The sequence below is a fragment of the Passer montanus genome, unplaced genomic scaffold (assembly GCF_014805655.1).
Source record: "Passer montanus isolate IOZ18808 unplaced genomic scaffold, ASM1480565v1 scaffold1, whole genome shotgun sequence".
NCBI lineage: Eukaryota > Metazoa > Chordata > Aves > Passeriformes > Passeridae > Passer > Passer montanus.
The window spans coordinates 3370036-3946751 of NW_024356504.1; the positions used below are offsets into that span (position 1 = coordinate 3370036).

Below are 576716 nucleotides of genomic sequence, written 5' to 3' on the forward strand. Positions count from 1 at the left end.
AGCCTTCCAGAGAAAACAACACGGCAGGACTGAAACAGGGTTAGGAATGGGAGAGGGGAAAAATGATACCCAGCCTAGATAAAACCATAAGTATTGTCAGTCAGCAGGAGAGCAGGGACTCAAACATTTTTGGCAGGGTATCCAAGGAGCAGGAGCACAGGGCATGGGGGCAGGCGGCGTGTGTTGTCTCCCAATTCCTCACAGAAATGCAGACTTCTTGTTGCACTTTTCCTCCTCCAGACAGTGCTTTGGGATCCTCAGCTAAAAAGCTCTAAGTGCATAATATAAAATGTTTTTATTAGTCTATCAGGTGCATGATTATGAGATCTCATTTTATAGCCACAAATAGCCAATAATTACCTTAGCATCCCATTAGCCGCAGCCTTCAACCAGACTGTTTGCTGGGGAATTTATCCATACTCAAAAAAGCAGGACGCTACCACAACTTGGACAAAGCAGTTTGGCACACTGCATTCAAGTCCATAAACTTTCAGTCTAGAGGTGGTTTAATTAGCAAGCTGGCCTGTTAATTTTTCACGGGGAGTACCATGTCTGCTAATCTGCTGAACAGCGGCTGCAGAGCAAGCCCAGAGGCTGCCCCTTCAGCTCTTGGGTGCTGTAGCAGGCACTTGCTTGCCCATCCCACTACTGCCCTCCCACCCCACTCCTGCCCTGTTGTTGCCCACTCACCCTGTTATTGCTCACCTCCTTCTAACATGTCCTCCCCATTTTTCCAGCTGCCAGCCTATCTTCCTGGCAGCAGAGAGCGGCTTTCTCCCCCTGTCTCTCCTGCACACAGATATTTGCTAGAGGGGGAGCACTGCTGGCACGCAGTTCTCCCCCTGCCCGGCTCAGGCAGCCTGGAAAGGAGAAATGAGAAGAAGGAGGGAAAAAAGCAGAGCTCTCCCCCCTGCCCGGCTCAGGCAGCCGCACGGGTCCTGGGCCACCACTGCCCTGCTGCGGTGCCAGGAGCTAGCGACTGGCTCTGGGGAGAGTACGGAGCAGCACTGACTGCTGCAGGGGAAACGAGGGGAGGGAGTGCCGAGGCAGCCTGGAAAGGAGAAATGAGAAGAAGGAGGGAAAAAAGCAGAGGTGAAAGAGTGGAGAAGGGGGGTGGTGAAAGAAACAAAGATACAGAACAAGGGGATGGGGGGGAAAATGCATAAACGACAGGAAACAGGGAGGAAGAAAAACAGTGGAGTTAAAATCCATCATGGGATTAGCGGAGAGAGGGTGCGCGATTCCTGCTGGCTCAGGAGGTGCTGAGCCACAGGAGGGGGGCACAGGTGCTGCTGGGGGCCTGCTCCATGCAGCAGACTGTGAGGGGAGGCAGTGGTACTGACACGGGGGAGGAAAGACCCTGCATCTTCAGAGTTAATAAAGAAAGCTTTCAGACCTCAGCAAGCTGACTAAATTAGGCAGAATATAAAGGTGTTGTATTATTTCTCAATACAGCAGTGGTATGAAAGGAGGCAGTGGGTTCTTTTGAAGCAGCTGCTGTGTAATCCTGGGCTTTCAGGTATACTTCAACCAAATGCTCTCCTGGTTTCAGCAGGTTAACTTCATTAAAGGCTCCATCTACCACTTTAATGTGCACTGAAATCCCACTGGGTGGGTATATTAGGCAGAAATAACCCCCACAAGATGATTGCATGCTGTTGTTTGGCACGGTGAATGGACCTGGAGGAGAAAATGGAGGAGGGGAGGGGGGCATACAGTGGCCCAGGCTGGAAGGACAGATCCTGAATTGCTGTATGTCGCTTTGCTAAGGACATCAGAAGCCACTGCAGCAAAACCCCAAGCCTGCAGGGAGCCATCCCTCCTGACCCCATCTCCACATATAACCTGCTTAGTTCCTCTCCGCTGTGGCTCCTTCTCCACACACCCAGTGGTCCCCCAGCTTGTGAGGAGGGTGGTGATTTCCACAGCAAAGAAGACACCATGGAGCTGTAAAGGCCATCTGTTCCTCCAACAGACCCTGGAAATTCTGTGGGCTTGGCTACTGTGAGCTTTGACTGTGGGCCTTGAGTATCTTACCCCACTGTAACTGTTGGGTGCAGTTAAGACTCTTGAAATATCAAAAAGCTTCTGGTGTGAGGTGACTGTATATATTCACCTGCTAAAATCACCCAAAAGCACTCACTGACTGTGGTTCCTACCCACAGAGCAGCACATGGCCAGCTTCATCTGGAGAAGCTCCACTTGGACTACACTCCAGTTAGGGTCAACAACAAATTTTCCATAGACAGCATTAGAGGGGTACATTTGTGGACCTCTACTCAGTTAGAGTCACAAACCAAGGGCCTCATTTAAAGTCTGCTGAAGCTGGTGCAAGTTCATCCATCAACTTCACTGATGGCTGGATGTGACCCAAGTGGCTGAGCCCTGCAAAGCCAGCATGATGTCTTTTACTGTAAGTGCTGACGTTGCCTTCGCCGGGCTGGCTTCCATGGTGTGTCACGGTCTGTAGTAAGCACTCACAGGGCTGTGTGCTCAGTGTTAGAAAGGGCCAGTCTTACTAAAACACCTCCTTAAAAACACACAAATTCTTAAACCAGCAAGGAACTTAGACCCCCCCGCTTTGCCTGAAACTTGGCAAAAAAAAAAATAATTCTTAGCACAGAAGCTATTTCTCTTTTCGTATAAACAAAATGCCATTACCATGCTTTGGCTGTTGGCTTGGTAGATTCTGGCAAGAAAACGCATGTGTGTATTTTAAAGGGATTTCTCTTTTTCTTATCATGGTTTAGCTTTTGACCTCACCCTTCTTCCCCCTCCCTCCCCATCCCAGGCACATTCCAGCGTGACTTCCGTGGTGGTACGTCACACAGCCCTCCCAGCAACTGGGGTTAGCAGTTAGCTGCCTCCAGCAGATAGCACATTCTTCTGGAACACTGTCATGGGGGAAAGCCTTGAGCTGTGAAAGGTTTTCTTTCCCTTTTAATCTTTTATTTTCTTTGATGTTCATTTTAAAATAAATTATTGTGCCTAGTATTTATTATAGTACCTGGCTGTGCAAGGACCAGGACCTCTCTTCTGTCCAAACACAGACTCAGAGACAGTTCTTGCCTCAAACAGTTTACAATCTGAAGAGACAAAGCAGACAAAAACCAAGAGCCAGATACAACATGGATGACAAGCCTGTGGATTACTTTAGCATTTAGTTAAGTTGTAAACTGTTGAGGGAGAGATTGCCATTTGACTATGCCTGTGCAATATCAGAAGTAGGAACTTCTGATGCTGCTGAATTGTTGTTTGGAGATGGTTTTTAACACAGAACACTTAGGTGAGGATGTCAAGGGAACCATTGCTTTTCACTTGGCTTCACCTAGCACGTCAGTGACCTCAAAAAGCAATCTCATAACAGAAAAGCCACGCATAATCTGCTAATAAAAGACAGCTCAGAACAGATCTAGAGGATCCCAGCTAATAGCTGTAAGCCATGCTGAGCTATGTTTTCACCACAGCCAAACACTCCTGTGTTTTGAGAACATTTCAAAGCATGTCTGGCACACAACTTATGTACATGCTTCCCTTCCTCCAAAGTTCTTAGTGGCACTATGGTCTTGCTGGAGAGAGTTCTGCTGGATGTATCAGGCTGAAGATCGTCTTCTTAATCCTCTCTTTGACATAAGTGCACATCTCAAGTCAGACCTTGCATTTATGCCATTTCCCAGACAATAAATCCATAATCTTGGGGGAGCCCTACTTTGCTTCCCTTCCATTTCTGTGAATGTTTGGAATCACAGTTTGGAATCACATTTTGGAATCACCCTTTCCTTCTGGGGATGGGAGTGCTTCCTTATCATTGCAGAGTAGATCTTTTTTCCCAAGAGGAGTCACCCCTCTCTCCTCAGGATCCTTCACACAGACCTTATTGATTTTTTTAGTGCAACTTCTTCTGGAAATTAATGGTACTAAGGCTGCTTCACAGTCAATAGGGTGGCCATGAAGCCCATGCCTCAAATAACTGCACCAGATGGTCCTCCAGGAAAGTGGGACTGCAGAACAAAAATCAGGAATCAGATAATTTTCTGGCCAGCTTCTACAGCAGGGAAGAGAAAACACTCTTGTGCTCAGCTGCCTTCACAGGACATTGGGAGCATGTGGCTCCTCTGCAAATTCAGGGTGTGCTTCTCAGAAGTTTAAACCTAGGGCCTAGCAGCAAGAAACTGCTGAAGTGAAAAGGTGCATTAGAATAACTGTTATCAGACACCCTGAAATGAGGGGTGGTTTTGTGGCCATGCAGCTTCAGATTTGGAGAATCAGGAGGGTCTTTCAGTCATTCTGAGCCAGACAAGTGACCCAAGAACTACCCCAGTGTAACCCTGTGGGTAGTACCAGACCTTTACCATACTTTGTTTCCTTTCCATGTCAGCAGAATGGGACAGCTGAAACTTTTTCCCTCCCACCCCCTATCTGACTTCTTTGCTTGATGTTGCGCTCCTGACTGGTCTCTCCCCATGCACAGCACAGTGGATCCAGTGGTTACTGTAATACAAACAATCCTCAGGTGCAGGTTTTTCTTTTTCCTCCTCAGTGTGCTGCATTTATCAGCATCAACCATGAGCCCAGCACAGTCAGGTTTCCCCTTGCTCTCAGCAGCTGAGAGCGTTTGGGTTCACAAACCTTGCTATTAATAATACATTGTGCAAAGTTGGTACAGAGCTCAAAGTTTTCTACCTGTGTGCTGCAGTTTGATTTTAACTGTGGGTATCATTATCATCAAAGAGACTGAGGAATGGCAGCTTTTAGTTAAACAAATGGAAACCTGTATTTAGTTTCTTTTGCCACATTATGATAGGAAAGAATAAAGGCTTTTAAATATATTTTACAGCTGATGTTTCTTCGGTTTTTCTGTCCTACTATAGTCTCTGTTGTTCTGACTGGGAAGTTGTTGCAAAAGCTTTTTGTTTGTAAGGCTCCTATTGAAATAATACATATTTATTTGTCTCATTCCTAAGTTGTTTTTTTTTTGTGATAGGAATTGCATATTGGGGGGGATGGAGGGATAAGCTATAAAGCATCAACAGTTGAGAGAGGATGTTGTGGGTGACTAATGAGAGAGGGGGCCTAGATACCACACTGCTAGCAAAGTGTGAAGGAGAAGAGGTGTCTCCCTGGAAAGTGAGAAGACAGCTGGTAGAGGAGCCCATGGCTCTCTGTAGGGAGCAGGGCACAGGCAGAGCTGGGAAGGGGGAGCTGAAAGTGCTCAGCAAGGAAGCCAAGTGAGAGCAGGGACAACGCTAGAAAAGAGCAGTATGAAACTGCAGTCTTTGATGAGAAGAGCTGGGCTCCTCCTACTGCGGCCACCAGAAATGAAAATCAATGAAGCAATTAGTTGTGTGAGCAATGGGATGCAGCTGTCCTAGAGGTGCTTAGCATGTGGCTGGATTCATGGATGTATAATAAAGGTCAAGCTGAGGCTTTTTCTGCCATGGTGGCACTAACATGGTCCCTCTATCACCCCAGCTGTTTTTAGAACTCTTGCAGGAGCTTTGTATTTCTGATGAAATGGTTCAAAAGTTGCTGTGGCAGCAGCAGAGAAACACATGGTAATATACCATATATAAGCCTCTTCCTTACACATTTAACCAAATGTATATAGATATATCCTAGCACTTGCCACACAGTGCTATCCCTAAGGGCTACAGGTAGTTTGGGAAAGCCATAGTGATCGCAATTCACCCCATTTTACATCACACAACACAGAAATACTAGACCCATTGCAGGCAGAGCAGAGGTCCCCATGCTCCTCACCACCACTCACCTCAATCTTGGGTGCTCTAAGAAATATTTTTACCTTTCACCTGCTGAAAACATGAAAGCAGTGGCTTTCTCTTCCAAGTGCTCTTGCACGTTTGAATCAAAGGTGCCCAGAGATGTCCATGTGAGATCCCTCCTTCTCTCAGCTCAGTCCCCCAGCACAGTCACAGGTGGCTGTCACCCAGTGGAGACTGGTTACCGTGCTCATGCCAAACAGAAGGTGAGCAGCAAAGAAGCCCCATCTGTTAAACACATGAAAGGTGAATTGATGTGAGTTCAAGCCAAGCAGTGAAATGTAGCTGTGAATCTGAAAACTTTGTTCCAAAGAAACAAAGCCCCACTTTAAAATAAGTCCAAAAAAATCCCATCCTACTTCTATTGAAGTCAATGGCAAAATTCCCACTGCTTTAACCAGGAACAGAATCAGGCCACTTCCAGACAGATTTACAGCCAACACATGCTGTAATGCTTGCATACTGCATGTGCTTACTTCTATTTCCAGCCATGTTAAAAAGTTATAGCAAATGCCTATGGATTTGTGTGTATGAGTTATTGTGCTGCTAATGAGAGGAAGAATTACCCAAACATGGTTTAGATGGTCATCCGTTGCCAGCACAGATGAAATTGCTGGGTCACCCACTGGCCTCATATTGCTGTTCATCCCATTAGCATTTCCATTAGAATTATTGCAAAATGTAACTCTTTTTTTTTTTTTTTCTTTTTGCGGATGTGGGGAGTGACACAGACTGTGTTTGCAATTAGTGCTGTTAAGGAATTGGAACTGGAGCTGAAGGCACAGTCCTATGCCATGCTGCAGCCACTAACATGACACTGCTCTGACAGGAGCATTTCTGCTTAACTGGGGCAGTAGGAGAGGCTCTAAGTATAGAAACAGACAAAAATTACTCCTTCCAGCTGAAGGCCTCTACACATAATGCATACATGCTTGTGCACTAGAAAGCTTTGCCTAATTCATTCCCACATGCTCCTTGCTTTGAATCCATCTCTCATAAATGTTAAGAAGTTTGGAAAAAAAAGATCTGTGTGAGGTTTAGACTGCTAAGTGCTGCCTGCAACCAGTGGGTTTCTCAGAAGCAGCCATTTGCCAGCCTCTTTGGTAACTAGACCCCATATTCTCTGAAGCTATCATTACAAAAAAAAAAAAGAATAAAATCATCTCATGGCTGAAGCCTCCCTCCCTTCACTCCTCCCACTTGGACAAAAACACCATCTATTGTTTTCCTGTAATTGATCAAGCATAAACATTCAGCTCTACAGTTTTACGACTAATCACTCTACTTCTAAGACACGTGTTTGCAGCTATGCAAGGCACCAGCTGCTGTCATTCCAATGGATATTAATTTATATTGTCTCCCACTCCCTTCCTCCCTGTGAGGATGCACAAAGGGAGTGGGGTGGTGGCGGGGGCTTTAGATGAAGACATCTGCTTGAAAGGCAGACAGTAGCCGCGCTGCCGAGATTGCACCTGGACTTTCACTGGAAAATCAGACACACTAGTTGCTTCCTAGCACTCCAGGCTTTGGCACTCACACAGGGCTTTGACTACAGTTATTTACTTATTTACCTGTCTCCAAGGGAAATGAAATGTCTGGACAGAGGGAGCGAGACAGATTTCAGAAGCAAAACAAAGTGGATTGAAATAAAATATTACAGACGTGTGGTGCAGCAGTGTGGGGGGGGGGGGGGAGAAAGATGGGTGAGGAAGGAGAAGAGGAAAGCTGGAGCCTCTAATTTTGTCCCCTAAAAAGATTCTTTCATGATGGTTGGCTATACTGAGTTCCTCCCTGGAGAGGTTAGCAAGTGTCTGTGCTCATGTGCAGGATGAACTTGCCATCTGCAGCCTTGGGACGAGGAGGTGGAGGAGAAGAAAACTTGTTGGTTGTCCTTCTGTTAGACCCCACAGAGAGAGATGGAGCTCAGCACTGGTGGCTTGGTCTGCTGACCCTGCAGCAGCACACAAATTTTGTGTTCCTCTCACCCACCAGTCACCTTCCAATAACCAAACTAAAAAGCCTAGCACACAAATTCAGAAGCTCTCCCTCTCTGCAGTGTGATGGTCTCAGCCCTGCACACAGTGGGCACTCGGGAGTCTGGCGCAGACCTCCTTGGGACTGCTGCAGGCTGCTTCTCCTTCATCCGGCCCCCTGGAGAAAGTCCTGTGCACAGGGACACACGGGGGGCAATGTGCTCTTGTAGAACAACCCGTTCTGCTGAAACATTCAGATGCCATCTCCCTGATAAAACAAAGCTAAGGGCTTGATTGTAGGGGATATGAAAGATTTCTTTCTCCTAAGAGCAGGGCTGTTTCCCAATCGTGTTTGCTAATCAAATACCAATGTGACTGGGGTCACATTACACTATGGCTGTCAGCTCTAAGCGCACTCTGTATTTTTCATGTCCCATCCTGGTCTGCTGTGTTGTGTTGCTGTTTCACCCCAAGAGGCAGCACAAGAAGACTTTTCCTTACCAACTGCTTTGTGATTTTGCTTGGAAGCCCTGATTGAGACTCGGATCTGGTGCTGTCACATCCCATGCAAATGACTAAGGAAACGTTTACTAAGGAAACTAACCAAAGTTGTTGGTTAAGCATTTAATGCAGCATTTAATTACAGAAGTAAAGAACTGAGGAACAGTAATGTGCTGTTCAGATGTGAGGTGCTATTTGCCCATGTTTTCTGCAGCAATTTTTCAAAATAGACAGCTCTTCTCAAACTGGAGACGTATTTCACTCTTTTTAAGAAAGTTTTACTCTTGTCTTATGTTCATGGAGATATAAAAGTTTGGCATTCTTTTTTATAATGTCTGAGCTAGCAGGGTTTCTGAGACAAATCTAAAAATCCTTTCTTGTTATTACATTACATGCCTGAATTCCCACTGCTATATACCACAAGAAGTCATTTACCCTCTGTGAGTTGGTGTAAAATACTACTTCTGGTGCAGAATTCATATCTAGGCATGTTTTATTTTTGCCCAAGGTAAATAAGAATGTGGGTGCAGGTTGGAAAGGACAACTTTCTTCCCTGTTTTTTTTCATTAACTTAAGCCGAACCTAGTGATTCTTCTGGCAATTGCCTCAGAGCTGGTAACTACTATGGGAGGTTACAGAAGCATCTCTTTTTGCTTTGCAAAATTTTCTTTGCTCCCTGAGGTTGTGGTCTCCCCACCTCTACTCTACTCTACTCTACTCCCCCCTCTACTCTGCCTGCAGGTTTCCAGAGATCTCTGCTTCCCCAGGGGTGCACTGGTTGCAGGGCACCAGCCACGTGAAAAATTAGTGTTCCCTTTACATATACACCCTCAAATAAGTCAAAATATTTTGGGACAGAAAAGTTATTTGTAGCATCCCTGTTCCTTTGCCACAGCCACTGCGAGGAGCATTGACCGCTGTGCCATTAGACAGTTTTGATTGACGAGTCCCACTAAAATATGTGACTCCTCAAAGATTATGCCAGGAAGTTACACATTTTAACAGACGCTCACCACCCCCTTCTTTTCTATAAACAGAGAAGACATCTCAAAGGGGCAGGCTGCAGATGGGATTGTTTGTCTCTTAGTGATACTCATATCCCGGGTTGAAGTTTCATGGGTAATTGTACCAAGGCCACTGGTAAGTCAATATCTCTGATGTGACATCCATTTAAGGGGCTGCTTTCTAGCTGCACTCTTGGGCACAGACCTAAGGTCTTGCGGCAGATCAGGGAAGACTCGTATCTTGCGGTCTCATGTTCCCCAAAACTCTTCTGCTGGATTTCCCAGCCCATTACCCACACTTTCTGTCAAGGTTGTCCAGATTTCTAAGAGCTCTGAGGCAGATGATACTGGGATGATTTACTGAGGGTGTGAGATGACAAACAGACTGGCAAGCATTTCCTTGTGGCCTTGGCTACTCAGACAGCTTGAAAAGTGCTTGGGGACTGAGAGAGGCTATGAAGCATGCACAGCACAAACTTCCAGTCCTCCAGCCTATTCCATCTATGTCTGCACAGAAATTCTCGCAGAGCATACATACATCAAAGGGAGAAGCAGATTTTAAAAAAATATATACTAAGTAAACTCTTAGATATAACCTAGGACCAGAATCTCAGAGCTTGCCCACACATTGATCTACATACAGCATCTATGCAATACAACTCTGTGTAGAAACCTGTACTTAAAACAACAGTTTCTTTTTTTTTTTTTTTCTTTTCTTTGCTTACCTTGCTTTTTGGAGTACCAGTGATTTTTTGTGTTCAGTCAGTGCTCCCCCCAATACAGGAGATCAACAAGGGTCTCTCCCACTTGTTGTGTTTGTAAAGATCTTGGAGAACTCTGGTCTTCAAGTGCAAAATAATTTCTTTCTTGCTCTTGCTTCCAAGCACTGCAGTTCTGTGGGCCAAATACAAGTTACTTCTACAATACTGTCCAAGGGAAAACAAAAGTACAGCTCAGACCTTCAAACCCTTTTCTATACATACATGGTGTCTTCCTGCTCTGGGGCTCTTCTGCAGGAGGGACTCATGTGGGTCAAGCTATTGGGGCACCAAGGCTTTGGGGCACCTGTCTTACAAAGACACAGAGCAGCTGTACAACATCTACACTGAACACTTTACCCAGCTTCCATCCAGGACCATCAGTTAATCACAGGGATGTGCTGTGATGCCCAGCACTGAGAAGCTCAGAGCAGACATGGCCTTGCTGAAGCCAGGAGATGTTGGGAGGCAGAATCTGTCTCAGGAGGCTCCCACATTGCTTCCTAGACAGGGGTGAAAGACTGCAAAAAAGACAAGGGGAGGGCTGGGAGAGGGCCAGACACGGTCCTGAAGTGGGACCACAGCCTGAACCTCTTCAGCCATGTTAGCTTGCATGCTTGACCCTGGCTGATCAAAGCCTCAATAGGACATTGCCCTCATCTTCCTGCCCTGTCACTGCCAGCAGGAGCACAAGTTATTTGTCTTTTGTGTGTGAGGACCTCCTCCTGGGGGCCTTGTCTTCCCTCTAATCAAATAATCAGATGTGTTTATTGTTGTGGAAATCATGCCCTCCCCTGAAATGCCTGACCAGCAACAGCTTCCTGGCTTTGTCTGCAGGCCTGCTGCCTGGACCCCACCTCTCTCCTGGTGTGGCCTGGGGGCTGCATGGGGGCAGCCAGCCACTTGCTCAGCCAGTGCTGTGTGTGTGCTGTGTCTCTGAGAGAGGGGACCTCGCAGACAAAGGTAAAAATGCACCCACACCAGGGTTACTCTCTCCATGACCAACCTCTGTCAGGGGGAAAATCAGCTACATCCCAAGAGGAGGTTTGCATTTGGAGCAGATACTATGCCACTGGGACACATGAGTAAGGGGAGAGGATGTTCATAACCATGGAGCTTCCCCTGCCTCTGTGAAAGCTGGCTGAGGAGGCTGGAGGCTCTCCTTACCAGCCCACAGTGGCCATGGGACACAACACGCCAGTCCATCCCCTGTGTCTCCAAGTGTGAGGGAAATGGCCAGCAACTGTTTGCTCATGGCCATCGCACCTGCCATGTGGGGCTGCCCGTGAGGCCGGCTGGCACCATGCCTGAGGGGCAGCAGCTCTGCCTGGGGCCATTGCCCTGCAGCTGTCCTTGGCCCTGGTTGTGGTGACCCTGTGGGGGCACAGCCATCCCAGCCTCACCTCAGCCAGCCCAGCCTCACCTCAGCCCAGCCAGCCTCCCCTCAGCCAGCCCAGCCTCACCTCAGCCAGCCCAGCCTCACCTCAGCCAGCCCAGCCTCGCCTCAGCCCACCCAGCCTCACCTCAGCCAGCCCAGCCTCACCTCAGCCAGCCCAGCCTCGCCTCAGCCGACCCTGCACGGCCTTCTTGCCCACCTGCAGCTGCGGCTTCAGGAACGCTGCCAGGACCTGCTGCCGAACTGTCTCCTCTCACAGGCTCTCCTGCTCAGCCAACAATGGGCTTGATTTGTCTACTGACCCCCTCGCCCCCAACATATGTCTCATAATGCATATTTTTAAACTCTGATCCCATATCCTGTCAGGAAAAGGAACGTCCTTACTGCATAGCACCAGTCTGAATTTTTGGGTGTTTTTTTCTAGTAGAGTTCTTTTCCTGTGTTTACAGTCTTACAGAGCAGAATTTATTAATTCGAAGATAAGGACAACTTAGAACATCTTGGCTTATGAAGGCTGACAGCAGGGGTAAAAGTAAACTGAGCCCATGCCCTGCTTAATAATGTTCCAGTGCTGACATCAAGTGCCAGGGCAGCTCCACAGGGCCTGGGACTCCAGCACACAGCCCCTGGCAACCCCGCTGCCCTCCCCTGCACACAGACCGTGGCGGGAGCCTGCATGTTTGTCTGCCCGCCGCTGAATCACCGTCTCTGGAGCCTGCCTGCCCTGTGGAGGCACCCACTCAGTGTGCCTGTCTGTGCTTGGCAGCTGTTGGCCCTATTTTATGTTTGCACCCTTACTGGTGTTCCGGCTTGTGAGCTGAGGCTCCTGCTATAGGACGTGTGGGAGAAGGGCAAGAAAGGAGCAGAGTGAACTAATTGGAAATGTGCAGTTTTTAAATAAATAAAGAATTTCTTAAAAATAAAAAGGCTTAGCAAATTAAAGCAGACAAGCAGGTTACTTGGCAGCTAGAGGATAAACTTGAACATCCTGGGCACACAGTGCATCAAAGCATTTCCCAATGCAGAGAGCCCCAAGAGCTGCCCTCTGGGTTTGGTACCCAGACCCACTCCAGTGAGGGTGTTTGCAAATTGTTTTCATTCCTGCTCCTGAGAGCACACTGACAGCAGGGTGTGCCCAGGCCAGTGCTGTCCCCGGGTTCTCTCCGAATGGGGCTGCTGATGGGGGTATTTGTTGGCACTCTACACCTAGAGCACAATTCCAGCTGGACTCAAGCTCATTGAAGTCAGTGAGAGAACAAGTGCCTTTTGTTCAGCATAAACATCCAAGAGGAGACATGTAACCAAACAGCCAAAACAAAAATTACACTCCTTGAAACACTGCCCCAAACAACTACCCGTGTGGGCCAAGGGTTCCTATTGTTCTCCCAGAGCTTGCAGGGCCAGGGAGGACCTGAAACTCAGCTGGTAGACAGGCTCCTCTCTCATCTCTGAGGCTCAGGAACATTAGCTGAATGCCACTACTGCTGGCCAAACCCATGACTGATACAAACCATGTTACAGGGTGACTTGAATCATTTGCTGGCATCCCTGAGCAGGCCCCTGTCAGCAGGACAAAAAAGTCCTACAGAAAATCCACTGTGACAGAGTTGGGGCTGTGACAGTAGGCACCCTGACCATGCTTTGGGACCTGCTGATGGCACCCTTGCTGACCCCTGTCCCCCTCTCACAGGAATCCTTGGGAGCAGCTGTCCTGAGCTGAGGAAGCCCAAGTAGATGGAAACCTCCATAGCTGAGCCCATGACTGCACTGCTTCCTGGGCACCCCTATCCCAGAGCATCAAGGTGAGTGATGTGTGTTACCTCTGACCTGCAAGGGGTCCCAGGGCTCCCTGCTGCCTCCATGTGCAAGTAATCCCAGGAAGGGGAAAATCCACAACCCGTGTGAAGCCTCAAGATTCCTCATCTTTTCCTAATGCTCAACATAGAAGAAAATCCACAGGAGAGAGCCTAAAGAAATCAAACTTGGTGAATGCTGCCTCTGCTCTCAGGAAATTTGGCCAGAAGTAAACATGCAGAGGAATGTAACTGCTGCAGAAGATGGTGCTTGACTTTTTAAATCCAAGTTGGATTTAAAGCACACTGTGCTTTGGCTGTGATTTAGCATTTTTCTTTTCTTTTCTTTTCTTTTCTTTTCTTTTCTTTTCTTTTCTTTTCTTTTCTTTTCTTTTCTTTTCTTTTCTCTTTTTTCCTTTATTTTTTTCTTTTTACTTTCCCTTTTCTGTTTTGTAGCAACAGCAGTCTTACCACTCTCCAACCCATCCTGACCCCCAGCCTGGCTCCCCTCACTGCTCCATCCACTCTGTTGTGCCATCAAAGCAGTCTGAGGAACTGAGTTGGGAAATGATCCATGTCAAAAACAGCCCAGCAAAGAAAAAACAAATCAGTCTTTTTTTCAATAGCAGCTCAGTTTCCATTGTCCTTTCACAGCAATGAAAATCCCTACAATTGGAGAAGGAGAAAGGACATGGGGATGGGGTGGGACCAAGTGCTAGGAGGGAGGGATGGGTCAAGAGGGCATTAAATGCACATTGGAAGGAGGCCTTACTGTCCTCTTGCTATATATAAACAAAAATGACTGGCCTGGAGGGCTTATTTTCAACAGAGGGGAGAGATGAACAAAGAGGGAGGGTAGGAAAGATATCCTCCATGGTGAGGAGGATGTGTGCATGTACCTCTGTGAAGAGATAAGAAACACCCTTCTTGAACCTAACAGTCCACTAACTGACTTAGCTGTGATTAATTTGGCCAAATGTGAATACAGAGTGGAAACTGAGCATGCTTACCGTGCCTTTGATTTCCTCTGCTTGCCGAATTGACCAACAGACTGTCAGGCAGCTTCAGTCTAAAGAGCAGCCTCACAAGTGCTCCACCTCGTACTCTGGTTTCAGTGTCCCTGGAGGTGCCACCCCCCCTGCCCATCCTGGTTGGGCCGTGAGCGCTGCTGCTGCACCATGGCCTGGTGCCCAGCCAGGAGCCCTCACCCACTGCAGCAGCCTTGCCAATCCTTTCCACACCCGGGGCAGGGGCTGCCCTGCAAACTCAGCCCACCTCTGCAAGTTGTCACTTACAGGCATGCAGGCATGGGAGCAAGAGGCAGCATGAGGAAATGCTGCTCTGAGAGCTGTCTCCTCGTTTTGTTTGCTGGGCTCAGTGGCTCTGCACATCCAACCACTCGTGGACCAGGTGCTCACCATTTATACTGGCATCCTCTCATGCATACGTTGCTGTAAATACTGACTCCTTCAGGGAGAGGCTAGAAATAAGCTGGTAAACTTGTTTTTAGATTAAAAGTAGCAATACCTAAGTGTGTGTACATATACATACACATATACATATAATAAATGCATATCTATACCTAGGAGGAAGGGAGAGGAGGCTTATTTATTTTTCTTTACTTATAAACAAATCTCTTCATATTTGCTCTGCTTTTTCTTCTCTTTTCATTCCAAAAAAATATGGCAAATGAAACCTCTTAACATCATGACTTGCTGGTTTGAAAATCTAGGTTGCAATCTTTAAGTTTCTTTTTCCTTTGTACTCTGGATTTAAGGATGTGATATATGAAAACTCCAGTTTAACAGAGCCTAGAGACTAAATCAGATTGTGTAGGTAAGGTTTTGGCTGAGAAGCAGACACTTCCTAGTCAGTACCAAGAATTCAGAGAAGAACAGGGTAGGTTTTAATGTAAGTTTACTTTCCTTGCCATGAATTTTAATGACAGTTTTCACGACTGTTTCTGCAATTCGTAAGAGAAAATTAAAAACCTACACCTTGAAACTTATACGACAGCTGCTAACATCTCACAGCTTCTGGCATTATCTTGGAGAACCCTTCAGTCCTTTTTCTGTGCCACATTGTTTTCCACACAAATGTATTTAAAATATAAAACATTGAATGTTCATTGCTTCTTTATATCATTTGTATTCATTATCCACTAGAGGCAAAGGGCACAGCTTTATATAGAAGCCTCATTGAATGTCTCATTTTGCTATTTTACTGTACTGTACATATTTCCCAATAAATTATTTCTTTCAAATGCAGATATTCTTCTGGAAAAGCAAAGCAGGGCTGTTTCCTCTGCACAGAGGTTTCCTTTTACCATGAGCACAGCCAACTCGTCTGGCTTAGGTTAGTTTGTCAGGCATATTTTGGGAACAGTTTAAGAATTAATTCTGCTTTAAAGACTATAATCACCTTTTTGGCCCTTGAAGCTGGTTCAGAATTTTTGTACCAGGCCAGCAATAAAATAGCTTTTGCACATGTCAAAGGTTTATTCTAGACAAGCAAAAAGCAGATGGATTCTTTGTCTTTCTTACAATCTATACCCACAAAGCACTGACTCAGAAATGACTTGTCCCCGTACGTAATGAAGGCACAGTCCCACCCCATACCACGTGGGGTGGTCCTGGAGGCCACATACCTTGACTCTTTTGGGTGCCAGCAAAATTATTTGTGTTGGTTAGCAATACTCACAGATGGCTCATGAGGCTTCTCAGCAGTGAAGGCAAAAGTTGTATTGAAGGCCAATGTGGCTTTGGGGACTTCAGTGAGCAGGGGGAGCCTCTGGATGAAAGAGACAGGAAAGGAGACTGTGATGTTGGTGGTACCCAGGGAGATGAATGGAAGCATCTGTGGAACAAGCTGTGAGACCTGGATGCCAGCATGTGATCTAGGGAGGGAGCAGGGATGTGTGATGGGTGTCTCCCCATACTGGTTGATGGGTTTCCTCACAATTCCTACTTGCCTTTCTGTTTTCTTGCTCAGGCAGAAGGTAGCTTTCTGCTGCTTTGTCCCTGGTCTTTACTCTGGACACAGTGGAGGGATGTCACAAGTCTGGGATGCAAAATGGAAATTGGGGAGAATTATCAAAGAGTTCCACCCTCCTTGTTGGTTTATGAACTTCACACATTGGGGACAATCCCCCCTCCTTCCCAGCTATTTTCTGTTTAGGTCTGACACCCCCTGTCCCCTTTTTCAACCTATTTTAATTTCTCATCCCCTTTCCTTTGCTCCAGTTGACTCTCCTTATAATTTTCCACTCTCCACTCCCTCACCTCTCCTTACCCATTCCCAGAACAATCCTGTCTCTCTGGTTGCCTGTGTCAGATCATTCCCATCCAGCTCACTGAGAAAACCATCAGCCAAGATGTCCCCCCTGGAGCAGGTCCCACACTTGAGAATTAGGATCCCTTCTGTCTTGTTTCCATCCTTTTCCAAAGAATGCCTCAGAACCTCCATACCTGCTCTGTAGGGATGAGCACATCAAGTGAAGGGAGTCTGAGTACCCTCCTCAGGAGACCTCCAGAGCCTTTGAGCCAGAATCCCCTGGGACTTCCTAGAAGCCCTGACTGCCTTCTGGGAGGCTGCAGGAGCTGCTCAGCTCCACTTCAATCTTGATGGCATTTTGCTTCCTGAGAGCCTCCCAAGCAGCACAGCTGCCACGTTCCTCATGCCTGAGAGGCTGTGATGCTCTGCCCTGGGTAGAGCACATTGCAGCAGGTCACTGCACTGCTGCTGGGGCAATGCAGCTCCGTGCGGGAAGGCACCGCATCCCACTCTGCTTGCAGCAGGATACAGCTCTCAGCCGGGTGCAGTCTCGTTCATTAAAATTAATTAACAGTCAAATAGCTCCACATACTTCCTTACACAGACAGAGCAGTGACAGAAAAATAAATTTTAACTTGAGCCCAGGTCCTGGAGAAGTGAGTGCTGTTGTGGGGAAACCACAGGAGACTGCCAAGGCAGAAAGACTAAGATCTCAAACTGTGGTGACCGAGTTTCCAGCTCTTAATACACTCCTACTTTGTCTTTTGCTACTCTTTGTACAGCTCCAGCAGGAAAAACTGAGGTATCCTTTTTATTTGTACAGTTTTTAGCTGTGAGTGTAGGTTATGGCCTGACTGGTTCTAAAATTGGCATCTATGTGCTTTATAATTTAATACATGCTAAAACTGACTGACAGTTATCCATGAGCTGTCTTGGCTGTAAACACCAAGACCTGCATTCAAAATGTTTTGGAATGCAGTACACATGTATTTTTATTGACCCATTCCTGCCATTTCTGTTACACCTTGTGTTGTAAACCTGCACCTTTCTATTTTGTTCTTATATTCTTTCCTTTTACTTCATAGTAACCCATAATTTCCATCTTAAGCTTCATTATTCCTTCTCCCTGTACTAATGCCTTTTCACTGAAGTATCTATTTTGAAAATTATTCCACCTAACATAACACTCTTGCCCAGATCTCACTGCAACCCACAGCCTGATCCTACAAAGATCTATGCTTGTGCTTGATGTGTGAAAATAAGTTACCAGCTTCAGTTCAGTGACCAACATACCTCATGTGAGGAGCCTGTGCAGTACTTTCAAGGCATCCTTGAAAATCTCTGGCAGGGGTCTCCAGCCCTCTCAGCTGGTTGGTCCTGGCAGCTGCTACAGGCTGCAGAACACCTCAGCTGGTACCAACAGCAAGAGAAGAGCTCCATGTTGAGATGAAACTACCTGGGGAACTTCAGCAGTGAACACACAGCTGCCTAAGCTGAAATTCTCTGAGTTGAAAAAGGACTTCTTCTTCCTTCTCCTCTCGATCCTGGGGTATGGAATCAGGATTCAGGCAATACAGCTGAAGGCAATGCAGATTTGAGACAGAATCAAGTTAAGCCCTGGGATGCTTTTTTTTTTTTTCCTACAAAGTAGCACATGGCTGCTGCGTTTTTGTTTTTTTCTAAAAAAAAATGATCTTACCAATTCTGATCCAGCTTGATGATGTATCATCCTCTAATATCAAATCATATCCATGGCTGAGGATGACTTTGTAGACACAAAGAAGGGAAAGACTCTACATACAAGTGCATAATCATATACAGTCTTAAAGCCTTTATTTTAATGCAAAATAAACCAGGTAAAATTTATATAGCCATATGTAACAAAAGATCAAAATCTTTGACGTGGTACTAGAAAAAACCTGTCAAATTACATGTTGAATTTCTCCCCCAAAACAATCACACATGATTTTTAAATCAGTTTCACTTAAACACACAGATATTGTCAGGATTACAAGTACCTCTCTCTCCCTCACAGTAACAGAATAGTGTCTTACAAAGCCTTGTTTCCTATGAAGAGATAGTGAATAGCACTTCTGATTTTGCACGTAAGGCTTAAGGACCCTGCAGGACAACTGTGACAGGGAGCACAGGTGTGGGGCCTTTTGAAAGTGCAAAGCAGCCCCTGCCCAGAGCAGTGTCAGGATGTGGCCCTGGCAGAGCAGTCGCTAGGATTCACTCGCAGCACTAACTCTGATAAACAAACCTGTGATGGCTGGGAGGAAGAGGTAGCACAATTCATCTGTAAAAAAATTAGGCAGCATGTGAAGCTATTTCTAGATCAGGAAGCTGGAGTGAATTGGAATTCAGGACTGTATGCATTTTTTCAAGGCAAGAGCCTTTTTTTTTACTTCTCTATGCTTAGTTTCCCCCACAAAGGGCAGTTGATATTTCTTTACGCATTTGAGGGGTGCCTAGAGACTTCTGCATCATAATATATCACAGTGGTAATGTCGGCTCACAGGCCAAGATCATGGCTCACTAGTGGGTGGTCACTCAGAAAATCCACAGGCTCTTTTTCTATCTCTTAATCTTTCAACTGCTAGGCCTGGCTGGCCCTGTGCCAGAGCCAGAAATGCAGGCTGCACGCCACCAGCTCAGGAAATCAAAGCTTCAGCTTCACGTGAGTGCGGGCCTCTCTCCCTCGGTCTTGATGCCTGTTCACACACACACACACACACACACACACCACACACACACTTAGGGCTGCTCCCGTGGCAAGCCCAACTCTCCCTTCACACCCACTACGTCAGTAACTCTACTGCTGGACTGGCACATTTTGGATGAGGGAGTGCGAGGCAATTACGTGTCAAGAGCATTTCAGACTCATAATTTTCCCAAACATATGGACATATGGGAAAAGAACAACTTGTTACTTAACGGCTCTTTTGGATTTTGCAAGTGTGTATTTTCAACCGTCAGTTGTAGCACCTCGTGAATTCTGCACGGTACATATTTTTCCACAATATGGTGCTAAAATCATACATTTTATACTGCAGAAAAGCTGACTATATATACTGTAGTTACACATTATACTTTTGAAAATACTGTACCTCTACCAGATATTAAATCAGGAAATGGCAATTTTCTCCCAGAACAATGGCACCAGAGATTGGTGAGATGCTCTGTAATACTTTTTGGTCTTGCTCCCCCAGTTAGGTCACACTGTTTTTCCTCCTTAGCTCCTTACCTGTAGGATGCATCCATACATTATACTTACAGCTTTTTTTTTTTTTTTTTTTGATTGGAAGAAGCTCTCTACTGATTTCTGCTTACTGAGCAGAAGCATCATTTAATAACCTGTTGGGTAAGGTAAGATTAACAGCTCAGAAGGTGTTTGTTTGATTTGTCTGCCTCAACTGAGTGGAGCCGATGCAGTCAAGGGGAGCTCTTAAGGAAAGATTCAGGTTACTAGGAGATATTGGGCAGGTCCCTCAAAGGCTATAAATAATCTAAGAGCTGTTTCTATCCAGATTTTATTTGGCCCTGGCTCATGAAATACTGTAAATAAGTTCTGTTCACTGTGCTGTGATGCCATTTGACGGGTTAGTTGAGAGTGATTTACAAAGGCAGTAGCTTATATTCAGAGCTGTTCTTAATTGTGGCCTGGCTTGATAAAGCCACTGTCGCAAACATTAGTTTCTTTGCAGCTGGATCAAATGTATCAGGGGTTATATTTCAATGAGGGAAAGGAAAGTATTTTAATTTGTTTTTGCTTCACTTTCAACAGGCCTTTATAACACCAGCGGCTATCCTGTGGCTGCCAAGTCCTGGCTGAGTATCCTACAGCATTTAAAGCTTTCTGAGAGAAGTACAGGGCTGTGCTGAGCACGTACATGGCAGGCACAGTTTCCTTGGGGAATGCGCCTTATTTATGGAGGGTACTGAGAGACATCCAGCTTTGCACCCAACACTCCCTCCAGAGGTTTTTCCCTCCTACATTACTAGGGAAGAGGGCAGAATGAAATGGAATAATGACCAAACACCCTTACTTCATAATCAGTTGCATTCCTCTTCCTCTCTCCCTCCCACCAATGCTTCTTCCTGACTGGATTTAGAGCTGTGCCTGCCCCTGCCCCAGGGAGTCCAGCCCTCTATCTGAATCATGTAGGTGCTCCTCTGCCATGGAAAGCTGTCTCCTCTCCCCTGCTTCCCAGCCTGCTGGTGGGTGGAGGCTGGTGGGAATGCAAGCACTAGAGCCTGCCAGCCACTCAGGCAGCTGCAAGTAATCCCTGTGCCTGAGGGTTACGCCAGGCTCTAACCAGCACCATCAGCAGAGAAGAAAGTAGGCTGGGATTAATGCTGCTTCTCATCAGGGCGATTACCTGCTAGCAGGACACACTCCTTTTAACACCTGGGAAGTGATCTATGTGATTTAATATGTTGCATACCAAAGGTGTCAAAATGACATCAAAGAAATCCTTATGCTTAATCCTTGGCTAGGTCACAGTCTTTTCCTCATGAGGAGAGGAGGCCTAGTGGTTTAGTGACACTCCCAAAAGGCAGAAGTCGAGGAATTAAGGACACTTGGAAATAACATATTTCTAGGTCACAATACTGCATAGTTTCCTCCTGACAAAATTCTTAAGACAGATCTCTAAGTGCTCAGAGATCAGGTCACACAGGTCCCCATGGCTGCAGACACATTTCTGTCTGCAGAGCAAACTCAGGCTGTTTGGGGCAAAGGACTGAGCATGTACCCCACCACTCTGTCCCCCGCCACAGCTCTGCTGTGCTGCTGCCACTCCCTCCCCACCCACACCTTCTCTCTTCCTATGCACTGCTGCAAACAACTTGCTACAAACAGCTATTCTCACATCTTCCTCCTGGGCTCCAGGGTCTTGAAGCCCTTCCTGTTACTTTCCCTGTCTTTTCCCTCACCCCTTGCTATGAAAAGCACCTTTCCCCACTGACCTCATGGTCTCTGGTTGCAGGAACTCGAGTAGTTTGGCACTTGGCACGACAGGGCCCAGTGCTGCCCAAGGCAGACAGGCTGCTGGCAGGTACTTGGCTCCAACACCGCCTGGAGTGGGCCAGGAATGGGCTGCTTGATGGAGCCAAGGCAGCACCTGACACAGTAACTTACTATGAATTATGGAGTCCATGCCCACAGTCACCTCCCTGGTCACTTCCTTATAGGCCAGCTCCACTGAAACCCCTCAAGCAACACTTCCTGACAGCAGCTGAGGATCTGGTCTCCAGGGTTTACATTTAAAGACTGCACACTGTATAACCAACCAACACTCACAAGCACACACTCCCCCCCTACAGACATGGCTCTTAGGTGGCTGCTGTCTTCTGAGAGCCTGCCCAAGCAGAGGGGATAAGGCTTTTTACCCTACTCCAACTGCAGCAGGTACAATAAGAGAAGACTCTCGACACACAGACTGCAAAAAATGAAGGCTACAAGATAAATGCTGCCACCACCAAAAAGACAGAGGAATACAGAGGCCAGATCACCAATCTGGAACTGCAGCATCCTAAAAGCAGAGCTGTTGGTCAGGATGTGCCTGGAATGTAGCCACTCTCTCTGTGGCAGTCCCTTGCCATGATCACACACTAGATACACAAGATGCCCAGCTCTGCAAGAAGTCTGTACTGCATGCTGTGTTCTCACTTAAAAGGCTCTACAACAGCACTCTGAAGTAAACTCTGGTGACTCTGCTGCCCTTACACAGACAGCTATGTACTGTAAAGGTGTAACTGGATTCAGTAAATAGCCCTGAGGTGTATTAAGTGTTGTGTTTCATTTCCAGCAGCCACTTTCTATTTTTAAAAGGAATTAAAAAACACTCAACTGTCTGGTACCTCACATACTCAAAACACATCGTACCTCACGTGGCTTTAGTTCGCCTGTTAGAAAGCACCTACGCTGAGCCCAGCTCAGTAAGAACGACTCCAGGTCTCGTGTGCCATTCTTACAGGCAGCTACGCTTAGGAACAACTCTACAAGGGTGATGCCCAGCAGGGCTGTGCCCACGTCCAGTGCTTGGCTATACAGCTGCAGTCATGGGGTTCTTCTGCCTGGGGTCCTGTTGCCTGTACTGGTACTGGTCTGGACTGGTCCCACGGTGTCGGAGCATTTCATTGTAAGCTGGTGCTCGGTGGGACTGCGGAGGGGAAGGCGGCACGTCCTGCCGGAGGGGTCCTTTATGCTGGTTTGCCATGGGCTGGGCTGGGTAATACTGAGGGTACCTCAGTTCTGCCACTCTTGTGTCCGGCACACGGATGTAGTTCCCCTTGGATGGGTGGATAACAGGCTGTCCTCCGTGGTAGTAGGGAAGATCTCTCTCCTTGTACGTTACTCGTGGCCCTGTTAAATATTCTAGTGGCTCTGCAGGTCCACGTCTGAGGAGGAAAAAACATAATAAAGCACATAAAAAGGCAGTCTACTAGCCCAGTGATACATTATTGTACGTACAATCTATGTTTACTTTGGGAGAGGAAATGCCACCTCAAGCATGACAAGTCCTGATGAATGAAAAGAACTTCTGAAGGATAACAAGCTTCCCACCTGCATGCTACAAAAGTCTGTAACATCCAGGACACTTGAGGAAGGGTCCAGTACACATCACAGCCCTTTTACAATGGGGGAGCACTGGAGCCCTTCAGCTTCCAAAGTCAGCCTCCTGTGATCCATTTGCCATAATGGAAACAAAGCTCCTTTAAACAATGCATATTTGACTGAATCTTATCTAGCCTGAGGATAAACAGATGAGTTGGGTCTGCAAGTCTGCAAATCCCATAAGCTTTACATGCACAAATATTCACGCTTTCCAGGCCATTTCCCACTATTCTCTCCTAATATGTCAGCCTGTAAAACTTTCCAAACACCATAGTTGGAAAAACTGGGGAAGAAACACTGGGGATGTCAGGCTACAATACCTGTGTTTAATGGGCAAGTTGCCAATGAGATTTCAAAAACTCTGTGATCTAAAAAGCCTGATATTACAACAGTCCTGTAACTTGTCTGCATCAGTATGGATCTCACAAGCCCTAGTTCATGTGAAAAACAACATGTGAATGTGTCATCCCTGAGGATGTGCCATGGAGTCCTCTCTGTAGCCTTCTGCATCTTAATTTCATGATTTTTACTAATGAAGCATTGATATTTTTTTCCTATTACAACTTAACTTGTGATACTTTTGAAATGGCAAAGATAATTGTTCTCACAGACATGTCACCAGAGCATCCCCAAAAGTTCAATTTAATTAGGAGTTTTTGCCAGTCTGACTGCAAATGTCTTTGTACTTTGGACAAAACCTCTCATTGACTACACAGGAAGCTTGTCTTCAAATGAGAGCTTAGAGAAGGAGACAGAATTTTGACCCAAAACAGGGGCTGGAAGTTGATCAATTATACAGATCAATTACACCTGCTCTGTGTCTTTGGGACTGAACTCATCAACTGTTTAAATATTCTTTGCATAGATTATGAAAAAAGTTACCATTCTAGTACAGCAGATCAGGTGTTCAAAGTTTGTCAATGACTCTCTTGTTCACACAGAGATTTTACAAACATGCTCCTTCTTTCTTAACCTGGGCTCCCAGACTCTGCTGGAACTTGTTTAACATGTAGTAAAAGAAAACATGTGGTTTTCTGCTGCACTCGTTTAAGCCCATGGGGTAAATCATGGACATAGGCAATGAACAAACATTATCTGCCTTGAAATGAACCTACAATTCTCCTCCTGGAATAACTTAGTGCAAATGTTTCCTGTTTAAAATGGAAAGAGCAAAAGGAAGCATTCCAGGCCTTGGACTTTTAGGACCCTATGCTCCCCAGAGACTTTCTGCTTTAAAAACAGAACATTATAAAAGACAGGCACTCCCAGCCTCCCCCCCAGCTCCTGGTGAGACAGTCCAGACAAAGTGCTGAAGGGCCTGAAGCCACTCTCTGAGATACCAAACCACTCTTAACCCTACGTACTGAGACAATTACCGTCACTGCTCACACACCTACACCTTGCAACAAAGCCTCATTTCCAGAGCAGGCCAAAGAGCTGCTCCACTTTTTTTTCCACATGCATGAAGGCTTGTTCACTAGTCAGTCTCATCACACTCAGCTTTAATGCCTCTGTGCACATAAATGTACTTGCAATCATAAAAGGTTTTGCTATGGTAGGAACTGTTTTGTGTCAAGCAGCACACCAAGAGGAACAAATGTCAAACCTACACCCATCACCTTTTAATATAAGGATCATGCTCAAAATCCTGTACATTGGTTTTATAATGTGTTCTCATCGGCAGCTATAATCAATGAAATTCTTGTGGATTACATTAAAAAAAGGTCTGAGCTTGGAACCTGATCCAGAATTCACTGAAAACCCAGTGGTAGCTTTTGGACAGAGCTCTAACTGCAATTTGAATTACTCTAAAAAAACAAATTCAAGATGAATTGGCACCAAAATGATGGCTGACAATAAGACTGAGCCACCAGCATGACATACTGAGCCTTCAGTACACAACTCATGCCTCAACTGACACCAGAGGTCTGCAAGGTGCAGGAAAGAAGAGGGATGTGCTTTGCCATCCATCCAAAAGAGCTGTTTCCAGGACAACTCAGCCAGTCCAGTTTTAGGAATGAGCGTTATACTGCTGCCACAGAAGCTGTGATTGTGCAGAGGGTTGTGCACTCAGGCTGCTGTGGCCCAGGACTATGCAGTGAAGCTGGGCCTGGGCAATCAAAGCCTGCCAGACCTGAGAAATGGCCCCAAGCTGCCTGAGCTAATGCCAGCAGATCTCCATTGCTGTTCCCTCTCCTCGCGAACTAAATCCACCATCGCTTCACTTACAGCTAACACCATCTGTGGCTGTGTAGACAAACTACAGAACAACATGTGGGAAGAGCAAAATCTTTCTTTAAAAGATAAAACCCCAAGTTGTTCACTGTCAGCACCAGTGTCCTTTCTCTGAGGGCAAAACACCCATAGGTGGTGTAATTCTTGAGTGTCTTGCCCAAAGTCATGACTTAGCAGCAGGGAGGACAGAGAGACCTGATAGGAATCCACTTCACACAAACCTTTTAGGAAAGCCCCAGGAAGACAGAAGCTATGTGAGTTATTTTAGCAGCCTTGGGGTTAATACAAGCAGTGATCTAGCCAACAATTAGCAGAACTTTTGCTTGAGTCAAACCTTGGGAAACACTGGTGACTGTCCAAAAGGCTGACTCCGGGCAGCATAAATGAGGGAGATTTCACAAAAGATATCTTCACGGCTGCTCCACACTCTCCAGCTCACTTCCCCTCATAATCCCAGTGGGTCTTACACTCACAGATACACAAGCTACAATGACAACACTTTTTTTTTCCTTTTTATGACCAGCACAGCATGTTGAAGCCAAATTATTTCTCAAGGACTCATTCTTCCTCATCTACCACCCATGCCTGGTGAAGTTCATTCTCAGGGAGCTGCTCACAGTGCAACCAACCAGCTTAGAGAGTCTCCATAAACCTCTATCTGACCAGTCCTAAACAACAGGAAAAAACTGCCCTTCCCTCCTCAAGTGTGACAAATTAACCATCAGAAAGTTAATCTTTCTAAGGTAAAAGAAACAACTGCAAATACCAAGCTCTGCCTGCAGAAATACTGTCACCATTAGCAGTAAGTCTGGGACACGGAGGGCAATTCCCAGCAGGAAGAGAACTGCTCCTCTGAACCAACCCCCTTCTCACTCGATAACCCACAGTGTAAAAGTATATGCTGTTGTTTATCCTTAAAGAAATTGCCAAAACAAACCAAACCAAACACTTTCTACTTGGCAGTCCCTTGTAGATGCTGTGCTTGTTTCTGCAAGGAGGAAAACAACTCCTACCTTTTCCCTCAGCAGACACTGCCACCTCTGAGGAGGTCCTAATGAAATTCTTCTCCTCTCTCAGACTGTTTTTCTTGGCTTCTGATGAGTTCAGAGTTCACAGGGCCATATCACACCTCCCCAGTGACCCATGGTGTGGGGGTCAAACCAATAATCTCAAGTGGAAAATCAGTGACCCAGGGGAGTGATCAAAAATCCACAAATTGGGTCAAGCAGGTCCAGCCACTCAAAAGGACCAGGCCAGGACCGTGCCCTCTGAGAGGACATGCTGAGTAGGAGCTGCTCTGACTGTCAGCTGTTTTCCAGATTTTTGGCCATTTGTTTGACCTGGGGATACAGTGCAATTAATGGCAGGCAGAAGGCAGGGAAGCTGACACAACATCCTGGGAAGGAACTGATCTCAGAGCTCAAAACCTGGTTTTGCTGATAGTTCAGCTCTGCTGGGTCCCACTGGAAAGTGCAATATGGATGTGGGTCTAGCTAAAAGCAGAGGCTGCTGCTGTGGGAAGCAATTGAACAGAGAGAGAAGCACCAGGTTCCAGAAAGGAGTGAAACTGGTGGGGCAGAGTGAAAACACTCCCCCAAAATGTCATGAGCAAGATGCCCCTTAAAATGGTGCCCCGTCTGCTTTGAGGAAGCAAAGTCTCACCTTCCTTCCCCTTTTACAGATCACACACAGGCGGTTGTGAACGTGTTTCACCTCATATGCTGGTTTGCAGCTCTACCAGTTTATCTTCTAAAATGATTCACCAGTTAACAACTGTGATCCATTTTGAGCAGTAAGAGCACAAAGTAGCCTTGTCCAAAAAAAGCAGGTAATTTGGGACTGATATTCAATTAATGTGTTGTTGCTTTCTCTATGATAGGTAAAGCTTAAAGCAGGTTTGTTTTTCTATCTCTGCTTTATTTATCTTTGAAGCACAAAAAAATTACAGTATTTTCTGGCTTTACTGCAGAATTTTTAAGAGCTTCTGTGTTTATTTAAAACTGAACCACAGTATTTGGGACACTTAGGAAAGACTTCTTTTACCCAAAAAACTATTTAGTAACAGACATCTGAAGGTTTCAAAAGCCATAAGTAAACACTTCTTGCTTTTGGCAGTTCCCTCTTTTTTTTTTTTTAACCTCCGTTTTAGTAATTCTTCAGCTGCGGAAAATCTTACAGAGTAGACTGGCATAAATACCTGATGCTTCAAAAACCTAATCAGAAAAAAAAAATTGCATTTCAGGTTTACTGCATTTCATTGATAACCTCCATTTGCAGGTCACCTTTAACATCCTTGGAGACATGTGCTTGGGCTATCTGAAAGGAAAGCAAAATGAAGGTCTAACTGCTCGTGCTGTGCCCCATCACGTTGGGGGTTTGGATTTCATTGTGACAAAGGGTTTTTCTTCCCTCTGTTCTATAGGGAAAGTCACAGAGGTCACACTCTTAGTACCTGGTAAAAAGCAAGGAAGGGAATGCTCTCTTCTTACATCACTATCTCCTCCTTGCTGCTGAGGGAATATTTTGCAAGGGATATAATCTCACATGAAAACCTGCCTTCTTACTTTGTTAGAGAGTACTTCTTGAAATAAACTTCAAAGACAGCCACAGACTAAGTAGCAAATGGAAAGCCCACATTTGGCTGCAGTCTCTTTCATGTCTAAGCAAGACATACAGAGACTCTGGGTGATGGCATCAGACAGCCTAGGCTGTGATTAAAGAACAGGAGAAAGCAACAAGATCCTATCTGTGTCCAAATTCTCAGTGAAGAACTCCACTGTATGCAGCGTGATTGTGTGATGTTTGTTCTCAGCCAGGAGGATCTACTTTTAAAGAAGAAAAGAGAAGCTGATGTAAGAATTAAATTATGCAAACAAACAATCTTGAAGTATCAAATACATTACACTGTATCTTTATAAAGCTCTTCTTAACAAACACTAAAAACAATTAACTGAAAAGATCATGTAGTGCCTATCTCTCCAGATAAAGTATTAAAGACACTGCAGTGGTGTTTGTAGTCAGTGGCTCTAAGAACTCCTGTTGCTTAATATTCAACATGCATATAACATAAATAAATTAATGAAATTTCAAATCACTGCAGATTTCAAAGAAATCACTGAGATGCATTAAGGTAGGTCTCTGTATCTTAATAGGTGAGATAATCCTATAATAAATATTGTTTGCCCTTTCAGATCAATACTTCCCACAGCCAAATAAAGGGTTTGCATTTAAAATTCACTGGGAATCAAATTTGGTATCTCAGTGCTGGGAAGAATCTGCAGCACAAGGAAGTGCTCAGTGGCTGCTGTCTGTGAGAGAGGCTTGTACCCCACAGAAGAAGGCAGATGTCTAGCAATGTCATACTAACCTCAAACACACCATACACACTTTATTTATGGGCTGAGCTGGTGGAGGTGCTTCCTTCTCCTGTTCTTTTATCAACAATACAAGGCTAAAAAATCAGATAACATAAACGAATACAATCCCTGGCTCTCATGTAGCACATGCCATGCAGAGAGAGCTGTTTTTAGTTTGAGGACTGTGTTTGGAATTCCTTCAGTGTCAGGTTTCCAGTTACCAGACCCTCTTCCCTGGGCCAGGCACGACTGTGGTCGGACTGGATTAGCAGAACACTCTGCAATGTATATTACACAGCTTTGACTTCTACAGGCTTTGCAGACCCATAAAAATAATGATCATTTAATGACCTGCATTTCAAGGTGGGGGGGTGTGTGTGTGAGTGGTGGGTGTAAGAGTGGAAGAATCTCTCTTCCCTTTTTAAAGAATTCCTATTTGGTTTGGAGAAGGACGAGTCCATATAAGTTTGTTTGAAATTTGAGCAATACATTCCAGATGCAATGCAGGCAGGCCTGATTCTCTTCTCTTGCATACACTTTTGCAGAGTCTAAAGTGGTGCTAACTGGCCTGAATATAAGAGTTTATATATGCACAGTTTCTCTCTCTCTCCAATATTACAGCTTAAAATATTTTGAAACAAACAGTTAAAGCACCACAATCCCAGCAGGTAAGTGCAGAGACGTGTTTATATTTCTCTAGTTAAGTCCAGCCTTAAAGCAGCTGGAGAACTAAGTCTTTACGGTTTGCAGAGGGCCACACCACAGAGGTGTTGGGCCCCAACTGCTCCGTGGGCACTTTTTAGCAATTGGAGACATTTAGGTGTCACACTTGCTTTCACATCTAAGACCAAGTGTACAATTTAGTCACATACCAGCTTTCCATGCAGGGGAGCAGCCTGCAGAAACAATGGTAAGACAGGCAAGCAGTGTCTGATAGGTTTAAAACTTTACTGTAACGTTAGGTATGACTTCTTATGACAGCATGGACAACTTATTTTGTCTGCAAGAAAATAGATTGCTCTCAGTCCCCAGAGGAGCAAACTATGTCACAGATAGGTTAACATCGGAATTTAAAGGGTCATTTAATTAAACTCCCTCCCATCAGCAACCAAACCATAAGACAGTGATGCTGCTTTGCTCCAGCATTAGTTTATTTTCCACAGCAAATCTCAGACCTGTTTCTGATAATCTCATCCTGCAGGCAAATCTCCCCTTTCTCTCCTTCCCTAAATCCAACCTACAAATATAGGAACTGTGACAACCAGGATTAAAACCCTGAAATCAACAAAAGCAAAACCCGAAATGTGCTAGCTGGTGCTCTATAAATGCCTAAAAAGCATTCACAACAAGTAGTGCAATAATCCTTCCTACTCAATTCCTCACTTGTTTTGTTCATATGCCCTCAGGCATGGTACATCTCTTCTACCAGAAGGCATAAAATAAAGTAGCACCTATTGAACAAGACATTGCTATTCTGTGATCTCCTCAAGCTTAAAGGGATCTTAAGTAGATTGGTACTTTAAGTAGCGAGTCATTACAACATGTGTCATTTCAGATGTTCCTCATTATTCAACACAACATAATGCCGTGTGAGTCATTAACCTCTGGGCACTGGTAACCTACTCTCAATGCTAAGCAGTCATGCTTGTTGCTCAGGAACCCCCATGCTCCGCTGGGGAGAGACCTGGCTGAGATTTCAAGGTCCCTTTGGTCTTTTGTTTTGCAGATCAGTGGGGACCAAAAGCTCTTCCTACAGACTTCTTGGCCTTTGGTCTTCTGAGTCACATTTTTGAGAAGATTCTGACCAAGTTATGTTGGAAGGGAGAAAACTTCTTTTTAAAGGACATGTGCTCCTTAAGCCAGCAAGAAAAGCAACTGTTTAGGCTCCTCAGTTGAATTTTGCATTTAAATGCAAATTCAAACTAATACAAAAAAGTACTGCCACTACTGGAGCAAGATGCTGAAGTGAAAACTGTGTTATGGTAATACTTGTCCTGTCTTACTGTGTAGCAACTCCCAACAGACAGGGGTACCTGCTGCCCCTGCCCTGAGAACAGCCAGCTGCTTCCCTCAAGAACTGGTATTCTGGGAGAAGGGAGCAAGGTGCAGAGGCAAGACCCCACCAGGGGCTTCAGTGCAGCACAAGAAGGCAGAAATACCACTGGGATCTCTTTGCCTCATCCTAACCCCTACTGGAGGTCTCTGCTTTTTTGAAGGCTATCAGAATAGAAATTAAGGAGTCTGCAGTGGTTTAGGAGCTTTTAATTTGATTTAAAAGAAATTCTGTTGCCATAGTCAAAATTGCTTTTCAGAAGGAATTGATCACTCCTCCCCAGCAGGGAAACCTCTGGCCCTTTGCCTGCCCATTCAGAGCACTACTGCTATCCACGCTGGTTTTGTGGAGTGCTTTCAGAAATGCATAAATCCAAATTCTACCCTGTTCTCATTTTTCATTTGAAATGAATTTAAAGCATGGTGACCATTCAGCTGTACTATTCAAATGATTTTCAACTAATAACAGAAATCATTAAAAGAATCTTCCTAAGTAATAATAACCTGGGCCCAGGTCTTTACTATTCAGCCACTGGGACCTTAACATGCTGTCTGATCTTTAGTGGGCTAGTAAAAACCTGTAAGAAGTGGTTATTAATGTTATTACCAAGCTTTTAGGCTTTTTTTTTTCCCTCTTAGAGCATTTCTCATTTAAATTAAAGCACTCCTTGCAGCACTTTCTCCCATTGCCATGATGAAGCATGGCTGTCAATTCTGCCTCCAATGGCACAAACTGGGTAGTAAAACCATGCTTCAGTAAAAAAGGAATACGTAGCTGGTTATTTTTTCCTTCAATTTGTTTCTTTCTGGTCCAGCCATTCTGTTAAACTCACTGTGATATATCATTCATTTTTCCTCCCCTTTGTAACAAAGGCAAAGCCCAACACCCAGAGAAGAATGATGGCTGTTTTGGGGGGTCAAGAGGGACCTTAAAAAACAAGCAGCTCTTATTTCTTTCTTCAGGCAGTATTTCAGTCCCCATTGTTTCTCTGCTGCCCATGTACTGATTTTCTCCTAAACAGCACAAACAGCCTGTAAGTACATCCTCCCCCCCAATATTTTCTTTTGTTAGAACCTTTCATTTCTATACAGGCATTAGATTATACATTTCCTGGCTTGCCACACTCCATTAACACTCTGGTAACCACCCATTTTCCAGCTAGCCATTAAACACCAACTTTCATAATTGAGATTTAAAGGCTGAGGGCATGATAAACAGCTGAAGTTATAACTTTACAGCTGCCTCTATAGAAGTGTGTAAATCTCCAGATCCGGATAGGCAAATCAGTTAATTAGACTTGCATTAAGCCACAAACTTTGCGGGCGCTCTGACAGCAGATGTCCTGAAGTTGTGCTTTAAATAACAAGGGTCAAACCCTCCATCCCACGGGGCTGGGACAGACGGAAGGTCCCACCCGGTGCCGAGGGAGCGGTAGCGCCGAGCGCAGCTGCCGTGACTCGCAGCACCATTCCAGCTGTGTTTGTGCTGGCTCCTTCCTGCGAGCTCCTTCCCTTACACGGACACAGCTCCCGGCTGGCCGCGCTCTACCTGCTGCCTCTGCTTACCACCCTGCCTTTGCTGCCTGCCGGCTCACAGGCTGCTCTCAAAGCAGCACCCACGAGTTTTGGGACTGAGCACAGCTTCCCCCTGCCTCTGTCAGTCTCTTTAGGGGCATGGGTAGTAAGAGGTTAACCTTCGGTCGTGAGGCCCGTGCTCCACCTCTGCACGAGTTATCTCCCTGTTGCTGCATTTAAAAATACTGTATGTAATTAGCTGTTATCAGGTTGTTAAGCAGCGTGCTGAAGTGTGAACTTATCATTCAATTGTTTCCTTTATTTACAAAGCCCTGCCATTCTCTTAGGCAGCAGCCTGGGACAGGCTGTTGACTTACTCAGATGAGGAGGGTTTGGCACGCCAGATCCTAGGAGCAGAAGCAGATTCTGGAGAAGTGAGACACAGACGAGAATCTGCAAACAGCCCCTCAAGATGTCCTGTAGAACAGCTGTGCTTGAAAGAGACACGCACACATGGCAACACTACCAAATACATCACTCTTTGTGAGGTTGCTTTGAGACCTGAACCACTGAGCATGGAGGAAACACACAATACAGCTCCCAACTGCTTTATGGGCACAGGTGGGGTTTTTATTCATGTATATGGTATTAGCCTTAATATCTATAGATATACACAAATATGTTCCATTCCCAGACGAAAACAATATAATGCTGACTTTCACACACATCTGAGCTCAGTTCTTCCCTATTTAATTTGCTGGACATTGTTTCCTTAAGCAAATCTGGAAGTCAGAGGTGATCATGTTAGACCACAAGATGGGTGGACAGGACAACAGCACAAGATGTCACAGCCCCTGCTGTCCTCTCTACCTCCTTCAGCAAGGCCTAGGCTTGGATTCCTAGAGCCCATCATATTTTTTACCACTATCCCCTCCTGGCCTGGCTACTGTTGTCTTCTTTGCTTTCTTTGTCAGCAGCCCAGCCCTGGCAGTGCCAGCCAGATGTCCCAAATGACATGAGGCATCATCAGATCTGTGTGATTTTCTTCCATGCATTCCTGGCCTGGGGCAGCACCATGCACCCACAGCAGGATTTACTTGCATGGTGCCTGGGCATGCAGCATCCTTTGCTCTTTGGGAACTAGTGCAACCACCACTGTCCCTCATCTACATGCATCCCCCCCAACACTTCCAATAAACAAGATCTATAGCTTCTAAACAAACTTCTGTGCCATCTGCACACTGTGCTGCATGACAGACAACAAGATAAAATTTGCAACAGCAAAGACCTTAGAGCAAAACAACCTTTTAGAGAGAGAGGAAGTACAGGCTGTTGTAACAGTTCTGTCAGCTTAGTCATGTATCTAGAACAGAAGACATCAGGATCCTGAAGCTAAAAGAGGAGCACACAGCTGAAGAAAGAAAAAAATGCTTTAAAGACATACCAAAACACTGCATCCTTGGCAAAGCAATGTCAATAGCTGGGAATTAGTGATATCTGAGAGAGGTGACAGCCTAGCACTTGGAATAGAGGGTAGGGGCAAGCTAGGATTGAGACACAGAGAGGTTTTGGACAGCACTACCTGGTATAGACTTCAATTTATTTTGAAAGGACATGTACTTCATGTATCAAAGATGTGCAACAAAGTCTTACATGCAGGACTGGACGCTGGCAGCAGTTTCAGCTGACATTATAAGGAACAACACCACAATCAAAGAGGCATCCCCACCCACCCAGGAAGGCTGCTATGTGCCATCAGTGAGAAACAGAGAAGCAACAGTGCTTCCGGATATGAACCTGGTAAGAACCTGGCCAACATTCTAGACAGCAGGTCTCAATTTGGCTGGGAGAAAAAAAAATAAATAAAATCACCCTCTAACTTGAAACAATCTTTTACATAATGAATCAATCAATTATCTTTTCTCTAGTATGTTCAAATCAAGGGAATCATCATTGAAAATAACAACCAATTTATATAGCTCATTTAAAGCCACAGTAAGCTAGGCTGCTGATTCACTAATGAACAATAAAGGTCACTACTATAATATCTCTCCAAGTATTTTCAGATTGTGTGGTGTGATAGACTTGAAGTGGCAAGTTCATAAAAAACCCATCAAGATACTTTGCATGGGGAAGTAAAGATGGAAAAACATCTGTGTTTTGCCCAGATATGAGACTGAGAAGAGGGAATAATTTTGATGCAATGAAGAACTTTGTGCCCCAGACTCATCCAGCCCCAGCCAAAGCTTCTGGATGTCAATGGAAGCATTTCAATGATCTTTGGATTAGGCTTTTGTATAAAATGGTATCTGAAAGGGGAGGAGAGGGCAGGGAGAGAATGAAACATCTGTATCCTGGAATGAAATCAGGAAGTTAAGGCTTGACAGCCTTAGACAGCAAATAAATTGCACCTCGGGTACTAAATGTAGGTTGCTGAAATGCCTCACTTCAAGTGGAAACATTCCTTTTCAGTTGTGTCTTTCAGGTATTCAGAGAAAAGCCTGACCAGAATGCTGCTAATTTATATTTTAATTTTTGAGCTTCCATGATCTGGAAGACGGTACATACATGCAATTATGAAGAAGACATTCTGCCAAGATGAACAGCACACCTCTGCTCTGTGATGTTAGATCAAGATCATTAACAGTGTGGCAACTGGGGCAATGTAGCGGCGAGTGCCATCATCTGCAGCATCACCTCTGAGACTATTACCAGAACCAGATGTTTCAGAGGAAGCTGCAATTTGTGGACAATTAATAGTTTGCAAAGGTCTTACAGCATAAAAGAACCTCTCCCTTCCTCCTCAGATGTTAACTCAAACAAAAGCAACTGTTGGTCTAAGCTTGGATTTGCAGAAAGGTGAAGGTTTCAGAAACACAAAACACTTGATGACATTTCTGTATTTGCAGATGTTGATACTAAAAATCCCCAAACATGATAATATTTAACCTTGACAGACCTACTATTTGAAGCCCATAGGAAAAAAGCACAATGGAGTAGAGAGAGCCTGTGGTGAGTTGAGAAAGATGTCTTTTCCAAATCTCAATATTAAATCTTTAATGTTGACTTGGGTTCCTCTTAAAATAAAAAATATGTGTAATTCTACTGCCAGTAAAATAGGATTTTCTTTAAAAGAATTTTGCAACATTTCAAAGGCCCCTCTTTTTAAGGATCAAAAAGTAAAAGAGAAAAACATCATATTATATCAAGCAGCTACAATATAACCCATTACTCAAGACCATCATTACAACTTCTAAATCGGAAAAGCACAGAATAGCAATACCATTTTGAGGATGCAAAATTGTCTCCATATACTGAAGTCCCTTGAAAAACTTACAAAACTTGTGGTATAAACTAGTACAACTGAAAATGAAATATCTAAGGAGGAAAAGACCAGGGTTAAGGGTTCTGTATTGATTGTTTTTTCCCCTCAGATTGGGATTAAAGCGATTTCAGCTGGGACCCAGAATTACAGATGTAATTATAATTTCCATTTATATTTTTAGGCTGTGTACAAAGAAGTGTAATAATGGACAGCTGAACATTTTCCATTGTCCATTAAAAATGAAATGTTTCTGATGAAATCTCTGTAAGACCAAGTACCACTGCAGCAATCTCTCAATAACAGATCTTGTTTCAGATGTTTGGTGAAGAGAGACAAGGGAGAGTTGCCACCCCCTCATACAAAGAAATCAAACGAAAATGACATTAAGGTTGTTATTCCCCTCAACAATACTAAAGAGATTTCACGTTAAGATTAGTAACAAGTCTTTTCAAAGAAAAAGTCAAATTATCATTAAATAACCTTTCTTGACATTATTTACAGAGTACGTAACACAAAGCATTGCATTAAGGAGGCATTATTTAAACCACATAAGGTGTAGGGAGTGAAAAGAGAAAATTCTCCAAGTACCACTGCCTGTCTGCCATCCTTCCTTCATCCTTTACAATGTCCATTTAAGCCCAGGTTTCCTGGAGCTCTCTGATAGCGAGGCAAATAACTGCTATTGAAAAGCAAATTGTATTCAAGGTAAAGCAGGTGCTTAAGTGCTCTGATGGATCTGGGCCTAAAAATTCAAGTTGTAAACCCCAACTCAATTTCAAATGACTAATTGAATTTGCCTTTTTTTTTTTCTTTTAATTCCCTTTCGTTTTAAAGCGATCTGCTCTGTGCTTTCTGCCGCGAAGCGTGGTGCAGTCAGCACCGCAGCACAGCCCGTCCCACCACGCTGCTCCCACTTGCCATTCCAGAGGGGCAAGGAGATCCTAACAGAAATGCTCAAAAATGCTCAAACCCAGGGCTGGTATGTTCAGGCAGCCTAAATTCAGCCTAATTCCCGAGTCAGTGAGAAACCCAGATGCCTTCAGAGACCCCTACAAAGCTAATTAGAAGACTACCAGAAGTCTACACACAGCGAAGTCACATGGGTTTTCTGAGCACAGCTACAGGGATCCTCAAAGCTTTTAACTGATTCTGGAAATCTTTAATCGCTGAATGTACAGCTGTAAAGTGTGTTTGCTGTTTGAGCATCTTTGGAGGAAGGACTGTTAGCATCCTTTTTCCTACATGCTTTGTCCCAGCTATTGTGTTGGCTGGGTGAGTTCAGTTCAAGAGCGTATCATTATTATCTCCTTTAAAAAGCAAAACAAGGGGAGAAACTGTGGCCATACCATGCTTCTAAAAATACATTCTTTCTATACTGAAGACAAGTCAGTTGTCAGTAAACAAACATGCCTTTTCTTTAAAGCATAGGATTTCAGATTGAACCAAAACTCATAGCAAAAATGCTAAATGAGGGTCCAAAACCTGGCGACACATGGGTATAGATATATATATATAGCAGTGCACTAACTAGCCCCTAGATCCAAGCAAAAAGCCAGTCACATGAATTTTCACTGTGAAATCATCCTGAGATTGGTTTTTCTTGCCAGATTTTGCCATGATCTACAACAGACTGCTCTCCCTTCACCTGTAAAACAAGAGCTATTTTTCTTCTTTAAATGAAGGAAAGTGCCAGCTACTCAGTATCCAAGGACCCCTGTTGGCTTGGGGTTTTGCTTGATAACCTGGGCTGGGTTTTGTTCACACATTTCTTGCCCTCTGGATGGAACTCTGACTGTCAATTTCCAAGGCACTGTCTCAGACTATCTAGTGCACAGATCCAATCTCCTTGCTGAATTACATCTGGGGTGGAACAAAAATGGCAGATAATTCATTTTCTATTACAGTTAACACTCTCCTCCACTTGCTTCCCACGTATGTTATACAGTAGATATGTTTGCATGTTCTGCTCTATTTTTTCAGCTGTTGCAAGCACATAAGCTATCAATTACACTCTATGCAGAGAGAAGATAGTGATTTGAGGAACGGCTTCCAGTTTATATAACTCCTCACCTCATCACTGCTCAAACATTTTAAATGAATGCTTTTGGGCAAGAGGCCTGAAGTAGAGAGATTCCTTAGGTGCTCTCTCCCCTGCCATTTCCCCCCTCATTGAATGGTTAATCAGAGCAGCATAATTCTTTAAAACTAATATTTATTCAAACAGCTGCAGGATCCCATCTGCTCACACAGAACAGAGGACAGAATCAGCAGAGGCCACAGCAATACCAGGCAGAAGCCAGCAGAAGTTGTGTCAATATCTCTATATCCAGCCTAACTTATGTTTGGCAGACAAAGATTCTGAGTACAGTAAAGACATTACCATTACCCTAAAGACGTGGTTAGGTTTTTAGCATATGCATTATGGTATTTAATATATTTTCAAAATAAAGCTTGCTGAAAGTCTGACTAGTGGCCTACGTGCTATTTAAGACCAACCACACGCCTACAAAGCTTTGCCACCATGTTTCTGGAATATCCATGGCATGCTCAATAGCTCATGCATATTTTTCCAAATAAGCATCCACAAAAGAACAGTATCACTATGCATCTTATGCTTTGTTTATGCCATATTTGAAAGAACTGTTCCAGCAGAAAATTTTGCACAGGTGCTAAATGACAAAATCAGTGCTAATTTACATAACTATTAAATGCTAGAACAATGCAATCTTTTCCAAGCCTGAAAATTAGGATGAAGATTCTTAAGAAAGCAGGAATTAATCTTCTCTAACAGGGTAGAATAGGGGTTTTAGCTCTATGCTTGCTCTTAACAAAGTTACTGGTCCATAACCACTAGTGATCTGAATGTCTGCAATTCTTCAACAACCTTGAATCACATTTAGTTTTAAGGACGACTTTTTATTTCACTTATATCTGTGATAAGAATGGATGGGCTGAAGAAGAACATATAGAGCAGGAAAACATATATTTCTTTTACTAGGATATCCATAATCTGGAGAGAAACTGGTAACATTGGTGGTCAGAATTCTGGGGAAAAATAACAAGTAACCTAATCAGAGTTTGTCAAATTGCTACCAGATTGACCCAGACAGCAAAGAAATCACACAGCACACTCCAACAGTGGCTGCATTTCAGCCTGAACTGGCTGCAGTCTTTAGGAACACATCCACGGATTGCAGTGGTTCTGGACCAGGCTCATACTAGCTTCTAGTAGTAAATTTCTGGCTGTTCTCAAGCTGGATCAACACATTCAAAGCATGACTTTCTAAAGCATCATACTTGAAGAGCAACAAAAAAGCCTTCGATGAATATGAGCAAAGACATTTGGACAAAGCCTTCTAAAACTGAGCCTTTTCTCTTGATATGTTTAAGACTTCTGTGAAGAGAAATTAAATATGTCACCTACTTACGAAATGGAAGCAGTTTGGCTGCCAATTGTCTGAGCTGTGTTGAAACAGCTGCTCTAGCAACTGTTTTTACTATTAAATTCTTCAGCAACTCTCTTAATCCCAAATTAGATACCTCTTTCCTTTAATCACCAGTTTATATAAAAGCTCTTTCCTCGCAAGGCAGGGTTTCACCAAGGATAACAAACAACAGCAGGTCTGCTCAGTGTGCTGCCCTTGTGTTTCTGCACTCCTCACATCTCCCCCACCCTGCTTCTCATTTCTCGGTGGGTGGCACACGGAGTGCTCACGACTCTGTCCCCTACATGTTTGTAAAAGAACACAGAACTAGATTTAAGGTCTCAGGATTTCACAGCTTGTCATTACCTTGCAGCATGCAATTAAGAATGTCCACATACAATTCACTTCCTCCTTCATCATCATAATCTTTCCTCTTTCCTAAACATGTATGTAAGAATACCTGTAACTAACTCTCTTTAAATGGCTTGCTATTAGAAGCTTGAAACTTGCCATTGTGACAGTACACTATCATGTAGGGCTGTGATTCTGGTGTGGGTTTTTTTCTGGTTGTTCTTTTTTATTTTCTTCTTCTTTTTTCCAAAGCAAAGATTGGATGGAGACAAAGGAATTGAGAACTAACATGGAGAACTAACTGCAGTCTGCCTCTGAGCAAAGGGTGCCTCTGCAAAGCTGCTGTTTGCTCACAGGAACATAGCTGAGCAATCACAAAATTTAGAGGAGTTTCATGCACAAAAATGAGAGCTGCAGGAAGCTTGCTCAAAAATTCCTAATCCAACATCCTCAGAAATAATACATATTTACACCTGATACTGTTGGCTTCCTACATTTTTCTTTGTTAGGTGTTTTTAAAGCACGTTTGCTGACAGACGTCTTTCAGCTGCACCTCCAGACGTGTTTATCAAGGGAAAGCCGAAGCCAAGAACTGCAGCAGAGTTGTCTTATTTTGCAATGCTCTTTCTCACCTTTGCAGCCTAGAGCCCACACTTTTTGATGAGATCTGAATTATAACCCAGCATAAGCAGCAACATTTTTATTCCAAATATCCATACCTACAAAGCAGCCAGCTGAGCTTCCCAGTCTGCTGGTCTCATGAGCCATTTCAATATCCCTCTTAACAATGCAATGGATGTATTTGCATTTTGGAGCACACATCTTATTCCCCAGGTTTCACTCAGCACATCACTCTGTTGATGCATTCTATGGGATATATGCTTTTGGTTTTTAATTTAATCTTCTTCCTAATTTGCATTCACTTATCTTTTTTCCACAGATCCTTCATCTCAACCTAACCATTTTGTACTGACACTTTTTTTCTTTCATTAATATTTTGTTCCCTAACATTTGTTTTGTTCTTTTACTCACTGGAGGCATAGTTAATACAGCTTTCTTTTCTGAGGCAGTGTCTCCAAGACTTCATTAAATTTTATAATATTAATTCAAGCCCTTTTGTTCAAATGCAATATTTTCCTCCATCTCCCATATTTTTAAGCATAATTTGGTGCCCTTAGTTTGAGTGGGAGGTCCTTATGCCTGATTATACACTAAAATTCATACCAGATCCATGTTTTCTGTAAATGTGACACTTGAAAGTATTTTTATTTAGTCGGCATAGTATCTCCTTGCAAAAAGGCTGGCTGCTTAGTTTCAAAATATTAATTGACTTTTAAACTATTCCATATTGCATTAACTGGCTTTTTGCTATGAGGAGTTGACTGACTTATTAGGAAAATTGACAAACCCCATCCCTGTCTGCCTCCTTCTACACTTCCAAAGTATTCTTCTGAGACATCTGGCTTTTAGTGGTTTTTTCAAGCTACGTCCCAGTTGTTACAGACATTTTCTTTAGTCAATTTTCTTTAGTTATTCCCATGGAAATTATAGAGGTGGCCTGCCAGCTGCAATCCATGATTTGATGTCACGAACCTTGACCTTTCTGACTTTCTAAAGTATACTTTTTCATTATTTAGACTTAATTTGGCTTGGATGGAGGCATCATGTTCATTTCAAGTGATATTTCTATTTTATTAGAAAGCTGGAGGTATGTTTTACAACTAAATCTCCTTCCTTTTCTATTCACCACAGATATTTCTGAAACTGTGATCCTGTTTACAAATTTCTTTCCTCCTTTCAGTCAAGTCTTTAAAGACACAAGACTATTTTTTGAAAGGTCTGTAGTACACTGACCCTTTTCCTACCTGCTCTGCTTTTAATGCCTGAGATTCTCCCTGTAGAAGGTGTACACAGGTTATTCACGAACTCTGCACATTTTTGGACAAATGTATTTTGATATAATATAAGAAGTAAAGGCTTCACGCTTCACATATGGCACTGAGGTGATATTAAGTACCATGGCACACCTGAGCAAAGGGATTGAAACTGAGGTGGAACAGAAAAAGTTGCACAGAGCACCTCCAGCTCTCTGCCACATGTATGTGTGACAAATCTGCTGTCCTGCTAGAGATCTGGGCTCTGGCCTTGAAGTGCAATGATTTCCCTCACACCTCCCGGAGCCTGGGTACTTTCTACAGCTATCAGTTATAGTATCTTCCAGAGTTAAGAAAAGTTAGTTAGCTAAATCTTAAAACTGTTTGAAATTGGATTTAAGCTAATCTTTTAATGAGCACATCAGCTTGGTTCCCAGGCTTGGGCTCTAGCCTATAAGAATGATCCTTTTTCTTTGCTGTATTTCATCTTGGCTGGTTTATTGCAACGTATCTTGGAGGTCCTTGACCAGTATTTCCATTAAAACTGATTCTAAATTCACCTGCCAGCCCTTAAAATCCAACTAAAACCATACATATATTTCATTTATAATGAGATCACCACATCAGAAGATACAGACAGAGAAGATTTTGCTGCATTTTCAATAAAAGCACAGCTGTCAAGATAAAAATCATATTAAAAAATATCCCTGAATTACTTTAGATGATTAAAACAGGAGAGAAAGTTAATAATCAAGCATGCTTCAGAATATACTGTTTGAATATTATTTATATTTCACATGACTAGGGTGATGAAGTTAGTTGGACCATTCATTTTAAGTTCACCCTACTTATTTCCAATCCTGTTTAAGACACCAAATTATTAAGTCTTCTTAGTATTGAAGTTATGCCAGGGGAATATTAAAAAAATATTATTTATGTCAAAAATTAAAAAAGACCATTTACAATTGGTTCTCAAATATTCCTCTTGACCATCTCCTCTTATTTTAATCAGTATAAGAAACAAGGGAGATACAGACTTTATTCAGCCACCTGCAACTACACAGTATTTTCCCATCAACCCATTTTCCTTTCACTGATTTCCACCCCTTTGGAGGGAAAATCCTGGGCATGACTAAAAATACTGGATATTATATTACACACCAGAAGTTAACAGGCTCACCTTGTAGTTGTGCAATGTATGTCCAGTAACATGGTTTCACTGACAGACTAAGATGTGGGTGATTCTGCACAGGGTTGATAAATGACTTCACTGCCATGAAAGTTTTGGTACCCCTGGCCCCCTCCAAGAGGGAGTATCTGCAGATGTTCTTTTTAGCCAGGTGAACAATGCTCCAATTTAAACAGCATTGCAAGGCAGCAATGGTATTTATTCCCTGCAGTCTGCATCAGCATTGTCACTCATTGCCACAAAGCACCATGTTGGGCCAATAAAACATGGGGAAATCACAGTTTCAGTGGAGCCACATCAGCTGACAAGAGAACAGTGAGAAACAGAGGCAAGCTGTTTCCAAGGAGTGTCCAAGCACCAACAAGGTGTCTGGAAGACAACTTGGCACAACAGCAGCTGTGTGATGGGACAGAGCAACAGTGTCGCTGAGAACCACTGTGCCACCACATGGCACTTGTCAACACCAAAAGCAACTGGACGTGCCTCAATGATGGCCAGAACCATGACTGCACTGCCAGGTCAACGCTGTGCAACAAACTGCTGCATGCCAGGGAGGAACGTAAATGAAGGACATAAAATAAGAAAGAGGACAGATTTTTTTTCCAACAAGTGATGGAATAGGTTAAATCAAAGTGGTTCCAAGCCAAAAAAAAAAAAAAATCACTTGTGATTTAAACCAGTATGCAGGGAATTTTGATTTAAATAATTCATTTTAAACCTTACTTTTTCATCTGTGGTCCTGGGCTAGTCAATTCCCAGAGGCTGGGAATGCTCTGACAAGTTGATTTACAGCTAATTATAGTCTGCACTAAAACTGTGATTTCTTTTTTGTTAACCAAGAGAATACACTATATACATATTTAAGTAATGTCAGTATATTAATTTCAGATTCTGCTAGACAATGGTGAATGATGAGTCTTATTTAATAGACAATTAACTTTTTCTCGTGATTTGTGTCAAGTCATTTCTGATGATGTTTTCAGGATTCAATTAAATTACAGAAATCTTGCATTTTGAAATAAACTCAGTAAAATAAAGGCAAGAACACTCAAGTGCAAGAAGCAGCTAATGAAACATGCTAAGTAATCCATTTCTTCTGTTGGAGGAACCTTATCTGTTGATGACACAGATATTACCAAAACCTTACTTTTGATTTGAAGGGCTCAAAATGTTTTTGACTCAAGTCTAGAGACTACCTCCTAAACTGACTGCATGGGTACTCTGGCCCCTTGAGTCAATACTGTTTTTATGCTCTACAGTGTAAGGCCTAATACTCAATCTATTTAATTTATTGCAAGGGAGGTGAAAACATAACATAAACGATCTCTGGGAAGGAATTTTGCAGGCTTGGCTCTTAAAATCTAGCAGAAAAAATATTTACCATGCATCTAGAAACTGAAATTGGGTAATGTCATACTTTAAGGGAAAAAAGGCATAATCTTTTTAAGCAATAAAATAATTAACCTCCAAAGAATGTAATGGATTCTCCACAATGTGACATTCTAATTCCAGGTTAGATGCGTCTGTAAATACATTTACAAAAGTAATGGGATGGATCAAAATTGAAATTTAGTTTGACGCAGAAATGTAGAAAGTCTTGGAGGGCTCAGGCAAGGTGATCAAAAGTGTCCTTTTTGGCATCACACCTAGAAATGGAGAGTGTGCTGCTTTCAGCTACTGCTCTAAGAAGTATGTTGGAAAACCCCAGCTCTACAGAGATGGGGCAACTGAGAGGCGTTTTAAAAGATCTTATTCTGTTATCAAAATAAAGGGTGAGACATAAGAGATACAAAACTCAACCCCATTCTATCAGAAGCAAACCTATTTCTTGCTTACAATACCTTATAAATGCTTTTCAGCCTATTAGCTTTTGCCACACAATGCTGCTAATACTTCTAACACCAATCACCTATTATTTTACCCCACGTGGTCTTGCTATAATGCATCTTTAACAGTTCTAATTCTCCAAAACATCTGGTCTTTTTGCAAGGCCATAATTTGAAACTTGTTTCTAGTTCAATCTCTCTCTCAACAATGTCGTCCCTATTCCATGGCCTTTCTAAGTCAGCACACCTTATCTCAGAGTTTGCATACACATGTGCAAGACTGTGTGAGCTTTCAGTCAGATTTTGAGAATCCTTTACAAATCCATCTCTCACACCATGCAAGTTGCATGGTCAACCTGAAGAGAAGCTTCCAGGATGGGAAGACTACCCATTGCCACTGTATGGCAAGGCTGGTTCTTTAATCCATTTCCAAGCTTCCCAGTTTCAGGATGCATGTTACATTTAAAACAAGACTCGTGAGCAAATTACCAGTTTGCTCAGGAGTCTCTTCCCAGCCACAGCAATTCAGCTGAACCCACCTACACAGCCTGAACTCATTTTTCCATGCTAGCAGTTATTTTCTAATGCTCTCACAGCCTTTCTGGCTCCCCTCCTTTTCTTGACATAAATGTGTTCTTCAATAATACGAGAATTCCAGAGAAAGTCTGAAGTACTACTTTTCCATTGGAATCAGCATTTCTTATTGGAAAGATGGCTGAGCTTTCTAATCCACACTCATCTTGTCAACCAGCGTGCCGTCGCAGTGTCTGTCAGTCTGCTTTTGGTCACAGCCAGCTTTTCCACCACCACAGAAAAGAACGTGTCCTTGAACACGAGGCTTCTCCAAACAAGGCTGCCATTAGCAAGACTGTGATTTACATTAAGGCAGACTTCCATAAATGCAAGCTCAAAAATAGAACTATGAACAAACAGAGCAGCTTCAGCTTCATATCTGCTCCATAGCTCCATCAGGAAAATATTCTGAATTACACCAAGAAAGTACGCATTAAAAATAGTTTAAAAGATACAAATGTTTTTCTGGCTCCCACAACCTTGCCCTGCTCTTCTTCCCAAAAGAAGAGGCTAAAATGTGTAAGAATCAAGCCATTCTCCTCCTAAGCAGGAGGATTTAACATTGCTTAATACTACTACTCAGCACTACTTAGCAATAGCCTCGGGGCAACACCTAAGTACTGAGTGCAAAGAACTGTATCTCTCTTGCAAAGCCTCCCATTTCTGTCTCTCCCACTTTGCTGCATTTCTGCAGACAGAACAGCACAATGCAATGAGAGATGAAGACCTGCCACTCTGCTGCCACAGCCACTTATCATTTAATTCAGATGTTTGCCTCTGTAGACATTTCCAAAGTAAGCCTACAGGCTGGCATTATTTTACGTAGAAACTTAACTATGTAGCTCAGCTCACCACTCCTTAGACCAGTCAGACAGAAAGCCTTTCTCCAAAGACTGCTGCCTCCTGTTTCCCCTTTTAATTAAACATGTAACCTTACACAGGAACAGATCCCCCACTCAAAGGAAAAAAGGACATCACTGACTTCAGTGAGACCAGGACAGTAATTTGCTGCTGCACCTACTGAAAAGACAAGCACACTTGACAGCTGAATTCCTCAGACAGTGTTAATACAGACTTGTATCCCCTGAATTTGGCCCATAATATCTAGACTTAAATTACATCTAGATAAGCTTCACAGAAAAACAGAAAAAAGAAAAAAAAAAGACAAAGCTGCAATGATGCTTCAAAGCTGAGAATTTTTCATGCCAGCAGCAGGTATGTTCAGATCTGACTTCATACAGGATGCACACCTTTGCAAAGGAATGCGACAGTGTCTTAGGGGCATCAAACACTGATAAAGATTTTGCTAGGTGAACATTCCCCTTCTTGTCCAGTGGGGAGGAAGACCAAAGCTCTCTTACTTAATTTGAGCATGCCCACACACACTGGCATGATTCCTGGTGGCTTTCAGGTGAGCAGAACAGTTTCACTGTGTAGGTCCCAGCTACTCTTGACATAGCACAGATCCCCTCCTCCCTCCTCATCCCGTGAAACTGGCTGCAGGCCAAGCGCTTTCCTCTCCTTCCTTGTGTGTGCCACACCAGAGCGGCAGGCAAAGGTCATATCCTCCTGGACTCAACATAATATTGCAACAGGAATTTGTTTCCCAGCATCTACAATTCTCATCTGAAGCCTCTGTAAGTATCTCTTATTAAACCAGGCTTAAATGGCTAAGTATGCAGACAGCTCCATATGGCATCCCTACCAGCGCAGCTCAGTGGCCCCACCACAGTGAGGACAGCACAAAAGAAGGGGAACAAACCCAAGGGCAGGAAACTGTGAACTAATACTAAAATGCTCGAGAGAATAAAGCTACTCTTTTGAGGAAATACTACCTCTTCATTTCTTTCTACATTCCTGTTTCCTTATCTTAATTTCTTTTCCTTTTTTTTTTTTTTTTTAATAATGCTGCTCATTACAGTAGTTTTCATGGATCCTCCACCACCGAGAATTGGTTGGCAAATGGGTGGTTTTTACCTGGATTCCTCTATACTCCTGGGCAGTCAGCCATGAGAACAAAAAGAAATCACTCATTTCCATTAGTGGCTGGCAATGAGACTGCAACCCCTTCATCTGGATTTAGACTTCACTGTACAATCTAGTCATTTGTGACTGCCAGGGCTTAATTACTGCAGTAACATGAAACTGCAAAACTTACAAAACTGAAGTATAAAAAGCAGCAGCCGATTGCTGAATTGTCGGCACGCCCAAGGGTGTGTGATATCCCAAAGCTCTGCTCCTGCCAGGGTGGAAACCCTCTGGAGACACAGGCTGGCTTGCGTGCAGCAGTGTAAATGTTTGGGTTGAGAAGCACAAACAGCCCTGCTGAAGTGCAGGTCTTCTCACTCTCCAGCATAATCTCCTTAGGCACAGAGAGAAAGGACACTTTCACAGTGATCTTCAAAAGCTTAGGGAATATTTGGATGACTTTCTAAATGGAGAGTTCCCACCAGTTAAATACTCAAAGCTGTTCTAAGAGCTGGAGAGTTGTGTCTCCAGCAAGTTAAATGGAGGTTTGGGGAACAATACTGTAAATTCATGATCTTATTCACATAAAGCTACTTAAAAAAAAACCCCCAAACCAATCGATCAAACCCCACAGAAACACAGGTTGTAGAGATGAGCAGTATATACACCCAGGGAACATGCTGAGGATGCAGCAGTTTGGAAAGGAACAGGACAGAAGGGATACAGAGAATGCTTACTACATAAAGCAAGGGCATGTCCACATCTGCACTGTAGTGCTCACTTCTGGTCATTCCCCTTGAAAGGAATACTAGGGAAATCAAAACAATTCTGGCTTATGGAAGTCACTTCACTGGGACATTTTTGGTTTACAACACTTGAAAAAAATATAGTTAATTTTCTTAAAGGGAAAATGAATAAAAGAAGACATGACGTACAAATATAAAAATTGCTGTAGAGAGTTACACTGGGCACCAATTATGAATTTCCTTTCTTGTAATCCACAAGGAAGTATTCAACAGAATGGAAGTTCAAAATAAATTAAAAAGGATTGTGCAAAATTAAAGTACACATAACTAACATGCAAAAATCACTGCTAGAAACATGACGGGGAAACAGGAGTGTTGGAGGACTGTAAAAAAAGATGGCTATTTACCCAGAAGAGTAAATACCCACAGTCAGCCAGGAAATACATGCAAGACACAGTGTTGGAAAGCAGACCTCTGTCAGAAAAGCCAGTTACTGCACAGGATGAATCTCCAAGAAAAAATGGCTGACAAATATAATTTGAAGACAGGAAGTAAACTGCAGACACATCCTTTGTTTAGAAATTACATAGATTAAAAATGCCTACAGACATCCAACAGTGCCTTGTGAGACAGCCTTTATATTCTGGTTAACAAAAGTAAAATATTCTTTGTATTTTCATCTGGATTTGGACACAGCATTACATATTTATCAATCAATCTCAGTGCTCACCTTTGAATGTAAATAGCTGAGTAGAAAAAGAAGCAGCAAAAAGAAACAATTCACTGATTTCCTAAAGGCCAGCACTACTTCACAACAAAAAAATCTCTTTTTGCTTATAGATACCTATTTTTGCTTTGCTTTTACAAATCAGCCTGCCTGTAGGTCCAAGAAGTGGATTGGACCATGCCTCTTAGGACTTGCCCAGCCCTCTAATTCTGAAGGGGGAATGTTTTTCCGTTTTTGTTTTCCTCTCCCTGCTTCCAACTATCTCTTCTAGCACCCTCTCACTCCCCTTTCTGGCTTGATCTGTGTTACACTCTGCTATTAGAACTCCCATAGAAATGGGGCTGAAATCCCTGACATGCTTCCATTTTGTTATGCCCCACTGGTTTCACACCAGAATTACTCTTCATTCAGTTGATAAAGATTAAAAATTAAAAAAAGCCCTCAGAGAATTCACTCACATTTCCAGAGCGTTCAGTAAAAGCACAGAGATGTTCTCATGGAATAGATTGCAGTCAGACAGCCCTTGTAGCAACAGTGGGACTTTGGTAGCTGTGGCTGCTGTAGTGGAAGCTTTCCACAGCAACGTTCTGTCAATGCCAGCTGGGATTATATCACTACAAACTCAGTCATTTATGCCCTGCTACGACCTGTTATAACTCTTGCAGAGGCAGCTCCCTCAATGTCATGTTCTCTAGCTGTGGATCATGACTCTTGCTGACATGTTCAATGAGACACCTGTTTTTTAAAAATTCAAAAGTCCAAATTAATAGTAGAGGTATAAAATGGCAGTAAATCAGCAGCAAAGGTGACAAGACAAAAGTGCAAAATAATCTCTCATGTTAGAGCTGGACATCAGCTGTGTGTGGCCCTCCCTCCCCACTGGAAGGAGGCTTGGTGCTGTACCTGGGTAAGGATGCATACTGCCTTTCCACCCCCTCGAAGTGAAGATTGTAGGAGCTCCCATCTGGACCTTTTCCAGGCACCTGTGGAGAGGAGAGTAATTAGAGATGAAGATCAATTATGCAGCCCAGCTACTAACAATGCATCTCAAAACGATAAGCAGCGAACACATGATGCTGCAACATGCCAAAATCAACAAAAGAAAGGCAGGGGCTCAAAGAAGCTTCAAATCCCATACATAATCTTATCACTGCTAACAAGAAAGGCTTCTGTATCAAAGAAGTGTTTAGAGCAGGTACAATCTTCAGCACCTTTCCCTCACGTACCTATTAGCTGGGATATTCTCTCTTCTTCCCTGGCTGGCCTTTTTCCTGGAATCCAGTTAACATGAGGACATCATCTAACTAAGCACACCTCTTCTGATTACAGTGGCATAACTATCTGAATCAAAGCTAACATCTTGGTACCAAGCCTGCTTTTTTCCCCCCACTAGCTTGTTTTGCTTAAGCATAAAATATGATACAAACAGGTTTTCTTTCATTCTTAACACGAATCCAGAAACTTTCTGTACACCACTGCAAAGCTAAGTATCCAGCTGGGAGTTAAGTGCATTTATGATGCTCTGGTGCCATTTCAAAAGTGCAGCGTTAGTGCACTCAGTCAAAATGCCAGCGCTACTTGGTTTGTGTTCAAGATGGCAACCGGCATTGGCTGGGGAGCACAATTCTATCAGGAAGGCTCCAACCGGGTACAAACGGTGAGCTTCAATGCTTTTAGCACACAGGAGCTCTCCCAATTTCACTCAATGCCTGCTGATGGCCCAAAGTGTTAAGAGCCTTGTTAAAATGGAGCTATTAGTCTTTTCTTCCCTAAATGGAGGAGGCTCTGACTGCCTTCAGTGTTTCCTACATTAGTATGTATTCCTATTCCGGTGCTGCTAGAATCAGCAGTTTTATAAAGCAATATACTAAGAGGCCATTTAAAATCCCCTTCCCCTTTTACAGATTAATAGCAGAAAGGAAGATTTAATGCCTTTTCAAACATTTTTAACAATTCATTAAAAAGAAAGTAATAAATCACACCAAGCTTTTGGCAAATGCCTGATTAGAAAAAAGAGAAAACAAAAATTAACATGTTTTTTGCATTCTACAGGTTAAAGTACATTTCCGTCAGTCCTGTAATTTATGCACAATACACCATTTTCACTGAACAGATGTATAAACCATTGCAATGAGAAAAGTTGTGCATTCAGGTGTATTAAGTGTTATCTACCTTTACAAAGCATTTCTGTGTACATTACAAAAACCGAGTCCTATGCAAAGAGAGGCAGTATCACTTGCAGCAGCTAGGCAGGCTTAGAAATTATTCCAGACAAATTTTGTTATGCACCTTGGCACTCATCAAACATCCAAGATACTTGTAAATGAAAAAAATTATTTAGTACAGGCCTCTTGCAAGCTTCCTTTATCTCATTCAAAACAGAAAGGCATCCTCACAGAACTGTTGGCCACAAGAAAAAAACCACCTCTGATTTGAAATGACCCATGCTTTAGCAGCACCTGACTTTGGATGAGCAAAAAATAACAATAATTGCCCTACATTTCAAAAAGAGGACAGTAGGCTAAAGGTAGCATTCATTCATTTTTTTCCACCAGAAAAAGTAGCATGCAGAGGGACTTTATAATGTCACTTAGGTGAAGAGTCACAGCCACTTTGGTTGTTCTTACCCTACTAATTTCATCAGGTTCATAATTTCCCTTAAGTTCCCAGGTACACTGGTAAGAGAAGACCCTCCAGATTTCTCCTGTTTTATGAAGAAGAATGAGGGGGAAAGAAACAAATGTATAATCTGGTCTCTCACCATAAAAACGTGCAGTTTTTTATGGTCTACCTGTGCAGCTGTAGATAGGTTATTAATTATGTGCATGAGTCTGGTAGTGGTGTGAGTTTCCTGCACTCTCACACCTAAAGGGAGTAACAGCAGCCAGGCAAAAGAAAAAACACAAACACTCAGAACTGTGCCAGCATCAAGCAGTAATCGCAAAACTTATACCAACCACCAAAAGTAAAAAATATTTACATCACAAGGCCTTTTTTCAGCCTGAAAACACCCCTTTTTTGATGATTTCCTGCAGACCAAATAGAAGGCAATAGCCCCTGCCAGGTCTGTTTGTATATATGATTTGAGAGACAGTTACCATAGAAACACCCTGGTGGCGGATACACAATTTTGCTAATTTGGATCCATCGAGCGGCTGAGTCTCCACACCCTACATAAAACCCCCAATGCACTGGAAAAGCATGCTCTGGTTCTGCACAGCTAATTAAAGGCTCAGCCATTTCTTCTGATTTTCCTTCTCCATCTGTCCATGCGACAGTAAAAGTGTATCATCACTCAGCCTGGAGTGCCAAAATGGTGCCTGGAATAAAATACTACTCTGATGAAAAGAGAAATTGTGAAAATAGAAACACCTTCTTAGTAGAAGTTATTTATGTTTCAGAAAGAGTCAAAGCAAAGGGTTCCTTTGCTGCCTTCTACAACAAACTAAGCTAAAAATCGGTGTGAAATGTACTAATTAGTAAGATTAAAATATTTCAAGTTCTCCTCCTTTCCTAAAACAGGACATAGGCAGCTGGCCCTCAGACCAGGTGTGGAAGTTTTAACACAGTTAATAATCCCAACATATTTAGTTGAAGAAACAGTAATATTAATAAAACAGGATTAAATCTGGAAGTCCTGTCAAAGCCAAATGGGTGGTGACCACAAGGTGACCAGCAAGGGAGCTGACTGAAGGTGCAGTACTCAGCTGAGTCCCTACAGATGCAGCTGGAAGAGCTTAGGAGACCAACATCCCAATCAAGAGAGAACACAACAGCAAGTGAAATACACATTTCACGTATGTATGGTACACATCAGAAAAAATGATCCAAAATATGCTCCTGTATTTTTAGGGTTTAAATTAACAACATCAACTTAAATAAGTAGCATCATTATGAACAGTTCATCTCTTAAGAGCGGCCTCAACTAACAAGCAAAACATGAATATGCAAAAATAACGGGCAGAGATAAACACAGAAACAGCCATCATCCTATCAGTGCAATTAAAAGAGCAGCACACTCAAATCAAGGAAAGAAAACACTATGAAAAAACAACAGCAAACAATTCATGGAATGTCACTTGCAAAGTATTGGTATGGCCAAGGCCTTTGTGGAATGTAAAACAAACTGGATACAAATATGAATCAAACCAACTAACATCTGGTTAGCAGAAGACAGTAAAGTCTTTGGCAGGTGGAAGAAAGGCAAGGCCTTGGAGAGCTGAATGGGAGAGCAGAACCTCTGTACCAGCAGGCTGTTCTCCTAATTGCCCTTCTGGGAATCCCAGTCACAGCAGTGGCCACACTCAGAGACAAGATACCAGAAAAACTGGCAAGACACTGCCTCCATGTAACTCAGTGCTTTCATGGTCAGTATTTGCGGTGTGCCAGAAAGCTGTTTTTTTATACATGGCCAGTGAATGTTCTGTTGTTTAAGTCTCTCTTTTTAGAAACAATTATTTTCACTAGCTAACAAGATTTCTGTGATAGAAAGGTATCTCTTCAGAAAATATCCTGTGACACCTCTGCATCCTTAATTAAACCCCTGCCAGTTTCCAGCAGAAGAAGCAAGCTGGCAGAAGTGTAGAACTGAAGGACAGCATAGATCAAACCAGAAATAAATATCTTAGAGCATTCAAACATCTGCAAATAAATTTTAAGCTATAAATAGAGTATATTTATATACTCTATTTGAGTAGGTGTCTGGAGTAAGTCTGGAATTTGCCTACAAGAGAATTCTGGGGTTGCAGAAAAACAATTCTTTAAGGGAAGATATAGGATTTATTTAATCCTGAAGCTCCTGACTATCTTGAAAACTGTACAGAAAAGTGCATGAGACTGTTTTTTTTCCCTGGGAGATCCTGCATTTCATTCCCCCCTCACCTGTCTCACACTGCCTTTCTCTTGGAGCATTTGCTAAAGGCTACAATTGTAGCTGTTAGCAGGAAAGCCTCCCCTGCCCCTTCCTTGTGGGTCAAGGTGTTAGGGGCTGGACAGATGTCATGGTACAAAAATAACAACTATAGCAATCTTTTTAGAAGTTCAAGCTTCATGAAACCAGAATTGACTTTTTCTTGTGCATCCACACACAGCTCAGGTGAGAGTTACCACAGTGCAAATAGAAATCAGCAACAACTCCTTGCCCCTACCAGCAGAATTCAGTAGGACAGTATTTTTGCCTGTGGCTCTACTTCTCACAGATTCCCATCTGACTCCCTGCTCAAGGTCCATCCTGAGTGAAGCCAGCACAGCAAAAACCCAAGACCATGGATACTGCTTATACGGAAAATAAATGATGCAGAGACATTTTCAGGTTGGCCGTCTCATAAAGTTGCAGTTGCTGTTCCCTCTCCTGCAGGTATTTAGACTTGCATACAGAAAACTTCATCATCATCATTGCAGAGGTCAGTTGGTTAAAAAAATTCTTTCAAAACTTAACCAGCTACTCTGATCAGAGTCAAAAGATTCCCACTGCTAAAAAAGAATAATATACAGTGGGTGTTGCATTCAGGAGTATTAATTCTTCACTCACATGCTAAACATCACTTTCCTTTTCCTTTTCAGCCCTTTTTTTCCCCTGACTTCTGAACAATAAGCCTCTCCAAACATTTCAATTATCATTAAGATCAGAAAGAAAAATTGGACAGTGTGCTGCCCACTAAGCAAGTAGCAATAATATAACTTCCTCAAGGCTGATGGGATTTTAGCTACATGTTTGTGAATCCAGGACAAAACACTGCTCACTCCACTTGAGCCACACCTGACTTACTCAGAATTATGAGAGATCAGGAGAAGCTTATGAAGATAGGAGTCCTGGGACTCCTAACTTTTTCACTTATCCACTGTGTATGCTCAGAAAAGTCACTTGAGCTTCTGCACTGTGGTTTTCTATCCATAAAAATGGCAGGATACTACCACTGTATTTTATACGACTGACATGCACTACAAGGCAGGAGACACCCCAGGAAGGCTGCAGAGTGAAGCGTCTGCTCTGCCATCAATCCAAGTGCTTTGAAAATGCCACCCAGTTCTGCTTTTTGCCTGAAAGTCTGTGTATAAACATGACACATAGAACTGCTGCATTGCTTAGTGCATTTTTCAATAGTCTTGTGATCATCTGCTAAAGGACTTGATTCAGATGCTGGTTTGACCTCTGTTCTCAAAGCTCTTCTTTTGTCTGTGAGCGTTTCTAATCACATGGGTTGAGATTCAGCATGCCAGAAAGAGCTGTGGTATAACGGAATTTGCCCTTTAACCTTCAGGTCTCCCCTCTGCTGAGACACAGTTGGTTTTTGTTTTCAATTAAGTGAAAACTGAAGAAAAATGGAGAGGTAAAAGTGGATTTATTCACCCACCCTGGTCTCAATGTTTCATACACAGGTGAAGCATCAAAATTAACCCACTTATTTTTTGCATTTCAACTCTGCCTGGTTCTGGGAACTGCAAGTGAAATTTAAGAGCACAATTTGACTTGCTAACACTTTCTTTAGCTGCTGAAACAGAGGCAGGTGATGTAAGGCAGTGAACTGGATGGTCCATGGGAAATGGAAGAAGTTGATAGATGGGGTCCTCTTAATTCCTTACTGCTGTGATATCCTCATTACCCTACCCTTGGAGAGCTCCAGCATTTCTACAGAAAACAAGATTTCTTCCATCCAGTTTTTTAATGTTTTGCATCAAAAGGTAAAGATTAAAAATTCTACCACTGTCTACAATTCAAAAGAATTTTCCTGATGTTTTCCATACATACACAAAGAGGGATATATTTTGCTTTCCTAGTTTTGCAATGGAAGTTGAAACAGTGATTTTGCGTTATTATAACACTCATCATTTCTCCCTCTAATTTAGATGGTTTTTAATAAAGCTCCATTGATTCCTCTGAAAGAAATCCCTCCTGGCAAAAGCAGAACACACACGCTGATTGCTAAATATGCGGCAATTATCATATTCAGCGGCGCACTTTAATATCTTATTTATAGATGTATCTATCTATAATTTGCTTTAATTAAGTTGCATTGATTTTAATGGCAGAAGTAGTCCTCAAAGAGGAGTCTAATGTTCTATGAGCCCATTGGTGCTTCTTTACCATTGTTTGGATATAAGACAGCACCTTTAATACTTCTTTTTGATATTCTTAGTTGTGCTTTTCTTCTTGGCTGCAATGGAAAGCCAAGATGATGTTCCACAGGACCTCTTAAAAACACCTCCACCCCACCTCCACCACTGAAGAGAAAGAGCACTTTCAACTTCCCTGTTAGAAACTTGTTTGTTACAAACAAACTTATTTCCAAGAATAAGGAAGGAAGCAGTATCTTCCCAGCAGATCCTGAGACACCTTGTTGTTCTATTCCTGCTCCATTTTACAGGTATCTCAGGACTACAATTGTCAGAGGTTCTCAAATCATGGTCCAATGTCTTCAAGTTTTTTTGGGTAGTGTGGCAAATTAACTTTTTTATGTTTGTGTCAACAGAAAATACAAGTTAAATAATTTGGAAAGGTGAATCAATGGATGTCTATAGATGCCTGTTCATGGCCCAATCACCAAGTCATGACCTTGCAGTCTCCTAAAGTTCTGCTTTCTGGGCTCAGTCCCAGGGAATGTTGTTCTTCCTTTTTGTTAAGCACACACTTACTTTAAGTATTTTATACTAATCTGGTTTTGAGATTATTCCAAAGAACACTTGATGCTGTTAGATCCATGACTGAGCTGGTAAAAAAATGTCGTGAAGAACAAAAGCAAGGTGTTGTTCACTAGGAGAGTCACACAGCCTTGGCTTGTGCTGGGTGCCACCACATACCCTGGCCATGATTCAGGAAAGCATGCTAAATACTGAGGGGAGTTTTGTTTTAATTTCAACAGCATCTGATTCTTCTTGGAGGTATTCCCAAAGCTAACATACACCTGCATCTCTCAGTGCCTCTATCTCCTTTTTGAGCAAAAATACACAGGAAAAACATTTATCTCTCTGTATCCTGAACATGTCTTCACACATTTGAATACAGCATTCCAGGGATGATGATTTTGGCATCTTCATCTCTTAAGTAAATCTGTAAGATATTACTGGTTCATATCAACTGAGACTCTATCTCAGAGACTACCAAGGTAGCTTTACAACATTACATATACAGATCTTAATATATCATTCCCTGTTAGTATTTTTTTTTCAAGTGAAATATAAGCGTTGGCTTTTTAAATCACTGCCTTTTGGAATATATCAGCACTAATTTTATAAGAATTGTTCATGTTAAAATGCAAGGGCATGATCTCAAAGAAAAAGCACCAAAGTAGCTATGCAAGTACATTTTCAGTTTCTGGTCATCATTTTTCATTCACTGATTATCGCTTAAGTGTTGATTAATAGTTATGTTCATGCTGCTAGAATGCATTTCTCTTGGATGAGAAAAACACCCTTGTCCAAAGGAAAAAAAGAGATAGTAATCAAACCAACCTTCCTCTTCCCTATAAGAAACACAGACACACACTCCAGAGTCACTGATGATCTTGGTTTTGCTGTTGAATAGGTTTGAAGATTTTCACTTAGAAAATCAGCTGTATGCAATCAGAACACCACTTGGTTGGTCCGATTGCAAGGCAATTAAATGCTCCCCTTCTGCCTGTCTCTCTCTACAGATATATACATATACATACACATGCTCACACAAATGTACATACTCAGAGTCACTTGTCCCTTCTCCCTATGCAATGAACACCAGGAACGCTGAAAACAGCAGTGTTCCATGGTCAAATTAAGCAGGGCTGATTATCTCAGGATTTACTTTTCCTCCTCAGTAATGCCCTACCTCTTGTTCAAGGAGGTGAAACTAATGGTTTAGATTTAGAGGGAGCAGAAAAGTCTTTATAAAGGCAATAGACTGAGGGAAATACAAACACAGATGGGAACTTTAAAAGGGAAACAGGCTGTTCCCATAACAGTTTAAAAACATGGCAATTGCCTTAGTTTTGTAGAAAACAAGTCTCAGCATTTGCTGTATCTTGCAACACTAAAGAGAGAGAAAACAGCAAAGATGGAGGCGAAGCCAGAACTGCAAAGTGTTTTTACACAGTCCCACAAAGACAATACTCTGCTTTCTGAACCCTCACTCTGTGATCCCTCAATCCCTGGTGCTGGAGAACTACGGTTTCCTTTGACCAAGCAAAATGAGATAATTTCCTGGCCTGTGTCTGTCTCCGTGGGTGGCTTCCTTTTCCATTAGTTGTATAATATGTTTTGGTTAATTCTATCTCTTAATTGTCTTTAATGAGCACCAGATTTGCAACACCCTCACTTGCAAACCTATTCTCAAATTAGAGGCAAAAAGAAGTTTCCCTTGAGTTGAGAGAAAATCTTAAAAGCAGCAAAACAAAAAACCAAAAAACCCAGAGCACCCATCAGCATTGATTCTTTCCTACTACAAGGAGGCATTTCAATTGCCCTTCCCCTGAACCAAGCCGAAGTAATTAATCTCTTCCCAGCCACTAAAGAGAATAACTTAACCTGTCACAGAGATACACTTGTGATGCAATACACAGCATACTAATCCATATGTGTGGATACCTTTCTAAAGCAGGTCTCCTTTAGCTGTTCTACAATACTGTGTGTAATTCCTTTCCCCCCATGAAACCAGTACCCTGCTTTACCCTGTTTGAAACTAAGCTGCTTCTTGTTCCTCCCAGTCTGGCATTCTTTGCTTCTCTTCTCACTGTAATTAGTTTACAAGACTACTTATCCAGATGATTACTGCTTTTAAATGACAGTCGTCTTTTCTTTTACTCCAGTTCATTGTTGTGTATCATTTTGTCTTGCTATCTGAATACCCAGTTCTCTGAAGCATTTTCTCATTATGTTATCTCCTGATATAAGGCATTTTGAAATACTTCATGAGAGACATTGTATGGAGTGAATTGAATTGAATTTTCTCTCAAAGTCAGGCTTTCAGCATCTTTCTCTAGCTAAGTCAGCAGAGTTCTTGGCACCAATGCCAGGGTGTAATGGCCATGCTTTGCAACTCAGCTATGAGCTTGTGTTCTTTTTAGGGAAAATAAAATGACAGTGTCAGTACCTGGAAAGCAAACAGAGGACAGATCAATATTTCCATTTAAGATGAGGATGGCAAAATGAAAATGTTTGGTGTATTTCTGAGTGTTTTAACGCACACATTGAGATAACGCTATTTTGCTGTGTCTGCCTGCATCTGGTGCTGGTGCTGAATGTGTACGCAGGGGGTATATGCATGTGTATGTCAGAGAAGAAAAGAGGGAGGGGAGGGGGAAATAGCAGGGCATGGAAGTAAATTGCAGAGCAAGTAGTGGAAATAGACAGTGAAAAGCTTCCTGCAGGCAGGCGGCTTCACAGGGGAGAGCAAGCCTTTCATTGTCTATAAAATCATGCCTTGCTGGAGGTCCTCAAGAGTAGAAGGGGTAGCACCTAGAGGCACTAAATCTCTCACTGTTGTATTATTGCATTCTATGCACTTAGCTACTGTACCAACCAGCACACTGCTTCAAGAAAAGAAAAGGAGAAAGAAGGGGGAAAATGACCAGAGGGAAGAAGAGGAAGATGGCAGTAAAATTGGAAAACAACCCCCTGCCACAGCTCTCCCCAAGAATACTTCACATCAAAGAAAAGCTGAAGAGTAAATCGTCACGGAGTTAAAAGTTAACTTCAACTCCTTCCATTGTCATTTGACACCACTATGGAACAGTACTCCTAGAATTTGAATGGTTAGTCTGTAGCACAGGGTATTAAATCCACCTTAATCCTGTTAAACACAGATGCCAATAAAGAGAGGTGCTCTCTCAATGGCATCGTGACAAAAGCTCTCCACACTGCAAATTCAATACGATTAACAAAAAAAAAAACCAAACCCAAAAAACCCCAAACCAAAACAAACAAACAAACAAAAAAAACCCACCCACCACAAAAAACCCAACCAAAAACAACAACCAAAAACCAACAAACCCAAAACCCCTCCCCAAACCTAGATTAATACTGAGCAAACAACATCAGCATAAGCAGGCTTAGAGACAGGAATTGCTTTCCATATGCTATGGCATGAGGTTCCTCCGGATCTTCAGATACCAGTCTGCAAATGTTACAGACATTGTTTCTCCTGCTTGCAACTGCTGTTGGGTGGTGACCTTCTTTGCTTGCTGATACCAATTTAGCAGTTGGTACAGTTTTTCTGTGATTTGGTACTGTCTGTTGTTTGCTGGTACCAGATGGATACCAGATGGGTAACTGTGGGCAATGGTTCCTCTGTGTTCCAATCCCAAAAATCACTGCCTATAGGGTCAGTCTTGTCAGTTGACTCCAAAGTGGCACTTCAAAGCAGCATTCTGAAAAACCTCAACATCTGTTCCTTACTCCTAATGACCTTAAAAAAATGTTGCAGACATACTTTCCTTTAGCCAGGAGTTACTGTGCATCTGCAGGAAAAATACAACCTTACAGATGCTCACAGCCATCAAACTCACTCTCGCTAATGGCAGCTCCAGGAGCCACCACCTCAACTCTGAAAGTCAGCACCGAATGTGAAGTATAATCAATATATTTTTTTCCATGGTAGCTCCAAAATGTAGGAGTTCAGAGATATTTCAAGGCATTTTTCAAAGAAGTACTTTCAGCAGTGAAGTGAAAGAACAAGAAAAAATAAAAAAAGTGGCTTTGAAAGGCAGCAGAGATACCTGAGGGCTAAGTTTAAAGCATGGAGGGAAAGCAAAAAAAGATAAAGTGATGGAAGAGTTCTGTTAACTACTAATTTCTGATTGGTTTTTCAAAATGTTGGCCTAGTTGTGAAACAACAGACAGGAGCTGAAAGGTCAGTTAATGGAGTTGAATATTGCCCATTGCAGTTACCTCCTGTGTTATTCCATACAAATGCTTTTGTTTCCAAGAACAGAAAAAAAGTTCATTTAGGACAGTATGCAAGTATTTTGGTAAATTCTCTTCATGTGCTAGAGCAGAATGCTGTCTGCAGAAAAATATAGCTGACATCAAAGCATGTTCCCCACCCCCTGTCTTGCTTCATGGAGAAGTTATGATAAACAGGTTATGTGTTCCCTAAGGTTACCATGGAAACTCATTCTTTTCAGGCCATCATTTGCAAAGGTAAAATTTGCATTAAAATGTGATGGAATTTGATTTTGTGCATGTGTGTGTGAAACTCAAGTGGGGTCATGCTACCACGCAGTATAGCTGTTATTTCAAACCCAGGAGCATACGCTTAAGAGAGAGATCTATTAATCCGTGTGAACACCTCAGTGACCAAATTACAGTTTAATTGCTAACTTGACAAGTATCTTCCTAGCAAATTAAGAGAAATACATTAAAAATTAGCTTCAAACGCAAATGTGAATGTTCATACTGATCCACTGGTGGGTATCACTAGGTAGCATTTTGCTAAATTCCTCTATAATCATTGCACAGAAGAGAGTGAATTTACATTGTCAGAATGACTTTGTTTTGATGATGGCAGACCAGGGATGGAAGGCACAGGCAAGTATTTCAAATTAAGTTTTTATCTTATCTTGAAGAACTTATCATCAAATTATGACCTATAGAATACAATTTAATATAACCATGCTTACCACATCACAGGAAACTCTTGAGTCCAAATGACTCCCTTCATTTTGAGTCACACAGTAACTTCAAACTTTCACTCTAGGTATCTGCTACTCTGACTTTTCTTGGAATAGCTGATGGTGGAAAGCATAACCTGATCCAGGCTTCCCTAGGGTCCAGGTTCCTTCAGAGATACTGCCATTGTTTGTTGTCACATGCAGCACTGGCATTCCTAACATAGAAGGGCATTATTTGCAATCATAATGTTGACAATCATTATTTCAGCCTAGCAAGAAAATGGATGAATAGACTAATCTGGAATGATCTTATAATTGGTGACCAGACTGCATTGTAGAGGAGATACCAGTCCTGCTGCTCAGTTGTATGCACTGACAACTTACATGCTAAATTTGATATGCTACTTTATGAAATCTATGCCACTCTGGGTTATTCACATCTCATCTGTCCTGAGCAGCAGGACACCCTTGGAGGCAGCAGGATCAGAACTCTTGTTTCTACTTGCAAGGCAGACATTCCAATATCACCTGGAGTACAGCAGACTCAATAACTCCTATCATACAGGAGTTACGACACTGTTCAGCTGGAATGATGCCACTTAATATTGGGCAACAGTCAGGCCATTTGATGAGGAAAAAGCAGCAAAAACATAGGCAGGAGTATGTGTTGTGCTTGCTTTCTTAGTGTTTAGCATCAAAAACACTTGTTTAACATAAAAACCCCCTTGATTAGTGTCTCAAAAACATACCAAGACAATCAAATCAAAATCCACTCTTCAGATTAGGCTGCATGGTGCCATTCTGCATTGGGAAATTTCTGCTTAAAAATTCAATTTACTACACCAAGCAAGAAACTGAAGAAGTTTTAAAAAAACAAGCAAGAACACTAAATAAGTTTTTAAAAAGAAGTTTTAAAAAAACAAATGCAAGCAAAGATTAAATTGATGACTAACTTTTGTAGAACTTCTCAAAACTCAGCACATTTGATAGGAAGAATGTGTTTCAGTCAGATTCTGTACAGAGCAAGAAGGAAGATACTAGTGGCTCCCTTTTCCAGTGTTTTTTAAGAGCCAGACTTAGAGCTGAACATTGAAGAGAGCTGGCAATGAGCAGAACAGTCGAAGTTATGTTCAGCACCAGCCTTATGGGGTAAATGCAGTTCTCTTTTTCCATATTTTGTACTTTATTTTAATGCAGTCTTGATATTAGATTATCATCTGCACTACAGACCTTAGACTGGGAACTAATAAAGTTATCCACGCAATCTCTCCATGTCTGAGTCACTGACTTTCTTTTTCATTTTAAATAATTATAGCAATGTCGCCTGTTTGTTGAGAAAAATAGGGCCTTTATATATTCACAGATAATTGTGAATACCCAACACCAGTGATGGATTCTAATTACTTTTCACACCTTGGCAGTGAAAAAATCTTGAACTTTTTAGTGTTTTTCTAACTGCAAGACAACAATGTAGCCAGAGCACTGACACCTGACTACTGAAGCTGCACCTAGGATGGAATTTAACGAGCAGTTCTGCTAATGCATTTCGCAGCGAGGAACTTCAGCAAAACTCAAGAAGACCCAAGGCCTCCACCTCAGATCTTGCACTGCAGGAATAAGAAGTGCTGCACTGTTATACAACAGAAGAACTCAGTCCAGAAATCAAAAGTAATGAAAAGTCCATTATTTCAGTTGGCTTCTGTCACATAGTTAACTATAACAAATACAAGATCTGGGCTCTCTAACAGCCTCAATGACATAGCTGTATTACTTGACCCAGCTTCTTTTAAGCTCAACCCTTGACCCCCAAGTTCTGCACACACTGGGCAATCATTGCTGTTTGCCTCACTGAGGTCATTCTGTTTTCCCTGATGTTAAATGGACAAATTTTGCAGTCCTTTCTCTAAACCACTCTCTGGTTTAGCAGGATATTATCCCTAGCAGGCAGAGCTGGACAGTAACCAGCATCTTCAGGAAAGGGGATGCTGTCTGGGACAACAGAGCCAGGCAACTCTTTGGATCATAGGTATTTTTTAGGGAGGAGATTTCTTTTTAATCAGCAACACTGAACATGAACATGACCCAGGGAAATTAAGTTGTAAGAATTGAAAAAGAAGTCAACCATATCAGCATCTATTTGACAAATGCACCGGATACCTGGTAGTAAAGGCCAAAGCTTGTGCCTGAAGGGGATCAGGTTTGAGGCCTGATCCAATAAATAGCTATGTGCATGCTTAGCTTCAGACATGAATTTCAGTGGCATAACAGATTTGTCTTGTGATTAAAAAATGAGTGTTGTAACTGGGGCCCCCTTCCAGAAGTTGAAGCAGGCCTCTTACTAATGGCCTGAGGAAGAGGAGGTCAGTTTAAAAGGAAGTCTACTTTCCCCCCTCCCCTGCAGTCCAACCCAGGAGCAGCTGTATTTGATTCTATTGGTGTAAGGGGCATTGAGCTGCTGGGGACCAGGACCAAGCTGTCACAGAGCAGTATCACTGAGGCTAAGTAAGGGAGGGAAAGCTCAGGGTGCACAATACTGGCTATGGCAGCCCCATGTGAGAAGGCTCAGTGTTAAAATCTCAGTCCTCTTGCAGCTTCCCCATGTGACACTGGCCTGAGATTTGGCAGACTGTGCACACGAGCTCAGGGAAAATGGCCACACAGTCCCCTGTCTACAGAGTGACCAACAAGGAGACAGAAACTTGCTGAAGCCTATACTGGCGGGAGCTTGCCAATACCGAAGTAAACTGCAAAGACCCAGCTACTATTGAGAACTGCAGTCAAGCCAGATTACAGCTAGCTCCAAAAAGGCTATTTGTGCCAGCCCCACAGAATAAAAACCAACAGATGAAAGCTGCAGAACTGGGGCTATATGCTCAAACACAGTAACTGTTCAGCATACTAAACTGTGTGGATTACCTGCTCACAGACTCTCCTCATCAATATAATTATCAGTTAGAGATTTGTTTCTTGCCTCCCTTAACATACTGGCAAATTAGGCAAAATGTGTACAATGGAAAACCTCTAGGGCCCTTCATATCATATCAAGTTGATCCGTGGCAGCTGTCATGATCTCTGCAATGCCCCACTCAAATCCTCCATTTGGGCAACATCAGAAGAACCTGCCCTAACTGCAAGGGACATGATTGCTGGCACATTTGGAATCTCTCAGTATTGTGAGCCTGCAAAGACAGCCACAGCCTGGCAGCACTGCATGTTTTTGTCTGATTTCTTTCAGCAACTTGTATGAAATAAGAGAAATCCTTAGTGTTTGTCTTCCTCAGAATCACTTCCCCTTGCAATGAAAAACAACAAAACCCAGCTGTATGCAGAGGCACCTTGTGGAATAGATGGCATGATGAATTTCGAGAATTCACATAATACTGCAGGGTATAAACAGTACCAATGAGCTTTGATAAGATGACATATGGTACCAGAACTGTTTCCCCTGGTAAATGAGAGCATGTACAAAATGTATGCATGAAGATATGAGCATTTCAGACTCCCCTCTGGTTCAGATAATCTGCACCAAATCTAACCTTTGTATAAGTAGGAATGATTCCAAACAAGTTATAGAAGTCACTCTTTATTACTAGTATTAATGGAATTGAATTTGGCTCTCCTTGCATGTGCAATTTGGAATAGTTTAGTTTTCACATGAGGTTTGGCGGGGATTTCTCCCAAACAATTTCCCCCCAAAACTACCCCCAAAAGCTGGCCTGTAAATTTCAAAATCACTCTGCTTCGTTAGAACAGCTCTGTGTAATACATCCCAATCCGAAAGCTTCATTAATCAGAGATAATTTGGAACCATAAAGAGTTCTTGATCAGTAAGTTAATCATACATTCTAATAAAATGTTTTGAGTACTCTCTTAATTAGTATTCTAACAACAAATACTTCCAATATGTATTTTTCAAAGCAGCTATACTTTAAATATGTTATTGTATTTTTCTTCTTTTATTTTTATTTAATATTTTCTACTAATAGTCCGTGGACTCAGAAAACCTGGAATTTGCATCAGTTTCTGTTATATGGTTTCACATAAAATTGTCAGCTTCTCCCATTGCGCTAGAAGACAGGAATGTTACTGTTCTAGAAGTTGGAATTCTGGTTTCTAACCATAGTCCAACACAAACGTTTGTGTGTTTTAGGAGCCTAACCTATTTGAAATGCAACATCCTGAACATGGAATTAATTGATCATGAAAAGTACAAACAGCTCCTTATTCATCCTGAAGGAAGCGCAGAACCCTTTGACACATTATGGAAAAATAATGCAGTTATTAATGCTCCTTTCTTTGTTCTCGTTGATTTTTAGGCTTGGAATCCTGCCAGGCACACAATAAAGTACGTGGCCTTTAACACACACAAGCATGATTCTTTTTTCCTACTCTCAATTGGGAACTGACAAAACTCAGTACATTACAGGTTTATTTCAATTGAAATGTTCACAGCCAGGATCCAGACACAGGTTTTCTTGTAACTTTAGGTTATTTACAAGCCTGCAAATCCTATCTGCAAATAAGGAAATGGCTTTTAGAAACAGTTAACCCAAGGTTCTCTGTGGTGAAGCTGCTGTGGTCACTAACAGGTGAAGATCTGTTTGCAATGTGGCTGGTGTTACTTGTAGTCCTTGAATGTACATTAAGACGATAAAGTTTCAAGGATTTACTGCCATCCTGAAGGAAAGAATTGATGTTTTAAGTAACTGGATTTGTACAAAGTCTGTAAGACAATCCAAGTAAATCCTCAAATAGATGATTAATTCCTCATTATTTAAATGCCCTTAAATACAAGTGCAGATGCTAACTGCATGACTTTCTCTTGACAGCTCCTTAGCTATTTCTCATGATCTGCTATTAGGCTGTGACTCTAAGGCCCTGAAAGAGACTGCCTGTGAAAAGCCCTTCCAGCTCCTAGAGAGACTAAGTTCTTGCAGCTTATTCTTACACAGTTCTTTCAGAGTCTGACTGATACTGCAGCTATGATAATAGTACACAAACATCTGCCTCATTTGGGAGACCTGGATTAGGTTTTTATGGGGTATCTTCATGAGTGCTTTGAATATCTGATGTCCCACTAAGACATGAGCATGCATGCACATGCCTAAACCCTTTTTAGAGCTGATATATCCCAATATTCCCTAGCTGTCAGAAAATTTTAGGGTAATCTCATTTTACACTGACAACAAAAGGCATTCATTTTCCTAGACAATATTTATACTTATTATCAGCCTGTCCTTTGACTAAATAGCTGAGGTTTACTTTAAGCCTTGTGATCCACCATACAGAATTTGGTTTATCATTTATCCTAGTTATAAACCTGAAAAGAGGGGGTGGGTGATTGGGGGGGAGGAGGGGTGGAGAAAGTCCAAAGGAAGAAAAACTTGACTACAAACTAAAGCACAATGGAATTGGAAAATAATTTTAAAGGGTCTGGCTCTATAGCAGAGAGAGTGCTATATACATTTGTCTGTTTATGGAGACACACTAAACTGAATTATTCAGTTTCTTACAAAAAGGAAAGGAATAGACTGTGGGGAAGAGAAAGCAGAATGAAGGCGCAAGAGAGCAAAAAATTCATCCAGCAACAGATGAGAAGAACAGAGGAGAATTGGAAAATGGATACAGGGGGGAGGAATGGATGATGAGAGAATAGCAGGCCTATTTAAAATGAATTTTTGACCTTATTTTTAAAACATTTATGGATCCCAATTGCCTGTCATGAGATCATTTTCCCTTACAATGCTAGCTTTTCAGTCGGCTCTGCACTTTAACTTGATTTATCCCACTTAAAAAAAGTAGATTGTTAGAAATACCCCTTCTATTAGAAATTCTGTCCCATTACAGTGTCGGCTAAAGGCCACTTGTCAATGTCAGCTTTATCAGATAGAAATTTGCTTCATGAGTTCCCAGATACTATTTTGGAGGACAAGACCCAGGGTCCATTTTTGAGGCTGCTGATTTGCGATGGGATAGTGTCTTCTCAAATTATCCTCTGCTTTTCCCAACTTATCTGCATGTTTCATGAGATGGTGGGAAGTGATTACAGCAGCTGCTGTACATTAGAAAGACATCTCATAGGAAAGTTGGCTTAGGTAAAACAGTTGATTGAGAAAAGTAAGGAAAGGACTAATTGAGTCTTAAGAATACAAAGACCCAGCATCTCTTTTCCAGCTGCAGCTTCCCTGGTGCCATAACCTCACATGGGAAGAAAGAAAACTTCTACCAGAAGGTTTTCCTCCTCCTCAGCTGTCTGTTGTCTCTCTAAAGAAAGATGTGACATCCTAAAGATTAGAGGAAGTTTTTTTTTATTCGCAGTTATGCAATTAGTCATCAGCATATCTCTTCACTGATAGGTAAAGGTGGAAAAAAATCAGCTGTTATTCAGTCTGAGGGTCAGCTGCCCGAGGTGGGAATGATGGCATTGCTTAAAAGCTACCTTGAGGTAGCAAGATGCTTTGAGACTTTTTTTTTCTTTTTAATATTTTGATTCTATTTTTGTTCCTTCTTTTCTGTCTCTGTAGATTGTAACATAGGTATATTAAGGGTAAAACTACACGCAGAAGCAGAACTTCCAGCCATGAGTCAAAAGACAGCAAGCTGTGGCTGCAGTATTTTCCAGACTTAAAGACAGTGCCTATGAAAGCACAGCTGGATGGATCAATGGATGATATTGTTGCAATGAAGAGACCAGAAGTCTTTGAAGTTTATAAACTACTTCAACAAGAAGAACTGTTGCAGCAACAAATTTCAGAGTACTAAAGCCCTCAAGGTAAACTGATTTTTGAGTAGACTGCCATTCCTCATAACAAAACTGTTTACAAATATTCTGCACTGGAAGGACAAAAAGCAATAATCCTGGTGCCACTATTATGAATCATTTAATGATTAAGGTACTTTAAGCACCCTTTCAGGTGCTTTGATTAAGGACAACATGCCTCATGGGAAAAGCAAAGCTTTGGAAATCAGTAATCTCTGGGCATTACACCTAACAGGAAAGGCTTATAGAGGATTACCTAGAAGAAACCTTTGTGAATCTTGTGAAACGACACTGGATCATAAATCTCAACCTCATCTGAACATTAATAAAGTTTTATCAGTTTTAGATAAGAAGTAGAAATCCTCAGGCTGCTGAAGAGGTAGTGCTGACCCAGTCTGAGGCCTGTGAGGACACTTATCACAACACAGAATTTCAACAGGAAGACACATTTGATGCATATTCTAATGTTAGTTTACAAAAGCAATTCAGAAGAAGAATGGCAGGTACATTGACTCACAAATATGGGTCACAAAATTTAAGGCAGTGGATTAAAGTTAACTGCTTTAAGGAAAGAATTATTTTGCTGAAGATGACACTTTTGGTAATTGAATCGGAATAATATATACAACAACAGTTTTGGAGTTAATGAACAAATATATATGATAATTTATGTAAAAACACCCCTTTTAACTCTGCATCTCTCTGTGATTTCAAAGTCTACTCTTGCATAGGATTTTTTTATACTACAGCAGTCATTGCAGATTTCACTTCAGCATTCACACTGATAGTCTGGAGACATTAAAACTAATGTTAGTTCAAACTTCAGAGGTATAGAGATTCTTAAGATTTTTACATAATTCTGTCTTTTTTTTAAACGAAAATTTTGAATTTAGCATAAATTGCATTTTATCAAAACTACATTTTTGAATGCTGGTTGATTATAATTACCTCTAAAGAAACAGAGTCCAAGTTCAAGACTTGCTCAGGCAGAGCTCTTGAGTACCCATAGACTGTGGCTGCTGCATTTATTTAATAGATTCAAAAATCTGGCACTGTTGATTCAATCTCTGGTTTTTCTATAGGTTACAGGTTACTCTGCAGTAGTGGGGTAGATGATATGTTTCTGTGTAGTGTGAGGCCTAGATGCAAAACAGGGAATACACCATGCCTGTAACAGTTCTATAGTGTTCATAGAATATTTTAAGAAATTTGATGCAGGGGAGCAAATTATTACATTTTTCACTTTATAAAGTTACAAATGTTATAATGAGGCCAGATTGCTGCTGTCCCATGTGCAGAAGGAAGGGTAGGGCAGACATGCCTCTATTTCCTCCCTGTCACCTTGCAGCTAAGCACAGTGAGAGGCTGCTCTTCTAATGCTCTTGTTAACCCAGAGAACCACTGGATGATAAATCCATCTGCAAAGCCTTGATGCTACCACACATGACAAAGTTTGGCAGTGACTCTCTGTCTTGGGTTTAATGGAAGAAATCTGGGCCTAACTCAGACACAGTGAATGGACGAGTTAATTTTAACCAAGTTCTCATTATTAACATTTTCTCTTAACCAAAGACACAACACTTCATTAGCATGCCGTCTCTTTGGTGGGCTGGCAATAGGGATTTCTCCATTTCTATGAACTCCCTAAATTCATACAAGATTTCTGGAAAACACAAACAATCAGCACTAACTCTGGGTGTTGCCAAAGCAGACCTACCCAGCGCTGGTCGTAGTCGGGCAGCGGCGCCCTTCCGTCGTCGTCCTCGTAGAAAGGCAGGCCCTCGCGCCGGGCCTGCTGGTACTCCTGCCGCAGCCTCTGGATGCGATCGGCGCTCCCACCACCTGTGCAGCCACTGAGGGGGGAAGAAAAGCTGCATGAAACTCCTGTCGACACACACATCTGGCACCGCGTACACACAGAGAATTGCCAGACCCGAGACAAAGGGATTGTGTTTGATTTTCCTGATTTGCATAGTTCCCACTGGCCCATATCAGCCTTATTTTTGCTTTCGTATATTGACAAAGCTGCTAATTGTGAACTTGATTCCTGTTTTTAAAAAAGGCTATCCCTGTCCAAAGAACTTAGCAATTCCAGTACAAGACAAGAGACAACAGATGGATGCAGACAGATGGGGGAGCACAAGAAAACTTTTAACATTCCTGTGAGCAGCTATAAATGACTATCATATTTTAATAATAATGATGATGATGATGATAAGCTGGCAAAAAATGTTTTCTTTTGCTCCCATGCTAAATGTGGAATTTACCAAAAATTACATATGTTCTAGGTAAAGAATAAACTATTATTCACAGAGAAGCACAGAAAAGTTTTGTCTCATAAAAAACACTGAAACTCCCTCCCAGTTATACAAAGAACTCAAACATCAACCATGAAAATCCGGGGCAGGGAAGAGAGATGGGAAAGCACACTATTAAATTTTGACACTACAGTTTTAAAGTGGTAATTAAACAGTAATTCACTTAGTAATCCACAAAGACTCACTTGTATGCAGAACTGCATACACTGCAAACTGCTCTGGTAAATCCAGCGGAGATGCTTAGTTTATCAAGTTAAACACATGCCTTTCTGTGGGTTTTGACCCTAGTGAGCCTTCTAAAACCTTACAGCTGGACTTGTACAACTGTGGAAGCTCAAGCTATAACGAGGAACTATTAAATAAAATCCTGAAAATGGCTAAGAATTAAAAAGACTTTGTTCATATTTAAAATGAAAAAAAATAAAAAGTTTCCTGCAGATATTTTCAGCTCTGTTGTAGTCAGCACTGGGGTGAGTACTGAGTGCGTGGCTAAGTAGCATTTACTGGCATTCACAGGGAATTATTAATTATAGAATTGATTTGTGGCTGCTCCTAAACTCAAACCATTGTTTTTGCAGCACTGTATATTCTCTTAATCTATAACCTTAACTCTGCCTCACCATCAGTGGATTATAGAGACAGAGATTTGCTCACATGAGCACAGACTCAGTGGAGCTTCTTGCTACATCATGCTCCCCTACGAGTATGCCAGAATCCTGGGAAGCCCTTTCTAGGATTTGCATAGCAAACAGAATTTGGACAGCACACACAAAATATTGGACATTAACCCATCAGCTCAATAATACTTAGTTTCTAGTATGTATCAGCAATCTAGATGGAAATTAACTACCAATTAAGAGAAATTCCACATAGGCTGCAAATGCAACTGAATATGCAGTTAGGGTTGGAGCATCAGTATGTTTCCATGAAAAATCAAATTACTTCCTTTCCTGAAGCCTAAGTTATCCATCCGCTCTATAAAGTCCCAGAGGTTTCAAGCTTCTCTGGCTGACTTACTGAAATCTTCCAGAGCACATGAGATCTTTCTCATGATCTGCCAAGACAGTGCAGAAAGCTTGCACAAACCCTGTGGACTACTGAGAGGAAAAAAAGTATATTCCCTCTTCACCTTTATTCCTTCCATAGATAAATGCCTCTGTTCCTTGCATTAATTCTTGTCAAATAGTGGAGAACCATTCCCAGTTTGCAAAACACTGAAACTGAGGTCCAGCTAATGGGGACTGTCACTTAGAACAGTGAAGCTTCGTCCATAGCTTATGAGCACTACAATACCTGTGAAATCTCCTGACATTACTCGTGAATAAATTGTTTAATGAGGACTGCTAACATACAGATAAGGCCCCAGTATTGTCCCTGTTGCTTTGTCAACATCATAGCCCAAAGCAGCACTAGTTAAGAGGCAAACACTCAAATACAGGCAATAAGTCCAGTTTGATTCCAGCCAACCTGGTTTCCTGCAGCTCTCTGCAAACTGTACAGCACCTGCCACCAGTGGTCCAACCCACTTTCTACCACCAGGTACTCTGGCTGAAGAGACAATCTGAAAATACCACACACATTGGGTTCCCCACCCCCCTTTTAAATTAAATCTGAGATTGATATATTGCAAGCCAATCAGGAGCCTGTGCTCCACTGACTGTAGGTCTCCTGCAAGTGAACTTCCTTCTGCTCAAACCCTTTGAGCCACCGAGTGGAAGTGCTGCAGAGTTCAAGCTGATTATATATATTACAAGACAGGGCATGACAGATCTTGCTTTGGCAAACCTCTGCCACGCAGTATTAAACTTCAAACCCTAACCATGAGAATGAGTAGGAACATTTAAATGAAAGATAGCAGCACATGGAAAGTTATCCATCTGGATTAGTGTGAAAACACAAGCATAATCTCTGTGGAAACAAGCAGCTCCGTGAAGTCTGATTTCCTGTGCCTCTCTCCTGTGGGTTCTCTCGTGTCTGATAACAGTTCACACTGCAGTGTTTCTCCCCAGCAAGAGCATTCATCTGGGCCCCTTTAGCAGGCTGCTTATTTGCACTTAGTGAAACTTTGTGTTCCAGTATCTCCTGAACATCAAGTCACCAATCAAGTCTGATTAAAAATGGCCAGCAGGTTCAGAATTTGTTAGAAAACTGAAGGGAACAGGTAGGCAGAGGGTTGGTCAGTACATCCGCTTCATATTTTCAGGATAAGTTAAAGCTCCACAATTTTTTTTCTCCACTAGTTTACAGGCACAAATGTAAAAGACACTGGCTTTTGAAAGAGCTGCATTCTAGCTTACCATGGAAGTTTTACCCACTCCTGAGTAAAGTGAGATAAATATGATGCCCTGTGCAATGCTCATGAAACAGCTCTGAATTTCAACTTGGCTCCTGACAATTATGTGAATATATGAACCACATTCAAACTCACCAGATGAATTCAATCAGCACTGTGCAAATATCGCATACATAATCTATTAGTTTACCCCAAAGAAACTGAAGCATTGAATTCAAACAGAATGAAGTCATCAGTAATAAAAAAAAGAAACTGATAAGGCAATATTAAAAAAAACCCAACACAATATTCCAAGATTTGCAGAGAAGATCATACATTGACTGTAAACTATTCTCCCATCTGCCTATAAATACATAATTAAAAAATATTGGTTTGATCAGATAGTGGTTCTCAGACAGGGAAACAGCAGATGAATACCAGTTCAAATGTTTCAGATGCATGACTATTTATACTGTAAAGGAACCTGAGCTTAGAGAAGAAATATAGAAACAATACTCCAATCAAAGTCAGTGTATATTAAGGACACTTTCTGAAGCTTTTCAGCAAGCCTGGTAAGTACAGCAGAGAGATTTCTTTTACAGTAGCTTTACAGTTAATGCAGGGCTCTCTCCTTGAGGAGATATAAATATTACAGTCCTCATCATATGTACAGTTTTGTGCACACTTGCTTCCCTGACATGGCTCTGGAGCTGCGCTACACATTCCTCAGAGAGCCATGCAACCACACTTTTACCACTTCCCCCACCACCACACGTTCCCAGGATCAAAAATTTAATGTACTCACTGACTTCTCTGTGTCACAAGACTGTGAGAGAACTGTTCGCTCAGCATTTTCCAGTTGTTTTCAGAACAATTTCCTGAAATTGTGCTACATGTAAGGAGACTGATTCACAAGCAGCTGACACTGGGAAGTTCTAAAATAATGTCTATGTGTAGGAATGAATCTCTGAGAAACTTCAAAAAGAGTTGTGAAGAGTCAGGTGCTGATTTCAAACAATAGTAAGAAACATGTCCAAAATCCCAAGCCATAAACAAACTTAAGAGAAGTTCAACAGTTCTTCCAAAAAGCTGCAAACACTGCAAGGTGTTTTTTTTTTTTTTTTTTAAATAGAAAAAAACAAAAAAACTTACGTGAACATTCAAAAGAGCAAAAAGCACATTCCTGTAGTCATTCTGTAGTTTTGATAAACACAGTCCTTACTGGGAGAGTAAGAACTTCTTCTGGCTTGGGAGAAGGAGGAAAGCAACTCTGTGCTATCGTTTGAACCAACACAATCATTCTAGTCCAGCTGCTGGGGCTGTACCACAACTGCATAAACATTGGCCAGAACTCACCCTCCCCTCCCTGTGCCTGCACCTGTCGGAAGCACCACACGGAGCCCACCTTGCCCACTGTGAGTGCAAAGGGACAAAGGCTTCCAAACAGCCTCTCAACCAACACAGCTGGAACAGACAGCCCAAGACAAAAGGGGAACCATAATGTAGGAGAGACTGAGCTCCCAGCTCTCTGACATTATGTAAAATATGACTGTGAAATTTCGCCCCATTGCCTCTGAAGAGAGAGATGAACAAGCACCATAGCAATAATATTATATATTCAATAGGACAGACTAGGGTGTTTTTTTTTTCAAAGAATTAAAACACCATAATCAGTATTTAATATGTATGGCTCAGGTTTTACACAGTAAAATATCCTCTGTGTTCTTCCTCTGGACTGCTAATCTGTATTTCCATCATTCAAGTTCAAATTCCATTTTTTAAATTAGTGACTTCTTACTGTAGCTTTCTTGATAACACAAAATTAAAAACAAGTGTTGCACATACAAAGTACGATGAACCACTTAAAGCTATATATAAACATACATTTAAAGAGGCAATAAACATTTTGTTTCCAGCGGTTTTCTTAAACACATTAATATTGCACAGGGCTTTTTTGACAGCCACTTCTTTCAAACACTGATTTCACCCAGCTGACTGTCAGTCCCCTAAGCAAACAACTGGTGCTTCCAAGTTAAAATAAAACAAGCAAACAAAAAAGAAGAAAAAGGAAAATTATCCTTTCAGAGAATTTTTCATGAACAAACAAATCCAAGACAAAACGTGATTCACAGACTTTAGAGAATGGACAATCTTCCATTCATGACCTGCTAAAAAACAAAACTGATTTTACATACACAGGAACACAGTGGTCTACAAAGATACACAGTTTAAGGGTGTCCAACAGAGCATGTAAGAGTATCTTTCACTTAGGATAAAACTTCCATTTTGAAGTTATAACAAATAAATATTTGAGTAAGTTTCTCTTTCAATTCCAGCCCTTGCATTTCTACCCTGAAGTATTACATTCCTTATGAAGATATTTTTGCAATCTCAGTAGTAAGAAGGAATAAAAAGAATGGTGGGAAGTGATAAAAAGAAAATCAGTGATAAGAACATAATTTGACTGTAATTCAGCTTTCATCTTTGTGACCATCAAGAGAAAGAGATTTTAGAGAGAAATGAACAACTGTTGTTTTCATATGTACTTGAGTAAGGAAATGGTATTGCAAGGAAAGGCTTGTCAGAAATGCCTTGCTGACATCTGATGTTGCCTTGCAGGTTCAGGAACCACCTCTGATGTTCAGCCAAAGCCAGCCTGGGTTTTGGCTGCACACACCTCACACTGAGGACCCAAGTTAAGAACATCTTTCTAGGAACTGGAACTGTGCATATGGCTTTATTGTCCTCCACAACACCTACTTTGTTGCTGTGAGGAGGAACATACTTGATGTATGCACAACTACTGTCTTTCTCAGTGGAGAGGGGCTTTATGAGGACACTTGATTTGGACACTTGTGTAAAATGACTGGTGGGTAGACTTTGAGCCCTGTTCCACTTAGGCAGGACTGTCTGAGAAGGTTTGCATAGATGGACTGTGAGACAGCATTAGATGGATGTGTTTCTCTCTAGGTACATAAATACATATAAAGAATCATAAACAAACTACAGAAAAACAAATTACACTAAAGAAGCCATTTACACTTAGTTGAACCTGTACATTAAAGTCCTAGAATCTTAATCTGTTTTACAATATTTTAAAAACTCATAACTGTGCTTCAGTGGAACATCCGCTGTCACCTTTCAATTCTTTAGGCGAACATAAAAGCAGTACAACCACTTCTGTCCAAAAGGTCAAAGCCTCCTAGGGCAGCACATGACTACCATTTGTCTGGAGGTAAATTGAGTCCTATTGACCCTGTAACATCACTACTGACCTCTTGACATTAGGAGCTTAGTGGAAAGAGAGAAGATGATATTCTCAGGTTCCTACAGACTTATTAGGAAGAAAGAAGGAAAGAGAACCTTGCATGATATGAATTAGCAATGTCATTAACCTTTTCTTTCCCCAAATAGCTCACAATATGTTTACAGAAACCTCAAAAGAACCATTTGAAGATTGAGACCAACAGATTTGTATCACTTTCAGTTTTTCCAAACTGTTTATAAAATATCTCTCAGTGGCTTGACACAAGGCAACCTTTTATGTTTCCCTTCCTTCACATGACATACAACACCTTTTCCTGTTTGTCATGGCAGACGGCCTAGACATTCAAATGAGCATCATCTTTTCAAACCAGCCACTTCTCATCTCCACTACTCTCCTTTATAACTTATAGTTGACTACAGCTGGCCAGGAATAATGGGAGGTATAGCATAATTTGTTGTTTTATGGAAACAAAATTGGCACACTCAGGTTTAACTTCACTGTAAGCAGACATGGTATATGCTACTCTAACAGAAACACATTATTTGCAATCAAGTAGAAAGGAAGGAGAAAAAGGCAGACATTTTCTTGTTTGTAGCCAGATTGTCATCCTTATTTCAAAGAAAGGTAATTTTTTTCTTTTTCTCTGATCAATGTATTGTGCCTCATCAAAGAAGGCAATCACCAGATCTTAACTAATAATAAAAAAAGATGCCTTTCCAGTTCAGGCTGGTTAATGGCAATGTCTGTTTCTGGCATGGGACCAGTTTACTGCTATCTTGTTGATGTGAGATGTGCACTTGTCTCTGAAGGGCTAGGAAAGCAGGGAGATTAGGGACTCGGCTGCTGACAACAACCAAACTCTCTATAAACAACACACAATGAAAATAATGAAAAACAGATTTTCCTGGTATTTTCAGTAGCCTCTAGACAATGCAACAGTTTCTGGTTTCTTCACTAAAGATGATATCAATTATGCCTTTTATCCATCATGCAGAAGTCACGTGTGAGGCATAATTGAAGGCCTTCTCTCCAAGGTAATTTCATCTGGATTTACGCGGCAAAGTACTTAAATTGCCTTTTTTGGCACTTTGTATTACAACACAGCATGGGAGGGGGTATTTTACTTTACTGATGTAAAGCAGCTGGCATATTTACAATAGATAGGTCACATCAACACAGAGCAGATTTTCAGCCCTCCAAACTCCATTTACAGCAGCTTTAACAATCCAACAAAGCAAATGCAGAATGCTGAACTCCAGTGTAGAAATGTAACTCTATTTCTTAAAGACTATCATACCTGCCTGGAACTGGCAGCTAGGTTTTTTTCACTTACAGGCTATTGCTTTTTGCACTACTGTTTATTAAACTTATCACTAAAGCTGAAATAATAACTACTTTACAAACTTCCAATGAATTAGCCATTCATGAGTCCCTCAGGAATTCTCTTTACCACACACAAAGCAAAAGCAGCAGGGAGAGAAGGTGACTATTCAGTGCAGTCTTCATTCCTGCACTCCCTTGTGAGAGAAAAATTGAGGATCTAAGAATTCCCTCACAGTAGATGCTGCTGCCCATGTTCGACAACATATTTTGTTGAAAATTTCAAAGTCCAGAGTAACCATCTATTGTCTCTCAGAAATTACTTATCCAAGTTTCACACTAGAGACTGCATCATCTGCTCTTCGTTACATACATGCCAATCTATGCCACTGGCAGAATGGCAGCAACTAATACTCTATGTGGTTTGCTTTTTTAAGACCTGGCTTAGCTAGAGAAGAGGTAGACAACTCAACCTCAACTAAAAAACCAAGTTCTCCGTGTCTGTAATTCAGTGACAGATATAACTTATATTTTAAAAATGAAAAAGAATTCACATTGTGTACAAAGCATCAGGGTAAAGCACAGCTCCCAGAGCCAAAACATATCCTTACTATAAAGTTGGATTTTGGGGGGTATTTTAATAAATGGTCACTACAAGGATAACATTAATCCAATGTTAGGACTTTTACAGGAAAAAAAATACAAATGTAATTTATCATTTTAAACTGTCAGCCGCATTTCTAACGCTTTCAAATCTGCAGCTTCCAGCGGCCTTTTGTCTTTCTGCCATGGCAGGAGTATCTTGGACAGCTGTAAGAGCTTTGTAAGCTATCTTTCTCAAAATCCATTAGCTAATTCAAGGAACCTAATTAGAGCTGCCATTTTGATGGAGCATATTGAATGCTCTGTATAAACTAGTAACACCATCAATGTTTATTAAAAATTGCAAGAACCAAAGCTCTCCATTCCATATAAATATTAATGGACAGATACACAATACTTATTGAAATATAGACGGCATTATGAGCACAGAAATACACACAGGTATACTTACAACCCCGTGTGATGCATTTATTCACAAAGGCTGAAGTACAGAAGCAAAACCTAGGGACAATTTTACACAAACTGTTGAAAATTGACCAGCTTCCATTTACACTATCCTTATGTGCATTAAGGGAAGCAAAGCACACTAAAGATGATTTGTTTCTTGTGTTTTTTCTGAGTAGTGTGCTGACAATTTGGAGTGCATTTTGAGCTTACCTCAAGAATGCACTCCAGCTGGAACCATTTTATAGCTCCTCTTAAACCAGCCACTCCAATCACTGTACTTTGTAGACATTTACACATACTGCAGTACTATACTGTTTAAGGGTATCCAAAGATTCAAAGGGAATTTGCTCTGTAGAGTTAAAACTGAAATTTTGCTGTAGACAGCAACAAAGTCGGTGAAAGGAGCCAGACATCTGGAGCAGTGCTTTCCTACTTTCTGCTGTGTAAAAGCCCAACCATAATGAAAAACCAGCTTGCAGACAATGATACAACCCATGAAATACTGACCATTCTAAGAACATATCAGGGACCTAATTAGGTTAGGCTGTACAAGCATATGCCTTTGGCTGCAGAACTAAAAAGTTTTCTGGCTACTTCACAGCTTTGTTTTTAACTCGATACTTCATAAATGGAACTGCAGAAAACCTCATATGTTACCATTTCAATCTGACGTTCGCTTTCATATGCATCTAACAGTGCCTGGGTTCTATTTATATGCACAACTAAATATACGTGCATAGAAAAATCATCAGATTTGCTACAGAAAGACAGCAGATGCTCTTATTAAGCCACTGGCACATGCAAGGTGAAGTGTGTAAGCCTCATACAGAAAGCATTTAACACTCCAACTACAAGCTAAGGAAAAGCAAAGACAACAAGTGAAGTTTTTTCTAGCTCATTTTGCTAGCTGTGAGTGCAAGGCACAGCAAAGCAGAAGCACTGCTGAGGGTGCTCGAATGACTCTTTTAACACACGGGGCTTCTTGCAGAGGGTATAATCCAAACGCACTCTTCAGAACATCCTAACTCCAGTGCCATGATCTGAAGATCACTTATTCAGAATATATACTAAAATGACACATGAAACATTTAACAGCTGTGCAAAACAGGCGTAGTTATATTTTCTACATTGTGATAGTGCACGGGGCTAAAAATTGTATGACAGTCTTACCATGGGACAGCCCTGAAGGTAAATTCATTTTGGTTCTCTGATAGGGCAGCATTTCCAAACTACAACTGCGACTTGAGCAGTTTCACAGGAACACACTCAAAAATCAAAACATCAGTTACCACTGACTTTTCTCTGGAATTATATATGGCAAATTTAGCTTGTGGTTATTGCTCAACAAAAACCCTGACAGATGCTGAAGTGATAGATGGATTTTTGCAAAGTTCTGCTGCCTCCAAGGCCATCCTACCTACCCTTCCAGCAGCCTCCCCCCTTGGGCACTTCCCTCAGTGCAGCTGGGTCCTGGGACCACTGTTGTTAAGTTTGCATTCACAGACTGGGGAGCACACATTCCTTCAAACCCACTTCCATCACAAGCTCTGCATAAATAGAATTCAACTCTTTATAAGCCAAACTGCATTTTTGAGAAGTATTTCTGAACTTGGAGGCCTCAAGTTAGCAGTGCAACTTTTTGCTTTACATTATGCAGGCAATGGAAGTTCCTGGGCTTAGTGACATACATGGTTTTTCTAGCTCCTTCTTATAGCTGCAGCTCCACTGCACTTCTGATAGGAAATTACTCTTGCTTTTCCATTTGGAGAACAGAGGTTTTAAGTCTGAAGGTAAGCCCTACTCCTTTTTAGTAATTGCTTTGAAAAATGCTAAATTCAAATGTAAAAAATTAAATAATGGAATCTTCAAACTCTACAGAACCATTTTTTGGCATACCTTGCCTGGGAAAGGAAGATGAAACCTATCTCTCTGTGTTTGGCTGGGAGTCCCAGAAATGCTGGAGCAAGTGTTCTGGTTCAGGCTCACCTCTGCCTCTACAGAATGATTCTCATATGCTTTCAACTGTCATGTTTAGAGACACACTTGACCAATCCTTTCCCAGCTGTTTTTTATCTTGCTGCCTCAATTCTCTGTTCTCATCCTGATGCTGGGAAGTCTTTCCCTTCCTTATCTTTCAGCCATGGATGCCAATTTCCTCCACCCCTTATTGGCTTCCCATACAAGCAAATCTCTGTCCCACTGGCAGCTTAGTACAGAAACACCCTCCTGATCCACTAGGTCAGCATGTCTCCTTCCAGCACTCCTTGAGACCCATCTCCCAGAAGCATTTCCCAAAGCACCTGCCAGTGAGGCTGGGGCTGCAGGAGGCATGGGACATCCAACAGCACCTCTTTATTTTGGCACTGGTTCAAGGTGCTCATGTCTGACACACCAACAGAGCATCAAACCTGCAGTACTGCTACACTTCTCTGTACTCCAAAGCATCCAGAAATTATCCACAACTGTGGCCTGGCCCAGCACTCCCCTTTATTTTCCCCATCCTCTAGGTGCTCCAGCCTCTCCTCTGTTCTGATTCTTGTCCTACTGCCCCATTGCATTTTTTAGGACATTCAAAGCAGCTCAGCCTTTTCCTCCCTGGAAGGTGGTGTTAGGACCTGGGAACACTGATCATCATTGAACACCCTGTTTACCTCATCCTTCATTCCTGCAACAGGAGTCTATCTGGTCCCTGCAGCCAGAACCTGCTACTGGAAAAACATGTATGGCTCTGGCAGCTTAGGACAAGTACTTTTGGTGAAGTTAGCAGCCAAGTTTCTATCATGTGTGGGAAGTACTCTAAATCTTACAACTTAGTCAAATTGTCACCGTTCAAGGGGTGGCAAAAGCCACAGTCTGGTATAACACTAGGCTGTGTTCCCTTCCAAAATGAAAAGACCCCATTCCAGCATATGGCAAGACTACAGATTAGTATTGGAAGAATATATGCTGCTGCTTTTTACTTTTTGTACAGACAAAACAACCCCTTGTCATCTTCTCCTTCCAGCTACACCCCCGACCCCCCAAAAAACCCAGCTGTTATCTGATTCCATAAAAATTCAGCTTCAGCACACCTCCTACATAGGCAGTTTCAACCCAAATGGATGAAGATTGGTTATCAACACGTGGAAATAGAGTTTTCCAATGGAAGGCAGGCCAGCAGCTCCCCAGGCACATGTGGCACAGCCTGTTTCCATGGCTGTCCCCCTCCCTGCTCCATAGGACTGCATTCTCCCTGGTCCAGCAGGTTGCTCCTGGCATCTGTGGCATGAGCACTCCTTAGCAACAACAGTGACACCTTTGAGGGGACAGACTGGTACACACACAGTACTCCTGCATGTGCTCCAGATTAAGCTGTAGTCAGCTTAATGAGAGACTTAATTGATGAGTGCTACTTCCTTCACTTGTCCATTAAGATAAGTACAGCACATGGACATTTCAACCCATCAAAGAAGAGAAAATGCATTAATTTTGGTTTTCTTAGAGCTGTTAATAAATCTGACACTGTCTGGCAGTTTTCTTCATTTCCTACCATTTGACAGATACTGTGATCACAAGTTACAGAAGATGTTTTTCCTCTGAAATTATCACTCTGGTAATACAAGCCAGAAGGAAACTTTATCAAGATACCAAGAAGCTGGGTATTGGTTTTATTTTTAACTTTATGTGGCTGGTTTGTGAATATCTCAATGTGATAAAAAAAAAATTCCATCCGGTACTATTAAAAATCATACACACACAGACACATTACAAATGGCTGTATTACAGCAAATAATCACACTGTGTATTTATCAGTAAAAGCCAGTATTCCTCTCATATAATCAGCCTGGCTCTACTTACACCCCTTTACTGTAAGAGCTCCTGCAACTGTTTTCTTCCTCTTTCTCTCTCACAAATTGACATTTGTACGGAATCAAGAAAAATCTTCCTTAATAATTTTTCATTACTAATGGCTTTTTTTGGTATGTGTATTTGAGAGGAGGGAAGGCAAAGGGCAGGAAAAAGGAGCTTTAAGTGCTCTGCAAATTATCCTCCTGAATCTGGGCCTCATAAATCCTATCAAATGTTATATTTCATCAATAGGCTGGAAAAGCTTTTTTCTCTGCAATGATGAAGCCTGGGTTTAAAATTTATGGTTTCATTTTAGAAATGGACTATAAAAAGAGTCTGACTTGGCTGTCCATCAACTGTAGCTGACATTAGCAAGTTAGGTGTGGACTTTAAAAATGTGATATGTATTTTTTATTTATTATACAGGTACATACATATACATACATATATGAGGACATGTATATCACTGTGGGTTTGTGCATGCATAAACACACAGCTGGATTTAAAAAAAATTGCCTTAAACCCACATTTTCTCTCAATGCAAGAGGATCTGAGATATTCAGGAGATTAGATTGCAAAGTGATAAAAGTGTCCAGAACAGAGTTGGCTCAGGGACCTGCAGCAACACAAGCAAATTGCATTTTGCTGCACAAATGATCGAGATAAAGTAGTTTAATTTGTTCTCATTCATGGGGTGGCAAAATGCAATTCAGCAACGTCAGAGTAATGTTCATAGGGAGGCAGGGAAGATTCCAACAGGCTGTGAGGAGAAAAGGGGAAGAGAGCAGGCAAGGACCAAAAGAGTTTAGGCAGGGGAAGACAATTAGCAAAGGATTGATAGACTGGGAAAGAGTGGGTGCAGAGCTTCTGCACCTGTCATGCCTGGAAAGGGTGGGAAGGAGAGAGCCTGCCCCTTCTCCTTGCAACTCTCTACCTCTACTGCCTTTCTCCTCTTTTTCCAAGCTCTGGAAACAATTCTGACTCCCCAGAGAGCTGCTCCTACTTGCTCTCCTGCATTGCCGGAGGTAGGAGAGCACTGAGATTATGGCTCCTATTCCTGTTGCTGCCACCACTGACAGGAGCCATGTGGGTGCCACAGCTGTCCTCTACAAGCCCAAAAGCTTCCTCTGGCAGCCACAACAGCATTTTCCTCAGATGGAGGAAGAGGCAATCTGTGCATGCTGCCAAAACACCCACTCCTCTCTTCCCTTACCCTCAGAGCCGGAGGCCCGTGGTCAGTGATTACTACTTCATTCCACCTATGCTGAAAGGCAGCACTAAAGACAACACTTGTAATAGAAGCATTACTGCTCCCCAAAATCCTCATACTTGTAAAATGAAACCACATTTTAAAAAAAGTCAGATAAATAAAGCAAAATAACTGAAGTTGGAGAAAGTGAAGTTCCCTTCTGAATGTAGGGGAGCCCATTTCCCTCCATCTGCTACTAAAAAATGTCATTTTGTAACTCAAAGAATTAATGATGGATTATGTGAAAACAGCAAATCAGATCATGCTGTTGAGGCATTATATGAACTAAACAGAAGAGCAGTTAATCTAAATCGCATGTGGGATGGTTATTATTGTGTGCTGCCATCATTGCTGCTGAGTCTGGCTGTAATATTGGTTTTGGTGGCAACACATGGAAAAACCTGAACGTCCTGTTCCTCATTATAAAATGAGAAGAAATCTCACTCTGGGGAACATGGTCAAAGCTGACAAGTGAGCACTGCAGAAAAGGCTGGGCAGGGGCTGTGGTTAATGGCAAAAGTACTCTGAGTCAACACTAAGAAAACAAATACCATCTCCCACCACCTCTATTTTGAAACATGAACAAGACAAATAAACAAAAGAACCCATCATCCGTGCTCAGGACCCTTGCACGGTGGCTTCAGATGACTGTTGAAGTTCCCCGTTGAGAGGATGTTTGGCAAGGCTCCTGTCAGAGCACAGCCAGGGCACAAGGCAGGGATAACCGCTGACCTGGTGTTTGTGTCCAGCGGGAAGAACGGAAGTATCACCCATCTGCATTTTGCAATTCAGAATGTGCTCTGCTTCTAGCCCTAAGTTTCCACTGGAAATACATAAAACACACTGTTCTTTCACCAATTTGTGGAAATGACAGGACATGAAATTGCCTCTATTTCCAAAAAAAAGATATTTGTTTTAGGGAAGGGTAACTTTATCAAGCCTTGATCTACAGATGGCCTGCCTCTGGAATTGCACATTTTCTATTGAAATATGGCATACAGTAGTGTCACATCACACAAACATAAGTTACTTCGAAACAAGAAAATCTTGAACTCTTTCACATTCATACAAGTTAAACACATTTAACATGACATTCAGGACACTAAACCAATACTTACATGGTAGCATTTTAAAGCACAAATGCCCTCATCCCACCACAGATCTAGAGTATTTCTAGCAGTATATTATTTCCATGGTTTCCCTGCATGTATCTCCTTGAAGATAACCAAGAAATTCAACTTTCTCTGAAACTCTTGAAACTTTTCCAACCCAAGTTTACTCTTCTACACAGATAAATGTTTCTGCCATTCTGTAAGAGAACATCCTGTCATTGTTCAAATCCTTAATTTTTTCTCTTCTGAAATCTGCTTTTCCCCCTCCCCCTGAAGGATGTTTTGTTTATTTTTGTTATTCCTTCTTCTTTCCTTGTCTCCTTTTTTCCTCACCTCTTCCCTGAGATTCCAGGGGTTTAAATTTTTTTTAAACCTATATATATTTTTTCCTTGAGCTCTTGTGAAACCCTGACATGCTTACAGAGAGCAACTCACAGAGCTTAAGGGCTAATGTTTTACCCCCTACTCACCATTGTGGATCTGGCTGCAGTCATCAGTAACTAGAATTCATCATCATCAATGGATTTTCAGTGACAGGCACTGTATTTGCTCAGATAATGGCCCCATATATTGCGTTTGAAATGAGGGTGTGACCACTACTTAGGATATTCTCAGGAGTCAGTAAATGGCATTGCTGCCGGACATGTTTGCTTCATGTTTTCAAAGCAGAGCTGCAGAAAAGCAAGCTTTGAAGTTTTGGGGTGGTTTGGATGGTACTGTGCTCTCAGGACACACCAAGATTAACCAAAACACATCACCCTTGAACTGGAGCAGGCCACTGACCAGCTGGTTTGGACCGCAGGGGAAGAACCTGCAGGGGCTGCCTCTGAAACTCTCCTTGCAATAGCCTCTGAACAGATGTATAATCCATAGACAGTCCTGAGACCACGCACAGCAGAGCAATGGAATCAGCACAAGCAGGTGGGGGAGCACAAGATAATATGGAAACAACACTGGTCCACAGGATGCCTGACAATGATACTTGATGTTTTAGGAAGGAGGCAAATGTAACATGCCCACGCAGGCTGCAATGACAAATCCAGAGTTTATGAGCCTCAATGCTGTTTAAAGTCACTGTGGACAGAATATACACTTCTTTATTAAGAACTAACAACCTGATAGAGCGACTGGACAATAAGACCAAGCTGCTTTGTGTCAGGTAACTTACTATAAAGAGTATGCACCGAATACCTGTGAGAACATAGCCTGCAAAATTACTATTTCCAGTGAAGGACAAACCTGCCTTCGCTTTCCTAGTCCTCAACTTTATAAGCTTGCCAACCATCACAAATGGGGATCAGAGTCTCCTGGAGCAGCAGATAGTTGGGTATGCTGAATCCAGTTCAGGTCTGTACACTTGTCCCACCAAGAGAGAGGAAAGCAAGCTAGCGCAATGAAAGAAAGAGCGCTTCCATCTGCTGCATTTTTCCTGCAATAACCAAAGTTAAAACCCCATGGATGTGCCCTATCTCTAACTTAAGCACATTGACCATACAATTTCTCCTTCCCTCATTTTTCTGCATTTAAGTATACCCTCCACTAATGCACCAAACTACCCTTTTTCCTCCCTATCTAATTCACTGCTCCCCATGGGATAGCCACTAAATTTGATTCATGAATACAGCACATTTAAAGGCAAAACCAGGAACAGAGGAACCCCCTCCCCATCACATCACTCTCCAAGAGGGATTTGGAGACAAATTGAACAAAGAAGCCTCAAATCTTCTGGCATACAGCTCAGAAATCAGAATGTGATTTCCATTCTGTATTCTTGCTTCATTACAGAAGATATGGTCCTTAAAACAGGCTATTTGCTTTGGCCAGTAATGTTTAAGGCACTAGCTTTCAATTTTGTTTTTCTGTAGATTCCACACATCAGGCAGCTTCCCTCCCTCCAGTCCTGCCCCCCAACCCCAGCTGCAGAGTGAAGATATCTAAAGGATTCAGGCAGCTGCAGAAAATGCAGGACTCTGGCTCTTGGGCCTCATCTGTGTTTCGCTCCTTTCACATCCATCTGGATTTGACAAAGTCATGCTTATCAGTTAGATCAGCAGATAGTCTCCTATCTGTGTTGTGGTGTAGAATTAGGTCAGAAGAGCATTCTGCCAGCTTGTGTTTTCCTGTTTAATCCAGTATAAGTACTTGTGGAGACAGCAATGAAGGACATCTCATCACACAAACCAAATTTTTCACCCCCTAATCCTGGTCAATTTTCCAACTTTGTGAGGAAAATGGCATAAAAATAACACACTACTATTATTTAACTGCTTATTCCAAGAGCATACATTTTTGAGAATGCAAGTGAGGCCAGGAGGCAAGTTTATTTTATGAAAATACATCACGTGCAAAGGCAAATGAAATGTTATGAAAATAAAGTCTGAAGAATAGTAGTTCCCAAGTTTTAAGACATCTTCTTCTATGATGCCCTAGCTGGGTCTTCCAGCCGGCCTCACCAGATGGCCACGTTGGCCACCATCAGAATAGCAGTCTGGAAACAAGTGCCCTACAGCCTTGCCTAAGCATCTTGGCTGGAATACACTCTGAGGCAGCAGTTCTGTACTCACAACTCAGAGATATTCCCAATGCACTTGCTTAAGAATTCTTGAAATTTGTGAAGAGATTAAAGCCAAACTTCTGGTCCAGGACAGGTCAGGGAAAATAACAGAATGTTGGCTACTAGCTTTTAAATGGTAATTGTCACTATTCACACTAAAAACAACCCCTCCCCACACCAGCACACAGCATGAAAATCTGCTCAAAAATAGTAATCATACAGAAAAAAAAGGAATTTTCTCTTAAACAGAAGGTAAGTTCAGCTGCAGAGTATTTCAGCAGCTACATACAATTTTTTGTTCCATGGAAGCTGTACAACCATTCCTCCTCTTACATATAACTGTGCAAACCAGTGTGTTAGTGATGCTTTTGCAAAGAGGGTTTGACAACAATAGAGAGTCCCCAGCCTGCTAAATAAGAAGTGACAACTCCATTTGAAAGCTGTCTCTGGATGTGTTTTATGTGCAGAAATTATCTGTGACAGTTCAGATCAAAATAGAGTTTTCATTTCATGTGGGAAGTAAATGGACGATAGAATAGGTTACTTTAAATGCTGCAGTCTAGTCCAATTAATGTTTCCGACTTTTCCGTATTCTGTGCTCTAAACTTTGGGGTAAAAAAAAGCAAAAATCATTTGTCAATAGCATGATGTAAAGAACAGGCCAAAAGGTAATAAAAACACTTAACAAAAACAGTCATGCAGACGTATGGCAGAAATGCTCAAATTTCAGTAACCTGGCAGTGAAACTGGTAAGTATAAAACAGAAAAGAAAATATCACTTCATTCTTCCAGGGAGAACCAGGTAGGGGAATCAATTCTGATTTCCCATCTCAATCAGCAGAGATTTTGCCATTTACTTTGATAGAAACAGGTCTTGCATATCAGTTTTCTCTCTGAGCAGCAGACACAAATCCCACATGCTATAATTTGCTTTTCAGATCGTGCAACATAAATTTACAATTTCTGTGTTATGTAACTATACAAATGGCATAATTTGTACTTTAAAAAAATGTCAAAACCAAGGTGTCCACATTTGTTACCTGTAAAGTGAACAATTGTTCTCTGACCCATTTTAAAGAAACACGTTTTCTTAAAGGTTTGGACCTACTGCTGTGTTACTCAAGCACACCAGTGGCCATGGTGGGAACTGTGCTGATACAGTGTCTGTATCTTTCTAACTATCTTTCTCAAAGTTGGTGGGGAAAGCAGTAATTCACGTAAGCATTAAGTACTGTTAGTAGAAAAGGTATGCACCCAAAAGTGAGTGATCTCATCCCAAACATGGGCCCACGACTCTTACATAACCTATTTTGTTTATGCCATGCTTTAAACAATGCATATTTTGATCTTTTCTGAGAAACAGCATTTTTCTTGGCACGATTTTCAATTTCCACCCACTTGGTAGAGCAGGTGTCTTTGTATCATTACTCAATGCTGGGAATAAAGAAAACGTTTTAAAAACACATTAAAATTATTTTCCTAAAGTCAAGGGATATTAATTTAAGGTTCCATGGGCATTTTAGAAGAACAGACCAGTGACTTTAAATGCACTGAGCTAGTAGAAACACTAACTGAGACAAAGCATTCAAAAGATATGAGACCTCAGTATCTAGCGGCCAAAGACTGAACACTGGTAATCTTATTCCTCTGAGGCGAGTTTTAACACAAAAGAGAAATTAACATCTCTCTATGCACTAGAGTCTGGAAAAGAAAAACAACAGAACAATGAAGCTGCTCAGACATCTGGTATATTTGCCACAGCTAATAGTAATGAGATAGTGGGCAGAGTGCAGATTAAAGGCAAAAAGGTATGAAAGAACTCTTCTTTCAGAAGCCACACAGACATGGAAAAAATACCAGTAGTCAGACTAATGAGTACAAATTTTGGGAGGGATTCTCAAGCCCTATCACATTTAGATTGATAATATATTTGTCACAGCATTCAAAGAAAGAGAATGAGACTTCTGCTTATTCACTTCTGGAGCCAGAACATGTCACTAAGAGCACAAGACTTTTAAAGCTCTGTAGTAAGGAGGTCAAAGCATCACCACCAATGCAGACAGTGGTATTTACAGAGAAAAGGAGAAAAAGATCAATCCCTTCCCCCAGTCCCCTTTACTCTCCCTTTCTGAAGCAGCTGCTGCTTAAACATTGCCATTGTATGCAGAGCCACAGAATAATTGCCCCTTGGTTTGTTTTTGGTTTCTTTCTTTCTTTCTTTTTTTTTTTTTTTTTAAAGCAGGAATGGCAGAAGATGTTAAAGGAAGAAAACAACACTGTATTCAGGTGAAGGACTACAGACTGCTTGTCATTTGTGTACTACCAATCAATAACAACTAGGAACAGGTTTATTGCTCCGATGCTGTTCCCCAACCCTCCTCCACAGCCTCACACCCTTTTGCCACATTATGGAAGTTTCTGCTGACATGTAAAGCAGGGACTGCAGCCAGAAGAGGCCTCCTCTGCCATGACCCGAGAGCAGAGCAGAAGCAGCCCAGGTCCCCTGGTCTGCAGCACACTTCCAGCACATAAGTGCTCAGTTAAAGCAATCCTTTCAGACAGTTATTGAGCACTATGGTGACTCAGGCATAGAAAACAGCTGCCCCCTCCCTGCCCCTCCACAAGACTCATCATGTTTTATTGTGCTTCTGTTCCGCCGAAGATGCCTTGCTGCTCACTTTTCAATTGCCAGGCCGTGTACAACACTTGCATTAGAAACATGTTCCACGCTTAAACTTACATGCTGGTCCCAAAATAATTGTTTTATATGCATTTATGTAAATACCATAATTATAATTTACAGTTCAGTCCCATTTACAAGGTAATAACCATATGCAGGACTAAGCAGGCATTTAAGCCTAAGGGCAGAAGTGTTTATAACAGATAAACTCCATGGCTGAAGGACATGTTCCGGCTAATACTGGTTTGAGAAGAAATGCCCCTAAGATACTATTATGCTGAAAATTTTATTTAAGATTAAAATTAAGTGATTCAAGGCATTAAACCATAAATATGGGTCAAAGACTGAATGATAAGATGTTGTTTGAAATTTTAAAACATTAGTTGTCACTTTCTTGTTTCTCCTTACTGCTACCAAGTCACTGGAGGGAGGGGTCTAACAACCTCCCAGAGTGCATGTTCAGCGGAGGACTGTGACACTGCAAAACTGTCACACTGACCTCCTGGTACACAGGCAGGAAACTGGACAGAAACAAGGAGAAAAATAAATTAAGAGAACATTTATTGCTCTACAAGCACCTTATATTTTTTGCAATTTTAGCACTTTCTAGAGGTATCTCACACTTACCCCTCTTGTATCTTTTTAATTGTGGGCTGTTTCTTTGTTTGTCTCCACTTCAGTTTAGTGGAAAGGAAAAATTATGGCAGCTACCTGTTTTGAAGGCAACTGAAGAGTATAAAATCTTTCATGCAATAACCCTTCACTGCTTGCTAAAAATGGCCTCCAGACATCAAGGACAAGTTAGTGACAAAAAGAGATAACCAGTGTGACTATCTGAAACAACACGGTTTTCTCATGTCTTTCTGTCCTAATGAAAGACCTCTCAGGTGCAGACCACGATGTAGTTGAAGACAAGTTGTTTCTTTCATTTTCTGTGAGAGTCTAACATAACTCTCCACAAAGCAGTCACAATTCTCTTAGACCATCCCAAGATCAATACTGATACCTTGATCAATGTCAACAAATGCCCTGCTGCTGCATGACCTGCTAGAGAAACAGCTCCTTAGCCACAGTACACGTGGGCTCCAGATGGTGCCAGGTCCCCTTGTGGGAATGCAAGGGCAGTCACAGGGGTTCAGAGTATATACCAACTTAACTACATCAGAAGGCTTGAGCTGATGAAACAATAAACTATTTCTTGGCTTACTATGACCCCTTGGATTACTGTCTGTGCCAGTGGATTTGTGATCATGGATTGAAAAACAGCACGTTTTAGAGTTTGTCATCGACTGCACACTCTGCACAGCTGTCAGACAATAATCACAATTATTGTCTTTTTATTCAGCATCCTGTTGCCTATTAAGTCATTTCCATCACATCTCATCATTCTTCCCAATATTTCTGCTAGCACAATATTGAGTGATTTTCAGCTTTTCTAACAACATCAGTTTTTACAGTTTTCTGCTAATCAAAAGATCTGGTTCATGCTTTTGCCTATACTTTCTGTCAATGACGCTGCCAACTAAGCGCTTGGGCATCTATTTGCCCCTGGCATCTTGACACAAACAGGGACAAGGTCATGGATAATTTTTAGGAACAGTCATTTTATCCTGCAATTAGATGCTTGAAACTTCCATGAGAAGATTCCCACTGATTCATTCTTTAGTCAGATCTGTGCCCCCCTTAGACCTTTTATATCTTATTATGCTGCAATTAGTAGTAAAATCTTAAAGATCTGCTGGTGTAAACTCCAGGTGAATTGTGACTGCAGAAAAATCAGCATACAGTAAGAATTCCCTACATCTTATGGATACATAGAGATGACAATGATTTCCACTGTGAAGCTTTCACTACAGTTAAGCTGTATCAGTACCACACACTGCTGAGCACTTTGCCTGGACATGAACAGCCATGCTGGAAAATCCTGCCAGAGTGCCTGCATTGTTCCTGGTGGCAGCAGAGCCTGGCAATGCTTGTGGGTCTGAGGAACACCCCATAGCTCCCTGTGCTGCAGCCTCCTCACCGGGTGAAAGCAGCTTTCCTGGGAACCTAGGAAAACCAATTTATTTTGAGCATGTATGAGAAATTGTGAGATGCTGCTTGAAGACTCTCAGGGCTCTGTTATGCTTCTCACTGCTTAATTAGGAGGAAGACTGGGAATTGCTTTAACTGTAACTCAGGGGAACCTGTCAGCACAGGTCTCTCTGACCTTATATAACCTCAAGCAGAAGTGGAGACACTGAAAAAAATTCTCATGGCTCCAGTGAGTCCATTCTCCCTGTCTTTTATAAGAGTTACTTCTCCACCCTTACTGAACAGGTATCACTACTCTCTTAACTGGACATACTCAGCATTTTGAAGCAGTCCAGTGATAACCCTTTTTCTTCCTCCTCCAAATGTAGTCTTTTGCTCATACTTTCAGACTTGGGGGAAATGATTCTTTGTTTTCCACTAAACTTTTAAGAACAGTTTGGTTACTAATTTATCTCAATGAAATGAAAAGTCAAGAAAGAGCCTGCTGTGAGCTCACACCCATCACCTGGAGTGTGAACACAGAGGTGCTAATACACATGAACTGGCTCCTAGTGGTCAAACTCTTACACCTCCAAAACAGACACATTCATTCACAGACCTAAAAATCTAGCATAACAAAACCCACACTCTCACCTTCAGTTTTAACTAAACCAAGATTATCTATACAATGAAAGAAAGAATCCCCCTTTTTCCCCATTTAACTAGTAGCAGCTAGGGAAAAAATGTAGGAGAGGACTTTTCTGAAAGTCATGGTTTTGGATAGTGTGAGGTCCCTGAGGTCAGCAACCTGGATTCATCTTACAGTGGGCTACACAGCAAAGCTTGCACAAGGCCAAGTCACCAGGGTTTTTCTCTGAACTACTTGCATATCCAGAAGCTAGGAGATCGTATGGCAAAATGAGTATGTCAAGAAGCTGGGGAGAAAACAAGAGATGGTTAATAAAAAGATTGGGAACTGGGCTGAGAGAAAGGGAAAACAAAAGAAAAACAAACAGTTTCTTGGCAAAGGACTTGCTGGAAGGACAAGCCTCACAACTGTGAGAAGCATAATGACCTTCTGCTTGTTTCTCTTCAGTCAGGGAAATGGGACTAGGCTCACATTCATCATTTTACCAGAACTGCAGTACAGAATAAACCTGACTGAAACATACTTCCTTTTTTTTTTCCTTAGCTAGAGCAACTCTGCAAGACTAATGATGGGGCCAAAGAGACTCATTCTGACAGAAGACAACCTGGAGCAATGAAAAGCTGGGTATTTGGAAAACCCTGAAGTGTATGAAATACAACAGACTACTGGAGAGTAGAAAAAAGAAAGGGAAAACAGAGCCACATCAGACATAATCATGTCCTCTACACATTAATTAAAGTAAGACTTAACAATTTTATTTAAGATTACCACATTCTCAGAGGAAATGCATTTCTCTCTATGTACTGCTACCAGACAACTGTTAACTTGGAAGAAGAAAATACAGTACACAATCCATCCATACTGTGTATCCACTAAGGTAGATCTCTCTGTTCAAAGAAAATGTCTAGATACAGTGCTTGTCTACTAAATGTAAATAACAAATGCTATTAGGGTTTGCACTTTCGGTATGGAAGTGGCTGGCCTATAAACAAGCTTTTAACAGCTTCTCTATTAAACAACTCAGTTTAATTAATCATCAGCCATTAACCATTCATTTAAAATGCCATTTATAAAATCTTAATTTTGCACATTATCAGTTGGTTCACAAATAGCTACCTATAAGCAGAAGTGTAACGATCTTCCTCTCTCTTTCTTGGAGCCTTATAGTCAACCTTACAGTCAATTCTGGCTTCTTAATTAACCACACACACATATTAGCATTTAAAATCAAATGGTGTTTTGTTAAAAAAATGGTACAGAAAAACGTTAATATACACATCATTCTGCTGCTGGTTAAAGAGGCAAGTATGAGGTCTTGGTCAAATTACATCCTGCATAAAACAGAATTTAGCATCTCTTGATCACACTAGGAAATACACTATGGCAGGAACACATGCAAGGCCACATGATTTCATTCCAGCTGCATGGACGATCTCACTTTGTCTTTATTTGTACATTTAAGAGGCTGACAACACCATCTGCATTTCACTATATCCTCTGCTATGGTCTCATCTTCCCAGTAACAGACCTGGCTTTCTCTTCAGGGACCTATCTTTTGCATTTGCATCCAAATGGCTGAAAGAATGGGACATTACCAGTAAATATGCAGAATTAATGTAAAATAATTCCACAGAATAATATATCACATAAGAAAAGACAGGGCTGGAGGGAAAAACCCCAACCTAAACCTGAATGCTTAACACAGCTGCCAAAACTCAGGCTCCCCAGCATCTGCAGCAGGACACTCACAAGGGAGTTGTGGGAGTGCAGTATATAAAATTTTACACATCTGTCAATAAGTGAGGTGATCCAAATGCAAGCCCTAGCAGGCAGGATGCACGCAGGCAGATTTGTGACTATTCCTGACAGAATTTATTTCTGCTGAAGAATGCATGGCCTCAAACAAGCATGCACACATTACATGGCAGCAGCAGCAGTTTGACAACTTCCTTCTCCTTAGACACGCTCCAAAGTGCTCAGGGTCACCTGAGTTCCATGAAATCTGGGTTTTCGTGAGAAGTGAATGATAGGGCTTGGGTGCCAAAGTTGGAAGATTTGGATGAGGAGTTCCTGGGAAAAAGCAGAGCGAACTCTAAACATTAAGTAATTTTGCTTGAATGCTACCCAGAGATTTTAATTTTTTTTTCCCCATATAGGTGGGAAATAAACCCAAGGCTTGTTTAAACATGTCTCCTCAAGCAGTCCAGTTACCCAGTATTTCCCCTGATTGGCACAGTGAGTATGCAGCACCCATGAACCCTTTCCGAGGAAGAAAACTGCCAGCAGTATTAGGAGCAAAATACACAGTACAAATCTAACTCCAGTGGCACAGCCTACACTGGAACTGGTGGCCAAAGGGCTTTCTGCACTACCCTGCTTCCATGAGCAGAACAGCTCTACTGAGAGCCCCCAGAAACCATGGAACCTCTGCTGTACTGCCAGTGCCACTCTGAATTTAACTGTTGTCAGAAATTTATCAGCCAGGACAGACAGTAAGTTGCCCAATACTGAGTTTTCAGTTTTAATATGATGGGAAGTGGTGACCAGATGGCAGCCAAAGGCTCAGAAGGCCCTGTGGTATGTTTCAGAAAGAATAGATTCCAGAGGAATCAGAGGAGGGTCTCATGATGTAGAGTAGTACAGGACAAAGAAAAAGCACAGATGATTTTAGGACACCAAGCAGGAGAGGCTCTATGGTAAGAGAAACTACATACCTTGCTTGTACTTGTCACACCTTGTAAATCAAAATATTCCAATGCATGACCATATTTCTCTTTCCACAGCAATGTAAGGTACAGTGGCAAAGGGCACATAGGTATTACACAGCCTCTTTCAGTTTCCACCTTGCCTCCATGATATCCATCTCAAAGAATAATCTTTCCTGAGTAAAGGACCATCCATTACTAGAGCAGGGGATTGCTTTTATGCTAGTCACTGAGGAAAGGTGTTGTAAATGAATGCATAATGAGCAATGCCCATGGTGCTCAGAACAGAGAAAAAGAAAACTTCAGCTTCAGGCAAATGAGACACACATGGCCAAGTATCACACTTGGACAACCCCAGCTCACCCTATTTCAACAAATTCTTTTCTGTGCAGCTCAGGATTCCTATGGCTTTGGATTGAGCAGGATGGGAGTGGCCCATACCTGCCCAAAAGACAAGCATTTAGTCTTCAAGTAACAAATGCTCTTTTTGCTAAATTTCAAAACTCTGGACCCTTTTATACCCTCCTCTCAGGCTTACACATCACTTACATTTGGCACTCAGTTCCTCAGGACATGCACAGCAATTTCTTCCTTTGATCCTTTAGAGGGAGAGGCAGACTGCTCAGCATCTCTCACCTCTCTGTCTGTTGACTCAGGCCAGCTCTGAGAGTGAGATGTGAGGGACACAGAGGTATGGGTTTCATTATCCCATTTTCAACTTTGCATATTGCTAGACTGAGAATTCTGAAAGACTGCAAGTTCTGAAAAGGGAACATTCACACTGCAACAAGGAAGATCTATATTTCTATTAAGTAATTAACATTATAGAAATTAGGATCTTCCACAGTGGGCCCCCAAACAGCATTTCAAAGGAAAAAAAAAAAAAAAAGCTGGATCAGACTTTGGACTTTACTCCTATGTAATAAAATAGTGCTGTTTTTTATTGGTGTTTTTTTAAAACTGCAACAAGATACAGCTCTGAATCTATTCTTGCTAAACAAAGGAAAACTGTATTCGTTTTTGTCAGACCAGCACTTTGAAATTCCCCAAGATAAGCCACATAAATAAGTGAAGAATTATACTTGGCAATGAGTTTGGCATCAGACTTCAATGTTTCATAGTTCTGGGCTGAGAAAATAAGTTGAGCAAAGTCTCTAGAACCTTTCCAGAGATGTACTTGGGGTGTTTGGATATACTTGACAGCACCATCTTCACGGGAAGAAAAAAACTGAAATTGTTTATTCGAAACGCGAGAAAGGGTTTCACCGTGTGACATGCCTGACATTTAAGTGATAATAGTGTTGTGCATCTGCTCTTTTGGCTTTGGTCTGACACCTAGGCTCTGCCACGGTGCAACTTAGCACTGACATGGCACAGCCTTGATGACTAAACTCAGAGATGTGACTTACCACCCATTCCAGGAACATATGGGCCACAGATCACTCAGCCTCTGCTGCAGGCTCGGAAATGCACAGCGTCTCAGGCAAAGACCCTGTGAGTTCCCCAGCTGCACAAGGTGGCTGTACAGGCTGCACCATCCTTAGGGATGCCATTTGCATTACAGAAAATTGTGGCTAATTAGAAATAAACAGAAAAATGCTTGATTTACAAAGAAATGTGTGATTTTGCCAGCTAATTTTTTTCCACTCTAACTTAACATTCACACAATACACTGATCATGCTAATGCTTTCACTATATTCATTAATAAGGACAATTTACATTTATATAGCACCTCTCTTAGTTAAGAATTCCAAAGCTTTCAGCAAAATATACACAAAAAATTACTTCTATTTCACTGAATATAGTCATCGTTGGAATGAAAGTCAACAATTGTGAAGCAGCGCAGAAGAACATTACACAACAGTTGTAAATAAGACACAAAGCAAAGCCCCCAAAAACCCAAAGCAAAAAGCCCCTGAGATGCCAGATGCAAGTGGAGGTAAATGGGACGTTAGTGCACAAAGAGCGATGTGAAGCAGATCCGTGTGTGCCCTGAGGAGCAGTGTTGGAGGCTGCAAACATACTTCATCATGATTACAGCAACAGAGCCACTACATGTGCAGCCTGTTGCTTTCCTGCACGCTGAGGGACACTCTCAGCTTAAACTGTGAATCTACGGTGCAGAACAAACCAGGAATATGCGATGGATTCTGGTGATGAGAAAAGGGAAAGCATATGCAAAATGTGAACAGCTAAGTTTCGTACTTTACAAATGGCCTCCCATTTTTAAAAGGCATTAATTACGCTAATACATTATTCTGCAAAAATAACGTAAAATAAAAATTAACTTCTTGTTTCAAATGATGAGTTTTAATTCTCAATCATAATGATCCATAACTGGAGTTCTCAGACTGAAATGAAGTAATCTATTCTTGCTATGCTCAAATCCTCCTTCTATTCCTAACCCCATTTACTTTAGTCACTGATCAAGTCTCCATGCACTATATTACAACTTGAGAGTCACGTGTGGGAGAAAAAGATCATCCATCTGAAGTAAAATTAATAGCAAAACTTTGAGAGAAAGCATGCATGTGCTAGCATAAGTGTTTACGTGACCAATGTGTTGATAAATGTTCAGCCCCACAAACACAAAGTAACTGTGGCTTGCCTTATAAGCATCCATTATAACCCCTTCTCATAATTTTGAGGCAGACAAGGTAGTTTTCATACTTGACCCTTGGAAGCAGATTGTTTTCTTAATTAACGTGTTATCCAGGGATTTTTCTTTCCACATCTCTTTCTCCTTTCAATACTCTCCCTCTAGCACAGAAAGATTTCCTTGCCTGAAGTTGACACTTTATTCAACAACTGTTGGCTGAGACCTCACGACCCACTGCATAAATTCACATAGAATTATTCATGTTTGGCACATTTCTGCTGGTGAATAACAACACCATTTTGTCTCTCAGACAAAGAAAAGAAAGATTTAAAAAAAGAACAAAGACTGCCTAATAAGAATCTCACATTTCCTATTTTTTTCCTAATCTGGTTACAAGCCTGAGAAATTCAACAAAGCAAAGTTGTCGACTGTTGGTCTTTCAGTACAGATGGAACAGCCTCAGTGTGACTTCTGATCATGGGCTCAGCTATGAGGTAACTTTTCCTGCCTGCTTGATGTTTTGGGTTTAGTTTTTCCTGAGTTATCATGTTGCCATGCGATTACAGCTAAATCCACACTGAAATCCAGAATCCCAATACCAAATTCAAACTTGTTTGGGACTTCAATCTTGTCCCCATAGCAAGTCAAGAGTTCATTCAGTGCAGTCAAAAACACAATACAGTCAATGCACTAGAAGAAGGCATTTGTTTTTTCTGCATGGAAAGACAATCTATAGGCCTCACTTCAAAACTGGTGATATATTTAAAATGTAAAGCTATAAAATCCTGTTAAAACTGAAATTACAAAGCAACTTTTATAACAATGTCTTAGTCCAGCTGAGTTACACATGCATATGTTCATATTTGGAGGATACACACACCTGAATTTAGACACCTTCCACTGGGAATTCTCAGATCTTGGTTTATTGAGTTAGCACAAACTCAGTTTCTGACCCCTTTACTACAGGCAACTTTCATTTGACTTCAGTTAAAACTGCCTCAAGGCTTTTCTAGTAAAGTGAAATCCACTAGCTGGTAAAAAGCTGGGATCACTACCTCTTTCTTAATGCAGTAGGGGAGGAGTCAATGATATGGAAGAAAAAAAAGCCCTGTCATTATGTTTGGAAAGAATTTTACCATACTGTATTTAGGTGAGAAAGAGAGAAATACTTGGCCCATTCCCTGCTATGAACTTAGATTTATGTCAGAAGTGGTTTATTATGTTTACAAGTATTTATAACAATGACTCAATAGATGTTTTTAAAGTACTATGATGCCACAAACTGGAAGCACTCCTATATCTGTGCTGACATATTTCTCCAAAATTAACGAGTGTGGTATTACATGGCATGGATTGAGGCTATGGGGAGATGCTACAGATTGTAACATGAACTCAGAGCATGTATAGTTCCTGAAGTCTCCCATGTCTATCCTCTGTCTGTCCTCTTCCTTTCACACAGACTTGCCCACACACTTGTACTTTGCTTTGAAAAAGCCAACATTGATATAGTAATGCCACAAATAAAGTCTTATGTTCTTTTAGCCCCAAATTCCAGAAGCAACCAGTTTTAAAATCATCATAATGGTGGGTACTTATCACCTCAAAGGAATTTTTGTTTCCCCTTTAACCCAGGAAAAAGCTTGACCAGCTTTCTTCAATGCTGGAAGCTTGACAGTAAGGATTAAAAATTGTTCTTTCCTTCCCACTTAGTTATTGGAAAGGCTGTGAAAGGCAATCGGTCTTGTGAAGCCACACTTCACAGTCTGCATAGAAATGCCACGATTCTCAGTCCTCTCCCCAAACTAATTGAAAGTGTGTAATATCACACAGCTGGGAAAATCTAAACCATAAACATATACAACATATCATGCTATCACATGAAACCTGTTACTAATAGACACTTGATGATCCACAGGATTGAAAGGGATCTGAAAACTGAGATTATTTTTGCTGCAGGGTAAGAACTTTTCCCGATTGAAAGAGGAAAAAACCACTCTTTCAGCAGTGCAGGAATTGGACTGCAGTCAGTTCATTCATTCTGTTTGTGAAATATGGACTTTTCTTTAATGATTTCTGTTTGACTGCTGTCTTGCTCAGATGCTCTGGGGTTACTGCTGCAGCAAATTTTGCTTTTGGTAAGAGGAAATTCATGGTTTTCTAGTCAGTAAATTCAGGGGTTTGGGCCATCAGAACAGTGCCATGTCTGACCCCTGCCAAGGCCCAGGCTCCCTCCCCATCAAGCTATCATTTTTTGTAATGCCAGATGGCAATATTACCTGTCACCAGAAGTCTGAGGGTAGTGCTGCTTGTTTATTTTTGCATACAGTCCTTCCAAGTGCTCCCTCTCCATTGGTGCTGAGGAAGAATCCCGCAGATAAACAAAGGTTTCTCCTACTGCTGGTGACGAGGGTCTGTAGATGCTTCCTGGGGGATAAGCCTCTCGGAAGTGGTTCACTCTGGCATAGTTTGGATCCACCTCATCATCATCAATGTCAGGTCCTCCAGGACCAGCAGAAAAGTCACTCAGGCCTCTCAGCTGCTTCTGCCGTAACTCCTGATGCTTTGCACCAATCCTAACAATGAAAAGCAAAGAACAAATATGCAGTGGGATCTGCTTCAACAGTAACCTTCACACAAATTTGAAACACCAACCCTGAACCCAGCCATTTGGAGCTTTCAATACACTGTGAAGCTGGTGCCAGATAAAACAGAGTGATGCACACAGCAATTTTGTTTTTTATCTCTGGCAATCACCTTTGTAACCAAGCTTGGACACCATTCTGATGAAAAAAAAATCAGTGCTGAATATAGTGTGGCTTTTCACAAGTGTGGATGCATGAACACATACAGGTTTAATTCTACACCTACCTTCCACATTGCAGCTGCATATACCTAACCCAGTCCTGAAACTTTTTATCTAAATTAGTCAGTAAAAATCTTACTGACCCCTGGTTACTTGACCCACCTAGATTCTCCTAAATACATTAACTTGTGAAAAGTGGATTGAATCTGAACGTAAATGGAGAGATGGCAAATTTGTCTCAAATCAAAGGCCCACAATTAATCTGCTGAAAATTTAATTTTGAAAAATTTAATTTTGGCTAAATAAATGTGAAAATCACACCTTATTATATAGGGGATATGGACAAAGTAAAACAGCAAAGAAATTAATAGAAATTTGACAGAAATGAATTGGTCCATATAAGTGAATTAAAAACTGTTACTGGCAGTATTCCACTGTGATAAAGCCTTAAGTGGTATTACAAAATGCTGCTGCTAATCAGGGCCATTGTGTAATCTCTCTGGAACAGTAAAACATATTCAGGTAAATTTCAAGCTAAAATGATATTCAATGATTCAACATTCCTGCTGGAGGAAAAAAAAAAATACAGCAAGACTGTGAGCTCTTCTGTTAACTGCTCAGCTACTCTTCAACAGAGTGTAATTAAGTGCAGTGAGATGGATATGGCAGAATGCTGACCACAGTATGTAATAAATAGGATTTACAGAAAATAGAGGAGCATGGAAGAAGAAACAAGGAACAGAAGAAAGATACAGAGATGCAATGCCTGACAGAAGTCAGCATTTGCTTTTGACTGTAACTGGAAGTGCAACAGCAGTATAGAAAGAACAGTACAATTTGTACCACAGGAGTAAAAGTGAAAAGGGTCTGATTATCCAAGTAAGGCTTAATGGCCTCAGAACCCTGCATATTGAAAAATGAAGGTGTTCTGGAGAAAGGCTCTAAAAGGCATGGAGAAAAAGATTCCTTAGAAAAAGGATGAGCACACTGGGAGCTTCCATCTGACAGAGAGGAACGACTAAATGCAGAATGGAATTCATACTACTTACTTTGTTTCACTAGATTTGTATCATCAAAGGAAATGCTAACACTTTGGAAATAACTTGTAGATAAAAAGGTTCACAAATAATTCTAATGAGAACAACATGCCTTTCTACACATATACTTGAGTATATCAGTGTGTACCACTCATGCTTTCCAGTTTCACATCCCCATTAACTCTGCTAGGACATATCTAGAGGTGATGCTGGTTTTCAACACTTAAAATGTAGTTGTACTTTACAGCAGGATGAGTTTTCACAGATGATACAATTGTCAAGGGGATGGGTGCCCCCTATTCATTCTGCCTTCCCTCAGTGAAGCAGATGAGCTTTCTCCTCTCTGGTACTCAACTCCTGTGTGCCCCACCTTGGGTAGCATGTGCTTTGGTTGAGCTTTGGGTGCCTCAACATAAAAAGAACATCAAAGTGTTGGAGTGTGTCCAGAGGAGGGAAACCAAGATGATGAAAGGCCTTGAGGGCGAGACTTAGGAGTGCAGCTGAGGTCACTTGGTTTGTTTAACCCGGGAAACTGTGGAATCTTTCACTCTCAATTAGAGACCAAAAACCCCTAAATACAGAATTCAGTGCAGGAATTTATTGAATGAGATACAAGTCCTGTGGCACACATGGGTACACATACACACAGTACACAGGCAGAAACTACAATTCAAGGAATTGGTTCTATCACATGTCAGTGCAGAAGGCACGGCACAGACCCAAGATGAGTCACAGCAATTTCTCAGAAAATGATGAGCCTTCAATGTTCTCTGGACCAGTACATCACTGGTCCCCCAGGTATTTGAGACCGCTTTGAAAGCAAGAGTAGTGCAGCCAGCAGCATCACGCTAATCTTGCTTTCATGTCTGATAGAAAGAGTAATTTGTCCTGCTATCAATACTGGTATATTCTGCACAACAAAAGCTGGAATTAGGTCACCACAATTTTCTTTTGTTCCCGTGAATAAGCCTAGCTTCTTCAGCTTCTCCTTCTGAGCACAATTTTCAATTTTGCTGCCAGTATTGTAAGTAAAATCTTCTCAAAAACAATTATTTCCATTCTATATTATATGGACCAGTCAATACCTGGCTGTGTGAAATTCTTTATGATCAATGTTTCATCCTTTCAATACATCTATTACAATTGCATTAATATTTCTTGTTTTCTTTTTACTCTTCTGCACAAATCTATAAAATTTGCTCAGTGATCTCTTTTTCATTTCAATCCAAATGTTCAAATACAGGGAAACAAACTATCACATAGATGTTTTTTCTTTCTTTCTATTTACCTGTCCTTTTATGCCTTCTCACATGTTTTTCACCTTTGAAATTTCTCACATTTTTGTGAAGTTTTAAATTTCCACACTGTATTTTGGCATCATGTTTTCACACAGTTTTAAAGCAATCTTATCCATAGCACATACCAGTAGGTGCCCAAGAATTCTTTAGTGAAGAAAAAAAAAGTGCTGTTCCTTCCATAACTTTAATGCTCTGCCAACTCTGCTAAGCAGGCCATTTCTCTGTATCCCACTCTAGTCATTCATCATTTCTCTGCTGCCTTTGAAATTCTCCCTATCTGAAACAGCAAAATCTTTATTCTCCATCCCAACCGCCCCCCAAACCAACCTACCAACCTAAAAAACCAAAAGTCTTTTAAATTTACACAGCTGTAACTGCAAACAGCTCATTGAACACTTACTACAAGACAGCCCCCAACTTGCAGCACTGGATGGGTCTGGTCAAACTATTGGTGTAAATTTGTGAAGAATGATAAAATGCACCTCAGCACCATTATGCTGGCAGAGAAAAAAAAAGCTGAGGAGAGGTACTGATCACCATCTCAGCCAATTTAGTGAGGCACTAAAGTTTCTACAACCTTCCTGATGAGGGAAACTGAAAAGAAAAACTCATACAGAATAAAGGGAAATTAACATATTTCCTTTTGAGTATCTCATATCAATTCTGCTTGCTGTCTTTGACCACCTGAACACTGTGCTCTTCAGCTAAACCACTGCACAACTGCACCAACTCCCCTTAGCTGTGTTTCTGTAAAAACAGAGCCTTGGCACACAGGCAGCCAGGTCAGGAAACAGAAGTGCCATAAAGGAAATGCCCTTTTTTTTCTTGTGATGAATCTTTTTCTCAATAGCATCCAAACACATATCCTACTCTAGACTTTCCCTACAACAAATAGGTTGGACTCAATCTCAAAGTCTTTTCCAACCTAGTTTATTCAGTGATTCTCGGAAATAATTTCAGAAAATATATAGTTTGGTAAATATATATATATATAACCTTAATAGAACTCCTGACAACTTTCTGAAAACATGTTGCATTTGTAGAAGTCAAACGAAGACAGAATCCCTATATATATACTGTACTTCTGGAAGCAGGACACAATAGTTTGAAAACACTTCTGTACACCTCCTGTACTGTTCAATAGCACACCCCTAAAGCTATAAATCAAGGAACGCTCCCATTTATCCTTCAAATACTCTTCCCATCTGACATACCTGCACAAATCACACACGGTCAGTTCTCATCTACTAACACACGAAAAGATGTGCACACCTAGAGCGCAGCAGCCAGGAAAGGGTTAACAGCCCAAACAGCTCCTTCCAGCTGCAGCTCAGACACACGATTGAGTTACTGTGGCTTAACAAGTTATTGTGTTTCTGCTGAGCTACTGTCAATGACCACATATGTATTCACCGCCTGTGACAAACACAATGTAAAACGCTTTAGCCTGACATCGGTGACAGAGACACTGACAGGCAAAAGCTGGATTAAAAGACTGCAGAATACACAGAGTGAAGCAGCTGCAGTAAAGGATGTGAACTACCTCAATAAAACTCCAGAAGAGCTGAGCAGAAGTGACTTTTGGAGAAGACCCAGAAATGCTCTTGGGAATGGAATGCGAAGGCTAGGAAAAGCCGTAAGAGATACTTCTCATCTCTTGGCCCAGCAATTGCAAGCTGGGTGGGTGGGTTGTGAGTGGGCAACAAGAAAACGCTGAAGCTTCTAAGACTTTGTCAGAATTAAAATACAGGACTTGATGTTACCAATTCAGTAGCCCAAAGAAGGCCAGGGTCATTAAAAGATGTGGAGCCCAAAGACAGCCTTCAATAGGAAATAAACAGCAAGACACCAGCTGCAGCCCAACCTGCACTTCTGGGGGCCCAGCAGCAGCCCCAGCTCAAAATGAGCTTTGCACACTGAGGCACAGGCTAACGCAGGTCACTCTGTATCAGCCTGAGACTCAGACACTCATGTCCTCCTGACTCACGTCTCCCAGGCTGGAGACAGGGTGCCTGCTGCCCAACAGGAGACACCAGAAGCAACTCAGTGGCACTGACAGCTGCTAGATTTGGCCAGAGTGAAAAACCTACACGTGGCAAGCTTGGCTCAGGAGAGACCATGGGCTCTCTTACTTGGAGACCTGCAAAGCAGCATTTCACATCACAAAAGCTGAATGTGGGGATAACCAACCAAAACAAGCCCACAACAAAAAGCACCACATTTTCGGAGGTGTTTGAACTCCTCCTCCCTGCACTCCCCATGAGCTCTGAGAAAATCCTGTTTCTTCTGACTTTCCAGTGAAAGAGTAAAAGTAATGTAACTTTTTTTTTTTTTTGATTTACCATTCACTGACCATGTACTTAGTACTGAGCAGAGCACAAAGAATGACATGTTTTAAGCACCAAAGGTGCATATTAAAGTAGTCAAGTGCAGGATCCAAAAAGTATTTGCTAACCAAAACAACAGAGACTTTGTATACACTTCAGATGAATACAGCAAAATTTCTTATATGGTGGTGTAAAAGTAACAGACTTTGTGGAAGCATGAGCAGGTACATGAATGAGCAAGCTGCTGTCAAAGTCAATGAAAGATGTTCCTGGGGGAGAAGAATGAATAAAAGCAGAGACAAAACATGTAACAGAAACCGGGCCATAGGTATTTAGGATAATTTCTATTTCATTTGCAATAAGAGGAGCAAAATAAAAGTGGTGAATTGAGTGTGCACACCACCACTTTAAAGTATACCTAAACTTAAGAGGACCTAATCCTTAAAGTCTTTTGAGACGATTGAGATGCTAAACATTCTACTCAGTTGTTCCTTGAGAACAGCAGAATAAAAGCTAATACAGTTTATTTTTTTCTCCACTCATGTGACTCTCTCTGAGATCTACATACTCTAATGATTACTCAATTTACATCTGATTTAGTATCTGCTTTTGTGTCTCATTTACTTAATTCATACATTTATTGAGTAACGGGTTGTCTAGAGGCACGAAGCCTATTTCTGCAGGAGGTCACTTAGATTTCCACTGGGTTTAATGTTTTAATTCCTTTTTAGCTGCTAGCAAAATATATTTTGGTAACTAAAATATTGTTTTTTCATTCATTTACATAATAGTGAAATGAATACATCTTTTCTTTAGACATTCATAGGCCATAATCACTGATGGGAATGGGTATATTTCAGTTGAGTATCAGAGGAGATAATTTCACTACAGTGCTTTTAATTTTTTAAAATTTCATAATCGTTTTACAGACAAGCATGGCCTATAATGACACTAACAATCCTATTCAAACCTGCCTCTTTTATCAGGAGAGCACTCATTTTTATTTTTTCAAATAACATCACCTAACAAAATTGAAGATGCAGGCAAGCCCCATAGCTTAAAAAAAATTAAAAAAATCCCACCTCTTGCCAGCAAATTGAGGACATCTGATATGGACTCACAAAGAATCAAACAATATTTAATTTAGTATTATCTTTCAGGGTATTCTACTGGAGCCCTATTTGTCAGAAACATCCTCCCTATAAGCTATGCAAGTCTTTCTTCATTCCAGCTCATTCTATTGTGCTGGATTTGATCATCTCCCCCATAATTAGTATCTGTAATTGCAAACAAGAATAGAAACAGTCTCAGAAATAAAGAAAGGCAAGTCACAAATTCAAGGGAGTTAGAGATTAACTCAGGGTAACAAGATACAGCTCTTGTAGCACCATTAAATGCCCTAGTGACAAAAACCTACCAATCTATAAAATGTTGCCTGTTCCAGAAAACTACCCTGTGCCTGTAAAATACTGAAATGACCAAAAATACTGAAATTACCAAAGAAGCTGCCTTTGGAGAGTTGTAAGTAAAGAAAGGGAGGACAGAAAATCCTAAGAAGAAGACAGAGCTATGTCGACCTTAAAATTTAAGATTATGAGAAACTGAAGATGAAACATAGCTCTTTCATACCACAAAATGAGGAATGGGAGCTTTGGATAGACAAGACTGAGGTCTTAATGTTCTTCCATTTATTTCAGAGGTGACAAGAAGTGATTACCAGTTTACACAGGATCTTGCCCTCTAAAGAAAATCCTGGCTCTAATGAGGTCAGTGTGTTTTCTCCAGTCCTATGAACTTCAATGAGAACATGATTTTTATCCTTGCTGTTAAATCAGAGAAAGTTTTTCTGCCTGTCCACATTAGTTGTGCATTGGATATGAAATGCAGCAGATTAAGAAAGCCTACTATCAGAAAAGCCAAGTATTTTATAGTCTATATTTTACTCCATTATATAGTTTTCTTTACTCACAACTCCTGCGGAGTTATCATCTTGAAGTGACAATATCAGCAAAATTTAGATTATAAGGAACCCACTGAAGGTTATCCTCTTGTTTTCATCAAGAGGGTTGTAAGGAACCCTCTTGCTGAAAACAAGACTGACTGCACAGATCAGGTTTCTCAGTCTCCCATTAATAGGATGTTCCTTGTTTTGTGACAATGGGGATTAGGGAGCAGAAACATTTCAGGTTTGTCAAAATTACTTCAACATCTTTCACCTGAGATGTTCTGACACTTTCAAGAGCTCCTCCCTGCAAAACAGCCTTGAGTCTGCAGAGACTTTGCACCCCTTAGCTGCAGTTGCAGGGCCCAGCTCCCAGTGGTGATGTAAAGGAGCTCTCAGGTCGCTGTCATTTGCACTTTGGTGTTAAGAAGATATGTAAGGTGCTGTACATATCATACCTAAGTCCCTTTTGTGAACATTAACTCATTCTCTAACAGTCATGAAAAGAGAATTAAAACAACAATACTCTTGGAAAAGAAGACTTATTTTTGTGTAGACTTTAGACATTGGGACCTTAATGTCAGGAATGCACACAATACCAACTGCAGTCAAAGCCACATAATTATCCCTCTAACCTCTCCAACTGACACATCAAACAAACTGTTTCAGAGAAGTTCATCAGATAAACAGAGAACAAGTATAAAGTATCCAAAATACACCTGCAGAAAAGCTATGGGGAGACAGAGACATCCACCCATTAACTGAATTGCTGCCAGTGACTTGCTTGGCTCCAGCAATTGATGTAGCAGGTATCAATCAAAACCACTGAGGATTGGTAACACTGTCTTAAGAAAAATACCAGAGACATTGTCATGACCCTGGGAAGGCACAACGTTGATCTGACACCTCATGAAAACCCAACATTCACAACCACATGCAGTAACACAACTCGGGACAGACCCAAGAAAACTGGCACCTACTGAGTCCTCAGGGCCTCTGTCAGTAAGGGGGTTCTTGGAACATTCTTGGAACATCTCCTGAATAGGTACTTGCAGCTCCACTTCCTAGTGACACCTCGTGAGTTCACACAACCATCTCTGCAACTGCATAAACATTATGCCTTCATTTGAATGAAACCCTAGTAGTGGAAGGAACAAGCCTAGTTTCATGTGATATAATAATCCATGCACATACTCTTCATTCTACACATAACATTGAACCTAGAACCTATTGAACAGAATTTCTCAGTACAAGAACAGGAACAGCCTCCATCTGTTAGTCTGGGATTCACAGGTTGCTTCTAATTAACATTCCTTGATTTGAAAGCAAAATTCAGCTCTGCCTGAGCAGTCAAAGCTTTAAGACTTTCAGGTATCTTGGTTTAAGATCACTATGGAGATTTACACATGCAAACAGATTTCCTGCCTGTCTATCCCCATGAGCTGCATTCTCATTTTTATGCTGTAGCAGCTAAGGGAGTCTGAGAGCAGGAATTCTGTGCTGTGGCACTACTTCAAAGTGCATGCCAACGATTTATGATAGACTGTCATAAATCACAAATGGAAGGGCAAGGAATGAAATGCTGCTTCCAAGTAATTCTTATTGACTCTGGAGTGGGCAAGAGCTGACCTACATTCAGTAGTGCATCAAAGAAATCCCTAGGCCAGGATAGTCCATCTCCTAGAAAGCACTCTTTTAGCCTGGTTCGCTAGTACCTGGGCCAGTTTCACTTCATTAGCTTGGCCTGTAAGTTTCTAGCAGCATTTCAGGTTTACAGAACCAAGACAACCATCAAGGAATAATACTCTAATACATACAGAAAATAATGAGGCATTGGCCCATTTAAGCCATTGCCTCTGAGCTGCTCTGACCTCTTAGGTAGTCAGGTGGCACATCTTGTGAAATAATGTTTCCAGATCACACCAGTCCCTCAATGACAAGCAAAACAAGAATGCTTTACATTCTGAGAGCACAGCTATGACATCTAGAAGTGCTATTTCCATCAGTGCAATGCCTGGAATAGCGCTGTGATAGTCAAAGAAAAAGACCAATTCCATGTGCCACTCTGTTATCATCACTTCTTAATGTTCTTAACCTAGAAAACCTGGGACCAACTGTAAACCTACTACGGTCCTAAAAATGTCCTCCAGCAGTAAAAAAGCCACATGAAGCAGCTCTGAAATTGCTGTCTGGTTCTAAATGTTACAACAAAACCTGTGGAAGTAGGTGAGACCCATCCACCTCAGCTACTCACAACCAAACATCAATCTCCAGTGTTCCATGGTAGGCTTTTATTACATGTTCTGGTATGCAGAGCAGCAGCAGATCTAAAATGAGAATCATTCAGAATCAATGGGTTGGGATTAATCTGTCCTCCTGTCCAGTGCAAGTGCTGCCACAGTAATAAACAGAAATCTGATAACTTCATACTGTCAGCACAAAATGAAACTATGACCTTGACCTGTGCAACAGCATCCAGTAATTTTTTCATAACTTCAACATACCATACTATACGGCTATGATCTAATAAGAATCTAAAAGTAATTAACTGGAATTTTTGAAAACTGAACCCTTAATCAAATATGTATTCTTATCAGGGTTGCAAGCCAACAATAAATTGGGACATTTAAAAAACTGGGATCCAATCCAATCCGTGATCTGATCAGGGTTCAATGGTTATAATAAATTGGGAGTATTAAAACTGGGATCACATCCAACACTTTATTTTGTCTAAACCACAGGACCTAGCTGCACTGTAAAGTCAGGAATACTCAATGAACAGATATACCACGTTGGATAAACTCTTAATAAATAATGATGCACAAGCTCAGGTGTCCCAAAAACATGCGGTTTAGCACAGAGCTTAATGGTGTGAATAGCAATTATGAGCATTTTATCAGAGATCAATATGAACTTTAAACAGCCATAATAATGCTTTTAGACTTGGCGGGAATGCATAGAAACAAAAGCTACATGGGGTCGCCAACAATGTGCATGTGTATGAACATGCACTAAGATGCACTATGCATTTAAAAATCTTTGATTTTTGCAACAGTCTGAATTCCAACTTTTGATTCAAAGCAATTTGGCTTTTCTACCATACTGCATATATCCATCTATTCTCATTTCATTTTGGTTTCCAGTAACACACAAACTGTTTGTAATTAAATATTAAAATAAAATAAAACAAATGCTGACAGAAAGGGAATGAAGTTTCACTCCCAAGTACTCTCTCCTCTCTAAGTGGACTCTAAATGTTTTTATTTCTGTAAGATGCATCCCTTCGTGCAGGGATCTTGCAGCTGCAAAATTAAACCTCTGTTTGCCAAATATCAAAAACATATGTATTGATTTTTAAACTATGGGAACAGGCAAGAAGCATCAGGGCTGATAAGATGAGAGAAATGCTCTTCAGTTGCTGGAAGGTTTCTGAAAAGTAAAGGGAAGTCAGTCTTTAATACAAAAACTGAAACCATTTAGTTTTACTCCAATTTGAGATACCGTATAACTTAAGCATTCAGTTCATACATTGAGAAAGCAGGGGCCAGATATACCTTCTGCTTCTCTAACACTACTCAAACCTCACTTCTATTAAAAATTTTTCCTCAATTAACTCCAATGAGGACTACAAAACCAAGACTATTTTAATAAAGCTACTCCCACAAAAATGTGCAGAGGATTATTTTTCCCATGGAGTGCCTCCTCATTATCTAACTCTTATGCTACTTTAAAAAATCCTCCCATTTTCAACAAGGTGCTACATTTTGTAAATTTTATTCCAATGTCAAGTAAGTGTTCAATTCTGTTGGAAGAGAGAGTTAGGTCTCAGTAGGAAAATCGCAGTAAAATATCACTAAAGAAACAGGAAAAAATATTTTTCTTTCAACTGATAGTCACTTTATTTGCATTTAAAAGGCAAACAAATTATGATGTGTAAAACTCATGCATCTAATGTATTTATCCAGTTCATTTTACAATGACTTTCAAATGTTAGAAAATGAAAAGAACCCTAAATGAGTGGGAAAGAAGTGGAGGAAGGGATGAAATCTTTTTTGAGGGAAGGAAAAGACAAGGCCTCTCCCAGTATTTAATAATGTAGCAAACATCCTATCGTTAAAATGATAAATTCTGAGTAATTTACACTGAACACACTAAAAATACAGATTTGAGTCAGCTTGATCAAAATAACCCTCAGATACAGCGTTTGTTTCTTCCTTTTATGGGTAGATTCTCGACCTTTGGAGCACATGCTTTATTACAGCTGAACTCTTTGAAGCATGAACAAAATGATGAGTTTATTTAAAATAAGGCCTCAGTCCAATGAAGCATGTGACTTGTGTCAGGAAGGACAAACCACCACCTCAAAGAATTGTACCCTCAGTTAAGTCAATACTCCTGCACTATCATGAGGCTCCTGTCTTTTTCCAGTCAAAATTCACTGACATTGCATCACCTTGGCATAATGAAAACTAAAGGAGGTAGGGGGAGAAGAAGAAAATAATTTAAAGGAGGTGCTGAATTCATATTCAATTGGACACAGATAAGGCTATTACTAAAGAAGGAATGCCTAACATCCAAAGTTCCGGTTCACTACTTGAAGCTTGCAGAAGTAGTAGTCATGTAATAAAGTATTGGCTTTGAAAAGAAAAGAAGCCTGTGGCTAAGGTCTGGAACCAATTCTTAGCTTGACAGGGACTTTTTAGGAACCTGGACAAGCAGTTGCACTGCCTGCATGTCACATTCCCACCCAGAGGACATTTTTTTTTTCCTGTCAGATTTTCTCTCTTCCACCTCAACTGTTAGTGCTTGGGGTCAGGCCCAAGATTCCCTAACAGCAATGAACACGATGAGACCTTGATCTTGGTGGGGATTGCTAGGGAACACAAGCAGGAAAAAAAATAAAATATATCAGCATTTCAGTGCAGGATGTGGAGCTGCTTCAGAGAACTGCAGCTACATGTCAGCACTGAGAGTTCTTCTGAAAACTGAGACTGGGACAATGTGGAATGGAAATAGAAATTACTAGGCTAGCAAAATAGTAAATTTATTTTCACTTTCTGAGGTTCAAATCTGAAACTTGGCAGCCCATAAAAAGAGTTGCCAGGCAAATTTATGCTGAGGACCAAAGTGCAAGCAAATCCTGTCCTTTTGGGAATCATCTGCATTACAGAGTGAGCACTGAATACTCTGTCTGCATACGCCCACTAGCTCTTAACACATTCTGGATGTGCCAGACTTGTTGCACATGCACTGTTCAATTCCTTCTCTGTGCAAGCAGGAAATCCAACCTGTTCCAGGCATGATGGGCTTACACTCATGCAGCACACCTACGTAAGAGCTGATGTTTCCCGTCAGAGGCAGATTCACTGAGCTTGTACTGCACAGCCAGCCCATAACTGTAAAGTGAACACATCTGACATTTTTGCATGTCTGAGGCTTATCAAAATTTCTGGAAGAAGGCTGCAGTCTTTATAGAAAGCCTGTCCCTGGGATTTTGTGAAATATTGTTGTTCCTATCCAATACCAATCAAAAAACTCTGCAAAATTATGAGAGACAGCCTAGTCCTGTAAACTGAAAATGCACTTTCTACCAAAAAATATTTCTCAGCTGAGATCTTGGAACAGTATCCTGCTTTTTGGAGAGCTGCCAAGCATATATTGCATGCAAAACCAATATCCAAAACCAGGCAAGTTACACAGCTGCTAAGATGCTGAAAAGCACTTGATCATTAATCCTGTCACACCCAGCCCAAAAATCAACTACTCTAACCTCTTCCACTAGTGTTGTCCACTTCCAAAATGGACAACATGCCCTCTGAAAAAACGAAAACAGTCAGACGAAAAACCATAGTATCTTTTAGTATGGCAGGCAGTCAGCATTTAAGAAAACTGTTTAAGCAAAAAATCTGACTTTAGTATTGTAATAATTGAATTGAGGATCTGAACAAGAATTAGTTATACAGCTAAAGTAAAATTAGATCTGCATTTAAGTTATTCTAGAAAGGCTAAATTTTAGAAAAGCAATTTTAGCTTGTTCAAGCTGTTAAATAGAGGATTTGATCACAGGTATCAGGGGACAAAACTTGCTGTATTTCTCTAGTATTTTCTACTATTACATCCCCCGTAGTTTTAACACACGCCCATTTCACTCAACAAGAACAGATCTGAAAATATGAATGTGTTCTACTAAGCCTCAGTTTTATAAATACAAGACCAAGTATGCAGGATTGCAGCTAGTGAAGTCATAGGAGCAGATGATCTATGGTGTGAATGTGCCACAAGGTTTTCTTTGCCAATATGTGCATTAAAATCTTGGACTTGAATTACATTACAGAATTACTAAATCTTGGGACAGAGCTATAAAACTTGTCTTTACTGTCTTACTGAGCATCATCATTAGGTGAACAGTCAACAACCAAGCAAAAGGACTGCTCTACATTCAAGTCAGGTAATGTTTCCTTAGTGATTTTAATCAATTTCCCAAACAGTTTTTACCCATACAGGAGAAGTACTTCTTTATGTAATTATTCTCTAACAAAAATAGAGCCTCTTCTATTTTATGACCAGCTCAAGAAGGGTTCAATAGTAAGCCTGTAGGTAATCTTATGTGGACAAACACATAGCCATGCTCTTAATTTAGAAAGTTGAAGCAAATTGCTTGTTTTTACAGCACATGTTGCATTCCTTTGAGGATAACATAGGGAAAATTTCTTCACTATTTTTCTGGGATTTAAAAAAATTTTTTAAATTTGAATCCCCCAGAGATATAAGACATACTACCTGATACAAAAGTGTGATATTCCTATACTTGGACCTTACAGAAGAAGAATCAAATAAGTGAGTTAAAAATATCATCTTGGTTCATCCACTTCTCAACACACCTGCTGTTCTCCATTTCAGTCACAAACTCTTCCAGGTCAAAACTGAAATCATTACTAGAGAAACCAGGATGATGAAGACATTGAGCTGCCAGTTTCTAATGCAGCCGTACCAAGTTACTGTCAATCAGTGACTGTAATTAAAAAAAAGCACACAACGCTAAAGAAATATTAAGAACAATTATCTTGTGTCCAATTGGAACGTTAGACCTCTAGACAGAAGGGTTCATTCCTTCCAGCCTGCCAACATTTTAGTAAATGACACTGGCCCTTTAACAGATGGGATACATGCTTCTTAGCTTGCCAGGATCCTAATAAAAGACACTGGCTTCTTTAAAATGAAGGACACATACCTCTCAAATTGCCAGTATCCAAATTGGGAGTCAGCAGTTTAATATAAAGGCACTCATCAATCTGGCAAAAATCAAGGACACGCACAGAAATTTTAAAACAAATGGTACAAAGTTTCTCCTGACACTACTTAACTTAGATGAACTAAATACTTAAGCACTGGCTAAGCATATCCAGTAGCAGTGCTGTAGTAACTAGATACCTTGCCAGCTTTTAAAATAGTAAAAATTAGCAGCAGACTTCAAGGGTCTGGACTGACTTTTTCCCCAAACCCACTAGCCACTACTTATAGGGCTGACCATGCACTGCATGACTCAAATGAAAGGAGGGTGTCTTTTCCCTGGGCACTAACCAGTACCACAAAGGCTGACCCGTGTGGAAACACCCTCTGCACAAAAGAAACCACATCTGCTTCCATTCCCTCTCCCAGGAGCAGGATGCTCCAGTGAAGGAGAGGCCTCTGAAAAGTTTTCTGCTTGCACTGACAAAATGTATTACTACAACTTGTAAAGTTTTACAGCATCTGCAGACACTTCTTGAGAGCCAGAAACTAAGGGCTCTTCAACTTTTCTGATAGCAGCCATCAGAGGGAAACAAAGACCTTTTTCAGCATATGAAGTACCTCTGGATGAACTGAGGAAAGGGAAAGTGGAGTTTTCTGAACCTTGTTGACACTGACAAACTGTTCCTGATTTCTGAAGAGTAGACATGGGGAAAAGCAGAAAACTGTAAAATCTCTTAATCTGGAAAGAGAAGGAATTCACTAAGACTGGGCATAGAAAAGTGTATTTTATGAACAGGACAGACTCCCAGGTCTCACCTCAGAAACAGAACAAATCCTAGCAGGCACTCACCCAACTTCTTGCCTTGCCCTCTTGCCCAACCCACTGCTGGCAGACTCCTGCCTCTGCAGACTGATTTTAACCATCTGAACCCGCTTTCTTTCAGGTGTTTCCTTGGTATATTCAACATTTGTTGCATACGTATTTCTGCAACACGTGGTTTACCAGCAAACACTGTGCAGAAAAGAATATACCAAAGCACAAAAAACACTATCTGATGGCACACCCAGCTGAAGCCAAAGAAGTCTGAAGTGCTGGAAAACAATGGCAAAAACTGTGAGGAGAGAAGGGAGGAGGATCTTGCTGTAGAGAAGCAGAGGAGAAAATTACTAAGTCAGCTGCTCTTGGGAATGGGCAGAGGTGAAACAGGTTTTGAAGGAACTGATCTTCACCAGCTAAAGCAGAAGCTGGGATTTGAATGCAACAGTGAAGTTCACAGAAACTGCAGAACAACAAGCTCCTGTCACACAGCAGCTCTGACTCAGCCAGGACTAGCCTAATGCTCTGGCTTGCCTGGACCTGACTGCAGTGGGCATTGTCTGGGACAGGCTGGGTGGCTGTTCCTTCAGGAAACCCCTTGCTCTGAAGTTTTTCACTTGATGAACAAAGATGCTCCTGCCATTTACTCACCTTTCACGCTCATCTTTCATTTTCTCCAGCTCCTCCTCTTTAAGCATGCCTTGCTTTGGAGTCCCCTTCTGATCTGCCTTCCCACTTTTATCTTCTTTCTTCTTTCCAAATCTGTTAAGGATATCAAAGAAGGAGTCATGAGGAAATAATTACAGAAGAAAAAACAGTACTTATCTATCATAAACCACAGAAATTTTAGGCAATCAAAACACTGAGTTTTTATCTTAGTGACTCATAAATTTCCCACATTGCAAGACATGTTAGCAGTATTACCTGGACCATAGGCAAGAGGAAGGACTGGTTACAAATTGACTTGGATCCTGTACTTTTGAAAGCTCTTGCTTGAAACTTAGTTGAAAAGCCCTGTCAAACCTGGAGTGCAGGGCATTGCAGAGCTGAAATATTAACACGGCACACCTTACAGTGGCTGAAGGCTCCTCTTGCCACATGACAGCTCACTGAAAGTCATCTGCAGTGGCTGTAGTGTCACCACCCAGACTGGGCCACTGCTTTCCTCTTACCAGTAACTACTGTCTCATTCATGACATCCTAATTTTAGGATTTGTTCTTTGTTTAAATGAGCATGCAATCAGAAAGAATAAAATCTTGCTTTGTTCCAAGAGTGCAAACCTAGATAGTTCGTAAGAGCTCTTTTTTAAACTTCTGGGGTTTTCTTTCTGCCTGGTAATATACTATCATGTAATATTTATGCTGTGAAAGTCCTCCAGAGGCCCCAGTGGGTTTGGGGCTTGCACTGTTGTTTTATACACTGTACAAATATGCATAACAAGTCTGCTTTACCCAGCCTATAAAAGGTGGCTGAACTGGGAAGCTACATTTAATTTCTGGTGGAGTTAAGACGGAATACTGGGGTCAAATATGCACATGAATTATGGACCAAACAAGAAGTTTAAAAACCTCCCCTCCTCTGCACAGATTTAAAATTCTCAGTTCCACAGTAAATGATCAACCTGTATCTTCCACTGCAAATTCATGTGTTCTTATATGCATAACAATAATGTACAGAAAAGTAATTACTTCTTGATTAAATATACTATATCACAAACTAATTACTGCGACTCAAAACCTCAAACTCTCTTCTGTGATAGTTTGCAGCATTGCCCCCGTGATCTTTCTTATACCCTTTTTATTTTTCATGTCAGCCCAACCTACCTCAAGTAGAACAGCTGAACTACTGTGACTACACTTAAGCTGTAAATCATTGACTTTGTTTCTCCACAGACAAAAGCAGAAATTTTGCAAATAGTCAGGCTCATAACCATCCGAATTTTTTGTGAATTTAATTAATAATTCTGAGCTCATAGTAAAATGAAATTACTGGGAACTCTGCAGCAAGTTTTCCAGACAATAAGAACTTGGTTAGAAAGAGAATGATGGATGTGAGAGGCAGACACATAGCATGTGGTACTAATAAAAAGGGCAAATACTACAGGTAGTAACATGAGATGCTTTATAGTGCCTCTGTCATGGACTGTGCTGGGGAGCAGACAGCCTCCATGGCTTTCTCTTTTTTCCTGAGTGTTGCCATAGAGATAGATGGTGTCCTGCATTCTTTGAGGGATCCTTTGCTCAAAATATACACACACCTTGTCTACGAACGATCTTCAGTTCCTTTTTCATTTCAGCACTTCCAGAAATACAGAATATACTTTTCACTCTTTTCCTGAGTGTAGAGCAGCACACTGATTTCACTGCTTCTTTCTGAGTTCCAGCAGTTCCAAAGACTGGAGTCACACACCCCATCAGAAAGTGGTGGCAGTGAAGGCAGCAGTCAGGAAACACGAGAGAGACAGAGGTTGTACATAGAGTGAGGAGAAACAAAGTAAGGTAGGTGCACAGGTATGAAATTACCCAGGTGAAAAAGAAAAGCTAAGTGAAACTCTGCATATATCACTCTCTAGAGATGCTGGGCAGCCAAACAAAATCACCTGGGTATGAGCACCAGCAGGCTGCTCCTGAAACACCGTGCTTTCTGACACTTGCTCATGCTGGGAAGGTCTCATGGCAGTTTTCTCAGGAGGCCACATTAACACTTGCATCTTGGTCATAATCCAGCTCTGGTACTTTGTTTATATTCAGACTGCCTGCTTTTCTCTTACAGTTTCAATTATAGGTTTGTGGAGTTTCATATTCAACTGTAGCATGTATTGATTTTGAAAACATTATTCTTGGGCATTTTGTATTGCTGCAGGGAGTTGAAGTTGGATATGTTGCATACTCAAGAGAAATGTAAAAAAAAAAAAAGTCTTTAACAGGCGTCCCTTTCAAGCCTAGATATTATTTCTTGCTTACTGGAGAAATACATTTTAAATAAAATAAAGTGACAATTTGGATTGCAATAACTGCCAACATGACAAACCTTACAAAAACAGTGCTGTTTGCTGGTAGAGCTGCTCTTGCCATAAATTTGGCAAGTTTCAGTGTTATTATAAACTGGGAATAATGAGTTGGTCTTGATGATAACAACTTTTGTTGTTGTGCTGCATTGAGGGTAGTGTAGCCAGCACGTTGAGGGAAGTGATTTTGCCCTTAGACTCCACTCTTGCAGGACCCCATGCTGAGTGCTGCATCCAGCTCTGGGGACCTCCAACATTCAAAAGGATGTGGAGCTGTTGGAGTGAGTCCAGAGGAAGCCACAAAGATGCTCAGAGGACTGAAGCACCTCTCCCATTAAGAAAGGCTGAGAGAGCTGGAGTTGTTCAGCCTGGAGAAGTGAAGGTTCCAGGGAGAACTTAGTGCACCTTCCAGTACCTAAATTGGGTTACAAAGAGATGGACAGGGATTTTTCCCAAGGGCAAGGAGTGGTAGGACACAGGGGAATGGCTTTAAAGTGAAAAGGGGTAGGTTTAAATTAGATATTAAGAAGAAATTGCTCACTGAGCATGGTGAGGCACTGGAACAGGTTGCCCAGGGAAACTGTGGAGTTGCTGGAGGTGTTCAAGGCCAGGTTGGATGGGGCTTTGAGAAACCTAGGACAGTGGAAAGTGTCCCTGCCTACGGCAGGGTGGAACTGGTGATCTTTAAGGTCCCTTCCACCCAAACCATTATATGATTCTATGACTATTTCTTTGCAATTTTTTGCTTCAGATAGATTTGTGCAGGGTTACAATTTTGGCTTGTTATACTAAGTACGCAGCATATAGCTCAAGGCTAGGGAAATATTCAGATGTAGGGGTTTTTTTTCCTGTTCTGCACACTGCTATACCATAAACATCATTCTCTTATTATTACTGTTTTTCATTCTGTTCTCTCATTATTATGTTTTTCAGCTCAACAAAAATCTCGCACAAATATTAGAAAAGAAAAGCAGCACAAAATTTAACAGTGTTAAGAAAAGAAATATACACAGACAGCATTAAACCACAAAGAACCAAGTATCATCTCTGTCTGAATTTATACACCCTGTCCTAAAAGTTATGGTCTGCTCACTGAAGTGTTCTGATTGGCATAGGCTTCTGATGATAAAATTAACTTCCAGCCATTGTAATTTTGCATGGGTTTGTGAGGCTTAATAGTCTCTACTGCTTATTGGAACAACAAAAAAAAGAGGTAGTAAGAGTACTTGCTGCATGATCAAATTAGGTTTGATCATATTATTGTTGATATCAGTATGAGAGCCTCCACTGACTTCAACAAGAACAGGATAAAATCTATTGTCAAATTACACTATGGAATTAATCAAGGCCATATTAAAATTCTATGGAAACTGAATGGCTTTAGGATTTGAAAATGCCAATTCTCCAGGCAATGAATAATTGGACTGTGGTAAAATCTGCCTTCCATATTAATACTATTGTCAGCAGAATAAAAACATTAATGAAAAACTGTATGGTACACACATTTTTAAAATGTCTGTTTTGCTATACTGTGCACAGTCAAATTTGCTTTAGCTTAATATCTGATGGATTCATTACTCTGAAAACCTTTTATAACAAATGGAGAAATATAACTAGAAGACCTGAAAACAAATGGATCAGCTGTATCTTCTCATTCTATAGCCATCTATAATCAATTTATGTCAAGTGAAGCCACTGGTCATTGCAATGACAGTAAGGAAATAAATCCATGCCTTCCCAGGTTGAGTGAGTGCCCCAGATCTTTGATTATTCACGGTAAATGCCTGGGAAGCACTGTTCAAGATGTTACACCCCAGTTTACCTTAGTATATTTTTCAGTTGGGAAAGTTAATATTCCAACTACTCAGAGCACAGTTCTGTAAATAAAAACATAAAGGGTTTTTCTTTATGTGAACAGATCTTTGAGTGCTTTGTGCTTTTGGGAAAAGCCCATATGCAGCTGCTGAAAATGTGCTGTGCAAGAGTGAGGCATTATCCTATTTCTATTAATTTCAAAGGGTGCCCTGCAAACAACTGCAATTGTTCCCCTCAGAAACATTAAGGAAATAAAGTCTCTGAATACCAAATGTATGTTGTCTTGTAGTATTTATTGCCATTCTATTTGCTATAGCATTAAAGCATATGTATGCCTCTTTCCAAGGATTCTAAGGGATAAAAATGAAAACAAACCTACTACAGACCTGCTCTGTTATTACTTGGGATAAATGTCTTGCAAGCAAGACCTAAAGCTGTGGTCATGGCAACACTTCGTTTCCGTGTGGAGCCGTGGGCTTCCAGATCTCAAATGTGTTGATATTTGCTTCAAGGATTAAAAAGCAGGCAGGTCTATAGTCCCAGACTTCTAAGCAGCAGAAACATCTGGTGGGTGGAACCTTGAAGCTGCTTGCTGACTAAATTCAGCAATTTGGATTTCTTAGCTAATTCAGTTGCCCAAGATTAGGAGGTTCCACCACAGCTAACAAGGTACATAATGAAAGCACAAACATCTGTGGGAAAATAATTCAAGAGAGCCTATGACACAGTCAAGCAAGACACAAAGCCTAACACTGTCAGAAAATCTTGACATCTCCAGAAATGATTTGTAAAAAACCAGAGTGATTTGTAAAGTACATATAACAAAAGCTCTGACTCCAAGTCATTTCACAGCAAAATGGGGAAAAATGCTGAGATTATTAAAGCAGGTCCCTTATGAAAGGCTAGAAATAACTCTTAAAATTAAATTTAAATGTGAGTAAGAATGAATAAGTGAGAAAGAAAGATAAAGATACTAATAAGGTATGATTTTCAGGTCCACACAGGGACTATAAAAAGCTTATTAACTGCCACTACTGCGGTGTGTTTTAAGTTATTTTATCACTCAGCTTTTACGGTAGAAGAAATACTCTAGAAGCAGCGCTGTGCTTTGATTAATTGCTTTCATACATACACTTTTACAGAGTATTAAACATTGCTGTAAAGATCCTTAGTGAATCAGACTTGATGGTGATTACAGGCCAGGCTCATTTTACATTTATGTTAATAGCAGCATTAATGAAATACATCTTTCACATTTTTAGTGGCTCTCTAAATACCTAAAAGGTTTGTTACTAAATGTTTACTTACTGGGCAGAAGTGTGCCATTGAGTATTACACCATTGGGATCAAGAGCTTTGCAACAGCAAAAAAAAAAAACCACAGAAAGAAAATAACATGTTTTGGTAAAACATGGTAAAAGGGCAGCTAGGTGCTGGGGGGCTGTGGAGAGGAGGCATTAAGCATCTCTTTTCCTGGTCCTCTGCCAGCCCCTTGCTCCCAGAGAGTGGATCCCATTCCCTCTGTGGAGGATTTAGCCACAGCAACACAGAGATGCCCCTCCCAGTGTACAACATGCATTACAGCAAAACCTCCTCATGACAAAGCCTTGCCCAGGAGCAGGTTGTGACCCAATCTCCCTGCTTTGGTAGGGTGAAAGGAAGGTGCCAATAAGATGATGAACACAGGAGAGGGTTATTTCAGCCCCTGCTGCTCTCTCCTCCTGGGTGGGGAGTGCCTCCAATTCTGGGACAGTGCTCTGTACAAACCAATCCTGTTGGGTAAATTGGTAAGGGAACTGGAAAATAAAGAGGAAAAAAAGGACTTTTCGTTCGATCTGGTGAGGTGTGCTTGCAGGAAAGGCTTTTGCAGCTGGGCTGCTGCCTCCCTGTTCTCCCACCACTAGGGCTCACTCCCAGGGAAGCAACAAGAGGAGGGAAGCAAAACCAGCAGCTTTCCACAGCAAACAACAGGGCAGCTTAGGCAACCACAAACCAGCTCCCCTGAAAAGGGAAAAAATGACCTAACCTCTGATTTATTATATATCAGTGGAGGCACAGAACAAATGGCCCAAGTGTGCTATTCTACAATTATTATTTGTGTTTCACAAATGTAGCTGAACTTCAGGAATGTGAGTATCCTCATATTTAGCTATCTTCAGATTATTTTGGGAGATATCCACATTATGCTAATGCTGTGATCAGAGTTAAAATTACTACGATCAGCAGGAAGAGGAAAGATATGCAGAAGTTGCAAATATAAAAAAATTCCACTTATTATGCTCCTGTACATCAAAATTAGGCAAACAAGTGCCATTTTTGTATTTTTTATTTACTGTATCCGACTGCTGGAGCTAGACTAAAACGACTGAACTTCCAGAACCAGTCTAATGGGAGTAAAACTTATCTTTTAAGAATTCTGATTAAACACAACCTCCCCCCACCCGTTTATTTCTTTGATGCCCAAATTAGCATCTTTTCTGCAGCATGCTGAATTAATTAGTACAGTGACAAAGAATTAGTCCAGATAAGATCAAAGCTGAAACCATATTTATCTGGAATTTGAAATTAAGAGCAGAGAGTATTAACCCTCAGCACTTCAAGGAGCTTTCCACATGGCACACTTAGTACGACTTCTGCGAGTTCATTCAAAATAAATCAACAGTGCAATTTTTTTTTTCCCACTGAAGTTTTGCTAAAAGGGAAATAAATTTGCCACGAATTCTGCTACAATGTGAAACTGCCTTTAATGCAGACCCTGTACATGCTACTCATTATGTAACTTGTAGGCATCAGTAGAACAAAGCAAACAAAGCTGAGAAAAGATACTTAATCAAATTTGTATTAATGCATGGATCATCACATTGTTACAGACTTAAGGGCTACTGAAAGAATTCCCAGCACTGAATCTCAGAGGCTGCCTGCTGTAACACCTCACAGGTAAATAATCCATAATCTTCAGTGGAGAGGGTCACACAGAGAAATGAAATGTCAAACAGAAGCCCTAAATTACAAAGTGAAGTTTAAAGTTTACTCTGAGAGTATCAACCATGTGGACAGCAATAAAGGAAAATCTTCATTTCTGGTATCACTGCCTTGAATATTATCTGTGTTTCAGTACCAGGTAAGACTGGATGCTGTTTCCTATGTGACATGCAGGAGGCTGATCTCTTGCCTAGAAATTGCAGAATGAAGACAATTTAAATAGTGCCCCCAAAATCTTCTTACCCATCTTCCCAAAGCCTTTGAGCCCCCATAACCTTATTTTTTAAGCACAGAACTTGCTCCTAAAAAGATAGAGGTGAGTTACTGTAACTCATTCTGATAATTAGGTACTAGGAAATTCTTACTAGCAGAGCACTCCTGTTCATCTATACCATATGCAAAATCTTGTTTCTGCGGTATAAAAAATGACCAAAGACAAAACCTAAGGGAGTCTGTTGGCACCCTAAGACCTGGGCCACCTGAGCTGAAGTGTAATCCCACATAAACCAACGGAATAGAAGAACTCTCACCAACTACTGTGTAAAGCTAGACAACAGAAGGCAGTTGTGAAGAGTAATCCTTTATACTTCAAGAAGCTTATTTTTAGAAAACATGCTGAGGTAGTCTGAGTCCTGGGGGCAGCACTTATGAAAAGGGGTCACCACTTCTATTTTCTGACCAGGAAAATAGTAACGTTCAATGGCAGCTAGGCACCTGTTTCCATGAAATGATGTTTTAACCATCCAGTGACCACACTGCTAGTCTTTTTGGTCATGTGGACAAAAATTTTGCATCCTACATTACATATATCACAAAAGAAAAATCTGCAGTAAACAAGGACAGCTGTGATTTACAGCTTGATCAGAAGGAGGAAAAAATCAATTTATGGTCTGTCCAATGCAACAAGCACTGCCTGTTTGCCCACCAGACTGGGGAATTGCTCTGTACCAAAATAAGAAATTATTCCCAGATAGCCTTATTTGTCCCAGCTTCCACAGAGCAGCAGTTATTTCCCCCTCCTGGTTTCCCTTTACAAGCATGTAATTTCTTCTGAAGCGAATACTAATTCTGTTCCAAACCATGCAGAGAAACATTGCTGTACCTTCTCTGTAAGGGGTCTGCAAATGGCAACCTGCCAGCCCCAGGGGAACATGATAATCCCATCCATGTCTTGGGCATGGGAACTCCACATTCAAAACAAAAAGACTTTGATGACTTTGCTTTCCTAATTTCCATTTCGTAGTCTCAGGAAAGGGGAAGGGGAAAGGGAAAAGAAGTAGGCAGTTAGGCTTGCTATTAATTTTTCTGGATATTTGTTATTCTTTTCCATGCAGCAAAATATAAATACAGTTTCTGACTTAGCCTATTCATCTAAGGTGCAGTCAGTAAGGCAAAGTGGGAGATGCAGAGTGGCTGTGCAGTCTGCTGATGCTGCCAGCAGCCCCTCCAGAACCACTTGCTGACTTTGTGGTTTTCAAAATCCTGCAGTCAAGTGAGAGCCAGCACACCTCTATCCCAGCAACACCTGCAGCCCTCTGCAGGTAGCTGAGAACCACGCAAAGGTGGGACAGGGAAAAGACCAACTTAAGGGAGCTAAAGAGTAGCTCTTTGGGTGCCAAACTTGACAAAAACAGGCTGCTGAATTTTTTCTTTTGTTTTCTCCAATGTTGAGTGTCTCTTTCGATTATTACCAGCCACATGACCCCAGATTTCACTAAAGTATCATCTACATCTACATGTATATGTATTATGCATGTTTGTCAGAGAAGGACTTTTCATTTTTCTCATGTCATAACTCTCACAGTATTAATTGCTTTTCTTAGCATTTTAGCTGCTCATGCACTTCATGAGAGTCTCCACTTGCACTACAAAACTTTTTGCTCAGCCCTCTTGGCTATGGAAAACAACATAGAACTGTGACATTATCAGAACTGCAGATACAAAACTCATGAGGCAAATTAAATACACGACATTTGCAAAACGAAACTGAAAACCTGCTACATTTGCACTCAGAGCCATGATATTTTGAGGTGTCAGACTTGCTAATGATCTCACCACTGCAGGGCTCACCTTCTCATGTGCCTTCCTCCCCTTACATGTCACAGTGGGGATTTGTTGGGGCTTATCTGACTTTCATGAAGCAAACCTGCACACTGCAGGTTCCAAAAAGATCTCTAACGAAAAACATCCTTGGAAACAGCAGGAGTCCAGAGGACTCCCCAGCCTATTTCAATTGAGACAACTTGCCAGTTTTCATGAAGGCTCCATTCTGTGGAATATAGTGACTATAATGACAGTTAATGTTGAGCATATATCACCATATCCATTCCAATATCAAGAAGAAATCGAGTCACAAAGGGTAAAAACGATGCACTCAGTTTAAAAGGTCCTATTCTCTTTCTCTACTGATCAGCTCAGAGCTATGATTTCATTACCACTGCATATCCACCTGCCTCATTTTCCAACCAGTTTGCTATGATGCTTTTTCCCCCCATCTCCTCCTTCTCCCCAACACACTCACCCTCCACACTCCTTTCATAGGCTCTACTGCTGCACTGCTACAAAAACACCTCTTTCTGGGGATTTCTGCTGGAGACTGCACAAAGGGAACGTGTCTTGGGCACCAGCACTCTTGCTTCCGAGACATTGAGCAGCAATCTGCAGTGAGGACAATCTCCAGTGGCTGAGAGATCTCTCCAGAAAGATCTCTACCACTCTTTCTCAGCAGGATGCATTAGCCTTATTTGAGCTCAGGCTCAGAGTACTTGATAAACTCTGAACTAAGAGAATTCACAGTAAAGAGATGCTTTTTGAAGGGAGATATAAGAGGGAGAGAGATGGCTCTTGAATAGGCAAGGGAGGTTGTAAAGGCAAAAACACCCCTACTTGCTTTTAGGTTTTGTAATGGACTTCTAAAGATAAAGCAACACAAATTTCTCCTTTTTGCCTTTAATATAGCTGGCATTTTTACAAAGCAGTAACGTTCAAAACAATGCCAAAGTAAGAGAGGAGTTATGTATATACTGTATTTTGAAAGATGTGTTTTGGCATAACAAATAATAGATGTTTTTGCATTTTTAAACTGTCAAAATCAGTTCTTCTGATAAATAATACCTTCCCTCCCTGGCCTTGGCTATTGTACATTACTAATTAGACATAGTAGCTTGTGGTTAATATCCTTCCCCACAGATTTATTATTAGCTTGTATATTCTTTTCAGTAGAATTGTGCTAATGGTGAGGTCTGCTGGAGGCCAACTGCATGAAGCCACTGGGAGGAGAAATCTGTTTGCCTGTCAAAACAGTGGCTATCAATTAGAACTGTAAATGTGATTCCTTTAAGTGTCTTGGATGGTAGCAGAGACTTCCAGTGATGGATTAGGGGGCTGAATCACTTTCATATTGTTCTAAAGGAAGCTTTCAAGCAAACAGCTATCTGCATGAAACAAATTAACTTCTTTTTTTTTTTTGAGCAAGTCTAGAAGAACCTGTCTGACCTGCCAAAATTCCCCTCTGCTATTTTTCCAGAAATACAGCACTTAATGTGGCATACTGACAAAACTGATACTAGATTATTATGTGGTTTTCTTAGGAAAACTTCACTTAGAATAGCTACAGCAATAGGAGAAAAAACCAATGAAGCTGCTGAAAGACACGATCCATAACAAAGAAGCAATGAGACAATGCAATTCCACTGTTCAGTGACTGGGGATGCAGTCCTGGCACACAGATAGCAATTTCCCCTCTGACACAAGCACCCAGCTCTCATTAGCATCACTGAGAGTTGTGTGGACATACTGATGGGAATATGTTCCCCTGTATTTTGCAGGAAATTAACACCACTCGGGGACTACAGGAGGCACTGAAGGAGTCACTCTCAGACATCCCCTCTGCCAGTTAATTAAGCAAAAACCTCTGCCACAACTCTCATGAGGAAGCTCTTCTCTATTCTCCTCGGTACAGCAAACCTGACACAAAGCGAAATGTCAGGAGCAGGACCTAGGAAATGGGGGTGTTCAGGGAAGGCTAACTTCAGCCTGCATTTGCCAAGCTCTTCTGCCCCAAGTTTTGGTGAATTTTGAAAATAGTTATTAGGAATCAAATTGATGAGTTATGTCTAAGTTTAAGCTTTAAGAAAATATCTTCAGCTCTCATACATTGTGGCTTTTGGTTACTGGTTATTTTCAGCAAGAGTAATCCTACATGGCATGTATAAAAACCAGGCAGACACACTGCTAACCCTCCACAACTCTGCTGCTACTTTCATGTCAAGAGAGAGTGACTAACCAATACAGGAAAAAGCAAAGGACTCAACATACTCACAAAATGTGGCTCTGGCAGCTGAAGGACAATGGTTCAGGATGGGCAAGGTTTCGTCCAGCCATTAAACAACGGACTGTCTCATCAGGCTGATTAGCTAAAATGAACCTACTAAAATCCTTTCCTTACCTCTTTATAAATAAAAAATAAATATAGGAACTAAGTGACTAGAAGCTTTAGTCAATTATATGAACTACACAGCTCTGTCATATCTGTTTGCAATAGTATTGGTCATGAATTGTGAGCCAGAAAATTTCTTTGGAAGGTTTCAATGAAAACCTTGCAATCACTGCTGTTTCTAGAATCTTAGAAGTAGTAATTCTGGTGCAATCAGATAAAGAAATACGTTTTTCTGGACACAGTCAGAGAAAATTGCTAGAATAATTTTTAAAACAATGAAGTACCTTACTTTGCTGGCTTCTAAAAGCATGTACCTTGAAATTGCATGAACACCATCAACAGCCTAGATCCCTAATATTCTTCTTGCATATTTCTTTCCTTTCACACATTGACTCTCAAACACAAATGTTCATACACTGTTTTAAAAATGGTTATTTGTTATTGCTGTTTATATTGCCAGTCAGGTAATTTCTGTGTGACCGTGTAGGGAAAAATGGAAAAATCTCTGCTTTCTTGTTCTGATACAGGAATGCTTTGTTCACCAAACAAAGGCTTTGACTTCTTTTCTCACTACCTCCACAGCTCCATGTCCTAAGGTTATATTGACTCATTCAACTATCTCCAATACCAAACTACTCGTGCTAATTTTACCGAGAGTCAAAAATGAGAACAGATACCTTAAAAATTCTGCATGTTACCATCTTAGCTCCAAGAAGTTAGTCTAGAATAGATCTTAATTATGAGGGGGATTAAAAAAAGTTAAATTCAAAGCCCACAGTGGCATAGAAGGCTGAACAACACAGTTGAAGTCTGTCTATCTGTCTATCTCTAAAATTTCTGCCACAGGAGCTGCCAGTATCACTGCATGAATAAAAACTAAATGGTGTTGATAAAAAACTACTCCAGGCTGTGTAGTCATTCGGTGAACCTAAGTCTCTTTTGTTTCCAAACTGTGTTTGATACAATCACAGTTTCTCCTGAATGTATCACACATTAGCCGTTGTCCATCAAACAATTCGTAGGGAACAAGTCTGGCTTACAAGTTACCCATGAATTACTGAACACAATCAGTATTCAGTACCATGAACATTCTGCTTATTCATCATGAACTGCAACTGATCACATGCACTGTTTCTATTTCTTAACTTGATAAATTGTTGTTTAAAAACTACCTTCACAAACACAGGGGAGGAGAAGCCACTCTGCACTTCTTGAAAAACATGTTTTGGCAAAGGGCCCAAAAATTTACTGCATTAAAAACCCCCACAACCATATGAACACAAATTGCACCACACGAGTGATCACAATTGATGAATTACATTTAGCTGAAAGTATTTAACCTGTAAAACAAACTAGAGACCCAACTGTGAAACAACTTAAGCATCTGCATTTCCATTTCTTTGCTGTATGCTTGGTGTCCTATCATAGGAAACAGTGAAAACAATGCCTAATTTATCAACTATATATACCACTCATCATTTGATCTCTCTATACCACTATTTATTTTGATTTATTAGTTACAACATTTAAAACAATTTTTTGTCATGGTAATTGAGTTGTCTTTATGTCTTATTGTTGTGTATCTAGACAACTGCATTAAAGATGTGAAGAATTTCAGACAAAGTTGCATTATTGATTTAGAGTGCCATGATGATGTTATTTTGTTGTGGTCTTATATCTAAAAAGCCCAGTTGTCTGGCTTCAGTTTTTCTTCCCATGTGGGGAAAATGAAATCCTTTTACCCCTCTCCCAGCAGTCATACATCTTCTGCCACCTCTTGTCTCACTTGTACCACTGTCTCTTTTCCAGCTGCTGCTGAAAAGACAAGTATCACTACAAATAGAGTCCAGCGATTCCTGGGGAGGGGGACGAAACGCAACAGGACACAGGAATGTAAAGCAGAAATCATGGTCAAATCCAAGATCCTGAATTTCAGTAACTGGGAAAAAAAATAGCTGTACATGTGGAAAAAACCATTCCTCTCAAGTCTACTCACAACAGCTGGAATTAACAACTACATCTTTTGTACTGTTAGACATACTTCCTCCAGCAATTAGCTGGCATATTCTCTAAATAAGTAGAGTTGTAAAAGCCAGCTAATGCCCTAGTGCTTCTATTGGAAATCTTTAACAAAAATCACTAGTATTTAACAAATTGGTTGAAAACTGGTTCCAAATAGGGCATTTTCTTGTTACACAGAGGACAGTGGGAATTTCATCTTATATAATGTGGCTAGTGATGTTTGAAACAAATGAAAAAGGAAAAATAAATAAATGAAGGTGCCCAAAGGTTCTTATCTTGCTCAAGACATATCCAGGTGGTGAAATGGAGACTCTAAAAAACAAAAAGCTGTGCACTAAATATCTTGACTTGTGAGTTGATTTTTATGTTTGTTACCAGCATCTTCTAAAAATGTATTTAGTTGACACCACATTCCAATTTGACTTACTAGCACAACTAGTCAAAGCCAAATATGAACAGAGACATGAACAACACCCCACCTGGGCATTCCTTCTTTTTCTAGTAGCTGCTCCCTGAATTTGAGCACGGCCTAGGAGACAAGCTCAAGCCATGCTTTCCATGTCATTGTGATTCCAATCACAGCCTATCCTAAGGAATGTTCATTTTCCTGAAGCAAGGCCAAAAGAGAAAGGTCTATTTCATTCCAGTCCATCTTTTTAATTCCCCCAGCAGATGCAGAGTTTACCATCTCACAGAACAGCAGCTCAGAACAAAACTCAAGAACTGACAGCTGAAATTTCTTTATGTGGCTGGATCCTCACAGCTCTGCCTTTTCTACTGCTTCTACCTGTTACCCTCATCTAGAACAAATTAAATACAAAAGCTGTGTGATCTGTCCAGTCTGTTAACAAACCAGTTTAATCCATGTAAATTAAGTTAATGTATCAATTTCCACGACTCTCTAAAGTTCACAAAAACCAGCAAAGCTGGAAAAAACTGATGTTTTCAATTGGTTTTTACCAGAGGTGTGAAACGCGTCCCTCCCACCCCTTCTTAATTTTGCTTACATGGCATGATTTCCAAGGGCCCAAAGTGTGGCCTCCCCAAAGCTGCAGAACCTGTCAATTCTATCCTCATACTGTTCCATGTGTTTTTACATCAAAGCAGGAATGATTTTTTTTTTTTCCCTGTAGTGTCCTACAAAAGTGATTAAGGACAGATCAGTGCTCCTGAAGTGAAATGCATAGGACCCTATGGCAACAGATTCTTTTTGTGCTTGGGAAGAAGTCTCATCAGCAAAACAGCAAAAAGCCCAAAAGTCAAGAACTAACAGATGAAGTTTCTTTTCGTGGCTAGATCCTCACAACTGTGCCTTTCCTACAGTTTTCCTACCCTCATCTAGAACAAATTAAATGCAAAAAAGCACACAGTACTGTTGTGCACAAGGTCAGTCAGTAAGCCTCCTGATCACCAGGAGAATGGGATATCCCACAGGCTTCAGGCAGCGACAAAGCTACAACTCCAGTTGGAATGCTGCAGCAAAGGGCAGCCAAGAAGCAGGAGGATGCAAAGAGTCTTTCCCACAGTTTTTCTTCCGGCCAAAGGCTGGAGGCCTTGAGGTAATGCTAAAGTTGTGGTAACAAGCTGTATTAGCTACTCTGAGATTAACCAATTTTTAGCTATGCTGACTCCGTTCTGATCCACCAATATCCACATCCCTCACCTCACCATTGTCAGAAGCCAGTCAGTATTGGAACAAGTGGAACTGAAATCAGAATACACAGAATTGTTTTGATCTGACATTTAACTGTAGAGCAGAACTTGTTTTGTTCAATGAGAAAATTAGGCACACCAAAGTTGAAAAAAAAAGTGAATATAGTAAATTCATGCAGAATATTTTTGATCCGATCTACTTTTAATTCAAGAGCTCCTTAGAATCTCTCATCTGAACTCTTAAAAAAAAAATCCCCACTCATTCAAGATTATATCTTGTACAACACCACACTGAAAAAAGATGTTGCAAGGCTGCTAACCAATTTTCTTTTTCAACACCCTTCTCCTAGGCAGAATGGGTTCACAGCAGAAATGTCATCTCTCCACTTTTATTCAATGCCAGAAATGTACCTGTACAAATCTAGAAGACCATAATGCTCTGTTTGATAATGCCTGCAGAGCAGGCAGACTTGATTATATTCTGCAATCTAGCCTAGCTAGTATTTTTTCCTGTTAGCAACTCATTGATGGTGTAGATTGCTCAAGAGCTGCAAAGAATCAGCTGCGGTTGGATACAGGGGATCAGCACCAGCCACTGCCAGGGACCTCTCTCCTAAGGCTGTCCTATGAACACTTTACTCCCAGCTATCTCAGATATCACTGTGCTTGCTCACTGCTACAGTTGCAAAAAAAAAAAAACAAAAAAAGAAACAAAAAAACCTAAAAACCAACATCCAAATCTTTCCCATCCCTATAATCCAAATATCTCCCCCTTTACATCTTGGATCTGCAACCAGTAACTCTTATGAGTTCTAATTATTATTATCCTCTTATTGAAGCTTGCATTAAGTACTTGACCTTCCCTTCAAAGGATTCAAACCACCACCTGCCTGACCCATCTCTCAAGTCGTTCTGCACAGCTCCAGCCATGGCTCAGCACTGCAGAAATCAGGGCTGGCACAGCAGCACTTGCTGATGTGCAAGCAGAGGAGAGCAGGACTGCAGCCAAGCTCACGGGAGGCTGCGGATAGTGACTGGCACCATCAGCAGGGCACACAGACCTAGCTGCAAACACACCTTCCACACCCAGCTCTGGATACACAGCCAGCTGCAAACGTGTCCCTTCTGAATTAAAAACAAACCAGCTAGCCCAAAGCAGGCTCTGGGGAGAATACATCTAGAAAGTTGTCATTCCCAAGTGTCAGAAAGAAGCAACGCACCTATCTTTCAAAACATCATTATTATCTCTTAGGTAGTCAGTCCTGCCCAGTCTAGTATCAGGTACACAGGGAAGGATGGTAGACTGGCTTAGAAATTTAAGGAGTTACTTCTAATTAAGAGACAATTAGTGATCACTGAAATGATGATCTCCCCTGATCCTCACAAATGCCAGGGTCAGGAGGTATGGGAAGTGAGCCATGGTGTTCCTCATGGCTGAGATCTGCCTGCTGGCTGGAGATGCATCTCCATGACCAGGACAACAGGGTCCTCATGCAGACATGATGTAAATGTGTGCCCATTTAGCTACACATGTATTTAAATACGCACACAATCATATCCATATGTAAACATGCCACAATTTGCAGTACATACTTATTTAAATATGTACCTACTTAAATGATAGAAATTTAAGTGAGAGTCTAAATTCCCTCTTTATCTCATCACTGTGGGCCCAGCCCAATTCCTGATGAAACAAACAAGAATTTATAAGTAGTATTCACCAAACATCAGGCCTCAGAAGTCCCCCATTGTTTTCTCTTTGTATAAATACTATGAAAATTCTTTAACAGCTTAATATTTCCTGTGGCCACATATTACAGTGATCATTTCAGACAGGGGAATATCAGGACACAGAGGCCTGGTGAGCAGGGAGGCCTGGGAGCTCCAGGCTAGCGAGAGAGGAGAGATTTCTGCCTGTGATCCTTTCAGCACATACTTTTTCATCAGATAAATATAAATAAATAGTACAGCAGTTGTTTAGTGAGCAGCTTGGGGACATATTGTTCCCAGTGTCTTAATTTTCCTGACACAATTGGTAAATTTAGACATCTAATTAACAGTCTGTGCCATTTATCAGGTTAGTTGTTGCTGGCTTTTTTTTAAGACCGTCAATTAAGCTTTCCATACCTTTGACATATTCTTCATTTCCAGACTGAGTCCTAGGCCTCTCAGAATGATTAAGAATGCTTCTAACACATCCCTATTCTGTTTATGTGGGCTTTACACAGTCTCAGGGAGATGAACCAGGGTCATCTCTACAGCTAGTTTCAAAGTAATACTGTGACACCTGCATGTGTGGGATGGAGCAGCCCAAGAAGGAGAAAAAAGGAAAGAATTTACAGCTCATCTCTAAAAAGTCAGCTGGGATACAAGTTCATTCAGTAAGAGCCATTAGAAAACATCTGCATATTTGTTGACATTTTCATAATTACATTTGCAACTCTCACATTTTAGGCCTTGCTGCTCTAAGTTTAAAAATGCACATTTTTACCTTTGCTTATTTACCCTCTTTTGTCTTAGTAGCTCTTGCCTCTAGCACGTAAGCTTTTCCACAGTGCAAATTTAACCCAAGTGGTGACATTATTGGAACAGAAGGAGAAAAGGAAAGTAAGAGAATTGAAATATAAAGGAAGATCTATTACAGAGTCACTGCCACATGCACACATAAAAATAGCTTGGAATGCTATGACAGACACATGTTTTGTTGGCAAAGTAAAGTCTTTGACCAGATCAATGCCGCAGACCTGCCTTAACGTGAATCCTCTTGACAAGCAGTGTGGTTACTGTCACTTCTTTACCAAAGAGTAACTAACATTCATGTAGCACATAAAGCATACCCCTCACTCGCTCTTCCCACACAGGTAAGGTAAAATGGGTCTTTAATTTTATGCTTAGCTAAGAAAATACAGCTAAATGTCCATAGGCATCAAGCCTCTATTATGATATTCCAGTCTGAGAAAGGTAGATACAGCATGAAAAAGAGAAGGCCCAAGAGAAAATGAAGGTCTCTTCACCCTAGATACTTTGCTCCTGGACCATCCTGATAATTGTCAGAAAACCACTACCAGAAGCAAAAACTCTGGAAGAAAAATTAAGAGGAAGGAAGAAAAAACTTTGCAGAAAAAATATCTGCAGAAAAAATATCTATTTGTACCTGCTCAAATGAAACGTGCTGCTTTACTCTCAGTAGTAACAATCCAATTAAAACCACAAGGTAAATTACCTTCTGGATCCTGTGTTGACCACATGAACCCTGCTCACAGAAATGCAGTACACTAAAAATCAGAAATGCCCGCACTGAATGTTTAGTAGGAAAAGACAGTCCACACCATTATGCAGCGACAAAAAAAAAGCTTTGCTACACCTTTCTTTTTTGCACATGCATTAAATGTTCAATTTTTAGGGTGGAGTTGCTGTTTGCTTTGTCAGGTTCCATGAAGACCCCCAGAGACCCCAGCAGAACTGGAAGAAAAAAAAAATCTGACAAAGATTTGTAAGAGATTTAACACCTTATAATGAAAAAGCCAGTCTGACACCAATCTAACATGAAATAAAAAAGGCCTCCAACCGTGCCTCTTAGCAGACCACCTGATGTCCTGTAAGGCAGTCTGACCTTACAGCCTGCAGCTCCAGGGCACACCAGCACTTCTGCTCCCTGGCATCCCAGACCCTTGGAAGGAGCCTTTCAGAGCAGCCCCTGAGTAGTGTGCTGGGATGCTGCCCAAGGAGATGGGAGGAAACCCAACCAGGCTGTCTCTCCCCACTCACCTGCTAGCAGCATTGCTGCTACCCTGTGGCAGCTGCACCCCGCTGGGAGAAGCCAGGGCTTCCAGGGTCCTTAACTCTAGCACTGACCACTTGGAGCACTCCAGGCTCCCTAGAAAACAGTCTCAGTGTCAAGGCTGGGTACTCAGGGAAACCAAACTCAGTTTTCAACAAACATCACTAATGCTTTTTCACTGCCTTCCTCATCCCTCATTGGAATAACTTTAGCTGGGTTCAAATTTCTGTATTGTGCCTGGAAATTAGGGCTCTAGAACATAATTCAGTAATAACAAACTGGACAGCACATTAGTTTTAAGGCTTTCTCTTCTATTATTTTGGTAGATCCTTCATGCTATGGACAGATTTCTACAGGAAAAACAGTAACCCATTTGTTGGAATTGTGTCACACACATGCTGGGAATACAGTCTGGCTGATAAAAAGAAATCTGTAGCACTTCCTATCAAGATATTCACATTGGAGATCATCACAGAACTCCAGAAATTCAGGTCACAGGGAATTTATTTTTCCAAAAGGGATCAAACACTAGGACTAAAATAGAAGAAGCATCTTACAGATTTAAGCACAAGGTTGTGATCAGTGGCTAGTGAAAATCTACACAATGTCTGTGAAGAAAATAATTATTCCTGGTTGCCAAGGTGAAAGGTAGCACCTTTGACTGAAGAGTAACAACTAACATGGGTTAGCAGAAACCTTGATTGAAACCATTCTGTTTTACTCACTCTCTGTGGTTGATCATGCCTAGGGAGACTTCCTTCATTATATAAAGTGTGTAGGAGATAAATGGAACAAAAACCTCTAGGATAGTTAGGTCAGACAACATACACCACAGTGACACATTTTCCTCTATGAAGCCAGAAACTTCCAGTCCTCAGATGTGACAGATGTGTCAAGTTTACTTTTCAAGGAGAAGAAAAATGTGCTGTTATAGTTCTGGCTAACCTTTGTAAAAACCCCTAATTCGCAGAACAAGTGTGGAATCTTGTTTGGGAAAAGCTGATCTCCTGCTTCATGCCTTGAAGCTACTATATGCCTTAAGTACCCTGACAAGATTTTGAATCAGACAATAAGGATGAAACAGAGGAAGAGAGTCTGTTGGGGCACTGAGAGGGAAGGGGGGCAGGATGACAACAGCAGATGGTAACATTTGTTACATTTCACTTTTACAGTCCAAATAAGTCTAAAACCCAAAGCAACTAGGCTGCTCCAATGTAATTAAGCACTTCACTAATGTGAAAAACCTTTCTTTATGACACACATCAGAGTTCAGATGAAAGTTGCCTCTGAATGGCCACTCCAGAAAAACCTCACCCTAATCAAAGACATTTGCCAGCCTTATCAAATACAGATGCACAAAGTTAGGGGCTGGAGAACATCTCTGTTAGCAACAAAAATTGGCAGCAAGTCTTGGGTAGATTCAAGTACCTTAAAACAGAATTTAACTCTTCATCATACGGAATTCTAAATAGAATTGGAGGTTCATCGAAGTCCAAACACACAGAATAATGTTGAACACATGTCTTGTCTTCAGTGAACTTTTAACTCAAACTCAAGCATTTAATCCAGACTAGCCCCTCTAGTACATGAGGAATGAGTATGAAGTACTGACCTTAGTGGTGTGGAGGGAGGAATGCAAAAGCTGCAGAGGATCCAGATATGTTCTCCCCACAAAGAAGTGCCCAGCTTCCACAGCTGGCTGTTAAGACCTCAAGAACACAGGTTTTGTAGAGTTCCAAGCACATTTCAAAAACTTCCAAGGCACTGCACTTACCTCCACAGTAAGAGAAACTACTCTTTTCTTTGGAAAAGAAAACAATAAACTCAATTTTCTAAAACATATCACAGGCAAGACTTCATTCTATGTTATCTGTGAAGAATTAAGTCAGATACCCAGAGCACAAAATATAACTCAAAGTAATGGGCTCTGTGATAAATTAAGACGTTCCTTTCATAGATTATAGTGCATTCCTGTCACATTAAGGCATTTTGAGCTAAAAAGCCAACCTAGAGATTGATTGAACTATTTTTTCAATAACTGAAGGGATTATATGCCAACATTTACATTCCAAACAGTTTCCTTAAACCTCATTGAGGATATTTTTCTGAATGTTAATATGAAATAAAATCAGATTTGTGATTAAGCACAGCGTTACAAAGTTAAACTTTGGAGCAATGCTACAAAGCATGAGGAATATTGTATGTAACTGACTCATACATTTGAGAAATAGTAAAAGTCCCACCACTATAACTGGTAATATTCAAACATTACCAAATATCTTCTGAATCCCTCTACCTTCCAGCAGTGTTTATTAATCTGTAAGCCATTTTATATTCCTATGCAGAAATTGAAATAAATAACTGGTATTTATAAATTGACATGTAGATATTTTTCACTACAATTATTGCAACACTCCATCCAGAGTGGACTAGCTAAATCTTAGATGCAACTGAAAAAACCCACAGTAAAAAGCTTACTACATATCTGTTTGCTCTTCAGCCCAGTTCCTAATATCCACTAAGAAATTCAGCTGCCTGACCTCTGCTGCCCAAGTTCCCCAAACGAATACTTGGAGAGGCAAATAAACAACATAGAACAGTAAAGCTAAAGAGATTACCAATTTCTCTCTTATTTCCTGCTGATCATTGCCAGACTATGTTTCTGCCCCAAAGTGCAGGCTTCATTATTAAAGATGGACAGAATACAAGCATATTCAGCGGAGGCCGGCTGTTCAGGAAATAGCTATAATTTGGTAAACAGCATAATAAACACTTGAGCATCCTTGATGCAATGGGTAATGAGCCAGTATAGTCCTAAGTATGTACATAACAATGTGAAGATTATACTGTATTTCACATTATATATCTACACACACATGTGTAGATGTCCATATAATATTTCAACTACTATATTTGTTTCCCTTCTCACATACATTTATTACTTTTCCTTCTGAACTCAACCAGTCATTTGTAAAAGAAGGCAACATTTTACTTGCATTCTTTGCTCTTTCTCTTTCATTTCACTCCTGGTATACCTACATAAACCATCAGAGGCTTTTGTTCATCATAGCAAGTGAATGCATTACACTCTGAAGCACCAGAGATCCTGGAACTAAATGTAATCTCACAGCAAGTCATCAGCATGTCTATAGCCCATGCAGAGGAAGGCGATTTAAATCCCCAGTCTGTTCTCCTTGCCACCATGGAGAATAATGACAAACCATAACATATCCCATTCATCTAACAGCTGAAAGGGTAATGAATTACAGAGATAGTTCAGCCACTCATTATTAAAAGATTACAACATTAAAAATGAAGTGTTTTTTTTTTTTTAAAGGCAAATGATCATGTTTTCATATAATGCAAGTGAAACTATACAGTATTATGGATTCCCAGCTATATTGTAAGAGGCAGCTTGTAACAAAGGCTTCAAATTGAATTAGAAGTTAAAATTTTTCTAGCCTGAAACTCAATCCCAGTTCATACTGTTTTACTCTAAATACTGAAAATATCAGTATTTTTTAATTGTAGTCTCTAGAATTTCTTGCTATTTTTCCTCTGATAGCATTACCCATTTTCAGTGTAACTGAATGCGTACATAGCCAGTTTTGGTTAATAACATTCTTGGTTAGGATTTTTAAAAAAACCCACAAAACCAAAAACCCATCAAAAAAAACCCCAAACCACCAACAAAAATAAAAATAACCAAATTGCTTCCCTTTTCCCCCACAACAACAACAACCCCAACACAAAAAAAAAAAAAAAAACAAAACAAAAAAAACCCCCCAAAAACCAAACCCTGCCCCAAACCAGTCTACATTACATGGGGACAACGATGAAATACGTAACTGGAACAAAGTCTCTACATGACATGCTGGGCTTTTAAGCTATGCAGCCTATGGTTCCAAGAGAAATATCAGTGGCTTCATTTTAGAACAAACCTGTTAAGTTTTAGCATCAAAAAAAAGTTCTTTATCAAACAAGCATCAAGCGAGCCCTTCCATCCCAGGGATCTGGTTACCCATAGACTTTTCAAGTTAATTCAGTGGCAGATGAAATATGTACATAACTGAAACTGCTCAGAATGTACTGTGGGTAAATGCATGTTTCCACAGGAGACTACTCAATCATTTGATGCAGGACACAGCATCATCTAATATAAAGAGACTTTTTAATATAGAACATCTGCAACCTTTCTATCAGCTCCCTCTAAAAGCCTATCCAGGGTCAATTAAAAATACCTCCTAAGTTTGATTCATAACTTTTTCATTTTACCAAATACATTTCTGCTGTTTGCATGGTTGGAATTAGGAGGTGGTGAGAGGTGGGAGGAGAGTGGAAGGTCTACAAGAAAAATTAGGTTGTCAGAAAATGTCAATAGTCACAGCAAATCTTCTGTAAATGATTTTTGAAAGTCTGTTTCACTTTATGTACAGCTGAACAATAACAAGTATAATGCCAACTTTCATTTTGGAAATAAGCTGCAAAGGGCATCTGTATATGGACACAAACTGTAACCAGTTATAACATAAGAAAATAAGTCCTGCACTGGGACTTCTGTGGGGCAGTCTTTGAAGAAAATCTATCCTTGGCTGGCACAGGCAAGGGAAACCTGGAAAGCTACTGCTATGGGGCTCCAAGGAAGGGAATGAAAAGGGATTGTTTTATCCCTAACTGTATTTCCTTTATTCATTCACTCACATTACATGGTAGATTTCTTTGCAGAGAAAGGCTACTGGAGGGTGGATGCACTTCTCTCACCCAGCAGAACCGGGCACTGATGTCATGGTGAACGCAGGGTGGGGCTCAGGGGATCCAGAGAGAAGAGCACTACTGAGGGAACCCTTAAATCAGTATTCCTCTTCTCTTTAAAGAAGACACAGTGTCAGCCTCACTTTTAACAAAATAAGAGGCATAAAGGAGGGCAATGATATGTCTCGATTTTTGCATTTAGTATTCCCTCTCCACGCCTGGAGAGTTGCCATCATTCTTTAATCCTCATTTTCATCTTATAACCTTTCAGCTGAATCTGCTGAGTGGCCTTCCTATGAGTATGTCTATTAGCCCATGATGTTTGGTTTTACTTTGAGCAGGTTTCTTACTTTCATCAGAGCACTCTGAATGCCACAGTAAATCCTACCAGACCCTCATGGGCTGCAGCTGGGTGTTGACTGGCAATCACCATCTGTTCCTCACAGCCATGAGTCAGTGCCTTATCAGAAGCTTATTATTACTACTATAGACGTTTTTGGAATCAAGAGTTGATTTCACATAAAAGTTGTTTTTAGCTCTGTTCCATGTTCTAGAAGTGTCACAAGCCAGATTTTTAAAATTATTTCGCAGCAATGACCATACAAAAGAAGTTACATTTTTCAGTCCCATCATTTTCAGCACACTTTTTTATTATAAACATTGAGTACAATAATCACTCTACGGGCCTTTTCCTGAAGTACTATCAAATACCATTTCTCTTTCCTAGGATGGTACACTTTACTAAGCAAGCAGACTGTGGAGGTTACTGGGTGTTTGTTTGGAAAGCAATTTCTCTTTTTTCAGTAATGTCACAAATGGATTTTTTAAATTGTCGAGTTTTCTTGTATTTTCACAGTAAGTATTTTCACAGTCAGGGATTTTAAACGAAGTGGCTCTTCACATTAATATCCATCTCAGTCCTTATTAAAAGGGTCTAAAAACAAGAAGTGAGAACAAAAAAGCATATTTTTAACCGACCCAACCCTTTTCTTTTTCAGAATTAACCCAATAGGAATATTTGAGTTTGGCAACTGTCTGAATACAGGCAAAATATAATAGGAATATCTAAAAATTCCCAGAGACAAAAAGCCTGTTTCCTCTCATACCTAACACCAAGTGCTACACAGCACAAGTAGATCTGCTACTTCTAGGAATTCTGCCATATATTACATAAATAAACCTAGTTTCTCCCATTTTTTTCTCATTTGAGCCCTAAACCCTAGCAAAGATAATATTAAAAAACCTGCATTTTGTTCTTTTTTAAATGAATTACAAAGGCTAAACTCCATCTGCAATTATTCTTGTGAAACACAGGTAGAAACAATGAGATTGTAAAGATGCAGGTATAAGATAAATTTGGTCTCAGACATCTCTGTATATCAGTGAGAATAAACGAGTAGCAGAAATGTCTCTAAGTTTAGAATGCAGTTTTCAGGACTACCAGTTAAAATATATTTCTGAAGGAAAAGAAATCTGATATTGAGTTATTGAACGAAACAGAGAACTTCAATATACTGGTTTAAGGTTCCCTGTTCAGGGAAGAAGTGGATCTTACAAGTTCTCACTGTCCCAAGCTAGGCTTTCCCCAGCATGTCTGAAAAAATATTCACCACTCTGAAGTCCACACAGAACTGGGACTAGAGTTAATTCTCCTGCATCCTTGTAAGCCAAAGGAAAAAAGCATTAATCACAACTTTACACTGGCTCATTTCAACCTCCTGTTTGTATCCAGGAACACTCTGGGGGTCTCATCCAGTACAAGACTTCCACAAAGTTCAGCAAGCTTTGACTGGAGAATTTCGCCACAAAGCCACTACATATTTGTATTTCTGTGGCTTAAGACCAATCCATATTAGTTTGGAACATCTGTTGTTATTTATTTCAGGAAGACTGACAGGCTCCAGGATGTTCTCCAGTATTTTGAAATGACTGTTGCTTATTTAGGTTCCCCAACCCTTCCTTCTGATCACTCTGCTCTGCTTCACTTGGTATTTCTGCTGCACCTTCTGAAATGAGGTATGATCACTTCTGCAGTGATATTCCTTCTTCTTTTGCCATGAAGCAGTAAACATTTCTGCCCTAAATTTCATGGCTAGCCCATGCAAAATGCAGTCTGACCACCTGGACTCTTTGTGTTGTCATTGAAATGTGCAAATGGCATCTCTGCTAAAGTAAGAGGTTATAAAACCTGAGTGCTGTTGTACTTTGTCTTTCTTTGTTCTGTGTTTGAGAACTGCTACTGTATATTGACTTTATTAAAGTTTTGTTTTTTCAAGAGACCAATACAATTATTACAATCCCAGGTTCCAAAATGGACAGATACAAAACTGAAACTGCCGTATTAAAGGTCTGTAACGATCTTTCTTTGCTCTGCCAAATGGATTGTCATCTGTGTTGATTCAATGCAACTCCTCTGTGCCATTCAATACAATTGATCACAACATGCTTTTATAGAGCATTTGGTTATCCTTGAAATTTGGTACCCAGGGGTCCTGGAAAATGCCCACAGCTTGAGCTGTTTTTCAGTGAATACCCTTCTCTATAGCCAAAAGTAAAATTGTTCTTTTTCTTATCTTGCTTCTGAAATTCCCCATATGCATTCAGAGAAATTCTGTTTCAGTCTCATTGCCTCATTCTTGATAGCAACATCCACTTGGTAATTTTAATTAAATCTCATGGCTTCAATTATCTGTATACAGACACTGTATCAATTTAAGCTGCTTTCCAGCCTGGATTTTTTTTCTTCTTCCCTAATGTTTTATTTTGGTCTCACTCTTCTGTTTGGTCAGCCTTTGAAAGTGGGTCCTTGAGAAAGCTAACAACCACAATTTTTAAATTTTTAATTGCTTTTAAAATCTCATTTTCAGTCAATATTTAGAAACAGAGTGAAAACCTCATACACTTCAGTTCTTAATTTACAATCTTTTCCCTTTGGCCTATAAATTAGTGCAACATTTTATGCAGCTAATTTAATCTCGTATTTTTTCTCCTTCTCTGATCAATGCTAAATATGAAATTTCCTCTGATTTATATTACAGATTTCCATATCAACCTTTATATTGTAGACTTGGTTTAGGTCTGTAGCTGCTCTGCATGGTGGATATTAAACAGAAACCTAGATGTTCAACATAATTTTCCATTTACTTATGTGTACACTTAAGGATGGAGCTGGCCTAAACATGGTTGGACAACATAAAATGTTAGCCCCTGTAGACAAGAACTTCTTTCCATGGAAATCATTCTCCTGGTTTCAGGAGAATGACCTTCATTCTCTAAATACAACATATAAGATTCTTCACAGAGAAATCTGCACGAGTAAGGAGAGCCCAAATTGACCAAGGAATTTGTTGTTTTCTACCTGGAACACTGGACCTTTCTATTGAGCTTTAATGATTGTGCAAAGTCATTACAATATTACTGCAGTAACTATGGTACCAAAGCCAACAGACACCAGTGCTATCTCAGGCAAACAGCCTCAGGAGAGTGACTTAACCTTTGACCAGCAAATTTGATCTGTTATAGGCAATTTGTGTCCCAAGGTACACAGTGAATGGCTGACATACACAAAATAAACAAAGACCGAGAAAGACAATAAACTGACAGCCAAGATCAACAAATGGTCTTGGTGTCCCATGAAGCCATTAATAACAATACTCTGTCAAACATGCTTTTTTCCAGGCATGGGCTGGTTCAATGTCTTTGAGTGCCTATGTGACCTTGAGGCAGATGCAGTGATGTGACAAGAATATTCCACTGGAAAGAAGCTCCTTTTAGCCTGTGTAGTCCCTAAGCATCTCCTTGCTCCCGTCCACTACAGTATTTAAAGTACGCAAACACCTCCTCTTCTAAACTTTTGCTGTTCTTTATAATAGAGACAGAAATAGTTTGTCAAAAAAGAGACACGGCCTTTTACTTGATATACTAGAAACTAATATACAATAGTTTCAAAGATTTATGTGATAACACATGAGTTCCATAAAATAAAAGAATAAGCTAACAGGTTAAAGGTAAAAAGGTAGAAAATTTTGAGTTTCTACATGTGATGAGTGAATTATACTCTCACACGCCATCCTTACAGACAACAAATACACTTCCCAAAAGAGTTACCTATGTATTTTAACTTTAGCCTTCCACTGTAGCCTTTTACTAAGGTGTGAATGTATTGTTTTAATAAAGATATAGAAAAAAAAAGAAGCAGAAGCACATATAATAGACTTGCAGTCTATTGCTTTATTCTGCTGGATTGAGGCCTTAACACTCAGGCAAATCTTAACTACTCACTTATTCTGAACCTGAATCCTCATTTTTTCATCCCCTACTCTAGAGGAATCAGTTAATTTTTTTTTCTTCTTTTTAATCTTCCCTAGTGAAAGATCATTTTGTCTGTGCTCCACTTTCAATTCCATACAAGTGCATGGACAGCAGTTTACAGTATAATGTAAGTTTTCCACAGGAGATCTAGGGGCCAGCAGTGATCCTTTTCCCCCACTATGACGAGGAATACCATATTTCAATTTCTTTAAACACTAGCCTAAAACAAAAAAAACTTTTCCACAGGAAGATCTAGGGCCAGCAGTGATCCTTTTTCCCCACTATGACAGGAATACCATATTTCAATTTCTTTAAACACTAGCCTAAAACAAAAAAAATAAATTAAACTCACTCTCTCCAATCTCAATATCCCCACAAGACAGAGGAAGCTGGTATTTAAACCAGAATAAATGTTAGGGATGAACTAAATAAATATACTTTTATTGGAATAAGTTTGTTAGCATATTTTAGACAGTCTAAAATTTGGTGAGTTTCCAATTAGACCACTAGAATATATATTTTGTATGAGTGTGGCTTCCTTCCTCCCCTCCAAGCATACCAGAAACATGTAAGTCTTTGTAAAATACTCAAGTATCTCTAAGACACAGATTTGAAACAGTATTTTCCATGCAGGAGATGCAATAACCCAAAATTCACTTAATTTCAGCACTGGAGAACTAAAGCCAGTTATTCACTCGGAATTAGCACGGTCACATTGCCAAATCAGTTTTCCCTACTCACTGGGTGCACAGACTTCCCGGGCAAGTCACCAAACTGTGCAGTTTGGAGGAGCAGCACCAGAGGATTTAGAGGTTTTCAGAGCGGCCTTACAGACCAGTGTCAGCACATAGGTAAATACACTTTGCACTGTGCACTTACTGAAACTAGCAAACATCTGCCATGGAGGGAGAGAGCAGCGTACACTACTGCTATAGGCAGAGAGGATTCAAAGCAAATCTATACCTAGAAATTTCTCTTCCTATCTTCCCAAGCCATTTCAGCCTGGAGCTCCTGGAGCTCTGCCTGATCCTGCCTACAGCACCCTCCACTGCTGCAGATGACTGATGGTTTGGGAAGCTACAAATGACAACCAAGCTAAAATAGCCTAAGTAGGAATTAATTACAAAAGAGATGAGGCAGAGGTCTTCAGAGATGAAGAGGTACATTAACCTATTGCAGTACTTACAATCATGATAATCTGCTGTTTTAAAGGAAAGAAATATTTGCTAATTTATTTTTGAGTAACTAACTCTCTGGTGTATCTATACACACATATAGTCACTAAAATTAAACTGCAGCTGTATTGTGGAAATTTTTTCTCAGCAGTGCAGTTTGGTTTTGTGAAATCTTCATTTTGACAAAGATTTATTTAAAAACTTGTATTTTACACTGTAGCCTGTATCAAACCAAACAGACCAAAAAAAAAATCAATAATTTAAAAGCATGAATTGCTAAAAAGACTAAATGAATAAAAGTGAGCTTTCTTGAGCGTCCTTCCTTGCTGTCTGTCAGGGAAGCTGTCTGTTTGGGAGGCTGAGCAATCCAAGAACAAGAATGTGTGAGTGAAAACAAACACTTCCAACCACAGAAGAGGATATGGAAAGCGTATTTACAGGGGGTGGGGGTGGACATAAAAAGGAAAGCTAACGTCTTTGAATTGTTTATTTCCTCAATCTAATTTTAATTAAAACCAGAACATTAGGATGTCTGTTATACTGAGCTACTGTAATACAGATTTCCACATCAGGGGATAAAAAGCTAAACACAAAGATGACAGGTAGAATGAACAGTGCCTGACTCGTTACTCACTAGGTTTCTTTGGCTAGAAGGAAAATAGCAAACAACAATAGTGGCCTTCTGTCACCAGATGATAGCTTTACAATTCTATTTACACATTACTACCAACCAACCTGATGATAATCTGGGGTTAGTGTGGGGCCAGGTATTCACTGCTTTCAAATAAGGGACAATGAATGGCACAGGCACACACTTCATTACTTCAAACCCAATACTGGAGTCAAATGCTAAAGAGCTGATACTTAGTGGCTCATGTATCTTGTACTAAATATACACACAGACAGAATTTTTAACACAGAGAAGGGGACAGTTTTTTTGATGTCTGCATTTGGATAACATTTTATATTTACCCTGGTTACTTTTTTATTCATTCTTTACTGTTTCTTCTCCACAACACAACAAAAGGTGGGAAGTTGAAAGAACAGAACGGGAAAAAGATGACCTTTTTATTTTCACTCCTAAGAATTATTCCAAGACCTCTTCAAGATCAAATTCTCTCACATGCACTAGGGCCAAGCCAGGTTCCTGGATATGTCATTTTCACTGAATAAAGGAAGCAAGCAGGGGAAAATTCTTTGAATGTAAATATTTTTGCAAGGGGAGCACTTGATAGCATGATTACCTGGTATGGTAAATGCCAAACAGCATTGTGACCACTGAGAAATCAGAGCAGTTGCTGCTCATGACAAAGTGCAGAGTAGAAGCAACTCCAACTGAGGGCAGAGCCCAAGCTAAGGAACTCTGCTGGCCTTATGACTTGAGGCTCTGCATAAGCTGGGTGACAACCAGGACAAGGCTGCAGAGTGGGGTAGAGAGAGGAGAAAGTAACAAAGGCAGAAACCTGGTGACAAACATTGTCCAGGATGAAGGGTTGGAGCTGATAGGAACACCAATTACCTGCTAAGTTAACAGCTGAATGAGCTGGAACTGCTGGGTAAGGATCAATCCTGCACCTTTGCATTCACATCCAAAGAAACGAGGAGAGGTGGAGGTGAATGGGACACGACCAAATGCGCTGCAGAGCAGGAAGCTGTAAAGAGCTTTTCACTCTGTTTCTGGACAGAGATGGAAAGCAGGAGCTGGGTAGAAAGGATGTAAAGCCTTTCTTCATCCTTCACTTGGCTGTGCCAGTGCTCAGTGCACATGGATGGTTTGCAGCAGGGAAGTTGAAAGCTGTGTAAAACACTTTGTGCCCAGACCCACTGCAAATGTTGCAGTAGAAGGCAAAGTGCTGCTGGGACAGGCTGGTGTGAGTGCTCCTGGCTGCTCACATCAGGTGACCACACTGGCCAGAGTGGGAAGGGAACAGAGCTGGAGCTGGCACGGGCAGGTGGGAGCACTCAGAACCAGGAGCCAGCAGCGTGAGCCTCAAGAGAGACTCCCATAATCTGGAAGCAACACTAGTCCAAGCAGAAAGGGAAGAAATTTCTTTGTGGTCATGTCTTCAGTGGGCTGTGTGGCAAGTCAGCAAATTTTAGACACTGCCCCACTGAGTGGACTTGTGGTTCATGAAAACATGACATCCCATACAGGACTTTTCTGAAAGGGGGGAGATGCTGCCAGTCTTCATGATGACAGAGGAAGGCCAACAAAAGGACTTATCTGCAGAGGAAAAAAATAGTTTGCCCACGGCAAATTTGGAACAATTTTTTTTCCAAGACAACATAAAATCAGGGTAAAAGATAGAAAGCCAGCTTTCATTCTGAGGCATTATATTCCAAAAAGCACTTCTAAAGGTGAGAGCATCTGTAGCTAGGAGGTAGTAGAGAAAGAAGGAAATGCCAGCTCGCCATCACATGCACTAGCAGCAGTGAGAATGGGTATAGAGAGGAAAATTAGTTTGAGAAAGTCATATGGAAGCTTACTGCTTTCTAATTTTCTCAAGAATAAAACTATTTGCTTGCTACACTGTTACAGGAGTAACCAGACTGATTTTTAAATGTATTTAACATGTTTAGCTGAACAATGGTAATATAAAGCAGGGAAATGTTATTTTCATTTTTTACAAGCAAGGAGGATAATTTTGGGGTAAAAACGAGGGCTCAGAGCAACAGAGTAAACCAGTGATTCTCAAGAAATCAGCAGCAGAGCAGGCATTTGAAACAAAGCCTCTCTTTCACAGTATCTCCTAAACCTTTTCCTATCTAACCCCAAACCTAAAACTTTTCCTATCTCCTCAACCATCTCTTCTTCATTTTCTTTCAAAATCTGATGTGGAAATAAAAAAGGAAAAAAAGAGACAGAGTAGTTCAAGGGGTCAGGTTTTTTCTAAAGCTAGCATACTTCATATGCTCTGAAATTGTGACTACCCCAAAAGGAGCTTTGTTCCTTTTATATGTCAGCAAAACAAAAGGTCAGCCTATTGAAATATTGGTCAGGTCTGACTTTCTTCTATTAATAACAAGCAGAGACACATTTTTTAAAGTAATAGTTAAATAAATGACCACATGTCTGCAATCATTTCGACTTAAAATGTCAACTGGATTTGAGATGCCATGTGTATTTAATCAATGACTCTGCGCTATAATATAAATATTACTTTGGTTTGACTGCGTTGTGTGGCATAAATCATAATTCAGTGAGATGAGTATATTCAATTTTCTCTACAGATGGCTGTTAACGGCAGTATCCATTAAACCAGCATCCAGCAGCACTCTGTAGTTAAGGAATCTGTCAGGAGTCCCCTTCTGTATCATTTCTCTGTTAATTGTTGTCTCTCCTCCTAACCCCTCCATTTACCATGGTCATGTTACAAGAACTACTGATTCAGAAAATCAGCAAAAACCTGCTGTTTCTTTTGTTATTAAGGTAGAACTTATACTCTGCATTGTATTCCTGAGGAAAACTTTGTATTTATTGGTTAAAATGCAGCAGAGGAAGCCTTAATTCAAATTTTTGTGGGTATGACTTTAAACCCTGTAGGACCTTTAACCATAATGCATCTGTACTATCTACAGAAATACCCAATGTCCCACAAGTTATACAGAAAACATGGAATTCAAGCTTTATCCTCAGCTAGATTTTAGGAGAATTTTGGAGCAAGGAACAGCCAACTCTAGTGAAGGATGGATGAACGCAGTGCTGCAGTGTTCCCCAAGAATACACTTTGCTTTCTAGGACTCTTCTTGCAGAACACATTTCTTGGGAGATTAGAGGCAGACACTTAGAAGAAATATGCTACCTCCAGAAAATACCTGGAGTTTGCTTTTAGCAGTTGTGGCATGCACAGAGGTCAATATTAAATAGGCAAGTATCCATTAAAGTAGAATTTAAAGTTAATCCTCACAGACAAAGCACGCTGCCTTTTTTTTTTCCTTTTGCTTAGTAATGACTTGAATAATGATATTTCAACTTGAAGTGAACATGCAAGTTTTTCACAAAAAGCATGCTCCTTACAAACAGTTTGCAATTTCAAGTCCTTTTAAATAGTCAGAGGGAACTTTCTGCTCTGATCTGTTAAGTAAATATAAATCTTGTTATCCAAGTTCAGTAATGAGAGTGAGGGGTCTATTCTTCACTGCACTTGCATACATCTAACGTTAATGAGATTTATGCATGCATATTAAGGGGAGAACAGATGCTTAATTAAACAAATCAGCCTTTAGTAGGCAGTCTGCATGATCATCTTTAGTACAAAACCCCCTTATTTTCCCTGCTTTAGTCTGACTATGAATGCAGCCAAGGAGGAATTAATATGGTGGAGGAAAAGAAAAAGTCATACATGTAAAATGAAATGCTTGCTTGGTTTTTTAGTTTAAAATACTTGACAAATTTGAGATATATTAAATTGACTAGATATAGCCTCTCTCTCATGTTCTTATGCTCTTTAAAGGAAAGTAGAGTTTTATTTACCAATTTACCTAAATGAAAATTTTATTGTGCAAAAGGAAATCAAGGCCTCTAAATAACTCATCTGCCTCATTAACTGATGCTGTCTTTCAAATACACATCATCCCTCTCAGATAATTTTGCAACTGAGAACAAAAAAATCGAAAATAACTCTAGCCTAATTAAAACATAATTTAATCTAGTTGTGGGCTTTTTTTATCTATCAATGTCCATACTGATTTCCAGCATCATAAACAGATAAATATATGAAAAAGTTATATACACCACCTCTGTCCAACAAGTCACATCTTTATTATTTGCTCCTTCTTCATCTACTGCTACCTTTTCTTCTACAACACTCAACTTCTAAAGGCAACAGAGTAGAAAAAAAATCTCTCCATAAGTTATCATAGTGCCATACTTAATGGAAGTCAATATCTGTATATTATGCTATCTACTCTGCAATACCATTACAGGCTCAACAGTGCTGGTTGTAAAAAGTATCATTCGGAGCGCAAGGCCTATAATAGTAGTAATGAAAAAAGGGTCATTTCTGTCTTCCAACTAGAATGAAAAATTAAAATCACTAAGGCACTTAGCTCAAAGGAAAATTGGCAAATTAAAGGGACAAAAAATAAAATATTCATGGCTCATATTGTGAAATGGAAGGTAAATAATTTAAGATGAACTATTATGTGGGAAATTGCACTCTTTCTGAAGAGCAAAAAGCAAATCTAACTAATATACACATACATATTCCTGCTTCCTGGACTTGCAGTTATATGTATCTGTGCACAAATATGCAAGTCATGGTTGAGGTGCAGTACTGCTGGGGGATAGACATTTTCTCACCTATACTAATTTTTAAAATATTTTACAGTGAAACAGTCGAATTGACAAGCACTGCTGTATATGAAGAAGGTTGCTTGTATTTTCTTCCCGAGTCTAGCCTAGAATTGAAGACTGAATGAGAGAGTGCTCTCCCACTGCTCTCCACTTCAGCACAACTCTTTACTCCAAGTCACCAATTACTTACTTGCTCTTAGATTTTTATGCCACACAAAAAAATTATGACTTCAGCCTCCTGCTCTCTGCCTCGGGGAGCTACCTATTAAAATGCCATTGGTGTGGCTGCAGTCCATTAGCTATCTTACCTTCATATCCATAAAACTGAAAGGGCTGCCCAGAATTTTTACAATCGCTATCTGGAAAAGGTAGAGAGAGCTGTAGACTTATGTTTATTATACTCCAGCACTGTAACAACTGCTATGGGATTAGGATACAGAACTGCAGAGGTCACATTTCCCTGGCGATTTAAAGGTTCAGTCTTCTGCCAATTTAATTTAGAAACACAAAGCCTACCTTTGTTAGAAGACAGTATTTTGATAGTTTTTCAAAGCATGGCAATTCAATAACTATAGACCACAAATTTAAAATCTGGAGTTCATCACCTAGCAAACTGAGGAATATTTTTAAAATTTATTTTATTAACCTCTTGGTTAGATCAGCTTTGCATCCTTAGTCCTAAGTGACAATACATTTTGCATTAGTGTTTAGCATCAGGTATTTCTAACACCCTGCACCAATGGGTTAATTAACCCTTCCAAACAGTCTACAGAGCCCTCCTCTCAGAGCTTTTGACAGTTCTATGCAATGACACTACACACTACCTTTTTTCAAAGCCACAAATATGCTGTTTCACTACAGTGTTTCTCCTGAAAATACTGAACAGCTTCAAAAAAAAGTACAGGGAAGCTCATTTGATGTCCAGCAGTCTTCTAAGACTCACGCTGTCCAGAAAGAATCAGTCAGCTCAATGTGAGAAAAGGGATGGATGAGCCAAGAATCAAATGTAGCATTGTGCAATCTTGCTGCTTTAATGTTTCTGCACAGAACTCAGTATTTCTGTTCTGAAAAAGATTTAGTGTAGATGCTAGACACTAGCCTTTCCCTGAGACTGAAGTATACGTTTAGTCACAGCTCCATTACTGAAAGTATTTAATGTACTTGTTTTCTTGATACACAGCATCAATTTACTGTTCAGTCTGTTGACTAGGGGTGAGTTATTAGTGAACAATGACAGCATAATGTGCCAGAAAACATCAAAAAGTAAAATATGTAAAATGACCCTCTGCCAATGTTACACAAAACCAGTTAAGACTCAACTTCTGCTGTTCTTTGGACAGCACATATACACCTTCAGAACTAAGGCAGACAATATATGCATCAAAACCAACCAAGGAAAGCACTGTGCAGTCAGCACCACAGTGAAATAGTACTTTGGATATGGGACTTTAACCCGTATCATCTGCATTTCAAACCTCCAGTACATTAACCTGCTTTGCCCAAATGCTACAGCCATTAATATGCTGCAGCCAAGAGTTGCAGTTAATACTGGGTGAAAAAACAGGTCTTTTGAAAAAACAATGATTACAAAAATAAAAGCATGATTTCTTGATGGTCTCCCCGAATCACAGTCACCTAAATAAAGCTTCAATCAAGCAAAAGCTTAGCAGGAAAGCAATCATTCTTCTTTTTGTATGTGTAAAAAAAGACCAGGAACTACAAGTAAATAGCAGCTGAGCAACAGATGAGGCACTAAGTGAAATCTGTTAGCAACTGCTAACAGCTTTGCTATTTTCTGTTGTTAAATTAAAAAAAAAGGCAAAAAACCAATGCAGTAGCAATTCCAATATGTTCAAAAATCTCAGATGCAAAAGACTAAAGCTCAACAATTCTTGTACTACAGCTGAATACTTGGATTTAGTTTTAATATCTTGAAATGCTTTGTTATTGATTATAAAGCAGAAGCCAGCCAACTCACATGGCCACTATCAAGGTAAAGCTTCTTAGAGCTGCATGTGTGATCCAGCAAGCATAGCACAAAAATCCCACTGAAGACAAGCAGAACATTTTCAGCAGCTGTTTTAGCCTCACATTCTACTTTCTTTTGTCCTTTACACCTGACCCCATGTCATTCACCAGAAAATGCATGTGTCTTAATTAGCACTGAGCTTTCTGGCAAGATCTCTCTTTTTCATTGTCCTTCTGGTCCTGGAGCTTTCACCACAGATGCTCAGCTCCTACTTATCTCAAGCCAATTTTGACATGGGTTCAGCAAGTCTGTTTTTCTGTTTGGATGCATCCCACAGCACAGTAGAATCATGTAGGCACAGCTGAAATAGCTCTGAATAAAGCTGCCCAGGAACTACAAACAGCATGAACATACCAAAGTGGGGGTTCCAGCTCCCGGTAGGATTCATCACATGGCTGCAGTCACCAGACTAGTTGAAAAAATTCATTACATTGCCTGGTCCCAGGAATATATTTTCTCTTCTCACCCCTACCACTTGCTCTCATAACTTTTTTCCCTGGGCTTTATCTCTCCTGTCAGTCTAACAAGGGTGCTGTTCCTCCTTTTGGTGGTCTCATACATGGGGGATTCACAGCACAACCACCACCATACCTATAAAATGCACAATACAGATTTCCTTCTCCACCAGCTTTCTGCTCCACTACAGTGTTTACATTTCCAATGCCCCCTATGTGGCAGGTCCCCTTTCCAATTTAAATTCATCATGTCCAAAACTGGGCTCATCTCAGTTTCTAAATACTTCTCCCTACTTCTTTCTCTTAAGATACCAAGAATTAGTAGCCACCTTGCCTGCTGCAGAAGCTCACAGCTTTCGTCATCTTAAACTTCTCTTTCCTTCCACAGATGTTCTACCAAAAAAACCATGCCAGTTTTATTCCCACAACGTCATAAAAAAATCTGGATACTTCTCTCCATCCATGTTGCTAAAATACTTATCATTCAAACCTCCTTCATCCCTCCTAACATTCACCTGTCATATCAGTACAAGACTCCAGTTTGAAAAAAACACCTCTTGACTCGAATATTTAGTTGGTATTTGATCTGCTCTAAATTCCGCTATTAGTTCCCTATTATTTCATTTAAAAAACATTCAGATCAATTGGTTTTGTTTTTCAAGTCATATGTGCCAGTTTCTGTCTGAAAAAATACCAGGCTGGATTTGCTCATCCTGCCCAGGACATATGGTCCCCAATTATTTCATAAACGCACACTGGTTGCTCTTGTTCAAGCTCTACCTTACAGGTCTGCAGCCTTCTTTCACTTCTATTGTGGCTAGTATTCCCTAATACTCTCACCTTTTCAGGAAGGAATTTCTTTTCAAGTTTTATAAATCCTGTAAACAAATACTAACAAGGACACAGAACCTCTAAAAACCTCCCAGCTGAACTGTTACTTCTTACCTACTTCTTCTCTCTTTATTACAACATGATGCTTCCAACTTTGTCGTTTTGTAGAGATTTTCAGTGGTGTAGGATAAAAATTCCCATTCTGTGCTGCCATACAGATAAATATTATTAACACTGTCAGCTGGGAAGACTATCAATCTAAACCAAAGACAAGGTTATGGAAACAGCAGATGTATAAACCTTGTGTACTACCAAAATATGGAATATATTCTGAAAGAGGGAATCACAACAAGTGGTAACCTGTTGTTCCCAGCTTTGCATCTTGACCATTATCATAATTTCTGTCAACTACAATAGCTTGTTTGGATTCTAATGTCATCCCATGTTCTTTCTGGCTCAGATATAATACCCTGTAAGACTTTACAATTCAAACTTGGAATCTGCTATATATCTTTGATACATTAAGCAATACTTATCCTTTTGTCAGACCTCTGTGCCATTCTCCTCCTCTTTTCTACTCATGCCAAAGAAGAATAAAAAGAGATATAAAGCTTAAGACACACAAGATAGTTTTTCAAGTCACCCTCCTAATTATTCCATTTTTGACTACCCTTCCATGTCAAGTCCTATTTCCTTAAACAGTATGAACACAAATACATGTGCAATGCACAAGTGTGTGTAGACACCTCCTCTGTTCCTGAAGAGCCCATTTGAAAGCAGACTGGTATAGCCAGGTACATCTTATGAACCCTAACAACTGTTGAAATCATGCACATCTGGCACGCCTGTGTATTTTTGACAGTGTTTCCACAGTGTTCAAAAGTTGTAGGACAACTGTTGATACATGGAAGAAAATCAGCTAGAACCTTCCATGTTAATATAACACAAGCAATCTTACTCTAGAGAACATAGTGACAGAAAGTTTTAAGACAAGCTCATACATACTATGTCCTAATGAAGACCATGATCAGTGAATGATCTTGCAGCTGCATTTCTTAGGTTACTATTCAAATGTATCCTTGCCTAAGCAATTAATTGTGGGTTTTGTATATATGAGTACTGTCTACAATACAGCATGACAAGAAACACCAATTGTGTCCTAAAGCCAATGTTAAGTGTTCAGTGCCATAAGGAACCACATGATCCTTCAGTTTAATCTCCTCCATGTGAGGGGAAAAAAAAAAAAGTATCATATACTCTGTATCAAATGCAAAGAGCTACTTCGACTGAAACACACAAATACTCTACAGAGTCAACAGGTACCAGAGGGAAGGGTGTCAGCAACCAGTGTCTGCAGCACCAAAGGCTCCAGCAAGAGCAAGGAAACAGCCTGAAGAACTCTGATGACTCAGAGTTTACAGAGCCACAGAACACTTGCATGCTGGGCAGGGAGGACAGTGAACTTTTGTTCACTGCAGGCAATGTCTGAAGCCACGAAGCAAAGATTTTATCATAGGTAGTGGCTTTCAGCAACTGCAAATGTTAGTAGACCTTTTGCAATAGCACAAGGAATTCTGCTCTCCCTGCAGCTTGTGAAGGGAGCAGATAAGCAAGGGAAGAGAAGGCAAAGGTCTGAGTGTTGGAGCAGGATTTGTATTACTCAGAAATATTCCCCACAAATCCTTCCCCACCGATACATGTTTGCTTTAAGCCTAAAACCTTGAATCTTTTCTGACATATGGGAATGCATTTCAAAGGCACAAAAAGACATTTTGTCTGCCAAATGTCTTCTGCCGCAGTTACAAGTTTGGTGTAAAAGTATAAACTGCTTTCTTTCTCAATAACATAAACATTATTTGAGTCCAAGTGAAATAATTTTTCTATTACTTCATGAGAGCATCAGTTGTTTCCTATCTTATAACGAGAATGGGTGGCTGTTTTGCTTTGTAAAATGCCATACCTCAACATGACACCAAAGCCTTTCTTCTTTCTCTTTTCTGGATCTTCATTTTCTTCCTTCTTTTTCTTCTCTTTGATTTTAGATTTGCCCTTTTTCTTCTCTTTCTCCCTACTTTTTTTGTCCTTTTTTGCTTTGATTTCTGCATCTTCCATTTCAGGGTTCCCTGGATGGGCAGATTCCACATTTTGTGCTTCTTGACCACAGTGAGAGCTCTTATCAGAGCCACCATCTGCACACAATGAAAAAGAAGCAGTGAGGATGGCTACGGGCCACTGAAATACAAACATGTGAAATACAGCAAGAGTGTCTACAAAGAGCTCAAATGACTCACAACACTTACTCGTTTAATTGAATAATTTAAAAAACAGACTAAGCAGATCTAGTGGATTCAAACAGATTTGTATTGTAAATTAAATGCAGAATTATTTTAATGAATTGTTTTCTAATTATTGTTCCTGATATAAAACTCCTGATACAGTAAAGCACTTGTTCTCTTTGAAATCTAGCTTGTTAACCATGTGCTGGGTTTCAAACAGAGAGCTTACTTCAACAAGAGATTCTGGTGACTGGCAAAACCAACCTATGTAACAAAATAACTTCATTCACTCCCTGGAATCTTTCTATTACAGTGGCTGAACAAGAAATGGATAAAATGTACTGTCTGGCTGGAAAAGAGCAGTGTTCTTTCTGCTGGGGGGCTCAGGATCCAAGCACTGTTTTACGCCCCATGCTAAAGGAGACGTATTTCCAGACTGGGGTCTATAAAACCCATAGTGACAGAATGAGCAGCAGGGTGCTATCAATACACTGCCTTATCTACAACATGAAACAAATTTCCTGGCTGGAAAAGGGGGAATTGTAAAACAAGAGAGATAATTTTTAATGTAATCTGAAGAAAGCAGCTGCTTCTTGAAGTTGAAAAACATAATTATTTAAGGATTGAGTTCTAAATCCTCCAACCCACCCCTGCCCCAAAGGAGATCAGTGAAAGACTTTACACTAAACCCAGTCAAGGTTGGATGGGGTACTGCAAAGACAGCTCTATTCAGTAGAAGATGTGAACAGCTTTTAAAATGTGATCAGCTTCAATTGGACTAAATCACTGCCTCATGGTGCTCTATGGAGCTGGCCCATAGCAGTGCTAAGTGAAGGTGGCTCCCTCAGTCAGTGCCATCAGCAACATACCCTCTTCTCCATCTTCAGGTCCGTCGTAAGACTTGTCAATGGCAGCTCGGAAGCTCTCATTGCATCCCCGACCCCGCACCACGTGAGGCCTGGGTCTGTGGAAAGGGAGCTCATTCTTCCTCACTTCAGCCACAGCAGTCTGAAGACTCTCAAGAGAACTGGACTTCTTTAATCCCAGAGTAGGACCAAAATCTTTGCCAGAAGAGTCTGGAAAACAAATGGTTAAGTTTTTATACCAAAAACCACACAGAGAAATTAAACTAGTCAGATACATTTAATTGTGTACTTTATTACTTGGGGCCTTTGAAATAGTATGCAATCAATGTAATTTGTTCTAAAAATAACATCAAGTTAAACCTAGTTCAGCAGATATCCCCATTCAGACTTGGAAGGAATGGCACATAATTTACAGACCTGACAAAGTGATGGGTGATAGCTGGCTCGCTCTGTGCCACTGTAAAGCCCACACCAGTGATGAGAATGGGGCTGCTTCCCCCACCTTTGCCAGGGATGTCCTGGACAGTTCTAACAGTCTCAAGGAGAGCATCATCTTTAGCCTCACAAAACCAAACACTGCTACACAACAAGTGTCCTGCTTTTTAGAAGGAGATAGGTTGTATGAATGGTTGATATTTTCAAACACATTTCTCCTGAGAGAAGATATATTATTAGGTCCCTCTAAGTTTTGCTCAATCTTTTTCTTCAAGCTGAAACTAGTGCTATGATAACAATATGCACAGCAGCTTTTTCAAGAAACAGGCAAAGCACAGGTTAACATAAATGATGTTGCTGTCACTGCCTCATTCCCTGATTACAGGCTTAAGAAAGCACTTCACAGAAAAACAGAGGAAATACTGAGTTTCCCAAACCTTCTCTCTCTTTAGTTGCTTGACTGTATGACCTTAGAAAGGCTTTATTTTGTGGCAGCATTTGTGTTAATTAGTATTAATAAAATGATAGTAGAATAGGTAAAGAACAAAATTCAATGAATAGATGCACTCCAATCAATGAAGAAATTCACAGCTTAATTTAAAAGCCTTTGTAGCATCTACTTAGTTTTTATATGGCAGAACAGTAAATGTGTCTTAGAAACACTGAGTAAGAGACTGTGCCTTGCAATATGCCTTCTGTCTTTGAGAACACAAGTGCTTTTGCTTTCAATTTTTAAGTAGTACTAACAAAAGCAACAGGAGAACATAAGAGAAGCCCTTCACCTCCATGTCCATTCTGTCATGCCCAAAGGGATTCAAGGGTCACAGAAAAGACAGATATGTTAGTCTGATTTGCTGTGATTTTAGCAATCCTAGAGTGCAAGTAATTCTGAACAGCATGTTGAGTGAATTCTTAAAAGTAAAAAAGCTGAGAATTGGCACCAAATAGAGACTTGTCAGTAGTGCCTACATAAAGCAATTTACACTTCTTTTACCTGCAGACTGATATGTAGCTGAAAACAAGTTGGGGATTGGGGGTGTGTGTGGAGACAAACAGGTTTAAGGGAACCCTGGCTGCTCCATCACGCAGTGCAACCTTCTTCTGTTCACTAATTGCCATTCTGGAGACTATCATTATTGGCAAATTTACAAGTGCTAAAGCAGAGTTAGAGGAATGACCTGCATAGAACATAAAGGTGCTAAGAATCACTAAAATTTTCTACATCAGTAGGAGGCACTGTGGTGCCTATCACAGGCTGAGAAGGAGAAAAACCAAGGGAAAAATAACGGTGAGGAAAAAGGCCAAGTAAAAGGCACTGATCAGCAGAGGGGAAGCTCTCTAAAGTGTCAGTCAGCAGCCAGCCTTGGTGGGCTGTTTGGAGGACACAGCAACACACTGGCAGGGCTGCAAACCGAGGGGCTGGGGCTGGGGGCAAGGGCTGCCAGGGGCTGAGGTCTGGGGGCCTGCAGGCAGTGGGTCCCCAGCACTCTGCTCCGAGCCTGCCGGGAGGAGCAGCCATTGGGAACAGCTTCAAGGTGATGCAGAATCTGCAAGGAAGGGCTGGGCATGTGTCTGCCTCCAGCAGGGCCATGTGGGTCCATGGCTTTGGGAGCTCCAGCAGCCAATGTTGACTCCAGACTGCTGCTACAGCTGCCTGGCTGGCCAGAAAAGTACAGAAGTGCTCACACACACATCCCAGAGCAAGCTGTACTACACTCAATAACTGCTCTAAGCTCCATTACCTGAAAAAAAAGTCTCAAGTTAAATGCTGGTTACAGCCTGTTTTCTATAAAGCTGAGCCAACTCCTCAGACTGGAAGACTGCAATGTATGAAGGCCATTCCTAAGAAAATCCAACCAACACCTGAAGTTTGGAGTGAGGCACTCATGTGACACATGTAACCCACAGCAAGCTGTGTGCTCAGCCTCCCCAAGCACACTGGGACTCAGCCCTGTGACACCCGAGCACACTGAGGTGTCCTCATTTGTTCAAAAACTTACTGAGAACCCTCACTCACAGATTGCTATTGAACATTCAGTTGACCCATTCTAAGACTGTAATGATTTGGTATGAAATTTCACTAACAACAGTGAGAACTTTGTATTTTTTTACAATTCAGCTTTTATTTCTTTTTTCTCCCCTTTCATTATAGAGCTGCAGTAATCACACATTAGAGCACAGCTAAAGATACAGGAGCTAAAAAGCTTCCCCAAGCAGGGAGACGTGGCCCCTTGCTTTCTGAGCCAGCATCCATTACTGGATGCTTTCCAGAAAAATGTACAAAACTCCATAATGGACAAGGACTGCATCCCAAATTGGGAAATTGCCTTCCCCTGCCCACACCAGTAGCTTTTTCATTTCTGCAGACCTTTAGAACTGCTATAAGCCTGAAAATGTGTTTTATCTCATGGGTAAAAAACTCCAAACCAACAAATAAACACCAAAAACTCTCTCTTATCTTTTACAAGCTATTAGCAAGCATTTCTGGGATACGTGGTGTGTGTCTATATCTAGCCTTTTAATACAAAAACATAGTTTGACAATAAGAAACTCAGCTGCTCACTGTGTTAAAATGTTTATTTTTATGGATTTTAAATTCTTGAGCTCTTCTTTTACTGCTTCTTGTATCACAATGATAAAAAGCCAAGTGAAGCACCCACTTTATTGTTTTTATAAATGGTGAATTACTTTTTACATCTCTCCTGAATTTATAAGAGAAAACAACAGCTGACATCACTACCTGCCTAGACTGGCTGAAATCAAATTGCTGGTTCTTAGATGTTATCTGTAACTGATCATCCTTTAACTGAAAGATGGTGTTTACATTAATTTTCTGCTCAATGCCAACATGGCTAACACAGATTTTTTAATTCTTAATGTACTGGTAAAAGTAAATCGGCTTTCTACTCTGTTATTACTACTATTATTACTATTATTATTAGTCTTTCCAATATTATCTTTTTCCCACATCTGCACATTCCTTTTTTTTATAGCCCAGCTGAAGGAAATGTGCTAAAAGCAAGATGTCAGTCATGAAAATCAAAGGGAAACAAATGACACAGCATTGTGGGCAATGCAAGCCACCCCAAAGGCACGTACAGAGGGAATGAAAATGAAGAGAAGCCATGAATCACTGTCACTCTATATGAAATACAACTCCCAAGACACCCTAAAGAGTAAACATTTTATATATTTATCATTAACTTTATTTTCTAGATAATGTTTCTTCTTGAAAACCAAAACTACAGGAATATGCCTAAAGGAGAATACTTAGAGGAACATATTTATGTGAGCTAGACTAACTTACTATTTACATTTTGAAAGACACAGTGAGGTAGAAAAAAGCTAGGAAGGGAAAGGATCACTGGAACTGAGAAAATACAACAAACAAAAAGTTGTAACAAATTAAAAATAATTTGATTCTGTTTTTGCCACTTCCCAAAACACACACAGTGCTGGTTCCTATTGCATTGCACATAGTGGAGGTTCATGTGGTCCTGTGGAAGAGAAAATAGTTATGAAAACAATGAATGTTCTATCCTGTGGATGCCGGGATGCTGGAGAGAACACGGGACTACTTTCAGCAGGCAAAAACAACTGTTTGAGCATGAAGCACTGGTGGTGGCTTCTTCAGTGGCAGCACTCAGAGGGAGATATGGCAACAGCTTCAAAGGAAGCAGGTACAGCTCAGTGCCTGCTCTGCTTTGGACAAACCTCCAGTAGCACTCATGATGTTCAGCTTGGGCTCACTGAACTCAGACCTACCCCAGCCTAACAGACCAGCTCCTCACTCTACCAGACTGCAACATCATACGGTGACTTAAATTACTGCATGTTCCATTCTTTCTTAACCATTTGTTTAATGCACATTTATTTCTGGTACAATTCACAGTATGCACAACTACAAAGGACTTTTTCCTCTCTCTTATATTTTTATATTCAGATACTCCTTCAATCATCCACCAATTCAATGCAGAGAATGATTTAGGAAGGAGGAATCTGAAAGTCATTACATCTTTTAGCTTGTGATTTTCAAATGAAGAGCTTTAATATAACATTTCTGCAGAAAAGTCTTAGATCACATGGTAGCTTTTTCTTCAAGACTAATTTATACAGGTGACATAGAAAAGATTAAGGGTTTGATGAAAAGCAAGAGAAGAATCACTATCTTGCACTTACATATTAAAGACAAGATATATAGTTTTGCTCATTTAATACCTCAATCTAAGCATTCCAGATAATAAGCAGAAATACTGAATACAGAACAACCCTGCAACTGACAGAAAAACAAAATCTAATAAAGAGAAATCAAAGCATAGGAGAATTTAACATGTCCTCTGATTGTAAGAGACAGCTACAGTCTTCAGATTTACAGATATTTCAATCTATTTACTACATATAATGATTGCAATTTAGCCTGCATTTGCACAAACTGCAATTTCAGCTATGAATAATGACAGATCACAATTTGGGGCCCAGAAGGTATGCTGAGCCTTAGCCAGCTGAAAAGGAAATGCTTGCAATAAGGCAGCCATTAGGCAGAAAGTGAAAATGCACTATTGTCATCTTAGAAACGTATGGTGGTGTCGCTGTTTCCTACAGTCTTATCACTAACAAACAACACTGCAATCAAACATGCTGCTATTTCACAAAGAATATGTATGGCATTAAACATCTCAAAAATGCTAACAAGTTTCCCAGTGCAACAATATTAAAGCTAAGAATTAGAAGCAAAGGCAGAGGTTCAAGCAACAGCCTCAGTGGTGGGGCATGTGCATTTCCCAGGTTAGTGCTAAATGTCAGACAAAATGCAGCCAAGCCTGTCTTTGCATAGAAACCCTGTGATCTTATCTGCTGAAGTAATTATTTTTCTTCTGCTGCTCACAGAAATCTACCCTCTCGCATAACCTTCCAGTTCACAGTAAAGCTCTGCATCCAGTGCAGTTTTCCTAGACATGTGAATCCCTCTTTCTCCAGCAGATTAGTGCTCTCCTAGAGGAAGGTGCAAACTGAAGCACTTACCCTCCAAACAGGTCCCAATATAAATCAAGCTACTTCTCTCATACAAAGCAGGAGCTTTCTCCTCAAGGATATTTATGTATAAACTGACTTGAGTTATAAGTGTTACAACCTGCTAGAGGAAAACTGCAATAGAAGAACCAATGCAGACAGGAAAATGTCCAGTTTTTAGAAAACAGGATTCCCCAGTGGTTTCAAGCACCTTGTAAATTGATCAGTCTGGAACTGAGAAGTAGCAAAAAAATTCCAGTGCCCTGTGATTGCTTTATTTCTACTTCCACACCTGCCCTCTGAAAAGGTCAAACATTTAAATCCAGCTTTAAAAGATTGGGAAATGTGACACTTTCTGAGACTAATTGATATAAATTATGCTTCTCAAACTAAACCAACATTTTTGTTCCCAGGCCAAAGTTTAAAATGAAGTAGAGAGTCCCTGCACTAATATTTAAACAAAGTCACTTCTGATGGTATGAGGCTAACATCTAGAGTGTTACCTTTGATCTGTGGGACAGATGGGGAAACTTCTTCAGTACTAGAACAGAAGGAAGCAAGCCAAAACTTACATTAAAATCATGGTTATGATTTAAGTCTTAAGCCTACTTTGAAAGAAACTGCTGAATTATTACTCAATCTTAGTCATCAAGCCTGAAATAACATTTTATAAAATTACTAGTTTAAATCAGAAGTAACAAATCAGAAGAATGCAACAAGTTCATATTAAGCTTTGTGTTTATATCACTAATCTAAAGCTTTTTTGAGTTCTATACATGTGAATGCAGAAAGAAATTTGAAACAATCATATTATTTATAATTTAAAGAGTGGTATGTAATTTTTATGCATCAATTTTTGACCTGGGCACATTTTTATAAATACTTACATAAGCTGCACGTTAAAGATTGCTTTAAGTGTTGTTTGGTGATTAATTTAGGTTAATGAAACGAGGAAGATGATTATTGTAAAAAAAAAAAAAGCCAAGGCAGCAAAGGAAAATACATTTCAATATGAGCAATTTAACTAGCAATTTAAAAAAATCTTCCTTATCTGTGAACATTAAGACTAAGTAAATAAAGAGTTTTAAGAAAATAACCAGGAAAAGAATAGCTTTTGCTAATCATGGCATTGCTTTTCTACCTGCCCATACTTTGATCAGTGAATCCTACATGCCTGAGATATTTATGAGCTCTTTTTATTGCTAACCCCACCACAACCGAGCTGCCCAACAGCCGCTCTAATTTAAGATGCTCTAAATATTGTTGCCATGGGTGACACATGAACATGGAGTAAGGCAAAGCTCTACTAATAAAAAGGCTTTCACAGCATTTCAGTCCTTGCTCATAAGTAAAGTTAAAATTTATGGCTTTTAAAATACTGGATCTGAGAGAGGTCAGGTTAAATGGCTGCTAGTAATAAAAGGAATCAATATGCCACAGCATCTGAAGCAGCCAGCAAACTAAATAAACACTTCATCCAAATCCACTTGGCCCTGAATTAAAAGAACATAAAATACTGTATTTATTTTGTTTGCCCTCCACCAGCCTGTAGTTTGCACCACTACATCCGCTAAAATTTTACACAGAGCAAGCAACAAGCATATGTTGGCCAAATAGCAATTAAACTGTGTGTCAAGGCTAGGAGCAATTAACTGGGCATTAACCTTATCAGGGAAGCACTTCTGGATTAGCCGGCTACAAACAGGCAAACATCTCAGTCTGGGAAGATTCTGCAACATGTATTTACAAAAGCTTCAGAGGACTCAGACTTTCTGTCTCAGGCCTGTACAGAGTAAATGAGCCATTTCCAGTAATAACCCTTAATTCATAAGCCCTGAACAAAACCAGAATCACCTTTTCCAGTGATTAGTGTGTCCTATTAGCATAGGAATGCAAAACAAGTCGTTCCTAACAACACTTTCAAATAAAGCAAACCAAAAGAAGTAGTGAATTGCACCTTTCACTCCTCATCTACATTTGGTTTGATGTACAGATTGAATTCCAGGAGAATTTACGAAAATCTATTTTCTTCTGTTAATCTATTTGTATTTCAAAGGAAAGTGCATAAGTTACTTCTCAGTTTAAGAAATTAATGCACGTTTTGCTTGAAACTGCCAGCAGATAACCTATAAAGAAGGTGGACATACACCTGTAATCAATCTCTCTCTATTAAAACACAAAGGCCATTCATAAAGTCATGCATATTTTTGAAATTGTTTTGTTTATGAGTTCAATAATATTGGTCTTCAAACAGTTTTGAAAAGTTCATTTCAAAAATCCAACTCTTGAATGGGAATATGCAGAATTTTATCAAACCTACTATTAACTAAGAGAAAGAGTTATCCAACATCTGACATGGCTGAGACTCAAAATCCCTACCGAATCTGAAAGGATTATGAAGGTTTTCAGGAAAAGTCCTCAGCAAAGGTTCCTTTATATTTCCTACTGAGAATTTTAAGATCATTTGAATGCTTATAAAGTTGATAGCAGTATTTTATTACAGATTCCTCAAAGCTGAATCCATAGTTGTACTGATACTGGGACTCCAACTAAGCTTCATTTTATATGCTTCAACTTTTTTGGTTTTCTTTTTCCCCTCAAACGATCTGTATTGAAACTTCACTTGCGCTCATTACGGAGATGAAGATTATTTTTAGAAAAACAAAAAGCCTCAAAGAACACAGCTCCCTCTTGCCACATCAGAATAACTGAAATGGGAAAATTTCTTCCATCTGGATAATAATTTTCCCCCCCTCTATTCACCAACAACTCAAAATGGACTGAAAGGAAATTTTTCAAGCTTTGTGTGCAAGTATGCTGGGAACCAGATCCTTCACTGCAACTTTTAGGAAGGAAAGCTCCCTTTTCACATCTACATTCCATGTTCTTCTAACATTGGCTGGATCTGGGTAAACTTGTATTTTCAAGACTTTCTTCCATAAAACTGAATCCTTATGAAAAACAAGTCCAATTCATGGACATAATGGCAAGGGAGTTTTCCTCTAAACAGCTCCAGCAAAGGCTTTTGATGAACTGTTCTGTACTGTGCAGACATAGACTCACACCCAGTAACATCTGGCTGTCTTCTGAGTTTTTAACAGACATGAGTCACAACTGGATTACACCATTACACTCCCAAAACCAACAAAATACTGCTTTAGCCACACTGGTTAACTTTAAGGCCCAGTCTGTACAATTTGCTGCATTACACTGTATTTATGTTTCAGCATCTGTAAAAGGTTTGCAGCTCCCTTGCTAGGTATATCACGGTGTGCCATTTTAATGGAAAGGTTGCATTTAAAAAAGAATACTGACAAGGATAAAAGATATCCTAAATAAAGACCATTTCATAAGTCTGTGTTTTTTGAAAACTCGTTACAATATTAGATGTTTAACAAATGCACACCTAGCCTTTAATATCCCCCAGGGAAAAGGGAACCTCCCCAGACCTCTAAGTTTAGTTTTTCCTGCAGCAATTTTCAGTATTCTCAAGATAATATGCTATTAATTACCAAGTTACGTATTTAGGATCTTTTCAATATTCATTTCTGTACTGGTACAATGTGTTTAAATAGCAAATTAGAAAAACTAATAGAATTGCTGCATGGAACAACTTAGAATATGATTTAAACAGCAAATCAATACAAACTTTTCTCACCCATTTGTCTCACCTGTGTACAAATGACATTCCTCTGTTCCCTTTCACTAGCCCAATAAATGGAGATCCCATGTGAAGTGTAATGCACACGCAAAACATGGACCCAGACTGCAGGAATGTGTCAAAACAGAAGAAAGGGTCATTCCAATTCTTCTTGGTGGTGTCCCTTACCAACACAGACATTTCTGGAGAAATTACTCAACTTCCTATCTAAATGATGATCAAAAATTCCAAATGTCTTCAGGATGGTAAGCAGCAGCCAGAGTGATACTGCAACCAGGACAGCTTGGCTAAGCACAGTCAAATGACGTTTCAATACAGACAAACCCATAGCATATCTTAGAAAAATAAAAATTTCCTCTAAGTTGGGACTCAATATTACCAGAAAACACATAATTCTGCTCAGTGATCCCGTACAATCTTGAAGAACAAACCAGAGTTTTGCTCTAGTTACGAGCAGATCAGGATAATCCAGTCCTTGGATAATCAGATACTAGATCAAGTCTGTCAGAAAACTGCTACAGTGCCATGGATCAGGTGCAAAACTCAGTGCCCAAATTCATCTACTTCAGCTACTTGCTGGTTGGATTCTTGGACGAAATTTCAAAATCTGGTATTACAAAGGCAACTTTTCTACAGAAACAGGTAGGTTTTTCAAATAGACAGCAATCCAATCAAAATGCATCAGTACAGTGAAATATCCTAAATTGACACTGAACTCTAATCTTCATATGGAACAGTTGATAGCAATTGCAATTTTCAAGAGCCTTAATCCAAGATCAAGGCCTAACTACCCTCAAGGGACTCCAGAAGTAGGACAGGTAGGTTAATTTTCAGTCTGGTTCAAGCCTGGTGACCAAATCCTCAGCTGGACTAAATGAACACTTTTCCACTTTTGTCTGTTATCTTATACCAGCCTATATCTGTCTTTTGATCACTGTACTCTGCAAGTGTCACATTTTGGCACACAGAGAGGCCTGCAACAATAACTCATTTTACCCAAGTTACAGCATGAGTGTCAGATGTTAGTACATTCAGCCTGTAGTGGATTCAAAGTAGTGAACTGTAGATTTAAAAAAGCTTTTTGTTATTTTAACAATCCAGAAAGCCATCCCCAGCTACACCTTTGTCTTGCTAAAAGAGTAAGAAGAAACAAAGGGGTTCATGTGCCTTTCAAGAGGAACCTGTTCACTCTTTGAAAATGCGGTTTTCACTTAATTCAAGGAATCAAATGTCTGGTAAGAACTTAATAGCTTTAGAAGTATAAAGAATACAAAGATGCATCATCATAGATTACCAGCAATTTTGAAACATTACTTCATCCTTTAAACACATCATCACGTGTGCATTCTGAGACAAGAGCATCTCTGCCAACTGCAGTTCACAAGAATGGTTTGTTGCTGTATTTCCCTGGGTAATTTTTTCTCTTGTGTGTCCATCTGGTGAATACGGTCCAGTTAAAATAAAAAAAAAAGTTAAAATAATTTGGAAGACACCCACATTACAGCAAATTTTTAGTGTTCTTTTTCTAGCTCTACAGCATTAAAAAAATTAAGAAATATTAACATATTAAAAAACCCCCACACTTTCCAAGCAATGTACTTTGATTTTTTTCTTTTTCTTACATTAAGTAATGGTTTCTTCCTTTGCTGATATTTTACTGGGTTTTTGGTCAATATTGATGGAATCCATTGAAATATGCTAGATAATGCTAACTTCTGAAATGGGAATCTGCAAATCCTTAATCACAGCTTTGGTTTCCTTTGAGCCTGACAGTTTACTTTAGCAGGGCCTGACCTCTAGGACAGTACCTTCATGGAGTCAAAGTAATGACATTAACGTGCCAAGCAGGAGTTACTGTTGATCATTACCCAACCAGGACATAAATGTGTGTTCAAGAAAATGCTGTCAGATATACAGCACAAATAAATAGAAAGAAGTGGTATTTTTATTAATCTTTTCCTGTTAGCTTAATTTCAGATTTCGCCAGTAAAAGGTTTTCAAATTCTAATATAATATTGCAGATGACATACTGCCATTTAATACCTTGAACCACTTGCAACAATATCTTCCTTTCTATAGTAATCTCATTTTGAATTTTATATTTTCTTTTTTTTATTACCTGAAGGATAGCACACTGATATCTGTTTGCCCCTAAAACACAGATATTGTCTACAGACAGTTTACTTACAAAGGAAGGCAAATATATTTGGCTGTATAGAGTCATTCAACATAAAGCTATAAAACTTCATTCTATGCAAACACATCACTTCTCTGTTCATGCTATGGCCATCTAAAAATTAGAAACTGCTGCTTGTGTTATTAGTTCAGTAGCTTTTTAAATAAATAACAAATATCAGTTTTAAAATAAATAAATTATCAGCTTTTGCTCTAACTACAATAAATGTCAGTTTCAGAAACATCAAGAACAAACATTTTGAACAATGTCACAGCTATTAAGCAGCTCTGCCAGATTTCTCTAGCATTTCCAGGAGCATACTGTGGGAGACAGTGTCAAAGGCCTTGCTGAAGTCCAAATAGACAATACCCACAGCTTTCCTGCATCCACCAGGAGGGTCGCCTGGTCATAAAAGGAGACCAGGTTGGTTAAACACGACCTACCCCTCCTGAACCCCTGCTGGCTGGGTCTGATACCCCGGCCATGCTGTAAGTGCTGGGTGATGACACCCAGTATAAACTGTTCATCGCCGGGTACTGAGGTCAGGCTGACTGCCCTGTAGTAACCAGGATCCTCCTTCCCACCCTTGTTGTGAATGGGTGTCACATTGGCCAGCTGCCAGTCATCTGGAACCTCACCAGTGAGCCAGGGCTGTTGGTGAATGATGGAGAGAGGCTTTGCAAGCTCATCTGCCAGCTCCCTCATCACTGGGGGATGGATCCCATCTGGGCCCATAGATTTATGAACATCCATATGATTATGCTAATTTTTTCTTGTGCATCAAGAGTGAACACTTGTATCTGTATTCTGCCCTGTATCCTATTTTTCATCAAATATTTTCACCTTCTTTAGTCTTTTGACTGTAGACAAGTATTTTCTCCACACTCAGGGAAAACTGGTTAATCTGTGTAATGCATGCCATTCCATATCCTCAAAAAGATAATGCAGAACAAACCATACTGTGGCTGAATATACACTTATGGCAATCAATCACTAAAGTATAACACAATTCTTAAAACTTCACGCATATTAGCACATGGTTAATCAGAGCAGTTTGACAGCCTCTTCTTCAGAGCTGCTTCTATATCAACCCTCACACTGGAAAGTGAAACATACTGTAGAATTTACTTCAGAGCAAAAAGTTAAAATCAGATTTTGAAACACTGAGGCTAATGTTATTAGGATAAAAAAAATGTAATTACTGTTATACCATACGCTTAATTGGCCCCCCTGTGAAAAAGCAGTCCCCCAGGAAGGAGCTGAAAGCTACTACTTGGGTTCAGATCTTGCTGAAAGAGTGAAAGAAAGAAATGGGTAATCAGTCATCATTTATCTTCACAGCAACAACCCTGATAAACACTTATGTGAATAATTTTTTTCTGTTGTTGTGGATACTAAGAGTTTACATATGCTAAAAGGGAAGTAAGAAAACTCAAGAGAAACACGATCTGTTGAAGATTTTCAGCTAAAAGAAATTATTCTTGCCTTCCATTTTCAAGTCCCTGAATATCTGAAGGCAAGGAATCAGCTAAAATGAAGCTATTCTTGCCTTCCATTTTCAAGTCCCTGAATATCTGAAGGCAAGGAGAGCTCTTGGAGGAAAATAAGAGAATCTTGTCATATCTCTGTATTTCTCATTAGGCATTAGCATTTGATACTATCAGAAAGAGGACAGAGGCCATGCAGACTTTTTGTCTGTTCCAGTATGACTGTTCACTTCCTGGGATGTGTTACAAATGAAAGGTGTTCACAACAACAACATCCCCACCACCAAAAATGACGCTGCTGCTTCCTGTTTCTATCAATTCCTCACTGCCTCCATTATGAAAACACACAGAACCATGGGCCAAAATCCCACTGCACTTGGTGCTATACCAACTCAAAAGAGAATTAATATTTAGTACCTCTGATAATTTCTGATCAAGACTACTCATATTCCTGCAATACTGGCTTACTTTTGAATGGCAAGACTATAGATCTCTGCACAAAATTTCACTATGTTCTCTTAAACTGTTTTTGCTATTTCTGTATTTCAAGTCAGTTCTGAAACAATGGCTCTTTCTTGCATAGATGCTCTTCACTGAAGGGGTAATTTTTTTCAACATAGATAATTAAAAATCCAACAACCCTCAAAGCTGTTCTAGCACAGAAGCTCTCTGATTTGGAGTTGGTGTTTTGTGGCAGCTTTAATACAGTCTTATTGCTATGTCACTCTTCAGTGTCTGTACTCTTAATTCTAGAGAAGACTTAGATGACATTCCTGAATGCTAAAGCATATTGCAAACATGCTTTCTATTTCATTCAGTTTGATCTAAACCAGCTACCCTGAGTAAGAACTAATATTGATATTGCCTGATATCATATGCCTGTTAAATTTTAATTACTAGGTCCTTAGTCTGATTAAGCAATTAAATTGCTTAACTGAAAACTACAGGGCAATTGATTTATATGACGGTACTAAGAAATTCTGTTTGAAGTTTAAGAACAATTCCTTACTAAAGGTTACAAACACACGAAAGCTCTAATTGCAGAAGTATATTCCAGTATTAGTTATTCTAGTATTGTTTGCCTTCTGATTGTTAATAGTTGCTATTTACTACAGGAGTTATTCCTGGCTTCCCTTTTCTAAAAATCACTACTAAAACAGGCACTCTGTTCTGCTAATGCAAATTGCAGTGCAAGTGAAGTCTCTTCATGTGCTGTAAATGTCACTCATCATTAAACTTGAAGAATTATTGTTTCTGCCCCTTTAGCTATAAAAACTTCCTTAAAATGTCTGATTTTTCTTTTTTAAAATTTGAATCATAAAGCATTTGCTGTAACAAGATCAAATATAGAAAAAGGTGGAGCTTTTAAATGTCCAGTTATATAAGGTCTGAAAGGAGTTATTGTTACAGACAGACTTTGTTACTGAGGTCTGAGGAACACTGAAATGAGCAGGGCTACCTGCAAGGTGAGAAACTGCTCAAACAAACAAGGGCAGAGTTTGCTCTACATTTTGATCATTTTACCATTTTTTCACTCTAGGTGAGAGTATTCCTCTATCTAGAGTTGACACGAAGTACAACACACACAGAAGAATGCCAGAATTTCCCCAAAACTCCCCTAAAATACTCCCCAAACCACCATGAAAACAAGGTTGTGTTGATCTGCACAAGTGGTACTAGGAAGTTTTCTCCTCTGATGCTGGGGTTTTCTCATCAAACAGAACTTAAATGAACACATTACTTGGCTTGAAGAAATCAAGTATCTCTCACTACTGGTAACGTTCACTACTGCATATACTTTCTCTGTTGCTTTGGCATCTCACAGGGTGGAGGAGTAGTTAAAAGACAGGTAAGCTAATCACTGACACATAGCACTGTGGTGACTGGTGAGTGCTCAGGTCAGAATTTTAAAGGATTACTGATGAGCTCTGCCAGGAGAGAAAGAAGGGGAACAAAAGCAAAACTAAGCAAGCAGAGAACTCTGTGGGATTTTATAAAATATTAAGCACTTGCTCTCAGAAAATGAACGTTTTAAGGTTTTTGGATTCAATCATGTGCCTCATAATTCATTACCCCCGCCCCCCCCTTTATTTATAATAGCTAAGATAATGAATCTTTTTATACTATCACTCTGTATCATTCCAAATCCAGAGGTTTGGTCCAGCACTAGCTATTTAAACTCAAAGTGATTCTTTATCACCTATGTGGTTTATAGACTGCAGCAGGATCTTTCAGCATAGTGTTTGTTATATTAATAAAAATTTTTATTTGTTTACACATACTGTAATACTGTATCTACTACATACTAAATAAAATGCATAATTTATTTGCATTTTCCCATCTGATTTTCTGAAAAGGCTCATAAAATTTTAATGAAAGTAGTTAAAGCAACAGACTATGCATTAAAATCATATACAAAAAATGACCTTAAAAGAGTACTATTAAAATTGCAAAGTAAAGCGCTTAGGCTTGAAAAATGCTAGAGCAGAGGTGTCCAATTTCTCTCTCTATGTGCACATTCTAATAGACTTTCATTTTATGTCCCCAATATATCATGACAATTTTATTTACAAAACTCTAGTTTCTCTCTTTCAGGAAAGGTCTAGTATTTTCTTCCACATGTAGAGCAATTCCCTTCCCCCTCTACTGTACTGAGCACAGACTTTGATATCTGACATCAGCAGTAAACAGTCTTCATGCCTCTTTATCAAAGCCTTGGTAGCAAGGGTTTTTCAATAAACACTAATGATGTCATTTTAAGACAAATATGCACAACCTGTGTCACAGCGACAAGGAACTGAAAGAGGAAGATGAAGATTCAGGTTCCCAAGCCTCCAAACTTATATTCTTTTTATTAACAGACTTTTTGTATAAATTTTTCTAGGTGTGGAGTGTTGGTGGGGGTTTTTTGGTTGTCATTTTTTTGGTTGTTTTGTTTTTTGTGGGGTTTTGTTATTTGGCTGGTTTTGTTTTTACTTAAGAAAGCAGTTTTCTGTACCACACAGCTGGTTGCCAGCTTTTTCTTCCCCACTGTCCTAGATCATCACAAGCTGGTCTCCCCCTCTCCCTCAGTAATGTCATCCTTTCCCACAGTGCATCTTCTCACCTACTGACATGCCCAATCTCCCTTTTTGCCCCATTCCCAGCACCCTTTTCTAGCTCCCCTCCACTTCCCCTAGTAGCCTCCTATCTTCCCAGGCTCTAGCTATATATTCTTACCTTTTCCTCTCCTAAACAAAAACAAATATCAGAGTTATTTTAGGAGACAGTAAAAGAACAATCTCTGTCAAAGAAAAAGCAAATAAAACCCACGCTTCAACTGACACTTGAATAGAAAGTTTTACTTCAAAAGGCTCCAGTTTCATAGAATCTGTAATGGGATGTGTCACGCATGACACTTAACAGGTGATAACATAGTGACTACTGCACACTACACCCATACTCTGCACACAGAAAGAGAACAGAAAACCACACCTGAGTAAAGGAGGAGCAAAGGGTTTTCTTCTGAGACTTAATGAATTATCCATATTTCCTACAGAATGGCAGAAAAAGAATGATTGCAATAAATTGTTTTCTCCTGTATGTTTTTTCTTTAATGTGTTTGCTCTTTCAGTCTAAACTCAGACTGAGAATTATTCTTTGCACCTATTTTATGATGGACATATTAGCCATAAGCAGTGAGTTATTCCATGCAACTGCTGGCAAAATTTAGTCCTTCATATAATGCGCATTTTTTGGCTACCTTTAAAATTAAACTACTGTGCTATTTTTTAAAAAGGAATTAAACTCCAGAAGCTTCGATCAAACAATTTTGTCATTTTGCGTTCAGAATTAGGCATCTGAGAAGATTATAAAGCAATAAAAAAAGAGGCATCTGATTAACTACACTATATTGAATTTCTCTTTTATAACATCTGTTTGTCAACAGCAGCATTACAACTGGCAACCAAAAATACAACTCCTTTTTTGAACACAGGAATTTATGCCAATTGCAGATAGCAACAAAAATTGTAATTACATGAAAGACCCAAACAAATCAATGCCAGGTTCTCTGGTCTGGTCCTTCCACAGAGAAACACTTGAAAACTGCCATAGCAAGGTAATAGAGGTTTTTATTTGCAATCTTTGTATGTGCAATCACCCTTCAGTAATGGATGCAGAGCTCTAGCACCAAGCACTAGCTCTGTTCCTCTGTTTGCCAGGTCCTGACCCCAGCCACAGTCCCTGTTTAAGCTGCCAGAGCACCAGAGTCAGGGTATTGCTGCTATTATGGCTCTAAGGAAACCAGCATTTTGAAACTGGGCAAACTGTAGAACTAGAGTCTGACTCTCTCCATGGAATCCTCTGCTTTGCCCTAAGCCCACTGGTCACACTGGATGGATGGTTCTTTCCTATTCCCTTCAGTCTGTGAACTGAGCACTCTAGAACAGGAGAAGGTCACTGAAAAATGCTCTGCAGCTGCAGTTCCTGGGACTTGACTATGCCCTGCATGCTCCCCCCATCCTTCAGAACCTGCAGGTGAACCTTGCAGGTCACAGATGTGCTCTCCTCACAGACAGATATTCAGTGCAAAAATGTTGCTTTTAGATAAGAGAACCAAGTCAAAGATGTGGGAAAGATTAAGGTTAATTTTCACAACTGAAGGTGAATAACCAAAAAGGGCAGGAATTAGATATAGATCAGCACCAGCATAGATGTCACACTACCTGGGGAGGGAGGTGTGGAGGGAAGGAACGGGCATTTTAATTTCTTTTAAGAAAAAGTAAACATAAATAAGTTTGATCTAGTGTCAACAGCGATCTTCTGTGCATTCATAGAGTTAAAGTACCAATCATTATACTTATTACCTGTAGGCCAAAAGAGAACAATGAGAAACTACTTCACCCATGCAAGACTAAATAAAAGCAAATGAAAAATTTCATCTATTAAGACATCAGGCAGAAAAATGGGTAAAGTCAAGAGGAGGTAGGTTTTGAAAGGGCAGCATTGTGCCACTGCCTGAGGCAAAGGGAAAGCACCTGCTGATAGTCAATGGTATCTCAAGGAAATGCCTTCTACTCTTCTACAATATGCTTTCCATTTGGCTTGTCACTGCTATGTACAGGAAAAACTCTCCTGCTCTGCTCTTAGGCTTATCAGACACTTAATTAGGGATGATATTCTTGGTCCTTTTGGAGTGCTCTGTAGGTAAGTGCTAAGTAGCATTGCTGTATTGAAAGACTCACTAAAAATAATGCTGTTTTATGAGATATACAAATAGCAATGTAATTCTTTTCTTCAAAGTTAATTTCTGAACCATATTGCACTGCACATCTTTTATTACACAAAAATGCGTATTAATAAATAGCACCAGCAACCCATTTTATATAATAAAGGCTTATTTCAAATGGTATAGGAAGCAAACATTGTACAAATACTATTCCAGAAGTGAGCCAGACTAGAAATATCAATTACCTTCCAAATCCTTTTTATTGACATGGCAACATGACGGGATTTCAAAACAAAAAATGAAGGCAAAGAATCATTCAAAGTGGAGAATTAAACATGCTTCCCTATCTATACTCAAGCCTTAGAAGATAATGCAACTGGCAAATACACAGCGTAACAAAATTTTTAAAAAACATAAACAAGCAAACTAACCACAAAACCAAAATACCAAACAAGCCCACAACAGTTAAATTTTCTTTGGGACTATGTAATTTTTAACTTTCAGTCAACTAATTTAAAAAAAGGAAAGTGTACCCTTCCTCTCTTCAGCCAGGAGCTCATTTAGTTCAGTGCTCTTCTTTCTACATCTCATACTTCATGCTCCAAAATATAAGTTAGAGGGCCAGATGTATTATCTGGGAAGTTTTCCAAATTCATTAACTCCTTGGCACCAGTGACTTCAGGATACCCACTGCCAGCACTGAATATCATGCCCAGCAAAAAAAAAACCCCAGCTCCTGGAGGGAAAGGATTAATAAAATGAGGCATTCAGCAGTGGCTGCTGGTCTCTTCGGTCGCAACAAGCAACTGAAAGAATCACAGTAGCTGCCAACACTGATCACAGCCAGCTTTCAGCACCTAATACTCTGAAGGTCTTTCCTGAATATCTGCAGATCATTCACCACAAGTCTTGAAAAAAGTACAGGTATTGTTTAAAGGAACATGAAACCAATAGTCAGAGAAAAGACTGACAGGAAGGCTGTGACTGCATTTCTAACTGCAGAGGGTGGTAAATATTACGCAGGGGGGTTAGAATCACATCATCACTTTCTCCTCAATTACACAAGACACAGACTGAAGGAATTTGTTTTGCTTTCTGAAATGGATGCAGTCTGGCTGTCAACAGCTAAAGGACTGATGACTGAAGAGCCTTACAGAGCCCTAAAAAGGCAGGAGACACGACGGATTCACTTGTTGTTCTCAGCTTTCTTCTTAGGGCCACGGAAGGAGCTCCATGATGGAATCCAGCTTTACTATCAGTCATGTAGGCACTTTCATGAGCCATCTGTTCAGGCACCATCACCAGAGAAGCTCTCTACTTTCAAGATCAACATACAGCAAGAGGCCCCTAGGATTTTAAACATTAAACTTGCTTTGCTGGCTGCTGTGCCTTCCTTTGAATCTTCACAGTTTTAATAAAAAGCAGTGATTTATTTACATTCTTCAAATTTCAAATATACTGTTGCTTAACCTTTGCTTAGGCCTAATGCCAGTTTTCTTGGGTTTTTGCCATCTCCAGTCACTTAAAATTTAGTAACAATTCTTTCTGCATGTGATATTCCAGGACCCCGAGATACCAAGATGTCGTGTCCTAATGACCACATCTGGGGAACTGCAGTATCTATGACCCTGTGCGAAATTCTGCACTGACACAGTTACACTGCTTTTTCTTTCAGAGATAGCTTTATTTCTGCACTCCTCCTCTAGACACATCCACCATATTTACAAGCTCTCCTACGCTCATATGAGTCAGAAACAACCTGGAACACAAGGCAGCAGGAAGCTCCAACTCACAGCAGAAACTTTCAGCAAAGACAAGAAATGTGGCAGGCTCAGCACAGACAGTCACAGTGAAAAATGTTGCCAGGTCTCAGGAAGAGAATGCAAGCCCCAAACAGCCCACAGCTGGTAACTCCTGCCAGCACCACACTGTTTCCTAGAGAGGGAATTTCAGTGCACAACAGACAGAGCTCTGCAGGCACATTGCTCCTCCAGCCCACTGCAGGCTGGCACACAATGGATTTACCACAAACACATGACCACTTACTTCAAATACCAACAGGCCTTATGTTGAGTGGATGGATTCATCACAACTATTAAAAGTCTACACTTTATTTCATTTTACACTGCTTACACATTCTGGAGATTTCAACGCTCTAAACAGGCCCTTTGTTGAGTGGATGGATTCATCACAACTTATTAAAAGTCCACACTTTATTTCATTTTACACTGCTTACACATTCTGGGGATTTCAATGCTCTCTTGACCTGCTCCACTGAATTCTGGACAGAGCAATATTCAGCAGTACTGACCTAGGGAAGAAGTGGCACTATGGAATGTGAACATCAGAACTCACCTCCAAGCCTCAGTTAATACAACAATATGCCCAGAATTACTCCAGGAAATGAAAGAGGAGGAAAAAAAAAGTAAAAAAGTAGAATTAGTATTAATGCATGGCTGGAAAGTACCTGTGTGTCTTATTTTTCTTCCTAATCACTTTTCCCACTTCTGTATCATAATGGAGCTGGTAGCACTGGGGAACTGCTGAGCTTGAAATTTCCCAAGTCACATTAAACCAAGTTCCTATCCTTTTCTCTGCTCCTAGAAGAAAGAATATTTCCCAAGGGGAAAAGCCTATTGGTTTGCAATCCCTGGATGCCAATGATTCATACTGAGTAGTACATAATTCCCATATTTAGTGAGATGTGATCAAAAAGAAGCAAATCTTTCACCACTATTGTTTATTTTAGTACACTGTAGTTTGGATATCTGCCAGATAAGGCCTTCTCCTCTGGGCAAAGGCTGTCCTTTCTGTTATGCACTTGAAGTTCACCTACATTTAAAAATAAGGCATTCCTCACACACAGAATCCCTATTCGGCACCTTGCTCTAATAAACTCATGTCACAGCTTTAGCAGGCAGCTCCCTAGCTATGTATTCACAGGAGTACTTGCTAAAGTTCCTACCTGCAGGAACTTTAAGTTTTATTTCATGCTTGTCAAATGGAAATGTCTTATTTTGGTCCCCATTCAGAGCACAAGCTTCCTTCACAGAGAAGTCCAAGTTCTTTAAGACCTTCTCGGTAGATGTACATGCACTTTTGCTCTTGAAGCAAGAATATGAAAAGGGCTTTGCTGTTGAAGCCAGGGGTTGCTTTACTACCCTTTCATAGTACAGAAAATGATAATTTTCTGGTTGAAACAGAGTGAAATGTTTCTGCTTAACTTAGGCTTTTACAGCATCATTTGCTCTCTGGTTCAGCAACTTCCTGTGTTCAGCTGGACTGAAAGAAACTCCACCTTAGAGTAGGGAACCTAATCCCTGTGGTTCTTAAGGAAAACTGTTCTTTCTGTCCAAGCTGCCTGCTCACTCCATCTGGCCCTTATGAAAGCTTCTCCCATCTTGTCAGACCCAGCTGCTTTCAAGCACTGCTCAAGCTTCTCTCACTCCTTAGGACCAGACCCAGAGCACAGCGGCCCAAACAAAATTAAGAGACAGTCATAGTACTTAAGAGCAAGTAACATCACACAGTGAAAAATACACAAAAACAACTTTCACTGGCCATTAAGCAAACCTCTCAGAAACTCACTTTCAGTTTAGTCCTCAGGACAACAAAAAAGACTCAAACTTGCTCCCCCACTTTCTTTCCTTCGGCACAAAGACATCTCTGAAGATCTGCAAATCTTCTTTCATCCACACTTTCTCCCTCAGATGTGTCTGCCTGCCCCCTCCACCCCAGTCAACTTCTTCAGCTTAGGCTGATCCCAGGATCAAAAAATGTCAGTTACAAAATCATTCTTCTCTTCTCTTGAACTTCTTTTTTTCTTGCTCCCTTGACTAAACCAGAAGAATACCATTCTTTTTTGTAGAATTATTTTTCTGCTAGCTTCCCACAACAGCTCATCATAGAATTACAGGAATAATAATGCTGGCATAGAGAGAAGGGGGCAGAAACACGTGGCTTGGCCTTTATAAATACAAGGCTATAGTGGGATAACAGGAAAATATTCAGTCAATATGCTATTTTGTAAAAACTCAATTAGAGGCCCTTGGATTTGCATCCACACTCTTGTTGGGTCTAAATTCAGTCTTGCTCTAGATCCTAAATCCCACACAAGAACATGGAGGGAAATCAGGTTTCTCCTGCAAGCTTGTTATTGTTCTCAGCAGATCAGATCTATTCACTTTAATAACTGTAATTCAAAGAAAGATCAACGAGCACTGCTCTGTCCTATCTTAATACAAAGCACACTAAGAGTCACAGAACACAAAGCATTCATAAAAATCAAAGTGAACAAGTGAATTTAGAAAAGATTCTTACATTCTAAGGATGAGACAGCAGGGATGCTCTTGTTCAGTTTGCAGAGGTTTACTGCCACTTTTTATTCCCTGGTCCTGCCACTGAGAAAGTGGTTTTATTCATGGCAAGTAAAACAGTGTTAAAAAATTTTAAAAAATCAATGCAAGTTTGGCATTTGAATTTAATAAGGGCATCATTTGACATGGTAGATATGGTGATTTAGCAGACAGCTGCCTCACAGTTCTCACATCCATCCACTTGCTGAATTTCCCTTCTAATTGCATGTAAGCTTGTCTCTCAAATGGGTGGTTCAAGGAGATAATCTCAACACAATTAATTTTCGTCCTTCTTATTTGAAATTTTGGCTGGTTTAGTTCTCTTAACCATCTCACCAGCTAAGCTGTGGGACTGGTATAAAGAATGGAATAATGGAAACTGGGCAGCTGCAGATAGGAGCCATGGCGCCCAAGACTGCTTTATTCAGCAGCAGCAAGCTTTCAGATCAATGTCATAACATCAAACATCACCCTCAAGTGAGGAATTTTTATCTACAGATGACTTCCTGAAGACCTAACAAAAAGGGGTCCCAACAAATCATCATCACACAGCTAATAAAGTCTTAAAAAAAAAAGGAAAAAAAGCTGTCGAAGAAATAGTTACAGCTGGTGAGTTACTGGGAGTATAAAATTATTATTCTTAAGCGTTAAAATGAGTGGTTGTTTCCTTCCACAGAGGAGAACCACCTAACCACATTATCTGAGAGCTGTTTATCAGCCACATAGACCTGGCAGGCATGGGGGACTGTAAAGACCCCCAGACTGACGTCCAGAAGAGAATTTGACTTAGAGACTGCTTTTCTCTAAAATTCAATAATACAGTAAGTTCTGTTAATTTAGAATAATGGTTTGAATCACACAACTGCAAGTGTCCAGCCCTCCCTCCTGACTCAGGTCAGTCACAAAGCAAACTTCTCATGCACAAATATATATAATTTTTGTACAACTGGCAACATTAATCAAGCCTTCCCATTCTCTCCCAGCTCTAACCAATGACAATAGTTACAAAAACATATAATATATAACACTATTATACATGTTAAAAAATTAAGTCGATTTTGAAAGGGTAACAAAGCCATATTTGCATTAAGAAAGTTAATGTATCCTCCTAGGTTCACTAAACAAGTTGTGCTTGAAGAAAATTTAAAAAATCACAGTAGCAAGGGATTCAACAAAAGCTGAGTGTTTTAATTTGTGGACTAGAAATTGTTTTAAACCCCAAAAATATAATACATTCAATGTAACATCTCTGACTTTGTACTTTGCCAGATATAAATAAAGGAGAAAACATTCACTCCACAAATGACCTGCAGGCAAAAAAGGAACCTCACTTTTTGCTTCTCAGCTGCATGAACTGATACATATTCTCAGATGAGAATTTATTTACAACTGTAAGTTCAAAGCAGCACTGGCTTGGAGAATCATAATCAAAGTTGATGATGATGATAATGTTGATGATAATATAAACAACACTACCACAAGAATATAATCATTCAGGAGAGATGCCCAACTGAATATAACAGGGAAAGTGAAAAGTCTTGCAAAAATATTCCCCACAATAAAACATCAAACATAACCCACAGCTAAATGATTCAAAGCTTCCAGAGGCACAAGTTGTGGGTAACAGAGTGAACTGAAGCATCGTAGAAAGGTACTTGAGTTTGTTTTTGTGCCAGTCACACTGAAATGGCACCAAGCATCACATGGGCTGAATGAAGGGAAAAAAATCACATTGCACAGCTTCCAGTGACACCACAGTGTGCTTATACCCAGTATCCATGCCAAGACACACAGGTCAGGCTGCACTGCTATTGCTGAGGTATACTGCAGACTGTGAAGTAGACAAGTCCTCTTCACATTTGCAAAAATAATTGAAGCACCCAAGTATTACATTGTTATTTTCACAGAGAAATAAAATGAACTAAAATCAACCTTTTCTCCTCTCAGAAATGCAAAGGGAAGGGTCAGATTCCATATGATACACACTTTCAGTTAGTAGCAAGGCCCTTGTTTGGACAGGCACTTCACTGCATATGTCAGGCAGCTCAGCCATTTACATGAGTCTTTTCTACTGTGGACCAAGTTACTATATAAATCCTTATGAACTCAATACTAAAGCCAATGCTCCCCTTGAAAAGCTGAGCTTTAATGACATCTACAGCAGCAAGAAGGCTTATTTAATACAATTATAAAGTCTGGCATAAGGAGAGGAGAACAGCACTTCCCTATCCACTTCTTCAACATAATTGTGTTACCTGCAAATGAAACTTGCTATAATGGCACCAGCCTCAAACAAGCCCAGCAGCATGCACTAAGCTTTCTGTAAGATTTTTCTAAATCCAAGATTTTCCTAAATCCACTATTATCCCCCATCAGATTCCTTGATTAAAAGGAAGCCTCTTGTGCATAAACCACTGGATTTTCCTGGTGTTCCAATAGCTCACACTTAGTTTTAACAAAAACTCAGTAAAATGTCCTTAATGCAGAATACATCCTGGCATTAAAGGATGCAGAAATACACCAAGACCTTTAACCTAAATTATTCCAAACTACTTCCACTTTCCATCTGAATTGCAGTTTAACCACAACTCAGTCACCCCACATGAGGCAGGACAGCTGGGATGGCACTCAGGCCCCAGGACAGGCTGCCCTTGCAGGATTTAGCTGCACAGCTGCCTCTCCAGGCTTTCTTTCCCAGAACACCAACCCTACCTACAGGCTGAGCAGCCATGTGGGAACTACACTGACAGCAAAATTAACAGTAAGGGGCAGAGCTAGACCAGAAGCATCCTTCCAACTATCCCAATGGGCCTTTTCCTACTCAAGTCCTAACCCTATCTCTTGCCATATGCTGTGGTTTAACCACACAGCATTAATTCAAATTCAGCTTGGTAACACAGCTACCCACTAGCACTCACTTGCTGGTACTAAGCCATAGCCCAGTCACATGTTCCTCACATAGCAGCCAGCAAGAAAATAAGATCTTACTCATCTTGTTTCAAGACTGTCTTGAAACACAACCCCAGCCAAAAGCATGGTCTAGTGACATTAAAATAAAAATAGGAAAGCTTTTTTGACCATTTTGCTAATTAATATGTCAGAGCTCATAAAGAAAGACTCATCAGCTTTTCTCCAGCACTGCATCATCTGAAAGAGCTGTGTCAGCAGAGACCTCAGCAGACAGTCAATACATACTAAAAAGTGTTCTGAGCAGTAAATCAGAGCACAAAAATGAATTTTAGAAAAAAAAATTAAAACAGTTGCAAAAAATTCGGCACTCAATTTCATTATTTGATATAAATCAAGTTATATTTGATATGCAATTCTTGCGCTTCTTTATAAAGGATATTCTCTTAACTAGAGAATTGATTTTACAAAAAGCTAGGAGTTTATGAAAAGCTAAGCTAAAGCTTCTGAATTTTCAAGGATCTTCTCTGCTTTATAACAGAGGCACCACTTGTCTGCTTCTCATTCTCATCATTGGTATTGGCATACCATTGCTGAGCACACCGGAAGGCAGGAAGGTTACAGAGGACAAATTCTTTCCTAGAGGATTCAGAGAAGCTGTCTTACACACATACACTCATGCACACAGAAATCTGTTTGGGTTTTTTTTTTTCCAGAAAAGGACCAGGAGGCTGCATCAATACAGCACTCCGTTGCTTTTGCTGATGGCATTGTGGAAAACATTTTCAGTAGTATTCTTAGTATTTTCAATATAAAGAACACCTGTAAGCACAGCAGGGGTCTTCCATCCAGTAGGATGAGATACAGGCCAGGTATGAGAACCAGAATTCACAGGTAAATTTCTGTAAGGCTCATATATGTATTTGGAACAAAGCTCCAGCCACCTTTCCACAGAACATGCTTACAAGCTCAGGATATGTCCAGACATACTTCCAAAAAACAAATCTACTCTTTAAGTAGGGTGGGGGGGAAAAGGAACTACTGCTTGTGGGTGCAACATACAAAACGACAGATGGGGCTAGAGCTACAGATCCTTCTAATGCCTCAGTCTTACAGAGAATTGTGATAACACTTTTTGAAATTAATGCACGCCTCTAACTCCTGCTGCTGCTGCTCAGTAACATGTAATATGTGAGGGATAAAGTAGCTGTTCCAAGAGCTGAGACTAAATGCTTGAAGAGCCACTGCCCCAGAAGAAATAGAAAGGATATTTCCCTAGAGAGAATTACTCAGCTGTGTATTTTATAGAACAAGTCATGTTGAAGGAGAGATAGGATAATTGCATTGATTGTTAGTAGGTGATAATTAATTCTGTAGAGAAATACGCTTAGTTTCCTGCAGTCTAGAATAGGATGGAAACTCTCCATTCTGTAATGAGAAACTGTGGTTTGCTTGCAGCACAAGAAGCTGCAATATCTCCTTTTAACATTCTTAAGGTACCTATAGGAAGGCAGCACAATGAATGATGTGAAAACATAAGTTCTGTGGTGGGACTAAATGCCAGACAATTACACATATGACATATATTTCCAGAAAGCATAGAGTAAAAAGAGACCAGAGAAAAGGAACACCATGTTCTTGAACAGACCTTGGAATTAAATCTTTGAATAGAAAAATGTGGAAACCAAAATTGCAGCTTGATTTCCCTTTATGAAGTGTTAGGAAATGGAACATAGAGAGCAGGAGAAATGTTTTGCAATGGTATTGAAATGGTATTTAAAGAGGATAGGACCAATAAAAATAATTTACAAACCAACTGTCTCAGAAGTTAGCTAAATTCTTTTATTCTTACAGGGAAAAAAAGAAAACTTGAGGAATCTTTGTATCTATTCCTTGGGTGATCTGTTGGCCACTGATTTTAGTTTATGAAAAAAGATCTTAGGTATATGTAAGAGACCTGTGAGGAAAAAGTAAAGCAAACAAGTCAAAATTCAATAAAGATAGGTCCACATGTTCATATAAAATTTGTAGGTGTCTTCAAACAGAAAACTTTTCAAAGTCAGTGTTCAAGAATCTGCAGAAATGTGCAGAAGATCAAATGCTACTAAAAATTATATTACAAAGCTTAATGTACCTAAAACAATTGACTGCCACAGAGTTATAATTTTACCCCTCAATATTCTTTGATAGCAGTGAATTCCATTGATCTTTGGTAAACTGCATGATGTTGCAACGTTTGTAGTAATTTTTCTGAACAGGGAAAAGCCCAAGGGCAACACCCTCAGCTTCTTCAAGTTGACAAGATCATTTCTTTGAAGCTTTCACATTCCCAAAAGAGAAAGTTGAAAGAATTTTTTTCTTCCCAGGAGTGATAATATTACAAGACATATGAACTACTCCCTGATTCAGAAAGAGAATCCAAGAACTTCACAAGCTTAGGAAACATGCCAAAAAAATTTAAAAAGCATGTGTCTACTAAGTTCAAGAAAAGGTCTGCAGATAAGGAAAATCCACACCAGAGAACTAAAGAAGGACACCCAGCTGTACAGAGAAAGAACACCATAAACAATCAGGAATCTCACAGCTGACCTCCTTTTGCATGAATTCAGCTTCTTAGACCTATCCATGGAGTGGGAAAGGGCAATGTACAATGTGCTACAAAGGGGCAGTCTGAGAGTTCAGGATTTTCTAACACCAGAAGACACTGCTGAATAACTGAAGTTTTCTAGGAAGTTTAAGGTTTCTCATACCAGCTTACCCACAGCTCATGAAAAATTACAATCTTGTGTGACACTGCCTTCGAAGTTTTTTTTTAAACAACAGCTGCAAGTTGTACAATGCCATAGTATGGTTGGTAGAACTTATTTAGTAAGCAGGTAGAGTAATTGCAGCACTATGGATTAACGCTTTTTATTATTATCACCTGAAAAGTTTAAGAAAAAACAAATAATTTCTCCTGCAAAGGACAACAAAAGGAAAAGCTGTAACATTTTTGTTTTTACTCTGTACATTTTTTTAGCTTTGTCTTCAGTATTCCTGGTAATGGAAGTGTAACTGAGCAAGAAGAAAAAGAAATACTTGCATTTCTCAAAGTGTGTATTGTTTAAGTCTCTACAGTCCATAAGAATGCACTTCTACTTATTTGAAAGTGCATTTCTTCAAGTTACAACACCTGTACTGAAAAATAAAGTTACAGTTCTTCCTGAGAATGACTTGCCTACATACGCTGCCTGGCTAAGAGCAACCCCTAATTCATCATTGTTCAACTTGCAGTCAGTGCTTACAAAGTAATGCCTCAATTTGCAAGTGTCTTTGTCACCACAGTTTGTGGAAGCTGATTTCATTTACTGCCCATACTACTTTCAAGTTGCTGACTTTTTCTCCAAAACAGGAGGACAGCTTACCCGATTTGTGTCCGGCCAACAAACCAACTTTGCTTTCATCTGCCACTGGAGAAATAAAAGAAAAGACACAAAGATCAGAAACTTATTTAAATTCACAAGCCTTTGAAACACTGTCAAATTATTTCAGACACAGTATCCTGAATCTTTAAATTATAATAATCTGAAAAAAAGCCTTTCTTTACCTAATCCACATGGGGTGCTTCAAAGTCCAAATATCTGAATCAAAGCCCTCTGAAACCAATAAAAGGACTACCAGCAGTCCTTGTGGATTACAGATCAGGACCTCAAAACTTACACACTCAAAACTGAGTTGTCAGAAGAGCAATTGCACTTGTAAATAACTCATCTTGCCAGACAAATCACAGGGCATAGGAGAGTTGTAACATTTTCAGATCAAAGACCTAATTGCAAAAAGAATCCAGATGTGGAAACCTTCCCATCTGCAAGACGTCTCACTGACTCACAGGACCTCTGCAGATAATAAGGTCTCCCAAACCCTGATCGTTTTAAAGGCTTATGCATTTTTTGTATGTTATATTTTATTTTGTCTATAAACTGTAACTTTGTAGTATTTCACAGCATCTTAAAAAGAAATATGCTTGCAGTAGCAACAGTTTGCAGACAGTAGTAGAGGAGCAAATTCTGAATGTAACAGGAATTGGAAGTTCTGTTCAGTAACTTCAGTTTATTGTCATATATCTCAAGAAACTAATTAAAATACTCTCCTGGAGGGCTGAGGGGAAGAACCAATCACTATTTCTTAAAATGAATTCTATGCAAAGAAACAGCAGTAAATGCAACGTTAGGGATGATAAAACAAGAACAGGAAATGAATGTTAGGGTTGAAAGCTTATCCTTCAACTCTGCCTGCCCAAGCACTCCCTTATTCACCTTAAAACATAATCTCTTTATATGATAAAATAAATTGTCAAGTCATACCAAAAATTTCAGAAATGCAAACTTAAACAAGCTCTGTATAACCGTCACTATAAAAAGTTTACATAGAGGGTTATCTGCCATCATACCAGAACCCGTTATTTTCTACCTAGGAGACAGCAGTACAGTAGTTACTCTCATTTAGGAGTTACTACTGGGAAAATAATCACAGTAAATATTTTCTTATATTGCCTCCTCATTTCACATTTAGGTAAGCTTTTACCCTCAAAAATCAACATCAAATTCAGGACTGGGATTCACAACTGGAGTCATGAATCCACAAATGACCACTGTATCTCTTCTGTACTTCTGTGACCTACTTGCCACCTGATTATCAGCAAATTGACATAGTGTATGGTTTTTATGGGATGTAGGTGCTAATAAAGGAAGACTAATTTTGCTTGCAGCAAAATTAGAGATGTAGATTCTGCTAAAGAAAATGGCAATGAGACTAGTCAAAATTAGAAGTGCAACCAAAACTCAAGTCGATCTTTCAACTTTTTTTTGTCCCTGGAAATGATAACTATCAACTCCTTGCTATGCAGTTTAATCCTATAATGCAAAATTACTGGACAAGGATTTACCATGAGGATAGTTCAAATTCCTTTTCCTGCTCCCTCCTCCTAAATTTCTCTCTAAGCAAAACAACTATAGAAAATTTTGGTCCTAAAGGTTAGTGTTTTGACAAGTTATGATTGTGTGAAAACAAGGGATTATAATGGAAATGGATTCACAGCCTTAATTATAGCAGTCACTAGTGGCAACCAGTATAATGTATGATAATTACTTAAAGCAGGTAATGTTACAGTACATAGGAACTTTAAAAAAAAAAAGACAAAACCCAAGGTTCACAGTATTTTTTAAAAGCTATGCTGATGACTTGGTTTGCCTGAAACTAAGTTTTACATTATTAAAAGGGATAAATCCATTTAACTTAATCATACTTTACACACCAGCTTCTCACACAAAAATTAGATTTTAATACTGGAGGGAAAAAAGGAAGAATAAAATGATTAAAAAATGAAAAATAATCTTACCAAAATACAAGGTTAGCATTATGAGTTTAAGCACACATATGCACAAAATCTGGGAAAAGCAAATATTAAAGTTCTATATCAAAGTTTGAGCAAAATACGTGTGCACATCCACAGGGTGGTTTTCATTTCATGGGTTATTATGCATAGGCAGGGCCTTTTAGGCTGGCCATCTTTCATTAGACTGAACAGAAGTAGCCCAGAAAAGTACATTGGATAAAACCCCCATTGCTTCCCTTGTTTCCCAAAGAAACAAGGAGAAGACCACAGGGAAAAAACCCAACAAAAACGGAAAAAAGCTAACAGAAGATAAATACTTTGTATGCCAAGGTTGAAAACTGTGTAACTAAAGATTTCATTTAGAAAGTACATGGGACACGCTGTTCCACAAAGTACCATTTGAAAACCCTTCTTTGCACATCGTTCAAAATTGATGCAAACATTCAGTTATGACAAAAATTGTCTTTCTCTAGTTCTTGAAAAAAGGCAAGAAGTAAGAGGAAATTTATTTCCTAAGATTCTACTAGTTTTGGCCTGTCTTTGTAGAAAATCACCTGAATGATTTTAAACAAGAAAAGAAAATACCATCTACTCTTAAAACTCAAGTAAAAAGAATTCTAATTATTTTTATATTGCAACATCAGAAAGTAATTACTTGGCAAATAACTGAAATATTTCGGCTCAAGAAGATCATACTTGGGAATGCACAAGTAAGTATTTTTATGAAGACACTAGAATTACTGTGTATTCTTGAGCTAGAATTATTAAATGCATAACATCTCAAAAAATAGAAACCACCTAATTTGGGACTCCAAAGAAAAAACTCAAACAAAAATCTGGGAAGGATTCAGACAAGAGTATAAATAGATTCACAAACAAGAAGATACTTCTCCTTTACTTGTGAATCAAATACTTCACATTTTGAAATGTCCCTGGAACCCCAAGGATTTGTCAGTTCATGGAAGTTATTAATGTTTGTCCGTGGACATCACACCAGCTCTTTTTAAGTTACATCTATTATTTAGGAACCACATTTTCACCACAGAAGCCAGTTATGCATTCACTGTCAGTACTCAAAGTAATTGCTGAAATAAAAGATGAAAGAAGTTCTGCAGATACTTAATAAAAACATGGACATTTGGGGGCCTAGCAAGACCACAGATTATGAAAGAAGGAATATTACTAAACCAAACAAATCTGCCCAGCTGATAGCAAATAACTGATACTCTTTTTTTTTTAAACTATGCCAACCATTACAGAGAGTAAGAAATCCTGTCTCTTTATGCCATGAGGTTTTTTTGTATTTCCCATGGTAATACTCTGGAGTGCTGTTTTGCTTCAAGAAAATAGATGTTATTGTTTAGCAACAGTAAAAGCACCCAACGTGCCTTTGTGTCCTTCCACATAAGTATTTTGACTGCCATTTCTGTGCCCTGCTCAAGGTAGCCAAGGTAGCCATTTTGTTGGAATTGATAGATTTCCAGTGGTTTAGTACACAACAACCTTCTGAACTTCTCAAAGTTTGTATCAAATCCAGTCCAGGCTAACACACAGGCTAACAATCTAGTTCCAAACTGTGGTTTAGAGAAGCAAAAATCAATGCTGCCTCCAACTGCCATAACCAATTTCTCTCCTTCTGCCCAGTTCAATTGCTGAACCATTGCATTCTTTTTCCCTAAATCATAGAGTTACTACCATTCACAAGATACAAGGTTCTGCTATTCAAATTAAGTGACTCTGGTGAAGGATCAGTTTTGCACATTGACTAAAAGCTACTAAAAAATCTTCTAAACATGTGAAAGTCATGTGTTTCTGCTGGACAAACTGACACGTACCTTTGAAGACCAGCTGCAGTTCTGCGCTCAGAAAAGAAGCAAACAAGGATTAAAATTACAATTAATGGGGAATAATAATATAAGACACTGAAACACAAAAGAATTTCATAGAAAACAAACTTCCTAACAAATAACTTTGTTAGTTAATAGGAAGCCAAAAATAAATTTCTTATTGCACACTAATCAATTCACAACGGCTGTATTACCAAACTATATATAAAAATTATGCTTCCACACTTCTCAGAATCCATCAGTTTCTGTGGTATAAACATATGACAAGAAAGCAAAGCCTCAAATAGGTCACTGTTTTTTCCTGGTGAACTCTATCCTTACTCAGCCCTTTCATCATAATGAAGACAGTGCATCATCAATTAGTTTTAGTCAGCGATAGTGCCAGGGACATAATTCTCCTGCCAGTTTTATTTTCTGGGTGAAGTGTTTCCCCATCTAGCAGTGGCATAAATCACTTGGAGAAATGGTGTCAATTGTCTCCCAACCACCACTTAGAAAATGCTGCTTCCTGTTCCAAGTTTGCTCTGAAGTGCTATGTACAAAGACGACAGGTTAAAAACTACACTAGCGACAAAATGTGTGTATCAGGAAGGGTAAACTCACACTGGCTTCAAATACTTTTGTTCAGTAATTCCCTCTCCTCACCTTTCTCCCACATAAGAGCATTTTTTCTGGGGAGACCTAGATATCCACCAGCTACTCATTCTTGAAGTTTTAGGAGCCCTTAATAGATTTCTGCTCACTTCAGTGTGTTGAAAAAGCACAGAAACTAGCAAAAAACTTGCACAAGGGCCAAGGAAAAATTATACTTATGAAGTAGGAAATAAAAAAGAAAGGTAAACGTTTTCCAAAATGGCATCTAACACAACATTTGGGATGCCCTGTTCAGCACATTTAAAGACAGGAATAAATCACATCCAAACCATGATTCTGGATTCTTTTTCTCTCCTGTACAAGGTTTTCTCTAATTAGATTTTTCAGAACAATTTTGTTAGAACTGATTTAACACTTCAATTCAATTGTATTCAGAGAAGATCCCCAAGGGATATATCTCATATGTCAGCACATGAGAATGAAAATGCTTAAGCTTGCATTTGCTATTACTACTACTTGTTGAAGAACCAGAAGTACAGTTGAGGCTGTCCACTGGGCACATTTAGCTTTAAATGAAAGTTTTTCTCCTGGCAGAAAAAAACCATTGTTTTACAATTTCCCAGCCAGCATGATACACATTTTTTCACTTTCTTGTAATGCCATAACTACTCGTTCTTGAAGGTTACACTGTTAATTGAGGCCACAGTGGCTTCTTTTATACTTTTGTTGTCTTTTCTAATCCTCTCTCACCTCTGCTCCAGAGAAACCACACTAGGCTAAAACTCCCCCGCTGCACGTCTTGCACATGTCATTAACACTTCTTCCAAATTCCTAGGGTTAAACTGCAAGTTCCTAATGTAATCTGTCATTCACTGATTGAAAACATTGATGGGGAACAGATTTAAGACAAAGTTTAGACAACATATTTATACCAGTGTTCTTAAAAGTTACTTCATTATCATCTTTACTTTCTTATAGCAGCTATACATTAACTTAATTGCTATTTTCTCTCCCTAACACTTTAATAATATAACTGCATTAACAGATCCACTCAAAGTTACACTAAAGCAGCCTAAAAAAATACCTCCTCAAGCATGTGTTACCACGTTCTCAGCTGTGTCACCATCACAACTCGTACAACGCTCTCAGTCTGTTCCACAACAAACCTCCTTGAGTCCTAGATGATTTCTACAAAACCAGTCCAAACAGTCGATATTCTCTTTTGCCCACTTTTGCCTTTGTGCCACAACTCACTGTCTCCTCAACTGCACTGATTTGGTGTAAAACTGAGTAACAAAATTGCCTTGTTAAAAGCCTCTCTTTTCATACAGAAGAAACCTAATTTCAGTCTAATTTCAATTCAGTTAACACCATCCCTATCACTTAAGAAACAATTTTGTTTCATTCCTGAATTACAGACCTTACAAACAGAAATTTGAAAGTCATTTAAACTACGAAAGCGGCATTGTGTTCATTTGTAAAAATTGATTCTGCAGAGAGCCTCATAAAATATACATCTAATCTGACAGTACTAGAAAGCTACTCATGACATAAGTTAAAATAATGTTAAAATCTCTTTTAGACCTTGATACCAAAGACAATCACAGACATAAGCGATAGGGTTTTTCCTTAACCCATAACATTTTTGTTCTTGAAAAATCTCTCTTCCAAAGATGATTTTTAAATTCCTAAGCCTGTAACATTGAATAGACTCTTAGAATTCTGATCTATCTTCTCCATTTCTTCATTAATGCTCTAACAAACCTAACTAGCTCCTAAATCCATTGGTTTCAAGTCAAAGCAAACAAATAAATGTATTCCATACATACAACATGGTTAACAAAACAATGACTTTAAAATACCAAACTACTTTTTGTCCCACTAATACCATAACTCTCACTAGGGACCTCCCAAATGTATTCTCTCAATTGTATCTGAATCCAAACATTGCTTGAAAGACCGATCTTCATTAGCTCTGTCTGGTCCTCATTTGCCTATGTTTTGAGATATTTATTTCAGTTTACAGAAATTACACTCAGAGTAAAAATAATCTGCTTCAGATCAAACCATGAAGCAGATAATAGCATCTTGATTGCATTTTCCACATCCTTCTGGATATGGGACACAAGTTTCCCTTCATTTTGAGGCATTTTAAAAGTATGAACTGTAATTGAATGTATCCCTTCACTAAGAAATTAGCAGTTAGTTAAGTATTGGCTTCCTTGCAGAATACTCCATACCTCATACCTTGCACATTTACTTGCTAATTATTCCTAAATAAGTAAGCTGCCTGATATTTTAATAAATTTGCCCCAAGGTTAAGGCACTCCAAGTATGTCTAATGATGTTTCAGCAAACAATATTTCACTCACATTTAAAATCAAGTAAAGGACATATCCATTTCTTCAGGCTATTGAGCTTAATCAGTTAAAATTTATGGGGTTTTGCCTTTGAAGGGGAAAAGAAGAGGGAATTAAGCAGCACCTTGGGATAGTGGTCATGGGTTATTATACCAACATCCTCAAATATAAATCTACACAGTACTTCGCCTGAATTGATACCCAACAAAAATGCTATATATTCATATGATTCAATTTCATGTTGCTTCAGGTTAAAACAAGCCACACTTTCATGTGTTTGCATACAATTCCCATGGCTGTAGTTTTTACACTACATTTATGCAGAGCCTAAAATCACTCCTGTGCATAAAGATTTATGGAAAGTAAGGGTGTTGGGGATAGATAATAAGACACCTTTCTTCCTTTTGTTTTCATAGAGCACACTGACTTACACTTTCTAATGCAACATTAAAAAAACAATTTCACATTAACATTACAAAAATTACCTTTTTAATATAGTTTAAAGAAAAAACTACTGAAAATGGATTCTGACAAAATATTACATAGAAATTCTTCTCTAGAGAACTGTGGCAATGTAAGGGAAAATGTGTGTGTATAGAAGGTTGTTAAAAGCAAGGAAAAATCATCCTTCCAATGACTTATTTAGAAGCCATTGATTTCTTAATTTTCAATCTGCTGTTAAGTTCTAAAAAAAGGGTTCCAATTCAGTGTGAAGAGAAAACACAACATACATTTCCACCATTTTTTATTTTGTTTTGCTTATTTTTTAACACTAGGCTCTAAGCACAAGTCAAAGCTTCTCATGCAGTGCAACTCTGGTTGGTACCAAGTCAGACTCTGTTTGGCTCTGCATAAATTCTTGAAGTCATAGTTATAAGTGGGACTTTGATTTGCTAACATATGGATGACCATGGCTGAAGAACAAAAAAAAAAATTGCAACTGAGAGGATGTGTCAAGTGCCAGGATCAGCAGAAGAAAACAGGGGGGCTGTACTCTTTTTATCACCACCAGTTCAAAATAAAAGTAGGCAAGGCAAAGAAATATCTGCCGTAAGACACAGGATATGAACTCTGCCAGTGATCCAGAAAGTGCTGTCATTATCTCAACACAGCAGCAGGGAAGAACATTAAGACTTATGGCTGACATGGAACTAATCTGTAGCCTATTACTCTGAATGAAGCTGTAAATTTTGAGAAACATTTGATCACTGTGGAAATGATGGATGCTAAACAGAGAGCCAGTCACCCTGCCCCCATACACTCTGCACAAGGACATCTGCACAGATGAGGCAAGTTCTGCTCATCTCTGAAAAACCAAAGAAGATTATCATTACCACTACATGTGCTTTTTTCTTTTTTTAATTTCTACAACAGTAACTCAACAACATATGCCACTGATTTTAATTTATTTTTTTTAAAGCAGGTTCAAGCAAAAACTAATTCATCTGGAAAGTAACTGAGTTGCTGAAATATACCAACTTCAACCAATGCTACTTTTGGGTTGATGCTATCTGTGAATTTGGCAGCTAAGACTTGTGTCAGTCCACAGGACTCATGGCATGGCAGCCTAAACAAGCAGGTGGCAGTGGTTCATACTCTCTGCTCCTGTCCAGCTGCTCAGCCAACAGTCCTGACATGCACCAAGTGTCAATAAACTAAATTCCAGCTGCCCCACTGGCAAGTAACCTACAGCTGGATGTATCAAGTTCCTTTCACTGCAAGCTTTGCTCTGGAGAGTGACAGCAACAAATTGATGCACAATGCTAGCAGTACGGAACACTTTTTCATCATCCATCCTTATTACTTCATATTATTCACTGAGGATATTCATTTATAGCAATTATTATTTTGTAAATAGCTATGACTGGAAAGCAGATTAAGCACTCAAAGGTTTCTGGGCTTAAATATGTATATAACTGAAAAGAGAAACATCAACATTAAATGAGTCTCCATTGTGAAGCCGTGTAATTATAGACTAATCTTTACAGATTTGCCTCTGTATATACATCAGGCCTCATCAAAGCCAGAAAGACCCTTACTATATAATTTCACTAGCTCCCTAATCTAATGAATTTATTATTCATTTATTTTCACATAAGGTTCACACTCCATAGTAATATCTGGATTTTTTTCTGTTTAAAATGTTACCCACCTTCAGTGATCCTTTGCATGGCGATATCAATAAGCAAACCCAGCCTTTGTAACCTTCTAATTAGGCAATGGGTGCATTATACACATTTCAAGGTGAAGTAGAATGTTTCCTAAGCGAGTAACAGTACAGATTTCACATTCTTGTCCTGTATGAGATAAATTCTGTTGTCTGCTGAATCTGTGATTGTCATTCTGGGTCTCTAGACCCAATCTCTGGGTGATTTCACAGGTCTGTGGAAACACATGATTCAGAGGCAATTTGGTTTAAAAAGAAAAACTGCATCTAAATCACATGTTCTAAGGTCTCAGAGCTCTCCTCCTGGACTCCAGTTCTGTGTTTTTTTTCTGTTCATCCTGTCAGATTAATTTTTGAGAAGACTAGTGGAACTAGAGAACGAAAGAAATGTAGTAAGTGGACAGTGTTCCATGACTACTGGAAAATTACAGCCTAGAACTTTTCAGAGAAAGGACATTTCCCCTTTGTTACCAAGTTTGCTGGAATGTGACTTCCCTAATTCCTTTTTTTTCCAGCAGTGCACTGAAATCAGTATGGGTACACAGCTGCATGCTGGGGTGAGAAGCTACTATTGGTTATGACTGCAGTTAAGTAAGAAGCAAGCAAAAAAACCTCTAGGAAATAATTTTGCTTTCCCAAAACTCCATCCTGGAATGTGTAATATATGAATGCTCTATTTGGAAGCACATTTTTTTATATCAAACTATTGGGATTTTATTTGTATTTGAAGCACTTTATGTTGCAGTTACTCCACTTGAGACTTGCATGCTTCTGTTGTGTTTTCTCTTTCAGACAGCAGCTTCTGCTTGAAGTCTTTCAAAAGGCAGAAGGCCAAACATGGTACTTCACTGCTTGCTAGAGAATGACTGTAAAAGGTCCCAGCTTTCATCATCCCCAGTTTCATTAATTGCCAAGCTATATGCAAGGAATTTTACTTTATCTATTGTTATTTATAAAACAATATGCTGCAGATCTTTCATAGCCTCTCCAATTCCTTATATGCGTGTCTCAAGTAGATTTACCTTTGCATATTCAATCAGACTGGTTACTGCCCTTTTTATTTTTTACTTTTATAACACAAGGGGACTTTCCAACAGCTACCTTCTACAAGCAACAATTTCTGAACACTCTAAAACATACATATGTGTCCAATTTTTGTTTTATTTTTGTATCCAATTTTATTTTAGTTTTTAGCCACCACGATTTAGTGACTCATGTATATTCTCAAAGGATTGCTCCTGGGTGTCAGGAGCAGACTGTGTATAGAACTTGAAGCATGAGTTACCTAGCAGTTCTAAATATGCTCTCACACACACTCCCTCTGCCTAATTTTACACTGGTGCTCATGAACATTCTGTCCTGGGACTTCTGTGAGAGCTGGAAGCAAACCTTTCTAAAAAAAGGCTCAGTAAAGTTGAACATTCATCTTTCTAGTAGTCTGCATACAATATATGTTTTGAGGAGCATTTTCATTCTTTAAAAGTACCTAATCCATTACTCTTCATCAAAACACTGGAACAGAAGAGCAAACGACATATTCTGCCTGGTCATGCAGTAGTGCTATAATTCTGCCTGAAGACCTTTCTTCAATTAATTAATAACCATTCTTAGGCATTTCATGCATTAATAACTACCTGGCTTTCCTTAGACGCCATTAGAGGAGTACACATATTTAATGTTACATCAAAATATCCTATTAAGATGACAATAAAAATCAACAATACAAAACCTAAGACGAGTCTGGAACCCTTCATGGAAAAAAAAAAACCCTGCAAGGTAAGAAAAAGCTACCTTGAAACTGTATATAAAATGAATCACTTTCTATTAATGGTGTAGCGAATCTGATCCAACAAGGCACACAAATCTATTATTAAATATATCTTAGTGGTAGTCCTCAAAGTTTCCCCATCAACACTGGAATTAAAAAAAAAATCAAAACCAACAGATAAAGAGTGAGTGTGGCCAAGAAGAGTTAAAAAGGAAAATGAAAACCTTATTTGGCTTTCTTTGAGACTTAACAAGCTTTCTTGAGCACTCATTAAAACATGGCTTGGTTTTTCAGCTGCAACAAACCTTCCATCTTCCACCTACAAATGTTTTCCTGGTATTGAAAGAGACTTTTACTTTCTACTTCACCTCCCTGCACAGCACCGATGAGTAGAGAACCATAACCTTACACTCTTCAAGCATTTCTAAAGATCTACTGCAACATTTTGCCTGTGTTTGTCATTGTCAATGAAGAAATAAACAACTTGTGTTAGGAATGTTTCCCTTTGTCCAGTGTAGTTTTACTATCATTTATATTCCATAAATTTTTTTTTTTGTGATTGCCAGTTTTCCTTCATATTTTAGACATACAAAACCTGTACAGCATTCTTTCAGCTCATTTTTCCATCATTCCCCCTTTTCCTCAGCTAGGATTTCAATACAGTAGGCTTTTACAAAAAGACCAATAAAAACCCAACCAAACACCACCAAAGGAAAAAACCAACAAACTTCCTTCAGCTCCAATAAAAACTGTATTTGCAAATAGCTGCTAGAGGAGGCTGACCATTGTGCCCATCACTGTACCTCCTCTGCAGAACTTACTCCCTGATGTTAAAGAAACAAAAGCAAGAAACAGAGATGGTGCAGATGGGCTAAGGCTAAAAAGCTGACCTATGCGTCACCCCAGCCCTTCTTACCCAGATCCATGCTTTTTGAGGCTTTCAGATTAATTGATTCAGACTGCTTGGCTGGTGTCAAAGATCTGAAGTTGATGTGCTGATCTGTTAAATGCACTGCTGAATTTATGATAGGGCTGTAGGGAGAAAAAAAAAGTTACGTAAAATGTTAAGGTACCAGTTCAAACCACAAGTGAACTAATTAAAGAACGCAGAAATGTACGTGTTTTTCTCCAGTTGCTTACAGCATGCATTTTTCAAATCAGATATTGATCCTCAACTTCCTTTTCTGAGACTTAATGCTTTCAGTCACTTGGTTACTCATCACAGACAGAAATACAAATGTCAATGATTAGCACTAACTTTCTTTTCATTTTGCTAGTTCTATCCAACAACTGCATTTCCAAATAACATGACACAGACTGTTGGAAAAATACTACAATGTACCTTGATCAATTCTACTTCATCTGCTAATATAAAATTATTTTATAGCCTTGCACCACTTATACAGAGGCTGGAGCTCTTACAGAGCATGCTACGACAGACAAATTTCAGGGTTGTTTGTTTTGTGTTTGCTTGCTCTGATTTTTATTTTGTTTTGGTCTTTTTTTTTTTCATTCTCTTACCTTAAGGCAACTTTCTAAACATTTCAAAATTGCACCTGAGTGAAACTCCAAGTAACTTTCAGCTCAAAATACAATCTGAAATCCTACGTATCTCTTTTTTGATTAGAAACAGAAATGATTATTCTTTGAAGTATTCCTAAGCAAGAAAGGACTTAGAAAAACAAAAATATTTAGTTCAAAATAGCTCAAAAGATTTAGTGTTGCAGTGTCAAAATACTTTCCTAAATATTTTCCTATTCGTTTAGTTGAAATGCAATTTCAGTGAAATCAGTGTGACTTGATACAGCAATTCAATTTCAAGAGAACTTTAGTTCTATATGGAAAAACAATACAACACTGGAAAAGTCAGGGTGAGACAAAGGACCTGTAAATTCATCACCACTTTAATACATCATTAGCATTTAAGAGAATGTTTTTCTCTTAGCTTGCTGGAAAAATTAGGAACAGATTCTAACAACTAACTGCAGTTGAGAATGTAATGCTAAATTGCACTGATCTGTGTAGACTTGTTTGTTTATCATGTCATACATACCTGCCTGGGAGACCAGAAATAACAAAATTATTCTAGTGTAATTACTCTATGTTAGCAAAATGAAAATAGATACGAATGTCTTGTACAAAGCATTCAAGGTATCCATAATAAAATATACCTACTCTTTGATGCAACCAATCACTTAAGGGTAGTTTTTGCTCACACCCAGCACACAAGGACAGACACATGGTACATTTCTAGCTGAAATGTATACTTTCTTAATAGCGTTGCACTAGATGCGTGACTATCAAAATTGAACACACAGCAAATGAGGAAACAATGTTCAATGGTGCATCTCAGCACCATCATCAGGATTGGTTGCATTCCTCATTATCAGGAGAGGCTGAAATTATGCCTTTGATTTGAATCCTGTGCTACTTGAGATCGAGTATGAGCCATTGTGAACGTGAACATGTTACACTTTTTTCTGTACCTCCAAACTTCTGTGTTTACTAAGGAAATTGGAACTTACAGCTGCTATGAAGCATGGTAGTGTTTGCACAAGTATCTGAAACATCTACCCAATACCTTTACAACTGGTAAAGCATTCATTAATTTTTCTCCCACAAATTTCTATATTCAGACTTACTGAAAATTAATTTTGTAATCTCAAGAATACCTTCATGTGACATAAGGAGATTCAGTTTCTTACAAACTGTGTTTGGCTTGGACTTCTAAAGCTTTAAGACTTCACACTGCATTTACACACTGCAGCCACAGTACAGTTTTAAATGAACTCTTTTTTTTTAAATGCTTATGCTTTGGGATTTTTTTTTTGTTTCACTGAACACAAGACCGGTATCATCTATCATGTATAGCAGGCATACTGCAGCTTATGTACAACTGAAATGAACAACACATGAAATGTTAAAATAATATCCACAGCTTACGTTAAAAGGTGACTAAAGAAAGTGGTACAAATTTTTTAAAAAATGAGGTTTTATAATCAATTAGAACTATTATCAAAACCACTACTGAGCAATTAGTGCTGTAAGTATTAAGAGGAGCTAGAGTCCAACCTGTGACTATAATCCTCATTCAGCAGATCCTCACTAGGATGTGGTGGGAGAGGTGGAGGTGTTTCATTTTCACCATTGCCACGATCAGAAACTGGATGCTCTGAAACAAAATTTAGAAAGGAGTTAAATAACCTGCAGAAACAACTACATTACACCAGTTCACTAACTGATGACTGGAAGGCCGCAAGCAATGCTGAAGTAAATCACAAATTATTCAAATCCCTAAACTAACTAAACTAGAATTAAAATCACACCAAGCAGAAAATACACCCCTTGGGATTTTCCTGAAGAGCTGATTTTCAGATTTGCATATACATAATTAAAGGTAAATATAGGGAAACTTTGTACTTATAGTGAAGTTGAGTGCAAGGCACAAATTGCTTTACTCCATTTTAGTGGAGTGCTTTGCTCCATTTTTAACTTCTCTATAGCTGCATTCAGACTGATTGTAGGTTCATGATTTCAGTCCCCTTGATGGGGGAGCATTTATCACCTTTCATGTACAGAAGAGAACCACATTCTCAGCAAAGAGATCAGAAGAAGAAAAAATTCTATTATTCTATAGCAAGAGAATAAAGAGACATTTCTTAATTACAGTCATCACTTCCCTACTATTACTGCAACTCCTTCTTTACCTTTATATACAGCATCCAGCTAACAGTAGAAAATTCCTTTTTACAAAGACAAATATAAACTACTCAAACCATTCAGTGGTTTGCTAAGCAACAAACTTAAATACCTGCAATATTTAGTAAGACTGCTGTGCTCACTGTAGGCCAGTTCATTATATCCTGGAAATCCATTTCTCAACTCAAAGGTACCATCTAAGAAAAAGTCCCTGCATTTTTCAATGTAGAATACATCTTCACCCCTTCCAAACTAAAAAGGAAACATGGACACTTCCTTGGGTTTCAATGGCAGGTAAGCAATCTAATAATAACGACATGCCACATTTTAATGTGACTTGTTCTGTTACATGGAATGTTGGCAGTCTTTTTGAACCATCCTGTCTGAAAGCACTAACCTAACCTGAGAGAAAAAGGGTTGGCAAGGAGGGATCAAAGTAGAAAGCAACAGATTATATTTATTTGATAAGAGCACTTATATAACAAATAAAAATATTGGGGGAAAAAATTCCAACCAAAAAGTCCCGAAAAAAACCAAACAAAAAACAACCCCCACAAACCTACACTATTAGCTCAAGAATACTATGAAATTCCTATTGGCTAGATAGCCTCCTACGAAAAAGTGGCTCAAACCCTGTATCTCAGGAAAAGTGTGAGCATCATCAAAAAAAAGTGAGGGTAAGCAGATGAGGAAGAAAGTTTTAATGAGACCTTAAAAAATGATCATCAGTCTGACGTAAAATACAGGTACACTACCTTACATACACACACAGGCTTCTTACACTGTGCTGCCCGCTCTTTCAGGTTTGCATATAAGAACAGGAAACAAATGAGAAGTAAAAGGCAAGTTGTCACAGGAAAAAGAACTTAGAACAAAAGAGGAACTCAAATTGTTCAATGTGACACCAAATGTAATTACCAAAAGGAAGGAGACTATGAAGTTCTGTGAAAAGGCTGAAGGACATTAGTAAGAAATGTAGGTGAAAGCCCCTGTCAGAGACTGCAAAGTGATGTACTCCTGAGACTAACACAAAGGCTCTTACAGCTCTATAACAGAACACTAGATGTGTACTGGGTTGTTCTTTCAATATATGCTTAGTGAAGTCAAAAGGAGGCAGTGATTTACAAGTGCAAAAAAGTCCAAACACTCCAACTAGAATTCAATAGTTAATGGTGTGCCTCATTTTTAAACACTGTCTAAATTTTTCAGATAGGAAGAATGAAACCTATGTAGTATAACTCAGAATCATACTGAAAAGGTAGCAAGGATGGTTGGACACAGGTACAAACACTCCTAACAAGGACCACAGATGAGTATTCTTTAGTTCAGAGAAAGAGGCAATAAAAAGAAATACAAGAGGAGTCTACGAAACTGTAGAAGCTATGCTTAAAGTGACAAGGAAGCTTTCACTATTTCACGCAAAGTAACAAGAAGGCAACGAGTTTAACTATCAAGTAGCACATCTACACAAAGGACAAACACAAAGTAGTGTTTTCCATAGAACTCACTGCCATAAAGATACTTTGGGAAAAAAAAAATACTAAGTTAGAGATGTACCCATGGCCCAATGGTCCAGACAGTACCTTTGACTTAGGAAGTCCCTAAACCACTGAGTATCAAAAGTAGGAAAGAGATGCTTGATGGAAAAAATGTAACACCTCCGCCCAAAAAAAGAAAAAAAAAAAACCAAAAAAACCAAACAAAAAATAAAGAGAAAAAAAACTTAAAAAAAATCCCAAACCCACAAAAAACCCAACAAACTAAAAAAGAAATAGAACTACACCACACTTACACTATGGTTAGCCTTTTTGAGCAGACTCCTATAGCCATGGCAAGAGACTGAGCATATCATGTAGTTACACTAACTTAGATTCACAGTAATTGGTACATCATTTCACCAAGGCTGTTTGATCACAGGTTACCACTGGTATTTTTCTTACAGTAACAAAAGGATACACACAAAAAAACGTTGGACTTCCTCAGTGAATTGGAAATGATCACAAGGGATTACAGCTCCCAGTAAAATGGGAGCAGGAGCCAGAGAATGAGAGAATTTAACCTAAGGGGCAGTTACTGGCCCTATGCTCAAGACCTCAGGAAATGACCCTAACAGATCCAGATCAATCTAAGCACTGAACAAAATGCACTGAATTTTCAGATATTAAACAGACTAAGAGAGTAAAAAAGAGTAATTCAGGCAGAGTAAAAACTCAGTCTGTCTATAAGACACATGCAGCATTTACAAGGAAAATCGAAATAATTCAAAATTTCACTTCTTAATTTTCTATCTTGATGTTACCACATATGTATCAAAACAGAGGTGCTTGTACAACCATGAGGATTCGGCAGTCTCTGGTAAAAGTGAAAGTTTGATTATTTTGCTACTTAACAGAGAGATGACAGCATTTTCCCTATAACTATTTATAATATAGGGTTATAAGAAATATATCAGAACCTCTAATGAAACACATTCCAGTAATCTTTCAACACCAGAAATGTAAAGCTGCTGGCACTGAAGTATCAATTCTCAAAGAGATTGTTCTAAAAAACACCGTGAAACAGCTTGGCAGCAAAAGAAGTGAAGACCTGAAGGCAGCAAGTGTTATTCATGCAAAAATAGAACAAACACTGGCATTTCAATATTGGATCACTATTCCCTCCCCCTTTATTTAAATATCCACCGGCAAGACAAAATTTAATGTTTTGGCTATAAGCACTTTTCCCCAGACATTAGTTTTTCTTGCTCATGTATAATAAAAAAAGACTCTTAAAACAGACAGCAATATTAACAGGCCAAGCTTCAGTGTATTTTTGCTGAGCTTTTATAAGAATTTTATTGGTAGGAGCAGTGAATGGTACTGGAAATAACTTATTAGAAAACATTAATTAAGAAAATGACATTTTATGAAACATAATACAGCTCCTACATTAAATTCTTGCATCAGATCCCATATTATGTTAAAAATCTCTTCTGTTTTATTATTCTTTGCAAAAATGTACCAACTGCACTTCTGTGTTCAAGATGTGGATAGCACACTGTGAGCATGTATAAGGATCTGTTCCTGCCCGACACAAGAAGCTCACTAGGTCTGGGGCTCATGTCCTTAAACAGACACATAACCTAAAGTTCACACATGAGATAAAGGAGGGTTGTGCACAGCCAAAGTGTTTCACCCTCACAGATGCCCAAACATTTAGGACAAAACTTTTTAAGAAACAATTAAAAAAAAGTTTAAACCAGTGATAGAAGGAAATAATTATCAATAATAATTAATACTATGATTTCAAAATAAGATAAATATTTCTGCAACGTGTGAAACTAGTGTTAAGCCCAAATTGTCTTTCACCAAAACAATTTCTTATCAGAGCTGTTCCACAGCCCTCCTGCTGCAGGTGCCTGTACAGTTTTCCATTAAGATCACTGAAATTTCATCCATCAAATGCCAAGTCTTCAACAGAAATCTGGATGCAATGGATATCCTGAGCAAGTGGTAGCAACATCTTTGTCATCTCTTATCCACTGACTCCAATTCCAATCACTTCCCAAGCCACAGCTGCGAAGACCCAGCTATGCCAAACCCTCCCTGTGCCAGCAGCACTCCAAAGCTTCCTTTTCACATCTGACACATTCTCTTCTGAGGCCATGACTTTTTTTGCTATAATGCCTTCTTACCACAATTCTTTAATTACAAAGATGCCTATTTAAAATAATTTTATGACTGAGCTGAAAACTAGCCATCCTGATTTTTGGATTGCACTTGAGGAATCCTTATCTGAAAGCACAATTCTTCCACATTGTTTTGAATTCAAGTGACAGGCTAGAAGTTATCATTCATCTGCATCAATGGCTTCAGAGCATTTGCTTTTATGGTTTTTAAGGAAGCATTTAAGGGTATTTGCTGCTTTCTGATATTTCTTAGGTAATGCCCAACTCTACAGAGCAGGCTAGCTCCAAGGATTGGACCCTCTTCTCCTGAAACTACAGAATGAGCGTAAATTCCATACAAGAAAAACATAACGTAGATCTAAGCAAAAGGATCTGATCTTTGAATATTTACAATGCTTCAGAACTATACCTAAGTCTTTGCCTGGAGTCACACTGTGAAAATACTGAAGTCAACACAAATAAGTTACCTCTAAGTTCTATTCTTGAATTTTACAGATAAGGGCTCTTGGGTTTTGATTAAAAGTACCCCACACAGTCATCACAGCAGCCTATGAAATTACTTTTTGCAGGCTACCCTGATTCCACAGTTGTCTAGGAAAGTGGGAAAGATCATGCATAATTCAACTACATCAAAGAAAATATTTTTTTCCTACTGAAAAGTATTTAGCTATGTGCTTGACTTGAAGAATGAGAGCACACTTAAAAGGATAGGGGTCAAGACCATCTCAAATACTTAAACTTTTCAAATAACTAGTACCTTGCTGAGTCAGGAGCAAATTGGACAGACGGTAGAGTATGCCATCAGAAATGAAAAAAGACAGGAAAAGAAGTGGCCTTAAATGCTCTTATTCGTATGCTTCCATATGCTCGCACATGTAGGTTTTCTTTGCACAATTTACACAATTACCGATTTTTTTTAATGAGTTCATTAATATAATTCCAATTTGTAAATTAAGAGAATGTTTCTAACCTTTGAACAAATTTTACCTTAAAGTCTAAAATAAGTAAGTGCACTTTTTGAACATCATGTTTTAGTATAAATTAATTAAGCTTATAATAACCTAGGACATAATCTAAAAATTTAATGTAGAAATCATTGCACTCATTAAAGATATATAGAAAATAAACATTTTGACAACATATATTTTGCACTCATCATTTGTTTTTTATCCAGGCTTACGTGTTGGGGCAGCGAGCTAGAAACTGTTACTTAAACTGGAATTTGTGCCAGGAATCTCATTCACAACTTCTGAGTCAGCTCTCCCACCCTCGCTGGATCTTCAAGCCTCAAAGTAACATAGTATGCACTTACTCTAATTAACTGCTTTTGGTGGCTGTGGATTTCAGGAAACAAAACCACAAAGCACTCTCTGTCTCAGCACAGAGATGGATATGTAGAGACTACCTTTTATTCCTTCCTGAGGATTGCATGTTACAAATTGCTGGAGAATGGTATCATTACGTCGGGAAGCAGCTGCGAAGTTATGACTCCCATCAAAGGCTGATTTTTGAAAGACTCCCTGGTCTGAGCGTTCCTAAGGGAAAAACAGAACCACACATTGCAACACAAAATTTACATATTCAACAATGCAGAAGAGCATCCATCACTGCAGACAGTGCATGGACACTGATATAATGTGCTCACTGTATCCACTGTATATTTACCTCCTCTCAAATGAGAAACTGGAGAGAGCTCTTCAAAATTGCAGTCTGGTTTTGCTCACCATGTAATAACAACATCCAAGCAATAACAACCATTAAGAATGATGCACAAAAATGAAGATTTTTTTTTTTATGACCCACAACTGGCTTCATTCAAATTCTCCATCTGGGAGGGCAGCTTGTGACATTGTCAACACAAGAACATGGGCAATGCCAATGGTATTTTTCTGCCAGCCAGCTGGTTCCCTTCTCCCCGAGACTGAGTGCATATGTTCTGATGATCACACACTAGAACAGTTTTGCAAGTAAGGAGTTACACCAAACTCCCAAACGCAGGTCTTCTGGCTAGCAGCTAAACAAACTCCTGTCACACCTCTAGTCAGCTTTTCTTTTGAGACATTTTCTATCCCCCACCCCCGTACATGCCATAGTGCCTAATTTATTCTCCTGAGCAGTTGCTCAAAGGGAAAAAAAAAATTGGGGAAAAAAAAATAAAAATCACAGTTTCTAAAGCTGGGACAGACCCAGAAAGACATTTATATAGTCATTATTGAGGGAAAACCAAAAACCCACACAAGGGGAATATTATGGCTAGTTTTCAAAGCAACCTTTATATGTTCTGTGATTTTATATCTGTTTTTTTTTGAAGCGGGATCCAACTGGCTTCTATTTTTAAACTGCATGTTCATTATGTCAGCAAATGTTATACTAAATATACATATTTTAAAATTCCATAGTCACATCTACAGAAGAAATGAATGTATCTAACCCATGTTATTTTTAAAATGATACAAGAGGCTTGATGTATTGGCAAGTGATTGCCTGCAAACCAAGACATAAGGAAGGACAGCATGTTACACCTCCTTGCAACCTGTTTATCAAGCTTAATAATAAAAATAATATGACTTAAAAAATAAAATAATAAAAAAATTGTAATAGAATAAATACAATGAAAATAAGCATAGTAACATGGAAAAATTGCACCCCAGAACAGAAATCAGTGCTGGGATGCTCATGGTGACAATATGGCTTCAAATTTAAGCTCAGTGGATAGGTGGTACATGTAACATTCTCTTTTCCTCGGTGCAGAATCAGCCATTTGAAAAGGGTATTTTCAACCTCCATACAGAAACACACACACACACAGACACTAACAGTCGTGTTTCCTCTTGAAACTGGAGTCTTTAGTTTACATCAGCTTCCCTAGGTTGTAAAGTCCACATTTACTGCTTTTTTAAACTATCCACTGGAGACACAGTGGCATAAGGAGCCTTGAATTAACAGCAACAACAAATCTGCTTTTCCAGCTCTTTGATAAATGACACAATCAATATCCCAACAACTGATCAGTAACCAACGTAATTCGAGTATTCAGCTTATAAAACATAGCTGTCATGGAAGACCTCCATTAGTGTCCTGCCCAATAAAAACAATAATGCATTTCTAAACATATTCTCCTTCTGCCAAGCTGAGATGCAGTGCTCGGGTAGCTGTTTTGGGGAAAGGGAAGAATGGGCACCAACCCATTTCTGCTGTGGTCTCCAGACTCAAATGGAATTACAATTGAACGCAAAGACTGCCCTATAAAAATTAATTCCTGTCTAAAATGAATTTGATTCAATCAAGACCTCATTATGCATTCTTCATAGGGCATGAGTCAAGACTATTTACCTCCTTCATACATCTGGATAATATTCAAAACTATACACTTAACTATAAAAAGCAGCCTCATACTTTTACTAGGTCAATCTGAAGTTTGATTGCAAGCTTTTTAAAAAGAAGCAGCTTTGGTTAAAAAAGAGAACCTGCAGGACTGAACTTTCTTTGATGGTGAGTTATCTTTTTTATATCCCAAAATGCACAATAAATATAACATATATTTTATAATTCTTCCTTACAGTAGGATGCTATCAGATGTAAAACGAAAGCAAAAATGTGTTTCCCTCTAATATCTTCCAGAATTGCTAATGGATACTTTTCATATATTCCTAGCACAATTGACATCATGAGGCTTTTCCAAAGTGTCCTCCCAACAAAGTCAGAGTGTAATATTTGGGAAGTCATATATTTCTAAATCCATTTCTCAATCAATAAATGATGGTAGTAAATTACACAGAAAGTTATCAGAAAAATATTTAAGAGTCAATTAAATTACAAGACACCTGCATCCTCTTCCTCCCTCTGGAATTTTATGCAAATATAGCCAGAAACATGATTGTTTTTAAAATGTTCCAGTAACACTGATTAAATAAGAAGCTTGAAATATCTTGGAATTCTATAATGAGATTTATTACAACCTTTTACACCCCAAATCTACTTGTACCTACTTTCATTTTAAAGAACTCTACAGGTATTTAAAACTTTTTAAAACATTTGCTCAAAGGTTAAAATTAAAACTGGGGTGACTAGAAAAGGCAAACAGTATACATGTATATTATGTATGTAAAGATGAGAAAAGAGTGTGCATATGTGTCTGCATGCATGAATGAAAGGGAGCAAGGGAGATCATAAAACCAATCTATTTCAAAATAAGAAGTGACTGGCAAACATCAATTTATATGATGTCTAGAAAACATAATAGTTAAAAATGTCTTTCTTTCCTTATTTTGTTACCTTACTTAAATAGATCTTATCTTAATCAACTCAGAAACCCATCCTAAAGAAATCTTCATTTGACCAGGAAAAGTAAAATATGTAATACCTTGAAGGTCAAGAGAGGGAAGAAAAAAGAAAAAAAAAAAAAAAAAAGGCAAGACATGTCCAGAAAAACACACTCAAAAAAAACCCAAAAAAAACCATTAAGTACCAGTGAAAAAGAAAAAGCAAGAGTAAAACAAAGTCCTAGTCACACTAAGTTATTCAGGTCTCTGATTATAACAACAATGAAATCAGAATAATTTAAATTGCCTGTATCCCAGCAATTGCCTTGAGGAGATAGCAGATAGTCAAAACTACATCAATATATTAATCCTAAATTAACTTCTTTTGGAATCATATTTTCTTTTGTTCTAATACTGGTTGAATCAAAATAAGAAGTGACTTTTTGCCTAGTCTCAACAAGAACAGTAAGACCAGGAGCTACCAACCAGAAACAATTTGTAAGTCCTCTCTCTAGGGGAGAATTAATTCTGCCAGGAGAAACTCTCTGTGACCAAGACTTCAGCCATCATCCCTTATGTGCAAAACCACTGGGACTGGAACAACATTGGTCTAATAAATGCACATGCTGCCTCACCTCCGTGTGCGCCTCCAGCCTGCGGAGCACCACCAGCTGGATCCTGCCCCGGATGTTGCCCTCCATGGACATGGAGCGCCGGAGCGTTTCCATGGCCTCGTGGTTGGACTTGCCCAGGAGCGACTCCCCGTTGACTGCAACCAGCTGATCGTTCACTCGCAAACGCCCGTCCTGCGAGCGGAAAACAACGACAATTTAAAAAAAACCCAAGAATTATTAAGCAGAGGTGCTACACGTGGGAAAGCATGATGCAGACAATCTGATATTACTCCTATAACTTAATAAATAAAAGACTGGACAGTGCCAGAAATAACTTTGTTTCCAGTAATTGGCAATTGTCTCCCTTTATTCACTACACTTTTGTAAAGAGTTCATACTGCAAATACAAACATAGACATTCATGCATAGACTGCTGGTTTTCTTGCATTTGCAGTTTATTTGTATCAGCTAAGACAATTAAATAATTAAGAAAAAACCCAAACCAAACACGCAAAACCAAAATAATACCAACCACAAAAAAAGCAACCCACCGACCCCACCTCAAAAAAGTGGAAGAGAAGGTTTTTGTTAGTTTAAAGGGCCCACACTATAACTATTAGTATCCACACTGCAACCACAAAGGAGTACTACAATGTATTTTTCATGCATTATCTGCTATTAAGATCTGGTAAGAAATAGCTCAAAAAATTTTGTCTTACAATCTGATTGGTGTGTATCTTGTCACAATTCTCATGCCATCACATGGGCAAGCATCCTCAGTACAGAATGGTCACTAAAACTTAAGCATCCTTACTAATTAATGCTATCCCTATTTTACAACATCCAAAATTGCTGCCAATAACAAAATTAGGGTTGAGCCATATCAAGTAATCTATGGTTTGAGAAAGTAATTCAGCTTCATTTGCCAAGGTGACATTTGTGGGTGTAATAAAATTGTGGACACTGCTATTTTGTGATTTAGGACTCCTATTGCTGTTGTCATTAATATCTGTGATTTATTTCTTTTCATAAAGCAGCCTGCCATGGATGTTTCCCTCTTTAACCAGAAAATAAGGTCTATTTAATTGAGACAGAGGAATTTCTTTCAAAGCTTGTCAAGTTCACAATTATCAGGCTGGCATTAGACCTCAAACAAGGAGGAGAAGGAGTAAGAAACCAAAGACATCTGATATAAGGTGGTGAAGAAACAATAACAGGGAAGATCTTGCACAGAAATACAGTGCTTGGTTGAGTCTGATTCACAGGCTGAGCACAAACTCTTCATAAGGCTCCCAAACTGTTTACATATTTCATGCATCTGAGCCATACAAAATATATATACTATCTGATTTCTATTTTTTTCTGTAACTAAAATGTTCAATTCACTATTCTGCTACTGCTGCCAAGTCTAAGTCATTTTTGAGTGAGTTACAGTAGCTGTGACACACCCAGCTTTATTAAGTGTTATTTTTGTTGGAACTGCATACCATCATTGCTACAGCAGAATACAGATAACCACAAAGCTGAAAAAAAACAGTATATAACAAAATCCAAAATAAACTGGGATGGACTAGAAGATGGAAAGAAATAATTAGGAGATGAGTCACTCAGAGAAGGAAAATTAAGGGAAATAAAACTTTTCTTGAGAGGGTGTGGGAATGGAGGATAGAAAAGAGGAAGGCCATTTGGAAGATATACCGGAACCTCTCCCACCTCTCTGCTGAATATTTTATATCAGCTTAGATGTGCATACAGCCAAAGTCAGTAAGTTAGCCTCACCCTTTCTCCACATACAAATGATGCCATCACAAGAGCTAAAGTTTACGAGACAAGAGGTAAAACTGCTGAACCAAAAATTTTATTATTTGCATATGGTGTGATTCCTCTGTGTCCAATCAAAATTTGCTAAAATGAATGGAGTTATTCAGAGCAACAGGAGTTTGAGGAAAAAAAAAATATTTTTTGTAAATTTCTGTAAAACTTTGAAAATTTTACAGGTCCACATGTTGTCCCCCCCTACAGTCCTACAGTTTCTTGGATAAATGTTTTTCCTTTCTGGAAAAAAACCATCATGTATTAAATATCTGTTAAAGTTTATTTCTAAAGTCTATACAAATACTATGCCAAATGCATCTTGTCACAGCTACATCAATTAAGTATGCAACTGTCCTGAACACAGCATGCATTTTTAAACTAACCACTGAACCTCACAAGGTTCTGTATTGGCCCAATTTTTAATTTTCCTTGTAGTACTTTTATATGAGACTTTATTTTTATTTATATTTTAATTACATTTCTTAAAACGTTTCTTTTGATACATCCTCCCTTCTTGCCCCTCTGTTATGTGCAGCATTTAAATGAAAAATTCAACATGAATTTGACACTTCAATTGTGATAGAAGAAAAAAATGCGCATCATTTATAAATATTGATCAACCACACTTACTAAGTCACCTGTACAAGCCAGGCTGGAAGATTGCTGAATGCTGTTTTCACACAACAGGCAGAAGTTACTTCACAGAAAAACCTTTTGCCTTTTTAGAGACCAGGGAAAAAAAAATCCCCACGTCTAAACAGTTTCCAAACACAGATTTTCACATCCCTTGTGTTATGGCCTGGTTTGGAAGCCTGAACTGCACGAAAATCTGCTTGGCTCAAAACAAGCTAAATGTTGTTTTAACACGTTTCTTCTTTCATCTCTGAGAGGTAGGTTTCTTTGTGGCTTGAGCAGGAAAACAACATTTGGCATTTCAGCAGAGCAGTTTTCAAATGCCATCTCTGGAACTGCGAGTGAGCTATTCTAATAGAAGCTGATGTTATTCTTCCCTCACTTATTAAAAAAAGCTGGGTTTTTTATGGCGACTCACAGCAAGGGGCAGAGTCTACCACCACATGGCTGCCATACTCTTCACAGCCATTCACAAGGCTCCCACTATTTACAGTAGAAGAACAAGATATAATGCCATGATCTTCAGGGACTTATCTTTTTAATCAAGGCAAAATAAGCTATTTCCCTTATCACACCGATGACATTTCTGTCAGAAATGCCCTAATGGCAATTATTGGAATTATCCAATTTCCCCATCCATTGCACACAAGGAGCAATGTTTATTGCAGCACTCAGAAGGACCAAGGACGTTCAAGCTACACCATATTCATTTGAACAAATGCACACATAGAAAATATTACATTCGTTCTTGTAATGGCTCTGTTTCATTTCAGCTGCAGTGGATTGCAGGTACCTGATCCTCAGGAATGCATTTTTAGTGAAAAGCCAAGATGTTTCGAGGTGAACAAGGCTGAAATCCCCAAAGTTAAGGGGAATAACGATGCATTTAAACTCAGTCAAATGTTTGTTTTTTCACATGAAAGGCTCTGCTAAGTAAAAATAGCAAGTATTCCAGTAACCTCTTTATCTTAGGGAAGTTAAAAAATGGATACTTCAAAATTACAAAAGAAGGTTAGGAAGGGACATAATGGTTCAGTCAGCAAAAGCAACTGGTTTCATTCCTGCGGGATACAGCGTTAGAATACAAACCTGGAACTTCTAATGCACTTTTATTTTGTTTGATTTTGTAGGCAGAGCATTAAAGACGACTGAGTCTTACTGTAGCAGGTATGATGCTACATGCATTGACATCTTCTAAAACCTTTAGCTAGGACAAAAGAAAAATCATAAAAGATAGAATCACATATTTAAGTTTTCCATTATGATTTTTAAAATGCCACCTACTACAATTTGCAATGTCACTAACACATTAGAGCTAGATTAATGTGTTAATATATCAAAAAAATTAAAAATATTAGCCTCTCTTCAGACCCTGGATCAAGCCAATAACAAGTAATGGTAACCAAAAAGGATGGTCTGCATTCTAAGTCTACTCTTCATTCTAAGAAACACATGGGTAAAAGAAATTTAATGTCTCAAAACCTTTATACAGCATTAGAAGGATTGAGCAATTACTTTATCGGTGAAACAAATGTGTTGAAATTCTGTGTATAACATTTTTTCTGAGGACAAGCAGTGACTATATAGACAAGGAGATAAAGTTCATACTTCTATTAGCATGATACACCAATATCAAAAAATAATTAAATTCTAAATGCAGAAGTGATAAATAGTGAAAGAATTCTCATGTCAGTGAGATTAAGATTTCTGCCTGTGACAGTTTCCCAAGAAAGCACTGTACACTGAAAAGCAAATGCACATGTCTTAATCCATAATAATCCATTTCAGAGAATACCAATGAATAGCATGGGAAAATGCTCTGGACAACTACCAGCTGGAAAGAAAGGCTTTTTATTTCAAAACTTGCTCCAAGAAGAGATTTAAAATAAGGACAATGGGACGACATCTTTAAATATTTATGCACAAATATGTGCACACTTTTTAACTTGATACAAGAAATTTTATTAATTGTTAATACCCACTGATTAGGTTATGTTCTATGTAAAGGTCATTAGACAGAAGAAAGCCAGCTGTTCTCCATGCATTACACAACAGTAGACTGTGAGTCTTAAAACACTGCCAAAATGACTGCATTTTGTGAGCACAGGACAGAGTCTCCGAACAGTTCTGGGTGAAGCCAGAGCCTCAGCTACTGTCTCATTTGCTCTGGAGCCTACATTCAGATCCATTACCACAACACAGGCCTAATTGCTGGAAGGGTTATAATGAGGTGGAATGGAGAACTGGTCACAGGACTAGAGGCCATCACAAGACAAAATAATCTCTCAGTCATGGTGCCTGTTCACTCAGGGGTGAGCATGGAAGTTGTGCTTTAGTAGTCTGCAGACATCTCAAACCAAAATTAACTGCTCTGAAATGACTTGCTGGGGGGAAATAGAGAGTAGCAGACATACAGAGAAAAAGTTGTCTTATGGGTCTGTGATGTGACTAGTCAGGCAGCCAGCCCACTAATATCAAATATGGCTCCACAGCTTGGCTATTCAAAACAAGGAGTTTATCCATGACAATGCACTGTCACTGCAACTGGTGGGGACACAGAGCTGGGAAAACAAAGAGGGCAGCCTCATTTCCACAGTAACATAAGTCGTACTCTGCAGGAAGCATGCACATGAATTGAGTTTATCCAGCCCTAATTTGGCCAAATGTGTGTTAACTCAGTTTTGTGTAATCCAATTGATGAAGATCCAAGCTTTGAAATAACTGTGAGACTAGGAAAGGTAGATAACAGAAGCAAGGAACTATTAAACATTCTTATGAAACCTCAAACCTTGATTATTGCTATTTACTAGCTGCTGTAAATAGATGATTGAATTTTTAATGCTGTGAATTGTCTTACTCAGCAGGCTAATGTCAGTAGAGCAATTTACATAACACTGAATTAAAAGGTATTTTTACAGAAGAGAGAACTGCAAAGAATCGCTGAGATAAAAGACAAAAAATACATTATGGTTCTACAGGTGTTAAGCATACTACCTCTGAAAGATTAAGTAATTTGTTTCCAATTCATACAAGTTACCTTTTCCAAGTTTTATTTGGGGCAAAAAAATGCAGTCAACAGATTTCCTAAAGATTAGACAATAACTCAAATACTTTTAAAAAATAAAAAGTACAGTCCTTGTACATTGCTCAGAAGGAAAAGAACAACTCAAAATACTGTCATTTACCAATTTAATATTACCAATTCAATCCACCTCAGGAATAAGTGATAACTTCTGCACAACTGATGTCAAGCTCTGCCAAGACACATTTTTAATACAGTGATAAAAATATTCTGAATATAAAAATGAAGAAAATTATGAGAGCTTTTTATTTACAGGCACAGTTGTAGGTATCAACTTCTCTGTCACTGAGCCAATCTAACTCTTCTTGTAGGCTGTGGGGAGGCTGGAAGGCATCCTCTACTCATACCTACCCTTATCCTTCTTCCCGTTCCCCATTTCCTGCAGAACCCAAATGTTCCCTAAAGTTTGCACCAATTCATTTTCACTTTGGCAGACTTTGTTGCTTCACACACAACCCCAGAAACCGCGAGACTAAATGTTAGATTTGTAATTCGCCCAAAGGAATGAATGACAAAGGTATTTGTACCTAGAATGCTTCTCAAGTGAGATTCAGCCCTCAACATAGAAATGACAGTATTCTAACACATTCAGCTCCTCATGTTCTTCTTCCATACCTTGAAAGCAGCACCTCCATGAATAACTGATTTGATGAAAATCCCAAGATCAGCTCCTGTCTCCCGGGATTTGTTGCCTTTCAAGCTCACACCAAGTCCAGCAGAGCCAGAATCATTCAGAGGAATCTCAAAGGTCAGCTGTTCTGTGGTTTCTGGAGAAAAAATACTGCAGTTGGGCTCTCCTTTCTGTTGGAGAAAACAAGCATGAAAACAGGGGTGATAAGTTGGCATGAGTGGTGTCCACAGAACTGTACAATAAGAAATAGTCTTCTTTTCCAGAAAATAGCTTATAATCAACAGTGCATTTAGCTGACATTTTGTCACAAGATCTGGCTTAAAATGTTATTTTTAATGATACCTGGGAATATGCTTAAATAGAAGGTAAAATAGCTTAGTTCCACACGACATAAAACTAATGTTGCAGCAGAATGTAGAAAAGGCGTTTATACACAGCTGCATTAAAAATGTAAGCCATAAAACTCTCAACATCTTCGCATGCAGCTCACAAACTATAATGACAGTTATACTGTTAAATCCCATTCCCCTTTGAAAATTGAGTTTCATCCTTAAAAAATTATCCTTCCCTTAAACCTGTCTGCAGAGCAAAGCTGGTGTAACAAAAGCAAAGGTGAAAATTGAAAGCGCGGTAACTTATTCTGCACTAACTCCCTTAGTACATACTTTGATTCCATAGAGGTTTGATTGCTTCTTTTTCTTTCTGGTATAGGTTAATCCCAAGATTTTCTCTAGATTAGAGAGCTGTTTACAAGACTGTCAAGTCAAGCATACACAGCTACGGAAGATCAGAAAGAACTTTCTTTTACTGTACACTGTGTCTGCAGTTTTGTAGGGCTGTCTGTTGCTGGGCAGAGGGTAAGGGGGTGTGGTTGTCTTTTTAAAAACAGATTAGAATAATAAAATTAAATAAAATCAAAGTTTAGCCTGAAATATTTATCTTGGCACACCTCAAAAATAAAACAAGGACAAGGAGACCTATTATGGAATGAAGTGTGAAGTGTTCATGAAAAGTGTTAGTGCAGATTGTTATGTAACGCATTCAATTTCATTCCATTTTTCCTTCTCCATGTAACTCTAAAACAATTCATAAGCTTTTGTTTCTTGTCATTTGGACATTTTCTATCCTTTGAAACAGCAGTGTTAAAAAATTAACAGGAAAAAAAAACTATGAAAAGGAAGCACACAGACAATTACAAGTTGAAAAATGACTGACTGCTGCTTCCAAGGGTGTAAAATTCTTACATTAGATTATCAAGTAAAGGCCACATGCAAAGAGTGCAGTAGCTGGGCCACTCCTCCTCTTCCCCAGTGAGAGATCACCTCTGGGATGCAAACTGCAGCACAGACAGTATCAATGCAATTGTCAGCAAAGGTGCCAGCAGCACAGATATTTCCTCAGCAGCTGGAGTACACCTGTGCATTCAGCTAGCACACTGTCTGTTCAACAAAAGTATGATATGACCCCAGAACTAAGGGCAGAAATTAATATCCTGAAGAAACAGTAACTAGCTGGAGTATACCTGTGCATTCTACTATCACACTGTCTGATCAACAAAAGTATGACCCCAGAACTAAGGGCAGAAATTAATATCCTGAAGAAACAGTAACACCTAAGTATACTTGCATTTATTCAGATATCCTTTCACTGATGAGGAGCAACCACTGGGTAGAGAGGAATCACAACAGCCAGAAAACTGACTATCAAACTCAATCCCAATATGCACCATGTTTAAATTTCTCCTGGAATGTAACTACATGACATTAAAGTCAATACAGTTTGCCTAACTGCCAAATATAAAAATGACACAGCACCAATACTGATAATTGTCTTGATACCAGCATTCATCTCCAGTACCAGAGTTACACATTTGTGCTTCTGTTTTTGTTCACCAGAAGTACAGAGTTCTCAGTTACACATCTGTCACTTTTATTTCTTAGCTTTGGATATGGACATCCTGAACATAACCCCCCAAAATCTATAGATTTGTAACAACTGTGAGCAATACAGAATGATAACTTGCAAACACTCCTCCTCAGACTTCAGAAGAAGCAGTGTAAAGAAAAAAAATCACTACTGGCTTCTGACATAACTATTTTGCGTTTAACTTTCTCAAGGTTTTAGAGAAAAGATTTTCTGCCAAATCTTTTTTTTTTTTTCAACTTGCACATATTCTTGTCAATTGATTCTGAACTCTCAGATCAGAACTCTACTCAACTGGCACATCCTGTCAAGAACTGGTTAGAAGCAATTCTTCTCAGGGTCTGAGACATGTGATGACTCCTGCAGACATGTGAGGACCTGGTATTACTTTCCTGTTCCCCTAGGCAAGCAGCTCCTGTGTGTTTCTGCTCTCCTTCCACTTGAATCTGTGACATCTGCACTAGACTTGCCCCTTCTCTATGCCAATACTGTGGCTGTGTCTGCCCATATCCTGAGAAAGGCAGTGAGGGGCTGTTAGCACAGGACATAAGGCTCCCAGTGCTCCTACCTGTCTTAACCAGAGCAGTCACAAACTGCTTTATAGCACTACCTCAGTACAAACTAGGACTTCATATAAAGCTGAATTTGGTCACCCAACAGAGCTGTTAAGTGTCCTCTATTTCCCAGCTTCCTCTAACATAATTATGTTGTGCACTAGCACTTGTTAAGTAACCTATCACATCACTCTATGTATGCCCAGATGCATCCAGCAGGACTCCAGACAAGTACAGCAAACTTTTGTCAGTATTTATTTTCCTATGTTTTCCTTAGTACTTAAATTTGGATCTGTAACATTTTTCTACCATTTTCCTTGCTACAGTTTTCTATGAAATAGATCACTTAACCATATCAAAACGTCAGTAAATTTAATGTAAGCTGCTTTTACCTATTACTGGAGAACCTCTAATATTTTAAGTCCTTCACAAGTTTCTTGCTCAACATAGTCCAATCATCCCAATCATCTCTCCTTTTCATTATTTATATTCAGCTTTATCCAAAGATTCAGCAAAAGCTGATTTTAAAATAATATTGAGCTTTGTCTAATAGTACTGTCAAAAATTTGTTGTCCTCGATAGGGGCTGAAAGTCAATTCAAAGATTTCACAGGGATGGGTAGGAGGAAAGGAGATGCATATCTACAAGTCAGTAATTAATTCACTGCAAGGAAAGTAAACTCTGTCTTTACTTCCTTAAAATGTTCCTCAGCTACTCATTGTACAGCATCTGATAGTAAATGTCTGGTAGTAAGTCTACAACATCAAGTTTATTTGGTGCAAATACAAAATTGAAAATTTTATTTGTCGGACAATGTGAGAAGCAGCAGAAAGGAGGAAAACCAGAAGAGAAAAAAAGAGATTAACAAAACCTAGAAGCTTGATTTCATCCTATACTTTCTAAATGTTTTCAAACACTTATCCTGATCATAATGCTCTTCCTAAGCAATACCTTTTTACTGATGACAAAAAGAGCTCCAGCCATCCTAAAGTTAACAGCTCATCAATTAACTGCTTCATTTGGGCAACTAATTTAATGAATGATGGCCTCTGTTCCTAGAATATGCAGGTATGAATATTAAATGCTGACAGTGACTCACAGAGCTGGATTCCTACTGCTTTTATTTCCCTGACTTTGCTAAAACATTACCCCAAGACATTAATACTTTACAATATAGCAACCACCATCAGCTGAATTATGGTCTGGTAAAAGAAACCCTCTCCAGTGCACTAAACCTTAAATTCTATTAGAAACACTTCTTACCTCAATATCATCCTAGAATCTGAACTCACTCAAACACAATGAATGAAATGAGCTGCAACACAAATATGTTTCTAGCCTGGAAAAAATGTATAGCTTTATGTTATAAATTACCCAGTCAACCACATAATTGGCCTTCTCAGCCACAGGGGCTCATGGATGGCTCAGGAACAGCTCATTGTCCACCAGAACCCCTGGGTCCTTTCCCACAGAGCTGCTCCAGCAGGCAATCCCCAGCCTGTGCTGGTGTGTGGGGCTGTTCTTCCACAGATGTGGGACCCTGCACTCAACTTTGTTGAATTCCAGAAGGCTCCTCCCTGCCCATCTCTCCACCCTGTCAGGGTCCTTCTAAAGGGCTGCACAGAACTCAGGGGAATCAGCCACTCGTCCCAGTGAACCTGCTGAGGAGGCATCTGCCGCTTCATCCAAGTCACTGATGAATAATGGGCCCAGTATTGAACCTTGGCGGACACCAAGGCATCCAACGAGACCCTGTGCCACTGTTCAGCCAGTTCTCAATACACCTCACTGTCCCCTCACCCAGTCCACCCTTCCTGAGGTGGCCTCTGAGGATGTGGTGAGAGACAGTGCTGACAGCCTTGCTGCAGTCGAGGTAGACAATGTCCCTCATCCATCCAGGTACTTGTTTCATTGTAAAAGGCAATCAGGTTAGTCATGCATGATTTACCATTAGTGAATCCATGCTGGCTACTCCTGATTACCTTCTTGTCATCCGTGTAAACAGAGTTCCCTGAATCCTCCTTCTTGCCCTTTCTGAAGACTGGGGTGATACTTGTTTTCTTCCAGTCCTTGGGCACCACTCCTGACCGCTGTGACTTTTCAAAGATGATTGTGAATGGCCTCCACAGCTCTCTCAGCACTCATGGATGCATTGCATCAGGGCTTATGGGCTTTTGGATGTCAGATTTGCCTAGGTCTTCTCTAACCCAATTCTTCTTGACCAAGGGAAATTCTTTCCAACATTCCTTTATCCTTGTCTCCCAGGTCAGGGAATGCCAAGAGCTGGTCTTGTTAATGAAGACTGATGTAAAAAAGGTGTTTGGTAAATCTGTCTTCTCTGTTACCCGTTACGTCCCTGTTATGTCTAGTAATGCCCCCACATTATCCTTGGTTTTTATTTTGTTATGGATGTATTTGAAAAAACTCTTCTTGTTGTCCTTGACATCCTTGGCCAGATTTAATTCCAGATGGGCTGTGGCCTTCCTTATCTTGTTTTTACTCACTCTGACAACCCCTCAATATTCATTCCAAGTGATCCGACCTTGTTTCCATCTCCTGTATATTTCCTGCTTACGCTTGAGTAATGACCAGAGTTTTCTATTCATCCATGCAGGTCTGTTGTTCCCTTTGCCCAATTTCTTGCTCATTTCTTTCCATTAAGAGGAGTACATTGAGACAGAAACACTCTAAAGTATTAATAAAATATACTCAGCAGAGACCCAGGTTGAAGTTAAAACAAAACAAATACCCGCAACCAAAAAGCTCCAACACAAAACTAAAAAACAACCCAACACTTCAAGAGTCAGTCTCCACTGTTTATTTTGTCCTTGCTGGGCAGGCCCTTCCTTCAGCTTTGCTAAATCTTAGCTGTCAGCTTTCAATAGCTTCTACAGCTGCAACAAGCTCTGAACAGTCCCCTCCTGATAAGCACATCTCTGCAGCCTAGTGATGTTTGTTCTCTAATACTTATAGTAGTCTGCCAGCCACGGCTCCTGCTCAAAGCTCCCTCCTGGTTGCACCATCCAGCACACTAGGCAACTCCCCACCTCTCTCTTTATCTTCCCCAATTGCTTGGGGAAGACAAAGATCTCCTCCCTCTTTCCCGAACCAGAAGGCAACCGACAGAAGTTGTCTGAGAGGAAATCTTTTCACTTGCTGACTAGATTTGGTGGTTAAACAGAACAGAGCAAACAACCAAACAGGTACTATCCCCTCTCAAGGGAAATCAGGACAGGAATGTTTTAATCTACCAATATACCTGCATGAAACTTCAGTAAAATCAATTCTGACATTTACTGAATCACCAGAAACCAGACAGAAAAATTCAGAGTAGAGTTTATATGAAGGTGAGAGAACAGAGAGTTTGCTAGATATGAAAGCAGAAAGCCCTAATAACACAGTACTAAATAATATTCAGCAAAGAAGACTGAAAGTCTGTATCTAAGGGTCTCAGGATACATTTAATTAATCTTCTGCAATGATTTTAATTTTTAGAAACGCATCCATACCTCAGATATCTGATTTCTTAATTAAAACTTTGTAATAAAGGATTATTAAAAGTCTAAAATTTTACCGGTCTCAACAATAAATTCTCAGTATTTTAAAGACCACAGAGAATATACTTTTAGCCTTCTCCTACTCCCACAATCCACAACTGCCAAGTCACCAGAGCAGTACAATCAGAACTATAACCTTTGAGAAAAGTACTGTGCATTTTATTCTTCCACTTTCTACTTAGTCCACAGTTATATCTACACAATATTGTGTCAGTCCTCTGTCTACCTTGGGACACCACTTTCAATTAGTCCTTTTATTTAATCTTACAATATCTGTTCTCATTGACCACAGCACTTTTAATCTGGATTTGTGGATTCACTTGTGGATTTGTGATAACCTAATGCTAATCTCTCACTGCAAAGGTTGTCTTATATATCCTTATTGTGTTTATTGCCAAAAGAGAAGCTTACAAAAAAAATTAGCTCTCCCTCAGGCAGGAAGGAAATAGCATTTGTTTGACACAACAGGAGACCTTTCAGTACCTGTCTGGTGCCCTTGACCAACACACTAATATGGCCTCTCAATATGCTGACTGCCCCTTGCCTGGCTGTTCCTTTCTGATAAGAGATGTCAACTCCCTGGGGTGCCATTCAGAGCCGACAGCAAAAGGCAAAAGACCCAGGAGGGTTATTTTCAAAGGTTTATAAAGGAAATAAGACATTTGCATCCTTTTTCAATGACTTTCTGATAAAAATATTTACATTGTGGCACCACATAACTATTATTGGCAGAAAAGCTTGAAAAGAAGATACTCCCTATTTGCATCATGCTCCATGCTCTTTCCAAGCACTTAGCCACAATTAAGAAATACTTTGCTGACAGGTCAGTCATTCAGTCACTACAAAATCTGCCCTGTATTTTGCAACAGACATATTGTAACACTCTTAAAAGTAATACTCAAAGGTAATACACTGTTGCAATCTTGTCACAATCTGGTAAATAACTGAAATCATTGCTGCATGTATTCGTCTTTAGCATTTCTGACATTTATATTGGCTTCTTTAAAATTATCTGTACTCCATACTACAATAAAAACTAAATGGCCACTAATGGCACACCCTGCTAAGACAAGAAAGGCAGTAGCAAATCCATGGAGATATATTATAGTGTGCTTGGATAATTTTAACATTAACACGGTACACTACAAATTTGTGTCATGTTAGATAGAATGTGTCTGGTTTGAATTATGTAGACTCTCTGGAATTATAGCTTCAAAACCTGACAAAACTAGACTCAGCTCTTCCTTCAAGGCAGATACAGTGCATTTCAGAAATGGAGATTCCTCAGTTTGCTTGACTTGCCTATTGAAGAACCCATCAAGGAAACGGTTGGCTCTTGCAAAAGTTTTGTACTTGTTATTTGGTGTGCACTGCTCCTCAACATTAAAAAAAATGCAGTTTCACTTAACCTTTTAAGCTACATAACTGCAGGAAACAAGAAGGAGAAAAGTAACTATTCAGTCCTCAGTCAAGGTCAGCCTCACTGTGAAAACACCCCTTTTCAGCCCACAGATGGGGTAAGCCCTGTGCTTGCACACCCTACTGAGCTGGAGCCTTATGCAGGTAATACCCCTTGGCACCTAGAGCCTACAATCTTATCACATGTGAAGATGGAAGGCTGCATGGTATTTTCAGGGTGAATTTAAGGGTGCTGCTACTGTGTCATTTCAGAATTCATTCCAGGCACAGGTCACAAAATGGTGATATACAAATCCAACTATTTACTCATTTTAGTGTTTACTGTTTTAAAGGTATGGTAAACAAAGCAATAAGCAGGGTACAATTCTTGTATCTCTACTTCAAACACCACATGTGTATGTTTTACATTAAGTCAGCCTAGGAAAACTTTTTTCTAAGTTATTTACGTATTCTAAGACAGAAATATTTTAGAAATGTTCATATGGTATATAAAATAGAACTGGTGACCCTTATAAATGGCAAGGCACTACATTTGTTAGCAGGATTTAAAAATGGCCCAAATACTCTGGTTTTATTAAATGCAAATGCTGTAGACCTCGGTAAATGCATCTAAAACATATGAAGACTCAATTTCTGTTAAGACCAGATTTTATATACCTCTATTCTGATGTATATATACTTATGATTTCATACATTAAAGTGGGCTTCCAAATAATTTTGGGCAACCTCAGAGCCAAGACTTATATTATCAAATAAGCAGTTTTCATTTCCCAATGTTCTGAGGCAGGGTTCCTAAATCTAGGAATTTTGGGCAGTAATCCCATAACACATCTTATGAATATATTATTTCATAGTGCAAGTAACATTATGCTTATCTCTCCTTACTTGCATCCTCTCTAACTTATTCTTCACAAGCAGGCAGAGCACCATCAGAGGTTTTTGCAGGCAATGAAGGTTATGACCAGGTCTTTCAGACCATCCTTTTAAGGTTCCTCATATCTGCTGGAATATAGGAACAGTGGGCTCTGAAAGGCAAATAATTGCTGGATCATAACACTCTGATGGGCCTGACAGAGAAAGCAACAGTAGACCAGCTGCAATAAAATCTCTGTAGCTTCAAAAAGGCTGACAACTGCTACCACACAGAAAAATCATATTTGCTGTGCTGGTACCTTTATGGGCATTTCACTGCATATGAGAGCTCAAAAACCAACCACTTTTTAAAGGTACACAGATTACCAAGCAATTTATTCCCCTTCGGTAAATTACAGAGTCACACACAAACCCTGGATAAAGAGATACTTTTCAATGTGACAGAAAAAACTGTTCCTTCTTAACACCGATCTCTTACTGACTTTTGTAAAGAGCACAACTAATCAACAAACCTCAAAGAAGAGTTTCCAGTACCCTAAGACATAATGAAATAGTAGCCATCTTCTGAAATACCTAATGAAGTTGAAAGCCTTTGAGGGGCCACAGTAGACATTGTTTTGTCTTTAAAAATACATGTTTGTGTAGACACAACCTACACCTGCTTTTCAACTATTCCAGGTGAAGAGAATAGGTCCAAAATGCAACTTTTCTTTAAAACCCTCAGGACATTAAAAAATCTACATAGTTTATAAATGAAGAAAGGTGCCATGTGCATTCACAATATCCTTGTCTTCATTACACAGAACACCTTCTTGTGTATGCTAATAAAATTCAATATATACTTCTTTTTTTTTCCTATCCAATTCATCTCTCTTAGAACAGAGGTAACACAACAGAGAAATAGTACTTGCTGGAATCACTTTCTAACTGAAATTATTTGTCCATTTCTGGATAATTGAGCACTAGAATCATGGTTTTGAACTACAAAAACAGGTGCAGAAATGGTTAAGTCTAGGCTGTAATTTCACCTATTATTTCCTGCACATAAAAAGTCAAGCAACAATTAAAAGGAAGTAATAGAAATTAAGCTTGGAATATTAAAACAAATACGCCAACTGGTTTTCCTTCAGGCATATAAGTTCAAGGCAGTGGAAGAAATTAACTGGGGGAAGACTAAAACATAAAAGTTAATCATATGGTAAGTAGAAAAAAATGCTTAATTGAACTTGCCACTCATCCTGCTTCCTTCCATGCTGTATAATACACGTGTAAAAAAAGACTTAAAGACCAATACCAAGTTTAGTACATTGTTGTTCATTTAGCTATTGTTCTAAAAATTATGGTTCGTTCCCTTTGATCCCCCATTCTTCAGGCATCAGTTAATATGCCAAGAAACCACACAAATAGCAATTACAATTGCAAGTGGAAGTCAAAGAGATTTTTAAAACAAAAAATAAAGAGTATGCAAAAATTACAAGGTATGTGTTCTAATTTACAGAAAAATGCATGCAAATATTTTTGTTGCTATACTATTTCTGGAAATTGCAGAACAGTCACATGTCTCTGCTGGTGTGCAACATACAGAATAAAGAATTGCAAAGGATCATAGCATAGAATGGGTTGCACCAGAGCTGTTCTCATTCAAGCAGTATTCCCTTTTTACCAACGCAGGGATAAAGAAAGAGAAGGGGAAGTAATTAATTTTTGCACCATTATTAAAAGAAATGACACATTCAGATCATACATTTTCCCTAGAGAAAAAACATGATGCAACAGACACACATGATTAAAACACTCTATTTCCAAAACACAATAGAATGATAGCCACAGTTTGATGTGGATTCTATTCACTTTGAGAGGAGCTGGAAAATCTAAACCTGTTCAGTTCAACCACTTACTTTCTGTAATATTCACCATCCTCTAGAAAAGAGTGTTACACCATTTAAAACCCGAATGCACCTTAAAGAACACACTAATCACCGGCCACTCCATAGACTGTGGTAATTAAGTGAATCAAGATCTTCCCCCAGAGTTTTGGAATCAGCTCCTTACTTAGCTGCTACATTGTCAACAGCTGGCATGAATTACTGTGAACATTTGGCTAACTGGATAATAAGGACAACAGCCTGTGGTTGGTCCAAATTCTACTTCACTAATCTGTTTCAATATATATATATAAAAAAATCTCATTAGAGTCTCCTTTTATTTTTTTTTTAAGGAGTAACAACCCTTCCCTTGTTATGCACAAACACTGTAATTGTGTAACTCTCAGATGTTGCAAGAACCAGTGTAACCAAAGCCCCAATTGCCTCAAATTTAATAATACTTTTTTGCAACACTGATTCACCCTCATCTGTATCACATCTTGGCTGCTGTGACAAAGGCTTGCTACTCTGAATATATTTTTCTACTTGCTAGCAATTAATAAGCACAGATCACAGTAACAAAACACCCAAACTCTGTTCCCATCTATCATACTGAAGAGAAAATATTCGTGAGACCAAGCTTTCCCCAAGCTGCAGCTTTATTACAAGGTAAAGTCAAATTATATTATTGCAGACCCATGCAACAAAATACCACCCAGTGTGACTTTATTACATTATTTGCTTTGTGCCCATGCAGTTATCAAATTCACTCCAGCAAATCCACATAAAAACCCAGTTCTAGCTGAGCAACATGCTCAAAAGTGGTTTTGTGCGTGGGTTTCTAGTGGGTCCAGCTTTCAGATGTATCTTTGCCACAGGAAACTGTGGGGAGTGGGTACATTTACTAGGTGGCCCTTCTCTTTTTTCTTTCAACAGGTAACAGGGAGTCTAAAGAAAACATTACAGTCTCTGGAGACCTGCTCAAAACAAGAACAAGTCTGATATAAAGCAATTACCATATTATTGCCAAGCATTAACAAAATCCCCAAGTATTCAGGTAAATTATGCAGGCCTGTTACACTGTCAGGGCACTCAGTTACAGCTGTCCTTGAAAAACATTGGATTATCCACTGTTTTTTCTTCCAAAAACAAACAATTAAAGTTCTGGCATTTTTCTCCTCTTTGATGAAACAGTACTGTAACTTTTGAGGTAGCAGAGGATTAGTCCAATGTAATATCATGGCTAAAGCCGAAACCAAACAAAAAAGCAAACAATTTTTTTTTTATCTTTGTTAAGACTATTCTCAGACACCTCATGAATTCTAACAAGCATTGTGTTAGCATCAACATCTGGTAGCTTAGTGGGATGGTAACTCACACTTTTGCTGTAAGCTAGCAGATGTTGCTGAAGGGCTTTTTAATTTAGATGGGCTGGTTCCATAAATTTATGTAATTTATTTCAGTAATTCTCATTTTTATTATGTTGTATTTGATTGAGGCAATGAGGAAGACAGAGCAGTATTAGAATTCCCACATCATCACTGTTACAGTGAGGGCCATTGCTTGTGCATCATTCTATCACAGAGAAAGCAATCTAAGAGAAGGTCAAGCCAGCAGGATAAATGTGGCTACTTCCTGGATTTCAATCATGCCAGTCATAAGTAAATCACCTTTTGAAAGGTAGTTTATCCTTGCTGTAGAGACTAGAATTTATTATCACCCAATTGTGGCAGGTCGAAATTATAAACAGCTTTTAGATTCTTCCAGTCTTTTATACACACACACTGCTACAGTGATTTCCAGAAGTATTTGCACTATGACAATACATAGTAAGTATAATGTTGGGGGAACAGGAGAGAAAAGAGAAGAACACACACTTTTTAAAGTATATTTTTTATGTAATGTGCTTTATAACTTAAAAAAAAATCCAGAAAACACTGTTAATGGCTAGAGTTTTCAAAAAGTAAGCTCTTATTTAGAAGAGCTGGTGAATGAAAAGAAATTCTACAGAGAATACATAATTTAGTACTTTAAGACTCAAATTTCCCTCTGATCCACACAGACACTGACTCTACAGCTCAGGGCTTACTCAGCAGAGCAATGTAATGACCAGCTTTGGTACTTTGGCAACCACTGACAACAAACACCCAGTTACAAGGCTGAAAACTGCCATTATGTTCCTTAAAAATTACACAATAAAAGAGAAAAATGGATACCAAAATAGTTTTGCTAAGACACTTCACAATTGCTCACAAGAAAGAGTGGGCACCAGTGGCACAAGAGAAAAGACTCACATGAGAGAACCTGAATGCCCCTCCAGCTCCCTATCCTGATGGGCAACCCTGACCTCAACAAGGTCCAAATGGCAACAGGGAAACAAGAGGAAAACTGTCAGCAATATTCTGTGAGGAAACATAATGGAGTATTTCTGTAGAAGACCCTGATACTAGTCTAAAGGAAAAGCAAGAAGGCATCTTAAGGAAAGGATGAAGGCGGTTTGTGTTCTTTGAAGGAGATAAAATGAGACAAAAGCAGGAAATGCTGTCCTTTCCTTATCCTGAGGACTTAATGAAAGGTCAAGTATAGCCATCAATCAAGATAAGGAAGAGGCAACCAAAGAAATGACCTTCTCTGAGGGGAAACAAGCATGTATCAGATAGCACTTTTACTCTGATGCAGTTCCTTATGTGAGAGAAAAGAGAACACAGTTTCACGCCAGTGTTAATAAAAAATAAAAGTGAAAATTAAGCACTTGAGATGGAAAAAAGACAAGCAAAAGCCTATTAAGTCAAAGGCTAGCAGCCAAGGAAAAGCTTGCTTCCAAAATTTGTGAGGAGTGCAGCAGAATTCTATTCATCACCACTCGTGCAGTTGGGCACCTGGCTTATGAGACATCTCCTGGGGGCAGCCACCCTCACTAGTTTGTCAGTGATAAGCTACAGGCTCATTACATGCTCTTTAAATTTCTGGTTTAAAGCTTGTTGCTTTTCTGAAAGAGAATAACCCATTTTAGTTATGCTTGACCTCACACTTACAAAATTAATTTACAGTGTTCCCCCGTGAGTTACTCTTATGCTGTCATTTTTGGGGATGAAAAATCCGATTGTGTGGAATTGCATCTATAGTAGATAAAAATCAAACACCCTCAAAATCAAATATAAGTATAAATACTTCTTAGAAACAAGCCTTATGTGACTACCTTTTATTTTCTGGGCTAGTATTCAACCATGGAATTGTTTTAAAATCACTCTTTGGGAAAGAAAAACAAGTTTACCAGCTCTCGAGGTAGAAAGGCCTCCTCTTGACGAGCCACAATCAGACAGACAGTCTCGCCTTGCTTTGTGCTTCTCAGCATAGCTACAAGCTCTTCCTGGGTCCTGCCAGTGATGTCCCGTCCATTCACCTATCAGCCACAAAAGAACAGAGGATGTCTTATCTCTGACTGCCTTTTAGCAGGTTTATTAGGTTCTCCTCACCTAACGCAGGTGTCATTCAGCGACTGAGAGCAAAGAAGAATCAGCAACAGCTCCCATACTGCCTCCCCCTCTGGCCCTGCACAAATTACTTAACCTTTCTCCTCCTCATTTTCACCATCTGTTAAAGCAGCTCTGTAGTACTTACTCGCATTGCAGGGGGTTTGTGAGGCTTAATTAGTTTGTAAAGCACTTTGAAGATGAAAAGTGCAGAAACAAGACCTTAGTATTAAAACTGTTTACCTTAAGAGCTTTTTGAGGTTAGTAAGTAGAAATAACCCATTAGATAATAAGATTGCAAGTCACAAGATATCTGAAAATTTTCAACAGACCAATTTGGGCAAAATTGCCTTAAAACGAGCACTTTACCAGCTTGATATTAACTGGAGGTTTTTGGATGTGGCTGAAGAAGCAAGACGTGTTTTGGTCCTAAATCAATACATTTATCTGCTTTAAAAACCAAGATCTTATCAGGTTCCCCTTGTTCAAACACCCTATGGACCCTTGTGAAAAGAACCATTTTTCCACCTCATGGTGTAAAGCACTTTTTGACAAACAAGTGACATAGAAACTGTGAGAGTGATTTTTTTTTTTAAACCAAGGGCAAGAACTGTAGTTCCATACATCAATAATATGTATGAGGAAATAGAAGATTTATGACAAAGCCAGCGATCAATTTTAAGCAATGCAAATACAATGGATGTTTATCCTAACCTCCAGGATTCTGTCTCCTGACTGCAAACGACCATCTTTTACTGCTGCACCTTTTGGTAAAATATTCTTCACAAAGATTGGACCAGGACCATGTACCGAAGAGTCTCTGGTAACCACTGTGAAACCAAGTCCTTCTGGACCTAAAATGTCAGACAAAGAACTCACAACATAAATTTCAACATGTAAACGATGACCATTAAAAGTAAGCGAACAATGTCAGCAAGATATCCCAGAGATTCATTCACATTAACTATTAAAAAAAGAAAGCAAACAAAAAGCCGTAAACATAAGCCAATCTTCTGCATGGTCTAGAGAAGTAGTCTACTGATGTCCAAACACATACCCAAACCCTCTTACAACAGCTACAGATGGAAATACTTGGGTAAGCACATAATAATACAAAATAACAAAACTCTCTTTTTAAAGCATTTATCTTTTCTATAGGTCACTACAATATTAGCTTTCACTTTAATGTCAATAGTTTTTCATGGAATCAGAACAATAGGAATTGTTTATAAGCATAAATATAATTTAGCAGGTTTTACTTCAATTTGGTAAATAGGAAAAATATCACACGATTTGAATGCAAAACTTGATGTGCTGCTCAGAAAGGACAAAGTGGTATTTCTAAGCTTCCATTAGTGAATTTGTTTGCTGCTTAGAAATAAACAACCTCAAGCATTAACAGATATGCTATAACAAGTAATTAGGAAGTAAAATAAATATTAGCAGGTATTGCTTATAAGCCACTAAAATTGCTGGGAATAGCAGAGTCCACAAAAATCTTTTTATATTGAGCGGTATTTCTACCCATGTGACAGTTTTCGAAGATATCATCATGTCAGTATCACATTGCTGTAATTTCTAAAAATATAAATTTTGAAAAATCAAAAGTGTTAGATCTAGAAAGGGGACATTCTTAAGTGGGTTTTATTAACACAAAGCTGAAGACTTCAGAAGTAAAAATGAGCGATTTAAGTAAAGAAACAACAAAAATTAAGAAATGAGAGCTTGATTACATTCATAATGTGTTGTAAGAATGAAGTTACAGACAGTTTTCAAAAGCGCCACTTCTAGGATCGAATTTTACTCTCAGCCAAATCAGAGACAAATCAAATAGAAAATGTAAATGCTAATTGGAAATTTCTTAAGCACATTTTACTACATGTTCCTAAGCCTGTTATTCCATTCAAAGACAGCTGCATGGTGTAGTAATTGAAGATATACACACAAATTTGGCCTCCTGACAGCTGAATAAATATGATAGAAAACAAGAAAGGTTTGCAGAAAATAAAAAAGGGAAAGACAGGTACATCTGTGGTCAAACTCTTGGAAGACATGAAACAGAGCAAAGTAGATTTTTAAACATGTCTTTAAAAGCATGTCATAACACTGTTGAGGTTAATTAGCAGGTTAAATAAAATAATAAAGGTCACCAGCAAACAGTTCAAACTTTTATTCTATACTTGTTCAAAGACTGAACTCTCTCTCAAAATCACTTGTTGCTAATGGAATTGCTTCCACAGTCAGTAACAGAGATGTCCTAATCAGTAAATCTGGATAACATACATACAAAATGTATGAGGAAGTCCACTGTAGAAAACATTACTCTTTACATTGCTATACCTTTTCAAAGTTTTGGAACTTTTAAATGATAAATAACTTGCTTGTATTTTCAATGTCACTGGTTAAATTAAAAGTTAAGGTATCACTATAGAGAACACGATACTTAATTAATCATACCATCTCCAGAGACTTACCTTTTTTTAGGTCTATCTTTATTTTCTTTGCATTTCTCTTATTTCCAAAGCCCATAAGTGGAGACAGTGAGGGAGAAGAAGGCTTTCTACCCAGACGTGGGAGGTTGGGGCTCTTAGCTTGTTGCAGTGCTCCCTGTACACCTGACTCCAAGATCGCTCCAGAAATATTAATTGTTTTCACAGCAGGCTTTGGATGAAGAGGAGGTGGAATTTTTGTTTTTGTAACTCCTTCTTCATTATTCAGAATACAAAGAGGAGCAATAGCAGACTTCTCATACTGTTCTCGGTTATAGGGAGGAAGGACTTCCAAGATGACACTTTGAAATTTCATTGCCTGGCGGAAGATGTCCTGAGCCCTTTAAAAGAAAGGTATGAAAATTCATGTGACAAACAAGAAAATGTGGGCAAAATTTGAAGTTACATATAGAGAAGATGAACGTTTACCTTATACTCACATGTACAGCATGCCTTTTTTAGAAAACTACACATGAAATAAGATTTCAAAACTACAGCATTTCCTTATATTTCAAGGACGAGCAGCATATCTCTTGGAATTCCTAAGCTGCTACGAAAACATATCAGCCAGAATAAACTGATGAACACATTTCTTCATGCAGAGCATCAGAAAGGGAAGGTCTGATGGCAAAAGACTGCTGAAGGTACAGCTTGCTGCTTTTTTCAAGTGCTTGTCTGCTATGTATTTTCTTGTTGGTATAGAGGCACACTGAGCACTCATCACCAATTGTTCAGGTGAATACATCTACTCCAAGCAAGCTGAACTCTACATTTTTTCCAAATCCTGTTTAATTGCTCCTCAGATTCCTTTGTTATCCCTAATACAACCGCTGGTTGATTCCACAGCAATAAAATAGGATGAGGGCATGGGATACATAGATACTTGAAAAAAAAACCCTGGTGATCAAAATGGTGCAATTATTTATGCTTCTACATAAATAGATTAATAAATAGGTTGATATTACTCACATCTTTCAAGCAGTAACCTTTTGCAAAGTGGATATGCAGACTTCACATAATCAGTGTTTTTACAGATGTGCTCAAATGCAACACCAGAAACTGTGTTAGAGCATTTGATGGAACTATTCTCCTTGATACTGATAGAGCAATGGAGAATGGTTTTAAACTACAAGAGAAAGATTTAGATCAGACATTAAGAAGAAATTCTTTACTCAGAGGGTAGTGAGGTACTTGAACAAGTTGCCCAGAGAAGCTGTGGATGCTTCATCCTTGGCAATGTTCAAGGCCAGGCTGGATGGGGCCCTGAGCAACCTGATCTAGTGGGTGACATCCCTGTTCATGCCTCTGGGGTTGGAATGAGATGATCTTTAAGGTCCCTTCCAATCCAAACCTTTCTATAATTCTGTGAACTGTGAAATGGTAATGATACCGTGCTCAGATTCCTGGGCAATTAAGACAAGCCAGCCAAAAGTACTGTTCCTAAAGCCTTCCCTGGATTTTGAATAACCTGTAGATTTGGTCAATCAACCATGTTACAAACCTTAGCTTCTAAAGGAATAAAGGAGACTTCCCTCTTTCTATGCTTTACTCTCCTACCTTCTGTTGAAGCAGACTGATTTTCTTCCATACTGCAGAAGACCACTTGAGTACAAACAGAAGTAACTGAAGAGCATTTTGAGAGTGAAAAACTGAAAACTTCTGTTTAGCTGAACTGAGGCAAGAGGGGAAGTAATGGCTACATTAAATTTTAAATAAATCATGGAGTCCTTCTAAGAACATTGTACTTATCTCCTACCCTTCTGTGGTGTGTTTGTCAGTCTGAGTGAGTATTCTGCTCAAGTCTTGGCTTTGGATTTACACTCAGTTATGTAACAGGAATCAACATTGAAACTACTCCTGATTTTTCTTTTTTTTTTTTACACTGACACAGGAAGGAAGCCACTGCAAATATAAATGTCTTGAAAACACACCTCCTGCTTTCCCAGATGAACAGAGCTGCACAGTATGTCCACCTTGCAACTGTAGGTGGTGGAAAAGAGGCTGTTTTAAGAGGGTTTTCTGTAGCATGAAGACATTGAAGTCAGGGCTCAGTCCCAATGCTGTGGGAAAGAACTATCCTTGCCACACTGAGTGTACAAGCATCAAGAGTCAGAATAGCAACATTCACTGACAGGCGATGCTGCCAGAGAGAAACCTCAAACTTGGAAAAGAAAGGCAGCAGGGAGAATATTGTAGGGAGGCATTATTTTACTATCACCCTCAAGGATTCTGTTTCAGAGCTGTAACAGACTGGGCCCCAGTGTCTCTGCCCAGGCTATAGGTTATCCACTCACCTATAGCCTGTCAAAGTTTTCAAGGACAGACCTTACCCTGATATAGAAACCATGGCACACTTCCAGCATAAAGGACGTAAAATGTTAACTGTGTTTCTTTCACACCCCATCTTCATCCTTGTAAGTAGCCACTTGGTCATATGTTACAAAGTAATTTAATAACTCAGTTTCAAAAGGTTAATATTTAAAATATATGCAAAAGAAAACATAAGATCTCCTTCAAACAAAAATTAGTGGAAATCACTCAAGACATCCTATGGGAAAGTCTAAATGCAGTCTTCAGGGGCAAAATAACTGGCTGCACTTCAAAGGGAAAAAATAATGAATGGAGAAATTTATATTTCTTGAGACCCCAAGTGCATACTTTAAAGAAGTAAGGGAGTCAGTTAAAAGAGGTGCTAGAAACTCTGCAGCACAACAGAATGTAATTGAATAGATTAGCAGCAAATGAAAAAGTAGACCAACAGTCCCAATATATAGCTATTATAAACATGGGAATACAGAAAGTAGGCTGCTGCTGCTACAGCTGCAGAACAAGCAATTGTCAGGAGCAATACTAGAAAGTCTCTGCTGAAATTAGAAAGAGACAGCATGTAACAGTCTAAGTGTTAAAACAGTTTTTACAAGGGTTATGAAGAAATGTCAATTTGAAACTAGCCAACAGATTTTCTTCTCGAAGGAGAATCCGATTGTTATTTCTGGGTCAACAGTCATTGGAACCATACTTTGTTGTATTTTTTACAATTAGTGGATTTCTGTAACTTGGACTTCTGTCAGGTTAGTGCAGTTATGTCATGCAAAATAAAAACTAAAAGGCGTGCTCACAGAGATTAGTTTCAACCTTGAGTCTTTCTTTAGCCATTCTCCACAGCCAGGGAAGAGACACAATGTAGAAAGGTATTTTGGAAAATAATTCAGAGAACTAGAAAATTTCCTGAAGTATTTCTAACTGCCCCAAAATCTAGTAATCTTACAGAAAAACATGCAGAGTCCTCCAAACACCTCATGTGCTGAAAGCCTCTGGAGATCTAGTTACACTCAGAAGAAAATACAGAGACAACACATTGTAAAGAAAGGATTACACAGGATTTTGAAAAGAGAGGTTTTGATTCAAGCAAAACCTTATTTGCAAAATTTCATTACGAAACTGCACAGTGGGGCAATGAGTGTTTTAATAAGATACCAAGAATTATGTTCTGCTAAAATTGATATCTTATTTAGGAATGTGCATGGATGGAAGAGAATGGCCCATACAGAGCCATTCTGTAAAAGCAAAGTGCTTTTACCACTAAATATACAGAAAGCTGTAACTGAAATGCTATCAGAAGGAAAAAAAGCAGTCTCAGAAACAAGAATAGCTATCCTGCAGAAGTACACTGGTTTTATGAAAAAACCTATTTTGCAAATATTTATTCCTAACTGTGAAATCAATGTATTTGATTTTAGTCTAGAAGCCTTGAACATTTGGCTTACTGTTTAGAAAGTTAAGCCTCGACTCCCTTGACATCTCAATAGTTTTTGTTATATTATAAACAATCACTCAGTTGTCTAAACATATGGATTGAGAGCAAAAACAAATTATTATTTAATTACTACAGCAAATATCTGTGAAATTTGAGAGGCTATTCTTTTGTGCAACAATGCCACACTAATCCATAGATGATCAAAACAACCTGTTAGTTAAAAAATATTTGAGATAGATAATAAATGTCAACAGACATTTAATAGAAGTCATAAGAAGTGAGACTTTCCATTTAGCTCAAGTAATCATAGTCTGACAGTAAAAGTATTTTTTTTTAAAAATTAATGCTCAAAAACCTGCAGCACAATAAAAAAAAAACTTATTTCATTTGCAAAAGAACATTAAACACCATGCTGTGATGTTGACTCATTCTGAAGGTCTTATGAAAAAAAGAATTACAAAGAGAATATGGTAAAAGTAATTGAAGAACCAGAAAGGGAAGATAGCAACTACAAAACTTAATGCTATTAAATTAAGTCAGCACAGTAAGTTCACTAAAATTCCTCAAATTTCACCTTATTTGGAAGTTTCAGAAAGAAAATTATGACATTTCTGTCACATATCAATTTTATAGGCATTTGTTCTGAAATAAGTATTAATCCCTTTACAAATCACTTAAACACAGCACTGTATAAAATCCTGACTCGTTAAGAGTATTATAAACCAGCACTTACTGTGCAAAGGTTTTATCTGTAAGGTCCACATGGTTTATCTTCACAATGCATTCATTTTCATGGAAAAGACCATCACGCCTAGATCTGCTGTTTTCCTCAATACCACGGATGAAGAGTCCCAGCATCCTAAAAAGCAAAACATAGGTGCAAACTGTCCTTATTGTGCTGATATGAATTTAGAGAACTAAAAAAAGATATTAATCTCCACCGTGTATGAAATGATAGACTGCCCCTCTATCTATGAAGTGCTTAACCTAGAGGAAGGTTTCAGCTGATGTATTAACAAAAAAGGGGGGATTCCAAAAAATACCATGAAAAATTGCTGTACACTAATGCTTTATTACTTGCAAGGACTTGGGGAGCATTAAGTCCTATAGGTCATACTTGGAGAAACAAGAAGAAAACACCTAGATCCCTCTCCAGTTAAAAATATCAGTATAGCTTATGTAATATTTTTCTGCCAGTGCCCCAAATAAAAGCACAAACAGATTAAAAGTAATTTTCTACCTTGACTACAACAAAATAAACAGGAGTTAGAATGAGACCAAAAAATAACTGATATTTCTACTTCTGAAAACATCTATGAAATTTTCAGCTGCCAGAGCCCCTTGCTTTGATACAAGACAGCAATACTACTCATTCATGGCAGGACAGCAGCAGCTCCACTGCTCTCTGTAACACCCAAGCTCTCTGTTAACAAGTTAAGTGCAAATGAAAATGGAGGTGCAGCACAGAATAATGCAATAAGTGAGTCAGTGTGGGTGGTGCAAAATTTCAGTGTTGATAACTCTGCTGGGAGTGCTAGGCTAATCCTGACCTATCTGGAACACTGCTGTGTTGCAAACTGTAATTCAACATAGCTATATCCAATGATAACACTATAGTGTCCAAAAAATCCTAACAACTGTGAGTTTATGAAGAACTTCTATAATCAATCTTTGTCCACCAAATTTCCATACCACCTCAGCATCAAAGATGGTCATCAAGGATGACCTTTAAAGACCATTTTCTATTGGTTATACTCCATAAAATATTAATGTGCAATTTTCATGTGCCAGCACTCCAATCACAAAGCTGCAGTCCTATATTTTTGTCTCAGATTCATGACTGCCCCTCATATCTAAGTCTATTCAACAGATTCACAGTATGCCATTAACTAATTCAAGTGACACTATATTCACTGAGCATGTGATTTTAGATTTACTGTCTAAGAACAATAAAAAATTTGTACTTTTGTCCTATCAATTACTAAGTGAAAAACTGCTTCCTACTGAATATTAGTTCTGTAAAGTATTTAACAGAAAAAAGTGATTTAATAACACACAGATTCTCTTGTAACAAGTGTTACTCTTCCCAAAGGATTAAAAAGGGTAATGATGGTAAGGGGCCACAGTCCTTTTGATGACATCCAACTAGTGGCAATCAAAAACCTTAACCATAAGAACTAACTAAATACAACTATGCCAAAATGAAAACCAGTAAAAGTACAGACAGAAACAAAATTACAAATTAAGCTGGTTGCTCACTAATCCTGTGTGCTTGGATACTGCATTCATATATGCAATAGGATTGCCTACTTGTCAGAAACTTGTGCATGCTGTACATCCCATGTGCCTTGAGTTACATAGACTGAGGCAGCTTGAATTCATTCCTCCATTACTTTCTTCCACAGCCTAAATTTTAGCATTTTAATGCACCATTAAATTTTAATTTCCTGTTTTTAATGATATTTAAGTGCAAAAGAAAGGGGAGAAAATATTTCTATTACTTTTGTAGTTCCTGTATAAACTAAGACTTTTTAAATTAATATGATGTTTTAATGACCTGTAGAAAAACTTTGGCCTGCAGCAGGACCACACTAAAGCCAGCATTACCTTATTAGAAGATAACTTTACAATTGAAATACCAGACCCAGTTAGTCAGGGCCAGCATGTCCTCATAAATTGTATCATGTCACCAAAAGAAATACAAGATGCTCTTCTGTACTTTCTCATGTTATGATGAGTTATGATTTATACTCTCATCTCAGGCTAGATGAAAAATGAGGGTCAAGCCATTTAAGTCAGTCCAGTGCTTTAACAAAGGTATTAGTACAGTTCTGCCAAGAACCGTCTTAAAATGTAAAGACAACTACCTAAACCAGTAGCTCATCTGTCAAAGACATCCTCTACTCCAGCAGATCTCCAAAAGCATTTCTAAGTAAGGACATATTAACATGAATACAATGTAGACCAAGAACACTTCTTCCTGCAGGTCTTTAAAAGCTGCTCTCAACACAGTGATACTTGAGTACAAAGCTGCATTTTGGTCACAATAACTGATTTTAATAGCTTGCAATTTCATCAAAATTGTTTTACTGTTTTATCTTGAAATACGGTGTATGCACTACAACCTTTATGGCATGCCTATATCAAAGAGCTCCAGTCTGCATTTCAGAATGGGTAACAAACACATGTGGCTTTCTCAAGACAAATAGGCAGCTCACAAAGCCAAGGACACAACTTGGATCTCTGGCAGTTGCCATTGAAGACCAACTTTCTTCTTGAGACAGTGATGCCATTTTTACAGGCAGCAGATGGACATCCATTTCCCCTTTTGGTAAATAAAACAATCTGAATTAATTTGGGTCCACTTACAAATTCATATCTTGCCAAGAAAACAGACCTTTACAAGGTAATTCAATCCTTCACATTCTCTGTCCTACATGAAAGATGACAAGTAAATAAACATTTAAGAATTAGACAATTTTTTACTTTTGCAATAATTGGCTTTGTGTAACAGGCAGCCATTTTACTATAAAGCAGTGTCATTTATGGCTCTGGCAATTTCCCATCTCTTATTCACGGCTGCCAGTGTCAAATTAACTCTCTGGCTAAGCCTCTGTATGTCAAATTTCAACCTGGATTTTTTTTTTTAACACATCCTAGTTACATAGCTTGGAAAACAGCTATAATGAAAATGCTGACGCAGTCTTAACTACAGCACATCAATATGAGCACGCTGCTATAATAGGCTTTTGTGATCTCGATGGACTTTGTTAAATCATTTATAATTAAAGTAATTGTATTGTGACAAAGAAAGGTTCATGGTATAGAGCACATTTTGTAAATGCTATGCAATCAAATCTGAAAGATGGCTTGAAAAGTATGAGGAGGCAAGCAGTTTCTTTGACTCTTCTTGTCTGGTATGTCACTAAGGAAGAGCCTATGCAGAGATATTGAATTAGGAAAAACCAAACAACAAACAAAAACAAACAAGCCCCAACAGCACAATAACACCAGCCCAATACCACACAAAACTACTGACTCCAGTTTACCATTCAGAGGATAAAACCAGAGACAATTAAAAGGGCATATATGAACAAAGATGCTAGCACTGACTGAAAGAAACTGGACATGGCACTTCATGCCATGGTGTAGTTGACAAGATGGAGATCAGTCAAAGGTTGGACTCAAGTATCTTTGACGTCTTTTCCAACCTAAATGATTCTATGGTTGCCTTATACAGAACTTGGACTAGTAAATATTTTGGTAATGGAAGAATGTCGTAGACCAATTTTTGTTTTCCTTTAGGTAAATAGTAGGCATTTTAAGATAAGCACAACTCAAATCCTTCCTGAGCAATGCAGAAAATATCTTACCTTCCACTCAAGGATGAAAAAAAGGGCACTACATGTATTCCCAAGGGTCCACCTTCTCCAGAAATCTCCACTGTTTTTGTCATTTCACTAAAAAAGAGCACATGGAAACAAATATCATAAGCTTATTCAGAGAATTCTCCATATTAAAAACAAATTCCTGATTGATCAGATAGCAGAAAGGATAGAAAAAATATGACTCAGTGCTCACTAATACATGAAAATAAAATGAAAAGTAAAACAGCCATGAAATTCTTTAATTGTTTTAGATTAGCATTTGTGCTTTTTAAAAGGGAAAGAAATCAAATACTAGACATTTTCCTAAGTTCACCTTCAAGTAAATTAATTAGAATATCAAAGAATAAGCTTTTAAATGAGGAGAGACATAATCATAAAAAAAAAAAAGCAGGGGGAAGATTATTTTACATGTTCTTAATTTAAGCTCCATGTGAGTTGCTTCAATTTTCCTATGTGGCCACATCATACACACAAAGATAGGACATGGAGAATTTAAAGTCAAATCATATTTAAATACACCGATTTCTTCCCTCAGTTGCAAACAACCTCTCTGATTAACAAAGAACAAAACAAATTGTGATCAGTAGTGCAACTCAGCTCATTTTATCAAGAAGTTTCCTTCCTCTAACACTGTTATTAAAAACCTCTGTATTATCTCTGACAGACTTATGCTGTTTCATGGCATGTACTGTTTCACTTCCTATTGACTATTTTACACTGTCAGCCTTACAGTGACCTTAACTCTATTTTGGGTGACCATGACTTGAAAAGGAAGGTACTTGAACTGGCTAGAACCTTAAAAAATTAGCAATGTCTGTATTTCAGCAGACCTTCTTCCTTCATTCCACAGTAGTGTCCATCTTCCAAAATACTCTGTCCCCTCCCATGGTACTGAGCACCCCAGCACCCAGGATGAGTGTCCAGCAGCCAGCTCCTGGGCACACCCATTCAGAACACCCCAGCTGTGAGCTGTGTGTGCCTGCCAATCCCACCGTGTGCACAGAACACGTGAAACTGAACCAAACGGCCACTTCAGATACTGCCCAGAGTTAAAGACTCAGTCTAACTGATCAAGGGCAGACTGCTAGAGAGAAAGAGACTTCTGATCTTTCCCTGTGCACCAGATCTAGAGAGCACATGTTTGCTATATAAGATGGCCAAGCTGACCCTTTACTACCACCCTGCCCTCCTCACCTCAAACAATTTTTCCCTAGTACCACAACTTCTTCTGGCACCAGCTGACTGATCTTGCTGACCCATGGTCTTATGATCATTTGATTTGATGCAAGAATCAGTAAAAATGCACTGAAACCCATCAGGAGTCTGCAATTGCCCTTGAAGTGGCAGCACAGTTCCAGCACATTAGGTACAACATGAACCCATGTGGCACAGCTAAGCCCTCTCACAAGGAGCACAATTACTGCAAATGACCTTAGACAAAATCTGGCATTGCTTCCTAATAACACAGGAATATTTTTTTGTTGTTATGAATCTTTATCCAGTTGTACAATGATTAATGAGAAGTGATTTGCCCTAAACACAATAACTCTTAGCTTGATTGGCTAAATATAGAATAAGACTGGAAAATAAGTTAATACATTTTAATTTTTTTTAATTAGGGAACAGAGTGACAGAGTGAGTTTTGGGGAGCTTTTTGGGTTTTTTTGTACACTGTTCTTCCAAAAATACTGGCACTGTAATGAATTTATGTTCCCTAGATATGAAATGGAAAGACCCTGAATAACAAGCCACCACTGTCCCAATGTAACAGATTAACATGTTACTGTATTTATAAATCAGACACTATCAACAGGCATTTGTGGATTTTTCTTTCCTGCATTCACCCACTTAATTAATTGAATGGGGAAATCCTGACAAAATCTTCCTGTAAGATTTTTTAAATACATTTTTTTTCTGGTGAACCTGGTTAGAAAAGCTAATCAGTGTGGTTACCAAAAACCTCAACAATGCATGCATAGGAAATTAACTCCTCTTTCAGTTCCATCTTTTACTTCCTCCAATTCTCTTAACACACAAAGAAAGATAATTAAAGGGCTACTTTTATTGTCTTTTGAACTTCTACAAAATCAAAACGCATAAGTAAATTAAGCAGCCAAGCCCTTTAGATTCAGAAAATAATCAGAAGTAGTGAATGGGCTTTCATTTGTACAGAATTTAAGTAAGTTACAGCTGTCCCCAAATAACCCTGTGTGCTCTAGGGAGGAGTTGTTTTCCTAAGCAACTGTAAGAAAGAGCAGGAATTTTTTTGAAAGCTATCACGACAGACAGGTGAGCTGTCATATTAAATCAATGCACTTACAGTTATAAGTAGGCCAAAAGCCAAAGAAAACATACAAACTTATTTTTAAACTGAACATGAAATCTACACACTAAGAAAAATAGGCTTCTTTGTGAAAACAATAGCCCACATGCACATTCTATATTACTCTAAAAAATTTTGTTGCATCCTAAAACTTATGTTCTAGAGCACTAAATGTTCAGAATAAGAACACACTCTGTATACATGTATTAAGAACTTTGAAATTATAATTTTAATTAAAAAGCCATTACTGTAATATACTTCTTCTCAAACAAATGGGACTCTTAGTTACATCTGAGAAGAAAACAGCCCTTCACACCAACTTTCATGGACTTTTGAGGACAGGTTATTTTTATATTATACCTATGAAAGCATGACAGTTAAAAAATTTTAAAACCAGAACATCCGGTATTTGATTTGTGGTTTTTTTTTTAATGTGTTTAAGAACCTCAAAGATTAAAGATTCAGACACATTTGGTATCAGTCACTTGTTCTGTACCTCTTCAGGCAGGTTTAATCTGCCCACAAGGACTGAACTCAGCACTGTACTATTTCATGCTGGCTTACAGTTTATACTGTACTAGAGAAAGTATTCAGGAACAAGGCATGGCTGAGTGAGATGTGAGATTCTAAACAGGATGAGCTCTAAGAATACTAATTACTAAACTCCAAAGGCACATGGGACACACAGGTGCTAGAACTTCAGTTTGACACAGCTAGGTTAAAAATTTAAAGAAAGAAGTAGGAGAAAGCAGAATTACTGTCTCACAGGTTGATAGCTGTGACAACAAAGAATGCAATTTACAGAATTTTTGCAATGTTCAACACATTTTAAAAACAAACACCTAAACAGAAAAAAAAAATTCAAGAAGTTAGTAACCTACTTATGACCCACTGGCCTTTGAAATCTCCCCTAGAGATTTCAAATGCCTTTTGCAGTAAAGGAAAACACAAGTCTGGCCCATCAAATCAGTCTAAAAGATCTGGAGTAAAATCCCTAGCTGGGGATGAGAGGCTGGGAGCATTGCTGAGCGATGCACAGAGGGTGCCTCAGTAGGCTGAGTATCTCCTGCTTGTTCTTCAAGGAGCAGACAGGACTCCTACCTCAGGAAATCCTGAAGAACCCAGTCTCTGTGTAATACATACAGATACATTTTTATAGGAGTCAAAAAGACTGAACTGTAAGAAAGCCTTTATGTCAGCGAAATTTCTCTGAAGTGCAAGGCTACCCCAACCAGAAACACAGCACTCAGGGCTCTTTCAATACATGCTGGCACCTCCCTTCCCCTTGCTGCACTGAAGGTACCTTAGGTCTCAGTCAGGGGAGAACACCTGCCCAGCATGACCTGATCCAAGGTGCTACACTATTGATTTTTAACCTGAAGAGGCTGTCATCATTTACTATTTAAATTCTTCTTTGTTTGATATTATTGATTTCTGACAGATTCTTTACTGTCTATCACATTTGTCAACAAGGCTTGCCATGCATATTATTAAAAATGCTGATGAGTACTGTTCAGCAAAGAGATAGAGAAAGTGTACACATGAGTAGTGAGCATGCACAGCATTGGCAACATGTAAAGCAAAATTTAAATGGAGTGCTGCACATTTAGAGGTCATATTAAGTTGTGAATCTATCTGATCCTCAGATTTGCAGTATCCTGGCTGTGGAATACTATAGCTCCCTATCCTGAAACCTGTATTAAGAATTAGCAGTTTGTGAGTTACACATCAGGAAAAGATCTATTAAGCTGGAAGCTTCTCTACAGACAACCCAAGAATACTGAAGAACCCATCCCAACACTGAGCACACAGATGCCTAAAAGGGAACCCTCTCCAGAAAGAAATGTTACACATTGCTGCAGCAAGACTGAGTTCACTGAGGTGCTTTGACCTTCCCCAGCTACAAATGCTTGGTAGAATTGCTCTTGGAGAATGCAGCAGGCACAGCCTAAAGCAGATTAATTGTTTTGCAACACAGTGAAGACAGTACCTCAGAAACGCTGCTTCTGCATGGGTTACTGGGCAAAACTTGTCATCATGCGTATGTCACAAGGACCTACTGCTTGAGTAAACACAAAGTGTTTACCATTCCAGTGGCATTTTCCTTTACAATTTTAGTCATATTCAACACTTTATCCAGCTTTTTTAAGAAAAGGTACAGATTAGTAAGATGCCATAGCTGAAAAAAATCTTTTAGTGCAGAATGTCAATGTTTCCCTTGCAAACAGAAAAGCACAGCTGGTATTCTGAACATGCTATGCGGTGTTTTTATTGACCACAGCCAAGTAAAAGGCAAATTAAATGTCAGATGTAGATGTTAGAAGCTCACAGATGCAGTTATTAAGCTGTATCTCCTTGCTTATTCTTCACTTGCACCTCCAGTTCCATGCCTCTTCCTCCAACGCTGCCATTGCAGAAGAGAGAGCATTCATCAACAAAAGGTGTTGACATTTGGTAGAGAGCAAAGGCCTACAGGGCATGTCAAATTCCTATAGGCCATTTTAAAGAGGAAGCATGCACACATGTATCCACATAAAGAGGCTGATGACTCTGCCATGTACTTTTTTCACACACTAAACCAATACAGGTACTGGTGATAATAAAGTATTGGTCCCCAATCATCCAGAGAAGGATTCCAGAGTAGTCAGCTAAACTAAACCTGTCATACTTCCCACCCACCTCCTACCTCTTTTCCACATATTTCCTTCTCTGTTTTCAACTAGGTGCTCAAACCTTTGATTAAAATGTCTTGAAAGTCCTGAAGGAGGAGGTGGAACTCAAGATGTTATGCAGTGTGATGAAAATCAGAACAATATCTAAATAGGGCTAGAAAGCACCCTACAAGGAGAAGAAAAAGCAACTCGGTGTGCAGGCAAGGGTAAGTTTTCCAGGTACAGTTAGGGAAACCGGTCACTCTTTTATAAGAGACAGGAATAGAGCAGCTACTCCATTCTACATAACACTAAACAAACTATCCACAAAGTTCAAATATTTACTATGAAATAATGTCACAATCTTCCAGTTTCAGGTTTGAAGAGGAAACAAATGATCTTCTCTTAACAGAAATGCATTAATCTAGTTATTCCAGACTTTTTTTTCCCCCACTAAAATTAGTTAGTTCTCACAAGATTAATTCTGAAGTTTTAGAGATAAATCAGACAGCCTGCAAGCACTGGAGCTTTGTGTCTTTTTTTCTTTAAATCAAATGGTTCCAATTCTCTTTTGTTAGACTAATGAAAGACACAGTAGGTTAAAAATAGGAAAACACAGGGAAGGAAAAAATGCTTCAGCTACACTTTAATTATGTATCTACAGTGCTTAAACCAAGGAACTGACCCTGACCTCTGCTAAAAAGAAGTGGGAAGACAGCAAAAGCGAACATAATGAAAACACATAATGAATTATCTATGCATAAATTACCCTTTGCATTCCAACTAATCCACTGCTATTAAGCTAAACATCCACTTCCAAGCAGATTCATGTTTACTGTTCCTTAACACAGTAATTTTTACTGAGAAAAGTAAGCTTTTCAAAACCAGTATTCCCATGTACAGTGTGCTAAGGAATTCAGTGCTTAAAGGTGTGACAAGTATCTACCTGATCATCTGTAGAGTATCAAGACCCTGCTCTTACTATGAAAATCTTTCAGCCCTAGTATAGAACATGAAAAAAGGCACAGAGAAATACAAAATTTTGTACACTGAGGACACTAGCCTGGCTTCCTTTACCCTGAAGATCATCTTTATTTGCAAATCAACAACAAAAAAAGCCACCTTCAGAATTTACAAGAGGATTGTCATTATTTATTCTATTAAAAAACATTCCAATGACCCAATGTTTTAAGTCTCTCCTATAGTAAAGTTCAACTCTCAAAATGTCAAATCAAAATTTTCAGACTCCCAAGGGATACAGTCCTGAAAAGTTTCCCAGTACTTCTGCAGCGAAATGTTTTAAGAGAATCCAGACAAACGGACTTCCCATTAACTTCTAAGAGGAGCCAAAACCCCTCCATACTGACACTCATTTACTCCATGTGCAACTGATTTCCCCTACTTAAACCAGCAAACTGACTTTCTTCAAATCAAACAGCTTTACTGCTTGAGTGAGGAATGTAAAACAATCCAAGTCTGGATCTTAAAAGTTCAAGTGACTAGGCTTCTCAGTCATGGAATATTAATCATGGTACTCTTTCTCTGTTTCCCTCTGAAATACCCGTTATTGGCTGGAGTTAGAAAGGGACTCTGACCTCAGACAGGTTGGTATTCTGATGAGAAGGCTCAGATCATTTTCTCAGGTGATGAGCTGCTATTTTGCTCAAGCATTATAGGCCTTAAAGCTGACCCAACCCAGTGACAGGAAGGAAAGCAGGGAAAGCAGCAGAGCCAGTAGTAGTTTTCTTTCTTCCTTTCTCCACAGCATGGAGTAACTCATAATTATGCTGAAATACTACCTTTATTAACATCGCTTGATGTGGCTTACTTAAATGAAGGGTTAATGACCTGCTGGTCCCTCATGGTCCTAACGACTTTAAAATACAACAAGAAAAATACCTGAACAAATCAGAGTTTCAAGTAACACTTTCTTTCAGAGAGGATATTAATTAGATATTAAGATGCTTTTTTACTGCTTGTGAAAAATATAGGCTTATTATTTAATATCATTTTATTAATAAAACCTTTCTTACTTACATTCAATCAAACAAAGATAATTGAGACAGACAGATGGTCTCTAGTGACTCATTATTTCCCTTTATAAACCTTCTACTCCTAATGAAAACACTTTTGGAAAAACAGTTTAAAAAACTTGACTCCAAGAAAAGCCAAACAAAAATGAAATAATTGCTATAAATTTTAAATTCTTTGACTTTTGAAATTCCTGTGAATTTCACAGAGCTACAAACTAACTTTGCTTTATAAAATACTGCATTCAGAACTTCTCTCATGTTCACTGAAGGAAGTGGAATATTTTACAAATACTCCAATATAATTCATAATTTTGATGAAAAATTCCTCATAGTACCCATCTAAATTCTTGCAGGTAAAACAGTCTTTTTAGAAACCTCGTCAGGACACAGGAACCACAAACAAGGCAGATTTTGGTAAAATTATTCTACTGTGACTATGAAAAACTGCTCCTTTCTCTCCATTTTGTTTTGATTTTTATTTGCTTGGTTGGCTTTTGTCAATATTTTTCAGACACTGCAATCTCAATCAAGATTAAGACAATTTATCTCAAAAAAAGAAAAAAACCCAACAACTACTACCAATGCAAAAAGATTCTTGGGAATACCCTGTTCTGGCCAGCTTTCCCTCTTCTCCCTATCTGTTCAACACTTGACTGATATTCCGGAACCAACCAAGTGGGTCCCATTCTATACTCTTATCACTTTTCCTTCCATGTTCCTATGTAAAGACAGTTTGCAGTATTCAGCATAAATTGTAAGAGATCTACAAAAACCTAAGCTTATTCTTGTCTGGTTTGTGACAGAGAAGATCTGGCCACTTCAGGAAACTGAATATCTCTGAAAAATGTCACAAGGGCTTTTGTCATTGCCAATGTTTCCAAAAGCCACAGAATTATGAAGCAAACAAATATCACAACCTCTTTCTGAAGAATCCCAAATGCAAGCAACGAATTGTTTAACTCGATAAGCAATAATATGCTCTCACAAAATTCCTAAGTGGACTTAGATAGTCTAAAACACCCAAGTCAAGGCATAAGGAAAACAGTAAATATGAACAGAGTGTGCACAGAGCTTGATTAATCCCCATTACAAATTAACGGATCAAGAGACAAATGAGTGCATATATTTGGTGATGCATAATAATTACCTTAGGTGAAACAAGCTGTAGAAGTCTTTAGCAACATTCCACGAACAGAAAATACGCATTAGTGACTGAACTAAGTTCTATACCTGCATGATGAACACTAATCAGCAGGCGTGTGACTTAGAGGCCCAGCAGGTGTAGGGAAAGTTGGAAAAGCACTCCAGTTCCTTTTCATTATGAGACCATTCTAAAAATGTGTATCAGTATTGGCAGGCAGGAGAAGGAATTACAAAATGGCATAGGAACTGGGTGACATGGAGGCCTTCAAGAGGGAGCAAAAAAACCCAGAGAGATTGAGTTGAAAAACACAACTGTACCAAAATTGCCCATGAAACTACTGAAATTATGAGTCAAAGAACAAGAAAAACTGAGAAATTCATTCCCTTAAAAGTAAAAGACAAATTTTCATTTGCCTTGAAATGCTGTGAAAGGGAAGGTGATCCTTCTCCACAAATCCTGGCTTGGGCCAGACCACCAGCAATGTTCAAGTCCCTTCTCTTGTAAACTTCCCCACAGGTATGGGGTACATATTCATGCCTCTTTCACAGACCCTATGTAGGTAAAATGAGAATATTAAGACTTGTTTTTTAATCAGATGTTCGCAAAGAAAAATGCTCTAAGATTAAGGCATGCAGATACTGTTTATTTCATGAGTTTTATCTTATACTGTTTTGACAAACAACTATAAGCTGGAGAATTATAGGAAATTACTATCTGCCATCATAAAATTGAAAGAGATTAATTTTTCACATTTTAGCTGTCATGTAGAGGTTTGTCATGTAACACTTCTTAATTTAATTATACAATGTGCTATATATATATCTCAAGAGTTCTGTACTAAACATAAAATAATGGACAAAGTACTGAATTCCTCTACCTACTCAGAAAGGTGACTTCAGCACAACCTGAATCACCAGTCAAAACAGAAATTTCAGCATATGATGAGATAGAAAACCAGCTGCATGAAAACACTCCAACACCACCAAGGATCTGACCAACTTACTCTCTGAAACTATGGCATCCTGCTTGATGTTTTGGTGTGACAAATGCTATCTACAAAACCATTATTTTTTCAATTTAATTTCAGCCATTTAGAATTTTCCCTTTGATTTCAGGAGCAATAAATATTGCTACTCATCACTGAACCTCTTGAGAACACCTAATTTCCTCTCCTCTTGTTTCAGCTATGCAGCTCTTAAGTTTTATTCCACTGGTTTCCAATGGAGATTACATATTTACTTAAGTGCTGTTCAAAATTGAGACTGGTTAAAATAAAAGTTATTTCCTAAAATGTCAACGGGACCATGACCACATTCAGATACAGCAGCACAGGCCATCTCTAGTTTGTTATAACCGAAGAGAAGAAAAGGATTTATTCCACCTTGTTTCTTTAGTGAAGAAATGCACAGGGAAATATTGCAAATATTAGCAATGGTTTACACTGTATATAAGCACAGGTACAAAATCTACTACAGGATACAGCAAAGTAATAACCTTACGACTCGATACTGGAGCTGACACTTAAAGGAGATAATTTAGGATTATATGGTTCAGTTAAATAGTTATTTATTGAGATATATTATATGATGTATGAATATCCTCTTTCTTAAGACATGAAACATTTGCAGGACTGAATAGAAACCAAAACCCAGATTTCCCCTTTACCCTTGTACTATAAACAGCACAAAAAATCATTCATATTAATCAACTAGGGTAAGAGATTGTCATGCTCAAATACATGCTCCGGTATGTGAATCAAATGCAATTTTAGGGTGGGAAAGGCAGGAGGAGAAAGAGATCATGGTGATGAGAAGCACAGTGCAGAACCAGCAGTGCAGCTGGAATGAGAAGTCAGTCTTGTATTGCATAAATTGACAAACTACACTTGAGCCAGCATCAAACGGAAGATGTTCCTACCTGCTAGGGAGCCGGGCCCTCTGAGCCAACAGGACTTCTGTGGGTCCAGTGAGGTTCATGTCCCCATCCTGAAAGGATGCCTGGGAAGCACCCTGTTGAGAGATGTCAAAGTGCATATTGAAACTATGTACATAATAATGCATATAGAACAATGCTGTGTTTTTATTTTTAAGGCTGTATTTGGAAGACAATGTCAGTCTTAACATTACATCATCTCACTGACAATGAGGACTGAAAGACCCATTCTGCATGGATCACTTGTGACACAGCATTTGGAAAAACAGGAGAGTACCTAAAGTTCCTGCTCCTTGTGCCAGTCCCACCACCCTTCCACTGGAGAAGCTTAATGTTGTACTATTTCATGTTGTAAAGTTGTGCTGCTTTACCTTCTTCTCTCTGCTTATCTAACCTGAATGCCATTCTCTCCCACTCTGAGCCACCTCCTTTCTCCCAAGAGATCACACAGACCTTGAGTAAACCAAACAGCTTTTTTTTGTGCTCTATCCCTTCGCAGCATTTATCTGGCAAAGACATATTTTCAGAGTAGCTTCCCAGAAAAAGAAATTATGCAGCCATTTGGACAATCAGACACAAAAATACAGTGCACAGAGAGTCCAGACACCAATGCTAAAGCTCTTGAAAACTATTATTTAACTTGCTTTTTGTGATCCTTGCACTCAATGTTTGCATTTTTTTCATACTGGGAGAGGGAAATAGTTACCAATGAGATAAGACCACTGTCAGCAGGTGATGTATTAGCTTTAACATACTGTACTTCATCCCAACCCTTATGGCAATAATGTAAACAGAGCAAAATCCGTAACAAAGACCTTTTTTGGAGAGGTCACTTCTGTCAACTCTGCAACAGGAATAGAGTGGAAGACATAAATCTTCAGCTGTCAACACACTAAGAGAATTCAATCCAGAGCCTGATCTTAACTAGATAAAGGCTAAAGTTAATAATTATTTTTTTGTTGTTCTTGCAGTGGTACAGTTTTCCAGTGTATACACTTGCCATATTAAGTTGTCTCAAGGCAAAAGGTAGCAATGCTATAAATTAATTTCAAAAAACAAAACCAACTTGATAGGTAATTTAATTTTCAATAAAAGTTCTACACCAGTTATTAGAAGTTTCAGCTTCTCTCAAAATATGAGGTTCTAAAGGTTTGGTGCTTCCAGTCCCTCAAAGATTTGTAGAACTTATTTTTAGTTTATAAGTATCAAGAGAGTTGGGGGAAAGTGTGGGCTGCCTTGCACTTCAAAATCATGAGCAGCCTTGCAAGCAAACCCTTGAGATATAAACCAAGCTGGACCCTTTTTGGTTCACATAGTGCTTTTGAACCCATAATACTGGCATTGATGCTGTTTGTGTGTTAATTAGAGTAGAAGCCAATGGACTTGGCTTCAACTGCAACACCAATATAGCTCACTCAAAGTGAACTTCTGTCACTAATAAAGAACCACTTTAAAAAGCTGTATATTGAGTATGTGCCCTCTCTTCCAATCACATTTTACAGTAGAACCACATGTCAAGGAACAATTCTTGTTATATGAAGGATATTCCATACTAATCTCATAAATCAAGACTTTGACCTCAAGCAGTGCATTACCAACAGAAATCAGACACACAGCCTTCCTATGTTAAAACTCCATCTTGACAAAAGCTTCAAAAAAAAAGGTCTTGGTAGCAGCAGATGTTGGAAGCAGACAAACCCTTTAACAATAATGCTCCCAACAAAGCTAACCTTTGTTAGCCTGACACTGAAAACACTTTTGCTACAAAGGCTCTTCTTTACAAAAAGTTAAATATAGTCATGCCATAAGCAGAGTCAGGATTGTGATTAACTAGACCCTTTTCTCCCAGACCCTGTCTGGAACACAGTACATGACAGAGAACATGCTACTCATGCCTCAGAACTGTTTTGCCATCTGAAGCCTCCCTTGCAGTCTACACAAGCGACATAAGCTATGCTACTTCTCTCTTTCTGGGCTTTTGGTTACAGCTGTTCTTGCTGTGGTGAGATTACATCCATGCTTGTCCCTTATCTCCCACTTCTTTGGAAATAGATTTCCCAGCAATGATAAACACAGGAGATCAGGATACAATCTTGTATCTTGTTTCTGTTGACTGATTCAAAGATTTTTTTACCAGAAAGAAAAAAAAAATTAATCAACAAGTATAATCCCACCCTTCAATTTGCTGTGTGGCACAGCACAACATTGCTAAGAGCACAGTTACACTTCAAGATAAGCATGAGGTCCTTACAGAAAGATGGCAATGAACAGCTTTCTTTCCTGTTAAATGCCAGACCAGCAGAAAGTATCTTGAAGCTTAATAAGAGGATTGTTATAGATACTAGAAGTATCAGATCTTTGGAAGAGGTCTTCAAAAACATGTCTCATATGTTTCAATGCAAGATCATTCCAGTGCCAGAAAATAATGGGGTAACCTTGAGAGGCACCTGAAAGTCATTCACATCCCCATCTTAATCTTTCCACAAGATAAAACTTCCGTGAGGAATTACAGGGTGAAGTTTGGAATCCATAACACTTACAGCTTGCATTTTTTTGTTTCTTTTATTTATGGGGGGTTTTTTGGTTGGTGTGTTTGTTTGTTTATTGTGGTGTGGGGGTTTTGTTTGTTCAAATGAAAAGGTAAAAGCTTCTAAAGAAGAGTTATCCTCTCCTAACTGGAGAGAAGTATGCTGAAGGATTTCAGAAAAAGCTCAGTGTCAGAGGCCCCATCCTGCACACCACTGCCTGTTTAGATTTGCAGGAGTATAGTGCTCCCACGTATCACAGATTATCACATGCTCAAGTCAATAAACACAAAGCCAGATATATTTGAAGGCTTAACTGATCAAGGAAACATGAATCATAACACTGACATTCTAAGTGAGCTCTCTGAGAATGACATTAGAGCTCCAGTCACGTAACAATCACTATAAATGGACAAATTCCTTTCATACTTGAGCATTACATTAGAAGCACAGTAAATTTAAACAGATCATCTCCTGACAAACAAGCAGAATAATAGCAAACCAACAATGCACAATTAAAGACACTGTCAAAAGACAATGATCCAATACACACAAAAATGCTCAATCTCTTGTTCAGTTTTTAAAGACTGATTGTCAGTTGCTCAATAGTAGCAGAATTAAGGACTGACTAAAAAACCTTGACTCAAATTCAGCTGACACTGTAACAGATTTACAGTGACAGAACTGCAGTATTCACTTAGGCCATAAGAATAAAATGCAAAATGATGTAGTAAAAACAAAAGCCAAGGAAGCATATGCATCTAAGAACAGTGGAAGTTGTTTAATTTATTTACATAGGGATAATTTGAATTAAGCAATTCTTCTTAGTGCTACTAAAAACATGTTCTTCAAATTAGGGGTAAGTAGAAGAGAGTGATTCTATTAAATAGCCCTCTGCAAACTGCAAACCAAATGCTAGGAAGAGTCTTGTATTCATTATGTGACAGCTCTCAAGTTAGGTAAACATGTACATGAGGCAGCAGGAGTGACAGAGCACGTACCAATAGTGACATTTTCTACTTTGTGAACATCCACTCTTCTCAATTCAACAGTCAGCATGGGCATATCTCAGCCCCAGCAATAAACACGATGAGTCAGGGTCTTATTGACCTTTGGGAGTATGACCAAGTTATGGTCATTTTCTTTAATTTTTGAAAAGGCTTGTTTCATAAAACCCACAAAATACTGGCGGGAAAAAGCAATAGTGGCACTTTTGGACATAGACATGCAAGTATCTTTTTTTTTTTTTTTTTTGCTAGAAAAAGAGACAGAGACAGAATTGACTGAAAATGGTCAAACCAATCATTAAAAAGATGCAGTCCTGAGCAGCCAACGCAACAGTGGCTGCCCCAACATCCAGGCTGCCCACCAGTCCCACTGGTCTGTTTCCTCATTTTCACTGCAACCCAAAAAATCAGGACTTTGGTATCTACAAGAAAACCTGCACTAGTTTGCTACCATTTGTTACCTAAACTCTGGCTAGAGTGTAGTTTTGAATTCCAGTTTAACTAAAACCAAATCTTTTCCTGAGGTTCTTCTGCAGTTGAAGTTTGCACATTCATGCAAGAGCAGACTATACGACCTAGCTCAGCAAGAAAACTTCAGAAATATTCACAGGCCACCAGTGGCTATAGAAGGGCCCTAAATCACCTCAAGTCTGTCTGGTAGGCTCAGAACACAATTCATTCTTAAGACAAGTAAGTTTTTGGGTAGCATAAAATTGCCAATACATCATTTTTAGGAAAGCTGTGTAGCAAAAACCATCCTATCTTCTTTGAAAAAAGTTTATTATACAACAACCAACATGAGTAGAATATCAAAATAGATAAATTTAGAGAAAGAGGACTCTAAATAAAGAACTGGAGAAAATACTAAGTGCAGGATACTCAGAGTGTAGAATGGTCATCAAACACTAGCAGTAAACTTGAAGGAAATAAGTAAGATCTATTAATAGAAGAAATAAACACATCTACTCAAATTAGGACTCAGTCTGGTATACCCAGGGGAAAGTATCTGTATTTGAGACTTTCCTCCAATGACAAAGTTAAAAGTGAAAATATATGTCTGAAGTTCCAGTTTCCAGTACTGTATTCCCTGAGGGCCCCAGCTCTTTAAAACAAAGGAAAAGTATCCAAATCAAAGAGCAGAAGGTCATGGAACAGGGTGCCATGCTGCAGAGCTCCCTCTCCCTACTTGGCCAACAGCAAACCTTCTTCCAAGAAGGTTCAGAAAAAGTTCAGATCCCACCAACATAAACAGTGAGATGCAAGGAAACCTGGGGGTGAAAGGGATGCTTAGCTTACAAATGCAGGAAATGTCTCATCTACTGCTCTCACAACAGACAATTTTAATTACTGTATTTAAAAATTGAACATTTTTAGCAACACTTTCAGGATCATGTGATCATTTCTGACAGCCAGAATGAGTTTAAAAAGCCATAGCACTATATTTAGCTTTAAAAATCAACACTTTCATAAATATTCCCAAACCCATTAGCCTGTGTTATGAAGTTGTTTACCTTTACCTAGAACAACAAATGCAATACTTGACAATGCATACAGAGGACCACATAATTCATGGAACACATACACAAAGGCCCTTTGTTGTTCCAGAATAATATAACCGAGCACAGGTTAAAATATGATAACCCTATCTGAATCAAAGTTAGAGATATCTTGCTGTAATGCCCAGCAGTAACATTCTATGCTGTTTTCAAGTTCTGGCCAACTGTACATAACTTTTTAGGTCCAAAAGGCTTCTCTGTGGCTCACTTGGTCTGTTGGGACAAAAGGTAAGTTGTGTGTTCCTGAAATGGCTGAGAAACTTCAATCAACCACAATTACCACTGCCCTTCATTATGATACCTGTCAGCCTCAGTTTGCAAAAAAAGAAGAATGCAGCACATCACAAGCTTTCAAAATATTCCAGACTGAAAATCAGTATCTCTCCTCCTACATTTAGCCTCAAATTCACAATGGGCCTAATTGAAGATGTGGCACTAAAACCCTTCATAGAGAAAACATTTGGTTTATCTTTACAGCATCAGATTATCCCTAGGCCAGGGAACAATCTGGCAAGGGAAATACATAACAAGCTTCCAGTAAGCAGAAACCTGTAGTTTAACTGCAGCAGTAACACCTCTGTGTAGGGAAAAAATCGTTTGTAACTGAGGTATCTTGGTTTGGACTGGGACAGAATTAATCTTCTTCCTAGTACCTGGCACAGTACTAGGTCTGAGATTTAGTAAGAGAATAATGTCTATAAACTGCTACTAAAAAACTACTGATATTTTGGTTGTTACTGAGTGAGTAGTGCTAGCCCTAAGTCAAGGACTTCTCAGTTTCCCATGCTCTGCCAGAGAGGGGTTGCACCAGAAGCCATAAGGGAGCACAGCTGGGACAGCTGAAGGGATACTCCACAGCCTAGAACATTGTGGCCAGGACATAAACAGGTGAGAGCTGGCTGGGAGGGGCCAATCACTACTCAGTGATCAGGCTGAACATCAGTCAATGTGACCCAGTGTGTTGGGCATCACTTGTGGTTTTAAGTGTTGTTCACTGGTTCAAGGATTAGGTATGAAGTCGGTGTCAACATCTGCATTTCATTTGCTGAGCTAATCTTTCATTACCAAGATAATAACAGACTAACTTCCAATCTTCCAGTCCACACAGCTTTACATAACACCCAAAACCACGTCTTAAAATATATGCAAGAATGGTTTAGTATTGAAAGGCATGTATAACAATGCCTCAAAAAATTCCAGATTATTTTTAAAGTTTCATATAGCTTTCCTTTTTTCCTTCTAAATAAGCATAATAAAATATAATTCACTCTGTATTGCTAAAATCAATACAACAAGGGTGGAAACCAAAGCAAAGGAGGCTCAGAAAATGCTGCTAAACTGAAGGAAAAGTATTAATGTTTGTTACTGTGTACTTCTTATTTTTCCAGTGGTCTGCTTGATTGAAATCACTGTGCCATAGAACGTGGAAAGTATTTCTAAACAGCTTACAATACTTCCATTTCACTTACTGATTAAACTACATCATCCTCTCAACTATTCAGAATGAAATTAATTTGAAATGGATAATTGATGCAATTGTGCCATATCTACAAATGCAATTAATCACTTGCTAAAGATGATTTTTAGGCAGCCAACTATTATAAAAATAAGAATCACACAGCCTCTTTCAATCTTGTCAATTGAAACATATTCAACTGGACTGGTAAAAGATATTTTTCAACATAAGAATAGCTGTATGTCTTCAGATATTTTTAATAACATCCAAGTGGATTCATGTTTAATTAGCAGAGCACAAAGAGAAGCCATAATATAGTACGGCTTTTAGCAATTACATGACAGTTTCAGGAACCACAACAGCAATATTTTTCCCCTCAACTACCAATGGATTTCTTGAATATTGTAGTGAGTTGTGATCTTGGCATTTAAAAGGCTATTTAAAACTAAGGGCATAAATGGACACGCTCCTGAGAATCAGTCTGGAGTAAGAAATTATTCCCCTAAATTGTTTGTAACAACTGTCTGCTGAGGGTCATCGTTACAGGTGGACTGCACTGGTGGATTACACTCTGCTCAGTGCAAACACTGACCTGCCTGAAATCCCAGTCCCCAGCATGTCCAAGTACTCTGGCTGAGCTGGCACTGAAGACGATTTGGAGCACCTGTGTCACATGTGTAGTCCAAAGGAGTGTCCAGAATCTTAAAAAAATCCGGGAAAGGAACATCACGCACACACAGACACACATTTTCAAAGTTATTGCTTCTGCTTTAGCTCAGTGGTCCACAAATTCAGTCAGAATAACAGAATGAGGGCAAATTCTCAGTAGCACACATGATGTGCTGAGCCTACACCAGGGAAGGGTACCCAGCTCCTGAGCTAAGCATTGGAGCCAACTCATCTACCCTCCTAATTGCTACTGTCCCCAAGCCAGTAGACACCTTGGAGTCCCTGCCTTCTACATCAGGAAGATATTGTTAGTATCCAACACAGCTCCCAGGGAGCACCAGAATCAGCAGGAACCAGCACCAGGGGAGCTTCAGTTCTTCAGGGACACAAGCTACACCAGCCAGGTTCCCTCCTCTGCACTCCAACCGAGCTCTTCTGGACACGTTCAACTTTTGCATGTAAAACACACCTTGTCGACGTTAACCTTCAAAATGCTCCTCCCTGATCCTTCCTGCTATACCTACCTATATTGTTTCATCCTAATTATTCAAAAATCTAGCTGAGGACCATTGTCTGCTTGGAAAAAACAAGGTCCTAAACAAACTATAAGTTCTCTATTATTAAGAGCACCAAGGATTACTTTAGGCCTGGGGATCAAAATCATACATATGATTTTGGCACAAGAACTCCAAGAATCCTCATATGAAAAACTTCTCTATCACTGAGAAAAAAATTTGCTAGTTATAATAGTAATGGAGAGTTCAGATCTTCCTTAGCAGTTGTTTTGCATGGGTGAAAGAAGGGAAGAGGTGCAACTGGAGTGCTTAATACTTCAATTTGTGAAGGGCTGAGAGAAGAAGAAAAATGTAAAAAAAACAACTCAGTTAAAAGTCTCCAGAAGTAGCTTTCATACACACAAAACTCTGGACTTAGGCCCAACATTTTTAACAATTTCTAGGCTGAGGTGTGAGCAATGTCTTTTCCAAAACAGCAGAAAGCTGCTTTTAAAAGCAGCATTGATGGTATATTGACAAATATTAGGATTTGGCACTTCTACTGGCCAAGAACCAATTCCTAAAATAAATAGCAATGTTCCAGTAAGGGTGAAAAAAACTCTCCAAAGCAAACAACCCACACACACCAACACCAACTAAAAAAACTACTGGAAGTATAAGTAATATGGTATATGTTCACAACTTTAGGGAGCTGTCAATATTGGAATATTTATCTGAAGAATGCAGTTAACTGGCCAGCCATATAATCACTGGCACCTTTAAAAAAGAGGATATGTTTATTAGCTCTCTCCCCATTTATCATGCTGGTTTTAATTGCCTATGAGGTCTCTGCCTGCACTGCAAGCCTACAGAGACACTACAGAGCAATATCAGGAGGACTTTGTGCCTGAGCCTGTAGTATTTGCATCTCAGCAAGATTATTAATTTGAACTAAGCCATGCTTAGAGCACTTGAAATATTTTGGCTGACCTGCTATCTGCTAAGACATTAATATTTTTATTTTATTTACTTTGTGGTGTTTTTATTCTACTTTCATATTTTAAGGACTGTTGAGAAATTTACTGTCCAGAAATACAGGGGTGGCCTTTTATTTATAAAGAATATTAAACAGTGGTATCAACAGTGTAAGGCAGCAAAGAAGCAGGTGTTTCCAAGCTAAAATTTTTGGGTTTTTTTTTCTTTTCTGTATCATCCATTTGGAGACAAAAATATATATTTTAAAAAGGTACAGAAACTTTGGACATCTGAATTACTATATAAATTATTTGTAAGCAATTATTCCCATGGCAACAAGCATAATTTAAAAGTGCACTATCATTAGCTCCACAAATGCACACTAGTCCCTTATTTTGGTTGGAAACCACTAGTAGGCAATTAATATTGCAAAAAAGAGGGAAGAAATTAATGTTTCTACAAGAAAATCTACCAAATTTTCTCAGACCAAGAGACACCAGCATGACCTTTCCAGGCTTGACGCCTCACAAGATCTTTAATTGACAAAACATTTTACAAGAGATTTGCAAACTACAAAGCTGCATTTTGACTAATTTCTTCTTCATTTAGAGAGACTCTGCTTGTATTCCTTTTTTAAAGTAAAGAAAAAGAAATCTCTTAACCCACTATGCATTACATCAGGATAACGTCTTCATAGAAGTAGTACTTAAAGGACCACCACATAAAGATACTAATTCTGAACACTTAAAAAAAAAAGATCCTTACAAACCTAATGCACAATAAAGGAAGCTTTACATATGTAATTGCACTACTGAATCAAAATTTTCTGCTTTCGTTACAACAATATGACCTCAATATTATCTGAAAGGCTTCTAAAAAATGTGCATTACCTAGGAGTTCAATGTACAAGTGATAATGTAACCTTGCATCTCTATTCCTTGCAATAAATTCTTTAATGACGTGACCTGTTTTTTTCATAAAAAATTAAATTACGTGTGTCTTCACCACCACCAATGACAGCGGAGGTTTCCAGAATTTAAAAATCAAATCCATTTTCAAAGTTAAAATGGCCCTTCATTAAAGATTGCATTTGATACTTTGCTGTAAATTCCCTTTATGAATGGCATGTATAATGAGATGCCTTAAACACACTAGGCTGGCCAGCAGGAATCCACAGATCCATTGATTCTGTAACAGCAAGGATAACCACAGGGTTACCAGCAGCCTACCAAGCACTGCTCACAGCCTGTGAGAGCCAATGGTAAGCTTTGACTTGGATCAGAAATTTGTAGCATTGCTTTGGAACAGTAACATCAGTAAGATGCTGCAAAAGGTATAAGAATGCTTTTTCTCTTACTTCAGCAGCTACAGCCGTAGCTCTACTTAACCCAAGGCGGCTGTCAGCTCAGTAACCAGCATGAGACGCAACCATGAAAAAGACTGCCCCATCTTCTCAGACATGCCTTTTTGTAACACCCCACTCGTCAGGGACAGCCTGGCATAATCCTTGTGCCAGTAATCCCTGGCTCACACACCCAAAGACCACTACAATCCAGTCCACCTGGCCACCTCTTCTCCCGAAAGACAGAGCTGAGCCACAGAAGGCAAGGCCTGGCTGGGGCAATGCTCTGCTCCTGCTGATCTGCACTTGTCCTGTGCATTATATGTTATTATTACAGGGTATTATGTTAAGTTTTCCTCAGTGTGCAATGTATATTAGTAATTGCTAGTTACGTTACTTCTATTCCTCATATGGGATTATCACAGTGGAGCAACAGCACTGATTAATCAATTAGCATGGATTCATTAGTGATGAACGATAGGGCAATGTAATTGTGTTTACTGAACAATGGATGACAGTGTGCTTAAAGCCCAGGATTTCTAATAATGATATATACATAACATCATGAATATTTAGAGCACCCTCACTGCAAAGCTAGAGAGAAAACAATCAGGATGTGATTCTGTGTATAAGTAATGCTGGAGCCTGAAGATTGCATAGATGGGAGAGGCACAAGACAGATGGCACCGTCAGATGACTTTTTTTAGCTTTGACTAAATCTTTGTAGAACAGCTACAGCATTTCCTGTACTCCAGAATGCACAGACACGTCTGCACAATACAGTGGCCAACAGCATAATCAGTCAAAGCCCCAGGTCTCTCAGAAACATTAACGAAGCCATATTAAGAACAAAAACATTAAAAAACTGGCAGATCCCACTCTATGAAATAAACAGAAGCATACAACAGTAACTTAAATTTTTTTCTCCAGATATCTGAGGTGTACATCTCTTATTGTGTGTCCTTATCAATGGCTGAACACTAAGCTTACAACAGCCATTAAAGAACATGAGCACCATACTCTCAGACATATCTCTCAATATATAATATGTGCCCTTTAGGTACTGATGTAATAGTCACAGACCCTTCTTCTGTCTGATGGTGGTATACAGACTCACCAGCAATTCACACGGATATCAAAAGACTAGACAACAATTAATTTCTTGAAAATAGGGTGCAAAGAAGAGATATTGAAATATAGCTTCTGCTGCACTCAACCTGAAAGGAAAAACACTGAAAAGGAATGCAAAATGTTACAGGGGAAATACTTTGCTAAAAAGTTAAAGTAGAAAACACATTGTCTGTTATACTCCAGGTAATCAGAAATCTTCATTTAAGTCCAATACCCAGGTCCCATGAGAAAGCCAATCTACAGCATGACAAAGACCTGAATGCTCTCAGAGATCACTCATCCAGTATTTTCCCAAGATGTTTCCACATTGTCCCAGGGAACCACAGTCTGTGATTAGCACAGAGCTTCCTCAGCTGGGATCACAGCCCTTGAATACAAGGTACTAAGAATTACTTTGCCCGTTTAGATCAAAGGCACTTTCATTCCTGCAGGGAGTTAAGCATTTCTCCTTAACTCTGTGGGCTGCAATTTTATTTACTTTGAAAAAGTTTCACATATTGAGTTAATTTAAAACTTATCAGTTTCCTCCAGTCTAAGGAACTTACTGAATCAGTGACAAATACAAAGACCTCTGCAGGACAATGTACTCTTAAACCATTTGTTCCATATGCTTAGAGATGTTAAAGTCTCAAAAGAAACTTTTGAGTTACATACATATATAAAAATATACCTCTGTGCATGTACATAAGTGAATGATAAAGTTGCAGATGGAGTTCTTCCAAAAATCTTATTTGGTCACAAAGATAATATGGAGGTCTACCAATATATCTCAGTGCAGGAAGGAATTATCTTTAAAAATTCTCTCCTTGACTCTGGGCATTCTAGAAACCAAATTGCCCATCTTCATTCTCAACAAAACCTCCTCAACACTGTGGCAAGGAAAAGAAATGATGGCCTAAGGAAAATAAAAACACAAATTTGTCTTGCCAGACCTCTATTTGACGGGCAAGCCCTAGACTAGACATACTCCTAATTTCTCTGTTGCCACACTTTAAACCGAATTTTAAAAAATAATTTGTCAGGGAAAAAAACAAGCCATCTATTCTGAAGATTTTGGTGAGAGAGCATGAGGACATCTTAACCTACAGAGCACCAAACAAGTAAATAAGGGTTAAAATGTTGTCTGAATCACTTCAAAGAATTGAGTTGCTTGCATCCAAATGGGAGAAAACACGCTGTCCTACATAAACCCCTTGATCTCGATCCCAATTCTCAATGGAAATTAAGGCAACTCTGTAGCATTTTAATTCTGCTGAACTGTATACAAAACCTTGTTTTAGGATCTGGAAGTACACAGTGTTATCCTGAATTTATGAGTGAAAATTATTAATAAACCTGAGTTGACTCCTGTGAGCCGAGACATTACTATCACTGGCTTATCTTAAACCTAGCAGGCAATTTAGACTAGAGACAGATCACCTGAGAGCATATTGTTATTTCCAATAAATCCTTATGAAGCATAGTGGTATTTTCCACCTCTCTGAGGGTTTTTAAAAGTCATCATAAAAAAACATTTCATAAAATCATCTGGTTCCATGTAAATTATTAACTACATATTGAAATAACAGCACTGGTTAGTAAATAACTTGACCGTACTTAAAAACTGCAGTGCAAATGACAGGATTTATCACACAATTGAAAGGAAGCTGGGTGAAGTAAATATCTTAAGCAAAGATATATCAGCATATTTGTTGGGAATAAAATAGAACAGCAATTATAAAACCTTACAGATTAATTAAGCTCAGGACATTTTAATGAGCACAGTTGTATCCACTAATCAGATTATGATGGGGACTCTCACAACCACAGTTTTTTTTAAATTATTTGAAGAGAATAAGCAAACAAAATCCCATGGGTACTTAAATTTCACACTACAAAGTTATTATCACCAGAAACGGCTTTTTTAAGGTTACAGGTGGACTTAATTGTACTATAGTTGTTGACTAATAGCAGCATGTCTAATTGCAAGAACAAAGGTCAGAGAAGACATTGCTGTTGCTTAGGTGAGCACAACAGGTGACGTGGACAAATGAGTAACTCTCCAAAAGCCAGAGAGCAGCAGGAGATACCAACTGTCCTATTTCTTGCATGTGCTCCTGGATAAACACATTGTTTCAATTCAATGCCTGTTTCCTTGCTTTTGAGAAAAATACAGGGAAGGTATACCAATAGAAGTACTGGTAATAAGAAGGCCTTCGAGTAAAATTCCCAATTTTTTATTCCTGTTTTAAAATGAAAACAATGACATTCTAGAAACAAAATGTCACTGAGACTTATTTAGTACGTGTTTGCCACAAAGTAGAAGGAAATGCTATTACCTGTCTCCTTGCATGCCTTTGTAAAGCTCTACCACTTCCTAACCCCTCCACACAAGATGCTCAAGCTGGTTTCAGAAGCATAGAGAAACTACACTGAGACTTGTTCCCAGTTCCCAGTTCCCAGAAGTTGGAAACTGAAAGTATGGCACCAAATAGCAGAATAAATTAAGCCTGGCTACCTGAGAGGGCCAAGGTCACTTAAGACAAAGTGAAGAAGGTGACAGATGCACAAGTGACAAGGTTCAGTACACCTTTGCTCTTTGTGAGAATTCTCAGCTAAGACATGGGAAGCCACATTGATTTAAACATGAGTATTTCCTTAACTTACAGTTCCCTTAATTTTAAGAAATGTGTTGACAGAAAATCTGAGTGGCTTGAAAAGTTAACTAAGTTTTTATACATGTGAATTATTTAAACTTTAAAACTTCAGTACAATATGTTTAGATACAAAGCACAGTACAGTTTTATATACCAGTGAAATATTTCAAGTACTACTGTTTATGAAGAAATTCAATGTTACTTATCCAGGTCAGATGGTAATTAAGAATACTTCACAACCAGAAATGCAGGGAGACTGGCAGCATGCTGGGCTAAGGGTGTGGGTTGTGGTTTATAGATTTTTTTTATTTGTCTCACTCCTACTACCTATGCCAAGTTCATCAAAATTTACTATTTAGAAAAACAAATTTAAAAGCATTTTGTACAGTCGAGTTTCTTCTGCTATCACATAGAAAAGCAAAGCTTTTTTTCTGAAGATTTTATAATTGCAATATAATAACCCAAAGCACTGTAGGCTATGAGAGTTTGCTTGCATCTTTCTTATATTGAGCACTACTGATCTGCATATTTAACAGCTCCACATCACTGTAATGCATTCTGGGTACTCACAAGTAAAGACATTACCTTTTCTTCTAGAAAGAAAAGGTAGAAAGGAATAGCTTCAATGAGTTACTTTGTGAAGGAAAGAACAAGGTAGACTTCCTAAAGAAAAGCCTCTCATTCAGAGATGAACTTTACCAAATTCAAAAGCAACTGAAGGAAGCATTCACTGCTTTCTTCTGAAAATGAGCTTAATAGTACAGGAGCTGATACATCCTGCAGGCAAGAGCAATACATCTTAGACAAAAGTTGGCCCCAGCAGAAAAGAAGATCATGGAGGGAATGGCATTTTTTCAAGTGTCTGTGCATAATCTCATGCAGGGCTTTAAATTTCAACCAAAAAAAAGGACTGTGAATTAGGTGTAATATTTTAATAGAAACTACTGGATACGTGAAACAAAACACTGAAATAATAGGGTAATACTGATCTGTGTTGCAAAACTGATGCACTGCTGCATTTTAAGCTACTCAGAGCTTCTGCAATTTACATTCACTCCTGTACAATGGTAATGAAGTGATCAAGCCTGGAGATCACAAATACAAGGGCCTGGGGAGCTGAACTCCAGCTCAGAAACTTGTCTGAACAGTTTCCTCAAGCGTGAACTGACTACAGCACAGTGTCGTGAGCACAGAAGGAGTCCAGGTTCTAAGAGGACAGAGATAAGGCTTTCTATTTGCTCTGTGGTCTCCCAGCAAATAACCCTTTCCTGCTGTTTAAATGGCTACAAATTCCAATAGAGACAAGTTCAGTCAGTGAATGCTCACCAGAACTTAAAACAGGAACCCAACCAGAACACTTTCAGGTATAATTACACTTTATCTCAACTAAAAATTAGTTTATTTCCTTTGTGCAAGTATCCCCATGGCTGTATCCAATACCAACAGCTGTAAGCACCATCAAGTCTGGAAAACACAAATGGAAGGATTGAGGGAGCTGAGTGCAAACTGAAATAAAGTTTGAACAGTATATTTTTGTTTATTTTTTTCCTTAAGCCTGAATTTTCTTACACACTGGCAACAATCAAACAGGAACTGTTTAGCATACGAAAGAAAATATTATTTCTGTTGTTATGGCTATTTGGACATCTGATAGCCTCAGGCAACCCAAAGGGGCCCCAACAACAACAGCTCAGCTTAAAAGACAAAGGGCAGATACCTTTGAAGTGAGAGATGACAAAGAAACAGTAGTAGACCTTGAAGTTTGGTCTGCCAGAAAGAACCTGAACATTTCAGAGTAAATAAATTCTATTCATCCTCACAATACTCTTGAAGGCAAAATAGGCACAATGATGCTGAATGCCAGAAAACCCAAGGGCAAAATGCTCTCCCCACAAACCACCCTTGTATGGCAGCAGAAAAGACAACCAGCATTTCAGGGGGGATCAGCACATAGCACTAGGGAATGATTCTTGAAATTGTTAATATTTTCTGACCTAGCTTTTATTTTATTGTCTGGTAAATATGAGTGATAGGAAATCTCTGTCTAAGAAAACATTAGCAGTGACTAGTAAGAGTATCCTTTGATTCTTTGGCACCCAGGCTGAACAGGCATAGAAGTTTTTAGATAAGAGTGTGTGAAGACTACTGCTCATGACCCTGTTCAAACTGGTGGAAAAGACAAGACTGGATTTCCAGTCCTGCAGGTGGATTGATTTTTAGAGACTTACAACACAATTCACGACACAGATAAGGAAAATTGGAATATAAATGTTGGGTTCTAGAAGCAAGCAGTTTCAAAGTGGAAGCTCACAGTTGTGTCTCCCAGATCTGTACCTGTATCCTGCACTGATGATGATACTGAATGGCACAGGAGAAATAAAATGGCAACTACTTTCCTGCTGGGAAAGGGGAATACAAGCTGCGCCTGCACAGGTAAGACTGTGGTGGTGGAAAAGGACCACCCTGCCCCTTCGGAGAAATCATGCTTATTTGGACAATTCCTGCTTTTCATCAGTGAGGAAAGGTGCATTAATGTGGATAAAAGGCTTCCATAGGGATGTAAAAGCTATTACACATTACTTCATTTCTAAGCTGGTCTAGGGACAAAGACTTGTCATTCCCCTTTAAATCAAAGATTAATAGTAACTGTGCACCCAAGACTTATAACAGTAAGAGTGTACTTGCTACTGGCATTTTTTATTTTATTGCTGCAGACAATGACTTCAATTTGTGGTCAACAGACCTCTAAATTCCTTGACTACTTTTAGAACATCATAAAAAGAAACTGTGAAGATCTAGCGTAAGATATGTCTTCACTGGAAAGTTTTTGAGAGTCAACAAACTAAAAAAAAGTGAAGTTATAAGCCATACTTCAGATTATAAATTGGTTGGCATTTCTGACATTGACAAAAACAATTACTTTTTTGAGTGGGTATTTTTAGTGAAGGGACAGAAAATTCCTGGCTTTTGTTTTTCAGAGATAAAACTGAAATGTACCAAGGACTACTGATGTTTTTTCTCCTGGATTCACTTCTGATTTATTTATAGGAGGGCTTTCTACCTTTACCTGCAAATGTCACAACTGAGCTTGTGACTTTTATATAGTTTCTTGGTTTAATAACTATAGTAGGTACAGCACACGTTCTGTCTCTGCTCCTCTCCAAAAATAAACAATACCTAATCACATCTAAAAACTAGTTTATATCTCACTGTTCATAGGAAATAGAGAGAGTTGGGCACAGATAACCTAATTTTCACCTGTTTCTGCTTACTCCATACACACTAACTCAATTTAGATTGATCTGCTAATGCTTGCAGACTTACTACAGTGGCACAAGGGTACTACACCCATTCAGCTTATTCTTAAAAAAGACAAACCAAGATGAAATGTTGTTCATACTCCTTTTTAATTTTATTTTAGCTCTTTGTTTATCACTTCACTTCAAAGCGCTTCTAATATGAGGCACAGTTTCAGTGTGACAACTTTGTAAAATTAAAATAGAAAAAATGTGCCAGCATCAATCTGCTTTACATTGGAAAGCACAACAGCCTTGAGACAGAAATGACGACTTGTGAGAGTAAGCTATAATGAACCCAGAAGTGCTATCTGCAGTAGGAAAAATATATTAGACTGGAGGCTGAACACTCCTGAAACAATTTGTCTTCCTCAATAGGAGTCTCCTATTCCCCACTTGCAATGTACAGCCAAGTCTGACTCCAAAAGCAAGGGAAAATTATCAATACGAATCCCCACAATTCTGGTGGCTAACATTTCTTATTTGACTTGGAGCTACTTAAAGTCCAAATGAAAAAAAAAAATAAAGCCCAGAATAAAGCTGAGTCTGCAAGGGACATCCCCCACCTGTGACCTATCAATGGCTGGGCCGGTATCCAGCTAAGGCACAGGTCCAGAAGGTGGGAGCCGAGGCTGGGCAGCAGCTGCACAGAAAACAAGGTAACAAATGAGGCTGAGCCTGCCCGCCTCTGCATCAACAGAGCAGGGGAAACAGCCCAGCACACAGGAGGACACCAAACCTGCCAGCACCATCCCCAGCTCCCAGTTCAAAAAGCCCAAAGTCATGGCAGGACAAGCACGCTAGTAAACATGGTCTTAGTTAAGAGAGAGGCTACAGAGGGTCAAGGGGCTGATCTCAACAATAACAGTGAAGATCTGTGGCAGGTGCCCTTCTCAAATTTCAGTGTTGCTAGAAAGTAAGTTTCACTGTCTATGAGCTCCATTGTCAGATTCCTTTGCACAGGCATCTTTCAATACCTGTGAACTGCAATATATTGGTGTAGTGTTCCTATTCTTTTCACAACAACGTACCTGAGGCACAAATTCAGTTCTCTTAAAATGCATTCTTGGCAAAGGGCATTACATGAATATATATGCTACATATGGCTGTACAGAATCAGTGGATAGGATTACTTAATATTGCTTTCCCAAAGACACGCTTTCATGCTAAAAGGATCTTCCAACAGGCTCTCCCAATACGTACAGACATTTTTCTGTCTTCTGCTTGGAAATTACTTTTTTTTCCTTAAGAGCTGGTGAAAGCTATGACCGTGCTTTCTAACTTTAATGTGTACCTTTTAACGTAATACCTGTTCATGAAAAGCCTAGATATTTTGACTACTTTAAAAGTAAAACAAACCTGTTATCAACTGCATATATTACCCCAAAGAGTACTTTCCCACTTGATTTTTGCTGTCCAGACTGAAGAGAACTGCCAACCAGCCCTGAATGTGCATGTTTGGTTGTGAACAAAATACTAACAGCAATGAAAGAGAAAGCTAGACCTGAACAAATCTTACTTATTAACCAAATAATAAAAAAGTGTTTATGTGGTAGTCAACATCACATTCATATGAATATAGAATGATATGTTATAAATTCTAAATATCGAATGATGTCAAGAAGAAAATTTAAATCACTATAAACCTAGAGTCTGCATGTTGCTCCTGACCTTAACAGGGAACCAACACGTCAGACACTAGAAGCCTGGTTACTATAAAAACAATTTTAAAAGAACTAACATCAATAATTTGATGTTTTAGACACTTGTATAGTATTAAAGATACATGTAATTGGAAGCAGATTAATTTCCCGAAAGTCTTATAATCTTTTGGTATACTGCCAACAATTTAAAAAAAATTATTTATGAATGCATGCATCTGGTTGTAATGATCTAACTTTACCTGTAAACATCAGGGTTTGTGTAACTGATGACATTAACACAATAAAGTTATCAACATGGCTCGCAAAACAGCCTTTTGAATATAGCAACTACATACAAAGTAGACAATGAAAGGTAAAAAGGCAGCAAATCACAGGCGGGTATTAAGCAATCATCAGGTTCAGTGTTTTGTAAACTCAAGGATAGCTTTGTTATCATTAGCATGGTAATCCCTAATCTAACAGTATTTCTTCTGTTCTGAAGTGCTTCACAGAGAAAAAACACACACCATAAATTCTCCTGCATGTACTAACTCGACTATCAATTTGACCATAAGATAGCACCCACCTCGTACCATCCTGTTATCAATGGATGGACCTGCCTATGGACAGCAACCCAATTTCCCTTCTCTTCTGGATGATGGCATGGAGCATTTCCCAGGCTTAACAACAGCCAACCAGAATGGTCTGAAGACTGAAGTGGAACTGACTTTTTTTACCTCACATTAATTATGCTATTTAGAAATTTACAGTATGATTAGTAAATAATAAAAATACTGTATAAAAACTTCTCTAACTCATTCTGTCTCTGTTCCCCTGAACCTCCTTGGTAGGAACATAGGACTTACAATAAAGAATTCTGCATTTTTTCCACAAGGAGCAAAACATTTTGATTCTACATGTTCTCACCACTATACAGCAGACCATCTCAGTCACCAACATTTTCAGGGTACCTTCTGTAGAATATTCTTCCATCAGATGAACAACATTACTGAATTCACTGTCTCAGATAAAAATCCCAAAACATCCAAGGTGACTCATACTTCTCACAAAGGAAATGCAGATACATTTATACATCAGCCACACTGATCTCATAGCTGGTATTTGTGCCACCAATTTTCACCAACACCATTAATTAAAAAACCCCACAGCTTTGCAGAAGCACACACCAATATGTGATACCCAGGCAGCTATGATGTTGCTACACAGATCTGAGAAAAACGTTCCTATGTTCTTTTAAAACAAATATACAGTTAAGACTATACTCGCTGGCTGAAAAGAATACCACCAAAACGTTTAAGCAATAAACACATCTGTCTGTGAGAACTGTGATATTTCACAGACTTGACTGATGTATTTATTTATTATCCATATTTTGGCTACATCTTTTAAAATCAAATTGAAGGGGATATCATTGTAGCTGCTGATAGAGATTTTTTTTCTTTGTGACTTAAAATCCATTTAAATCTGGTTTTGTTCCCTGGCCTCTCCTCTTTTTATCATGCTTACAATTTCTCATATAAATGTTTTATAAAATTCCCCTTGGAATATGCCTCTTCTGCCTATTCTGAAATAGAATTAATTTGGGCTTTTATGGAAAGTATCAAAAAACGAAACAACAAAGACTAAATAGCCCTTGCTCAGTAATGCTGCTTGCAGAACTTACTTTACCCCAAAACAATGTATTTCTGTTTGATTCTCATCCTGCTGCTTGAAGGACAGAAAAATGTATGCAGACCATAAAAGAAAGGGAGGGTTCGGGCTGGAAGTGAATGCCACATCTGAGGAACCTTCACTATATTGTCTGACTGGCGTGAGGCCAGGTGAAAAGAAGGGGGTTCCTTTTGTTTCTGTAGAGCTGACAGATGTACCATGAGCTTGATTGTACTTGGTTATCCCAAAAGGCAGAGGAAAGAAAAAGGAGAAGGCCAATTTATCTCCCCAGGTGTTAAAACGTGTAATCATCTCAGATGTACCCAATTAAGTCAATGGAGCAAGTATTCTACAAGAAACAGCAGCTCTTTCATTTCAGGTCCAAGTTCATGTCACTCTAAGACAGCTGCTACATAGACAACAGCACAAATACCAACACAGAGAGTAATTCTAACTCTAAGACACCATATATGCTCTCAAAGATATCATGAGATGCTTCACTGCAGTCACATTACATGGTATGGTTCAAACACTCAAATACAGAGAAGAGGGTATTATAGCCTCCCTTGGGACTGACACAAAAAGAAGCTTTTTACTTGAATCTTAAGAGATGAGCTTGAGAATCCATATTGAAACCTTTATTAAATCAAGGTGAATTAAAGGCAAAATTATTGTTACTATTACTTTAAAGCAGACAATTAAAAAAGCACAAGCCACTACTCAACTTTTTCAAAAAAACCCCAAATAATCTTACAGGAACAACTGCCCCCCTCTCTGGGGGGCATTTTTTTTTCTCCTTATGATACTGCTTGGAATGCGTAACACTTTGAATTGGCAAATATGGTTCTTATGATCTGAAAAATGACATAAGAACAACTGTGGCAAGTGAGACCACAGGTATGTCCATCTTTGAATAGCAGGCTGCCTCACAAATTGCTAATTATTGTCCCTCATAGTACAGAGAAATAGTGGCAACAATTTGCTCTTGCATCAGCACAGTTATTCTACAGTCTAATCACTTCCTCTTAGCTGAAAATTTGCATATTTGTTTTTTGCATATTATTTGTCTTAATTTTATTTATTTAAAGTTCTTTCAGAGAAATCATACTGCTGACGTTACAACAAAAGGTCACATTAGAGGCCAGAAGCAATCACTGCAATTACTGACAAAAATTGAAAGTGGGATGTTTGTTCAAAATCCTGAAGCTCACTGACTTACCCTTACTATTTTAGTCTACATTCACACTGATCTTAGTTTATTATTCCTGACTCCAACATGTCAGAACACCTGCAACAGCAAAAGGACACAGTATACAGGAGCACTAAAATATTCTTCCCTCCGTTTCAGTTGTCAATGTCAGAAATTGTTTCACAGGCACTGACTAAAATCAGGACCTGCTGCCATAAAAAAATTCCAATGCAATGTGCAAGTTTCAAAGAGACCTATATTATTATCACAGCTCAAAAACCTGTAAATCCAGATTAACTGAGACACAGAAGAACAAATCTCCAGATTAAAGTGTCTCCAACAAGATGGGTAATTTAATGGTGAAGAGGTCTCACCTAACAAAATAAAACCATAAAAAAGAAATCCCAAGTCCTCAGAGTGTGAATAACTGTCAATCCTGCAAAAGAAACAGAGCCACGTGTCTGACTTTTGGAGAAACACAAATATTAAACAAACAAGAGTAGAACTTCATACACCTGCATTCCAGTGCACTGGAAGGTAACATATTAAAAAATCCAAAATAATTTTTTTTCCTAATGTCACAGCATTGTGTCTAGGTCAGTATCAAAGATCTTTACTATTATTCCAAGTTGTCCATTAGATTACTATAGTTATGGAAAAAGTTACTTAGTAGTAGGCATTTCAGAAGAACACTGACTGAGAACCTATTTTATTTTAGCTAAATGCTTCTAGAGCTTGACAGTAAATGATATGCATGAGCCATGTTGACTGTCATCTTCCACTTTTGACTGTCAGACATGGAAGTAACTTGCTAATGTTTCATTCCAATTTCAGCACCATGAGCCTGTTGCATACGCTGCCTGCTAAAAGCTGTTCCAGATGGAATGACAGTATTTTGTAGGACCCCAAAGATGTAGCTATAGAAATGAATATGTGTCAACAGCATTGACAGCATGACCTTTTTTCCCTTTTTTTGTCAACTGCTCTTATTTCCACCCTTTAATTTTTCCACATTCCCTGTAAGACAGATGACTTAGGAAAACAAAGAGTTTCAGTGTCTCAGCCATCCTGGATTACCTACAATCTTACTGACCTGACTGCTCAAGGCAGAGGACAAGGGAGGAAGGTGTATAAACAATAAGGTATCTTCAAAATTACAGCCAAGGCCCAGAACTCATTTTAAAGAGGAAACAAAACCCACTCTTCTACTAACATAAGAACAACAAAGAGCTTTGATGATTTTCTTAATGAACAGTCAGTAAAATGCCAGTACCCCTCACACTGGAAACAACCTGGTAACAATGAATAACAACTTCCACTGATTACACCATTTTTACTGATAATTTATATACTATGTTAACATCACAGAACATTCGTTATTAGCTCTTATTACAAAAAAAATCACAAAAAATCTACTTATCCTGTTGAAATAAAAATATGTAAATTACACCCACTGCTCATTTTAAACAATACAGGTAAAACAATACAATTTCTCTGACACACAGGCTGTGGAGGAACAAAAAGAACACTTCTCCACACACACACATGCTGCTCTGCACCCTCAAAAGAGGAAATTACCACAGGGCACTTCTGTCCTTTTCCAGATGAACAATTTAGTATTCTGACAAACATTTAATTTACATTTTTTAGTTTTTCCTCTACAATATAAAATAATTTCTTTTTGACACAGAATGCCACAGCACACAGTACAAGAAGAAGAAAAAAGGCAGTAGAGGGCTGTAAGGCAGCAGAGAGAATTGAGAAGGAATGGCTTTTGTTATTTCGACAGCCCTCAGCTTGCTGCATAGTTGGATTAATATGTTCTTTAAGAGCAGCAGTTTTCATGGTGTAAGAGTGCCACACAGCTCTGGTTCCTGCAGTGCTCACACCAACAACTTCAAAACTAACTCACTGCAGATGTCCCTATGATCATCTAATCAGACATCAAAAGCAATATACTGACAAGCTCCTGTGCTGATTAGAAGTGTTCTATATATGTTTCACAGCGTAAACAGACACACAGTAGTTGCTTCATAAATGGATTCACCCACATCAGAATTCCCTTTTAAAAAATTCCAACTGTTTGGAACTCCCCAGCTGAATGACAGAAAATCCTTTTAAATCTCCCCAGATCTTCTGTTCAGCTCTAAATCACAGTATTTCAAGAGCAAGAGTTAAATTATTAATAGGAAAACTTTTACTGGAAAAAAGCAAATGCCTTCCAGAATTAAAAAACCTTCCTGTTCTGAATGACAGCCTAAGACCACACCACATCAGGGAGGCAGCCTTGACTTTACCCTCCAAACACATGGTAATGTCTAAGATCTATTTCCAAATCTACTTTGATGTCTGATTATTATATGTCAACAAGCATGGATTTAAAGCATTACAAGTGCACCAGCACTGCTAGTTCCTGAAAAAATACTGTGTTTCTCCCAATATCTGATCTCCTCAGAGTCCACTTCCTGCAACGCTGAAAGAGGACCTGTAAGAAAGATGGGGACAGACTTTTTAGTTGATAGGGCAAGTAATGGCTTTAAACTAAAAGAGGGCATATTTAGACTAGATAAAAGAAAGATGCTTTTACAAAGTAGGTAAAACACAAACAGGCTGCCTGGAGAGGTGGGGGATGCCCTGATTCAAGATCAGGCTGGATGGGGCTCTGAGCAACCTCATCTAGTAGAAAATGTCCATGCTTGTGGTAGGAGGGATGAAACCAGATAACCTTTAAGGATCCCTTCCAACCCAAAGTGTTGTATGATTCTACCACATTACTATGGGAGAATTTCATATTGGAATTCTAACACGTACAGAAGGACCGGAAAAGTCTTAGTATAAACCTGCTGAATCAGGTTATGAACTCTATGAAATTATTCTAGCACTGTGCCAAAAAAGACTGTTTCTTCCCTGTCCTATTTTAAATAGCATGACAATTCTAATATTTCTGGGTGGTTTTTTACTAAAATACACATTTTGTAAGTACTACTCATAGTCAAATTTGTAGTATATCTTTATGTCTGCATATGTAGGTAATACCATATAGAAAAGAAACAAATCATGAAGCTGCATCTTTACACATGTTGATGTTATGCTAATTCACAGACTGCTAATCAGGACAGCTAATACACCACAAGCACAATTAACAGCCACAAGAACCAGAGGAGGTTTTGACCCTTTTTAACAAGAGCTTGAAACATAAAAATGTTCTAATTATATATCAACCTTATTCAAAATTGCAAATTACATGTCCACAATGCATAAAATACAGTCAATTTCAAGTCCTATCTAGGCAAAAATTGAAACTGTATTGAGCCACAGGAGCAGCTCTTCAATTGATCCAGCATCTCATTGTATCTTTAAATATGGATAAATACAATTTAATCCACCAGTCCTATTGATTAACACCAAGATAACCCAAGTATTTGTCCAGGAAACATGTAGCTATAAAAGAAAGTCATGCAGAAAATAGCATACTATAATAATCAGCAAGTTAACAAGACGGGGTGAAATCTTAGTCCCACCAGAATTCTTATCAATTCAAATAGGATCACAACCCTCTGTCTAAAATTTATGACAAATCAAGTCTTATGGTAGTAGAGGAATCCGTCCCTGGGCAAAAACAGAGACAACCTGAAGTTACAGCTCCAGAAACAAAAGTTCAGATGTTACAATTATACAGCAGCAATTACTACCTGAACAAACTGGACTGAGCAGAAGCAGCAAAGTATGTTCTTTTCCCTGACACCAAACCAACAGACTTTCTGCCTTGCTGCATCTCATCCCTACCATCTTGGGCAGAGGGATCCAGTCAGGAACTTCTGAGCTGGTGAAGACAATCCAAAACTGCAGCTCCACTCAGCAAACTGGGGACAAGTTTTGAGCAAGTGTTAGATGTCCCAAGAATGTTTGTTTCTTCTGGAAGGTTACAACCATCTCAATCCTGCTGCACAGCTTCACTCCAGAACAGAACCCTAGCTGGTAACTACGTGTCCATTGCTACTCCCACTTTTGTGAGGCCAGGCTATTTGCAGCCAGAAAGCAGCTGGACCAGCCCTTGGCCTTTGCCAGAGCAAAGCTATGGGCACAGAACTTTTCAGAGAAGTAGAATTACAGAATCGCAGGGTGGCTTGAGTTGAAAGAGGCCATAAAGATCACCTAATCCCGACAGCCCTGATACAGGCAGGAACACCTTTCACTAGACCAGGAGGCTCAGAGTCCCATCCAACCTGGCCTTGAACACATCCAGGGATGGGCATCCACAGTTTCTCTGGGCAACCTGAGCCAGTGCCTCACCACCCTCACCATAAAGAATTTCTTCCTCATAACTAACCTGAATGTGAATGTCCCCTCACAGTTTGCAACCATTATTCCTTGTCCTGTCACTACAGTTCCTGATGAAGAGTCCCTCTCCAGCTTCCTTGCAGGTCCCCTTTAGATACTGGAATGTTCCTATGATGTCTCCACAAAACCCTCTCTTCTCCAAGCTGAACAGCCCTAACTTTCTCAGCCTGTCTTCATAGAGGAGGTCTCCAAGCTCCTTACCCACTTCATGGCCCTTCTCTGGACTCAATCCAAGGTTCACATCTTTCCTGTACTGGGAACCCCAGAGATGGATGCAGCACTCCAGATGGGGTCTCACCAGAATGGAGGAGAGAGGCAGAATCCCCTCCCTCGACCTGCTGGTCATACTTTTTTTGCAGTCCAGACAGCACTCCAGGTGGGGTCTCGCCAGAACGGAGGAGAGAGGCAGAATCCCCTCCCTCGACCTGCTGGTCATACTTTTTTTGCAGTCCAGGGTCCAGGTGACTTTCTGGGCTGCCAATGCACATTGCTGGCTTGTGCTGAGTTTTTCTTCAGTCATCACCCCTCCAGTCCTTCTCCGTAGGGTTGCTCTCAATCCCTTCTCTGCCCAGCCCTCAGGTGTGCATAAGTACATTAAACTAATTCTGTATCCCTGAAGTCCTCTCTGGATACCTAGGGAAGGAAGTTTTCATTCTGGAAAGCCTGGCCAGGGCTCTGTGATCGTAACTAGGCAGAAAAGCTGAGGAGTAGCTTTAATAAAGTAAAAAAATCTTTAACAAATACTTTTTCTTCAATACAAACAAAGAAAAAATTCTGATGTATATTACCCCTATTTTTCCCTGATTACTGTCTCTAAATTTTCCAGTGGCAGCTATCACAATAAGCAAAGAGAGGTTTGGATGAAAAAAGAAACTCAAATTTCGTACCATCTGTTAAATGACTTCCAGCCTGAGGGAACAGATGCTGGACTTCACTATCAGTTTTTGATTGATCTAGAAGTATTTTGTTAATTGGGGCTAAAACTACAGCTACGATGTGTCAGAGAAGATAGCAAAGTATAGCCCAAATTCTCCTCAAACTACCTGGTCATTTGGAAAAGGTTTTATTATTTTTGTAATCACCATATAGCATTAAAAAAAAATCAGATCTTCCTTTGAATAAATGGGACAACATCTGAAAAACAGAACACATGCTCTGCTTGAACACATACTCTGCCATAAATACTGTGAACAGCTCAAATGGTTCATCAGGTTCTACCAGTTCACCTGAATGGGATAGCAAAGTTCCTTTCTTGTATTAGTGCATGTTTGCTGTCCTATTTCATGCATTACTCATTGCACAACTGAAGTGCACTTTCCAGGAGGTAAATCAGCGTTGTCTTCAGAGAATCCCATGGTAGTCACCTCACAAAAATCTGCGGAAGCACTGGTGCATCAGTGTGGGGCAGCCTATGGGTATTGCTACACAGAGCCCACTGCCACTTCCACGTGTACCAAACACCAAAATGACAGAAGTGCCAAAAAAGCTTAATGAATTATGAAAGTCACTTTCAATTACAAAATAATTGCTAAGATAATTGTGGCATAAATACAGAAGCTTAATTTTCACTTACATGCACATGTTTCATCTAGCAACAGTTCTGGGTTTTCTAATTTGCATGTGACTAAAGGAAGCAGTTCAACATGAAAAAAACTCTGGTTTGTGGCAAAGAAAATTCAGTATTAGTTCTAAATTTTCAGCAGCAATATACAGAACAAATGAATTTTTTCTAAATGGCGCTTTAACACTTGAAAGACTATAGCTATTTTCAAAATGCAGTGTTCAGTTATTTCTGCCATGTTTTTTCATTTGTCAGATATTGATTTTTCTGCATGTTTTAAAACAATCTGTACCTAATTTAACCTATGTTATTTAAGCTTTCTGTGTTTCCCAGAACATTATGCCAAAGCATTTCAGTATGATTGACGATGAGAGTTTTAGAAATGGTACTATTACGAAAATAAGAGCTAGAGTAACGTATTCTGCTGTAATAAATTTTTGCTTTCACAAAAAAATCAGAACAACACCAAACCACAACTTTGAACTTTCTGAGCCTCCTCCCCTTCCCTTTACATGATATATTACAAAAAAAGTCCTTCTCCACCCCTGTTACTAGTCCAGCTTTGACTGTCATCCCAGCAGCTGACAGATGGATGCTCTGTATTTTAGCACAGGGAATTCCTTTAGGCTTAGAAGACTCTTTTGTACTGATGCAAGTCAGTGAAGCATAGTGATGCTTTAACCTCCAAGTATTACTGCAATCCTCATGTAATGGCATAAAATGCACTTGTCACCACTAAAATTACATAAAAAACCCAACTCAACAAAATGCTATTTTTTCCTTCTTGACGGTCTATAAAGCATTCAAAATACACCCTGGAATGAAACAGATCTCGCTTATTTTTCCACCCTTTTTTGCCATTTTCATGGTTATAAAATATCACGGGTGAGCATTACGTACTGACATACTCACTTTATATGTTTCTCAGCTCTGCCAAGAGTGTGAGATCTGCACTGTTAACCAAGAATTCTTTTCTGTACTTTCATTTATCAGACTAAGTCACTATTTCATTAATATGTAAATGCTTGCAACAAACATCAAGAAAAACCTCTCAGCTCAAACAGGTCTGACAAATGATGCAGAACTTTGACAAAGTTCAGCCCCCTGTAACATCATAATGTACTTGGAGAGTCACTGAGACTTTTAAAATTGCACCACTTAGCAAATAAAACAAGCCATTGTAAAATAAGGTGCACACAAAATATTTAGATGCATATGCATTTGACCATGCAAAGAGAAACAATGAACAGTCAACTAAAATCCTGTGTTGGCTTTCAGAATCACAGTGTTAGAGTGAGACTCATAGAACATTATTTGCATGCAAGTCAGCTGACTGTGTATTTACTTCCTTTATTCACATGAACTTAACTGGAAGCTTGGTCTTAAATACACCTTCAGCTGAAATGTTCCCACCTCCAGCACATGTCACTGAACCCCAGCTCTCCCCACTACTCCCTAATGTGCCAACACAGCCATTTGTGGGACCTTGCTCTAAACTAGCTGTGATCTAGTCTGAAACATCCCTCCTGCACCAAACAAAGACCCAGGGCTTCTGAGTGTTGCTTTGTTTTGAAATAAACCAGCCATAGACTGTTTTGCACAGCTGGGGACAGGGAGTGAACTGCAACATTGCATAGAGAATCTAAAGGGGAAAAGGCATAAATATTACAAGCAAATGAAAACAGCAGCATCATTTAAGCCAGCATTCATGTGGTCTAAAGAAGAGCAGAACTAGATCCAACAGAGCTTTCTAGGCAAATATTAAAAAATAGCTTTATTCTGCTCGAGACACTTATCCCAGTTGACATTCAGAGATTCTATTGAATTTCATTAGTTTAGAAGTAATGTAGGAACACTTTCCCCACACACAAAACTTCAGGTCTTAAAACTGCAAAGTAGAACATGTGGCCCAATTGCAACTAAGACAGCATCACTTTAAGAAGATTAAAGACTGCAAAAACATATGATTAAGAGTTACTGCATCTTCACTAATTGTGGCTTTGCAATAGAACTTAGTAATAACTATATTGCAAACAAATTTGCCCTCAAAAACAGAAAAGTCAGGTAAGACAGGCAAGTGAGATAAAGATGCAGGATACTAGCAAGGTACCAATGACAGAAATACTATTAGAAAACAAGAAAAATAAAAAAGGGTGCAAGACCAAAGAAGCAATGATAAACTGGACAACATGATACTGAACAAATAAATAACTGCTGAAAGTTCAGGTCATATTCCAATGCCTTATGACACTATTGAACTTTATGTAAATCTCTTATTCAAAAAAAATATATAGAACATCTGTTAATTGATTGTATCACCTAAAACAACGATTTTTTCCAGAGGAAATTCTCTACTTTACAGAAAACGAGTATGGTGCATTTTGTTCTAGATCCAAATACATGTATAGCTTATAAAACTACTAAATACCAACAGGTAAGAAAGGTTTTGGTCTTAAGAAGGGGAGTCACATGACACCTACTGTCACAACATGCTTGAGACCATGGTCACTGGGATGAGAAGCACTTGGGAAGTCAGTAGGTGCACCCAAGGATGGATCACTGCTCCTCCGTACCAGGAGTGGTGTGCCTGTGAGACAAAATAGAATTCAAAGGTTTAGGGATGCCAAATTAGCACAAAGGAAAGCTTCATGTGGTTAAATAAGAGAAGTGTGCAGCACTTAAATATAAGCTTATCTGTGGTAATACCCACCTGTTAAACTACTAGATCTGATAGGGTCATACCATTTCAGATTTACTTAGCTAAAGAAATGGCAAAGTTTTGATGCCCTGATGTAATAGACCTCCACCCATGAGATACCTAAATTAGGTAAACAGTAGAAACAGGCACCTCCTCAAAAAAACAAATGACTGGCTGCATGTATCTGTGACCATCAAGTGAATGAAACTGAGATTACAGCTGTCAGTTATAGCACTAATTACAGTGGCTGGGGCTAATGGCAGCCATAATTACTAGACCTAGAAAAGAAGTTTGAACATGCAACAGTTTTTTGTTAGATGCTAAAAAAGCTGGACTGATTCTACTACATTCACTTTCAGCACAACTTTGTCAATGTAGCTGGAATAAGTACCTTGTGTTGATGAGGGGCAACCAGAGAACCTAAAGCTCTTTTCCCTTCCCTCATGGTGAGCAAGTTTTATATTTAGGTAATCCTTTCTATGCTCACTTCTGCAGGAAACCAGTAAGAAAAGCAGAAGTAAGACTTAAATTTGTGTCCTGGTATTAAGGGAATGCTTAAATATCTGAAGGTAAATAATGGTTTTTCTGCCAAGTGAATATCATCTTAGTACCAAGAGCTATGCATGTTTTTACAAGGAGGTTGGGTAGAAAGGGACTGATCACCAAATTTTGTGTTATTTTCCAAAAGTGTCCATAGGTCAAAATGAACCAAATCTCTCCACCCAAATATGCTTGTTCTTCACATAAAGCTGAGGAGAAATTTGTTTCCCCGCTAGGCATATTTGGTACGATGGTGTATAAAAGCTAAATACAAGTTACTGCCTTCTTTAAGATAACAACCTATACCTTAAAATAAATTTTTCTGTGTATGACTAAAGTTTCTGGTGGTCTGTATCAGACTTTTTGTCTGTCTTAAAATACAACAGTCTGAAAACAGATGCTGAAACATTTGTGTGATTCAACACAACCTGGTCTCCATCTCATTTTGACATAAACATGAACAATACAGAGGAACTATTGAAAACCCTTTGCACTGGTATTTCTATTTGTAAAACTTGCACAGCTCAATGAGCATACTGTTCCTTATACTCTTCAAAGCTGTCATCCCAGCCTCGTTTCTCATTTCTGTCCTCCTTTTTCCAGGGTGAGAAATCCACAGTAACTCTAAGAAGGTACAAAAATTTCCCCAGAGTCAACTTAAGAGGACAAAGATGGGAAGGGAGTGGGATGAGTGAACTCACACAAAAAGATCATTTATATCAAGCTCATCCTCCTCCCAAAGCCAACACTCTGAAATTGGATTTCTTCTTTTTTACTGAGCTGTCTTCTACAACAAACTCCTAATTTCTTCCTTATTCCTCAAGCTGAGAGAAAGATGAAGGCTCCCAACCCTCTTACTGCTTGGGAAATGAGACCCTTGCTTGTTCCAGGACCTTCCAGCAGCTACACACCAGGTGAAGAGGTCTCCTGTACCACACCGCTTCAGCACTTCTGTCTGCTCTCTGTATTGACTGCTTCAAGATCCTCCTTCTTACCACATTCCCCATCCTTAGTTCAGAAGATCCCCTTTCATTTGTTTTTTGTCAGTGTTTTCCAAAGAAACTGAAACAAAATTTACAACTGTCTAAACTTTGCAACCAAAGTCTGCAGAAAGCAGCAGGATTATAGAGAATACCATCCTCCAGTTCGGAAAGATGGCCTTGCAGCTATTTTATTTCTTTTTATTCCTGCAAATTTTTGCTTATTGCCATGAATGAAATTTATGGTGCTCATCTGGAATGCTTCCCTACTTGTAGAAAAACAACTGGATTTTTTGGCTATTACATATAACGCTTTCTCTTTTCCCAGTATGTCGTAAATTTTAGGGTCCTACAGATAATTTTTTACTTGAAGAGAAAACCAGTCTATTTTCTTCATTTTTTAAATGTATTTACAGACATGTAACATAATTTCTTGTACAGAAATATCACACATCATAACATCTCTGTGAAATGAGTCAGCTGTAGTCTTTAGCTAAAATTACACAAAACAGTCCCTCTGGCCCTTATTGCTTTACATGTGCACACCACAAAAACACAAACCAAACCTTTTATTAGACAAAGATAAACTGAACCAAAAATTTCTTGTTAATAGGAGAAAATCCACAGCAAAGAGGATGACTGATAAAAAAGAGAAGACGATGTACCGCCCCTCCTTTTCAGGAGAGTCCCTTATTCCCTTTCATGAGGCAGCAATTCTCAGCAGCTCCCAGAGCTAATGAACTCTGCTCCATCTCCCCATCTCCTCTGTGGCTCGCGCTGTTCCCTGCCATAAGAACACATCCCATGCCTCTCGCTGCATTCCAGCCTGTGCCTCTCCCACAGGCTCTTTTCTTTTTCCAGCCTTCCCCAACCTCCTCTGCATTGCACAACTCAGGTCTCTTGAAAGCAAGCACGCTCCCTTGCATTCCCAAAGAGAAACCTCCCCACATCTGTTGCCCCAGACTCAACCTGATTCAGGAGCTGGACCACATCCACTATCCATACATACCTTGAATTCATTCATCCCCATCTTCCTCAGCCATGAACAAAATGTACTGAAAAACCATCAGCAATAGTGCTTACTACAGACATGCTGTAGAAAATTACATGCATTTTCTTAAAAGATTCTGTCATCTGTTTTCTTCTGTCAGGAAACGGAATGCTGCCTTTTCCTTACAGCTTTCCTTTAGTCAGGCTGTGTTACCACATTATTCTACTCACGCTCTTACATTTGTGCTGAACATTTATAACCACCAATGTAAGTTCAAACACAAAATCCATCTTTCCCTGAATGATGAGAGAGAAAGCAACTCCTTCCTGCATACCAAGTTTATCATAGAAACACATTTTTTAATAAACACTACTGTTTTGTGCCAGTGTAGCACTTTGTATTTTAAACTTAGGAACTCAGTTCTAAAAAATAGTTATCTGCATCAGGAGTTCAGAGACAACAACAACTGAAATACATATCCAAAATTTTTTCTCATAATGACAGCCTTTAACCTTCCACTCTTTAAAAATTTGCAGAGTACCTTTTATTATGGTACCATAGCACCTTCTAAGCACATGTGTCAGCCTTATTCACAACACACATTCTTAGAGAAAACTGATAAGGAAAACGTCCTGCAGTTATCCCTGCTTAAAGTCTATCACTTATTTTCAATTAATGTAGATCAATCTTTTATTTTTGCTAGCACCACCCTCAAAAATTAGTATCTACACAGACTCATGGTTAACAGTGTATTTTCCCTGAACTCTTATGTTTTGGAAATATTTTTTTAACTGCAAATATGGTTGAAACAAGCATATGGTACAAACCACACTTAGATTTAAATTGGTTGCATTAGGGAAGGGAAAAAAAAAACCCAGAAGAGATTTCTGCCATTTGTGTACAATTAGAAAGTGAAAATTTTCATCAACAATGGCAGAAGAAACATCTCCATACCAGATGTAACCCTATTGTCTTAGTTTGTTTTGCTAGTTATTTAAATTTCACAAAAAAAGCTGTACACAGACATGAACACATACCATGACCAGGAGTGTGCTCTGCCTCACTGAAGCCCGCTGGTAGTTCAAAAATCAGCATCTGAGGTTAGGGGGGCCCTGACAAACCACAAGTGATGTGTTCAAGAACACTGTGCAACCACAAGTAAACAATGCAAGGTCTGGATTTCCAGCCACGAACATGGTCAGGGGAACTTTGGAGCTCCAGCTGCCCCTGCTGAGGTCCCCCTAAGCTCTACAAGGGTTTCCAGGCTCTGACTTCTAGCATCAGATTTCAGGCCTACGTTTAGACAGTTCAGTACTGCTCAAGATGACCAATATCACAAAAAAATATTATTCCTATCCTTTCCTTCCTTAATTTCACTAATTTGCTCTAATGTCGCTTTGCTCAGTAAAGCACAGTCTGCCTCCAGCCTGAAATCCCTTTATTCTTTGTGATTTAAGTTGTAGGTTGCTGAAAAATGCTGAAGACACTCAGACTTTATCACCCATGAGAATTTCTGGCAGGCTGAGCTATGTATAAAGCAGTCAAATCAGGTACTAAAAATCAATTTTAGCAATGCTTTGGATGCAAACACTCTCAGATGACTTTCAGGTAAGCTGACAAACCAAGGAACACAGGAAACACAAGCACAGGTGTATTGTGCTACTGCATCAGTGACAACTAACTTGGTTGGTTGGTTTGTTTTTCTAGGTAACAGGGAAGGATTATTCTAGAGCCAAACTAATACACTTGGACAGAAAGTGGGCAGAAAGAGACCTACAATAAATCACCTAGGCAGTTAAAGCCATAATTTAAAATTCTGCTCCTGAATATAAAAATGCTGACTATGATGGGAAAAGAGCTGTCCATCAAGTGTGTATCAAATTATCAGCTACTGAAGGCCATACCAATGACAATTACTCTGCTGCCTGTTTCCAAATTACCCCACCTGGACAGACAGACAAATTATTTTCTTACCTGCAGATGCCCCCAAATATTTTTTCAGAGCTCCTTCTGACAAATCACAACATTTCAAGCCAGTTGAAATAAAACACCTAAATACTATATGCATACACACACAAACATAAAATTGCACCTCAGCATGGACAGTTCTTGGCTAGAAGAGCTCTGAACAGACACAAAACAAACAACAATCATTTATATCAAGAAGCCAAAATTGCTTTTAAACTGGTCTTCTCATGAAGCAGGTCAGACTCTGGAAACAAAGTTACAAGCAAGCTTTTAATTTATATTTAAATACTTAAAAGATTAATATATGTACCTGTTTTTCTCCTTTTTATCAGACAATTTTCACATTAACAGGCATATAGACAGTTCTTCCAATCAGCACTTTTTGAGAGTACTAAGCAATCAGTGTGTGTAAATTTGTTCACCATCAGATGTATTGCTTACCACCACCTGAGGCATCATGGAATGGTTCTGCCATGTACTGCAAATGTAGCTGTATGTTCTACCTTGTGATGGTACTGCACAGCTTCTTCTATTTTTTAAATACACAGTGGTATGATGATGCGACTCCTATGTTTAAAGCTAACTCAAATTGCTTATAACAGCACCTATCAATACAATTTCAAATCTACAGCTGTGCTTCCCAAAGTGCACAGTGCACTTCTTAAATTCCCATGGATAGAAGATTAATGAACCAGGATGGCATCATGGTTAAGACAATTGACTTAAATCTACAAACAGGTGAAAAAACAGTTCCAGCAAGAGCTGTCATACACATCAACACAGCACAAAGTACTTCCTTATCACTCCAAATGAGGTGTAATTTTTTCTTACAAAGAAAAACAAAAGCAATGGCCTACAAGTAAAACTCAGGAATGGCTTCAAACAGGTATTGTTTTGGGGTGATATTTTCCAGTGCCACATATTTTTAAAAAATGTTTTCTCTGGTTGCATGTGCTATAATGTATTGGACATGTAAGAATCACCTACATACTTCAATCATATAAATCCTGTTTTCAATATCAAAATCCACATCCATACAATAAGAAGTAAATCACTTCTCAAGGCACTAGGATGTATGCATCTACAGAGACTGTACAAATAATTCTGGTACCTTCTTCCCATTTAAACATTTTTCTCAGAAGAGCTTCCAGAAGGACAGGACTCGAGTTTGGACCTTAACCAGGTATACTTTTCTTGCACTTAAGTCATAACATATGCCAGATACAGAGTAATTTCAGGATCTTCTCACCTCACAGTGCTCCTCTTTTCAACTCTTCATCAGACAGACAGGAAGCACACAGACTTACTGCAGTCCAGGGAACAAAATGACTCTGCTCCAAAGGATCCCAGCTACAGGATCCTTCCACAGGGAAGAGACTGGGTAAAGGGGACGTAGCTACAGCGGATTCCTGGAGCAAGGATCAATCAGCTCACAACAGGCAGTTGTGATTTTTTCCCCCCTCCAGCTCAAACTCAAGAAAAATGTCCAACTCCTTCCCTTGCTGGGCAGACTGGCCAGGAGTTTTGTGAAAACACATTGGCTATTACAAAAAAGAAGCAGTACTTTCCAGTATGAGCCAGGCTTTCTCTTATTCTTGTACAAATGAAGCATCTTCATGAATCTCAGTATTTTCCATCTACTGACTGATATACATCCTACAATTTCCATCTTTAGACACAAGATTAAAAGTTACAGCCACTTTAAACAGCTTATGTTTTTCAAACATGATTTTGAGGAGAAAAATTGTTGTGCTCCATTAGAATTTCCTTTCACACATATACACAGGGGCATTTTGCTTTGGTTTTGATTGTTTGTTTATTTGGGGGGTTGAGGTTTGAGGGTTTTGTTTGGGATTTTGCTTTGGTTGGTTATTTTTTAATATCCTTCCAATGGCATTCAGATGTCAAAAGAAACTGAACTCCAGATATACTTAAAATACCAGTTGTCTTAGTCATCGAACTTGCTGAACACAGCAAGAAGTATTCATCTTAATAAAGACATTGAGTTTTTAAGCAGCATATTACCTGTAGTTACTGAATTTAAATAAATCATTTTAGGGTAATAGATCCTATAAGATTTTAAAACTAATAGATCTTAGACTCTCGCACCTTATTTTTATTCACAGATTGAAAGGTGAAAATAAGTATTTCTTCTATTTCAATTCCCAGTCCGTTTCTCAACTTCAAATGAAATACTTAATGAACTGTACTAGTTGAATAAACTGACACAAAGAAAATAATCTGTGCACCTGCAGAAGAGGCCATGCTGCCAAAAGCTGGTTTAGCACTTCAGCTAACATCAGTTACAGGTGCTTATGCAGTCACTTTTCCATGGTTCAATGATTTAATTTTCTTTAAAACTTTGGCAGCTAAACTGTACAGCTTGAATATCACTTTGGCAGCATTTTATTGCAAGTAGTAGAGCTGCAAAGCAATTTTTTTTGAGCATTTTAACTGTATTTTAAAGGATGATCACAAATTACAGCATTAGTACACATTTCTGTAATAATTAAATATGACCAGTATTTTACAGATCTAACTTAAATTAAGAACCTTTTCTGTTTTGACATTTCCATATAAAGAGATTTCTTACTCTTGCAGATGTTATTATTTTCTATTCTGGTCATGGTAAACTAGTTTTAGTGTTAAATTTCAATCTTGTTCCTGACAATTTTCAAAGATAAAATAGCAAAACCTCCTGAAGCTGAAACTTTCTGTGAGGCTGCAAGGAGTAAGAACATAAGAGGAGCCGTACTGGGTCTACCTCATCCAGTATCCTGAATCTAACAGTGGTTGCAAAGACTCAGGGACAAAGCCTAAGAGTGTTGTATCCTACCAGGTTGCAAAAAATTACCTTTGAAATATTTCCAGATCTGTGTGGCATCTAGATAACCATATTTCAAGACACTGATGAGCCATGTCCTATGAACTGGTCTAATCCTGTTATAATTCATCAATTTTTGGTTAAATCAAATTTTATAGTTTTCTTGAATGCTTCACAAGAATATCAGCACAGGATTCTTTTGCTTTGCAACTATTGTTGAACAACAGTTGTGTTTGATACTCAAGTTTTTACATGGTGAGGAAATTGAATAACTTCTTATTGATCTAATACCTTCAGACGTTTAGCTGAAGTCCCAATTGTTTTAACTTGAACAATTTCAAACTATCCATCAGCCAGGCATAGCAGGCTCATTTTCTACCTGAAATACACATTTTGCCATGTTGCCTCTGAGCTAATATACCACAAGTAGAGTACAGAATTATAAACAGACACGTTCTCCTCTTACTTAACACTAAAGAGTACTGACAGAGACTGCACTATGGTTTTGAAGTATGATATTGTACTACAGCCTTTCAAAGCCTTCAGCTGCAAATACTTAGCTAAGCGGATTGGTCTTTTTCTTTTTAGAAGATACTATCTCTAAAACCAGCTATGCATAATATTACAAAAATACCAACAAAACCAGCAACATCACAACAAAAACAGACAACATCTCAGTAAAAGCACTGACATCAAACAATGTGTGTCAAAAAGCACCATTGACATTTATAATGGAATTTATTCCATCATTTTAAGTCCCATTCATTACCTTACCCAAAACCTTCCCCAAGGTAATAAAAGGCTGGAAATCAACATCCCAGCTAGAGAGCTACTGCAGAAAAGTGTCTAACTTGCAATGGAAAAATATTTTTCTCTCTAGTTAACATATTTTCATGGAGATACCCCCTCTTACTCCAAAGTAAGGCATGTTAAGCAAAGTCTAAAGGGAATAGAGACAGGCAGAATAATGGATGAGGAACAATCTTTTGGGAAATCAGAAACCAAAGGGCTATTAAAAAGAGAAGAGATACTTTAGTAACAAACTATGCACATAAATTTATTACCTACCCTAGCACTAAATTCTTGGGTACAGTCAAAGGAAGCTTGTTTTGTAAACAGGCAGCTCAAAGACAGAAAAACACATGGAAATTTTATATACATCTTTACAGAAAACATTAATGTATTATTCTGCTGCAATACAAAGATAAAGCAAAACTCATTTCCATGAATCAAGGACAACTAAATAAGACCAAGCTTAAGTCATGAGGTCAAAATATACCAGACTTTCCCTCTGACTGAAATGAAAAGTTATCTTCAAACCTTTAGCTTGCCTGAGAACAGAAACCATTTGTTTTAGAAATGCAAGTAGACTTGAATTGATCATCACAATTCTTTTAAAGCAGATTACACTGGATGCTACAGAGGAGAAAAATCTATCAAGTACAGTGTCATCCTCATGCCTATGGCAAACAGCAGAGAAGAGTACTTGATATCATTACTAGGAGAGGAGCCATCCAGTGCACTGGAAGAGAACACAGCCATATTTCCTTAAGGAAATCAGCAATATTCTCTCAATCCAAGAAAACAGCATGCTCTTCCATAATGCATTTCTTTTGAAATGTACCAATTTCAAAATGTTAGTTTTTCCAGAACCTCACAGGAGAGAATTGTGACTTGGATACAGTACACTCCATGTACTGACAAAAATCACAATGTTGCAAGATCAGGAAGAAAAGGATAGCGTTCATGCAAGAAAAAGTCTTTCCTACTTACTCTTGTATGCTATATATAAGGCATTAACAATATTTGGTTTATCAGATTAATAGCTTCACATTGTATGTTTTCATAAATTTTAAAAATACATATTAATGTGGTTTCTCTGTATTTAAAAACACAGTCTGCATATCTGTAGTATCTCAACTCCAACTTGAAAGAGGACTAATCAAATAAATGTTGTTTAAAATGCCCCCAAGCCTACTTACAATGCTTCCACTTCAAAGAGGATGAGAAAGAAAAGAAATTCCTTCCGAGCTCTGAAGTTACACAGAAATTGTCAACATCCCTACCCTGGAGGTAACAATTTAATCCCTGTCAGGCCTATCAGGGCAGAAACCTCCAAAAACTCGTGGAAGAAACCTTCCCTTCAATTCCCTTAGACTTCAAACCAAGACACTGCCAATGAAAGCACCTCCGCTGACTGACTTACCAACCCCAACACATAGGGCAAATCAAAGTGTTTTAAACAATCCCATGAAGCACAATTTAAACTAAAAAAACCCCAAGACCACTGCAATACATTAAGCTAATTGAGTATATTCTCTGTCTGAAGCACCTTCAAGGCTATTCTGTAAGAGTGCAAAGTAACCTTTCCCAAATGCCAAAAAGACATGGCCACAACACCACCAAATGCATCAAAAATGGACAGTGAAAACCTTCTAGGCTACTACTCTTACTATCCTGTACTAACTAGCCCTTCTGAGGGTTGAAACATCCCAGAAATCTCTGCTTTCAGGGGAAAAAATGTTCACTGAGAAGAAACATTAAATGTCCAGAACCGAAAGAACTGACGGCTGAAAAGCACAAGTGCCTGCATGTAGCTTTAATTCCAACCACTACTACCATTCATAAGCTTATTTTAGGAGAGAGACTGTAATCAGTCACTCCAACCATTATTTTCACTTACGTCTTCCACTTGCCTAGAACACTGATCAGATGTGCAGACATGTACATATAAACGGATAAAAACTCAGGGATTTGCTATAAAACAAAGTCATGCAAAATTTGAAATACTGAAGTTAGACCTTTCAGTGGCAAAATCAAGACACTGCTCTATGCAACAGTGAAAGCTTGCAAAGGGAGGAGTTAACTCCTGTAGTTTACAAGAGTATTTTTAACCTGCTATCAATAACTGTTGCAAGAATTTATTTCTTTATCTAATCTCAACTTGAAACGAAGTTACTAGTTCACACTAGTAAAGGTATCAATCGATTAAGAGCATAATTTTATTGTAATAGCCAACAAAGTAATTTAATTGTCTCTGCTTCCAGACTGTATTCAGAAAACAGCTTCAGATCTTCAAACCAATTCCCAAATAAAGGGGAAAAGAATAAATAAAGCAAAAATCATGAAGCTGCCTACTTTAGACCTTACTTTTTCCATACCTTAGTATTTAAAATCAACAAGCATCTTTAAATGCTGCATGTCTTCTTCTGGACAAAATCCTGACTACTTAACACCAAGGAGCTGAGCAAGACAAAAGCAACAACTAAATTTGCGTGTACTCAACCATCATTTACCAAATGAAGCAAACAAAACACTGAGCCAGTCATGAGGGCATTTCCAGCTCAGAGTGACTTGTCCATAAAACGGATTCTCCATAAATAAATTAGTGCTCTCTCCTTCCTGCCCATATGGACTGAAAAGGAAAAAACAAATTGACATAATGAAAATAACTCCCCCCTTCCTGTTCCATGACCCACCATGTGGGGAAAACCACTAGAAAACAACAGTAAATATGAGGTGCAAGGGAAACTACAGGCACACTTACAGGTGCACAGAAGACTGTTTATGAGGGCCATAATATCTTTCCCTGGGATGTGTGTTACCTTACACTCTCCATGGGCTGAAGTCATGCAGGTACAAAGTATTCAACACACTGTGATTTCACTGTTCATTGCAGGGTTTTGTCTATACACAGCTTTATAATTCAGAAACATGGTACCAAAAAAAAGGCAGTGAAGAATTTGCAATGGTATTTGGAGTTAGAGATGCTGAAGTTTATCTCCAATACATTTTTCAAAAGTACATCAGCTATTTCAGCATTTAGTTGCCTGTATCATTCTTTGGAAACTGTTGTCATGGCCACATCATTATTGTACTCTGGGAAATTCTGCTCACAAGAAACAATAATACAAGACAAGCTCTGCTGCCATCTTAGCAACTGTCTCAATGCTCTCATATCTGCAGAAATAACAAAATCAGTAGATCAATTTCTTCCCTGTTTCAAGCAGCTGCCTGAACACATTAAACAGTTGTGTGCTCCTCTAAATTTTGTCATATATATTAGCGGGTGCTTTACACCATTTGTATTGTAGCATAAAATGTTTTCTTTACCCAAGCACAGATTGTGTCAAATTGGGATTTTTGCTTTTACACTATTAAAAGACACTGTCAGCAACAGCACCTGATGATCCAGTGATGTGTGGCAGGGAGGGAGGTACTTAAATCTGCTTGCACCTCACCTCGTGTTATGGACACAGAAGATACCACATCCATGAACACATGAAGTCTTCCTGCATTTTTCTTAAATTAAGTGTAAGAACCCACAATTGCACTTGTTTGGAAACAGAGCTAGCTTTAAAAGTAGAGCAGTATTTATTTCAGGGAAAAGAAAACAAATAGCTGAATCATTTCCTGAACTGTTTTAAGGAAATACATACTAAGCAAGTAATTTGATATCAAGTAAACTAAACTTACATTTTTGCTCTAAACTTTTGCCAATATATAAAAGCAATGTAAAATATAAGGTTATTTTAGCTTTTGAGTCAAATATAAGATTGTTTTTAGTCTGGCTTACTTTTAGAGTTACAGATGATAAAGGGAAAAATAAAGGGTAACCAACTACATAACAGGAAACCTATGATTTCAGACAGTCAAGCTGATCATTGTTCTAGAATAACAAACAGAAAAACACCCTCGAAGAAGTAAACATACAATAAAAATACCAAAACCCAATATTATTACCATCTCTATCCAAACAGGAAGGGCTTTAAGATTTGGTATAATATACAGTTAACCTAACTAGGTCATATATACAATTTATAAAAGACATAAATGTTTTAAGGCAGTACCTCATGTGTCTGCTCTAAGCCAGTGGCAATTCTCTCGCATCTGTCAAGAGCAGTGTTTAGTTTCACATGCTTATTAAGCACCAAGCACTAAGTATTAAACAAGCAGATCATATGCCATTGTTTCTACATAAAACCATGGACCTGATTTCGTAAAACATAAAACACCCAACAGAAATTAACAGGCAAAATTGTTCCACAATCTGACAATTCATATAACAATACATTTCCCTCCTAAAAGCATTCTGGAAAAATACTCAGAAAGGTAAGTACATGATAGTTCTTGAAGCACAGCTCGACTATGGAAAGCAACAATTTTTTCCTATATATATATATATATTCAATCACATCCTTGCTCTCAGAAGAAGAACAGCTTTATAAATTAATATTATTTATTCCTGCTAGCAAGTGGGAGTCAATTCAATAATTAGACAGGAAGCCAGACTACTGTGGTTCATGCATCAATGATATTGATGCAACCAAATTGTCCTTCTATTTTTTCATTTACTTTTCAATTTGCCTCTAATGGAAATAGTCACATAATTTAAGGACCAGGCACTTGTACACAAAAGACAAAGGCAAAAATTAAGTCAAAAGAAATTGTAAATCATGAAGTAAAATCCAGAAGAGAAAGCAATTACATTTCAGAGTACAAACTAAGTTACAAGACTAACAGGTAGAAAATCTTTTTCTTATCCTGCAAAATAAACCAATCTGAAACAGAACTGAGGACAATGATCACTCAAGAAGCAAGCACCATTTTATCTTCAAATATATGTTAGTATTGCACTGAAAACAAAAATAGAACCCTGACTGCTCTTTGCACATTATATTTCATATCCTTGATGCTCTCCAGTAGGATTTCATAAACAGTAGCAAATTAACTACGTGGTAGCTTACTGATGAGCTCAAGAGCTTGAGCACTTAACTGCTTTACATGAAATAGTGTGAAGCTGAAGTGCTCCTCTCTCCAACCCTCAACTTATGTAACAACAGTATACAAGACTAAACACTTTTTTTAAGTAGTGCTCAGGGGTATTTGGAGAACAATCTCTACTTTCTGTAACATGCTAAAATGTGGTAACAGCACCATTTAAAAAAATGCAAACAAATTAAGTGGCAAAACTTTTGACCACCGAACCTTAAGCTACAAGCTATTCCATATCTCATACTTACCAAACACAGACAAATACATACAAGTTATGTCAATAATAAGTCTTGTCTCAAGATTTTTAGTTATAAGAAATTCCTGTGTGTCATTAAATATGGAAAAAGATTTTTCTATTTTAGAATATGGAAAAAACCAGATACGATCCATTAACACAAATTTTACTCTAAAAATTCTCATGCAGCTTGAATTTTAGAATTTTCTAGAGCAGGCACAAAAATGAACACAGACTTCTGTTAGAAGTTACACAGCTTCATCCAGGGAACTTTAGTTGAAATTTTATTTCAGCTCACTACTTTTTTTAATTAGTCTTTTCCTTTAAAAATGCAATTAAAATAGACAAGTGAACATTCAATTTCTCAAGGTGTAATCAGACTAGTCCATGAGAGTAGCAGAACTAGAGATAGTACTTCTACCCTTGCCCCAGCTGCTTACACTCAGATTTTATTGCGCAGCATTTGGAGACTGCCAGCAGCGCTCAGAAACACAGGCTGAGTTGGGCTATGGGCACTGGTGAGATGCAGAGTAGGTTCTCCTGAGCATCATTCATGTGCTTTACAGGCAGACAGTCACAGGATTCACCTTCAATCTAGTTTTGAAAGCTTCTGTATCCAGTACTTAGGTGGTAGCTCAGCCTACTCTCAATCCAAGAACATTTTTCAAACTGCTTTGTGTGCAACATAAAAGACTCCAGTTGTTTATAACTGGAAACCAGTCTGAACTCCTGGCCATCCAGGCACACTGGAACAACATGGTGCACCAGAGCTGCAGCAGTTCATGCAGTACCCTCTGATGTAAGAGGGAATTAAGCAGCAGCCTTTCCTAATCACGGTCTGCTCACTTGAAAGTCAGAAAGGCAAGCAGGCCCAGTTGTGCAGCTTCTTCAAAGGCAAAGAGCTGAACTGTTTGCAATCAGCATATTCCTCTTCCCACCTCCCACACCCAAAACAGGGCACTAGCTCAGATGACTGGTAAAATTACTTGCACATAGCAGTTTTAAACTCATTGAACCCAGGTTCCTCAAAAAAAAACACCCTGGGGTTTTTTTTTCAACGACTGTGGTATTTGAAAATACTTATCAAAGGTTTCATCTTGTGTTCTTACAGAATACTATGATGGATTGTCATCAACTCCTGGCCCAGCACAGGACATCCCCAAGAGTGCCAAGGAGAGCTGTCCAAATGCTTCTTGAACTCGGGCTTGGTGCTGGGGAATGTGCTCAGGTTCCCAACCACCCTCTGGGTGAAGAACCTTTTTCTAATATCCAACTTAAACCTCTCATGACTCAGCTTCATGTCATTCCCTTGGGTCCTGTCAACAATTCCTGTCACTGATCACCAGAGAGATCAGTGCCTGGCCCTCCACATCCCCTCACAAGAAAGCTTTAGGCCACACCCTCAGTCTCCCCTTTTCCAGGCTGAACAGACTGAGAGACCTCAGACACTCCCCATATGGCTTCTCCTCAATGCCCCTCATTGAACTGCAAGGCAAACAATGGGATGCTAAAAAAAATCTTCTAATATATAAAATTGGATTACAGACATACAGAGAATAAAGAAAAATGAAAGAAAAAACCATACAAGATATACATACCAAGTTTTAGGGCAGAAGGAGTCACTTCAATCTCACCAATGGGCTGAAAGGCAGCCAGCTGAGTTGCTACCTCTGTCTCAAAGGAGTCTGGGCTATTTCTGTCCATCAAATTCCCATTGGTGCCATCAATCTTACGGGGGGCTTCTTGTTCATCATAAACGGCAATCAGCTATCAAAACAAAAAAATAATGTTGTTTTGTATAAAGTATTTCCAAACTTCACTCTTTAAAAAAAACCCCAAAATATTATACTTCCTTTAAAGTACAAAATTAATGATCTTATTTCAGAAGAGCTAACAACAAACACAGTTTCCAGAAAGCACAGGCATTTGTGTTTAGATACATTGACTTCAATATGACTTAAGTATATGCTTCAGCACTGCCCTGTGCTGACACACATTTCTCAGAGTTAGCATGCTACCATTAGTGAACATTTTACATGATTTCAAAACACTTAGAGATGTTTAAAAACACAGAACAGCATTTAATTCTTGGGGGTAGAGGCTGTTATTAAGTGTAAAAAATTTTAGTGCTACTGACTGACATGCTGCACAAAGGTAACACAACCACAGAAGCTGCACTGAGCGAGCAGATGCATGTTTTATTTGTAAGAACATCATAACTACATTCCAAGGACAAGATCCATCCAGCACAATGACAGAGCATGAGGCCTCCCAGCTGTCCAACCCATGTCTCTAAGGATGAAAGTTTCATGGTCCAGCACACACACTCATCACTTCTCTACCTACCATGTATCTGCCCCTTCCTCCCATCCTGCCCTGCAAGCTTGGACCAGGTACACGTTTCTGAGACCTGTCAGTCACTGGCTCTTACACCACTCCAGGCACATGGGAAGGCTCCAAAGGCTGCTGTCCAAGGTCACACAGATGTGGCCATGAAAATGATAAAAACCACCAGAATAATTATTTTTTTGCCTCTGTTAACCTAGTCTTTAACAAAGATTATCCTTTTGGTCTTTACTGATATAAAGTGATCAGTCTGTGATTATGCAGCTTCATCAAGAAGCGACTCACACATATGTAGCTAAGTGTAAATTGTATTAAAGTTCCAGGAAAACAGTTAAGCATGTTACACCTCTGGGAAAACAAACAAAAATACAATTAAAACGAAATAGAAGATATGATGTTCTCAACTCTGGGATGCTTGGCACTCCAGAGTCCTCTGCAAAAGCAGAAGAGGTAAGAGTAGCAGTTCAAGCGTTTTCCCTACCCCACTACCTGACATGACATAGTTCTTTTGCCATTTAAATGGCAAAAACTTTGCCTAAGGTGCTAATTTATTTTATTTTTTCTGCACTCCTTCAGATTATCCTATTGTTTTCCCAGCTAATCATAAAAAATACCATAACACACACAACTGGTTAGGCAACATCATGATATACACAGAAACAAGTTTAAAGGATTGATTTACTACTTTTTTATCTCTCTCTGTGTTATTTTAAGGTATACATATGCTCTCTCTTATGAATATATTAGTACATCAAATCTCCTCTGACACTTCCAGGAAGTGTCAACAATTATATCCTATGAAAAACAGTACACTGAAACAAATGTTTAAACAAACTCATTTGCCCAAGGGAAGAAATGAATGTATGGAGGAAAAGGAAAGAAAAATTCTGAAGTGCTTCTAAAAGGAAGAAACTGACATTTTCAGGTCTTCCACTCATTTATAATTTGGTTGCTAGAAATGTGTCAGCTCATATTTACCAAGACACACTTCAGAGACACATAAAACCCCTAAAATAACTAGGTACAAAACTTGCTCTCTTTTTCCATGTGGAGCCTGTTTCCTTTCCATGGCCATACAGCTAAGTTTTTACAAGACACAATGTGCTTTTTACTTGTCCAAAGCATATAGAAGATTCACTCCAGTAACAAGGACAACTCTCTTTGTAGTTTATTCCTGCATAGCATGTAAAGTACCCAAGTGTTCACACTGCATTAGTTATGTCCCAAAATTACATATAGCCAAAAAGGCTGACTGAGATCCAGACATGAACAGATCAAAGCAATTTTCTCCAGTACCAAGAAGAAACAAATCAAAACCTCCATCTTATTGTATCTTTAATTTATTTCTAAAATGACTATTCATGTTCCTGCTATTATGGCAGCTCATTCTGATTCAGTAACTTCCACCAACATTGTACACCAAAAGGTTTGCTTTCTCAGTCTCACTTTTGCTGTGGAAATTTAATTTCTGCAAAAGAGGCTGTTACTAATGAAGAGGAAATTGGAGATTGTGTAAGACTGTGGCACTGAAAGCACTTTAGGTAATAGCAGGATACAAAGTTCATTTGAGCATCCACAATGTAGAATGGACTAAATGGAACTTGGTTGTGATTTGATGGGAACAACTGAATTCCTCAACCAGACCAAGCTGAGTTTCTCCTTTGTTTCATACCATAGAAATCAAATTAAATGCTATATTACTTTGGAATATTCTACGCTTACTGCCCCCGGATATTGCAGAGGTGAAAAGTGGGAATTGGTTAAAAAAAAAAAAATAATTAGACAATGTCATAGAAAACACCAGGAAGAACAGTTAAGTAGATAGGTACAAGTATTACCTCAGTCTCAGAAACCTCCAAAAGATGTAGTAGTGCAAACCAGAAGGGCAAACCAGGACAAACTGATACTATAGTCACTCTATATCTTTGTGCTTTCTGCAAGTATTTTCCACTGGTCACAGGCAGATACCAGGACAGCAGCCATGTACTATTGCATACTGTGGTTTGTAAGCACCACACATTTCCTCAGTCCTCTAAAGTTCAAATCAATTTGTGCAATCTTGTGCAGAAATAATAATATAAAATTATTTTAACAGGCAAGTCAAGTCACAGACTCCTGACACCATGAGATGGAGCTGGCAGGTAGGTAAGGTGTCTGCCATGAGAGGCAAACCACATCACAGCCACAGCACAGCCATTTCCCAGCAATCCCAGCAAGGCTGCTCCTCCTGCTCCTCACCACGGCCACCTGTCACTTGCCCAGGGTGGGTGACCACATCCCCACAGCTCCTTTTGAAGGCCCCTCAGTGCAGGGACTCAGGTGGGTGGGCGCTGCCCAAAGGGCTGAGGGAGTCCTGCATTCAAAGGCCCTGCCCTGCACGAGGCCAAGGGCATCAGTGGTGCCCAGCCCACCTGCACAGGACCCACCCAGGTCAAAGTTTTGATATGACAATTTCCTCGTGTCACCAAGGCTCCCTAAAGCACCTGCCCCAGCACTGGGTGACACTGCCCAAGAGCTGAGGTTACAAATTAAACACCTTCCTTGGCTCCTGCTCAGGAATGAGCTGGGTGCAGGCAGGTTGAGGGGCAGAAATCACAGCGCCCGAGTGTGGGTAAAGCCCCAGATCTTCACCTTATACAAAAGGATCACAAACACGCGACTCGATGCTTCTGTCAGCCCTGCCCCTTGATGTACCTGCCACTCTCGCTCACCAAACAAGAAGGTTCAGCACATGGAGACATGCTGGCTTCTCTCCTCCCAACTCCTGCAGCAGAGGCGTGAGAAGAGATGACAACACTACGCCCCGTCCCAACTGTACCCACACCAGCACTCTATTTCCACATTCTGATCCCGGACAGACAGCGCACAGTTGTAAGCCAACACCTGCAATACAGCCTGGCAAACAGCTGGAAGAAGATTCCACTTGAGCCAGACCACACAGGCCCAACACCTGCCTGAGAACAGGAAGCCTCTTACTGCTGACATTCTGTGAGTGATTTCAGAGAGAAACCCACCGTTCCTTAGTCTACACCCAGGCAGTACTTTGACTTTTTTTTAGGGAAAAAAAAACCTAAACAAAACCAACAAAAACCTATTTCTTTAGAGTATGGAACACACCAGTAATTAAGTAACACAATCTAAACTCCCATTTTTTACAGAGTATGGAAAGGAGATACTATAGTATGCCTGTGGAGGTAACAAAGATGTGATGCCTTTCGTCTCCAGTGAAAAAAACTTTGTTTTCTAAAATGTTTATTTGAGAGAGAACTCCTCAGGACCATGTTGCAGCAGCATCTTACCAGTAGCAATTCTAACATACACTGGTAATCAAAGTATTATAAATATCTGCTTCGGTCTTTCAAAGGGAATTAATACAATTAAGGTTATGTAAATTAACAACTCAAAAATAATTCTCATAATTGACTTCTCATTTCCTGTATGGAAAATTCTTTAATTGGAACAGACTGCCAAAATCTTCTGATTGAAAAGAATTTCAGGATGCATTAAGAAATCCCCACAAACATATCAATAAAACAACACCACTGTTGGCAACACTAATTTATTCTTTACCAGTTCAATATTTTCAAATATTGAGAATTCAGAAAGTCAGCTGATTTGGGTTTTCTTAACACATCAAAATATTACTTTAGACATTTGTAAATTGAGCAATTTGTACAATTTTGTACACTTGCTGTAGTCAGGCATCTCTTTTTAAAAGGTTATTTAAGAAAAATGAATATTTATTGTGAAAGACATATGTATTTCTGTACAGGTGAAATGGTTCTACAACCATTATCATTGTTATTGCAATATCTATTAATATCCTACTAAAATCAATAAATTACCAAAATTTAGTACTTATCCATAGTTTTTGGTTACTAAACTCTCTACCAATACTGACATAGTCACAACACAGGGCAGCAATAACAAAGACTTCCATCTTATTATCTTTTTTGTGGTATTACAAGGCAGTGATACAGCCAAATTTTAACTTTGTATGCTGCCCTACAGTGCAGCTCTTCCAATACTTTACTGATATTTCAATTGCAAAGCTTGCAGAAAAGTAAAACAAGATTATGTACAAATTACACAACTCAATTCCCCAACACACTCATTGGATTAAGATCCAGTGAAAGGCACACACGGCAGCCGTGCCTCCCTGGGCGTGGGGAGGGACTCCACACACACAAGAGGCATCAAAAGTCCCTCCAAATTAATACTGCAACAGTTTTGTTTCAGTCCTCACTAATTAAACTTAAATATAACTTCATGGAGTTTTAGAACTCTAAAGAAAAACATCCTCACCTTTGAACAAATAGCAGCAATTTAAGGCACTTGTTTGTTAAGTCAGAAACAGCTGACTTTACACTGCCCTATACACCATTTTAAATAAAAGGTTCCATAATTATTTCTCTTCAAACTACACTTTTGACAACTAGATTATTGTTAATAAGGTTAAAACCTGTATATTTTACTAGCTTTTCTGTACTGAATTAGAAAATAGACACCACTACTTCCCTCCTGACCCCAAACACTAGGCATTTACATGAAGTACTAAGGAAGAAATGGCAAAATACAAGCTTGTTTGCAATTAAATTAATCAGCTTTCAATTACTGTCAGGATAAAATCACTAAGAGAAGTTCTCAGTCATAGGCTAGCATTGGTACATGATTGAAAAGATACTATTTTCAACAGCTGAAATTACATACTCAAAAAGCAATTAAATGCTTAGCTTTTATTACATTTTTCATTCAAGTTGGATGGAAATTTTTCCTCCTAACTTCTTTTTTCCACACTCACTTTATCTAGATTCTTCTCTCAGAGACAACCAGAGGCAGTAAAATTGTGGATTTATTCCAGACATGTTTGTTTCCTGTTCAGGTACTCTCTGTCCATGATTTCAAATACCCATATAGGATAAAAACACTTTTTTAACCATATCTTTACTCGTGATGGCCAGTGCTCCTGTGAGAGTTGTTCTCAGTTGCTCATAAAATAATGTGGCTATAAAATGTTCCCTTTTTTGGGTTCATTAGCAAAAGACTCTTTCAGAGAAAGCACCTGAATTCTAACAAACTGTCAGGAGGAGTGACTGAAAAGCTCAGTGACAATTTCATTGAGCTTCATGGCATAAGAAGTGATGGCTTCAGCCACAGCAGAAACAGATGTTTGCCACAGGACCACATTACCTTGTTCTGTGGTCCCTCAATTTAGATCTGTAGGAGTAACCTTGCATTTTTACCTCTGCATATGTAACAAAGAGATACAAAGATACACAGTGTCTCTGTATGTGACACACTGATAGCAGAACACAGCAACGTTCAAAATAACATTTTAAAACAATTTTAAAAATCAGAACTTCAATAAGCTATATTTTTAACTTATGCCCACGAGGATACAGGGCTTTACATCGAGGCAAGAAGACTGAGAGCAAAGTGTACCATATGCTGAACCAAAAAAAGAAAAAAGTATTCACAAAGACGCTGTGCAAGTTTCCTCACCCCACACAATTAATGTAAAATCAGGTTTTATATATTACTTATGAAAGAATCCTGTTCAAATGGTTAAAAGATGAAAGCCTGGTAACAGTGCAACATAAAACTAAGGTAATAGGGTACCTCAAAATGGATGAAAGCATTAGTTAATTTTTCAATTTAAAACTTTCCTGGAGCTCTACAACCGTTCTTCAATATTCTGTCAAGGTATTCTTGTGGTATATACTGATGAGTGCTTGAAATTATATTCTTGCATAATAGTATGCCTTGGAATTCCTTAAACTTAAAATAAAGGCTGTCAAGGAAAAATACCAACACACACACCATATGGCAAGCCTTCTTCACACCTACATATGAAAACAAATTACAGATATATTACATAAAAGCTATGGTGATTAGCTCATCTTGTTTACCTACATGCCAAAACAACGTACACCAAAGTGTCGTTCTAAAGAGCACCTGACACTTTTCCTATCCTTGTTATTCAGATTTTTTTGGTACTGTCCAAAAGCAGCCAAGTAGTAGAATTGTACTACACACATACAAACACTGGTAGCCTCTGCTCTGAAAAGTTTCCAAGAATACAAAAATGTTAAATAGGAAGAGAAGCAGCATGCCTAGCAGCTGCCAGGCCCAGCTCAAGAACCAGGTACTTCAGAAAGAAGGGAAAGGAGTTTTTGAAAGGTCATTAAAAAAAAAAATTGCCTGATTGATAAGTCCTTCTATAATTCTTCTTCCTGTCCAACCTATTCCTTCATGGACACACGTGACTGTACTTCAAACAATGCAGCTGATTGGGTACTTAACGTTGATATTTGTGGCAAAGTTTGATGAGCCCTTCAAGCATGACTGAGATGTAATTTTTTTAAGCCACTTAGTAACTACTTGAAAGCTGTTATGGAAATCCATAGCACAATACAGACATTCCTTGAGGATTGACTTCGGGTAGCTTCCCTGGCAGATATAAATGCTAGTGCTAAAATGTCAAGGATTTATAATTATGATGGCGGATGCATAAAACACATAAAACAAGCCTTATTAGGGTTGATTGAAGTAAATATACCAAAGGACATTTCTCCTTTCTTCTGTACAAGATTCATGTTCAATGCTATTTGTAGCCTGTCACACTCATTATGCTTTCATGTGAAATCGCTTCTGAGTTTTGCTAGATAACAAATGCCCTTTGCTTTTATTCTTCCTCTATCCAAGTGAAAAAAACAAATTGAGGAAGGACTGTGGAATGCAAGACTGATTCTTTCCTTTCTGCTTAACTTGAAACTGAGTACTTTTACCTATATGAACTTTACAGAAGATGAGCTAATTTTGGAGAGTCCATTTCTAATGGCACTACAAAAATATAGATAATTAATACCAAAGACTGCATTATTTACTAGAGCCATACTTGTCAAATGCACTTATTGGAATAGGCAATTGAAAAGGAAAAATGTACTGTGCCATGAAATAAGTGTATACTTAAAGATAAAAGTGACATCTTAGTTACTATTTTGTGAGCAAGCAGCAATGAATGTTCACTCTCATAATATCAATTACAGCAACCTCATAATATGAATTTTACCTTAGAATACTATTTCAATGCTAAATTAACTGCTTAGTTACACAGCAACACAAACTCTACCTGACAGAACAAGCATCTTTGTTGAGAGAGAACCCACAGCAACTCTGGATGCTCCAAGCCACAACGGACAATTGAGGCAGGGGGTGAAAAGCCAAATGGGGAAAGCTCAAGCTGCTCCCAGCTCCTACTGCAGCATAGGCATTCCCACTCCTACTTTTAGCAGGCACCTTGCCTGGCATTCAGAAGACTTCTCCAGCACCTCCCTCTTCCCACACCTTTCTACATGCTTTTCAAGTCCTGAGCTGCCTTCAAATGACCTTTGGATTATATAGGCATGTGAAAATCCTCAGAAATTTGAACCAAAGTAAACTGTGGTGAAGAGGCATTATACCACTTCAACTAAGACCAGAGGGCATAACTGAATTTTTTAGGAATTTGCATGCCTCTCCATACTCTACACAATGATTTATGATGTTAAAAACCAATTTGTATTGAGCACTTCAACCTTATATTTTCTAGATTACAGTTTAATGAGGGCATGCAGAACAATTTAGATTGGAAGTCAAGTCACTGGTCCACTCCTTCACTCAAAGTAGCACCATACTGGCACTTGGCTCAATCTTAAAGTTGTCTCTGGTTGCTCAGAGCCAAACCAATTTTTGTGCTTTTGCAAGGATGAATATTTCACAAGTCTCTGGGCATCTGTTTCAGTGTTTGACCACCCTTGTAGTGCAAAAAAAGGTCTCTCATATCTTCACAAAATCTACCTCATGACCATTTAATGTCCATTAGCTCTTCTCTTCTCACTGTGGACTTTCAGGAAGGAAGAATGTAGTCTCCTCCACACTCTCTCTTATCCTATGAAGTTCACTTACCCTTTCTCCCCAAGTCTCATGGTCAATTCCTGACCTTGCTGGTGATCCTGTGCTGAGCTAGTTTCAAATATGTCAGCATCTTTCTTGCACCAAATGGGACCAAAACTAAATACAACAGTCCAGCTGTGGCTTCACAAGTACCCAATAGATGGAATTGCTTCCCCTGGCTACTGTGTATATTCGGCTTTCTTAGATGCAAACCTGAGACAAACCTAGAACAAATTATACCAAATTCATTTTCTTATTTTCTCTCTTGTTGACTTGACAATATGCATCGTGTGCAAAAATGCATTTTTGCTTTAGCCCCAGTGACTCAATGACAGCATAGGAATTAGCTGCCTGTTTGGTTTAAACAGCTTTGATCTTTTTAGAGGACATTACAGGATGGGGCAATGGAACTTTGGAAGTAGAAAAAAAAAACAGTAAGAAAATGCTTGAATTGTAAAACCCATCAGAAAGTGTAAAACCATCTGTACAGCATAGCACACACAACAACTTCCATTAGTACAGACAGGCTTGATAAATCTTGGGATGTTGCCACACGTCATGCAGTTCTCACACTGTGTTTCTGTCTGTGCAGAAAAACATTTCACTATTTACAACTGCCAAGAGTCCTATTCCTACTGATGCCTTGCTTAGTGAGACTGCATTATTTGCCCTGTCTCTGACAGTTTATATGTCAGGCTCTAGAAAGGCAAAAGTAAGCTTACAAAACTGGTTGTCACCTTGAAGAGGAAAGGTCTGTCCCTAATGATAAACTAATGCTATCAGTCTCTTCTAGTTTGTTATTAATTCTGTCAATACACAGTATTCCTAGACACTTTCTAGTGCATTATAATAAAGTATGCACAGCTCTTCAAAAAAAACTAGAAAATGAATATTTTGCCTTTCACATAGTGACCTCATTTGCAGAAGTAGCATGACCCTATATGCTTCAGTATCAGGAGTCAGCTGACCTTCACCTCTAGCAATCATGTCTCTAAAGAAAGCTCCTATAACATCATGATGCTCTTATGCATAAAATCTGAGACAGAGGAACATGAGGAGAGGGAAGACACGTTGAAAAGAAATGCAATAGAAGTACCACCAAATTCTTCAGAATGTGTTTAGTAATTGGCTAGCTCACATGAATTGTTCCACCACATTCATTAACAGAAGACTACAAAGTCAATCATTGTCACTCACAGAAGAATTGTGTTTTGTTCCTCTTTTTTCAAGATGAACCAGTTTATGAAGACTACAGAAACTGAAGAAGAAACCTACAAAGTTATGCAGTCTCAAAAGATCAGTAACAGGCAAAATTGTGAAATATTCAGGAACTTTAGAAGCAGTGCAATGGTTCCAACCACAAATACATATTCCCAAATGAATTAGCAGAACAGAAGGGCTAGAAAAAAATTATTTTGACTTGACACTGTAATGCAGCATTACTGTGAAAACAATGAAACTAAAAGTAACATTTCTAGAGATAGTCACATCCCTGGCAATAACAAAAAACTCTTCAATAAGAATTACTCATTTCAGCAATCAGTTCGTAACAGACACCCTACTGCTGCCTTGCTCATTATAGTCCTTAAAAGAATGATCTATATATTATAAATTTCAGTCATTTCCTTACCCTAACATTAGTTGCCCACAGAATAATTGCATAGATAAATTTCTTAATTTTTTAGTAAACAAATGTTGACATCATGTCCAAGATCCACAGTAAAATTAAACACCTTAAGTTTTTCTGAGCATTAAAATTAAGGAGCAAAATGGTATTTGCGAAGTTAGTAGCAACTATGTAGGTACACATGCCTGTTATGCATACCCTGGACATGAATGTGTTTGCAAGCAGACAAGACATCATATAAATATCCTTCTACTATCCATTGAGTGATCCTTGTTATTCATATATGAACACATCCTATTAAAACAGAATGCACAAGAAAAAAATAACACTCAAAAAATTACAACAGTAGCAATGTCCTTGTCCTTCCACAACAGGATAGGATCCAAAAGGTAAAGCCAAAGCATATTTTCTATAAGTGATATTGTAATTGCTCATTAGATGGATTTTGACACAAATCTCACTTCTAAGGCTGAATTTCAATACCACATAAATGTTGAACATTTATGTGATGCAAAGTTTTGTGTAACATTTAGCTATAGAAATGTGGACTGCAAGTCTAACCTCTGAGCAATGATTAAAATTATCTTAACATTTCTTGAGACTATTTTCTGCAAGAAAAACCTTGAAAGAAAAGGGAACTTTTTTGTTGTACTGAAGACACCGCAATAGGCTGAGCATTGTTTCTTACCTACCCTAATTAAACTAAAAAAAATTAGCAGATAATAAAAAACAGTGAAGAATATATTTAGCCAAGATGTAGAATTCAATTAACAGAGTCCTCTCACTCAAAATTACTGGTTTAATGTGATCCAAAGCTTTCTTTTTTGGGAAAAAATAATCTTCATGCTTAGGGCATCGTTTAATTTTGATTACAGTAGTTTGAATATTCTGCAAAACAGTGATATGTCTTGGGAATAAATGATTTCAGACCATTCCGATCATTACTCAGAAAATTCAACCATGATTTTTCAGAGAGAAGCTTGTTCATCCATTTTCCACTCCTCATTACAAATGATTAAATTATATTCATAAAGCAAAGCACTTTTATTTAAAAACCCTCAAAGTGAATGATATACCAGGCTCCACTTTCAAAAGCAAGCTAAACTACTTAATAAACAACACAACGGGAAAGGCGTAAAATACTTTCAGCTAATAGAAAATGCTTCTGAAATTTTTCAGTTGGCCTACATCTTCCAAAATCTTGAACATCACATAGTCATCAAAACTGAAATCAAACAACCAGCTCAGTATCTTGAGCACCTCCAGAAAAGTGATCATAGCTATTTCCTGACCTATCCATGTTGAGGTCTCATCAGACCTTGTAACAAAGAATTCATGTTTTTGCAGGTTTACTGCTACTACCTGAAAGGATTCACAGGAGAAACACATTTTGCCACATCACCCAGCATTATTCAAAGGGTCTGAAATGCATGAATGTTTAAACTGTTAGAAAAAGCTAAGAATATTAATTCCACTCTTGGTCAATAGTCATGGAAGATTTTTTTAACATTTTTCTTCCAGTATGGGAAACAAAACCAATACCATATTATGAGAATGACATTGCTGCTCCTCTGACTCAGTTCTTGCATGCTGATGGCTTTCTGTTCTGCCTGTGACAATGCCACACTGAGCATTCAGTCGCCTCCAGGTAAGCCTCACCTTCATAATGTTAGCACGCTGTTCTTTGAGGCTTCTGAGGCTTTAGAACACCCAAGGGAGAAAAAAATCCACACAGAAAAGTTCCAGACAAGTTAACAAATTTATTAATTCTGCCTTGAATCCTTATCCTCTAGTCAAATTATTTTCTGTCCAAGAGACTAAAAGAGTTTTTTCACAGTTAGCTGAAATCAAGTCTCAGGGGTTTCTATCCAATATAAGTTAAATAGCTTTTTATTAGTAATTCACCTCCACACATTGCAGAACTTGACACTGGTCTTCACATTGGTCCCTGAAAGTACTTTTTCTTCTGATTTAAAGATCTATGTGCCTGTAAAAAAGAAACCAATCCAAAACCACACCTACAAAAATACAAAAAAAAAAAAAAGAAGCCCAAACCAAAACATGATATGCTACATTAGTAATGAATGGGAGCCACGCTGGCAAACCCCAGGATGTCCACTATTCACTTCAACTATTCACTATTCAAATTGGAGAGAGATGTTTAAGACAAAAAAATGGCACTCCTTTCTCGCCCAGGTTGTAATTTGATCTAGGAGGTACATCAGGGTACCACACAGGCTGATGCTGCAGCCTGGTGCCCAAAGGCCAGGCTCAGTTTTGCTGTTCTCAGCGGGAGCTCCATGGTCTAACACTGACATCGCACCAAAATGGCATTTCTGACAGCCTGCCCCAGAAGGTCAATGCTCAGGAGAAGTGCATCCCCCATGTATTCCTTGCATGGAGATTCAGAGATTTCAGAAAAGCTGAGAAACAGAAAACAGAAACTCATCCACTCTTTAAATGAAGACATTCCACAACAAAGTAAAATCTGCCAAATATCTACTACATGGGATATATCAAAACAGAACTAAATACCGTGCACAGATAAAAGACTTCTTTTACCTAGATTTTAACTTGGAATTAATTTTAGGTAAGTTTGGCGAACACAAGTGAAACAAAGACATTCTAAAAAATGCAACAAGGGATACATACTCTAAACAGAAGTTCTGACCATATTTGTGATAAGACTTTTTTTTTTTGCGCTCTTTGCATTTTCCTATACATGGTGCTTAGGTTACATGGGAATAGTACACGGTTTGGAATCAAAATGAAGTTGCAGAGTAGTGCTTCCAAGTGTGCTGGATCCTCTATCAGTAGCCTACTGATGAATCCTTAGTATTTGGCCATTTGGCCTTCAGAGCTTTAGTATAAGGAAGAAGCGAGGAGGGCAGCTCCATCCTCTACCCTGGGCTCCAGTCCAAAGTCATCATAGTAATTACAAAGAGCTTCATTTTGCCTCCTCTCTCATTCCGTGCTTTCAGACTATCAAGAAACTCTACAGCTTCCCTTGACTCATCTGAGGCATAAGTCTTTGGACATGTCACCCATTCCACCATGATTCTAACTGTACACTAATAATTTCCAATCTACACTTCAACCACAACTTGGCAGCATGAGACAGGTAGACTGCTGCATTATCTGTAAGGTAATGCAAATTAGACTAAAAAAAAAAATAGGAGAATTCCACAGTCAATTCCTGCGCTCCAAAGAACTGCCCACATGAAGCATGTTCCTGTGCAACATTTGAAGGAAACTCACAAGAGAGGAAAGCACAGAGGCAGCCTCATGGAACTCGAACTTTCTGAAGAGATAAAATGATGAGCTCCTGAGAGCAGTAGATGACAATTCTTGGCAAAGACTATATTCTAATTTCAGTTTATCTAGGCAATTCAACTCAAAAAGAAGCACAATTCAATTTGAAAAATCATCTGATCACCACAAAGAAGGGAAACTTACTAGTCTTACTTTTTTACAGCCTCTGAAAAATAACTGAATGCAAGAGCTGAGCTCCATTTAATCCCAGAGCCTGAGAAATTCCTCCTGGTCTCATCTCCTCTATCAGCTGCATAGTCTATCATGCATCACCTGCAAACTGCATCTGTTCACTATATGAGCTTCAAATTCAAAAATCTTCCCAATACACATACAGAATGTTTCCCATTTTTTATTAACTAAAATTCATTTTAGCTCTCCGCAGTTTTAATTGAACTTCAATTACTGAAACTAGCCTGACACAAGCCATGAAGAAGGAATTAATAGTCAACTAAATAAGAACTGTCACTCAGCATTTCCTAAGCTCAATGTAAAAATTAAGACTGAATAAATGTATGCTAAGTATCATTGCATAAATATGCATATAATGCATTTTCCTCTTTTAAGTGTTAAATTAAATGTAAAGACATTTGATTACACATCAACATTTCAGTGGCGATCAATCACTGAAAATCAATGATTCTTTTAAATAAATACAGAAATATATTTAATTGAAGTCCTATTACTTTAAATACATTTTTGTTTACTTTTCAATCACTTGAGACTTCAGGCAGTTCACTCTATGGTTAGGGAAGAGGATCTCAGGACATAACCCACTAACTACCAATGCTTTTTTCCCCTTCTGTAATCAACACAGTTGTTACACTGGCAGTGAAATACAACAGCAACCCAAATTTCTCATCCAAAAGTGCATCACTGAGGGTTTACCCACGCTATCTCTTTACAGACTTTTTTATGCCATTAAAAGATTCCAATCCTATTAGAATGCAAATATAAAAGGGTAGAGAGAGCATACATAATACCATTAACATTCAAAGATTTCTTGCTCCCCATTATCAGATATTAATTCTCACATTAACTGATGTTTTGTTAAAAGAAAAAACCAACAAAAAAACCTGAATCCATTAGCAGCTGCATTAAAAGCCAACAAAAGAGGCAACAACTGCTGATGTGATTATGCACCTAATCCTTTCTGAAAGTTTCCATATCCAGGAGCACCAAACAAGCACTGCTTCAACTTTCATTTCACACCAGGTATGTAAGTACATGTTACTGAAAAACAACCTTAACAGGGTTTCCTGCATACCGGTATTTTTAGCAAGCTTTGAAAAAGTATCACTCATTTTTAGAAGTCTCTAGATGCTTTCCTTTAAGCTCTTTTAAAGACACAATATGGCAAGTCTGGGGGGAAGAAGAAAAAAAGCTTTTTTATCATATAAGCAGCATGTTTCAGTTTCAACTGCACCAAGGTGGCAGCTGCCAGCCAGAAGCCTGCCAGCAGATGGAATAGCCCAGCTCAAGCAGGCACTTGGAACACTGTCAGCCACCAGTCCTGGTATACCCTTCCCTTTACATGCTCCTCTCTACTGCATATGATGGCACGTGGTGCTGTTAGCAGGAACAGCCAGAGCAGCCTGACACTTCATATAGGAGAGAGATCCCAGCAAAGGGCTACACTTCAGCTACAGGCATACAAACAACACTTGGCCACCCCAGCACTTCATGCCCAGACAAACACGAGCAAATAAAAGGGGATCCTGGATGATACATCTTCATCACAACTCACATTCTCTCTTTGGAAATCCACCAGTCCAAGATTCTCAGATCAGTACTGTGTAAATAGAAATCATGTAAATTGACAGCACATCTATTTTACCAATATCCCCACTCACACCTGCAGGACTCTACCATTACTCCTCCTCATCTTCAACATGTGTTGATTAGTCTACAAATGACCCCAAAACAAGGTCACCCAAAACACCAGCAGAAATGCACTAAAATGTACTGCACATGCAACCAGATCAGAGCTTCACCAATATTCATTAGTTCAGTAAGTCACTGAACTAGTATTTCCTCAGGCATTACTAAAAAACACAAGTTAAATCATCTGAGTCACTAACAGTGAGTGACTATTGTGGGTACGTTCTTCCACATCACATGAACATGAAGCCTACCAACCAGTCACAGCCCCTCTGAAAAGTCTGGCACTTCCACTATTCCCTCACAGATGTTCACATTACCAATTAATCATCACCACAGGGAGTCTCAGCACAGAGGCTAAGGGTTCAATATACTCACTTCAATCTTACTTTGGAACTCTTTCAGTATTTTCGAAATCGACAACAAAATAAATTAAAAAAAAAAATCAAATCCATGCCCTAATATATAGTGCAGCACAATGATGTGCCCTACAATTTTACCTAAATGGGGTGAAATTATTTTAAGGTACCACAAATCCCATCTTCGGTTCTAGCTCCACTATCATGATACAGATTTAGATGCCTTTGACCACATAAACTAATATTTTTGGAAATTTAAAGCATAGACAAGTACTGTTGAAGCATTCTAGAAAGGAACATGAACAAGAAGCCAGCAGCTCTGCCAATAAACAGGAATTATTTTTTATTATATTAAATTATTTTTAAAAACCCCAAAGTGTTGAATTAATGTCCTACCAAAAGTGTAAGACAATATGAAAAACTTCCCCATATTCTTAGTGGATGATGTATTTGTTATTAAACATTTGCCATTTGCATGAAAAAAAAATCTCAACAGCTACATTCCAATTTCTTAATTTCTACTGAAGTTGAAAGTTAATGCCCAGAGAGCTAAAGTCAGTATCCAGAAAACTGCACTGGTTTCACTAAGCTTACTTGCTACTAACAGCACACTCTATCTATGCATTCACAATGGAAGATCACAAAAATAACCAAATTCAAGAAGCACATTGTGTGTACACATGCATGTGTGTGGCACACGTATGTTTCATGAAGACTTGTAAAGTACTACAGAACTATCCTTCCTACTCTACCAAGAGACATAAATGCACAAAGAAACTGATTTATCAAAGATTTTACACAACATCCATGACAAGCATAAAGTTCAGCCTACTTCTTTGAAGTCCCCTGCAAGTGAAACAAAATTATCTTTTCTCCTTACTAACATATTATTTTAATAGCTCCAGTACTTCACTAAGTTTTGATCTTACTTTTCCACACAGAAGAACTGGTATGCTACATCAAATCACTTACCCAGGACTGGCTACAAAACCAAATAAACAACTCAGAACTGAAGGTCCCTCTCACTGTTATCTACCAGGCCACAACAGCCCTGCAGGTCAGTGTCAGCACTTTGACTGCAAAAAGCAGAAAGGAATTTTAACCTGTTCTTTTTACAAGGAAAAAATTTCAACATCATGAGCCATGTTACATGAAAGATACCTGAAATTAGAATTCTTTATTTAGAGTTTCAGGTGAAGCTGCAGTTTTCAAGAATCCAGAGCTTGCAAAGAACAGACAAAACTGCCTGGTGTATGAAATAAAATAGAAACCCCCACCAAGTAATGACTTGCACTTTAATTACTTGCGAAGATGCTTTATTGGGAGCACATGAAGTCTGTCTGCAGAGACATGCAAATATTGTTAAGCAGAATTCATGGGCTCTCCATAAAGCTTGTTTTCTAGCTTCAGATATCTCTGTGTGGGAACAGAATTCCCATACCAAGAGATGGAAATTTTAGAAGTGCTGATTCACTTCACAGCAACTCTTACTCCTAACATCCATATGTAATCTAAAATAAAGACTCTGAGCTGCAAGGCTCATCTGTAGACAGTACTGCTAGAAAAAAATCCTTGTCTATGGGGCTGACAAGCACAAATGAGTCTGATTTTTTTTTCATAAACGATACATTTCTCAAAATTCATCCATTTTATGACAAACCAACACTACATCCTTTCCCAAATCTCATATTTAAATGCACGTTTTCAAAGGGAAAATAGTTTTGAACAGTCTCTAAAGCAGTTGGGTCTTTCACAAGCCATCATCACTGTTTCTATGCAGCAGCAGAGGAGTACACAGCAGGATTTTGGAGTAGACAAAAATGCAGAATCCAAAGAACATGCGCAATTCAGTAGGTAAATAGTAACAAACCCAAAATTCTGATATGCACTATAGGGACCTATAGTTTCAAGGTGTTCCACAAACATGAACTTTTCTTGGTTGGAAAAGAAGGATTTAAAAACATACCAATAAGCAGCATTATCAGGCACCTGGAAAAAAAACATACTATGAAGTATAATTTCAATACTATTAAGGCAAATGCATTGCAAACCTACCTTTGTAGCAGTTAGGAGAGGAGCACCTACAGCATGCTCCAGTTTTCAATAACAGACTACTGGATCTTACTGAAATTTTACATATTCAGGGCTCAGTTAATAGGAGCATCTCTAGAGATGTATGAATAGTTTTAACAGGAAGTTGAAACATTCCAAAGGAGTAACTGAAAGACTTGAACACTCCCACTAAAAGTCAGCATATATGAAGTGTCCCATGACTTGTACCAAAAAAACCCCAAACCAAACCCAAATCAAAACAAGAAACACCCTTGTATTTTAAAAATGGGGAGTGGAGGGAAGAATACAAGCAGTTTCTCATAGTTTGATCACAAAGAAAGAATGAAATCTTAAGTGACACCATTCTAATGAAGCAAAACTGACAATAATCTCTTTTTAGGAAAAGGTATGCAAAACCAACAAATAAAATGCATCAGAGCTTGATAAAGATAACTGCTTTAGCCTCAATGTTATCTACTGCACATCTGCCACATCACATTATCTTACTACTCAAGCATCATTTTTGCATTCTAATGTAGTAGCTTCATCAGATTAATGCCCAAGACATTTCAGCTGGGTTTCAAGTAAATAAGTGGACATACAGGAATATTATGCATGGCCTGTACCAATGACACTAGCAAAGAAAATGTGATTAGCACCAAATTGCATTTGACAGGGGAACCAGAAAGCTGTCAAACACAATGACATGGATTCAGTATTTAGAAAGTAAAAGGGGGAATAAAGAAGCTGGCCAGTCTGGCATTGAGACAGCAATAAAACACAACAGCTATGATAAATTAATTCATTTACTTATGAAAAATTAGAGGCTTCAACATGCAGCTCTCATTTATAATCTTGTCAATCTGGCAGAATAAATAAAAAGCCTATACAATGCACAGTGGGATGGAGGGGGGGGAAACAAAAGAGGGGGGGTAAAGAAAAACAGATTTTTGCATTTAGGCTAACGGAATAATTTCTTACATTAAATCACACCAGATCAAGCCTTTGATAGCAGTGACTAATGCAAGGATACATTACAGCAGGGATTACTGTGTTAACAAGAGACACAATGCTAGAACAACAGGAAGGCTTGAGATCAAACACTCTGTAGCCACATAAAACAAAATGAATTTTTCACATGCAAGAGATGCAACGACTAATGGTCTATCAAAAGGATACCAGGAAGAGCTAAAGGGGCAAAAGTGGAAGTAAACACAAAGGACTGGTCCTTGGGATAAGAAGAGGCACTGGAAGGAGGCAATATCCTCCCAACAGCTGTCCCGTGTGGCCATAAACACCAGCCTGCCTTGGAAATCCTTTCCAGGTAAAACAACTCTGCAACATCCGGCAGCTCTGTCTCTGCAGCACTTTCCAGGATGTTCTCCTGGGATCCCCAGGTAGACACAGCAGCTAATACCTCAATAGCAATATGGATACAGTAACTTTTCCTACTGAGATGACTGTCACAACCAGGAGATAGTCTTTCAGAGGAGTCTTTCAATTCTGGCAACTGCTAGTAGGTGAGTTCAGACCAGAAAATGACAAATTTCCTCATAATGAAAAATCCCTATCCATACCTTAACAGAACATGATGGATCACCACCATGGAAGCAGCAGCAAGGCCAACTGTTTCCACCAGTAGAAAGGCTGGATTTTAACCTCCCAGCATTTCACACTTCGATTGATCACTGCAGGTTATTCAAACCTTACCTATGCTGAGCCACATATCTGGACCACAAAGTGTTTGGGTACAGTCCATTCATATACAGCTCTGAATACTGGAGAGATTGCTCCAAAACCCAGAGAAAAGAGCTCTCCCTAGCACTTGATAGACATTTACCCTGCAGCAGCCTAGGAGGATCCCAGGAGATCAGACAGCCATTGAGCCCCAGAAATCAGTTTTGATGCCCACTGCAAAGTCTGGCATCAAAAGACAAGCCAGCCACTAACAGCATTCCCCCATTATTAATTACATGTCCAGCTTACAGGGGAGTGACAGAGCAGGGCAGAGAAGGCCCGTGCTGACAAGCACACCAGAAGTCTGTGGCAGCTCATGTTCTGGGGCAGAGCTGGAACTTTAGCCCACTCTCATTTAAGACTGATGGCTCCAGAAACACCCTTCTCCCCTATCAAGTATAGTTCAAGCTACTTAACTTTTATTTTTATCAGCACATGTGTGGAGTGGTGGAAGAAAATAATGAGGAAAAAAAAGTGTCACCTCTAAGTCAACAGTGTCACCTCTAAGTCAACAGACAACCTGTGTGCCAGGTCTGTGGCACACAGCAGTTCTGTCAGCCTTGTGACTAATGCTAGTGTTACTGCTTGTGTCCTCGTTGCCACATTTTAAAACAATTCGTACTGGCACAGGGCTATTTTGAAATCTGTGAGATAATTGAGAACAGATACTTTTAAATTTACTTAGAAGAATCAATAAAAAACCCTATTTTCATAAAACTATTGGCCCTCAAGGTTTTGACTTTCTTACCTTTGCCACATACCTCTAACCACTATGATGATTTTTTAAAATATGCATTATTTCAACTAAAATACTTTCATTTTGGTCTACAAAGTACTTTGTATCCAATTCAATAGATACACAATTCAATGCACATATACATACTGTTTGACACCTTCTGTTGCAAATACACAGATTACAAGTATTGCAAGGCCAGCTGGGGTATACTTGTGAATTTCTGCAAGATTCTGATTTTTTTTCCCCCATCTAAACTTAAGTATGCAACCCTTATGTTTGAAGGACCGGCCCTCCAAATTCAGGCTTTATCCTGGTTATATACGAAGATGAAGAAAACAAAGATGGCCATGGCTTCAACGCCCAAAACAAAAACAGTTAAGTGGGACTAGAGGCATAATTGATCTCCTACCTGTTCACATTTAGAGGACCAGTGAAAATTACATGTTACTGAAACAACCATTTATTTGCCCAGTGTTCTGCATCTCCACCAATCCTGTAGTATTCCTGTAGTGGAATAATTACTACGTTATCATACGGAAATGATTTTTTTTTTTTAATACAAGAGTACAAAGAGTAGGGGTTTAGGATCAGACAGTACTTCAGGTTCTCTGCTAATTTACAGCCTGCTTTGCTTTTCCGTTGCCAAATTTTACTCAACCTTTTGAAAGACAATCTTCGTGTACTTTATGATCCCAACACTCAAGGCCCAGAAGAGGGCACAAAGTGACCCTGAGGAAGCCATAGGTCAGGCTACCCAAGAACATTTATTAACTGACCACTCAGCCTTTCATCGGTCAAATTCACAACCATAACCTCAAATGAATTTTTAATTATTTCATATCTGATTTTTACAAACCTTTGAGAGAGACTATTTAAAAGGCTGCACTGTATGTATTACTTGCAACACAACCAGAGGAAAAAACCCAATTATTAAATGTCTGCTACATCTAAAATTTTAACATCCAATTTCAAAATTTCAGCCAATTTCAAGCCTTAAGTAATGAAAAATGTGCATATATACAAGTTAGTCATGGCCTACATGAACTCAAGGCACAACCAGAGTAGGGAGAAAGGAGAAAAAACAAAACCAAAACCTGATGCCACTGTGTGACACAGAATTTACAGGAAATACTTGGTGACTGGCTCAATTCCCACAGCATGTAACTGCCCTTTAAAGCATGTTAGAAGTATACTTTTCAGCATAAATACCTTTTTATTCTGACACTACCTGCTTCACTATAAAAATGTTGTATTCATGCCACAAAAATCTGGCTTACGATTAAATTTCTTGTACTGTATTCCAGAGCAGAGTTTTTGTGTTGTTGCTTTTAAGGCACACCGCTAAAGAAAACAAAATACCTTCCTAAACAAGTATGCTAAAAAATAACTTCTCAAGACACCTATAGTTGTAACTGCCAGAGAATATAGACCAGATCTTAGAATTCGCAGTTGGTCACACAACAAAACATCACCAGGTATAATATCCTGTTTGAGCATTTGCTGCTCAATCAAGACAGATTTTGGAAAACATTTTTCTATTTTCTTTTCACCTGCACTATTGCAAGAGAGCAATTTTAAGCCACAGGGCTAAGAGAAGAAGCAGATCATAGACAATGCAGCATTACTGGAAAAAGCATTTGGTCTCCAAATTCTTGTTTTCCTTTCTAATCTACAAGTTCAAGTAACCTAAGCAAACATTTAAGTATTTTGAAATATTTAAATCTGAAAATGGTATAAACCCACAAATGTCTGTTAGTCCAGTAGGCACAGGCTAGACCCCACCTCCTGCAGTATTTGGCCTATTCAGCCACATTTGGGGAATTTGTCCTGACCTCCAGGGGCATTTGGGGAACTGTCTACATCAAAGATGGCTGGGCATTGCAGTTTCTCAGAGTGCTGCCAAACACACTCCAGCAAAAAGAGCTGAATAATTCTCAGAAAGATGTAGCACAGCACAGTCCATTGTCATACACAGCCCATAGGAGGAAAAGTAAAAGCACTTGGAAGGTGACTTTCTGCAGAGGGTCCGAGACCTTTGCTGTGCACCAGGAAGCAAAGTAGAGCTGCAGGTTGGAGCTGCTCACTGATGCTGTCAGAGGGCAAGAGGAGCATCCCTGTGGCACAAATGCTCATCCAAGCTCCTGTGCGCTTGAGCTGCAGCTGCAATGTGAAGGCCAGTGAGGGCAAAGAGGACTAATGGCATCACTGGGGCCCCACACAGCCTTAACCTTAACTCAAATTTCTCTACATCTGCCCTAAGAACCACTTCTTACCCATCCTTGTCCATCATTGACTGCACCCACTGTCTTTCCCTGTTTCCTCAGCACTTAAAGACACAATGATCTTAAATAGATGCCACTGATGAGGAACAGGAAAGAGAAAACAAGGAGACTACAGGTGTAGGTGAAACTGTAACTCAGCATAATCCCTAGTGAATACGCAGAAGATTAAACAAAACAGATGATCCCAGCTTTGGGCAACTCTGTAGGCTAATAAACACCTGGTACTCTAGAAGTTTAGGATGTAAGGTAGGCTCAGTGGAGTATGAACATGGCACTACCTTTTCCTGCAGAACCCATACTATTTAAACATACAATTTTTCCCATATTCCCCAATTGCTCCAATATTAAGCACTGTCATACCAAGGGTGACCCACACAGACTAATCACTTTGTCCTCAAAATAAATGTCTTAAAACTGTTATTCCAGCAAAGAATTTAGAGTTTATTTTACTGAAGAAAGGCAATGTGACAGTTCCTTTTAGAAATGCGCTAATACAGTAGTAATGACAAGGAAATTGTTTATCTTGTCTGGTTTGCAAACATCTCTTTATATCTAATACAATATTAGCTGTGAAATTACTGTGATAAAAGTATTTTTCATAGAAATCACATGTATACAAAGTGACTGATAAAATGGCAGCCAAACCAAATATTTAGCTTTAAAGGTGAAACACTAGCTGACAATGAAAAAAAAAAAGAAAAAAGAATTCTAAGTTAAAGCTCTCTATCTTCACTTTTCATGTTACATCTAAACTTCAAGCAGAAAGCAATGTTGCACCAGTCTCCGTTATAGTGAGCATGCCAAATACCTACAACAAAGCACAACTGTGAGCAAAGCACCAGCAGTACTTTTCCATTTCTCTGCTTTTGTCAGCTTCCATCCAAAAAGCAGCACAACTTTGCTGTTAATTAGCTCTGTTTGTGCCTTCCAAGCTCCCTCTACCATTGGACAGCATCTTCCCTGAATTTTCTTAGGAGTGAAGGAAAAAGTTCAATTTCCTGAGAAGCAGTTAATAACTGAAAAAAAGTATTCCACAGAAGGGTAAAGAAGCAGCACCAGATAAAGACAGAAAAAGTCAAACAGATTATTTTTAAGTAGATCTGAATACTCCAAAAACATAATTAAAATGTTAGGAATTTTTCATAAAATAACTTCACTTTGTTTTACAAAATACAAAAGTTTAACCATTTTTTACCTACTTGGAGCAACTGAGCAGATAGAAACACCTTAATAATGAAAATCATCCAAGATCTAATGCAAATTCATTTATGACTAAGTCCACTTCACAAATCTGGAATACAGGAATATTTCCCAAACACATTGAGATATTAAAAATCCTTTAAATGGACAAATCTGTCAAAAGTTATCCTTAATACAAATATACCTATCATAAAACTTAAATACCAACAACAACAATTCACCAACCACCTGTGGCTTGGGAATGGAGCAGCATATCAATCACTCCTGAGGGCACACTGGGCACCTGCAAACTTTGGATAAGCTGGTTTTCAACACTTATAACATTCACTGCAAATGAGCTGAAAAAGTTTCATATATTGACCTAGCAGACAATGGTTATTTAAAAAAATAAAACCATTAATGTGAAAATCTTTCAAGTGTAAGCTCTCTCTAAAAAGCTTTATTATAATTTCTCAGAAAAAAAATGGCAAAACTATCAGTTATTTTCAGGTTTAGATAAAGTTTAAAAGACTAAGAACACAGCTGTGAAACCACATAAAGCACCTGAAATATTTCAATTGTCAAAATCAAACCCCATACTAGCACTAACAGTCTTCTGCCAATCAGAAATTATTAAAAAACATGCTCAACATATTGTTATGCAAATCAATCACTTCACCATCTAAGGAAGTATTACCTATATATTTTCAGCAAGTTAAGTCACTTCTCAATCAGTCAACACCTGCCTAATCTCTGCTGCTTAGGTAAAGCTACACATTTCTGTTTTGTCACAGATTACCAATTTCAAGGGTTTCAGGAACTTGTTTTCTAGAACTCACTGAAATCTGAGAAATTAGGAAGAGTTTAGAAAAACCCTGTCAACAGCTGTTTCTATAGAAACAAACACTGAACCTGCAATAACAAGGTGAAAATTATTTGCTTAGTGGACTGTGAGAAGTCTATTTAAAATAGAATGTTCACAGGGTCCTAAAAATCATAACTTCTCAAAACAGAAACTGAAATCCAGATAGTTCATTTTGATTTCCATTGGAAGGTAAAAAAAATAAACAAGCTCACCTTAAGATATAAATCCCAGAGCTTTTCACAATAACAAGTTTACATACTGAATACAAGAAGCATTAAGAGTTCTGAGAAAAAAAAAACAAAAAACACCTAAAACAAAACAAAAAATTAACCAAACAAAAAAAGCCAACAAAATACCCTAGCAAGCCAAGCCAAATAAAACAATGAAAACCCAGCTTGTGGGATTTAGCCTTTGCACAGCCCACGAGCCCCAGCTGAGGGTACTGAGCTGGGGGAGCCACCTGCCAGCACAGCCCTGGATGCTGGAGCCACAACCACAACCAGCCCGTCAAGGCAGCCCAGAAAGAATTAACACAGTCCAGCACATTTTTAACCTACAGCTCCTGTAAATTTGGTCTTTGAACTTTATTGAACTAAGAGTTTAATCTCCACAGCAGCTCCCACAAAATAAGGCATCTCTCCAGCACTCACCCTGGGAATTACAATATCTCAACTTGGGTTTGACATCACAAATCTGCACACTAGTATAAGTTTTGGTGACAAGGGAGACGGCAGCATGAGAACTTGGTTTGCAGAGTCAACAGCAGATCCACAGAAAAGTTAACAACCCACACTTATATTTTTATTTTAGTACTTGGGGTCAAGCATAATTATTTGAAAGCAAACACACAAAGAAAATTGTGGTTTAGACGTATCCTGACAACAAAATCTGTGACAAATCTACGGCAAGCAAAGTAGACCCAGTATTTCAAGTACAGAGTACTTTAATAGTTCTTTGCACAGAATAAAAACCTCCTCTGAAACAAAGATTAATTGTACCAACTGAAGAAAAATCTCAGACACACACAGAATATGCATTCGATCAAGCATCAAAATTATATTTTAAATAGTTAAAAAATTTTCCCAACAAATAAAAATGTATTAAATATATTAGCTTTTAAACCACCAGACCAAAAGTTGTGACATGGGATGGTATGAAATCATAAAAAAAAAAATCATTATCTGGGTGGGGAAACTGTGAGTTAATGGAGAAATTGAATTTTCACTATTTAAAAGAGGACACAAACATTCTGCTTTGGCATCTGTTCATAGGTTCTACTGCAGCAGACAACCAGAAAACCACCAGAATTTTAGCTGTCAAAACAAATCCTCAAATTAAAGAAAGGAGGAAGAAGTAAGCACTGAACAATTACACACTTCCAGCACCACAAGTCTAGCATTTAGTCAGGGAAAAAAGTATGCAAGAAGGATGGATGCAGTCTTAACACTCAGCCAAATGCTAGGAGGATGACTAAATTGGAAAGGCACTCAGACACCACACGCCCAGTTTTACAACAGCGTGCTGAGATCTACGAAAAAACCTGGACTCAGACTCAAGTGTTACTCATTACTGCCAGGGCATCTAAACACATGCTCAGCTTCCAGCACTCCAACAAAATCCCCTTGGTCTGGAGACAAGGCCCCGTGCTGAGCACCTTCTTACACGGCTCTCTGGATTGGTCAGTGCAAGGCTACTCCTCTGATTTATAGCACTGAAACAAGGCAGTGATGTTGAAAAATGGTTACAGCAAAGCAAAGAGACACTTTCACTGCAGGAAGGTACAGAGCCCCTTGAAGAAATGTTCATTATATTGCTGAATTGAAAATCCAGCTTTATTTATCGCTAGACGCAATTATTTCTTCTACAGAGAATTTAACATTTACATTTCTAATGGTCCTTTTCAGTTTCAGTTTTACTTCCTGCATTGTAACCATCCCTTTATTTAAAGTGTTTGGCAAATTGCAATATTATGCCATTGAATCTTTAATTTTAAAATGAAATTTTAAAATATTTTAAAAATACACACACACTTAATGTAACTGCCTTCATGAACAATCCATACGTGGTTTTTAACAAGTTTCTTCAAGGGGAGAACCTGGGAAAAATACACTGGTGGAAAAATCACAGCACCATAAATGAATTGGGACATAAGGTGCTTAACTACCATTTATAGTCCTAGTAAATACTGAACTGGATGCAAACTACAAATGCATCTCACTCTCCTCAAAGCTTTTGACATCACAGAACCCAAGACCATCACACTGCCTTTGAAGATGGTCACTAGAGACCAATTTGAAAAGAACCCCACTGACTACAGCTTTAAACAGATTTTTAAACTTCAACAGGTGATGTTCCTGTCATCTGAGTTGATCTGACTTCCAAAGAAGACAAGGACACCACCACTACTGCAGTAGCTACCACTACCTCTGAAGAGTTCAGAGATTAGAGAATCCACAAGCAAGCAAACAAACAACACTTTTGGAATCTGAGCCTGCATTCCAGCCTACCAAAAAAAATAACACAGAAGTAGAACTTAGATTTTCAAAATACTGTTCAAATCTTGCTTTTGATGTGTTATAAACAATATTTTAAAAAGGAACCTGTCATAAATGTAACTGAACTGAATTCAAGACATTGGATAAACCCCTTCTCAAAGTTTTCTAGTTTTCAAGCAGCATGTAAGAACTGCAGTTGGTATCTGAGGAACACAGCATCAAGTCACATCAATATCAGGAACTCCATAAGGGCAACATGACTAATCAGACCATCTTGAAATGAATTTTTCCTTCTGTAGAGACTGAAGAAAGGAAACAGTTGTTGAAAGAACAGACTCTTCTACCAGGGTCTATATTTTAGAAATAAAATACTTTCAGTTCATATGAATGATTAACTTCTTTGCGTATACACACATCCTTTCATGCATTTGCTATGAAATTGAAAATTCAATACTGTCATGTTATTAATACCCAGCAATACCTACAATCAGCAGTTACTACTGGATGTGTAAACAGGTGCAAGGCAGTGCATATTTTTCCATATTTTATGAAATACATTCCATGATACTAAGGCAGGTGGGTAAATCAACTCTTCATCACAAATTGAATTTGATACCAGACTGCTGGCACAAATTACGTTGCAATCCGATCCAAAATGTTTCATATTAAAAAGGGAAAATTCCCAACAGTACTTTGGATTTCTGTATAACTGAACCATACCAAGTAGACAGGGAGGAATGCTTTTCTTTTTAACTGATCAAATTAAACAGGCATATTTAGTCTGAAAATAATAGCCTGAAAAGTGTAGCAGCCATTCCTTATTGCCTCACCACGCAACATGTCTTTGCCTATAAAAAAGGGGAAAATTCACAATTAAGAAGCTGTGATTCTTCACTTTGAACACAGAAAGACCAGTCATTAAAAAGAAAGCTTATTTCATTTGAAATCATGTTCCATTCACAAAGGTCTGAAATGAGCGTTGGACTTAACCATCTCCTTCTTCCCCATCTTCTATATAACCATCAATTTAGAAAAACTCTTCCAGATTCTAGGGCTGGTTATGCAGAACTTGTAACTTGCTGCTGCTTCTTCCTCCCATCCCTCCTCCTCACTGTTGTCTTTCAAGAGCAAAGTTTTAGTCCACATCAGTTGTTTGGGTTATTTATTTTCTGATGACGCCAGGAGGAACAGAGAACGGACCCCATGCAGCAGACAACGTGCCATGTCAGAAATCATCCTTGGTGGCCCCTGTGAAGGCCCAGCTTTGGGAGCACATCGTCCAGCGCACCAAACACCGAGGGCATGTCACTGGCACCAGCACTGCCCATGGTGGGAGCAGGCAGAGCAGTGGATGGAGGCACAGCCAGAAGTTTGTCAGCTGGGACAAGCTCAGGACTTGACACGAGAATGCAAGTAACTGCAGTGGGCTTTGCTTTAAAGGTGCAAGTTTGTCTTTCAGCAGTGTGTTTCCAAACTAAATGCCTGCTCCAAAAGGCTGCCAAAGAGGCAGGATGGTGCTGGGCTCAGCATTGCCCAGGAAGCCCTGGCAGTGCAGCAGCAGCTGACCCTCCTGCCCAGAGGGCACAGCTCCTTCTCCAGTAACTTCCCTGGCAGGGGGGACAGCACAGCTCAGCACCAACACCCCACGTCTAACAAGGGCTGAGCCTTGGAGCTGTCCTCATGACACACCTTAGGCAATCAAGGGGCCTGCACTAAAACAGATGCAGCCAAACAATTGTTTCTGAAGTGGGGGAAATTTGATTTAAGTACTTTCTTCCTTCTGGAACTTCGATACAGCATTCTGCTTCCTCGTTCATAGTAATTTCCTATCAGCCATTCACTGGAAAATCCAACAAAAACACTTTACTGCACTTACTTACACCTCTTCCCAAGTTAAGTTACAGAAAAGGGATAATTCACCATCAAGTCAAATTATCCAGAGATCAAGATTTTAATAATAGACGTAGGTAGACTCTTGATCAAAAAGAAAATTGAAAGTATTTGTTTTCATGTCTAATAATACTGCAATTCCACAGCGCTGGAATTGACTCAACATAACGCCGACTATGAAACCAAGATTCAGATCTGCCTTGGGAAAAATATGCGTATTTCAAAAAACAATTAAAACAATTTATGCCGTCCCATCTGATGACCCTCTTCAACACTGCAGTCAAACTACCCATAACTTGCTGTGAAATTTGGCAGAAAAATAACTTAGCTCAAAAATCTGCTGTATTTGCTGTTTTCATTATAGAGACCTTTCCCACAGCCTATGCAACATCTATGTTTACCCTGGGTGCCCATATTACTAAACATCAATACAATCTGTGTTTATATCATCTCCACACTAATCAGATCGATTACATCTGATATATTGCCCTGTCACACCATCATAATACTAATCAAACAAATGGAGCTGCAGGGAGATGAAGCTGATATATAGGTCTTTAATACTGCTTTTTTCTTCTTGGTTTTTTTTTTTTATACTCATGAGCACTGCTGCCATAGGAAACAACTGTCACAGAGCTGCAAGCAAATCACAAGCACTACATAAATAGCGCTGCATAGTTTTGTTAGGGGACATCCAATCAGAATATAATCCAGCATAGTATGACAAAAACAACCTTGAATGAGAAATGAGACTGCTGGTCTCGCTGCAGTTCTGAGAGACAATTAGAAGACGCTATTTGAGAACTCCCCAAGAGTGCCTTAGGGTAACAGCAGGACACTAACAGCCATTTGCCTGGTCAATCCTTAAAGAACGATTTCAAAAGACATACAGAGATAACCTTGCAATAAAAAATGTCTTTATAAACATTATAGCTTTGCAAATTTTTATTACAGCAAGACTTTTACAGTTAATCACTGTCTACTGTACTATTCCTGAACAAAGAAATTTAATTTACAGAAGTCATTATCTTTTGAATTCCCTTTCATCTCTAGAAGCAACCAACATTATTTCTAGAGCATTATTAATCTCATGTACAGCTAGCAAACCAAGATATAAACTGCATGTATCACCGAAACATACTTTATATATTACAGAGCTGTTAAAAGCATTCCAGTTAATTCCTAGGTCTACTGAAGCCATACTCCATCTTAACATACAGAATGAAAAACTAGCCTACAAAAATTTCTTTCCATGGTCCCAAATGGACTGATAAAGATAACAGGGATGTAAATACATAATTGTTTTTGACTGCTCTCTGATCCAGCTTTATAGCTTTCTTCTGTGTGTGGAACCACCAATTAATATTTTTTTATAAAATTGTTATTTTCAAAGGTTTTTTGCGTTTGCTTTTTTCTTTCAAACAAAAAGAGTCCTTTATAATAAAATCAACATTTATACAACATTTTCTGGACACTGAAATCCTGTTTCTCTGATGAGAATTGGGTAAATTCTAACCACTAGCATTCTTGGAACAGTCCAATAGTCCAAGTCACAGAGGACTAACAGCCCATAATGACATGGAAATAAGTTATTCCATGCATAAGTCAAAAAACTTTCACAACTTTCCTATCTTCCATAAAAATAGACGGGTGTTTTTCTCATGGAGCTACCATCAGAGCTACTATGCAGGCAGATTGGTCTCTACAAGCAGAAAGAATTGTTGACCAACATGCCAGGACAGGTTGCTCTGTGCTGCTGGCTCACATTTCAGTCCTCTCTGAGCTGATGATCAGCACATCCACCACCTGACCAGAACTGACAGCCAACTCCACTGCATAAGAAGGTCATTCAGGACAGGGCTACAATGAACACACAGAAAAAAGAAGAGATTCCCAGAGATTGCTGGCCAGCATCTCATTCAAGTTCCAGGGAATGCAGGGAACTAACTCTATGCTGAGTGACTTGTTAAAATGGCTTCTTTAAATGAAAATATAGCAAAAGAAGGAAAGAAAGATATTCTAAAACATGGACTAAAAAAGCCCTACTGTACCATCTGTAGGCAAGAACCATAAATATCTAACATGTTTACTGTACTGAGTGTTTGACTCCATTCAAAAAAATAAAATATGGGTTTTTTTTGTCAGCATACATTAGTGCTGTTATAAAAGCATTATTACTAATTTCAAAGCACTTGACTTATTCCATCTGAATGATCTTCCCAAAAAAAACCTCTAAGCAACCATAAACTCTGAAGAGATCAGTCTGGTTCTACTACTGCTTAAGCTAAATAGAATACGACAATGAAAATCCAGAACCTTATTCACAAATTATAAAAGCTAACCTTGATTTCTTAAAAACACATCTACAGAAACTTTAAATCAAAAAAACCCCTGGACTGTGTTCATAACTTTTTTTACATAAATGATTCCAAATTGCTGGAGCAGTCAACAAACTGGCCAGACACTATTCATTTGGGCCAGAGGAGTAAAAAACACTCCAGAATACTCCCAGACCTCAAAAGAGTAATATAGAGAAATTATTCAGATGAAGACAATATGTATGTCTAAAATAATAAATTCTTTGAGTAAAGAGCTAATGAAAGCCAACTGCACCCAATCTAATACATGTTTCTTAAAACAAGAAGGGACACAGGTCTGCTGTGAACACCAGAGCCAAATATGGATAAACATGCTACAAAAAAGCTTGTAGAGGAAGAAGGAAGCATAAAAATTCTGGACTGCTAAGCCACATGCTCCACACAAAGAATTAGTAAGAAATTAAAGTAACTGCATTAAAATTCTGCTACTCTGGATTGTATTTTAGCAGTGTTTCTGACTCTTCCCTCCCCTTTATTTTTAATACTGATCACTCCAGCATAATGAGACATTTGCTACTCAAGAGCTGATCTACTCCTGCTGCTTATTCCTCACCTAATATCTCAGCCTACCACAGGACCATAATTAGGGCCATGGAGATGATTAGGTTCAGTCATTAGGACTAGGGGAACAGCCTGACAGGCTGAGGGGAGACAGAGGAAGCACTTTCTCCTGAGTCGTCTGTTTTGCTTTGCCGCCTACAAAGCCTTCCTCTGTCCACAACAATTCATTTTGAATCTTGCCTCAGTTACACACCAAAACATGGATTAACACAAATTTGGTTTAAGATGATTAAACAGGGCCTGAAGTTTCAGGTTCACAGGAAAATCAAGCAAATTCCTTCTAGCTCTATTGTGCAAGATGAACACCACTCTAATTACACTGTCAAGCTGAGGATTGTGAACTCTTAATACACAGAGACCTGTTTTCATGCAAATTTTGCTAGTAATAAAAGGATAGGAAGAAAAATACGTCAGCAGAATTGTTCTGGTAAGCAAAATGTTTTTCAAATGCTTTCCTGAGTTGTCAGCAGCTCTAAGTAAAAACAGTTACCAGGGTAAAGTTTTGCAGTAGCAGCTGAAAGTTTTCAGTCAAATGTTCTACTTGAGACCAGCATAGTGGAAAGCCAAAGGTAACAGCTATAAATACAGCCACAGTGGTCTGCATGCCAGACTTACACAGAAGCAACACTTAGACATGAATGGCTTTATTCCCATTAAACTGCATAAACTGGGGGTGGGGGGGAGAGCACTTACAAACCCAGTCCAGCGCACACATTCCTTCATCTGTACGGATCACCCACACTGAGCACCTCCACGTTCTGCAGGATGTGGCAGAGGGCAACACATTTCCAAAGCCAGTTCTCCACAGACTCACCCAGCATTACTAACAAAGACTGGAGCTACAGCAGAGTAAGTGCACTCCTAGAAGACAAGGGCAAGACTGCCATAGACAAGTCTCATATTTATGCCAAAAAATTCTCCCACCACCAGAGAGTAAGCTGAGGATGCCAAAGCATCCAAATAAGCAACACAAAACTGAAATAATTTTGTTTTAATCTCTTGCCTTCTAATATAATCTGTGTCATGCAGAAATTAATGCAATAATAATAATCTAATGACAGTTTTGTTTTTACCCAGAATTAACAACAACTTACCCTAATTTAACAAAGAACTTTACAAAATATTAAGGTGCAGATCACCAAATGGGACCCAGTGAGCCTGCAAGTCTCAGGGCTCCCAGCTGCTCTAAAAACCAGCAGTGAAGAAAGCATTTACCTACTGCACAGGGGTGCAGTTGACAATTAATTAATGTTTGTAAAGTGCACTGAAGCTGAAAATTACTAGATACCATGCTAAATATTAATTACCACAACTACAACACGGAACCAGAACTGTCACAGTGCTCTCATTGTAAACTCCACTCATTGAACAAGCTGAAAAAAGTCTGCAGCAATAAGCTGAGGTGAGCATCTTCTAGACAGACATACAAACACCTCTGCTAAACGTGCTGTGCGTGGCACGTTCCCAGCCAGGTCCCCTTCTAAGCACACTCACACAGGGCCACGTGCACGGCACATGGACTCGCTCCTGGCTGTGGCTGACGCACATAAACATCTGGCTGTGGTTCCACATCTGGGCCTTGCTTCACACCACTATAGAGTCACCAGGGGCTGACAGCGGTTTTCCAGGATCCCAACAGCCAGAGCAGTCACCAGAGAGCACTGACTGCTCATGACCCCCTCTGCAGGGGTGTTTTGGGAAAGAAGGTAACGTTTATAGGCACAAGAGTTCTAAATGTGGTGGAAACTGTTTCATCATAGTTTTACAGCTTCATCCTCTTTTTCCTTTCTGACACATAGCTCTTCCAAAGGGACTAAAATATATAGAACAATTTAAAAGCGTAGAAAATGGTATCTTTAAAGCAGATAAGCCAGTGATGCAAAACACATGGAAATAAGGCATCTACCAAAATATTTTGCACTGTGACCTGTTTGGAATACTTAAAATCAATTCAAAGCGACAAGAAACGCCCTCGATCTGGATTGGCAGTTGCCACATGTGCTGCAAAGAGAATGCAGATGATACTCAACAAATCTGAAAATTCTAATCAATACCACATCCATCTCATCATGAGCTTTCCGCACTGAAGGAAATGCTGCAACCTGTTTGTTCTCAGCCAACCGCAGGCATAAGCATAATCAATAACTTGCAGTGATATGAGGTCAATTCATGCAGCAGAGATACTTACAAGTAGGGTTAAAAAAACCCACTTAACCATTCTTGTTAAGTAAGTGAACAGACTACTTTGCTTCTAGCTCAGTCACTGGGTATTTTTTTTAAATAGGAAGATGATAATAAAACATTAATTGAATGTGTCAGAAGAAGGATGTCACAAGAAGCATATCAATACAGAGAGACATTGCAGCACATGTGCTTTAAAGTAATTGCAGGATGCTGGCTCTGCTCCTAAGTAATTATTACATCAGTTATCTATTCCCTATAGAGTTATGCAAATTTATTTATTTATTTTAAAAGACAACTTGCCCATGGGAAAGTAATTGCTGTGCAGCTACACAACAGCTGTAAGTTCCTGAAAAATAATGATGAGTTTTACCTCATTGGTTGTAAAACATGCATTTTGCTGTCTTCCAAAAATACTCCACATAACATTCAGGCTACTCGTCAAAGAAGACAAGCAAAGAAGATCCAACTCCACTGATGTCCTACAAGTACATTAAACATTTTAAAAATCTCCATCAAGTCTCTCCCTCACAGTAAGAACAGCACCTTTCATTTATACACCATTTTGAATGTCCTGTAATAAAGAACAACAGGGGCAATCAGAAAATTTCTCAGCTGGAAATTATATAGAAGAGAAAAGGAAGCAGTTTGCTAAAGGGAGGTAATAGCCCACACCCTTCCTTTCTACAGAGAGAAGAATTTCCTTCCAGATGGGATTTTCTACTCCACATAAGAAGTGAAATGCATCCAAATAGTTACACAATCACCACATCTTTTCCTATTAAGGCAAAGAAAACACTGTGCAGTTTAACTGACTGTTGCAAGCAGACAGACTTGTCACTCCCTCTGCAAACCAAAAATCCCAGCTCACATCAGTATGTGTCCAATTAAACGTGCACTGTGCCTGGCCTTTGTATACAGCTGGCAGAGATCCCTCTCCAACTCGTCTGGTACTGGCAACCAAGAAGCCTGTGACAGCCACGCTCCAGAGCTCAGGCTCCTGAGCCCCATGATGCACAGCGATCTCTAGGCTGCTTTCTCCTCTTCCATCTCTTACAAATTAGTAGGGGATACTCTTCAACACAGACGCATATATCATCAAAAGAGCATTGTAATCCTATCAGGATTTCATCAATTACAAATAACTGGCATACCTGGATACCCACCAGATGGTCTTTCTAGCCTTGTGACAAGCCAGTAATCCTTCCTTCTGCAGTGCGAGACACATCCCGCAGGGAGAAACCTGTTCCTTACCTAAAGCAATTTGGTTGATCCATTCCCACAGATCTCTGTTCACTCACCTCTCTTGAACACCCTTAGAAAAAATGTATTTAGGCCAGCCATGAAACCACATAGTACTTTTTGTATGAATTTCAACAATATGCAGAGTCAGTAAAAATGGGATCTAACACTAACATTCATATACCAGAAACTAGAACCTAATAATCACAAGGGATCATGTTTGAAATTGTAAAACCTATGTGTTATTGAATAGTTTTTATTTCCCTTTTAGGGTATTTCACCAAATATTGGAAGCTTTTTTAAATTCCCACCCAGTTCCTCCCTCTAACTGGAATTTATCATAAGAGACAACAGAGTTTTTACTCAAAGAGTTGCCAGCTCCCAAAACACATTAGTACATATCTCACCATAATTGATCTTATCTCCAAACTGCAGCTGTGAGACACATTTTAGGAGATGAAAGTTTCAGCTTTGACCTAAAGGAAGTTTGTTACTTTTTGCAATCTGAAGAAATACTTCCAGTCATGAGGGTACATCCCACCAACCAGCAAATTTACAAAGCAAATGAAGACACTGCTTTCTTCTTTTCATAATATCGTTTGAAGGCACATCAATCTCACAGCCATGGGAGAGATTATTTGCTGAAAACAGAAAACTTTGGAAGTAGGTGACAATTCATTCTCTAAGGATGGAAGTTAAGACAGAGCATTTGCAGGACACAGATGTACGTGTACATTCACACATGCATTAGAAAAACATTAGCAGATTTCTTCATCTCAGAAAGAAATAAACAGCACAAATAATCACAGTAACAATGCAGCTTGACAGTAGGAGTACACAAAATAAAAGCTAACTATTAATAAAGTATCATTAACTCTTCTTCTGAGCATCTTCCCAGCTCTAGACAGCACATTATCACTACATTAATCTAGGAGTACTCATGCAGCAGTAAATCACTTTGCTGATTATCCATTTTTATCTGTTCTCTATTATTTCTCTTCCACAATGGAAACAAATAGCCGATGAACAAATTCCAATTTCCTTCTTTTCTAGTCTTTGTATTTAAAGAAAAACAAGCTTAAGTATCTTGTTAAAATGATACAATGAATTTCCTTCATCAATAGACATTAAAAGATCCACTGCCCACTTAACACACCACCCTATCCACAAGTCTCTACCAGCATCTCAATCTTTCGTTTTTTCAGACAATGCAATGACCAGCTGTGCTCATCTAAGCATCTTGGAAAGCTATCTGACATTGTATCACAAATTCTACTCCAATATGAAGAGGGCTTGCAAAAAACCAAGCTCCAGGATACCTAGACAGAATATGCACAAATGTATAAAATGACCGAGAAAAGGAGGAACATTATTTCTGTGCCGTTAAGTGCCATTAAAGATATTGCTAAAGAAATAAAGAAATGCATATTCATTGCCTCTGGTGTACAAATGTATAAAATGACCAAGAAAAGGAGGAACATTATTTCTGTGCCATTAAAGATATTGCTAAAGAAATAAGGAAATGCATATTCATTGCCTCTGTCTTTTTATTTTATGGCCAAACCACATCCCTGCCCAGCTTCTGCTGGCAGAAAACAGCGGCTTCCTTACCTCACACATAGTTGCTACTGCCACAGAAGTAGCTTTGTGCTGTACTTTGCTCACAACACAAGAAAAGGTGCTAAAACAGGAACTCTGGCAGTTTAATTCAGTTAGCCATGTTCAGAGGGCTTGGCCAGTCTTACTAAGATGCACTTGCCTGAGCACGTGAAAGTTAAAGACATGAGTGCACACACAAAGTTATATACCTCATAATATTAAAGCGAAAAAAAGCTTTAGCTATGTTTGTTACAAGCCTATGAGGGGATACACATAATCTACTTTATAATATTACATTTTAAATGCTAAGATTAAGATCTCTGCCTAAAGTGACAAACTCTTCCAGCAATCCTTTCAGAGTAGATAATTTACTAGGCTTCTAACACAGGCAAATAGAAAAATACTCTCTCCAATGGATGCAAACACTTTTTCCCATAAGATAACACTAAGTACATTTTGAAGCAGACACAAACTTTAAATAACAGGAGACTGTGGCACTTTTTCCCATAAGATAATACTGTAAGTACATTTTGAAGCAGACACAAACTTTAAATAACAGGAGACCATGTCCATCCATTTCAGTCTCAGTCTCTCTCTTCTACAATTCAAGACAAATATATTGACAAAATACCCTGCTGCCCTTGTTCTTATCCACATACTTGTCAGCCGGCAAGAGCTACAACACACCAACTAAAAATCTCATCTGTGAAGAAAATTCAAGTTTTATTTGTTGTTTGGATCAAGCTATTCAAAACACACATGTAGATACTACCAAGAAGAAGTTTACAGTGGAGCTTCTTGAATTGCTTTTACTCACACAAGAGAAAATGACTGGACTAGCCGAAATTTCTCCTATGTCAAAAACTGCAGCAGAGCTCTGTTCCAAGTGAAGCAAAAGAAACACACTAAAGATGCTCAGTGTTGTAATATCTGCACACAGTAATCAGCGCATATACAGCGATTATGTCTAACCCATAATACTTTTATGTTTAATACAGTGCTACACAATTTCGTCAAATTTCTTCAGAAGATGAGTAATTTTATAGTCCATTCATTACTGTGAATACTTTTTAAAAATCTAGCAGCCCAACTTCAAAGTGGAATATGAAATATGTACAGACGAAAAGAACTGTGGTTCCATTGAAGAATGAAAACATGCAATAAATCCTATGCACATTATGACATAAATGAAGCACTACTTACAAAATTATTACAAATACCTTAATCCAAAACTAGGGCGAAAGAATTGCTTGATTAGGATCTGGATATAAAAAAGAACCAAGAGGGATGGCTTTTGTTCAGTGAAGTGTGACATGAGACACAGTGTCCTATACAACTCCAAGCCTCACTTCCTCAACAGCATTTCATGCCCATAAAATAAGAGCAATACGTTGCCACAGTGCAGCAGTGTCAGGGGGAAAAAAATCATTAGAAACCGTACTCTTGTGAACGCTATGCAAATTTTAAGAAATACAGGAACAAGAAAAGGTAATCCAGAGAAGCAATTCCTATCTCCCATAAAGAAACTGACAATTTCATATTCCAGATGAGCATAAATACAAAGATGGTATAAATACTGATGGTATTCTGCCAGCAGACCTACTGCAGACTGAAGACTGAGCCCCTCATTCAAGCTGGTCACTTCACAGGTGATGAGAATCACCTGGAAAAGATACAACTGCACTACCATTCCCTGGAGTGCTGCCTGCTTTCTACAGATAGAAATGCAGCCCTTGGGCCTGTCAAGATAGCATCTTCTGAAATATTCAAACCTCATAAATTTGGAATGCAGAAAGTATTTTTCTATTCCTGTGTAGTCCCCATGCCTGTCCCCAGCAAAGTCAAAATGACAGCCAGATAGAAGGAAAAATTAAAATAAATAAAATGGGAATATTTTTAAGAGTTTAAGCAGTTAATAAATTACCTAATTGATTCCAGTGTTGATTGAAAACTTAAAAATTGTGGTGCTCACCATCATGATTATCTGCATATGTTAACAGCTAAGGACCTGAGCAATCCTGCTAGAGTATCCAACACACTAATTTATTGCAATTAACTACTTCAAAGGTGACCTTTATTGAACCATCTTACCAATAAACAAGATTCTTACTTGAACAATAAACAAAAAATTTAGCACTTCATGTTCTTTTCCTATCTATCATGCGTTGGCAGCACAAAGCAACAGCATGGTTATGACAAGAGGAGAAAATAATGGGGAAAACAGAAGTTAAAATACTCAGGCACTATTAAAAGTTGGCTAGTAGCTATCACATCTGTATATTTGTGCAGAACTCAATCCTGTCAGCTATGCTGATTCTTCTATGATTACAGGATCTTCAGCATATTTGCCAGGTTCATCATGTTTGTGATCCTTTCCAGTATCATTGATGCCTTATGCAGAGCATCTTCATGATACCTCAGCTGACAATTTTAATAGCACCTTGATGGCCCAGAGGAGCAAGTTTCAAATGAAATTTATGCATTTCTAGTAAGGCAACAGTTGGCTACAGCCACAGTACACTTACATACCAGGCCTTGGTTAAACAGTGCCACTTCCCTTACCCAGCATTTATGGGTTACATGTGCTCACTCTTCATAACTCCTCAACAGACAATGCCAGCCCAAAAGCTAACACAGAAACTTGAGAACTTGGAAGAGTCCCTAGCACTGTACCTATTGACAGAAGATCTTATAGCTCCATCTAGCTCTGTACCGCGGAAATCACTGAGACACCTAAGAAAATGCAACCAAAATCCCAAGCAATCTCAGTCATTGCACGCACACACACTGATGTGGGATAACACTGCCTGTTATATACTAGTTCTTAATGGGTACAGTAGTGATCATTCTTAAAGGTAAATGATTTAACAACTTTTATGCATATATCTCTACTCTTCATTGTGACCATTCTCTTCTCCACTATGTAGTTCATTTAGTGGAACCAGTTCACTGTCAACAGATGAGTAGCAACTTTTTGACCTAAAATACCTGTCACTGCTACTGTTTCCCACGTATTACAGCTACAGGCTATCACTTGAGCAGAGGCTTCAGTTCCTCCCCAGAAATCCCAGCCATATGGAAACAAAGAGGCGCAGCAACCACCCGCAGCCAGCCACAGGCTCTGTCCTCCAGCTCAGCAGACACCTCCCAAAGCAGCTGCAGCCCGCAACAGCAGGAAGAGATTCCTGCTGGTCCCACACGGGGGTCCCCGCAGGGGAGGACAGCCAACTTCGATGGATAGCTCCTCAGTATTCTTAAACAAGAGGGTACATACTCATTTGCATTGGGACAAAACATTAGCAAGGCAAACACCAAGTCATAATTCCCTTCCTTCTGTGAAAAAATATTAACTTTTATAGCTGAATAGTTTCACAAACTTTGTGCCTTACCAAAAGTACTATCATTTTGACTCCTTGGAGTGAAAACATGGAATACTTGAACATGTAAATAAGAGTACTTAAACACTGTCAACGTTTTTCCTCAATTTACGTTGATGCCTATTTAATTAACATAATAAATTCAACTATTTGAGTTCTCATGTTAGAATCTTCAACAAGTCAGTATGTACTTGTATCAAATTTTCCTGCCACAGGGAGAACCATATCCATTACAAATCTAGAACTCAAATTCAAGATCTGGATAAAATACTAATTAAGATTAGCAATTAAGATTAGCTCATATAAAAGAAGGAATAAAACTCTGCTAATTTTCAGTAGGACAAATGCCAGGTAACTGGGTATTGCCAACTACACATCAAAAAACCACAACAATGAAACAAAATAAATTATTAATAAATTATTTTCATTTAATGATATGTAAAATTTCAGTTCAAGAAGAGCAGGCTCTACATTTTTGAGCAAATCTTTGTGAGATTTTCTGTTTCATAACTGCTATTAAATCATAACAAAAGAAAATGTAACTATTAGAAAGAATAATATTTTTAAACATCTTCCATGATAATCCTTGTGATTCTTTAAGACGGCCAAAAGAGTTCCTATAGCATCTTATAGCTACAGTTTTAGGATTCTCCATCACTACATCACCATTCCAATATTTTCCCCTTCTTCTGTGTACTGTACTTTGCTGAAAAATCATGAAATAGCATCAGACATTAAAATGTTGTCAATTTATATTTAGGAAGGTCAGTACTTCTAAAAAAATGGGAAATCTCCAGCAGTATTTACCATTTTACATAGACTACCTTACATCTACAGTGCATTTACTCACTACCAGAGTAACACCCTTATATGTTACAATACCAGGTATCTCTACCCCAACTGTGGAAAAGTTTTGATCACAGATTAAAGTGACAACATCTGATCACTGTGCTAGAATGACACATCAAATGTTCAGAAGAATATATTTAAAATTAGTAATCCACTGGTGGAAAAAAAAAAAAGGTTTTTAGTATCTATTTGGCTCTCTTTTCTAGCATCCTTATGATTTGGATTATTCTCATACTCCTCGGATGCTGTGTCTACAAGAAAAACAACTCTGCTAAGCCAAATTAAAGAAATACTAATCTTCACAAATTCTGAGAATGAACTGACACCACTGAATTTGGCTCCACTGTAAAGCCTACATCAAATTGCTGGATGAGAATTCTTCAAAATCCAGGAAGACAGTGCCTTCACCAATACAGACAACATCAACTTAGCCATCACAAGACCCCTGCTTGTAAAGAATTGCTCTAAGTGCTACAGGAAGCAACACTGAAATAACTCCAGTGTCCCAGAGAGATTGCAGGAGCACATACATGTGACCAGTATTTCTTCATCTCACATTTCAGAAAGTCTTAGCACAGATGAGAACACCTTATTTTGCACCGTCAGTTCAAGCAAAACTGAGGAAAACGAAGGACCTACTGAAAACATAATCTGCTTTTACACCCAAAACTGCTGGCTTCTAGAATTTGATACTGCTGATGGTGCTGTTCTCAGTCACAGGACAAGGAAGCAGGGAAATCTGACCTCACATTACACTTAGCTCCCTTTGGAACAAAGCCAGAACAGGAAGGAAACTGAAAACTACTATTCAAAAAATTCTCATCTCTGACCATGTACTCCTGAGCCAATTACAGAAAACTCTCCCACAACATCTTTGTAGCCCAGTTTCACATATTCACCTGTAAAAATCTTCATAAAATAAAGCACTCAGATTAATTTTCCACAAATACAACTTTCCTTTTAATCTTCTATATATTTAGTTTCTGAAAGAACTGAAGCTACCTTCAAGATGCTCATATGCTCTCACCATGCAGTATGAAACAAGTCTTTCCATACTTTATCATCTCAGTTTTTGGGGTTTTTTTCCCATGAACTCTAGAAAGGCACTTCTAGAGTAGCCTTGCACCCTTACTTGCAGGATTCCACATGTGTTAACTAAGCTACTGACTGTCACCCACCATCCAGAGCCGGAAGGTACTATGAAAAATAATGAACATGTGCTTGCTGAACTGCATGTCTCTGCTTAGCATTACAAGTGTTAAAACAAAATACTTTGACTAAAGCATTAAAGTTTATTCCATGTCATATTTTATATCCTCAGATAGCTGGGTTCTGGTTTTTGTTCCTTATCTGTTAGCAGAGAAAAACACACATCACTTGAAGTAATAATAAATACCAGTGTGGATCTGCTGTACAGCAAAACCTAATGGGACTCAGCAGAAGACACACAGGATAAACAAGGGAAGACACACACACAATCATATTGTTTTCTTAAACACCAAGGAAAGTTGTGTTGAGGGATAGAGTTGAGGGATAGAGTCACTATCAAAAGCAATCCTTTATTTGCTAAAGCCTTCTCACTCTGTCTGGCTTTACATTTTAAGAAACAACACAATGCTGCAGTGAGCAAGCCCTGGCAGAACTTCCCTGTGCAGAAGAGATTCACAACTGCTGACTGCATACCTCTCAAAAAAGCACCCTGGTGGTTCATCTTGCTTTTCCCCAGCATCAGAAATGGGGGTGAAAAAAGATAGAATTAATGCAACAACATCACTCAATAATCCATCAGCATTTTTTGTTTGTAAATTGCATTTATATTAAAGATCTAAAGTAAATTATTTTTCCCTGTTATAATTCTCCTTGTTTTGGTTTCTATTCTTATGACTCTGCAAGTCCTATGCATTGCACGAGCACAAGTTAATTGCCTCAGTAAAATGCATCCTTTTCTTCAACACATGCAGTGAGTTTTTGCCCAAAGCCCATGGCATCCTGCTGCCCTATTCCCTTCTCCCAGTGCTATCTGCTAGTCCTTGCATTGTACAGTCCTCTTCACCCTGAGACCACCTTGCCACTCTAACAGCAAACTAAAAATCCTGCAGAGGTGTGAACACTGTTCAAACACAGCCCAGATCAAGCAGACTTGTTATATCTGATTTTCAAAAAAATAAAACACTATAAACCACCAGAATGAACAGAAAGCATGTTTGCTGTAAACCTTTAATAAAGCTCTCAAAATAATTTAAACGGCTTCACTTTGCTGAGCATTTTTTTACATAAGTTAAGGGCAAATACTTGACTAAAACTACTGCTGAGCTTTAATACACATTTTATCTAAACAAGTGACTTTTACCTAAGAATTAACTAGACACTGACAACACCATAAAACCTGATTCAGGTTGAGCTCTGCTAGTATTCATATTAATCTTCTTCAAATTCCTGACTTTTAAGAACAAACAATGGTTGCATTACAGGCTTAAAATAAGGTTAAGCTTGAGAAGTTCTATTAATACCCTCCCCTAAGGTTACCAGAAAATTCCTCAAAGCAAGTGATTTTTTTTTTTTGCTTTGCTGTGGGATTATTCTCTAGGGTAGTTTATTGAAGCTCCCATAAAATGATGAGTTTATCTTATGTCTGCATCAGCAGCCCGTCTCTTTTCAGGGCTGAGATGCTCATCAGGAGTCACAGAATAAGTTAACAGAAAAATCTGGAATCTTGCCATATTCACTCTCTATATCCTGCACATAAATTAAGTTTTAACTGACTGTCAAGCATCTGATTCATTTGTGAGAAATAACAGTTTCATCTGTCTAAACTCCAAATACTCAAGAGCTGAAGTCCTCAGAAAAAAAGTGGTGATCTGTTGTAATGGATCCATGATAAGTGTCTACACAGGGTTAATGCACTAACGCATTGCTCTAGTTTGAAAGGAGTAAAATCAGGGTCGCCCTCTTTAAGCAGTACTTTTTGCATTTATTTCTTTAATGCTCCTTCTCTATCACAACCATGACATTTGGAATTTTAATCAAAAAAGTTGCTGTAGATATGCAACTCAAAATGAACCTGAAAACTGAGGTACCAGCTTACTGTTAAATAAAATTAAACACACCTTTCTTTTCAATTACTCAGATCACTGCCAGAATCTCATGGAGTTACTGAAAAACAGCTCCAAAACAATTTATTTCAGCAGGATTATTAGCAAGGTCCAGAGCAACCAAGAGAATAATCTCAAAAGCCTGTAAATAAAACAACTGAGCAGAACTTAACAGAGCCTGTCAGCTCAGCTGGACTGTGGAGACACCTTAGTGAGCAACACATCGCTATTTTAAGACTTCAATTCTGTGTATCCACAACTAGTAATTGTGTTGCCTTGTTCTGCCATCCAGAGGGGATGTCTGTAACTATTTAAAACAAAAGAGTGGCTGTTGAAGCGCTGCAAAGGAGGGAAATTGGGTGTCCACAAATAAAGCAACATTTGCTTCTACTAAGTGATGAATGTGAAGTGCAGCTGAGCAGCCCCTTGCATCCAGGGATGGGAGTCAGCTTTCGGTCACATCCACAGCTCAGGAAGTAACCTGGGGAAGAGAGAGGTTGGTGGTTGCTCATCTGGGGCAGGAGGGATGCTGAGGGTGGTGGTGTTTGTTTTTTAAACTAAACACTGCATTTGTGACTTTCCCTGCCTAATTGGGTTGGTCCATCAAATTAAAGAGTGCCTGTGATATGGTACTTTTAATAAAAAGCCTGCTAGACTTAGTCATTAAAGCAATACAATCTGCATTAGCATTTTCCTTTTTTTCCGCAGGAATGAAATGTTGGCACATGGTAAACACTTGGCCATGATTCTTTGAAAAGCCACAGTGATATTAGAATTGTGTTCCCAATAGAATGAACTTACTGCTACAGACCACTGGCCTTAATTACTTAGTTGTGTAGACTTCCTAAGCAACGTTCAATTAATACACTGAAACCCACTTCAAAAACATTTTTGCACAAGGGCTATTCATATAAACCATACACAATAAAAATTGCTCTAGCTATACTAAAGGTATACCAAGTTTACCCAGGACACCTAACATCTGGTGTTGGTTTACTATTCAGAAGTCTATCTTTTCCAATTAGAAATCAGTAAATACAGTAAAAGGAAAGTTTCCATGCTGAAACAGTAGTCTAAATACTCCAATTAAGTTTTGCTCTTTCTTCTTGCCTAGTAAATGCAGTGTTAACAGATGCACGTATGAAACTTATTACAATTGCCCAAAAGAATTCACTGTTTGTAGATAATGTCTAGCAGAGTTATAATCCAATCAAAACCCAAAGAATCATCAGGCACTGTATATTTTGTAATATTAACACTGTGTCAAGAAGTATGAACATCCCCAAAGCACAGACCAAACTATAAAATATAATTTGCTAATATAGATATATGTATTCCTGTGAAAAGGAACATACTGCTAATTTTTTTCTACTTTTTCTAATTATTATTTTTACTCAGTTATTGTTTTCTTCCTGGAATAGCAGCAGGGAGGCCATTTCTTTCAGTGGTAGTTATTTCATCAGTATTTCTATCTGTGGTAATTTCGGAAATTCTGTTCAATTTAAGGCATGTCTGAGTAGCTGTCAATTATTCCTCACTCAACACTGCTTTTTTAAGGTACCTTCCACATTTAAGCTGTTGATTAAAGAGTTTTAACAAAACTGATGAAATTCTTAGAATGCCTGTTCTATTGGGAAGCAGTTACACAGGAGACACTGCAAGAAAGCATCTCCAACATCCTTTTAAGCTAAATGTACATTCCACAGTTAATAACTAAAATTATATGTGCCCTTTTTCTTTCATTTTAAGACTACTGTCCTCATAAGCAGGTATCAGAAAAACTTCAGACATCTCTGCTTTGAGTCATTGAAAGCTTCTACACCAGAACACCAGTTCTGTGGCAGGTAAGAGACAGGCCACTCCCCGAAACCAGCCTTCCACAGACTCACACAAGAGAGGATGGGGTGAGGGGAATACAGGCTTGAAATCATGACATCTCCCTTGGCCTCAGCTGTCACATTACTTTCCAGCCTTTTATACCTGGGCTTGTGGTACCAGAGGCTCTGACCAGCTATCAACATCCAGACGATGATGAACACCTCACTCGGACATGGTTTTCAATATTGAAGAACATCGTTTTGTTAGACTTCGTGTAATGTTCACTGAAGCCTTGTTCAGTAACTCTTGATGCCATCTCAGGAGGAAAAGCACAGTACAGTAAGGAAACTTGCAAACACTGCAGTAACAGTATGATTTTTAAAAACAACTATATTTTAGCAAGTGAAACATTTAATATCTTACTTTCTTGGCATGTCCTTAATTCTGTCTTTTTAAGTAGCACTTGTGAGATTTATTTGTTTCATTTAGATTCATCCAGGCTGTTCATACCACAATTAAGTTATATGCACAACTTAAATAAGTTAGTACTTAAAAATGGAACAATTAGAACTTCTATACAATTAAGAATCAGGATCCTCTAGAGGACAATCTGTCTGCAAAACTACTACTTGTCACTGCTACATTAAGGCAGAAGCCAAAGGCAAATTGACTTTGCCTTCTGGGAAATTTAATGATCCCCAGAAATTCTCTGCTTAGAGTTAAGTCAATTTTTGTTCATTAATTCCTTATTCCTGAAAAGAGGTTCTGCTCTAGCTTCACCTTTCTCTTCTGCTCATATCATCTTCTGATGACAAATTAATTTCCAAGATTTCATTTTTTAAAACAATATGTGTGGGTCAGAGCTCTACAAAGATTTGCCAGGTTCAAACAGTTTCATATTTAAAGGGACTTTTTATGGCACTTTAGTTGCTCTCTCACAGACATGGTGCAGTAGATTCTGCAGTAAAGCTCTTTTGCTTTTACTTTTTAAGAACTGCATTCATAAAAACTAGTGACCCAGTTTAAGTGAAGCTTTGCACAACTGAATACAAATAGGATATAAGCCATAGGGACAGTGATGTCAACTAAAAGCAGCACTATGTGAAAGGAGAAGCCTTGCTTGAAGTTTAAAGTAGCCAGTCTGACAGGATGCACAGCAGTCCAGCGCTTCTACAGAGCTGCAATGCTGAGAGCTGTGGTTTCCTTCACTGCTGACAGCTTCGTATTTTCATAACCATTCCATTTTATCACTGGTTAGAAAAATTAAGAAATCTAGTTCAGGTTCATTGTCTAGTAAGCTGTGTTTCTGTCAGGCTGCCAAAAAGTATGTCAAATGTAATGGGAGGCAGAAAGCACACTGGGAATGCTTACATGGGAGCAACTGAACTGAAATTTCCAATTCATTTCAAACATAAATCTTTCTATTAAAAGTCAACCCAAATCAAAAACTGTTTCAAAACTAACCTTAATGCTGCAATTTATGATTGCAGGTTCTATTCCAACTTTTAAAGGCAACATCATTAAAAATTACACATATAATATCATAATTTCTCTTTTACTAGCTTAATGGCACAAATAACAGTGATCCCTTTACAACAAATCCTCTGTGGAAATGTACCCTCTCTTCATGACCCAAGATCACAAAAAAAAGTGATTTTCATCCTACCACTAACTTGGCTTTCTGACTTGCAAAGTGCAGTTTGGTGATGGAAAATGAAATGTAGGAAGATATTTGAAAGGTGTTGAACATGTCTTGTATAACACCACAGCATTACATTTTACTGATTTAAATAAGACTGCGCTTTTTAAAGTTCATTCTTGTAATTCAGTTAGCTCTGGAATGTGCTTCCCCAGTTTTGCCCTGAGTAAATCTGAATTATAAACAGGACATTGTAAAAACTACAGGGTGGTGAGATCAGGCTAAAAGCATAATTGCAGATCAAATTAGAAAAATTGTAACGATGCTCAAAAACTTGCCTCCACAGCAACTGAGCAGCTCAGGCCATCAGCGTGAGCCGAACGAACAGCTCTGGAGCCAAAGCACCAGGACTCTGCTCTGTCCCAGGGGACCCTGTGGTGCCAGCTGTCCCTGAGCCATCCCTCCTGCCTGCACTCACACTGAAGGAACAGCAGGAACCACCCCAATATCCACACACAGAGCACTGTTCTGAGCCACAAACCTTAAAAGCAAAATCCCCCATGAGAATACTGCTCCTCTTTAACCAAGTATACAGTCTATTGAAGCAATATTAGAGTAAATTATTCTCAAGATCCAGATATACAACAGTTCTTATTATAGAATTACTATATGAATTATTCTTATAAAAGTGTTTTAAGAACCTTTATTAATTTTTAATTACTTTTATAAATTTTTTAAACTTTGCATTTACAATATGAAACATTGTTCCTTTTAGATCTACACAAATTACTTTTTTAAAGTTTTTGCTTGTTTCAGCTAAAAAAGGAATTTCACTCTAGTATCCTAAAAGTGATGCCAATGAATGCTTCAATCAGTAAAAAGTAACTTTGAGCTTCACCACTGCTGTCAATCCTCAATATTCTGTCATACGCACTCCAAAAAATAGCCAGGGACAAGAGCACAGAAACAGTGCTCCCAAGACCTCTGGTTTAATCCCTCCACATCACATCCTGCTGCGTGCAGATTACAAACTGCTCTCACCTTCCCATGCGTTAAACAAGAACATCTACTACTGGAATGTGTCTTGAGTTCTCTTACTCTCAAGCTTCTAATGCATCTTTTATCACTATTTCCACACACCCCCCCCCCCCACATTTCCATTACTCTGGTAGGTTGTCTTCACACAAGAACACCACAGGCTTATCCTGGGGGTTTTGTTTGTTCTCCTTTTGGGAGAGTCTGGAACTAAAAGCAGCATCAAAACAAGTGGTCCATACACAGCATTGTTAAGCTACCTGGATAAATCATAGTAATATGAGGTTTTGTTATCTTCACATACACAAAACAAAAAAAAGGCTTTTTTCCACAGCAAGAATGTATTTATTCATTTGGTGAACAATTATTCTCTTTCATATTAATCAAATCATTAGTGAATTTAAAAGTACAGCCCCTAGCATTGCATTCTTTACCTGATCTTGAGACCTTGATTTTGTTAGCTGGATTTTATTTTTTTTTTCTTAAACCTTGCCTCAGCCATCCATCCTACAATTTCAAGTAACTTCTAAAAAAAGATGTCAATAAACTGAACTTGCTCAAGCAATAGAATTCAATTCTGGCCATTTAAAAGAATATAACTTTGTTTTCAAATAAAAAAAAACCAAAAAACAACTAGATCTGCTTTTAATTCCACAACATATAAAGCAAAGACACGCAAGCTTGCAGGCCTCTTCCTTCTCTGCTAATTCTATCAACGTATTTAAAAATTAAGTAGCCACCCAGCGGTTCTGACTCCTGCTTTATAACTCCAGAGGTTATGCTTAATAGGCAATGAGAAAAATAAATGGTCTATTATTTACATTTCTGAACTATGATCATCATAGCATGGAATCTCTCTGCAGCCTTCACAAATTATCATAAAACTTTCTGAAGTAATAATTTCTAAGTTTTTTTGTCTTCACATATTAATGTGTGAGTTATTCACATATTAAATTTCCTATGAAATTAACATGACTTCTGGAAATGCAGCATCTTAAACTATATTACTTCACTTATCTATATGCTTCACCATGATTTATGCATTACTCCTAACAACTTCAGAATATAAGGAAGTTAATTTCTAAAATCGCTCTATTTTATTATTAATGTTGCTACACTAAAATAAAAAGTATTTAAGTGAAAATATGATTCTCTGTACAGTTTTCTAAGTTTCTGCATGGACTGCAGCTGATAAAATTAAATCTAAGGCTGGTCCTTTTACTTTAGCTGGCCTGGCAGCCTTTGAAAGGCAGGAGGGGACTGTCAATCTAAAGCCAGGTGGAGTCAGGCAAGTCGACTGCAGCAAACAGGAGACACAGCCAAATAGGTTCCCTGATTCCTGCTAGAAAGTTAAGAGCTCACCCAAGGAAGCCTGGCCTCATATTCAAGCCGTATCTTCAGAAAAGGATTTGTGTGAAGGACTAGGTTCATAAAACAACAAACACACACCCCAACCCTGAAATCCTCAAAAAGAAATCACAGAGAGTACTATCACCCTGACTCCTCCTCCCAACTATTCACACAATCATCATGGGAATATTCATGGGAACAGCCATGGTACCAACACCAAACATAACACCCTGACTGTCTGGCACATACAAACCACATGTGAATGCTTAGGCTACTACTGGTGGCATCCTGCAGCTACAGCAGAACTGTTAAACTTACTGAAATTTTCCCAGGTAAAACTTCAAATGCCAACAGATCTTAAAACGATCCTTATTGACAAAATATCTACTGTTGAGTACCAATCTTCCAAGCAGAAGCATTAGGGCACAATCTAATGAGCAAGAGCTCATGACCAGACAATGAATTCAGGAGTGACAGGAATTTCAGGCTCAAGTGTTCTCTCATTGAAACAAACGTGGCTTATCTCACACTTTACACTGTGAAAACATGTCTGCTGGAAAAAGACCAAAGTTCAGAATTTGAGTAAGTTTTAAGAATGAGTTCTGAAGCTGTTAACAAACATGCAAGGTTTATTTAATATTATCAAATAGCACTTCAAAGTTCAGTTGTGGACTACTTATTATAATCGTCTGTTCTATAGCATGAGCATTGAGTTAATCCAAAAAAATAATGTAATTGCTGCAGTAAGATGTTCAAGGCACATTCACAAACTCGGGTTTAATTTAACAGAAAATGCTTTTTGACCTTTCTTTTGAAAATGAATCAGATACTTTCTAAGATCAGGATTTACTTTCTCCTTACCAAGCTTGGCACGTATGTAATAAGTCTTAACACAATTAGCTGGAAAGTGATTTATCTATATAACATATAGGTGAAAAACAGAAGTATTGCAGGCAAGGAACATGAAAGGCTTAGGAAGAATCTCACCAAAACGTCCACTATTTCATTTTATTTACTCGCTTATGTAACAGAGTAAAGGACTTATCCACCAGCACTCCAAACCAATTGGCTCCTGTGCAGCCCTGCTCATCTTCAGATGTCAATTTTTATCACTCACCATGTCTTATACTCATGCTCTTCACTGAAGCATTTAATTCAATGCAAGTGTTAACTCTGATCTAGAGAGCATAGGAGAGTAGGGGAAGTATCACTGGTAAAGCACCTTGTTACTTACCAGTAGAAAAAGAAATGGAAACAACTTGTAACACAAGCAAGCTCACTGGTGTTCTGAAAACCTATTTCCTTGCTATTCTCTCCACACTTCAAACACAGACACACACAAGGAAGCTATGCCAGAACTGCTTTCCGATGCAGTGCAAAGCTCCCCTACCTAACAAAAATTATGGTTTTCTTTGTCAGGTTTTCCACCTTTGTCCTCAGGGCAATATCATTTGATATGGTATAACACAGCATAAAATATATGTTCAAATATCAGAATACTTTAATGCTACAGAATGAAATGCAGGACATGTTACTTTAACTCTTTAAGAACATCTGTAATGGGCTTTTAAAAACCAAGTCCTGCACTGCAATAATAAATTTGTCAGTAGTGCCAAAATCTACCAATTCTGGGTCCATATTGTCCCCTGACAAAAAAAAAAGAGCTCAGACTGTGAAGTCAAGACATTGTGCTACTGCCCTGAGTAGATAACACGCTATCTGGTCATCAGTTTGAGAACACTCTCAACTACTTCAAGAAATTTTTGTCACAGATATGTGATAGACATGAAAATCAGGACCAGCATCCTGAACTGGGAAATGTAAAGACCGTTAGTATTACTTTACTGGCTTTCATATTTTGATTTAAAAATGTGATGATTAAACACTAATGCAAAAAAACCAATCAGCAGTGAGAAAATTAGGAGAACTTGCAACCTACTCTTTTGACAGGAGCTGCAGATGTAAACTCCATCACACCCTTGCTAACTCAGACATCCCACGAGACATCAACCTACCCAGAATCTCAACCTTAAGAAACCAGTGTGCAGCAAGTGGAAATAAGACACAAAAAAGCCTTAAGCATTTAAAGAGTTTGATGCCACCTCCTTTTCCCCTTTTCTTTCCTTCTCCACAGATTTTTTTCAATAAACAGCATCCTTTAGATAGCTACATTTGCAAACTCTCAGTGAAAGTCTCCAGAGCCAGGGGTTCACAAGCACCTGTGAATTCTCGATATGCTCTGATCCAGCAGAACACAAGTTAGTCCTGCTGAGGAAGCACACAGGCACAGCAAGGGATGACTAGCTTTATAGGAAACACCACACACACACTGAGGAATATCAGCAAGAAACTCTGCAGAGCCCTCAACAGCGAGAAACAAACAGACACCATCTTCTTACAGGCTGCCATATACACACATCTATGAACTGATATTCACTGATGTTACCAGAAAAAAGCAAATGTGATGCAATTGTAGAGAAAAATTACAAAGGCAGTTATAAACATTAATAAGGAAGGAATCAACAAACTGAATATTCTCTCTATAATGCTACATGCAAGAAAAAAAAAAAATCCCAGAACAGGATCCAAAGGCACCAGACAGAAAACAAAACAAAAATCGTCTACTAACATGAACATGCCATAAACTGTGTAAAAGAAGCAGTTTATGGTAGTTACTGTATTTAAATTTCTACAATATCTCCTCATGCTAAATGTTGAGAGTGAAAGAATTTCAATTGATTTCCTTTCATACTGTGATCCCAGAACCACAGAAGCCACTGGGCAAGAACAGCAGGTATGAGAAATTGGCACCTCCATTACAGATGGTTTTATTGCAGCACCCACAACCTGTTCCCATTGAATAAGGAGAGCACAGGGACTGCTAACACACAAAAGAACACAGTTCAAAGACAGACACTTGTTTGTTTTCAACTGATTTTATAAACTATACCCCCATAGAAGAGCAGGATACTTTCATCTAGTAAAGCAGATACCTTTATGATCTATCATAACAGACATTTGTGTTTCAACAACCATCATCGTGAGGAGCCAGAGAATAGTGCACTGGAAGTACAGATTTGGACAGACTCCTTCAAAATGCTGTAAGGATGCATTAAACCTAAGCCTATAGTGCTCTGTCATGTTAGATTTTTCTTTTAAGATGTGAGAACATGACAGTTAAATTAACTAAACAAAAATATTTGTGAATATTCAAACATTTCAAGTGATGTTCAAGGAGTACCTCAGACACACTGCAGAAAAAGAATATATTCAAAGACAGCATGAAGCTACAAATAAGCTTTAAAAACTAATATGTACCATTTGTCAAATTGACAGCCTAAAGTGGCTCACTTGTGAGAACTCATGCATACTGCACAAAAAGCCAGAATATTAAAAACCAGCAAAGAGTCAAACAATAAATTACAATGTATCTGTACATCATACTTGTGCCCTTCCATCAAGGCATACTATCTGTTATGCTTACTCCCCACCCCTTACAACAACGTTTTAAAGATAACATCTGTATATGATTAGGACTAACCAATGATTAACTACCAGTGGGAAGAAAAGGCTTAAAAAAAAAAAAAAAAAAAGAGAGAGACACAAGAAACTGGTATAATGGTCTTTCATTTCCTAACCCAATAGTATTTTCCTACTCTGAAGCTTTTGAGAAATTGAGCAAAGCATTATCTATACCAACTATGATATTGAACATACTATGGGTCAGTAACAATTAATTGATAAAATGAAAATTTTGAGCTTATATGTATAATTTATTTCATTTATAGTCCATAAACATTAATAATAAGAGTTAAAAGGAAACAGAAGTACTTTGTATCAAGTGAAACAAAAGGAATTAATGGGGAGAAAGTATGGATTTTCTATCTACAAGGCAAGAACTCACTGAATTTTTCTAAATCAAATGCTTAAAGACAATAGAGGGAAAGGAAAAACAACAAAGTCTTAGCAGAAAGTTCCATTTACATTTGTAAGAACAGAAAAATCACAGTTTGTTTACCGGTATTGTTTAGCTCCTGTATTACTGCTTTTCCTGTGAGTTGAAGATGTATGTGAAATTGGCTACAAGGAAAATGTACCACTTAATGCTGATTCTAATAAGGAGACTCAGCTATTAGAAAATCTGGTCTTACGCTGATTACAGGCTTGTTTGGTCACTATAACAAATCCTGTAACCTTTTAAAAGAAATAATAATATTCTCAGCAATGACATCAGAATCAAATAAAAAGAAGGGGTGAGCTCCTTTTGGGGAATGGTGACTTCATAGCTAGTAATCTTCCTTGCCAAGAGATTCATGTGTTCCTATGTGCCACAGTATTTAACTTTGCTTTCACTAGAAAAAAGCATGTCCCCTGTGTAGACAGAGTCCCAAAGGCCTGCAAGACTCCGTGCCAGATTATAAATTTCTTAAATAGAAAGTAAGCATGATCCTGAACTCCTTTTGTCTTGGGGAAAAACATCACTGGACAGAAAAGCTTTATTATTAATGAATTACAACTTTCCTACAACTGCTGGTTACTGCTTACTTTAGTGGGAAAGTATGAAGATGTACAAAATCCAGTATGTCCCTTCCTTCACAACTAAAGGTCTACATAATTCTTCAAAGAAAGTCTGAAATAAGTGTGTCGTGGCCTTTTGCCTAATTTGTCTTCTTAAAGCAATGTTTTGCTCCTTTCCCCTTTCTTCCAGCCTCCACTGTCCCCCTCCTCACCCCCCACTCCATCTTGACTATAAACTACATAGAAGGGGAAGAAACTGATATGAAGTGTCAGTGAAATTTTTCCTTCCCCAAACTAGCAAATCACCATCTCCTCCTTCGTAAAAATAGCAACCTTTTTCATAAAACTCCAGATATTTATGGGACCATGCCAAAAATCCTTACTTGGGCCAGTCTTTACCAATAGTTTATGTAGTGGCCAGCTAAAGTTACAATCTACTTGGCATGGTATCTGGCAAACAATGAAATCAAACATTCTCACTGGAAGACAGGAGTCATCATTTTTAATTTGTTTTCACAAACTCAGAGGGCTTAAAAGCAGAGTAGTACCTCTACCATAAATTCTTGAACTGGTCAGCATAAAAAAGAGAGCTAAAAAATTACTCTTACAGGAATAAATACATTGGCAGGTATGAACTGAGCATTCTCTTACGAAGATTAGAACTTTGACTAGCTCTAAGAGACCCTGCTTTGCTATGTGAGCAGCTATGCATGGATAGACTGACAACACAAGAGACAGCACGAAGGTGGAAAGCCACTTGTTCCATTTCCCATTAGGGGCAGAGGAGAAATCAAGGAAGCTACAATGGCAGTAAAAGAATAACTAAAGCTTTTCTGTATTCAAGATTTACTGCAACATGTCCTTCCTTCTAGTGTCAGATTTTGAAAACCAGTGCATAATGATATTCTAAAGAAAGACTTTTGCACAGGCCACCATTACATAATGCATTTTAAACAAACCAAAGTCCTTAAAGTTTACTGTTGACTTATTCAAAATACAGCTATAATCAAGTTTGAAATGATGTACTGGAGCACTTGAAAAGTATGTGACTGAAAAGTCTGCTGAAACACACTGCAAAAAAAACACCATGGTCATGCTCAGGTAAAAAAAAAAAATCTAAACAATATCCTGAATCTCATCTGGTAGGCCATTGAAGTTTGAATCACTTGTAATCTACCAAATCAAAGTCATGTACAGCAATGTATATTTTGAACAAGTTCAAAATTCTATCTGACCAGACAGAATTCCACCATCCCTAGTTGTGTACCTGTACACAACTGTTTAAGTAGTATTCTGGTATGAAAAAATTCAAAGGCATACAATTACCCACAACAGTGAGTAGAAACATTATTTTTAGTCAGAGCTGCCTTTTATGCCAACTCAACAAGTAAAAAAAAGTTTTGATCCATGTGATTTTATATGTAAACTCTACATATAAAAATGTAAACACTATAGAACAGAGGTTTGTAACAGTCACTCGCACAAACCCAATGTTTAGTAACCACATTTCCTGCACAACAGTGAATACTTACTGGACCTTCCCATATTCCATGTATTTATTCCGGCTACACAGAGAAGCCTGAAAAAATATTCTAAGACATAATTAACATCAGATTGCTTGCATTGGTTCTAGATACAGTAACTTCTGAGTAACCATAAGCATGGATCATTGCTTCATTCATGACTTCTTTAATCTTATGTTTGTTTCCAAGAAATAAACAACCACCCAAAATAGTTACTAGAAAAACTAGTGACCCAAATATGCAGACAAGGAAAGCTATAAAGAACTGAGATTTGCAAACAAACCAATCAAATATGAAATCCATTCCCTAAATTTCATTAAAGCATCTACACATTGTCAAGCCTGCTCGTGTGAGGAGGGTGGTTTTTCCCATTAATCTAGCAGCTTTCCTCCTTCAACTGAACAATGCCAGCTTTCTCACCCCCATCTCAGTGCCTCTTCAATCTACACTTTTACTGCCTGGTACAAAATCTCTGTTGTTCAGCTCTGAATGTCTCCTGCCAACTCAACTAAGTTCCACTGAGGTGCTGGAGTGTGTCCAGAGGTGGGCAATGAAGCTGGTGAAAGGTCTGGAGCACAAGTTCTTTGAGGAGGAGGTGAGGGTGCTTAGCCTGGAGAAAAGGAGGCTCAGGGGGGCCTTATCCCTCTACAACTGCCTGAAAGGAGGGTGTAGCAAGGTGGGAGGTGGTCTCATCTCTCAAGTGAGAAGCAACACCACAAAAGGAAATGGCATCAAGCTGTGCCAGAGGAGGTTTAGATTGTAAATTAGCATTGGATAACCCCAAAAGGGTTATAAAGCATCAGAACATGCTGTTCAGGGAAACTGTGAGGTTACCATCCCAGGAAATAATTAAAAGATGTGTAGATGTGGCATTTAGGGACGTGGTTCAGTGGTGAACTGGAAGTGCTGGGTTAATGTTTGGGCACAACAATGATGGACTTTTTCCAGCCTAAACAATTCCATCATACTATGATCATCTATCTCATTCCAAAAAACACTTGCCTACATGACACATCTGCATTTAATATAATGTAAGCCAGAGTCTGAATAGTGGAATACTTTATTAGAAGGAATACCAAAACTGCATTAATAAACCAATATAAATATTTCTGCATTTCATAAGTATCATGAAATTCTCAGAGCTATACAAACACATCAATGAACCACCTCTCTCACCCAAGAAAGTGCTGACTATATAAGTTACAAATTGCAGAAGTTCAAAGAAAAATAGTCTATGGGGAAAGCAGTAAACTCAACATAAATTTAAAAATAAGGAGTGAAAGAATAACTAGCTGGTGAGACACAGGCCATTTTCACATTACAGAAAACCCAATTAACAGTGTTTTTAATTTATTTCCAAGAGATAATTATAATTATCTACTTACACTTTCTAACCTAGTTTACATCTGTTTAGTAATAAAACTTTCTTCCAACACAACACAGTTTTCCATAAACTGTAATTTACATGGACAGGTACATGTGACATTGTTTTTGACAGCTATTTAAACAGTTAAGCTTTTCTTAATAGACCATGAGCTTATTTTGTCAGAAGTCCAAGAATGAATTGAACAACACTAAGTAACAAACAAAACAAAAGAAAAAAATAATGTCTGTACTTTCCTGAGGGGAAAAAAAAATCTGGACATAAGAAATATATCCCAAGGCAGCAGTAAAATCAAAAGAACCCTGAGTAGACACAATATAGGCATATTGTCAACCTGAGAAAGTGATACAGTATTTCTAAACAAGATTCAAGTGAAGGACACCAGCTACTAAATGCAAAGTTTTTTTCTTATTATTTTAATGAAGGGAGGAGAAAAGCTTTCATATTTCACAGATGAAGCCATGTCTTTAACAGCCTAACACACTGCAGAAGACTATTTGGTTGCAATTCATGGAATAAGGTCAATTCACACGTACAGCTAATCTGATATCAATCTGTCACAGCCAGCTTTTCCACCCCATATCACCCCTTCAATGGATCAGGGAACCCAGCTCTCACACAGCCATGGAAGTGCACCTATTTAAAATTGCCTTCTTAGAAGGAAAGTCTAGCAAAAATCTTTTGGTGTATGGAAGCAATCCTGTGCTCCAGTCTTAGCCCTCAAAGATGTTGTGTTGGAACACACAAGTCTTTCAAAACCTCTGCAAAAGGCTTCCATCCATAGAGCAAGAAGACTATCAAAATCAAATATTCCATGTAGCAATCCTAAAACAAGGATTTTTACAAAGGGAAATCCTCATTACAGCAGCCATCAGAAGTGGCTAACCCCTTCCCAAATCAAACTATGCATTAACCACAGCAGTCAGAGACACGACCTTTTTTCTTCACATGACATGGCTACTTCTCACTCTGCCTGATTCAGAAGCAGCAGAGGTGCTACCTTCCAATTGTAATATCCAACCTTGACTTGGTATTTATCTCCAGGGAAGAAAATAATTGGATGTCACACCTACTAACTCAATTTCATTCTGCTAATTATTCTTTAGTGAATTTTTTTTCTTTTTCTCCCTTCATCACTGCATTCTGAACAGGATTAACAAAGTCACTGTTGAAATTATTTGAAGACTATTGATCACATACACACAGTAACCACCCCCTCAATATCTCTTCAGAAAAAAATTAATATATAAAAAACAGATCAGGTTTGATATTTATATTGTAGTCTTCAATAAAGAAGATCTAACACACCTCACTATCTAAATGTTTACTTTAAAAATTCTTAAGACATGGTAATTATATTTTAACACCACTGGAAAAAAAAAAAAAACACACCAACAAAAACCCAACTGTATAAACACCAATGAGCCCGCTTCAATTCAAGAAAGCCAGTCCTAGTTTCTGCATCACTGACTCCCTCCCTGCAGCACAGGCGCCTCTGTAAGGCCTTTTTTTAATTCAGTGAGGTTCTCCAAGAAACTCACAAAGAAGGAGTGTCAAAATCTTCAGTGTCCTTTCTATTACTGAGAAAGTATGTTCACAGAAAACTACATCTATCCTTAATGTTCCATGTCAAATATGTACTGGACTGAAGCTCTTAGAAGTCACAATGTGACTATTTTGTCAGTTAGCCTGATGATCCAAAGGCTGAAGTGAGAGAAGTGAACATGCCTTAACAAAGAAAAGATAAATTGCTGTTGCTTTGTTTTTGGTTTGGTTTTTGGGGTTTAAGTAAAGTTTTACAGAGGTTTATAATATAAATAAATCTTTGCATAATTCTAATGATGATCCAATGCTTAAATGCTATAGAATATTTAACATTCACATGCAAGTGCTAATTAACTGCTGCAACCTGCAACTCCAGAAGGGCTGAATGGCAAAAAAAACCAGCAAAGCAAAGATTTGTTGTTCGGACAAAGTGGACATAAGGAGGGCGGATTCAGCAGTTAAAAGGTACATAAGAAAACAGTCTCCTGATTTAACAAGTTAGAGGTGCACACAAAACAAAAGACACATGCACGTCACTATAGATTTGCAATTACTGTATACCACTATCCCTCCCAAGGGTTTGACAAGTCAGTAGGAAAAAAAGGCTCCCAGATGGACTCTCCTGGCTACTGCATTTCATTTTGGGCAGCCTGTAAACTCACTGAGCAGTGGGTGAGCTGTGCAGAGTGCAGGAGAGGGCAGGCAGCAGAAACTCCTCCACCTCCATCTCCCCTGTCTTCACAGAGCCTCCACTATGGGGCATCCAGAGGCTGAGCCTTCCCAAGGAAAGCAGGGAGAACATAAACACACAAACCTTGGAGGCAGCACAAAAACTTTCCTTTTGGCACTCAGGATTCCACAGTATTTAGTGTTACCCAAGAAGCCCTTAAGGACTGTTGAACCAAAAACAAAGCTAAGAACTGAGTGCAGCAGAGTGGGGTTTAGGGAACTGCTCTACCAGCCTTCTTCGCATTCTACCACACTCCATGACTACATTCATTTGTTTATATTCATTCCTTTTAAACACCTTCACTGTTCCAGGTTATGCTGTAATAAAAACACTGCTTTTGAGATCCACAGTTCTGATAAACAGATTTCCCTTAAAATGCTGGCAGTGATGAAAAATACTACCTGCAAACTTTGCCCAACTTCATATCCCATATCATACTTATGCATGTTCCAGTTATTAAAACATCACTACGAGAGTAACATATCCATAAAAATTAAGTTTGTCTCCCTCAACATCAGTTCAGGAAGGCAATCATTTCATACAAAGTATTTATGTGAAGGTACCCTGGAGACACAGCAGCTAAAGGGACAGCTTTGTCAGCAGCCAGCCCTGTCTCAATAAGTCAGTGGCATCCTGCCAGGAATACACCTGCAGACTGAACAACCTGCAATATAATATGAGATACACACAGAGAAGAGCAGGAAAACAAAGCAATGACAGCATTAATTACTTGAACAGCTCAATGACTCACAAGTGGGACAACATTTATGCCAAGTTAACACAGGCGTTTCTTCCCACTGGCTAGTTTCAACATTCTGATCCTGGCATCAAAACAAGTTTTATTTCTGCCCACTGCCTTCCTCCCTGTATCCCAATTACTCACAGAGAGGATAGTCTTGCTGAAACCATTTACCTGGTCCAAAGCACAATGGTTTGGGATTTATTTCTTTAAGAACACCACTGCCGAAACAAGTTCGTTTTCTTTCTCTCAACTAGGAGAAAATCCATCCTAATACGTTTGAGCAGCATCTTCATTTCCTGTTAAGATGTTGTGGTACACTCTCCCCTGCATTTCCCAGCTCTAGCAATACAGAAACCATCATGATTATCACTGCTCTGTTCCAGTAACCTACCTCCACACACAGGCCTGTGCTATAAGTACCAAGAAACAGTAATATCATCTTTGAATATTCCTACCCTTCAAATCAGGCTTCCTTCTACACTTCAGACAAGTTATAAAGCAATTTAAACCATAAAGGACTGAGCTGGGTTCCCCCCATCACAAAAAAGCACCTTTATTTTTTTCCAAAACACAGGCTGGTAACAACTCCATCTCACTAGCTGTACAAATACACATTCCTATTTCCAAACCTGCTATTCCTACAGGACCTAATGTGGTACAACAACGTTTGCATTTGACATTTCTTCTTTTCCCCTTCCATTTTAGCAGCACTTGCTCCTACCACTGTTTCACAAACTGACACAGAATTTCTTTTAGTACCTCAATTACCAGTGTAAATCAAGTCTAACATTAAGTAATAACATATATTAGAAATACACTGAAAGCAAAACAGAAACATTAAAGACATTTTGTTTGCTGTTTCAGTAAATTTTACCCTTAAATTGTGAATCTGGCAGAAAGGGCATGGGCATAATGTTTCTACCCAAAAGCTTTGGAAAATATGAAGGTACCTAAGGGCTTTAGTGTTGTAACTCATGCAAGTATTCTATAATTCCTGAACTTGTGTGAACTGATAGTCCTTTTATCACACTGCTGCTCAAAATTAAATAACCAGAATTTTACAATCTTTTTTATCATAATTTTAGACACCAAAATTATTAGCCAATGACCGGCCAATATTCGCTCAAAATATGAACTCCATAATTTAAGCTAATAACTACGGTTGGTGAGGTTTCTATAGTTACTCGTGAAGGGGTCACAGCTCTCTGAAATACATGCAGGCTCTAATAATAAGCTCCACCACAGTATGCTAACAACCCTTAATGATTAATTAGGCAAAGACCAAATTCCTGGTAAAGCTGAGAATCCCAATATATTCATTACCTAGTGAAGTAGCAAAAAAACCAACTTTGTATTTTCAGATAAAACTGTGACTTTAGGTTGCATCTTTGCATTCTGGCAAAAGCAAAAGCCCCATGTCCATGAGCTGCCCAGTTTGCCACAGCCCATGGCAGCAGCCAGCACAGCAGAGCTCCCACCTGTGAGACACCTCCCTATTTACCCATCTTTCCTCTCCGATACCACCATGGTGAGTGTGACCTTGCATTAACCTTCTTAGAACCTTCCAGAAGAGATGACAAAATAAATATCTGTACCGTGCAGAACACTTGGGAACAAACTGCTAGAATAGCTAAAAATTGCAGTTTATCAGCAGATCAAATTATGGGACAATACCTGTCAAAAGAGTTAACACATTAAAAAAAAAAACCAATGCACTTGTAATCTCTCCAAATTTCTGTTCTCATGTTGGCATTGTGATTTTCTGTTTTTCTCTTATGTTTTTCTTTATTTCGCATTTAACTGAACCACATATAAATAATACATCACAGTCATTACCATTAATCACTCCCAAGTATTATATGTTCCTATTGGCTTGGGAAGAAAATGGAAGAGTATTGTAGAAAACATTTATGTAGGTAGAAGCTTAAAAATTAAAAAATGCAGTCAGGCTATAAATCTAACAAAATACCATTTTAAAGCCATGTAGTGCAAAAGATAACACTCCCTTGAACGTTTGTGACCAATTCCTGTATATTTGCCATGCTTCATGTAAGAGAGCCCTTTCATCTCCAAAACTCCCTAATTTGCAAATACATTTGTGGCATTATGGCAGCTGCTTCTGTGTTAACAAATGCCACTATGGGAAATTAAGACCTTTGTTTCCCCATGAGCTACAAATATTCATCCCACTTGGAGGGCTTTACCCTTACACATGCCATACTTCAGCCTGCATGTGGCTCAAGCTGATGATTGATACATTACTGCATTACCAATATATACTTGTGTATAAGTATATATAATATATATTGCTGTGTGTATATCTATTTTGATACCTATACACAAAGATATGTGTCAAGACATATAGTAATTATTATAAGATACATTATTATATGTCTTGCTCTGTATTGTTGTATTTGATAGAATTCTGATAATATTGTGTTCATATTTCTGTGATATACATACCTTATCTAGTATAACACATTCTGTATTACGTAACTGGATATGTTTGCATTTTTTATGCAAATATACAGAGATACTGTATTAGATAATGTAACATACCACATAGATGTGTTAATATCTATTACATATATCACATCTAATATAACATTATATGTATTATAACTAAGAGGAGTTGCAGCTTGCTTTTGATCTAGAAACAAAATTACAGAGCTGGAAACAACAAAAATAATGCACGAGCTCAAATATGAGCCTGATAGGTAGCATTCAGAATTTGTAGCTTTAAATGAGTGCTAACTGGAGTGAAGTCACTCTTATGTTTTGCTGGATATTATGACCTCTCTGGCCTCTCACATCTCCAACAATGCTATCAAGTCAAAGTCAAATGAGCCCCTGAGCTCCTTGTTGCGGGGCAAACCAACTGGGGAGCAGGTTGGTTGGGCTTTGTTGGGTTATTTTACTTACTGGAAGCTTTCTGGTCTTTCTTTGGTTTGGCAGTTCATTTAGTTTCAAAGAGTGCTCTTTTGGGGTTTTTGGTATATTTCCTAGGCTGAAAGATTACATAGCTAGTTAAAAAGCTGAAAACACAACAAAACAACTTCTATCTGTCAATAATACACCAAATTTGAAGTCAACAATAGTTAATTAATTAATTTCTTAAACCCTCTGGGCAAAAGAGGTAAGTTTGCTTTGCCTATGAATTGCTCTAAATATTAATTTTTTGCTTGTCTACAGGGACTAAATCAAACACAGTTAAAATGGTTACTGTGGTTACAGTGAAGGATAAAGAAAAAAATAGAAAAAGTTACTTAACCCTCAAAATACAAATGAAAAGCCTGCAGAAAACAGCAAAGCACTACTGGCATTTACACAACAAAGAAAAATACAGATCCACACCTCATGCAATTTCAGAAAAACAAGCCTTGTGATCCCAAATCCCTGAGAGGCTGAAGTTTCTTTCTCCAATATTTGTAAAATACAAAACATTTATACTTTTTTTTTCAGAACACAAGCATAAATATATTATTATATCTTCTTTAAAACCATTATAATGCAAAAAGAAATTGTTTATCCAACTAGTGAGGGAGGGGAATAATAATGGCAAAAATGTTTACATATTCCACTCAAAAGATAGAGGAATATGTGAGGGGGGAGAAGGAACACACAGTAGACACAGTTTTACGTAAACCTGCTGAAGGCAAAAAATTATTCGATTTTTTCAAATTAAATTACACTGTGGCAAAATAGTCCATATGAACAGTTGTGCACAATCAATGGCATTGCTCACACAAACAGCACTAAGGATGACAGCACAAATCCACAGCTGTGGAGGAAGTGCTGAAAAACCAAAACCCAGCACCTTGAAATAGTTTCTTTATAAATGAGGCAGCAATATTAAACGGTTCTGTAATGAACAGTAACTAACCAGTAACCCACACTTAGGAGTGGTAAGAGAACAGCTCTCACACCGGGCTGGTTTCCTAGCAGCAGTACTGGCTAAATCAAAGAGAGCATGTGCAATACCACATAGCACAAGGGGCAAAGACACGCCAGAGCTCCTGAACTGGTAGCCAATCCAACAAAACCAAAACAAGGGAGGAGGGCAAAACTGAGGTCATTTGAAATTTAAAAAAATAAATCAATAAAAAACTGTATCTATTTTAAAAGGCGTTACAGTAGTGACACGTAACCAAGGCTGGATTTTCACACACACACAGACTAAACTCTGCTACTCCTTGAGGGTATCTACAAATTCTACCTAATTCTAGTTACTTACATAGATCATTATTTTATTTCAAAATAAATGTCCTCACAGAAGCATTAAAGTTCACATCTTTAATAAAATGAAAATAAAAGTGCCAAAAAACTGTAAAGTGGATTCTTTAATACAAAAATGTTCCATTTTCTGTATTTTTGCTTTAATTGGTATGGTTCAAGAAAGGAAAGTCAGCATCCACTGCTTCTCATAGTAGAGTGTGCTAAAGAAATAATCACATTCATTACACTTCCAGAAAAAGCTGGAGGACCAAGGATCTAAGAGACATACAATAAGCATTAAATAAACCCAAATACAGACAACCTCATGCATATCCAAAGAATTTTCATAAAGGTTTGACATCATCTTCTATTGCATTTTGATTTCAGGGCTATTAGGGTAGCCATTCCCTGTCCCACTCTCCTGTAGAAGCAAACAGTTTCAGCTAACACACATCTGAAGCTTGGCCAGCTTCTCACAATAATCCTGCAGTTTCCACGTACACAAGGAACAAGACAGTCTGCAGAAGTATAAATATTTCAGCAAACTCCAGTCTTTCCAAATTATATGTATCAGTCTGTCATTCAAGGGTGGAGCTGCAGACAGCTATCTGCAAACCACCTATCCTCAAATTTGAACAGAGGTTCATCTAGCTCCTACTAAAATTCTGTAATAATCCAAGAACATTGTCAAGTGTCTGCTTGTGCTTTAGCATCACAACATAGCCTCATGCATCATGAAGCTTTAAAAAAATCTCAACCCGCTCTCAGAATTTTACCTGCCTCATTAGTCTTTACTTTTTGTCTCTACAGACTAGCAGTGACAAAAATATAGATAAATTATTAAATGCATGCTATAGAGGCTGTGGAATTGCACATCAAGCCCACATTTTTTCACTGCCTGATTATATTCAGAAGACATTACTCTTAGACAGCTCTATATAGCTGTGTTTCTAATATTAACGTGCTTGTTTTGAAGATGAGCCTGCCTTCTCTTTTCCTATTGTCTAAACCAAATACTGGATATTGAAATAGAATCTAATAAATTATTTCTAGTTTGCTAGTATAGACAGAAGAACAGATCCAGAAGTCTTTCACAAATAGGGAAACAATTCTAAATTCCAATAATACAATCTCTGTCCTGCTGCACAGTTATATCTAAATCATTCTGTTTCCATCTGCCTAGGTACCATTTCAAGTTCTTCTGAGAAAAGACCTGATGTCTTCAAGCAACTTAGCAAGTTCCTAGTCACCGTGACAGAACATTCTATAGGAAAGGAAAACATGTAAATAACTTGACATAATGTGTCTTTTTGCTCCCGAGTTCGTTATTAATGGCATATGCAAATAATGCTTACAGCAAACACTGAAATTAAGTTGTTCTCACTGCAGCATATCTACTATTCTTAGGTGCCAGTTATCATCCACAACACTCACCAGAGTCTGCTGGAATTCCATTAACCAGCATATCTCCAAGAAGGGCAGAGGGATGTATTCATTTTAGACCAGACATTTTACAGACACTGAACTGTTTCTTTCATTATTAGTTTTTCTGCTGCCTCAGGACAACTGTCAAGAGTTCTTTCCACCTCTCACTATTTCTTCTAGGAGTAAATATAACCTTTCAGTGCTTTTATTTTCAACAGAAATGGAAGTCTATGAAAAATGGAAAAAATATAAAGGAGAACATCACTACTGTCATTTGAAGCAGCCCAGCAGCAGAAGCAGTAGAGAAGATGAAATTAGGTGCAACATGGCTGTTCGGGCCATCGCTAGGGTAAGACATTTACTGCATTACAATGGGCAAAAAAATCTCCCCTTTTCCTATTCTTCCTCTGCTAACACTGTACTTCAAAGCCCTAGCCACAAAGGAAAATTTCCTATGGAACAACTAGCTACTTCATTCAATAGGCAATAGTTTCACTTGGTACAACACACAATCTTACTGTGTTCTCTATTGTAGAGAAAGCCCAATGTGATTTCAACACAAGCGAACCCGCAGTTCTGGGTTATGCAAAAGTCCTTTCCATTATATTAGTTTTTTTAATATAAATACAACATGGAACATTTGCAGGTTTTTCAACTGATTTTTCAAAGATAAAGAAGTCCTACACAAAAGTAAACAACTGCTTGTCTCAGGGAACTATTTAAATGAAAAAGGAAATACAGTAACAAAACCATGTTAAAGTATTGGTTACACAAGTGCTGACTCAGTCTACTTGATCCAAAACAAGCTCCTATTGGGCTTTCCTTCATAGTAAATTTAATTAACTGTAAGCAACCCAAGTGAAGCAGAGAAAGCACACACATGGAATGTACTAGAAGAAAAGTCCACTCCACAGTCCAGCAATTTTACACAGGTAGGACCAAAGACTATGAAAAAAATCTCCTCGGGGACAGCAAAACCACACAAAACTTTCACCTTAAGATGCTGATTCAAGACAAGGAAAGGGCTAGCATAAGAATAATGTAATAGAGCTTTTAAAACTCACTTCCTTTTGTTACTTAAAATACTATCCTAGGATTAAATATTGAGATTTATAACCAGCTGCATCCAAGTTCACTTAAACAAGAGTTTATAGTATCATGAGATTTGAGCTCTCTGGGTTTTCTTGCAAAAGGGGCAGATATGGAATCTGCAGGGTCTGTTGCCATTATTGTAAGGTTCCACAGGAATCAATTGCCAACTTGTAACATAATAATAACAGTTTTAAATGTGAGTCCAATGCTCTTGTCATCCATCATTCTGCAAAGTGTTTTAAACCAATTCATCTATAAACAGAATCAGTGAAGACTATATAAACAAAAACCCTCTTATTTTTTCAAGCCAGTGCTCTTTAGACACACATATGCCTGCAGGCTGCGATAAGCTACAGAACACCTTTGTGAGTAGACACAAGGAGAAAAGTGCAAATGTCTCAGTGTAGTCACTAGGACACAGGGACACAGCGTGGTAACAATGGACAAGACCCAGAAAGCAATGCTGTTCCCAAGCCAGCTGACTCTTCCACCAGATGGCAACGTGCTGCCCTCCCTCACAAACAGAATTTCCCCAAGCTACAGCTAAGATCAACACCCAATAGAAAGACCAGAGTTATGAACTACTGCAACACTAGTAATTTGGAAAGCTCATGAAAATTAATTTGAAGGATGAAATTAATTATGGGCAACCCAAACATCAGTTAACTTCTGTAAAGAAGACATCAAAGACCTTCATTAGCTCCCTCATTTTCCTTGATGATTTTAAGAAATCTCACAGGCAAATAACCCCTATTCAGTCTAATACAAATCAGCTTTAGTAACACACTCCAATTAAGGGCCCTAAGTTCCCCCTGATGACACTTTGAGTTTGGGCTGTGTTACAAATGTTGAGCGGACAGAGTAACAGACCGGATCCTGCCAACAGCTTGTGATAACCCGGAGGAGAGGCAAGGAGAGATCAACTAATATTAGAGAGTCTAAGAGGAGGAAGAAGAAAAGGCTTATGTTTGACGCAAAGGAGTCTGACATACCCCTCTCTTCAGTGGCAACAGTTTCTTCCTCTGATCTGCAGATGAAAGGAAAGTATACACATAGCAGGAAGGGAAATCCAGAAAGAAGAAGAAAGAACTGAATCTACACAAGCAATTGCCTTTACACTTCTTTAAGCATTGACTCGGATTAGATGATCCTTCAAGAAACTACTCCATTTTCCAGGCTTGGCAACAAACAGCAGCCCTAAAAACAAAGGGTTCATTGTGTCATACAAGAAAGCAAAAAATACTTTGTCAGACTCAGAAGAAAAAAAGCCACCAGTTTCTTCAAATTCCTACCCCTGGCAGAAGATAAATTTGACCATGTCTTCTTCAGACAGACAAAGAGCAAAATTTATTTAAGGGAAAAAAGCATAAACTTTGAAATAAAGTTATTTAGGTTACACCTTTACCTTCCTCCAAGACAAAAGAACACACATACAACAGTCCACTGCCTCAAAATTGAAAAAAAGTTGTAACGACCATGAGACAACTGTACACAACAGCTGAGAGTAAGACACCACAAAAAAAGCTTTTCCTATGAAAAATTAAGTCTCTTCCACTTTCCATAGGATTTTCTCTCCTCATTCCAGTCCTTAAAAATAACATTCAGTTAATAGACATTCCCTCCACTACCAAACTCTGGCTTAAATATTAAAACTTCCTGCTAGATAACTTCCAGAGTAAAACCTTTAAATGGTAGGTACCTTTCAGTCATGTATTCTTAAACTGAGTAAATAAAGAAAACTTGCTTACAGAAAACATACAAAATATCATCCTTCCTGTAGAAAGGACAATTCCTGGATTCAGCAAGCATTTCTTTATTTATATATATTGTTCCCATGGTAAAGAACTCTATGTAGCCAGATTTGACACTGCAGCTTTTTTTTTTTTTTTTTGCAAATACCCTCAAACCTATATCAAGTTTTCTACACCTATCCTGCAAAAGCATTTGATAAACTGGATGCATGAGGAATTAATTATTTTCCTTCCTTTATTAACACAATTTCTTTGTCCGTCTTGTCTGTGCTCCAAGAGAAATCTGACAGAAAATGCAACTGAAAATTCTGTTTCTGATTATAATAATCTCTACAAAACTTTCCCAGACTGTAGCTTTCCTTCACAACTCTAAATGTTCAAAAGTTGGGGAGCAAATAAAAATGAAAAATTAGAATTTCAAACCTATGGCCAGAGTAATATGATTGACAAATAAATACAAGCTGAAGATATTTTTACAAACAGACATTTCCTGAATTGCTCACTCTCAATACCAAGGCACAGGGGTGGTTCAGGGTACTTGAAGAGAAATGGAACAGACCAGACTTTAGTGAAACCCTATCAACACATTTCATAGACTATCAACTCTGTTCCAGGAGACCCCCCATAACCTCAACAATGTCAATATAATCTGGTAAATACAGGGAGGTTTGCATTAAAGGTAAGTGAGCAGCTACAAAATATACAGAATAATTATATTTAACATGTTATTACCTTGACAAAAGTTTTCTGAGAGGCTTTCAGCTTTTTCTGTCTTCTCTTGTTTTGCTAGAAGTATCTAGATACAATGGTATTCCTTTAGCTGCTCTCTCATCAGGACAGCATTACAACCATACATCTAGGCGTGTCCACACATCTCTAGAACACTGATATTATACACAGTTACATATGGAAACTGTTGTTAAGGTTCAACAAAAGCTATGCTTTCGACCCTTTACAGGTGTTGCTTCTAGATGAAACAGCAGAATTTCCCATTTTGTCATAAAATGCTGATTCTTGGAGGACAAAACCAGAAGAAAATGCCACACAAATGTGCCTCAGATGACAGAGTAAGGAACAGCACACAAGATTTCATACACGGGAGGGAGACAGAAGCCACTCCTAACTCATCACTTCTATTTTCAACATGACCCCCAAACTTGCAAAACTTGCAGAAGGGTAAAATCAGCATATTTAAGCACCATTCTCAAGGTGAAGACTCAAATGCTGAAGGCCAGGGAGCAATGCTTGTATCAGGACATACTGCATATTAAGAAAACTGTAGTTCTTAAAACACATGGCATAAAGCAGACGTTTTCCCTAAAAAGATAAGAGATACCAGGAGAAATCAGTCATATATGGGCTCCATCACCTTCTCCCTCCCTCCCTCACACAAGCTTTGCCTTTTCATCACACAGAAAGATACGTATTCTCCATACTTCTGTTGTCTGAAATACTGATTTTTATTATATGTGCTTAACACCACAGCCTGCTGTCAGCAGAAATCAACATAGAACAGATCAAGTTGTGCCTTCTGCAAGCCTGCTGCTTCTGAAAATAAGTTGTGACATGCCTCACGTGATTTTTTTTCCTTCTCTAAAACTGGCTTATGTGCAAAATTAGACTGATGTTTAAACAGTGTCAGGCTGTCAGAGGGAGAAAATGACAGTGCTACTGTGACACAAAACATGACAAGGAGAAAGATTAATCACTTACTCAGAAGTGAAAAGTTGAATACAAAACGCAAAACCATGTGTCTAAATTTGTTATAGCAGGTGAAAGACTGAACGCCAATCCCAAGACATGCTTCATAAATTCCAGTTAACTGAAAAAATGAGTTTATTATAACAGCAAACACTTTGAAAACAAAGATGACAGAGTTGAAGGTAAAAGTTTCCTAGGGCAAAACCATTTGCTTCAGGGTTAAAATACATATACATACACCTGAAATAAGTTAGCTTCCTACTCAGTGCTGGAAAAGAATTTCCAAACAGGAAACAGTTCCACTGAGAACAGAGGGGATAAGAACTCTGCTGAAAATAAACTCAAAAAGAGAGTCACAGCTACAATCAAAGAATTTCAGCTGTTTATTCCACTATTTTACATCACCTGTGCTACAGCATGATACACACCAAAATGTGACCTCTGCTGCCATCACATTTCCATTTCTCCCTGAAATCTTGCTGTTGGGCACCTTTCAGAATAATTTCTCAGGTTTTGTGCATGTAGGTCATGCATTAGTTTACTAATGAGACATGTTTGAAGCCTGAAGAGGTTAGTCAGCACTGCTGTTAGTGAGTAGGTTGGCAAACTGCTAGGGAAACAAAAAGTGAAATAGGAAAACTAATTAAGCGTATTTGTAATGATGTGGTACATGCTAACCACAACTTCATGATTAAGGATTTTTAATTCTTCAGGTAAAAGAATATTTTGTTCCTAACTGCAGTACAGCTGAATTACTCCACTGGAGTGAGAGGTATAAAAGCATGGAAATAGCAGATGACTTACTCAAAAACAATGCAGAAGAAACCAATACAAAAATATTTTCCCTTTTAACAGAAAGTTCCTGCCTCCCTGGCCCAAACACATCTAACAACTTCTTTATGTGCTTTGTAGTTAAACAACTCTCTGAAAAATCGTTCCCTATCAAACCTTTTTCCCTTTCACACATTTCAACCCAATTAAAGACAAGAAAGATTAGTGTGAAAGAGACAGTTAATTTTAGAAAATTTATGCATAGACCCAAATGTGTTTAATTACTTCACTATTTCCCACATGTAGGAAAAACGCTTTTAAGTAGGCTGCAAAACAGTGTTTTAAAAAGCAAAAGCTCTGTACTGGATTGCTCCTGTCACTGACATCAAGTGGATAACAAATGAAAATGTAGCTTTTTAAACACTTACTTAGTTTTTCATCAGATTTTTAAAGAAAATCACAAAACATATCCCAAATTTTTTCACTTTTGTCCTTATCATGAGGACACTGCAAAACTGTGTTTAGTTTTACAACTGAATTATTTTCTTCTGTCCCTTTCCCTTCTCCCAAGAAGCAAAACACAGACATCATGCTTGAGATTAAGCAAGAAAAGCCTAGTTCAGCTTGTCCCCATCCATCTCAGTAATCAGTTCCAGAGCCCACAAGCACCCTGGGACAGGGATACAACAGAGGGGCTGAAGGATGCACAGAAACACTCAGACTTTTACAAAACAGACCAAGACTGTGCATTTACAGAAAGTGTTCAAATACTATTTTTTTTGTAGTTACTTAGTTTTGCTCCAAAGTAGCTAACATGGCATTGAACATTCAGAAAGACAAAGACAATAAGATTTTAAAACTGACAACTTTAGGATCATTCAACAGCCCTGGCTTTTTTCCAGGAAAGGAATAAGAAAAAGAGGAAAACACAAAGACCACATTCAAGCTCAAAGGGAAAATCCAAATAAGGTTTGTCAAGCCAGAGATGTGAAGTCTATGTATCTACACATTAGATTTCACATGGAACCAAACCTGTGAATGCCAAAATTCATGTTAATTGTACCTGGAGAACTCCACAGGTCTTACCGATTTACTCATTTTCCCACAATTAATATACACATGCCTTATACTCTTGTACATGTAAGCGTACACAATCCTTTGAAGTTGCCTCAACACTGTAGAACAGAGAAAGAACACCTTAACAGCTGTTAAACACTTAAATAAGTAAGTTAAAGTTACTGGGAATGAGAAGCTAGAGCATTTGGAAGCCTGCTTTTCAGCCACGTGTCTTTAAGACAATAGAAACACGTATTTTGTTCAAATCTGTCTTCATCTTTTCTTCCTTCACCAACAAAAGCACTTCCAAGGGCCTTTACTAGCACAAAGTCCCTCAAGTTACAACACAGTTGTGCTGTGCACCACTTCTTTCAAATTTCAAAAACAGTATATTTAAAATCTATGGGGAAAGGAGCATGTGCTGAGGGACAATGCACAGCACAGCAACTGTCCAGAATAACCCACAGCCATTAACCAAAGCCATTATCCAAAGCCATCACACACAAGGGCCAACTGATTCCATATTCAAGTGATATCAAATCTAGGAAACAAAATATTTCAATTCACCTTAGATGACGTTTCTGCATTTTTCAAAGACAAATTCATGTATCATCCAAAAAGCTCCCTTAGTTCAGCTTATTTAGTCCAAGCTTTAGCTGGAGCAGAGGTTTTCAAATGAAATATATAGCACAAACTCAAACCAATATATAATTAGACTGCAAGTCACTGTAGACAGAACATCCTTCTCAAAACACTGAAGTTTATCTAGATAGATAAATTAAGAGATGCTGCCTTGCTATAAAATCTAGTTAAAAAACCCCAAAAGACAACATTATCTAAATTATAGAAAGTATGTGAGTACACTGCTGAGCAGTAAGTTTATTTACATTTTGCACTGTTGAAAGCCAATGCATGCAGTAACAAACAACTGAACTAAACAGAAATTGTTTAAAGAGCCCTTTGCAATTAACAACTGGGAAGAACACATCAATATCTAATTAATAGAAGAGGCAATTCTTGTACAAGTTCAAAGACCTGTCTCTTAGATCCACTATAAAAAACCTTGTTACAAATTTCTCAGTAGTAGCTTGCTAACAAAACACTAGCTACTAGAAATTTTAAGAAGTGTTACATGATTCCAATCTGACAGTTCCTCTTCCTTCACTTGAAAATGTTTAATTGCTTAAAACATCAGTGCGTTCAACATGATGATTAATATTCTACTGCTTTACTGGCTTTTCAAGCCTTCTTTCATAAAATTTTCTTTTTGAATATACTACACGCACAAAACCATTTTAAAATATGATGCACCATGCCTCTCTGCCAGAAGTACTACATAATCACTAAAACTGTTAGCTAATGAATGAAAGGAGCAAGAGTTATGATTCCACGAGCATTCAAATGCCACACACCAGGTTACAAAAGTATGGGAAGAGAACATGGGAGCAGCAATCTGCTAGAGAAAAAAGGAACAGCAGCCCAAGACATCCACAAACATGCAAATCAACAGCCCAAGCCAGACTCACCACACACTTTTCACTAGGGGACTTGACCACATAACCAGCAGCAGAGCTGATGGAGGTGTAAGACTTAAAACGATGGAGCAACACACTCTAGCAGAATCTGCACTCTGCCCTTAGATGTACAACATGACAGAATCTTGCCACGTGATTTAACAGTGCTCATCACTCAGTACCACACCATTACCAAGCCCAGGTCCCACTGGGTGCTGCCCAGCCAGCTGGACACCCATCCACAGTACCCTGTGCTGCTCACTGCCCAGCCAGGGAAGGACAGAATTCCTCTGCAGACAAGGTGGCGATGCAAACACAGACAACATGCCAGGGGCAAACTGGGCTGGGGCAGGACTCATCCTAACCCAAGCACAGTTCCGTGGTATGGAAGACCCACAGCTCTACACACTGTATTTGTGGCTGATCTTTTCCACTCAAAGTAAATTCTATTATCACAAATGCTCTCAAATTTATTATTTCAAATATTCTCAAAAAATCTCTGGCACCTGCAATTCATTCCATTCTATACCTACGGTCTTCCATAAAGCACAGGTGACAAGGTTTAATAAATCTGTTGTTTGTGAAGAGAAAATAATAAATATATATATACACACACACATTTTTAAGAAGTTCCTTATGTGCTCCAGTACTTTGCCAAGTTTTAGAGGAGATTGCCAAAATAAAGCAATCTCAGCTTGGATAAGCAGTTGTTTGCCACTCTGACAGAGCCTCTCAGACTTTGTGTTAGACTTCATTAAAGAAATGGTCTTGTCTGCAATATGCTCATCCAACCAACTGTCCCATGTCTATTTTTCCTGGCAAGACAGCAGCTGGAAACAGGGGAATTAATGGAAAGAAGTTAACAGGAATAAGGAATAAGCTTTGCACATTTGGAAGTTCTCTGAAAAACATGATTTAAAGGGATTTAGCAATGGTAACAGACCAGTCAATGAGATTACAGCTTGTACAGCTACTAGTTTATACCATAAAGACCATCTAATCCTTTACCCTTTAGCTGTATAGAAGAGCTGAATGCAGGTATCTGATGCAATGAATATCATTTATACAATTAGTAACATAAATACAGGTATAACACATGCAGTTCTGAATGTCAAACTAAAATGTGTAGGTGTAAACCTGTATGTAAATGCAATCAGACAGAATGAAGCAAGAAATGAAAAATGGCTGCAGGTTAGAGTGAAGTGGGTGATCTGAGTTTAGCCCATTTAGCTTCTCCAAAAGTTCAGAGCCGATGACATTAACACTGTTTTCTCAGAACATTTAGACAATGCTTGTTTATCAAAAAGGAATCAACATTGAAAAAGCTCACACTGGGCACATCCAAAACGGAAAGTAAAAGAACCCATTTTAACAAGTGACTGTAGCCAGTCCTTGGCCCAGATTAACATACCCCTTTCCAAACCATAAATCAGGAATTGCCTAGTAATTGCAACCTGAACAGAATACTGGAGGTAGATGGGCAGGCGGAAACTGCAAAACAAGCCCTTGGGGTTGGTTTCAGATTATGATGCAGAGATGGAAAACACTGAAATCACTCAATCTGCAAACCACTGCTCCCTAGTCCAGCTAAACAAGTGCTGCTGTTACTAGTTCCATAATGCAGTAGTGGTTTGGAGATTTTCCTTGAGGCTCTTTGCTGTTGGTTTGGCTTTTTCTCTCACTTTTTGGAGAAAGGAATCTGGGGAGACGGACATTGAGAAAGCTAACTGTATGCTATCAGTCCATACACTGGTTTCTAGGTATAGACAAACAACCAAAAATATTGTCGTATTACCGCAAAAGTTCCATACTGTTGTCTCTATCACAAAAGTTTCATACCTGCTTGGTGTCTTCTCACGGGCAGCTCCTCAGAACACTGACTCTCTCTTCCTCATGAGGTAGCCAGGTGACTCCAGATCCTCCTCAACCAGCCAATCCATTCTTTTATAGCACTCTTCTTACTGGTTACAGCTGTGTGTTGTTAAAGTCAGGCCTGCTCCTAATCTTTGATAATTGGCTCAGCTGCAACTCCTTAGGGGTGAGATTACTTTTTGCACTATCTCTCCACACAAAAAGGTTGTCTGACTTTTTTCTTGGTTGGTTGGTTTTGATGGGGATTCTTTGTTTGGGGTTTTTTAGTGGCTTTTTGTTTGCTTATTTAAGAGGGTAAGAAGATGGTTTACTCTCTCCTTCACCTTCAGTATATGATTTTTTTCATCTGTTATTTCAAACAGCTTTTTGGTAAATTGTTCAAATAGACTGGCAGCTAATAGTATCCTGTTTCATTATAATGTGGATCTGATTCTATTAGTACTTATGTCAATCACTCTTCAAATTCCACCTTATCCCTGATGACAAAAACCTTAGGTGTCTCTGCCTAACACAAGAGCTAAGAGACAAAGAAAGGATCTGCTCTCATCCCTAAATAGTAAGGATATTCTCTTCAATACTCTCTCCACATAAGGCCAAGTACTGCATCTTGCATCTAATGTCCCAGAGAAAATACAGTAAATTATTAGGTCAAATGGAAAGAGTAACATACAGTTCCAACAATTAGGGGCAGCAAGCAACAGTACACAAAGACCACAGAGGGCTAAAAAATGCTTTGGTTTGTCTTGGGACATAAGCAGTCTAGGAATTATCTTCACAAATGTCTGCACTTACAGAACAATGTACTAGAAATAAGCAGTTCCTCAGTTTTAACAGATAGTTCAATTTTCTCTGCATCAGATTCAGTCAATAATGTGGCTTCCATTAACTGATGAAACTATTTTCTACTACTTGAAACTCTACTGCAGAAAAATTAAACAGGCAATTAAGATAGTGTTTATAAAGTGTTCACAGTAGAAGTCTGGGTTTAGGGTTTTTTTCCCTAAGAGTAAGAAATATACTGGGGAAAAAGCCAAGTACTGGAAGTCCCAATAACACCCACTGTCTATAATGCAATCAAATGTTAACTCAAGATAAAAATATTTCAAATGCTGTTTGTTATTCTTCTCAATTCTATCCTATATTACTGAAAGATATTTAAACTGTGTTTATACTTTTAGCTATCCTCCACAGAGCGGCTAGTGTTACTAAGTAGACAGCCAACAGCAAAAGGAATCGTTGGAAGTATTTACTCATGTGCTTTAAGCAATTGGGACAATTTCAAAATTTCACTTTTGAAGAAATAAATAAGCCACAAGAAACCACTTCTCAACTGAATTTCCAACAGTTACATCATGTTTTTATCTGCATTAACACAGGGATACTGGTGTGCATGTAGGTCTAAATGGTGTGCCATGCTTTGCCTACCAAGAAGCTGAACATAGTCATTCTCAACTTTCCTTTTCTACTCTGACGTTACCAGCCAGGTACAATATTGGTGCACATTAACTTTCAATCTCAGTTCTACCACCAAAATATGGTTAATTAAAGCAGAAAAGCAGGCAGCCCACAAACACCTGATGGCCAACATTTGTAATGGTCCAGAGCATTCTGAACCTTTTGACATAACTTTACCAGTGCCTGCTGACAGGAATGTCCAAGTTTGGATTTTTGAAACAGTTGTTGATCAATTAAGTATCACAGCACACGAACAGGCTTTTCAGAAAACCCACAATCTCTATTTCCAGGTCTTGTACTGCTTTTCAGACCTCCAAACTGCAGAATTATTCATATCCTCATTAGTTTTAATGAGGCAAAGCTCAAGTTCCAACTGCTACAATTATCAGCTTTTCCTCCCCTCTATGGTGACCAACCATCAAGTTTTCTAAATTTGAAGCACCACAGCTAATCAGCATAGCTACAAAGCCCCTTTCTGCTGCACCATACTATTTCTCCACATCATCTTTTTTGGTCCAAGGAGGTAGAAAACAAGTCTTCTGCAACATTTTTGACTTCATGAAATACAGCTTCTTGGTTGCCAAACTACATTTGGAGGAAGCAGTATACAGATATTTCTTTTTAAACGCCCACACACCTATCCTAAAACCTCTTTAAGAGCCAGACCTGCATGGCAGGATGAGAAGCTATGCCAGCAGATACCTTCTCCCAGGGGAACAGACAGAGCTTCCAGGCAACTTGTATACAAGAGCAACAGCCAGAGCAGGAAGGTACATGAAGTGGTATAGTACAGTTCTTACTACATGTTCAATCAGAATTTCTAAGTCTAAGTTACTACAGAAATCATTTATATATTCCCTGTTTTCCAAGAAACAAATGGAAATTCCTTGATGAGAGGACAGAGGCAAAACTTAGACTGTGAAATGACAACAAAATTTCTGAAACCTGTGAGCTACTACAGCAAAGAAAGTCCAGCTCAACAAAGCAGCATAGTCAAAGGAGTGAAAGTTGGTCCTATTTTCTCAAGGACATTTATTGTCCAATTCTAGTGCATTATTGCTTAGCAACACAATTTGGAACTGAAGTTCTTCCTGTAGTGGTTACAAGCAAAGAACAGGACTCAACTCCCGATGTACCACAGCAGCATGACCACTTCATAAAAGCTATCAGCCAACACCTTCCCCTACCCAGAACCGCTGCCTCTCACCACTTCTGGCAAAACCAGAGCCCACAAAAGGAATTAATTTAGAAAGCCGTTCTGGGCAAAAACAATTAGCTTTTATGCTTGTGTCAAATTAGTTTAAATGCAGAACTGCTCGTGTACAGTTCAGAGGGCAAGAGCATCAGGACTGGGTGGGGATAGACAAAAACACATCTTTGAAAGCAAATTGACACTTAGGTTGCCTCAAGGCTGCCACCAAACCACAGCTAAGGCAAAACTAAGCCTAAGAAACATTCACTGTCTCCAAGTGCCTCTTCTGGGACAGGAGCCTTCAGCCTTTTCCTCCTGGAAAAGCCCCTTTTCCAGGGACAAAGGAAACTTAAAGGGCTACAGAAGCACAGCAGAACACAACTGCTGGCATCTTCACTTTTGCATGAGAAGACAAGGACAGCATTCTAAAACGGTTATAGGGAAATGGGAATGTGAATCACTTATGTAAGATGTAAAGAGACCCTATATAGCCACAAGTCCCTTGCTGTATCTCAGGCTAGCTTTGTGGGGGCTGGATGGAGCAGGGAAGGTTTTTGATGAAAGGATTCTAAACACAAAAATGTTTTATCTTTGTAGGCTCTCATCTTCACAAAAAAAAAAATCTTATAGAGAAGAAAAAAAGAACCAATATTTGCTAAAGTGCACTTCGTATTTTATTTCTTGGACTAACTACTACTCTCTCCAAATGAATTTACATTTCCAGGTTGTGTTTATACATAAGACTCAATAGTATTCTAGCTGTGAAGGTGTAACTTAAATAGCCATTAAGTGAATGCTGCTACTATTCAGAATAACAAAATAGAAGCTGTTATCCAAAAGGAGAAATTGAAATTCTTCACTCCTTTATTTAACAGTTACTATAACCAGTTTGCAGGGAGGAGGCACAGAAATAAGAACTCCAGTGCTATACAAGGATTACAAATAAAGCCAGTGGGTAGTTTTAGCTTCATACAAGATCTGGTAACTTGAAAACTAAATACACCACACATGGTGATCAAAGCTACTTAGATAATACATTTCATATCTACCTTCAACAGTTTAGCTCCAATGTCACAAAGGGACAGCAAAGTATCTTAAGACACCTAATTCCTGTTGCTGCATTGTTTGTCCATCTCACTATCATTATTCTACACTGACCCACAGGAACTTCTTGATCATACACATTTTTTCCTTGAGGCTTTGACTGCTACCGGGAGATATTAGATACAAAGGAAAGTTTTGGAAAAAGCTTCCTTAAAGGCTGAACATAAAACGATGTAAGAAACATGTCTTCTAAGAAAAACTTTCAGAAGTGTTAATATAAAATGCATTAGCACCATATGAAAGAGTCCTCAGATTTTAAACACGTAAAACATTAAGATCAGGAAAATCTCAGTACTCTGAAATTCAGTTATTTGATTTCTTATCAGTCAGTAATCTTTGTGTAGTCCCAGGAAGGCAAGCAATCATAACTTGAAAGTGACACTGGGTCAAGCTTAACCTGGCAGCTTAAGCTTAGGACCTCAATCAACAGCAAATGAAGACATTTCTTCAGCAAAAGAAGAGCAAGTCTTCATCTTCTCTAACAGAAGTTCTTCCAAGAAAATTATTAGCAACTTGATTACATTAACTTGATTGCATGATCTACTGTGGTGCGTTTTATTATCCTTGAGAATTACACCTGAAAGTTAGAAATGCATTGGAAAATGTATACTTTAAAAAAAACCGTAATTACTATGGCCTGCTAAATAATTACATAAGAGTAGAACTTGAGTTCATCAAAAAGTTAGCTCTTATTTTGTTTGAAAAAGCAAAGAAGACATGAAATGGCTTAGTCAGGAAGATAATAACCAAAAACCCTTATGGACTAAAAACTATCTAGTTTTAATTAGTAAAAAAAAAATCACAAATCACATGAAGAAATGCAACTCTGCAAAAACAAAGGTACAACGCAATGTACTATTTGAATGCTGTTCTAGGAAACCACATAATGCACATCTGTATTTGGCTAGCTGTTCATGCATTTTGACTACTTCTTCAACTGCGTTTTCAACAAAAAGCAACAGAAAAAACATCCACAAATGAAGCCTTCAACCAAGGCAAAAATAAATTTACTTCATTTTTAGAACTACCCTTTGCCATATATTGCTTGCAATTGACTTTCTACACCATTTTGCTAACATAAATGTATTTCAAATATATGGGAAGTAAAGGCTATATTTTATTCAGCTACAATTATCAAGCAGTGCTTTATAAAATGTTTTTATCCTAAGAGTCCTTCTCTTAGGATAAAAACATTTAGGATAGCTCTTCTCTCACGAAGCCAGGAAGAGCAAGCTAAAGGTAGTCTAGATGTCCTCATTTTTTTCCTCCAGTTCCAGCACTCTGTCCCAAAAGTGGGAACAGTACATGACAACCTCTCAGAAGTCTATATTTCTGCAGCTGCTCTCTGGCCACAGGAGAAACTGCGTCACTGCTTTCTGCTGTTACCTTAGGCAGCAAAGTCACAGCAGAAAGCACTGACACAGTTGCACTCACAGTTCTTAGCCTGGTCTTCCTCCAGGAACCCAGACTTCTGACAGCCAGAAAGGTCTGTCCTCCTCTGTGAACTCAGTCCACCACCAACTGTACCAGCTGTTCTGGAGATACATTGCTTCCTTCTCCACCACAGTCTCTGTCCTCAGCAAAGGCAATGGTAAGTCTACTCAAAAAGCACTTTTAACATCTTTGCTCTTCATACCACTTCTTTCACACTTGTCCAAAATGGTTCCAAACAACAGATAAATCCAATGATTCTTAAGATTCAGTCATCACATGCTGATTCTCAAATCTGCGTGATCTGCAAAACTTCTTATTTTCAGATAATGTGGTAAAGTCCTGAAAGCTGGAAACCCTTCAGACATGAAGAAAATACCGCTGAGTTTCCTTCCTTCAAACAGCCACTTTCAGTTATATGAATAGACAGGTATACCACTAGAAAATAAAGAGTTTGAGCATGAGCTAAACCCCATCAGAAAACAAACTAGATAATCAAAGATGTATGTAAAGAGAAAAGCATCATCCACTACTGAACAGCAAAAATGAATTTAAGGAATCTTCTGACATCCTTTGTGGATAGTTTTGCTACACAATCTTAAAGTTAGAATAGCCTTTATACACTTCAGAACACACGCTGCGTAAAAATGTTAGCATGTATTCAAAATGCTTTATTTCTTTTCTGCTTCTCAAGCCTGTGACTTCTGAATTACCTGGCATCTCTCATAACAGGGAAGGAATCTTCAAAAACAAGGATACCATTAAATGTCTCAAAAGTGTCTGGACTAAAAAAAAGGAAGGACTGGACTACCAATACTACAACAATGAGAGAATAGCTCTTAATAGCTTCATCTGATTTTGAAGAAAAAAGGCTCGAAATCCCTAAAGAACAGCTACATGTGAAGTCATTATTGAACGAAATCAGTAAAAGGGCTTGTAGAAGATGTGAGCACAGAAATCATTCTCATTCTAGAGTATTTTAACATTACTTTTTTTTTTCAAACTAGACTACTTACTCCTGGATATCTCTTCTTACAATATTTTTCTGACTGCACATTTTTATTTAAGCATTTTTAATATTTTTTTGCCTAATTAACTGAACTTTAACCATGTAGTAGCAGCATTATATCTTGACCCTTAAATATGTAATTGTGAATAATCTTTTTTACTGAAGTTCTTGAACTACTGTTCTGTCTTTGAAGAAAGAGAGGAAAACCAAAATCCCTCAAGACTTGAGCCTTCAAATAAATCTAACTCAATTTTACTATTAACTCCATTGTCACAGAATAAGACAATAAGAAAGCATTAAGACTGAACAGAATTACAGAATAATTTAGGTTGGAAAAGACCTTCAAAATCCAAACATTAACTTGGAATCCAAGCATTAACTCAGCATTGCCAAGCCCACCACTAAACCATGTCTGCAAGTGCCACATCCTCACACCTTTTAAATACCTTCAGGGATGGTGACCCAACCTCTTCCCTGGGCAGCCTGTTCTAATGCTTGACCAGCCTTTTGCTGAAGAGCTTTTTTTCCTAATATCCAATCTCAATTTTCCCTGGTGCAACTTGAGGCCATTTCTGCTTGTCCTATCACTCGTTACCTGGGAGAAGACACTGACCCACCTTACTAAAACATCCTTTTACAAAGTTGTAGAGAGAAAAAAAGGGCTCTTCTGAGCCTCCTTCCAGGTTAAACATCCTCCATAAAACTTGCAAGCAGTTTATGAACAAGTCAGTGTTCTGGTGCTTTGCAGAAGATATTTCTAAACTCTCAAAAAGATAAAGGCATATTCTCTTATTTCTACACCTCAGAAGATATTTACTGTACAACAGGTATATCAAAAGGTCTGTCTGTATGTCTCTGTCCCTACAGCCTTCCACACACATCAGCCTCTTCACTCTGCAAGGAAGGAACTAACTCACACTTACTTGGCATTTCCAATAGAAGTCTGCTATGCTTCAGCCACAAAGCTGCCTCCCGAGCTGAAGTATGGAGTCAGCGCCCTTCTCTGCCTTTTGAAGTTAAACTAGGGTAGTCTGTTAAACTCCATATTGCATACATCAAGAAGTTGGCACATGTGTGCAAGTCCTATGTGTACATTTTCAAAGGCAAATTACAATGTATTTTCCTCAAACATGGCCACTATGCCCTAAATAAAATAAGGGTTGATGACTCAAACCTGCACACAAGAACTGAGCTGGTTTTGTTTTAATACTTGTAGGAGGTATTTGCTTTCATGACAGCAGTGGTATTATCCATCTCCCTAGTACACCACCCCCATTACAAATGGAGAGTGCCAAAACACAAACTCCAAACTGATTGCAACTGCTGAAATATAAGTGACCTTCCTAGCAGTGTTTTAGAACTTTAACTTTCTGGAGGGAAGAGTCACAAGACTTAGAAGAACAGAACTCAATACAGGAGTTGTGTACTGATCTAAAACAAGGAAAGCTTACTATATTGAAGCATTTTCCCAAAACTGTACCTGGACCAACATCAATTCATTGGGCCAGAGCACAGTCACTTCTGAAAAGGAAAGACATACCAATGCAAAACTTCTCCTTCACCGCTGGGAAACAAAGTATATCACAGTGGGTGTTTAATTCCTTGTACAGAAATAATCTTTGGAGTCCCAGCCGTAAAAGGAAACAAAAACCCATTCCCTCATTCAATCTAAATAGGACATGTGCTACAGTAGTATCATAAATAGTTTCAGCTGCAAAGGACCTTTAAAGGTGATCTAGGTCAACCCTGCTGCCACAGACAGGGACATCTTCAACCACATCAGGTTGTCCAGAAACCCATTCAACTTGACCTTCAATGTTTCCAAGGAGGGGACATCTGCCACCTCTCTGAACATCCTGCTCTAGTGTTTTACCACCATCATTGCAAAAACGTTCTTCCTTCTCATTTAGTCTAACTTGACCTTCTTTCAGTTTCAAACTATCACCTCTTGTCCTATTGTAACAGGCCTTGCTAAAAAGTTTGTCCCCACCTTTCTTACAGGCCTTTAAAGTACTGAATGGTTGCAATGAATCTCCCCAAAGCTGCCTTTTCTCCAGGCTGAACAACCCCAATTCTGCCAGCTTCCAAAACATACCATGATTAAACCACTATGTAGAAGTACTTAAGAGCTCAGCTTACTTTATATAGCAAGACAATCCACCAAATTATCTTACCACCACAAGGCTACAGCTTTTTACAATGCATATTACTCCTTTGGTAAGCATTAACATGTGTCTGCTTAAAGACACTTAAGCATCAACACGTGTATACATAATTCCAAATATTTGTTACATCAATAAAAAAGACTAAGAAGGAGCAACTCTTCCACCAGGTTATGCTTACACAAAGAGATATTAAGCTTCTTTTCATCAGGAAATTTGAATGTTCATTCGGTTAATTGTGGCCATATGCACTTAGAATGACCTCCTTCACTCCCTGCACCCCTTTCATTGTGCAAGGAACAGAAACCAGACAGCTCCACTTGTCAGATCACCAATTAGCTACAGTACTTAGTGCCCAGATGACAAAACACATTTTCAGGTCAAGAGAAAGAGTCAGCTGTATAGCTGAATACTCCCCAAAAACTTGGATCCAGGTCCCAAACCTCCTGCGTTGCTCTGTGTTTTTAATATTCTGAAAAGCCAAAATACAGATCAGATAGAGGGATCAAAAGAACACCAAACTAGAAAACCACAAGTTTCAGATTTACATGAAGAGAATTTTAACTCCAAAAACCTCCCATTTAGCATTTAAATAGAAAATCTTATTCCAAAACTATCAGGAATTTTATTAGTGTCACAGATCTACTGTCACAGTTATTTAACTTTTTTTTTTTTTTAATCTGAAACAAGTAATGGAATACTTATCACAATTGGAAAAAAATTTGGTAGTTACAGATGTTCAGAGAGAGTTCACAGTTCAGAATGTTCAAACACAAACATTCCACTGGAAAAAACTAAAACTGAGAAGTCCATCTGGTAGGAACCTTCATGCACACACTACTGTTAAAGTAGGTAGAGCTGAAATAAGTAACCATTGCAAGATGTAACAAGATGTGTATTTTAAGAAAAAATACATTATACAGCACTAAATTTGTAAAAGCTTATAAACTCTTCTAGGATAAACAGGAGGCAAATTTATGCACACAGGCAACCTGTTATAGCTCTAAGTCTATAAAACTGAATTTTCTTTAACAACCTAAGAAACATCTGACCAGGTATCTGTTCTTAAAGCTATGAACTTATCTTGAAGCATATTGCTAGACCTGAAGTTTATAACAAGAATGTTTCCAGTAACCAGAAGCACATGATAGTGTAATTGCACACCCCAGAATGTAATACCACACTTAAAAAATGGTTATTTTAATGATTACGCTAATGAGTTCTGAACTTCCAACCCATGTGCATACAGTTTCATAATTACACAGCTTGAAATCCTCATCAGCAAATCCAAATGCTCCTGAAATCCAAATCATTTTATAATCTTGAATAATGCATGGCACCTCTGCAGCAATAAATTAAAACAAATTTCATAAAAATTCAAAGCTTCATAATCTGTATTCTAAAAGACAGTGCATTACTGAAATAAGGTGTTGCTTAGTAAGTACTAATGAAGGTGATTTGTTGACCCCTCCCCCTGGTATTTACAGTTCAGACCCTATGTCAGAAATAAACAGACCAACTCCTACCAAAATATCCTTTTTTTTATATATACATTTGTATGTATATGGTGGCTCACAGTGTTTCCTACTACACAAGAGTGAAATTAGACATCTGTTTCCTAAACAAGCACTGGCTCAAAACTGCATCAAACTTTTTCCTCCTGAAAAGTGTGAAAATATGTTTTTAAAAATATGCTGCAGCTTGACTGGCTTACATATTATTTTGTCAATAGCAAAAACAAAACTCCATCTTAGTTCATTGAAAGGCCAGCAAATTAAGGCCTACAGTTTCTCTACAAGAACGACCCCAGCCCCAATCGTTTTGTTTGATTTTGAACTATTGGTAAACCCTAGATAAACTCAGTGGAAATTCTTAGCAAGCATCAGTGCTGTCCTTCTGAATGAGTCCAAAAGCCTTGTCAAGATGACAAGAAAAGTCATTACAACCAATGAAAAATCTTAGAATGGTTTTGGTTGGATGGGACACAAAGATCATCCAGTTCCATCCCCTACTACAGGCAGAGATTCTGTCCACCAGACCAGGATGTGTTCAGAGCCCCATCCATCCTAGCCTCGAACACTTCCAGGGATGGGCATCCACAGCTTCTCTGGGCAACCTGCGCCAGTGCCTCACCACCCTCACATTGAAGAATTTGCTCCTGACATCTCATCTGTGTCCTCTTTTACTTTAGAAACCTTCCCACTTGTCCTATCACTATCTGCCCACGTAAAAAGCCTCTCTCCCTCATTTTTATCATCTTTTAGGCACTAGAAGGCTGCAATGAAGTCTCCTTGGAGCCTTCTCTTCTCCAGGCTGAACAATCCCAACTCTCTCACCCTGTGTTCACAGAACAAGTGCTCCTTCCCTCAAATCTACTTTGTGGCCCTCCTCTGGACCCTCTCCAACAGGTCCACGTTTTCTTGTGCTGAGGAATCCTGACCTGAACTCAGTACTCCAGATGGAATCTCGCGAGAGCAGAGCAGAGAGGGAGAAACACTTCCCCCAGCTTGCTGGCAATGCTTCCTTTGATGCAGCCCAAAATGACTGATACCCTGTTTTGTTCTTCCATTTTCTTGTGTCTCACATTTCCATACCTTAAGGTGCTAGCGAGGATAAAGGCATTATTTAAAATATGCTCTAATACTTCCCTTCCTTGTGGGCATATGATCTATTGCTAACCATCAGACACCTGAAGAGTCTCTACTAGGATTCCCTTGACAAGACAGAAATGGCATGGAGCTTTTGTTCACAATTCTGTTTTGCCTTTATAACTTCATCACTCAGAACTAGACCTGAATATTTAAATAAACAAATACTGTCAGCAATAACAATTTCATATCCTAATAACTCTGATTATTTGATATAACAGCTGAAATTTATTACAAAGAATTTACACAATGAAGACAGAGTACTCTAAACTTTGAACAAAGATGTTCATATTGTATTATGCTTTTGGAGGTTGTAAATGTGCTATTCAGAATATAAGTTAAATCCATTTTAATTTTTAGAATTTAGGGTTTGAAAGAAGAATGCCTAATTAGTTATCCTTTTGCTAATAAAACTTTAAGATTTCTGGGCACCTGTAGCATCTCATTATTGAAATCACAAAATAGAAATACAAAACCAGAGGCAGTGAGGAAGAGTCACAAACAGCTACACATATTCTGGCAGAGATACTAACTACAACTTTACAATTATAATAAGTGGGGGGGGAACCAAAATCACATTAAAACCAAATCAAAGAACAGCAGGCCTTACATACAAGTTTTGCCAAATTTCTGCAACTTCATTTTCCTCATATTGATCACATCAGGCTTTTTGATCTACTAATCCTTTGGTTTACCTCATTAACAGCAAGGAACTAAACATCAAAATTGGCTGCCTCTGAACACCCATGTTCCCAAAAAGGCATTCAAATTTACAGAAGCATAAGCAAGACACTGCCAGAAGCACTAAGAGTCAGAAGTCTGAAGGGTGCATTTGCTGCAGCCAGTTCAACAGTCAGCAGCAGCACATGTATCAGAGCAATAATGGGCCATGGTATTAACCAACTGAATGTCATAAAACATTGTGTCAAAGCCCTAGTCCAGAGCAATATTAACCACCTTACATGGAAGAAAAGCTGTAATTCTGTCTTTGATTCTTCTTTCTTTTTGATACAGATTTTATGAAAGACACACAGCATCCAAGTTATAACACACCATTTTGAACTATCCTGTCCATTGCAGACTTCCAATGCTACCTCCATATTAGATGAAACTAACATCAAACTGCTTCCTGTGCTACCAGACACCTGTCCCGCATTCTTATAAAAAAGGGATTTTTTAAATTTCTCCAAGGGAAACTTGCCCAATATGCAGTAATTTGTAGAGGAGTCTACATAAAAAAACCACTGCAGTATAAACTTCAATAGGTAAAAATTCTCAGCTGTAATGAAGTCTCACATCTCTTCCTGTTTTTCCCAAACAAGTACAATACACTATTGTACCACAAACTAAAGAATAAATACCCCTCTATTCTACACCCCAGTCATCAGACAGTTACAAAACCCTAGAGAGCTCAATTACACTAAATTACTTAGAAGTCTAGAGTTTGAACAGCATTTCTCTAACTTAAGTATGCATTATTTGCATGGATCATATATTTGAGAATAAAGCCATACAACAAAAAAGCTGTAAAGCATGACATTTACACGCTCTGCTGACACACTGGGAGGTAACTTAAAACAGCATTGAGGCCTCTGCCACCAACATCCAGGGGAAGATTTTAAAGCAGCAATGCTGTACTCCGTGTGAGGAGAAACTGGCTCAGTATACCCTAACTTCATTTAAACTACTGAGACATTTCTATCCACTTTCCCCCTTCTCATTCTCACTCAATGTTGCCATTTTTCATCTTGATGTAGAAATTTTCCTTATCACGTCACAGTCTTCAGTCAGAGCTTGTATATTTACCTAAGGGTTACTGTGGCTCTGATTTACTTCTGTTTCATGAGGAATTTGATGGTTGAATAGAATAGAAACTGATCAAAGGTGGAATTAGCTCATTTTGACATAAATATACATTGCACATAAGAGTATATCATCACTTTCACAGTCAAAATGGCAACCCTGAACGTCTACAGAGTCAAAACCAGGTCAAAAAATAACTGCTCTATAGTGCTCAACCCAGACTGCCAGCCCCCCCAGTGACTAAACCTGCCTGTAAATAACAGAGAAGTTCCAAATCCACCGGCAGAAAACATGCCTGTCAGCATGTTTTTCTACCTGGAAAAACATTTCTTTTGTATAATAACATCAGTCTTGAAGTTCACATCTGCTTCATTTTTATTGCTTTGTTGAAAAATCTTCTCCAAACTAGCCTCACACTCGCAAAATCATCACTGAAACTAAAGCTGCCTGCAAAGGCTTCTGTCTGAAGTAGGGCTTCAAAGAGTCACTTTGCATCTGTGACAACAGCTTCAGCCAGATCTTGAGCTTCTTATCAGGAGCATGCATGGGCCCAATAGCCATTTTGAACAGCCAGCAGCTGATTTCCCTAGCATTAGAAGATCATCCAGGAGACATGTTTTTTCAATATTGCATTTCTGCTGTAGTGAGCGGAGAAGAAAGAATTCATTGATTTTCCTATTTAATATTTCATTAAATGCTTAACTAAAATAGGTATCTGAACTACACTTAATTCATACCATTTACCTGATATCATCATTAGAAACACTTAAATGACAGTTGCAGTCACTACAAATCTTGATACAGTGTCACTATTTCAGCATTTCATTGAAGTTGCTTTGTGTCCTTCAAAAGCTTCCGCTGCTGTTAAAAACCCCTACTCATCTATATTTAACAAAGAAAATACCCAAGAAAAAACTAATTTCTAAGATCATATTGGTATCCTGCCATTTCAGTGTCAGCACACTGCCCATCACAATTACTTACTTTTTTTATTCCTTCCACTCCTAAAAAAACCACCCCACACCACAAAACACCCCCCAGTGTTAGCAACGGTGCTGCCAACAAACAAGTCTCTGGAGAGCTTAAACCCACATGACCTCCTAGGATGACATGCCTAATCTTTTGCCATCAGCACTGATCAGAAAATGTATCTTTACAAAACGTTCAGCAGCTTTGTTAGCTCAACTGTAGCTACTGCAATACTGCCCTTGCAAACACAGTCTTACAAAACATCCAAGATATCCACAAAAACCAAAAAGTATCAAGCAACAAGAAAAAGACAAAAGCAAACAAACAGATAAAAAAAACCCTACAAAACAAAATCAAAACAACCCAACGAAAAACCCGTCACTCTGACAGCGACCACCATCTCCTACTTCAGAAAGACTCTGTTGAAAAAGCACACCTGGAAACATGTTGTGATTGTATTTAATCCTGTCAAAATATGAACACATATATACATATAAAGTTTGGTAGAAAGTGTATTTTCCCTGCAGACCTCTACATTTATTCAGAAAGCAGAACTGTTCCGATCAAGGAAGCTTGTTGTCCTGTAAGCAAAGCAAGTTTTAACTTAACACAGGTTTTCATTACATCCTCTTCGCTTCCCCAGGTGTTTGCTAGTTTATGAAAACACGATTCCATATAAAAAAATCAGGAGGAAGTCTACATGGTTACATTAAGTTTATACATTTAAGACATATGCCAAGCACAGGGCTCCATGTACACAATGCCATGAAAGGAAACATTTTGTACTCCATCTTCTACACAGTCAAGAAATTTTCTCAGAACATTTTCTTGTTCAAGAGTTCATTTCAAGTGGGAGATCTGCTAAGAACAGTATACAAAGAGGACTCTATTTATAACTTCAGCATTAAAATCAGACAATTTAAATAGCATGTTCTTATTCAACTGACAAAATTTCAGGATTTTAATTAATTCATCATTCAGATTATCGGGGCATGAACCAATTGCTGGATAACACACTGAAAACAAGCTATTTTAAAGCTATTCTACAAAACTATGTCAACTAGCTTTGGACATCCAATTTAGGTCACAGATTATTGCTGAGGCAACAGCAGCAAGAGGGACTCTCAGCCAGCAGAATTTCCAAAGCATTTTCACATGACATGTTACCAAGCACATGTAATACTAATTTAGATCTGTTTTACAGGCAATTAAAAAATGCCACTCTGTCCAGCATAACTGTGCAGTTGGCAGCTGCACAGTTGAACTTCGATTAGTCTGGAGTTCAAGAGCAAGGCAGGAAGTTAATGTAAGCAGAGATCAAAATTACAGCCACTCCCAGTGATGAGCATTACACATTCCAGTGCCATTACTTCAGAGTTGGAACTTCAGCATTTACTCCATTTTTTAGTTCCCCCTCATTTATTCACTAACCCACCACAGCACTTGCCGCTTACCTCACGAGTAGTTGTGCCTCCTTAACAGTCTATTGTTAAGGACTGTCAAAAGCTTTTGAAATTCCAAATAAATTATATCTGATAGCACTCTCCCTGTTTTGTTGTCACAGTGAAAGAATTCAATAGATTAGCAAAGACATTTTTCTCTGAAGAAACTGTGCTAATTTATTGCTATCAAAATACGATCTACAGCAGATTACCTCTTCAAAAAGCAGCAGCATTTCCTCTGCCACTGAAGAAGAGCCTGATGGTCAGCAGTGCCAAACACACCTTTGGTTAAAGGCACTGAGGTTAAGTGCAAGGTTATTTTTATAGAGAGTGACTGATTTAATGTGAAACTATGTCACTGGCTTGGATGCACAGAAAAGGATGACAAGGGAGCAACAAACCTGTGGCCTATTCATTTACCACATATACAGATAATCATAACACAAAGACAAGCAGAGCACAGATAAACATACCAAAAATCCTTCATCTATTCAAGGAGTTTAAACACCAAATAAGATAGCAGGTCAATCTGATCTGAGTATCTCTTCCCCTTTTTTGCAAAGCTTAAAGATCCCCTAGTAGAAATTCTCAGTGTGAAATAACACTGGTGAAGGCTCAAAGACTAACAGGCCACAGTAAAGCTATCAAAACTATTTGTAAGCCTTTTATAAGGCTGGTTCTTTGATATCAGATCATATCAAACTTTGTAAGTAGGTAGTATGGACAACTCCTTACACATACTATGGCCCAATTCCACTCTCAAATGAAAGAATTCTTAAACCTCTCAGACCAGCAGATCCCTTACAACATTCTCCCTTACTTTAATCAAAAAAAATCTGATTTTTCACTGCAGCTCCTCTGTTCAGCAAGTCTCTTATCCCTGTTTCACCAAGCCACTCTGAAGAAAATAAGATGATAGTGATACATCCCATGTAATTGAGATATCAGAGGAAGAGAAATTGAGGAGTTTGCTGTATTCCCAAACCACACCAGACCACTTCAAAGAGTAAGATTCAGGTTTCCCAGTGAGTTTTCCCTAAGGCAGCCTCAGAGCCTCATTCAGCATTGTCATAACTGAGGAAGCTTAGACCCACAGCTGTGACCTAGAAGCTTATTCAGCTACACATACTCAACCAGCAACAGCCACCAACAAGGCACAGCAAAGGCTCTGGTCACAAGTTAAAAACCATGTGTCATATCAAATATTCTGCACATTGATGCTCACATTTCCACAAGAACTCCTCTACCAGTACTTTAAATAGAAAAAATCCTGGGTAAACATACTAATTTTCATTAACTAATGAGACCAGCAAAACATTTTTCTTTGATGTAATAAGTCATTTTATGACATCTTATGCTTATAGTCTTATTCTTTATACACAGCTGTTCAATTTCAGAACTCAGTTCTTTTGTCTCCAAACATTCCTGGAAAAAAAAAGTCTTAAGGTGTGCAAGTATACTTTTCAGTAAATATGGACAAGCAAGAAACACAAATATGATAAAAAGAATATATAACAGAGTTCCACTGTTTTTAAAAATTCCCATCCTAAAGTAACACTGAAGTACAACCTAAACAATTTTCTAAGACACAAAGAAGCAGCATCCCATTAGTCAAAAGCAAAATGTTCTGCTTTGTAGTAAGTCACTGAAGAATCAACACAGCATACAAAAGTAGCAATTCTGTTTGCAATACACTAAATTATTTTTTAAGTCATCAAGCATATGGCACTTTAAATAGACAAAGCAATTTGTCTAAAAGCACAGGCATATCCCATATTTGGATCTTTGGTTTAAAGCCATTAATTTTTTTTCCTCTGATTTTATGAAGGAAAAAAGAAAGATAAAATCAGTAAACTTTTATAAATAATACCCCTCCTTCTCCATGCTGATTGTCACCAATAAGTTTCCCAAAACTAAACTTTTCTAACAATTAAAAATAAAATTAAAAGAGGTTTGTCTGCAGTTACTACTACCCAGGTAAAAAATGTGTCTTATTTTAATTGAAATTAAAGACTCAGCTTTTAAAGTGAATAAGCAGTTTGCTCAGACTTTCAGTAGCAAATCATAGGGGCTCCTCCCAGAATTTAACAGTTGAAGTAACTGCTCTTGTCATTACAAGATTGGTCTATTTTACCACAGTCAACCATGACATTTGAATGATTCTCAAAAACTTAACTCCATGCAAAGGAAAAGATTATAGAAGACATTTTAAGTAGCATTTATTTTTATGTGGCATAAAAAAAGAAAAAAAATTCTTGTAAAGCCCACATTTTTCACCATGGTATTTGAATATAGAAATAAAAAGAAACATAGAACTGCTTGAAAAGGTTCAGCCCTAAGCGAACTGCTTAGCCTTCTCTTCTTACTGCTTGGGTCATGCTTCCCACTCTCCCAGTGTAGTCATCTTATTGCAAAAGCTCCATACCTTCTCGGTGATTTCTCATGGGCAGCTCCTCACAGCACTGACTCCTTCCTCACAGCACAGCCAACAAACTCCATCTCACTTCTCGACCAGCCAACCTACTCTTTTATAATATCCATCCTAACTGGCTCTAGCTGTGGCCTGTTAAGGGCAGGCCTGTTCCTAATTCTTGGTAATTAGTGCAGCTGTAACTCCTTAGGGGTGAAATTACCTTCATCACTATCTCTGTTCTCCTACATTCCATCCATCCACAGGGCAGGTGTGTTTAACGATATTTAACATCCATTTCACCTGCCATATATCCAAGAAATGAGAAAGCATTTGTTATTTGAAGAGACACATAACATTTTCATACAAGCTCTACCTTATCTTTGTCTTCCACAACATCTGCCAGCACATCATCTGGGTCCAGGATTCCTCCATCTGTGTACTCCAGGTGGTGAATATTTACCCAGGAAGCTGGATCCTGAAAGACAGATACAAGACTTCTTAACCCACCTTTGCATGATTTCAGTGCTGTCAGACATAGCAGTTTTGTGTCCCACTTATTTTCCACCTACTTCCCTCTATAATCACGAGGTAGAATATTGGAGCCACTATTCAAAATTGAAATTGAGAGCAAATAAAAACTACAGATTAAAAACAAGGCAATACCTACAGGACACTACACAAAAAACATCTTTAAAACATACATATATACATTTTTATTTCCTTATCAATCTTTAATTTGAATAGTGAATGTAAAATAATTTTTAAAAGTTATTTTTGTTTTACAATGCTTGGTAGATACACATATATGTATTTGTTTGTAATGGTAACACCCAAAACAATCTACGGATGGACATGCACCCCTCCTGACAGGTTGTGGGGAGGTGTAGCCATATATTTTGAGATATATAAAACACATCCATCATTCCTTTCTCTGAGGAGGCAGATAATCCTATTGTGGCAAAAACTCCCAAATGAATAAGTAAATTCCAGTTTTCTTTCACAAATAAATACTCTCAAATTTCAATGCAACACTGCGTATTATATTAACAGGGAACATATTAATTCTCCAAAACTAATGCTTTCTTCATATATTATTAACTCCTTCACTTCAACAACCAGGAGTTCAGCTGACCCTGAAGCCCAATTCCACTGACCCTGAAGCCAAAAGGCTGAGTGTACTGCTCAACAATACAAATTCTCCCAGACAGGAAATACAAAATGAGAGAGCAGACACACAGTCTGTAGTCACTGCTCCCAAACTATACCAGCTACCTGTATACACAACTTCCAAGTGGTATTTATTTCTGTTAATAAGAAATAAGTTAAGACTTATCCTCCTAGGACCAGTTCTTGTGGTTTAATAAGCACATAGCAGCTCGGTGAGTCACAGTGACATGTGTGAGTACTCTGTGCTATCAGCAATGAGGAACATTGCATCTGCTACAGCACAATGAAGAAAGAAAACATGCCTGGTTAGGATTATAAAACATATTTGAGTCTTCCATCAGATATTACAGAGAGTGGCCAGAACATGCTAAAACTGAGGGCCAGGAAAGGGGCATGCACACACAAAGCTTTGAGAAACATTTCAGAAATGGACAAAAGATGACCACTGATGACCTGCAACTGAGGGTTAAGTTTAAATAGATACAGTACAGCTGCATAACAACCATACAATTAAGCATCTAATAGTATGTAAATTTGTAACATGTCCATTTAATCTCTAATTTACCTCTTACTACAGTTATTTCATTTTGCAATTAAACCATCCATTTGTAAAATAGCAAATGTTTGTTCATTCTAGGTATCACATGTTCAAAATGACAAAGTTTAAGAGCATCAATTAATAGCTTTTTTTTCTGCAAAGTGACAAAGTGTGGACAACTATTACAGCTCACATTTCTATCTTTAAGACCAGGGCTTAGGTGCTTTTAGCATAACCATAAAACTCAAAGATGAAAAGGCAGAAAAGAAACATAGCTTTATGCAATAAATTGTCAGAACCCAGGACATCCCTCTGGATGCTCTGGATGTCTCAAAGCCTAGGCAGTGGGGTCGGAGACCCTGGCATGCAGCCAAAGACCCCTGTGGCTTTGAGTTCAACCCATGGAGTAAATTACCAACTTTATATGAAGAATTACAAGTCACAAAAGTTTAAGTAGCATAACAGTAGTTGTCACAGGGTGAAGGGTGGAATTTTGAAGAATTTTACTATGGGGGTCTAGGGGGACAAGATGGAGGGATTTGGGCATTGTCCTGTTCTTCTCCCTTCTTCCTAGCCTCCATCTTCTTGGTAATGGTGGCACTCTGGGATTGGTTTAGAGTAGAAAGTCACTCTCTAACATAGGTGAGAGGTATTGGAACATAATTGTAAATATCAAATACGTAGATTATAGTATAAAAGACAACACCAGTCCTGTGGGAGGGAATATGCCTCAGACTGACCTGCAGAACAGACCTTGGCAGGCCAGACAGAAAATGTTTTAGATAAGAAATAATAAACAACCTAGAGAACGACAGCCAAAGACTTCTGATTTCTTCTCGGACAGCTGGGTTGGGAAAAAGAGACTTTTAACACACCTCGGGATCATCTCAACCAAAGAAAATCCTGAGAATAAATAAGCAGGTTAATTTAGATGATACAATTTACCTAATGCAGTTACCTTGAAAAAAAAGCATAGTTTGACCCTACAAATAAAATTACAAAATATGATACTCTAAAACCAGAACACATCAGTAGCTACAGATGTTCCTCCTGAACCTTTTAACTAATGCAACCACAAAGCTTTTAATAGTTAGCAGCATTAAAACAGCATAATTGAAAATCACTCCTCTTAACTGGGCTAACTTCTGTGGCTAACTTATTTGGCTGAAGATACATTAAAACCTACTGTATTATGTTGTTGAAGTGTTAAGAATAAAGCTGAAGTTTAAAAAATACACAGATTATTGGAATATTTTGCTTTCAGTGTTTACTTCTATTTGTGATTCAGTAGCTATACCAACAGAGATGTGTCACTGAAACAGAAACAAAGAAAAAAACAAGTGTAACACCCTACTGTCCCAACAGAATGGTGCAAATTGGCAGGACACAAGCTCAAGACACACAGCCACCCTAAACTACATTAAAATTTAACAAATTCCTAACCCTCTTTTACTTTGGGCCACAGCAAATACAGTAATTTAATTATTTTTGTTAGTGGGAATATCAAGAGAACATCTCTAAAATAGTCTCAAAGGACAGACGATGCCATTCCTCACCACTCCTTTGGAACAAGTGTAGCAAACGTAAGATTTTTTAAAAGAAAACAATGACAATTCACACTGAGGTACAAGAAATAAAGTAGAGCAGGATTCACAGTTTGTTTTGAAGAAAAATACTTCTTAATGGTTTAGACACATACTGTGGCTCAGGTATACATAGTATGGACACACTACAACCTTCTGATCTCAAGGACTCCCCATTTACAATGACCACCACAGACTAGAGCAAGACTGAATACTTGCTGCCTCAGAAATAAAAATGTGAATGGCTTATATAAACTTCATCCCCAAAAGTTAAAAATCCATGCTGGGAGCAGGAAGCTTTTTATAAACTTGTTTGATGAAGCAAATAGTAACTACTGTTAGCCCAGGTTATCCTCCACACAGTCACAATAGTAACAATGGTTCATCTTACCAGCAAACCCACTTGGCCATTCAAAAAGATTTCCAAGTCAGAGAACATTTTCTGTTCTTTTGATGAACTCCAAACACTGCCATGCGATGGATACAAAGTGTCCATTAAAAAAAAAACCAAAACAAAACAAAAACAAACCACACCTAAAGTCTATACCCTTTCCTTCTGTGTTTCTTTACTTGCACCAAGAGTCCAGACAGCTTCACTAAATAAAACATTAATATTTTAGAAAACTCACCACTTAAGCCATTAACTACCAGCAGATGTAAAAGTTGAGTATCTAAAGTTCCAAATAGCACTGTATCCACATGCATATGCACAAATTCACATTTTGCACATTATTTAGAGCTCAAAAGGAGTAGAATGGGTCCAAAACATAACCATGGTACATCCACGGTAGAATCATTATCAGAGAAAATTAAACTTGCTCAGGAAAAGGACTGTCCTATTTTAAGGTTCTTATGCTTTACTCAACCATGGCACATCCACCACAGTAGAATCATTATCAGAGAAAATTCAACTTGCTCAGGAAAAGGACTGTCCTATTTTAAGGTTCTTATGCTTTACTATGATAAAACAATCCAAAGAGGCATCAAGAACACTTCAAGTTTCCATGTGTTTTAAAACTCCTAGGCAGCAGATAGCCTTCTAAAGTAACTGAGTAACTTTATAGTTTATAAAGTATATGACTGGAAGTCTTGCAAAACAGAGTTAGCTGATTCTACAGTGTCTCCTGAATGGTCAGAACCCAGTAACAGAGATAACAGACTGTGTGAAGGGTCAGTGCTAGACAGCTTCAACAAAATAACACTTCTCACCTGCTGAAAGCAGCAAATACTGGATGACACCCCATTTTTGATCAGGGAAGAGATTAAGAACATGCTTACTGAGAAGGCACTTGCTGAGAACCTATGAATTATAAAGTAAAAAACTCTAATAACTGTATTCCAAAACACTAGGACAAGATTTGGGATTTTTTTTAGATGATTGATGTTTCTTTACATTTCTCTAGCTTGAGATTGAAATCTTATTCTAATGAATGACAGTGTCTAAAATGATTCTTCACTGTATCATCTTAATCATCATCATTAAAACTTGACATGCTTAAAAAGAAATACTTAAGTTTTGAAAAATAAAAAAGTCTCTTGTAAAAATAAAACATTAACATTGCCTGGAAGCTCTGGGCTGCATTCAGGTACAGCTGCCTGCATCTATCTCCTAAGTGCTCTCCTGTTAGAAAGTTCATCTTGAAGAAAACACTAACTATAGCTCCACACTTCAGTTTTGAAAAGTAAAAAAGTCTCTTGTAAAAATAAAACACTATGAGAGCCTGGAAGCTCTGGGCTGCATTCAGGTAGGGTTGCTGCATCTATCTGTACTCCTAAGTGCTCTCCTGTTAGAAAGTTCATCTTGAAGAAAACACTAACTATAGCTCCAGAAAGTCCTAGCATCACAAGTGGGGAGAAGCTCTCTCGCAGCACAGCACATAACCCCTAGGCAGAAATTCAGCTGAGGTACAAACCTGTAAAAATCTACGTAAAGAAGACGTATGACTAAGTTACCTGGTATAATTCATAACAGCATTTGGCAAATGAATATTGAACAGCTACTCTGATGTGCATTTTACCTTAGGGTGCAAGTCATGTTTGCGTTTAACATCAAGCCACTTAAAAGCTGTTTATCATCATTTCCTTTATGTGTGGGAGAACACTTTAGGAATTACTATGCAAATATTTACCAAATGTTAAATTAAAGCCAGGTCACACGAATGCACAAGTGCAATGTAAGCAGAGAAGTGACATAAATTTTAAAAAATGGGCTTGACATTCTTTTTGTCACAGAATCCTGACTTAGCTGTTGCCACCTAATACAACACCATCACTTTTCAAACAGTCTAAAACAGGTTCAAGAATTCTACACATTTATTTTCAGTCAACACACACACAAATGAAAAATCAACCATTTATAATTAAAGCGCTCCCATTTATTGTTAGGTTTTTAAATAAATCTATAGATTCACATTTTTAATATGTGGAAAAAGTTGGAATGCATTCTTGATTCTTTTTGTTCCCAACTCAGACAGAAAAGTACATCTCCTTTTCTGAAAGCTACACAACATACTTAATAAATGTTACAGTCCACACTGGGTATTTCTGACTTTTAATGAGCAAGAGAATCAAAACAAGTTTATTTTATTGATGGTCAGCTGAAAGGTATTTAAACATCACCACTTAATGATTTCACAATTAATTATTGTTTGATGCTGTATTTTGCTCCCCTGTGCAGAACACCTAAAATAGCAAAATTTTTAATTTAATATAGTAACAATGAGATGCACTAAAAAAAAAATCAGAAATAGGATTGACTTAAAATTACTCTTCATGCTGATGTTTCTGAAGTACCTCCACGTCAATGCTTCACTAGAGCAAAGAGACTTCAATTATAGTATGTAAATGAATGCACTAAAAAAATCAGAAATAGGACTGACTTAAAATTACTCTTCATGCTGATGTTTCTGAAGTACCTCCACATCAATGCTTCACTAGAGCAGAGACTTCAATTACAGTATGTAAATGGAAATCATATATGCCTGTTCCACATACACATAAACGCTAGGTCAAACTTGGGGGAAAGAGTGGCCTCTGACCATATTGTTTTCTGTCATTTAGACAGTGTAAAAGTAAAACTAAAAATCCCATAATCATAAAACATTTTCAGATAAAGGGATATTTTAGGTTAAGGTCAGTAAAAGAGGTATTCTATCACTTAATCATTTTTAGATTATAAATTGCAATGTAATGCATTACCTCAATATATTAAGTAGTATTTAATGATTTCTATAAGCATCTTAAGGCTACACAATGTATCATGACACACAGCCAAACATTCTTAAGTACTAGTTACTCTCAGACCACAGCTTGAGGAGCAGAGCACAAAAAGCAACTTGGAGAAGAATGTATGGATGAGATTGGTCAGAGCCTCAAACTTCGTCTCAAAATCCTTCTCAAAGTTTATCACTGAATTAGAAGAGCCTTAAGCATTTTTGGTTTGCTTAACAAAACCACCTCCAAACAAGCCTGAAGTGGTATTTTATTCAAGCTTCATTTCAGCTGCCACCAACAGGAGTGTCATCTTCAGCTGTAGTAGAGGTGTGGCTCTGTTTTTACAGCAATATGAATACTGAATTTCCAAAATCAAGAGCTGATCACAAAGCAAACATTGCACACTACAGACTATCACAATCTGGAGCTGAACAGTTAGAGCCCAGCAACAACACAACATGCATGCACTGATGTCCTTGTACAGCCTAAGAGAAACCCCAAGCAAAAAACCAAATGCCCCAATATGCATCACACCCATCCTTACAGCAGGCAAACAACCACCACTTCTACTTTCCTCAGACGTACAAGTGTAGAATTGTATCATTGCATACAATATTGTAGGTTGCAGACATAACATTTTTATGGAATAAAAGGAGCCACAAGAAGCTTCTACAAAAATCAAAGATGAACAGCTATCTGCAGAAAAGATTAAGTCTGTCCCAGACATTACTGGATGCAGCAATTCCTGGCACAGGCCTGATCTGAACAAGCCTCCCTATATGAAGTATGTGAGTATATTTCATACACACACACTTGTAACTGAGTACAAATTGGGTCTTCTTTTCACAAACTTCAAAAAAATAGAGATAAAGCAATATCCAGGTTTCACTGCTCAGGAAGCTTCCAGAGTTTAGTCTACATTACACATAACAGAGGACGTTACAAGCTCATATTTCTAGGTCTCACTGTGGAAAAAATAAATTCTTACCTCTAATTAATTACATTGTCTTTATAGCATAACATTAACCAACACATTTTTAACCCTTTCCAGTTAGAAATTCAAAAGCAGCAGAAATCTTTACTATAATACAAGAGAAACATGCTACAACACAGTGAGATAATAAAAAAATCCTTGTGTATTTCATAGTGCTATTGTTCTCCTTCACCAACACTCTGACTCGGCTTGTATTAGAAGTGAAAATGCTGCAAGATGCTAGAGAGAAGATAAAACTTCTTTATAGCCTCCTACCAGTTGGAGTGACACACATTCTCTCAAGTTATTAATATTAAAGAAAGATCTATACTGAGTGAGCTCAAGGACAGAAATTAAAGCTGAGGCAAGGGCAAAGGACAAGGTAGTCTGCTCCAAGAGAAACTGCTTTTAAGCATCCAGAAATAAAGCTGCAGAAAACACAGAAGGCCATACAGCAGAAATAGTCTTAGAAAGGTGACTGTAAGGGATGCTTCCTAATCAGTCCTCCACATGAAATAAAGTACTATAAAAATAAAGCCGCACAAGAAAGGATCTTCGGAGAGAAATTCACCCTTAACTGGCGGGGTGATGGGGAACAGAAAGAAGTTCATTGCAAGCAATCAAACTTGTGAGTACATGGAAGACAAAGCTCTTTGCTTTTCACAATAAATTTAGCAGGTCTAACAAGCTTTCAAACCTCATGCCAAAACATGATCACAAGAAGTAATGCCAGTCTCAGCTGTTATACCCATGATGCTTTGCTTCTGACCAAAGCACACATTTTGATTTTTTTTAGATAGCCTAGGAAATTTTCTTCACACAGTAAGATAACACAGAAATTTTACTCAGCCTAAAAGGAATAAATTAAATATTCAAGTATAAGGTGAAATAAAGATTATTTCCTTCAAAATAACACAATTTCTCTGACTGTTTAGAAGGACCTCTTTTCAAACTATAGTTAGCTATTCCCTGTAAACAAGATATTTAAAAAATTAAATCTCGCTCTATGTATTTTTACACGTACTAAATTTTTGTTCTGATTAATTCATTTTATCTATTAATACTAATAATAGCTGTGGAAAATGTATTCTTCCCTCAAGCACTTCTTTTTTCAACTCATGATGAGATGTGATATAGCCAAACGGTAGAAAGAAGGAGTTCTGAAAAAGCAGTAACTTACATAAGATCACTTTAAATATTCAATTTCAAAAGTTTTTTTCTTTGAAGGCACTAAAAACCTGATGTCAAAAGGGAAACTAATCAGATCAGATGAGAAACATTAATCTTTGTCAGAAACACTGGGTTTATCTCAGTGCACTTTCAGTTTTTGCACAGTCTGGTCACACTGCCTTGCTGGCCCTTAAGGATGGCAAGAGTACAAAACAGACAACCAAACAATTCATGCATGAATCCAGTGGACTACCACAGATTTACCACAAAAAAAACCCTGTTACCAGTCCCAAAAAAAAAGCAGAAAAATCTTCTCTTGCTCTTCCCAGGCACAGTGAACAACCAAAAAGCAGAGCTTCCTTCTAGTCTTTGGAATGAGTCCTAACACAGCACAAGTACAGCTCACCACCAGCTTTATCTTTGACATGCTAAATGGCCCAAAATACCATTAGTCTATCCCTAGTCACTAGAGGGACCCCAAATATGTCTTGATCTTTAGCCATCTTTGAATTATTATGCTCTGAGAAATTAATAGGACCTAGTATTAGCATGACTAGTAGTCAAAACACAACAGCAAGGACTGATGATCACTTCTTTCTGTCTTCACCTGCTCTCTTCACACCACCATACACCAAACTTTTTGAAGGTATGAAACTCCTCCTTCTTGCACTTTTTTCCTTCTCTGATTCATTTTCATGTACAGTTAACACATTCTGTTTTCTCTGGGAAGACAGAAACTCAAACAGGTCCTGGTTATAAAAGCCACCTCATAACAGCAAGATGGGCTTAGACATCTGAGAGCTCTCAAGGTGAAGAAGTGAGCTACAGGGAACCCAGCACACAGGTTATATACACAGTTGCACCTGGTAAAAATGTCCCAGATCACATTTGAAGATAAAGATCCTGGCCTGAGACCCTAAAACCATAAAACACAAACACGGTGGAAGTTCTTCACATAGACTATAAAACAAGGGGAGCACAGTGAAAAGGACTCTCCCACTTGAGTCACTTGACACTTGCATACAGTACATCACAGCAGAAGGAAAGACAGTGAGTCTCTTCTGGCTCTCAGAGATAGTTTTGGCAAAGAGGAACTAGAAGATTTCTTGTCCTTTAGACATCTTTAAATTATTACGTTTTGAGAAATTACTAGGATTATGTACTAAAAATAAAGTCTTCATTTTCCACAAGGCAGGGAAGGTACTTCACTGTAATCAGAAAGGAGAAAGAAGAGAAAGTTGGTTTATCCTGACAGGTGAATATGCAGGGGGAAAAATACATATCTCCCATATTCAGTCTGAGGAGGAAAACAGAAAAAGTTGCTGCTAATCTCCCTATCATGGAATTCTCTGTTTGTCAGAGCACATATACATAAATCGAAAATAACCAAGATTATTTCAACTAACACTCCAACTTGTACTTGACTTGCAGCACTAGAACCCTTCAAAAACAAGACCAATTTGATCTTATACTGAATCTGAATGAAAAACCACTCTCTGAATATAACTTACCTGAATAAAGCCTGATGCAGAGAATACATCAGCAGAGGATCACATAGCCCACCTTTACATTACACTCCAGCATTTAAGATGTATGTATGCCTGTTCTAGTTTTACAAAGAAAGCTGGAAATACACATTTAGACAGAGGTCTCACACTGCACTTGTAACAAACAGCCAAAACCTCCCCTTCAAAGCCTCAGTTAAAAGTGAAGCACACTGTATGCCAGGCACTGAATCCAAGATAACTGTACAAATGTAAGAATATAAGTGCAAACTGATCTTCAGTTATCAACTATGAATATCCTTTACCTTTTCAAGTCCATTAGATTAGACAGCTTCAACAATGCAGAAACACAAAAGACTCAACCTTCTGCAAATTAACACAAAAGTTCCAGAACAAAACATCTCTAAATAAACCTACAAGATTTTAAGGCTTACCTTTCATATCCCAAGTCCTCTATGTCAAATATTATCTACAATATTCAGAGTAGTATTGTTATGCTAATAAGCAAACTGCTTCTCAGCTCCAGGCACCTGGCGAGTAATTAATTAGCACTGAGTCTGGCTTTTTGTTTGATTACCTAAAGGTAACACTGGGGGGGCTAAAGACCACAGCTATGATTTCTTAAAATTCAACATTAACTGGGCAGACAGAACTATAAAACTACTCCTTCAAACTGTCATTTTTCACATAGAAATGAAAGGGGAAAAAACTTAAAGTAAGAAAGGCATGTGTAGAAGAGTAGCATATTTCAAAAATAAAGTCCAGGTTAAGTGAGTGAACAATTCTGTTATTTTGCCAACAAAAACTGATAATCCCTTAAATTCAAATCATTCAGTATAGCTACAGATAAAAAACGAGGCTGGCTGCAAATTAATATAATTCAAGTTTGTAACAAATTCAGCACTGAAGGATACCAGATCTTCAACAAAAAATGATAAATGATTCACATCTCCAAGGGCAGCCAGCACTTCAGCTATGCATCTAGAAACCATCTAACATTGTTTTATTTACAACTGTTGGGCCTTTCTTTGATAAAGTGATTAATGCATTTGCAGCTGACACAGGACTGCTTATCAGAAGCAGCTGAGAGCTTCAAGGATGTGATTGAGTAACACCAGACTCTAAACAAAACTGAATACAAACGCCTGTAAGACAATGCAGACCAAGCATGCTGGAATCCTGTCAAACTTTAACATAAACTGAGCTGTAGACAAAGCTCAAGTGAGAAAAGAATTGTAGTAAACTATAACAGCATATCCTTAATTCCTTATAGAAAGCCACTGAGTATTTTTTGGAATTACACAGAGAACAGCAAGACCTTTCTGCTGCCGTACCACCCTATTTCCTGCATGAGTCAACCACCAGCCAGAAGGAATTTTGCCCAAGACTGCCAGATCTGTAGTGTCAGTAGGACCAGTCAGAATACCATTCCCTTCTCACATGTCCAAAGCTGGTTCATTTCAGAAATGCCACCAATTCCACTGGTGCCACTGCCCATACCAACCTTAATCAACTCTCCCCATGGTCTCTGAACACCTCCTAGCAGGCACAGGTCATTGCTCTTCTTAGAGAGCAGTTCGATGTGGACCTGGGGTCTCTTTCCTCACTCACAGGAAATAGATGACCTTTCACAGTACATTCAGTGACTGTCTTCCAAAATCAAGCCATAAGGGACAATTGTAGGCCCAGTGCTACAAGGATGCTGAGACAGCCAAGGTAGTTTTAAATTATCAAAGCATTAGAAGATGTAAGAAAACCCCCTGTGAGGCAGAAATAAGTTAGTGATAAATGAAAATAGAAAGGAAAAAACAAAAGAAAAAGCAAAAAAAATTAAAAGTGTGATGGCGGAAAGTAATAGGCTCAAAATTGGCTGTGCAGGGAGGGAAACAAAGGGGTTTAACCATAGAGGTATTGGAGCAAGGTTTGCAGGTCTGTACTAGATGATGCTGTAACCTATTTTGTTCTCATGTGAAACACTAAATGAACCAGATTCTCTTCCCTTGACTTCTCAGGAGAAAACACAATTGGGTCAATAATATTCTGAAGGCACAAGTAACAGTCAAGCACTGCCTAATTCCATAAAGCCTAGCCAGCTTCAGTGGTTCTGACCATTATTTGAAAGAAAATAATCTGGAAGTTTAGGAAGTAATATGAATATTTAGCAGCTTAATATTACACTGTGGAGATTATTTATATAATCCACCGTATTTTATGCTATATTAATACAATTTATATCACCACAGTACAACATTGGTAAATTTCAGAATTTGACTTCCAAGATACAGCAAATATACCTGGAGAGCAGCTGAAAAAACCTCTACCTTTAAACATATTCCCAAAGCCAAGCGATGGAACTGGATGAAACCCAAACAAGGCTCCTGAGAACAACTTCCACCTTCACCTGACTGAAATACAGAACATGCCAGAATAATTACATCATCAAAACTTAATGCCATATTCCTAACCTCAATGTATGAAGGGGATTTTGGTGAGATAAAAAGCAGTGAAGAGAGTGACATTATCCACTTTTCAACTGAAATTTAATACTACTAATGTGCATAAGGGTTTGCCTTGCCTTTGTCCCAAAGGGCTGCTTTCTTCTGCTATTTGAAGTGTCTTCAGGAAAACAGAATCACAAAAGAGCTGGGAAGAAACATCTTCACAGGTTTCAGAGGAAGAAAGAGGGCAGCACCAAACTCACTGCAAAACAACTAACAGACAGGTAGGCCTAAGTAGGTCGGGTACAACATTTAGCCCAAATGTGAAAAATGACACCTGAGGCACATGTTCCAGTTACTGTTTGGTAGCAACTTTTTCTAGCCCACAGGTTGCAAGGGGGCCACATGGAAAAAATCCCTCCTTACACAACTTTAATCCAGCCAGTACAACCCCACAACAAAGTAAAAATGAAAACAGCTGGTAAGCAAACTTGTTTAAATGCTGTATTTGTATATATTTTGCATCAGTCCTGAGATGCCATTACAACCTTCATTTTCATTTGCGGCTTGATGTCATCCATCACTGATACAAACGAGGCCAATTTACTTTTCCATCAGCTACCTCATTCATTCTCTTTGGGCTCCAGAACTGTACCCTCATACATTAGCTCCACATATTATGCCATGCTCAAGCACCAACAGAAATAACAAGCAAAATTAAACAAAGATCTACTGAAAATGCCTACAGCTAAGTGGACATAACATAGCCATTACTCACAAGAATGCTCAACCCTAAGCATGTGATAGGAACGTTTTAGCACAATGCACTGTCAATAGGACTTGCAGAGTAACAGCTCCCTTCTCAGTGGAGGGATGATCCAATCTGCATCATCCAGCTCCCACAAACAAACACAGGTAAAGAGCCGCTCGCTGACAAGATCAGCCACAAGATGCTGAAAGCTTTTCAGCAAAGTAATTGGATCTACTTCCACTAAATTTTATCACCACATGCAGTGCCTGAAAAGGAAACCAGCACATGCAATGAAGCAGTTCGTTCTCTTCTTGAAATGGTTACTAAGGGCATTGCCAATGTCAGTTAATTAAAAAAAAATAATAACATCAGGAATTACTGGTTTAATGCTCACCAAGTAAGTGATGTGGACTTCTAGAGAACCTGCAACAGTTTTGGCTGCATTATTAAAAAGGTATCTCTTACACTAACTATGACTTCAGGCTTAAAAACAAAACCACACAGAAAACGCCAAGAAAAACACCCTGAAAATCTATTAAGTGTGTTTCAGCTTACAACACTAACAGTTTGATCATTAAACTGTAGTTCGTATCTTTCAATATGAACCAAGCATCATGAAAATACATGGCTAAAACTCACCACTCAAAAGTTAAATCTAGCTTTTTTCCTCCCAGTTAAAAGAAACACCATTCCACAAAGCCTCCTTCATCAAACTTTTTCTTGCCAGATTGCAGAATAGTATTTTTTCAGTAAAAGAAACCACTAGCACGAAACTTATCACACATAAGATGTTTCAAAACTCAAGCAAGGTTTTGCAGAATGTTAATAGTCCACTATAATCTATTTCAAAACAACTTTGATCTGCACCACGGCATGTGGAACTAAGACCCTCACTATCAAGCCTGCTTATGAACACCAGCATCCTGGATTTTGCTACACGATCAAGCTGGGGTTTTTTTTGGTTTTTTTTAACTCTAAAATCCATATTGATAAGCCAAATAGTTAATCTCTAAACACACAATGCATAAAAGGGATCATTTCAAACCAGAAAAATGGAAGACACTTATAATCACCACAGCATTCACATTTGAATGACAGCTAAACATAAAGACACATCAAGCATTCAGCCATCTGGAAAGAAGATGAGGTTTTTTTCATATTGTCTATTCTCAAAGCCTTAAGGCAAGAGTCAGAGGTTGACCAAGACTTCCATTTAGTGAGATGCTCATTTCCTATCTCCAGCCATTAACCAACTGCACTATGAACAATAAGCCAGACCCCTCCACTTTCACTGCATTCAAAGACAGTTGTGTCACACCAGGACAAACAATGTGTGCACACTGCCAGATGTACTTTATATTTGAAACATAGGGAGTTATCAAAAAATCTACCTAGTGTTTTCCTAGTATCTTTGAATATGGCTTATTGAATAAAATTACTATATCAATTAATATATTTTGTTACACCAGATAAGAAAGAACATGACATATATAACTGCAAAATTCCAGATACATAAATAAAAACAACCAAAGTATGTATTCAGACAGTACTGAGAGTTAAATGGTAGTGAATATTGCTGCAGCAAAATAAACAAAAAAATCACACTGCAAGCACAGCTACCAGAGACCCAGGCTGACCAAAGGATGATGCAGACCAGCCTTAGAACAACATTTTTAATAATACATGCAGGGCCTAAGAAAAAAGCACCATGACTGTACAAACACAAACCATCTACTCCTTTCACATTCTCATTTGCAGCAATTACTCTCCTACAACACAGAAAATTCAATTTAAATGGAATACTACCTAAACCAACATTTTCCAGACTGGATTAAGGGGCCAACACTGGCATACTCTGGTCCCTCTCACTCCAAGTGGAAGTATGTGAAAAAGAAAAGCATTTAGAGCATTTCTGTTCTGTTGACAGTTTGAAAAAGTAACTGGATTCAACATAATAGCAACCCCAAGGAAGAAAACAACTTCAGAAGTAATATATTTAAAATGCACAGGTCCTAAGTTATCTTCTAAGCATTAATGAGATATGATGAGTTTTTAGAGCAAAATTTAATTCTTAATTTTGCTCTTCAGAAAGTCAGTGAACTGGTTTCCATGAGGGTTTCTCAGGTAAAGTTAGTACCTCCCATCAGTCAGCAGCTGAATGAGAGCTATCCAAATAACTGCTCCTGAAACATTAATACAGAAGTCTTCCCTGGATTTTTACGTGCAAATTTTTTCACCTCACACAGAAGAGTCATAATTTATCACTGACAAACCCTAATGTTAATTTTTTTTTCACACACACATACTTTTTTCCCACAAAAAAAACCACATCTTCCTTTATAATTGCAATCTAAACAACACCTGCATCATGACTACTACTATGCAAATGCTGGTCTTTATGCACAATATTGAAATGTCAATGAACCTTCTCCTTTCTGTCACCCAAAACAACTATTTCAGGTTTCCAGCTCTTCAGGGAGTTTCCTTTTTGTATCTCATAATGCCAGAAACTCCTGAAACATTTGTTCAGGATACATTTATTACAGCCAGCAGGGGAAAATTAACTGTGAATTGGCAGCAGCTTGGTTTTTCAAATGAGCCTGATTCTGTAGGAGCTGAGCATGTTAACTCTCATCAGTCCTTGAAAAATTTCAGCAAGTCCTTCCACCTTACAAAAAACATGGGAAAATTCAGTTGAAGAGAGCAATTGCCTCTCCAATGTTCATTTCTTTGAGCAGACAAAAAACAGGTTGAGAGGCACCAGTAACAGATGATGACAGTCAAATTTCCAACAGTACTAAAAAAAAATACATATCTGCAATAAGGCAACTGTGAGAAACAGTTTTGAAAAAATATGCAAATTAAGCCTATTTTATATATTAGTACACTGTTGTAACCCATTCTATAGAATGGGGATGGCCAGGGGACAACCTGGAGAAAAATACTGAATTTCTATAGAAATGTCAGTAGAGTGAGTAACCTAAAGATAACACAATTAAAACCAGAGTCAAAGCAAAGAATGATACATTTTTTACACACTAGAAGAGACCAGATATTTCCATAAATCAACTCCTACTCAGCAGTAAATAAACTACCTTGTAAAAATAAACTAATAAATTGCTGACAACCCCCTACTGCGGCCAATTACTTTATTTTTTCAAAAAAAATCATTAGACCTTAACAAAAATCATTGTTACAGCAAATAACTTTTTAACTGAGTCTGAGTAGAAAGAACATGATTTGGAGGCAAACAGTATTTCACAGAGCTCACAATATATAAACATTTGATTGATGTATACAATATTTGCCTTTTTTTTTCCTGCAAGCTTAACAAATACTGCACTTTTTTTTTCCTAAAATCAAGCCCTCTGGAGTCTTTACTCAGCAAAAAAAAATTCCTGTATGACTTCTGGCTTCCATACAGGCTTTCATGTAGACTAATCCACAGTTTAAATAAAAACCAAGATTAAAAAAACATTCTTAGAGATAAAAACTTAAGCAGGGAATGGAAGATTTTGGGACTATTTATTTCAAAAGCAGAAGTTTGCTTCAGTTTAAAAAAATGTACAGGTGAGATGCAGCACCATCGTCCAATTTACTGATTGTGAGGTATGACACAAGCTAGAGGAAATCACTTGGTTTTGCCTGGGATAGAGTGAGGCACAGTTTTCCCTGCACAGCTGCAAGGCCCCTACTACCTGTGAAAGAGAAAGGGTACCATGAGCCATTCTAGACTTAAACTGCTGCAAAACAGCAACATTGTCTCAGTCAGATTTGCAGAAGCCCTGAATTACTTCTGTTTCTAGAAGAGCTACAGACACACTGTCACAAGTAGCTTTCTTGATTGCATACCCTACTTACCCTACCATTGTATTTCTGTCCTGCCCTTGTGGTGTTTAATATCTAGGACTGATCCAAAAAAATTCTGAGATTAAACTTCTCCATCAAAATCCTTACTGAAATAGTTAAGAAAGACTTATAGAAAAAGTTGCAGCTGAAAGAGAGCATTTTAATAGCTGGTCAACCAGGAATCCATAGGAAGGATGTTCTGCAACTGACCAGCAGGCAGGAGTAGCAGGGTCAGATGGCACGTGGAATTCTGACAAGCTCTGGAGGAAAAAGTTAGTTAAGCAGAGTTCTAGGTCACATTCTATCTTCTTTGTTCATGAAACTCATAATTTAAAAAGGGTCTGTATCCCAAGCAGCCTGCAGCCAACACCACCAATAAGAGAAAAATCTCTAGAGCTTTAAATTTGTAGTCTGGTTACACTTCTGGCTTGTGCTCAGAAATAAGAACTGCCAAGTAGAGAATGTTAGTGGAAATCTTTCTAACACTCAAAATACCACCCACCAAATGAGTATCACAGAGGATTTTTTAAAAAATTATTATCAGCATTTTGGGCAAAGGTCACAGCAGGCAAACTGCACCACAATGAATTGCATTCAACAAAAAAATGCCTGACCTACAGGAACCGAAGTGAATGGTGTCTACATTTAGCAGCAGTAAAACTCTTTAAAACATGGAAAAATCATGGAATTATCCCCAAATCTTCACCATGAAATTCTGGTCTTCCCACCATTAATGACATCCAGCATTGCAAGACTAACAAAAAAAATATAAACAAAGGCTAAGAAAGACTACACAGCCTCAAAATTTGTAGTTGGAGGAGAACCATCAAAAGGGAGCTACTTTACTATGGACATCATCAACATTTATCAAGACACCCTGAAGTCTGCCCATCCCCCTGGCACACCCACCAGAGGACAAGCCACAGAGCAGGTACAAGCATCTTTTCAACCAGCCCCTTCTGCAGCAGATCAACACCTGAAGATCAGGCAGATCACCCATGGACTTAATGGATGGACAGAACCTTGTCACGGCAGCTTTCAGGAAAACGTAAAAACACTTTAAACATTTTACCAGTACTTCTCACAGGTACTGAGAAGGCATAAGCCCATGCCTACATTATAAGAAATAACCCTTGTAATTGTAAAATGGTCTACAAAAGGGTGCTCCAGGGTTTGGATACAGAATAAATGTCATATACACATGGCATATATATAACACACGGTATATATATAACAAATACACCATATACACAGGATTAACCCACCAGGATTTATGACCCGTCTCTCCTTCAAAGGTCCAAATAGAAACCTGCTGAATTATAACTTCTTTAGAGCTGGGACTACTCTTACCTGAACTGTACATTGTCACTTAAAAGAAACAGGTGACGATCATATAAAGGATTTTTTTGTCTCCTCTCAGAGAATATATAATTTAGATGTTTAGGTTTGCCAAAAAGATCAACTCAGTTGTTCATGGATTGATGAGAATGAGATAGTATCTTCTACAAAAATGTGAAAGTCTTTTAGGAAAAAAACATTAGTAGAGAAACTGATTAGTCAAAGTAAAAAAATAAAGCCACACAATTTTCAAGGAATGCAGGTCTCTGTTCTTGGGATTGCATTTAATTCTCCTTTAAGCATTCCATTTTCTTCTACTGATTGAGGAATGACTGCATTTCTGTAAAGGAAAATGATAGGGAGGGTGTGTATTATGATTTACCAATAGACAGAATTTTATTGGTAATCTGAAAAACATTCTATTCCACCAGACAAGCTGTACTGCAAAATCATTTGGCTCAATGGAGCCCCGTCTTTGAGGTCAAATCCCTAGCCAGGAAAAAGAGCGAGTCCAGTGCCAGCTGTTAGCTTCTACCCATCAGACTGCATTCTGTGATTGCAGCTATCAGTCTCTGTAGAGTACAATCATCCATCTTCCTCCCTACCTACCCTTCATTCCAACGCTACCCTTATTATAGGCCATAAGAAGCATGTTCATTCAAACATTCTGTAGTTTTCTTTCTCATACACACAACAGCCAATAAAGAAAAACACTGAGGTAAGAAGTCTCTGTGGCAACAAATGTTGCATTCTCGTGAAACCGACGAGCAACTTGTCTGAACCTCCCACCTCGGGAGCGCTCCCAAGAGCGAGCCAAGCACCCGAGCAGTGCTGTGGCACCTGCCACAGGAAAGCCAAGCCATCAGTTCTGAATGGATGTGTTTAGTGGTGACATAACAATCACAGGTTTACACTGGAAAGAAGAGACATTCTGATTACATTAAAACATTACAACAGTTCCCTTAATGGAGAGGTCTCTAGCACAATGATTAGGCATAAAGAGGGAAAAAACCCAAACACAAAATCACGTCTTACATACTTTCTCTTTAAAGGGAGGAAAACAGTTCAAAAAAGTCCTATCCAGTGCAAACAGTAATTTGTTATAACACTAAGTTTCCTTTACAAATAAGTTAGTGAAGTAATCCTATGGAAGCAATAAAGTACTGATGAGAAGACTTACAGAACTACCACAGCAACACACAACCTGAGGGTAACAAAAAATGCTTTTATTAATGACAATATTACACAAATACTGCAGAGGCTTTTTTCCCAAAAGTACTTGTAACATGGTGATTTTCTAAATTCCTCATATGAAGCAGCTTTCTCAGTTTAACAATGTATTCAGGACACTGTATACTTGTTAAATTCCACTGTATACTGTATACAGTGGAATTTAACAATAAAATTTCTATCCATAAGCCATTCACATGAGTCTGCCATTTCTTTTCAGTCACTTCCCTGACATAAAAATGGGTATATCCTTATGCATAAGATTCAATCATGGAATATAAAAATACAAAGCAGAATCTGTTTTCAATGATACTAATTGCTCAAGACCTTCAGTGTTATCATATTCATTAAGGATGAAACACAGGCATGTTTACAGGGGGTTAGAGGGAGTTTATAATAATGAAGCAATAGGTCTTCATGCCTAGGAAAGCTGCAGTTCTGACACTTGAATCATTAGGAAAGGCTAAAGAATGTTTTGCTCAACGGGGGAGGAAATCTGCTGCTTAAGTAGCAGGATGCCAGACTGCACAGTATGTTGCAATTCAACTGACCTATCATACTGAATGAGTAAGGAGGAAAGCAAAGTCACACAACATAAAACATTATGCCCAAATGACTGTATCTGTTAAACTAAAAACATTCTGTTTTTCAGAAAATATCAATAGATCACAACCCTCCATTTTCAGATACTTAAGCAACTGCATTTTACACAGCAAGCAAAAGCACCTCCCGCTTCCATCCCATGCCAGAAATACCACTTGAGGTTTGAATTCCTTCTTCACGAATTCCTACAAGTCTACTCAGAGTTCATCACCAACTTGGCAAAGAGCAATAGCAAGCAGTCACAGCTTAGAACTCTGTACTGCTCTTTAGTGGTTTCCTCCTATGGCTGATTTAACATTCAGTTACTACACAAATCTTTGCTGTATCTCAATTAATAACAGCTGAAGAGTGTTCAGAGCTTGATAAATATGATCTGGGAGAAAAAAAAAAGGACACTCAGTATTATCACATACAATGAAGTCTGGCCTGCAGTATTTCAAGGATAGGTTTTGCCTATTCAATTTCCACCAGTTTTATCCAGCTCTATCCTTCAGCTGAGCTCCCCTGAAAAAAAATTAGCATCAGGTAGCTCAGTATTCAGCCAAAAGCCCATTACTGACAAGAGTCAACTTCTTAAGAGGAAAAAAGGGATCCAACTTTTTTTTTCATGTTATGTAAATACATAATGCCCTGGAAGACTTTTTCTATGACAAATCTAAATTCAATGGCAGTTTTTCTGTAGAGATTATAAACATGTGTGAGAAAAGAGAAAAGGAGCCTGAAAGATCTACCAAAAATCTCATTATCTCAACACTAGTGGCTATGATACAACACAGCAGCAGACATTTTACACAAAAGTGATTAAAAGGCAGGCACTTTTTAACTCTCAATTTTTCTGGGTCCTTGTAAAAGTGATCCAGAAAATTTTTAAGGCACCCAAAGTTCTGCCACTTGAAAGATGTTCCCAATCTCAATGAAATATCACCACTATAATTTTTTAAGTCTAGAGTTTTTAAGTCAATAAGGAGTTTCTGAATTCATTTGTCTCCTTCAATTTCCTTTACTTCCCCTACTCATATAGTCTGTACTCCTATATATCAGTCAGTTACTCAAACTCATACAATAGTAATGAGAAAGCAGCGTATCAAGTTATATTCTCATTTTTTAGTACAGTATCATAGTGACAACGCCAAAAGCTGAATGCAGAAATGATAATCAAGCTGTTCATTGAAATATATCAGTTGCCAAAGCAATGGATAAGCTCATTAACATACTGTAGCTGATTAAGCATACTAAGAAAAATATGGGAATTAAGAGTTAAAATAATTCCTAACAAAAAAAAAAAGTACTTGAAGATGGAGCTTAGAATTGTTTTAGTAAAACAAAAATTATGGATTCACCCCATCCCTATTAGAGCAAAAAAATAAACTACTACAAACTGGGACAGGGAAAAATACCAAACCTAGAGACCAGGTCCAAGATAAAAGTACACAAGAGCCACACAAATCTCCTATCCTACACTGCCTTTATAAAGGACTAAATACTTACAATTTGCCCCAAACAGGAAAAAAAAAGTCATAAAAAAGGACTTCTTTCAAAACTTTTCACATACATCTTCTGAAAAAGTCCTCTGGTTTTGCAAACATCTTTTGTAAGCATTAGAGTTTAAAAAAATTGTCATTTTCCCTATCCCAAATATATTTAGACAAACTACAAGAACATTTAGTTCTCCTTCTGTTTGCTGGCTGATTTACAACAGCAATACCTAATTCCAGAACACTAATTGTCACATGGTCAGCAGGCAGGAACAGAAAGAAACTCAGAAAGTATTTTATGGGTCCAACTCACAAAATTATATAAACAATCAACCTGCAGCATTAGCTCTCTAAATCTAATTTGGGAAAGACCATCAATATAACCCAAATCACCTATTCTTTCTCATTCTAATCAAAACCACACCATTCTTGAATTAACCTACTATCTTACTGCTTCCTGCTCACCCTGACTGCAAATCAAAATTCCCATCACCATTCCAGGATTAAGTGGATGCCCTCTGTACGTTGTCATGAATGGAAAGACACACTAACTCCTGTTACAAGTGGAGATCGAGTTCCAGGAAGACAAGGCAACTAATATTTGTCTGTCTCTATCCCCATTCCCAAAGGAGGCTCACAAAGGCTGTTGAGAGTGAGCCACTCAAGAATTTAACTGTGCCCAAAGTGACAAATTTTAAACCACAAATTGCAGTGGTTATTAATTTTGCTACATGACTGCCCTGTCCCACTCATTCAGCTGGCTTCCAAGAACAAGACTGCAGACAGCCAAAGCAGTCACTTCAATCAAGCCATGCAGATAAGTGCCATATATGCAAACACTAGTAAATGAACACACAGATGATAACCACCACTTCCCCATCTCTGGCTCCTCCAGAGAGATAAAGAACATCTGGAGCAGCAAGATGTTTTACACGTTTTCCTCAGAAAAGTTTCACTGCAGCTTAAAGAAAAGCCACAGTGGATTTCACTTTGCTAGCCTCATTTCCCTGGGCAGACATCACTTTCTGTACCAACAACATTCAAGGCCTCAGAGACAGCAAGCAAGGATCTCCAGCTGAGCCAAGGGCTCCACGGCAAAGCTGGTAATTCAACAGTTGCCTCAAATGTGGGAGAACATTTCCAAGGGGACAGAAGTGAGCACAACAGAGCATCTACCTTGAGTGCATTTAGCCCCATGTGCATGTTAAGGAATTGCTTTCAACAGGACCACGCAAATCCAGACAACATCACAAGAGCCCAGGAAACCCTCCCATGCTGACCCAGCACTCCTCTTTTTCCTCTCACTGATATACTTGGGGGAGGGGAAAAAACGTCTCTGACAACGACTGCAAAACAATCAACAAGGACCTGCATCCAAGGCTATGTCTTACAGCTACAGAGAAGCAAACACAGGATCAGGCACAGCAACTCAACTCTTTTGCAGTACATCTGGTCTCACTCAAGCAAAGAATCCTAAACGCAACACATGACACACAACTGCTCCCCAAGGCACCAAAATATCAAGTTAGGGGCTGGACTGATGATAAGGAATCATTAATCCTACTGTATCTACCTGTCAGCAGAAAGCCTTAATGTACATTACTAAACAGCAACAAGAACAGATCCTGGGTCACAAGAGTTCCAACAAACTTCATTCTGCTCAAGCCACTTTTCTGAGATGACAGTGACTTCCCTGAAAAATTATTTACAATTCTCACAAAGCAGCTGATCAAGAAACAATTTCTTAAACGTCTATGTGTATTCACATCACAAAAGCCTAGACTACAGAAATCTCTTAGTTGAAACTGTAATACAAAGTTCTTAATTCCAGGCAGTTATTGTATCCTCCAGTGAATCAGACAGGATCTGCCTATTCAGGATCTACTACAGTATCTCTAAAACCCACTAAATTCAGTAGCATCAAGAAATAATTACTGTCTGATTTCTCAACTGAAATTGGTCCAGTGTTTTGGTTCAGTTAACAAAGCAACTTCATTAACTGAGGTAACTGAGCCTTCATTAACAGGTAACTGACCAAACCTTGTCAACCCAGTCCCGTCAAGAAACCGAATCAAATTTGCTAAGGAAACACAGGAGACTACAATAACCAACTGCCCACCAATTTCTCAGCTATGCACCAAAAGTCTCACAGAAACCAGACACTTTATTATTTACTGCGTCAACTTTCCTCTCATCGCAAGTATAAAGAAAAAAAAAGTAGTTTAAACAATTTTTTATTTGTATATACATATTCAAATATTTTACAATATACATTAATACTCCAATCTTGTACCTTCCTCTTTGCCAGACAAGTGACTGTAGTGTAAGAGCAAAACTAGATTTCCAGGACAAGTCCCAAAATGCAGAGCCTCTCAATCGTTTTTGTGGTATTTGACAGTACCGTAACTAATAAAAAGTTCCTAAAGATTGTATCCTAGCTACCTTTTTCATTTTTCCTTCTAAAGCTATGAACGATATTCCTTCTATCAATTCTTCCTCCCTCTCCAAATACTTCAGGCACTTCAACAATAAAATTTTCCACTTAGCTCTTTTAAAACATTTTAACACTTCAAAAAAAGTTACAAAAAGAACACTTAACACGCCGCCAGAAAGAGCAGCATTCTGTCACAAAGTATTTCAAGCATTCTAAATATTTTGAAAAGAAAAACAAATATTCAGTTATCTTTAGCACAAACCTGTTTATGTGCACACCTCACAGCACATTTTAGCTGATTATCTTGAGATAATCCCATTCCTAGTAAAATTTTAATTTTTTTAAGAAAGTTGGTTTTGGAAAGAGCAAAGAGAAGGAAAGTGGCAAAACACCTAATCCATCTTGTTACATCAGAAAAAAAAAAGATGCGCCAAAAGGTAATAAAATTAATTGTTTGAGACATGCGTATGATATGTTTTACCAACCCCACATCTTCCCCCAGGAAAGCAATCTAATGGTGAATGATGCTTGTCAAGATAAGAAGAAATTTATCTTTTTGGCCAGTTGCACTGCAAACCTTGTAGATGGGAAGTTAGCTAATCAAAGCACTACAACAGAACTGTTTACATTTCCATTGAGCAGGGGGGAGGGATAGAGGATGCACAAGGCATAAAACTTTTTTTAGTGACTTGAATGAAAACCTCTCCTGCTTTCCAAGTCCTTAGGCTGCTCCCCCACTCTGCCTCCTTACACATCCTTGTATAAACTCTAGCTCTAAAGCTCCATTGCTCAAAGTGATCAGCAATTTTTGAACAAACCGGCCCATAGCCACTTTGTCCACCTATGATGCAGAATAAGGAACACCACATTTCTATAAGGAAATAAGCCCAAAAAAATAACACCAAGCTTATTTGCAAAGGAAGAAATACAAGGTCAGAAGCACTGACTACAAGGTCAGAAACATGGACTCTGGCCTCTGGCTGTTCTATAAAGAAGGCTGATGATTTTGACCTCACACCTGAAGGGCATAGCAGAACACAGGAGGTTATTACTAGGCATTAGAAAAAGTTGTTTAGATACTACTTTAATAGCAAATTGGTTACAAATTCATGAGAACTGTCGTACACCTTAAGTGTCTGGCATTTATCTGAAGCTTTCTCACACAATTGGAATTTCTATCCTATAATTGCTTATTGAGCCTTCTAGAACAGTCAGGGCTTCACCTAGAAAGGCAGACACCCTTCTACTTCTTTCTAAAGGAATAAAAAAAAGTAAATAAAGAGTAGAGGAAGAAAGGGATTTGAAATACTTATACAAAGGTTTGTAGGGCACCTTTAAGCCATCATCATGAGACTTAATTTCAATGTCATCACAAACACAAATCAAAAGCTGAAATCAATTTGTAAATTTCTAAATTCAACACAGCTGAAAGTAATTCTGTTTCTGACAAAGCCCATCTCTTGAAGGCATATTTTAGTACTCTCAACCATACTTCAGTGCAAAAGATCTCACTGACTGTTGACTAACATCACCAAGAATTCCACAAACATTTTGTAGTTATTACACACAGACAGCATCATTAGGAAAAGCTACTTTTAACACAAAATATGTCAAGCTTTATGTGTCTTAAGGCAGGTTAAAGCATGACACTTGCTCAGAAGGAGCAACATGGAGACCATAGCAATCTCTACTAGATCAGTCTCAGCTGTTCATGATGTACTTAACATACCAGTAGAACGTTTTTTTTCAAACTAAATCTGTAAGAACCAGAATTTACTTCCAGTTTTGCATTCAGGATACCAAACAGTTGACTGGCCCATAAGAAACTAGCACATGTCACAAAACAGAGTCCTTAGGATGTTGGCTGCACTTTGTACTCAGATGTTTTAGGAAGATGAACACAACACTGCAAGCCCTTAATTCAGGGCTTGTATGTGGAATCTCTTTCACAAAGCAGTATTTGCAACACTAGGCCTTTAATCAACACTGAACAGTACCCCATTAGCCTTCAGCACCTGCCTCTTGGAGAAAAAAAGAAAAAATATTTTTACGCTCAATTAGGTACAGCCAAGAAAAACTTAGAGCTCCTTTCATGTAAAGGAAATCACCTTCCCATGCAGATAGCACCTCACTGAGCAGCTGACGCCAGAATACACAAGCTTGAATGAAACTGACTTATTGTCTGTTTCAAGTTTGTTAGTCAACACGCACAGCACTAACAGCCGTGCCGGACGGGCAGCTGAGCGGGACACGCTCCCCGCCCGCCGGCATCAGCTGCTCGCACAAAGTACCTGGCAGGGGCACTCAGCCAGGGGACGGTGTCCGTGCCCCCGCGGCCGCAGGGCCCGCAGCCCCTCCGCGCCCCGCCAGCCCGGCCGCCCCCGCGCCCTCACCTTCTCCTGGGCCTTGCGGTAGCGCTGCAGCGCCTGCTGGGTCAGGTCCCGCACGCGGAGCTGCCCGTCCTTGCAGGGCACCACGATGCCGGTCCGCCCGAAGCACACGGTCACTTTCATCTCAGCGCGCCGCCATGCCCGCCCTGCCCGCCCACGAACGGCGCCCGGCCCGGCCCGGCAGCGCCGGCAGGTGCGGCTCGGCGGCCCCACGGGGGCGGAGCGCCGGGCCGGGCTTAAAGGGGCCGCGGGTCAGCGCCCTGGGCAGCGGCGCCCTTGGAGTGCGGGCGGAGGATGGGTGTCCCTTGCACGCCGCGCTGTGCGGAGCGGGCATCCAGGGTGCACCCACGCCGCAGCACCCAGCCCGCTCCGCGGCAGCAGCCACCGGCGTGAATTGCTGCGGCTGGGGCTCTGCGGGGCACGGAGAGCTGTGTGCCCGGCTGGCGAGCAGCTCTCCCGCCAGCACGGCGCTGGGCTGGAGCGCGGTAGGCACAGAGCATCCCTCGCGCTTCGAGCAGGCCCTGTGACACAAAATACACCTACGAGAGAAATTGTGCCCAACCTGCTCGGTGGTGCAGCGACCGGGGCTGCAGCACAGACTTTGCCCCACGAAGCTGTGAAACACCTGCACACAGCTGCCCACCCCGAACTTCAGAGACTGACACGAGACCTCAGGCACACTTTGCCACATCACACAGAGACCTTCAGGCACTTCCAAGCACCACATCTGCTTTTCAGGATACACAACACGCAGAGAAACCCATCACCCCGATACAGTGACAGCCCGTACTCTTCAAGACGTGGTACAGTGAAGCCACACAACCTGCATAATGGGACGTGAGGTTCTGCAGCGCTCCCCATACACCTGCTCTTCTGCAAAGTACACTTTTCTGTACTACTTGGTAACCAAATAGTGCTCCCTACATCTTAGCTACCACTAAACCACATACAACACAGTACAAATACTCGATGCTCTCGCAATCATAATAGATCACTCTACCCACCAAGATGTGTATTACTGAAAACCACCGCAAAGCAAAGGCAGTATAAAAATACCTCTAAACCACAGCATGACATCACACAGCACAAGGGGACTATTACTGCAGGAAAACTGCCCCACCAGTTCACATTAGCATTCAAATAGGCAGTCCAAGCCCTGTGCTGTGTGACGTAGCCAAATGACAGTACCAGAGATGTTGCAGTGGAAGTGGGCCAGAACAGCATAAGCCGAAGGTTGAAGTGAATAGAGAGGTTTTAGGATGAGATGAGGACAGAGCCACATAAACTCCAGCAAGTGGAAAGCTCATCCTGGTTCTTTAGGAACAGGCAGTAGTGGTGTGTGGGACTGATGCAGGTGGTAAACAATTCTTCCTTGCCTTTTCAAACCCAGAAGTGTCTGTCACAAGCCCGTAGTGTTTCAGAACAAATCATATGGAAATAATCTATTAAGCCATATATAGAACTTTCCCTGGGTGTGTACGTGTGTTTGCATGTGCAAGTGAACAAATGTGTGTCCCATATGCTTTTAGCCATAGAAAAATTACTTTCTCTTTCTTCCTAGGAGCAAAGAAGCAATACAAAGAAACAGGAATTTTCTGTTCCTTCAGAAAACATCGTGGGTAAGGTAGCACAGCTTGTAGTCCAGAAACACCTCCAGAGCAGCTAGGATGGTGCTGGGGGCACCTGGTTCCCTGGAATCAGCCCACGTGGCCATTTCAGATACACCACTGTATTCTTGCCAACTCACTGCTGGCTTCCAATAGCACAGGTTTCAATGGTTTCAATGGTGTCTTGTGGATCAGCACCACTATAAGCAATCATCATGCTAAATGGGCATTCCTGCCAACTGCTGGAAGGACCAGCAAGTCAGATAGGCTACAAAGTGTTTCACATGAAAAGTAATCAAGGAGGAGAAAAAGGGAAGCTTTGGTATAACTCCTAGCCAATTCTATAAGCTGGGTTTTTAAGGAGGGAGAAACAGGAGTACACGGGGTAAGGAGCAACAGCTCCTAACTTCTTTCTCTGCTCCTGCGCAATGATAAGGGGGAGCAGTCCCAAGCAGCAGCCTCAGAACTGAATCAGAGGGAACAAGAGGCAGGAGGAGTTCGGGGCACTCCCCTAGTTCAGCTGCTGACGTGCTGGTGGGAAGCCTGGGTCCCTGTGCTTGTATGGTTTTGGTTAGTTAGGTTAATAATTTACTGTGAATGTAAAGGCTTCTGTCTCTCTATTTCTCTATCCCTTTCTCCCTCTGTTTATAAGCAAGTCTGACACACTGAGGAAAAACTGTGGTATGATTTTCTTTTTCCTCAAATTCTGAAAAGTGCAGGTGATATGCACTAACTGAAGTTGGGTAGAGCTTGTTGACAGAGAAAGTGTGTTGTTTTAGACCAACTGATATGTCTGAAAAAAATTAAAACATTTTTTCCCCCAACACCATACCTGAAGCATAAGCAGCAGGTTTCAAAGTGTCTATGATTAGACTATAAGGACCTATAGCTGTTCTAGAAGGAAAGGAAATTAAAGGTTGTCTTTAAATGTGTGTGCTTAGTATCTTACAGAAACTGAGACTGTATTTAATTATCACACATCAACAAGGGGGAGTGAGAAAAGGTTACAGAGGAATCACCAGTGTGTTTACTGTCTGCCCATGTTTGTTTGAAAGTTATGCATGGTATTGCTAATAAGACATTATTGTGTTCTGGGTGAATTACACATTTGTTTATGCTGAAACAGTCTGAAAGTCTTTGAAGCCATCTGGTAACAATTAACACCTACATATCAAGGTTTTACCTGTAACTACCCCTGAGACTTCAACCTGTACAACTTTCTGAAAATAAACCCTTTCTTCTATCAGAGAGTTGACAATGACTTTTTTTCCTCAGGAATGGGGAACACTTTTCGAAAAGCAAGTTCCTCCAATGCAGGTAACAGCATGACAAGAAAAGCTGTCATATTTGCACAGCTAAGAAGCCAAATATGGGAGGACCAGGAGTGTTGAACTAGAATTCAAAGAAAACACTTCTTACGAAACTATAGCATGAGTTTCAATATGGTGAAAGAAAGAAGACAGTAATTTTTACTTATGAGACCCCTACACCATTTGCTCCTGAATGAGATCATCAGGAATCATGACCAAAAAATACTTTCCTGGAAAAAAATACCTCATGGACCCCTGTGAGCAGAAGGCTTCCAAATCCCAAAGTTCCAAACCCACTTCTTGTTGGGCACAGAAAACCGCTAAAATCAAGTCATCAGTATCTCAGCTTTATGTCCAATTTAAACTTACTCAAATTAAAATACAGCAACTTTTAAAACTGACTAATAATGAGGGCTTGTTTTTACTATACTTTGTGCATTTAAGAGGACCTGCCTGCTTGGTTCTGTGACAGAAATCTAAACCATATTTCATTTGAAGTAGATCATCATCCAGCTAATGCTGTAAGCAGCATAAACTGGCTTTGCCCCCCAGAGGAGGACTTCTGCTCCCTCCTGGCCCCAGCTGTTTGTTCCCGGCCATTCCCTTTCATGTGCCAGCACGCACAGTTGTAGGTCTGTGCATTGAGATGCTGTGAAAATTAATTTTTTTGCCAGATTAGCTTTCAGCCAAATCAGTTCTGCAGAAACCAGAAAATCAAGATAAATCAGAACTCAGTTCTGTAATGGGGTTTAAAGCCTATGCTGGCCCAAGGGAGAACATGGCACAGCATGACAGCAGCCTTTTTCTTTTGATTTATATCAGGTTACAGTACTTTGCAGGCAGCCTGGTTATGAGCTTCAGACACAAATACATATCCATGAGATAATATTCATAACATTCAGGTATCGCTTTCATGAGAGGGGATGAGCAGATTTAACAACTCATTGTCACTGAGGATTACTACTCTTGTCTTTTCCCTCCTCCCTTTCCCTCATCCTTTCCCACCTGATGCTTCTTGGATATCTCTGTGAGCCATTTCAGTGCATCAGTCTGGCAGAAAACTAACACAGGAAAAGGGAAAACATTGTTTTCTGCTTTGTTGGCAAGCAAAGACCACACAGGGAAGGTTCTGACACATCTCGGAGCAGGCTAGAGGGCAAGGGCAGGGCCCAACAGCTGGAAGCAGAGAGGGAGTGCACAAGACCTCCACTTTCACCAGCCACAGTAAGTTCTTTGCCCAAATGACTGCCTCAGCTAATTTTTGCACTTTTCATGTGAGTTTGTCCTGCAACTGGTGATCTGCTGTCTCCTCTGGCTCCTCTCCACACAGGCTGTGGGCTGTCAGATCTGTACACTCCGATCCTGAGCTCGTAAGCACTGGATGGGAAACTCTACAGACACCACCCAAGGTGGCTTAAGCTCACTTTACTCCATCATCATCCCTTACGCTGGGTCAGCCCTCCACATGAAAGCACAGGGCTCCTGTCTTGGCTGTGATGTTTTGCAGGTCAGCAGGGTGGTCACAGCTCCGTGCCTGACCCAGGTCACATTGGTACTGCTGGCAGTGTCCTGATGGGCAGATGCTGTGCCAGCAATACAGCTCCACTAACACCCCTGCCCTCCCTACTGACCATTCTTTCCTATAGCTGTCAGTGTGTTCTCCCACACTGGCTTTAGCACAGTGCCAGCCAGAGGAGTAGAATTTAAAACTTCTGAAATAATATTTTTTAAGTTGAATGGCTCTTATACTTTCTCTACTCTAATTGGAAATTGCAATAAAGATAATCAGCACTTTGCTTTTATATCTGTGAGACTTTATCTAAAGAGTCCAAAACAATCAACAATTGTCAGTGAAGATTTGTAATCACTGCGCCAGCAGACATGGACTGGTTAAGCAACCTGCTTAAAAACACAAGGGAATTTTCCCTAGTTTTGCTGCTAACAAGACAACACAAGTGCTGACCTTTATTTTTTGGCTCTGAGCTGAGTCTCCTTCCTACACCATCACCATAACTATTTGACATCAGGAGCCAGGGTTGCCAAAGATGCTCCTAGAGCACTATTGGCTCAGCCCCTTTCTGCCATTAATAAACCATGTGAGAGGAATACATTCAATCTGAGTTCAGGAACTTGAAAAAGCCCTAAAAGAGCCTTAAGATGTTATTACTGCAGGTATGTTTTGTTCTGGGGTTTCAGAGACTGGAATGGATTTGGAGATAAAGTTGAACCAGATGAAAAGAAACTAAAAAAACTTCATCATTTAAATCAATCTCATAATCCCTGGAGATCTGATTTGTGATTTTTCAAACTTTTTTCTGGTAACACAGTAAAATGTATTTGTTTGCTCCTTACTGAATGTTGTTACCAGTAAGCCCTTCAATTACTAAAGGCAAAAAGGGTCATAATTTCTGCTGTTTATATTTTGCATTTCTCCCAGCTTGGATAATGAAAATCAATAAAACCACTTTCACTGCCAAGTCTCAGTGGTACAATGTTGGTGAATAAAGGGAAAGCAAACTAACAAATATTCTTGGAAAATGCGGTAGAATTTTTTAACATACAATATAAAAGATCTGTTTACAATCCATATAAAATCAGGTTCTTGCTAAAGTTTGAATTTGAACCTAATTTAAAGTTGATATAATAAATAAAGAAATTGTGAGACTTGCAAAGCAGGATGATTCTCAGTTTCCATTCATGATGCCACCCCTAGTTCACCTTGGATTTTCTTTCTGCTCATATAACTATATTGATTTAGCTCAAGAAAAACATTTTTTTTTAATATCTGTGGTCTGTAAGGATATGAAAGAAGAGCGTGCTTGCATATCCAGTATTATACACCCTGAAATATCAAAATAAAAGTCTGGAACCAGATGGGAGAAATCCACTTTCAATTAGTCTAGGCAGAATTCAGATGAGCAGGGGTCCCTGCTCACTGCTGGCGCTCCAGGACGGCGCGGGAGCGCTGGCCCAGCCCTGCCCGGAGCTGGGCAGCCAGCCGGGCTGCACCAAGCCCTGCTGGCATCCTTCAGAACCTGGGCATCCTGCAGCGGCCACGGGCAGCACGGATACCTGGCAGTGGGTGCACGCCCGCAGGAGAAAAGGCTGAGTGCAGAAGAGCTGAACACTGCGAGCCCCACCCCGCAGTGTGGAAAGGAATGTTTTGCTCATCGGATAATTATTTGTTTACGGTTAATTAAGCATAAGAGCTGTTGATAACAAGCTCTGCTTACAGTGTGGGCAGGAGATGGCTCTGTCTAAATAGGTCCAAAGGATATGAACATTCTTAAAAGTTTGGCAGGTACAGAAATTAGTCCCTAAAAAAACCAAAGGTACGTTCAGAGAAATCCAGAGGGGAAGGCAAAATCTTAATAAAGCCCTAGGGGAGATTTATGTCTAAAAGTTACATGTTTAAAGACTTCTTCAAAATGGTCCTCAGCCACAAAGTTATGTAAACATCTTAGTGATACAATCTCTAGGACACAGAGAGAGAGAGAGAAAAGCCTTTTGAAGCTAACTTAAAAGCATAGGTGGATATAATACTACCTTTTTTATTTGTGTTCACATATGTCAAAATAATCTTACTCACTGTTTTCACTTTGACAACTAAATTCTGCTTCACTCCAATCTCCACCTCATTTGACATGAAGGGTGATTTTGTGGTTCATGACCACAAATGCTAAGGTCCCATTTATTACTTCATCAGAGTTTCATTCTTGCTCTGTGATGTATCTTGCCCAGGATCAACAAGATGTTTTCTCCAGGACATCCAAGAAACACCAAAGTCCTCTTCTGCTCTGCAACAACATGGAAAGACACAGCACTATGTGGAAGACATGTTTTGTGATAGGGAATGTTATTGGGCAGTGAGATGGTAGAAAGCATGCCCACCTCTGGACTATCCCTAATTCTCCACAGTCACCTAAACTCAAAGCAGAGGTTTATTAACTCTGTGATAATATCAGCTGTGTACTAGTATCCCAGGTACTACTATCACCTGGGATTTGGTTTGAGCCACTTCTCCATGACAATCTTGCTCATCTTGTGGCAGGAAAATGTACAAACAGGGTATATGGTAAGTTAAGGTTACACAGAAGAACATAGGCTGCCCTAAAAAGCACTTAGGCTTAACTTTTTTCTCACAGGAATTTGTGGACAAAAATCTTTAATGGAAGCACAGGAGGAATTCTCCTCCTGTGCTGGAGAAGAAAACAAAAGTTCAGCCCTTTGCTACAGCACTGATCAAGGAGATTTAGGTTAAGATCCTGGGGTCTGTCAAATGAGTTCTGATATATCAAATATCTTGTGTTTAACATTTGTTTTAGAGCCCATGTCCATAGGATGTTCTCATGTCCCATGACAGCTTTATAGTGAGTATTTTCTCTCCTGACACCAACACTGTCACCCTTCCGCAGGAGAGTGCTGCTCACTTCCCAGGGTGGCTTGGAACTGCTGCACAGCAGAGCTGCCTTTGCTTACTGATCTGAGCAAGGGGGTGTTACACCGGCTCTCTGTTCTTCCCACCCTAAGGCTACTCCTGTAGCAATGCAATTTATTCATCTCTCCTTACTCAAAGCTGTGCCTAAAGGCGCAATATGGCCTTTGATTATCCAAGAGAAAAAAGTGAGCTTTCAAGGGCCACCACTGGCTTCTATTTAAGAGTCATTTCCAGATTCTTTTTACTTCTAGCTTTTAACACTAATTTCTTTTCCTATGGGTTTCATTAGTTGTTTTTTGTTTTGCTTTCTTTTTGTTTGCAGCCATTGTTTGTGAGTGCTAATGGCAACATCTATATGGGTCGTAATCTGGCCAGTATCTATAATTTTAATTAATATATGCGATTTTTAAATGTCTGTTTCAGCACAAAATCCATGAGAAGACCATTTACATCACAGCTAAAGGTGCAGGCTTTTAGAAAGATTCTCATAAATTCTCAGCTTTCTGTTTACTTTCTCTTGCCTTTTCCCTTTCCTCCTTTCAGGCTATTTTGTACTGTCCAGTCATATGAGCTACAGATGCTAGAAGTTTTTACCCATTCATTCCCCAAAGCTGAAAGATTTGCTCTAAACATGGAAAACCTGTGGGCTCCCAGGCCAGATCAGCCTTGGGGGATCTCAAAAAGAGAGGAAATTTTGATCTCTGAGATGGCAAATCAATCGCTCTAGCAACACGGCAGGAGGAGAGAGGACTCAGTGGCAAGAGATGCTGTGCGTGTTGGCAGCTGCATTACCTTCAGCTGCGGAAGGAGGAGGGTGTATAAGTGTCTGTTCCCGTCCCCTGACCACAAAGGATTTATTTAAAATGCATGCCGGAAGGAGGATTAGAGCGGAGCCCTCCCTCCTTTCCTTTGTTCAGGAGGAGGAAGGGAGCATAGCCCTTGGCTACTGGAGTCTGGGCTCTCCTACTACTCACAGCCTACTTCTCTTTGCCTTCCTCTTGTACTTTGCCATCACTTTTGAATAGGATTTCTCGATATTCCAAGAATGACATTGTGCTTTACAGGAGTATCAGTCTCCAGCCTGCTCAGTAAATTGTGCTCCACTTATGTAGACTGTGCCTACAAAACTATCTGGGTCAGGCATGCACAGCAGCCTGCCTTTCCTTTAATGTTTTACCAGAGACAGTCCCTCGCATGATCCTTTTTCCAGATGGTCCCTAATCCTTGAACATATCCAAAATCCTTCAGCTATGATTTCATGATCTCTTCAACAACAGATATTTTTCTTTATTGTATACAGTACATAGTGTGCTTTTTGCTTCTATAGCACTTCACAGTATTTCCCAAAAGTATTCCAAAATCTTCATTCTTTTCCATTGTATTCCAGCTTTCACACCTAAGGCAAGAGCTGAACACCAGTGAGCCAAGCCAATGGCATATCAGCCTGAATTGTGGTAACTGATACACACCTTTCCTTCCAAGAAGCAATTCATTTATGCAGATGTTTTCTCCAGCTGTTTTTGTAATAATCACAGATTCATTAAGGGGAAAATCTAAACAACAGCGTGTTGTCTCTCTCTCTCCTATTGTAAGTAGTTTCTGCTGATGAAACCTCAGCTTCCCATTCACCATTTTTCCACCCCTCCCTCTGGGGTTTTTACCCCAGTGCAGCACATCTGCAGCCTGAGCACTCCCAACCCCTCCATTACCAGGTATGGAAAGAGTGGCCTCCGTCCATCAGCAGGGGTTTGAGCTGCCTCTGGAGTGTGTGAACCTGCTTCCTGGGGCTCCAGCTGGGCCTTGCTAAGCAGCATGGACATACCTTTGTGACTGCAGTGCAGTGCTCTCCTCAGAGCTCCTGGGGCCCCAGTGGAGGTGGCAGCCTATTGACAGTAAGATGAGTAATAAAGCAAATAGTACTGAGACAGGTGCTACTCTCAGGACTGGGTCTGGATAGAACATGGCCAGTAGACAGAAGAAAGCTTGTCCAGACATCATACTCAGTATTTGGGATGACATATGAATCTTCTATGAAATGAAAAAATCCTATCAATTGTTAAACTTGCTCTTATTTTCTCTAGGGTTAGGATTCAACCCTGTGTATTTACAACTACTCAGCATTCTGGCTGCAAAGTGTATTTTGTTGCTATTTGTGTGGTATCCAATATCCTGTCTTTTTTATTCTCACCTCCTTCCCCTTTCTTTCCAAGAAGCTAAATAACATATTCTCCTAAGAAGCGTATAATTATTTAGTTATTGCACTGTTTTATGATTGCATTGTTGGTAATTGCTCAATATTGCAAGTGATTTATTAGTAATTGCAGAGTCTTTCAGATCTGTCTTCAGCAGGAGAACAAATAGCACCTTGCATCAATAGACATCAAAGTCTTCAGGAGGGATTTTTCTTTAATGATCTTTATTTAAACTATCTTTCCTACTGCAGCCCTGAGGGCCAAAGTTTCTTTCTCTCTTTACACAATAACTTGAAGTTTCATTCCTGCCCTGCAGTGGAAGAATGCATTACATCAGTCTTTGAATAGGATTTTATTCTCTAGTCCAGCTATCACCGCCTTGTAATTTCATCTGCATCTAAAGGGATTTTGCTGTGGTGATACATATTCAGACTGCGTAACTCCTCAGCCACTCAAACTTCTTCTTAGAGCTTTTTCACAATAATTAAACTGCAAGTGGTTTCAGATATTCCTGCCATTTAGGCCTTCCAACATTGACTTCAGTTGGGATTCACAAGTGGAATAGATGAGAATTCAACTTCTCTGTCATAAATGTATGCCTTCTGGTTACAGCTTGCCAGCCTTTGTGTAAAGCTCTCCATCATTTTATCACACTCTTCCTCCTAAGGGATTTCTCAGTTTTCTACCAGCTATAGCAAGAAAGCCAGTTGCCTAAACTTGCCTGTGTGAAAAACAGAAGGTTTTCCAGCTCCTCTCATTGTGCCTGGAGCTGTGCCCCTAGTTTTCCTCTGCCTCCCACTTACTGCTACACTTTTTCCTGCCACTGGTACCTGCTGGGAGCCTGGCTCTGACTGCACCCTGTGAGCACAGAGGCAGCAGGCAAGACAAACTCTTTCCTCAACAGTCCACATGCAGCCTCTTCTTGGTTATATCCATCCTAACCCTACCTCTGCTGTCCCAAGCCTTTCAGGATGAGCCTGCAGCTAGCACAGACTAGATGAAGAGGCCATTCAAATCAGTCTCATCCCTGGACAGCCATTCCCATGCTTTATGGAAGGTATGAGGAGTGGAGTGACACCATGGAGTGTCCTGACACCAGGGGTTACACTGTGCTTAACAGGGGAGCAGTGCACAGGGCTTGACTTGAACCTGCAACCCAGAATCCTAGTAATGCCAAGAAGAATGTTATTTTGAGCTGGACAGAAGAAATGAACCCTTCACAGATGGCTGCACAGCAGTACTGTGTATTTCCTGATTAGCCAGTGTGGGTGGCTTCAAAAAAGCAGGTAAGCATGGGGATGGACAAAAGATAAAAAAATAAATAGACACAAGACATAAATACTTCTGCTGGCAGTTTTCTCCCATCTCCCAGTAACAAACTGATCTTTCCTGTGCTAGGGAAGAAAATAATTTCCTATTGAGTTCACTGGCTTCAAATGGAAATCATGTTTGTCATGGACTCTTCCAAAACTTCTTTGCAGAGGTTCCTACACTGCTGACTCACCCTGTGTCTGCTGGGGACAAAGCTGCCCCAAGTCAGCCTCTGCAAGACTTGAGGCAGCCAGCTTGGGTGCTGCACATAACAGAGGAGGCAGTGGACCAAAGCCAGACACCTGTCAAGAGAGGTACGAAAAAGGAAAAGAAACCAGAACAACAGTCCTCCACAAAGCAAACCTCCTGTCTGTTTTATTAAACATTACATTTGGGGCAAACAAGATTATACCTTTGGTATCATTTAATAGGATGAAAAAGAGAAATCTGAAATTTGGAAGTAAAGTGCAAGTAATGTTCTTGTTAGCTACATGCAAAGCCAAAGGGTTTTTCCAGAAAACAAATGAAGATTGTACCTGTATAGACAATGTCAAGTATATACCAAGTCCACAAAATAGAAAAACTACTCCTGTGCTACTATTCACTGCAAAGCTAATGCTGGAGGCCATAACATTGATATTTAAAGTAAGACACACCCTTTAATGAGAAATAATATTTTTCAGCTATAATTCCTTTTCCCCAATATGTTTAGCCACATTGCAGAGATCAATAAGGATCAAAAATAAAATCTTATACATTATTTCAATTCATTATATTTAAGCAGTAATTAAGGACATGACAATTTAAGCAACTATTGTTTAGTGTTACCCATTAACATCATGCTCCTTGATTTCTTTTCTTTAATCTCATATGGAAGAGGCCTGATTTTCAGGAACCTCAAAGATTCGGGAAATACAAATGCAGATATCTGCCACTTCCCCAAAGTGGGAGTTGGGTTTATCTGAGGCTTAAAATTTGGGGTTTACTTGAGGCTTGACAATCTCGGTGATTTCTCCTGTGATGAGATCATTACCCTGATAAACTCTGCAGTTAAACCCTGCACACACCATCTTCTGTGCACATATTGACAAAAACAAAGGGGAAGTTTTCATGTTGGAATTAAGAACAGCTTCTCACCCCTCCAGAACTCATATTAAATGGATGGCAAAATGTTCTTTTTGACCTCTGCTAGGCTTTGGGAATGAAATACACCCACTAATTCCATAAGGAAAAAACCAACCAAACAGACAAACACATGTTGATTTCTTTTCCTTGCTATTTCAACAACTCATTCATATTTTAAAAAATAGATTATGATCTGGTCATACTAATTTTGTTTGTATTTGGATTCATCATTAAATAACTTTGAACACTGAATAATCATTAATAATACTATGAAATAACATTATTGGTGGCTTTAGATTCTTTTCAATTAATGCAACACAATGTGGAAATTCTTATTTTGTACTCTAACTGGCCCATGAAGTCTTTTGCTCCTTCTTCCTGTTTTTATAGCACAGATTTTTCATTATAATGTTAGCAGTTAGTTTTTCACTCCAATCTCCACCTCAACTGTTTCCATAGTTTCCTGCAGCAGTTACAATTTTGGCCCCAAAGTTAATATTATGGTCACATGAAATTCTGTTTCTGCAAGGTCTGAATGCTCCCTGCTCAGCAGAAGGATTAGGGTTTCTACAAGGTGCTGTAGAACCTAGGAGTAATTTGGGGTGATGGTTTGATGGCGTTTTGCAGTAGCTCCAAGGACACCATCCCAGCACCAGGTGCCATGTGCCAAGAGCTGCCACAGTCTCTGCAATGCACCGCTGCTACTCAGCGCCTTGCAGCCCGGCTTTGAATCAAAGCTGCTTCTCCAGCAGCAAAACCACCTTCTTATCACTCTGCTCCTCAGCTTGCTTTCCCAACCCGTGAAGGCACAAAGTATGACACGGGCTGTGGAACACAGGCGGGCCAGATGTGAGGCAGTGCTGCCTGCGCCGGACAGATCGCAGCACGCAGGCACAGCGGTTTCGCCCCAGCTGGAAGGTGGGAACGTGCCTGGCTGCCAGCAGCCTCCGCTGCCTCTCGGCTCAGCTGAACTCCCGCAGCCTCCCCGCCTGCCTCGGCAAGGCTTGTAATTAGAAACATCTTCTAGCTTCAAAACTCAATCCTGCAGGGTGGAAACCACTAGCAGAGACAAACAGAGGCAGACCCTGTGTTGCCATTTCGACAGTCAGGAACACCCTCCAGCCAAGAGGAGCTTCTCCGGCAGCCTGCAGCCAGCTGCAGGGCTCAGGTATGATTTGCATTCCTGTGAGTGCAGCAAGGACAGGAGTTAAGGCGCAGAGACACGGCTGAGGCTTTCTCTATTCTCCCCCACAGGACTTTAAGGAGGCTGAACTTGTTTTTGTTTGAACTTTTTCAAGCTGACAGCGAGAGATCAGCTTTGGAAAGCCCCAAAGCGTGGAAAATTCCAGCTCTGTTGTTTGCAGTTTTATTCAAGTTCAGGCTGTTTGGGAGCACTGGATTCTTTTTTCACTAAAAATTTTGCAACTTCGGTTACAACAGCTGTTACCAGGCAACCGACATAAATGGGAACACTTTGAGCCAATGAAACAGACAGTTTATTCGAGTTGCTTGGTGCCCAAATACCATAATCATGAGAGCAGCATTAAATAGATAAATAAAACAGTACAGGAGACAGGAGAGGCAAGGAGTCAGTGTGAGGAATGGGTAAAAAAACCAGCAAACCTGACTGCAAGGGGAATAGGAGGTAGGAACCTACAAGCTCGTGTGTAACACAGCAGGAATAGGAAGGGCAGGAAACCTGGAAAATAGCAAAAAACCTTGTCAAGGAATGACAGCCTGAGGAAACTGCTAAGCCAAGCCATGTATGGCACCCTGGTGCAATGGTCCTTTGTCCCAGCTTTCTCTGCTTTTCCATTGATTATCTGAGACAGCAGCACTACAAATGTATCCAGCTTTGCTTTGAGAAAAGTCATCTTGAGCATATGACACAGGCAATGAATATTAGAACTGGAGCCTTGCCCTGCTGTCACAAGCCACGTGGTACATATTGCCCATTACCTGATGTTGGAGCAGCAGCAACACTGGAGAGCCTCCCTCCCAGGCTGTTTCCTCAGGACTGGGATCTCACATTGCCTGATGGCTGGGGTGAGAATGGTGTAATGGGAGAAATGCTTGGGGCTGCAGCTGGGACAGACATATTGGAGACATATTTAGAATTTAGAGTTAAACAATTTAGTGTTTGATGACACCGTTACTTGAGCAGTGTGTCATGCTTTGGATGCCCACACTTCAAACTAGCTGTTGAAAACTGTAGAGGCTTTAGTGGAGAGCTCGGAAGGACTTCATCAGTACAGAATCTACGTTATTGTCGGAGACCATCTAAAGTCATTACACTGAAGAGGCAGGACCATAATGATCTAGCACCTCTCTGGCAAAGAGAGTAGAGACAGTTCTTTATTTGAGCCGGATGAAAGTATGACAGGATCCAGTGGGCAGAAGCGTCATACCACGTTACCCATGAAATGCCAATAAAATAAAATAATGATTTCTCCATTAAACTTCAGCTCTCCTAATGGAATACATTACAGTAAAGTCAGTTTTGCGTAAGAAAGCCGTAGGTGTTGTATTAGGAGGTTTCTCATGCGGTGCCTCACCGTAGGGAGTTCACTTCAGAGTCTGACGGCATTATTTAATTATGCCAGTGTGTCACTGCTCTCTGAATTACCTGAACAGGGTATTAATGTTCTGTCTCCCTGCACAGGATGCTGTGCAGGGGAAATAACACAGTTCAGAGTACAAGGGCAACTGCAAACAAATATTTTTAGCAGGGCTGTGTAGAAAAATGGTGTTAATGAGCAGTGATTAAGCACACAAACCATCAGAATATAATGATTAGAGATTTAGAAGCAAACATAAAAAGAACAAAAAGCAACATTTTATATTTTGGATGCTGCAAAATGTGAACAATAACTTCTCTGTGATATTTTTTCAGGTTTTTAATGTCTGCTACAACAAGAAAAACATGCCATGGAGATGGTTTACATTTTTCTAATTTATTTGACAGTTTAATAGGGAATTATTTTTTTTAGTCATTAAGATTTTTTAGGGGATCTATAACTCCAATCAGATCATTTATGGTCCTTTGAATTCTTCTGTTGAAATTTTGAATTTACTCAGATGGATTTCAAATAGGATATTTTGAATAATTTAAAAACATTTACTTGAAGATTTTAAATCGGGTTACTCTCTTTTTATAAAGAACTTCCAGATTAATGGCTGGAAGCTTTAATAGACTTCTTAGCACTTTTCCACATAGGATGCTCTGTTCTCAAGAGATTCTTGGGAAGAAGGGCTCAACCACAAAGTTGTCCTGACACCATGGATCCTTTAGAGTGTCTCCAAAAGAAAGGCGCTACTACCAATTTGGTATTTTTACTGAAGATACTACAAAAAATTGTGCCAGAAAAGTAGTACTGGTCAGCACTATGCAGTCTCAAGAGCTGTAATCTCATTGTTAAGTCTTGAAGGGAAATTTCTATTCAGATACATCCATTTCCATAGCAGAGAGTTCAGACCAGTAATCATCTGCTCCATCTGGGCTCCCTTTGGATCCATTATAGCATTTAGAACCATGTCTTCTTTTATTACTCCTTGCACTCTGGCAGAGGCAAAAGCTTATGAAGCCAGAGGGATAGCTTTGAAAAGAAAGTATTCTTTTGCGATAGATTGTGTGTAGTGTTCCTGATCCAATGGGAATACTTGAGATATTGTCAAGTTGCTATATTTCCTTGACTTAGTAAATTTAATGGTTCTAACCTCACAGCTAACGCAAACTTCTCCCCTGTTGGCTGATAAGCTCAACTTAGAGATAAAACTGTGAATGGGCAAATCTGCATCTTGTGATACTTAATACCATCCTTAGAGCCCAGCAGATGGAGGCAACTTACACATAAACATTTCAGTTTTTGTTAAAAAAACAAGCAAGCAAGACCTGCATTTATTGGGGCCAGAGACTTAAGTCATGTGTTGTCACTGTAAAGATTCAGAATCCAAAAGAACGTATTTCTTTTTTTTTTCCTTTTTTTTTTTTTTTAATTTGAATTTTAGGACATTTTCCAATTGGGATCATCTTGCTCAGTTTTAGAGTTGTAGCATTCTTTTGCTGGCTGGGGACTTTCTGGCTTGCTTTTATGTTTGTTTTTCTTTGATTGTTTGTTTGTTTAACTTCTGCATTTGTTTCAAAAGAATCATCATTTCAAGCAAGTCAGATAAAATCATGAGTTACTATAGTCAGTGGTGATGTATAAATAAACCAATCTAGTTATGCATGCCTAGATGACAGCAAAGGGCTTTGCTGTGGAACAGCACCAGCAGCAGAGCATTTCATCTGCCTCCTCCTCTGCTTGGAATCAACCTGTGCCAAGCCTTCTCATCCCTCTTCAGCTTTGGTCTTAGAGCAAAAGTCAGTGAGAATCACTTCCCTTTCTCTGTAGTGTAAATAAAGTTCAGATTGTCAGAAATGAAGTAAAACCTGTCACCCCCTTTCCACCAAGGGGAAGGGCTGCGTCTATACAGGACATTGCCAGGGCCAAGGAACCTTCCACCTCTTCTCCCCTGGCCATGCTTTGTTCTCCTGTCTCGGCTGGAAACAGCCCAGGCTTTGGGACCAATATTCCCGCAGGCTTTGCCCAAGCCAAGTTCACTTTAGCTGCAGCAAGGACATCAGAAACTGCTCCGCTGTAACAAATATTAGCAGCTTTGGCTTTTGAGGCCCCTTTCACTTTGAAGGTAATTCTTGCAAATCTGTTTCCCCTCCCTGGCAGGCTGCAGTTCAAAGAGCAGCAGAGTGCCTCGGACAGCGCTGCATTACTGCCTCCATGCTGTGGCTGGGGACTCAGCCCATGGCCTCTGGCAGACTGCAGCAGCCAGAGCCACCGTGCCATGGCTGTGACCCTGCTGTGGCCCCGTTCCCACCCTGCCAGATGAACTACATTTGCACAACTTGTTTTCTTGTGTGCTTGCATACAAATGAGAGTGGAGCACCTAAACGTGAGCCCAGCACAATTAGCATTTATACAGATGCAGCATGTTTCTCTGCTTCTGTCTGTGGGCCATGCTTCCAGGCTCTGGCAGAGCCCACAAAGGAAGTAGTGAAAAAGATTACTCCTGTGCCCATTTCTACAGATGTGACAGCAGCATGCACATGCCCCAAGGTCACACTGAAACTTCCGAGGAAGAGTTAGAAATGCATCCTGTACCCAGCTGACATCCACAGCTTAGCCAAAAGCAGAGTTTTATTTGGTGCATTGATGGACTTTCTGCTTTTTGGAGAGCACCATGAAAGCACAGTGACCCTTTTCCAAATTCAGGCTTGGTTCTGCACCCTCTTCACTGTGACACACACCACTGTGAAAGGCTGACGGTGTTTGTCCTGCATTTCCCCAAAGATTAGAATGTCATCACTTGTGGTTAAGAGCTTCAGGGACATGTTGAATTACTTTTCTGATTTTATCTTTACGTTTTTTCAAAGCTTAGCATATTCCAGACATTCATCTTCTGTGCTGTCTTGAGGCAATGTGATAGAAAATGCTTTGTCAGCTAAGGTTGTGGCAAAAATGTGGCATGACTTAAAAAAATAAATAAAAAGGAATCACTCCCTCTACAAGTCTTATTTCCCATATATGCTTGATGTACCTGTTAGTTCAGCCACAACACTTGCAGTCTTTACAGACATGTAGCAGAAGCCATTCATTCTTAGTAAAATAGGGCACCCATGGTAAATTCACAAAGACAGACACATGAAGCAGTTTCCAAAGAACCCTCAATATCCAGAGGTTGCCTTTCATGAGCAGGGAACACTCCAGAAGTCATGGTGTCAATGGGTCCTCAATGCCTCTGAAATTCAGACCCCACCCTGCTGCTGAGACCCGATTTGGGCTCAAGCAGGCACCAGTCTGCAGAGCACCTCTAAGAACAATGCCGGGCTCAGGACGGCTGGAGTGCCAGAGACCACTCCACAGAGCAAAGGCAGGAGATGAAATGGTGTCATTACCTGCAGCCATCCTGCATCTCAGCTTCTGTCTGAGTGTGGAGTGGCAGCACCAGCAACAAAGGAACGGGAAACCAAAAGATTTCCCAGCATCTGTTTCTGGACAATAGGCCCTTACAGGGGCACAAGAAGGTGGGGACTTGTCAAACTAGCCCAGTAAAAATGCCAGGCATCAGCAGGAGTGACCCAGATGTGCATCTTGCTCCTACTGTGTTTAGTGCTTCATATGTCAACATAGATATTGACAGTTCCTAAATCCTTCACACTGTGGACAGCAAACATGAGGCATATGCTCAACCAAGCAGAAAGAAGCAATCCTGAAGATTAACGGCCAAATCTGGCACTCCTTCAATGGCCATACTCTATCAAAACTCCTATCAAAATCAATACCATTTTTAAATGGGGACTCAATCATCCTACTGCTCAGAGTAAGGGGGAAGCTTATTATCAGAGTCCTGGAGCAGAGCAAAGCTGCTGTAAAAGTCCTGATGGCAGCTAGTAGAGGTGTGAAGCTCCTGCATGTCAAAACCTTGTGCATGCGCACTCAGCCATACACTGGCCCCCCTCTATTAGAGTACAGTATCACAAGCCTTTGTGCTTAGAGGCTTGTCCTCAGGAGCAGACTGTAGGAACCAACATCCCTTTTGACTGTCTTGGGCACAAGATGCAAGACTGTTTGAAATACTTGTGCCAGTTGCCCATGCTCACAGACAAAAATAGGATGTGTGGAAATGCTTGGGTGTAGCTTTTCCCACTGTGCTGCTACCTGTAGTCCAGGAAAGTGCTGATCAAGACTGATGGGGCTTTGTGCTTCTTAGTGTGTCTATGCAAAACACCATGTGACCTTGTTGCAATGAAGGAAACAGAGGATCCTGTTCCATTCCCTGTGCTTCACAGGTTATTTTCCATGTTTCCTCAGGTGAGATTAATTTTCTCTGAGATGCGTGTAAAAAATGCTCTATCCAGAGGCTATGTTACTGCACAGTGAATGGGGGTTATCATTGAAGACATTGATTGCCACAGAAACTGTCACAAAACCAGCATTTCAGTGGGAGAAGAAGAAGGGACACATTGCAGAAAAAGCCCAGGAAGATCAATGCAGTCAGCTCAGGATATCCTAGAAGAGCAGCTGCACCTAGTGAGAAGGGGAAAGCTGCAGCTCTTTTCCAGAGATACACATCAGAATCTCACATTCCCACTCCTCCAACACCTGGGCAAGAAACTGTTAATTTAATATCTGAAGTTTTGGGTTAGAATAATATCATTCACTGGAGAATAGCTGGCTTGGGATATAATCCCTGTGATTGAAGTGCAATTGCAGGCAACAATTTCCAATAAGAAAATTATTTGTGCAATTTTGAACGTGTCACATTCAAACTTGAAGCAATCCAGACAATGTCAGGTGTTAAGCCAAATTCGGGGGTGTTTTCACTTAAACTTTGACTCTGAGCACCTCCTGGAAAGAAAATATAGACAGAAAGTCAACCATCTGCTAATGTGCACAGGTAGCTTTGAAAGTGAAATCATGAGAAAAAGGTAGACACTAAACAGAGGAAATGTCAGAGAAGTGAGTAGCACAAGCAAGAGTGACACCCACCTCCTGAGAATGCATCTGTTTCCTCTCATGTGCAGAGTGTGCATTCTTCTAGGAGGATCACACTTCCCTGCTTTTATATGCTTTAATGTTTTAGCAACTGACTGACCCCACTGGCATCTCTGCCAACAATTACAAATCCCTCCCTTCCTACTAGGGGCTTGGCATGTCTAGGACACCTGCTAGTCCCAAGATTAAGGTGGAATCACTGGGCAAGTATCAGCTGTGATATAACTTTCCTTTCGTGTTTAATGTCCCTGAAACCACTGTGCAGGCTTTGCCTCAACAATACAGTAAAAGCATAGGCATTCAGCATGTATAATTTAGAGACTGAGGTTTTGGCCTCCGGGGCCTTGCTTAGCTGATGATAATCCACTTGACAGGATGATTTTTTCCCCTAAATGATTCAGCATATCACATCCCTTTTGTCCTGCTTATTCAAGGAGAAAATACCTAACCAAAACGAATAGCTTGTGGGGTGAGCCCAGAATGCCTGGCTTTGGTTGCCTCACAAGGAGAGGGATCTTGCACAGAACATCCAGCCCTGCAGAAAGGCTGTCTCCAGCCGTGTTTATTTTACCTGATGTGGCTATTCCCTGCCTCTCTTTCAGGGCTGTGACAGACCCTGACAGACCCTGTGGCAAATTACAGCATTGCCACCCTCTGTCCTGGTGAGTAAAGGTTGAGGGGTGCCCTCCCCAGCCTGTCTACAGTGATTCTGCATGTACATGCATTGGAATGCAGCTGGAGCCATATGGAAAAACCTAATGGCTTTCAAGGCAGAAAAGTGTGGGGGCAGCCCATGAGCAGTTGGAGTGGTTCTTATGCCCCACTGCCTTGCTGTTCAACTGTGTCTAGAGAAGAAAGAACATCGGGCTGGCTCCGGGGCAGCAGCTCAGCTGCTCACATTGTCCGAATTCAGCCCAGGAGCCTTGGGTTTGTCCTTCCTACGTTGGTGCATTTCTTACCCTGCCTTACTTTCCTCTGCCTTAGTGTTCACACAGATCAAACCTTTTGTAAAACTAACATTTCAAGAAGAAACCACTTTCCTCCCTTTTTGTCCTCTCCCAAAAGACCAAAGCAGAATTACTGAGCAGGTTTTAAGTGTAAAGATGTGTGCCTGTGAGCAGGCTCATCCAGCACTAAGCAACTTGGCCATTTTGAAGCCTGAGGCCCCTGGGAGCCTAGCTGGGCTTTCTATTTTTGTAAACACTGCTTTCTAGGCTGTGTTTAATAATTTCTGTTAGATGTATCTCCACAGATGACCCAGATTCATTTGAAAAGCCTCTTTGTCTTAGATTGTTATGCACATATTTAAAGACAGGCTTAACGGCTTTCTCAGATCAGGGCCACATCAAAGAGTTTTGTTCCTAAAGAAATAATGATTGCCTGCATTTGAAGTAGCTGTGCACGTCACATGAAGCTTGTCAACAAGGTACAAATTCATCTAGGGATTCTCTTGGTTGCTTCTTTGCCACTTAAAATGTACATCTGACGTAACCAGTGCTTTTTTACTTTTAAAAATCCCTGCTAGAGCAAGCATGAAACTTTGAAGGCTTCAGCCTGTCTCATGTGATTTGTCAGATGAAGGGACCACATAGCATCTTCCTTCCATGGCAGCTTGCTCCTCACAGCCACGGAGTTCCCAGCTTTGTCACATTTCCTACAGTTTTAGATGACTGTGCCAGACTGAGGTGTCAACTACAAGAACTGGAGGAGGGATAGCTGTGTGCTGTTACTATAAATGTGAAGCTGGATATTTTACATTCAGTTTACTCTTTGAAATGGATGGTTCTTCCTCTTATATTCCTGCTGACTATTTTCCACCTTTATACAGTGGACTTGTTACACAGTGATACCGCCATGCTCCAAATTCTTTCCCTTCATGTGATATTTCAGTTACACTTCTTACCTGGCCTTATGCCATTTCTTAACTGTTTCAAGGTGTGGCTAGGAAACTTAACACATTCCCTAAAACAGTACATGTGAAAATCTAAACAGCTAATATTCATGCCAAAATATTGCTATACCCATTGCTCATCTTTCCAAGGCTGCATTAAGATAGCTACCAGATATGCACTGGTGTGACAATTGGCTGCAGGGTGTGTTTTGGCAAGAAGGGTGATCTGTTAGTCAAGTTGGAAAAGGAGCAGCACAGTATCAGAACAGAGGGTCTTTACAACTCTGCTGATGAGTTGTAACATAGCTGAAAGTGTAGCTTCACCAAGTCAGCGTAAAGAGTGCCACTAAAAATACCTGATGAGAGAAGAGGGAGGAAAATCAGAATGAGGAAAAGATGCAGTTTTGGTCTTCCTTTTACAAAGGAATGCAAATGATGCAGAGTACAAAATGCATTCTGTTCTTTGCCAGAAAAGACACCACAAGTTCCACATCCCAAGGACGGAACTGTCACTGGAGAAGATAATTTTTTTTTTGGCATAGTCCTTTTTCCAGTGATATTTTTATTATATTCAGCAGAAAAAATACTCTCTGGGGTAAGCCTCAGGCATGTGCTCTAACCAAGAGCCTGTGGAATCATCCTCCACATGAAACACTTCAGCAGTCCCAAGTACAAAGTACAGCTGCAATCTCATGAGAAGGGACTGAGTTCATGTTTCAAGTATTATAGCCCAGTTAGAAAAACCACCTAAAAGAGGTTCCTGCTTAAAATTTAGCAGTTCTGAGAAGGATTTGAACCAGTTCTTGACATTCAGGGAAGGGTTCTTAGGCACTGAACTACTGAACAAGAGGAAAATAACATCTTTGCATCTTCGAGCAGTTTTCTGAATCTCAGTCTTTGTCTCCTCTTTTTACAGATTGTTGGTTTTTTTTTTCAAATTGAACTAATCAAAATTTTGGAGAAGGGAAAAGAAATAATTTTGTTAAGCAGGACAAAAAGTCTGATCTAAACCAATTATGAAAATTGGATGCCATAATTTTTTAAAAAATCGATTTTTCATGTGGTCCTAATCATGGAGACATTTTATGAACTCATCATTTTCAACAGTTACAGTGTTCCAATAAATTTGCAGGTGCAAATTTAACTGTCTAAATCAGCATCCTGATTCTTCGTCATAGCTACAGACTTGCTGAGAATGCAGTAACTTTTTGGCAAATAGTATTATATTTGGCCAGTAAAATATGTGAATGCAAGTATCTAACTAAGTATATAACTGAAAAGATTAGCCTACAGGAATAAACACTGCATTTGTGTGTTCCTTTGTACATTTATTAAAAACAAAGCATTTTTTCCATGCACATCTTTTTGCTAACTTGGAATATTCCCCAGTCAGAGCCTGGGGGGTGATGTGCAGAGAGGGAGAAATGATTGTGTTGTAGCTGTCCTTATGAGCTGGGTTCAAAACCACAACCACTTACACTTATTGATGCCAAGAAGCTTACAGAAGACATTTGAGATTGTAACAATTCACTGCAAAATTGGAAACACATTTGACTCCACCCCACAAGATAATCAAATAAAAACTTTAAATGTGAAAGCATTGGAAAATGTGATTCAAAGCTTCTTGCTATCCACTCAACTTACCTATTCTAAAATATTTAATGCAGACAAAATGGAGAATAACTGATTTGTTTTGTTTTATCTGTGGGAAGGTATTAAACTTAAAACTGAAAAATAAGTCTGTAAAGTTATTCCTAAATAAACTATGGCAATGTATTGAAATGAGTTGCATATGCATTAAGCTAGATGAATTCATTGTAGAATAATACCAAATAATTATTTAATAATTCTCTCCAAAATGTTGCCATCAGGTGATAGTTTATACTAATCTATGGTTTTGGGATAATTCAATAACATTAGTGTTATTTATTCTTTAAAGAGGGTGTAGATAAAACAAATTGGCTTTATTTTGTTATATCACAGTTATTTTTTTCTGTAATTTACATGCATCTTCTCATTCTGAAAAGGTAATTTGATTTAATAACATTCCCAAATATTAACATAGAAATCAGGACCTATTCCTGATAGAAAGACCTAATACACTTGTAAGATTTTTTTCACCTAAAGGCATTTTTTCTCAGTTTTAACAACACAAGAAGGAATGACTACATAGCTATGAAGCAAGGAAGGAAACATTACTGTACATATAAAAAACAGACAAATGATATTTTAAGGAAAAGCTAGTTAAAATGAAATTCTTGTATTTTTTTCCTCATTTCACAAAATATGCCTTTAGCTGGACTATGGAAAAAAATAAAGATGAAACTCATTTTTATTATTAAACAAGTTTTCATCTCAGGAACTCATAAGGAAGTTCAACACTGACACAATATTGTTGTGGCATTGCTAAGTATTACTGTCCCCAAGAGGGAAAGGGTCACATTGAGAACCGATCTGGAGAAAACATCTCTCCTGTATTGAAATGGCCATAGAATGTCATCATAGAATCCCCAAATGGCTTGAGCTGGAAGGGATCTTAAAGATCATCCAGTTCCAGCCCTCTGCCATGGGCACAGACACCTTTCACTAGGCCAGGATGCTCAGACCCCCAGCCAAACTGGCCTTGAACACCTCTAGGGGTTGGGCATCCACAGCGTCTCTGGGCAGCCTGTACCAGTGTCTCACTATCCATATAGGAAAGAATTTCATCCTTATATCTAATCTAAATCTCTTTCCATTTAAAGCTCTTATCCCATCACTACCTGCCCTGACAAAAAGTCCCTCTCTGATACCCTTCAGGCTCTAGAAGGTGCTATAAGTCTTCCCAGAGCCTTATCTTCTCCAAACAAAGCAACCCCAACTCTCTCAGCACGTCTTGACAGAAAGGGTGCTCCTGCTCTCTCATCATCCCTGTGGCCCTCCTCTGGACCTGCTCCAACAAGTCCCTGTCCTCTTTTTGGAGGCCCCAGAACTGGATGCAATACTCCAGGTTAGGGTATTTTTGAAACAGTATTGTTTAAGTTCTTTACCATCTAACTGTCATTTATTGTTTTTCTAAGAATTTAAAGATTTACAATACAACAGTATTATTTAAGTTATCTAACTGTCATTTATTGTTTTTCTAAGAATTTAAAGATATTGATTGATCACTTCTTCGCAGTCATCTTAAAAACACTCCAGTGCCAGTAATAGATATGAGTAGATCCAAGGTTAGGGGGGATTTCTTTTTTCCCTGCCGCCTGTGGCAACTGCTCACTTTCAAGGCTAGCCCCATCTGTGTGGACCCTTGGGCAGGGGAAAGAAGCTCTGCACTCTGGCATGCAGCTTTAGAGGAAACACCCCACACACGGAGAAACAGTGGGTGGGTGAGTGAGGCAAATCAGGGGCAAGGCTCAGGGCATGGCAAATCCTTTGTGGACACACTGTTCCACTATTTCAGGTGTCACAGGCCCCATAGAAGCACTGCTTTCCTCAATATCCATGATAATTTTCTTCAGAGACCACTACAGAAAGTAGGAATTTACTCTAATTCACAGCTCTGTTTTATTTTCAATGCTCTGAAAAGAAACTGTCGACAGCCACACACTATAAGGCCAAGGAAACTTCAACAAATACCTAACGAGATCTCCCACTCAATCAAAAAATTCCTGCTGTGGGTACCCTCCCCGAGCAATACATGAACTGTGCAACTTTCATAACAAGAGCTATATCGTGCTTATTTTCTTTCAAGAGAACCTTAAGGCAGACAGATTATGGATGTAGGCCTCAGAAATCTCTATGAGGTAGTTCTTACTTAAGAAAAAAGTAAAGAAAAAATGCCATTGGGCAGATCAGCACTTTGTCCCCATCCACTATTAAATGAGGCAGGAACAGAAAATATCAAAATTGTCAAATCAGTCCTCTCCTAGTCTCAGTCAGATGCTTTATAGCTTCCTTGCATTCTGGCAGCCCTTGTATGGCTTGTTATGCTAATAGCTTTTAATTGAATTCTGTCAGTGGCAATGCCAGCAATGCGCTTACTGCATACAATTGAGTTACCATGCTCTGCAGCTCCTTCAGATGTGACCAGATATGGTATCTTTTCCTGTTGTTCCCATCTGTAAACTTCAGGTTATCCATCAGTGGCAAAGCAGATAGATCTTTAATGTAGTCAGTGTGGAATCAGAGGTTTCTATTTCCTACTAGCCTCCAAGTGACCCTGTGCCCAGTGGCAGGCAGGCTGCAGCCCACTCCAGAGAGCACTCTTTCATCTAATAACACCCAGCACAGAAAATCCCAGACTAAAGTGGGTGTTCAGCCAACTGCTTTCTGTCGCTGCAGAAACAGGTCAAGTAACATGTTCCTCGGTGTGTTAGTTCATTGCCTTTCTCTTCCCTCTGCTTGCAAACACCATGGGCACAAAATACCTGATGCAAAAGACCCTCTTCTGTCTGTGAGAGCCTTCACTGACTAACCTACACTGCCTGCACCTCTCAGGCTCACAGCTCAGCCTGTGCCAGGGACAAATTCAAACTTCTCAGGTGAGAAAATGGGGAGAGCACAAATCATGCATTACATTGGTTCAGAGCATGGGCCCAAATGGCCTTTCCTGTCGTTTGAGCTATGTCCAAAGGAAGGGCTGGCTGTGCTGCAGAATGTCCAACAGCTGAGACTTGTTTTCCTTGTGGGCACTAACAAACTATGTATGAATTATTGTGGGTTCACTACTGCAGAACATGGTCTGACATCCCTCATATTTAGGTTTATGTTACAAACACCACCACCTACATGTAATAAACTAGGAGTTAAAATGTTAAAGTACAAGGAAGTCAGTGAGGGCTATTTTCTTAAGACAAGTTCACCTTTTCCAGATTTCAGCTTCAGGCCTTTTTTAAAAAAAGCTTTGCTTTCATTTTCTTGAAACATTGGAGTGTTGCAGGGCAAAACCAAAAAAAAAACCAAAAAACCCCAAAACCTATAAAAATAATGAAACTAGAGATGGAGGTGTGTTTTACAGCACATTGAACGATGAACAAATAGTGCAAATAAGGAAAAAATAAGGGACTGCAGAGTGCTTACACAGACAAAGCAATGTTTTCCTAAGATCTGAAAAAAAATCTGCCTAATAATAAATGACAACTTCCATCCCACAGCAAAGCAATAATTTGTAACTAAATCTACATTGTAATTAGCATTTCAAAAATGCAAAGAACTTCAATATAGATGTCCATTAATAATCTCACTGCTGCTAGAAAGCCTTTTCCACCCACACACGATACTTAATTAAACTCAGAGTTCCGCATTCATACAAACAGACAGTTATGAAGAACAGGTGGTTCCTAATTTGAAGATAATGGATGAGTGAATCTCAGTATAACTTCAGAGCCTCAGATTATCTTATTTAATATTTTACTTGTACTTTTGAAAATTTTTCTTTAAGCTCAGTTTTGTTTCTCTTACAGCCATAGCATATCTATAACAGTTGATGTTAGTCTTTTAACGAAATGTCCCAGATCTCTTTCAGAGCTATTAAAATTGCTCAAAATGAGCTCAGGAGTTATAGCTCAACCTGTAACATGCTGTATTTTTGATATGACCACAAGACTGTTGTTCACTCACACATGTATGGTAGATAGTGCTTGGACATTGTGAAAGTGCTGAACATTTCTATCTCCTTTCCAGGCTCAAGAAACTTCTGTTTCCAAAGAAAGATTTGCTATGGTTGCCTGCTCACACAGCAACAAACCTAAAAAATGTCTTTGAGATGGATCTAAAGAAAATACTTGAGGGCAGACCCTTATGTGGCCAGAATAATGTCTTCCCACACAGACTGGCCATTTGCAAGACAAGCTCTGGTTCCATCAAAAGCCTCTGTGCCACAGATGATAACTGTAGTGATGGCAAGGATGGTGTACAGCAGAGGTTTCTAAAGCTGCTTGCAGCTGGAAAGTTCCCTGCTGCTCTGCAGGGGAACATATTGAGAGCATCCTCAAAAGAATCAGTAAAACTTTAGCTGGCTGGTGGGAGGGCTTTGTACTGTCAGAGGAGTAGTGAAGGCAAGAGAGAGGGGTCAGGAGAGAACAGATGTGGACAGTGAACAAAGCAGGCCCCAGGCTCTGTGCTGGGTTGCCAGACCTACACTCAGCCAGCACGCTGCTCTGTAGGGATGCCCAGGTGGTGGTAAAATCCCATACAGCACACTCAGGACTGCCCCCACTGGTTTGAGGGCTCCCTTAAATGATGTCACAGTGTTTTGTCAAGGCAAGCAGCAATCTCAGACCTCAGGCCATGAAAGTGTTGCTGAGCTGGCTCTGGACAGAAGCACTAAGGATACTCCTTAATTAATTAGTATTCAGTCTAATTAATTAACTACATGATGGGTTGTCTGTGGGTTGATAATGTTCATAGGCTTCACAATATTTATGGGGAGTTCTTTGCCTGGCAGTTTCTATCCAGAGAGAGCACTCAAACCTGGAGGAATAGGCTTGATTAAAGGGAGTTTTTACAGCCACCTGCAAATTTTAAAGCACTTTATAGGGAGTTTCACTATCTCCAGCTGACAGTGCATGAAATGCTGGAAGAAAGCAAGGCAGGGACAAGCTGTGACTGAGACCCAGATCTCCAGACACCCTACTTACCTGATAAAAATTACTTCACTTGAGCTGAAGCCTTTTGTTTTTTTCTGAGAATTATTTGAAAATTTCTGGTGCTGCAGAAAGTTAAGTTGCATCTCTTACAAGGGGGTGACAGTAATAACTCCTAAAGTCTTTGTATAAGATTTGGAGGTTTCTTTGGAAGGCCATTAAATAAAGAGGAGAATGACTGAGTGAGATAACTCCAAGTATCACCCAGAAAGGCATCACATTTGGCATTTCAGCTGTGCAAACTGCAATGACTAATTCAAAACAATGAAGCATTTAAAGAAAGCGACTATCTATAGCAGAAACAAACGAGTCTTTTATAGCCAATTCTAACAGCTATTTAAAGAGAAAATATAATCACAGTATAATCAATGGAGTGAGTAATATTTACTGGTTGATGAATGTCTCTCTCTGGAAAAAGGAATATTTTTATGTTTGACTTCTGACAGCTAAGGTAGCTGTAAGATGCAGTCTGAAATAAACAGCTCTTATTTTAAGAAAGCAAATGATTCAAATAGTGTAGGCAAAGACACAGTAACTCACACCTCCACTAACAGTTTATTCACTAGCCTACTGTTTCTCTTGTTAAATTCTGTTCTACCTCCCACTGTTAATGACACAACTTTTATTTTTCAGTAAAACTTTCTTACAGGCTTGCTTTGAAATAAAAAGGACAAAGATGTTAAACCATAGTGTTACAGGTTACCACTTACTGGCTGTCAGCATGCACAACGGTGGTTTGAACAGGAAGGAGCACCCTAAGTTGCACTGCTTTGCAGCTTGGCTGAGCCAGGATCCTTCCTCACGGGCAGGGCCATGCCTGCAGTTCAACAATTGCGGAGAAAGTGCCATTACTCAACTATGTGCCAAGGCCAGCTCCACTAGAGTGGCTGATTTTTATGTGATGAGACTCTATGTGCATTTATTCAGGGGAATATGCAAACAAATAATTTGCCATATTGAGTTTAAGGATGCTCCATCAATTAACTCCATCATGAGCAAATGGAGAAAACATATACCATAGCAACCACACACACCACACATGTGTGCAATATATCTGAGTTAAATGAAAGATTGTTGGAAGTATTAAGGCTAGGGTTTTTTTCTTGGGGAAGAAAGACTGTACTCAGAGGTATTTTTCTTAGTTATTCTACAAGCCCCTTGAAACATGCACCACCTATTTCATGTCAAGAATATGGAGGCCTTTACTACCAAGAGAGTCCTGTGCCCCATCCATGGCCTACACTATACTTCTATATCATCCATCTTTTAAAAATTCAAATAATCCTCCTACTATACAGTACTTGGAGGAGAGATAAAAATATAACAGTTAATATTAGTACAGTAGATGTTGTATGTTCCAACTCCACTATTGAACTGTAAGTATATGGTAAAGGCATCAAGATCAGATTGTCTCCTTCATCTTAAATTAGCTGTATGCCCATCAGGTGATCTCTGTTCTCTGTTCCTTTATTCCTCCTCACACTGTTTTCTTCCTCCTAATAGTCAGCCTTGTGTTTTTCCTCAGTTTTATTTCTCCTGTTTGTGTAGCCATACAACACAATGAGGATAGCTGGAAACCTCCAATTCAATTACACAGAAATAAGAAAAATCAAATGAGAGTTTGGGTTTGCAAGATCCTTTAAGCCCATTGTGATGTTTGTTGATGGAAACATGTCTGCTGTTATCACTCTCCTCTATCTAAACATACCTTCGACATTCCCCCAGAGTGCAAAATTCTCATGTTCAAGTCCATACTTTACAACTGTGGTACAAAGAGTAAGCAATTAATTTAAGGAAGTAAAGAGTTTAACATGTATGGGAGTGGAAAAGTGTTTTTTTTTTTGTCCATGTCTCCAAACAATGTTATTAAAGCCTTGGAGACAAGTTCAAGTGCTCAAAAGTTCATCTGCCCGCTCCCCACCAGCATAGTGGTTTATTTAGTGAAAGGCAGCACCTCTCCCTGCAAGCCTTCTCACTCCAATAACCAGTTTCTCCTGAACCTCTGGCATAAAAACCCTGATCTCCCACACACACATTTTATTACTTCCTGACTTTGACCCTGCTGAACACAAACTATGAGGCCTCTTGTTCTCCTGTTCTTACATTCCTGTAGATTCTTCCTTCTCATTGTATCTTTATGTACGCCTCCCTAAGGTCTATGTGCCCCAGCCCATCAGATGTCTGACTTCATGCTTAAACACTACCCTGAACAGAAACTTTGTCTTGAGTAGGGGCCTCATTTTGGAACAGCCCCAACTTCTTGTCCAACAAGCTCTTTTCTTTCCTTCAGAGCCCTCTTTCATCTAAGCACTCATTTAATAAAGCTTTCTGCAATCAATTTCCTCCTCAATGTCATCTGCAGTTCCCCCTTTGTTTAAACTATTGCCCTCTTTTTTGCTTCTGTCAGATTTAGAGTGTAAGCATTGTGACCAACTCTGCATGCCTTGATGGCACTAATAATGTATCATTATATATAATGATGTAATCAGAGAAAGTTCAAGAGGCAGTTCAAGCATGGGGAGGCTGGAACTAGCCCATCTTCAGATGTGTAGAGCCTGCCATATGATTTGGGATAAAAGGAAAATATGTAAATAAACAGTTAAAACTATTAATGGGAAAAGCAAAGGGAAAGCTATTATATTAACTTTATATTAACACCATATATATTGTGGGAAGAGAGAAAGGAAAGTAGTGCTATATCACTGAAGACTTTGCATGAGACTATTGCATAATGGGAAAAGCTCCTGCTTGCAGGATACATTCCAGCAGCAGCCAGGAAGAAAGGCGCATTGTGTATCTTTCACCTTCTCTTGCTAGATTCCCTGTTATTATTTTTGGAAGGCACAATTACAGGCTCAAAATTTTCATAGATTTTTTTTTGGAAGAATGCCTCATTGTTTATATTTTACAAACTGCCCAGAAAAGGAACTCCAAAATTAATGGCAGGCTGACATAGTCTATATTAGTGAGTTCACAAAACCTCTTTGTAACTGTCAGCGTGTGGACCCCATGGCTGCAGGATACACTGTCAATTTCTTAGAAAGATGGAAGAACATTGCCAATTCATTTTTCTTTGTCAAACATTTAATTTATTATTGAGCCTGTATGCAAGTTAACATCTCTCTCCTGTGCCAGCACTACTGCAACAATAACCATTTTTGTATTTCTCTTGCAAGCTAAGTTTGTGCTACCCATGCTCTAGTACAAAAAAAGATGTTCATGGCAGTATGCACTTAATGAATGAGCATAATTAGCATGAAGATGTCTCATCAGGCTGGTGAGGTGGCAGCACTCTAAATTGCTACATAACCTGTAAAATGAAATTACTCCCACACCTGGAGCCGGTGATAAATATGCTTGACACAACACAGTTTCTGGTCTCTTAACATGCCAGTTTGAGTTCACTTTGCTATGGACTGGAAACTGGGAGAAGCCATGCAGTGCCCTTCATCCTGCATCCCTGGACTCTGTGGGCAGAGTTCCCTAAGCAATGGCCTTGTAAGCAAAGGAGACTGTAAGGATGCCAGTGAACCCCCAGTCCTTAACACAAGGGGCTCCCTTCCCTTGCAGAGGATTTGGGAGAGTGGAGCAGACACTGTGTCTTCAGCAATTCCACCTTAGTGTTTGCCAGCTGAGAACAAATCTCCTTTTGCTGATGATCCAAGGCAAGAACCTGCAGGCAGCAGTGGCAGCCTGGGGAGCACTTCACACTACTAAGCCTGTCACACAGAGAGTGACCTCTGGTGGGACAAATTGCTTGGGGAATAACCATCTTGCCCCCTAGAGGCAGGTATGTCGGAGTCCCCGTGGTGCTGGTGATACTGGAAGATTAACTAAGAACAAGAAAGGTACACCTCTGCTACCATAAATCTTGCTAGCAAAGGGAAGGCACCTTAATTTCTTTATTTGCATTTGCAAACATTTCTGGGCTTCTACACCATGCCTACTTCATGATTGTGCCTCCAGCACGTATGACTGCAGCTTTGTTTATCTGCGCAAAGCTGAGCAAGAGGAGATTGATCCAAATGGAAAAAAAAAAAAAAAGAAAAGGAAAAATTAAAAGCTTGGCAGGTATTAAATGACATGAGAATGAAACTGGAGCCTGTGTTTCAATGAAGATTTGTATTTCGTGGGCTGGGACAGCACTCCAGTCATTGCAGGTCACTCAGCATACAAAGGGATGTTCATATAGCTTTAGTGCTGTCCAACCTGGACAGTTTATTCTGGGTTAGAAAGTCAGTGAGAAGGAGTTCTATGAACACACATACAAAAGAAAATATCATGGGTGGGCATGTTGGCTCACAGCCATGTCAGAGCATTTCCCTGTGTTGCTGTGCCCCCAGCTGTGCCATGGGGGAATGAGCTGGATTGGACTTTGCATCTCGCAGACTCAATCACATCCACATTCCTCAGTCTTTGCTACGAATGATGTTGTAATAAGCATAAAAAATGCAGCTAGCAGTTTGAGATCCCAGGATGAATTTGCAGTGCTGACAGCTAGAGAAATCATCTCTTGATATATAATCAGAGGGAATTTGATACAGGAGTCACTGCGAGAGGATAAATGTGTCATTTTTAGAGTTGATTTGACTATAGCCCCACTTTAATTGCAGAAAATACAAAATAAGTGCCAAATGGAAGTATGAGAAGCAATTTTTTCTGTTCATTACTGACAAAAAATAAGCCATGAGCTTATCCTTTCAGACTCTGGAAATTCAAAACACCCTCTACATTTTAAGCCCTATTTCCCTAGAATGAGAAGTAAAGCATATTTGCATATTGTTACGATTATAAAGCTATAGGAAAAAATCTTTCTTTTCTATAAGTAAGATTGATAGGCATTTTCCACAAAACTTAATTTTGAATGAGAATATAAATTAGAATTTTTATGTATGCCATGCAGTATGAATATTTTTAGTCAGTATGGACATATTTCATATTGTTCAGGGGGAACAAAAGAAAACCACAGCCTCTAACAAGAGTTTTACTAGATATTAGTTTTTCCAACTGTATTTTGGCAAGCAGCTACATCTTGCAGAAATCCAGTAACCATGGTGTCTAGTCATCCTTACATCTTCTGAGATCAAATGCAGTTTAAATAACCACAGTTAAAACAACTTGCTTTGGAAAAATAGTAAAATTCAGAGAACACACGTTTCTTTCAAGACACCTTCTTGTATTTATATATATATATAAAGCTGCCACCTTTGACATCTGCAAGAGAATTTAAACTACAGGAACTATATATTTGGTTAGATACTTTCTCTTTACATAAAGTATCCTACAGAAACTTTATCTTTGGTAAGATACTAAGTTACTGCAAGATACTATCTTGACTACTCAAGTTTTACACTTGTTTGGATTCAGAAAATTGGAAGTGTATGGATCAAGTAAGAATGAATTAATGTGGCATTCTAGCACGAAAAGAGATGCTTGGAAACCAATTGCAAAATAATCAGTTTAAAATGCCACGGAAGTTTAAAATTACTCATAGAAGTACCAGTGGTGAAATTTGGCATTCAATGAAGTGAAAGAGATCCTTAAACCAATTTCAGGTTAGGGTCAGGTTTACAACTATAAGTATTTGGACATTGGCTCTAACTTGCTCTCCACCATCCTTTGACCATCCTTTTCCTCTCTATTGTAGCTCATTTTTTTCAAGCTTGTTTTCAAGAAAGCTCTGACCCCGGAAAAGGACACACATTTGCACCTTAAACTTCACAGATATGCTCACTTAGGCCAAACCTTCAGTTAACCACACATACTCTTCCCTACTCCCATCCCACCTTTCCTCAGTTGTCTCTACACTTTCCTTCCTGACACTCTAATTGGGGGCTTTAAACTGTTAAGTATTCAGGATATAAATTATATCATCTTGCATGTTTGTACATTGCCAAGCGCAAGAATAGTAACCGCTCGCCTTTACTGGCAGTCCTATGACACCTTTGGTAAGGGGGTGGAAGCTCTGGAGGGCTAATTAAATTTCAGTGTGGGTGATCATATTCTGCTTTTCGAAATTCCTTCTGCTTATCTAAATTCCTCATGTAGTTACAACCTGATACAATATTTCTCTTCACTTCCCACTCCAGCTTGCGGTGTAGCGTGACTTTGTGCTTTTCAGCAGCTGCCGCAGCCCTTCCCAGAGCTGCGTTTCATTAGTGGCTAACACATCTTCTGGCTGTGTCGTCTGCAACGTGAAACACACAGCTCGCTGTGCCCGTGTATGTGTGTTTGAGAGAGACAGAGTATTTTATTAATATGGATTTCTTTAAAACACAGAAGACACTGATCCTTAAACTATGCTCCACGGTGCACTTGTGGATGGCCCATTATGAGCTGGTATGTCACATGGTGTTCATTTGCTCCTTGTTTCCAGCTGCTAAATTGCACTGTGACTCCTTAAATATACGTTAAATGCTTTCCTAATGTTACTTAAGCAAGTAAATTGCTTCCATTGCCTGAAGGAAATTCTGCAATTGCAAGCATGGGGGGAAAGGAATGGAAAGGGTGATCAACAAGAATCTCTCTTAAAAATGTAATTCCTTAGGTTAATGTGATCCACACAATAGTGGATTCCTGCTCTCAGACAGAAAACTGACTCTTCTCTAGCAACATTTTGTGTGCTGTTCAGGGCTGGATCCCAGTAGCCAAACTGTGTTTTGCGCTAGGTCTCTGAGAAGTGCTAGTTCTCTGCTTTGCTTTTTATCAGACACACAAAGCTTTCCAGGATGCTTAGCACATAATTATTAAGTCTCTTCAGGGGAGTGGATCAAGATCTTAGCTATAGACTGATGTACCTGGAATGTGATGGGTTGCCTGGAAACCTCAGGGTAGGGTGGAAGGGTCATATAGTGACACTCTACAAGCACAAAAGTCTCACCATTTTACAGTAGACTGGGGAGCTGAAGCCAGAGGCTATGCCCAGTGCTCAGGAAGAAAAGTGCGATATTGCAGTCTCTTGTAACACAGTGCTCACGGTACATGTCTATTTATTTAATGAATCTCAGCATTTCCAAGAACTGATGCCAGAGTCCATATGCCATTTTCTTTTTCTCTGCTTCTTTTTTTGCTTTTTCTTTTTTTAAAGCAAACCAACAGAATATAAAATTAGACTTGCAACGCATGCTCTGCTTATATTGCTGTGACCCTGAAGATAACATGGAAAATGTCGACTAAAAATGTAATAAGTGAAAGCACTTTCTACACACACCTTCCTTCCCACCCCACTTATAAAAGGACTAGTCAGAGGCAGAAAATAAGGGACTTCTTGCCACTAGCTACCCTATCATCTTTGCCTCCAGGCCAACTCACAGTATTTACAGACAGTTTCTACCATTGTGAACATAAGGCTGTGCAAACAGGTTGTTTGCTACACAACTGTGCAAACACGGACATGGAAACAGTTCAGCAGGGTCATGCCATGGCAGCCAGACTGTGCTAGTGGGCCATGAGTGCTTGGGCAGAACACAGCAAATTTGGTTGACTTTGGCAGGTTTGTGCTGCTCTCTGCTTGCATTAGCATCAGAATATGTAACAGGCTGTTCAGAATAGCTATAGAAGTTGTTGATTTTAGATTTCTGTTTCTAAGTGAGTAGTTGGGGTTTGTGTCCTGTTGCAGAACAAGGACCACAGATCAGTAACACGAGTATTTGAAGCTTGTACACTTCCATTCTCATTATAGTGTTTGTCACAAAGATGAATTAATGTTGTGCCATTTTCAGTTCTCATTACAATCTTTGTCATGAGATGAAATATTAGACTCTTAAAGTCTCTATGAATCATAGCAGCTTGCTCTATTATGTTGACCTTTTCAATATTCTGTGTTTGGACTGGCTGGCATTTCCTCTCCTCTTCCTCTGCAATAGCCACACTAAACTTGTGGGCAGGCTGCACTGGGCTTACCAATGAAAATGCAGAACACTGATGAAGTCAACATTGCATAGACATGTCTGTATTTTGAGAATTGCAGAATATGAATTCTATTTACCATGCAAAAGGAGGGACTATATTATACTATGATGATAAGGCTGCCTGCAACTGCCTCCATACCCTTGAAAGGATTTCACCCCAGGTGAGGGAAAAAAGTGAGATTTCCCCTTCCTGCAGACTGCCACCATCCTTCTGGGGTACATTCAACAAATGCAGTCTCATCTAGGAGCTAATGCTCAAGGGATGGAATATTTAAACTTATTTGCCTGACCTCTGTTGAATTTCCTTTTCCAATCAGGATGCAGGGCTCTGACAAGAATTCTGGAACATGTGGAAGACAGCAGCAGTCTCTGCATTACCATTCAATTTCTTGGTCCAGCAGTGTCATGCAGTCCTGACCCTGGTGGTCTGACAGCACATATTCCCTTCAGCCAATCCTATTGTGAACTGCTGTGGTATAATCAGAGAGAACTGGAACATAAGAATCTCTTAAACCAGCCCATCTGACCACCATAAGTCACAGCATTTACTTCCACTCATTACTTGAACACTTGGTAGCAGAATGCAGAAACTGAATTAAACTGCAAAGCAGCAGTAGCAAAACAATGCCATCAGATCCCCACACAGAAGATGGGACTGCTGCTTCCAGGTCCTGGCCCAGCCAGTCCAAGAGCTTTCACATTAGTTCCTGTTCATTAAATAGTTACATCAATAAAACCTCTTCTATACAGAAATTCATATCATTCAAAGGTACCTTTTGTGGGCGGTATATTCTCATTTCTCCTTAGGGAAGTGTTCCTGTGTAACAGGTGCATCAATACACCCATATACTTGCCCAGCAAGAATCCTTGTTCTACATATGTAATTCATAAGTATGGACCAGGTTTTGAGAGCAAGGACATTTTTGCTGATCTCTCAGAGTCTTTCTGTCTCCCAAAGAAGTCACTGCCTGGACTTCTTTGTTGCTATTCACAGGACTGGGCTGAGAACCTGGGGGGCACTGGTTTTGAAGGTGATACATGGACAACTTGAAAAACATAAATGCTTAAATCAATACTCCATATAGGAAAGCTGTCTCATCCTCCAGCTGTTAAAGCAGGCCAAGTGCTGCTATTTGGTAGCCCGAGAGATTGGTTTACAGAAGTTCCTTTTACAGAGAAAAGGGCACTGACTTCCATACCCACACACAAAAATACTACAAAAGCTGAGTTCCTCTTCCACCTGTAGGACTAGCAATGGGAGTTCACACAAGGCCCCTCCAGCTCCACAGCAATATTTTTTTATTTAAAATCCAAACACGCAGCTCAGTGCAGCACTAGCTGTGAAATAATTCTTTCCCCTTAAGCAAGCTCCATTAGTGTTTTCCTTGTTTAGTGGTAACAGACCTGAACATATAAACAACCTCATGGCACACTCTGGGTTAGTCAGTGCCAGTCAGTAAGAGCCCCCCTCCGAGAAGACACTAGAGAAAGGAATACTTCTAATTTAAAATCTTTCTAAGTGCTGGAGACGTTTAAAGCATTAAGCAGCAATTAATACAAATAAGAAACTCAATCTCTCACATCATTAATACTAATTATGCTTTATAGTTACATTTTCTGAGTAAGATGACAGACAGCATGCATATGGAGGAGGCTGCTTGACAGAGGTGCAGAAATGAGAGGCAACTGAATTGATGCTGAAAACAGTGTTAGACATATTTTAAAGCTCCTTTGACTTCCTCAAGCAGGGGAAACCATTTCTAAAAATGCTGGAATTGGACCCACAGAATATTCAGGAGCTTAGACAAAGTGCTACTCAGTGTGGGTGTCTCACATGCTGGGCAGCCACTCTTGACATGCAGTGGTTGGTGTTTGCAGTGGGATGGCTGCTGTGGATGTGGGTGTTTGACATCCCTGGGACTAAGACCCAAGGTGTCTTCAGTTGGATACCAAGCTCCAGGGTCATTTGGGGAAAAGCTGAGCTCAGCTTTTGCCACAAGGGGTATGACACTGTTGACTCTGAGGACATAAGTGATGATGCTCAGGACAACTGGACTGAAACTGGGCCAGTATTTTCACACCCTGCCTCTTTCCTGTTCTATAGGGTGAAAGTTACCAAATACCACAATTTCCACTCTGTAGAAATAGCTGACATATTTTACTGGAAAGGTGAGAATTTTATTTCTCAGTATGTTTACGTGTGAAATGACGAGTGGCACAAAGACTACTGGAAAAAATCAATCTGGAATTAATGCGCTTGCTGACAAAATTGCTGTATCCAGGGAATCAGGAGTCAATTTCTACTAAGGCAAACAAAACACATACTAAACATTGCATGCACTTAGCCTGTTTTCTCAGATTAAGACTATTACCAAACTCAGTGTCACACCTTAGTGTTGTCACCTGATCTCATTTTGCACCTTGTACTTTCCATGCAGTCATCACATACTCCTGTACTGGTCTGCTGCACCACGTAACATGCAACTAAGTAAGGGTGAAAGGTCCAGGGCTTAAATCAATTACAATATGCATGAAACCTCAGCATACTACTTACAGGAAATCTGAATTGTGCTTATGACAAATGCTTTCTGTTTGAATTCCCTGTTGCTTCCTTTGACATGGTTCCAGCTGCTTGTCCTGTCAGGGGAAGACTTTATTCAGAAAAGTCAGTAAAAGCTTGAGAAGTCATTAGCAAGGTTGTTCCTGTCCTGCCTAGTGTTGTACTGAATTATATTTGTGAGGCTACAGAGGTATTTGTCTTTATTTATTTTACTCCAATATGGAAGCCAGACCTGGATTAGCAGTGGCAGGGCATCTTTACTATAAACTTTTAAAATATGGCCTTGCACAAACATATTTCAGGTTCCCATTTGGTCTCTGGAGTCCCTGTGCAAAGGGAAGCTACACCTTGCATCATGAATAAGATGCAGTGAGTAAGAACAACACAAGACATTCTGCCAATCAGTAAAACATGGCTAGCCTCGATAAAGAGGAAGGAGAAAGCTCATCACTTTTCACTGTTGGCAAACACTGGCTAGTAGTGATGGCTTGAAGGACATTTTTTGTGCACACAGCCCCTGTCCTGCATCAGGATGTGCCTACCCCTCAGGGCTGCCAGATCAGTGAGGATCCAGTGCCAGGGTGGCTGCACAAACTCTTGCTGCAGTGCCCTGTGCTTGAGCCCTGCCAAAGCCATGCTCAGTGCTCCCTTGCAGGAAGTACTAGCTGTTGTTCCATGGCACAGCTGCACTCTGCTACTGGCAGCAGCCCTTCAGAAGACTGAGCATTTCAGCCTCAGAGAAATTCTGTACATAGCTTTAGGAGATGGACATCATGCTGGCAAGAAGTAGCAAGGCTTCTTATTCTTGGCTCCGTCACTGACCCGCTGTGTGACCTCAGGCAAATCACTTCACTTCTGTGTGCTTCTTCTACTTTCCATCTTTCATCTGTCTTGTCTGCTCGACTGCAAGCTTTGGGAGGGGAATGAGTATGCAGCACCAACCACAGGAGAGCTTTAATCTCTGTTGGGACTCTGAGTACAGTACAAAACCTACAGCTATTCTCTAGTCCATACTGTCTACATTAGCTCTTTGCATGAAAGTATTGCAGAGTGGTCAAAATGGGCCACTACTGCAATATTTGTCACATCAGCACTTCTGATATCACCTGGCACACTGTCCACAGAGCAGGAAAGATATTCCACCTAGCAGGCCTTCTATATTCTCATTTAGATTGTTGACTGTACATGAAAAGTGAGATTATGAATAGGGCTGCTTTGCCTTGAAGATATGTTTGAATGTGTGCTTTTTGACAATGAAACAGTCATGCTATAGGAAAGTTGCTGCTTCTATAAATGACCATATGAAGTGCAAGGAAATGGACTATTATGTCTTGAAAATGACAATTAACAAATGGATGAGTAACAGTGTTATTACTGCTAATGTGATGAAAACACCCCATATTTACAAGGTACAACAGAGATGCATAGGGCAAGGAAAGACCTGACTGGTTGACATCCTATTGGGATGGGTTTCATTGGATGTAGAAGGTGCACACTCACCACCAGTTTAGTTCTGACTATAAATGAGTGAATGGATGTCTGTGTGTGTGTGTGTATGTGTATGTGTGTATACACAAAGATGAAACAAGAAAGAGAATGAGACTGAAGAATGTGTCAAAGAAGTCAAGTAGTGGGATCCCACAGGTAGAAGAATCCAATTGCTATGTAGATCTGTGCTTATCAAGTTTTTAAAATACATCATTCCTTGCAGAACCATGATCTTTTGGCATTCATTCTTCCAGTTTTCTAGGACAAAGCATATGTTATGCATCCTGAAAATACTCCTTTGTGATCTGGAGCTGACTGAAAGATCAAGTAGCCTGAATCAGCCCCGTGGCACTTATAACACTCTCCCTGAAGAAACTCTCACAAGGCATAACTTTCTCCTCTTTTACTGCATGCTTTGTGGAATCTCTATACAAGGTACCCTTGTTCCAATTGTAAAGCAGCTTTGGTAGAACCTGTAAAGAGCAGCTGTCAGCAAAGACAGTGGATCATGTTATCACACAGCACGATGCTCTGCAACATTATCATTTTGCAAGTTCTGCTGCTTCCTGTTGTCCCATTTGTAAAGGTGCTTTCTCTCCTTCTATTGTGACAGCTTTTGTCTTTGCACCACTGGTGCAAAACTAAAGAGATCTAACTGAACAAGGGAGCAGTTTTGTTCTCCTGCAATAGAGAGATATGTCAAGCTTTTTAGATGAAAAATAAAATATAGACGTGTTTTTGAATCCCCTTTTGTTTTTCGAAATTTTACAACCTTACTTATCTGTAAACAAAATCATCATATATATATTTTTTTTTCATAGCACACTGCATAAATACAACTTTCTGCATCTGGGAAGGTGACAGCTGCCCTGTGAGATAGATTGTGACAGTTTAAAATCAGGGAATCAATCACTGAGATATAGTGCCTGGATGCCGTTCCCACCAGGATGTATTGCAGGATCCAGGAGCCCGCTATTTGAGATATGCCATCATAACTCTGATAGATTAAAGCACCACATCCAGGAAACAATTGTGTAAGAAAAAAATGGTGTCATAGATCTGCCAGGTTACAGCACAGACTCCAGGAGCCAACCAAGGGAGGGCAGGGCTGTATCTCTGCTCCCAGAAGCCGCCAGAGCAGCATGATGACAGTTCTGTTCTCAAACAGCCCCATTATGACCTAATTAGCATATATGAATTGCAGATTTAAAGCATTAAAGTGATGTACAAATCATTAATTTTTTGTCAAATCCATGTCAGCCTTGTGTATGCCTTCCTATTTTAATGTTGCATGACAGTGAAAAGAAGTCTAATCCTCTGTATATAAAGAAGAGAGATCTGGTGTAGCTGATATAATGAGATCTATTTAAACACTGGATGTTTTGCAGCTTTGAGTGTATCTGCTCAGAGAAGAAAAAAAAAAAGCCACATATGTCCCATTAGGGTTAATTGTGAAAGGATGTAAATATATTCAAAGCCCCAAGGGCAGTTCTGCATGTTGTCTGTATGAAAGAAAAGATATAAAACTTGTTTTCCATCAAAACTTCTTTTTAGTTTTGCGACAAATAAAAGGAACCACCTGCTCACACAAGATGGACCTGACTTGCAGAGGAGATGAACACTCAGAAAAATCCAGCTCTCATTTTGGAAACCATGTATTAGCCATAGTCTCAGAAAAAAAATTCAAACAGATATCAAAATCAAGTCCACATTAACTCCAATGTCTGCAGAGAACCATTGCAAAAAGGGGGGACAACTGCTTTCTATTGGGACTTCCTCTTAGAGCTTCACAGTGATGCTGGGAAGGCTAGGTATCACCTGCAGGCTGTGGCTGGCTGTCTCAGCCACCACAAACTGTTCATATTTCAGGATGGATCTCCATCTGTTCTGGCCTCATGGGTGTATTATTTTCTTATTATCCCATTTCATATCTATTGTTTTCCCTCCCTGGCTTTAAAGGAGCTCTTGCATCTCATGCTCAGAACAGAAGATACAGCTCCTGTTCTGAGCTGAGAGCACTATTCAACACCTTTGGGCAAACCCTTCTGCACCCGATGAAAGTGTCTTCCAAGTCCCCTTTCAATGAGCCAACTATTCCTCCACAACAAGTGGCATTTCACAGGCATGGCTGAACATCACATTTCCATCAAACAGGCTTGCATATTAGTCTGACTGAAATCCAGATCCATGAATAGAGAGGTCTTCTTTAACAGTCTACTCCACCTCCCGCACAACCTGGCCTGGGGTTGGATTGAATTCCAGGGAGCTGCACAGGAGGTAGGTAAGAGGAATAGTCTTGACAGTTAAAGTATTTTATGCATCAGAAGAGAAGAATATTGGTGGCATATATACAATGAAGTACATATTCCAGATGTACAATTCCAGATGCTGGCTGAGATTTTTATTAAAGATAATGTAATTAGGCACCCACTTCCAATTTGTTGTCCATAGTACTGCAATCTTTATCCCTGCACCCCACTGAAATCCTATAATCCCAAACCAGCAGGTTTGGTCAAGGTTGTGTGTGTCTTTGTTTTAAATCTGTGTGTTTCTGCAGTCGAAGCACTTGGGCAGATGATTTCTCTTACAGTTCACTAGAATGACTTTCCCAGCAGCAAATAACCAGCAGTATAGCTCATCTTTTCTGACAGGAGTTGAACACAGAGATGGCTCTCCTCAGGCTAGGAAAACAAGGATATAGGGGAATGAAAGTGTTGAGAAACGTGTTGAACTGAGAGGCAGCCTGTGTCTGCTCCATACCTGGAAAGGTGCTCAGCACTTACCTCTTAAGTGTTATTTCAGTAGCTCAGAGGGTAACTTGATAAGGAGTCAGCCATCAGCATATGGGATCCCCACACTGTAGATGAGTTAAAGAGTGTGTCCTACAGAAACACTTGGGAGCTCTCTTTCTGCCCAAGGGTATTAGCTTTGGGGTTAAGGAGGAAAAAAGCAGGTGAAAAACTACACTATGAACAAGGTTTGGGAGGAAAACCTATGGATTTCATTTTCCCTTCAAATCTTGCCAGAATTTGGGGAGCCCCCAAATACACTACAACTCTCCTGGAATGATTCTATGATTCTATTCTATGATTTACAGTCTTTACAGTAGTACTGTGTTTTAAAGTGAAAGGTGGGAGTGAAAATTGCATGAATTCAGAGACTGCAGGGAGAGCAGACACCATCTCTGAGCAGAGCCAACACTCAGCAGCAGGCATAACTCCAGAAGCTGAAACAAAATTCTCAAGGTCCTTGTGAAATTAATCCCTATGTGAAGGGCTAAGGCAACCAGTCAAGTGTTTTTGCAAGAGCCTTCCTGAGATCCTTGAGGGACTCTGGGAATACGTAGGGCTTGTTTGGCCTTCTTTCATGACCTGGAGTCCAAGGGAATACAGTTGTAGGAACCTTCTCCCTGAAGACACAACAGCTTTGAAGTGTATTGGCAGAATGCAAATGAACTTCTGAGCCATGCAGACCCAGCTTTGGCCTTGCTCCTGCTGCTAAGGACAAGCTGCTTGGCTGCCACAGAGCAGTGGTTTCATTGCATCTTGATGAATTCTCTACCCTGCTCATCATTTTCTTCTCTGCACTTGCACATGCAGAGCACAGTACAGGATCTAGCCAGGTAACCTGGCAGAGGAGCTGCAAAGCCTTTAGGTACTTGCATTTCAGACCTGACCTGCACCTGCTCCAAAATTTCTGTGTCAAAATGGCTCCTTGGCTGCAAGCTCCTGAGTTCAGGCTCTTATGGAGCTATGGGAGAACAGTCTGAGCAAAAGGTCCACAAATGAAGCAGCAAAATCAGCCGGCTCCAGGGACTTGTTTAATTTCATTAACTTGAGACTTGATGCAATATCTCTTGCAGTAATTGGTATGTTGATCTTGTCCCTGTGCTATGAAAGAGGGAAGCATAAGATCTTCATTTCATCCCAGAGCTCAGATGAGCTAGCCCTACATTGCACTCTGTTAGTGATCTTCAAAAGGCATTATTTATAAAAGTAGCTTTCTGGGATGCTGTTCAATCCATGCCCATTATCCATGCAAATTCCTCAAGCTGTATTGGGTTAGATAGCTGCTGGTATTGCTGGAAAACCAACCAACCTGCAGAAATCTTTGCTTAGTTCTTTATTGAGCACAATGTGGTCTGGATTAGTCAGTCATGGCATTGGATTAGTATTATTGGTAGCCATGGCAATTTCCATTTGTGTGACAATCCATGTAACCTTTTCCATTAAAATTCAGCTTAAAATACCTATGAGAATCCCACAGTCCTCACTGAATCCCAGAAATATCATATGGTATCATTCAAACTAGGATAAATCCAAATACATCTGAAGCTTTATTCAAATGAGCTGAAACCACACTAAGTTCAATTAAAGAAGAAGAGCATTAAAAGCCTGAAAAATAGGCCGTGTACATTCTAATTCTGATCTGGGTCTTGCCATGATTAATTACACTTCTAAGTCTTAAGGTTCCTTTAGACAAATATGGGAATTGTTACCTCTGATTCTTGTTCACTCGGTAGTTAAGCCTGTGAGGTCAAGCTTTCACCTGAACAGAGGTGAAAATTTCTGGTGAGGTCAACTCCATGCCTGCTAAAAATGCTGCACACATCTGTTGAGGTACCAAACCTTGCTGTACAAGGCCACACCACTGATCCTGGCAACCCAGCTTGCCCACACCCCATTCTGAGTTCCACGTTCAATTTGGAGATATAAAGCAGGGTTTTCTTCACCTGTCATGTTTTTCCACATTTTGCATACTCAACAATGAATTATTATAACTGTGCTACCAGAATTACTGCTGCAGGGCAGAATTTAGACTCACTGAACACACTGATTATTAACAGCTTAAATATGGAAGTGGAACAGGAGATGCCATCCTTCTGCCCAGGCTCCAGCTCTCTGCTCTCTGCTTACTGACCTCCAGATGAAGGGCAGTAACAAGCAGCTGGAACACACTCACATCTTGCACTGCCGCAGCGGTTTGCAGCTGACCTGCACGGCTGCATCCTTTTACAGCCAGGGACAGGTAGAGAAAAAAATAATGAATTCTTGCTCTTGTGCTTCCCATTGGGATGTATTGCCTTAACTCAGTGTGAGGGCCTCTGTTTTTGAGCTCTGCCCAACCAAAAGATCTTTGTTTTGAAATGCATCCTGCTATATCTCTACACAAAATAGCTTCATTAAAAGATTGGAAGGAAAATAATAGGAGTGGCTTGATCAAAGTGTGCAATAAGCAAACACAGTAGCAGACATTTTTATTACATTATTTTGCGTGCTATAATATCCCAGTTTTATATACTGGGTCTCTCTTAGGGAAGCAAGTGTTCAGCTTGGCAAATTTTTCCATGTGAAGGTGTATCCATTAAAATTTAAAGTAAGGTTTTACATTTGTTATCTATCCCTGAGTTATACCTTAGGTCAGCAGAGGGGAAGGCCTGAAAAATGAACTCTGCACACTGTTCCCTCCTCATTCTGAAATACTTCTGTTGAGAAGATGTTGGATTATAGTGCTCAAAAATTCAGTACATCTATAATAAAATAAAAATAGAAAACCAGGCATAAAAAGATATCCGTGCACATGAACAGTGAAATGATTTCACACCTCAGCTGGGTACTCTTTTTTCCATGGCAGGGAATCCAAAGATACTGCAAATAGCGCTGAGCCCACTCAGACTTTTGGAAAACCACACCGTTTTCCCTAGGTACCCGAAGGCCAGGGTACTCCCAGAGTTCCAGCCTGAAGCAAGTGAGGGTGTCCCGCTTTGAAGAGCTGTAAGCACGCTGTGTCATTCCTAGAAATATGGCAGGTTTAGTCCTGGATGTGAGATCACAAATTCAGCAGGTTTTCAGGTGTCCATTTCAGCACACTGCCCGCTCATTTCTCATGCACAGCCTGTATCTGCCACACTGCAGTTTGTTCTTGGTTTATGCCTTGAACTTCACTTCCCTGCCGCTGTGTCAATAGCCAGCCTTCACTTGTACAATCTGAACCTTTTATCATGTTGTGCAATTGCACATAAAACCCTTCTCCTCTAGATCTTGTGCTAAGAAAGATTTTTATAGTTCTGTTGCTAGAAAAGTCTTATGCTCAACTATAAGCTAAATAAAACAATTTTCTTGCCATCAAATATTTAAACCCACTGTGCTGGCATGGACTCAAAGTGAGGAAGTAAAATATGCCTGAGGAAAAAAATGGGAAAACTGAAACCTTTATCTTACGAATACTTCCATCAATAACTTAAATGATGCAGTTGTCCTCAAAATAGATCAGACTCACAAACAGTGCAGCTTTTAGATGCTGAGAGCACCTAATGAATATACAGTAATTTGAAAATATAATTTCTTTGAGTATTCCCAGATATTTTTTGAAGCCTAGGACTGTCTGAATCACTGTGAGAGGTTAGAGAGCTGTGAACGTTTTTCTTAAGTTGTATGTGAGGTACTGGGGAAGTTGATATGTTATGTACTCAAATGAAAGTCTTTTTTGAAACTGAACTCAAGTGAACTGCAAATTCAAGTCAGTAGGGTGCCAGTGCCCTCTGTGTTTGCTGTCTGTGTCTTTAAGAACACAGTTAAAGACTTCCAGCAGAGACATAGGAACATCATCTTCTCACTGCCTTCTGCACTAGCAAGGATGGTGCCTTGTTGTAAAACCTGTGTGTGTCTTCCCAGGATGCTGGAAGCCTCTGCAGGCACCCCAGCTCCCTCTCCCAGCACAGCTGCTGCCCAGGGCCCTGGTGCACAGCACTGTCAGCCCCCAGCTGGCAGAGGGGCAGCACTGGGCTTCTGCAGTTAAATGTGGTTTCCAGAGAGCTCTGGGGCAGCTCCCACTGGCAGGGGACCGCGATGTCCTGGGTCACCTGAAGCTCTGGTCTAGGAAGAAGCTGGCCAGAAGTTATTGCTGGGTTGGCAAATTGACCAGAGCTACAAGGAGTAGTGGGACTTATTCCCTTCATTGGACCCCATTCTGAGCATGCTCTTTAAGGACAGGAAGTAGGTCCGGTGATTCCGGACAACAGAAAAATTCTGGCAGGTGATGTGCAGGGTTGGCTCACCTCTGTCTGCAGGTATTAAGGCTGTGAGCACAGAAGAGACCACACCAGGTGTTCCTATATGGTTAAAGGCAGATCAATGAGGCCCGCCTGTGTCCATTCAGAAGCCACTGGGACACACTTGCTCAAGCTCTCAAGCTGTTCAACAGCTATGATGCCTCTGGGCTTTTTCTCTGCAGTGTGCCAACTACGGGACAGAAAGAAAGAGAACCAAATATCACAAGTCTTCTAAAACAATCACAAAGGCTGAGAATTTGATGTGGGAATATAGATGCAACTCAAAGAGACAGAGGCCGGGGATAAAAGAAAACTCCTTGTTTGCCTTCCAGTGTTTTGTCAGAGAAATGAATGTTGGACACATAAAATTGCACACTGTGTCTGAGTTTAGCTTTATGATTCAAGAGCTTTTTTAGTGATGCCATATGTATAGTCTGAAAAAGAAAGGACTGGCAAAGGTACAGGAACAGTGTTTCTTTTTTGTGCTGGGGGAAGGAGGGGCATCCCTAGATACTTTTACTGAACCTGGGTAAATTATGCTATTTTATTCTGAAAATGGACAGGAGATTATATATATTATCTTAGTTTGATGTATCCATTGAGGCTTTCTTTACAGAAAGCTTTAGTTACTTCAAGGAAGGGTTAGTCTATTTAAAAGGACAAGAGAAGATCTCACCTATTACCATTCAGAGACTAAACCTGTCCAGAACAAGCTTCACTAGCAAACACATTTTGGCTTTTACACCACTACTTTAGTGACATGAAGATACAAGAGTTTATGGCTGCTTTGTGTCACCAGCACAGCACAAACATCAACACATGCCAGCGCACAGACCAGTAAATCTGACATTCAGTATATACAAAACAACACTTGAAAAAAAATTTTAAAATTAAAGACTATGCAAAAGTATCTTCTTTGTGGCATTATTAATATCTGTATAGTTATCAGACTGCAAGTAATTTTGAATCAAATGCAGCAGCACTGTATGAAAAGAGAGTGTATATATCAATGTACATTGTGTATAATTGATGCCATTTGAAATGATGAAATGCTACTAACTGATCTTCATAAAATAATACTTTGCATTTATATAGTTCCTTCTATCCGAGATCTCAGAGATCTTCACAAACATTACTGAATTAACTCTCTCTGAGCCCTTCAATTTAGCTATTGTTCTCCTTAGTCTACAGATGTGGGAAGCAAAGGCAAAGAGAGACAAATATCACATGAGGAAACCAAGACTCCAAGGGCAGGCACTTTCTGCCCTGTAAAAAAACTCACAGCCTTTCTTTTTTTGAACAGAAGCTGTAAGCTTTCAGCGCCTCTGAAAATCAAGCCACTTTAGTTGCACTTTTGGATGCAAATGCCCAATTTAGCTTAAATGATTCCTTCAAAATCCTCCAGGAAATGTGTAGGAGAACTGACAAAAAGGATCCAGAGCTTGGCTCAGGGCCCAGTGTTTTGGCTGAAGGACTGTTCTCTGCATACTGCCTGACCACTGTGACCACAACTTGTGAAACCTTGCTTTCCCCCCTTCCCACAGTTTCCAGCAAAGAAATAAAGGCAAAAGATATCTGCAGCTTGCCAGAGCAGTGCTGGATCCACTTTGATGGCACAGGAGTCTAGGATCTATGGCAATAAGAGAAGGTTGACAGCTGCAAGCTCAGCAAACTGGTGAGGAACTTCTGAAATCAGATCAAGTCAAGTGGATCAATCTAGTCAAATTAATTTCTCTGGCTAAAAACTCTCTCTGAAGAAAGGATCAGACCGATCTGGGATGGTCTGAGAGAACAAGGCCAGATATCTCCTTGGTGGTATGAGGATGGGTATGGGACAAGTAGCTGAAGGAGAGCTGGAGCAGTGCCAAACCCTTAATCTGTGTAAGATGTAGCCAAGGCAGTACATTTGGCTTCACAAATAGTCTGGGACTTTGCCTTCAGGGCTGCATTCAGACATCAATGTCCTGACTTAATGCCTCTTACTCCCTAGTATACACTACCTTATCTGGATCACTGGAGTCTTTTGAGATGTGTCTCCTCTCTCATCAAACTGGGTCAAGGACATAAAGCCACCACTTCACCTCAGACACTAAAATGCAGTCCTGAGACCTCGAGGAGGCTTGTAGTGGGTTCTCCCCTCTTTCCAGCACTGATATTGCTGTGATTGCAGGAAGCTGATTTTCCCCCACATCCTGCAAGCGAGGGTGATGGGAGTTTGCACTCTCAGGCCAGGACTTGAAGGCAGGCAAAGAGGCAAGCAGGCAGAGGAATGCTGATTAAGCCTCTAAAGGAAAGTGCCAGATGAATCACTTGGTGAATCTCAGAACAAGCTGAGTTGGAAGGGACCCTCAAGGATACTTGAGTCCAACTCCTGGCCCTGAACAGCAACATCCTGCATAGCACCCTGTATGGGAGTTACATGGATGGCTGTTTCCATAATTTGCAGTGCTGCACTGGCACTTCAGCCTCAGCAAGGAATAATCCCCTCCTCACCACACTAAAGATAAATGGCAAATGATGCCACTCTAGAGAGAACAAGCACTCACACAGGGAATCAAGAAATAAAAGTCAAAAAAATAAAGTTAACAATAAAGAACAGTAAAATAATATAAGAGGGCACATTCCTTTCCACCCTGTATAAGGTATAGAGCCTGCCATTTTTTCATGGGACCTAATGCGTTGTTCTGTGTCAAGTGATTTTGGCCTGTGGTTTTAGTCTAACTTGCCTCTATTGTCTCCTTTGTTTTTTTGAAAAGGATAACAATGAAAGATGAGAATGCATTCTTTGTCTTGTTTCTCAATTTATTGTTTAAAAGAAATATTTATTAACCAAATATTAAAAGCCTCGGAATGCTTTGCAGAGCTGCCAACAGGTCAAAGGTCCAGGATAAAAATGATGTTGAAACAATAATTAATTAGCTGACATTCTCTGAGACAATTTGCTTTGGGAAAAGCTATAGTAAATCAAGACAACAAAGTGACAGACAAAAATGAGTAATGAGGGAAAGAGGGATAAGAAGAAAGAAAATCCATATGAGTAGATTTATTTCCTTTTGAAAATGCTCTGATTTTTCTCAGCCATTGTCCTGGCCCCCAAACAAAAATCTCCTCCAATAAATAACTTCAATCTGTTTTCAGTGACTAAGCCTCAAAATGTTCCATCCTGAATACATTCTTATTTATTGCATGCAAAATGGAGTAACATCCCTCCAATACATTTGTAGGACTTCTGGTCTGCAGAGGCAATCTGTTTAGAGGAATTTCTGGAACAGTAGTGTCACCTCTCCAGTAGGATTACCAAGAGGCTTGAAATCTTCACTATACTGTATACACAGCTGTATAGATGATTCAGGAGCTACTTGAGCGAAAGAGAATTTGTGCAACTCACTGGATAAATATGTCATCTCTGCCTACATAAGGAACCTTTTCTAAGTCTTTTATCCCAAATCACCTGTTAATTTATAATATTACCAAAACCTGTCTGGAAACAGCACTGTGGAAATGTATTTGCTTTGCACACTGTTTTCCTTGGAAATCTGCCTCACATGCCTTCATACTCTGTATACCACCCTTAGACAGAATGGCAGCTTCTTGAGATCAGTAAATATACCAAGGGGAAGAAAGAGAGAAATTGTGGTTGTCCTTTAACTACTCACTGAGTTGGGATGAATTTGCCATTAAATCCTTTCAGATAGACCAGAGGTTGTACTTCTCAAAGCAGAAAAATGTCTAGACCTACTAAGGTTTCTGCCTCAAAGACCTCACCAGATCTGCATGGTTTGTGTGGTGATCAACATAAGACATATAGGACATAATGGCATCGGGGGAAGGGAAGGAAAAGATAGGACCATCAGTGGAGTGCTGATCTCAGGATACTTTGAAAGCCCCTAAATGTGTATCCTCCACAACAGCACATAATTCATTGGCCAGTCTGAAAATGAAAAAGGAACGGGAGAAGATTACAGCATTCCTTTGATGGCAGTATCCTGTTCCACTGCTACTTGCCCCAAGGCCGAACTGCAAATCACCAACTGGGAGGCAATAGACTGGCAGCAGGAGGGTGAGTTTCCAAGTATTGGTGTGGATGCATGCTTGTTTGTGCCTAGGAAACTATTCAAGGTCAAGTTTTCCCCCTGCTGAGGAAGGCAGAGGAGTCCCATGAATAGTCTGGCTTCAGTCTATTCAAATTCCTCAGCTTTTCTTGAAAATTGAAAGCTCAGCAGCTCCTGAGGATGTCTGACCAATATGTCCAATTATTTATTTTTTTAACTTTCGCCTATGCTTTGTGACAGCAAATTGATACAATAAATACCGTTCTGTGAAAGAAAAGCACGGAATAGCCACACTTGGATGACATTCTGCATGGATATACAAAAACCTACTGTGATATTGAAGCTTAAATATGCCTTAACATACTGCAATTATTAAGCCCCAGGTATTAGTGAAATCACATCTGCCTGTGTTGCACAGCTGAATTAGTGAAGCTGATTTCATTATCCAATAACTAGGCAGTTTTCATGTATTTTTGACTTATACATGTGTGTTTATACTTAGAAGCAAGTTGTCAAAAGCTTTTTTTCCAAAGGTGGTATTTACAGCTAATAGGAGAAAAAATAATACAGATATTGCAGGTCTAAACGATGAGACTTACAAAGCTGCCTCGGGACTCTGTGACATCCTCTTCTTATTCAGGATGAATGTATGAATTGTAAAATGCAGCAAGGGCTTGAACTTCTTTAGATTAGGGGGATGATCCTCCATCTTAACTCAAAGAAGTTTCCTCCAGAAGACAAGTGGAGTTCTGTATGGATTAGGTGTGTGGAACCAGCTTGACAGGCTGGTTGTATACAATGGGTTTTAGGTTTTGATATCCTCCATATGGCAACTGCAGCTTTTCTGTCTCTCTGTCCATAAGGATTCCCAAAAGAAGCCTATTTTCACCTGAGTAAATATTCTGCTCCTGTTTTCACTTTTATGTGGCGTTACACTTTGTGCTAGAAACAAACTACAGTAGCAGTACTCTGGGGATGCTGCTCTAATAGATTCACAAGGTTGACTTCTTTAAGTGGGATTTCATTGTATTACACAGAGGATTTTTTCCTAAGGATGTGATTATTCCAGGACTGATCCTACTGCTGTGATATGACCACTTTTGGCACTGTGCATGCATGGCATGGGATTAGCCTCCTGGCATGGTATAAAATGACTTAGACGTGTTGTCTTACTTATTAGCATGTGGCATTACAGATCATTTTACAAAGGCAACAGCTGCAACTATTACTCCTACAGTTAAGTCATAATTTGGTATGTCAAACACCTCTGGATAGTGCAGGCAAGAGGAACATTTATTCGTCTCACTTGTCAATACATTTATTTCCGTCATCTTATGCTTCTCCTTTTTGCAGTAGTAAAACAATCCACTCCCCATGCAGCAAGCTTTCCCAGGAGCTGATGAGAGGTTGCCAAAAGAAAGATACTCAAGAGCCATGAGGACTAGCACATTGCAAGACCTTATACAGACCAGATTCATACAAAGTAACATTAGGAGCGCTATTGCTTTCACTGCCATGAAAAGTACTTCAGCTTTTCTTTGTTCAGCAGAATTATTTTGGTGTTTGGCACACCACAGGCATTTGGCCACATTTACCAGTCATTTGGCACTGACTTCAGCTTCAGGGAGCCAGGATCTCTGAGCATTTGACTCTGCACAGAGGCTGGGGGAGGACTCAGCAGGGACTGAAAGCTCAGTCCATAAGGGGGTAACCCTGCTTGCCGGTGGATTCCCCACCCAGTCAGTTCTGAACCAGACACGTTATTCCAAGCTTCAGCATATGCAAACCTTGACTAGTCCTGGGCAAATGGCTGCTGTTCTAATAGGAACAGTTTGTTCAGACAAAAGGGCTCTGGATTATAGGCACCTCTTTGGGGCTCCAAGTGTGCTGCATGAGTCATGTCTGCAGGACATGAGCTAGCCACTACTGGCATTTACACTGTGCCCTTAGCCTTTCTCAGAGCACCTTTTGCCCTACAGTACCAACCACCCAGAACCCAGACTTGCTGAGGGAAGGATAACCAGCTGGTAAACAGTGCCTGAGATGATACTTTCCTTCAATTTCTCTTCAAGTAATAAAATTGCATGTAGAGACAGGTTCAGTGTAGCCCAGTTGGGTAGGAGTCTAACACAAGATGATCTCAAGGAATGGGAAATGGGTATGAAGCCTTCCTCTGCCTTTCTATAAAATCAGATTTCTGCAGGAGGTTAGAGGCAATCTTGCTGGGCAAATTGCTGATGCCTTGTCCCTCTGCAACAAGCTGGCTCCACCTCAATCCCAGATCTTCATGGCCCTCTCCCTGATGCTGGTGAGAAGCACACAAAGTTTGGCCAGTGTGAGCACACTTTTGTCTACATTGGGAAAATGAGCTGTTCCCAGCGTAACCCAAGTCAAAGCCTCAACCAAGGCAGCCAGCCCACTTCAGCCTTGGGCAAAGAGCACTCACAGAAGACACCCACTGGCAGATCCAAGGAGGGAGACTGTGTCAGAGCACCCATGAGAAGCAGCTGGGGTTTGCCCCAGAGTGGCTGCCACTAGAAGAGACTGTGTTTTCAAGTTATCCATCCTGGGAAGGAAGCTGCCCCAAAGTTGTATCTAGTGGAGACATACACTGTGACTTTGGAATCTCGGTTGAGAGAACAGAGAGTCTGCCTTGAACCCTCTCACAATTTATGTTAGCCTATCATAAATCAGCACGAGCTGGCATTTTGCAGCAGTCCTGTCCTTTGACACCCCCCTCCTCCCCATGACTTATCTATTTGCTTTGAAAGAAGGAAGAAGGAAGGGAGATAAGGGGAGCGGAAGGAAATCCAGATTGCTACTTGCAACAGCTGACGTTTTTATTGTCTTCTAATTAAATAAGCCTCAGACACAAGAACACATGCAAATTCCCCTGTGTGCCCACTCCTCCTCCTCTTCCTATTAAAAACTCATTAATTGAGGAGACCATAATCAAACCAGGAATGCATGGTTACCTTTCCAACTTTCAGGACCTCATCTGCATTCTTTGCCTGGAAAAAAGGTCACTGCAGAACAATGCAAAATGGTTATAGCTGTTTTTTCACCCTGTAGCCAAAAGGCATCAGGAGAAATCCAGTATAAGTCTGCCTTTCCTCTGCAGTCAATGTGCAAGTGTGGGTGGGAAGTGTTCAAGTGCGGGGAAAGTACCTTGTGCTTTCCAACATCCCTCTTTCTTCTCCAGTTTGATAATAGCCTAGTATCTCCCTAGATCCACTGGAAACCACAGCTGAATAACAGGGACTGCGTTTGTCTTGCAGTGTCCTCTCATGAATAACAATGCCCAGAAGGACAGCAAGCACAGAAGCTGATGCCCACCTTAGTCATCTTTTCTAGCCTACATCTAGATGACAGGTGGGATCCTGGCTGTGAAAAGCACCTTACTCCATTTCTTCATGGGCTGCTGTTTTGCTTCAAGACATTTTCTCTGTAGGTTCAAGGGCTTTGAAGTGTTTAAAGTCCTCCCCTTCCTCTACACACAAGTAAATGGGATGTCTAAGATCCAGCTCAGCAAGAAGAGAAGAGCTCCATCTGTACAGACCCTGTAGGAGGTGTGTAGTTAGTTACCTCCCCTTTGGAGCTAAGTTAGAGCAGTAGTTATGTTAAAATAAGGCTTGGCATATAAGTGTAAGCACTTAGCTAATTTGATGGTAAACATATACAAATATGTGTGTGCATGTTTGTGGTGCCATTTCTATACCCAGGTTACTGTGACACCTCTGATTTTTAATCCTACCCATGCTTTTGTTTCATGGAGGTTCTTGTGGGATTGGGCAGAGAAAAAAACTGCATCCAGTTCTCTCTGTAGGCAGGTCATACCAAGGCTACTCTCTGTCAACAGGTGTTGCTCTTGCCTAAGGGAAAACCTCTCCCAGGAGAAGACTGACCAGAGGTAGAATAGAAGGATGACCTCTGAGGGGGCCCAGCACAGTCCTTGAAATGATCTGTCACCATTTTTCTCTTCCCACCAAGGATCCCTGGGGAGAATGCAGGGGGTCACTGCCTCACTGAGAGGCACTCCCCTGCTTGCCCTCCGGAAACACTTGAGGGCCAGGTGAATTTATTTGCTATTGCATCATTTTTCCTTGCAGATCTGACAGCTCATAATACCTCTGGTGCCTGACAGCCCCACTCTTTTCCAATTGATAAATAATCTCTTCCTGATCTGAGCAACCAAGGAACATCTTGAGCCTGTCACACTGGAGCAGATCCATCAGCTCTCATGCCACAAGTGAGGTGTTTGAAAAATGGTGTTTGTGCAACTATTCTGGGGTATTAATTCCTGGCATCCCACTTGTATTTTGATTGCTTCTCAAAGAACAACAGCGTGTTTTAACTCTTTGCAAATGAAGCAGCATTCTGTTGTTATGGTAACTCAAATTCTAAAAATAATGTAAAGAAAAGACCACCTTTAATTGATATCACAAGAAGTTGTTATGGTAACTGGAATTTTAAAAGTAACTAGGTTAAACTCCATTTCTTTTTTATCCAGAGCTTTGCATAAACAAATTCTGATTAAAATATCAGGTTTAATTTAATCAGTTAATTAATGTCACTAAATGTCATTTATCTTGTAACTCTCATTTATATTCAGTGCAAAATTACCTAACTTGCTGAGTTCTAACTATTCAGCCATCCATCTGGTAGTCTGGAATAGGATGACTGTACAATTTATTTTTGGTCATGGAGTGGTTAAAATGGAATGCACTGCTTTTATATCATGTGAGAGGCCTGGCTTTTTCCTCAGCAGCATGGATGTAATGCCATCAGGTAAGCCTGTGATTAAAGTCAAGCACATGCTACATGAACGAAGGCTCATGCTCTGCTGAGTTCTGTACTCTCCAAAGCAAGTATCCTTCAAACCCTTCTCTACTGTCTGTCTCACTTCTCTTCCACAGTGTCCAGACTTTCTATCACTGCACCCTCTCCCCCAAGGCTGTCTCACCTTTCTGCCCAAATTACTCTCTCTTCCCTTCTCTGTCAGAACTGGCAAATAATTTCTCACCCTAACCCCCTAAATCAGCAGTGACATTTCCTCCAGTGTGGACTCATTTTCCTCTTTCAAGATCTGCCTGTCACTCCATTGCACAGTCTCTCCCATTTGCACTGGGAGGAGAGTTCCTCCCAGAATGTTCCACCTCCCTGTTCTCTTAGAATGTCCCTCATTGTTCCACAAGTTCTTCCATTGAGCCTTGAGTTTCTGCAGCCAAGCCCAGCTTTCTGCTCATTTTTCTGGCAGATTTCTTTGCAAATTCCTTTTACCTTTTCCAGCAAATTTAATTCTTGCTATCCTCAGTCTGAACTGCAGAGGACCTGGTTATCTGTCAATGGTCTGCTCATTTTGTTCACAGATTAATAGAGTGAAAGGCTAGGCAACATTCATTATGAGCTTTTAGCCTAACAGGACACAGAATTTCATCCAGGAATTTCCATGTTGAACCTTTAACTTCAGTTTGAACAATTAGCGTGTCTTTTATAGATGCACCTAGTCTTGATTAAAAGACTGCAACTAATGGAGAACCTTCTACATCCCTAGATAGCCTGACCTAAATATTTAACCCTCCCTGTTAAAAAGAAATGCATCATATCTTTAATCCAAATGTGGCTAGCCCCAGCTGACAGCCCTTGGACCTCTCTATGGACTTTAACATCTGAACAGTTCACCTCAAGGGAAAAAATTACTATGGGTCAGCTTCCCTGAGCTAATCACTCCTATTCATGTTCTTACCTACAGCAAACTGCAGTAATGGAGAGGTTATGTGTAAGGGTAGCCTGTCTGCCCGGGTAAGAGGTGTAAACACACACTTGCACAGACAGGACAAACAGCTCCTGTAGTGCAGCTAGTACAAGACAATCTATTTTTGCTGGTACTTTGTATGCCTTCCTTTCTGCTGCAATTTCTTTCCCACAAGGAAGATCAGCATCAGAAATGCTCCCATTATATTGATTCTTGAACATCTTAGTCAAATTACTTCTTAACCTTCCCGTGGATAAGTTAGAAAATAGTTTAAGTCTCTTATTGATAGATATAATTTATTTCAGTTGTTTTTGTAATACTTTTCCAGTTTTCTGTGTATTTTCTGGGTATATGAGCATGAGCACTATCACTCCTTAGCCCTACTACATCCTTTTATCTACTTGCACAAGGACTGAATCAGCCCCTGTAGCACCAGCCTCACACTGGGAATTCACATTCATTTGTTCATCCAAAACAGCCCCTACACTGTTTCCAGAATTTCTGCTTTCTAGTTCCCAGTCTGAAACTGAAAATATAACTTGCATTCTTGGTATGTGTGTGTGTGACCTTCCCAGAGGCTGTGTGTATACACTAGCTTTCTAAAAAAATCCAGCTTACCAAGCAGTCCAGGTCTTGCCTCAGGAATGTTCTGTGCTTATTAACATCACTTATCATGCCAGAGAAGTTTATTTAATCTGCAAAGTTTACTATCAGTGCCATGTTCTTCCACCTCAGTTGTAACTTTTGCATTTTGCCTCCAAGCTTTTAACCTTGCTTCTTTTCCTGCTCTTACATTTCCAGCTTTCTAAATCACAACTCTGAAGCAATAATTTCCCAAAAGCAATGAGCCTGCCTCCAGAGCCTAGCAAGCAAATAATAAAATTAAAGAATCCCCTTAAAAAAGAAATCTCAGAAATTACCATTTGAGGGAAGCACATGGAAAACTGCCCTGTCAGTCACAGCACATCCTGGTGTGCTGCATCCATTCTTTAATCAGTCCCTGACTATTCTCTAAACTGTTTCAGTCAGGTTCCCATTTGCAAAGCTTTTGCATACAGTTAATATTATGAGCATATTATTGTAAATCATACTAACAGCAAATGCACATGCAGTATGTGGTTTGTAAGCACAAGCATGCTAATAGCTATGAATCAATCTATCTGACTTTTTGATGTCCTGTACTCAACCTATAATCCACTTGTGGAAAGGAGTGTGTTTTGTTCTTAAGAAATTAAAAATTCTCCAAGTGCAAGTGCTTTAATATTAAATGCTTCTCTAAAAAAATAAGCTTTTAATTTAATAACATGAATTTAAAATTAAAAAATCTTTCTCACAGCTGTCAGCTAAAGGGAAACAATTTTCATTTTAAATCTAAAAAATCCCACAAACAACAAAACAAAAAATCTGACTTGTCTTCCCTTTACATGTTTGATTGCCACTCATGACACAATTTGCTGTAGCTGTCCTGCTTAGCTCCATCATTGGAATGGACATTTCTAAATTTCTGGTGACCTCTCTACTCCTTGCTAATGTCAGTTCTGATATTTTATGTTGCTTTCCCTGTATTTTATTTTGCTTTTCCCATATATGGTCTACAGTGAATACAGATGGTGTTACCTGCTTATACCAAGAGTAGAATATTTTCACTGATGAAATTCACTGAATAGCTGAGGGGAAGATGTTAACTGGAGACCTACAAATTTACACACCAAGCATTATTTATTGTTGTTGTGGAGTTCATGGAGAAACATCTTTTGTGCCACTCTTAAAAACTGAAATCTTTAGTCACCAGATTTATGAAGAGGAATTTTCTTGTGTTAAATGATAAGGAAGGAGTCACCAGATATTACTGGTTAACGCCAATGAGTAAAGAGTTTTGGAAAATCTCAGATCACCAGACTTTCTCAGAGGTCCAGCTAAAGTCTTCTATTTTCTACACCCACACATCCAGAGTGCCTAATTCTAGAAAATCCCTGTGAGTTTAGAAAATGCAGATGAATTTTAATATTTTACGTTTGAGGTGCGCATAGCAATGCAATGTGCAATCCATTTTCTAAACAGTAATTAGGTTAACAGAACATATTCATCATTTAATATAGTCATTAGAGATGACTGAAATTAATCTTTTTCCTGTAGAAGCTTTTTAGAACTTTCCCCTTTATCTTTTTCAGAGAAGTTACAAGTTTTTGGCAAAAAATCAACCCCTGAATATTTGCATTTTAAAATACCTCTTGGACATTTGTGGTATAAATATCTCCCACTCCCTTCCACTCTGCCCCTTCGGCACCATGGCTATATTCCAACTCTCATGGTGTCTGCAACCACTTTCTATGATAATCCTGTTGTGGGGATGTGGCTCTGCTGCACAATCTCTGCCCAGGGCAAGCTAGAGAACAACAGGTTTAGTGTGGGGCATCACAGTCTTACAATTAAGATAGCTGGGACTTTTTTTTGACAAATAATAGGATATTTCTGTTGAAAGTAGTCACCTTTCAGCTTTGTTTGAGAGTAATTTTCTTTCATAAAGGAATTTTCAGGGAAAATTCATGGAGGAGTTTTGGCAGTCATCACATAAAAGTTTGATAAATGCTTGTAGAAAAAATGGCCTTCATTCCTGGGCAAGCCAAGCCATGGAAGTATGAGATGAGGTACATATGAACCTGACACATGGGACTCTGGTTCCCACAGAAGCAGTTTGCTGACCCAGTGCTCTGAATGAAATCTTTAACTTACAGCTATTAAATGTTTGTTCATAGCAGAGTGCAGATAGTTACTATATATTTTTCCCAGTCCACACAGGAAAATGTTTGAAGTCCTGGCCCAGCCAGATTGTTATAGCAGAAAAATATTTGGAAGTATAGATCCAACTGAATGAAACTGCAGCCAGGCCAAGGCTGTGTACAGCAATCTAAGTTACTAGGGGCACAACAGCTGGAGGACATGCAGGGGAAGCCAGAAACTGCTCAGCTGAATCCTCTGCAGACCATGTTTGACACATTATTTATCTTCTTCTTTTACAGGTGTCTCCTGCCAAGTAAGGGGGGAGAGAAGTATAGCTCAAAGAGATATTCACTTTCCTGTTGAATGAACAATGTTGAATGAGCAAGATCAGTCTACAAGGATGAAAATGCAGCCCTGTATTGCTAAAACAAATAGATAAGAAATTAGCTCTTCAAAAGTTTTTCTAACTCCAGGAGAAGCAATGGAGCTTAATTCCCTCTGTCATTCCCCTCTCAGGAGGGGACATTTTATCAGCCACCAGACCAAGAGCCTCCACATCAGATGAAACCACTCTCTTCAGAAGTGACTTACATAGATATGTGTGACTGCAGCATTCACAGACAACCCACAGCTTCTGAGTATCCTTCAAATAGGTTGTATAATGGCACAAAATCCCCTCCTCCCTGTGCCAGCATGTACTGTGCTTTAGTGGGCACGTGGGATGAGGACTAGCCAAGGTTCTGGTCTCTTTGCCTGTACTGCATTCCCTCTGCAGGGCCACATCCACTCTGCAACCTCAGTGCCTGAGGCAGTGCTAGGTCTGCCCCTTGGACATGGGCACTGGGAGAAGACAGAGGATACACTGGGCATGCGACTTACAATAGGACCCCAAAAGGTATGCTATATAAAAATAGTATGTGTATAGATATAGATATAGATATAGATATAGATATAGATAGTATAGCTATAAAATTAGGAAATACTATATTAGCTATTGTAATACCTAATGATAATCTGTGTGAATATTTTGCAGTGTTTTACAGTGTTCTGAAGGTGTTGAGATTATTCTTTCCCAAAATATCAAGGTCAAAAAAGATTCAATTTTGCTGTAGTTTGGCTTCCAGATTCCCAGGGAGCCAGACAGTCCTAATTGCATATTGCAGCTCTGCTCAGAACATTTTGCCCAGCAGTTATATTCTGTTGGGAAAAGGTTCACAAAGTTCAAGGCAGAAACAGTGCAGCTCCTGGACATACACTAGGAGCATATGTGCTATCTTCCTGAAGCCCAAAGCAATCCTAGAGCAAACTTCCTGCAAAATGGACTTCAGATTCCTTCTGGATTTGGGTTAAACTAATCTATCTCTTCTTTTGCTTCACTGGCAATTTCCAGCCAGCTCCCAACCCAATTGCAAATGTTGGAAAAACTGCTCCTTGTATTTACAGGGAGTACTGTAAGCAAGAGAAGCATGAAGTTACATAAAGGATTTTCACTCCTTCAGAAATGAATAATGAGCAAGATGAGCTACCCAACAGGAAGAATTGCCCTTGATTCAGTGCATTAATTTGCTCGATAGCATGAAATAAGACAATTTAAAGGAAATCAGAATTAATATAAAACATTTGTCTTCAGATACAGTGAAACAATAACATGGAAGACTAAATAGTCAATAGGATAAAGAAAGACATTTAGATTGTAATACTGCAGACATCTTAAAAGAAAAAGTTTGATGCCAGATATTGTACCTGTTTTTTTCTTATCACAATACAGTTGCTACATAGCTAGTTGTTAACTATACAACTTTCTTATAGAGTCAGACTAACAAACATACTTACTTCTGTTTATGATTTTGCCTAACCTGTTAGGAGACTTTGCTTTTGAGTAGCACCCAGGAAGACAGGTCATACACAGACTGGCTTGCTATTTTGCTACACGCAGACCACAAGCACTGGTCTTGCCTACGGAAAGTTTACAGTGTGCTGTCTCTTCTCACTCTCCATGAAGTACTACATCTGATGGGGAATGTCTACAGAACCATTTCATTTTTTCTCAGGATGTTGCTTTTAAAATCCCACTGCTGCCTTTTTCATTGTTCTTTTATAAGGGACAAATCTCTGAGTCACAGGTCTTGCCTCCTTTCTCAAGTCGCTTTTCTTTGTTCTTTGCACCTGCTCTGTTACTTGGTCAGAAGATGACACTCTCTGGTGGGCCTGCATACAAAGAGTGGTGGAAATAAAGCTCCAGGGTCTCCAGTGATGTGCAAGTTCACATTCCCACACACAGGTAGGTGACCTGAATCCATAAGTAGCCCTGGCAGCAATGGGTGATGGATTGCCTTGAGTGCAATATTGCCATGGTGCACAGTGCTTCTACCACTGTAAGCTGCTCTTTGGCCGCTGTGAACATGCCAGAACTGCCAGTATGACCTCCTCCTGCGGAAATTAGGTCAGGGGATAAATCACTATGGGTGGGCTTTAATGAACTGCCTACATTTTTAAAGTCCTGCTGCCTAGCAAGTGGTTGTCCCTGGGCATATTACCAGCAATATTTATGTATGGATGGACATGCTCCCCATAAATATCATTGTTCACAGTTAAGTGGGTAAATGTTAGAAATAATAATAATAATAAAGAAACCTATATGAAAAGATGACTCAGCCTAATAATATTCCAGACATTTGGGACTCAAGATCTCAATGAAATGACTCTATGATGGCTCACAGAGTAAGAGAGTACAAGAAAGAAAATATACATAGTTCCTGCTGGCTGTAGCTCATATCCAGCACTTCAGCAGCAGGAGGATTCACAGCCATGCACTGTGCTAAGGGCTGGTTTCAAGAAAGACTTACACCACACCCAGAGGAGCTAACCTAAGTGATTCAGCTGACTGCAGCTGGACAACAGATTAACAGATCAGACCTCGAATGGGGAAAGATCTAATTTATGGGTTCTATGCCAAATATCTTGTTTCAATACAACCACAGAGAAAATATAGAGTCACTCTCTGTCTGCAGCCCACATCTCCTGTATTCCCCATGGTGGCCGGGGAAAACTGCTCAGAAGAGAGTTGCAGGCTTGGCTCTTTCCCCAAGTGCTCCGTGACTGGCCATGACACAATGTCTTACACAACCCTTGAGAACTATCAGGGTGGGGGGTGGGCGGGACGGGACACACCACCTGGAAGCAGCCAGTCCTTCACAGCAGCCTGGATGGTGACTCAGGATGGCAGGGACTTCTCCTCACTCTCCTAGCCTTCTGTGTGCTGAACACTCGTGTCCTGGGGCTTATATCTCAGCTTAGCACTGTTGAAAGGGGGCAAGCCTCTTCTAGGGCTTTGAAAAGGGTGGAGGTGTAAGCACACACTCCTCCCTCCACTGCTAAATTAAACCAGTTCCCAGCTCCATCCTAGTAAGATGGGGCTGCAGTGGAGGGATGTGACCCAGGCTTGAAGAGCATTAAAAACAACTGATCTATGGCTGTTACTGGCTGTGCTTTGCTCTCCCAGCTGAGGGAATGCAGTCAGCAAAGAGATTTTTAAACTTCATTTTCTCTGTCTACAGGTGCCTGTCTTCCAGTATTAGTCTAGGGAACTGCACACCAATTACCTCATATATTCACTGAAAGTGCAGTACAATACAACTTATTGTTATATAGTGTCCTTGATAGAAAGCCCCATGAAATGCCTGACAGTACTATTGGGTCCATAAAAGTGTGCGTGGTCATGAATACATGTGAAGGTTCAGTCCCTTGCTCTTGATTCCTGCTCTCTGCTGGAAATCACTCTGTTACAATTCTCTCAATTTCAGCAGTTAGACGAGGTGGAGGAAGGGAATATCACAGTTCTGTGTCACTGTCTGCAAATGCATTAGGACACAGAAGGGCCATCCTGCTAGACCTAAGATAAATGGACCTGAGGGACACATAAAGACATGCAAATACAGAGCCAGGAATGCTGGCCCACAGCTGAGCACTGGTGCCTGGCCTGACCCTTGGCACCATTAGGGCTCCCAAAGTGAGGAGCTTTGTGCTCAGTGCTGCGGCAGAAGGGACCAGATTTTCTGTGGCAGTGTTTTGGCTCAGTCACACTGTACACAAGAAGCTTAATCTAATCCTTGCAGCACTCAAATGAAGAACATAATGTTGCATCATGAATCACCTGTTTTCTCCAGCACTGAGCCCACAGGAGAAAAAAAAAAGGATTTTGCTTTCCAAAGTTCAAATTATTTGTAACCATTTGACTAAATCTGCTTCTAAAAAACACAATAAAATGTCAGTAGCAGTTCTGTCACAAGACATCTGGGGCTGTATTTAAGCAGCCAACTGTGAGTTTGGAAACAAACTTACCTGTCTAATACAGCATCTATACTGAAAAAAATCTGTGATACATTCATGGTGTGCCTGATTTTAGGGCTGCTGGTTTTAGAGTCTCTCTGTACAGGTAGTGGACAGGGATAGGCATGAAAACTAACAAGCCATTGGAGGATCCTGAGGTGCACAAAGACCCATTCAGCAGGGACAAAACAGTCCACCCAAGGAGAGGTCACCCCACTACCAGGAACTCATCCGTGCCCAGGGACACCTTTACAGGTAGGGGAAGTCAAGACAACTTAGAGAAATGAGTTGCCCCTTCCCACTCAGAGACCAGCTCCCCACCTCATCCTAGTCATAAACCTCAAAGTGATCCAGCCGTGACATTTTGTGGCTTATGAGGGGCAGCTTCTTCTCTGGCTGTTTCAGAAACCATTTCAGGTCCAAAGGTGGTCAGTCAAATTCTGCCTTTTGCAATAACACCAATGTGCCACTGCTCAGACTCAGGAATTTCCCTTGGATTTGTGGGAATATTTTGCAGAATGAGACTGGTGAGTAGTTAGAAAAAGTACCCAAATACCTTGATTTCTTCTTAATCGGCTATTCTCCCTTACAGCCCTTGAGTATTCTTTGCAATAAGCAAGGCACAGACAGAAAAAATTTTTCCAAGATTTAGTTAGGCCTGATTTTCATTAAAACCGTATAGAAATTCAAGAAAAACAGAACAAAAACCCAAGAAAGCTAAAACCACAAAAATTTTCCCATAACTAAGCTTCACATATTATTATCCACACAAATAAGACAGTCATCTCTCAAGTGTTTACACAAGCAGTAGTTAATGAACTGTATTGCAGAGCACTGACAAATCTCATGCAGAATGATTTGATGCCATTTAAAAAGAAATCACAATTCTCTGTTATGTGGAGCCCTGGGTAGTGCTGCGAGGCCATAGTACCAGGAGATATCCAGAAAGAGGTTCTGTCTTGATGATCTTATAAGACCCGAACCCTACAAAGGGTTAGCAGTCCTTCAATGCCTGGGAGGTGCAGAAATGAAGGGTCCACTGAAACTAGAGTAAAACACTGATGTATTAGCAGTTTCAGGGAAAAAGATGGGGTAAAAATACTTCTAGGTTGACATCAAGTAGTAGAACATTGCTACACTGAAGACTGAAAGAAAGTTTGCTTTGGATTGAATAAAAATTTGTATTCAAGCAGTTTTGCTGATCTGTACATTGTGTAAACAAAATCAAAATAAAATGGAGGTTCAAAAATAAAAATGTCATGCTGATAACTGAAAATCAAAATGTTTAATTAGGAATAAAATACCACATGGAGATAATTTGAGCTTTGGGGATTTTTCTAAACACAGCTAGAAAAATCAAGATTTATTTGAAAACTACCTTGCTGCTGTGAAATCAGGCCATGTAATTCTCACTCAGGGAAATGTGTGGTCCTGAGTGACTCCAGTCTAGGGCTTACATCTTTGCAGCTGTGGGGATGGGAGACTAAGAATACCACTGTTCCTCTAGACAGCTCTGCTTCTTCTGTATTCATCCAGTTTTGTCCTTCCCAATGCCATCACAGTGTTCTTTGAGTGGCTTGGAAATGTTTTGCTTGGTCATGGAACCCTCTCACTTGTTTCTATGGCTGTTGAGACTGGATCCAGCAGTTCTCAGCTGACCAACCTTCTCAACTTCAACATGGAAAAAGCAAGGTTAGACTCTAATATCTACCCAGTGCCCTTTAATTTCACTACTCTGGTGCTGATAATTGAAAAATGAGTATTAGACAGGCATCAGAGGGTGGCTGCAATGTACTGGATATAATCAGCATGTCCAAGTTAGTCTTGTCTTATTTTAATTCTGGCAGTATTTCTGTTTGGAGCCAGCTCATTACGGGCATATATTCAAAGGCTGAAGACTACATCCAAAATGAAAGCAGAAAAAAAGAAAAAAAATTAGCATAATGGCTTTTCACCTCCCTCTGCTTCCTCCCTTTACAAATTAACAGCAAAGACCTTTTCAACCACCTCACGTAGGCAACCTTGTTATCAAAAGCGTCCTGCTGGTGAGAATCGGGCCCTGGGCGCCGATGCACCGAGGTGACTCCCGGTGCCGGATCGATAGCTGGCACGGCTCCTTGCTGCAGGAGCTGACAGCGCTGCTGCAGCTGCTGCTTGGAACCATCAGCGTTCCAATTCCCTGCCGCATGCAGGCCGGGCAGGCCCCGGGGCCGGGGATATGGGGCACGGCACAGCGCATTCCTCCCTTCCTCCCTTTCTGGCGCCCTTGTTTACATGCTGAGGTTCAACAGGAATCTCAAAATGTCGGGGAGTAGGAAAAGAAAAGGAAGGAGAGAGCATTATATCCTGCCTGCCTTTATTTTATAATGTATTTATGTGGGAATGGAAGAGGGGTCCTGAGGCATCACTTTGTGTCTGGTTTGAAATGCCTTTTTTTCCATAAACACGGTTTCAGAAGGAGAATGCTAAGCAGAACAGAGAAATGACACACTATTTATCCAGGTTTTGTTAAATAATGAGCTAGATTCCTCAGCGATCAATCTCTCCCCTTCAATTAACAACAATAAATTCCTCATAAAATATTCTAAACAATGCCGGACTTTCTTCTTGCTTTACATTATTTATGCTGCATGTTTGCTATTCTTATCCTTAGAGCAATTTTATATATTAAGTCTTGTTTCTCAGCCAGAAAAACAACTTGCCCCTGCGGAATGATGCCGGTAGTCGGTTCTCCCTGCCCGGCTGATCCCAGCCTCGCAATGTGCACATACACACTGCCCCTTAGAGGTGACATCCACGCATGGCCACAGGCAAAAAAATCACAGCTATTGAGATGTGTTTTGATTGCAACGTGTTTGTGCAATTTTGGCCAGCTGTCTGGCTTAGTAGAAAGAGCTCTTTTTTTTTCTTCTTCTTCATTTGTAACGAATGTCCATATTTTGATCTCAGATAAGCACTGCAAATCTTGCATAGCTCCTTTGACTTTCAATACTGGTGGGTTTTTTTTTTTTTTTTTTTTGTTTTGTTTTTGTTTTTTTTTAAACGGACATATCTGGTGTCAGATTCCTGACCCCAGCTCCTTTTCCTGAAAACTCCATTATGCAAAGATTGCAACTTCTGCCACCATGTCTTTCCAGATGCTGCTGGCCATGGGCATGCTTGAAATAAAAGAAACCCCATAGTGACCAGAGGCAAATTGACATGTTGCCATCCACCTTAACAAATGAGTATGGAAGTGATGAGAAAGGAAACAGCAGGCTAAGCCTTTTACTTCATCGATTGCTGCAACAGCCACCAACCTTAATTCTGCTCTGCTCTTGTCCTCATGGAAAGCATGACTGTGACAACCCAGCCAAGCCTCAGCCACCTCAAGGGACACTCTCTCATGTCAAGTGCTTTGCTGTCTCCTGCCCTGACAGAATAATGAAGAAAATCTGTCTCATTCTTTTCAGCAGCAGCTACCTCTGCCCTCCTGAGCCAGGCAAGGTTGCACACAGATAGACAGAGGAGGAAAGGAAGAGCAGCAAATGCTTTCTTGTGTCCATCTGCCTGATCTGATGGTAATTTCTCTAGCTAGAATTTTATACTGAGCAAAACAATGTCTGCATGTCTCCAGTGCAGGGCTGGAGGTGGTGAATGAGCAGTGAACTGTGTGGGACAAAAAGCCATCATGTAAGCATGCTGGGAGATGAGGCATTTAATTTAAAATAAGCAGAACTGAGATCCAGACAGGCATGAATTGCAAGCCACTCCCCCAGAAAGAATTATCAAAGCATCCTCCTGAGATGGACTCAGCATTGAAATTTCAGCCTGCCCTTTCACACACTGGCAAGGAGAAAGCAGGCATGCAGCAGAGGCTTGGAGTCACTCTTCATTGAAAGGGAAAAGATTCCACAAACATGACTTGCCCCTTTCCCCATTTGTTCCTTCTTTTGACACCTGTTAAGTCCAACAGCTTGCATACTTCATGATTTACCTGTGCTCTGCACAAATTGATTTGCCTCCCAGGCAGAAGATCTTCAGCAACAAGATGACCATTTCTCTGGGCTAGGGACCTGAAGCAGGAAAATGTATGAACTGAAATGGGAACAATCACCAGGGCTAAAGAATGATCCACCACAAAGTCATGATCCAAGAGCAGGAGAAAAAACATGGGTTTGTCTCTGCTATATTTGTAGGGGAGATAGATCTGCTGAGAGATGGGAGAAAGACTGTGAACCAACCAGGAAGAGGGAAGACCTGGCCCAGTCTTTGCATGAGAATCCAGGAGGTGGGTGTGGAGGAAACTGAGGTGCAGTTTGTCCTCTTCTAGCTGTCCATACTGGGATTTGGGCCACTCTGAAATGGAAAGGAAAAGTACAACTCCAACAGGGTAAAACATAGGTCCTTTGTCAATGAAAGTTAATGTCCTTGTTCTACAAGTTAAAATAATGACCGTTTTGCAAATCATTATTGGAATTATTCTGCCTGGCTTCAGTGAAAAGAAGTGGGATTCATTAATTCCCATCTGACATTCCCTTGTATCTGTTGACTGGGGTCAACCCACAAGGGGAACTCTCAGCCAGACATTGACAAAACAGGAGGAGTGCATGTGTTTGTAAGGGAAGAGTGAGTTATAAAAATTATATTTTCCTTTGGAGAGGAATTTGCTACAGGAGATTTTTATGAGTAATTTTGTTCTTGGAGACTGTTCCTCTACACAGAATAAACCCAACAATGCTAGAGATAGAGGTCAAAAGAGAAGTCCTCTCCACAGGTGTTCCCTTTCCCTCAAGGGGGTGGTCATGCTGGGCGGATGGTCATCCATCATGCCTACAGCTGGATCAAACTGTGGATCGGTGTGGCTGAGGATGTCCAGAGCTTGGAGTTCAGCAGACCAGACAGTGCCACAACAGGTCCCTCTGTCCTTGTAACAAAAGCCTCTACCAATCTTCCCTTATCCCATCACTGTCTTTCCCTTGTCTTCTCCCTTTAAACATGTGAAGGTATACCCTGCAGAGACACTTCCTACAGAGATACACTGTGGGAGAAACCTTGTCCACATACACTCAGCTTCAACAGAAAGCCTGAGGTTTCTGAGGAAGATAATGCACTGTTGAGCTAATGCACAGCACTCAACAGGCTTCCACAGTGAGGGATTTTCATCAGGCCTGACCAGAGGCAGGTATATTTCTTGGGCTGGTTTTTTGAGTGCCATCTGCCATCTGCATGTCCTTTCCTGAAAGCAGAACAGTAATATGTGCACTATGGGACTACTTGAGAAGAAACATCTCCCAGCACCAGTGAGGGAATGAAAGAACCAAGTCACTGACCTAAGCCCATGCTTGCACAAGCAACACCACACAGATCTCTCCACTAAATGCATCAAACCATTTGAAAATGATAAAATTGTTTTCCAGTACCTCTTGTAAGGACGCAGAGTGTAGTACAAATACACCAGCTACCATCCAAACTCTCTCCCCTACAATAGCAGCTGCAAAATTTTCATTGTGTCTTGCAAAGGAGCAACTGAATGCAAAAAAACCTCAAAGCTCCCTGTGAGGCTGTGCAGGTCACACCCCAATTCCCACCCTTCCTTCTCCTCCTCCTCCTGGGGAGAACAATGTGGCTTTGTCAGCACCAGGAGTAGTGAGCACTAGCAAAGCACAATGGCCTTTTTAGTCCTAGCTTCAAGGCATTCGTGGTTGGGAAAAGGAATGCATTCATCCTGTGAGACCAAGGAATATCTATGTAAGAATTGGGCTTTGCCCACAATTCTACATTTGATCTCTACAGAATAGATCTGAACAACAATCACAGTCAAAATGTTTTAGCCTACTCCTCTCTCTTTGCTTCATTTTATTAATTTTGAGAGCCAGCACTTGTTCCTTTATCTATATGCTAATTGCAGTAGTGACCTACCTTCTAATGTCTTCAATGTCTTCCCTAGCTTGAGGTACTTAGTAATGTCATCAATAAGGCAGGTAGAAACAGGCTTGCTCACTGCTCATGAACAAACCCATCTTTAATTCTTGAGGTACACTTATGTAGGAAAGAGTTAACACCCACACCTCTCAGTCAACAAATTGGCCCATCCAGGAAAAAAAAATCCCAGAAAATTGGATGTCAGTAGATTATCCTTCTGCAGATCCATGGATTAGTGTGCTTGGAGAGGGTATCCAAGTGGAAAAGAATGTAATAGCACTGTATGTGAAGGAAGAGGCTTCACCTCCACTCCAGCTCAATTACACATTTCTCTTATCACACACGTCACATGACACCTAACCTCATGCCTTTTCTTGCTTAAGCCTATTACTGCATTTTTATAAATATTGGAAGGCTTCTTGAAATTGTGAAGTTTCTTGCTGCAATGGATCATATGCTGGCTAAATAATTTTGTTTCCTTCATTGCCTCCCACTCTGCTCAACCAACATCACTTCCTTATTTGCCTAGTTCCTTGTGTTAAGTGATTGCAGCAGCCATCCTCCCCTCAATTTTTCCATGATACACACACTTACAGGTTTTCAAATACAGCTTAAGGCCAAACTCATCTCAGATTCTCTCTGGCCAGCCTAGAGCAAGTACCACAGGCACAAATATTCAAGGAACCAAATAAATTACTTTGGACTTCCTGTAGGCTCAGAGCAGTTTGGAGTGCAGAGAGAAACCAGAAACCAGTATAGCTGGTGCCAGCTGTGCCTCAAGTGCCTGGTGCTTTTTCATAGAAGAAAGGGCGAAATCAAAGCCAGAGTGGCTGGATGGTGATGTCTGAAGTGGCAGCTCTTTAATTTATTACAAGTATTGTGTCAACGTGACATTTCTTCTTAGAGCCCTGGCCTTGGGCTCCAAGGGCCTCTCTCACATTGTCTTTTGTCATCTCTGGGCTTTTGTATTTGTTTTTTTTTTTTTTTCCCTTTCTTACTTGTTTTTTCTTCACATTTATTCTTCATATTTATGAAAACAAGCTTTGAAATAAGAATCAAACGGATTTAGTTTGAAAGTGAGAGGGTAATTACCACAAGGAGAGGATCTCTATCAGATCAAGGGAGGCAACTCTTCCCCTCTCCTCAGCATTGGTGACCACAGTTGTGCCCACTTCTAGTCTCCCCAGCACAGAGGGGTACACAGGCATAATGGAGCAAGCCTAGCAAAGGGACAAAGAGATTAATTCAGGGCATCTACCATACGAGGAGTGGCTGAGAGATCTCAGATTATTTAGCTGAGGAGCAACTTATCAGTGTATATGAACTCTAGAGGATGTGGAGTGGACTCTTCCCAGCTGTGCCCAGCGGCAGCACATGAGACAGTGGGCACATAATTAAATACAAGAAATTTCATTTAAACATAAGGAAATATACTGAGAACTGGCACAGACTACGAAGAGAGGCTGTGGAGTCTGAATCCTTAGAGATATTAAAAAACCTGATTGTGTATGTCCTGGAGCAGGCTGCTCCAGCTGACTCAGCCTTCAGCAGGAGGTGGGACTGGGGGATCTCCAGACATGCCTCCCAACGTCAGCTCTGCTGCAGTTCTGTGATTCTCTAACACAGGATGCCAGAATTCTGATTTTAAATGTTAATTTATGTCTTTAAAGACATTTACAATTCTGGGAGAGGGACCTCATCTGTTCCTTTTCAGGGTCTTTGTTAGCAATGTTATTTTCCTTGAGCTCCTATCCTCCCACTTAAGTAGGTGGAAGCTTTATGACCAGCCCTGGCCATAAACTGGAGGGCATTAGGTAATCAGCTAGAACAGCTTCTCAGGTGAGATGTGAACATCCCTTTAAGCAAGCAAGGATGAAGCTGAAGCTCCAACACTGTGCTTGCAATGCTAGATAGTTTCCATGGTGTCTTGTATGTTTCCCTGTTTAAACAACCACACATGAAACTGAACCTAGAGGTGGAAAAGAAGGAAGAATGCTAGACATAAATTTGTTTGAAGTTTGTTCCAGAGATTTGGAGGAGGATTTTCATGAGCACTATTGACTTTTAAGGGTTTTGCATTTAATTTTTGAATGTCTGATAAAATTAATTAGTAGCTGTATTTATTCCTCTTCATTTTTTACCTGTCTGCTGCCAACTGAGATTAAAAAAAACACCTTTCTAATATAAAACAAAAATTTAAAAGCACTAATAAGCCCCATAGAGCTACTGCCAAAAAAAAAAAAATCAGACTTGCCTCTTTTTTTTTGACCATCTCACATCACAAACTCTTTAAAAGACAAAGTGGTAGAAAATATTTTGAGATGTTTAGGTTCTTTGTAGTACAATGCAGAGAAATCAATCTCAGAATCATAGAATCATAGAATGGCTTGTCTTGGAAGTGACCCTAAAGATCTTCTAGTTCCAACCCCACAGGCATGGACCGGGGTGCTACTCACTAGATTAGGTTGCTCAGGGCCCCATCCAGTCTGGCCTTGAACACTGACAGGAATAGGGCATCCACAACTTCTCAGGATAATCCATTCCAGTGCCTCACCACCCTCACTGCAAAGAATTTCTTCCTGATACCTAATCTAAACATCTCCTCTTCTAGTTTAGAACTGTTCCTCTTTTTCCTATCATTATCTGCCCATGTTAAAAATCACTGTCCTTCATTTTTTTGGGTTGCCCTTAAGTACTGGACAGCTGCAATGAGATTTCCCTGAAGCCTTCTCTTCACCAGGTTGTTCAGCCTGGAGAACAGAATATTCCAAAATTGTAATGAAGCTGATCAAGTTATGAATAATTGGGGAACTTAATCCTGTATTGGGTATTTTAATTCAAAAGAAGGGGGACACTTTTAATTAAATAAGTACATAAACCTAAAAAATTGGAAGAGTCTCCTGAGTTGAGATTGCTCAATTCTCTTTATACCTGTTCTGAGACACTGCAAAGGGGTCTGATTTTTAGGAAATGATGAGAATTACTTTTCTGAAAAGCTGCCCTTAAGTGATACAATCCAAGTGCAAGGATGGAGAATACTGGCCACAGCAAAACAGGTATTGCTGGGGAATTGTGCCTTGAATATTTTATGCACTGAATTATTGCAGAAGAATATTTCTCCCTCCAGACACATGCTGATTAATAATTTGCTCATAGACTTGAAATTGCATTTGGAAAAATTATTCTAAAAGATGGTAAGGATGGAAAATACTTTGGCTTTTAGAAGTTCAATACTGAATGGACAGCTGTGATTATTATCCTATCTTAGCAATAAACTATTACTGTACACTAGAATTAATTAAGAAAAATGTAAGTGCTTATTGAGTAAAAAGAAATTAAAATTTTCTTTCCTTTATTCAACCTAGGTTTTTTGTGACTCAGCCATTTTTCCTCTTTATATTTGATCTCAAGTTTGAGTAACACTATTCAACTGATCTGTCTTAAGACCCTTAAAGCATAAGGAGTGCCTGTGTATTAGGATACATTCTAGACTTGCTACAGGCACTAGAGAAATTTACTGTAGAATTGAGTGAAGTATCTTGAAAAGAAATGACACTAGTTGGTAAGCCAGATTCTCTAGAAAGAAGCTCAGGTAGGTTCGGGTATCTGTAGTCACTATCAACGGAAGTCAAAAGCTTTGTGGAAAAGAAGGACGTTTCTCAACATCTTCAGCATTCTAACTATGCTGTTTGTTCCCAGTAAACAAATAATTTTAATAAAAAATGGAATTGTTTCTAAATATAATGTTCCACAATGCTTACAGAGATGCCATCTGCTCTGTAAGGTAGAAAGCTAGCGCCTGTAAAAACTTCCATGTATGCTTAATTTTACATCCTCATGAAGCCCCAGAGCCATTGAAGCACATTAAATTGAGCAGATACATAAACATTTGCAGAGTTCCATAACTGATAATTTTGCCAGCACTGTATTTTTCAAGGATCTAGAAAGGCAGAAGGTGCCTTAAGGGTCAACAGAAATAAGCTGTGGACAGCTCATTTCCACTTTTATTCTAGTGCTTGGCTTAATTTGTCTGTCTCCAAAACTCACCCAGTTTGCAGTGGAAGGATGGCACATTCCCAGCCCTCTGGCATCTGAGAAACATCTCACTCCTGCTTAGAGCTGGAAGTGAAAATAGAGTGTGAGGAATCTAAAAGGAAGTTGTTGAATGCGTGGCAGATGTTGTTACATTTGGCCTAGCAGTACTCCATGTGGTGGGCACACGACTTGTGATCTTCACCAGAGAGGTTAATAGCGATAGCGCTTCCACGGGAGGGTTTTCTTTTAAAGGAGAGTGGAACAAATGTTGTATGTGAACTATTAATGGCAAGAACAATACTGACAAAATATTAAAATGAAGGGAAGGGGAACTCAGAAATAATGGCGTGTCAGCTGGGAAAATAGTACATCAACAGCAAAGAAGAAACATAAAATCAAGATGATAATTTCACAGGAATGTGGGCTGAAGAGACATCTTAAGACCACTCTGCGTACATCCATCCCATTTCCCTGAGTGTGGCTGGCACCCACATCTCCTACAAACAAATTCAGAGTGAGGAAATGATACACACTGGTATGAATCATGGATTTCTAGGCCATCATTCATAACAGGAGCCATGCCTGAGCAGAGGTGCATTACTTGCATATTGAAGATGATATATGTGAGTTTTACATAGCTTTTGGGCTTTAATTATTCACTTGATTATCAATAAAAAATAAGCAGTGAGCAGTACAGAATGTTAACATGTCTGAAAGGGACATGCAGCTACTTATGTGAAATAAATGTGCTCATGCATGGAGGCATTCTGTCCTGTCAGTGCCAGGTATGAGGACAAATTCACAAGAAGGATTAGCACATTTATTTTCTTTCTCTTCCTCTTCATCATCCCCTCCCCACCCTTTTCACAAACAAAACCTGCCAACCTGTTCATCAGCTCTGTGATGGCAGACAAATGTTTCAGCAAAACATGTGCCAAATACCCATGATACTGGCTGAAATTCAATATGATGAAATGAATTGATGCTGGCATCCCATTTGGTGCAATGCAATATCTGATCAATAGCAAGTAATTGGACATCATTTTCTGTAGGATAGAAAGCTGGGGCTGCTACATCACTCTGAGTTATGGATCATATTAATCACTGCCTAACTGTTTCATCAATGTAATTTCTTTTCATCAACATGCTGTGGCATTTAGGATGTTGGACATAAAACCTTGATACTGTATTAAGTAGAAATTAAAAGCTGTGCAGCCCAATGGAATGGAACATCATTACCATGGGTGTGAACGGTGTTCTCACATCATAGCATGAAATTATACAATTGGCACCTTTAACAAGAAAAGTGAAGTGACAGGGAAAAAAATCAAATAGCAAGAACTCATCTGGACTGGGGAACATATGCACTCGTATAAGCCTTACCTTCTTCCTCCTCTTAATTGCAGTCAATGCAAGACCATCAGAGAGAGAAATACATGTTTCTTTTAAGCTGTTGCTAGTTCACAAGTGTTTTTAAGTTGTGGGTTGCTGAGGACATATTAGCAGGGCAGGCCTGGCAGAGGATGAGGTATAGTCTCTCCATCCCCCTTCCTTGCATGGAAATATGCACACAGGTGTCACTGATCACTGGGATTCGTATTGTTTAATCTATGCTCTTTACATTTTAGCTTTCTTCAAGCCTCTCTTTGTACTCCACCAGAGGTACATTTGTGGAGGTTGGTACCATTGCCTTCTATCAGATGATTCAAAGTCACTTTTCTTTCCCTTCCCACACTAGCAGGCATCCATAGTCAGGATTTGGCAGTAAAAGAAAGCTTTTAGGCCAGTCAGTCAGAGAACTAGTGCCATTGGCTCTGCCACATCCAGAGAAGAGAGACCATGGCACAGTCCTGCTCTGAGGACAAAAAGGCTTTTTGAGTGGTACACTTCAGACACTTGCTCAGGCTACTAACTGCAGTCTGGCACTCCACCACTGAGCCTAAACCTCATAACATATACTGCTGTTTGCAATAAAGTCATCACAGAAATCTGACAGTAATTCTTCAGTCAGGTTCATCCTGGCTTTTTGCTGGAGGAAGACATAGTAATACATATCCCCCCCTACTCTGGTTTGTGTGGGAAATAAATTGGGAAAAGTAAAAAGGTGTTTAAGTCAGACCACTCTTTCAGACCACAAACACAGAGCACTCAGTTTTATGTCTTTCCCAAGAGGCTCAATGACCCTGTCTAAGCCCATAGATGAAGCTGGCAGAGAACAGCCATGAGTCTCTGTTATTATTACATGGAAAAACAGTGGGACTGTGATCTGCCTGAAGAGTGAACAAGAAGGCAAGTCAACAGCAGAAAAAAGCTGACAACTGGATTTTCTTCTTAGAGCACCTGCATTTCCCACTGATAGCAGAACTGCGGGTGCCTGGCACTTCTTAAAATGTAACCAGCTTATTCATCCTGTCTTAGGTGAGAGCATTTTCTCTGTTCTCTGTTTGGTGTGAAGCCTGTTGGGAAAGACAAGATGAGAGCAGATGATAATAATAATAGTGTTTCAACATCTCCAGCTCACAGTTTCTTGCCGTATTTGGTGATTGTTTTCGTTAAATTCCAAACTCTAGGTCTGTGGGAATCTCAGCTTTCTCTCATAAAAATGCTTTCTGTTCCTTTTGATGGGGTAAAGGAAAGCCTGAAAACCTGTCATCCAACAGAACTGCAAAATTATAAAGATAAAAGAACCTTCAGAGTGCATTACTCTTAAAATCTCTGGATTTTTAACAGTGACCTCTTGACTTTTAGGAAAGTTCTGTTATTGGGTTTTAAGTGGGGGAAAAAATTGACTCTCAGTATGGTTTGCAGTTTGAATAAAGAGAAATACTTGTGAGTGCCACTGGTCAGAAAAAGACTTGAATTATGGCAAAATAGCTTTTATGTGACATTTTCTGTGCTTTGTCTTTTGTATAATTCCAGCTGGAATTAGAAACACAACAAACTTAGGTCAGGGGTGGAGGCAAAAGGAAGACAGATATTTCTTTATCCCCAGCCCTGCTAAGGAAAATGGTTCCTTACATGATTAAATTTAAGTATGGACCAAGATCCTAGCACAACCCGACTTCATATTTCAAGTACGTCAATAGGAATGTTTTATTTACGTAGAGAAAAAGAAAATGGTGTGACTATTGCTTGCAGGGCTAAATTACGCTGGATCTCTAAATAAACCCTGTAAGCAAGTATGTGAGTCCAGCTTGGTCTTGCTTTCAGCTAAAGAAGTCAGAAGCTCATGTTATTGTTGAGTTGAGACATTAATTTTCTCTGCCCTCAGTGGCAAGCCTATACAGTATTGTATACAGCAGGAGCCAGTCTCCCGTTGAGGCCACATCAGCCATTTCTTCACTGAATCTACACATGAGACATTTTAAAAGTATTTCAAGATCAGATAGTGCCTGTACAGACAAGAGCACAGGACTGTAAGGGAAAATAGCACAGGGTTTTTTTTTTCAGTATGTGATTCTTAGGAGGTTTAAGCACCTCTGACAAAACCTTCACTTCCCCTCTCCCCATTCTGCTGCTGACCCTAGCTGTTCCTGTCTTCAATGATATATGCCAAATATGTAAATGTGGTTTGTGGTTTTTTATTCATAATGTTCCATTAAAGCTTAAAGTGATCCTGAAGCCACTCTTTAGGGAGCACTCCTTCTGAGCAAAGTCCATTGTAGTCACTGTCACAGAGCAAATCATCTGTGCACGCACATGCACTTATACACACAGCTATCTCTTAATTTTCCACCCACCATTGCTGCCAGCAGCACCAGTAACTCTATACTGGTATCTGTTGATGCATTGCAATCTAGATGTATTCATGACATTGGTAAAACAAGAAGGTGCCTCTATAAGCCCCACAGAAAATCAACCTTAATTGTTTCATAGCTCCACCTACTTGGTTCAAACTCCCCCTCGCCCTCTGTCTTTGCTTTCTTTAGTCTGAAACAAGAGTTATTCAGAGTGCACAGACATTTGCTCCTTTCTGTGGAAAATAACTCCTCATAACCCTTTTGTATGTTCATGTCACTCAGATGATCAGCCACATCCTCTCTTCAGTGACAGCTCTCAAAGTGCACCTGCCTTCTGCTCCATTCTTTTACTCCTACATTTGTAAGAATGACTTATCTTAGCAACTAATTATACTAACAGCCATACAAATATAGGCCCAAAACAATGTAAAACTACTTAGAGAAGGGAAGGCACTGTTATCTTAGAAGGAAGGAGTCCACTACTACATCCATTGATGTTGGCCTGCTGGGGTTACCTGCCAGAAAAGGTCAAGATTTAATTAGGATGGGTGTGTTGAGTATATTGTATCCCTAATGCATTAGAATGTGTTAGGTCGAAGTGTTTTAGCAGTACCCAAGACAGATTAAAACTTTTTGAGAATATTAAAAGCAAAGTAAATGGTAAGATCCTACCTAGGGGATGATGCTCAAATATTCTGCAGGGAGTGCACACCCTGGAGCTCTGAAGCAAGAATCTGGTGCCTTGAGATCTCCTCATTTCATGGTGTATTTGCTCAGGAGTAGATGGGCAGCTGTGCTACTCTGTGCTCAGCTCCTCACATAGAGATGTCATGATTATTTCATCCTACCAAACTCTTGGAAATCTAACAGTAGACGTCACAATGTCAAAGACTACTGTGCTTTTTTTGTGTATTACTTCCTTGTACAAAATGAGGTTTCCATACGGTATTTGGATAGCACTGATCACCGGGGTATTTGTGCTTCCTACAAAACCAGACATTCAACAACCTTTTTTTCCCCCTACAGCCACCTAAACCATTTTTGCAGGCATTCAGATAACTTGAACACTCCTGTAATTGTTTCCACATTGTCCCTGTCATTCTCTTGGTCATGATCAGGAGCACAATTCACTTCTCCCAGTATTAATGAGTAATAAATAATTCATACAAAAAATAAAAGACACCTAACAAAAGATACATGGGCATACTTCATGTGGTGACTGCATTTTCTAGTCTGTGATGTCGATTTCTGCGGTAAAGCCCTGCAGAATCTAAGGGAAAATGATAACCTTTCCTTACATTTTGAACAACCTCTAGAATAGAATATAATTAGCATCTTTGTTAAATAATATAATCTGGTAGGAAGGCTCGAAAGTCTTGCAGAAGACAGGACTTTATTTCAGCTCCAGAATAGAGCACTGTTATACTTCTATAGACTGTTATAGGTTTCATCCCTCTTAACTTCTGCAGGACTTCTCAGAGGGTTTGCACATGAAATGAGAAGAATAATGGGAGAAAAAAATTACTGTAGCGACACACAAAAATGTCTGGTCTAAATTTACTACTGAAAGCTGCCTTGGGAGACTTAAACATAGTGTGACTATTCAGCTTCATGATAAAGAGGTCAGGTGTGTTCCAAAGAGAGTCAATGGGATAAAACCAAACAACAGGGCAGGGCCCAGCAGATACACTGTTTAAGTGCTTAAACAGTGCCTAATAGTGAGAGGAGGAGTACAAAGTCTCTGGCTATGACAATTGCCCTTCAGCTCAGCAGAAGCAGCAACCAGCCCAGACTGATGATTTCATAGCCTGTGAAAAGCTCCCTCACCCTAGGGATTCAAAGGAAATGTTTGGTCCTTACATGAGAGACAATTGAATTATTTTGAGCATAGAAAGAATTAGTCATTTTTGTTCAGTTAGCATCCAGTGTAGGTGGGACCTTTCAGCTATGTCCATGCCTATACTAACCAAACTCTTCCCAGCCAATTGCCTTCTCACAATCACTCCTGTTTTGAAGGTATCTCCGCATAAATGATAGAACTTGATTTTGTGTTATTCTGTGGCTGCTCAGCTGTATTGTTGTTTTTCATGAGAGTGGAAAAATGAAACAGAAATACCAAATTTTTGTTGTTCATTTTCCTATAAGCTGATGCTGCAGGTAGTTGATCATGACCTAAGCTCTAAGATGGATCCTGTGTTGTTAGGCAGGGGGGACTTCAATGCAGTAGGGCAAGAGGGGTGAAATGAAAGTTTGGTGAACATTAGATCACAAATAGTTTTTTTTGTTCCAACAGACAAACAAAAAAGTTAAAAACAATCCCTTGAAAAACACCAGACAGCTAAGACTGCAAATTTAAAAACACACAGATATGAGATGTCAGAACAGTGCAACCTTAATTAACCCTCCTGTGTGCATGCATTATCTAATTGCATAGGCATATATTATTCTCCCCAGAGGGCCTGTGTCTCACATTGCAAGGGACAAACAAAATCCACTGTGCAATAAGCTGCTCAATATTTTTCTTTCCTCTTCTGTTTGTGTGGTCCCAGGTTATTTACGGAACACTATTCACTTCATGCCAAAGTTAGGATTACTCATCTTATCGTGGACATTCTTGTCACATTCCTGACTTTAGCAGCTGTGGACCTCACATAAATGAACACATTTGTTTTCATTTGTGTAAAAGCAGGGCTTGGCATTATCCCCATTTAGCAGAGGAGATCACTGATTAGCAATTTCTTTGAGAAATTCAATTGCTCTTTTTAAAATGCTTAAAAAAGCTATTGAAATATGGTTTCACCATGAAGAGAGCTGCTCAGTTTTAATAATAAGTGATTCTACCAGTCCTGAATTTTTATCCTAATCAACGTAAGCACAGATACTGAGGGTATTCTTAACAACAATTAACCCATCTCAGAATCTCACCAACTCCTCTGGTTGGACAGCCATTGTGAGATGAACCCAGACAGCAGACTTGCCTTACTCTGTCACAGAATTATCAAGACTTAGCTGACCTGAAAAGTCCTTTCCATCACTGGGGCTGATTTTCTTGACCTTTTGTTACCTAGCTCCTTGCCACACTAACTCGTCTTATTTGTCTTCTTCAGTCTCTCTTTCATGGCCTTCAGGAGTTCTTCTATTTTGGAAATATGTGCCACAAGGGGAAAAATATTATATTCCTTTAATTTTAAAACCCCACAGTTTTTAGAAACACCTGTCCCTGTTTCCATCTCTCCAATCAGTGAGCAGTGCGGGTGTCTCTCTCAGTGGGAGATGACAATTTGATGATACTTCATCAGTACGGGACTCCTGCTGAGAAGTAGATTGAGACAAAGGAAATGCCTTTCGGCATTGGAACAAATAAGAAATAAGATTTTCCTAAGTTATTGTTCAGTAAGTTCAATTTATTTTCTTTTATGAAGGAAGTCTGCATGTGTGTGTACTGACATTAGCATTGGCCAATTCACTCCCATTTCTCTCTCTCAACTACACAGGCATTAATGCCACCAGCAAAATGACAGTCTTCAGAAAAAACCACCACGCTGAGATTCAAGAGCAGTACTAAAATGCTGGCCTCACCAGAGATTTTCTGCAGAGCTCAGGTAAGGTTTCTTTAAGGTCTCAATTCACTGAAGAATAGAAGCCTAGAACAATAATCTTTTCATCAGAAAGTTTATCTTGTTCCTGGTGGTATGTGTGTTCTGATTTGTATTTTTAAGGCTGTCTGCTTTATTAGAAATGACACATATACTTAAGAAAAATAATAAAAGAAGGCCTTAAATTCAAATAATACTGCAAAACAGGGAATGTAAAAATACAGGGCAAAAGATTTGGGGAGGGAGTGAAAATCCTACCACCCTGAGATTAGTTAAGATGACAAATCAAAGGGAGCCTTCCAACTCAATCTTTGTAATAGAATGCCCTATTGCCTCCTAGATTGCTCACAGAGAAGAGAGTCACAAGCTCTCTGTAGGTTGAGAGAATATGCAGTGTATGAATGGTAACAAATGCCCAAACTCAGGCCATATTAAGAATAGCTATTTGATGGAAATAGTTGGAAATCCAACTATTTCAGCCCCATCATTCAGTGTGATGGGGCTCCTTTTGCTTGCATTATGGGGCTGTGTGAAGTTATAGCAGAGATTCCAGACCATCTGCAGCCAGCATCTGGACAGTAAGCAATAAGCAAGATGAGTGCTAGGGGATGGTCATATTCATGGTGCTGCAGGGCTACAGAAAGCAAGGTGTGTGTGCTCTAAGGGTGATACAAGTGCTCTTTGTGCTCCTGCACACAGAGAATGAACTGGCCCTCGTTCTTCTTCCCTACTAGGACAGTTTCTGTCCCTTTGGTCAGGCATTGGGCAGCCCTCAATAACCATGACTAAGCTGGTACAGTGTAGGGAAGAAAAGCTATTTTTCTGGGAATCTACATGCCACTGTGGCTGATGGAAGTCCTAGCTGGATGGTTACAAGAGCTTGCAGTGACAGGACAAGGGTAAATGGATTCAAACTACAAGAGAGTAGGTTTAGATTAGATATTAGTAAAATATTATTTGCTCTGAGGGGGGGTGAGGCATTGGATGAGGTTACCCAGAGAAGCTTGGATGCCTCATCCCTGGAAGTGTTCAAGGCCAGACATGATAGAGCTCTGGTCTAGTGAAAGATGTCCCTGCCTAGGGTAGCACGTTTGGAACTAGGTGATCTTTAAGTCCCTTCCAACCTAAATCACTTTATGATTCTATTTTAGGAATAACACCTGGCCACTTCTAGAGAGACTATAAGCAGCCATTCCTGGGTCTTTGAAAAGCATGTTGAGGGGGGGGGGGATGCAAAAAAATCCTCCTTTAAATGCATCTGCCTCCTTTCTTCCTCTTCTTAATTCTCCAAGGTCCAGGGACTATTCTTTCCTGGTGTCCCCACTCATTTCAACAATCTAATGTAAAGGATTAATAGAGATGGTTTGCTTCTAGGCAGAAGTATAGTTCATGCTGCATTTCTTCTGCAGGCAGATGAGTCTCTCAGGAGACCATGAGTGAACAGTGTAGCACTATTAGTATCAGTTTTGCTGCATGATAGAAACCTGTCCTGCACCTCCACGTTGTGATGTCTTGATCCTGCTGACCCACAGCCCACACATTTGAATTTCTCTTTAGCTTTGTTGTGCTCCCTTTAGGTCTCCCAGGGATACAAGGTCTTGAACAACCCACAATAAAAACCATACTCATGATGTCCAGCTGACTTTTACTGCCATAAACAGGCTGATATTTGTTTAATTTAGTGAAATAAATGCCTCTCCTAGCAGTTTGGAAAGCAAATCCCTCCTTACCCTCCAGCTGGTATTTGCTGTACTTGAGTGAGCCTGCTAAAAATCTCAGGTTGTAATTTAATGCTGCTCTGTTTGTGCAGAACCAACAAGACTCTCTTAAGGCCTCTTAGGGTTTTTAAGCCATGGAACTGCTCTTTTCCTTGACGGAGTTCTCTGGTGCCTTAACAGCATTGCACACAGCACATCTTCAATCAGGGACAGCAAGAAAACAATGCTTTTCTTGCAGCAACACACACTGCTGTGAATAATAATATATTGACATAGGACCTTAATGAATTTTCAGAAGTTCCAGTGGAACAGGATTACACAGAACCCCTTTTTTATTATTTACTGTGATGGGTTTTCCCTGCCTAGATGCCAGGTGCCCACCAAAGCTGCTCTGTCATTCACCTCCTCATTTGGACAGAGGAGACAAAATATAATGAAAAGACAGGTATAGGATAGGGAGATAAGGACAAGGAGAGATTATTCACCTGTTACTCTCACGGGCAAAAAAGAATCTACTTGGGGAAATTAGTTAAATTTATTAGTGATCAAATCAGAGTAGAATAATGAGAAAATAAAAACAAATCTTAAAACATTTTTACTCCTACTACTTCCTTCTTCCTAGGCTCAATTTTACTCACAAATTCTCTGCTTTCTCTGCCTGAGCAGTGGAGAGTCATTCAGTCCCAGGGGCTACAGGGTGCAGTCCTTCAGGAACAGACTGCTCCTGCATGGGATCCTCTCTCCACAGGACCACAGCTAAAGTGCTTCAATGTGGGCTTCCCAGAGGGTCACAGCCTCCTTTGAGCACCCAGCTGTTTTAGCATGGGGTCTTCCGTGGGCTGCAGGTGATTATTTGCTTCGCTGGAGATCTCTGTGGACTGCAGGGGGACAGCTGCCTCACCACAGTCTTTGACACGGGCTGCAGGGGAATCTCGGCTCTGGTGCCTGGAGCACTTCCTCCTGGTTCTCTCACAGGTTCTCACTCTTCTATATGCCTGGAAATGCATCTGTAGGCTTTCTTTCCCTTCCTTAAATAGTTTAACCCAATGGCATTACCACTCTTGTTTGGCCAGCAACGGATCCACCTTGGAGCTGGCATTGACACTGTTGCACATACTGGAAGCTTCTGGCAGCTTCCCAGGGAAGCTACCCTGTAGTTCCCTGGTACCTAAACCTTGGAATACAAACCTAATACATTTACTGACAACGAACTGCTTGTCAACCTCCTAGGATGGTGCTACTGAAGGGCAGGGGCTGTTGCTCTGTTTTTTCCGTGGGTCTTCACTATAATCCTGAGGGGAAAAATTTGGACTATACTGTAAGCAGGCATCAACAGACCTCTATTGATATCCCCGAGGAATGATTCCAGAGACACTATTTATGATTTATGATTTTGAGAACAGTGATGATCTTGCCATTCTTTTCAGCTATGCCCAAGTATCAAGACAAGTTGTGGAGATACAAGGTTAGTATAGGTGGTGGTTAAATGAGTGGAAGCTTCCAAAGAGGATAAGACCTAAAATTCCAGATGTTTTAATCTCTTCCCAATTAGCATTGCAAGCTCAATTTATAGAAACACACATGCTTTGGAACGTAGCATGTATTTCCTTCTTTCAAAATTTGTATTTGTCTACTAATTTATTATTTTCCATGATATCAAGAGGAATTCAGGTCAGCACTATACTGCATGAATAATTCGCTTTCCAAGAAAAATCTGTGCTGTGGGGCCAAGATCTATTCCTCTGCTTATAGTTTCCCTAATCCTGTGTATAGTCAGTCCCATGTGCCCTCCACTCTCTTCTTCCTGTTCTTGTCTCACTATTTCCCCTACCCTTCAGCAGCTCTTAGGAGTTGTCTGATCATGTGCCTAAATCAAAGAGATTTCATCTGAGTGACTGCTTTCATTCACAGCTCTCAATTCATGTTAGTGAAGAAATGTACATACAGGAGGGAAAAATTAATTGAAAGGGAATGATTTGTAGCCACGGTCTCAAAAACTGTAAGGTAATAGCTTTGACCAGGAACAAGCAGTGTTTGTGATTTCTGGGGTGCCAGCTACCTGAGAGAATTTGAGGGCAGGTGAAGTCCTCACCTAGAGTGTATAAACTGAAAAGGTACACATAAACCAGAAAATTATTATTTCCTCTCACTCTCATACATTGAATTTTCACACTACACACCAAGAGATGGGAGGACACAAAACACTATGACTTTGCTTGAGAGTGAATAAATCACTCAGCCCTTTCATTTTAACCATTTTTCATTTAGGAAGTATGAGTGTACACATGAAACAGCATCAATAGTTATGCAAAGAATTGTGTTGTTTATGTGTTATACTCTAAATTGAAATTACTTCATTCTGGAGAACTCTCTTTGGAAATGGGTACAGCCTGCTGGGCACCCCAGTTGTTGAATGGAAATATTCCAGAAGACCACCACAACTTTGGCCAATATTTAACAAGTCACTCTGCCTCTAGAATATAACTCTGATATATATTCTAGAGAGCCCATAGTGCCATATTTGAGAGTAAATCATGATTCAGATTATTCTGTCCTCCCACTGCAGGAACATGCTTTGCCAGGAGCTCTTATCAGTATTCTTGGAATTCTTGACTGAGATCATTGAAAGCCTAATACGAGAACAAAAAGCTACAAATTATTTCCACAGTAGGTAAAAGTTAAGACAGAAAGCTGTAAAATAAAAAGAAATCTCTCTATTATATAGAGCTGTCTCAGAGTCACTTCTTCCTTTGGAAATCATTATCTACACAGTTTCATTGATTTAATTGATTAAAAGGTTTTGACCATTAAAGTTAATTGATACTGAATTTAAAGGCATGAACTTAAATAATTTTGCTATTTTCTTTGACAATTAATTTTTGGCATTGCATTTATCTCTAACACTGTATGAAGAAAAAAAATCACAAGTACTGAAGAAGCAAGATTAACATGTGCAAAAGATGAAGCACTGTGGAAGCGACATCTGGGGCAATGCAAAAGATGTTTCAAGGAGTGTAAACAGGCAGAAGTAAAAACAGAAAATAAAACCTGACTTTTAAGTAAAATTAGCAACAACTTGGATTTATATAGTGCTCCATATGGTGTGGCTGAATAACACCCAAGGCGTTTTAGAGTGAAGTAAGGTAAAAAGCATGCTTGAGGCGAGAAAGTAAGAAAATAATTAAATTTCCTGAATATGTTTTCAGCTCTGAGTAGGTGCAATTCTTCCCTTTAGATGGCTGTGGTAATGGTGCCGAGGTGCTGCTGTTTTACATAATTGGCTTTGGATAGGAGCCATATTGCAGTGAAAGAGCAAAGACTGCTTGTAGTTGAAATGCTCATTTTATTTATTCTTATTTTTTTTAATTTAGTGCTGCAGCAGAATTCTGATTGCTTAGAAAAATCCAGCTAGAGAAAAGGAAAACATACAGCTGTTTGGAAGTGTCATTGAGCTGGTTACAAAAGAAAACAGGCCTTGGATGGGAGAGGAGAGCAGAAACTGCACAATATGGATGGCTTTCCTCCCTGCTTTAGTGGGGTTTTACCACACCTTCTATTCACACAGGGGTAGATTAAGAAAATGCTTCTTGGTGATTGTGCCTAGGTGGATTTCTCCAGCTCTGAGTATAGTGAAGATTAGAAAAACATTGTTGTAATATCTACTATAACAAAAGAGAGCAACAAAAATAAATCTGGTACAATATAAACTGCTGTTTAACAGTCTTGAGCATGAAGCATGCACACAAGTGATGCATGTTTTGTTATTTTACAGAATAAAGATTTGCACAAGTATAATACAAAATGGAGTCTTTCCTTTAATAGTGTTCCCCAAGCACAGACCACCACATGAGCCAAAGCTCGCTGAAAGGGATACACATTTGCTACCCCTATCATATTTCTTCAGAAGACAAATGCCATGCTTGAATCACCTTTCTACCTTTACTTTACATTTTTCACAGGAGAAAAGCTCAGCAAGTCAGTAATTTGTTTGGCCCATCACTGGAAAACTGCAGGTGGGTACATATTTTGGATATGGATATTTTCCTAATCAGAAACACTCATAATGTCTCTGCTATGAAATTTCCCCATGTTTTCTGGCATAAAAGCCATGCTCAAACACTGGGCCACTAGTCCTGAAGGCCTGTGTGGCTGAAACCTCAAATACAGGTCTCAGAATAAAATTTAGATTTGTCAGACTTTTGTGGAATACCCAGAAACAGGCAACAATTTCACTTGTTGGCTAAATGCCAATAGTTGAAGTTTTAGAGCATATTAAAGCAGTCATCATGATCATCACTTGAATTTATCAGCTGTATTACCCTGAAGGCCCCAGTGAGAATTGAAGTCTTTCTCAGATTTGTTTTTTTATAGACAGCCAGAAGATATAGATAATATTTTAAAAAGACAAAGATTTATGCTTGAAAAAAGTTATCAATTTACTTCTGTCTTGGAAAAGAGCATTGATAACTAGTATTCAGACTGTCCAGCTGGCTCAAGGGTCCTTCCTGATTTGGAGGAAGGAAACTTGCCAGCTTTTGAAATTAATGTATTATTATTACTTGTATCTTCTTTTTAAATCCTTCACTATAAACCAGAAGGGCGTGCACATGCTGCCAAAAGTTTGTTAGAAAAAAATTCTTGGCTAAATTTTTCAAAGCTGCTTGAAAGGATTTCCTGCTGACTTCAGTCCTGTAAATCCACCCTTTGCTGCACAAAGATAAAGGAGAGGCTACTCGTCAACATTGATTTTGTTTTATGGTCAACTTTCATTTTTCCTTTAAACTGGGGAACCTTAGGGCCAGAGCTTCCTTTTTAGCAATGACCCAGTCTGCTGACTGTGCCTTTGTGTAAGAGTTAGAGCAAAGGCAAGAAGTTCTATCCACAGCCCATTGTATAACAGAGACCTGCAGATTGTCACAATCCTCAAGGTTCATCTGATGGGCTGAGATGTGCACCATAATCCAACTCCTAATGTCAAGAAAAAATTAATCATCAATAACTACCCATCACTTGAAATAGGCAGCAAAAGGTCACTGAAATGTTTTAATTTCTCATACAAAATAATACACAAGGAAATAATAATAATAATAATAATAATAATAATAATAATAATAATAATAATAAAAATCCTCCAGTTTAGGCCAGTAAGGCAGTGATTTTGTGTTTATGTTTATTTAGTATGTAAAGCAGATATAAGGTCAGTGAGAGGTAAATTTTTGGGATGAACTGGAAGACTTCTAATTGCCTGTTTTACCTCTCTTAGGTATTTCTGTTGAGTCTTACATGCTAAATATTTCCATTAACATTTCTGGAAATTACTGCTAAGTTATGAGTTCTGATAAAGATGCAAATGAAGAAAAAAAAAAAAAAAGATTGTTCCTCAGGGCCATGAAGAATTAAAAGAAAGGCAGTCTTGGAAAAACCACCACAGATGAGCAAAACACATAAGAACATGGTAACTCAGATTTATGTCACAATCTTTCTTGTGATTCAGTAATTAGGTGCTAGGAAGCACATGAGAATCTTGTTTTACTCCCCATCAACTTCTCTGAGCAGCATATCAGACTCTTAAGGCAGTTATGATGCTCTGCTGTAAAACAGAATTGGGCTCTAATTCTGGCAAACAAAAAATCAGGGCACAGTAGTTACAAAGTCAACTGTGATACGAAAAAAATAACAACCAAAATTGCCACAAAGCACGCTCCTAATTCTGGCAAAGAACCAAAAATCGGGGCACATTAGTTACAGAGTCAACTGTGATACGAAAAAAATAACAACCAAAATTGCCACAAAGCAGCAAAACTGCAATTTCCAATAGTCCATAGGCTTCAAACCAAAAGCCACAACACCTTCCCTGAAACATAAACCTCTGCTCCTTAAGCTAGCTGGAAGAGAAGCAGAAGTATGATGTTGCATAGAGCCAGTAACTGTCAAAAAGGTAACTTCCATAATGCAAAAAGAACCACCATACACACCACCCTATAAAATGAACATTTTGAAAGCCACGTTTTGTCCTAAGGACATTCAGCACTGTACATATCCCTTATACTCTCTATCTCTCTTTTTTGGCTCAGTGGCTGCAGCCAGCTTCCTCTTTGTTGTTTTCCTAGGTGGTAAGCAAGGATAAAACATCCTCCTTTACAGAGAGAAATTTTTTCTTTCTTCTACACACACTGTGACTCTGACCATCCAATTTCACCTGCAATGCATAACCCAAAACAACAGAAATATCGTTCTCCACTCCCTCCATCAGATTTTCCTGTTGCTGTTACCTGAGCTGTGAGAGAAGTTGTGGAAAAAGGGAAATGGTTTATGCTCTTTGGCTTCTTCTGTTCTAGCCAGCAACACACTGGCAGTAATCTTTTCACCTATGGAGATAAAGACAGATAATTAAGATAAACTAGACCTGCTGTTGTGCTCCCTGCTGGGAGGTATTAAGAAGGAAGACATGCTGGCCTCTTTCAAAAGATTTGTGAGGTACAGATCAGCTTTACCCTTTGGAGAGGGAACAGAGGTTTTTGATGCGTTTTATTTAGAATAATACAACAAAATTATTTTAGGTTTTGGGGGGTTTTTGTTTCTTTGGGTTTTTTTTTAGTTTTGTTCAGGGCTCAATGATTGCGCCTAGTGTTGAACTTAAAGATTTATACTTGTGTGCTGAAAAAAGGGATCAGGGAAGGGTTGCTTTAGTACCTATGGAAGGAACAAAACCCATATGATATTAAATGCATTAGGAAATGTTAGGTAGTTTAAAACTTTCTTCTGCTTTCCAAACTTGCTTCTTGTGAGATGTGATAATGCAGGGTTTTAAAATATTTAACAATCTGCATTTATCTAAAAAAAGAGGGAAATCATGCACAAAGAAAAACACAAACATGTTCAGAATGCCTACCAGCAGCAACATCTTGGCATTTGCCAGTACTTAAAGGTTATGTCTGTCATGTTTAGATGTGGCATAAAGTCTTTCACCCTTTCCCAAATAATTGGACATCATACTGATAGGTAAAATTGAATGTGTTATGAACAACTCTCCTATAGACTTGCAGGGCTTATTGACAGACAGTGCTAGGAGAGAAGGCCTAATTTTATGCATGAACATGTCATGCTGGAATAATTATGCAACTGCCTGCTTTCCTTGTGCAGTACATTGTGAAACCCCAGGATGGTTCCTGGGAATTCATACCCTCTTCTGGTTTTGCATAAACACAACTGCTGTAGCTAACAAGGGGAAATACATTAATAAGGTATTTAATCACGAATAAAGATCTGAATAATTTGTCTTGCTTTCAAAGTGTATGAAAGTGACATCAGCCTACATACCTTTTGTAAAGAGCAGCAAATGCAAAACTGGCTCTCATTGGGGAATCTATGTTCATTGATTTTCTTCTCCTACTTTGCTGTCTGACTGATGTGTGCAAAACTAAGGTTGTCTTTCACCTCTGGCAAGCCTAACTTGTGATTTTTTGGTTATTTTTTGGTTTTTGGTATTTGGCTCATGACAAATTTAATCAGTATGAAGTATCCTTTCTTAGTCTAAAATAAGAAATCCTTGTGGATCATTGCTGAAAATTATTGACAGCTGACTATAATCTTGCTCTCATGTGAACACATTAACTGAAAAATTATGATTTAGGGAGGATAATGTTAGAATAGGGAGGACATTTCTTGAGCTGAAAAAAGGTGGGTGCTGGCAGGGTGGTATTAGGAGGATAAATTAGTATCCTTATGCTTTCTCTGTTCCTGTTCTCTTCAGGCATCTGGTCACTGTCACAGTTGTATCTGTTTTGCTGTTTTTTTCTTAAACTGGTACACAATGTTCATGCCTATATTTCACATTTGGAAATACATATTTAAAACAGCAATATAAAGTATCTTTGAAGAATTTATAATCTCTAGAAAAACAACAGCACTGTTGTTACTGTTTTCTTTCGAAACACAAATGTGACTGCCATATTGCTGCTTCTGTTTGTGTGGTGAGAAAAGTTATTTTTTTTGTAAGTGGCATGAATGATAGTCTCCCTCCTTTGATTTCTTTATAATTTAGGATTCTTAAGCTTGCAAACCCCTTAAAGAAAGATGCCATGAGTGTACAGCTGCTCATGACATTCAGTTTAGGACAGAGCTAAAATGGTTTCTGTGTCATTTATAGCAGAGAGGAAGCCCTTGAGTTGCTGAGAGTGTGGGTCAAATAAGGTCTGCAACCCATTCAGTGCCTATGGCTGCCCTGGCCACCCTGCTGTTGGCCATTTCTGTTCCTCTCTGTGGAGGGGCAAGTCTCTATTGTTAATTGTTAGCTGTCATGTGTTATCAATTGCTTGCTGCAGAAATATGTAGTACAGTGAACCCCTTGGCTCTTCACTTGGGAGGAACAAATGTGTTTCCTAATCAGGATTTATCAGTGTTAAATTCCCTTCCTTCACCCTCCTCATAAGCAGATTTGTTAAATTGGAGGTCATAGAGAGATTGCCTTTTCTCAGCAAGATTTTGACCAGGCTTTCTGCTGGTGCATTTACCCCTCCTCCCTAAGTGGCATGCTAGGCTGCCCACTTCATTCTTCCCTGCTGTTGAGGAGGCAACATGTTCTTGTGCTCCTTCTGTGTGATTGTTTTTCTGCATGTTCTGTGTCCATGATAGTTCCATCATTTTCCTGGAGTCCCTGCTCCCAGCCATGCCAAATCTAGGTCTGACAGTGAACTGCACTGGAAGGACCTTTGGGTTGGAACACAAAGGTTGTTCTCATGTCCCTCTGACATCAAAAACTGTCTAGCTCCTGTGATGTCTTCATGCTGCAGGCAGAATGTTTAAAGCTCAGCTTTTCTTCTGCCATCAGTCTGAATCAGCTGGCCTTCTTTCCTTCCCTTCTCTGGTACACTCCTTTGGGTCCTCTCCAGTGTGGCTGGCACCAGCAGCAGCGCTGCCAGAACACAACTTCTTTTAGAAGAAAAACCATGTCCCCTGTACAGCTGCAGCTCACTCTGTGAACACCGATTGCTGCTGGCAGACAAGCAGAGACAGCCATGAATGCTCGTGATGGGTACCTGCTTATAGTCATCAGCTGCTAAGGCTGCCCAAGCAGCTCTGGGGTTGTAGGACTGGGATCCCCCTTATCTCTCTATGTCCTGGTTCTGATCACACTCCCCCTTAGCCTCAACTCCCTTGTTTTCAGTTTGCATTTGCTCCAGGGATGGGAGAGGGTCAGAGCAGCTCTAAGTCCTGCTGCATGGTGCCTTGGATCCAGTGAGTTCTACCCCAGAGGACAGCAGTTCCTTCAGGAGTCGGTCTGGAGCTGCACTTCCAAACTATGGCCCAGTGTTCAAAACCATGTAATTTCCAGTCTAGTCACACTCAAGATGCATTGATGATGACAGGAGTGAGCCTGTTCTTGCACAGTTCCCGACCATCAAGTGGCAGGTAAGTCTTTAATCTAAAGCCCTAAAATAACAAGATTGTTTTTTTAGGGTAATCACTTGACCCTCCTTTCAAGTATCCTGCCATGTGAGGCATCCCTAGCAGCGCAAGCAAAACAGCATAATGCTTGTTCCTTCCTTTTCCCATTAATTTTGAAACACTGTCCACTTGTCATGCATTCATTTTTTCCATTTTCTTTTCTTATTTGCGTTTACTCAGCAGCAGCCATATCAGATGAAATGGAGCATATCCATTTTTGACATTAGTTAAAAAATGCTGTTAGTTGATGACTATTAATCCTGCACAAATGCTTGCATAAGAAGATAAGTTTTCCCAAAGATGTTTGCTCAGGGGTAGAGGCTGTTCTAATGGTCTGTTTATTGAACAGTGATTTATCTGTTGCAATTATTTGCCCTTTAGGACTGGTGATATTATATTACTAGGTTTGATCTCTGCCAGCACCTGGATACCTCCTTGCAATTAGCAAAGTGATACACTGTGTCTGCCATTCTGCTGCACATCCCCTCCTCTTTTACCGCTTCCAAACAAAAGGATGAGCATAGCAAATCTCACCATAAAAGCAGTAAAAAGAAATAATGTTGCTCAGTACCTGCTTCTGGATTTAAAGGGAAGGACAGATTACTCAAAGAGAATGCGAGAACACTTTCCTTACATCAACAAATAATTCATGATATGTATATGGGTATCCAGCAACTATATTATTGCAGTAGTCTGACAAATATTGTGAAGGGGGCAGCAAATGGGACATATCATTCTACTGTCTTGACAAAGATTATAACAGGAATGGGAAATGGGACAAATATAACTCATCCTGGAGACAGTCCCTGTGCTATAATCTCATTTGTTCTTCAGCATGAATTATACAGCAATGCAGAGGATGAGAAGGTGATTTTCACCATTTGTATATTTTAATCACTTTTCTTTGCTACTAAACAAATAACTCACTGTGAAATGTTAATAGATGGATAATATTAGTTTTTGAGCTATGCACTAAATGACGAGAAGGCAGCTGTAATATAGGAGTTCTGCCAGTTGTATTGAAATTCAAAAAGTATCAAATTCATCTCAGGTTTGTACAAAACGAATTCTTGCAGATTTCTGAGAATCATCTGCCATATCCCAGAGAGGAGCTGGACCTAGGCCCTTGCCTTCCTAGGCTTCAGATTGAGTCTTTTGGAAATCATACCATAGCTGGAACCCACAAAAATGGGTGACTGCTTGGTGGGAAGCTATCGTGGAAAAAGTTATGATTGCTAAGTCCCATTGGACCTAATTCTTCTGGCAAGAAGAGAAGGCAGCTTGACTGTTGTTTATGCCAACAATTGCTTTGGATGCTGTTTGATGTGGAAAGGCAACATTTGAAGCTTCTCAAGGTGTTTAATCCAAGATTGAAATGTTTAAATAATCCATTCTGTAGCAGAAGACAACTTGTAAGATCCCTTAGGTACCAATGGTTTTCCAGAGGTTGACTACTGGGTAAAGATGACTTCCATGAAAATCTGTATCAGAGAGGAAAAACTAACTATTAATTTGTGCGTGTGAGTTATTTTCAGTGTAGCTTACTGTCTCTTTAAAACCCCTCTGATTATAAAAAATTCCTTAGGTTTCATATGCCTGTTTTTCAGTGCCAGACTGAAGAATGTGTTTTCTTTTCTTCAGCATTGTGTTTGCTGCTTGTAACTTGAAGGCACCACGCGAGGGTGAAGGGCTGACGTGACCACCCATGAATTAAGCTGCTATGACAGCCAGGGAGAGCAGAGAAACAACCTGGGCCCTGAATTTATGTAAATGGAATTTCCATGTTCCGGGTGGCTGGAGGGCTTGATGTGACAACTAATCCTTCATGAAGGTAGATGAGAATATCAGGAGTCCCTTAGTGGGCAAGCAGTCATGGTATATATGAGAATGCAGGAGACAAAGTTTTGATTTTGAATGTGAAGTCCGCTCTAATGACAGTGCAAGCAATGGTTTGTGTGCTTTACAAAGGAGTGCATGTTAGCAACGAGGAACAGGCTGAGCTGTTTCTGAATGTAGGAGGTTGGTGGGTTTAGAGATGGGAATCGCCTTTGGAAGCCTTAGGAACTGAACGCTAGTTTTGTCTGTCCTGCAAGAATGGGGACAAACCATGCCAAATATGTTTATGTTTACCTGTAGTTCAAATCTGATTTTAACTTTTAGGACCAGATTTTCAAAATCTGTTAAACATAATTGCATGCTACGTGTCAATGATTGTGCACAAATCCAGGCTTCATTGTAAATTCCTTCAAACTGTCCAACCAGTTTCTACTGCCTGGCTCATCCTTCTGGCTTTGGTGGAGTTGCTGTCAGGGTTAAATGGATAATGCTGTAAACCAGTTAATCCTTGCTGGTTAGCAGTAGGTTCTAACATGCCTGATGGGAATTGAGGGACAAGAGAATTCTTTTGGATGACACTAACTCATTGTTTTATTGGGAAGTCAGAGGCCTTTAAATGAACATACTCAAGTTCTGCTGGAGATCCCAAGTTACACTTCTATTTCATCAATTTTCCAAGAGCCCTTCTGAGACTATAACAGCAAAGGAAAGATGAGGAGGAATTTTGCTCTCAAGTTGAAAGGTTTGGGGAGAAAATAGAAGGTATTAAGACTGGTCATCTTCTCCATCTTCTCCTATCTTTTTTTTTTTTTATTGCATTTTGAATTAATGAAAAGGATTTGGGCTAGGAGGAATGCTTCACTACACACAAATTTTCTGTCCAACTGTCCTTCCAGGGAAAGAGGTCATGGACAATGTTCAGTGTCTGATACACCACGGTGGTTAGCTTCACATGACTGAATTAAGAGAGGTTATTTGTGATTCATAGCTGCTCTAGGTCAGACCAAAATTTATTAGTCTAGAATTGTAATTCCCTTGTCTCTAGGCTTCAGTGATCTCAGTTTCTCAGAGGACAGATTTGAAAGCAGCATGGCTCAAATAATGAAATATTAAATTTCCCTTATTTAAAGAAAAAAACCCAAACAGAACCAAACCCTCTTTCACTCATATGGCTGCCACAAGATGCATCTCTCTACCCTGTGCATAACAGCTGTACTTGATGCAGTCCAACAAGCCTGCACAGCCAGAAGTCACCTCCTTAGAGAGGAAACATCATTCCCTTCAAGCAAAAGGCACAGAATATCTTTCCAGGGCAGTCTGCCACTCAGCCATGCCTGAAAGCAGGCAACAGAACTGAAATAAGCTCAGGACCTTCCTGATGTGGAAGGCCTGGGAAAGGCTTCCATCTCTGACCTAGCAATAAGGAATAGATCAGCGTACAGAAGATCACAGTGCGATGAGTGGTCTGAAGCCATCTTGTGGGAAAAATGACCCCTGGCTGGGCAGTGGGAGTCATACCAAAGAGCTGGCATGAGCCCATTCTTTTCAAGAGAAAGTATTCAGAGCTCTTGAAGCCTTTCTTTGATAGAAAAGTGAAAATGTTACTTGTTTCCTGTCAAAGAGCAGAAATCATGAGAAAAGCTTCAATGAGTTTGATCACTTCAAATTTCATGTGAGTTCACAGCCATTAGGTACTGGATCAGGATTCCTTTACTTTCTGCATTGCCTAGTAAGTCAACTAATTCTAGGCTAGATTACTTTTGTATAGGGACAGTTTATACTGTCCTATGTTGCCTAAATTTTTGAAACCATGACCAGGATCTGGATCTCAGTGGCTGGGGCAATCACTAAGAACAACCTGGGATGGAAGAAGCAGCCACTGTGTTACACTGTCTTTACAATTGCAACAGCCTTGTGTCCTAGCTTTGAAGTATTAGGAGTTTGGGTATGCTGTTTGAGATAACCAGGGTTAATTTTTTGCTATCATAGCAGAATACCACTTTTCCTTTAAAAAAGGCTGATGAATGTAGGTTGTGTTAGAATAATCAATCTGGCAATGGCCTGCCTGGTGTCCACATGCCCTTGAAGAAAATGGTGAAATGAGATGATAGAATAGAAAACATATTTTGTACTTGTGTTTTTCCTTGTTTCAATTCCAAATCCTCTGATTTCACAATCTGGCTGAAGTTCGGACTCCAAAGAACAAGAGCTCAGCATAGTTCTGGCAATGCATTTCAGTTTTCTCATTCCTTCCAAAATGGGTTCCCAGTGGGTCCTGATGAAGGATCCATAGGCTCTTCACATATCTGCTAAGTAGCCTACCCATATGCTAGCTGCTGCTCCTCCTCTGCCCCCAGGTCAAGGGTGAAAGCAGTTGAGAGAGGTCTAACATCAAGAGAGGAGCACAGTCCCAACAAGCCAGGTTTCTGCTCAGCAGCAGACAGAGAGTGGTTTCTGCATTGCTATGTGTTGTTTTCACTCTCTCAAACCTTTGTGTTTGATATCAGGAGGATTTGGAGACAGCACAGATACATCAGTCCTTTCTCCCTTCCTTGCTATCTGCTCCAACCTGCTTTTGGTCACTTTCATTCATCTGTCCATGGCTTGCCGCCTGGATTAATTTCTTCATTGAATACATTCCCTTGTGTGAACAACATATGTGACAAATAAGTAATGTGACTCATCAAGAGGCACGGGAATGCAATGTTCCAGCTACTGAAGGACATTTAGAATTCAGCAACTTGTCACCTTTGTGTCACTCCTAAAACACTGTAAAATGTAAACAGACAGATCTAAAAGGAGATGCAGGAGTTCAAACTTGCACAGAGCTCTGCTTGTTTTCTTTCTCAGCTTAAATAAGTAAACTGTAATGAAATCTACTGACACAGTTTTGGCAGTTTTGATTTACATTTTCTCTGAGACCCAGTAATTATTTCCTTGAGATCTTATGTGGGATTAAAAATATTTCTGTTTCAGCCCACATCTTTGAAAATGTCAAACTCTTCATGCACGGTTTGTGTGAATATAGGTATTTTTTCCCTCTTTTATTACAAAGACCTCCTGAAAAGAGTATTCACATGTGACCTTAATATCTTGTGAAGGGTGCTGAAGTATACTTTTTGCATAAATCATCTGTCCAGCCTAAATGGTAGGTCACTCTTCCAGCTACAGATGGGAAAACCCCTGAAAGGTAAAGCCGGATGCCAAGTGAGCTGTGCTAATCCTGCAAGCATGACTTTTCCCTGCCTTATACACCATAGCTCCTGGTTATGTGCAACAAATATCTTGCAAAAAATTCATTTAATATTCTGCAAGTTTTGAAGGTAGCTAGCCTGAATTGCTTGCTGAGACACAGCCAGCATGCCAGCTAACATGGCCAGAGTGCTTCTTCAAGGAGCAATTGGGGGCTAATGAACCCAGGCCTAATACAGAAAACTGCTTTCATCTCACAAAGCACTAAAGAAGTGGGGAGAGGCTTCTTGTATCTGCATAGACATCATCATAGTCTGACCCTAACCTTTGTTTCTCACTACAAAATTTACCATGAAGATCACAGATACACAAATTACTCTGAAAAATTAGAACAAATTTGTAATTTGGCTTCCCTTCTAAACCAGACACTCCAACACTCCAGCAAGAAAAACAACCAGCCTACTGAGACTCTCACAGATTCTTTCTGGGGATTTCTCATGTCCTCTAGAGAACTTGATGCCTGAAACAGAGTTTCTTCTTTGACACGGGCTGCAGAAATGGCTTTGGGGTGTGCCAAGCTCAGCTGTGATACCCTGTGACAGACTTCCTAACTGTAACTGGGCAAGCTGAAGACAGACTGAAATTTCATCATTTTTGGACAGAGATCCCTCCTTTAACACTTAAGTATTATCCACATACTGGTATTCTGGCAAGCCTGCTTTCATGCTAATCTGTTAGGATGGTCCTGTTCCCACTCATAATGTGGCACAGCATGTGAGCTTCAAGCAGGCAAGGATGCCAGCCTCAATTGGATTTTGAATAGCCTGCAGAAGAGGCTCCTGCTGGTGGAACAAGTGCCAAATTAGGCCACATGCTCTCTCATTGGGATGCATTGTGCCCAAAGCTGCTTTGGTATTGGTTATGGAAGAAGCAACACCTTTTTTCAGAAAATAGCCTACTAACCCTTTCACTTTGTGTGCTCTGCCTCTCCTGTTCAATTCCTATGAATTTCTGGTATTTGCCTATATATAAAAAAAAATATATATTCTTCCCTGACAGCTAAGAAAAAAGGTCAGTCATGGCTGTTTAGATTATGAACACCAACTCTGTTTGTTGTTGAATTTGGAGTTGTCTCTCTGTTAAACCATTTACTGCTAAGACAACAGCCCAGGGTGCTGCACAGACAGTAGTTCCAAAGCAGTTTTTGCCCCCAGTGAGATTTCCATCTAACTGTTCAGCACCTCCTTGCAGAAATCCGGGTGTCCTGTGTTCCTGAACATCTTGGCTCCCCCCAGAGTGCTGTTGAGTAGGTAAGAGACATGTTCTGCTACGTATATCCCTTTGACCAGCACTTTCAGGAATTGCCAGGATTCACAAGTGACACATTATTTGGGACAGAAGAGCTTCTGCAACTGCCTTTAACTAATCAGGATGATTTCTACAGCTTCTGGCAGACAGCTGCATAAGAATATCTTACCTATCAAACTAAATGCTGCCTGCCAGCCTCAGCATAACATCTCATCAACAGTCTTGCATTGGTGCTGAATTGTAACATTCTTCCTACAAACTCATGCTTCCTTCTGCCTTTCCAGCTATGATGCTGTTTGTCCTTTGTGTCAACACCCGCCTTTTTTGAAAGTAATATGAACGGGGAATAATATACCGCCAGCTAAAATGGCTGCCTTTCCACACTCGCTCACCACAGGAACTCTTTAATCAGCAATGTCAGCCAGGGACAGAAATCTCACAGTTGAGAGATAACAGTTATTTGCTGGCAAATTCTTGTATGATAAACCAAACAACTGGATGATTACACACTTTCTCAAATAACACAAGAAAATGCCATAGCACATTTCCAAAAATACATGGTGCAGCATCTGGAAGCTGCATAAGAATATTTTCAAGATATTTTCTCCTGTTTATTTTTGTGGTGGTCTGAAATCTGAATGTAATTTTTACATTCTTAAGCTCTCCACTAGCTTTTCTGCAATGAAAGGGTTCATAAAGAGTACAGAGTCAACTGTACCGACAAAGTGTAATTGATTAATAGCAGAGGATTTATACCATAACTAGGCTGCTTAAGGTCACAGTTAAACAATTTTTCATAGCTGCTTCATCCACTGAGATGCACTTGCATGGTTGCACTGCCAGTTGAAAAGGAAATGAGTGGGTACCTGCTGGTTGAGTTAATTATTAAAATACATACAATAGAGCAAAGCTTTTCCTGTGAAAACCCTGCTCCTGAAGAGAGACAATGTCTTTGCAACACTGAAATTAGTTTAAAGTAAACAGGTGAAAAAATAACAATTCTAAACACTGACAGAATGTTTTTAAGGTTTAGAGGAGAGATTTGTGAAATAATAAGGTTAATAGTCCCTCCAAGTACTGTTCCTACAATGACATCTGTGTGGTGCACTTTTATAGTTATGTCAAGGTATTTGGGTTGGTTTAAATGTGAACCTGAGTTTTCAGCTACTCTTGTGGTTCAAGCTTGCCCAATGTATATTCTCAGACTTCTTTCAGCATGAATCAACAATTTTGGGACTGTTGTAATGTGACGGATCATCTGACATGCTGTGCCCAGGTCATATTGTCACCAGCTCTCATGTTAGGCAGCTGTGGGGCATGTTCTTGCAGGCAGGAGATCAACTGCCTTTTCTCCATTACAACTGCACAGGATGGATACAGCACAGGTTGGAGAACAAAGAGACCTGAAGGGTCCTGCAATGAGGAAAGAACCACAGTACTGCTCCATCAGCCACTAAAGACAGGTGAGAAGAGTGATGATTTAGAAGATCCTGTATTTCATGTGTGGGACTTGAAAGATCTGTCCTTAAATTCTGCAGTGGTCTGAGATATCTTGAGATTTTTATCCCAGTTACAATATTTTGTGATATTTGTGCCACCTCCACTGGGTGGGTCATTTGTGCCAAAATCTTGCAAGGGAAATTTTTAAATTATTTTGGGGAAAAAATTGTCAGAGTTGTTCTAGATTTGTATTTAAAATTTAGGTCACTTTCAAACAAGGGTAATTAAGTCAAAATGTGCTTTTATTCTTAACCTGGCATGATGAATAACATCAGGGTTTGTTGTTTCTTTGTGAGGCCTCTGTGTGAGGGACAATGAGTGCAAGCTGAGATTTTTTAGCAGTGGGTTGCATTCAAGTGAGGAGAAAGCCATCCAGATTATACTTCTTTTGCACCTCCCTCCTGTCAGATTTTTTTTTTCACTTGCAATAGCAACAGCAGGTGCTTTTGTGCTTGCACTAGGAGTAAGAAGGAAACAGAGCTACCAGCCTGTTGAATTTCATGGTCTGGTTTGCACAGGTGAGAAGAGAAATAAACAGTATTAATGGAACTTGCATGTTCTCATTTCCATCCTACTTCTGTCCTGAAACTGAGGGAAGTAATTCCCTTTCCTTGGTATTTATTGACTCTTTTTCTTCTTTCTCCATGCCTTCACTTCCCACTTCTTTCCTTTCTCAGGCTAGATTCTGTGCAACAAACCAAGGACCACGTGTTATCTCTGATATCAGTTTATAGCACAATTGACCATTCTAATGCTTCCTATAAAAGCTGAAATCGGGCACTTCTCCAAAACAGGACACAATGCAAACATAACCCAGCAACTTTTTCAATATCTCCAACTAGACTGTGACTTTCTCCCTTTCTCTCTCTAGAGAATGATATTTAGTGGTCTTTATACAGTTTTCAGGTTTTAGTCTACAGGTAGACTAAAATGAAAATAGGTCTGGAGATTGCCTGTGGAGATTTAAAAGAAAACCAAAATTCTTTATAAGTCTTTTTGAAAGAGTAAATCTGCATTTATTCATACTGGATAAAATAGACAGCTGGCACTTTCTGATTCCAAGACTAACAGATCCTGTGGATTTTTCTGGCTGAAAAGAAGTTAATACTCCAGAAGTGGAAATCCACATAGCTCCCAACAAGGAAACTTGTATCAGAGAAATAAAAGATATTAAGTGTACTGTCTGTTTGGCTGGCAGATTCTGAGTTCATTTAACCAACTGACATCAGGTTAGTGAGCATGTAAACAGATTTATTTCAGACTGGTTATCCGAGATCAAAATTTGACCTTACTGACATCCTGATTAGACAAGTATTTTTCCTCCTTTCTATATACAGCTACTTGCTGTCTTATGTTATTTTATATGCTGAATGCTCATCTTCTCAATAGTGATTTTCAGAGATTTTTACTTCAGAAGGATACTTGCCCTTAGCAATAGATTTTGAAGCACTATGTGAGTAGGAAATTCTGTAAGAAAAATATGTGCTTGGCACATATCTTGCAGTTCCCAATAATGACTTTCCTTAAAAAACCTCAACCCTACAGTAATAGAAACCTTCCACTATAAAGTAACTTGTTCTTTAATAAGACTCAGAATGTGACTGAAAGCTACATAATTTCTCAGTTTCTCGTCCTCCTTCTCCATCTGTTAGCCTCTTGTCTCCTGAAGGACAATATCTTTGCCTTATATGAACAGTGTTCTAAGTTCTATAACTTAGTTGGGAATTGCTAGGTGCTATGTAATATCAATTAAAATTATTATCATGCAGTGTATGGCTTGATTAATGTTTATGATTCTCAGAGAGAATTCCTCCATAAAAGCTTTCAAGTGATTCTCACCAATTTCACAGAAAATTCAATAGGTGAAACATTGCAACTCAAGCTGACATATGGGGAACTTGTGAATTTGGAAATGAGGTGGAACATAGTCTGGAAATATTATTCTGTTTCTATGCCAATAAATATACTACACCTCTGAATTAACATGTACTAACTAGAGTGTAACTCGTACCTTTTCTGAGGTCCACTCATGAGCAGAACTGGTCTTACACTGATGGAAGCATTAACTCGACAAATGGTTTGTATTGGGAGAGCAGTGCTTATCTTTGCCAGAGAAAGCAGCCAGTAGGCACAAGAAGACTCATACTTTGCTTGGTGTATTGTTTGGTGTCTTTAGTGGTCAGCTTCCAGAACAGCATGGTGTGGCAGAAAGGGTCATGTCATTCAAAATGTCCCATTTTTCTTGAGTGATATGCGATTCGAGTACAGACATGTCTTATCAGGTGGTGCCACAGCTTCTGCAACTGTGCATTAAAATATGTGTCAGTAGCATATTAGGCTTTTAAAACAGGTTATTTGAAGTAACTGAATGTCATGGTGACAATATTGCTACTGTCATGAAAATGGAACAGCTCTGCTATTTTCATGAAGATGGTGAAGCCAGTGAAGAGCTAGAATGTAGGCACACAGTTTGTGGTGATTGGGAGTGGGGCTGCAGCTGAGCCTCAGCCCCAATGGGCTGCAGCTGTGAAAAGCAGGTGAGCAGCTTTGACAGCAATGGGACATGGAGTGCCCCAGGTGCACTGACCAACCACCACAGGGAACAGAGGGCACACATGTGCAATGCATGAACATGAGGGTCCCATGAAAGGCTGGGCTAAACAACAAGAGGGGTAGCTGCTTGAAGCCTGTTGAAATGGTGTGTTGTTGCTGTGTATGGATTGAAACTTTCTGACTTTGTATGATGGTACTCTGGGTATTGTAGCCATCTCAACTGTGACGTATGCTGCAAGATTCAAAAGCAAGGCACTGGCTCTTTTTCTTGCCTCTCTCTGTAGTTTGATGCTAAATGGCTTGTGTGATTTACAGTGCTATGGCCAGCAGCCCGCAAGCTTGCCCAAAGAGGTGCAAGCTAATCAGTGTGGTGAAGTTATTCTACTACAAGGGTTGTGATGTGCTGCAGAGCAGTCAGAAGACAAATAACTCTGCACAGATCAATAAATTTGTGTAACAAGCAAGTGTACATCAGGAACAGTACATGTTCTTATTTGCCAAGGAATCTAGATATACACCTTCAGTTGCTGACATACAAATTGTAAATAGTGGTCTGACCCAGCTGGGGATGCTGGCAATTCTCTACAGGAATAGCTGGCTGTCTTGGCTTGTCATTCCTTTTATTCCCACCCATGTTTGCTGCTCTTCCAGTGTGGCAGGACATGTGTCGTACTGCTTACAAGCCTCCACTGGAAAAGCTACTACCTTTGTCTGTTGGCACTGACTCCCCCCAGATGTGCCAGAAGAGTCGTACACTTGCATGTGTGCTCTCTGACTGGTTCCAGACTAAACCAGCTCAGCTGACACGAGTGGTGTGAGCACCATGGCACATTCCATGCAGATCAGGGAGCAGAGAACCACACTGTGGCAGAGCTGTTAGTGCCTCTTCAATATGACTGGACATCTGTGGACAGTCATCTGGGGCATTAAATGCTTCCATTCTGCAAAGAATGATGATAAGTTTAGTGGACCATGTTGGAGAGTTGCAATGATAGGGAGCAGAGAACCACACTGTCCCTGTAGCAGAGCTGTTAGTGCCTCTTCAATATGACTGGACATCTGTGGACAGTCATCTGGGGCATTAAATGCTTCCATTCTGCAAAGAATGATGATAAGTTTAGTGGACCATGTTGGAGTGTTGCAATGATCTGCAGTAGGTTCCTGCTTTGGCCATTGGGCTGCTTTGCTACACAATGAGGACAGAAGGGTGTTAGGGTTGCTGCTGAATGGTCCCTTAGGTGTCACTTGTGCAAGATCAACAGTCCCTGGGCAAAGCCACAGGAAGAAACTGAGAAGCGTTCTCACCTCTTCTTCTTTACCCTCTGCCCAAATCTTTGCAACTGTCTTCTACTACACATCATGGCTGCTCATGGATCTGCTGGCTCTTTCTACCTTAAACAGATTGAAACATGTAGGGAGCCCTGATCATAGGCAGGAAATGATGACTTCCTGAGGCAGGCTCTGCCCACCTTGCTGCCTCCTTACACTAAGTCAGACAGATTCCCCTCTATCCAAGGACTTCACTGCACAGGATTTGCCCTGCAGCCCAGCCTGTGCTGGAAGAACTGCATTTTCAATGTGACAGCCGTGTTGTGTTGCATTTGCTTCTGTGCTGACATGTGTCAGACAGGAGAGCTCACTGTCTTCTTTCAATAGCCTTTTGTGGCTCTTCCACCTCTTTTTGTTGTGGAAAAAATCCCCAAATCCATTTCAGTTCATCTGCCTGCAAGAAAGCATCTTGCTTTAACCCTCTCCTGGCTTTTTATCAATGTACAGTCTCGGTGCTGAGTGACTCCTCTTCATGGAAGTGGCAGCTGTGTCCCTCCTTGTGGGTCTGTTGCTGCCCTGGTCTGCCTTTCTATGAAATGCTTTCAGAATCCCACTTTCCTGGCACTTATGGTTCAATTTGTGCAGAGTGGAATTACACCAAGGCCTGTGAGTGAGAGATGCAACAGCAGAAGGCAAAGCTGGGAGTAGTGGGAGCAGGTGTCTGGCACCTCATAGAGTTGGAGCTAGTTCCCTGACATTTAGAAGGGATAATGGCTGTGCTGTTCCATGCCAAGAATTGGGAGCATGGGATTTATCCAGCCTATGCCCACCTACTTTCTGCATGTGGACATTTGTTCCCCCACCCACCTAATTAGGAAAATAGAGTGTAGAAAATGAAGGGGTGGATTTGTTATTTTGTTGTGGCTGTTTGAAAGCAAAGTTTGCTTTACAACCTCATATTAGTGTCCATGGAAGGACAGTATTGTCTCCAAACCTGGCATTAGTGTTGGCTTTCCTCAGGAAGTCTAACGGGAGAAAAAGCTATGCCACAGACTGTCATTGTGGCAGGAAAAAGGATCACAGTCACTGCAGTGAGCATCCATACTGATAGTGAATGCTTGGGAGAGAACTGCTATTGGAGAAATAACCCTGGGGTAGACATGGAAAATTGGCACTTTGCAGAGTACACAAAAAAAAGCTGGGGAGTTTTTAATATGCTATGCCACAGTCCAGTAAACATTTGAAATTTCAACTTCCTTGAAAAAAGGAACTTTATATTCCTTTAGCCATTTCACTTTATCCAGTTACTTTGCTTCTTCTGTTACGGCCCCACATAATTTGTTGTCTAATGGTAAGACAATCAGCATATTTAGAGTGTCCAGGGAAAACCCAGTTACGTAATTTACCCTGCTAGCTATTATCCTGTTTTCTTCACCCTTAGGTAACTTATTAGGCTGCACAAGCAAGTAGTAAATAGTGGGTTCGTTTCACCCAGGACTTCTTTAGCAGTCAGGATCATAGGATTGCAGAAAAAGAGGGCTGGAAGGGATGCTGAGAAGGCCATCTCTTGCTCTAGGGCAGGATTGGCTGTAGCTACCTCATTACTGGCAAAAGACAGTCTAATTTACGGTGCAACAGAAGAGGCTGAGAGAATGGTACACGGTGGAAACCCCTGGTACAGACAAATCAATTGATTTTCAGCCTGAGGATTTCCCCCTTTTCTTCAGTGCCCCCTCCCACAGAAATGGGCCTTGGCTAACAGACAACAGGTTATGTAGAGGTGGGATATCTTAGGAATCTTTCCAAGGGATTGTGTATGTTTGTGGGTTCAGAGAGATCACAGCTTTCTAACCTAATGTACAAAACACTCAACATGAATCTGGGCTTTAATCTTTGCCCCCTTATTAATTAGTTTTTGAGAAATAACTGCCCAAATCTGAGGTAAGTTTGCCAACCATTTCTGAGGGACTCTTACACTGGTGACATTCTCTTCTACCACCTTGCTGAATCTAATCTCCATTTCTTTTGCTTTTCTCACAAATCCTTGAAAAGAAAATTTCTTATTTTGGCTCTGATGGGGTACTAATACAACCGAAAAGAAGGATGATGGATTTAAAAACAAAAGCTTTGGTTCAATCCAAATAAAATAAAATAAAATATTTATGCCTTTTCTTTCCTGGCTCATCTGCTGAGCTGAAAAATCACTTTTTGCAAGCCCTTGATAACCACTGGCTGTCCCACTAAATTTGTGTCAGGTGGTTGCTCCTATTTATCTTCCTACTCATAGTCATAGAGCTGATCTTGTCACAGCAGAAGTGTCTCCTTTCAGCTTGCAATCCTGCAGAGCTCTTCTAGCCTAGTCATATCAGCAAGGCAGAGAAGAGGTAACTTTATCAATCTCTGCTGATCATCTAGAGGCTTGTGATGGAGCATGCATTGTAGCCTCTTAGCTTACTCAGCTTTAGGCTATGTTTATAAACTTGATTTTTTTTTTTCTGGCTGAGAGCACAGTTATGTCAAGCACTGGTAGTTTGGTTGGCAGCATCTCTTCCTCAGGAGCGACCCTCCAAACCTGAGCATGTGAGGTACAAGCCATAGCATGTGGGTGAATGATTGCTCCTTGAAATATGTAAAAGCACAAAATTGTGTCAACATCTGGGATACAGAGATATAACAATTCACAGCTTGTAACATCACAAATCTCTCAGAGGTACCTATATTCTTTCTGCGGTATTCACTCAGAAATAGGCATCCCAGAGAGCAACTCACAATAGCCAGCAGGCTGGAGGTAGATGTATTTAAATTTGTATACCTTTCTAGAACTGAGGTACTACATTCAGCACTGTCAGAAGAGACATCTGCCCACTTAGGCTTTTCAAGTCTATCCGTTGTATTTTTCCAGCAGCTTCTTAATAGGAAGTCTTCATGTAAAGCCTTTGGTGAAAGAATGAGGACCCATGTCTGTTGTGTCTCAAGGAACTTCCCATTCCTTTGATCACATTCCTCACTGCTCATGTCAGTTCTGCAGTTTGAGCAAAAGTCTTTTCCTAGAATTAGCCTGATGGTTAAATCTGTTCCATCAGAGAGCTAAGAGCCTAATGCCCCCCAGACAAGGACTGGAGCTGAATCCAGAGTCTCCACAACTTGTGTCAGGGCTTTGAACACTGAGAAAACAATTGATTTTTCTTCCATATAAAAGGAAGGCAACTTACAGCTACATTTTCTGTGAAGCTGGCCCTGCAGTAATGCACACAAGAACTCTGGGGTGCTAGCATGAATGCTGTAAAATGGAGTATTCAAGAGCCTGGAGGCAGTAACACAGAGGGATTTCAGGTTCATAATTAGTGCATTTAGTGAGTTTGGGGGTCTAGGTCTAGGGAATTATCTTTCACAGCCCACAGAAATGCACAGTTCCTGCTGGCTCTCAGCTATGGAAGCAGAGCTTTGTATTTATGCTGAAGTGAGCTTTCTTGGAGATAAAAGTTACGCTAAGATTAGCCTGGGTACCAAGCCTGCTTGTGGCTTGCCATAGTTTGAACTGAAGGATTTTGCAGTAGAAGGCCTTTTGTAGTATTCATCCTCTACCCATTTCTGAAATTAAATCCAGCCTTCATGAAACTATTTGGCAGTGATTTCACACTTAGCAATAATCACACCATATTGGGACAAAATATTCAAAATATGTAGCAATGTGGGACTTGGGAAAATATCAGTACTAAAATAATGGTTTCCAGCAAGCCGGTGGATGTGCTGGAGCTGGATAACATGATTTTTAATGAATGAGACTCTGGCTGCACCTCTTGTTTGGCATTGACCTGTCAAAGAGTATGGTTTTTCTTACATCTTTTTCAAGGGATTCAATTGAATTTCTAGCTATTGGGTTAAAAGGGTCATTAATAAATCAGACTATAAAAGTCTGACTGAAAGAAACCAACTCCTACTGAAAATGTGCTGAATAAAGCAGATGTGCACAGGTAATTGGCAAACATGCCACCTGTTGATTTTCTTGTCAGTGTTGTTGCTACCTGGAGTATGATTCTAGTCAAGGAGAAAACAGGGTTCTTTTAATTAAAACAATTTGTGCAATGTCATTTCACTTAAAATCAACCATGGCTTTTAAAAGAAGACTGAAAACTGTCTGATCAGGCCTTGGGTCCTACAGCAGGAGGAGAGAAGCAGATTATCAAAGGGAATTTCACAGGACATCTGTCAAGAGCTAAAATATAGGTGTTAACCTTGGCAGTGGAAGTTAATGAGCAGCCTGATGCTCCAGAATGGTTCCTTTTCTGCAGTTGTAATTGCATGAGTGCTCAGAGCTGTTTCTTTCTGTGGTGTATGTCTGTGTTTCCCTAAAGTCTCCTGGAAATAGCAGCTGTAATCAGCAGCACCCAATTCCAGCCGATCAGGTCCTTACTTATGTGTGCTCAGACACTTCCTACAGCCATTGCCTAGGTAACAGTACAAACCAGGAGCTCCTGCCTAAAGGAGTGTTTGGTCTTCATGTAAATCCAACACTCTTCCCTAAATTCATAATAGAATGCAGTTTTGAACATGTTTGCAGATAGCTTTCTGCAAAGAACACTAATGCTGTATGTGTAATTCTCAACTCCAATACATACCCAAGATACTGTCCCAATGTACCTACCCTGTGGATACCTGTCCATGCTAGCAGCTGGATTCTAGGAAAGAAATGGAAAATGCAACAAAATACATCAGTTAAAAATGTAGGCCATAATGAGATGAGAAATCAGGATGCAGTGATCAGCATTTCTGTCTTATAGTGTGGAACACTGCCAGCCTGAATTCGATGGTACCTCAATCGATGAAAGAATGTGAATCCTGAATAATAAATCCATGGGAACTATGAATATATTTGTTATGTTCTCAGCCAATAGGGGAAGCAGGTGGGAACGTAAAGCAGAATTACTCCTAGCATCTAAAGTGGATATACTTCAAGCAGCACTTAGCATCTAGTAGAGATGAAGACAGGCATGCTTAAAATGGTCTTATCTTCTTGTGGTTAACCGTGGTTGTTAATTGTGGCTTTTCCCAGTGCACACCTATTTACAGCTTTAGTCTGGAAGGTGCCTTTGTAAAGGGACTGCAGCTTGAGAAAGGAAAACTTGTCAAGGAAGATAATGATCAGTACTCATTGATATGTCTAAATAATACCCAGTCTCTGCAGCAGAAGGAGAGAGGATGCTTTGTTGGTCTCCCCTTCTTGTGGAATGGATTTGAGAAGGCAAATGACATCATGGGAAGAGGAACTGTGTGCAATGGAGTGACATGAGAAAAACAAAAGCAGTTAGAGTGGTAGATTACGGAAGAATGGAGCCACCCAGGCAAAAAAAAGTCAGGAAGCTGGCAAACTGCAGGCACCTGAAATGCCTTACACAGAGAAAATAGAAACAAATCAAATGCTCCCTTCTGCTGCCCCTTGTAATTTTCCAGAAATCTTCTGTAATTTTCCCTGGAGTTCCAAGCTGACAGCTGGCAGATGCTGAATGAGAGAGGGTCCCCAGAATGAATGATGGCAAGGTCACAGCTGGAATGCCTATGAAGGTACTGATGTAGTGAATCATAAGCAACATTTACTGCCACGTAGTGGCAGAGAGAAAAGCTGCCATATGACAGTTCCTCCTTTGTAGTCCCAGTCCAAGGGTGATGTCTTTATCTTTTTATTAGCCTTGTTCTCTGCTAACAGGTGTACTAACTCTAGGAAGGTAAAGTCAGGGAGAAATGGGAAGATCTCAAGCAATACCGGTCCTGCAGACTTTATCTAGTGTGCAAGTCAGTCCTTATAAACCACATAGCATTCTCTGTCACAGATTTATCAACAAGTGTTGCTAAGAAGGTGGTTAAAAGCTTGTATTTCAGAGACTGTGTATGGATAGTACCTCTCTGCTATGGTTGCTATAGTAAACCCTTGTTCTTAATTGAATACTACAGTAAATAATACTTTGAAACTGGAGAGGAAAATAAAAAGCAAGAACTCTATTAGGAGTTCCCTGAGCTACTTGAAATTACTGCTCCTTTTTCATGCACATACTTGTACATACTACGAGTATGGAATTCTTTGTGTAGTGGGTTATAGAATAGCAGCACCTGCCTAATTGTGATGCTTTCTCTGCACAACTTCTTGTTCCTCAAAACTTTACAGGATATTATGTGGTTCAGAGCACTTATGTCAAAAAGTAAAAGAGCAATTAGTAGGATTAAAATTAGCCATTTTTTTCTTAAAATTATATATGTTTTAGATCAAATTTAGAGGGAAAGAGGATGCAAAATGTTTAAATAATCCTTGAAATGATCTGTGCTTTAACTGTTGTCAGCAGAGTTACCCTGGAGATAAATTCTCTTAAGTTTTCCCTTGTGTTAAACTGTAACAATCCATAAGCATTGAAATTCAAGAGATCATGCTGATGGCAGCTTTAGAGCCACCACAGATAATGCTGTCCAGGAGACAAAGTACAGAGAATCTTTCAGGGTGTGTGTGTGGAGGGTAACAGGATGGAAGCTGGGGAGCAGCTGAGAACTGTGGGACTTCCCTGTGTACCTGAGGGTGAAGAGGAACAGGAAGAACTTTGAAAGTCAGATGAACTCTTTGAAGGTTAAGAGAAACATCCCATATGTCACAATAAATTGCTGAGAGGCAGAAGACTTACAGGGCCCTGAGGGGAAACAGAAGTAGCAGTGAGGTTAATAGGAGACTATGCTACTGCAATGTAGTAAAGCAGAGAAAGAAATTCAGTGATACACAAAATGCTTCAGAGTTACTAGCATGAGGCAAAAATAGATTTGTACTTAGAACACTGGAGTTTAAATAAGCTGATTTGGGCCTATTTTATGCTTTGATCAGATTTTGTGTATGTCCTTGGTCCTCTGCTGTATATTCCTACTTGTATATCTGGACTAGTGCTTTCCTCATTTAAAGGGCTTTTCTCAGAGGCAAACATATAACTTGTGAGTTGTTCAAATGATGTGGCAACATGAGTCATAGATATAAGACAGCTTTTGTAGGATGTTGCTTACTCAAGGAGTGGAAGACACATTTATTCCTTGCCAGCTAACATGCTTCTTATGGATCTGCATCCTCATTAACAGACAACAGCTGTTTCTTCTTGTAATTAGCTCACAGTTCAATAGGTAGCTCCAGTCTCTTTTACACCTGGACTACAATCAACGTGGAAATCACAGAAGCACATGTCTCTCCCCTTCCCACTTTAAAGCAGTCTGAGTTACACACATTGTTAAACACCTAATAGACAGCAACTGTGTGGTAGAGCTGTCCAGCACATGTGTGAAATAATGTTCTTTTTATTTTTTTTCCCCTTCTTGATGAGCTTCAGTTCCAAATGTGCTAAAGCTTCTCTGGCTTCTGTATTAGCCTCAACCCACCGGTCATGGATTAGGCCATAAAGAACTGTTTCCAGCCACCTGCACAATGGAAAGGGGAAGTGCAGTGAGGGGTGCTGAGGGGGGGAGCGTGCACCAGCTGGCCCTGCTCCTGAGGCATTATAACTGGATTCTTTGGGGTAGAAGGGTGTGAGGTCTCAGGTCATTTCCTGCTAGGTTTGCTCTGAATGGGAGAGGGATATGTAATTGCGTTGTCTCCCTGTACCATTAGTGTCAAGACTCATTAGGGACCCAATCTACTCAGTGGCAGTAGGCATACAAAAGAAAGAACTAGCCAAAGTCTGCAGACTGCAGAGAGGGAGTTGGTGGAGGAAGCAATTGTAAAATTCCCGTCTGGGTAATTAGAGTCAGCAGGGAATCAGATTGGCTACGGCAGGGCTTTCATTTTTCCCCTTGCTGTTTTAACGGGATTGGCAGGTGCTGTTTTATTCCAAGGGTGAGGTGATGTGCCTGTGTCATAATTCACAATGAGAAATGATCATCAATTTGCTGCCATATTCCTGGGGTGAGCTGAGCAGGCAAACTGTGATTACTATTGTTATTAGTACCTTGTTAGCATGGAGCAGGAAGATTGTTGTGGGCAGTTGTCTCTGGAAGGGGCAGGATCTGTGCACACAAAGCATGTTCCTGGCAGCTTAGATACATTTGGAAAGTTTGGCACTGCTGGCTATTTTGTTCCCTTTACATTGGTATCTATTTATCAGTGAACAAAAAGAGGTAACATCTTAAAAGATGGAAAATTTGTTCCATGGTTAAAAATGGCAGCATATTGGCATGCTTTATCATCAGGACAGTTTAATGGACACAAGAAAACAAATGGACTCTCTTTCTTTGAATGTGCTGCATCCTATTTATTTGTTTGCTTAGTGAGAGCTGGAAAGAGACATTAAAAAGCTCTTCTGTCTGCACACAATACAGTTAAAAGCCTGCATCAAGGTGTTGCAAAATCAACAGAGACTCCAGCTGACTTCTTCAGATTCTGACTCAGCTCAGTGGGTTTGCATTCTCTGATAGTTGCCACAGTAGTTGAAGTACAGCAGTAAGGGATGTGCTGAGAAGTATGGCTTCTGGGAAGAAGTATTTTCTTAACACAACACTTGTTTTATAAAAGTTTCTACAGAGAAGCTTCTATTAAAAAAATGGCTACATTTACCAATCATAATAGAATTCTCTCAGCAGTTTTGCTTAGCTTAGCTGAATTCCACATCTGAGAGTCAAACTTTCTTCTTCCTAGCTCCATCCATCAATAGGCAAATTAAAGTAAAACTTTGCAGATGAGTTTGTTGATGATGTCAGCATAAAATGCATTTCTCCTCCCTTCTTGCAACTGTGTAGTCAAGGTGCTAAGTTTTTAGATTTTTATTAAAGGATGTAAGACTTATTCTCTACTGTTGGCAAAAAAATTTCACATTTCTGGTAAAACATACACAATTGGATCCACAAGGAGAAAATAGGTGCAATAGAAAGCTATACTGTTTTTTAGGCACTCCTTGGTAAATTGTTGAATGGGAAATTATATTTTTGTCCAGAGATATAGAACAATACTGTAAAAAAGGTTTTGTTCTCCATTAAGTAAAGCTGAGGCCTTTCAAAATTTGGACCCTGGTTGAAGGTGTCCCTGTCCCTATTGTGTTCTTGTTTTCCTCTGTTGTGAGTCTGTATTATGTTGGCCAGGCTGTTCTGAGGTGCTTCCTTGGGCTCTGGCCACATTTTCCCAAGCCTAAGGTGGAACTGATGTCATACTGGAGCATAATGAAGCCAGAATGTACTCATGAAATTTTTTTGCTTCAGTAATCCAGTATTTTCCCAATAAAGGAGAAATTTAATTTAAAATCATGGTGGAAAAGAAGAGATCCCTGACAACTCTACCCTTCAGACTGCAGCTATGTTTCAGGAATCTATTTCAAATTCAAACAATGAAAGATGTGTGTTTCCCTTTGAGCCTCTGTGCATGTCTTCAGCATGTTGGGTTATTTGTAAAATAAGAAACTAATACATGAAAACCATTCTTTCCCCTCATCTCCAGGTTCCTGGATGGAATGAATCAAACTCAGAGCTATAAGATGCTTAGACCTTCCAAGCACTATAGATTAAATGATGTCAATAAATGCTTTTATAGCTCCTGATTTCATAGCTAATTGTCTCAAGTCAGAAGCTGACCATCCATACAGATGCATGTGTTTTTGCATATTATTTCTCAGGTTTTGCATTTGGGTTGTGCATGGTAACTTAGAGTTTGACTGAGCATGTCCTCCCAAGGAAAAAAATGCATGCTTGCTTCTTCCTTATACTCTTCTCTCACTTAATTGACAACTACTTCTGTCAAAACTAGGCTCACGCTCTTCCCTCTTTCCCCTCACCCATCCTTGGCGGGTCCTCTGTCTAGATGGTTTTAAATCTGATTTGGGATTTGAGTGTTATTTGGATTAACTCATTAGCAGGTCTCCATTCTGGCAAGCCTGCTAATCTGTAGCAGTGGTGCATAGCACTGTGACAATATTACACTGAAAATGAGAAATCTAATGAGATTAGCATTTTATGCATTCAGACAGGGCTCGGGTGTTTGAATGGTCTGCAGACATTTGGTATGAATCACAGTAGGTCCAGAAGGAGACAAAGTAACTGGACTGCAACGGAGCACCCAAATACACGGAAAGATTGTAAAGATGCTCAGAACCATCAGCAGCTTTGTTGTGGAGAATTGAAACATCTTTGTCCCCATGGGCTGACTTTGACAGGAATTCGTGCAAACGCCCTACAGATGAATTTCTTTTCCTAGGAAAGGAGGAGTGTTGCTCTTTGTCAAGGGGATTGCCTTGCAAGTTAGTTCTGCCCCTTACTAGTGGTGATAGAGGAAAGTTTTGGTGGTTGCTTCCATGGGGAAGAAAGCTGCTGATTTCCAAGCTGTTTTTACACTGGGATGTAGTGCAAGATATACTTGTTAATGTTTGTGACAACCAGACTGCTCCATTCTAAAATTACACCGCAAAATTAGTTGCCTGGACAAATTCCAGTCCCGCTTTTCCCTCTCAAAGGCATTTTTACTTCAAGTTTAAAGAGACAAAAGGATCTGCAACCTCCTCTGGCTGCAGGGATAGGGAGAACTCTGCCTGGTTTCTTGGGTACAGCAAGTAGAACAAGGCAGTCCCCAGCGCCAGTGCGTGGGCTTCTCCTGCTCCACCACCCAACTAAAGCTTTTGTAGCCTTTTGTAGGTGACAAGCAGAGACTTTGGGAGAAGATGAGAAGTGGTGCACCAGGGCTGGGAGTCACTAAGTGCTGTCCTAGCCTGCCACCCAGTGCTTGCTTCTGGCACTCAAAGCTGCTCATCTGCTCCACTACTGCAGCAGGTATTTGGCAGAGAACCTCCCAGTCTCTGTTGGAATATTCCTTTTTGAGTTATTGAGACAGATGTTCAGGTCCTGTCAGAAAGAAGCAATATTTTAAAATGGGCTGCTTCTGGAAAACCACATGGCAACTTCCTCAAATTCCTTCTTGAGGACTGTGGATGAACAAGTAGCTGGTGCCTTTTGGGTGTTGTGCACTAGGCAAGTGATGAGCTAGTGTCTGGTTTTAGTGCCCCTTAAACAAGAAAGGAAGGTAGTTATTTCTGGTCTTTCCCCCCTCCACCTCCCTCCCCAGGACAGTTTAGAAATGATCAGAGTTTCATAATCACTTGGAATGGTGATGAATTGAAACCAAATACATCCACGAAAAGATGCTGAATTTGGCAATAGTGTTCAAGTTTCTATCAGGGTATTATCTGTATAAAACACAGGTAACAGAGCTAGGAAGAGGTGATAATTCCTAAAGATACCACAAAAATATCTGAACCCAAGAAAAGTAGGGGAGGAAGGAATATTTTTTTGGGAAAGCAAGAATGGTTAACAGTACTGTGGAGCTGAACTTTTCCCTGGGAGAAATTGAAATATGGTGGTGCAGAACATGCTTCATTCATCATATCCAGAAAATCATCCTCTTATCACAAAGTTAAGTGTGGTAGGGGGAAGAAAAAACCTTATTCTGTAAATTTCACATAAAATCTAGAGGAATAATATAGAGAATTAATTTTTTTAAGTGTTTGGTTTCAATTTCTTAAAAATAAATCTGTCACTTCACCATTGAATAGAAACTAGTAATTGAGTGCTGTCACCAGCAGAAAATACGTATTTCTGCTGTCACCAGCAAAAAAATACGTATGTACAATAGACTGCTTTAATTGGGTAAATTAGGTAAACATCTGGCACAGTCCTAGAAATTGCAGTTTGTCTGACTTTACAAACAACTGAGTATGGCTTATTATGGCATGGACTAAAGCTATCACAGCAGTGTTTTATCAGCTAAAGAATTTAATAGAGCAGCAGCCTTTGTGACTGTGGCCTGATATTCAGTCTTGACAATACTGCCTGGATTTATCTAGGTGAGCAGATATATTGAGATTTTTCTCTGCAGTGCAGGAGATGGCAGAAGGGATGTGTGGTCATTTTTCTTTAAGTAGCGAGATAGTTTTTGTTGCCAACTGAAAAGGAAGGGACAGAGGAGAAAGAATGTGATGAGGTGGCCTTGTTTTAAAGTGTGTGATGTGCCGAGGGTGGACATGATATAGGAAAAGGTAAGTATAGCAGGAGAGGATGAAAGACAAAGGGGTATTTACTCTGAAGAGTGCTTAAATGCTATTAATATGTATCATAAATCTTTAAATGCTCTGTTATCCAAGCATTGTATTAAGTGGAAAGAAAAAAACCCCACTGCTACTGATTTGCATTTTATTATTAATTCAGAGTAAAAGAGGAAAAATTGTCAGCAAGGTGCCTTAGTGAATCTTTGCATAATAGTAACAATTTATGTATGGGAAGCAAATACTTAAAAAATGAGTAAAATGAATAGAAATGTAATTCAAAGCAGCACTAGCATTTCATCTTCATGTAATGATATGGGCAAAGCCTGAATTTCAACATTTTGCAGTGAATTATGGGACATGGTAGAGCTTGCAGGTCTGCAGAAATAATACATGGTCAGTTATAATATCCCATTAGGAAAAGGTGATGTAATCAATTCTTCTTTCATGGCCTAGCAATGACACATCTAATTTTCTAGGTTATTTACCCCCTGGACAAAATTCATAATCACTCTCATAATATGAAAATATCTCCTTAGATACATTTGTGGGGAATCTCATTAGAAGGGTTTGCTGAATGTATTTTTCTGTCAAGCTTGAAAAGGCAGAGAGCTTCATTCACAGGGAAGCTGGACTAGGAGCCAGAAAACCTGTATTTTATTCCTGATTCTGCTGCTGTATGATGCTGAGAGAGCATCCTTGGCTGCTGAGACTCTTTCCTGTGGCTCTTCCAAGTCATCTGTCATCCATCAGCTGACATAGTAAAGACTCACTTATTTAAGATACTTAAGGCAACCCAGCTCATCTGTGTGAAATGTGCTGGGGTCACTTAACTGTCTCTCAGGGAGGTAATCTTCAGTGGGAAAGATGATGCACAGCTGTGGAGAGGCCTGACTAGCAGTAGCTTGGGTTGGGAGAGGACGGATGCCCAGAGCTGTAAGGTGTCAGCTTCTGGGTGTTACATGGGCAGGAAGGGGAAGGATCCCTTCCTGATTTCTGGATGCTCCAGAAAAGCTGTCACTTACGTGGTTGTTTTCTTTTTTGCTCAGAGCTTATGTTGAGCTGTTATAAAGAAGACTGTCCTCTATGGGCCAAGTTTGGAGCTACTCTGCATGAGGAAATTACTCCTTAGTGGCTTGACTGACTTGCATACTTTTCTGAACTAGGAAAGCAAGAATGAACAAGATACTGTTCAACAGAGAGAAGTGTTTCTAAAGAAAAGCTATTTTAATTTGATTTTTTTTAAGTCCTGAAAGGAGGCTGGAGAAGTCTTAAAAAGTTCTTTAAAAGCCTAGAAATGCAGTCGGCTTGCTGGTCTAAAAAACCACATTGCAATCACCTTGTAATTTGATGTACTATGTAGCCTATCTGTCTCTACTAATATGTATCTTCTAGCACATCTCTACAATCTGTAAATATCCAAGATGTGGCTTTAATGAAAAATACAGTCTTTATATAAAGAAAACAACTATTAATATGCAAATGTTACAGTGCTATATTTTTAGTTATCTCAGTTTTTTAAAATCAAGCCATGGCCTTCAGTCCTATTTAAATGTAATAAAATAAAAAAAAAAGCACCTTTCTCTCCAGAGATCGAAAAAGCTGAATATATTTTCCTAGCTGATTGATGCTTTTCCATTTATTTTTAAATGTAATTTTCCCTGGGTAAGGAATTGTTCTCCTGAATGTCAAGAAGGAAATATTTCCCAAATCATAGGCTAGGATTGGCTGCCTTGAGACTAATGAGATAGCTCTGTTGAGAGGGGTAGGCTGGGGAAGCAGAGGACGGAGTGATTTGTCATGCTGGTTTTCCAGCAACTGCTAAGGAGCTGCTTTGTAATGCCAGCCTGCTGAATCTCCTGGCCACAATCAAATTACTCCCTTCACGTGCACGCGCATCCACACCCTGGCCCTTTAGATCTATCACTGACAGAATAGTTATTAAACAAAAACTCAGCCCAGGGAATTATTAATCGCCAGGCTTCATTTCTTTATCAAATGTGGTGGCCCGAAGGGAGAGCTCTTTAAGCTTTCAGAAAGACCGTAGCACATTAATCACTGAAGGGAAGCAGAGTGTGAGCTAGGCATTTGTAATACTTGTCAGATCAGAAACAGGAGACACAGAGATCAAAAGAGATGTTTATGACTTGGAGGTGAAAGGGTTTCACTTGTTCTTCTTCGCGCCCCTTTTTTTTTTACTGTTGTTTTGGGATTTTTTGTTGTTGTTTTGCTTTATTGTCTTATCCTAGAACCTACACTAATTCTGGGACTGTTCCATTAGCCCTCACACTGTCCAGGAAGAGAAAGGCCATGAGTTATGGATGCAGCTTGCTGTGTACCCATCAGCAGCACTGGGGCCACTGCTTTTGGGTGCCAGCCTGTTGTATGCTGTGCTTGTCCAGGCACTGAGCAGGACCCAAACTACAGTCAGCACTGGGAGGTGGGGGTACTTGGGTGCTTTTCTGTGTAAACTACTTAAATTAAGGTATCCAGCACTGAAGATCAGTCCTGAAAGAATGCCTGACTTCTTGAAATTTTAATACTTGATTTACTATTATATGCAACAAATTTATGTACATACACACTTAAAAAATTATAACAATCATATCAGCTCCAGACCATATATAGGACAGATTAAACCAGTGTTGTGGGCTGCCTGTGGCTGGAAGCACTTAACCTGTGATTAGTTAAAGCATTAATTAACATTGACCTTGTTCACTCTAATCCTGGGCCCTTTAGCCCTGGCAGTGTGTGGGGAGGTTGTTACTCCTGTCAGGGTAGCCCGTGAGGAATGCAATGTAAGCTGCTGTTCAGTTGACGTGTTTTTCCTCATAAAAGGATGGTGTATCAGCTGAAGGAAGTAGCCTTTATTGTAACTTTTCAGCAACACAGCAATTAGCATTCCTGAATCTGTCACCTGAAGAGGTTCCTCAAACTGCTGACTTTAGGAGATGGGTTTGCTGGTACAAGTCATATCCATTTATACACATAACTTTTCCTGCACTGGAAAACTCCCTGGTTTCTTACTAACACCTTGGCTTGAAATATGTAACAATTTTAGTATATATTGTAAAAACCCCTCCACTTCCTATATGACCTGGAGCTGATTATCCAAACAGCCTGCTTCCTTGAAATAATACATGTCTATATAAATATACTTATTTAGAGAAAGAGAAGGAATATGGCTGTATAAAATCTGTGTAAGAGCAGGTAAAATCAGCTTCGAGATGTTGTAGATAAATGTCATCTTTCCTTATAATAAGATTGCACCTTGAGTTTTGTAGCACAAATTTCCTATTAGAGCTGTCCAGAGATTTGGTTGCACTGAGAGCATGGCAGGTACATAGAACTTTCCTGTCTCACAGGAGAACTTGAAGGGGAAAAAAGATCTTTAATTCTGTTGTATATACAAGAGGCTGCAGTGAGGATCCCAAGCTCATTGGAAAATGAGCTGTTTGTTAACATGCATTTGTACCATGGCACACAGCCTGATTTTGTACAGCTCTGCAGTTAGCTGGAGCCTGTAAGCATCACTGTAATATAAATATTCTGGAAGAATAATAGGGCTATTTGTGACTCTTGAGGGCAGCTAATGTGTCTGGTATGCAGCATGTTTTTCGAGCCTTCATCTCTTATTTTTTCAAGCATCCAGCAAGAGAGAAGAAACAAACCACATTTTCTGTTCACAGACTAGAGGAATGAGAGGACGGACAGATCACGTCAAACAGATTTTGAGAGAACCACAAAATACTTGTTGCATGTTGCCCTGACAATGCAATATGATATTTGCATTGTGATGTTGTATCATTATGTGAGATGGTCTGTCTTCTTGGGAGCCCCACATCTGGCAAGGCAGTTCTTAACTCACAGGCTCGCTTCTTTTCAAGGGATTTTTGTCAGTACACGTGTAAACAGCAGCCAATTCCTTGGAATCTGCAGACCAATCCATGAAAGTTTAAGCACTGAAAAAGTTGAATGACCTGCAATTCCACAGGCAAACAATTCAAATGATTAATTGCACTCTCAAGAATATCATATACTGAAAACCATGTCAGCACACTACTGTGAGTAATTGTCAGGCAGCCTTCCTAATAATAGCATGGCAAAAGAGAATGTATGGGCTAAGAGCAATACTCAAGGAATCTGATTTGTCTGTCAAGAAGGGCCTGAAACCTCCATACCTTTGGATAGGCTTTGCACAGCAGGAACTGTCTCTGTTCATTGTTAATTGAATCCAGCACTGAAGGAATTGTTTCTGTGTCATTAAACGGGTTATCCTCCATGTGATATCTTGGGGTTTTGACTGTTTTTTAGAAGTGGACCAAGTGTGTTGTGCTCCCATTTTTATGCCCAGTTTATAGTTTTGTAAGAAACAGCATGCAAATGTTATAATCCCCTGACTCCTGAAATACACTCCTATGAAGTGGTTTTGCTTTGATTATCAGGGTATATTGCAGCTAGTACTTGAAGAATCTTCGAATCAGGGGCATTTGAGATAGGATTCTTCAGTAAAAGAGGAATTATTAGAAGGGAAACTGCATAATAAGTAGCACATTATCTTTTGTTCCAGCAGAGCCCTTATTCCACCATTCTGTGAGGAGCAGTGGGTGAATTTCTTCATAAGTGTCTGTAGTCAGGGTATACATGCCTCCAACAGCTCAGATAACTAATAGAACCCAGGGAGCTTTAGGGTTCAAACATGTATTTGGTCATGAATGTTTTTAATTAACAATGCCTTTTCTTCCTTTAGCTCTGTCACGGCTTGCTTTGTATCTGCAGAATCGAACAACAGGTTCCTTGCACTCAGTGCTTTCCTTGCATCAGATTATCCCAGGTTAGCTGCTCCACCATGACTGTTCTCAGGTTATGTCTTGTTCCTCTATGGCTGAGCTGAGGTACCTACTCTTCTTTCAGAGCAGAGTGTGTGACCTCAAGGCACTACAATTATGGAACAATAAGATCTTGTTAAGAGGCTGTTCCTCCTGTCCAGGACACTCGGACAAACTCAGCAGTTCCCACAACAGCAATAGGATCTGCACTTTTCAGGTGAGGATGTGATATGCCCCTTCCAGGGGGAGACAGTGGGTAGATGGCTGAAGACAAGGAATTAGAGAAGCCTTGGGACTGGGCAACTATTTCCTTATAAAGCATTTAAAAAATTTAATTCATGAGCACTGAAATGCATCCTGCTCCGCATGTTTAAAGGTAGTGGATGATGTCTCAATGCAGGCTTAGCTGCAGTCTTGGAAGAGCTTTCCTGGGGTCCCCAATGAAACTATCTGCCTTATATTAATCAGTTCCTGTTAGAACCAGTCTTGAACTATGGTTAAAAGCAGGGTTGTGTCTGCATTTATCTGTTTCCAAGGCTTAAGTTTCAATGCAGGTCTCTGGCATCCAAGTAAAATTATTAATCTTAATGATAGTGATTACCAGTCATTTTGCCAAGTTTATTTTTCCCTCTCAGAAGATAGGTATTCTATATTCGTATATAAGAAAATATTTCTATGCATATATATTTATATATTTAATATAAATTTTAGGTATAAATTATTCTAAAGCATGAGCCACTTCACACTGCAGAAGATACATAAAAATTCTTCTACATTTAAAGATGCTACTCTGATGCAGAGGTAGAATCCCAGTGGGTTTTTTTGACAAAAAGGAAGAATTCTCAACATTAATTCCTTCTATTCCTGCCTATTAGTTGTGTCATGGCAATGTTTAGCAGACTGACTTGACATGGAAACCATGTTAGAATTAGTGCTGGAGAGACACCTAGCAAGATTGTCCTCACCCTGCAATGCAAACAGGACTTGGCAGAGGACAGAGGCAGGAAGAGATCATTATCACCATGCAGGTGGACAAGAGTCAGCAACAACCTTTCCTGGGACAGTGCACGCTCTCATGGAGCTGTAGACTACCACTGTGAGACACAGCTCTCTTCCCACTAACTTGGTAGGACACCCAGGAGACATTTTTATTTCTTCCATTATTAGTTCTATGTTAGTACTGATTTATCATCAGCAACTGCAAGACCCTGTGTAAAGGCTGGAAGCTACACAACCTCAGCTGTGAACAGGGTGAAACACTGCTCAGCACATGCCAAGGAGATGTCTTGCACAGAACCCCAGGACACAGTGGGAAAGTGTTCTTGACTCTTCATAACCAGAATGGGGTCTGCTGTGCCTAACTTACCCTGCCTGCCTTGCCTGTTATGAGGAACGGTGGAGACTCCTAGGCCTCTGCATTCAATCTATCCCACTACTCCCCACTCCTAAATTTAGAAAATTATACTCCCTTATTTAATTTTCCTTTGCTTCAAGATAAAACATTACTGCTTGTCATACCTACCTCCTCTTCCCCCCCCCCTTTTATAATTATTTTATCTGTTGTCATGAGTCCTCTCAGTTTATTTTTCTGTTTAACTAACAGCAACAATTCCTAGTTTTTCACTTATGCCCATGTATTTTGTCTCTCTGCTTGTTCTCATCACTCAACTCTGGAAGACTTCCAATTGAGCCACATTTTTCTTGACTTCTTGCTAACGCTCCCTGGCTGGGAGCTGAGACTCCAGAGGGAGGGAATGGGAATCCTTTGTTACAGAAATCCCTGGTATCAAGTTTTGCAAAGCAGAGATGGGGGAGAAAGGCAGAAAATCAGAAGTTGGAGAATGTGACCAGAGATTTCCTGTAAGTTTCAGGGCAATTTGCTGGTATAAGGTCCAAGGATTTTGCACTGAGAAGTGCAAAACAACGCACTTTGCAAAGAACTAACTAAACTACATACAAGTATGCATGCATGCACATGCAGAGATTATGTTTTACTCTGCTACAACCTCTGTGGGGAAAAATAAAGGTGTCAATGAAGACATCATCTCTATCTGCAGAGCTGGTAAAAAAAACCCAAAACAATAAAAATGTCAGATTGTGTGAAAGAGGGAAGAATAATGGAATAACGTAGAACATATTAAAATAGGATTATATTGACTGGTTTTACAGGTCCAACTAAACTACTGCATTCGGTTCTGGTGGCTTAATTTCTAAATGGCCATTGCAGAGACCAAGGCAGACAAGACCCCAACAAAATTATTAAAGACACAGCATGAAGGAATGGAAGAGTCTATGCCAGATGAAGTTAAAAAGGACAAGGATTACTTAATTTGAAAAGTGCAAAGTAATAGAGAAGATAACAGATAAGAGATAATTAATTTCATTCTGTCCCATGGCCTAAATGAAAGTCATCTCTTGATGAAATAAAAAGGTACAAATTTAATATCAAAGGAAATTTTGTTCCCAGTGCAGCATAATGGCCAGATACCTTGGCCTGACTTCTGAGTGCCTTGCACAATTCAATGCAAGACAGAAATATGGCAGTATTTCCAAGCTATTTCTGATAAGAGTACCACTGCTCTGTGTCCTGGGCCAGATCTGCTGCTGCAGGCAGCCAGGTAACAGAGTCCTTTCTGACCATGCTGCTCTAGAAGGGCTTCTGCTGCAGATAATCCTGATTTGTAGTGTCACTCTCTGTTAGATGCACAGTGTAGTTCCCTAGACATAGGTTTCTAGTACTCTCAAGTGTGTCTGAGCTAGTAGTTGTCAACCTCAGCTGAATAAATAGAACTTTCAAGGGAAGTGTTTTTTCATGTTGTGTTTATGTAGAGGTAAACAGCATTTTTCACCTTTTGTTATTGTCTGAACAATGTAAGCACAAATATTGCTGAGGATCACAGTGTCTAATGTATTCTGAGAATACATAATCTTTCAAAAATAAAACAGAAGTAGAAGGGAGAAAAAATTCTTAACAGTTGCAACTCTTACTTATTTCATGACTTAGCAAAACTGCCTCCCTGTGAGTTAATCTGTGTAGCTCCATGTGACCAATGTCTCCAGGAATTTATCTTGATTCAGCTAATACAGCTATTATCCAGATTATGCCAGCTGGTTTCAGAAAATCTGAGGTCAAGGAAGTTAAACTTGATATTACACTAGTTCAAAGAAGAGGATAATGAAATCAAGAGGAATTTGGTGGACTTCCTTGAAGTTTCTCAATTTGCATTTACACTACTGTAATAACTGTGGTTGTTTGAAGCTCCTTTTCAATCAAAAAATGCTTCCTGCCATCTTGGGAACATCTCTAAAGCTACCCAATTGGACTTTGGTTTTAATTAGGCTCAAAAAAGGATTCTCTTAATTAAAGCTCCCAATTGAAGAGATCTAGCAGCATTCCACAACTGTTGAAAGAGAGGAGGATTAGGAAGGAATTAACTCTCAAAGTTCTGTTTTTCTGGCCATCTGTGGTACCCGGCCAGCATTCAGCACTAAATTGCTTCATGAACTAAACAGATAGCACTGCACTCTGTGGCACTGCTCCTTCCTTCTGCACCCTGAAGATCCCTCTGGAGAAAAGAACAGAATCTTTATTATCAGAGCATGGCTGGTTCTATCACCACGACCTTGCCTGTGCATAGAAATTATTGGCAGTGTCCAGCAGTGTGAATTTGAATTGCATTAAGCAAATCTGCACCAGTGCATGCAATCAGAGGGCTGCCACCAAACAAAAGCATGCGCTGTCCCTCAGGCACCAGAAGAGGAGTTGCAAAGTAGGTTGTAATTGCTAAATTCCAGTCATATATGGAATACCCCTACATGGAGATCCATCTCCACAGACAGGACAGGGCAGCTGGGGAAGTGTCTGCAGGGAGGGAGCTTGTGTGCCAGTTGTGACTGGCCTGGCGGGGGTGATGCCAGACAACTCTGTAGATGTGACAAGGCACCCTAGGAAGGAAAAGAGAATCCAAGTGCAACTGTGGAACTGGGAATAGTGGATTTCTTTACTGAGAGTGGTGCAGGCTGTTCATAAATTTGAAGACTTTAGTGGCATGGGGAAGAAAAATATTTATGTGGTGAAAATGTCAGGTATTTGGGGAACTCTTTACACTCAGATGATAATACCTTCTAAGAAATTAGTAACATGAAAGAACCTTATTTAATTGCTTAGAGAGAAAAAGGTTGAACTCTGTATCACCAAAAACACAGGCTGAGGCCTTAAAGCTGCATTTTATAGAAGCAAAGCATTTTTAAATAAAAGAGCAGATTTAAATGGTCATCCTTGAGGAACTCGTGACTATTCAGATAGAGGAAAGCATTTGAAGGAGAAACAGTCAAAGTCCAATACCAGAGAATTAATGGATTTGTGGGTTTAATAGACACCAGGATCATTCAAGTACATATGATACAGAATAAGGTTATAAAGGGAACATGGTGATTATAATAACTGAAGTTAAATAATAGAAAAATGCTTGCATCAAAATGATATTTTACATCTGTACATGGCTGGTACAAAGGGGTGTGTCTGGTTGGTCACAAAAATGTATTTATGTATTGGTAGATAAAATGTGTTTTATAATGGTATCATACACTTAGAACTCAAAAGTTTGGGGTAGGGATTGGACTTTGAAATCTCCCTAAATGAGGTTACTAAGCTTTTAAAAGCGGCAGGCACCGTTTTTTAGTGTGGTTCAATCAGCAAATCTCTGTGCACTTTTTAACAGCCCTCTAAGTACAATTGAGTGAGGTGATTTTGCCTGGCTCACAAATCAAATTGCAGTGGTGGAACTGGGAGCAAGGTAGAAGAATTAAAACTCTCATCACTCCTTATTCCTGCCACTAGATCAAACTCATGCTTCCACATTTCGGCACAGTACAGCCTTCATTAGGAAAAACCACTTTAAACAAACAGATGAAGTGCACATAATATTTTTACTCTTCAAAATCTGGAATACTATATGCCATTAACACTGAGTCATTGAAATTGCTCCAAAATGAAATATTATAGTGTGTTGTGCCAATGCCTTGAAAGTCTTTGTGTTAAGATTTCAACAAGAGAAACAAAAACAAAATTCCAAACCTGAAATTTTCAGTCTAGGCATCACATTTCAATCCTAATGTATGGGAAATATCAAAGTATTATGAGCCATCATGTCCACACAGAGAGGCAGATAAAAGTCTAAAACTGACAAAGATCAGACTGCAAATAGGACACACATTTAACTGCAGATAATTAACCACTGGAACAGATGGTAAAGGGATGTGGTAAATTAATCGCCTGGAGTCTTTAAATCAAGATTGGATGTCCTTCTTTCTGAAAGAAATGGCACAGTTCAGCTATAAATTACTGGGCTTGATGGTGGTATTGCTGGGTGAAATGCTCTGGACTGTGTCATGTGCAGGAGGTCAGAGTGGATGAGCATAATAGTTCATCCCTCCAGACCTTGCTATCCATGAATCCATTTTCTTAGCTTGAAAAGTTTTATATTTTAACAAAGCAGTTACAGACTGTTTGGCTCACAGTGTGTAGTTTTACAATGCTCTTTCATTCTATATTCTAAAGTCTGAATTAATCTTGTTAATATTGTTTAAAAGAGTTTAAAATTTAACATGCTTTTTTTTTAACACATTGATTCCCATATCTCACTAAAACACAAAGTGGTCTTCAGGCAGCCTTGATTGTGTACTCCCCTATGTGTTAATTGCCCCAGCTCCTAGGCACGTAGGTGGTAGAAAAAATTCTTGTCCATCTCTCTCGAGTGACTTGAAGGAAGTGAAATATCCTTGAGTAAACAGGAACTCATCACTGGTGTATCTCCACTTTGGATTTCTTGAAGAGTTATGTGGCAGAGTACATTCACAGCTAATGTCTGTGAATAAATTGTGGTCAGCTGTTCCTTCCACTGCTCCTTTTCACTGAAGTACCAGACTATCTTCTGATTGCCCTTATTTGTCTCTTCACGGTGTTAGGTGAATGAATATGATTTTGGTATGTTTTAGGTGAGACATGGGCTGGGATTCAGAGGCTGGAACACAGGCATCTAGTACCTTCTCAGATGCTCTTGAATATTCTGCCTGAATTTCAGCTGTTGCTGTGAAGGCTGTGTCTGCACCCAGAGTCTTCTGGAACAATTGCTGGAAACTAGGTAGACTAGCCAAGGTCTGATCTCTCTGGAAATAATTTTGGTCATTAAAAATCCGGTGAGCTCTTGGTGAACTCTAAGAAATTAATCTAATCAGGCTTCAATTCGGAATATTACTTTCTGCCACCAAAATTTCATCCCCACTGTATTATTTTCTTATAATACCTCCCGTCCTTTACTTCATATCCTCAGCTACTGTGCTGTGGTGCTGAACACCTCTGTGTGGTTGTTGCATTTCAGAATGCATTTATCTGTGTTGATGCTTATTGAGAGATACACTGTCTTGTAAAATGTTTTGGGATCAAAAGTATATTTTATCTTAGTATATTTTCAACATTTAAGATCCCACAAGAGTCTGTGAGAGCTATATAGAGAAAATAATGGGTTTTCCTCTATTGTTACAGGACAAGGTTTATGATATTTGGGGTTTCTGGTTTTTAACATTCAGCTTCTCAGTCTTCAGACACATTTGAAGGGTCAGTCAAAGAAAGACTTTGTGAGCCCTAAGGTAAACAATCCATGGTACAAACACCCCAAAATTATAATTTTCTTCTTAGAAAACTTGCCTTAGTGAATTTTCATTGTCATTCCATGCACACGTTAATACCTTTTGTGATTATGAGAAACAGCCTTGCATGTCTACAAGGCAGTTTTTAGTCAAGCACCAGGGAAATAACATTTTTAATATCTAGTCCCCTAATGCTGCTTAAATTAAATCAGTTTCTCTCCTCTCCCTTCTCTTTTCTTAATTCCGAGTGACCCTCCATACTCCTTTGAATTATATTATTTTTCTGTCTTCGTCTATTCTCAAAGTTTATAGTCCCTTGGTTAGAAAACCATAAACATCCAGCTCCTCTCATATATAACCAAGATTAAAGCTGTGTATATAAATCTGGCAGCAGAGTTGTATTTTTGCCCACTCTTGAATTGCAGCTGTATTTCTTCAGTAATGACTGAACAATAACTCATCATATTCACTTTTTCAATTCTCCATAAATATGTAAACCAAAATTGCAACAAATATTTTTGCTGACAGGTGGCTATTACAATTAAACACCTGAGAAACTCAAGTTATATCTGTGAAAAAATGGGCTTATTGATTATTTTCGTGTTATTACAAGTAATTCTGTGTCACTGGCATCACAATTAGAAGTTGTACAGTAGATCACTTGGAAAGAAAGGCGATTGAGTCAACTTCCCTCCACACTATGCTGTATAGTGTTGGTGATCTCTTGCTTAGGTAGGTAGGAATCTAATCTGCCCTGTACTACTTGAAGCTCATTTATTTTCTGAGCCCCACATATTCTCCTGGACGTGTAACTGTGTTCAGCTTTATGGTGGATCCCACAGGTGCCTAGGCAAATCTGTGGACATGTGAATATACATATTGCGGGTGACATATGAATGTGCTGTAGAGGTTGCTGTGTTTGAGGTCCCTGCACACCATTTCTAAAGCACAGCATTGCTAACTAAGGATAAACTTATCTCACCTGCTCATATTTTCAAGGCCATTGCTGGGCTGGCTGCGACCCTTATTACTACTTCAGGTCCTATGGGAATGTGTGAAAACAAAGCTATGGATCCTTGCACAAGTTTTGCTGTGGGTTCTGTTTTGTTGATGCCGACCCACAGGTCACAGCACGGGCTTCTTGTGGCAGCCCTGGGAGAGATGCACAAAGTCTAACACTGGTCAAACACTGCAGACCCCATTTCTAGACTCCTTGGAGAGTCTGCCCCAGCAGCTCTCTGCACAGCAGTCTGTTTTCTCCTACTTCATTTCCAAGAGCTGCTTTGGCTCACTCTCCCCCCATTCCCTCCTTCTAAGCTGCACTTCCCTTCAAAAATACACCTTAGTAAGCTCTAGTCTCTAACCCACTTCAGACCTTAACAAGATGCTCTTTACCTATAAAAACAAGACACTGTCACTTGTCTCACTTTAAAGTGCTTTGTGTAGCACTCTTGTTCATGCTGCACATTAACTGCCTTTTACATTCCCTGCTGCACCTGCATCTCTCTCTCTGCCCCCAGTGCCCATCCAGATGGGAAGCTGTATCCATCTCTCACACACACAGAGAAATCTGCAAGCAGAGTCTGGTCTTGCTGTCAGATAGTTCCACAACAAAGGCCTTTACTTTAAGTTAGATTAAATGCCCAAGGGATTTAGCAGACTCATAGCCTCTGTTTTCACCCGCTCAGTCCAGTTTTTAAAATTCTGTACACCAAACACAAATAAAGAGTGATTGAAGCTAATCTCTGTTTTATCTAATTTTGGGGTACAGACTCTTAGTCTGCTGAATAAGCTTAGATGACCTATGTCCTAGAGAGAGTGCTTTCTGAACCTGAGCTTTCCCACAAATAAAAATAAATTACAGCTCCCTGGCTGCTAAAAAAAGGAAAAGAAAAAAAAAAAGAATATACTATATTTTCAAGCCTAGATCTATAGGGAGAGGTATTGAGGTATTGTTTTGTACTGAGTCACACAAGATAGGCAAGGATTTGACACAGAAGTTTTTTTCTGAATGTGCATGCAGCCTGATCTGTATTTGAGCTGAGATTTCATCTGCACTGAACATATTCATGATACTATATTAGTCTTAGCAGGAACTTCTTAATTTTAGTGACTGGAAGTTGTTACAAAGACAGAAAAATGCAGATTAGAGAGAAATTCCCTCTTAAAGGGTAGGGGGAAGGCTGGGGGAGGGTGGAGAAAAGAAAAAAAAGAAAGAAAAGAAAATAGAGGATGGAGCAGTAATTGGGCCCAAGCACAGAAGTCTGGCAAGAGAAAGCTATTTTCCTTCTGATTCAAATCAACAGTGAGGTAAGCAACTAATAAATAATGGAATCTCTACAAAAAGGCCAACTTTTCATCTTGTTGCAAACCTGCTGTCAGCATGGGAGAAGGTCTGTAGAAAGTAGAGCCCTTGATTTATTCACACAGAGACCATGATTAGAATCAAGTTTCCTTATAGAAATTTGTCTTATGTACTCCTCCACCAACGAACTGCTTCTCAGAATCAGCTGACTATTCTCTGCAGTAGCTGGATGTTTCTCAGATGACAGCTAGACCTAGCAAGTAGCGTGATGTCTTTAGGGAAGTAATCCAGGTCAGTCCCTCAGGCAGAGCTTCAGGCTCAGTCAGTGCTTCAGGCTCCAGCAGTGCTTCAGACTCCAGATCCATGTATAACACAATATTCAGTGTGTGCAGTTTGGTTCAGACAGAGGAACTGGCTTTTGTGTGTTAAAGGATGACGGCAGACAATTGAAAGACAATTCCTGAAACCTACCCTCAGGCACCACCAAGAAAGATCAGGTCTCATCTTCTGCTCAAGAAGAAGAGATGGATGAAGCTGGAGGCCAAACAACCACCCAACTCCTTTAATCTTTAAAGTGTCTTGGCACTTGGGTAGTGCCTGATGCAGGTCCCGGACCTGAAGGCTACTTTGTTTCATGTTTTGGCTAAAAGAAAATGAAGGATGAGTTCCCAAGGATGCTTAGGCCCATACATGACTCTCATTGAAGGCCAAAAGTCCTCCAGGTCAAGATACATGGAATGTGTTTTTTAGGGAGATACTCTCTAGTATTATGACAAATGCACTTGCCTAAATTTAAAAAAGGAAAAGCAGCAGCATCAGTTATCTTACAGTTTTTCTCTTGTAATTTTCACCCTGGATGTGTGGAAAAATATTTTAAAGTTGTGAATGAGAAAACCAATCCTCCACCACAGTTGCTAATGACCAGGTCTAAGTTACAACCATATGGTCCAGCAAGTACTGAGCTTTGCTGTCAATCAAATTTCATTCCTAGTTTTGCCATGATTCATTGCTATGAGATCATCATACTTAATTTTCATGTTTCTGTTTTTCTTCCTGTGCTAGAACTCAGCAGTCTCTCACTAGATGCCTGGACCAAACTTAGAACAGGAAGTGGGAAGGTATGTTGAAGTTCTTTACTTGCTATTGTCAAATGAGCAAGTGCTGTTAAACAGCATTGCAGCTGTTTGTCCTGGAGTTGGGAATAGGAGTGATGGGAACAGCATGCTTACATTTTGTTGCCAACTGGCCAGGGAAAAATAATATGTATGAAATATATGAATTGGAGGGGTTATATGTGAAACATGGCCTTGTAACTAGAGACTTGGGATAGCTACACTAAGGCAGGTTTTTATGTGACTTGTGGTGAGTTGGTTAACAAGCTTTAAATTTAAGACATTTTTATTTACACACCTTATGGTGTTGTTAAGAGTGTAACTCATTAAAAGCTTAAGGCACCCACAAGCTGGTAGCAGAAGTGTCAGCTCAATGCCTACAGCACACACATTCACAGTGAGTTGTGATAACTCTGCTCTGTGCTCATTCTTCTGAGAGTACAGAGTAAAGCTGTGAGAGGGTGTAAGGACCAGGCTCACAACTGTGGTATTTATGGGCATTCAGAACTCACCCAAGAGACTTTACATCATTCTGTTTGCGGGCTGGTGCCTTTGCATGTTGTGCATGCACAAGACAGGAGAGAGCAAGGACAGCTAGCTGCTATATGAAATCTGGATCTAGATTAATTTCAAGCTGTTGCATTAAAGTGGTTTCCTTGCAAGACAGCAATTGAAATAAGCATTTTTGTCTTTGACTTCAGATTGCTTAGGAGAGCACTTGAGTATTCTGTATGGAGTAAACAATACATATTAAAGTCTTTTGCATTATTTGCCTGCTTCTGGGTTGAGAACCTTGTGTATGTACATAAACCTGTGAAAAATAAATCCAAATGTGTCTTTGTGGCTTTTCCCCTTGACTTCTGGGTAATCGGGGCCCTTGTATAAAAATTTTCTTCCTTTATAATACCTCAAGATGCAGCTCCCTTTGGGAGTTCCCTAATCTGTATATCAGTGGCAATCCTATAATCCCATATAATTGTATTAGTCTCAATAGCAGATTAGCTCCAAGTGCCCCTACAGACAAGGAGATGTCAGCTCTGCTATTGTTTCCCACTTAATGTGATTCCAGACAGCAAAGAAGAAAAGCAGCTGAGAGCCCTCTGTCTCACATTACAGCCCACAGTTTCTAAACCAATTAAGAAAAAGGGATTTACAGTCAACTGGATTAAGGGCTCTGTTTATATTATCCCATATTTCTTTTTATAAAACCTTCCATTTTCTATCTAGCCTTGTAATCAACTACCCCTTTTTCTGCCTTTTGAAACACCCATCCGTGTCCTTACCTATTCATTTACCAATCCATCTCACATGTGGGATTTCAGCCATCTGTCTGGTTAACTTCACCAGCCCTCTTTAGTGCACATTTGTTTAGAGAACACATGGTGTATGAAGCATACCAAGTAATGCTGAGATTAAAACCAATGCTTGATTTCAGATCAGTTTCAAGATGACCTCACTAATGTAAGTACATTTGTGAGACAGTGTTTGGGCAAGTCTCTCCTTTCTGCTAAGTAAAACATTCTACCACCATCCTTATCAAAGCTAAACAATGCTGCTATGTAAACAGGATCATGGTCAATCATTATTCAGCAGGAAAAGGGTACCTATAAAATCCTGCAACACTAATAGACAAAGAGGTAAAATGAAACTCCAGCAGGATAATGTTAATAAGATGGAAGATCAGCGTGGTCCTTGGTCTCGTCAACTGAGCAGCAGATCAAGGATAGAACTGACACTGCATTCTCACAGAGGTGTCTCTTCTGCTGTGACAGGAGGTAAAGGTTGCTGGAGGACATGGGCTAAAACACAATTTCACCTAATAGACAGCAGCAATCAAGACCCTGGGATTTAGTCACCACTATGGTTTCTGCTGCTAGAAATACATAGAAAAAGTCCTACATCACCTACCAACAGTAATTGGTTTTTTGCTTACTTGATAAAAATAAATCAATAAAATAAATTTAGCACAGTTCATATTGCCCAAATCTGTTATCATGGAGGGATGATATCTTGCATTCCCTTGAATTCCTAATTCAGCATGAATTTACATTAATGGGAATTAACATGTGGAGGTGACTGTGATTTTATGTGCTTTCCTAGATGGAAGTTGCCCAGTGAATATGGTTTTTTAATGTTTTTTTCTTATGACAAAATTAGTTTGGGGCTGTCTTTCTTCTGAATGGAGATTCTTTTACTATTGAATACCATTTCTCAAAAATATTTTTTCCCAATCAGTTTAATATTTAAACAGGTTTAAATTTTAAATCTTACTGTACAAATCTACTTAGATTTTCAAATTACAGTAATACTTCACCAGGTTTCATTTTTAAGGCAATGTAATATGTATAATTCATTCCATGAATCTTAGATCAGGTTGATATTATGCTACAGTGCAATTTGCTGCCTTGCAGTGAAGTTTTACACCTGAGTTCTTCCACTTCAGGCTGTAGCTTTATTACAAAGGGCTTTAAAAGAAATAAAGATGAGAAATGAAGTGTTCCAGTAGCTGGAGAGCCCCATAACCAATGGCTCTTTTACCCCTTGTGAGTGCTTGTGGAGTGCTCATGGCAAAGTACTCCTCCACCTCACAGTTTCCTTGGGGCAAAGAGAATCTTTCATTGAATGAGTTCCCTTCATTACACCTTTGAATCAGCTATGTTCAGAGAAAAGCTCAGGGAAAAGGATAAACAACTGAGACTGTGAAAGGACTGATGATGTCCAAAAGAAAAAGCAAATATGCAGAAGTTTATAGAAGCCATGATTACTTTCCAGAACTTCCAGAACAGTCGGGTCCCAAATGTCATGTATTTAAATATGGTACTCTTTTTTTTTTTTTTTGCTTTAGTATTTCTTGTTCCTAAATCCACCAAACAAAACCAGTAAGAAAAAGACAGAACTGTCTGAGTTCCAAATAAGCCAATGAACTCAGTGCTTACAGACACCCCAGCTATTGTAACAATGTCTGCTCCAGGTCTTCTCTGCTGCTGAAACACTGACCTCAGTGAGTACCACTACAGGGTTTGCTAAAGTTTCCCAGTATTCCAGAACAACAACTGCTGGCAAACCCCTTTGATAACCAGTCAGCAAGGAGAATTACTCAAGCTGGGCACCTAAAAATGGATATATCCCAAATAACAAATTAATTCTGACCCTGGACCAGCTGGGTGTTGCTTGTGTGACAGCAGTTGATTCAGGAGCCAGATGGCAAATGAACCTTATACTGTTACATGATGATGGAAAATCATTCAGAATCCAGATGGAGCTGGATTGCCAGTTTGACAGTCTTAATGCAGGCTACTTAGCACCTATTTTCCAACAGTGGCACTATTCTCTCCAATGCTCAGAAAGCCTTTTGAAGCACTAAGAGTGAACACTCCAGGCTGGCCTAAGGATGTAAGAAGGCATTAGCATTAAGGTGAACAGGTGCCAACACTACAGCATTACTCAGGTTGTCAGGCCGTGGTTCTGGCCTGCCCTAGCAGAGCTGTTATAATCAGCACTGTTCCAAGCTACATTTTTGCTCATAAACATTCACAAGATTTATTAGAGCAGGCACAAGTTGTAAGCATAGCTTCTGAAGCTTTCAGGCAGTAGCAATCTGGAAAAATTGATGTTTACACAGAAATCCTGCACTGTTCATAATTTGAAGATGCTGCTGCCATGGTGTATTTCTGTCAGCTTGCCCAGAATCAAATATCTCAGTGATAACCAAGGGATGGGAACATCCAACTCATCATGGGGAGGTGAATCAACTGAATACAGAAATACTTGGTTGACAAAGAAAGGAGGGGCATTGGAGGCTTTATTAAAGAGATCATCTGTACTCACCTTCAAGGATATTTCCTCTCTTCATACTGTTCTTCTGTTTTTTAAGGCAGACCAGTTGAAAATTTCCAGAATTTTGTAGCTGTTTGGAAGATTCTGGTCTTACCTTGTTTTCCTTGGTTTTGTATAGGGGGAAAAAAGTGGTATGGTGACATTAAAACAGGCATGACCAACATCTTAAAACCAGTGAAGGGACATTTAATACAAGTTTACAAAATCTGCTTTACCCTTTTGTACAATGAAAGCCTGAAAGACAGTATAGATTTTTAAGAATTAGCTAATTTCAACCTGCTTTTTACATTAGGAATATCAGGATTGGCACCTCTTGTCTACTGTAGTTTTGTAGAAAGTCATGCAAGATGTTTAACATTCCATCTGTACTGACCCTTTAGCACTAAAACTCAGTGTTTTCATGGGGAAAAACAAATTGCAATGAGTTTTAAACAAGCTGAGGAGAAACCTCATCCCTTCTGACTGTCCCACTTCCAGTCTTGTGGGTTTTATACTGTGATGATTTTGGTAACCAGTAATTGTGTAATTTTCCTGGGATGAAAGTAGCTGACATTTTCACATATGAAAAAGCTGTGCATGGAGGTAGGGATAACCCTTAAAGAAAGCAAACATTTTTTCAGACAATTCTACTACATCATAAGAAACAACACAAAGCCACATCATTGTACATTTTGTCTGATGCCATTAGCCTAATAACACAACAGAAAGAGTTCCTTGATAAATCAATTATTTGTCTGAGCTGCCCTCTGCACAGTATTTCTGAGACTTACCTCTTATCCATCTTCTCTTAACCAAAAAAAGGAAGATTGATATAGCTTACATTGCAAACATCATAAGACAACAAGTTATATATCTTTGCATATAATAAATGTGTAGGAGACTTTCCTCTACTACCTTTTTTCCCTCACAGCAACCCTGGTTGCAGGTTTTTTTTCTGAAGAAGTCTCCTAGTTATTAAATCCTACTGGCAAAGCAGTGGGTTAAATGCATCCAAAAGGTTTTTGGGCAAGGTAGGGTTTTTTGCTGAGAAATAGTCTACTAGAAATAGTCTACTGGTAATATCTGCATAATGAATTAAGCAAGAACCTGGAATGCAAACCTAACATTTATTTTCTAGTACCCAACACTATTTTTCTAGTGTGAAAAAGTCAGTCATGAGAAATACACTCTCAGTTCATCTTCTGTGTTGAGTAATGTTGCCAATACACTGATACCTACTTCATAATGTTCCCTCTTGCATTTACTGTGGGTGTTCTCCTGACTGCAAAGTTTTTCCTGGCCACATTTAAACTTTTTGAACATACATAAATTTTATATTTTAGATCTAATAGTTACTATAAAATCTGTAGGTAATAAAAAACAGGCAACCATAAAAGCAGGTTTTTTTACCTTGATTGTGATGAAGATACAGCCTGCCTTTACGATTAATCTTTTATAGGTTGTAAAGCACACAGATTATATGGCATATGAACCCACAGAAAATACCACATAGCAGCAATCTAATACACATCACCAGAAACAATTTAGCAGTAAATTTTTTCCTGTTAACTAATAAATGCCACAAATATCCACCTTATATGTAAGTCTTGCTGGATATCAGGGCACGCTGTCAAGTTGTTTGGGGATATGGATTGGATTTGGGAAATAAAGGAATGTGAAAAACAAACAGGGTCAGGCAATTAAAAACTGAAGATGCAGAGGAGATTTTAATATGTGGGTTTAGTTATATTTTCCATTTAAATTTGCAGCTGAAATTTCCATTTCAGCTTGCAACACCCTGTGCTAGTGCAAAACAATGAGAAAATGCCATGGACTCTGAAGAGGTGAAACACTGTTGCCTGAATTTAAAAAAGAAGTGCAGAAGAAGAGCATTGGCAATGAGCAGCTTGCTGGATGCTTACAGTGCCCTACCTTTTAGCCAGTGGGTTTAAGATGCTTGGAATAGAATAGATTTAAAAAAACAAATGGATACACATTATGTTCCAACTACATTAAGGTAATAAAAAGTACTCAAAAACTAAGTAACACAAATAAAAGTGCTTCCAGTTTGCTCCCTTACAATGATTTCCATTCCTTTAATGCTCTTCTTGTTACAATAATTCAAATTACAAATATGGCCAGTAAAGTTTTCTAGTAATTAGGGGTGTATATTGATTGATTTAGCTAGACAGGTTTGTCTAGTAAGCACAGATAGTTTTAATTCCAATGCTTTTACACAAATCTATAGATATTTAGAAATTCATTATTTTTAAGGTTTTTTTAAAAAATTAAGTCCATGGAGGTAACTTGGGCATGAGTGTGAACTGGCAAAATCTGTAAACTTTCAAGTTTGTTATTGCTCTGTGTGTACCTGAGAGCGCAGTGAGGTAACAGGGACACAGGGCCTGATTCTCCAAAGACTCATTCACTGTCAGAAGCAATGGCATATTCTCTGTGATTCAGCATCTGTTAAACTAAATTTTTCTCAGGTCTGTGCATTCAAAGGACCCTTTTAAATTTTTTTTCCACTACTGCATTTAAGACAACCCACCAAGTCTGCCATTTCTCTAGTAACTGAGAGCTAGTACAAGGCCAGTGTCTGAGGAGGAAGCAAGACAGGAGCAGACTTACCTGGGTTGCAGGCTTTTGGACACCTTCAGCTTTATCCTTTGCATTCTTCTGGCAATTCCTCAGACAGATGCATCCCAGCCATGAACTGTGCAAGGAAGTAGCAGCACCTGTCTCATTTCACCCTGCTGCTCACAGCATGAGGATGCAGAGGACAAGTTCCAGGCCTCTCATGCTGCTGCAGGACTTCAGCATGGCATCATCACTTCGTGTCAAATACCTTAAAGTCTCTCACTCACAGTCTGGCACAGCTCAGTCACCACAGCTTCTAGGATTTCACCTGCTGTGTGTCATTGTTGTCATGTAGAGAGCAGGGATGGGAGTACACTCCAATCAGTCAGTGCATTCACTCCCTTTCTACACCTCAGCAGTGTGACCATAGCCCAGACTGAGACCACAAGATCAGCCCTCACAGACAGACCTCGCACACAGAACGTTCTGGGTGCCCTGGTCTGTGCCCATCTGTACACCTTACTGCCTCATCTGCTCCTTGGGCCTTTCCAAACCAGGGCTCTGCTCCCCTCGTGTGGGGACTGACCACTGTGACTTGCCCTCACGAGTAGCCCTGCCGCCATCCTGCAGCCTCTGTGGACAGCAGACTTGACAACACACTGGGGTCCCTGCCGCCATCCTGCAGTCTCTGTGGGCAGCAGAAATTTGAGGAAACACTGTGAGTCCCTGTTGTGTCCCCACCTTTTTCTGTGCCAGCTGCACTGCCCTGCTGTCTGATCCCAGCAGCCTTTCTCCCAGGCTGCCGTGCCCGCCGCCACAGGCACACAGTTCACCTGGCAGCGGGCAGCCACGTACCTCAGGGTCAGCGGCAGGGCCAGCGCCCCGCTGATTCCCAGAGGGGCTGTTGGGAAGTGCCTGGCACCACAGAGACAGGGAATGGGCTCCACCTGAGGAGAAGAGTGCCTGCTTTTTGCTGAGGAGATGGCAGCTAGAGCTATGCTGAGGAGAGGGCTGCCAGGGCCTGTCAGTGCCGGCTGAGGGGATGAGCGCTGCCTCAGCAGGAAAATGGCGGACAGTGCCCTGCTGAGGAGACGGCCTCAGGTGCCTGCAAAGGTGACAGGTGCTGCCTTCCTGAAGAAATGGATGACAGTGACCCTCTGAGGAGATGCATGGCAATATCCTTTGAAGAAATGGCTGCCAGTGCCTGCCAAGGAGATGTGTCCTGCCTTGCTGAGAAAATGGGTATTGATGCCCCACTGAGGAGGCTGCTGGTGACACAGCAGGAAGACGCCAGGTAACTGCTGGGTGGTGTGTGGCACCCTCAGGGGTGGTCCAAACAGCAATCATTTTTGGGCGGTCCCTCAGGAGTAAAGCTTATCCACACAAGCCCTCTGTGTTCACAGTGTTGACAAAAAAGGGGAGAAGCTTGTGTTTGCTGTTGCTTTGCTGTGAATTTAAACAGTGTGTTTTAATATCATTATAAATCCTTCATAAAGCAGTGAGCAAGTGCATGGACACAGGTATTGGAACCATTGCAGGCTACATAAACCAGAAGGCATAGTAAAGGCCATGGTGACAAGCCATTACAAACAGAAGCCCTTCTCAGGCAGAGCTGCATTCTTCAGATTGTGATTTACAGGAAGTAGTTGAACTATTTGAAATAATTAACCTATTTAATGAATTGAGCTTCATACTCACTTTTCAAATTGTCATTGAATACACTCTGGGTTTTGTAAACATACTTGCAATTATTTCAGAAGTGGCTGATAAGGGTTGTCATCCAATACATTTCTCATTAATTGTTTGCTGCTTTAGTTTGAGAGCAGACTGTCTTACTCTATCTGTGTGCTTGATGGCCCAAGTTTTATAGCATTCCTCCAGAGCTCTCAGGCCTTTTTCAGCTTGTTTTTTGAACAGTTCCTCCATAAGTACTCATGTAAATATGATATATCCATTTGCACACAGTTATAAGCCATTCTTGAGCATTTTGAATGGGTTTTTACAGCTATAAAGCAGCTAGTGTGCATGTTTGCAGAATAATAGGAGAGAATTTGGATGGAAGTGAGACTACCACTCAAAATAAGCCATTTTGTTCAAACAAATATGCTCCCCCTTTCTCTTCCAGCTTTCATTTAAGAAATACAAAGGTATTAGATACTTGGTCCTGCTCTAGTACAAAATAATTCTTACAGTGTTAAATAGATCCAACTCTACCATTCAACTGTGTAATCAAAATATATTTCATTTATGTAAACATAATGGCTAGATGAAGAGTCTGTGAAATTCCTTGTGCCAGTACCACAAGGCTCTGGGAATGGCTTGTTGGGAGTGGAGAGAATATGCTGAGACCCCACTGCTTCCCTTCCATGGGTGAGTAGCATCAATCTGTATGTGACAAGCTGTATGTAAGATTATGGGGGCTGCTTTTTTCATTATACTCTGAAAAACTTGGAGAATCTAGAGTCCTTCAGCATCACTTTGTGTGTTTATATACAAAAATAAAAACCAGACTATTCCTTTCTGTTAACTGTAGCTCCCAGATTGCAGATATATTTTTCATGCTCACTTCCTTTCCCAAACACTTTTTCTTTCAAAAATTAAAAGCATATGAATTCAAAAGTATCTCAGAGAAGCAGCCAAAAATCAGGTCATAGGAGCACTCAGATGGTAGAGTCTCTATTACCACTGTGGTTTGAGCTGAGGAGATAGAAATCTCTCTGAGTGGCTTTGCATTCTCTGACTTCAAACAATGTTGTTAAAATGTAGCACGATTCTTAGGATTCCTGAGCAAAGCAAGGTTTTGTCTCCTTCTTCTGCATTAACTATTCTCTCCAAAGTTCTGGAGTCTTTGGGATGTGGTATCTTATTTTACTGGTTTCTTTATACCAACGATAAAGTGTTTATGTTGCTGGAGTTAAATATCACTTAAGAACTTCAAAGCTGCTCCTTTGAGAGGAGGGTCTTTGACTTTACATCTGGGTGGAGAACACACATGGAAAGGGTTACCATGAGAAACAGTTTTTCCCAGCTGCTGCCTTTCTTAAATTACTGTAGCAGCAGCAGCCACAGTTATTCACTTATGCCAAACATTGTTTTTTGGCATATTTCAGCCTGATCAGTTCCTTGCAGGAATTCCCACAAGGGTAGAAGGGATATCCAGCTTGTTGAAGCCTCTTTTAAATAACTTAAGATGGCTTTGGCAGTTTCTGTAGCTTAAGTCAAGACTGGAAAATGGAATCTTCCAAAGTCAATAGCTATATTAAGTATGGAAAGGAACTTGTGTAAATAGTTGTTCCCACATTTTGAGTAACTCTGCATTTTCTGAAATGAGATACCTGTCTTTTGCATCAGATATCTATGTGGCTTAAATAATATGTAGTCATTGTTCTTTTGCCTCCTACTTTTGGCTGGTGTTACTATTGTTTTGTCAAGAAATAATCTTAGATTTTTGTTAACTTCAGCATTGCTATTTATCACAAATTCATTGGTAGGGTGCAGAGAAAAAACCAAGCCTGGCTCCTCATTCTAACTGCTTAGCAATGAAAATGTGTCTTAATTATATTCAGTTCCTGCACAAAAGGCTTAGTCACTCAAAGTTAATAAGACATAATGGCTGCCCACCCCACAGAGTGCTCAACCTGCCATGCTGCTCCTGCTCTGAGGCAGCTGTGTGATGGACAGGGTTGAGAAAGGCAGCAGCAAGAGTGGCTCTGAAGATAATTGTTAGCAGATCTGAGTACCTTAGATTTCACTTGCTCATTTGAAAACAACCAGGGCCCCTTTAACAGCACTCAGGAAAATTTCTCAGAAGAGCAGACTCCTGCTCCAAACAATGATTAGCACCATGCCTTCATTATGTCAGCTGTAATGACAGTTACAGCTCCTTTTGATGTGCCGTGCACAGCCTGGCCTGGCCTGTCGGATCCAGCAGGCAGCTGGATGCCTAGGTGGGCAAGAGTCTGCTCTGTGATTCCTGTAGACTTGCTAGTCTAGTTTGGATCAAGACCTAAACAGAACAAGACATGTTCCCTCCAATATTTTAGACTCTTCCTGTGGAAGTACGGTGGTTCTGTCTGCTCACTGACAGCCCAGCACAGCGCCGAAGGGGCCTGGTGGAGGAAGAGACACAGGCAGCCAGTTGCCCATGGCAACTGTAGTCCCATGCTCTTGCTGGTTTGCAGTCCCCTGCAAAGCTACAGCTCTGATTGCTGATGGCTCCTGTTTTTCTGAGAGAACGGTGTGTGTGTGTGTGTGTGTGTGGAGATCTCTTTACTGGGATGGAGAGAAATGGGAGAGCAGAATTGGCTGTATGGGCAGCAGTCTTTGTTGCCCAAGCTACTGTGTAGTCAGCAGCAATGGGAACAGCAAATTCAGATTCTCCAATCTTTTCTCTCAGGCTTTACTATCCCACCTTAGCAGCCTAAGAGCACCCCAACTTCCTTTATCTGTCCTTGGGTCAGGAAAGTTCAATTTTACATTTGTTACAGGGAAGCCTTGAATTTATTCTCAACTCAAGCATTTGATGAGCTGCATCTCCTTCTAGTCCAGGAAACTGATCTAGAATCTAGTTAAATTTAAATGTCTGACTAGTATCTCACTTTCATTCTTAATCCTGAAAGGAAACAGGAGGGAATTGCTCTTGGAGTGTACAAGTAAGGAATTGCTGCAGGAAGTTCTTTTGGCTGGAATTCAGAAGGCCAGACTAGATAATTAGGGTAAGCCTGTTACAAATCCATGAAGCATCATGATGGAGGTGCTGGAAATGGGCTAAAGTTAAATCCTCTATAAGCCTATTCCTCTTTTAATTTCAGTTTTTATTTTTTGCTAAGTAAACCCTTTCTTGATCATAGTTAATGCCTTCTTAAGAGATCAAAAGAATTATTTTAAAGGACACTGCTTACTCACAAAATTCATTATGGTAATGCTCCATCATACTTGCCAAGCTGCTGTCTCTTTGATCTGCTGCTGTGGCCTTTTGTCTGTTTCTGCAGTTAATCTACATTTTGTTGGTGTCAGGTTTTTCCATCTTTTACATCTCTGTTTTATTCAATATTATAGTAACCCTATGGAATTCCACCATCTAGTTTTGAAGTTTATTTCGGTTGAAGATTTTAAAAATTACTCCTTTTTGAAAAAAGTAGGAGCCCTTGATTGATTATTGATAGAATGTTTGCTATTTTTTTTATTCAATAGTGTAATCTAGTAAACAGAGTTTCCTGTAATATGGGCTGCTGATCTCATAGATGGGATTTATTTGTATATTTTAATGGATTTGGCTTATTTTGATAAAGAATCTTGTGATAATTCATTCTTGTCAAACAGTTTGGGTCGTCTTATATGACACATTCCATGTGAGTCAAATTTAACAAAAGCCTTTTTCTTCAATATCTTCACATTACTGCTTTTCATTGTCACATCACTTTTGTTCTAATTTATTTTTAGTGGATGTTAGTACTTATGAATGGCAGTAAGATTGACAGCCCTAGACACTCCTGCTTACTATGAGAAGAGGACCTTGATAGCATAGAGATTATTCAGCAGACAGCTTGAAATATGATGCAATGACAAAAATCAGTAAGATACTGTAATTCCTGGCTATGAAGTATACCCAAAGGACAGCTTAGGTCACAGAGGTGTGAGGAGAGTCCTGTAACTTTAAAGCAAGAAATTACTCTGAATAAACTGATGAGGTAAAATTTTATTGAAATACATGTGGCAGTCTGTATAGATAGAAATTTCCCACAGTCTGATTAGAGGTGGACTAACAGCTTGTGCAAATAGCTTTTTCCTCAAGAAATAGATACTGCATCCATGCTGCTGAGGGAGATTTTGGAGAAATCAGTCAATGAAGCAGTAATAACAGGAATTGACATACATGAACTATTTTGGCCATGACAAAAGCACGGGGGTTTAGAACAGCAGCTTCACAGGTTGTGAAGCAGTTATTCCAAGAGGATGGGTGACTCTAGTTAACATGAAAGATTCCTATGAGAGTTTGTTTGAGAAGGACCATATAAGTCATTAAAAAATCCTACAATCACTTGGAGTTCAGTGTCCTTAGGGATACCAACGACTTACTAGTTAGTGTTCCATTGTAAGAAGAGAATCCCCGGAAGCAGACAGTACCAGTCAAGAAAAGGCCTTTCACATAACAAAGGATCTGGCTGACGGGTCAAAATGACATAGAGGAGCAAAATGTGTGAAAGTAGATGAAAGTGTGTTGGCAAACACAGAACAGAAAGAACACTTGTGACTTTGCTTTTCCCTGTCACTGCACTTTCTGCCCAGGATGTGTGACCAGAAATGAATAGAGTTCACGCTGAAGCATACCATTAATTTATAGAGTGGTGTTACAAAAATATAATTGTTTTTCTGCCCTCTTTCTCATTCATCATTAATGTTCCTTTCCTTTTTCTTTTTTTTTTTTTAAGAAATGGCCAGATGTTTTCCACTGAGGATGTCTCAAACATACTTAGGGTGTTGGGATGGGTTTTTTTTTGGTTTTTTTTTTGCATTTCTCTTGGGGGGGGGTGGTTAATTTTTTTTTCTAGAGTAGTAAGAACTGATTTAGAACCCAGCTGTCTTGTTAAACCTGCCAATGTCCTCATGTAACAGAACAAAAGTGTATGTGAGGTTCAAATAATTTCTTCCCATTTCAAGCCTAGCTCATTTGAACAGTGTTAGTGTTGGCTGACTGGAGTGCAGGGATAGAGCAGTTTGACTTTCTCATTTAAGATCATGTAAGGGGAGTTACTCCAACCTAAACACATTCGTAAGTCTTACAAGGTCTTTGATTGTAGGAAGAAATCTGGATATTCTGGAAAGTTACAAGTAAAGGAACATGGGAACTAAGGAGCCTTTTTAGCAACTCAGCATCCCACCAGGATAAGCTAATTTTTTGGAATTACTTCAGTGTTCCAGTAGACCAGGTTTAATTATAGACCAGACTGCCTTTTGCTGGTTTTGAAGGCATATGTATCTTTAGAAGTCTGTGGACAGTTTCAGCTACAAAGAATTTGAAGAAATGATTGTCTGAATTTTCATAATAAAACACAGTAATTTAATGAAATCTCTCCCTTATTTTTACTCTTTTTTTTTTACTATTTTTTTTCCCTTATGAAGTTTCAGCTGAGTTGAGGGTCTGAGGGCCTCATATCACAGTAACACAATAGAGGTTTTGCCACAGTTATTCTGTTTGGAGACATCATCATTGTCAACATTAGTTAGTAACACTTTTTAGCCAAAACATTGCTGGCCATTGGAACTTATTTCACAAGTGTGATCTACAGAAAGCTAATTTCTTATTATAATACACCATATGTAATATACAATGGTATTCCAAGATATAATCTTATAGGAAGCAGTAGACCAAGCTCTTTCAAGCCTGATAAGGTAATTTTTAAAGATCTTTAATGTTGAGCGAGGAGCAATTAAATAGCATTTAAATGTGCTCTGCTATTTTGTATGCCAATAATATAAAATATTACCACTCTGGGAACACAACTTTACATACCTACATCACTGTCTCAATTCTGTGAGTACGTTTAAGGATGTGGTATTCACATTGTCCAGATTTCTGGAGCACATACCTCTGCAGTGCTACATACATGATATTGTTTCATAAAACACACTGTAAATATTTTTCTTGTTCTCAGCAGGCCTGCTTATACCTGCAGGCTGTAAACAGGAAAGAAAAACAATGCACATGTCCTTTAGCTGCATTAAAACAGATTTGGAAGAGTTTTGGGGGCAGGAAAACCACAGAGAAAATGCTGTGTTACTGAAACGGGCATCTTCTGCCTAATACAATAGGTAAATATGTATTTTGGGCCTCAGCTCCTAAAGATATAAGTGTGACATGTGCCCAGTCTTTCCCTTTGATTTGTTTTAGATCTTTAGAAAATTTTAGCCACTGGACTCAGTGATTTAATGAGCTTTGAGACTGTCTGAAACTGGGCTTTCACATCTATGGTACATCCTTTGCTATCTGCACTCATGTTGTCACACAAGTTGGCTGGCAACTTGTTGTTAGCTCTTTGTGGAAGATATTTTCCTGTGTAATCTGCTGGTGAAGCTACTTTTATAAGTGCTGCCTATTACATTTCACTCAAAATGAAGGGGGTTAGTCAAAGCCTGACATTTAAGCTGTGTCAGCTCACCTGGTGTCTGTGGCCATACAGGGCATGCTTTTGCAACAGCTCAGTTGATCTGGTGAGCTGCAAAAGGCAGTTCTGTTGCACAGAGAGCATGGTGGGGAAGCACAGGTGGGAAAGGTAAACATGTCTTCCTCAGCTGCCATCCCAAGGGGACCTTTTTGTTTGAGACTTATCCTTCACACACCTGTGCAGGTCAAATAAGAAACCTTGGAGTAGGACAGGAAGGCATAAAATGAGGTGCTATATTCTCCCACAGACTGCAAGTCTACAATAGAGTCTCAGGGCTCATACACTCTGTTTCCTGTCTGAAGCAGAAGCTGTAATTCTGAGTCTTTCCAAGCAATGAGGTGAGTTCCTGATGCATTTGGCTCCTTGGCAACCCTCTGGCTACAATATGCTGCAGGCAGTTCTAACACTACAGCTCTCTATCATTTTGTTCAAGGAGCAGGGGCTGAAAACTCAGCAGCTTTAGTATGCATGTCACTGTCTCTAGAACTGGGCACTGACCCTCTTTATTGTTACCAGTAAAATTAAACTGATGCAACAGTCTTCCATGGCAGGTTTCCAGCCCTCTGCTCTTCTTGAAGCAGGGGGGGATTACCCTGTCCTTAGAGAGAAAAAGGACTGGATGCTTTCCAGGAGGGAAGGAAAATCCTCCTGTGACCACTGTGAATTTGTAGATGAACCTACCTCCTTCCAAAAGAAGAAACTTCCTGTAAATACAGTCAGGCAGTGCTAGGAGAAATAAATCATAGACTATAATGGGGATATTCCCTTTTCTCTCTTCAACAAAGATAGCATCTATGTTTAACCATAAAAGGCATGTGTACTTCTCTCCTGCATACTAAATAGGAACTGTATGACTCATGTGTTTCTTAGAGTCAGAAGACTGATACATCCCTGCTCTTTGATTTCTAATTTCTTACTGAGCAATACAGTGGAGTAGCAGATGTGCCAAGAAAGATGCATCCAGGTGGAAAGGGGAGACCAAGGCACTTATGTTGCCCCAGGTCATAATATCACCTGGGAAAAATATTGTGTCATCAGGGTTTATCTGCAGTTGTGAATAACGGAGCTGACAGCATGTCTCTGTTTTCCTGTGTGAGGATTAGGTTTTGAAGTAGTGGCAGTTTTGGAAATCCAGGCATCGAGTCAGGGAGTTTTTTGTTTTTCTTGCAAGCTTTTGCACTTAGATACTTGGAGGCAGCTGCTCTGAGCTTGCTGGGGGCAGGAATGTGCTCTCTAGTATATCCAGAGGAAAGTCTTACCATGAAAACTTTATCAGAAGTTCTATTCTTGACTTTATTCCAGATTTCAGGGGGACTTCAAGCAAGGACACATCTGTTTTGTGCTGTCTCTGGTTCTTTCCTCTGACCTCGTGGAGGGCTAATGTCCGCCATTAAAGGCAATGAATATCTTGCATTAATCTCCATGTGCAAAGCATTTCAGGTCTCTCTAATCATCTGTTCCCTCACATGCTGGCTCACATGAGAGGACTCACAGTGCAGGCCCATGGCTGAGGCAATGGGCTGTGCTCCGATACATTCCAAAATAAATGCTGAGGTGCCAAAGCACAGGTAGGTAGTGGAGTTCATAGTGGCCCTGACTCTGGCATGTAATTTCATGTATTTTTTAGTGGGCCAGGGAACAGTCTAATCCAGAGAGGAACATGGAACCCTAGACAAAGACTAGCTCTGGTTTGGTGGTGTAGAGTAGCGCAGACACTTGCAGCAGGTGGGACTTGCCTTGGTGAAGCATTTGGGTGCTGAGAAGCTCTGCCCTTAATTTCAATCCTGATGCAGAAGGGCTTTTGCTGACCTAGGTAGCCACAGGTGCTTGCTGGGACAGCATGAATTCCTGTATGTCTACTCTAAGTCAAGAAGCAGCTAGAAACTTGCATACTAGCCAACTTCTTTCCAGAAATAATGGCCAGGAAAGCCTTTGAGCTTTTAGGTAAAGGAAACAAGCCAAAATCAGGAGGAATACAAGGCAGTGCTGGGCTTTTGTTCATACTCTGTTCTATTTAAGTCCAGCACAAGCACTGTGAATGATAAACTGAACACAGAGTTGATGTCATACAAAAACATACACATATATATTTCTTGCCCCTCTTTTCCCTTCTTCCTGAGCAGTGAACACTTTTTCAGATGTGAAGTGCTTGGTTTCAACATCAGCATTTTTCACCAAAGATGAGCTCTGCCCATATTTGGCATTGATCTCTCATTTAGACCTTCCTAAAAACCAGAATGGAAGCTTCTTACGGAGCCCTTTTTGAATAATGTTATTTGGCAATTTGAGCAGCAGAGGCAAGATGGGGGGGAACACAGAGTTGATGTCATACAAAAACATACACATATATATTTCTTGCCCCTCTTTTCCCTTCTTCCTGAGCAGTGAACACTTTTTCAGATGTGAAGTGCTTGGTTTCAACATCAGCATTTTTCACAAAGATGAGCTCTGCCCATATTTGGCATTGATCTCTCATTTAGACCTTCCTAAAAACCAGAATGGAAGCTTCTTAAGGAGCTCTTTTTGAATAATGTTATTTGGCAATTTAAGCAGCAGAGGCAAGATAGGGAGGGGGGGAAAGGCATTTTCTTCCAGTGTTAAGTGTTGCTTCTATATTTTTATGGCTTCTGAAGTCAGACAGACACTGTTGCTTGGTCCCAGCTGGACACTAATTCCTGCTGGGATGGCCTCATGGCAGCTTTCAAAGTGCTCTGAAGCTGAATTTGTAATTGTAACTCAGAGCATATCAATTCCCTTTCCTTTCTGTAGTGAAATTTAGGTTCTGTTACAGGCATGAAGATGTCCCAATGAACTAGCAGCATATAAACACCAGAACCTGCCAGGCACCAGAAAACAGTATCACATGGGATGGTAGCTGGGATTTGGGTAGATATGTTAAAATGAAAGAAGTGCATATAATAGAGCTTCAAATAGCTGAAACTCACCTTTCTTCATCTGATTGGTCTTATAGCAATGACCACAAGGGCTTTTTTGTCCTTGTGGTTATTTAGTCAAGGTTAAGAATGATTTCCAAATATTTCTCCTTTATTTTTAACTATGGCCTGCTGCATTTTTGAAACATCCTATTCCTCTACTACTTGTCTTGCTTAGCCATGTAGCCTTAGATAATTCAGGAGTGGTCATCCGTAGCCTCTCAGATAGTGGTGTCTTTGGCATCCTGTGAGAGTAAGTCTGTCATGCAGCTTACCTATCAAAAATAAAACAGGATGATTTGTCTCCCTTATTAAATTCAGGGTCAACTAAAAAATACAGAACAATAGGTCCAAGCTGTAGGTGTACCCAGGACTCAGGAGTGTACTGTCCAAGTATTTAAAAGCTAAACTGAGCAGAATGAAAGTGCTACTCTATCTCTGTGCTCCATTACTGGACATCCTCTCCTAGTACTTCATTTCACACTGGTACTTCCTCTTCTTTTCAAAGGCTTTTGAGCAATGGAGCAGTCAGTAATACTGCCACTGAAAGTATCCTGTTTGGAATCCAAATTGAATTGGACAGGAGCAATTCAAAGCTGGCATTTCAGGCTATATGCAGACTCAAGCAGATCTTTTAAGCAGTGATACTTAGACTGCTTTCTCACAGTTCCCTTATCAATTGTTACACCTAGAAGTGTGCTTAAAAATGGAAAGTGTCTGGTGAGCAACTGAGACATCTGGCTATGTGTGTCATGTCCCATTGTCCATCCCCCACACCTTCACACCCAAAAAGAACACATCTGCTCCTTTCGGGAATTGAAATTTTATGTTTTATGATAATTGCAACCATTTTCTGGCCTGCTCAGTCTAAGAAGTGCTTTCATATTGATTTCAAAGGAGCCATGATTTAGGCTTCTTTTATACTAGAATGGATGATGTGTGCTTCCACTTCAAACTGATGACATTTGTGACTTCCGAAGCTCATATTCAATATTAAGGATTTTATTATCTGGTCAGTGCTGCATTAAAATAACTGAGGAAGCTAAACTGTGCAGCAGAATTCTTCTCAGGCAGATTCAGCTTATATTTCTCTTGCCAGTGCACAGAGCACGGTCCACTAAGCTTTTGAATATCAAAGCATGAGACACTGGTGTCTGTCATTTAAAAGCAGCTGTTCCCAGAGGAGAGCTAGGGGGTGGTGGACAGTAGTGCTGGGATCAGATGTGCTGTCATATTAATGGGTTGATTTTGCAGCATGGTGCAGTGTAACAGCCTGCAGAGATGCTCCAGCTCATAGTCCCTGGAGAGTATTTGGAGGAGAAAAGTTTGAAGGGGAAGCAGAGTGTAAACAAGCCCCATTGGATGTAAGTGTAAAAGTCAAACAAAGTGGACAAGGCTTTATAGTTACAGACTATGCAAACTGTACACTGAATAATGCAAGATGTAGCATTATTCTTAGCCTGTCACTGAAAAAGTCTGTTGCACTGCAGTCATCACCAAGCAAAATTTATCTCATTAATTTCAATTGGAGCCTTTACAGAGCAAGCTCATCTGCCGATGGATTTTTAACTCTCAAAAGCTTGACAAAAGCTAAAATTGCCAGAGACCACAGTGCCCACCCCACCTTCATGTGTCCCTCCTGCCCCTCTTCCCTAATGCTTACAATGGCAGTGAAATTACATTCCATTCCAGGCAGGGATCCCTTTGAAAATGTATATCCTCCTCCAAATGGTTTCGTTTTTCCTAAATGAGCTAGAGACACTGTCTCATGATCTGCAGTAATTATCTTGACAGGTCAATTATTAAAAAAGAAATTAAAAAATTAAATTTAAAACATGATATAAGAGCTTGGCTGCTGGTTTCCTTTTACTGCTGTTTCTCTGCAGAATGCTTTTGGCACCAACTGACATGGGAAATGCATTGCACCAGAGAGGGAAGCTGTCTTCCCCTATTTTGATGCCAGATTAAAGATAACCTCTAGGCAGAGATTTCTCTCTACATTTGTGGGTATTCAGAGCAGGAACAGCACCCACTGGCACATGGCTGATTTGAGTTCCTGTACTACTAATCTGAACTCATATCATTTACTCTACTGGCCTGCCTAAGAGAACTGCCTGTTTAGGAAAAGAAACTTGGTGTGTAAGAGAATGGATGGAGAAAACCATTCTTGCTTTATTGAAAGTGCTTAAAGAAAGATGTGAATTTCCCCCTAGCTGATATCTGAACAGTTTGATAATACTCACATATTAAACCTCACAGGGTTTTATTAAAGAATTCCTTTGAGCTTGTAGGTTGGTAATATGTAAGTAGTACGTACCTACAAGGTTCACACTAACAAGTAAATTCTTTGAGGCAAGCAGTGCATCTATTACTTAATTTTTCTTGCAAAATTGACATTAACATGTATTATTGCAAGATAAATACTTCAGCACATCATATAAACAGCTATTGGAAAAGGTACCAACCAGAGCCCTTAAGCTTCTATACCAGTGAAGGAATGCAACATAAGGAAGAAATTGGGTCCTCAAGGTGCCTTTCAAGGCTGATTGAGACACTAACTTGACAAAGAATCTCCTCAAATCTTGTTCTCTGCTCTGCTCCTCTCCTGGGTCCTGGGATAATTTGTAATTCAAGCTTGGAAGGAATCCTATGCTATTTCCTTCAGACTTATTCCTTCCACATGTGAAATCTAGTAATTTAAACACCTCATCTCCTTTCATAACTGAGGCAAAAAAAAAAAAAAAAAAAGAAAAAGAAAAAGAAAAAGAAAAGAAAAAGCAATGATCACTGATTGAATCCATATTTCCACAAAGTTCCAGTTATTTTGTTTGATGCTTAAGAAATAAAATTAAATGAAGGTAGTTAAAGGTATAAGTGCCCCTTTTAAAGAAATACAGATGGTTGTGGCAAATGAATCAGTACTAATCTGGACTTGCAAATAAATCCCTAAAAACATGCTGGCCCCATTCCTGGGGTGTGATATCAAGCAATGAATTTGAAACCAGAGACAGGTTTAGTAGTAAGTGCTGGTTCAGCTTCATAGGATAGGAAGCAGTTCAGAATGAGTGATGATGTATTTTGGCTTAAAGCTTTAAAAAGAGTATGGGATAAAAATTGAAAATAAGCTCCATTACCTAATTACTTGGAGCTCAGTGGGATTTGAGGATGCTTAGTATCTTTAAGCAATATTTTTCAAAGTTTTAAGAGTTAGCTCTTCTTCACAAAACCCAGTCATGGATCTCCTGGGCTGCCTCATGGTTAAGGACCTAACAATAATTTAAATCTTCATAGTGCTATACTCCTTAACCATTCTTACATGCCAAGGACTGTGGAGGAGCCAGTGGAATTGCTGGGTAGCACAGTTCTATTGTGAACTTCCTTGCTTTGAAATTACAAGAGCAGATCATGCATCTCAGAGTTGATGTTTCAGGCTCTCTGCAAACTCCAGCAGAAAATGAATTGCATCTGAGTTATGTTTCCACAGTTGTTTGGTTGGTGTATTTCTCTTTTCACAAACACTAAAAAGCTACAGGAAAAAAAAAAAAGAGAAGAATGCTGAAACTAAAAAACAAGAGGAAGGCCTGAGCATTCTTTACATCTTCCTTGAAAAACGGCAGCTGCATGGCAAACTGGTTGTAAACTGAAGAACTTTCTTGCTCTTGAGCTGCTTCCACTTTATACACAGAAACTTGTATCCCATGTGAAGGATGAATTTTTTGTTGCAAGTGGTGCCACTAAATTGCAGGAAACTGAGGAGAACAACAGAAATTTTCCCATGAAGTTCAAATCTGTGTTTCCAAACCTCCTACCCAGATTTTTAAAAGCAGTATCATTGTTGACCAGGGACTTTTTAAAACCAGAGGGGACCCTGGCTCATTCTGTACAGATTGTTGAAACAATGAAAACACCATAATTGCAGCCACATTGTAAAAGACAAATGGGTAACACTGGGGAGCTTAGTTTTAGCCCTCTTCCTCCACATGGCATGTTTTCTGCAGCAATTCCCAACTGAGCCATCAGAGGAAGAATAAGATGCTTTTCCTGCATCAGCAAAGACATTTTACATGTGCAAACTCCCAGGTTAAAAACAATCCATTTTTTAACTGTTGGCATTTGAGGTGGAAGGCACGTATTCCACCTGTCACCAGCTTTTCCATTCCTTTCACACACTTGTCACTGTACTTTGGCTTGCTTGTTCTAGCAGGGAATACAACAGCAGAAGAAGTAAGTACAGTTCTGCTTCGTAAAGCACTTCTAAATTATTTCTGCCTAATCCCAAAGCAAATGCCAAACCCAGCTCTCCAGACACATTTAGTCAATGTGCAATGAGTGGTGTGGGATTAGCCTGTATTGTGTGGTAGAGCTCATTGCCTGCTCTGGGAGAGGTGGAAGGACTGGGTGCTCCTGTACAGTAAGATAAGGAACCATGCAGTGCTTGGGGAAGCTGCTCACTGCTCGTTTCTGTTGTAACCCTCACCAGCAGAACAAGAAAACAGAAATGGTATGTTGGCACAACCCTGCTTCCTCAAATCCCAAGGTACCCCACAGAGAGGGTTTCCATGACACTGAGGCTTTGGAATGATACAATAGAGATGCTGATTTTTTCCCTGACTGACACAAAACTGGGTGTGTGTAGCCCAAGATTTGCAGACACATGAGTACTGGAGGTGTTCCATATTCATAGGGATTCCCAGGTCTTCCCTAAAATCAAAGGGTGACTAAAAAGATCACATTGTGTTGTGTGCTCTTTTTCATTAGACAGCCAGCTGGCTGTTCAGCAGAGTGCTGCTGGGTCACCAGCTTAGAATTATACAATAGAGATGCTGATTTTTTCCCCTGACTGACACAAAACTGGGTGTGCCCAAGATTTGCAGACACGTCAGTACTGGAGGTATTTCGTATTCATAGGGATTACCAGGTCTTCACTAAAATTCAAAGGGTCACTCAAAAGATCACATTGTGTTGTGTGTTCTTTTTCATTAGACAGCCACCTGGCTGTTCAGCAGAGTGCTGCTGGGTCACCAGGGATGCCAGGGTCCCTCTGCAGATCCTAGCCTTAGCTCCTTTCTAAGGAACACCTCTATAAAACAGAGGGAATTTTATCCTGTCTGCCAGAGCTGCAGGGAGACCATTACTGATAAACCTGCTAGGATATGTGGTGTCCCCTCATCTAAGGCTCTTACAAAGATAGAGGGGACAAGAGTTTCCACATACTTCATCCACATAGAGAAGATACCCAGAAAACCTTGCAGGAGGCAAAACTTATTCCACTAAACAAAACTGAAGGAAAGAAATTTATGAGCAGGAATATGGATACAGCTGGCACATTATTTACCATTTAAAAAACCCAGTCTGCCTGCCTGTCCTTCTTTCTCTGAGAAATTACTGCATTTTCAAATGGAGGAAGACTGCTGTAGAATCAGAGATCTCATCTCTACTTTGTCCAATCTTTCTAATGAGCTGTTTAACTAGTACAGAGTTGAGTTCACTTGATGTATGATAAAATTGAAAGCCTATTTAAGTTTTCATTAATTAAGACAGAAGAATAGAGACAGGAAATGGCCATGGCTGAGAAGGTATCAAATTGCAATTCACTTCAATGAAGCTTCAACTGTACCACAGGTGTGTAGCTGTACACATCTCCTCTTTTACCTGAAAAAAGAAGAAAACACATTCTAATAATAAAGAAATAAAACACCCCTTGTATTAATGCCTGACCACCCTGACCTTTCTGCAATGCATTATTGACAATTCCTTTAACATTTATTTAAACTTAATTTCCCAGAACAGAACATGACAGAAAGTAAAAAACATTCATTTCAATTGTAAAAGCTTTCACTTTAATGCATCTCTGAATTAATTGGGCACAGTCTTCATATCAAGTGAAATAAATGGGCTGATAATTGATTAGGACCTCAAGGAACAATGAGATCTGATTGGTTAGGAAAAGAGAAGTGACCTATAAAAGGTCAGGATTTTTTGAAATTGCTTTTTTAATAAAGCATGTTGATGAAGAAATTATCTGCAAGGCTTAGATAAATTATTCTGATTTGATATATAACTTCTGTCAAAGTGAAAATGGGATGTGATGTAACTTAATTCATGGAAAACTTGAGATCCCCTTTGAAGGAGATGAGTCCTTCACTCAGTCCCAGTATTAGGCTTTGAAATGCTGGTAGCCCAGCATGGCTTTCCTTAGCTTACCTTTCCATCATTTTTCAAGAGAGGTCTGCCAGGTCAACCCTTCTGCTGAGGAAATGAACTAACCCAAAATTATTTTGCTTGACTTTCTGCCTTGCTTATTACGAACACTGCATTTCCCTTCTAAGATGTCTTTTCCCCCTCCCCCACCTGAGTCTTTAGTTGAGAAGCTGGGATGAGCAGATGGAATGTTGATGCTTGTGGTGAGGCTGATGGTCTCAACTTCTTCCATGGCCAGGTCACTTTTGAAGCAACCCCCTTTCCTCTTAGCTGGAGTGTTCAGCCTGTCCTCAATCCTTGTCCTTCTCTCAGCTTCCCTTTTGGACTGCTGTGCTTTCTCTCCACACTCTTGTGCTGACACAGCACCACAACAATTTTGTGAATATGGGAATATTTCAGGTGTGTCAGCAGAGGAAGGTGTGTTTCCTTTTCTTGTGCTGCTGGCTCAAATGTCTATCCCAAGATGACAGATTATTGGTTCATCTTGACCTTCCTGCAAGATTCTGCCTCCCCATGAACAAAAAAAGAGTACTCACCAGGCTTTGTGCTGCGCTGGTTAAATCAATTAGAGCACACCACTCCAAGGCATCTCTTCCTTGGGCTGAATCCCAACTAATCAGTACAGCAATAATAAAATGCTGATCCCTGTGTGATGGACAGCCTCCCTCTCATCCATGAAGGGGCTGCTGGAAGCACTGTGTTTCTGGGAAGCCTTCCAGTGCTGATGGCCACATACCCACAGCAAATGCTTTTTTGGCTCCTGTTTGTGTTGTAATGATGCGCATTGCACTCTTGCTGTAAGGTTTGTCAGCACTCAGGTTTATCAAGAGGAGGTGCAACAAGCCTTACACTTGATGAACGCACAGTCAGCTTGGTCTGGCTCCTGAAAATATGTAGTTTTTGCAGGAGACTTAATTGTGTTATTGTTATTGTCATCCTCACCCTAGCACAAGGTGATCTCATTGCTTGCACTGGGCTTACCCTTGCCTTTTCTCAGGCATTCCTGCCTACACCTCTGGTTTTCCTATTCGTGAAGCATCTTAAGAATTGTTGTAAATTATAGCTCAAACTGTTAAGGAAAACCCAAGTGACTGCCAGGAGTTAGTTCCCAAGCAGAGCAGGAGTACCTGCTGTCAGAGCAGGAATCCCTGGGAGAATGACAGAGTGGACAGCTGGGAACCTCTTGACAGCTTTCCCAGAGTAAGGCATTTCCACAGACCGTGTTGTCTGTGGGATGACAAAAGTATGTAATTGATAGTAATGGTGAAAAAAAAATTAAATAGAAATGAGCAACATTTGGACTTTCTGTTCTGTGGAAACTTCAGTATGTCAGGAGAATTTTTATTACTGCTTAGGACAAAATGCTGATATGTAAACTATTGTTCTTTAAGAGAACAAAAATTATGCAGGAAACAAAATATTGGAACATTGCATTTTAATTTTTGAAATTAAAAACACGGGCTTTTACTTCTGTGCGTTTCATAGCCAGTCTTTTCTTTTTGAAATATCTTTCATTTTGTAGCAGCTGCTTTTCTTTTTTCCCTTGCCTTTCATTCCCTTTTCTTTTTTGCTTTCCCCTTTTCCCTCTTTCAACTTCCCCTTTCTCCTGTCTTTCACCTTTCTTCCTCTCCTCTCCTCTCCTCTCCTCTCCTCTCCTCTCCTCTCCTCTCCTCTCATCTCCTCTTTTTCTCTCTGCAGATTTGTAACCACAAGACTCTTCTGTATGAAACATGACCCATTTTGTTCTAGAGTGACCCTGAGCACCATGCTGAGGAGCTGGTTAAAAGCTTTGTTGAACACTTCCCCCAGCCCTTGGTTTTTCTTTTAAAGTTACCTAGTCAAGTGTTAACTGAGCTTAGTCCTAGTTTTAAGATCTAAGATCACATCTTGTAATGATTTGACTCCAGGCATGAAACAAGTGTACTGATGTGTTAGCCACACTTAGAGCTCCCCTCATACATCACAGGTTGAGAGTCTGTCCTGTTCCTTTCAACAGCACCTTAGAACTGCTGAGACACCAGAGCAGTAATAAGATTCTGTGTTAGCAGGAGTATGGACAAGTTCAATTTACTGCACAGATGGATGTATGCCCCTCTTTCAGGAGAAAAAGGGGTTAAAATGCAATATCAAAAGGGTAACTGGATTGTGCTTTTGTTATTCTAGCACAGAAAGAACTCTGAGCTTCATCTCTTACTGTCTAATGTGACACTGTGTAAATACAAGAATTTATTCCTATGCAAATGGGGTGTAAATTCTTTAGTATAGTAATATTGGTCTTCATTTTGCATTTTGCAGGCAGAAGAATACCTGTGAAAAGTGTATACCATGCAGAAACAAAATCCTCCCTGATTACATCACAGTTTTAGGAAGCAGAAGCACTAGAACGTTTGTGCTTTTGAACTCTGGGGTGAAGTTAATCCAAAATTGCACTATTTCTTCAATATGAAGGTGTAGTCCAGCTTCCTGTCCTAAGGCATTTGCACCTAAACATATGTTGTTCTTTGAAGTAATTTGGCTAATTTTTTTAGAAACCTTTGATGATTTGATAGCCTCCCTAGAAAATCTAGTTTTATGGTATGCTGCTGTTAGAATTTTTAATGATTAGCCTGATGTTTGTAGTAATTTCAGTCTATTACAACTCATCTTGTCCACCATTGGTGGAAAAGCAAACTCACTGCTTCCTCTGAAGCTGCTCTTTCTGCATTTCAGGACTCAGCACAGTTCCCCTCCTTTTACCTCCACCACACCAAACAACAATAGTTTATGCAGTCCTTATGCTTTCTTGTCGAGCTCCTTTTGTCTCCCAGCTCAGTCTGGATGTCTTTTGCCTAGTTATTGCTCCAGTGGAGGCCTTAATAAGAAGTTGAAAGCATTATTTCATAAGATACATATATTGTGCTGTTTGTACAGGAAAATATGTGCCCTTTTTCCTTTTCCTTTTTTCCCCCCATAAGGAATGTTGTGGTGCTGTCAGCCCATGTTCACTTTGTGATCTTTTTTACAGATCTGCTGCCCAGCCTTGTTCTGTACAAATACAGTAGATTGTTGCTGGTTGATCTCTACCTCATTTGTAGCTTTGGTTGGGTGTCTTTACTAATCTATCATCTAGGCCCAGTGAGAACATTAAATCATCCCTGTGGAACCTCACTGGGCCCATCTTTTTGCTTTGACAGTGAATGATTTTCCAACCAAGTCTGCACTGCCTGACCCTTGGAGTACTTTTGTCTGGCCCACATTTCCTCGTTTGCTTTTTCAAAGTAAAATGTCAGTGTCAAAAACCTTACTGAAGTCAAGATACATGACATTTTCTCTTTTTCCCCTACAGCTATTCCCCTGTTATAGAAAGAAGTTACACTGGTTCGACATGGTGTCTTTGTGACAAATCCATGTTGGCTATTACTCATTTTTTTGTTCCCTTCAAGTTATACAAGTAATTTTTTTTCCCCGACATTTTTCTAGGAATTGAATTTTAACTCTATTATTTCTTCTCAAGTGTTTTTTTTCCTTAAGATACAGGCATTCTTCTTGCCCTTTTGGAGTTTTCTGAAGCATCACCTTTCCTTTTGGGGATCTCAGTGCTTAGAGACATCTCTGGCCAATTCTTGAAATACGCTGGGGTTTTCATTAAGTCCATCTGATCTAAAAATATGTGAATTATCCTACAACTCTGTACAGCAGCCTCAGCATGTGTTCAGGACAGTGTCGTGCTAAGTGCTGGCCACAAGTAATAAAGACAGTCCTTTCACTGAAGACCTGATTAGCTGCACATATGAATACGTGAGACTAAGCAGAAGCCCCTGGCCAGGCAGAGAGGCAGCTTAAACAATGAAACATTCTTCATTAGCTTGAAAGATAAAAGTGTCCTCTTGTGCATGGTCTGGCCATTACTAAATGTTCTGCAGGCATTTCAGCAGGGGGGGTTTAAAGCAGGAGTCAGAAGAGGACAGTGTTTTAGCAAGCCTGCCTTTTTTTGCACAAATCTGCCAAAGCAATGGAAGAGGCAGGGATAAAGACTAGACAAAGGAATGAGTGTTAGGAACAAATGGTGATGAAGGGATCACCTGGACTGCTAGGCTGGCCACTGTGCACAGAGCTGGGAGCACAAGTCATGGGCTGAGGTAAAATTGTTAAAACGAGTGGGGGATAGGCCTCCTGCCATCTGCTGTCTGCCAGCAGCTGGGGTCCACTGGTGTGTTTTGATGCCAGTGTGTGTCACTGGCAGGTGCTGTCACTCAGCATGTCTGCCCTGGAGCCCACTCAGAACACCTCCCATCCTGATGCCACAGCTCTGGGGAGGCAGTGTGAGTGCAGCTGATCCATGGTTTAAGTGAAACCTTATTTTGCCTTCTGTTTTCTCCCTCGTTTGGCATAGGGCAAGCTTAGAGAACAGCTTTGCATGAAGGCACTAGTGGGGTTCAGTGTGGACCGGGCACATTTGAACTCTGATCTGTTCAGTACTCAGCTGCAACATCAGCCCAGTGACCAGGTGGATGTTTGACACTGAGAGCATCACTGTAATTTTCTGCCTGGAATGCCTGATGTTATGGCATTGGGGCAGGGCAATGGGATGCACATCCTGGTGAGAAGGATGACCAGAACAGGGAAGAAAGCAGAAGCTGTGAGAAGTTAGAGGCCAAAGGTGTTTTTCACTCAAAAGTTTTGGAGAGCTCTGGGTCCTGGGCAGGGTCTAAAACACTCAACAGTGCAGAGGTATCATTCCTGGCTGCTGGAATAGATTAATTCAACTTGGCCCAAAGTGGCTACAGACTAACTACCCCAGCCTTTTTTCTTCTGACACATCTGAGTCTGTTCTTGAAAATGACTATTTTAATAGTTGATTAATAAGTTGTGAGCCATAGGGGGTAATTAGTCTGCTAATTACCAGGTTCCACAACCTCACCAGCCGCTCAGATTGCTCTCAGTGGCAGCTCTTTTACCTCCATAATGCTAAACTGGCATTCAGGAACACTGTTATTGCTGTGATGCTCCAGTTGAGCTCAGCCTTGCCAAATAGCAATAAGCTATACATATACTCTTTCACACATGGGGCTCTTTGCTGTAGAGATTGTTTCTGCATTGGCCAGCTCCATTAATTCAGTCATTGCCTCTCACCATCTAATGAGAGAGAAAAGTGCACTGGCTGAAGATTTCATCCTACTACCCAGAAGGTTTAAATAAACAACATAAAAATAAAGAATAAAGCCCTCTAGCCCATGTGTTGTGCATAACCCCAGCTGAGCTGGTTGGCTGTGCTTGCCAGACTGCTGCTGAACCCTGCTGCAGGTGTTCTCTGTCACGACGACACATGTTTGAACCAGGTGCCCTGTGAAATCCGAAAAAGTGCACTTCCTCTGCTTTGTCAGCACAGCTCCCCTTTGCCTGCAAGGCTTTCAAAAGCATGAGGGAAATGACTCACCCAGCAGAATGTGGGAATTATCCTGTTTAGCTGCTCTGCTTTATCCTGTCAGAAACACACGATGAAAAACTCTAGTCACAAGAGACCGAGGGGGCTCCCATATAACTGACAGACACCAACTGTTTGAGAGCACTCAGATCCTGTTATCGAGAGGAGCCTGACCCCTGTGCTGCACCTCCATTTATCATCATTTTAATCCAATTGAAAGTCTTTTCCAAAGTCTCTATGTTCTTTCATCCTTTTCCCACTTTCTCTTACCCCAAATATTCTCTTTTTTCCGTCTTCTTTTTTTTTGTTGTTTACTTTTAAACTTGCTCCCCTCCCAAATATTTTTTGTTCTTTTAACTTAGAAAAATACACATTTTTAGACATGATCCCAGGCCAAAATTTCTCTGTTCAAGTGGTATAAAGAGAAGATTACTTCACCAAAATCAATAGAGTCAGTCCAGATTTAGCTGTTGAACTGGGTAGAATTCATCTGGCTAAGTGACTTTTCATTTTTTCTTTTTCACCTTCAAAGTGATCTGAAAAGTTCCAGATAACAACTGAAAATAGTTTATTCATACAAGCTAGGGCCCAAATTTCTCCATCTCCCGTTTGTCATTTAGGTAGTGTTACTCTGACAGGTATTTTTTATATTCAGAGCGAGAGATGGTTCTTATCCTTGAGGTCTAAGCCTTTCTTCATGAAGGCATTTAAATGCCTGAGCACTTTCTAACTGCTCAGGGAGATTTTGTGTTTAACTTCCTATATCTGTCTAAATGTATTCTGAATCAATGTCCAAAAGACATAGGGGAAAACAAGTTGCTTTTGCTATTCCAGTTTTGCAGGAAGATGAATGATTCTAAATGATTCTGTCCTTTGAAAGTAGTATCTTGCTGTTGATATGCTGACAGAGTCCTGTTGCTTACCCACAGTTGGACCTTAATCAGGATCTGGCTGTGGTGACACTAGGATGTGGTTGTGGAATTAATTTTATTTCTGAATCTCCATTCAGCACAGAGAAAGCCACAGGAGACTGTGGAAGTTGTGAGGGCATCTTCCTCTTTCCTGCTACCTGGCTAGTAGGTGATGCTTACATGGTTGTCCTGCGTCTTAGAGGCAGAAAGAAGCTTAGGATGCCGCAGAATGCAGCTCTGGGAATGTGGGGAAGAACTGCTGACACCTGCACTCAGAGTAGCAGGTTTGAGGGATAATAGCACAAGTACCTGCTAAGCAGGTACAGATATGTCCCTGGAGTACGGAACTAAGGTACTGCCTAGTTCTAGAAATACTCTGAAGTAGTTATAATGCAGCATATAGCCTGAAGAAATAGAGAGGAGACTGTAGTTTTCAAATTGTTTAGTTTTTCCATTAGGGAAAAAAATCAGCTGAAAAAATTCCTCAGAAATCAGGAACAGAAAGAGCAAGCTTAAGCTCAGAAATTTTTTACTTTGCCTCAAATCTGGCACCAGCTAGGTAAGGGCTACAAGACACATCTTGGTTTTCATGGTGTCAAACACTACTCACTCTTTGTCCTTGTATGTACTTTGATGCTAGCTGGACCCATCAGGGTTTCTTGCGTTATTGTAAAGCTGCTGACAATGAAGTCATGCTTTCTGCAAACAAAACACCAAGACCAAATTGTTTTACCATGGTTTTGTGTCAAAGTATATATTATACATTTTATCTAAATCATAACTGCTACTGCCACCAAAATAAAATGAAGAAAGTAGTCAACAAAAGGTACACTGAGGCTCAGGAAGGGCTGAGGTCTAATTCTGACTGCTGTAGGATCACATTTTCCCTGAAAGCACGCTGCAGCTGAGTTGTTTGCCTAGCTCTGATTTCTACTAAGCATTCCTGCCTCTCCCTCACCCTTCCCTTCCCTTCCCTTCCCTTCCCTTCCCTTCCCTTCCCTGTTCCAGGGTTCTAGTGGTTATCAGCCCTGGCATGTGCAATAAACAAATGTGAAATTATTCCGTTTCCCTAAAAAACCTGGTTGGGAAACTTTATGTCATTCTCTCAGTTAGTGTTTGGGGAAGAAAAGATGGCAAAAACACATCTGAAACATGAAATACCAACATCAAGCAGGAAATTATGTTCAGTCAGACTGCTGAACAGAGGCTGACAAGAGGAAAAGGAAGTTCACAACCCCTCCCTCTCATGAGATTATGGAAAGCCTGAAGTCTCCTCTCTAGTTCTCCTTTATTTCCCTGGCTGAAACAAAGCTAATCTAAAGTATTTTTTAATATTTGAGATATTCAAAGATCAAAAATCAAGGTGTGCCCATCCATTGTGCCTGGAGCAATATTGCAGGTTTCCCAAAGCCATCTGTTGGGAGAGGTATATAACATCTATCATTGCTAAACCAAAGCATCCTGCACTCCTTCTTATGCCTCTATCTTTTTCGTTTAGGTCAGGGTCTACTCCTCTCTATTTACTTTTTTATTTAATGATTTACACCATACAGCTACACAAGTTTTCTATCAAGAACACAGGTGAAAAAATCAAATTTAAAATCTGTAACAAGGAACATCTCCATTCAGCCCATTTTTTCAGGCAGTGAAAAAACAGAGTACATAAATCAATTGTACACCATAAATCAATTGTGCAGTCTTTAAAGCATTGCAAACACAGTTATGGATTTGAATGGTAAAAATTTCATCTTACAGGGACATTATAATTGTCACTTATGTGAGGATATTCTTAGAATGTAATGAAAAGGGAGAGCTTGAAATATT

At 39.6% G+C, this 576716-nt stretch overlaps 1 protein-coding gene and 1 long non-coding RNA gene across 4 annotated transcripts; both read right to left on the reverse strand.

Moving 5' to 3' along the window:
• Positions 1–4751: 4751 nt before the first annotated feature.
• On the reverse strand, positions 4752–15766 carry LOC120501174. Its single transcript, XR_005627241.1, has 4 exons — positions 14501–15766; positions 10242–10323; positions 9984–10152; positions 4752–6008 (listed from the first exon to the last, which is right to left on the reverse strand). It is a non-coding gene; the product is annotated as an uncharacterized LOC120501174 (long non-coding RNA).
• A 2523-nt stretch (positions 15767–18289) lies between these two features.
• Positions 18290–414166, reverse strand: PARD3B (par-3 family cell polarity regulator beta). Of its 3 annotated transcripts, XM_039719777.1 has the most exons (24): positions 413946–414166; positions 387659–387760; positions 293600–293768; positions 278471–278577; positions 248484–248575; positions 238401–238487; positions 234761–234886; positions 230256–230611; positions 228496–228635; positions 227583–227711; positions 214102–214287; positions 207978–208148; positions 204486–204615; positions 198787–198886; positions 196631–196746; positions 188814–188834; positions 185009–185053; positions 156368–156574; positions 155183–155411; positions 115327–115437; positions 99495–99791; positions 69318–69453; positions 49166–49245; positions 18290–22883 (listed from the first exon to the last, which is right to left on the reverse strand). In XM_039719777.1, the coding sequence occupies exons 1-24, from the start codon at positions 414063–414065 to the stop codon at positions 22529–22531; spliced, it is 3612 nt and encodes a 1203-aa protein (XP_039575711.1). In that variant the 5' UTR covers positions 414066–414166; the 3' UTR covers positions 18290–22528. The 3 variants fall into 3 exon arrangements, with proteins under 3 accessions (XP_039575711.1, XP_039575792.1, XP_039575883.1); XM_039719858.1 differs by lacking the exon at positions 188814–188834; XM_039719949.1 differs by lacking the exons at positions 185009–185053; positions 188814–188834.
• Between the last annotated feature and the right edge of the window lie 162550 nt (positions 414167–576716).

What these genes read in the sequence shown, in the direction of transcription:
- PARD3B (XM_039719777.1), bottom strand. Translation starts at nt 414,065, where the DNA reads ATGAAAGTGACCGTGTGCTTCGGGCGGACCGGCATCGTGGTGCCCTGC. An exon ending in CTCAAAAAGCATGGATCTGG is followed by an intron (nt 188,835 to 196,630) that starts GTAAGAAGGGCT and finishes TTCTGAGCGCAG; the next exon opens with AACTGCAGCTGGTCTTCAAA. An exon ending in CCTCAGACTTCTGGTGACAG is followed by an intron (nt 69,454 to 99,494) that starts GTAATATTGCCA and finishes TTCCCCCCTCAG; the next exon opens with TGGCTGCACAGGTGGTGGGA.